The sequence below is a fragment of the Sus scrofa genome, chromosome 15 (assembly GCF_000003025.6).
Source record: "Sus scrofa isolate TJ Tabasco breed Duroc chromosome 15, Sscrofa11.1, whole genome shotgun sequence".
NCBI classification, from domain to species: Eukaryota; Metazoa; Chordata; class Mammalia; order Artiodactyla; family Suidae; genus Sus; species Sus scrofa.
The window spans coordinates 68,318,900-68,825,793 of NC_010457.5; the positions used below are offsets into that span (position 1 = coordinate 68,318,900).

The window sequence follows — 506,894 nt, forward strand, 5'->3', positions numbered from 1 at the left end:
CCCTGACATTGGATGCTATGAAGAGGGTAAGAGAAACAGTTTGACTTTGCCCATGTCACTTCTTCCCTAAGATGGCATAGCTCAATGTTAAAAGAGATTTCTCTGTCCATGATTTTCTCCCATGGGAGAAAGTGAGAACATATGAGTGAGTGCTTTATTTCCTTAGCTGTTCAGGATGATGCCAAAGAGACTGACTTCTTTCTCACTCCATCTAGAATACTCTGAAGTGGGCTGTGTTATAGGTGGCAGGAGCAGCTAGGAGAATAGCACACAGTGCTTTTCAAGGGCATCAAAGGCATGCTGATCCTACTGTGTCGTGGACTCCATCAGGAAGCCTACCTGTAAGACAGTGGAGATTCCTTACTTTTGTATCTCCCTTTCTTGCCCACAGGCAGATCCAAGATTCTGCACACATCACCCACACACCCCCTCACCATCCACGGCTAACTCCATGAGACAGAGCCTTTGTAAATGGTTAATGAGTATAAGCAGAAAGACTGACTCTTCAAGATTGAGAAAAACCACACAAATTTGAGCATTTAACACTGTCCTAAGAAAAGCAAAAATGAGGCCATCAGCACCTGGTCTGGCTTTGCAGGATTGAAAGATGGTGTACAATATTAAGCATTCCCCCACAAGAAGGAACAAGAGGTACAGAGCAGGTGTATACTTAGGAAAAGTTTAAAATAAAGCTTCAGAATACCTAACAGAGTTGGCAGAAGGTATTTCCCTTCTGAAGCCAGTCATTAAATACTGCAGGAGGTGACTGCTTCTTCAAATGTGAAGCCAGTAAGCAAGACTTCGAGGAACATTAAAAATCAAGGAAACGTGACACTACTAGAGAAACACAATAAACTTCCAATAACTAATACCAAAAAAGTGGACATCTGTGATTTTTCCCTGTAAAAATTTAAAATAGTTGTTTAAGGAAGCGCACTGAGTAACAAGACAACACAGAAAGACAATTTAATAAAATCAGGACAAATTACATAACAACATGTGAGGTTTAATGGAGAGACAGAAATCATAAAAAAGAAATGAGTAAAAATTTTGGAGCTGACGAATACAATGAGTGAAATGAAAAATACAAGAGAGAGTGACAACAAGCTGGATCAAGCAGAAGAAAGAATTTGTAAAATAAAAGTTGGGTTATTGTAACTTAACCAGTCAGGGGAGAACAAAGAAAAAAGAATGAAAAAGAGGAAAGAAAATCTATGTTAACTACAAGATTCCATTAAGAGAAATAGTCTATGCATTACTGGAGTCCCAGAAGAAGAGAAAGAAGTAAAAAGCTTATTTAAAGAAATAATGACTTGGAATTTTAAAAATCTGGGGAGAGATTTGGATATCCGAATTCATGAAGTTGATAAGTTCCACCAAAATTTCAACCCAAATAATCTTTTCCAAGACACGTTATAATAAAACTGTCAAAAATCGAAGACGAGAGGATTTTAAAAGCATCAAGAGAAAAGATATTCTTCACATAGATTGTCAGGGGATTTCTCAGCAGACTTTGCAAGTCAGAAGAGAGTGCAATTATATACTCAAAGGGCTGAAAGAGAAACAAAACAAAACAAAACAAAAACTGCCACCCAAGAATACTCTGTTTGGTAAAGTATTCCTTCAAAATGAAGGACATATAAAGACTTTATCAAACAAGCAAAGCTGAGGGAGTTCATCATCAGTAGACCTGCCTTATAAGAAATGCCAAAAGTTCTTTAAGCTGAAATGAAGGACAATAGGAGCAAAAGGTGACTGTGGATAAGCCAGTGTTTCTCTAACTTTTGTATAGTGTGTAAAGTGTCTTTTATCTCAAAGATTTTTAGCATTTATTCTCTTAGCAACTTTCAAGTACATAATTATAGTATTGTTAACTATAGTCACTATGCCGTACATTCGTTCCTCAGAACTTTTTAATATTACAACTAGAAGTTTGTATACTTTGACCAATATCTCTAAATTTTTACCACCTCCAGCTCCTGGCAATCATTATTCTACCCTGTGAGTTTCTGAATTAGGGTTTTTTAAATTCCACATATACGTGAGTATTTATCTTACTCTATCTGATTTATTACACTTAGCATAATGCCCTCCAGATCCATCCATATTGTCACAAATGGCAGCATTTCCTTTTAATTGTTGAATAATACTCCATTGTGTATACATATAACCCAAATTTTCTTTATTCATTCATTCATCAATAGCTAGTTAGGTTGTATTCATGTCTTGGCTATTGTGAACAATGCTGCAGTGAACATATGAGTGCAGATATCTTTTTAAGATAGTGATTTCATTTCCTTCAGATATATACCCAGAAGTAGAATCGCTGGATCATATAATAATCCTATTTGTAATTATTGAGGAACCTCAGTGCTGGGTTGTTATCCCATAGTAACAGCAAGTGTTCCCTTCTGTTTTCTGGAAGATTTTATGATGTAAACATACTAACTCTTTTAAAAATATTTGCTAGAATTCACAGTGAGGCTATCTAGGTCTGGACATTTCTTTATGGGAAGATTTTAAGTTACTAATGTGACCTGTTTTACTTGTTATATGTCTATTCAGATTTTCTATTCTTGTTTTAATTGTAATAGTTTATCTCTTTCTTGAAATATCCATTTATTATGTTAATATGTAGGCATAGTATTTCAACATAATGTTCTTAATATTCCCTTGTAATCCTTTAGATTTCTGTAAGGAGAGTAGTGAGGTTTATGTCTCTCTAATTAAAGTGATTACTTATTCCTATACCTTCTTCAATTATGAAGTGTAGTTACAATGTTTTGGGCATTCCCATCATGGCTCAGCAGTAATGAACCCAACTAGTATCCATGACCACGTGGGTTTGATCCCTGGCCTTCCTCAGTGGGTGAAGGATCCGGTGTTGCTGAGGCTGTGGTATAGATTGCAGATGTGGCTCGGATCCCACATTGTCATGGCAGTGACAGAGGCTGGCAGCTATAGCTCTGATTCGACACCTAGCCTGGGAACCTCCATATGCCATGGGTGTGGCCCTAAAAAGACAGAAAAAATTGTTTTGTCTCTGCTAATTTTATTCGTTTTATTTTTGGGTCTATTTTTTGGATTTATTTTTAAATCCTCATTATGGGTCCTGCTTTTTTGCATGCCTTATAATTTTTATTAGTTCCTAAGCATTATGAATTTTATCTTGTTGGGTACTGGATATATATTTTCTTTTCTTTTTTTTGCTTTTTTGCTTTTTAGGGCCACACCCACGGCGTATGGATTTTCCCAGGCTACGGGTTGAATCAGAGCTGTAGCTGCTGGCCTACACCACAGCTCACAGCAATGCTGGATCCTTAACCCACTGAATGAGGCCAGGGATCAAACCCACATCCTCATGGGCTCCTAGTCAGATTCGTTACCACTGAGCCATGACAGGAACGCTGATATTTTATTTCTGGAAATATTCTTGAGATTTTTTTTTTTTTTGGACACAGTTAAGTTACTTGGAAACAGTTTGATTCTTCCAAATTTTGCTTTTAAGGAACAAAGTAACCTTTAAATTAGGGCTAATTTTGCCCCACACCCGAGGCAGTACATTTCTCAGTCCTTTAATCAATGCCCTGTGAATTATGAGGGTTTCCATTCTAATAGAAAATGTCATATTTCTGGCTCTGTTTGATTTCTGAAGAGTATTCCTTTAGTCCTTCCAGGTTTCCACTCCTCCTTGCCTCAGGTAGTTTCTTTATACACCTTAGTATTTTTTTACACTTTTAATCATTATCCAGCTGAAGACTAGAGGGGTCCCTCTACATATCTCCCTCTCTATGCACCTCTTTCTTCCTTGGTATGCCATGCTAATGTGGTGACTGTAGCTACCTTGGCCCCCTAAGCTAGTCTGTACTCCTGACTTCATCTATCCAACTTAAGGAGATCATCAAGCTACGCCTGGAGTCCCCCTTCCTGAAATGCAGGCATCCCGAATGGTAAGCTAGGGAATTCAGAGAGCTCACTTTGTTTTCCTCTCTCAAGTATTTCTGTCCTGCATTGCCTGATGTCAAGTGTCTGAAAACTATGTTTTCACATATTCTGTTCAGTTTTTATGCAGGAGAGTAAATCTGTTCATAACAACTAGAAGTGGAAGTGATGCTTATATTTTAGTAGAGGAAATAGTTATTAAGTTAACAAAAGTATAAGTAATGTGAATTAAAATTTGGTTCTTTAGAGAGAGTGTTCGGGGAAAACCTCTGAGGAGGGACTTTTAGCTTGAAACCTGAGTGATGAGAGGGAAGATGTCATTCAAAGACCTAGGGGAAGAGAGTATCTGGTACACGGTAAAAATTTCGCTAATGGAAATGCCCTGAATCCAAAACAGATGATTTGACTCAACCTTATGTTTTTAACTTCATCTTTTGCAACTGCCCTATTCTGACTTTCTTATTCTGCGTATCTGAGCTCTTTTCAATCCCTTGTTTAAATCACTGCTTTTCTTTCTCCATGCTATCCCCTCAACTTAAAATATCTTTTTAATATAATGATTTTAATTTTTTTATTGTAGCTAGTTTACAGTGTTCTGTCAATTTTCTGTTGTACAGCAAGGTGACCTAGTCACACATACATATATGTACATTCTTTTTTCTCACATTATCATGCTCCATCATAAGTGACTAGACATAGTTCTAGTGCTACATAGCAGGATCTCATTGCTTATCCATTCCAAAGGCAATAGTCTGCATCTGTTAACCCTAGGACTCCCAGTCCATCCCACTCCCTCCTCCTCCCCCTTGGCAACCACAAGTCTATTCTCCAAGTCCATGGTTTTCTTTTCTGCGGAAAGGTTCATTTGTGCCCTATACTAGATTCCAGATATAAGTGATATCGTGTGGTATTTGTCTTTGTCTTTCTGACTGACTTCACTCAGTATGAGAGTCTCTACTTCCATCCATGTTGCTGCCAATGACATTATTTTGTTCTTTTTTATGGCTGAGTAGTATTCCATTGTGTATATATACCACATCTTGCTAATGCAATCATCTGTCGATGGACACTTGGGTTGTTTCCATGTCTTGGCCCTTGTGAACAGTTCTGCAATGAACGTGTGGGTGCATGTGTCTTTTTCAAGGAAAGTTTTGTCTGGATACATGCCCATGAGTGGGATTGCTGGGTCATATGATAGTTCTAAGGTACCTCCATACTGTTCTCCATAGTGGTTGTACCAGCTTATATCCCTACCAACAGTGCAGGAAGTTTCCCTTTTCTCCACATCCCCTCTAGCATTTATTATTTGTGGACTTATTAATGACGGCCATTCTGACTGGTGTGAGGTGGTATCTTGTGGTAATTTTGATTTGCATTTCTCTAATAACCAGTGATCTGAGCATTTTTTCATGGGCTTGTTGGCCATTTGTATATCTTCTTTGGAGAAATGTCTATTCAGGTCTTTTGCCCATTTTTCCATTGGGTTGTTGGTTTTTTTGCTGTTGAGTTGTATAAGTTGTTTATTTCCACCTCTGGAAATCTTATTCCTTTGCTGACTAAGATGAGTTGCCATGTCCTTCATGTCCTTGATAACTTCAGTCATAAATGACATATTTTTCCTCTGAATTCCTAATGCACATATTTTTTTGTACCCAGAGTTCTAAACCCTAAAGAGATACCAGTTTTGGTACTTACTATATAGTTTGATTTTGTTTGTATTTTACTTTCTCCTTTATCTTCAGTGCCTAGAATACCTCCTGGCATAGAGTAGAAAATCAAATGTGTTTTGGATAAGTGGTTATATTATACTTATTTGTGCATATATCTTTCTCTGAAATGGACATTTTGATACAGCCAGTTTGAGCCATTTTGATGTTTGTAAATTGTGAAAATACTTTTTTAGAATTTATATGATTTGTTCAACAAGATTGACTTTTATCAATGAATGAACCATATCCTGTGGTTGCTTTCATCCAATTCCTGACCCCTAACCAATCCTTTACCTTATTACTGAACACTGCTTAAAAAGTAAGTTTTGCTAGGCTCAGAGATGGCGTAAAAATATCTCTCACACATATTCCTTGGTTGTAATAACATTTTATTCCCACTAAGTTATCATTTAATATTTATTTTATTCTTTAGAAGCTTCTCAAGAATGGTTAATATAATTTATTTCCCAGAGTATTTAGCACTTTGCTACTCAAAAAATGAGCAAGCAAAGACCAGCAGCTTTGGCATCACCCGGGGACTTGTGGGAAGTGCAGAATCTTGGGCCACATTTCAGACCTACTGAACAATAATTTGCATTTTTTAACAAATAATTTGCATTTTTAACAAGATTCTCAGGTGGCTCATATTCACAGAGCACGGTATGGTGGTTTGTTTTGTTTTTTTGGTCTCCAAGTTATATTCAAGAATTCATACAAAATATTGTAGATAATTGAGTTTTAATCCTAATTTCCTCCCCTTCTTCACCTTTATTAGTCTGAAAGTAATGCAATTCGTATATCTCTTTGATGTTAGCAACCATCAACCGGGTAGCCAATCATGTAGATTATTCTTCTTCAAACATTTTTTTATGAGATATTTCAAATACCTTTTGTAAAAAGGCACCGCAGAAGTTACAGTAATCTTGCTTTGGCTTTTGATTGTTGCAAACCATTCACCAAGATTCCCAGCTTTTCCATTCACTTTGATTCTCTCTTGAAGGAACTGCTCAAAATTGGCAGCTCTATGGTTCTGTCTTCCACAGGGTAGGTTCAGTTAAGAGTAAACTTCAGAACCTGCTTTTTTTTTTTTTTTTTTTTTTTTTGCCTCCCTTCTCCTCAAGCTTTTTTACAGGTGCCACGGGGGCAGTGGAGACAGAAAGGGTGGTGTTTGTTTTGTTTTTACACTGTTGTCGCTAATAAGTGTTTGTTGAGTGAATAAACCTTCTGGATCAAGTATGAGGTGTACCACAAGTCCTTTATTAACAAATTATGTTGAATAGAAACTTTATAAATTATGTAAGATTAGCCCATTTGCTAGTTCTGCAAACTTCTAACCCATCCATTGTCTAGTCTTTTGAATATATTGTATAAATATTCTAGTTAATGTCAAGATGCCCATAACATAGTAATTTCAGCACAGGGTAGTTATTAGTGAAGAAGCACTGCTCTTAGAATTATAAGAGACAGAAACCCAGTTTAAACTAGTTTTGGAAAAAATGTTATTGGCATCGGTAATCAAACCACAGGAAGTGCTGGACTGTATCTAGATCTGAAGGATAATTATTGTTTGTCACTCATTACATCTCTCCTTGGTTATTTTATGTAATCTGACCCATTCTCCTGCAGATATTTTTCTTATGGTGAGAGACAGAGTCTCCATCAGCTCTAGAGCCTCAAATTTTCTCCACTAGAGAGGCATGGAGACTAGGTGTGTCTCATATCAAGTTGAAGAACCCTGCGGAAAGATACTGACGCTGATTGGCTCACATTGGGTCACATGCTCATCTCCAGACCAATAAACCCTAGCCAAAATGTTAAATATGACATTTTCCTAAGATGGGCAGAATAATAAATTACCAATATAAGATTCAAAACATAACTCTAATCTTCCATGCCAAAGGTAGGGTTGTAATTTTTTTTCGACTAGTTTCCCTTACTCAATTATTGTCTAGGACTACCAAGGAATATTTATGTTTTGTTAATCTGTTTTAGTAGTTCTTTCTGCTCTCTGCCAGTTGTTCACACTCTGAACTGTTGTTATTCTGGAGATGTGTTGATGAATAAAGATTGTCTTAAAGTTCTCCAAGCTATTTCCCCCTATTTCAGTTTGTTCCCATGTGGCATCCTGTGGCAGGGAAAGCTCAATATGCACAATAGGGAAATCTATAGGAATCTTGGATTTCAGAGAAGCTCTTTTTCGTGCCTGGTCTAAGGCCTGCCGCAGGATGATTGACAGAAAGAATCATCTGTTTCTTTTAGAGGAATTTTCGCCTCTGCTTTCAGGTGTGGTATAGTCTCCATTACTCAGACAAAAAAAGAAATGTATTGAATGGTATATTTTAAAAAATTTGTGTTATTTAGTAATAAATGATATCAAGTGGAAGACATTAATATATATGTGGGAATTCTTTCTCTTGTTCTAGAAAGGCAAAGTTAGGCTAAAGATAAATCCAATTTATATTGTTTAAGTGACATACCTCTGAACCTTCAATACCAGCATTCATGTTTATGATAACTTCATCATATTTCTTCCTGATTATTCTCTTGAAATAAACATAGCCTTACTTTCAAGAACAGTAAATTTTATTTTATTTTATTTATTTATTTATTTTTTATTTTCCCACTGTACAGCAAGGGGGTCAGGTTATCCTTACATGTATACATTACAATTACATTTTTCCCCCACCCTTTGTTCTGTTGCAACATGAGTATCTAGACATAGTTCTCAATGCTATTCAGCAGGATCTCCTTGTAAATCTATTCTAAGTTGTGTCTGATAAGCCCAAGCTCCCCAAGAACAGTAAATTTTAGATGCTTCTAGTGTTTCTAAAACAAAGCCAAATTAATGTTTTTCCTTACCAGTGAGGCTAGTAATGATATTTGGTTTGGATGGTCAATATAGACAATGTATGTGTAGCCTTTAAAGTGTTCTGTATTTGTGGTACAGGAGTTAGGTGTGGTTTTTTTTTATTGTAGAAATATTTTACTAATTGAGACCCTTTCTTGGATTTATTGCCTAATGTAGTTTCATAGGGCAAAGGTGTTGCTCATTTATTCATTTAACAATTATTACATGCTTTCGTTCATTCATTCATTCACTAAAATATTTGTTGAATTCATATATGCATTCAGCACAATGATAGACCCTGGGAAAACAACAGGGAACAAGATAGATTTATTCCATACTGTCATGGAATAGACTCCAATGGAATCTTTTGAGTGAGGCCACAAATCCATGTCTTTTTCCACTCTTAGTGGAAAAAAAGAAACCAAAAAAACCCCCAAAAAACTTCCATGATTTTATGAAGAGAGCAGCTTTGTTGTTATCCCTGATGTCCTGACCTGACTCTGGAAATTATATTTAGTTTACCATAATCATTCATTCATTCTTTCAGCTGAATGGCATTCTTTGCTTCCTGTCTCCAGCAGATCTATGTCTACCAGACCCCAGGAATTAAAAGTTCATGGTGAGAGAACTGATAGCATGATACAGTCTAAAAATATTTGTGTACTTCTTATGTAATCAGAGATTTTAATAAAAGGTTATTATTTATTGCTGACCAAAATTCTAAGCTCTTTTCCCAGTGAATGATCTACCTGCCTTTCTGATAAAAAGATTTTTTGCTTATTTTATGCAGGTTCTTGCAGTTAATTTGAAGCAAATTTGTTTGAAGCAAAATTTGTTTGAATGAGTCCAATTTCTTCAATATTTTACTAATTTGCTTACAGGGAAGGAGGAAAAAAAGACAACAAACCTCACAAATGGGATATGGTGCAATAATTTGAAAAGACAATATTGGGTATTAATTGTCACTTTATTGGTCTAGTTTGCAAGATAAGTAACAACTGATTTCTTTTATTTTTGAGGCTACTTCTTTGTCAAGTTTCTGCCCTAATTCTTTGCTTTCTTTTCTAATCTTCTGGAGTATAATTGTCTATACTTCAGTTTTTCTCCTACCATTTCTTAAATTTCCTTTTACTACTTCGTGCATTACTCTTGTGAAAGTCTTCAGTAACTTCCTTCTTGCTAAATACAAGTGGAAGGCCCACTCCTCATCTGTCTTGGGTAATGGAAATGCTGTCCTTCCACTTGCTCAAACCAAAAACCTTGGCATCATCCTCAGCTTTTCTCTTTCTCTCATACTCCACATTCCATCTTTTAGCAAATACTGTTGGATCTCCATTCAGAAACACATCCAAAATTCCACCATTTCTCATTTGGTCGAAGCTATTATCATCTCTTACCTGGCTTATTACAATAGCTTCTTACCTTGTTTCTCTACTTTTTCCTCTTGTCACTTGTCTATTTCTTGCACTTGTTCTCTTTGTCTGGAAAACTGATTCACCCAAACAGCTTCATGGTCTGCTACCTCACTTCCCTCAGGTCTTTATTCAGATGTCACCTTCTTAGTGAGATCTTCTCTGGCTACCTAATTAGCATTGGAAATCCAGACATGCCTTATTTTCCTTTCCTGCTTGCTCTTCCTTCATTACATTTATCGTAATCTAACTAACTGTTTTACTTATATGCCTATTTATTCTTGTCTTCTCAATCCCCTTACATCAATCAGTATTTTTGAATTTTTGTATTTGCCTGTGATATCCCCAGGTCCTAGGTCAGTGAGTGTTCAGTATCTGGCACATAAAAGTACTCAAATAATTATTTGTTGAAAAGGAGTAAATTTTATTGTAACTAGGATAATTCTCCCTTCAATTCAAAGAGAGTCTGAAGAGGTTTGTTTTCTATAGACATCGTTTTTACTGAGAGGGAGAATATTATGCTTTTATATTCAACTGTAATTTTACTATGAAAACTATACATTAAAACAAAGTGTTGATCTCACAAGTATTCTTTCCTGCTTTGTGTGATTTTAATTTACTTGGGTTTGAATAGCACAAGTTTCATTTTTAGATCTGTTTATTAATGTGAGAAGTGTTTCGAAAAGGCACAGTGTGGATCAAGCTCCTGATCTTGCAAATGTTTCAGCAGGCATAAAAGTAGAGTTAGAGCAGTGACATCTTGGGTATAATAACTACTCACCTGTTAACCTGGCTGCTCTTCAGTCTTTTCTCATCGTTTTCATTGTCTCATTTGTTGAATATTGCATCATCACCATTATTTTTTGAGGGCAGACATCCCTGTCTTTGTGATTGCCATTGCCTCAGGCCTGAAAAGCAAGTTTTATTTCCTGAGGAAGCTCTGGCATCCTCTTATTCTCAGTAAAGTGGAAAGGAAATATTGAAAGAGAAGCACTTTTTGAAAATTAAATAAATGAGAACCTTAAAGCTATACAATGGACTACTAGATTAGCACATAGGAGGACTATTACTGAGATTGTGGCAAATAGTGCACCAGATAGATGCCAAAGGACATGGGCCTTTTCAAAACCCGTTTTTGGCATTTTTTTTTTCCCTGGGACTGACACTGCTCATGCATCCTACTAGCTCTTCAACAGGAATTGAGATTGTTCATGAACATAGAAATCATCAATAACTTCTCCATTATGGGTGGTATCTGTGTGTCATTGAAGAAGCATTTTTAATTTATATGTAACCCTATAGGCTCTTGCAGGGTATTACAGTTTTCTAGAGGAAATAGGCAAATAAAATGTCAACACAGATTTATACCAATAAAAGCAATTTCAAGAATATATTGAATATAAGGATACTTCTAAAGGGTTGGGAAATGGTTTAATGTATTGGAAAAAAGTTTCTAGAGTCATAAACTGGGACTCAATAGTTGAAGCAAATATTTAGGATAATAAGTGGATCAGTGAAAAGTCTGGAAGACTTTGAAATACTGATATTTCCTCTGAGATCTATTCATTGAATTTTAACTCTACGCAACCTCTTAAAGAAAGATAATCCTACTCAGAACTTCTCATGGTCAGAAGCCTATATGACAAATTCTTTCATATTTACCTGCTTTCAGACCTTCTCCCCCCGTAGCAAATTCAATGGAATTATTATAATAGACACTATTTGTTGAGGAATTGCCATTTACTTGCTTCTCCTCTAAGTGCTTCATATGTGGCAGCTGATTGAATCCTTAGAACTATTCTGAGTTGGTTGTTTTACTACCTTGGTTTTGACAGGTGGGTAAACTGAGACTTTAGGATGTTTAAGAAATTGGCCCAAGGTCACACAGATATTAAATGACACGTCTGAGTAGAAAGTCTATGTTCTTAACCCATATAATTATTTGTTATAATTTTCAAAATATAATTCTTAAGGTGTTCTCTAAAACTGCTTCTTTTACTGTTTTCCACATGTTGAATATTACCACTATCCATCAAGCTGGAATCCTGGACATATTTATCTTCTTCATCCTCTGCATCAGAATAATCATTTAAGTCAGCATATTTTTCCTCATATGTCTCTTGGAAGTACTTCCTTTTACCCATCATTACTGCAGCTATCATAATTCAGGCTTTGGCCATCTCTTATCAGCTTACTAACTGGTCTCTCTGCCACCAGTCTTGCCCCAACATCTTCCATGTTATAGATTTTTAAAAATTGCTTGTATTGTCATAGCACTTTTCTGCTCAAGATCCTTAAAGAGCTTCCTGTCATCTGTAGGATAAAGTCCAATCTCTTGAGAAAGACACAAAGGGCCATTTATAGTCTGGTCCATGTCTTCGCTTTCTTCCTACTTTTCTGCCACTTCCTTTTATATATCCCATGTTTCATCCACATATAACTGTGAGTTCCATGGTATTCCTCTCATCTGGAATTCTTTCACTCTCTTCTCCCCTAGAACCCATTCCATATTGTAGAAGTCTCCTATGGAATGTTAAATGAATATTTGTCTTCCTCACTTCCAAGTTAGCTCTCTGAGGTTTTTGCTTTATGTCTTATTTATCTTTATGTTTTTTTATGTCTTTATACAGCTTTTTAAATTTAGCATACAATGTGATCTGTAATTTATCACAGCACATAATCTACCTGCTGATTTATAAACCATGAGTCAGTGAATAAATGAATGGATGAATACACAAATGAACACCACATTGGTATTTTTACATTTGGTTTTGTCAGTGAGGGAACACTCTTCAAAGACTGAGTAGCTGAGGAAAGTAGGAGAGATAGCTATCTCATTGGACTGATTAACACTGAGACGTTAGTGTGTGGAGGTGTGGTGCTGGAACAGTTTCTTTTTTGATGTTCTTTGGAGATTTATGAATATATGACATCTTTGTAAGTCCAGAAATTTTTAGTGAAAACATACAGAATAGTTTGGATATTGAGGCTTAGAGTATTGACTGACTTGCTAAAAGCTTTTCAACCAATTCGTTGCTGGATTTGAATTTGAGTCAGAGACCTCAGTTTTACCTGTTTTAGTATTTTGCTGATGTAGAATACACCACGCTTAGTCCAGCCTCTCATTTAACTAATAAAGAAAGTACTATGGTGAGTATTCTGTCATGGTTCCAGGACTACTTAGAGATGGAGATTTCCAATTTCATGCCTTGCCCATTGTAAGAAACAGTAGAGTGTAGTGGTCAAGGAGCACAGGGAAGCCAACCCTATTCCTGACCTAACTTCCAGCCCTGCCATTTATTAGCTCTGTGATTGCTAGTATTCAGGAAAATTCAGTGTTCTTATCTGTAAAATGGGGAAAGTGTCCACATCATAGGGCTACTATGAAGGTTAAATAGACAGAAAATGTCTGTGATCTAGTAAGACTTATGAAGACATCACCCATCATTCTTTATTTAAAAGCGCAATAAGAATGTTTTCTCCTCCACTGTGTTCCCACTGAATCTACATTATAGGCTCTTTGGTGCTGTATTGCAGTTGTTCTCATGTCTGAACCACCTCTAGACCAGGAGCTTTTTAAGGATAGAGATCTTGCTCTAGTCAAGGACCTATCATGGTGGCTAGCACACAAGAGGCATTTGACACATATATTAAAAAAAAAAAACAAAAAAAACTGATGAACTTTTTTATCCTTAGAAAATAATAATTGGCTAAGTATTTCACTGTCTTTAACACAAAAACAGGATTTATTGAAATTTGTGAGTTATCAGGTCTATAGAAGTGACAGTAGAGTATGGAGAAAGCATGCTATATATTATTTGGTCAAAGAAAGACTTAAGCCATCTGGCTCAGGGCATTGCCACTGTAGGAATTCTCACCCTTACACAGTAGTTATCACCCCAGTTATTTTCATCAAGACACAGGATCACATGCTTCCTACTCGTTTTTTTTCTGAATGAACATAAAGAAGCCTAAATATGAGGCTGAATTTATATGCATCATTGGTGACACAAATGCTTCATTTTTGTCTTGATCAGATTTACTGTTTTATTTTATTTTATTTGGACACACCCATGGCATATGGACGTTCCCAGAACAGGGATAAAACCCTCACCACAGCTGCAGCAATGCCAGATTTTTAACCTGCTGCTCCACAAGGAACTTCCCAGGTTTATTACTCTTCAAAATTTTTCTGTACATGGTACCAACTTCAAGTTTGTATCTGGTGCTCTTATTCTTTTTTGTGGTGATTAGAATTGGGGTAAACATTTCATCTGGCAACCTGGATAAATTAGAGATGAATTACAGCATGATGCAAAAAGAAAATGCTTTGGAGACAGCCTTCCTGGAATTCTGACTATGCTATTTAATAGCTATGTAAATTCCAGCAAGTTATTTAACTTCACTCAACTTCAGCATTATCATATGTAAATAGAGGTTAAATGTGCATATCTCAGAGTTGACATGAAGAGTAAATTAAATAATTGTACAAACTTCTTGACACAGTATCTGACATGTAGTAAACATTATATAAATGGTAGGTTTTTGTTTTTAAACAGTGGATGTTATGTTAGTACATTTAGAATCTGTCCTAATATATAGTGTTATGTGTTGTCAGCTAAGTCATTATAGATATTTAAGCTGTTAAATATTATTAAATATTAATAATATTAAATGCCAATAATATTAAAACATTGGGATGTTTTTCTTTTAAGAAAGATAAGGACCAAAGGTAGAGAAACATAAAGTATGGCAATCAATTTTGAAATAGGTGATGCTCAAATCACCTGTGTGAGTTTCTTGTTAAAAATAAGGATTCCTTGTCCTCAACCCAATTTACTGGCCTAGAATCTTTGGAGACGGAACCTAGGAATCAAATATTTTCAGAAGCACTCAATGTTATTCTGATGTAAATTGCCCTTGGATAAACTTAAGAAATACTTCTCTATAAAGCATGTGCTTTCTTGATAATTGTTAACTGATCATTCTTATATGAAATTATTTCTACCGAGTTTACTTTGCCTCTAAATTTAATGATGTAGTAAATGGAAAACTGCTTAGTTTGTGAGTATGTGAAGTTATAACACCTGTATTTTCTGGGTGGATTTCAAGGTCATATGAATTGCATTAATTCTTCTATTAACTCTATTATCAATTTTATTTGAAAAAACATGCTTCTGATCATAGTTTAATGTCCAATTTAAATAACATTTGCAGCAGATCAAGTTTATATTTGGTTTCTTTGCCTCTGTTAATTATTCAGTCTTAGTATAGGGACTATCAGCTTTAAATACCAAAACAAAAAACAGAAGCAAAATACCCACAAAAAAACCTAGAAACAAACTCCAAACTCCAATCCATCCTTGCTATTGAATCCTACATTGAGCAACAGTTACTATTTATACATGTATGCAATGTGAACATAACAATGCTTTCTATACATTTGTTGTATATGCTATTCTCTTCACTCGTAATGTACTCCTAACCTTTTTAAAAATATGGCAAACCTTTCTGTATGCCTCACAGTTTATGTCAGATATCATTTCCCTTAGGAAGTCTCCCCGAATTCCCCCTGCTTCTGCCTGTCTGGATTAGGTGCCCTTTTTTTTCGTTCATATATCTGTCACACTAACCTTAGAAATGTCTGAGTGTTTGTCTCTCTTCCAGACTGTGAGGTCCTTGGGTCAGAGACTTTGGATTTCCAGTTCCTAACACAATATTGGCCCATAGGAGGTATTTAGTAAATGTCTATGTAATAAATAAATACATGAATTTTAAAATGTATTTCTATTGATTGATGAGATGAATGTATTCCTGAGAAATGGCATTGGATTCAAACACTTAAAATTAATTTTCTTACCAGAAATAAAAGAATTTTCATTTGATCAGTTTTGCCTAATTTTAATAATACTGAAGCAAGATAATCTTTTTTTTTTTTGTCTTTTTTTTGCTATTTCTTGGGCCGCTCCTGGGGCATATGGAGGTTCCCAGGCTAGGGGTCGAATCAGAGCTGTAGCTGTGTCTGCAACCTACACCACAGCTCATGGCAACGCCGGATCCTTAACCCACTGAGCAAGGGCAGGGACCGAACCCGCCACCTCATGGTTCCTAGTCGGATTCGTTAACCACTGCACCATGACGGGAACTCCAAGATAACCTTTTTTTATCTTAATCAGTTTTTTCCTCCTATATTTACTTAATTGTTTTGTATTTTTTCATTTAATCATTGGCATTTAATATCTCAGGAATGAATGATTCAGTAGAAAAGTGAATTTTTATATTTTGGAAGCCTAAACCTAGGTGGACACAGTTTCCAAATAAAGCATTGTAAGAAAAGATGAAGAGCTAGGCTGTCCATAGCAGAAGATTCTCTGGAGTGCAGGGGGGAAGGAATTGGAAAAGAGCAAGAGCTTTAGTTGCTAGTATGTACCCTTGAGAGAGGGCCATGAATTCTTTATCCATTAGTTGAGCATTTGTTTAGGGTTGGAGGAGAGAGAGAAAACAATAGGTAATTCAGATAGGTCTATAGCATTTGAAAATAGAGAATACTGTGTCCCATCCCCAAGTAGAGGCTTTGAAAGTTCCTCTCATTCCAGATGCAGCATGGGAGAAGTAGGATAGATATATTTTTATAGCAATAAATGATCAAACTTAAAGGTCATTTGGATGTTTTTCCTAATCAGGACTTTTGTTCATATTTATAATAGACAATTCCAATGCTGTAAATTAAAAAATGATATAAATAAAAAAATGAACAGAGCTGGAGGAATCACATTCCCTGACTTCCAACTATACCACAAAGCCATAGCAATCAAAACAATACAGTACTGGCACAAAAATACACACATAGATGGATGGAACAGGATAGAGAGCCCAGAAATGAGCCCATGCACATATGATCAATTAATCTATGACAGGAGGTAAGAGTATACAGTGGAGAAAAGACAGCCTCTTCAATAAATGGTTCTGGGAGAACAAAACAGCTACATGTAAAATAATGAAATTAGAACATTCTCTAACATTATACACAAAAATAAACTCAAAATGGTTTGAAGACATTAGTGTAAGATTGGATACCATAAAACTCCTAGAAGAAAGTATAGCCATAACACTCTTTGACATAAATTGCAGAAATATTTTTTGGATATGTTTCCTAACGTAAAGGAAATAAATGCAAAAATAAACAATTGGTATAGTTAAACTTAAAAGCTTTTGCACAGCAAAGGAAACCACTGACAAAATAGAAAGACAGCCTACTGAGTGGGAGACAATATTTACTACTGATATGAGTGATAAGGGATTAATAGCCAACATACATAAAAAGTTTATACAACTCAACAAAAAAACCCCCCAAACAACCCAATTTAACAAATGGGCAGAAGAACTGAATAGACATTTTTAAAAAGAGGACATGCTGTTAGCCAACAGGCATATGAAAATATATTCAACTCATTCATCATCAGAGAAATGCAAATCAAAACCACAATGAGATTTCACCTCACACTTGTCAGAATGGCTGTCATCTAAAAGAACTCAAATAACAAATATTGACAAGGATGTGGAGAAACGTGAATCCTTATACACTGTTGGTTGGAATGTAAATTGGTACAGCCACTGAGGAAGACAGTATGGAGGTTTCTCAAAAAAACAAAAGATATAACTACCATAGGATCTACCAATTCTACTCCTGGGTATATTCCTGAAAAAAACAAAAACACTAATTCAAAAAAATCCATGTACCCCAATGTTTATAGCAGCATTATTGACAATCTGTGTCTGTCAACAGATGAACGGATAAAGAAGATGTGGTATTGGAATTCCCAGGTGGTGCAGCATGTTAAGGATCTGGCATTGTTACTGCTGTGACTTGGGTTGCTGCTATGGTGCAGGTTTGATCCCTGGTCTAAGAACTTCTGCATGCCGTGCATGTAGCCAAAAAGAATTTTTAAAAAGGATGATGTGACATATATATATATATAATGGAATACTACTCAGCCACAAAAAGGAACAAAATTTTGCCATTTGCATCAACATAGATGGACTTGGAAAGCATTATGCTAAGTGAAATAAGTCGGACAGAGAAAGACAAATACTGTGTGACATAACTTATATGTGGAATCTAAAAATACAAACTAATGAATATAAAAGAAGCACACTCATACATATAGAGAACAAACAAGTGATTGCCAGTGTGGCGAGAGAAAGAGACAATAAAGGAGTCAAGAAGTAGGAGGTACAAACTATTAGGTGTAAGATATGCTCAAGAATGTATTGTACAACATGAGGAACGGAGCCAGTATTTTGTAATAACTGTAAATGAAAAGTAACTTTTAAAATTGTGTATAAAATTAAAAAAAAGATTTTAAAGTATTTACCCGTTATGAAAAAAAAGTAAATACCATTCTACCCCCTAATTTTCAAAAGAAGCCCATGAATAAAACATACTGAAATGTTGACAGTGATTATCTCTGAGCGATAGGATTATGAATGTCTATAGTTTTTATCTTTTTTTGTTTTTTCTTTTTTCTTTTTATGGCACATGGAAGTTCTCCGGGCCAGGGGTCCAATCAGAGCTGCAGCTGTGGCCTACACCACAGCTTGCAGCAACACCAGATTCTTAACCCACTGAGTGAGGCCACAGATCTGCATTTTCACAGAGACAGCATCAGGTTTTTAACCTACTGAGCCGCAATAGGAATGCCTATCGTTTTTATCTTTATACTGCTTTGAACTTTGAAATACTTCCAGAATAGAATGACTTGTGATTTCACTTTGGATTGCCGGGCTAAACATGACTCATCCTTTAGTTCAACACTTATCTCCTCCCTTAATCCTTAGTTAGGCAGTGTATCACTAAAGATACTCCTTTAATATTCTAGACATATCATTCTCTTATCACCATAGTACTTTGAAACAATCATCTGCTTCTTTTTCTAGAGAGGCAAGGATCATATCTTATTTATCTTTGTACCAACATATAGTACAAAATAGGCGTTTAATAAATCTTTTTGTTTAACTGGCTAATGAAAATTCAATTCAAGAAAAATTATTTTATGGTTTGCCCAAATTAAAGTTTCAGATAGGGTTTCTCTTCATTATAAAAATCTGTTTGTAGTAAGTAAAATGGAAGACTTATGAATTGTGAAACTGTGAAAATTACAGTAAGATTAGAACAAAAGTTCAGTTTCTTTGTTAATGTAAGACCATGTATAAAATATCTGAATATCATGGATAAAATATGTTTAAACACTAATAGTTTGGTTGCTCGTGATGAAGCTGAGAAATTCCTGTGAGAAAGAGTTTTGATAATTTTTCTTCCCTTTTTCTTTATGACATTTGTCATCTTTTTTGACTTTGTAAATTCAATAGCAAACTCTGAGATATTTTTCTTTTTTGTCATATTTGAGAATATGTAGTAAAATTCACATGTGAGACACTGAATAATGATTATTTTAGTGTAATTCTTTATAACTTGGTATGAAAAAGAACAAGTTAAAGATTATTTAGCTGTACGATTATCTCTTAATAAGTGTGATAGTGATTATTTTCAAGTTAGGAATAGAAATGATACATTCAGGATCATTTAACAAAGACAGTGATAATTAGGCTTAAAGGCCGATAATTGGAGAAGTAATAAGTTGAGGCATGCATATCCTTCTTGTTTACATAACAGGTAACGGACAATTAGATTTTTTTTCCACAAAAAAAAATTCCCTAAGGATTTTAAATCTCTACAGTAAGGGTGAGAAAAATGCCATTAAAAGTTAATCATTTTGTCTTCTGGTCTACCTCTGTTTTTTGCACCTATTTTTAGTTGAGCACTTGTCAAATGATATTTTATTTCTTCTTTTCTAAAATACAACCTTCTTGAGTGCAGGGTTCTTGTTTGCTCCTGTATAGGTTGCTAGCACGTGATAGGTACTCAAATGTTTATTGAATTAAATTGGATTAAGATGCTGCCCTCTAATACTTAGCCCAGGGAGCAGTCCTTCATGGGTTCCCTAGGTAAACTGGGCAAAGAGTGAAAATCAAGTATTTGTCCCAATCTTTAGGATTGGAAAAACTAGTCATGAACTAAGAAATGGGATGTAGAAGGACTCTTTGTTGTTCAGCATTGGAATGGGCTTCCTAATTACTTATTTCATTTTCCTTTTCTTTTTTCTTTTTCTTTTTCTTTTTTTTTTTTGATCTTTTTGTCTTTTCAGGGCTGCACCGCTGACATGTGGAGGTTCCCAGACTAGGGGATCTAATTGGAGCTGTAGCCTCTGGCCTATGCCACAGCCATAGCAATGCCAGATCCGAGTCGCGTCTTCGACCTACACCACAGCTCATGGCAACACCGGTTCTTAACCCACTGAGTGAGGCCAGGGATGGAACCCGCAACCGCATGGTTCCTAGTCAGATTCGTTTCTGCTGCGGCATGATGGGAACTCCATATTTTCCTTTTCTAATAGTTGATGGCTAGAATTATCAGGTTGGTGGTCAAGAACATCTGTAAAAAGGAGTAATTTTTGCTACCTCTAAGTTCTGGTACTATACAATGAAGTTCCTTATTGTATGCCAGATTTGGGAGAGGGAATTCTTACCCTTTCCCTCAGCAGTCAAATGTCATCATTTTAAAAGCTGTCAAGAAAGAGCATTTTTGTTATTTCTTGAGTTTGTTAAATTCAACTAAATTCTTTTGAATTGATAACTCTGCCAAATGTACATAGTATGCCTTAGGTTGTTCAGAACATGTCTATAAGTCCCAAAAGAAGTACAAAGAGATAACGCATAAGTAATAATATAATCAGTGCTATAATATTTTATATATGTGAAAAGTAGTTTTTGAAATAGTAATCTGAAGTTAGTAATATTATCACCAGTATAATATTAATGTTCAGAATATATTTCTGATCTTGTTACCTATCTAAAGTCCAGCTCTTTTATACTAAAAAGGATCAAAGCAAAGGACATTGAGATCCAAGCTGGAAACCCAATACTGCTAATATTTTCCTGAAATACTAGAGTAGGCAATAACCTTTAGAATCCAGTGTCTTTTTCAAATACAACTACTATTAGGTAGCTTCTTTTCTAAAATAAACATTGTATTAATGTGCATGTCTTAATCCCCAGGGCTTAAAACAGCAAAAGGAAGTAGGAGTTGAAAGGATATTGGATGCATGCTGACTTCCATACCTAGGGGACTATTAAAAATCAAGGTCAGCGAGAGTCCCAGGATGCAGGACAGATCAAGGAAGGAAGCACACCATGGCGGTTGTTTTCCTTTCCTGCTGGCTACAACATGGGCAGTGGAGAGGAAGGTGGCTCTTCTGTTTGGTACTTTCTGTAATTCTTCTCTGTCACTATGGTTGGCTTGTGGCTGATCACTGCTTTTATTTCATTCATCAGAGAAGAAAATGCCACTTAAATATTGCTGGGTATAATAGGAAATAGCATCAGTAGCACAGTGCCTCGCACATAGTAGGACTGACTGAATTAAAGTCAGATGATTGTCTCATCCCAGTAATGTCTGGAACATTCAGTTCCTTGGATAAATTCAGTCTTTCAGTACTTAATTTGGTATTTGAAATTATGACTATCAATTTTTACTAATAAAAATCTCACTGGATTTCTAAATAAGATCAGGCTAAATAGGAACGCATTTTTAATATTCTGGGACACAAGAAGGCTGGACTATAGTGGAAAGAGCTCTGGACTTGGAGAAATATGAAAGTACCTGGGAGCATTTTTCAAAAAGTATATTCCCAGCTACTTCCTCTCCTAGTTTCCACCAAGGACATATCAGGATCTCCAAGGCAGACAATTTATAGTTGAAAAAAATCTGGTCATGCAATTTGGATTTCCTCTTCCCTACTTTCTGTTCCCTTTACCTCCTGAGTTGGAAAAATCAATGAGAATTTGATCTATAGGGACCTACGTATTAAATCCTATGGTTTTGCCAGTAAAAATTCTCCTACCTAACAATGAGTTTCTTCCCAGAATTTATCAATATTTATTTCCTTCATTGGTGCTTGTTTAGTATGTGGATGTATTCTCTCAGATTATAGATCTTAATTTTAAAGTCTGGAGTTGTAAAATAGAAATAGTGGATTAAATGAGGATCACTTTCTCTTTCTCCACTTTGTTTTCTCTAGGCTAGCATTTAACATCTTGGATCAGAGACCTTTAGGGATATGGGCCTTCTCAATCTTAGCAGTAGAATATCTGCTGTTGAAACTCTGGGTATGTCTTATTATACTGGTAGAAATAGTAGCTCTAGCATATAGTAAGCTCTCAAGAAATGGTTGTTTCAGCAAAGTACCTATATGATTTACTAAACACATTGTAGGAAAATATTAAAAGTAGCTTAAAAATACTGTCTTGCTTTTATTTTGACTCGTAGAGTAAAGAATCAGACTTTTTCCTAGTTATATTTAAATTCTTTTTGACCAAATATAAACTGGGTGACTTAGAGTTTCCTAATGTGATAGAAATAATCTTTCTAAAGAGAAGGTATTTTTATTCTAATCACTTGTACGTGATTACCTATTATGGTCATTCGAGTGAGCAGGGAGCTTTTATTCATCAGTTCATGGTAGAAAGTCAACTTCAGCTTCAAATTAGTAAATTCCTGATCAGATATCTTGCTCTTTAAGTCCTTGGAATCATCTCAATGTGCTGTGTACAAAGTTGCCACTCAACTGTATTAATTATTATGGTTTAAAAAATAAAAATATTTTCTTATAATAAAAATAATAGAAGTTGGTATTATAAGGAATTGTATTGAGAAGGAAAACAGATATGTTATCTATAATTCTACCTATGATGAGCAGTGTGGAAAATTTTCATGTGTTGCTGAAAATAATTTAATATTTACTCATGCTGATGAAGGGTTTTAAAAAACTAGTGAAATTTTTCTTATTTAAAACAAACTATCAATAATTTTATCTCCATAATCTTACTTGGGTCCAGTAACACATGGCTTAATTAGTTTAGGAAATATGTATAGTCACTCAATAACCATTATCAACAACTTTTCCTACCAAAGAGCTTCTCTTTTGTGGATTATAGAATCTTTCACCTCTCTTTTGCTGAGACTTATAAAGCGAAAGGGTATGTCCCCGGGCTACTCTTGTTAGATTCATTCTTTTCAAAGTTCTTTAATATCTTGATGATTGCTACCATCAAAATATTCCTTACTGTTATTTTTGATGGGAAATTATAGAAAATATATTTTATTTGTAATAGTGTGTGATTTATCTGTTTCTCACAATTAAAATATTGAAAGTGTCTACCTAATTCTTATTAAATTAACAATGATTTAAATGCTGATTTTTGGGAGTTCCCATTGTGGCACAGCGGAAACGAATCCGACTAGGAACCATGAGGTTGTGGGTTCGATCCCTGGCCTTGCTCAGTGAGTTAAGGATCCGGTGTTGCCATGAGCTGTGGTGTAGGTCGCAGACGTGGCTCAGATCTGGCGTTACTGTGGCTCTGGCGTAGGCTGGTTGCTACAGCTCCGATTAGACCCCTAGACTGGGAACCTCCATATGCTGTGGGTGTGGCCCTAAAAAAAAGGACAAAAGATTAAAAAAAAAAGGAAAAAAAATGCTGATTTTTTTTTTTGTGTGTGTGCATAATTTGATCTTACTAAGACATATCAATTTGGATGTCATTTTATCTGTTTTTGAAGATCCCCCAGGTACTAAGAGCAGGATACCTAGTAAAACTTATTAACGTCATTTTGTTTGAATTTTGTCTTCTGTGGGTTTCTGGGAATGAAGTGAATTGCCTCAAAAGTGTCAAAATCTGGTGAGCTGGTTGGAGTCCACCTTGGACTAGTCCGTGTAAGAAGTTAGCATCTTAGGTGAGATTCTTAACGTCCACTAGACTTGCAGCATTGCAGGCTGTACTTTATATCAGTAGCCAGGTGTGAGCAGTGATACAGGGCTTGGGAAATCTCTCTCACCGGCCCAGGGATCCAAGGCATTCAGTGCAAAACCTGGCCAGCAGCCCGAGTGAGTAGGAGCCATGTGACTCTGGTGAGTTGGAGTGTGCAATTGCCTCCTGCTTCAGAGCTACCTGATCCGAATACTAAGCAGAGCGAGTGCCGGGCTGAGTGTAAGACATTGAAGATACTGCAGAGAAAGGTGCTTATTCCAGAGGCATTACAAAACATGGAGATTAAAGACCAGGGAGCCCAAATGGAGCCGCTGCTGCCTACGGTAAGAGACAACCTGCTGTCACGTAGATTAACAGCGTTTGCAGCAAAACCTGTCAGGCAAGCGGTCTGCTAGCCAGGTTCAGCAAGTGTACTTTTGGGGTGGTGGATAGCTCCCACGACATATGGACAGGGGTCTCCTCCCATCTTGGGTGACTGAAATGCATAATGCAAAGCACATGATTCTTTTCCCCCTTCTCAATATGGATGCACTACGGTGATGAAATGTCTCATGTTTGCTGCTGTTTGAAGAGATGGCTAGGTTTAGCAGCAGGGGCAGCTGTGTGTCTCTTTCCCTGTCTGTTACTGCCTGTCTCTCTGTTAGGCTGTGCAGTCAAGCCCCTGCAAAAAAGCCCCTTTCTATCGTATTTCTTCTGTGATAAATTTCCTCCCAATCCCTCACTCCCCTGACAGTGAGGTAAGGGAATCTGCTGCTGTTGCAGCTCTAGAGATTTAGTCTCTGCAGAAACCAGGGGAAAAGAGAACAGAAGGATAGTGTGTGTGTGTGTGTGTGTGTGTGTGTGTGTGTGTGTGTGTGTTGTCAGTTTCTCTCAAAAGAAAATGTGTCATGGTTCACATACAAAGACGGTATGCATTTTGGTGGGGACAGGCACACAATTCAGATGTGAGCATCTGAAAGGCTCCCGAACTCATTTGGAAATAGCCAAATGTTTATTTATGGGCTGTAAGCTGTCTCCCTAGATCTGATTCTTAGGTGAATAGTTAATTTGCCTCTCTTTCCTACAATCTCTGGCTGGCTCACAGACTTTATAGATCTTTAGGCAGCATCTTCTTTCTCAGCCTAGAGCAGCTGATGTTGCTGTGTTCAGGGAAGAAAAGAAAAATAACAGTGTTTTCTTGACGCAACAGAGATGCCAAACACTAGCTTCCAGCCATCTATCGGTGCTATCACAGATCAGGACAGCAGATCTGTGTTCTGCACCAAACCAGGCTGAGGGGCTGTTCTCAGCTGTCTGTTGCTTAGGCTGGTGACCCACCTTGCAGGCTAGGGACTGGCAGCAAGCTCTCCATATCTGAGTCCATTCCTAGGCTTTGAACACATCTTTCAATCAAATGATTCTCCAGGGGGAGTGAGCAAATTCTGGGCCACTGTATTTTTAGGGCCTTATCTCTCCTGCCGGGCTCAAAAGCTGCAAAAGATTCCAGTTTGTATCCCAGAATTGGCTGTGGCTACTGAGCATGCCTACTTCTCAGGATGTCAGACTTGGGCAGGGAGGGAGCAGGGAGGTGAGACTAGTGCAGGAGTCACCACCAAGAATGGAGCCTAAATAAAAGGCTGGGGCAGTGTCAGAGAGGAGAAAAAGAGGAAAGCATTTTAATTAGCTTGCCTGCTTAAAGGTAGAGGCATCTCTTTACACATTGAAGTGGAGTTATTTTACAAAAATAAGAGTAAAGGATTTGTCTGTATCCCCAAGCTTGAATAGATACATAAATTAGGATTCTGTGGGTACTCGGAATAAAGGGTGTCAAGAATGTCAGAGAATTATTGTTTCCTAGATGAGACAGAGAAACTATACATAGGAATTGGAGAATGGAGATTTAAGCAAGATTAAGGTATGGAGGAAAAAAAAGCCTTTTTTTTTTTTTTTTTTTAATGGGGAAGGGGTTTGGAAGTTCCCTAGAAAAGCAAGCTGAAGTCAGTTTGATGTGGCATATGAATTGTCAGGGAATATTTGAAAGGTTTAGGAGCAAATGAGGATTAACTAGAAAAATTTAGAAGACTGTAACATTACTGGGCTAGATGGGCAGTCAGTTTGTGGCTAGAAAGAACAGAGAAAATACAAGTTTGGTTAGAACAGGTCTACAGTAAGTTGGATGGACATTTTTTAAGAGGCAAAAGTTTGCATTTCATGTGGATAATAGCCAGGACAAAATAGTTACATAGTTTAATGGCAAGAGAGAATTATGATAGCAGTTCATTATTTACAAAAATAAGCCTGAGAGGCTAGAAAAGTTGTTGACTTATTGGCCTACTTTTATACTTGTATAGAATTTTCAACTTCCCCAATTGCTTTTATGGCTTTTTTTTTTCACCTCAAAAAATAAAAATAATGTTGAGTAAAGCAGATCTTATCATCTTAATTGTCTTAATTTTCAATGTAAGGAATTGAGGTACAGGGAGTGTGAATAACCTGTCAGAAGTCCCATAGTGATGAAGTCAAAACTAGAATATAGGTCTTTTAAAAGTAGTTTTAAAAAAGTATTCTTTTACCTTACATTGTTAACCTGATTTATAAAAATCAGATCCTGGACTGGAGTTTTTAATGCTTGGAAGAGAAAGGAAGAAATAATTTGGGGCTCTATTTTAGAAAATTAATCAGATGACTTTGTAGATAATTATGTGAGAGGTAATGTGGCATAGTATTTTAAAACACAGTCTTCTAGGTTCCAGTACTGCTATTTATGTGCTGTATGATCTGGAGAAAGTGATAAGCCCTTAGTTTCTTCAGTTGAAAAATGTGAAGGGAATGGTTGTGTTTTCTCTTGTGTTTTGTGATGAGTAGTTGAAATAACCTATATGAAGTACCTGGCACTTAGTGAGTTCTCAATAAAAGTTAGCTGCTGTTATCATTGTTAATGGAAATACAGACACTGAGATAAATTCTAGGTTTCAGGATTTTATGAAAGATGGCTTACCAGTACTATCTGCTAAGAAGGAAAAATGGGGAAGTGAAACCCTGTAAAGCATTGTACAGTGGAGGTGGAAGGTAGGGTTTTTAGTTTTAGCCATGGAAACTTTGCACTATGGTTGGAAAGTCATTTAGAAAGTCATTAAAAGCCAAGATTAGATGTGGAACAGAAGGATTCAGAGGTAGGTAGAGAAGTAAGAGAGAAAGAAAAATCGTAAGAATGGATTAGTATGCCAAATGAGTGAATGTATGAATTCTGATTCAAGTGGAAGTGTGGAATAGAGTCTTTTTAAGCCTTAAAGGTTTACCTTAATTTAGTGTGTATAAAGTATATTTTGAGAGTTGGTAGGGAGGAGGCCCTGATATGATCTCTTTTCTCTCAGTCCTTTTTAGGGAGCTTCTGAGATTATTATTTTTTTTTTTTCTGAATCAGGGCATTTGTAGGGCCTAGACACATGGTTAGGACATTCAACTCTTCTAGGCCCAGAGTATAGTCTGGTTTTAACAGCACCTGAATGTTATGTCTGAAGCAATAGAACAGTCAGGTTCAGAAGATTCATTCACTTATTAAACACCTACTATTAGTCAAACATGTTCTTGGTGATGGGAGTACAGCAATGAACAAAACAGAAAAAGCCCTGTCCACATGGACCTCACAATCTGGCTAATCTAGAGGTAGGATTCCATTTAACTTGTTGAGAGACTGCTGTTTTCTCTTTAAATATTTAATCATTATTATAAATTCTTTGAGATGGGTATAAATGGAGACCATATGAAATAGTAATGATTGTAACATTACTTTAGTAAGGATGGAATTTATCTTTTAAATGTATGAAGCAGGAATTTAGGATATTTACATATGACTTTAAATTTTCTGTTGACATTCAGTGTTGAATTTGCTGCTAGGAGTAAATACCTTGACAATCTTTAAATTACCAGGCCATGAAAAGGCGTCTAAGAGGATATTTTTATAACAAATATTTCTCATATTATTTAATCTTGGGTGATGTGTGGTAGTCCATGTTGGATCCCTTCTAAAATTCAGATGTCCTAAAAGGAATTTATTTTAAGTTAACTTACTTATAAAACTACCCTGGGGTATGGAACTAGAGTAAAGATTGCTTTTTAAAGGTAATATAGTATAGTGTGAATGGTAGAATTGAGTACCTTTTAAAAAGTTAATTCCAGATTCTCAAATGGCCCAGTTTATTGAATTGCTTTATTTGTGAAAAAAAGTTGTGAAAAAAAATTTATATTATTATATTAAGGAAAATAAAATGGGACTAAAATGTCAAAGTAACATAGGTTGACTAAGACATTGATATTTCCATTTTATTATAATTTAGATTATAAAATGAATTTACAGAAAACATACTCGTTATGCATGGTAATACATAGGAAGCAATATTCAGTATAAGAAATCAATTCTCATTTCCACTTTCATGACTTGAACTGTTACTCCACAATGGTGAGTGAATATAGAAATAAATTATATGTATAGAATGCTAAGGTTGGTAATGAGTAGTGGAGTCTAAAAGCCTACAAGTGTTGATTTTATGATGAGAATATTGAGGTCAGATAAGGAAGTTGTATAGCTTATGATAGAAGGTTAGAAGATATCTGGACCAATGTCTAGAACTCAAATAGAGAGCATGGCCAGAAAAATAATCACACTTCCAATGTGTCATTTCTTTCTAACCTCAGGATGGTAGTTGTTTCAGAACAGATTACAATGCATTTCAAGATGCTTCAAGTGAACGGAGAAATATGAGTACCACTCTCAACCCATTTTTCTATGTAGATAAACTTCCACTCTTCCTTTCTCATACCTCATAGGATACATGGCACTTGATCATTTGGCTTTCTGTGAATATACTACTTTCAATCTGCATAGTAAACACTGGAGATTTTATTTATTTTTAGGTAAATAATAATAAACATTTTAATGTATTCTCCCACTTTAAAAAGTTATCTCAGATACCCCTTGGGATGTGTTGCTCTTGTTTAGGAAAAGGGAATAATTACTATATAGTGCATCTGTCTTGTGCAATTATATATGTTTTGTTTGGAGAAGGACTGTAGGGATCAAATGGAGACTAGTTTTTTAGACTAATTTCTTAATTTCCAGATGATGAAACCAGGCATCAAAGTGGTAAGGACATGCATTTATACTAGTTAATGGTAGAGGTTGGTCTGGAGTCCTCGTTTCTTGATTCCTAGGTCATCATTCTTTTCACTAGAATATAGCATAGTGTAAACAGATGAGTGTCAAATTAAAATGATGATGGTAGTTAGACAATCTTTGTGAAGTAATAATGGGTACTGCCTCTGGCTTGTGCTAAGCACAAACATCTCTAGTCTTTAGGATAATCCTAAAAGATTGCTAATGTTATGTAGCCTTATAGATAAAAAACTGATGCTCAGAGGGTTGAATACGTTACCCAGGTTCACATGCTTTATAAGTACTGGCTACTTTTGAAAATAGCTGTGATTTGAAAATATTTCATTTAACTAAAAAGTGGCTCTATTCTTTTAAGTTAAAGTCATTAAAAAAAATAAAGAAAGTGGCCTTTCACATCTACCTCTTAAAAAATTAAAGTACGGTGAAACAAGGTGCTGTAAAATGTAAGGTATTGTAGACCACATATTGCATGATTCCATTTATTGGAATGTCCATAATAGGTAAATTCTTAGAGACTAAAGTAGATTAATGGTTGTCAGGCCTTGGGGTGTAGGTGAGAGTTGAGAGGGCCTGCTAACAGCTATGGGGTTTCCTTTTGGAATGATGGAAATGGTCTAGAAGTAGATGGTGATGCACAATGTTGTGAAGGTACTGAACACCACTGAACTATACACTTCAACGTGATCAATTTTAAGTAAAAAGTTGCAAAAAAAGTTTAATGTTTAACCATTATCACTAACAGGGAGGAAGTTGAGGATCTAAATAATGCTTATATCAAGAGAAGGGCACATAAAATATTCATGAAAATTAAAAATATCTTGGAGTTCCCGTCATGGCTCCATGGTTAACAAATCCGACTAGAAACCATGAGGTTGCGGGTTCGATCCCTGGCCTTGCTTAGTGGGTTAAGGATCCGATGTTGCCGTGAGCTGTGGTGTGGGTCGCAGCCGTGAGCTGTGGTGTGGGTTGCAGATGTGGCTTGGATCCCCGTGTTGCTGTGGCTGTGGCATAAGCTGGCAGCAACAGCTCCGATTGGAGCCCTAGCCTGGGAACCTCCATATGCCGTGGGAGCGGCTCAAGAAAAGGCAAAAAGACAAAAAAATAAAAATAAAAAATAAAAAAATAAAAAAAATAAAAATAACTTCACACGCACACATACCTCAGATAGTCTCTACCACAGAATTTATTCTCTTTGTGATGATAATGCTGAGGTGGGCCAGGGTTTTAGCAAACTATTTGTAGACCTGGAGGTCTTTTGAAATATATTTTCAAAACTGAGTTAAGAAAGTATATGGCATATACTGTACATAAGAGAGAAAGAGAATTATTTACTTTGGGTCATATTGTTATTTCTTCTCCAAATTAACTTTAAAATTTCTCTTGATACTCACTAAACTTTAATATAAGGAAAATCAAAGCAACTAAATTTCTAAGGAGCTACATTTTTTTCCCATTAAATCTCATTCTGTGTTGCTAACATTTTTTTAAAAGTCATTGTTGGTCTAGCCTCATAAAATATTATGTTACTATGTGGTATAGTAAGTCAAACTATAAAGAGAGTGTCAATTATTAACCATTTTAAGAATTTATATATTTAATTTCATTGATACAGTTGAATTATTAAAAATTTTATATTTTATATAACATTGATTTTTTATAGTTTGTTTCTTCCAAAATGTTATGGTGGTTAAGGAGATTTGTATCTCTTTGATGAAATGTCTATTAAAAAAATATATATTTTAGTATATTTTGGGTACCGGTTTCTTGTTAGAAATATGACTTGCAAATGTTTTCTCACTGTTTGGTTTTGCCTCTTAATTTTCTTAATGGTGACTTTTGAAACACAAAAGTTTTTAGTTTTGATGGTGTGTAGTTTATTATTTTTTTCTTTAAAGATTGCGCTTTTAGTGTTGAACTTAATAACTAACTCTACCTAGACCAAGATCACAAAGATTTTCTCTTATTTTTTTTCTGGAAGCTTTATAGTTTTAGCTCTTATGTGTAGATCAATGATCCATTCTCAGTTAATTTTTGTGTATGATATGAAGTAAGATTCTAAATTCCTTTTTTAAAAAATACAGATATCCAATAGCCCCAGCACTATTTGTTGAAAAGATTACCTTTCTCATTGGCTTTTCTTGGCAGGTTTGTTGAAATTAAGTCAATATAAATATAAAGTTACTTTTTGGACTCTGAATTCTGTTGTATTGATCTATATGCCTGTCCTAACCCTAATACTACACTGTCTTATTATTGTCTTTATAATAAAATTTGAAATCAGCTAGTATAAATCTTTCAACTTTGTTCTTTTTCAAAATTGTTTTAGCTATTCTAGGTCCTTTACATTTCCATATGAATATTAGGACGCAATTGTTGATTGCCGTGAAAAGCTTGCAAAGGTCTTAACAGGGATTCCTTTGAATTTATAGATCAATTTGGGGAGAATTGCTGTCTTGACAATATTGGGTCTTCCAAACATGTATGTTAACTGTCTCTCCATGTATTTAAGTGGCAGTGTTTTCTAGTTTTATTTATTTTAGTGAGGACTTCTATGTACTCACTCAAAGATGACACAAAAATTCCTGAGGTGCCATTTGTACAGAAGTTTCTATATTAAACTTAGGCCTAATTCCAAATAGTTCAGAACTCCAGAGGTTTTCTTAGAAGATGAAAATGGAGTTAAATTTACAGACTCATTGGAATAGAGTAAGAATGTATTATAGCCAAGGATTCTTTTTTTTCCCTTATTTTTTTGCATGTTTTATTTTTTAATTTTTAAATTATAGTTGATTTACAATGTTCTGTCAATTTCTGCTCTACAGCAAAGTTACCCAGTCATACACACACGCACATACATTTTTTCTCATATTATCTTTTGTCATGTTCTATCACAAGCAATTGGATATAGTTCCCTGTGGTATACAGAAGGACCTCATTGCTTATCCATTCTAAATGTCACAGTTTGCATCTACTAACCCCAAACTCCCAGACCACTCCACATCCTCCTCCCCCTTTGGCAACCACAAGTCTGTTCTCCATGTATGTGAGTCTGTTTCTGCTCTGTATATAGGTTTATCTGTGCCACATTTTAGATTCTACATATAAGTGATATCATATGGTATTTGTTTTTCTCTTTCTGACTTCACTTAGTATGATAATCTCTATTTGCATCTATGTTGCTGCAAATGGCATTCTTTTGTTCTTTTTTATGGCTGAGTAGTATTCCTTTGTGTATATGTACTGCATCTTCTTAATCCATTCATCTGTTGATGGACATTTAGGTTGTTTCCATGTCTTGGCTACTGTGAATAGTGCTGCAATGAACATAGAGGTGCATGTATCTTTTTGAATTGTAGTTTTGTCAGGATATATGCTCAGGAGTGGGATTGCTGGATCATATGGTACTTCTATATTTAGTTTTCTGAGGTACCTCCATATTGTTTTCCATAGTGGTTGTGCTAATTTACATTCCCACCAACAGTGTAGGAAGGTTCCATTTTCTGCACACCCTCTGCAGCATTTGTTATTTGTAGACTTGTTAATGATGGCCATTCTGACTGGTGTGAGGTGATATCTCATTATAGTTTTGATTTGCATTTCTCTAGTAATTAGTGATGTTGAGCATTTTTTCATGTGCCTGTTGGCCGTCCATTATGTCTTCTTTGGAGAAATATCTGTTTAGGTCTTTTGTCTATTTTTCATTTGGGTTTTTTTTTTTTTTTTTTTTTTGGGCTGTTGAGTTATACAAGTTGTTTATATATTTTGGAGATTAAGGCCTTGTTGGTTGCACCATTTGCATTCTGTAGCTTGTCTTTTTTTTTATGGTTTCCTTTGCTGTGCAAAACCTTGTCCCATTGGTTTATTTATGTCCTATTTGTTTATTTTTGTTTTTATTTCTATTGCCTTAGGAGACCAACCTTTGTATGGTTGATATCAGAGAATGTTTTGCCTATGTTCTCTTTTAGGAGTTTTATGGTACCTTACCTTAAGTCTTTAAGCCCTTTTGAGTTTATTTTTATGCATGGTATGAGGGTATGTTCTAGTTTCATTGATTTATATGCAGCTGTCCAGTTTTTCCAGCACCACTTGTTGAAGAGACTTTTTCCCATTTTATATTTTTGCCTCTTTTGTTGAAGATTAATTGACTTTAGGTGTCTGGGTTTATTTCTGGCCTCTCCATTCTCTTCCATTGATCCATATGTCTGTTTTGGTATCAGTACCACACCGTCTTGATTACTGTAGCTTTGTAGTATTGTCTGAAGTCTGGGAGAGTTATGCCTCCAGCTTTGTCTTATTTTCCTCAGTATTGCTTTGGCAATTCTGAGTCTTTTACGGTTCCATATAAATTTTTGGATTGTTCTAGTTCTGTGAAAAATGTCATGGGTAGTTTGATAGGGATCACATTAAATCTGAGGATTGCTTTAGGTAGTATGGCCATTTTAATGATATTAATTCTTCCAATCCAGGATCATGGGTTATCTTTCCACTTCTTTGAATCCTCTTTAATTTCCTTGATTAATATTTTACAGTTCTCAGTGTATAAGCCTTTTATCTCCTTGGTATTCTTAGGTATTTAATTTTTGATGTTGCAATTTTAAAAGATTTTTAAATTTTTTTAGTGGTTTTAATTTTTTTTTCATTACAGCTGGTTTAGTGTTCTGTCAATTTTCTACTGTACAGCATGGTGACCCAGTTACGTATACAAGTATACATTTTTTTTCCTCACATTATCATGGTCCATCATAAGTGACTAGACATAGTTCCCAGTGCTATACAGCAGGATCTCATTCCCTATCCATTCTAAAGGCAATAGTCTGCATCTATTAACCCCAAGTTCCCAGTCCATCCCACTCCCTCCCCCTCCACCTTGGCAACCACAAGTCTATTCTCCAAGTCCATGATTTTCTTTTCTGTGGAAAGGTTCATTTGTGCCATCTATTAGACTCCAGATATAAGTGATATCATATGGTATTTGTCTTTCTCTTTCTGACCTACTTCACCCTGTATGAGAGTCTCTACTTCTATCCATTAATTTTTTTTTTCCTTTTCTAATATTTCATTGTTAGTATACAGAAATGCAACTGATTTCTGAATATTAATCTTGTATCCTGCTACTTTGCTGAATTGTTGATCAGTTTGAATAGTTTTTGTGTGGAGTCCTTCGGGTTTTCTATACATAGTATCCTGTCATCTGCATGGAGTGACAATTTACCTTTTCTCTTCCAATTTGGATACTTTTATTTCTATTGTTTGTCTGATTGCTGTGGCTAGGACTTCCAATACTATGTTGAATAAAAGTGGTGAGAATGGACATCCATGTCTTGTTCCAGATTTTAGTGGGATGGCTCTCAGCTTTCCTCTGCTGAGTTGGCTATGGGTTTGTCATAAATGGCTTTTATTATGTTGAGATATGTTCCCTCTGTACCCACTTGGGTAAGAGTTTTTATGATGAATGGATGTTGGATTTTGTCAAATGCTTTTTCTGCATTTATTGAGATGATCATGTTTTTTTTTTCTTTTTAGCAAATTATTTTTATTATTTTATTTTAAAAATATTTTTATTTTTTCTATTATGGTTGATTTACAATGTTCTGTCAATTTCTGTTGAGATTTTTGAGTTTTTGTTGTTAATGTTATGTATGACATTGGTTTGCATATGTTGAGTCACCCTTGTGAACTTGGAATGAATACTGCTTTGTCATGGTATATGATCTTTTTTATGTGTTGTTGGATCTGGTTGGCTAAAATTTTGTTGAGAATTTTTGCATCTATATTCATCAAAGACATTGGCCTATAATTTTCTTTTTTGGTAGTATCTTTGTCTGGTTTTGGTATTAGGGTGATGGTGGCTTCATAGAATATCTTTGGGAGTGTTCCTTCTTCAACCTTTTGGAAAAGTTTAAGGAGCATGGGTGTAAGCTCTTTGTGTGTTTGGTAGAGTTTGCCACTTAAACTGTCTGGTACTGGACTTTTTTTTGTAGGGCTTGTTTTTACTACATATTCAATTTCATTTCTGTGATCAGTCTGTTCAAATTATCTATTTCTTCTTGATTCGGTTTTGGCCCAAGAACTCTTTATAGTTTTGATTTAGTGATAAAATACTTATGTTAATGTCATCATGGCTTGCTCATTCATCATGAAAATTATGCTCTAAGGATCTAATAAGCAAGTTTTTAAAGAAGAATTTTCCCATTCCATATTGAATGTGTTAAGTTGCTAGAGTGCCCTCAATGTTTGTGTTTCTGCTTCTTCTTGCTTGTTCTGAGAAACCAAAGTTATTTAGAGAAGGCTATTGCTTCCTAATGACTATTTTTTCTTTTTAACTAATAACGGTTTGATATCAAAGATGATGACCCAGTCAAATTCCAGGAAGCAAGTGCCATAAAAAGTAGTTAGATATATAATAACTACTATAAAGTGTAGCTATACTTATGAAGTACATCTAATTATTGTTAGACTCATACCACTTTCATAAATACAGTGTGATTTTCTGTTGATATTTATGCTGCTTTTGTAATAAAACTATTTGAACTCTTTCTGAAAATGAAAAAAATATAGATAGCAGGCATAGATCTAAGATATAATTTGTAATTTGAGTGCATACTATGCACATTGTGTTTTATTAACAAATAAATTCATAATATAAACACCTGTCAAAAAATCTGATTTTTGTATAATTTTCAAGAGCACTTCTGGGAGATAACAAAATTTTAGTAATTTTTTCCTTCTAAATAAAGGGATTATTGAAAAATCAAAGTCAAAGACCACCTGCATCAGAACATCAGGAGGACTCATTAAAGATGCAAGTTCTGGGCCTTAAGCTTATAGGCTTAGAATATCAAAGGGGCAGTGCCAATAAACAAATAGTTTAAAGAACTCTCTAGGTGATTCTTATCTTTAACTTCAGAGTTTGAGAATTTTTAACTTAAAAATTAACAAAATAAAAAAATTAGAATACATCTTTGAATTATTTTAATGCCAGGACACCAAATTTTGCAATAATAGACAGAGGGTTTTTTTTTTAAATAAATCATAATGGATTAGAAAATTAAGTGATTATTGCCAATTTTACTAATTTATCATTTATTGCATGTTATATATCACTTTACAATTTATATAAGTATGTAAAATTATTTTTAATTATATATAAATACACACACATGTAAATTATTTCCTTAGAGTGCTACATTCTTAAAAGTAGAGTCTACTTCAGATAATTATATGTTGCTCCCAGAGTCAAGTGCATGGAAGTCCTTCTTAAACATATCATGGGTGACATATTAGGTAGCAACACTAGTAGACATAAGTTGTCAAGAACTTGAACTTTGAAGTCAGACAGTTCTAATTATTCTAATTAGTAGGTACACCAACTTTGGCAATTTACCCAGAAGTTCAAATCTAACTCTTCTTATCTATAAAATAGGAGTGATAACAATAATAACATTTACTTCACAGTTTTATGAGAATCAATTAATTGTGTACATAATGATGTACAGATTAATTTATATATGTTATACTTTTGGGAGCAATTACAAAAATATAACTATTATTGTTATAATTGGCTTAATATTTTTCCTTTTGATTGAGAATAATTACATCAAATATTTTTATACCCAATATGCATAATTCATTCAATAATTTATTCAATAATGCTTATTCAACAACTATTTTGTCATCTGACAGTAATAAGCTATATGCCAATAATATAATCTGGTAAATATAAAATAGATTTTTCTTAAGAATTTTCAAATACAAATTTTAAGAACTGACATTAGGGAGTTCTCTTGTGGTACAGCAGGTTAAAGATCTGGCATTGTCACTGCAGCAGCCTGGGCTGCTGCTGTGAGCAGGTTCAGTACTTGGCCTAGGAACTTCCACTTGCAGCAGATATGGCCAAAAAAAAAAATTTAGAAAAAAAAATACTGGGATTAGGATTAATCTATTTTAAATCAAGTAATTTAGTAATGGTAATACAACAGTATTTGTTTTACATTTGTTTTGGCGTTGTAAGAAAGCACTTTGTATTTAGGTCTTTAACATAAATATTTATTATAAATTGTATCAATAACAATTCCTGAACATCAGTTCTCTTAACCTGATATTAGAAGCTGTTTAGATACCTGTGCCAGTCTAATAAAGGAAGGTAGAATCTCTAGTACAGACCATTTCTGTAATGTAATGTAATAAAATATTTTTCCAAAACTTTATGAGAACAAAAATGCAGAAATGGTGAACTTGACTTATCCACTCAAAAATCAATGATGCTTTCTCAAAATTCAGGCAATTCTAACCATAGTATATTCATTTAAAATATATGGAGTCCGCCTTGAACCTAGCTTTAAAAAGATCAACCCTTTACAAACTTAATTTTAGTAGCTTATAATTTCACTTGTTCCTTTTTTATGATTTAAAAACATTATTTTACTTCCTTCGACATACATAACCTACACTATCTCTTTTAGCCATATAAATCAGTACTAGTCTTTCTCATCTAAACAGATTTCTCCCATCTTTGGAGATGGTTGCATAGTCTGGCATAGGACAAAAAAAGGGTTTATATCTTTGATTCCCTAGGATAGTGATATATCTTGATGCAAACTATCTAGCTAGCTCAATAGCTGTTATGGTTTCAAATAGACTAAATATTTTAGAATGGATTCTGCTACCTAACTACATGGTTGCATTGAAGCTTTTGACATCAAATCAGTTTTCCTTGGAAAAATATACTTTCTTGATTTTTTTTTTACTTCAGAAAATATCTTGAAGAGGTTCATTGAATCACAGATTATTCCATAAAACAATAATTTGGTGATGATGTTTCAATAATTTAAAAATACATATTTACATTTATCTGAAAAGAACCTGCATATATAGAAAGCAAGAAGCAAGAGTGCTTGACAAAATGCATTTTAACTTTAATACAATTAATAAATTGTTCATACATTTAATGGACATGAATTTTCAATTAATTCATTTATATTGATTACCTCTATAGTAGCCCTCCTATTAGGTAAGAGTGTATGGGGTAAAGGAGTAGTTGTGCTGACTTTTAAGAAATGCAGCAAGGATTCCACTTACTCTGGGAGGTATAGTGAAATGTTCCCATCATGGGCCTAAGAAACATTTTGTACTGCTTTGATCACGATGTCTTTGTGATGATGATCTATGATAAAGAGAGAATAAGATCAGTACAAATAAGTAAGACTCAAAGATAATTAAAATGATCTTTTTAAGTCAATGATTTTAGTGTTCTATGATCTTTTATGAGGTGGTCAGTCAGGTGTGGCCACAAGAAGAAACACAGGAGAGGCTGAGGAAAATAAAATTTTCGATCCCTATCCACTATTCTTCAAAAGAAAAACAAACATACAGACTGAAAAAAAATTATTGAAACAGTTTGAGGACTTTTTGGAAAAACAAACATACAGACTGAAAAAAAATTATTGAAACAGTTTGAGGACTTTTTGGACTACAGTTTTTTTTTTTTTTCTTTTTTTTTCTTTTGTTGTTGTTTTTTTGTTGTTGCTATTTCTTGGGCTGCTCCCGCGGCATATGGAGGTTCCCAGGCTAGGGGTCGAATCGGAGCTGTAGCCACCGGCCTACGCCAGAGCCACAGCAACGCGGGATCCAAGCCGCGTCTGCAACCTACACCACAGCTCACGGCAACGCCAGATCGTTAACCCACTGAGCAAGGGCAGGGACCGAACCCGCAACCTCATGGTTCCTAGTCGGATTCGTTAACCACTGCGCCACGACAGGAACTCCTGGACTACAGTTTTAAATGGCAATAAGGTTACAGTAAGATAAGTGTGGATAAGTCTTAATCTAACACTTCACAATAAGTGACTAAGCATGAGAGTTAGAGACCATTTGATTTTCAGAAGTAATAGCTTAATAATCAGAAGCAATTGAGGAGGACATTATGCTAAGTGAAATAAGCCAGATTCAGAAAGACAAATATTGAATGATCTCACTTATATGTGGAAGCCGAAATAGTCACACAGAAGCAGAGAGTAGAAGAGTGGTTATCTGGGCCTGGGAGAGGAGGGAATGAAGAGGTGCTGATCAAAGGGCACAAAATTTCAGATTGAAAGATAAATAAGTTGGAGATCTACTATTTAAAAAGTGAACATAAAATATATAAAAATAAGGTGGGAGCCTTAAGCAAAATTTCTCAATATTAAACAAAAGATAATGATGATTAAAACTATTATGTCAGAGTTCCCACTGTGGTACAACAGGAATGGTGGCATCTCTGCAGTGCCAGAATTCAGGTTCAATCTCTGGCCCGCATAGTGGGTTAAAGGATCCAGCATTGTTGCTGCTGTGGCATAAGTCACAACTGCGGTTCAGATCTGATCCCTGGTCCAGGAACTCTGAATTCCATGGGGTGGCCAGGAAAGAAAAAAAAAAAAAACTATTATATCAGTTTATCAAGTATTGATAAATATATCAAGCCAAATTATGTTTGTGTTTGGAATAATATATATATATATTTTGTCTTTTTAGGGCCGCACCCACTGCATATGGAGGTTTCCAGGCTAGGGGTCTAATCAGAGCCACGTCTGTGACCTACACCACAGCTCATGGCAACACTGCAAAATAATGAGATAAAGAATGATTATTAAATAAAAGATAACTAGGACACTTCCCTATTTTGGAAATTAACTTTAAATTCTTATTTTTACTTACTTTTAACTAAATTCCAGACTAAATATGATAGAAATAGGTGTGCTGATTCGTGTATCTCTTTGAGCTGTCAAACCATTCAAACATTAAAGGAACAGAAGAAATAAACATATCTGTATCATGTTTGTCTGTCTATTGAAGCAACTGAGAATTGGAATCTTTTGTCTAAGTAGAGTTTTCTTCTGCGTTCTTTTATGCAGTGGTCAGTCAGTTGCGGCCGCAAGAAGAGACATAGGCGAGGCTCAGGAGGAGACATAGGAGAGGCTCGGGAAAAGCATGTTTCTTATGTTTTTCACATGTTTTAACAAGGCTCAGGCCCTCGAGAGGGGGTTGCTGCATGCCATCCGGGGTCAGGTGGCAGAAGACAAAAGTGAGGAAAAAGTTGAAGCCAGAGCCTTGATTGGGGTTTCTGTAGGAAAGACACGTCAGGGTAAACAGTTTTAAAACGGGCCAGTTTGAATAATTCTGGCAGGCTTTGGCTTTGGGGTGGTCTCTAGTTGCTTGGTTACCAGGCCCTGGGATGATTTAGGGCAGGGGAAGTATTGGCGTGGTTGTTGGGAGTTAGAGAAGGAGGAATTTGGGGGTATACACTTGTGATTGGTCTGTTTGCAGATAAAGGATATTTTTGTGGGAAAGTTTTTAATTTTCTTTGGAATTTAGCTAGCCCCGGGAGGAGCAGTCTCTCTCTGGGTCTGTAAGATCCCAAATGCCATGGCATAAATAATGCAGAAAATAAGAAAACATAGTTATCATAATTGGCCCTCTGCTGAGTGGATGCCAAATAGATAAATACAGAATCTAAGAAAACACAGAACGAATGGATATCCTGTATTAATTTATAAATTCTCTTTATAAAGAAAATAAAAAAAGAGTACCTGTCAGACCAGGTGTGACCAACCTACATCCACTTGTAGGAAGAATTTTGAGAATTTTCAGTAACATTTTCTCTTTTGGTTTTATAAGCTTCCATGAAGATGTGGACTCAATAAAGAGAAATGTATTAGAAGGAGTATATAAATCTTAGTAGCCTCACACTGACTTTTCTAACTTTTCACAAGTGGATTAGTGATTATTTAATGTTGGTCTGACGTTCCAATTACATATTCCTTTCTGATGAGCCATTACAGTGGTTTTATATTATGTGAATAAAGATACAAGAGTTCACCTTTGATTATTTTGGATAAAGCCCGCATAAGAAAATACCTTGTATTGTTTGAACTTTGATATATTTTTCAAGAAGCTAAGATTTTTGTAATATTCCCAAAGAATTTTGTGTTGGCTGAACATTCAAATTGAAAACCAAATAAAGGAATTTTACATAAATCTGAGATCCAGTCAAAATAAAAAGCAGTGAACGCTTATCAAATACTGAGCATGTGTTTGGAAACGTCTTAAATCTTCTTCATTTTTGTTCATCTGAATTATATACAAAACTCCTTTTAATATTAGTAAGCATTTACCTATGGATGAAGGAAAGAGCCTAAAGAAAAGTTTATTACAGACAACTATACATAAATTATTATATGAATTAAATCAAGCTTTTAAAAAAGTTGTACAGAAGCTTAACATTTTCACTGAATGTAATAGTTAACTATTTACAAAATTTAGTAATTGTCCACGTTTTCTTTGACAATTTTAGCTTCTAGTGCCTATGACTTTTTCTTTTAAAGTCCATGCAATCCTGTGATCTATTTATAATGCAGGTAAACAGATAAATTGATTAAATTTCCATGACAGGTTCAGAATCATAGTAGCAATGCATAAAAGTAAATATGGTTATGGCTCATAACTAAAAGTTAGAGTACTCTCTCTTTGGACTCCTTGGCTCAACCCGATTAAAGACTACACACGTTTGTGATGTTCTTCAACTTGAGCAGTTGAAACTTATTTTAAAAATTTCTTTGAACCAAATTGACTCCTAGGATGCAAACATTTCTCTTCACTTCATTTTTGCCAGTTTGAATTTTGCATCACACATATATGGGAAATATTTCGATACTTGAATTAATAAACATCAGGCTAAATTAAAAATTTTCACACTGTAATTCCAGATAGTGTGGAGGTCTTTATAGCAACACATGAGAGTTCAGATTCATTCTTGTACAGACCATTGACTGATTTGTAATTGCTATGTGGGAATCAAAAGAGATTTGAGGACATATTTCCAAATGTCTAAATGAGTAAATATATATTTTATAATCAGCACTTATGCTAATGCTCTGAAATTTTAACCGGCACATGATTTCTCACTTGTAAATTAAATTGTTGCTTCAAAATTAGACATAACCAAGGCTACAGATATTTTTATCCTTGATATATTGATGAATGCTTTTGGAAAGCCTAACTGCTATGATATAAAATCAATTCATATTTGTTGAAATCTTTCCCTTTACTTAGCTTTTATGTGTATTATTTCTGGAATTTTCATTATTTTTTTAAATCAGAATTTTATGACAGGACAATTTCTAACCTTTCCCTCATTTATTCATAATTATAAAATAGGTGCTATTCTTGTAGATCTTACATATTTTTAATGCTCAGAAATTTTAGAACAGCCTTTATAAGTCATTCTTTTTCTGGAATGATTATATAGAATTGTATTTATTGAGGACTGTTAACAAATTCTATGGTGGTTGTTCTCTCACTTGGAGAAATCGAGTTGCCTTAATTTAATTGGTTCTTTAAATGTCCTTGTAACCAAGTAGTTAGCAACATTTACATGCCTATCATGTTTAATAGTGTTATAATATTTCAAACAGTTGAACAAAATAATTTCAGGTATTTCAACGTCTGTCAGGGTGATTGTCAAGAACATACTGATTTTCATGTCCAAATTAGAGGTGATTAAACCAAAGAGAATTTGCGCTATTTATAGATAATCAAGATGATCTATCCAAATCTATGTACAAGTCTTATTTTTATGTATATGACTGTAATTAAATTTTTGATGTTGTGTTTGATCACTGTTTTGAAATTTTTAATTTGTGTTTTTCAACTTGTGTAGACATCCACCAAAATTTGAAATTAATTTTAAAGCCAGCTTAGAATAAATATATAAATTATTTTGTCTGTGGAAGAAACTCTTGGAAAAATGTACAAGCACAGCATAGCTATGGGTGTGATTAGTTATCTTATATGTTCCCATTAGAGAAAAAAGGAAACCTGGAATGACTGAGCTAAAATGAATGGCATTAGTATGACATTATTGAAATTTATAATAATTCTATTCCAAACTGTTATTTTTCTATATTCAGTTTCTTTAAAATTTGAATATAGGTAACTTATATTTCTGGATTTTATACATTATAAAACTTCTTTCCATCATCCAGAGATCATGTAGACCAAACAAGTTGGGTTAGAGGGATGGGTCTATTGTCATGGGCCAGTTCTTCGCTAATAGCACTTGGGGCAGAGCAGTGATACCAATCCCATTAAACGGCATGATGGCTGGCTTTTAAAAGCTCTCCAAAAGTTCTTGTACTAGCATAGGATCCATGAATTTTCCAAAATATTATTGTATATATGATCTCATTTCTGCCTCCTTCCCCCACGTCTCTATGTGGTAAGTAGTGCAGGCAGCATTGTTTAATAGAAAATATGGTCAACAAATTCAAGCTAGGGTGGGCATTTGACCATCATGCAATAAGTTAGTGACAAAACCAGGACTAGAACTCAGATTTGGTCAACACTTCTGTTACTCTGTGAAACGATAGAACTCCCTTATAATTTCCTTAGGTGAGGCTGCAACTGTATTTTCTAAAACAGTTGTCTTCTGCAGTCCCCTACTCACTCATTCACTTATTTATTCATTCAGATATTTATTGAAGACAGGCAGTGAGTGCCATTGAGTGTTAAGGACTTGGCTCAGCTGACTTCAGTTTTCCATTAAGCTTAGTACTTCCTTGGTAAGAACTTTGAAGGGATGATTGTGATATTTATTGGAGTATTATTATTGCTGACACTCTAATATCTGACAAGTAAGACTAAAATATTTTTAAAAGCAAGAAATTCCCAAAGCTTAAAAAAAATGTTTTTGCTTCAAAAAATATGGAGGTTAAGGTTTCAGTTGATCACTGCCTTGAGTGCTTGGCCCCCTCCATTCTTCACAGAATTAATTTCTGTTTTCGGCTTGGACAGTATGCTTCCATACCTGGCATGTGGGTTGTGGGTGTTTCCAAAAATGACATCATACTATTGCTTTATAAACTGCTTTTTTATTTAAGCAGTATGTTTTGGAAATTTGTACATATTAGATGATTGATCTATTACATTGTTTATTTGTTGTATGTTTCATAGTCTATGTAACTATTTCCTATTATGGACATTTATGTTGTTTTCAGTTTTTTTCTTTATAAACAATGACACAGTAAAACATTTATATATGTACTCTGGAATAGAAATGGAGATGCCTAAATACATTACAAATTTTAATAGATGCTGAGAAAATTACCCTCCACATTGGCTGGTTCAATTTTTTATGCAGCCTTGGAAATTTTTTGTTAACCTACGCCTTCTCCCAAATGTGATATTATATGAAAAGTTAATATTTGTTAAGCTAAAGGATAGAAGAAATATGTGATAATATTAAAAATTTATATTAGAATATTTTTATCCAGCATATGAGATTTTTTTGTTAACCCTTGCCTTCTTCCAAACATGGTGTTATAAAAAATTCATTTTGCCATTCTAGTGGATAAAATACAATACGTTATTATTTAAAAAATATATTTCCTTATAATATATTTGCAAATTTATTGTCCATTTCTTCTGTGAATTGCCTATTCATATTGTTTGTCCACTTAAAAAAGACTTTATCTTTTTCTTTTAGATTCTTCTAGAATTCCTATAGAGTCTAATGTTTGTTAATTACATTACACATTTTATTTTCTAGGTTTTATTTGTGGCATTCTTTCTATAGAAGTGTTTCATTGTGAGGTAGTCAAATTTATTCATCTTTTATCTTTCACCTTTTGCTTTTTGTATTTTACTCAAGTTCATAAATATATTTTCCTATATGTATAAGGTTTAAAAATATTTTTTGAGATTTAAGTAGAGTTTTTGGTTGTAGTGATTCAAAACATAATGACTTTTTAAAAAGTAGCCTTTTTATTTTGGAATAAATTGAAACTTACAGGAAAGATGCAAAGAATCAAAGTCCCCATATACCCTTCGCCCAGTTTCCTCTAATATTAACATCACACATGGTATGTTGTCAAAACTAATAAATTAACATTGGCATATTCATTTCAACTATACTATAAACTCTATTCAAGTTTTACCAGTTTATCCACTTATGCTCTTTTTCTGTTCTGGGATCTCATCCAGGATACCACATTGTATTTAGTATTCATGTCTCCTACTCATCTATCTGTGATAGTTTCTCTCCTTGTTTTCCATGACCTTGATAGTTTTGAAGAGAATTAATTAGATATTTTTTTAGACTGTCCTTCAATTTGGGTTTGTCTGATGTTTTTCTCATAATTAGACTGGGGTTGTGTGATTCTGGGAACATTACCACAGAGGTGAAGTGCTTTCCTCATTACATCACTTCAGCTGGTACATGATATCAACTTGACTTATCACTGTTGATGTTAACCTTGACTGCTTGATTAAAGTAACGTCTGCCAGGTTTCTCCATGTAAAGTTACTGTTTTATCCTTTCCATCCTCTAGTCTTGGAAATAAGTCATTAAGTTCTGTCTATATTCAAGGAGAGAGGAAGTTCCACCTCCTGGAAGAGAGGAAGTGTCTATGCACATTATTTGAAATTCTTCTGTGAGAAGGAGCTATCCCTTCTTTCCCACTATCTATTTATCCAATCTTTATATTAATATGGACTCATGCATATTTATTTTATTTATTGGGTTGTAATCCAATACTATGTTATTTATTTATTTTCCCCTCAAGTTATTCCACCTTTGGCCATTGGGTATTTTCAGGTTGGCTCCTAATAACTATTTTTTTATTGTTGTTTTTAGGGATCATGTTGATTAAAGGGAAAAGATCTATGTGGCATAAATTAAAAAAACCCTCAAAATTAATAATATATAAAAATATACTTAAACATACTTATTTTCCCAATATATTGACCTCTCTCTCTGAAAATACCTAGGACTTAAAGTGACATAGGACATTTCATTTTTTAGATTCTTTTTTATTTTGACAGATCTCTTTATAAAATTATTTCAACTTGTTTCAACTTATTACTATCTGATTATATTTTTGTAGCAGAATATTAAATAGTGAATGATTTATATACATATACATGTATACACATATATGTTAGTAATTTACATTAAAAATATTCACAAACAAGAAATATAGGGAAAATGTGTTGCTTATCACTTGCAAAATTTTGTTTTTAAATAAGTGAAGATGTGTAGAACATTAAAAGTGACCCCAGCTCAACAATCACTTAGAATTATTTGAAAACCTCTCATCTTTGAAACTGCATTCTAAAAATATGTATACAATAAGAATATAACTCATGTAAAATTGAACAACATATTTTTACACAAAAGTGATAACTTTTAAATATTATTTGGTGCATGAGTCACCTGTCATTCACAATTCCTAACTTGATGCTAATATTTAAGCCAATAGAACTTTTACCCCCAAATTAGAAAACCCTTCTGTAAAAATTTTTTAAAAGTGTAATTTGCAGGAGTTCTGGTTGTGGCTTAGTGGTTAATGAATCCGACTAGGAACCACGAGGTTGCGGGTTTGATCCCGGCCTTGCTCAGCGGGTTAGGGATCTGGTGTTGCCGTGAGCTGTGGTGTAGGTCGCAGACGTAGATTGGATCCCGTGCGTTGCTGTGGCTCTGGCGTAGGCCGGTGGCTACAGCTCGGATTAGACCCCTAGCCTGGGAACCTCCACGTGTCACGGGAGCGGCCCTAGAAAAGGCAAAAAGACAAAAAAAAAAAAAAAAAAAAAAAAAAAAAGTAATTTGCAGAGTTCTCATTGTGGCTCAGCAGATTACAAACCTGACTAGTATCCATGAGGATGCGGGCTCCATTCCTAGCCTCGCTCATTGGTTAAGGATCCGGCTTGTTGCCCTGAGCTGTGGTGTGCCCAGGTCTCAGACTTGGATTCCATCCCGTGTTGCCATGGTTGTGGCATAGGCTGGCAGCTCCAGCTCCCTATTCAACCTGTAGCTTGGGAGCTTGCAGGTGCAGTCCTAAAAAGCAAAAAAAAAAATAAATAAATAAAAAAAATAAAAATTTATTGCTTTATAAATATATTGTGAAATACATATGTATTCTTAAAATAGGTGTCTATTTAATTTCGTATGATGAAAACCAAAACTTATTAAATTAAAAATTGAGAATGTTATTGGCTTAAGTATTGGTGTCCTGAACATGAAAAACACAGTGTGATCAAATTTACAAAGATTTGTAATTTACTGAATTCTAAGATATAGCATTTCAGATAATTTTCAAGAAGTATTTGATTTCTCTTTTTACTTCAAACAGTAAATCTATCATCATTAAAGTGTTGTCCAGTAAGTGTAACAAGCTGTAATAATAAAAACAATACATTTGTAATGTTTAGAGTTAATAATGTTCCCCTCTGATTATTTTTGTTATTAATTAATCTATATGGGCACTGCTAGAAAGACAAAGAACTCTGTGTTAACAAGCTTACATTGAACCTCAGTTTGTCTATTTGAAAAATAGAGATCTGATAATAACTATTTTGCATGGATTTTGTAGGTATTAATGAGATGATGTATTGGAAACAGCTAGCATTAAGTCTGGTGAATATAAATATATCCATAAATGTTAATTCCTTCCTTTTCTCTTATCCCATACAAAATTTATAAAAGTAAAAAAAGTGTTTTATAGTTTATTGATTCAGATTTTTTCCTAAAGTTATTAGTTGAAGTAGTTTTTTATAATACATTGCTCATGTTTGATCTATTTAGATCACTATAGATACTTACAGTGAATGAAAAAACAAATATTTATAGGAGTTACTGTTTCTTTTTTAGCAATGTAGCAAATGTTCATAATTGGCTGTGAACATGTTTCATCAATAAATTATAACAACAACTTTTTATTTTGTAAGATATTGCCAACTAAACAATGTGGTTCTGGTTCTATAAGAATGGCCACTGCAGTCACTGACCTTTAACACATCCTTAAAGGAGTTTAGGGTGGAGGTCAGGAATGAGGCACTCTGTGCTCTGGGAAAAACTGGCAGAACAGGCCTACAGATAGATATTTTCAGGAGAAGATTTTATGAACCCAGTTTATTGCATCTTCTCAATAAGTGTCTTGGAAGGGCACTGAATAGAGACATCTGCTCCTCGTGACTAGCAGCAACCTTCTACCGAGAATGCATGTGATGGCATGTACCCCCTTCACCAGAATCACATGTATACTGACCTCCCCCACACCTCTTTGGAGCAGAACCTGAAGGGCTATCTGAAAGGCTCCTCCTTCAGTAAACCCCAAAGAAGACTGAACTCATAGCCTCTCACATTGTGCATTTTATTTATTTATTTTCAGTTGACAATATGAAGATAGGCATATATTGTAGACTTGATAAATTTGTTAAATCTGTTTCTGTTATTTGGAGATTATTACCATGGGGAACAAATAAGATATTTCCATGAAATGAAAAAGCTAGCTTAAAAAAACTAAAATAGAAAATTATGATAGACATGGGACCAAGATGCAATCCTCTGGGCAATGACAGTAAATGACAGAGAATTTTATTTGTTCATAACATGCTGCCTTTTTTTTTTTTTTTCGCTTTTATGGTAAGCTCAAGCCATAATTTCTTGTATATTTTTTTCCCTGAAAACAATGTGTGGCTTTTAGATGTTAACTGACTTGTTAATTTAGGAGGTAAGTCACTGTCCTCAACATATGTTTACATTTCTTCTAAGTTATCTCATTTGTTGTCATATAATTATTTATAGTAGTGTCTTATGGTGCTATGTGTTTCTGTAGTATCAGTTGTAATGTTTCCTCTTTTATTTCTGATTTTATTTATTTGAGTCTTCTTTTTTCCTTAGTTAGTCTAGCTAAAGTTTTGTTAATTTGTTTATCTTTTCAAAAAGCCAGCTCTTAGTATTGTTGATCTTTTCTATTGTTTTTCTGTTCTCAGCATATGTTTATAGATTCCTTTGCCATTTTTGCTAAGATTTACAGTTCTTAGTTGTTAGTCTTTTTTTTTTTTTTTTTCTTATTCAGAGTCTACTGAGCTTAAGTCTGTGAATTGATGCTTTTCATTAGTTTTGGGAAATTCTTAGCAATTATATTTTTGAATATTTCTTCTGTTATTTTTATCTACTCTCTTTCTGGAATTTCAGTTCACTTTGAATTAGACCACTTCACCATAAAAAATCTCTTACTCTTTCTCTTGTATTTTCTATAGATTACTTCTTTATCCTTTTTTTCTAGATAATTTCTCCAACCTACCCCTCATTTATTGAGTCTTAGTTTTATTTATGATGAGTTTTCAGTTCTATATTTAATTTTTTCTAGTTCTTTCATAAATATGCAACATTATTTTTTATAGTTTTAGTTCATCTCTAGAAATTTTAAACTTTGACTTTTATTGCCATAACCATAGTAAGTGCAATTTTTAAAAAAAAGTTCTGCCTCTGAGAATTCTTCTCCAATGTGGGGAAACTGGCAGGTCTGCTTCTGTTGTCTGTTATTTAGAGTGGTCTTTACTCATGTTATGATAGTGCCTCTTTTGTCTGTTTAGGTTTGATCATGTGCTGAATATCGTGTTTGTGAAATTATTCTTATAATTAATTTAAGGCCTAGGATGATATTATTAAAAAAATAAATTTTTCCCTCTACTGCTACAGGCATCCAGAGAGCCAGCAATTTTTGATTGGCCTAATCCCATTTCAAGATGTGAGATTTTTCTGTGTGATTCAGATAACTCAGTGCACTACTGAAGTTCTTGTGAAAATTATTTTACTTCTAGTTTATCCTTACAGCTAGGTTACTGCCTCTTGACTTTTTAATCACAACCACAACTCCTCTAGATCTTGCTCCCTAATTCTAAGAGACCCTCAGAAGTAAAGTTCAGCCTTTTTGCCAGATTGGGTCAGCTCAGAGAAACAAGTGGCCTCAAATTTGTACTCACCTATTTGGTTTTCAGTCTTTTTTTGTCTAGTAATTCTTATTGTTCCATTAACTCGTCTATGCTTTTAGAAAGATATTATAGTTCAAACATATATTTTTTAAGTTTATAAATAAAGAGATTTTAGAGTTATCAGTGGGAACATTGATCTGAATTACCCAGTCCACTGTTACCAGAATTCTGAGTCTTTCTAAAATGCTTGTTTACATCAAAATCAAAACATAACTCTAGGTGGTTCTTTGCAGGAAAATGTGGACATGGAATTAAAATTTTATTCTATATTGAAAATTAAAAACAAGTCCCATGGCTATTTTTTGCTGCTTGTTTCCTTGTTCAGCTTGAGATCTGTTATTACTCAGAATGTCTGAGTAGATGACCATATGTAAATGAAAGCTTTTCAGGAATTTATATTTCTAATAAATAATTAACTTTTAAGGCAATGCATTAGCAGGTTTATAGATGACCATGCTGTTTTGATAGACGTATAATTTATAACATGTTTAAACATTTGAGATAGATTTTAAATCTTTTTTCTGAAATGTTAAAAAGATTAAATAGGGTTGTATCAGAAAATAGCATTACAGTAATTATATTGTGCCTAATAAGTAGATTTAAATGGTTGGTTCTTGTTTAAGGTATAAAACTTGACTTTACATCTTCCATTTTACTGTAGCCATCCATGTACATTGTAACTAAAATGTCAGTCATAATGAAGTACTATAAAAAGATGTATTTAGTTGTGTTTTTAAGTTTTTAAATTAAAAAAACTTTATGTGTATAGACACACACCATATCTTCTTTATCCATTCATCTGTCAGAGGACATTTATGTTGTTTCCAGTCTTGCCTATTATAAGTGGTGCTGCTATGGATATAGGGATGCATGTGTGTTTTTGAATTATAATTTTATCTGGGTATATGCCCAGGAGTGGGATTGCTGGATCATATGATAACTCTATTTTTAGTTTTTTGAGGAACCTCCATACTGTTTTCCATAGTGGCTGAACCAATATACATTGGGTAACTAGCAGGGTAAGAGGGTTACCTTTTCTGTATACCCTCCCCAATATTTATTATTTATAGATTTTTAAATTATGGCCATTCTGACCCATGAGTTGATATCTCATAGTAATTTTGATTTACATTTCTTTAATAATTAATGATGATGATGACCATATTTTCATGTGCCCATTTGGTCATCTGTATGCCTTCTTTGGAGAAATTTAATTTTAGGTCTTCTGACCTTTTTTCGATTGGGTTGTTAGTTTCTTTGTTACTGAGTTGTATGAGCTGTTTGTATATTTTGAAAAATAAGCCCTTGTCAGTCATATCATTTGAAAATATTACTCAGTCATAAGAAAGAGTGAAAAAATGCCATTTGCAGAAACATGGTAGACCTAGAGATTATCATACTAAGTGAAATAAGTCAGAAAGAGAAAGACAAATAGCATATATTACTTACATATGGAATCTAAGCTATGACATGAATCAGAAACAAACTCACAGGTGTAGAGAACAGATTTGTAGTTGCCAAGCAGAAGGGGTGGGGAGGAGAAGGTTTGAGAGTTTGGGATTAGCAGATGCAAAGTATTATATATAAGATGGTTAAATAACAAGGTCCTACTGTATAGCACAGAAAACTATATTTACTATCTTGTGATAAATCATAATGGAAAATAATATGAAAAAGAATATATATATATATATGTGTAACTGAGTCACTTTGCTGTATAGCAGATATTAACACAACATTGTAAATCAATTACACTTCAATAAAATAAAAACATCACTTTATAATTTTTATAGGTATTAGAGCAGTAATTAAGAGTGAAGCAAATATTTCCTTAGTTGATCTTTGAGAGAATCCTATTCGTTAGCTTTTAGTGGGAGAGTATCTTTAAGTATGACTTCATCATTTAATACTAAGCATTGTGCTCTTTTGTTCCCTTTCCTGGGTCATGTGGTTACCATATACTTTGATTTTAATGGGGTTTTATGTGATCATGCACTTATCTTCATTAGAAGAAGGCATGCTACTCATGATTCTGCTCATGATCAGGGAAGAGGCAAGCTAGTAAGCAGTATTTTGGGTAGGAAGGGGTTTCAATATTGCTCAAGTTGCCTTGCTCATAGTACTTCTGTATAGTATGTACTTATAGGGACTGATGAGTAGGGACTGATGAGTAGGAAACTAAGTAAGGCATACAAAGAAAAGATTAGCCAGTGATCATAATTTGATAAAAGCTTAGTTGGTAGATATGTAGGCATCAAGAAAATATTTATCATTTAAAACATTCTAAAATCCATTAATAACAAAACATTTGTTTTTTGGGGTTTCTTTTTCTTTCTTTCTTTCTTTTTTTTTTGGCTTGGAAAAAATATTGAGTTAAAAACATTTCAATCCTGTGTTACAGATAATATATTTCCTAGAGATCTGAGGAGGGCTTTTAGAACTAAGTACTCGAAGAGAGAAATCTAAATCTCTGTAGAAAAAAGGAGAAGATAATGGTTTAAAAGTTTTGAAGGAGGAGTTAGAGAGAAATACATAACAAATATGAAGCAAAAATGTTTAAAGACAGCTATGGATAGTGCAAGAATTAGCAAGAACATATGAATGAGAGTAAGAAGAATGGAGAAACCAAGGAAGTCAGATTTGTGGGTCATTTTTGCACAAGGCTGGAAAAGAATAAAGAATAACAAAGGCAAAGGAATATGCTGATAGATCCTTCAGGTGACATTGTATCTGTGAATCTACTTTTTCAGGCTTACAAAAAAGAAAGGACAGCACAGGCTGTGAATAGAGAGACTTTAGTGACTGATGGAAGTAACTAGATGCTTAATTATAGAAAATAGGGCTTTATTATTTTCTCTAATAGAGGACAGCTACAGTCAGAGCTACAGATGTTTTCTTCCCCACCCAGCTTTTAATTTTTTTCTTTTTAATTATTTTTATTTTTTCAATTATAGCTGGTTTACAGTGTTCTATCAACTTTCTACTGTACGGCAAGGTGACATAGTTACACATACATACATACATTCTTTTTTCTCGCATTATCATGCTCCATCATAAGTGACTAGATATAGTTCCCAGTGCTATACAGCAGGATCTCTTTGCTTTTCCATTCCTAAGGCAATAGTTTGCATCTATTAACCCCAAATTCCCACTCATTCCCCTTCCCCCTCCCCCTCAGCAACCACAAGTCTGTTCTCCATGTCCATGATTTTCTTTTCTGTGGAAAGACTCATTTGTGCCATATATTAGATCCTAGCTATGTGATATCATATGGTATTAGTCTTCTCTTTCTGACTGACTTCACTTACTATGAGAAGTTCCATCCTTGTTGCTGCAAATGGCATTCTGTTTTTCTTTTTTATGGTTGAGTAGTGTTCCATTGTGTATATATAGCACATCTTATTAATCCATTCATCTGTCCATGGACATATAAGTTGTTTCCATGTCTTGGATATTGTGAATAGTGCTGCAATGAACATGTGGGTGCATGGGTCTTTTTCGAGGAAAGTTTTGTCTGGATATATGCCTAAGAGTGGGGTTGCTGGGTCATGTGGTAGTTCTATATATAGTTTTCTGAGGTACCTCCATACTGCTTTCCATAGTGTTTCCGTAGTGGTTGTACCAATTTACATTCCCACCAACAAGGTAGGAGGGCACCCTTTTCTGCACACCCTCTGAAACATTTGTTATCTGTGGACTTATTAATGATGGCCATTATGACAGGTGTGAGGTGATACCTCATGGTAGTTTTGATTTGCATTTCTCTGATAATCAGTGATGTTGATCATTTTTTCATGTGCTTGTTGGCCATCTGTATATCTTCTTTGGAGCCCTTGTCATTTGCATCCTATGAAACTATTTTCTCCCATTCTGTAAGTTGTCTTTTTTTTTATGGTTTCATTTGCTGTTCAAAAGCTTGTCAATTTGATTAGATCTCACTGGTTTATTTTTGCTTGTATTTCTTTGCCTTGGGAGATTGACCTGAGATGTTTTCTCTTCCTTTTCTGTCCTTGACTTCTCTCTGAAACGTGGAGAAGAATAGTGTGTAAAAGGTAAGATACTAGCCATCAGAAGGCCAAGATTTATCTTTGTTTAGTAATTTAGTGACAAGTCAACCTCAGAATGGTAGTTTCTATAGTTGTAAAGTAGAAATAATAGCAACCATACTACTCTCTTATGGGGTATTTTTATATATGGGAGCAGGATGTTAGAGAGTCTTAGAGACCTAAGTGTAAATGCTGGTACTTCCTTCTCTTTGGACTAGTTACATAATCTCTCTGATTTAGAAATTAATACAATAAATATACAATAACTCTACCTCACAGGATTATGAGAGTTAAATTTTGCACTGTTTGTGAAGACTCTGGTGAGGTATCTGGCACACAGTGGGTGAGAAATATGAGTCCCTTCCTTTATAAAGTGACATTAGAAATCTGCTCTATTGCCTTTGGCCGACTTGTGTGGTTTTGTTTCTTTACTCATTATTTACATCTATCTCGTTTCACCGTGATGTACTTTGTTATGTTCCTTGTAGCATATATGCCATGTACTATAGTTACCTATATATTTCTGACTCTTCCAATAAATGCTAAGCTGCTGAAGGATGGGGACCCATCATGTTCACTTTATATTCTCCATCCCGTGCATAAATTATAGTCAGTTTGTCGATAAATGTTCATTATTTTATTTTATTTTATTTTATTTTTTTTTTTGTCTTTTTTATCTTTTATCTTTTGTTGTTGTTGTTGTTGTTGCTATTTCTTGGGCCGCTCCCGCGGCATATGGAGGTTCCCAGGCTAGGGGTCGAATCGGAGCTGTAGCCGCCGGCCTACGCCAGAGCCACAGCAACGCGGGATCCGAGCCGCGTCTGCAACCTACACCACAGCTCACGGCAACGCCGGATCGTTAACCCACTGAGCAAGGGCAGGGACCGAACCCGCAACCTCATGGTTCCTAGTCGGATTCGTTAACCACTGCGCCACGACGGGAACTCCAATGTTCATTATTTTAGAAGGGTCACTATTAGGTTCTGAATGAAGCTTCTGTGCTTGGTGGTGTCTTCAGTTTGACTCAAACAAATGTTTAAACATTTCTTTGAATCCTCTTTAATTTCCTTAATTAATGTTTTATAGTTCTCAGCATATAAGTCTTTCACCTCCTTGGCCAGGTTTCTTTCTAGGTATTTAATTTTTGGGGTGCTATTTTAAAAGGCAGTATTTTTTTTATTCCTTTTCTAATATTTCATTGTTAGTATACAGAAATGCAACCAGTTTGTGAATGTTAATTTTGTATCCTGCTACTTTGCTGAATTTGTTGATTGGTTCAAGTAGTTTTTATGTGGAGTCCTTAGGATTTTGTATATATACTATCATGTCATCTGCATAGTGTGACATTTTTACCTCTTCTCTTCCAATTTGGATACGTTTTATTTCTTTTGTTTGTCTGATTACTGTGGCTAGGACTTCCAGTGCTATGTTGAACAAAAGTGGTGAGAGTGGACATCTTGTCTTGTTTCAGATTTTAGTGGGAAGGCTTTCATCTTTTCTCCATTGAGTACTGTATTTGCTGTGGGTTTGTCATAAATGGCTTTTATTATGTTAAGGTATATTCCTTCTATACCCACTTTGGTAAGAGTTTTTATCATGAATGGATATTGGACTTTGTCAGATGCTTCTTCTGCATCTATTGAGCTGATCATGGGGTTTTTGACTTTTGTTAATGTGGTGTATGACATTGATTGATTTGTATATATTGAACTGTCCTTGTGAACCTGGAGTGAATCCCTCTTGGTTGTGGTATATGATCTGAAATGTTGTTGGATTTGGTTGGATAAGATCTTGTTGAGAATTTTTGCATCTATATTCATCAAAGATATTGGCCTATAATTGTCTTTTTTTGGTAGTATCTTTGTCTGGTTTTGGTATTAGGGTGATGGTGGCTTCATAGAATGTCTTTTGAAGTGTTCCTCCTTCTTCAACCTTTTGTAAAAGTTTAAGAAGGATGGGTATAAGTTCTTCTTTGTATGTTTGGTAGAATTCTCCTGTGATGCCATCTGGTCCTGGACTTTTGTTTGTAGAGAGTGTTTTTATAACACATTCAATTTCATTTCTAGAGATTGGTCTGTTCAGTTGATCTATTTCTTCTTGGTTCAGTTTTGGTAGGCCATAAGTCTCTAGAAAGTTGTCCATTTCTTCTAGGTTGTCAAATTTTTTGGCATATAATTGTTCTTAGTATTCTCTTAATTTTTTTTTGTATTTCTGCAGTATTGTTGGGATTTCTCCTTTTTCATTTCTTATTTTGTTTATTTGGGTTGTTTCTCTCCTCTTCTTGGTAAGTCTGGCCAGAGGTTTGTCAATTTTGTTTACCTTTACAAAGAACCAGCTCTTGGTTTTATTGATTTTTTTCTATGTTTTTCAAATCTCTATTTTATTGGTTTCCTCTCTGATCTTTATGATTTCCTTCCTTCTGCTGACTTTAGATTTTGTTTGTTCTTCTTTTTTTTAATTCATATAAGTGGTGGGTTAAATTGTCAATTTGAGATTTTTCTTCTTTTTTGAGGAAGGCCTAAGGTACTACTTTCCATGTGGCTCAGAAGATAACTCTTTGTTCTTAAACTGACAAAGCACTGTTACCTGTCTGTGTCCTAAATAAAGCTTCTTGGAAATGTCTATCATATTTTGAAGCGGATAGTAATGAAAAAGTAACTTGTTGATGAGAATGATTGTTAGCTTGCTAACGTGTTTCTCATTAACGTCCAATTGAGGGGAAAGAATAGATGTGAACTTGCTAGTTTTGGTAAAGAGTGTTGCTTCCTCTGCTCAGCTACCTGTTCTTGTTGAGGACCCTCTAGTTAATCTGATTATTTGCTGTTGCAAATTTTGTTAATATTACAATATGCTTGAGTTCCCATAGTGGCTCAGCAGAAACAAATCTGATTAGCATCCATAAAGACACAGTTTTGATCCCTGGCCTTGCTCAGTGGGTTAAGGATCTGGCATTGCTGTGAGCTGTGGTGTAGGTTGCAGATGTGGCTTGGATTCTGCATTTCTGTGGCCGTGGCATAGGCCAGCAACTATAGCTCCGATTCAACCCCAAGCCTGGGAACCTCCATAGGCCATGAGTGTGGCCCTAAAAAGCAAAAAAAAAAAAAAAAAAAAAAAAAAGAGGTTCGTAGCTTTTGATAAATGCTACCATAGTAATTCCTTAGAATGAGAACATTTTCCGCATGGAATTATTGATAAATGAAATAATCACTTACCTTAACTTTTCAAAAACTTTATTTTATCTTATTTTACTTTTAAGAGGCTGTGTGGTATAATGATGACAAAGGTAGAATATTAACATTTTAGGCTGAGCTATTATATGGTTAGAGTCACTTTGAGATACAGTTGATGCACATTATTACATTAGTTTCAGGTATACTCCACAGTCATTTGACATTTACTTACATTATGAAATGATCAGTATGATGAGTCCTCATACACAGTTACTATAATATTATTGACCATATTCTTTATGCTGTCTGTATATTACATATCTCTGGTTTATTTATTTTATGTCCTAAAGTTTATACCTCAATCCCCTTTGCCTGTATTGCCCAACCCAAACATATCTCCCCTCTGGCAACCACTCATTTGTTCTCTGTGCATATGAGTCTGTTTTCATTTTGTTTTGTTTACTTGTTTGTTTTGTCTTTAGATAGAATCATATTTTTAATGGAGCCAGCTGAGGTGTTCTGTTATCACTAACTAAATGTGACACGTATGTTCTAATCTTAGTTGAATCATTTTGTTTCATGTTTTTAAATTTTGTGTGCAAAGTGGCAATGATTTTCACAGAAAGAAGAAACAAGAGAAAGCAAGATAAGTTATGTCCTATGAAAAAGAAAGCATGTTTGAATATTGGTTTCACCAGTCATTCATGTTGGGCTCTGAAAATTTCAACTAAAAGCTGAATATATGGTAGTAGATGCTTTAGACCACTTTCATGAATAAACTCCGTTTTAAAGATTAAGGATTCTGCACAAGCAAACTTTCACAAATAACACTGAGCCATAGAAGATTGGCTTGTGTAATTTAAATGGTCATATTTGAGGTAGCTAGATGAAAGTTGAAAGAACCCAGAGGCCATCTTTTCATACAATTTATGTGATGGTGTGTCATGAGCATGCAAATGTTTGCTACTTCCTTGTTCAAATTCAGGTCTTTTTGTGGAGAACTCTTAATATAACATTCAAAAGGCTATCATTTAATAGGACATTACTTTACTGAAATGACACTATTTGTGAATTTTTTTGTCCTTATTTATAAATAAGCACACATCCTCTCATATATTTCAAATTTCAGTGTAAGAAAAAAAAATCCGAAATAATAAAACAAGGACAAGTATCACATACTTGTGTTATTGGCAGATCTGAATTGAGATAAAAAGCTGTATTAGTCAAACAAGAATTGCTAACAATGAAATATATTTTTGAGAATATCAAAATTAACATGTAGTTTTGTCATGCTAAATACTGTACCAAAGAAAATTTTAGAAGCTTTGAAATGATACTGTCTTTGTTAGAGTGCCAGCTCCTTTGGTATGTGTTTCCTTTTGTCACCTGGGGCAATTTTTCCAACACGTAACACATGTGATTTTTTTTTCTGCATTTCGAATAATCAGCTTTTCCCTGTGCTCATTAGGGGGAAAAAAACTGCAGCCAAGGTATTAACACAAAGAAAGGTATTAACAGTGCCCAATCTCCACCAAATACCAAGTTCCTTTGTCTATTACCTAATTAACATACTTTAATGAGTTCACCAAGTTAATGAATACTTCATGTAAAAATCAGCACTTTCTACCTCCTAGATTAATCTGACACCTGATATAACAGATCTGGCTATATATTATGAATAATTCATGAGCTAGTATTTCTTAAATAACAAATAATAAAGAATATTAAATGTTTAATATGAAAGAGTTTTTAAAAGTTTGCTATATGCTCACTTCAATATAGTATAATTCTTTCCAGCATCTATTGAAATGCATGTTCTAGTTACTAATAGCTTGAAAGAAACAATGTAATTTATGTAAATGTGTTTCTGTTCATGCTAATGATTTTGAAAATGCAATGAACCATTTAATAGTAAAACATTGCTTATGTTATATTCTATAAATAGATTTGACACTGCTGGGTTGGTCTACAAAGTCTTTTTTAATTTTAAGATGTGAATAATAAATATTTCTTTCATAAAATATTGACTTCTTGAACTGCTGAAATTGGAAGGAGAATTCACAATAATTTTTGTTGATTTGTATTGACATCTAGTTTATGGATTCGTATTTATGTTCAGCATGTCATTTACCATTATATTTGGGGGTGTAATAGGCCTCAGAATTTTAAGCACCCCATCTTAAGGTAATATATGGATATTAGGATCTATTTCCTCCCATTTTCTTCAACCTATTGAAAAAAAGAGGAGCAGAAAAATATGGATTAAGTTTTCTAATTTTATTATATTTTTGAAAATATTAAGAATATTAGCAAGTATTATTATTGTGTTCCAGGTTCTGTTCTAGGACCTGGTAAAATAGGGATGAAAATTAACATCTCTGCTCTTGAGGAGCTTAGACTTTAAGGGGGAAGACAAGGTAACATATTGCAATACTCAATATGTGTGTATTATTTACATTCACTTAGCCATTTATGATTTAGCAACAAGAAGTAATGCCTGATTTGACATTGCACAAAGGAGAATAGAAAGACATTGTGACATCCCTGCTTACTATTTCAGCGTATGTTCAGTATAATCTATAACCATAAACTAATTGGATTTTTTAACATATCAAAATATAACTATTACAAAGAAAATGTCAATTACTTTGAGCAAAAATATTGGAGTAATATTGCCATTGTTCAAAGTGTTTTTGCTCTTATTCTTTTTGACTTGTGTTCAGAGCAAACTGTTTTGACTTTAGTAGTAGATTTTCATGCTTTTGAGGGTAGATTTAGTTTTTCAAAAGAACCAGAAATTATCCAGAACAAAGTATGTCAAATACAGTAGCTAAATAACAGTGCAAAATTATTTTTGTTTAAGAAAATAATAAAGTAATAGATACAATGATCAAACGAGAGTGTAACTATGAGGCAGCGAGTTTAATTTTCTTCTACATTTGTATACTGCCTCTAAAGGTGTTATCAAAATATGCTGCACTGGAGCAGCAATGCTGGTTTATGTTGCTTCAGTAACAGGAACTTTATAGTTGTGGTATGTACATATTACTTGACTAATAAATGACTCTGATTACAAAAATTTTAAATATTCCACTAATTAGAGTAAGGAATGTCAGATGTTCATTGAGTTGTCTTCTGGTCTGTGTACTTAGAGATTTGCACATAAGAGGAGAGTAACTGGGCTTAGGAGGAGGGGAAGAAACTTGAATATGCCACTAAAGAATGGGTGAAGGAATCAAGAAAATTTGGCCTAGGAAGTTCCTGTTATGGCTCAGCGGAAAAGAATCCAACTAGCATCCATGAGGATGAGGGTTCGATCCCTGGCCTCATTCAGTGGGTTAAGGATCTGGCACTGCCATGAGCTGTGATGTAGGTTGCAGATGTGGCTTGGATCCTGCGTTGCTATCTATGTCTGTGGTGTAGGAAGGCAGCTGTAGCTCTGATTAGTCTTCTAGCCTGGGAACTTCCATATGCCATGGGTGTAGACCTAAAAAGCAAGCAAGCAAACAAACAAAAAAACCCCCCCAAAAAACCAACCAACCCCCCCCCCAAAAAAACCCCAAACCAAACCAAACAAACAAAAAAACCAAAAAGAGAATTTGGCCTAGATGGGAGAGAATTCAGAGAAGATATGGTAACTGTTTGACATTATCTGAAAGGCTTTCCTGTAGAAGAATTAGATTTATTCTAGTTTTGTCCTCTATGACACATAGAATAAAAGTGTCATAGAGAAAAAAATAGAGCCAGGGAGTTGGTGATACAGAGAAACATTTTATCCTTGAAGCAGTGAGCTCCTCATCACTAGAAGTATTCAAGTAGAGAAATGTGATCAACTGATTATAATGAAGAGGGAATTGAAATATTAGATAACGGTGTTTTATCAAAATTGTGATTCTATCTATGACAGCTGAAGATTTTCCTTTCCAAGATAGATTTTACTGGTGCAGGAATCTGTAACTTTCTTCACATACATTTCAATTCTCATATCTGAGAATATATTCAGATTGCAATATAGTCTTTTGGAATGCATTACTTGATTTTTTTAATCCCCCGAGAATATAGATATGTTTAATTTCCTCCTTTTTGAAGGAGGCTTTTTTATAGAAGAGTTCCAAGATTAATTTATTCTTATTCCTGGTTCTCTATGTCAAGTTTGTGCACAGAGAAATAAGGCTGAATTTTCACCTCTCAATTTGTTTCACTTTGAATGTTCTTCAAGATGCTACCTTTCGGAGTTCCCGTCGTGGCTCAGTGGTTAACAAATATGACTAGGAACCATGACGGTGAGGGTTTGATTCCTGGCCTTGCTCAGTGGGTTAAGGATCTGGCGTTGCCGTGAGCTGTGGTGTAGGTTGCAGACATGGCTCAGATCCCGTGTTGCTGTGGCTCTGGCGTAGGCTGGCGGCTACAGCTCTGATTAGACCCCTAGCCTGGGAATCTCCATATGCCACAGGAGCGGCCCAAGAAATGGAAAAAAGCCAAAAAAAAAAAAAAAAAAAAAAAGATGCTACCTTTCATTAAAATGAAAGCATTGTATCATGCTATCCAGTTCCAGTTTTTCATGATTTATGCTAAGAATTTTGTGTAGACGTTCTTTCCCCCTCTTTGAATGAATCAGCTTGAATCTGCTTCCTGTTGAAGCTTGCATTCTGTCAGATTTTGATAAATTAGAGTCTGAATATCATTTGAAATGGTAGATACAAGCTATATGACTATAAAGTAATTTCCACTGTATCAGATGAAACAATTTGTTTTCAGTCCACTAGGCTGACTATCTTTTAATTTTGTGAAGAAACAAGCCACATTCAATGTCTTTGCTACCAAATCGGGATTATGGGACTGGGTAGGATTTGTGGCCTTTGTAGATAAAACATTTTCTATTCAGAAATATGAAACGATGTCTCCAAGGAAAAGGCACTTTGTCAGTTTCACTTATATGACATGATATATTAAAAAAATACAGATTAACCTTTTTTTGGACTGCCCCTTTTCAAGTCTAACAGGTTAATTTGGCAATTAAATGTACCATGGTTACATTTGGTGCAATTAATTTGGTACACAGGTATTGTTATATGCAATGTAAATGTGAATAACACACTTGGACTTAGAACTCACTTTATAATGATGGGTACCTTTTATAGTATTAAATCGGTAATAAGAATATCATGTGATATATAAATATAAGGCACAGTCAATATTTTAAAATGTGATTAACCCTCACTATTCATCCAGAGTAGGCAGAGGAAAGTATGTTACTCTTATTTTTATTTTAAGGACAAGGCAACAGATGCTCATTGTTGCTGTCACTCTATAAAATAGTAGTGTGGTGAGTCATAATTTAGATTACCCTTCCAGGTCTTCAACTGGGTGACTCAGTGAAACTGACTAGACTCATTCTGAAGCTGTGGTTTGATATATTCTCCAAAGGCTGAGGAAAATGACCTCCTTTTCAGTATAAGTACAGGGCCTGAAGTCAAATGGTCTGAGTTAAAATTCTGGTTCTGCTGCTTACTGTCTGTATGTGTCTTGCTGTCTCTTTGATCCCTAGTTCTTATGTCTCATAAATTTGTTATAATAATTTTGCATACTTCTTGGTTTGTGGTGAGGATTAAATGAATTATCACATATAAAGTGTTTATAACTGTGCCTGGCACAGGGTGATAAATAACATTATTATTATTTTGGACTCTAGTCTAGCAACTTTTTAAGTTGCTGCTGTTTGTAGTCCTCTCTCCCTCTCCTACCCTCTCTTCCTTCTTTCCTTCCTTTCATAAGCATTTATTTAGCATTTTCTATGCTCTACCACTAGATGTGAAGGGAAGAAAATTTCCTTTTCCTTGTTAGATTAAACAATCTGCTGGTCAGGAAGGCTGCTTGTTTTGAGTTGTTCAGCCATTCTAGAATGAAGGAGGCAAGGGTACTGGAGTCTTTGATCCCCCCAGTTCTTCCTGTCTTTCAAGTTTGCATCTGCAGCACATGGAAGTTCCCAGGCCAGGGACTGAAATCAAGCCACAGCTGTGATCTACAATGTAGCTGTAGCAAAACCCATCTTTTAACTTACTGAAGCAGCCAGGGATTGAACCTGCACCTCTGCAGTAACCTGAGCTGCTGTAGTTAGATTCTTAACTCACTGTACCACAGTGGGTACTCCCGGTATTTCTTTGTTTCTTTGTTGCCCTCTTTCGGGCCACACCCGCGACATATGGAAGTTCCCAGGCTAGGGGTCGAATTGGAGCTGCAGCTGCTGGTCTACACCACAGCCACAACAACGCAAGATCTGATCCGCATCTTCGACCTACACCACAGCTCACTGAAAGGATGGATCCTTAACCCACTGAGTGAGGCCAGTGCTGGAACCTGCATCCTCATGGATCCTAGTTAGGTTCGTTACCACTGAGCGACGATGGGAACTCTGAACTCACTTTCCAGTTTTGAATCTGTTCTGTTCTTGTCTAGGTTTTGTTTTATGTCCACCTAATTTACTCCCATATTAACTTTGCTTTCAGATAATAATCAAAATCACAAAATTAACTCTATCTGCAAGCGTTTTTACAGTCTGACCCAACCTAATTTCTCTCTCTTAGTTTTGCAAAAATTATCTGTTTATTTCTCTGGAGCCTGTTTGTCTCCACACCTTTGCTCACGTAGCTCTTTCTGCATAAGTATAGTGTTTCATGTAGTTAGGAAATTAATTTCTCCAAATCCCAGATGAAACTTCACTCTTCTATAAAGCTTCCTCAGACCACTCTAGGTGTAAGATGTCTTCCAGGTCCTTGAGAGTCTACTGCTGAGTATCCTTTGAATGTGGGAACTGTTTTAATATTTCTTTGTACCCTTCCTTCCAGCATTTGGTACAAAACAGGTACAATAGTAATAAATATATCTTCACTAAATATCAGTTGATTTCATTGGTTGACACAGGGGCAGTTTCTTTATATTATGTATCTCAGTGTTGAATATAATGTAAATTCAAGAATTGTCTGAGAATAATTGAACTATGAAAATCTTTTTCATAGCATTTCAGAGTTCAGGGAGTTTTTAGCTTTTAGATTATAATCATAATGCTAGGTACTGGGGGAATATGTGGACAGCTTAAAATTATCTTTGATCTCAGGTACTTGTAATTTAAAAAGGGGACAAAAAGATAAAGCAGAAGGAAAATAGATTCTTAAGAAGTGGAAATGTGCTTTGTAGTGCATGGAAAGAACTATTCAGTTTTGATTGAATGAATTAGGGAATGCTTTATCAAGAATGTTGACATGAAATTTGACCTTCAGAAGGAACTTGTTAGAGAATGAGGGTGAGTAAACTGTCATGATATGAAGATACCGTACTTGGTGGGATGTACTGAGAGGTGAGGCTGGTGATGTAGTTGGGAATCAGTTTATTAAACACTTGATGGCTTTTGAGAAGTGAAATTACCTGGACCAGTCTGTTTAAGCATGACAGGCCCTGGTGGACTCTTTAGACATAAATGAAATTTGAATGATTTGAAAAGGAAACTTAAATTTTATGATAAGAAGTTTTTCTGCTTTATGCATTTTTAGGAATTTGAGGAATGAGTGTCTTTCAAAATTTAATGTTGTTTAAAAGCCCAAAATTTCTAATAAGAAATAAAGTAATGGTATTCCCCTCTTTCTTCTTTCTATGGCGGCTCCTGCGGCATATGGAAGTTCCCAGGCCAGGGGTGGAATTGGAGTTGCAGCTGTGGCCTATGCATTGCCCAATCTGATCCTTAACCCATTGAGTGAGCCAGAGATAGCACTAGCATCCTTACAGGCACAATGTTGGATCCTTAACCCACTGAGCCACAACAGGAACTCCACCCCTTTCTCTTTTTGTTTCAAATTAGAGACAGTGGTCCCTCTGATTAACTGAGTTTTTACTTTGTCTTATTGATTTTATGCATCATCTTTTACTTTGAAGGGTGTTAGAAATATGGAGACATTTTATGCTGTACTACTTATTTTTTTGCATATGGATTTTTGTTCTTTCAAGATAAACAATCACTTCACAATTCAGTGAAATGAATTGTGTCATTAACAATTGAGGTTATCAGGCATTAACCATATGATACAAATTATTGATCTAATTCTCAGTCAGTATTAAATCCCAATGCTAAATTATACCAAAGTGAATATCTAATTTATACTTTTTTAAAGTATGAAGAATGCTATGAAGGGATTTTTGACTTTTGTTACTTAAATGTAGTTATTTTGGTTACTTTAAAAATTTTGTTCAGAGATATAAGGTAAAAGAAAAGTATCTGGGATGGTGCAGTTTCAGAAATGAGGACAGTTATTTTAGGTCATCAAAAAAAGGGCAAACCACTCTGGAGTTTTCTGAGTCTCAGACCAATGCTTATATCGTCTGGGTATGTTAATATAGTGTTATCTCATTGGGAAACTGCCTTGGGCAGGGAGGAATGACTTGTACACTAACTGATATGCAAACAATCTAGCTAACACTCTTGATGAAGAGTGCAATAACTAAGCATGGAATTAACAACATGGAATTAGCTACAACATTCTCAGATGGATATTGAAAGAGTCTGAAGCTGTATCTGGACACTTTCTCTAATTCACTGTGTGACCCTGAGATTTCAGTTTCCTGACTTTAAATCAAATCACACCATATATTGCTTTGATTTCAGTTGGTAATGCATTTGTCTTGAGAGTCAGTTTCAACCATTCAAGGTGTTCTTTGAAATGTTTTATAGAAATAACCTAGCGAAATAATCACCACTGTTTCCAAAGTTGGTAGTACTTTAAAAAGAGAAATCAGTATTAATTCAGAATAAACAGCTGGAGTTGGGAGAGAGGAGGAGAAGCATAAACATTTTTTCAAAACTGTATAAAAGGTACAACCTGGTAAGATTTTCCTAATAGCAATGAATATGATCTACTTTGACAAAAAAATTAAACAGCAGGACTCTGCTTTTATAATTCATTAAAATGCCGTATAAAATTGTTTTTAAAAATTGCCTTGAAACATGAAAATATTGAGTATAAAGCATTTAGATAGTAATGCATTTTTTGTTAAATGAGGATTTGAAGTTCATTGTCTACCAGGCATGTTTGAAAAAATAGAATCTATATTTAAAAATAGGTAAGTTTCAAAAAGATGTTCAACCTTTATTATCAGCTGAAATGGTTAAAAAACATTAAATGGATAAATATTTTTTAAATGTTTCCTAAGAAAGCAGTGGGGTATATTGAAATGATGTAGAATGTGGCATTAAGCAGGTGGGAATTTGAAACCCAGAGCTAATATTCCTGTATGTGAGACTTAAGGAAAATATCTCGACCTCTTTGAACCTTACTGTTCTTATCTGTAAAATGGGATAAAAATTCTTCACAGAATTATGAAGATTATGATTAGCACATTTAAAGTGCCTAGTACCTGGTAGGTACTAAATGAGGATGTATTATAGCAGATATTTAATAGACGGCGACTACTATAAATATTTCTTCTACAAATATGTAAACAGTTTTGTTGAGCACATCCTTTACACAAGCTACGGTGTTATGTCCTGGGAATATAGCATTGAACGAGACAGAAATGACTTCTGCTGTTATAGAGCCTACATTCTAGTGAGACAGACAAACATAACGAACTAAGTTTTTTGTTGTTGTTGTTAATTCAAACATTAAAAGAACATTAAAAAGAAAAATAGAAAACAACCACCTTCAAACATAAAATTTCTCAAAATGGCAAGCATCTCGTGCTTGTTTCTCCTTCCAAGTTATAGCAGCTTAATGAGGCTTTTAATAAAAAGTTCTTAACACAGCAGACCTATCCCATTTCAATAATCCTAAGAAAACAAAATGCGTTTCAAGATTAGAATTGTGAAGTCGCAATCGAACCAGTTTACTGCAGCTGTAATTTACTTTGTATGACAGTGGCCTGTAAAGCCAGAGCCTGTATTATGTGATGAGGGACAACACCCACTTGGCCACTGACTTAATTGTGCCCTTGAGGCCTTCTTGAAACCTCATGAGTTTCCTCTCATTCTATTTTTGTATTTGATTTCCCTTAACATATGTTAAAGATGACCTTCATCATGGTGAATATCTTTCTGACAGAGGGAAGATAGACCTGAAGCCTGCTCACACAGTGTCTGTCTAGTTTAGAGGCTTTGAATATCAGCTAGATCATAGGGGACCCACGGGTTCCCAGGACCCATGTTTTGCTCTAGCAGAGTTTTTTCAAATAATAATTTTTCCCAAAATTAAAAAAAATTAGCTTCATTGAAGTTTTTTATTTTGGAAGATAGTTATAGGATTTAAAAAATTAAGATGTAGAAGTAAAGAGACCATAATATATGCCATACCTGTTAGCTGTGTTAGGCAGGATCTTAATCACATTGACTCTCCTTTTTCCTCATCTATAAAGTTAAAAGGACTTGCCTAAATCTTTTCTAAGCACTTCTTTTTTTTTTTAAACTCTCAAAGAATCCTATAATTTTGTAGTTCTTTTTTTTATATGTTATTATTTCTGCATTTGTCTATTTAAATATAAAATGACTATTTTCTGCTTCAGTTCACTTTTACCAAAAAAATCATGAAAAACGTGTAAAGCATATGCTTTTATTAAAAAAAAATCAAAATAAACACCATATATCTTGGCTTTGCTCTTCTACGCCTATTTTAAAAATTCTTCTGTCACAAGTATTTGAATCCCTCAATGAAATAATGTGTTTTTTTCTTTTGGATTTTTATTCAAAATTAGAATTCTATTTTTCAATTAAGCAAGCAGGGGAAACACCCTTTATGCTAAACCTCTAGACTAGAAACTTAAGGCCAGAGAACATAGATATGTTTCAAAGTTTCCATGAATCACTTGAAATTGTTGGCACAACACTTTGTGCCTTGTATATGTATGTGAGCAGTGAGCTTTCATCAGATTACCAAAAGAACCCATAACCAACCCCCACCACTACACCCCCAATTGAAGAACTACTTACTGCTTCAGGTAGATCAACAAAAAAAGTATTATTTCAAGAGATACTTGGCAACATTTATAATATAACCATGCAGTCAGGTTGGATAGGAATGATTAGCATATGTCCCTTTTTAGAAGAGTATTGGCTTGTCATGGACTAGAGAGGCAAACGCTGGAATGTCAATGCTGGAATGCCATTTAATATAAAATAAAATTCATTTATTGCTTTTTTGGTTAATACTTTGTTGGTGTTTATATATCAATATTTTCACTTCCTTACTTTCTACCTCATGTCTTACTTTAAATTTAGATATATCATAATGTTTGGTTATCTTTGCTATCCAAAGAACTAACTTTATAGCAATAGAAATTCTTAAGACTATGTTATAAATTGTTTATTCTCTAGAATAAGGCATTTAAGTTTTAAGAACTATATTGAAATTGAGTGCAACTGTATATTACGCATAGAATGGGTTGTCCCTCTAGAGTGTTTAATTATATATATAAATATTGATATCAATATTTATCAATTGATAAATTGAAAATTCAAAATTTCTGAGGATTATTTTTACCTTGAATTGTTTCACAAATAAATATTCAGATGTATTTGTCCCAAAAACATTTTTCACAAAAATAGAACAAAAATTCTAAAATTTGGAGTTCCCGTCGTGGCGCAGTAGTTAACGAATCCGACTAGGAACCATGAGGTTGCAGGTTTGATCCCTGCCCTTGCTCAGTGGGTTAACGATCCGGCGTTGCCGTGGGCTGTGGTGTAGGTTGCAGAGGCGGCTCGGATCCCACGTTGCTGTGGCTCTGGCGTAGGCCGGTGGCTACAGTTCTGATTCGACCCCTAGCCTGGGAACCTCCATATGCCATGGGAGTGGCCCAAGAAATAGCAACAACAACAACAACAACAACAAAAAATTCTAAAATTTATATAGAAACACAAAATACCCCAAACAGCCAAAGCAATCTTGAGAAAAAAGAACAAACCTGGAGGTATCACATCTCTGGTTTCAAACTATTTTACAAGGTCATATTAATCAAAACAGCATGGTATTGTCAGGAAAACAGATACATAGATCAATGGAACTGAACTGAGAACCCAGAAATACCCCACACATAATGGACAATTAATTTATGACAAAGAAGCAAAGGAAATACAGTGGAGAAAGGATAGCCTCTTCAGAAATACCCCACACATAATGGACAATTAATTTATGACAAAGAAGCAAAGGAAATACAGTGGAGAAAGGATAGCCTCTTCAATAACTGGTGTTGGGAAAATAGGAAAGCTAAATGAGAAAAAAATGAAACTAGATCACTGTCTCACACCACACACAAAAATCAACTCAAAATGATTAAAGACTTCAGTGTCAGACCTGAAACTGAAAAATTCCCAGAAGAAAACAGGTATTATGCTCTTTGAATATCAGTCTTAGCAATCTTTCTAGATATATTTTCTCAGGCAAGGGAAACAAAAGCAAAAATAAACAAGACTACATCCAACAAACAAGCTTCAGAATAGCAAAAGAAACTATTAACAAAATGGAAACACAATCTAGTGAATGGTGGAAAATATTTACAAATCATGTATCTGATAAAAGGTTAATATCCAAAATATATAAAGAACTCATACAACTCAACAACAAAAACCCAGTTTAAAAGTGTGCCAATGAACTGAATAGACATTTTTCTGAAGAAGACACACAGATGGCCAACAGGAACATGAAAAGATGTTAAACACCACTAATTATTGGGAAATGCAAATAAAAACCACAATGAGATACCACCCAATACCTGCTAGAATGGCTATTATAAAAAAGGCAAGAAATAACAAGTGTTTGTGAAGATGTGGTGAAAAGGGAATCTTCATACACTGTTGGTGAGAATGTAAATTGGTGTAGCTACTATGAAAAATGGTATGGCAATTCCTCAAAAAATTAAGACTAGAACTACCATATTATTCAGCTATCCTACTTCTGGTTAGTACTAAAACACTAATTCAAAAAGATATATTCATGCTTATGGTCATTGCAGCATTATTTACAATAGCCAAGATAAGGAAACAGCCTAAGTGCCCATTGATGGATGAATAGATAAAGTAGATGTGGCAAATATGTATATAATACAATGGATTACACATACAATGGAATACTATTCAGTCACAAAAAAGATGAAATCTTGCTTTTTGCAGCAAGATGGACCTTAAGGGTGTTATGCTAAATGAAATAAATCAGATGGAATAGTGCATGATTTCACTCATATGTGGGATACAAAAAAAAAAAAAGCCAAAAACCAAAACAAAAAAAGAAAAAAAAAAGCAAATAAAAGCAAAGACATACATACAGAGATCAAATCAGTGATTATCAGAGGGGAAGGAATGGGAGGAGGGAAACGGCTTAAGGGGATTAACTGTACGGTGTTGGATGAAAAACTACATTTCTGGTGGTGAGCATGCTGTGGTGTATATAGAAGTAGAACTATAAAGTTGTATACATGAAACATATATTGTTATAAGCCAGTATTACTTCAATAAAAGATACATTAAAAGGATTTCCCTTTGTAGCTAAGTGGGTTAAGGATTGGACCTTATCTCTGTGCGGATGTGAGTTTGATCCCTGGCCTCGCTCAGTGGGCTAAGGATCTGGCATTGTTGCAAACTGCAGCTTGGATCCAGTTTTGCCATGGCTGTGGCATAAGCCTCAGCTGCAGCTTTGATTCGACCCCTAGCCTGAGATCTTCTGTACGCTGCAGGTGCAGCCATTAAAATAAATAAATAAATAAATAAAACCCAAAAGGTAGAAGAAAAATTAGATATGTTTGGAAAATACAGGGCTGCAATTTTTGCACTCATTTTGTACTTCTATGTAAATGGTGCCCTCTGGAGTTGTGCTGAATAGTGACCTTGGGTAAATGCTATATACACCTCTTTTTTAGCCTGTTAAAAGCTGTACGTGTTTTTAGCCTGTTTAAACTGTACGTGTTAAAACTTGGTGAATCCAGTGCTCTAGAGAATACTAGGGAGTTATTACAAATGAATTTAGCTAGATATCTTATTCCTGAGGTATAGAATGTTACATAACTTGAAATACTCAGTGCAGTTTAATGAATTAGGCAGAAAACCTAGACGGTTTTCTCAAAATCACAACTTTTTTTTAACATTTCACATTTCTTTTTTTTTTTCCTGTGTGGTAGTCCATTACATGAATATATACCACGATTTACTTATTTTACTATTGATAGATATTGGATTATTTCAGTTTTTAGCTCTCCAATAAAAATGATATGAACATTCTTACATATTTCTTTTTACAGTCATATGAATGTCTTTCTCTTGGGAATATAACTAGAGAAAATTTGGGGGTAATAGGGAATGCATACATTTTGCTTTAGTACCTAGTGCCCAACAGTTTTGCAAAGTGGTTTCGCATTTCTACCAGTAACATATGAGAGTTCTAGTTGCTTCACAAACTTGCTAATTCTTGGTATTCTTGGCCTTGTATTTTAGCCATTCTGGTGGTTGTTTAGTGATGTAGAAATTTCATGCACAGGAAGGAATGTAAGACTTGTGCATCTTTGTTTTTCATTTCAACAAATATTTACTTCAAGCTTGAGCACCTTTTTTTTCAAGGTGCCCAAATCTATTTAATCCAAGTCTAAAGTCACATTTTGCTTATCAGAGCATTAAATAATTTATTCATTAAATATTTACTAATGTATTTTAAGTACTTAGCAGTGTTCTTAGTGCTCAGAAGGATACAAAAGTTAAAAGTAGAGGCGGAGTCCTTGCTCTTAATGATTGTACAGTCTGTGTAGAGAGGTAAAAACAATGCATATAAGATGAGAAATCCAAAGTGACATGATGGCATATAAGTGATAAGTTGCATGTGATAGACTGTAAGGAGTATGGGAAGAATAAATTGGCATTAGAGTACTTTAGGTTACCTTTAGAAGTGTTCTTCTTAAGTTTCCCATATTGAATCACTTACTAAATTCTATCAGTTTTGCTTTCTAAATATCTGAAATCTCTTTGCTTCTTTTACTTCAAATTCCTGTCAGCATTTTTTGTTTATGTGTAGAACATTAAAATTGCCGTGTGAAAGGTCTCTCTGCCTTCATTTTGAGTCCCCTTTCATACATTCTCCCATCAGAATGATCTTTTTTTTTTTTTTTTTTTTTGGTCTTTTTGCCTTCTCTAGGGCCACTGCTGCAGCATATGGAGGTTTCCAGGCTAGGGGTCAAATCGGAACTGTAGCCACCGGCCTATGCCAGAGCCACAGCAACATGGGATCTGAGCCGTGTCTGCAACCTACACCACAGCTCACGGCAACGCCGGATCCTTAACCCACTGAGCGAGGGCAGGAATCGAACCTGCAGCCTCATGGTTCCTAATTGGATTCATTAACCACTGTGCCACGATGGGAACTCCCAGAATGATCTTTCTAAATGGTAGTTCTCATCACTTGAAGGCACTCTTCAAGTTAAAATTCTTCAGTTGTTCCCCAAAAGTCTTTACCTTGTCACCTAAGATTTTTATCATAATCTAGCTCTGGTCAGTATTTCTAGCCTCATATCTTGCCACCATTCACACGTATACATATAATTTTCCATATATCCCGAGTCACTTCCATTTTTTCCGAATCTACAGTGATACCTAATGTTTTGGATATGGAATTTTCCTTTGTGTTTCTCCTTAAAAAACTTGGATGGTTTACTTCTTCCTGGAAGCCATTTTTTTTTTTTTTTTTTTTTTTATTTATTAAATTTTATTTTATTTTCCCACTGTACAGCAAGGGGGTCAGGTTATCCTTACATGTATACATTACAATTACAGTTTTTCCCCCCACCATTTCTTCTGTTGCAACATGAGTATCTAGACATAGTTCTCAATGCTATTCAGCGGGATCTCCTTGTAAATCTATTCTACGTTGTGACTGATAAGCCCAAGCTCCCGATCCCTCCCACTCCCTCCCCCTCCCATCAGGCAACCACAAGTCTCTTCTCCAAGTCCATGATTGATTTTCTTTTCTGAGGAGATGTTCATTTGTGCTGGATATTAGATTCCAGTTATAAGTGATGTCATATGGTATTTGTCTTTGTCTTTCTGGCTCATTTCACTCAGTATGAGATTCTCTAGTTCCATCCATGTTGCTGCAAATGGCATGATGTCATCCTTTTTAATGGCTGAGTAGTATTCCATCGTGTATATATACCACATCTTCCGAATCCAATCCTCTGTCGATGGACATTTGGATTGTTTCCATGTCCTGGCTATTGTGAATAGTGCTGCAATGAACATGCGGGTGCATGTGTCTCTTTTAAGTAGAGCTTTGTCCGGATAGATGCCCAAGAGTGGGATTGCAGGGTCATATGGAAGTTCTATGTATAGATTTCTAAGGTATCTCCAAACTGTTCTCCATAGTGGCTGTACCAGTTTACATTCCCACCAACAGTGCAGGAGGGTTCCCTTTTCTCCACAGCCCCTCCAGCACTTGTTATTTGTGGATTTATTAATGATGGCCATTCTGACTGGTGTGAGGTGGTATCTCATGGTAGTTTTGATTTGCATTTCTCTTATAATCAGCGATGTTGAGCATTTTTTCATGTGTTTGTTGGCCATCTGTATATCTTCTTTGGAGAAATGTCTATTCAGGTCTTTTGCCCATTTTTCCATTGATTGATTGGTTTTTTTGCTGTTGAGTTGTATAAGTTGCTTGTATATTCTAGAGATTAAGCCCTTGTCAGTTGCATCATTTGAAACTATTTTCTCCCATTCTGTAAGTTGTCTTTTTGTTTTCTTTTGGGTTTCCTTTGCTGTGCAAAAGCTTTTCAGTTTGATGAGGTCCCATGGGTTTATTTTTGCTCTAGTTTCTATTGCTTTGGGAGACTGACCTGAGAAAATATTCATGATGTTGATGTCAAAGAGTGTTTTGCCTATGTTTTCTTCTAGGAGTTTGATGGTGTCCTGTCGTATATTTAAGTCTTTCAGCCATTTGGAGTTTATTTTTGTGCATGGTGTGAGGGTGTGTTCTAGTTTCATTGCTTTGCATACAGCTGTCCAGGTTTCCCAGCAATGCTTGCTGAATAGACTTTCCTTTTCCCATTTGATGTTCTTGCCTCCCTTGTCAAAGATTAATTGACCATAGGTGTCAGGGTTAATTTCCAGATTCTCTATTCTGTTCGGAAGCCATTTTTGATTGGCCATTTATATTTGGTTTAAATGCTCTGTCTCTGTGTTCTGTGAATCAGAACTCCATGTATTCTGCTCACAAAGTATTGTAATTGTTGGTTCATTTATTAATTTTCTCTAGTAGACTGTGATGTTCTTGAGGGGAAGCCTGCTGCAGACAGCTGTTAAATATGTAGATTAGCTGGAATTTTAGCCAGTTACTATGTAGTATTTTTTTTTTTATAGATGAACAGGATGGGGTAAAGTATTTTTAAGAGGTGGAACACATAGAAAAAGCATGGAGGTAGGAATTAACATTATATGTATGGGAAACAGGAGGAATAAGTGGAGGGGCATATGGCCTCTTCTGGACCAGAATGGATAGTTTATGTTGAGGGATAGAGGAATAGAGGGTGAAAAAGTGGGATGAAGTCAGATATGGAGGTCCTTGGCAGTCTGATAAAGAGGTTTAGGTTTGTTATGGATAGCAAAAGAGAGTCATTATAAGTTCTTGAATGGGAGATAATGTTATGAAAGCAAATTTTAAGAAATATTATTTTAATTGAAATCTGCAGATTGAATTTTAGAGGTGAGATTAGAGCCAGTGAGATCAAATATAAGGTTTTCAAGGTAACCTAAATGAAATGAGAATTTAGATACCAATAATGGCCATGTGGACACAGAGGAAGAGGTAGATACAAGTAATATTTTAAAGGACCTATTGATATGAATTATCAATAGACTGGGACATCACTTCAATTCTCTTTAACTCTTTTTAGTTCAGGAAGAAGCCGGGGGTTTTGGCTTATCCACTTTCAATCGAATATCAAACTGCAGCCTTTTCCCTCCTTCATCTTCTGTAAAGTTGATGCCACTTACTTCAAGTCCTTGTTATCATTTACTGTCCACCCAAATCCATTTATAATTATCATAGAGAACATAACAGACTCACAATCTTCCTTTCCCTGCAGTTGGCTGCTAACACTCATGCTCATGACTCATATAATTCCTCACTGTCGGCACTTCACTTCAACCATGCACTTTTAAAGACTTAATCATCATGTGGCACAAGTCCACCAAGAATCAGAGGCTCACAGAATTCTGAAACCAGAAAGGATTGTACAGTTTATATTCATTTTGGAGATGAGAATCTGGGGCCAGAAATATTACGTGACTTATCCAGTGTAACACAAAGAGTTACATCTAAATCTTCTGAACTTTTTTAGTTCCAGTAAGCTTGTCATCATATTAATGATATAACCCTAAAATTCTTTGTTCCAAAACATGATTAGCTTTTTCTTAGATCAAAAATCTAATAGCTTTACTCCTTGTATTCCTGTACTCACTAACAAGCTCCTAGTCTTTACCAGACTCCCTATCTTCAGGAACTACTTTATTCCATCAAACACCTTCTCACTACATATAACACCTTGTTTGGTCTGTAGGATAGTTACAGCTGCTTTAACACACTACTTACTTGTATATTAACCTTTTCTTATCTTTTTACTCTTTTATATGATCACTGTGGATATTTCTTTCTCTTCTCAGTTGTGTTTCTGTTCCTAGAATGCAAACCTAATTTTGAGGAGGGGACGACTCATATAGTTATGCTGACATGAGCCATTACAGTTTTATGCCATTGGTTCTTGGGATTGTCATACCTACCTTAACTCTACTTTGAGCTGATCTATTTTTCTCTACTTTTTAATTAAGTATAATTTAGTATACATATAGAAAAATGTGCTTTTGCTTTATAGTTTTGAGAAAATAAAGTCCTTCAGGAACAATCAGACTTGTTCTCTTTTTTTCTTGACCTTACTGTATCATTTTGTCCTTACTTTGTCCATTTTCCCAAAGTATGCTTTTGAAAAGCTAGTCTCACCAAATACTTTGTGGAAAACAGAATTCCATGTCAAATATATATTTTGAATATATTTTATATTTCTTTCTTGAAGTTAACTAGCTCAATAGAAAAGTGTCTAAGAAATCTGATAGTAAAGAGTTTCATACTTTCATTTAATCCAGTGTTTTTCAAATTTACTTGCTAATATAATCATTTTTGTTCTAACATTCATTAATATCCTTTGGTAGGAATGTACCATAAAGTGAGTGAATATAGTTGATGTTTTTAGACTTCTATACTTGTAAAAATGGTAAGTATTACAGGGAAAAGGAAGCAGGTTAGATGAAACTTGAATGGGAAGTGTTTAGTTTTTTAAGATTGAGAGGATAACCTGTAAACGTGGAAGTTTACAGGTTTAAATTTAATGAGATGCAGTTTTGTTTATCTAATTCTATAACAAACCACCCCCAAATTAAAAAATCAATCATTTTATTTGCTCACAGTTCTATACTCTGAGCTGGACTCATTTGGATGGTTGTTATTAAGGGTCCTCACCTAGAGCTGGCTGGGGTTGGGCTCAGCTAAGATACTGGGCGCCTGGGCTATTTTTCCTCCCTCCATATAGTCTCAGAACCTCTCCTGACAGTGTCTCCCATAGGGCTGACAGACTTTTTTTTTAAACATGGTTCATGGTTACCAACCTTGCAAAAGTGTGAGCTGTGAGGCTTTCTGAAGGTATTGACCCAGAATTGGCACAGTGTAATTTATTCTGCATTTTATTGGTTAAAGCAAATTGCAAGACTAGCTCAGCTTCAAGGTGAGGAGACTATAGAAAGACGTAAATACAGTCTCATGGATGATGGGGGCCTCCATGCAGCATATTACCACAGATGCCGTAGAGCAAATGCAATAGAAAGTAGGCCAGTTTGAGAAAGGTGTTTTGTTTTGTTTTTTTTTTTCCTCTTTTATTTTTTAGGGCCATACCCACAGCATATGGAAGTTCCCAGGCTAGGGGTCGAATTGGAGCTGCACCTGCAGGCCTACGCACAGCCACAGCAACGCTGGATCTGAGCTGTGTCTGAGACCACAGCTTATGGCAACACCGGATCCTTAACCCACTGAGCAAGGCCAGGGATTGAACCTACATCCTCATGGATACTAGTCAGGTTCATTACCTCTGAGCCAGGAGGGGAACTCGGAAAAAGGGGTTTTAAAATTTCCTATTTAGTTATGTTTCTAACACAAGAACAATGAGGCAAGGATTGTATTTAGTTTAACATTATATTCCTAGCTGTTTGCACAGTGTGCAGTACTTAGGAGGAATTTAATAACCTTTTGTTTAATAAGTAAATGTATGTATAAAGAGAAGAGCAGAGGTTAAGTTTTGAACCTATAGAAATGATTCTCTGAATGGGCTGTATAGGAAGCAGTCAAAGAACCAGCCAGAGGGACATTTTCAAAGGAAAGGTGGTAGATGATAGTATTCATTGTGATAGAAAAGTCAGGGAGAATTAAGGTAGAGAAAAGCCTATAAGCTTTTATTAGCATTTATTGAAGCAGTAAATATCATTCCTTATTCTGTCTTCCCTTATTGGTTGGTTGAAATGTTTTTAGAAATTTCTCAAGTTTTTAAATTTCTCATTTAACCAAATTTCATGCTTTTAGGCACTTTAAAGTGCATTGGCCCCAGTGAATTTGATTTATGGAAATTAGAATGAAAGAGGAATAATGCTTGAGAAGTAATTAAAACTTTTTTTGTAAAATAAAATAAAAGCTCATCAGATCAGAAAAAAAGTAAACTTGTGTTACAATCAGGAGTAGAAATCACATCTAATTTTTTTATTGTGGTAAAATATATATAAGATAAATTTATCATTTTAATCCTTTTGAGTGTACAGTTCAGTGGCATTAAGTACATTCACATTGCTGTGCAGCCATTATCACTATCCCCAGAACTTTTCCATCACCTCATTCTGAAATTCTGTAGCCATTAAACATCAATTACTCATTTTCCCCTCTCCTCCTCACAACCCCTGGCAGTCCTATTCTACTTGCTTTCTTTATAAATTTCACTATACTATATTCCTCATATAAGTGGAATAATACAACATTCATCTTTTTTATTTGGCTTGTTTGACTTAGCATAATGTTTTCAAGGGTTCAACCATGTTGAAGCATGTATAAGTATTCTATTCCTTTATAAAGCTAAGTAATTTTCCATTGTATATATATACCACAGTTTGATTATCCATTCACTTGTCAATAAACATTTGGGTTGTTTCCACCTTTTGGTTATTCTAACTTTTTTGTTCTGCATGAGAATAGTCACTTTGTGTTTTTCTCTTATTGAAGTCTGAATTCCCTATGTTCTCTTTCCTAGTTCTGCTAATTTAGAAAATTTTCTGGAAAAGTGCACTGGAAAGAACAGTGAAAGACATAGTATGGTTATAAATAGAAAGCAGGGCCATGCTTTTCTCCTGGTTGGAGAAGGGCTTGAACAAGGACTTAGAAGAAGATAGTATTTGTATGAGGATAGGGTTTTTATAAAAAGAAAAGAAAAGAATATTGCCACATAGGTAGCTGTGTGATCTTGGATAACTTTTTTGATCTATCTGAGCCTTGGTTTCTTCAACTGTAAAATATAGAAATAATATCCATTCCACAGGTTTGTTGCAGGGATTAAATGAAAGTCCTTGGCTCATAAGAGGTTAATAAATGTAATGAACTTCCTGCATGTGTGTTTATTGTTCTTGCATCACGGATGGTGTGTTTTCACAAATATTGGCCAAATGCCTGGGATGATGTAACTTAAAGTATGGGTTTGTTGCATAATAATTGAGGGGGGCTGGAAAAAGTGTAGCCAGAAATGGGTAATTATCTTTCAGAGTTGCTGATATCAAGGACCAGAAAGAGACCAATTAAGGAGTCACATGATATATACATGTTCAGATGCCATAGGAAGAGAAGATAAGCAACAGGTTCACATAGGGACCCCATAAAGAAGCATGAGAGCTTACAGCCTAATTGCAGGTATTGACTTGCAATGAGCAGCTTATCACCTAGAAAACTCAATTTTGCTAGATCCAGGGTGATTACCAGCCAGGATTTATTTATTCAGTTATGGTTAATGATTCTTCTAAGCAACACTAGGTAGGTCAGTTAAAAACTAATGATAGCTGCCATTTATTGAGTGTTTACTATGTTCTAGATGCTATGTTAAGTGCATTACCTATGTCATCTCATAGAATCCTCACAATCATTCTGTAAGGTGTGTACCACTACCAATTCCATTTTATAGAAGAATTTGAGGTTTAGAGAGATTAAGTAATTTGTCCACTGCTAAGTGGTAAAGTTAAGTACTTTGGCTTAACTGTGCTTTTAACTACTACACAAAATGAATTTTCCCCTTTCTTTTTATATCCTGATAACTATCATCAGAAGTTAATTGGATTTAATTCCAATTACATTTACACAGCATTTATCTAGAAGATTCTCAATTACTAAGTTATAAAAGGTGTAATTAGAAAGGTTAAAATGAGAAAAGAATCAGTATTTTACTTAGTGTTAATTTTTAACTTCCTGCATTTTTACAAAGAGAGACTGACACTTTACATCAAAATGATTCAAGGTCAAAGATGCTTTGGTTAAACCTGGAGAGAATGCTGTGAAGTCATGAAATATTGTTTTTTTCAAGGAATATTTTTATTATTAAGAAGTTTCCTTCTCTGGAAATTGCAGAGCAAAGGCATATTGTTTCATTACATTCATCCAGTAAATATTTATTAAACATCTACTGGAGGCAATGGACTCCCCCAAAAGGCTTAAATAAAAAGTTTATATTTACAATATTAAGAAGGGAGTCTCGGAATTCCTGTCATGGTGTGGTGGTTAAAAAATCCAATTAAGAACCATGAGGTTGCGAGTTTGATCCCTGGCCTTGCTCAGTGGGTTAAGGATCCAGTGTTGCCATGAGCTGTGGTGCAGGTCACAGATGCGGCTCAGATCCAGAGTTGCTGTGGCTGTTGCAGGCTGCCAGCTACAGCTCCAATTAGACCCCTAGCCTGGGAACCTCCATATGCCGCAGGAGCAGCCCAAGAAAAGGCAAAAAGACAAAAAAATAAATAAAAAATAAAAAAATAAAGAAGGGAGTCTTGCCTTGAGGAGATGATAGTCTGGTAGTGGGAATGGACAAGAAAGTATTATAATAAGGTATAGGATCCTGGGGGCAGGGGAGTTAACCCCCAACAAGGAGATGGAGAAAACAGTTGCCTAAATGTTCAAGGGGGAGTTATTAAAAGTAGAAAAAATGAAATAAAAAACGAGCAACAAACTTGGAAAAAGATTTCTACCACATGTGATACAAAGTATGTGAGTTTATAAACTACTTTTATAAATAATTTAAAAATCAGCAGTTTCCATTGTGGCTCAGTGGAAATGAATCTGACTAGTAACCATGAGGATGTGGCTTCCATCCCTGGCTTCACTCAGTGGATTAAGAATCCAGCTTTGTTGCGAGCTGTGGTGTATGTAACAGACTTGGCTGGGATCCCACATTGTGGCTGTGGTATAGGCTGGCAGCTGCAGCTCCAATTCAGCCCCTAGCCTGGGAACTTCCATATGCCACACCTGAAGCCCTAAAAAAATAACAATAATTAAAAAAAAATCAAACCCCTTAGGGTTTTGAGAGAGGAGGTTTACAAAGCACATTGTCAAGGTCTTTGTATAAGAATAAAGAGAATAAGCATTTCTCAAAAGAATTACAGATGGTTTCAGTAGTAATAGAAATGACAAAATAGTACAAAATTGCAATATATTTTTCAGATATCAATTTATTAAAAATGAGGTGTTGGTGAGGTGAGGATAAAGGAAAATGGCATGGCCCTTCTCATCATTAAAGACACTATTTAAACGGTTTCAAGCTTCTGAGGGAACTCTTTGGCAACATGTATTGGGAACATTAATTTCTTCTGGCAGAGAAATTTTACTTCCAGTAATTCATTTAAAGGAAACAAACAATCAGAAGTCTGAGCAAAAATTGTGTATAGGAACTAGATTGCAGCATTGTTTACACCAGTAAAATAATGGAAACCATGTTGGTTAATTCATTAGGTTTGTCTTCGTGAAATATTGAGATCCTGCCATTAGCATTGGGTTGTAGAAGATTTTTTAAAGAAAATAACAAAAAACATGCACAATCATTTCCTAAGTTAAAAAAGGGTGATATATGTATATCCTGATTCTGTGTATTTAAATATTGGAGGAACATACATCAAAATGTTTGCAGTGGCTTTCTCAATGTATTAAAACCATAGGTAAATTTTTCTTTGTGCCCTTTTTTTTTTCTTCATTTTCTGCAATAAACAAGTATATTTTAATAACTAAGAAAAAAGAAATGGGCATAATTTAAAAACAATATTTTGGATTTATAAATTAAAATATTCATATAAATCAATTTAGTAAGTGTCCAGTTATATAATTAATTAAATTATAATAATTTAAAACTTATATGGCCTTTCCTAACTTCACTGATTTTTCTCTCTAATCCGTACTTTTTCCAAAGAAAATGTCTTATAGATGTTTGTTAAGCAATATCTTCATATTAAGAAACACAATAAGCTATGTTCATCTTTCTCCCAATGTAATTATTCTGTATTGCTTATAAAAAGTGTAATTATATTTTATTCAGTTATCAAGTAAAAGGAAATGGTCTTAATTATAGTAAGAAAATTACTTGTAAACAAAGATTTAAAAATTTTGTTTTTAAACACTAAGTAGTGTTACCAAGGAAAATCTCTTGTCTCTATCTTGTCTAAAAATATGATAAAAAAAACTTTTGTTTTAGAAAGCTTAGATGTTAATCTTTACAGAGGCAGAATCATTTGACTTAATAACCTATTGCTTGTAATTTTGTAATTTTATATTCTTCATTTTTTGTATCTAGAATAGTAAAAAGCCTATCCTAGAATAATGATTATAAAGTTATTGAACCAAATATAGTCTCCAAACATATCTTGTGTAGAGTCTGAAATGCACTAGCACTCATTTGAGACTACAAATATTACATTATTTAACTCATTATTCCTATAAATTTACTAGGTAAAAACTTTTATAATCAAAACTATAGTTTGAAAATTGTGCTTTGGAACTATTTCTTTCATGCTAAAGGAAAATAATTTTTGTATTGGGTAGGAATTGACTAAAGTATCTCTTTTGGCACTTTTATGTTCTTGCTTTAGTCTTCCACTCAACAACTAAATAATAACTTATATTCACAATATTATTAATGTAATTTAGTGATTCTCTTCATTATTCAGGAAGGAATGAAGGGAAAATTATGAAAGTAAGTATAGTGCTGGCCTACCAAAGATTTCTGATTTTCTGGTAATTATTATTTAGAGGTCATAGTCTTTTAAAAGCGAAGTCTTTATAGATGTTATGAATGCTTCTGGGCACCAAAACTTTCTGCTGGTTAGGAGTGCCTGTCATGGCTCAGTGGTTAACGAATTCAACTAGTAACCATGAAGTTGCAGGTTTGATCCCTGGCCTTGCTCAGTGGGTTAAGGATCTGGCATTGCCATGAGCTGTGGTGTAGGTTGCAGATGTGGCTTGGATCCCGCATTGCTGTGGCTGTGGTGTAGGCCTGCGGCTGCAGCTCTGATTTGACCCCTAGCCTGGCAACCTCCATATGCCGTGGGAGTGGCCCTAGAAAAGGCAAAAAGGAAAAAACAAAACAAAACCAAACAAAAAAAACCCCAAAACTTTCTGCTGGTTAAATCAACATTTTAGTGGACAAGACAACTGTGCAGTAAGTGCAGCGGGCTCTTAGCAAAATCGTGAAGTAAGACAGACACATCTTTGGACCTTTCACTTTTTCTTTTGGAGCACTTCATTCAAATACTTTATCTAGATCCTTTTTGGCATGTTCTGCCCTGAGTAACCCCCATATTCTCAGACTACTTAAAACTTTCTTGTTTTTGAAAGTAGTTGATTCATGACATATACTAATCTTCAAAATGAATTACATGTTTCATCTAAGTGACATGTAATTCACTGAGATGCTGAGAATTTCAGGCACTGCTGGCATTTTTCTTTTTCTTTCCTTTTTGTATTTTTTTTAATTTAATTTTTTTTTCTGTTATAGCACTGCTGGCATTTTTCCTGTGTTTTAAAGCCCAGTGTGTGAGTCTGCCCAGTCCATCTTGGTCTGTTCCCAAGTCTACTCATGTAGAACCTTGCTTATTTGGTGTCTTTTTATAATAAGGCAGGTGCTATTTGGGTACTAAAAGGTCTAGGGTCAGTACTATAGAATAAATTTTGTTAAACTAGAATTTTAAAGAGGTGATAATCACATTATTATAGATATTACTTCTATTTCTGTGTGACTAAAGACTATATACGTGTGTGTGTGTGTATAGAGACTATGTAAAATATCTTTTAAATTGTGCTTTACTATCTGTAATCAGATACAATACGGTGAGATAATATAAACTTTTATTATACATTGAGGAAATAAAAAGTGTACTTATGCAGATTTAGCCCAATAGTTTTTTCCTTTAAAAATGAGAAAGTTTATAATTTAATTTTAAAAATTAAGTATATTTGGGGGAAAAACTGTAATTGTAATGTATACATGTAAGGATAACCTGACCCCCTTGCTGTACAGTGGGAAAATAAAATAAAAAAAAAATAAAAAAAAATAAAGTATATAATTGATATATTTAATATAATTATATATATATATGCAATTAATATTATAATCAAGAAAAAATACTACTGAGCACTTATGCACTCAATTTTGTGATTTCAAAGAAACAAATTTTTCCTGACTTAAAGAGGTTTATAATATCATGGAAGAAATAGCCTTTTATTCTTTTGTTCAGCAAACATTTATTGAATGTTTATATGTGTATAAATTAAAAATCCTCTCTCTGAGTTTATAGGCTAAGGAGGAGATAAAACATGTACATGAATATTATTAAACAAATTTGTGGATGGTAAATTGGGATAATAGATATTCAAATAAAATGTTATGTGTTTGGGAGGTTACATGGATAAAAAGAAATATGTCAATGTCAAGTAGCACAGGCTAAATGCAAAATGATTGTGGTTAATACCACAGAGTTTTAGAGGAGAGAGTAGTGATCTAGGTACAGGTAGTTGAGGAAAATTTCACTTATGAGGTTGAGACTTAAATTCTCCTTAAAAACAAAAACAAAAACAAGTGCATAAGTGGAACCTATGGGGAGGACATTCCACAAGAGGGACTTGTAGCATGTGGTTCCACTCATCAGAATATGATCCTTTGACTTTTCCTAAATCAGCATTTTTTTCAAAGGCTTTACAAAATTTTATGTTGGTATGTAGAAATACAAAATTATAGTATTATTTAAATAAAATAAATAATTGATTTAGAGTAGTTTCCTGGGGCAAATTCTGACAGTACCCATCAAGTCCAGAGTAGGGAACTGAGTCCTTGACCCATCTAACACCTCAAATGACCTATCTAGATGTAGACATATGTCTTTAAACATGCATTTGAATCTTATAACCAAGTCATCTAGGTTTGATGCTGTACTAAGAAACCTTCTAACTACAATTTGGCTTTCTATGGTGATGTATAGGTGAGACTATCCCAGCTGTCATATATTATAAATTAATAAATCTCAGTAAACACACAAAATTGTATATCTTAGGGTGCAAGTTTAAGACAAGTATTCAAAATTTGACATAGTCAATAAGATAATGCTAATACCTGGGACTCAAGAGACCACCGGCTTTTCTGGGTCACAGCCCCTTTTTACATTACTCATTGTACCTACATTCTAGGAAATGTGTGACTTTGAAACACATCATTTATTAAATATGACCTGGTAGCCTGGTTTCGTAGTGTAAACACACAAATAAAATTGTGGGATCAGGGTAACAAATAAATTGAATTTAGAAATTAACCAAGAAAAAACTCCACAAGGTTTTTTGTAACTCCTTTGTCATAGATAAATTGAACATAAGTGAATGGATTCATTTCAAGGCTCTCTATTCTGTTCCATTGATCTGTGTCTGTTTTTGTGCCAGTACCAGGCTGTTTTGATTACTGTAGCTTAGTTGTATAGTCTGAAGTCAGGGAGTGTGATTCCTCCAGCTCTTCTCAAGATTGTTTGGGCTATTCTGGGTCTTTTGTGTTTCCATACAAATTTTAATATTATCTCTTCTAATTCTGTGAAAAATGCCATTGGTATTTTGATAGACGTTGCATTGAATCTGTAGATTGACTTGGATAGTATTGTCATTTAAATAATATTAATCCTTCCAATCCAAGAACATGGGTATATCTTTTCACCTGTTTGTGTCATCTTCAGTTTCTTTCATCAGTGTCATAGTTTCCTGAGTACAGGCCTTTTACCTACTTAGGTAGTTTTATTCCTAAGTATCCTATTCTTTTCGATGTGATGAAGTGACACTGTTTCCCTAATTTCCCCTTCTGATAATTCATTGTTAGTGTATAGAAATGCAACTGACTTCTGTATATAAATTTTGTTATCCTGAAACTTTTCTGAATTTATTGATGAGCTCTAGAGCTTCTTAAGAGGCTAATTCTTGCATTCTACAACCATAGCATTAAAGGGAGCAAGAATTCAACAAAACAAACATTTCATGACAGCAAATTATATGGCTACCTGGAATTCTTCATACTTGCCTTATTTAAGTCATCTCTGAAGCTCCCCTTCTGTTTGCCATAATAGTACCAGTTTTTTGGAATTCCTCTTATGGATCAGTGGGTAAAGTATCTAGTGTTGTTACTCTTGTAGCTTGGATTGCTACTGTAGTTCAGGCCCAGAAACTTCTGCATGCTGTGGGCATAGCCAAAGTACCAGTTTTGAAACAACCATCCCAGAACAGAAAGGTGTATTTTAAGTGGCCTGAAAAGTGACAATTGGATTTCATTCTTTTACTAATTCCATAAATATTTCCAAGTACATATTAAGTTCAGGGAACTATATTAAGTACAATGTGGAAATGATCATACATTGATTTTTTTTCTTAAGGAAATTAGTAATTCAGAATGAAAGATAAGGTCATATATAACTCTGAAAGAAAGCACAAATATTTTAGAGAAGTCAGAATGGATAATTGGGGATAAGTTAAAGAGCTGTGAGAGAGTGAGGTAAGACCAAAAGCTTGTGATCAGAGATGGATTCGTGGAAGATGATGTGTTATGTTAAACTTTGATGAATAGATAGGATCTAGACTTATGAAGATGAGAGAGAAAAGCATGCATTTGAACAACAACAGCAACAACAGTTAAGCATTTATTGTGTTATAGGTAGGCACTGTGTGAATTAGCGCTTTCCATTTTTACATCATCTAATCCAAAGAATACTATGTAGATAGGTACTGTTATCTCTAGTTTATTAACAGTGAAACTGAGGCCCATAATAGTTTTTAACTTTGTAAAATGTTCTGCAGTAATAAATGGCAGCACTAGGATCTGAACCAAGATCAGTCAGTATGTAGTAGCATGAGAAAAACTAGAGGAGTGAAGTACAGAATGATTAATGGAAATGGTGAGCTATTGTGTTTAGGTGCAGTAGCAGACAACTCAAAGTTGGTACTGTTAATAAGATTGGAAAGGTGTGTCAAGGTCAAATTGTAGAGGTCATCAAGTGCTAGACTGAAATATTTGCTGAGTATCTGATTAGGTAATGATACAATAGTTTCAGATAGGTTGAAAATATTAAGTATAAAAAATGTTTGCTGGATTTGGTGACCAGCTGATTATTAATATATCAACTATATTTATTCAGTAGTTACTCTATGCCAGGATTGTGAGGCAAATGTTGCCAAAATTGAGAATAATGAGGGCAGAGATGGCCATTGAATTGGTCATCTTCCCTTATGTTCTTACCTCCCTACTTTTATCTTATCAACTTTTTTTGAGGGGGGGGGGAGTCTTATTAGGGCCATACCTGTGGCATATGGAGGTTCCCAGACTAGGGGTCAAATTGGAGCTACAGCTGCTGGCTTACACCATAGCCACTGCAATGCCAAATCCAAGTTATGTCTGCGACCTACACCACAGCTCATGGCAACACCCAATCCTTAACCCATTGAGCGAGGCCAGGGATCAAACCCGCGTCCTCATGGATACTAGTTGGGTTTTTTACTGCTGAGCCAAAATGGGAACGCCTATCAACTTAAAAAAATTTTTTTTAATTGTTGTTTCCCCAGTACATTTTTTTTTCTACTGTACAGCATGGTGACCCAGTTACACATACATGTATACATTCTTTTTTCTCACATTATTACCCTCCATCATAAGTGTCTTGACATAGTTCTCAGTGCTACACAGCAGGATCTCATTGCTAATCCATTCCGAAAGCAATAGTTTGCATCTGTTAACCCCAAGCTCCCAATCCACCCCACTCCCTCCCCCTCCCCCTTGATAACCACAAGTCTGTTCTCAAAGTCCATAATTTTCTTTTCTGTGGAAAGGTTCATTTGTGTCATATATTAGATTCCAGTTATAAGTGGTACCATGTGGTATTTGTCTTTCTCTTTCTGATTTGCTTCACTCAGTGTGAGAGTCTTTAGTTCCATCCATGTTGCTGCAAATGGCATTATTTTGTTCTTTTTTATGGCTGAGTAGTATTCCATCATGTATATATAACACACCTTCCTAATCCAATCATCTACTGATGGACATTTGGGTTGTTTCCATGTCTTGGCTATTGTAAATAGCTATCAACTTTTAAAATGACGCATTGATTCTTATCCCCACTGAACCAGTAAACAACAACATAATATTCTTAATTGAGATTACATATTAGTAGATTGTGCTGATTGCCTTATGTATATTCTCTTATTTTACCTTCAAAACAACTTTCTGAGATAGATAACATTATCAACTGTATTTTACAGATGAGAAACTGAGGTTAGGAGCTTAAGCAATTTGCTTGTGGTCACTAACTGGTGAAGCTAAGATTTAATCAATGTTTGCCTGACTCCAAAGCCACCATAGTATAAAAATGGTGCTATATCCCTGAATTTTTTTTTAAACATGTTCTGTTTAACTAGATCTGGAGGGTTTACTTTGCCATCCTCAGATTTTGAAAACTCTACTCGATCATGTATATACTTTCTGATTATTTCATTGTCTTATTTTACACAGTTGTCTTTTTCATTTTTTAAAATTCTGTAACAGCTCATCACTATATCTTTCTTGGAATGACAATAACAAGTATTATTCAGTGATTCTTGTGCCAGACATTGCTTTAACTGCTTCATATGTATTAACAACCCTAGTAGGATTACCCTACTACAACAGTAACAATCCTAGTAGCATTATCATCATTTTACATATAAGGAAACTGAGGCAGAGAGTACATAAAGATCTCAGGTGTGATCCCAAGGTAGAAAACCAGGATTTGCACTCCACAGTCTGCCTCCATCATCTGTCCTTTTGGCTATAAATCTAGAAGTATGCTTGACAAATATAGGCTGTTTTGAGGTATTTTTTCAGTCTTTTTGAGGTTAAAAATCGTATTTATGTTTTTGGAGTTCCTGTTGTGGCTCAGCAGAAATGAATTTATCATTCATGAGGACGTGGGTTCGATCACTGGCCTTGTTCAGTGGGTTAAGGATCTGGTGCTGCCATGAGCTGTGGTGTATGTCGTAGATGCAGCTTGGATCCCATGTTGCTGTGGCTGTAGTGTAGGCCAGCAACAAAAGCTATGATTTAACCCCTAGCCTGGGAATCTCCATATGCCACAGATACTGCCCTAAAAAGACAAAAAAAAAATTTTTTTTTGATCTGTGACCTAGTCTACTTTAGAATAGAAAAGGACAAGCACTTTTCAGTTTTTCATAATTGTCCTTTTAAATACAATTTCAATATTGATAAAATTTCACTTTAATGATAGCTGAATCTATCAGAAAATTCCATTCAAAAGATCATTATTTTATTGATTTGTTAATGGTGAAAGATTTTAAAGATCAAACACATTGTACATTTTATTTATCCACCATTTACTAGCACTGGAATGAATAATGCTTGGAGAAAGTAAATTTGCACACAAAAAATTGGTTTTTACACATGGTATTTTGGAGGCTTAGTGGTTCTCCTGAGTGGTTCCTTGGTTGAAAGTATATCTGCTAACTATTTGAAAGATTTCCCAAGGTTAAAAAGAAAAATCTGTATTTCTGTTCGTATGTTTGTGTGTTTCATATTTTGTGTAGGTAAAATAGCATTGTGCTGAGTGAATGATTCTCCTTCTCTAATTTCATTTATTCCACATATGTCACAGAGGAAAAGAAAGAAAACTAGGTTCACATTTATAATCACACTGGTTTTAAATTAGTCTTTGCTACGTTTTAATAATGTCTATTGAAAATGTTGTTTTGCTTTACAATCCTGGGTGTATTCCCTGAGGAACAATGTTCTGTCTTTGTTAATAAGCATAGAAACAAGGGAAATTTATTTTTTCTAGGTTTTTGCTGTTGTTGTTAGAAAGCTTATAAAATTAACTCTATTTGGTTTAATTACTTTGAGCCCTTGTCTCAATGTATGTCTGGCTTTCCTTTGTTTTCACATTGACTGATTAAGACTACTATTCTCCATAAAGTCTCTGTGATGATACCTGATTCTGGCAAAAGTGAGAAAAGAGGATTTTTCTTTTAGATAATGTAAATGGATATAACCTTTCTGTAGGGTAATTTGGCAATTCTTATCTAATACTTCAAAAAATTTCATACCCTTTGATCCAGTAAATCTGTTTTCTGGAGTTTATCCTAAGGAAATAGAAGATATGTGTAAGGCTACATGCACAATGATGTTATTACACATGTATAATAATGAAAAATGGAAAAAACTGAAATGTCTAAGAATAGAAGATTGGATAAATAGTGTGCTACCTCTGTTTGATACAGTACCATTAAAAATTGTTATAGAAAATAATTCTTGATTCAGGAAAATGTTTATGACACTGGGTAGAGATGAATAATATAGTTTTAGAATATATATATTTATTTTAATTTTTATTAGAATGTATTTGCTTTATACTGTTGTGCCGATTTCTGCTATATGACAGTGACCCTGTCGTGTGTGTGTGTGTGTGTGTGTGTGTATACATGTACACACACACACACACACACACACACACATATATGCATATGTATATACATTCTCTTACATTCTCTTTCTTATATAATTGTCCATCATGGTCTCTCTCAAGAGACTGGATATAGTTTCCTGTGCTATATAGTAGGACCTTATTACTTCTCCATTTTTTTTTTCTTTTTAGGACTGAACCTGTGACGTATGGAAGTTCCAGGTTAGGAGTTGAATCAGAGCTACAGCAGCCGGCCTATGCCACAGGCACAGCAACACCAGATCCAAGCCATATCTTTGACCTATGCCTCAGCTTGCAACAATGCCGGATCCTTAATCCACTGAGAGAGGCCAGGGATTGAACCCCCAACCTCAAGGATACTAGTTGGGTTTTTAACCCACCGAGCCACAATGGGGATTCTGCTTATCCACTCTAAATGTAATAGTTTGTATGTACTAACCCCAAACTCCCATACTATCCTACTCCCTCTTTCCTCCCCCTTGGCAATGACAAGTCTGTTCCCTATGTGAATTTGTTTCTCTTTGGTAGATTGGGTTATTTGTGCCATGTTTTAAATTCTAAGTGATATCATACAGTATTTATCTTTCTCTTTCTGACTTATTTCACTTAGTATGAGAATCTCTAGTTCCATCCATGTTGCTGCAAATGACATTATTTTGTTCTTTTTTATGGCTGAGTAGTGTTCTATTGTGTATATATACCATATCTTCTTAATCCATTCATCTGTCCAGGGACATTTAGGTTGTTTCCATTTCTTGGCTATTGTGAATAGTGCTGCAATGAACATATGGGTGCATGTATTTTTTTTTTTTTGGCCACACTCATGGCATGTGGAATTTCCTGGCCAGGGATCGAATGTGCATTCTCATGGATACTGGTCAGCTTCATTTCTGCTGAGCTATCATGGAACTCCCTAATGTATCTTTTTGAGTTGTAGTTTTGTCAGGATACATGCCCAGGAGCAGGATTGCTGGATCATATTGTATAGTTCTATATTTAGTTTTATGGGGACTCTGCATACTGTTTTCCATAGTGGCTGTACAAATTTACATTTCCTCCAACAGTGTAGAAGGATTCACGATTCTCCACACCTTCTCAAGAATTTGTTATTTGTAGACTTAGTGATGGCCATTGTGACCCATGTGAGGTGATGCCTCATTGTAGTTTTGATTTGCATTTCTCTAATAGTTAGTGATGAGCATTTTTCCATGTGCCTACTAGCCATCCATTTGTCTGCTTTGGAGAAATGTCTATTTAGGTTTTCTGTCCATTTTTTTGGTTGGACTTTTGTTGTTGTTATTGTTGTTGTTGTTGAGTTGTATGAGTTGTTTGTGTATTTTGGAGATTAAGCCCTTTTTGGTTGCATCATTTGAAACTTTTTCCTCCCATTCTGTAGGATGTCTTTTTTTTTAAATGGTTTCCTTTGCTATAGAAAGCCTGTAAGTTTGATTTGGTCCCAATGGTTTATTTTTGTTTTTATTTCTATTGCCTTGGGAGATTGACCAAAGAAAACTTTTGTGTGGTTGATGTCAGAGAATGTTTTGCCTTTGTTCTCTTTTATGGTGTCATTTTTTTTAAAATTTTATTATAGTTGATTTACAATGTTCTGTTAATTTCTGCTCCACAACAAAATGACCCAGTCATACATCCATATGCATTCTTTTTTTCACATTATATCATCATGTTCCGTCACAAGTAATCAGATGTTGTTTCCTGGGCTATACAGCAGAATCTCATTGCTTATCCATTCCAAATGCAATAGTTTGCATCTACTAACCCCAAACTCCCAGTCCCTCCCAGTCATTTCCCCTCCCCCTGGCAACCACAAGTCTGTTCTCTAAGTCCATGAGTTTGTTTCTTCTCTGTACATAGGCTCATTTGTGCCATATATTAGATTTCAGATATGAGTGATATTGTATGGTATTTATCTTTCTCCTTCTGACTTACTTCACTTAGTATGAGAGTCTCTATTTCCATCCATGTTGCTGCAAATGGCATTATTTTGTTCTTTTTTATGGCCGAGTACTATTCTGCTGTGTATGTGTACCACAATTTCTTAATCCATTCATCTGTTGATGGACATTTAGGTTGTTTCCATGTCTTGGCTATTGTGACTAGTGCTGCAGTGAATATAGGGGTACGTATATCATTTTCAATGAAACTTTGTCTGAATATGTGCCAAGGAGTGGCATTGCTGGATCATATGGTAGTTCTATATTTAGTTTTCTGAGGCACCTCCATACTGCTTTCCATAGTGGTTGTACCAATTTACATTCCCACCAGCAGTGGAGGAGGGTTCCCTTTTCTACACATTCTCTTTAGCATTTGTTATTTGTTGACTTACTAATGATGGCCAATTCTGACTGGTGTGAGATGTTACCTTATTGTAGTTTTGATTTGTATTTCTTTGATAATTAGTGATGTTGAGCATTTTTTTCATGTGCCTGTTGGTCATCTGTATGTCTTCTTTGGAGAAATGTCTCTTTAGCTCTTCTGCCCATTTTTCAGTTGGGTTATTTTGTGTGTGTGTGTGTGTGTGTGTGTGTGTGTGTGTGTGTGTGTTGAGTTGAGTTGTACAAGTGTAAATCTCTTAATTTTGGAGGTTAAGCCCTTATTGGTTGCCTCATTTGGAACTATTTTCTCCCATTCTGTAGGTCGTTTTTTTTTTTTTTGTATTTTTTTGGTTTCCTTTGCTGTGCAAAAGCTTGTTAGTTTGATTAGGTCCCATTGGTTTATTTTTGTTTTTATTTCTATTGCTTTGGGAGACTGACCTAAGAAAACATTTGTACCATTGATGTCAGACTTTTTTGCCTGTGTTCTTTTCTAGGAGCTTTATGGTGTCTTATGTTTAAGTCTTTAAGCCATTTTGAGTTTATTTTTGTGCATGATGTGAATGTGTGTCTAGTTTCATTAATTTGCATACAGCTGTCCAGCTTTACCAGCATCACTTATTGAAGATACTTTTTCCCATTTTATATTCTTACCTCCTTTATTAAAGATTAATTGACCTTAGGTCTGTGGGTTTATTTCTGGACTCACTATTCTGTTCCTTTGATTTGTATGTCTATTTTTGTACCAATACCACACTGTTTGGATTACTGTATCTTTATAACATTTTCTGAAGTCTGGGAAAGTTATGCTTTGACAAGTCTCAGTCTTTTATAATTCCAAATAAATTTTAGTATTATTTGTTTTAGTTCTGTGAAAAATGTCATGGGTAATTTGATAGGGATTACAGTAAATCTGTAGATAGCTTTGGGTAGTATGTGGCCATTTGGGCAATATTAATTCTTCTAATCCAGGAGCATGGGATATATTTACATTTCTTTGAATCCCCTTCAGTTTCCTTTATTAATGTTTTATAGTTCTCAGCATATAAGTCTTTCACCTCTTTGGTCAGGTTTTTTCCTAGGTATTTTATTTCTTTGGATGCAGTTTTAAAATATAATTTTTAATTCCTTTTTTAAATATTTAATTGTTAGTATACAGAAATTCAATTGATTTCTGAATGTTAACCTTGTATCCTGCTACTTTGCTGAATTTGTTTATCAGATCAAGTCAGAAAATGTGTGGTCCTTAGGGTTTTCTATGTATGGTATCATGTCATCTGCATATAGTGACAATTTTACCTCTTCTCTTCTGATTTGTATACTATTTATTTATTTATTTTGCCTGATTGCTCTGGCTTAGGACTTCTAGCACTATGTTGAATAAAAGTGGTGAGAGTGGGCATTCTTGGCTTGTTCCAGATTTTGGTGGTACAGTTCTCACCTTTTCTCTGTTGAGTATTATATTGGCTTGGGTTTATTATAAATGGCTTTTTTTATTAGGTTGAGATATGTTCCCTCTATACCCACTTTGTTAAGAGTTTTTATCTTGAATGGATGTTGAGTTTTTCAAATGCTTTTTCTGCATCTGTGGAGATGATCATGTGGTTCTTGACTTTTCTTAATTTGGTGTATTACACTGATTGATTTGCATATGTTAAACATCCTTGTGTACTTGAGATGAATACCACTTGGTTGTAGTGTATGATTTTTTTTTAATGTGCTGTTGAATGTGGTTTGCTAAATATTGTTGAGAGTTTTTGCATCTATATTTATCAAAGATATGAGCCTATAATTATCTTTTTTGGTCATGTCTCTGTCTGGTTTCATATTAGGATGATGGTGGCTTCATAGAATGTCTTTGGGGGTGTCCCTTCTTCAATCTTTTAGGAGAAGGATGGATATAAGTTCTTCATTGTGTGTTTAGTAGAATTTGCCTGTGGAGTTATCTGGTCCTGGACTTTTGTTTGTAGGGAATTTTTAAAACTACATACTCAATTTCATTTGTAGTTTGTTCTGTTCCAATTATCTATTTCTTCTTGATTCAGTCTTGGAGGGCTATATGTTTCTTAAAATGTATCCATTTCTTCCAAGTTGTCAAATTTTTTGGCATATCATTTTTACAGTATTCTCTTACTTTTTCTTTTTTTGTATTTCTGCAATGTCAGTTGAGATATCTCCTTTTTCATTGTATATCTTTTTTATTTGAGTTCTTGCTCTTTTCTTCTTGGTGAGCCTGGCCAGAGGTTTGTCAATTTTGTTCACCCTTTCAAAGAACCAGCTCTTGGTTTTACTGCTTTTTTTTAATCTATAATTTTCTGATTTCCTCTGATCTTTATGACTTCCTTCCTTCTGCTGGCTTTAGGTTTCGTTTGTTCTTCTTTTTCTAATTCTTTTAGGTTGTAGGTTAGGTTGTTGATTTGAGAGTTTTCTTGTTTTTTGAGGAAGGCCTGCATCACTAAGATATTGTGTGGTTGTGTTTTCATTGTCATTGGTCTCAAGGTATTTTTTTAATTTTCTTTTTGATTTCCTCATTGACCTGTTGGTTTTTTAGTGGCATGTTATTAGTCACCACATAGTTGGCCTTTTTTTTTTTTTTTCCCGTTTCTTTTCCTGTGGTTGATTTCTAATTTCATGCCATTGTGGTCAGAGAAGATGCTTGAAATAATTTTTATACTCTTAAGTTTATTGAGCTTAGTTTTGTGCCCCAGTGTATGGTCAATTCTAGAAAATATTTCATGTACACTTGAAAAGAATGTATATTATGGGTTTTTTTTGGGAGGGGGATGTAATGTTCTGAAAATATCAATTAAGTCTGACTCTTCTATTGTGTCATTTAGGATCTCTGTTGCCTTATTGATTTTCTGTCTAGAAGATCTGTCCATTGCTGTGAGTTGGGTGTTAAAATCTCCTACTATTATTGTATTTCCATCAATTTCTCCTTTTATGTCTGTATTTTTTATGTATTTGGGTGCTCCTATATTAGGTACATTTATATTGATGAGTGTATTACCCTCTTCTTGAATTGATCCTTTCATCATTAACTATTGTCCTTCTTTATTTTTCTTTATGGCCTTTGTTTTAAAGTCTATTTTGTGTGATAGGATTATTGCAAGTCCTGCTTTTTTATCATTTCCATTCACATGAAATATCTTTTTTCATCTCCTCACTTTCACTCTATTTGTGTCCTTTGCCCTAAGGTGAGTCTCTTGTAAAGAGGATATTGTAGGTTCTTTTTTTTTGTCTCATCTGCCACTCTATGTCTTTATATTGAAACATTCAATCCATTGACATTTAAGGTAATTATTCATAGATATATATTTATTGACATTTTAAACCTTGTTTTCCAATTGATTCTATGTTTCTTTTTTCTTTCTTTCTTTCTTTATTTTTTGGTTGGATTATTTCCTTCTATTTTTATGCTTGTATACTCTTACATTTGTTTTTTGTGAATCTATTGTTTGTTTCTGATTTGTGGTTGCCCTGTTTTTCAAGTATGTTAACCACTTCCTATATCTGCTTGCTTTAGCCTGATAGTTGTAGAGGCTCAAACTCACTTTAAAAAAAGAGTCTAGGAGTTCCCGTCGTGGCGCAGTGGTTAACGAATCCGACTAGGAACCATGAGGTTGCGGGTTCGGTCCCTGCCCTTGCTCAGTGGGTTAACGATCCGGCGTTGCCATGAGCTGTGGTGTAGGTTGCAGACGCGGCTCGGATCCCGCGTTGCTGTGGCTCTGGGTAGGCGGGTGGCTACAGCTCCGATTCAGCCCCTAGCCTGGGAACCTCCATATGCCGCGGGAGCGGCCCAAGAAATAGCAACAACAACAACAACAAAAGACAAAAAGACACACACACACACACACACACACACACACACACACAAAAGAGTCTAGATTTTATTACTCTTTTTTTCCCACATTTTATGATTTTGATATCATTTTTTACATCTTCATGTTTATCTGCTGTTTTTTGTATTTATCATTGCCTTCACACATAGATTTTTTTTTTCTTTTTGATCTGTATACTGGCTCATTTAAGTGATTGCTTTCTAATTGTGATTTCTTCCATCCTATATCCTATTTAAAGGTGACATTTCATTATTTATTTTAGGATAGGTTTAGTATTATTGTATTCTTTTAGTTTTTGTTTGAGAAATTCTTTATCCCTCTATTTTAAATGATAATCTTGCTGGATAGAGTATTTTAGGCTGCAAATTTTTCCCTTTTTTAACTTTGAACTTATAACAAGAACTTTGAATATATCTTGCCACACTCTTCTGGCCTGTAGTTTTTCTGTAGAGAAATCAGCTGATAGCTTATGGGTGTTCCCTTGTAATTAACTTTTGGTTTTTCTTTTGCTCACTTTAGAATCCTCTCCTTATCTTTAATTTTTGCCATTTTTATTATGATATATCTTGATGTAAGTCTGTTTGGTTTCATTTTGTTTGGGACTCTCTGTCCTTCCTGTATCTGGTTATCTATTTCCTTCTTTATATTTGGAAAATTTTCAGCCTTAATTTCTTCAAATATATTTTCAACCCCCTTTTCAATTTTTCCATTTCTTCTCCTTCTGTTATCACTATTTTGTGTAGAATGGCATGCTTAATATTATTCCTTAGATCTCTTGTATTGCTTTCATTTTTTTTTTTCATTTGGCTGTCTGCTGTCCTGATTGGTTAATTTCCATTATTCTATCTTTCAAGTCACTTATTCATTCCTATGCCTTATTCATTCTGTTGTTCAATGCCTTTATCTCAGCTTTCATCTATCATTGCTGTATTTTTGGTGTGAGGGCTTGTTTGGATTCTTGTTGTCTCTTTCCTCAGTATGGGCAGACCATTATTCCTTTGATAGGGGGTGTGCAGGTGTGTGGCCTGTACATGCTTCCAGGGAGGTAGGGGCAATGGGTGGCACCTGCAGGTAGAGCCTGGTTGGCAGTGGTGGTGACCCACAGGGAGGTGGTGGTGGTGGTGATCTATGTCTGGTTGCAGGGCCCTCAGCAGTGGCAGTGACCCCCAGGGAGGTGATAGTGATGTCTGGGACCCCTTGCAATGGCAACAGTGGGGTGTGTGTTTTCCCAGGTAGATGGAGGCAAAAGGTGGCACTTTGTTGCAGCGCCCTCTGTGGTGGTGACCCCTGGCCTGACTGGGTGGCAGGTGGTGCCTGGTCATGGGTCCCTCGGTAAGGTGGGCTGCATCCACCCCTGGAATATGAGATCACTGCTCAGCTTGCCCCCATGCCTGCAGCCCCAGAAGAGGCATCCTGCTGCCTGAAAACCTGCATGAGTGGAGAGAGAAGTACCTATGGTGGTCATGGCCCAACTCCTTTCACAGTCCCTAACAACGGTTCCTTCCTTTTTTGGTGGTCCTAGTTCTCTTCCCACACTCCTTTGTCTGTGACACACTGCTCCCTTGCTCCCTCAGGCTGTTTCCACACAGCCAACCCTAGTCCTTCTCCCTGGGACTGGCCTCTGAAGCCTGAGCCTCAGCACCCAGCCCTCACCCAAGTGTATCATGCTGTGGTGTGCCAGACAATGGTACCAATCATCTGAGCAGCTCTCTCTCTGCTTTGCCCTCCTCAGACAGTCTGCTGTGCTTTTCTCTGATACTTTGAGGCTCCCTCTCCATCCTGGCTGATCTCCCTGCCAGTTGGGGGCCTCACAGTGTGCCAATTCCTTTCTTCTTTCACAGCTGCCTCTCAGGAGTCTAGTCCCATCCTGATTCTTTTTTTCTCTTCTTTCTCTTTTCATTTTTTTTCCTATCCAGTTTATATGGAGGTTTTCTTCCCTTTTTTGAAGTCTGAGATCTTCTGCCAGCATTCAGTATATGTTCTGTGAGAACTGTTCTACATGTATTTTTTTTTATGTGTTTGTGGGATAAGGTGAGCTCCATGTCCTACTCCTCTGCCATCTTGATCCCAAATTCCAGAACACTCTTCGACATATATTGCAGACATTTTTTTAGATCCATCTTGTAAAGGAAATAAAAGTGAGACAAACAAATGGGACCTATTTAAACTTAAAAGCTTTTGCACAGCCAAGGAAACCACTGACAAAATGAAGACAACCTACTTAATGGGAGAAATTGTGTGCAAATGATATAACTGATGAAGGATCAATATCCAGTGTTTTTAAACAGCTCATATAGCTAAGCATCAACTAAGCAAATAACCTGAGTAAAAAGGGCAGAAGATGAGTTCCCGTTGTGGCACAGTGGTTAACAAATCTGATTAGGAACCATGAGGTTGCGGGGTTGATCCCTGCCCTTGCTCAGTGGGTTAAGGATCCGGCGTTGCCATGAGCTGTAGTGTAGGTTGCAGACCAGCTGGGATCCCGCATTGCTATGGCTCTGGTGTAGGCCGGTGGCTACAGCTCCAATTAGACCCTTAGCCTGGGAACTCCATATGCTGCAGGAGTGGCCCTAGAAAAGGCAAAAAGAGAAAAAAAAAAAAAAAGAAGGGCAGAAAAATGGAATGGACATTTTTCCAAAGAGGGCATGCTGATAGCCAACAGGCACATGAAGAGATGCTCAACTCACTAATCATCAGATAAATGCAAATGAAAACCCTCATGAGATTTCATCTCACACCTGTCAAAGTGGCTATCATCCAAAAGAACACAAATAGAAAATGTTGACAAGGATGTGGAGAAAAGGGAATACTCATACACTGTTGGTGGGAATGTAAATTGGTGCAGCCACTGTGGAAAACAGTATGGAAGTTTCTCAAAAAACGAAAAATAGAACTGTCATATGACCCAGCAGTTCCACTCCTGGGTATATATCTGAAGGAAACAAAAACACTAATTTAAAAAGATCATGCCTCCCTCGCTCCGGTATTCATACCAACATTATTTACAATTGCCAAGATTGGAGGCAACCTACCTACATGTCCATCATCAGATGAATACATAAAGAAAATATGGTATATATACACAATGGAATACTACTCAGACATAAAAGAGAATTAAATTTTGCCATTTGTAGCAACAAATGTAAGACCTGGAAGGTATTATGCTAAGTGAAATAAGTCAGACAAAGACAAATAATGTGCAATATCACTTATATGTGTAATTTTAAAAATATAACAAACTAGTGAATATAACAAAAAAGAAGCCAACTCCTTTCTGATCTTTATTATTGTTTTCTTTCTATTAATTTTTGGCTTCATTTGTTCTTCCTTTTCTCATTCCTTTAAGTTTACTTAGATTGTTTATTGGGAATTTTTCTTGTTTTTTTTTTTTTTTGAGGAAGGCCTGTATTGCTATGACCTTCTCTCCTAAAGCCCCTTTAGCTGCATATCATAGATTCTGATATTTTGTAAGATTGAAGTTTCTGTATTGATTTTCTGTCTGGATGACCTATTCATTGATGTAAGTAGAATATTGTAGTTCACTATTATTATTATTATTATTATTATTAATATTATTATTATTACATTGCCTTATTTTGTTAATGTTTGATTTATATAGCTTGGTTCTCCTCTACTGGGTGCATATCCATTTATAAGTGTTACATCTTCCCACTGAATAAAGATAACTCCTTCAGCTTTCTTCTTATTTCCATTTGCGTGGAATATATTTTAAAATCCCTTCACTTTTTTTGTTGGTGTCCTCTCTTCTGAAGTGAGTCTCTTGTAGACAGCATATAGGTAGATGTTGTTTTTTTTAATCCTTTAGCCACTCTGTGTGCTGAATTTTGATTGATGGATTTAGTCTGTTTACATTTAAAGTGATTATTAATAGGTATGTGCTTATTGCCATTTTGTTAATCACTTTACGGCTTTTTTGTAGCTTCTCTCTGTTTCTTCTCTTCCCTGTGTTTTGGTGATTTTCTTTAGTGCTATGTTTAGATTCCTTTCTCATTTTCTTTTGTTATTTACTATAAGCTTTCTCTTTGTGGTTACTATATTATGTGGATAGTAACCTCTTTTAAGTTGGTAATAATTTAAATTTGAATGCATTCCAAAACTTCATCGTTTTACTTGCCCATCCCCAACGTATTATACTTTTGATGACACGTTTTCTATTTTATGCATCCCTTAACTAATTATTGTAATTTAATTAATTTTAATACTTTTGTTTTTTAACCTTCATACTTGCTTTCTACTTGATTGATCTACCACCTTTATTATATATATATATTTTTTTACTTCTGTTTTTAGTAAGGTTTTTACTTCTATATGTTCTCATTATTAATTAGTGCCCTTTCTTTCAACTTAAAGATACCCCTTTAACATTTCTTTTAGGGCTGGTTTAGTGGTGATGAATGCTTTTAGCTTTTGGCTATCTGGATTGAGCTCTCCTTCAGTTCTAAATGATAACCTTGCTCAGTAGAGAATTCTTTTTTTTTTTGTCTTTTTGCTATTTCTTGGGCCGCTCCCGCGGCATATGGCGATTCCCAGGCTAGGGGTTTAATCGGAGCTGTAGCCACCGGCCTACACCAGAGCCACAGCAACGTGGGATCCGAGCCGTGTCTGCAACCTACACCACAGCTCACAGCAATGCCAGATCCTTAACCCACTGAGCGAGGCCAGGGATCGAACCCGCAACCTCATGGTTCCTAGTCGGATTCGTTAACCACTGCTCCACGACGGGAACTCCTCAGTAGAGAATTCTTGTTTGGAATTTCTTTAGTGGTGGGGCTGTGGGTGCTGCTGTGGCACACTGGTGGTCAGGTCTAGCCCCTGGACTTGCTGCAGGGTCCACCTATGGCTGCTGCAGTGGGCATGGCTGGCCTCCAGACCAGTTGTCAGCCCTGGCCATGTGAAATAAGTTATCTTCAAATAAATCTAAAAATGAATGATTTATGATAAAGAATAAACTTTAATACACAACAGCTTTTGATTCTTAAGGATTTGTTTCTTAAATAGTTACTATTTTTTTCATTCTAACAAAAATGTATGAAATTACGAAAGTGGAAGTTATTCTAATTACTGAAGATAAAATATATTATTACAAATATATAATTAAAAAATATAGTGATTTATTTTGGGGAAAATAGACAAATTTTTAAAAACATTATTTCACCCTTTTGGTTCTTTCTTCATTCAAACCAAGGGGTTCTTTTGCTATATTCTGATTGTTCCTCATTGCTTTTAATCAAACCTTTGTTAGATAGACATTTTAGGGAAAATGTAAAGGCATTGTGCTTCCCTATTATGAAAATACTTTAATAACATTGCTTTGTATAAGTATACTGCATTAATAAATATTTATTTTCATAGAGCAATAGTCTTGTTAACCTACTATTAGTGATTATATCTAATACATATAAATATAATCCATTAATAAAATGATGGCTTATAAATAAATACTTTTTGGATTTAAGGTGATTTTTTTTCAGCTAAATGATAGAGCGATTAAGAGCTTCTTTATATTCTTGGTTTCATATTCTTATTGCAAAGATCAATTAAGTGTGTTGGCAAGAAAACCTTGAAGAAAATTAGATTACATATACTAATTAATAATGTCCAGTGACTGATGTAAGTAAAGTTTAGGGAGTTCCCATTGTGGCACAGCGGAAGTGAATCTGACTAGGAACCATGAGGTTGTGGGTTCCATCCCTTGGCCTTGCTTAGTGGGTTAAGGATCCAGCATTGCCATGAGCTATGGTGTAGGTCATAGACATGGCTCAGATCTGGCGTTGCTGTGGCTGTAGTATAAGCTGGCAGCCATAGCTCCAATTAGACCCCTAGCCTGGGAACCTCCATATGCCATGGGTGTGGCCCTAGAAAAGACAAAAAGACCAAAAAAACAAAAACAAAAACAAAGTTTATGTCAATGTTATGACAAAATATATAAAAGAAGCATACAATTTTCGTCTATTTCCCATTTGTTTATTCATTTATAATAACTTTAATGTTCAAAGTTAAGTACATTATGAGAGAACATAGAATAAGTGTCAGATGAGTTTTCCTTCTCACAATTTTCTGGCTTTTTTATAAAAACTAAACATATATATATATGTGAAGTTGATTAATGACAATACAATGGAACATGTGATAAAAGTATACTGATTTTCAAAATTAAATCCATAGTATTTAGGAGGTTATGAATAAGCCTTGGCATTTCTCTCTATCTCATTTCTTACATTTAGTCCCTAAATCCCATCCCTTCTAACTAAAAAGTGTGTCTGGAATCTATACATTTCTCTCCATTCCTATTGCCACCATTTTGGTTTGGGCCATCTTTATTCCCTGCCCTAAAGATTCATTTTGACTAGTCTTCATAATGATACAAATTAGGCTCATCAGTTATGCTCTTCTCTCTTTCTCCAGTTTTATTTTACTCAATTCTCTACCATAGCCAGAATAATCTTAAAGTACAAAAATGATTCTGTTGATGCCTTCTAATTCCCCTGAAGATTAAGCTTATACTTTTTTTTTGCTTTTTTAAGGGTCCACCTGCCCCATGTAGAAGTTCCCAGGCTAAGGGTCGAATTGGAGCTGCAACTGTCAGCCTATGCCACAGCCACAGCAACATGGGATTTGAGCTGTGTCTGTGACCTACACCATGGCTCATGACAACACTGAATCCTTAAGCCACTGAGTGAGGCCAGGGATTAAATCCACATGCTCAGGTTCGTAACCCCCGCTGAGTCACAATGGGAACTCTAGCCTGTACACTTTAAATGGCTTATGAAGATTCCCATGATTAGACCTTGGCTTACCCTTTTAGCCTCATCTCTTCTTTCTGTCCTACTTACACTTTATCATCTAAGCATGCTGTACTTACCATTCCTTGAATGGGATCTGCTCAGTTTCTTCAGTCCTTCTCAGTTTTAACAGTACTTCCTTAGGAAGATCTTTTCTGAACCTTGTTTAGGGTCAGATGCCCTGCTATCACTCTCAGATCACCTTTAATCTTCCTTTTAAAAAATTTTTTTGTTGGAGTATAGTTGACTTACAACATTTTGCCAATTACTGCTGTACAGCAACGTGACCCAGTCATACATATACATGCATTTCCTTTCTTATATTATCTTCCATCATAGTCTATTCCAAGACACCTCTTAATTTTCTGTCATAACAAAACATACTTGTTTAATTATCTGCTTTTGTGATGGATATCTAATGTTGTCATGGATTCTCTAGCACAGTATCTGATATATAGAAGCTGTTTAGTATTTGCTACATGAAGAAATAAATATATAAAGGGAGGTATTAAAGTAGCTCTTAAAGAATGAGTACCTATTTTGATTACAACAAGAGAGTAAATACTGCATATATAAATCATATTTGCCTGTATATGATTTTCCATTCAAGTGTGTCATTGTATACATATAGTCAAAATACCAAACCTTTTGTTTGAACATAAGCTGTTAGAGGTAGTAATTTCTTGAAGGGCATAAAGTGAATCAGGCTCTTAAAGAAGCCTAATTTCTTTCTTTCTACAAACAAAAATTGGATATATTTAAGTATAATAACTTTTTTCTCTAGATTTATTGAGATATAATTGACATGTAACATTGTATAAGTTTAAGGTATACAACATGTTAATTTGATACACTTATGTATTGCAAAATAATTACCACCATAGTGTAATTTCCAAGTATAAAATACAATACTATTGACTATAATCACTATCCTATACCTAGATCGCTAGAATTTATTCATCTTATAACTGGAAGTTTGTATTTTGACAAACATCTCTCTATGCAACTACCCCTCAGCCTCTTAAGAAAGCTCAATTTTTAACACTCATTTTGTCTGGTCTTCATAATACTACAAATTATGCTCATCAAATATTGTTAGTGGGGGAAGGAAAATTATACTGACTTGTAATTAGTCTGAATTTACCTAAAACATTTTCTGTATAGCACTTTATCCTTAAATTTCATTTAGATTATATCACAGATATATAAATAAAGTGTTCATAGGTACATAAATAAAGTGTTCATTAGTTCAGGCTATACATAATGTGGGGGCTTTTTTAGGGTTATATATTGTACTTAGTGTCCTAATTTTGAATAAAATTAGATTTATTATAATTTCGTCTTTGTTTCATTTCTAAAATGTGAAAAAATCACGTTAAAGAGAAAGTATTTGCATTTATAATTTTAAAGGATATTGACATTCTATTATCAGACTACTTTATTAATCTTAAAATTCCTTGATTCTACAGTTTTGGTAAAAGAAAGCATTACAAAAACCTTGGTGAACACAACTCAGTGGAAGATAACATTATAAAACATATTTTGATTTGAAGCATGTTGGTCCAAAGAATGTGAAATAAAAATGAAGTTCCCGAAAATTAAAAATTGAATATGCATTTACCTATTTATTTGCCTACTGTTATAAATAATTATCAAAGATTGCCAGAATAAACATTCATCATTTTAGGGACTTCTGATTTTGATGTGTTGCGTGAGTGATGATACATATGGTTTGAAGGGAAGAGTCCTTTGAGAGAGAGTTGAGTTTTGTTTGTTAAATCATTAAAGCTTAGTGATATATGGAGAAAACTGCCTAATAATTAAGAAGTGACATTTTAATATGGTATTTTTCAACAGACACATTGCACATTTAATTGAATAGAACATTGCTTATTTTTAGAGGAATGACAAATATCAAACTTCCTTTGGCAAGTGAAATCTTTATAGTATCAGAAGTGGGAAACCTGAAAGACGAGGCTTATTCTCTGTTTGGATGATGCAAAATTGCTCTAAGCAGTAAGCTTACTGTTTTCAGACAGCATTAGCAGCTTCAGCAAATACAACTGTGTCATCCTCTCTTAATACGCGGTGTTTGTAACTGCAAAGGGGAGATGATAAACAGCATATGAGATCTGATATCTTCATGATGACTTAAACAGATACTGATGGACAGATCTGCTGTTTGATGTTTTCTTCACTAGCCCTGAAGATGCTGAGACATAGAGATGGCTGTGATTATCTTTTGTAAGACAGGAAATGCAATCTTTAGGGGTCTCTGGAAATAGAAAGGTCATGCAGTCTGGAACCTGTGAGCCTTTTCAATCCCTAAGTCATCAGGTATGACCTCATGAATTATGATGATACTATTAGATAATAGAGTTATTGCTTTTTCTAGTTCTTAGCCATTTGGAATATATTAATCAATGTCATTGTTTATTGTCAGACTCAGAATGTTTGTACAAGTAATATTTATAGGAATGGACACCAGCCAAACAATATGAATTTAAGAAATGTGTGTGTGTGTTCAAGTTTGCATTTACTTTAGCTTTTTATGGGAAAGTAGGGGAAGTAAGGAAAGAAATCATTTGTATGTGATTAAGGACAAGGTTTGGAGCTCTGCAGATTTTTCCAGATTAAGCTTGAATATAGTTAAATTGCATTTTTTATTTTGAATGATAAAAATAGCATGAGTTGTTCAAACTGATAATGATACATCATAGCTAGCTGCTTATATATAGTGACATATTAAAATTTTTTATCTGGGATTTCTTAAGCATAGAAATAGATGTTGCTACCATTGTACTGTGCAACTGTATAACAACTCAATTGCGATGAGTAGAATCATATTTATCAGCATGTGAGGCATGAGCTATTTTCTTCAAATTTATATTTCAGTATCTAAAATGTTTTAAAAGGCTCATTTTTAATCATTTCTCAGATCTATTGAAATAGTGGTTCTCTTGGTCCTTTTAATGTAGAGATCTGCCAAGGCATTGCATATAGATGAAAGCAGATAATATATCTGTTTTTTTGTCTTGTTTTGTTTTACAGAGAAGTCTTGTGACATATAAGCTTAAGCTTTTTGACCCAGAGATATTTCACATTTGCTTACTTTCATTTTCAAAATGAAAAGAGTTGACTATTTAAACATATTAAATATAAAGAGTAGAGAATCATCACAGCAAAGAAATTGGATTTATGTATCCATTTTATCCTGAAACTCTGCTATTTATTTTAAGGCATTTTTACCTATCACGTTTTAATGCATTTAAATTTGGTTTGTTATAGCATATCCTCAGAATTACATGCTTGGATAAGAAACAGTGCCTGTGTTAGACATTCAGATTTGGAAGGAAATATATTTCATTTTTTAAATATTATACACATTTCTGCCTCAATATTAGGGGACTTAGCAAAGCATTCCATATTAATAAGTAAAAAGAGAAAAAATGTTGCAGCATTTCTCAGCATAAAGATAGTCTTGTCTTCATGATTCTGTAGCTTGCTTAGAATTTAATGCCTCATCAGGGTAAAATGATGTATTAAATACAAATATATTTATCAAAAGACTGAAATGGAAGCCTGAAACAGTGATTTGATTCAGTTAAGGGGTCAGTTTCTTCTTTTTAATTAAAAACACACTAAAATTATACCTACTGATACTGGCTATAATTTATATGCTATTCAGGTTACTTAGCCAGCTTAGATTCTTATGAGTAGGGAAGACTGCCATATTCTTAAGCTTGATTAGTTTTGGAACGATTTGAATATACCTTTTAGTTGCTACAAAACCTGTTTAATCTGTTAGAATTCATTTCCAGCATTTGCATGTATTAGTCACTGTGAGTACATTCTGTTTCTTGGCATTGCTTTGGGATTCCTCTAGGTATTGGTTTCACAACATTCTGCTAGATTTTTCATTGTATTTATGACCTTTCAAAAGAACCAAACCATACAGATTTTTTGTTTCTTTCCCTCAGTGGTACTTAAATGAGGATATCTCAATGATTCTGTAAGGTGAAAAAAAATTACTCTTAGACTTATTTCTTTTACAAAGTGGAGAAAAATTTATCTCTGTTGCTATGTCAAAATATATAACATTAAAAAGTAAGGATTGGTTAGAATGTCAGAGGCATTTAAATGTGATATCAACCTTTTTTTATTTCTGTGCAGCAAGATGTCTTGACCTTTTGTATGGTGAAATTTATTTTAAATCTATTCAGTAACAGTTGGTCATCTTCTTTTTACAATGGTTGCCTCTGTACCATTTTATACAAGGCTCCTGTAGGTAAGCTGTCTATAAACAATTATTTGAGTAATTGCTCAATTCAGTGAACATTGTGTGAAAGCTGATCATTTGTGCAATACTGTATTTGGTGTTGTGAGGAATACAGAAAAGAAAAAGTTATTTCCTGATTTCAAGATTATGAGAAAAGGTATATATTGAGCTATGCTCATATTTTGAATTGAGTTTTCAAAAGTGGTATGCTAAATCAATTTTAATTTAATTTATAGACTGGTAAATCTCAGGATGAATTATATATAATTCTTTTTTTTTTCCTGATGTAATCCCTTGGTATTAAAGAAGTAAAAGATTGGGTTGAACTGTGTAGTCAAGCATTTTATAATTTTGACAACTGCATTAACTTCTTTTATAACAATTAAAAAATTTTAATCAGAGCATCATAAAAGGTGAATCAATAAAGTAACTATGTATGTTTAACAAGCCAGTTTTCAGTGTGAGAGTGAAGGTAGATCTAGCCCATTAGCAAGAGGCGGAAGCAGGAACCCTAAGAATCAGCTCAAAATAGGAATGTGACCAGTCCAGTATAATTCCAGGCTAGGCATAGGTCATTATGTTTTATGGAAGGAGGTTTTGACTCCTAGGGATCGAACTTTGGAAATACAGAGTAGTAGGTTTGGGAGTGTTTGATGTCTGCTAGGTCACTTGGGGAATCCTTTGAATGAAATGGGGAGGATAACATTTACCTTAGGCTCTGGGAAAGGGGACTGGGAGGAGCTAGTAGGAAGTAGACCTTAACTAGCTAGCTGTTGGACATCTAGACACTACTCTCTTCTTTTTTCACACCAGTGTGTTGGCTGAAAGTAGTGTGGAGGTAGGTAGAACAGATGCAAATACCTTGTTTCCCTAGAATCCCAAACTGGGGCATGCTGCCCAATAGTGCCTGTTTTTTTGGATTAGAACAACAGAAAATTGATTTACAAATTCTTGTTTGAGTAATATGGTAGTGGAGCATCCAGACTTCCATGTTTACTAGGTTCAAATCTTAGCTATACCGCTTACCAGCTGTAGGATCTTGGACAAGTTACTTAACCTTTCTGAATATCAGTTTTCTCACTTGTGATATAAAGATAGTAATGGTGCCTCAAAGAGTTGTGAAGATCAAGTAAGTTGATGTATATAAATCTCCTGTAAGAGTACTGGTATATACTAAGCACATTACTGCCAACAGTATTACATACATTCTAAGAGCTAGGATGAGCTATTGGCAAGTGTTGGTAATGGTCGTCATGTAGTTTAAATTTGATCCCTCTCCCTCATCCTCTTTATCAATAAGAAATTCAAAAACAGGTGGTACACTGAAATATAGTTATAAAATGCAGAAAAAGAAAAACATGCTACATCTGATTAAATTCTAACATTTGCTGACTGTAAGAATTGTGACTTGATGAAAAATTTTGTGTTTAAAGTTTTTTTTGCACATGTATAGACTCTTTGCTTTCCTATTTATACCAACTACTTCATGATAGAAAGATTATTGGGCCTTTGGACAAACTTAAAAGCAATGACAGGTCTTTTTTAGTGATAGTTAGAAATTAAAACTAAAGAGTAAAAATGAAGATTTAAATAAAATAATAGAGATTAGTTGTATAGTTTAGGCTTAATGATCTGAGTTATTTTTTAAATTATAAAAAAGTCCTTGACAAAAACTTCACTGGAAGTTATACACAGCTCATTTTAGTAATTTTATTTGTTCCTGAACATTTTTATTCTAGATGAATGACTAAAATGAGATATAATTACCATACTATGTATGACTAGAACAATTTAAGTTCCTACTTGGTTGAGTATAGGTATTTTGAAATGCTGATGTTTATTTAATGGAAGAAACGTCATTTTCCTAAAAATTATCAAACTCCTAAGTACAAGTGTGGAATTCGATATTTGGATGAAATCTAAATCTTAATCTTAAGTGTTACATTTTGTGACATTTTTGTTCTCTTCTCTTTACCAAATTTCTCAATGTCCAGCTATTTCCCCAAAATTGGCACAGGAACAGTCAAATCTCAGCACAATGCAATTTGTTAAAACAAACAAAAAACCAAACATACAAAACCCTATAGTGCTCCAGTAAGCACAGCACTGGGCAGGGATGTAAAGACCAATTGGTCCCTGCCTTTAGGAAGTTGTAGGTAGAGGATCATAAGTATATTATAACATAAAAATAACTGTAACAGAATGTGGAAAGTAGTGAGTGTCATAGAAATTCAAAAGGGAGATGTAAGAAGCATAAATTATCCTGCTGTGAGCTCAGTGGGCAGAATATTTCAAGCTGAGTGGAGAGAGAAGAGGCTAAATGGCGAGTTGGGGAAGTATGGCAAGGTGGCATCGAAGACTGGCCAAACTAAGGAAAAGGTCATTTGGGGCAGAGGAAACAACATGAGCAGAAGTTGGGAGGCAAAAACACGTCAAATGTTTGCGTATTACAAAATAGTTCATTTTGGCTTATAGCTTAGTGGTGTGATTCAGATGATCACAGGAAAGATTTGTTGGGACCAGATAATGTAGAATTTTGAATGTTAGATTATGATTTCTAAACTGAGACCATTTCTTTGCTGAACTAGTTATTCTTGGGAGAAAAAAAATATTTTAAAAGAGCAGTACCTATATTTTACAGTCATTTTCAGAGCTCTAACTCTCTTGAGACTTTGAAAATGAAAATTAAATTCCTGAGTAGATTTAGTAGTTAGTAGACAAGGTAGGGGGTAGAAGCAGAATGAAGGGTTTTAATAAAATTCCCTATAAAGTTGCACGTGAGAGCATTTCTCAGTCTATCCACAACCGCTCAGAAGTCCTAGATTTCAGATCCAAAGAGACCTCCTGCTTGTCCCTGATGCAAACTCTATTTTATTGGTAGGTAATCTGATTTAGCTTTGGCTTTATTTTTTGACATTTCCTAGACCAAGGACAATCTAGAGGGATCATTTTAATACAATTAATATGCATGTAACTATGGTGAATATTTGGATAATAAGAACTTTGTCTTAGGGAAAATTGGAAAAAGAAATTGCTATTTATAATCATGGAAGTTACAAGATATTTTAGCTTTGCTTAATCAAGTAAACTATCATTGCCAGTACCTTTAATATCACCTTTTAATATTTTACTCTATATACCAGAATTTATTCAGTGTTGTGTGAAGTTGGTGAAAAAAAAAGCTTGATAATATGTAAGAGTAGATTTCCTTTAGGTGTGACATCTGGGTTGTGATTTTTGTTATCAGACCCCAGACGATGAGATTTATGCATGGGAATTGTGAAAAAATTGGAATTGAATACTCTTATTTAGTACATCATCCACATAAAATATGTCAGAAGTAAAATCATGAAATTCCACAAGAGTGAGTAAAAATGAAAAAAGACACAATTGCTCTTCTGGCCTTTTATTTAGAGCAATAGCAGACCCATATAATTGAGAGTATACTGTTTCTTCCTGTAGAAGTCTGCATTATTTAAAAAAAAAATTTCTGGAAGTTCTTGTGAAGTTGTTCTTATATGAATATTGTGACTTCATATTGCCTGGGAAAGAGCCATACATATGCCCAATAAATTTTCAGTGCTAATTTTAAATCATAGACCCCTTTCTGGGAGAAATTTTGGAGAACATTTGGGTTTGGGTTGCTTTAAAATTTTTAAACATCAGTCTCCCAAAGCATCAGAAATAAAAGCAAAAATAAACCAATGGGACCTAATCAAACTGACAAGCTTTTGCACAGCAAAGGAAACCAAAGAGAAAACAAAAAGACAACTTACAGAATGGGAGAAAATACTTTAAAATGATGCAACTGACAAGGGCCTCATCTGTAAAATATACAAACAACTTATACAACTCAACAGCAAAAAAGCCAAAAACTCCATGGAAAAGTGGACAAAAGACCTGAATAGACATTTCTCCAAGGAAGATAAACAGATGGCCAACAAGCAATTGAAACGATGCTCCACATCCCTGATTCTTAGAGAAATGCAAAACAAAACTACCATGAGATATCACCTCACGCCAGTCAGAATGGCCATCATTAATAAGTCCACAAACAACAAGTGCTGGAGGGGGTGTGGAGAAAAGGGAACCCTCCCTCACTGTTGGGAATGTAAGCTGGTACAACCACTACGGAAAACAGCATGGAGGTACTATGGAAAACAGTATGGAGGTACTTTAGAAAACTATACATAGAACTACCATATGACCCAGCAATCCCACTCTTGGGCATATATCAGGACAAACCTTTCCTTAAAAAAGACACATGTAGCTGCATGTTCATTGCAGCACTATTCACAACAGCCAAGACATGGAAACAACCCAAATGTCCATCGACAGATGATTGCATTAGGAAGAAGTGGTATATCTACACAATGGAGTACTACTCGGCCATAAAAAAGGACAAAAGAATGCCAATTGCAGCAACATGGATGGAACAAGAGACTCTCATACAGAGCGAAGTAAGTCAGAAAGACAAAGACAACTACCATATGATATCACTTATAGCTGGAACCTAATATACAGCACAAATGAGCCTTTCCACAGAAAAGAAAATCATGGACTTGGAGAATAGACTTGTGGTTGCCAAGGGGGATGGGGAGGGAGTGGGATGGTCTAGGAGTCTGGGGTTAATAGACGAAGACTATTGACTTTGCAATGGATTAGCAATGAGATTCTGCTGTATAGCGCTAGGAACTATGTCCAATCACTTGTGATAAATCTATACATGTGTGTGTAACTGGGTCACCACGCTGTACAGTAGAAAATTGACAGAACATTGTAAACCAGCTATAATGAAAAAAAAATCATTTGAAAAATGTTTAAATATTTAAACTTTGTTTTTTTACCTCAAAAAACAGATAAAAAACATTTACTGAAGTGATCCTTTCCTCATCCCAACCCTTTTAAAAAATGATAGTATAGGTATCTAAATAAATTTAAAAGATAATTGAATATTCCTTTATCAACATTTTCTTTCTTTTTTTTTTTATGGCTTTACTCACGGCATATGGAAGTTCCTAAGCTAGGGATTGAATTCAAGCTGCAGATGTGACCTACACTGCAGCTGTGGCAACAATGGATCCTTAATCCACTGCACCAGGCTGGGAATCAAACCCGCACCTCCTCAACAATCCAAGCCCCTGAAGCCGGATTCTTAACTCACTGCATCACAGCGGGAACGCCAGACTTTTCTTTCTAAAAGTCAACATAGCCTGATTTCAATGAAGTACACCACAAAGTATGCTTTATAAATTAACGTATGCCATTTATTTCTATCCAGTCCTTTTTTATTTTTTCAAATTTTATTCAATCTTACAAGAATTTATTGAGTCTGTTGTGTAGTATAGAGGGAGGAAGTATAGCACAGTAGTTAGGGGCTAGAGTTCTAGACCTGGATTCCCTTGTTTGAACCACATATCTTCCACTTACAGACAATGTTTATTTTAGTAATGTTATCTAATTTCTCTTTCCCTCAGTATTGTCATCTATAAAATGAGGATAATTTCATGCTAATATCTAGGCTTGTAATGGAAATCACCTGAAGTAATGAGTTAATATAAGCAAGTTACTTGAAACAGTGCCTAGCTTAACAAATATTAGTTATTATAATTAGTCCCCACTGGACTAGGTAAAGTTAAGGAAAAAGCTATTAACTAGTATTAATAAGATATAAAGCAAATCCATCCCTTCAAGAAATTTACATTATAGTATATGTAAAGTATTATATATATTCATACACACTCACAAAAACACATATATTTAGTACATATTTTATATACATACACATATATTATACCTTATATATATGTGTGTGTGTGTATATATTTATATATGTATATGTAGTATACAAAAAGAAACTAAATAGTTTATGCAAGATCAAAATTGTCAGCAAAGGATAGGATGAATATGGAGTTCAAACCAGGAAGTCTAACTCTGCAGCTCTTGCTCCTAACCACTGTGTTTAACTGTTTAGGATTATATACACTTGAATTAGACATCAAATAGCCATGTATAAGTATTTTTCAGATGCCAAATTGAGATGTTGAGACAGCAAGGTAACCTGCAAGTGCTGTGGAAGACATCATGAAAGACTTAACTTTCATTTAACTCATTCTTTTTGATCTCTCTTCTACTACAAATAATGGGTATAAAATCTTTAGCACAGTTCCTACCATAGGTGCTCAATAAATTATTGTTATTATCATCGTAATATTTCTGATACTTTCTTTTCGGTCTCCCCTGGTTGGTACAATATACTGTTTGAAAACCACGAATCTATTCAATATTCATTATTTATTTATTTTTTTAATTTTTTTATTTTTTTTTTTGGTCTTTTTGCTATTTCTTGGGCCGCTCCCGCGGCATATGGAGATTCCCAGGTTAGGGGTCAGATCGGAGCTGTAGCCTCCGGCTTACGCCAGAGCTACAGCAACGTGAGATCCAAGCCGCGTCTGCAACCTACACCACAGCTCACGGCGACGCCGGATCGTTAACCCACTGAGCAAGGGCAGGGACCGAACCCGCAACCTCATGGTTCCTAGTTGGATTCGTTAACCATTGTGCCACGACGGGAACTCCAATATTCATTATTTAAATTGTCCACCAGTGATTTTTCATTGTAACTATGCTTCAAAATCAAAAGTTTAGCTTTTAAAAACATTGATATCTCAGGCTTATTTCAGAAGTACTAGGTAAAGTCTGTGGAGATAGAACCCAGGCTTCTATAGTTACCAAAACTTTCCAAGTGAATATGATGGGCAGCAAAAATTAATAACTGCTGCTTTACATGGTGATAAATTCCAAATCTATAGCTTAAATTTGTATCTTAACTTCTAGTGTTCCAGACATAGCATTTCTATTCATTTATCCTATAAATATCTCAAACTTGGTGTGTCCCAAGCTAAACATTTTATTTTTAAAACCTCGTCTTTTCTAGAATGATGACTTGATAATAATTTTCAACCTTTTAATCCCAACCCTAGATCCAGTTACTCACCAAGTTATGTAGATTCTTTCTCCTAAGGAGTCTGAAATTTACCTTTTCTTTCCATTCCCCATTCATTGTCTTGACCGCAGTGTGATTTCACATTCTCTTCTTACCTACACTATTGTAATCATTTCTTAATTGGTATTTCTTTTTCCTCCTATCTCCGAAGCAACCTACTCATCACTCAGCTGCCAGAATATCCTTTCTAAAATGGAAACCAAGAATAGGCATTTGCCTACTCAGACTCATTCTGAATGCTCCCCACTACCTTCATGGTAATTTTTAGAGTTCAGATATGTGAGAACATACAATATTTATCTTTCACTGTCTGACTTATTTCAATTAGTATAATACCCTCAGGATGCATCCATGCTGTTGTCAGTGACAGGATTTCCTTCTTTCTCATGCCTAAAAACTATTCCACTGCATTTATTTTATTTATTCAACTTATTGATGGACTCTTAGGTTGTTTCCATATCTTTGATATTGTAATGTGGCAATGAACATGGGGTACAGACATCTCTTCGAGACAGTTATTTTATTTCCTTTAAATGCATACCCAGAAGTGGGACTGCTCGATCATATGGTAGTTCTATTTTTAATTTTTTGAAGAACGAGGAAGTGACATTTAAACGTAGCCATCTTTAGTTAAACTTAGTCTAAGTTCTACTAGTTAGATAAAGACAGGCTCTCTCAAACCTTTTAAGATGCTGTTCTCTGCATCTGATGCCTTTGGTCCCTCATTTCTCTTGTTTTTGCCTGGCTAATTCTTTCTTAGGCCTCAAGATTTATTTTTGTATTATCTCCTTTTGAAACATCCCCTTATCCCTTCAGAGTGAATTAAGTGTTTTTTTCCTCATGTTCTTCTGGATTCTAGTATTTACCTTAAATGAAGCACAATACATGCTACATTGAAGTCATTGATTTTCCAGCCTTGACTATGAACTGTTTATAGGCAAAGTTAGTATCTTTTACTTTTTTAAAGCAAGCACTAATATTGTTCCTGGCACATTGTAACTACTTAGTACATTTTTGTTGTGTACCAAAATGGGTAACGAATATGAAATGTTCATGGAAATATATGGCCTAGGTCACTTTGGATACCATTACGAATTCATATTAGCTGAGGTGTATAAGTGGGGTTTGACCATACTCTGAAGTGTTTCAAAGTTAAATTATAGAATTTTATATTTAAGATTTAACTAATATCTTTGCAGTGTAGCATGTTGGTTAAGAGTATTAATATGCTTTCAAACTCAGTCTTGGCCTCTTAGTACTGAGGGTTCCTGGGAAAGTTTCTTAGCCTCCTTAGGTCTCATTATAGCTCATGGCAACACTGGACAACCCACTGTGCGAGGCCAGGGATCAAACCCGTGTCCTCATGGATCCTAGTTGAGTTCATTACCACTGAGCCACAAAAGGAACTCCAGGCAGGTGTGTCTTTCAATTCAGTATTCCTATGACTTGTACAGATTCTGGAACATGTTAAATTATTAGTAAATTTTGACCTAATATATGGATTATGTTATATAATACTGAAGTATGTTTTAGACAGGAAAAATTTTCTGAAGCTTATTCAGAATTTGTTTGCTATGAACTAGAGATTAGGAAATGTGTTAATAGTTACAGTGAAGTATAATAGAAGCAGAATAAGTATTAATACTAGAATAATAGTATAAAGAAAATATTATCCTAGTTTATATTTTCTGAAAATATAGCAAAGATGAAGGGAAATTAGGAGAATTTAGGTTAAACTATCACACAGCTACTTTTCTTTTCTCCCAAAATCCTATTAAAAAGACAATTAATGTTATTTTTAACCTTTTCTTTATACCAGAACTAAATTAAGGTGGGAGAATGGGAGAGAGAAAAAAGTGACAAAATTTTGTGAGCAAAAAAGCAGAAGGAAAATGTCAAGTGACTTTGCTAACTGAGAAAATAGAATTGTAAACTGGCAGTGGCAAAAGCTGAGAACCAGCCCAATTTATACTGAAGCATCCTGAAAGGCACCAGGTACTCCTGAAAGAGAGAATCAAACTATTAAAGTAAAGGAGTATTGCATTAAAAGTTAAGGGCATTTCTAGATCATCTTCCTCCACTTCAGCCAACCAGGCAAATATTCCACCTCTGCCCCATCCATAGACTGGAATTTTATTCTATGGAGGGGGTAAAATAGAATCTCTTTGGACTGAGGAACCTAGGAACAGATAAAGTCATAAAGCACCATATTTGAAACAGCTCCAGTAAGAATATGGTGAATTCAACTTTCTTCCTCCATTTTGCTCCTAGAAAACTGACAGCCAGGCCTTCATCTTTCAGACTCTCAGGATAATGGAGGATCTACCTGGACTTAACAAGCTCAGGAGGAAAGTCGCAGATATATTGATGTCAGGGTTTCCCAAAGAAACAGCCAAACCAAATCACTTTACAATATACTCTAAGTTGACAAGCCCTATTCACATACTCAGGGCTGCCAATTAACTTGGTTTCATACTCTTAAATATGAGCATAAAATCAAAGACCGTGAGACCTCTGAGAAAAACTTCTAACATAAAAGATAGAGGCCAATGATTTTTTTATTTGACACCAAAAACAAAGGCAACAAAAGCAGAAATAAACAGATGGGATTACATCAAATTAAAAAGCTTATTCACAGCAAAGGAAATTTTCAACAAAATAAAAAGACAACCTACCGATGGGAGAAGGGATTTGCAAATCATACATCTGATAAGGGGCTAATATCTAAAATATATAAAGAACTCATACAACACAATAGCAAAAATATAATCTAATTTAAAAAGGGCAGAGCACTTGAATAGACATTTTTTTCCTAAAGAAAATATGCAAATAACCAGCAGGTACATAAAAAATGCTCATTAATTCACAGGGAAATGCAAATCGAAACCACAGTGAGATATCACCTCACACAAGTTAGAATGGCTATTATAAAAAGACGAGAAATGATGAGTGTTAGAGAAGATGTGGAAAAAAGGGAGCCATTATGCACTGTTGGTGGGGAATGTAAATTGGGGCAGCTACTATGGAAACAGTATGGATATGCCTCAGAAAAATTAAAAATAGAAATGACATGTGATCCAGCAATTTCACTTCTGGATATTTATCCAAAGAAAACACACACACACACACACACACACACACACACACACACACATATTTATATTTATTTATGTGTCATTGCAGCAGTATTTGCAGTAACTAAGATATAGAAACAACCTTAGTGTTCATTGACAGATGAATGGTAAGAAAATGTGGTATATATGCAATGGAATATTACTCAGCCATAAAAAATAATGAAATGAAATCTTGCTATTTGTAACAACGGGAGTGGAACTTGAGGGCATTATGCTAGGTGAAATAAGTCAGAAAGACTAATACTGTACCATTCATTAATGAGTTACTTATACATATATAATTATTTTAGTTTATAATTCCCATTTTGCATATGAGGAATTTGAGGCACAAAGAACTTACTCAAAGTCACATGGCTAAGTAAGTAGTAAATGTAAGAATGAGATGTGAACCCCAGAGGTCTGCCTTTAGAGATTTTATTAGACACCACTCTGCTTCCTCTTATGGACCTCAATTTAGTGCCTATTGACAGCATGGACTTAATAAATGAGGGCTATTTATAGTATAACACTAGCTATAAATTAGTTTTGGCTGCTTCTATTATATGCTAAGTAGAGGAGAATGTTAATCACATATATTTCTAATAATTAGAGCTTGGTTATTCTAAGTGGTGGAAGAAATCCTCATGTCTCAATTATACACAGATTTACTTCAGATAATAGCTTTTCTCTTTTGAAGGGAATAAGTGATTGAGGAAATTTAAGAAGTTATCCATCAAAAGTGTTATATACATTTTTAGTCATTTTCTTTTTTCCTCATTTCCCATTTCATGTGTAATTCTATCTTTTCCATTATTAAGATATTTTTATTGTCTTGCTCTATGTCCCTTGAGTTTTGACATAATTAGAAAATTTAAGAGCATGGCTTTTTTGTTTGTTTGATTTTGTTCTTTTTTAGATCTAAAAGGGAAAGTAAATAAAGTGGTCCTTCTTCATTCCATCTCCCACATTTTTAACATATGTATAATTAGCAAAATTGCTTTGCTTAAAGTTACTATTAATGTAATAGAAGTTAATTTTTTAGTAAATGATATGACTACTTTGTCTGAAGTACCTTTTGGATTTCCACTATTTTACTAAGACATATAACTAATAAATAATCACTGAGGTTAAAGAAGAAAAATCACAAAGCTGGTTAGACTTGTTTACTTTACTTTTGAAATTAATTTTTTAAACATTACACTTTTCATAACTTAAGCATATACATGAAATATAACTTCATTGCTTGTTTTCTTATCACTGAAGTCCACCTTCTAATGTTTATTTATTGTACTCTTCGGTACCATTTTAGTTATCTAAAAAATCTTAAAATTTCCTTGTTTATTTAATCCATAAAGCCTTGCAAATATTACTTTATTATTCCTACTTTCTGGCTTTAATTTGTTGGTTTTACTTATATTAGAAGACTTCTAATTTTGCAAATTATTGAAGATTAAGTCCAATTAATGTATAAGTCATTAAAATACAGACAGCATGGGCTTATTTCATTTTAAATAATTCATATAATTGACTATTGTATATGTAGGCCAACTCAGAGCTGTCCTAATTTATGATGAGAAGGCTAAATACTTGTGCAGTACTCTAATTTTGTAGATTCTTACAAAATTGAAAAGAACAAGCTTTTATTCACAATGGAAAAGGTAGAAATTGATAATTTTATTTAAAAATACCTTATCCCCTTCTTTTTTGCTTTTTCTCTTTTTTTTTTTTTTTTTTTTTTTTTTTTTTTGCTTTTTAGGGCTGTACTCACAGCATATGGAAGTTCCCAGCTAGGGGTTGAATGGGAGCTGCAGCTGCTGGCCTACGCCACAGCCACTGCAACACCAGATCCGAACTGCATCTGTGACCTACACTGCAGCTCGTGGCAATGCTGAATCCTTAACCCACTGAGGGAGGCCAGGGGTTGAATTTGTGTCCTCATGGATACTAGTTGGATTTGTTATCACTGAGCCTCAAGGGGAACTCCCTTTTTTTAATCCCTTATTGAATCTTATGTCTCCTACAAGTCTAAGTATTTCAGTAAAAATATCAGGAATGGAAAAAAGTATTAATATATAGGATGATTATAAATGTTATTATAATTCATTTATATAATCTAAACTGAAGCACAGATAAGTATTTGAATACAGACAAAAATAACCCTTACACTGAAGTTAAAAATGACTCAATATAAAAAATTCAAGTATTGTACAACTGAAAATATTTTATATCATGAAATAATTTTTTAAATCATTTTATTTATATTTGTTTATGTCCTTCAGTTTCTTAGCTTGAGATTCCTTCTTGCATCTCAGATAGCATTTCTGGGATTATTTTATTTCTTCTTGAAATATACACTTAGAAGTTCCTTTAGAAAGGATGCCCTCATGATATATTCTTTCAGTTTCTATTTGTCTGAAGTGACTTTCTTAATGATAGCTTAGCTGGCTATCTACTTTTAGGTTAACAATTATTTTTTCTTGGTATTCCGAAGATATTATTTTACTGTCTTCTAGTTTCTGTTTTTGTTAATTTGTCATCCCTTTGTAGTTAATTTTTTCTCATTGCTGCTTTAAAAATACGTCATTTTGAAGTTTCACATGATATGTGTATGTGTCAATTTTCTTTTAATTATCCTTTTTATTATTCACTGTGATTCCTGAATCTGAGGATTTATGTCTTTTATCAATTCTGGAAAAATTTCACCTGTTATTTCAAACAATACTTCTCCCTCATTTTCTTTATTCTTATCTTCTAGAACTCCAATTAGGTATGTTAGGCTATCATATAATTCTTCATTTAAAAATTATCGATTTCATATTTTTTAGCATTGTGATATATTCTGTATAATTTTAAGATATTTTTCACAGTTCCCTAATTCTTATATCCCCATCCAGCTCACTATTTTACCCATTTACAGTTTTAAATTTTAAGATATATATATATATAATTATTATTTTTCTACTTTCTAGAAATTCTATTTTTTTCACATCATTATTTTCGATCTTGTCCCAGGTTTTAGGAGAAGTTTTCTTTCCAGGCATTAAGATTTTAAGGAGAACCAGATCAGGAGGTTGGTAGTGTAGTATCCAGTCAGTCTTTCTCTGAGTTTTACTATTGTCTTTCACCCTTATTCAAATAAATAGGCATTTTTTCTTGAAACTTATGCCCAAACTATCACTTTGTCCCCTTATCTGCATGGCAAAGATACATTGAATATTTAAAAAATCAACTCAGCTATCTCTTTTAATGGTATTTTTACTGATTTTATTGGAGAAAAATAATAACTGTTATGTTTGTTTCACCTGTACCAATTTCTTTCACAATACCATTGTGTATTGTACCTACCATGAAGTATATAAACTCTTTGAGGGAAGGAACTAAGTCTTACTGTTTTTTTGTGGCTCTAATAGCACAAATAATAATATAAATAAAAATATTAGAAATAATATTTATTGAGAACTTAATACATGCTTGCCAAACTCAAGAACTTTACATGTATTAATAAGTCACTCAAGATGCAGAGAGATTACATAAGATGGTGAAGTCACACAGCTAGGAATTAATTGAAACAAGATTTAAATCCAGGTGGTATGTAGCCCCACATACAAATTTTCAGCCTTTATCCAGGAAACTCTGCTTATCTGCTGATCCCCTAAATGGGAGCATCAGTAGCAGAGAGATAGGTTATACCACAATGAACTTGGTCTTGAGCATCCAACAAAGCTTATGGGGTGTGGCAAATGCTTAGGGAAGGACACAGCAGAATAAACAAAGGAAGGCCTCTAAGACAGAGCCTCCTAGGCTATTTTGTATGCAAGCAACATGAAGAGAGCAAAGACAGCATGAGGCAGCAGTTAGAATCATTTTCTGGGTACAGAGTTGGATGCATCAGCAGAACTGAGGCTCTACGTCTGCTTAAGAACAAGGCAAGAGTCAAGTCCAGAATTCAAAACAAACAAATCTGAAGGATCGGGTGGGCAAACAAGGCAGCAACCCAGTTATGAAGGTATCACTGCCTATTGAAATACTTTTGACTAGTGGAAACTGTTCTGAACTTCTCAAACACTTTCTATCCTTAAACCATCAGATGTTAGGTCCTCTAGAGAGATAGTATTCTTTGGGTCACAGTGGCAATAATAAGTATAATATTGTATGTTGTGATGAAATTAATCCTGAACCAGAAATAGCTTAGAATCAGAAGATTATCAACACTGTGCTTTTCAGCATTTCACCATTTGAATATTTCAGCCTGACTCTGGACTACCTCATTTCAGCAGACTAACATCTCTGATCTAAATGTGTAGTCCCCACGCTGGTCTTTAAAGTTTGAATGGGTGAAGTTTTCCAAATAAATGAGATGAGAAAAATCTTGAAATTTTTACATGATGATTTAGTTTGTTCCTTTTTATTTCTATTCCTATGACAGAGGGTTTTACTCTCCAATTCTTATTCCCAGTTCTATTTTTTCCTGCATGTGTAAAGGTGAAATAACACATTTACTTTAAATAAGCAAATGAAACCTAATTGACACCTCCCCAATTAGACACTTTTAGAAATGGACACCCTACTGTTTGTTGCTTTTTTTTTTTTTTTTTTTTGTCTTTTTGCCTTTTCTAGGGCTGCACCCATGGCATGTGGAGGTTCCCAGGCTAGGGGTCGAATTGGAGCTGTAGCCGCCAGCCTACGTCAGAGCCACAGCAACACAGGATCCGAGCCACTTCTGCGACCTACACCACAGCTCACAGCAATGCCTGATCCTTAACCCACTGAGTAAGGCCAGGGATTGAACCCACAACGTCATGGTTCCTAGTTGGATTCGTTAACCACTGAGCCACGACGGGAACTCCACCCTCCTTTAAAAAAAAAAAAATTGAGAAGGAGAGAGAATAATTTATTGAGGCTATTTTAGAATAAATAAATTTCATGCATTTCATATGATTTAATCAATACAGTGTATCAAATAGATTAACATGTATTACTGTGAAATGGTATAGTCTATATTTTAAAGTAGATATAAGATTTTAAATACCTAATTTCAAAATAATATGCTATTTTTTTATTACTCAATGAATTTATTACATTTGTAGTTGTACAATGATCGTCACAATCCAATTTTATAGGATTTCCATCCCACACCCCCAGCGCATCCCTCCACCCCCCGAACTGTCTCCTTTGGAGACCATAAGTTTTTCAAAGTCTGTGAGACAGTATCTGTTCTGCAAAGAAATTCAGTCTGTCCTTTTTTCAGATTCCACGTCAGTGAAAGCATTTGATGTTGGTGTCTCATTGTATGGCTGACTTCACTTAGCATGATAATTTTTAAGTCCATCCATGTTGCTAAAAATGCCCGTATTTCATTCCTTTTAATGGCTGAGTAATATTCCATTATGTATATGTACCACATCTTCTTGATCCACTCCTCTGATGGATTAAAGACCTAGATATAAGACCAGACACTATAAAACGCTTAGAGGAAAACATAGGCCAAACACTCTCTTACATAAATGACAGCAACATCTTCTCAGACCAACCTCTTAGAGCAAATAATACGCTATTAAAAAACATGGGTTAATTTATTTTATTGAAACATAGCATACTAAGTGAAACTCAAAATTAGCCTTGACATATAGGTTGAAAGAGACCCAGTAAACCAAATTAAAAGGTAATTTCTGAGTGGTTCCTTATTAGTGGAAATATATACATACATTCCTTGAGTTATAGGAAATATTCTTTGCAAGTGTTTAATACTTATGTTTGATTAGTTCCCCTTTTTCACTCACTTTCGCACATCCAGAAGCTTATTCTATATGCTCTTTATCATTTTTTTCAGAAATTAAGCATCCTTGGGTTAATTATGCTATTGAGAGTTCTTTGATGATTCAAAGACTTTTTCCCACCATTTTTTCCTTTGCTCTTCATCCAACAATAATTTTTTGCTAATTATACACTTTTAAAAAATTGTTATTTCCCAAATACGATTTTTTTTCCTACTGTAGAGCATGGTGACCCAGTTACCTATACATGTATACATTCTTTTTTCTCATACTATTATGCTCCATCATAAATGACTAGACATAGTTCCCAGTGCTACACAGCAGGATCTCATTGATAATCCATTGCAAAGGCAATAGTTTGCATCTTTTAACCCAAAGCTCCCAATTCGCCCCACTCTCTCCCCATCCACCCTGGCAACCACAAGTCTATTCTCCAAGTCCATGATTTTCTTTTCTGTGGAAAGGCTCATTTGTGCTGTATATTAGGTTCCAGCTATAAGTGATATCATATGGTAGTTGTCTTTGTCTTTCTGATTTACTTCGCTCTGTATGAGAGTCTCTTGTTCCATCCATGTTGCTGCAATTGGCATTCTTTTGTCCTTTTTTTATGGCCGAGTGGTATTCCATTGTGTATATATACCACATCTTCCTAATGCAATCATCTGTCAATGGACATTTGGGTTGTTTCCATGTCTTGGCTATCATGAATAGTGCTGCAATGAACATGCGGATGCATCTTTTCAAGGAAAGGTTTGTCCTGATATATGACCAAGAGTGGGATTGCTGGGTCATACGGTAGTTCTATGTATAGTTTTCTAAAGTACCTCCATACGGTTTTCCATAGTGGTTGTACCAGCTTACATTCCTACCAACAGTGAGGGAGGGTTCCCCTTTCCTCCACACCCCCTCCAGCACTTGTTATTTGTGGACTCATTAATGATGGCCATTCTGACTGGCGTGAGGTGATATCTCATGGTAGTTTTGTTTTGCATTTCTCTAAGAATCAGGGATGTGGAGCATTTCTTCATGTGCTTGTTGGCCATCTGTATATCTTCTTTGGAGAAATGTCTATTCAGGTCTTTTGTCCACTTTTCCATGGAGTTTTTGGCTTTTTTGCTGTTGAGTTGTATAAGTTGTTTGTATATTTTACAGATGAGGCCCTTGTCAGTTGCATCATTTTAAAGTATTTTCTCCCATTCTGTAAGTTGTCTTTTTGTTTTCTGTTTGGTTTCCTTTGCTGTGCAAAAGCTTGTCAGTTTGATTAGGTCCCATTGGTTTATTTTTGCTTTTATTTCTGATGCTTTGGGAGACTGACCTGAGAAAACATTTGTAAGGTTGATGTCTGAGAATGTTTTGCCTATGTTCTCTCCCAGGAGTTTGATGGTGTCTTATCTTATATTTAAGTCTTTAAGCCATTTTGAGTTTATTTTCATGCATGGTGTGAGGGTGTGTTCAAGTTTCGTTGATTTGCATGCAGCTGTCAGGTTTCCCAGCATTCTTGCTAAATAGACTTTCTTTTCCCCATTTAATGTTCTTGCCTCTTTTGTCAAAGATTAGTTGACCGTAGGTGTCAGGGTTTATTTCTGGGTTCTCTATTCTGTTGCATTGTCTGCATGTCTGTTTTGGTACCAGCACCACACTGTTTTGATGACTGTGGCTTTGTAATATTGCCTGAAGTCTGGGAGAGTTATACCTCCTGCTTAGTTTTTGTTTCATGGTTCCATATAAGTTTTTGGATTGTTTGTTCTAGTTCTGTGAAAAATGTCATAGATAATTTGACAGGGATTGCATTGGATCTCTACATTGCTTTGAGCAGTATGGCCACTTTTACAATATTAATTTTTCCAGCCCAGGAGCATGGAATATCTTTCTATTTCTTTACATCCTCTTTAATTTCCTGGATTAATGTTTTATAGTTCTCAGCATATAAGTCCTTTAGCTTCTTGGTCAGGTGTATTCCCAGGTATTTGATTTTCAGGGGTGCAATTTTAAAAGGTATTGTATTTTTGTATTCCTTTTCTACTATTTCGTTGTTAGTATACAGAAATGTGACTGATTTCTGAATGTTAATCTTATATCCTGCTACTTTGCTGAATTTGTTGATCAGTTCAAGTGGTTTTTGGGTTGAGTCCTTAGGGTTTTCTATATATGGTATCATGTCATCTGCATACAGTGACAGTTTTACCTCTTCTCTCCTATTTGGAAGCCTTTTATTTCTTCAGGTTGTTTAATTGCTGTGGGTAGGACTTCTGATATTATGGTGAACAATAGTGGTGAGAGTTGGCATCCCTGTCTTGTTCCAGATTTTAGGGAGAAAGTTTTCAATTTTTCTCCATTGAGTATTATATTTGCTGTGGGTTTGTCATAAATGGTTTGATTATGTTAAGGTATGTTCCCTCTTATACCCACTTTGGTAAGAGTTTTTATCATAAATGGATGTTGGACTTTGTCAAATGCTTTCTCTGCATCAATTGAGATGATCATCTGGTTTTTGACTTTTCTTTTTTTAATGTGGTGTATGATGTTGATTGATTTGCATATGTTGAACCATCCTTGTGAACCTGGGATTAATCCCACCTTGTCATGGTGTACGGTCTTTTTTATATGTTATATGCTGTGGTCTGGACCTTCTCCCGTGTTCCTTCTGACATGGTGTTCCCCTTCTCAGTCTGTGGCATACCATTCCCCCGCCCATGGTGCACTGTTCTTTAGTCCCTCATGCTAACCCTACACAGCCAGCCCCAGTCCTCTCCTTGGGACTTACCTCTGGAACCTGAGTCTCAGTGCCCAGCCTCCCCCTAAGTGTTTCAGGCTGAGGTGTCCTGGCTGGTGGTTGAGATAATCTTTGCAGCTCTCACTCTGCTTTGCTGTTCTCAGTCCACCCGCTACGCTTCTGCATTTTTCAGCGACTTTGAGGTCCCGCCAACTCAGCTGATCTTTCCGTCAGTTAGGTGGCTTCCCAGAATGTGTGTTCCTTTTCTCTTTCATGGCTCACTCTCAGGAATGCTAGTCCCGTCCTGATTCCTTCTCTCTTCTCTTTCTTTTGTTCTACCCAGTTATGTCAAGAGTTTCTTGCCCTTTTTGGAGGTTTAACTTCTGCCAGCAATCAATGTGAGTCGCTTTACATGCAAATGTATTTTTTTGATGTGTTTGTGGGAGAAGGTGAGCTTCACCTCTTACTCCTCCGCCATCTTGCTCTGCCCGCATAACACTTTTAATATAGACATTATCTTTCAAAAATACAGATGTGACTTTATTTATTTAGATGCTATTTGTTTTTTTATTGCAATATAATTTTTTGTTTTTTGGCTTTTTAGGGCCGCACCTGTGGCATATGGAGGTTCCTAGGCTAGGAGTCAAATTGGAGTTACAGCTGCCAGCCTACGCCAGAGCCACAGCAATGCCAGATCTGAGCCACATCTGAGACTTACACCACAGATCCCAGCAACACTGGATCCTTAATCCACTGAGCAAGGCCAGGGATCAAACCTACAATTTCATGGTTCCTAGTCAGATTCATTTCTGCTGAGCCACAACAGGAACTCCTTTATTGCAATGTAAGTGATTTGCAATGTTGTCTTAGTTTCAGGTGTACAAAATAGTGATTCAATATTTTTATAGATTATACTCCTTTTAAAATTATTAAAAATTTATGCCTATATTTCTCTGTGCTGTATTATATATCCTTGTTTCTTATCTCTTTTGTACATAACAGTTTTTATCTTCTTAATCCCATACCCCTCTCTTGCCCCTTCCCCTTCACTCTCCCTGCTGGCATCCACTAGTTTTTTTCTATATCTGTGAGCCTCTTTCTATTTTGTTATATACATTTATTGATTTTATTTTTTTAGATTCCATTTATGAGTGAAAACATAGTATTTGTCTTTCTCTGATTTATTTCACTAAACATAATTCTCTCTTGGTCCACCCATATTGTTGCAAATGGCATAATTTTATTCTTTTTATGGCTGAGTAGCATTTAATTGTATGCATATACCACATGTTCTTTATCCATTCATCTGTTGATGGACACGAGTTGTTTCCATTATCTTGGCTATTGTACATAATGCTGCTAAAGCAATCTTAGTAGCATGTTCTCTGACTTCATACTATACTACAAAGATACAAAAATCAAAACAGCATAGTATGGCACAAAAACCAACACATAGATAAATGGAACAGAATAGAGAGCTAAGAAGTAAACCCCTGTGCCCATGGTCAATTAATCTGTGACAAAGGAAGCAAGAATACAGTGGAGAAAGGACAGTGTCTTCAATAAGTGGTATTGGGGAAACTGGACAGCTACATGTCAGAGAATGATATTAGAACATTCCTTCAAACTGTATACAAAAATAAACTTAAAGTAGATTAAAAACCTAAATATAAGACCTGAAACAATGAAAGTCTTAGAAGAGAACATAGGCAAAACACTCTTTGATATAAATAGTAGCAGTATTTTTTTTAATCCATCCTCTAAGGCAAAAGAAATAAAAGCAAAGATAAACAAACATATCTAATTAAACATTCAATGGTATTTTTTGATAGACATCTCTTAGTCAAAGTTATGGGCATAGGTTACCATTTTGATTATATATTCATCTCTATGAAACTTGGTGTCATGTGTTTTAGTCATTAAAATAAATCTGATATGTGTAAATCAGGGTCACAGCAAGAAACAGATGATCACTCAAAAAGGGTGATAAAAAGAGTTTAATGAAGGGACTTTTTTAAAAGTGTAGGCAGGATAAAGAGTAATCAACCAGGGTTAGTGAAATCCCAGAAACCTGCAACAGCCAGAACCTGTCACTACTCCTAAGCCTAAAGGAGCAAGGTGGGGAACAGTTAATGGAAACTGGCAAGATGTATGGCTGTAGAAGAGCAGGTGACAAGAGTTTTGGTCTTTGATAGAGGATCACAGCCATAGCCAAACTATGACCCAATAAGGGCCATGTCTCTCTCCTCCTCTGTCATCTCATTAGTTGAACTCAATAGGAGGCTAGAAGGCGAGGGATCCTAGTGATGCAGTTTGTAAAAACATAGAGTGTGGTGAATTAGAAGGAAAGGTGAATCTGTAAGGGTTAGTGGAGGATTTATAGCACATCAAACTATTTTCATATATAACACCTAATAAAAAGGCAGAAAAAATGGTTACTTTTTAAACATAATATATAAATGTTTCTAGGGAAGAAAAATTGATTAGAAAATGAACTGCTTCCTCTTCTGTTAAACCAATTTAAATACAATGGGAGTTATCAAAAGGACATGAAAAAGTTTGAATTTTCCTACTCACAGGATTACTGTTAGATTTTAGTTTTTAAAACTAGAAAATTTACTCATTCCATTGATGGCTGTGCTCAAGAGTTATGGTATATCAGAAAAATGTATTTTTTGTTTTGCATATTCATAGAGCTAATGATGTTTACAAACAATTTTAGAAGACATTTCTGTGGGAAATAGTTACTGTTACTCTGTCCCAGGGCCATCGTTTATGTCAACATTTTTCAAATTACAAGTCACAAGCCATTTTTAAATCTTGAAATAAATTTAATGGGTAGTGACTAAGAGCTTTAAATGAAATAATATACTCTGGAACAGAAAATATCAAAGTGCATTGTTTATAGAAAGAGTAACTGCTGGTTGGTGAAACTTTTGTTTTGATTTTACGTAAATGAGTATGTGATAGTGTTGGGATATATATATATCTCACTGTGGGCCATGTTCCCCCCAATTTAAAACCTTGTCCTACACTATTTACTGGACTCGATCATCTTATAAATATTCACCTAAGAGTAGAACAAGAGTTAATTGTATTGAAAGGCAAAGTAATATATTTATGTCTTCTTTCCCTACACAGTGCTAAAATTTATACCTAGATAAGTAAATACATATGGAAATTAGGGTGCATTAATGTACTTGATGTTCAACAAATGCAAAGAATGTAACAGTAAAAATGAAGTAAAAATTTATGTTAGGGCTCTGTTTGGCTCTAATCCTAACCCTAACCCTACCACATAGACTGGCACTCAGTGCCACATGTCCCTTTGCATTTGCATCACACCTCATGTTTACTTGCCCTTGGTAATAAGGGAGCAGGAAATACTTGTTAAAAAGCCTTGAATAATATTGAAGTGATCTTTTGAATTATAACTAAAGTGGAGGAATTTCAATGAATGCATCATTAAAACGTATTTTAGCTGAAATTTTTAGCTGAATAGATCAAACGTCTGATGTTTCTGTGGAACATCCAGAGAGTATTTAAAGAGGATGATATGAAAGTGCAAAATGAGTCACTTACGTTGAGTTATATTAATATTATTTTAGTTTCTAGTTCTTTTTCTTTTAAAGAAAAATTAAAATTAGGTCAACAGTTTTCAGAGCATGCCATTTGAGATATAATGGAATAGTGCTCCTTCCGACCTTTGAACAAGGATGCATGATTTAGCTTTTGGCTTTCTTCCTAACAACACCCCAGAGGGCAGAATTGTACTCTAATGTGACATATATTTGAAAATGTCTCACACAGAGGATAAATTTGATTTATAAATGTATCAAGAACAGATTCAAAATAGGTTGAAACTTGCATGCATTTGGCTCAGGAAAATTATGTCTCATCTTATTTTTTTCTATTGCTAAAACCAACAGATTTTTTTAAACTTTACCAAACACAAGAACAATGGGCTCTGAAATCCATCTTCATTTTAATTTTTGGTCTCATTTTCTCTCATTTATAATGTAGGTTTCTTTAACTCTGATTTCAAAGACTTTGCCCTGACTTGTGTCAGCACAAGTTGTCAGAAAGACAACAGGACCACAGGCTATAAAACATGTCCTTTTGCTGTGTATTTTACTGTATTTGAAGCATATGAGATCTGATCTTTTTAGGTTGAAATATGTCTGTAATCCTACAGTTGAAAGTTCTTATTTGCAAAACATGGAGGATAAGTCTCTATCAGAATTATGTTCAGGAATTAAAATGCTTTCAAAGAAGACATGGAAAACTTTTACTTTTCTAATAGTCATTTACTAGAATAGCCTTAGAAATAGATCTTGAAAAATTCATTCAATTTCAATCTACCTTTTCATTTCTCCTTTTGTGCTGAGTGCTCACTTTTAAGGCAATTTCTACATAGGTGTTCATGAAAGCTCTAAATAATTCGTAATTCATTTCATTCAGTGTTTTGTTTTTTGTCTATTCTTGCATAGTCAAAATGGATTATGCTCACACCTCCTCCATTATTTTATTGAGTACCAAACCAGTGAATGTATTGTTTTGAGTATGTGTAGAATGTTTAAAAGACAGAGCCTATGCTCAGCTCTACTAAATAGGCAAAAAAATTTATGGAAACTGAATGAAGGTTCAATGTACAAGATTATAATTTACAGTTTAGTTTGAATAAAATTCATTATACTTAAGCAAAGTAATTAGAGTTGTAGTTTACCTAATAATTGCTACTAATTGCTTTCAAGAGATTAGTTACCCCCAACACCATTTATAATGGCAGTGGAATTATTTCTCCCTGCCATAGCATTAGTGATGTTAATACTAATGATTTTCATATTTTCCATATGTAGTTCAAAATGTCATCTTATTAACAGGAATTTTTTATCAGAGATAAAAATGCACGTTACTAAATTGACAGGATAACTGTTTGTTTTCTATTTTTCATCTCACTAACAAATGATGCCAAATGGAATGTTTGACTGCTTTCAATATCATGGAAAATCAAATGGCATTCCTTCTCTGAAAATGTGGTCAAATTAATTTTAGTCTCCCTTTTTGTAAACTAACACCTGATAATCAAATAGAATAGTCATGTATAAGTAGGTTTAAATTACTGAATTAAGTCCTTTAATGATTAGATCATATTAAAGTTTATCTGATGAAATTAAGAGAATATATTACTATCATTTCTTCTTTCTCCCCATTTCTATAGAGAAATGATGAAGAAGCAGTTGTGGATAGAGGTGGAACTCGTTCAATTCTCAAAACACACTTTGAGAAAGAAGATTTAGAAGGTAAGACTATTTCGGGAGAGGGGATAGCATTGGTATTTCAGAGAGATGTGAAGTTTGTTATAATATGGAGAACTGCAAAAGTTGATATCAGAATAATGGTGGTGGTGGCAGAGGGTGAGAAGCATTAACTCATTCAACATGTATTGAACTTTTATATTGTTGTAGTATGTTGTGTGCCAGTCTTTCAATAATCCTTGCTTCAAAGAATTACAATTAACTGGGGAATAAAAAGACGACATTAATGACAGAGCAGCATATTGGGTGGTATGTGAGAGGGGAGGAGGGGAAGGGCCTCTAACTCAGCCTATGTCGTCAGAGTAGGCTGTCACCAAAAGGGAGTTAAGGACAGGTGGTATTCTAGTTTTACTTAGATATATGTGGGAAAGTGTTAGAGGCATCATTTGTACGTGTTCTCTTCAATAGGAAGAAGCTCCTTTTCAATAGGGAGGTGATATGGTCCAGCAACAGGTTAAGTGTAGAGACTCTGAAACCAGACTGTACTGAGTTCAGATATCAGTTCTGTCCCTGGAACCTTCACCCAGTTATGCAGCTTCTCTTTACCTCAGTCTTCTCTGTTGTTAAAAAAAAAGAGTAAGAATGGAATATATTTCATAAAGTTTTTTGAGAAATAAGGAAAAATACTTAGAATAGTACCTGGTATAAGAATTATATAAGTATTGACAATTATTATCACACCACAATTTATGTATATACACCATTAGTTCAATTTAATTTTTAACAAGAAATTATTACTCGTGAGATAACAAAGTATATGATATTTTTAATCTTTTTTTTGAAAAGTGAAAGCAAGTCATCTTAAGTAAAACTAATTCGAGATAGCTCTTAAAAATCCACTGCAGCTGAAAAATAAGCGTTTATTCCTCTTAACAATTGCATTGTAGCCACTTAAATTACAATTAAATTTATTGTTCTTGGGTTTTATCTTTAGCTACAATAATTAAATAATAGGAGAGTTAATATACTATTTAGAGACAACTTTCAACAAGTTATATCCACTCTGTACTTGACATTTTGCTCGAGGCACAGAAAACACCCAAGATCTGGAAAGGTTGTACTTACTGGGCAGGTATAGCAATTTGTTATGCTATACATAGTCACTACACTAATTGAAGGGAACATAAAACCTGAAAAACATAACTTATGGATAATATAAAACTAATTTTTCTTAAAAATCGTTCAAAAAAAATCAAATAAGTGGATGAATATATGGAGCATAGAGCATTTTTAGGGCAGTGAAACTAGAGGATTAAGATGGCAGAATAGAAGGACTGGAGCTCAGCTTCTCTCCTAAAAACAACAAAATTACAACCAAATGCTGAGCAATCTTCAACCAAATGGACTGGAAACTTTCAAAAAGATACCCTACTCCAGAAGACAAAGAGGAGGCCACATCAAGAGGTAGGAGGGACGATTATGTAATATACACAACCCTGCACCTCCTGGGTGGGAAGCCCCACAGACTGGAAACTAACTGGTTCACAGAGACTCACCCACAGGAGTGAGAGCTCTGAGCCCCACATCAAACTCCCACGTGTGGGGATCTGGCACTGGGAGAAAGAGCCCCTGGGGCATCTGGCATTGAAGGCCAGCGGGGCTTGTGTGCAGGAGCTCCACAGGACTGGGGGAAATGGAGACCCCATTCTTGAAAGGCACACACAGACTTTCACATGCACTGGGTCCCAGGGCAAAGCAAAGGCTCCACAGGAATCTCGGTTGGACCCAACTGCAGTTCTTGGTGGATCTCCTGGGAAAACAGGGGGTGAATGTGGTTTGTTGTGGGGGAAGGGCATTGGAGGCAAAGCTCTTGGGAGTATTCATCAGTGTACCTTTCTCTGGAGGTGGCCATTTTGGGAAAACCTGGCCCCACCCATCAGCACTGAGAAGTCCCAGGCCAAACAACAATCCAGGTGGGATCAGAGCCCCTCCATCCTTAAACAGCCTGCCTAAAGACCCTCCAGGCACACAGCTGCCTCTAATCTCACCCAGAGACAAAGCCCCACCCACCAGAGGGATAGGAATCAGCCCCACCTATCAGGGAGCAGGCATCAGTCCCTCCCATCAGGAAGCCTACAGCAAGCCCCAATACCAACTTCAACCACAAGGGGGGCAGACACCCAAAGCAAGAGAGGCTACAACTCTGTTGTCGGCAAAAAGGTCACCACACCAAAAACCCATAAAAATGAAAAGACAGAGAACTATAACTCAGACGAGGGAGAAAGAAAAAACCCCAGAAAAAATGGCTAAGTGATCAGGAGATTCTCAGCCTCCAGGAAAAAGACTTTAGACTGTTGATGCTGAAGATGATGCAAGACATTGGAAATAAACTGGAAGCCAAGATGGATAATTTACAGGAAACACTGAGCAAAGAGATACATGATATAACACTTAAGCAAGAAGAGATGTAAAATACAGTAACTGAAATAAAAAATCCATTAGAAGCAGCCAACAGCAGAGTACAAGAGGCAGAAGAACAAATAAGTGAGGAGGAGGACAGATTAGTGGAAATTATGGATACAGAACAGAAAAGAGAAAAAAGATTGAAAACAAATGAAGAGTCTCAGAGAACTCTGGGACAACGTTAAACGCACCACCATCCGTATTATAGGGGTGCCAGAAGGAGAAGAGAGAGAGAAGGAGACAGAAAAAATATTCAAAGAGATAATAGCCAAAAAGTTCCTTAACATGGGAAAGGAACCACTCACTCAAATCCAGGAAGTGCAATGAGTAGCATATAAAAGAAACCCAGGGAGGAATACCCCGAGACACATATTAATCAAATGGACCAAAATTAAAGACAAAGAGAAAATACTGAAAGCAGCTAGGGAAAAGAAACAAAGAACATACAAGGGAATCCCGATAAGGTTATCGGCAGATTTTTCAGCAGAAACTCTGCAGGCCAGAAGGGAGTGGCATGATATACTTAACGTGATGAAAGGAAGATACCTCCAAGCAAGATTATTTTACCCAGCAAGGCTCTCATTCAGATTTGAAGGAGAAATCAAAAGCTTTACAGATAAGCAAAAGCTAAGAGAATTCAGCAACACTAAACCAGCTTTACAACAAATTCTAAAGGAACGTCTCTAGGCAGAAAAGAAAAGGCTGCAACCAGAAACAAAAATTCCACAAATGACAAGGCTCACCAGTAAAGGTATATATTCAGTAAAGATATGAAAACATCCACACACAATTATGCCACCAAAATCAGAAATCGTGGGAAGAGGAGGGTACAAATGCAGGACACTGGAGGTGCACTTGCAATTAAGAGACCAACAACTTAAAATAATCTCATATATATATATATGTATACTCATATATATATATAGACTCATATCAAAACTTCAGAATAACTGCGAACTAAAAATCTGCAGTTGATACACAAATATTGCAATGAAACTATTCTGTATGATACTGTATGATAATGGTAGATATATGTCATTATACATTTGTCCAAATTTTCATAGTATATACCAGACCAAGAGTGAAGCCTAATGTAAACTATAGGTTTTGGGTGATTATGATGTGTCAATGTAGTTCATCAATTTTAGCAAATGTACCACTCTGCATGGTGTTAATAGTGGAGGAAACTATGTATGTTGCAAGGGTGAGCAGGGGCTATATGGGATCTCTGCTTCTTCTGTTATATTTTGCTGTGAACCTAAGATTTCTCTAAAAAAAAAAGTCTATTTTTTAAAAAATAAAATCTCCACTAATTTTTCTTTATATTTGGAATGCTATTATATTACCTTTTTTAGCAGTATATTTACTATTTTATTTACATCATACCATGACAAGCTATGTGTATATTTACTAGACTGACATAGGAAAACCTAATAAAGCAAGAATTTAGCATAGAAATTTACTCAGTTCCAGGTAATAGCCACCTTGGGTTTAAAGATTATGATTGATAATCCATATAAAAATAATTGGAAGTTAACAGGTGGTATTTAAAAAATAATTACAGTAAAATACTGAATGGTCCCTTTGAATGGAAAACACATAATACAAAAATAAGATTTAATAATGTCATTTTAATTATTATGTCAACATGTATTACATACATTTGCTTTAACTGAGCATGGTTAGGAAATACACATAGTGTACAATGCTTATTAAAAGATATTTCTGATCAACTAAACACAATTAGATAAATCAGATTTTTTTCTGTTTGCTGATGTCTATAGTGAGTATTTTTATCCCAGAATGAATACTTGTGACTAAGTTACTGGTGATTGAAATTAATATCGTAAAATGCAAATGTAGCACTATATTTTAGAATTTTGAAAGTAAGAACATCCTTATTTATGTTGACTTTCTAAATATTTGCTCTGCTCTTAGATCATACTAAGTAGACAAACATTCTTGCATTGAGGATGCTGTGGAGGATTCTGCTGTGATGCATGCAAAGAATTAATAGCTCTGTTACCGGTTCCCAGGTTGATTACCCTGCATCAGAAGTAATGTAGGGGCAATGAGTTGGATGTCATGGTTCAGGAAAATTCAACAAGTAGTGTAACATAAAGTCAGAGAGTGCCAGAGAGAGGTGGCATTACTGAGGGTAAGATGGTGGTAATTTCTCTTTTTGTCTAGTTAAGAAAAGACCATAGTTCCACTTTTCAAGAGCTTTAGTAATATGAATAAAGCATAACAAGAGATATTTATTTTAAGTGAAATAGAATTGGGAATTGCTATTGAATACAAACACACATTTTATAAACTTATCTTTCAATTAAAAATTTTAATTTGAAAATTAGTGTTTCTCAAAACTTACATGTACATATTTAGCTAATAAAAATACTGGTAAAATCCAGCACCATGAGTACAGTTTGTAGAAATGCCAGGTGGTTAAAAATATCTATAAAGTCTCAGGTGCAGTGTATTTAATGGAAAATGATCATCTGACTAATATTAACAGCTTGATGTAGTATATAATATATTGACATATAGATTTTGATGAATGATACGTCAAATGTGTAATTTTCTCTCTCCAAAGCTCTTTCCTCTTTTGTTTTACATGTATCTTGTGCCATTATTCTCTCTTTTCTTCTCCCATTATTTAAAATCAAGAGCATGCAATTGTACTAGATTTTATTCACCCCCTATTTTTATTCAGTCAGTAAGTTATCTGACTTTGTCTCAGGCTTTATCTCCCTATCCTTTCCTTTTCATTTTCATTGCCACTGCTCTAATTCTTTCCCTCTCTGTATATTGTGTTTTCCCCCACAATCCACCTTCTGAATATTGCCAGAGTGTTCTTTCCAAGCATACTGTGGTAAAAATGTAGTGAGCAGCATTGAATCTCTACAATTAGACCACATCAGGATTCTGAGTAGAGCAAACATTGTTGTACTTAACCCATTTAATTTTTGCTCTCCCACATCCATTTGAGATTAGTGCTGTTTAAAGTATAAAATTAATAAAGGAGGAATTCATTAATATCCTAAAAAATCTTTCTAGTACTTGACCTCTGATACATGTGTAGTAGATAGAATAGCCAGAAAACACACAGAATGCTCAGTTAAATTTGAATTTTAAACAGTAGATAATTTATAGTGTAGATATACCATACAGTATTTTAATTTATCATTTTTTATTTGTTATATATGGAAACCATAGTGGTAGTTGTTTTGATGAACCACTAATATCCTCTCTCAAAGAGTGAGGCACATATTTCCCCAGTTGCCATTGGTTTTTGCATGCTGTTAGCTCACAGATATGTTCTTCCCCAGAAATCACCTTCAACTGAAGGGAATGGCATACTGCATTCAATAAATAATCAACGGGAGTTCCTGTCATGGCTCAGTGGTTAACGAATCTGACTGGGAACCATGAGGTTGCGGGTTCAATCCTTGGCCTTGCTCAGTGGATTAAGGATCCGGCATTCCCGTGACTGTGATGTAGGCCAGCGGTTACAGCTCCGATTAGACCCCTAGACTGGGAACCTCCATATGCCGTAGGAGTGACCCTAGAAGAGACAAAAAAAAAAAAAAAAGACAAATAAATAAATAATCAATGAAGGAATATAAATGCCCAGAGTCTTGCCTCAATTTGGTACAGTTTTGAAGCGTTATGTCAGCTTCAGAGCCTCCTATGTAGTCAACTGTGGCCTTTATTGCAGATGTACCATAATTCAGCTTCTACCAAATGCTGCAGCCCGTATTTCCTCACAGGTGTTACTACTGACAGTTCTCTTTAACAACCTCCCTGAACAAAAATCTCTGAGTCTGTTTCCTGAGGAATCTGACCCACTCTGTCCCTAAACTCTGTCCCTAAAGGCCTACTTGGTAGTTGGCAAGACCATCACATTGGTTTCCTAGCCTGTGGGGTTAAGAACTATTGTAGTGGGTGAGAAGGCTCTGAAAGTAATTGCCTTGGCCATGATATTAAATAAAAATCACTATTGTACATGATAGGAAATTGCTGAAATTAGTGCCATCTTTAAAGATTTAAAGTATGCATGAGTCTGACCGCTATAGAAACTTTTCTAATCCTAGAGGATGGTGGTGGACTACTGCAAACTCTACCAAGTGGTAGAATCAACTGCAGCTGTTGTTTTAGATGTAGAATCTTTTTAAAGCAGGTTAACATGACCTTAGGTACATGGTATGTAGTTGTTGATTTGGCAAATATACATATTTTTTTTCTCATACTACCGCGGAGTATCAGAAGTAAACATTCTCTTGGGAAGTATAATGATATACATTTACTGTCTTGCTCCGAGGCTGTGTTACCTCTCCTAACCTTTATTATAACAGAATCCAAAGGGATTTGGGTTGAGTGGATATTCTTCAGAGCATCATGTTGGTTCACTATGTTGATCAAATGAAGTGGCAAGTATGTGGGGCCTTGAAAAGACAAATGTGTTTGAGAATCTGTTTCCTAGCAAATCTGACTAAAGGACAACATTAAAGAGTGTGCAACACTGTCCTGAGCCTGAAATTCCAGGGTGGATGGATGGATGGATGTAGAGGTGGGGTCAGATTCCACATGGGCCCAATAAAAATAACGAAGTGCCTCTTCAGTTACTCCTAATTACCTCCATTCTCTCTTCATCGTTCACCCCTTTCAAGCTTTTCTCAAAATGGATGCCTGCACTTAAAAATATTAATGAATATTTTATTTTTTCAGATATTTCATTGTTATATTTTCTGCAGGTCTAAGAATAAATTAATAGGTCACCAAAAATAGTGTGTCATATTATAATTAGATGTAATAAAAAGAAAAAAATTCAGTAGCTAAAGATGATATGCTATTATTTTAGCCACTTTGACTGAAACAATAGATTGATTTCTAGTCAAGGAAATTCTGTCAACTGGATTTTTTTTCCTAATGATTAAAAAAAAATTGTGGTTAAAAATGCATAACCTAAAATTTATCATCTGAATCAGTTCCAAGTGTATCATTTAAGGTTGGTTACAGTGTTGTGTAACCAATCTCCAGAACAACTTCATCTTGGAAAACCAAAACTCTATAAAAACAACAACTTGGAGTCTTCTCATGGTGCAGTGGCTTAGGATCTAACGTTGTCACTGCAGCTGCTTTGGTTGTTGCATTGACACAGGTTTGATCCCTGGCCTGGAAATTTCCATATGCTGCGTGTTTAGCCAAAAAGAAAAACAAGCCCCCCTCCCCCAAAACGCCAACAACTCCCCATTTCCTTCTCCTCCTAGCAACCACCATTCTACCTTTTGTTTCTAAGAATTTGATTACTCTAGAAACCTCATATAAGTGAAACCATGCAGTATTAGTCTTTTGTGACTGACTTATTTCACTTAGCTTAATGTCCTGAAGGTTTATCCATGTTGTAGCATGTGTTAGAATTGTTTTCCTTTTTAAGTCTGAATAATGTTCATTGTATGTTTATACTACATTTTGTTTATCCATTCATCTGCTGATGGATATGACTGCTTCCATTTCTTGGCCCTTGTGAATAGTACTATTATGAACATGAGTGTGCAATATCTCTTTGAGACCCTGCTTTCAGTTTTTTTTTGAGTATATACCCATAAGTGGAATTGCTGGATCATAGGGTCATTTTGTTTTTAATTTTTAGAGAAACTGCCATACAATTTTACCTTGCAGCCAAAACAGCATGCAAACACTTGAAATTTTCCAATTTTTAAAAAAATAGTAGCCATTCTAATGGATGTGAGGTGATATATCATTGTGGTTTTTTTTTATTGTAAATTTTATTTATTTATTTATTTTTCTCCATTGTACAGCATGGGGACTTAGTTATACTTACACGTATACATTTTTTTCCCCACTCTTTGTTCTGTTGCAATATAAGTATCTAGACACAGTTCTCAATGCTACTCAGCAGGATCTCCTTGTAAATTCATTCCAAGTTGTATCTGATAACCCAAAGTTCCCAATCCCTCCCACTCCCTCCCTTTCCCCCTGGGCAGCCAAAAGTCTACTCTCCTTGTCCATGATTTTATTTTCTGTGAAAATGTTCATTTGTGCTGTATATTAGATTCCAGCTATAAGTGATATCATATGGTATTTGTCTGTCTTTCTGATTTACTTCGCTCTGTATGAGAGTCTCGTTCCATCCATGTTGCTGCAATTGGCATTCTTTTGTCCTTTTTTTATGGCCGAGTGGTATTCCATTGTGTATATATACCACATCTTCCTAATGCAATCATCTGTCAATGGACATTTGGGTTGTTTCCATGTCTTGGCTATCATGAATAGTGCTGCAATGAACATGCGGATGCATCTTTTCAAGGAAAGGTTTGTCCTGATATATGACCAAGAGTGGGATTGCTGGGTCATACGGTAGTTCTATGTATAGTTTTCTAAAGTACCTCCATACGGTTTTCCATAGTGGTTGTACCAGCTTACATTCCTACCAACAGTGAGGGAGGGTTCCCCTTTCCTCCACACCCCCTCCAGCACTTGTTATTTGTGGACTCATTAATGATGGCCATTCTGACTGGCGTGAGGTGATATCTCATGGTAGTTTTGTTTTGCATTTCTCTAAGAATCAGGGATGTGGAGCATTTCTTCATGTGCTTGTTGGCCATCTGTATATCTTCTTTGGAGAAATGTCTATTCAGGTCTTTTGTCCACTTTTCCATGGAGTTTTTGGCTTTTTTGCTGTTGAGTTGTATAAGTTGTTTGTATATTTTACAGATGAGGCCCTTGTCAGTTGCATCATTTTAAAGTATTTTCTCCCATTCTGTAAGTTGTCTTTTTGTTTTCTGTTTGGTTTCCTTTGCTGTGCAAAAGCTTGTCAGTTTGATTAGGTCCCATTGGTTTATTTTTGCTTTTATTTCTGATGCTTTGGGAGACTGACCTGAGAAAACATTTGTAAGGTTGATGTCTGAGAATGTTTTGCCTATGTTCTCTTCCAGGAGTTTGATGGTGTCTTATCTTATATTTAAGTCTTTAAGCCATTTTGAGTTTATTTTCATGCATGGTGTGAGGGTGTGTTCAAGTTTCGTTGATTTGCATGCAGCTGTCAGGTTTCCCAGCATTCTTGCTAAATAGACTTTCTTTTCCCCATTTAATGTTCTTGCCTCTTTTGTCAAAGATTAGTTGACCGTAGGTGTCAGGGTTTATTTCTGGGTTCTCTATTCTGTTGCATTGTCTGCATGTCTGTTTTGGTACCAGCACCACACTGTTTTGATGACTGTGGCTTTGTAATATTGCCTGAAGTCTGGGAGAGTTATACCTCCTGCTTAGTTTTTGTTTCATGGTTCCATATAAGTTTTTGGATTGTTTGTTCTAGTTCTGTGAAAAATGTCATAGATAATTTGACAGGGATTGCATTGGATCTCTACATTGCTTTGAGCAGTATGGCCACTTTTACAATATTAATTTTTCCAGCCCAGGAGCATGGAATATCTTTCTATTTCTTTACATCCTCTTTAATTTCCTGGATTAATGTTTTATAGTTCTCAGCATATAAGTCCTTTAGCTTCTTGGTCAGGTGTATTCCCAGGTATTTGATTTTCAGGGGTGCAATTTTAAAAGGTATTGTATTTTTGTATTCCTTTTCTACTATTTCGTTGTTAGTATACAGAAATGTGACTGATTTCTGAATGTTAATCTTATATCCTGCTACTTTGCTGAATTTGTTGATCAGTTCAAGTGGTTTTTGGGTTGAGTCCTTAGGGTTTTCTATATATGGTATCATGTCATCTGCATACAGTGACAGTTTTACCTCTTCTCTCCTATTTGGAAGCCTTTTATTTCTTCAGGTTGTTTAATTGCTGTGGGTAGGACTTCTGATATTATGGTGAACAATAGTGGTGAGAGTTGGCATCCCTGTCTTGTTCCAGATTTTAGGGAGAAAGTTTTCAATTTTTCTCCATTGAGTATTATATTTGCTGTGGGTTTGTCATAAATGGTTTGATTATGTTAAGGTATGTTCCCTCTTATACCCACTTTGGTAAGAGTTTTTATCATAAATGGATGTTGGACTTTGTCAAATGCTTTCTCTGCATCAATTGAGATGATCATCTGGTTTTTGACTTTTCTTTTTTTAATGTGGTGTATGATGTTGATTGATTTGCATATGTTGAACCATCCTTGTGGACCTGTGATGAATCCCATGTGGTCATGGTCTACAATCTTTTTGATATGTTATTGGATTCAGTTGGCTAGAATTTTGTTGAGCATTTTTATGTCTATATTTATCAAAGATATTGGCCTATAGTTTTCTTTTTTGGTGGTATCTTTGTCTGGTTTTGGAATTAGGGTGATGGTGACGTGATAGAATGTCTTTGGGAGTGTTCCTTCTTCTTCAACCTTTTGAAAAAGTGTAAGGAAGATGGGCACCAGATGCTCTTTGTATGTTTGGTAGAATTCACCTGTGAAGCCATCTGGTCCTCGACTTCTATTTGTAGGGAGTGTTTTCATGACGTATTCAATTTCATTCCTAGTGATCAGTCTGTTCAGTTGGTCTATTTCTTCTTGATTCAGTTTTGGCAGGCTGTAAGTCTCTAGAAAGTTGTCCATTTCTTCTAGGTTGTCAAATTTTTTGGCATATAACTTTTCATAGTATTCTCTTAAGGTTTTTGTATTTCTGCAGTATCTCTTGTGATTTCCCCTTTTTCATTTCTAATTTTGGTTATTTGGGTTCTTTCTCTGCTCTTCTTAGTGAGTCTAGCCAGAGATTTGTCAATTTTGCTTACTTTGTCAAAGAACTAACTCTTGGTTTTATTAATTTTCTCTATTGTTTTTTGAAACTCTATTTTAGGAGTTCCCATTGTGGCTCAGTGTTTAACGAATCTGACTGGGAACCATGAGGTTGCGGGTTAGATCCCTGGCCTTGCTCAGTGGGTTAAGGATCTGGCATTGCTGTGAGCTGTGGTGTAGGTTGCAGACATGGCTCGGATCCTGCATTGCTGTGACTCTGGCGTAGGCCAGTGGCTGTGACTCTGATTCGACCCTTAGCCTGGGAACCTCCATATACCATGGGTGCGTCCCAAGAAATGGCAAAAAGACAAAAAAAAAAAAAAATCTCTATTTTATTGATTTCCTCTTTGATCTTCATGATTTCCTCCCTTCTGCTGACTTTAGGTTTTTTATTGTGTTGTTCTTCTTTTTCTACTTCATTTAGGTGGTGGGTTAAGTTGTTGATTTGAGTTTTTCTTCTTTTTTGAGGAAGGCCTCTATTGCTATGAATTTCCCTCTGAGCACTGCTTTTGTGGTGTCCCATAGATTTAAAAGGTTGTGTCTTCATTATCATTTGTCTTGAGGTATTTTTTAGTTTCCTTCTTGATTTCCTCATTGACGCACTGGTTTTTTAGTAGCATGTTGTTTAGTCTCCATGTAGGCAGTTTTTTCTCATTTCTTTTCCTGTAGTTGATTTCTAGTTTCATATCATTGTGGTCAGAGAAGATAATTGAAATAGTTTCTATGCTCCTAAATTTGTTGAGGTTAGCTTTGTGCCCCAGTATGTGATTGATCCTTGAGAACGTTCCATGTGCAATTGAGAAGAATGTATATTCTGAGTTTTTTGGATGTAATGTCCTGAAAATATCAATTAAGTCTAACCTTTCTATTGTGTCCTTTAGGATCTCTGTTGCCTTATTGATATTCTGTCTAGAGGATCTGTCCATTGATGTGAGTGGGGTGGTAAAGTCTCCTACTATGATTGTATTCCCATCAATTTCTCCTTTTATGTCTGTTAATATTTGTTGTAGGTATCTGGGTGCTCCTATATTAGGGTCATATATGTTGATGATAGTAATATCCTCTTCTTGAATGGATCCTTTTACCATTAAATAGTGTCTTGCTTTGTCTTTCTTTATGGCCTTCATATTAAAGTCTATTTCATCTGATATGAGGCTTGCAACTCCTTCTTTCTTGTCATGTCCATTGGCATGAAATATTTTTCCCACTCCCTCACTTTCAATCTGTATATGTCCTTTGTCCTAAGGTGAGTTTCTTGTAGACAGCAGATTGAAAGTTTTTGTTTTTTATCCAATCAGCCATTCTGTGTCTTTTGATTGGAACATTCAGTCCATTGACATTTAAGGTGATAATTGATAGATGTTTATTTATTACCATTTTAAACCTCATTTTCCAGTTGATTCTATAATTCTCCATTCTTCCTTTCTTTTTTTGGTTGGATGGTCTCAATTTATTTTATGCTTGAGTATTTTTCTTTTCATTTTTTTGTGAATGTAATGTTTTGTTTTGATTTGTGGTTGCCCTGTTTTTTAAGTATGCTAACCCCTTCCGATAATTGTGTGTTTTAGCCTGATAGTCCTGTGGGTTCAAACATTTCATTACCATACTAAAATTTAAAAAAAGATAATTAAAAAAAGAATCTATTTATTTCCCTACTTCCTTTGCCTACTTTTATGATGTTGATGTCTCTTTTTTTCTTTTTAATTTTATTTTGTTTTAAACATCTTCATGATTAGATCTGTATGCCAGCTTATTTGAGTGACTACTCTCTGATTGTGGTTTCCTCCATCCTAGTTCTTACTCCTTTTTTTTTTTTTTTTTTTTTTTTTTTTTGATTTAGAGAAGCCCTTTCAATATTTCTTTTAGAATGGCTTTTGTATTGCTGTATTCTTTTAGCTTTTGTTTGTTGGAAAACATTTTTATTTCCCCTTGTATTTTAAATGATATTCTTGCTGGATAGAGTATTCTAGGTTGCATATTTTTTTTTTCCTTTCAGTATTTTAGATATCTCTTGACATTCCCTCCAGACCTGTAGAGTTTTTGTAGAGAAATCAGCTGATAGCCTTATGGGAGTTCCCTTATAATTGACACTTTGCTTTTCTCGTGCTGCCTTTACGATCCTCTCTTTATCATTAACTTTTGCCATTTTTCTTATAATGTGTCTTGGTGTGGGTCTATTTGTGTTCAACTTGCTTGGGGCCCTCTGTGATTCCTGTATCTTGAAATCAGAGTCCTTTAGATTTGGGAAGTTTCCAGTGATAATTTCTTTAAATATATTTTCAATCCCCTTATCTTTTTCTTCTCCTTCTGGAATTCCCATTATGCATAGATTGGCCTGCTTTATATTATCCCATAGGTCTCATATTGCTTTCATTTTTTTTTTCATTTGGTTTTCTGTCTGCTGTCCTTATGAGGTGATTTCCATTATTCTATCTTCCATGTCACTAATTCATTCCTCTGCATTATTCATTCTGCTCTTTATTGCCTTAAGCTCAGTTTGTATCTCTGCAAATGAATTTTAGAGTTTTTGTTGGCTCCTCTTTATATTTTCTAGTTTCTTTCTAAAGGAGTCTGCATTACTGTTCATATCCTCTCATAATCCCTTCAGTATTTTCACTATCTCCTTTTTGAACTCCAAGTCTGTCAGACTGCAGGGGTCTGTGTCATTGTTGACTGCTTTAGGTGAGTTCTCCTGTTGGTTTAACTGGGAATGGTTTCTGAGCTTCTTCATCTTGTTGTTATTTTCTTTTTTGTGGTGAAGTTGCACTCCCTGTGGCCAGGCAGGGTTTGCCCTGGCACTGCTGTGGAGTGTTTCCTCAGGGCTGGCTGTGTTGGCTGGCCTTCTTTGAGGCAGCAGGGGCATTTCCCAATGGTGGGTGGGACTAGCAGGGTCACTCTGAAGCAAAGGATGACTTCCCGAGGGCTGATGGGACTGGCAGGACCGCACTGTGGTGGTGGTGTACTCCCTGTGGCCGCACAGGGTTTGCCCTGGCGCTCCTGTGCTGCAGAGCTCTTCCTGAGGGCAAGCAGTGCTGGACGGCTTGCTCTGCTGGAATGCAGTGCTTCCCGTCATTGTGGTTTTGATTTATCTTTTCCTAATAATTAGTGATGTTGAACATTTTCTCATATTTTTTGGCCATTTTTGTATCATCTTTGAAGAAATGTCTATTCAAGACCTTTGTGCATTGTTTAATTAGGATTTTTTATGTTTTTATTGAGTTGTAGGAGTTCTTTATATATTCTAGATATTAATCCCTTATCAGATATATAATTTGTAAATATTTTCTCTATCTTTAGATTGCCTTATCACTTTGTTTACTGTGTCCTTTGATTCACAGAAAGTTTTAATTTTTTGATAGTCCAATGTGTCAAGTTTTATTTTTGTTGCCCATGCTTTTGGCGTTATTTCTAGGAAATCCTTGAAAAAACCCAGTGTATTTCCTTCTAATTTATAGTTTGGGGTATTACACTTAGGTATTTGGTCTGTTTTGAGTTAATTTCTGTATATTGTATAGAATTACTGTACTTTCTATCATTCATATTCCTTTGTTGCCTAACTTTACACTTGTTATAGCTTTCTTTCCTTCCCACAGGTTAAATTTTTCTCCACATCATTGATATATAAAGAACTTACTTAGTGAGAGACTGTTTGTTTTCCATATTTTAAGCATGTATTTCTAAAAAAAATATATCTGCTATTTTTCGATAGTCTGAGAACATGGACGAGGCAATAGAAACCTTAGGAATATTATTGAAGACTTTGTGTTCAAAACCTTTCAGTTGCTCCATACCAAAGTGGTGCCTTCTCATCACCTCCACTTGCTAGTGTTTTCCTTCTGCAAAGAAACAGAATGTCCATTTTGCCCATCCATTTCTGTTACTTGATCCCTCCTGGTAGAATAATTATCTTCCTCCTCCAGATATCTCTTTCTGAATTTACATCATTTCTTTTATTATTATTATTGTTTATATGATTCTTATTATTCTTATTTGATTATAAGCTTGTTGAGGGACACAGCTTAGTCTTACCTGTATTTGCATTCTACCATGGTATCTGTCTAGTACTATAGGTACTAAAAGGTGAGTTGCATTGAATCTCATTTATATCTAATTCAATAATATGTCACTAATCATGTAAGAAGTTAATTTTATATAATGTAATTAGGTGCATAATTAACACTCATCAAATATTTAATTATCTTTCAAACATTTAACATGTAAATATAGGAGTTTCTAATTATGTTGCAGTATGCTAAGATAAATAAATCTAGTTACATTTTAACTTGCTATTTGGGAATTCATAAATTTAAAAGTTTAATGGAAAAGTTAAACTAATATTTAAATCTTGACCTATATATAAAATTGAAAGATATTTTATTCTATATTGCTTTTAGAAGAGAGTAAAATACCTTTAAGTCAGGAATTTAATACAGAATCTATCTTAATACTCTTTTGCTGATTTTATTTGAAACAAAATGTTGGTTTACTAGTTTAGTTCTTTTAGGGACCACTTAGTATATTTTGGACCAAAATTCCAGAGCTGATATAAGTAAAACACTTAAGCACAAAACTATCATACAACATAATTTTATCAATGATAGTACCCTTCCACTTTTTATTTCACCCAGTGCATTCCTAAACTCTTAAGATAACTAAAATGGTTTCCTGACCATACAATGCCAAAAGTGTTTTTCACTAAAAAATAGAAGCTAATAAGTGCTGATCATGTATATATGATATAGTATTGTGCAATCTAAATGAAAAAGTAATTTGAAAAAATTAAGAAAAAGCCCAAAATTAGACCTAGACTTTTTCTTTATGATCTTTTACCTCCAACAATTGCCATTAGAAGGAAAAAAAATGAATTCTACTGGGAGAAAACAAAGTTGGTTTTACAGAGACAGAGATGGGCTTAGAAGGTTGAATGAGTGTTGGAAGGCAAAGAAGGAAGGCTTTGGTATAGTCCAGGAATGGCAAGTATGGTGTGGCTAACAAATTGGGATTGTATGCATGGGGGTAAATAGTGAATAGAGATGAAGTTTAAATATTTGCATGAAGTAGGTCCAATAATGGAAAATGAATTAATTTTTGAAGTTACTCAGTGAGGTATAACTCCGTCTTATGGATAAAGAAATGGAAACACGAAAGATTGACTAGCCCAGACCATGACTGTCAAGTGTAAGATCAGGGATTCAAATCCATCAGGGATTCAAACCTATAGGGGTCTGGGCTTTTAACAACTATTTTATATAAGCAAATTTTATATGGAGTTTTGTTTTTTGGGTGATTAAATGGGGCAAGTTGTTTATTAACTGGAAGATGGGAGTATTTACTTACTTAATCATGATGATTTTAAAAAAGTTGAGACTATCCTATTATGAAGCAATAAAGAATTCAATAATTAGTACCCACATTATAATAGTTTTCCAAATAATTTTGCAAAGATTTGAAACATTTTATAGTAGTAAATTCCCATTAGACCTATTCATTTTCACAGTAGGAAAGGCTCTGTTCCACTGGAGACTAGTTTTATTATAACCTCATATTTTCTTATTTTAAATTCGTGTCTCTGCTGGTCCACAAAATGGATAATCTTATTGTTTCCTTATTCCAAGTGTTTTTTATTTGAAAGGAAAGAAGTGTTTTTCCTATTATTATTGGTTGTTAACTTTTGTGCAATTTAATATTGTTGATACAGGCTCAGTGTTATTTGATGGGGCAATTCTAAGTGGTATTTGGTCCATTAGTAATAATTATTGAAGCTAATTAATTAAATGGTATCCATTTGAAATTGTACATTTTGCCTGCCAAACACTTTGGATATTTGAGAATGGGAATTAGGCAGATAGACTACCATAAGAGATTCTGGAAAAAATGGCCAGTAGTAAATTCTATCCCCTTCTTAAATTTTCTTTGCCACTTAGGCACATTTTACAGTGAATTGTTCTATTTTCTCCTGGATATCCTAATAACAACCAAATAAGAGAATATTTTTTATGTTTTTAATAATTTAATTACTTTTATTCCTAAAATTAATTCTCGGGTAAGCTATACATCATGTTCTGTGTTTCTTCATTTTGATTGTTTCACATGATTTTTGTATGTGACCTACATCAATTTTTTTATATATAATTTATTTGTGACATTTTTTCTACTTGAGTAAATGGTAACTTGACATTTATAGTCTGCTTTTAGAGTATACTGTAAATTTGAAAGATCTAAAGTGTTTTTCTAAATTCAATAATCATTTATTAGACCACTTGCAAGAAGTTATAGATATGTGTTTACATGACGATAGTTAACATATATTATTATTATTATTATTATTATTATTATTATTGGTCTTTTTGCCTTTTCTAGGGCTGCTCCTGCGGCATATGGAGGTTCCCAGGCTAGGGGTCCAATCCGAGCCATAGCCACTAGTCTACGCCAGAGCCACAGCAATGTGGGATCCGAGCCGAATCAGCAACCTATGCCACAGCTCACGGCAATGTCAGATCCTTAACCCACTGAGTGAGGCCGGGGATCGAACCTGCAACCTCATGGTTCCTAGTCGGATTCGTTTCATTGCACCACAACGGGATCTCCAGGATATCAGTTTTTAGGCAGCTGATTTTGGAGTGAGAGCCCATGCTGTTAATCTCACTCATCATTCCTTATAAATCCAGCCCTATTTAATATGATTTTCTATCTATCAAAGGCACAGTACCTTACTTGAGGTATTTGCTATTTAATGTGACCTAAGACATAACCTCTGTGAAGGAGAACTGTATGTTTGTGTGTATGTGTATGTAACATTTTCAATCAATTGCTGTTTTAGATATGTAATAGACGAAAAGAAATTCCTTTTCATTACATTAGCTATAATCCTATAAATATTAAAGGAGGGAATTTTACAGCAAAGAATTTATTCCTTTAATCCTTCTATATTTTTCTTCAAAAATATTTAATACTTTGAAGACAAAACACAAATGACCAAATCTTCTTAAAAGGTACTGCATAATTTTATATTAACACTATACTTTTGTTTTGAGTTTTCCAGACATCTGAGACTTAAGTCTGTTGATTACTTAGTTATACAGTTTAATAGTGTGGGAGTAGTACCATGAAGGTGGCATTGTGAGGAGATCAACTTAGTCTCTTTCTTGATTAAATTCTTAAATCTCTATTTCAGCTGCTAATCTTTCCCCCTAGAGCTATCCTACTTTAAAGCTGCTTGGCTACATTTGTTCATATCCTCCACAGTTTATCTCCTTCCAAGAAAGGCAGGGGTAGGCTACCAGTCAATTAGGACTTTCATTGTGAAGTCCTCATCATTCATCAATATTTTAAGCGTTAATGGTACACGAGCACTGAGCAAAGTTTCTGTTTTATTCTCTTTTTTCTCCAAGGTGGTTTACATACTGGAGAACACTTGAGTTCTAGACCTCCTTGAAAAAATATTACAGGAGCCACCTTGCGCATAAATGTCTGCACTTAAATATCAGCTGATATCAATATTGAAAATAATGAACAAACAATTGAAAGGGTGATGTGCTTGATTTTCTGGATAAAACACACCATAATTTTATCAGTAGTAGTATCACTGGAACCTTAATAGAGTTAATTCCACTTTGTGTACCTGTATTCTGAGGTTACTTTTTGGAATGTTATCTTTTATATTTTCTCCCAGTGACATTGTTCACTACCCCATTCTATCGTCCCTCTTTTCTGGATACCTATTCATCTCTTCTGCTCTTAAGTTTGTCAGAACTGCTGAAAGCACAAGGAAAAAATTTAGTTCTTTTTCCTTTTTTTCTCTGTTGTTTCTACCCCTTAATGAGAGCTTCAGGTGGGAGGATAATATAGAAAATCAAAATGATTGAAGTCATGATTAAAACAAAGTAAAATTTTATTTTTTTAAATTAAAAAAATTTTTTTTTTGTCTTTTTAGGGCCACATCTGTGGCATATGGAGGTTCCCAGACTAGGGGTAGAATCGGAGCTGTAGCTGCTGGTTTACACCACAGCCACAGCAATGCCAGATCCGAGCTGCATCTGCAAACTATACCACAGCTCACAGCAATGATGGATCCTTAACCTACTGAGTAAGGCCAGGGATTGAACCTGTGTCCTCATGGCTGCTAGTCAGATTTGTTTCTGCTGAGCCAGATGAGAACTCCCAAAGAAAGTTAAAAAAATTTTAATTTTCTGCTGGTAAATTAAATTTTTGTCTTGTCTCTGCAGCAGACTATAAATATTCTTTTTTAGTGAGGTATAGCTGGTTTTTAATATTTGTTTCAGGTGTACAACATAGTGCTTCAATATTTTAATAGTTATACTCCATTTAAAGTTATGACATAGTAGTGGCTATGTTTTCTCATTCTATACAATGTATACTTTTTGTTTATATTATACAGAGTACTTTGCATTTTTTAGTCCTGTACCCCTCCCCTTCCTCTCCCTACTGGTAACCACTAGTTGTTCTCTATATATGTGAGTCTCCTGCTGTTTTGTTATATGCATTCACTGGCTTTATTTATTAGATTCAATATATAAGTTATAACACAGTATTTGTCTTTCTCTGATTTATTTCACCAAACATAATGCTGTCTAAGTTTATCCATCCACATTGCTACAATGACAGAGTTTCATTCTTTTTTACAGCTGAGTAATATTTCATTGTATATACTTGTCATATATTCTTTATCAATTTGTCTGTTTCCATAAAGACTGCTTCCATATTTTTAGCTATGAATACTACTTTTGACTACTTTCAAAATTTCTTCTAAATTACATTAGGAATCTGTGGTAAAAGTGTTAGAGCCTTATTAGCAAAAGGATTTCTGGTTTCTAGGTAAACTATTTAGAATTATACCTATTTTTCCTTTATATAACTCAATATTTTTTCTTATAATGATAAATTTCCATGATTTTGTTAGATGACAGTATAGTGGGAAAACATTTTATGACATCAGTGATTAATACAAAACTGTAGTGTCAGCGATACCAATGCAGTTAATAACAGTGATTGTGAAAATTAAAGTCATATTTAGTAAGTTAAAATACTGTTACCCTCATCTTACTTAATATTCTCTTAAGGTTTATGAATATATATTTATCTATTAAAAAAGTGTTCTTACTTGATAACTGGATTGGTCCTCTGTTGTCTGCCCTTTTGAATTCTTGGTTGCTTTTAGAACTTTTGACTATGGCTTTGTTTTTAGATCTCTCTTCTTTTTGCTCATCTTCCCTTGGCTTCTCTTCTTAGAACAGTGTTCCTTGGTATTTTTTTCCATTTTATTCACTAGCCCCTCTTATTTTGCCTGACATTTCTATATTATTCCCCAAATTAAAATAATTTTATTGATTTAAAAATGATTAAAGCAATATTTTAAAATAAACATTATTTTGTGTTAGAAAAATCCAGGAAATATAAAAAAGTATAAAGAAGGCAAACAAAACAAAACAAACCCCCAAACCTACCACTTAGAAGCAATACAATTAATATTTTGAACAAAATAACAGAAATAATACTATAAACAGAATGTTAATTTATGTATCACAAATAGATACATAATTATAACTAAAATACATGGAATTGTGGTATAATTTTAATCTTTTAAACTACTTTATTTTCATTAAAAATTATCTTTCCATATTAATATTGATATTTTCCATTTTAATTATATTTAGTATTTCATTGCATGATTGTACCATGCTTTATTTAACTAATCCCTTATTAGTGGACATTTTATTTATCATTTATATCTTTTAACCAAAGCTCCTATGAATTATTATATATGTATTTTTGTGCACTTGAGTTTCCTGATGTAATTCTCAGGAGAATCACTAGGTCAGTAGGTTAAAATGTTAATTTTTTTCTCCCCGTTCCCACAGTATGTGGAAATTTCCTGGCCTGGAATTGACCTCATGCCACAGCAGTGACAATTCTTGATCCTTAACTGCTAGGCCATCATGGAACTCCTAAGTTAAAATTTTTGATCTATGTTTTTATATCATCTTCTGGAATGATTGTACTGAAATACACCTCCATTGACATAATGTGAGAGGTTCCATCTATTTCTTCAAACCTTTGACAATTCCCAAATATCTTTTAAATTTTGGTTTCACTCTGTATCTGTTCTTGATTTTTTCCTTCTTATTCTTCATTCTCTCTCTAGATGATTTACTTCCTGGAGTGTAATTTCCACCTATAAGTGCTGTAGGAGTCTATATGGATGCATTGTGCTCCTTATATGTCTCATGGACCTTCATACAATAAATGTATCTAAGATAGACACACTGAAGAAGATGACTATGGCCAAAGTAGAGGTCATCTTATACAGATATTAGTTGAGGAAAATGCTAAGGTAATATCAAGAAAGAACATGATTAGCAACTTAGAGTATTTGAAAGACTGTTATATGGAAGATGAAATATACTACCATTGTATGTTTTGTGGAAATGGGAGAGTTTTGTATCAGGAAAAAAAGTTGTTAAAATTTCTCTATTGGATATGACCACAGAAATGTTTAGTTTTAGAAATATTAACTTCTTCAACTCCTGTTTATTTCACATGTAAAAATGAGAGGTTTCAATCAGGTGCTTTCTAAAGAATTTTCCAGCTCTAAATTCTATGATCTTTAAGTGAACTTCTAGAGTATACTTTAAAGTTTAAATTTCTTGTTAACTTTGCTTAATATTTAAATGCTTTGAAGTTTTTCAGTTCTCTGACTGGCAAGAAAAGATCATTAGTTTTGAATTTGAAAAGGACTGCTCACTCTGTATAAATGAAGGGTTTAAAAAATGTCTTATAAATGATTCATGCCTCTTAAAACCCATAGAAACTTATTCTTTACTTTTTTTGGAGGAAGAAGTTTGAAGTAGAGTAACTGTGGCAAAAATATCATCAATATTTCATTTTTTAATGTAAAGGATATGTCTGGCTTTGTCAGCTTGATATGTAAAATTAGGTCATATTTGGTTAACACTAACAATGTAATAACTCAGAAGTACCACCTGCCTGAATATTCTGGAAGTATGGTATTTCTCCTTGGGTTTTCCTACCAAGGTTCCAAATGATTTAATCAGTCCTTACTGTTGCTATTCTGTTGCCACCCTCAGTGAGAATTAATGGGACTTCAGATTCATTAATTCATTCATTCCCATGGCTCTTATTGAATGCCTATTATTAAGTGCCAGACACTAGTCCATGTACTAGTAATACAACAGTGAAATAAAAAACAAAAATATGGATATTATAAACTAGATATGCCCCTCAAGGTTGATCTCAAATTTTTAATACTGGAAAGCTTAGCCCACTAGTCTCAGTATCTTTTACTATCAGGTAGAAGACTGGTGGTATCGAGGGAGTTGGGAGTTGGGGTGATGCAAATTGCACTGGAAATTGTGACTATCATTTGGTGCAAGACCCTGCCCACTAAAGCTGATTTATCTGTACAGGTTTATCCAGTCAACCACACAACTGCCTCCTCCACATACAGACATACCAAAACCAGCCTTGAGTATTACATGTTATATTTCAAAATTGTAAGACTTTATTTATATTTATTTATTATGAAGGCAACATGCATCTCCTTTCCCCCACTCAGAGTAAGCTCCTTAGTACCCAAATGACTTGTCAGAAAGGCCTTTAGCATCAGTCACATGATGGGCCTAAAATCAGAAACACCTCACACGCATGCGTGCACACACACACACACACACATGTGTGCACAAACACACACATGCACACACAGTAATCTAGTAGCTGTTGTTGAGTTTGAAAAAGAGTGCAGACTCTCCTCCCATCCAATATATATTTCTTCTCAATGGAGAATGGAAGTGGTGGGCTGTTATCTATTCCTGCTTGTCTTCATTTAGGGCACCATACTCCTTTGGAAATAAGTGATTTAATGCCTTTAAATCTTAAGGCAAAGAAATCTGGGTTCAGCCTCCCTTCTTCCTAAAAGGCACTTGGGATTCTATACAATTGATAGGATGAAAATAGATGCCCCTTAATTTCACTTTTCAACATTGTCTTAGCTCTGTAATTTAGCATTGCCCAAAATAATTACTTTATTCTCTTCACTCAGAAGTGGGTACTTAATTAATATCCACATAATTACAGAGTTGCAAAAGTGGATCTTTTTAGAGGGTAAAGTAGCCTTATTAAGGTAAATTGATCAGATCACTTCTGGGTACAGAAAATTGTCAACAACTAAAAAAAAAAAAAAACCAGGAATTTCCATCTTTATGTCCCCACCAGGCGCCAGGCAGTGATGTTCTGATAACCCTCATTCTGCCTCCATAGCATTAATTTATAGCATTTGCCAGTTTTCATGGCTGCTTTCACATTGCTGAAGTGTTTTTACTGAACATAGAGCTAAGAAGAGATGTGCAGTAGCTCTGGTGAACTGATATAAACCAGTTCCAGCACACTGCTGCTGTCAGGCTGTATATGGCAAAGTCATTGTCTTCATCTAAAATGTCCTATACAAATTTTTGAAAATGAGACAATTTCTATATGTCAATATATGTATGTGTTTATTTGTGAGCAATGAATAAAGCATTCATTAAGCAATGGATGTCTAAGGAAATAAAAATTCTGTTTACTTCCTGATAAAAACAAATTGCATATGTCTCTGGACTCTGTGTGTGCCTGTGCCTCCCTTCACAAAGGATACAATCTCTTTTTCACTTGCCAATAATCCTATCTTCCTTAAAGTTCTCTCTCCTTCTGTGAGCCAGTTTTTGAATTTTCCAGCCTACTCTGGCATAAAATGCTATAAAAAAGAATTTGGATTTACTGTCATTCATTCATTTATTCAAGAAACACTTATTGAAATTTTAATATGTCAAATTGGGACTGTTAACAGATGAGATAAGACTCTATTATTGCCTATAGAGACTATCATAGGCATTATTTCCCCTGATTATAGAATTATTTATTTAATCAAAATTTTGAAAAAGTTTATAGAGAATGATAAGGTTCTACAAGAATGTATATTGGCAGTTGTATGTGATGATTACATGGTGGCATACGAGTCCCCAGAAGCAGCAGAGGGGAAAACCACTGTACAAGCTGTAAGTCTTTATTTCTATCACATATGCTTATGTGCCAGTGGTCAAAATGACACATGGCTAAGCTGGGATTCAAGGGTTAGAAGAATAAATTCCACCATTTGATGGGAGACACTGCTAAAATATTGTGACCATTGCAAAAATCTGTGACATTACTTCTTATTGATAAACATCTAGGAAGGAGTGCCAACTGTTTTCCATTTTTGCTTTCAGCTGTTTTAATTGTTTCATTCCTTAAGTTTCACAGTTGAATTCCATCAACTGTCCTCATGAATTCCGACAAACTGTCCTAGTTTTTTCCTCAACAAGTCTTCAGTTTTTCCAGGCAATCTTTTGTCTTTAATTATCATAATTCCCAGAATGAGCCACTTTCTACATGTGCACATGCCTTTCAGATTAATACAAGACAAAATTAAATCTGGAGATTTTTACAGTTTCACATTTTTGCTCACTTCCTAACCGATTTCCCTGAAGCAAAGTGGCTGGGCTGCTCAGAAATCATAGTTTAATTAAAATGAGGTTGAGAAGATGAGGAGTATCACCTTTTATTTTGCATTCATTTTTTAAGTCTCTCATAACATATGTTGATCTCTTTTCTCCTTCTTCCTTTTAAAATAAAAAATAAAAGTGTTTTAAAATAATAGTAAAATTGCAAACTTTTATGGTTATAAAAATATATGCTCTAACTCACCTTATTTTTTCCTCTGCTCTAAAATGCACCTTACATTATCACACAAAATTGTTCTTCCATTTTTGTGCACTTTATTTTATTTTTCTAGATAGTCTTCTCCTCTGCAAATCCAAAATTTTGTTTAAGACTCTACTCAAGACCTTCTCCATGAAACTTTCCTTGATCGCCCAGGTTATCTTTGATTTCACTCTGTTATGAACTCCTATAGCATTTGCCTGACACCGTATAAGAGCATTAGCTTTAGTACAGATTGATACTGTGTGTTTTTTTTATTTGTATCATTTCCTGCTATTTTCTTTGTTGGACTTGATTTTTGAGCAATTGAATAGTTATATTTTTGAAGTTCAGGGATCATATCCTATAAGCATTTCTCATTATCCTGTTTCTTGAATGATTTGTATTAGCCTCTCTCTGAGCACTGAAACATTCAATATCAAGTTTTCTTACAACTTATCAAAATGGGGAATTCTCTTGTCTTTTTTTCCCTTAGAAAATAGATATTATCAGGATTTACTCATTGATTCAAGAAATATTGAGGCTATTATGCCTCAAGATGAAAAACAGCACTGTTATCTCAAGATACAAAGTAATATAGTTGCTATGTTTTGCTCAGATAGTGTTTTAAACTTATAAATAATAGTATTTTTAAAAATTTGCCACAGTACCTTCTCAACTAGTAAATGTCAGACTATGGCTCCTTTGATAAACAGCTTTAACACTTTCAACACTTTTATTTTTCTGTATAGACTAGTCACAGTCATGTGTCCTTTGCTTTGTAATAATTACAAATATGGCCCTGGGGTCAGGTGACTATGACCAGCATTGGTTTTTGACCTTTTTATTCTTTCAGTAACACAACACAAGAAGGAACAATGCAGTAGGTACCTAAGAGTATCGCTTTGCAATGCACACACATACACGCTCATTTACACCCTCTTGGTCTCTTTTCTTTCTCTCAATTGCTCTCCTTCAGCAGAGAATTTCTGTTGGACTTAGAGTTCTTTGATATGTTATGATAAATGATGTCTTGTGTTTTCTGACTCTGTTAGAGTCTCCATGGAATTAAAAGATCACATGCTTGTTCACTTTAATATACTTGACCTTTTCCCATGATTGACACATCTAAATAAGTGGCTCTAGCAACTCAGTAATTATGCACCAGCTGTGTTATATTCATTTCATGGAAAAAACACAGTTCTCTTCAAGAGTAGATAGCTTGACCCCTTCCCTGCCAGCTAAATAAAGGAGAGTAGTTAATTAGCATTATTATTAATCATAGTAAGACTCCTTTCCATCCCCAAATGTGTCTCTTTCCTCACTGCATTTGGTAAACATTTCGTGTACAGTGACCACAGCCACATAAAATAGTGTTTCAGTACTGCTATTTCTTACATAATGAAAATATTTGTAATAATTCTGGACCTGCTTGGCAAGATAGTTCCACACAATTTAAGTGTGAAAAATCTGGGATTTGATAGCACGATTTGTGTTCAGACAGCAATATTACCTTTAATAAACCATTGGTTTTTCTAATGGGGAAACTATTTTCCCTCAGATGTCATGCAGATAAATTCTGAATAAATTCTAGAGTCCTGTGCTTATTTCAAAAATCTGTTATCCTAATAGCACTGTTCCATCTAAATGATCTATATTTTTATTAATTTTGGGTTTTCTAAGCATGATATAAAGTTAATTCACACTGACTATTTTAAATAATTTAACAAATGCTTATTTGAAAAAAAAATTCCTTCTTTTTAAGAAATTTTATTGGAGTATAGTTGACTTACAGTGTTGTGTTTCAGGTATACAGCAAAGTGAATCAGTTATACATATATCTATTCTTTTTCAGATGAAAAGATTCCTTCTTTATACTAAGTTTTTGTTCTTTATTTATCATAAAATAAAAATTGTTCCATATATAATCTTGAAAAACAATTTAGATTAGGGTTAATAATTGTCAAGTTATTTCTTTAATTCTTTGTCCTCTTAAGCAGTGTTTCTTAAATTTTGGATATAATCTTGTAGGAAAATTTTATGGTAACATTAACCTGGAAATATTATCTGTACACTGAAGTAAAATAAGAAGAGGGCAGATTTTGAATGTATTTTGGCAATTGTCCCAACAGATTTCCTGATGAATTGGTTGTAGGCTGAAGTGAAAAAGAGAAGTCTAAAATGATTCCAAGTTTTTTGTCCTGAGCAACTAGAAAAATGTTTTATCATCAACAAAGATGGCCAAGATTGTGGAAGGGTAGTTTATTGGAGGGTGTTGGGATGGGGAAGTTAGAAGTTTAGTCCTGAATTTGATTTTGAGATGTCTTTTAGATGTGCAGTGAAGGTGTCAGGTAAGCAGTTGGATATGCCAGTTGGGAGTTTGAGAAAAGCTTGAGCCGGAGATAGAAAATTGAACACTGTGAATCAACTATAATGGAAAAAATAAAAATTATAAAACAAATTTCTATTAAAAAAAAGAAAATTGGGAGCTATTTATATACCGATGGTATTAGAGGGAGATTTAGGCTTGTAGAGCCTGAAGCTTATGCAATTTTGAGGATTCTCTGAGAGACAGAACTCAGAATTTGAATTCAGATTGTTTACAGAGGTAAAAGTTTATTTAGAATGAGAAAAAAATCAAAACAAATACTTATTTGGAAACTGAGCACAAAGTCACAACATTTGGAGAAATAGCATAATATTTTTAATAGCAAAATATTTTTAATATTTTTAATAATATTTTTCTAATTCTCCCCTACATTCTTGACCTTTAATGTCAAAGATTTTAAAATATCATTTTCTGTTAAAAGTATGGAAAATTAACTCAGTCTTTATCATAATTAATTAAAATTTATTTTTTATAATCAGAGTCTAGAAAGGTTTCTTTCATCTTTATATCCTATATACAATTTCCTGAAAATTTTCTGGATTGTCTTAAAATTTAAAACTTCCGTCAAGCTTTCTGCATATATATCCTAAAAGATTTGGAAGAATTTTCTACAGGTTAACTCTAGCTCTATTCTATGCAATTGAAACATTGCTTTTTTTCCACTGATCACATACTTCCAAAACGAGGCAGATTGTGATAGCTCTGCGTATTGTGACACCACTTTAGCCCGAATGTTTGTGTTACAATGTAAGGTAAGTTTAGCAGTGGGTACTAGGCCACTGGAAACTATTCCTACTTGAAGATAAGCAAGATAGATAATAAATTATTCATATATGGAAGTGATCGTGAATCATGTAAATATGTTCCTTTAAACCCAACTTAAATGTATCTCCAACTCTATTTCCTCTTAGTTTCCACAAAATATTCAGACACACAAGTGCCCACCATCATGAAATTATCTTACTTTCACAACTTTTCCTAAAATATGTGACCATGAGAACACAGTTTTTAAAAAAATTAAAAGCTTTACTTCTTTAAGCAGTTTTAAGTTTGGGGAGATTGTGCAGAAAGTGTAGAGAGTTACCATATGCTCCTGCTCTCCTCTGCACATAATTTCCTGTATTATTAACATTTTGCATTAGCGCATTACATTTGTTACAATTGATGAACCAATATTAATTTATTATTACTAACTAAACACCATAGTAGATGTTTGGGTTTACCTTTTGTTTTGTATATTTCTGAGGGTTTTTACAAATATATAATATTACTTATCTACCATTACAATATCATACAGGATAGTTACTTCCCTACAAATGCCTTGTGCTCCACCTATTCATCTTTATCCCCACTCCCTGAACCTCTGGAATCTCTAGTATTTTTAATTGTTTCTACAGTTTTACCCTTTCCAGAATGTCATATACTAGTTAGCATCATGGAGTATATAGCTTGTTCACTGTTTCTTTCACTTAGCAGTATGCATTTAAGTTCCTCCATGCCTTTTAAAAAAATTGTTGAATGGATGTACCACAGTTATTCATTCACCTAGTAAAGGACCACTACGTTGTTTCCCATTTTTTGACAATTATAAATAAAGCTGCTATAAACAGTTGTGTGCAGGGTTTTGTGTGGACATTTGTTTTCAACTCACTGGAACAAATGTCTTGTAAATAACTTACTATTTACTATTTAGATTAGGATCTAGACACAGACCTTACACCTTTCACAAAAATGAACACTGAGTGGATCATTTACCTAAATGTAAAACAAAATTTACAATTTCTAGAAGATAACATAGGAGAAAATCTAGACGACCTTGAGTTTGATGATGACGTTTTAGGTACAATCTGTAAAAGAGACATGGATAAATTGGACTTCTTTAAAATTAAAATTTAAGAGTTCTCTTGTGGCACAGCAGGTTAAGGATCCGGAGTTGTCAATGCTGCAGCTTGGGTCACTCCTCCAGTGCAAGTTTGATCTCTGGCCTGGGAATGTCCACATGCTGCAGATGCAGCCCCCACCAAAAACAAAACAAAACAAAAGAAGTCTGCTCTATGAAATATACTATTGTAAGATAAAAAAGACAAGCCACAGACTGGGAGAATACACTTGCAAAAGATATATGATAAAGGACTGTTAAATGAAATATACAAAGAACTCTTAAAATTCAACAAGAAAATAAATAATCCAATTACAAAATAGGAAAAGAGCTGAACAGACATCTCATCAAAGAAGATATACGGATGGTAAATAAGCATATGAAAAGATGCTCAAGGAGTTCTCATCGTGGCACAGCAGAAATGAATCTGACTAGGAACCATGAGGTTTCGGGTTCGATCCCTGATCTTGCTCGGTGGGTTAAAGATCTGGCATTGCCATGTGGTGTAGGTTGCAGATGTGGTTCGGATCTGGAATGGCAGTGGCTATGGTGTAGACTGGCAGCTGTAGCTCCAATTAAACCCCTAGCCTATTCCCTCTACATGCCACAGGTGTGGCCCTATAAAGCAAAAAAAAAAAAAAAAAAAAAAAAAAAAAAAAAGGATGCTCAACATCCTATGTCATTAGGGAATTGCAAATTAAAACAATAAGATACCATTACAAATATATTAAAATGACTAAAATGCAAAACACTGACATCACCAAGTGTTGGCAAGGATGTGATTTGATACCCTCATTCTTTGGTAGTTGGAATACAAAAATGTTGCAGCCATTTTGGAAGATAGTGTAGTAGTTTCTAACAAAAGTAAACTTAAGTTTACCATGTAATCCAGCAATTACATTCATAGTTATTTGACCAAATCAGTCTTTACTTTTTAACTAGCTCTGTAAGATTCCACCTCAGCAAATTCCTTCAGCCTAGCCTTCCTCAACATGAGTTCAGCAGTGTGTCTTGGCATCCTCTTCCTATCTGAATATATTTGGATATAGTTTCAGACTGTTTATTTCAGTCTTGACTTGGCAACTTCTTAGGATGTTACTTCTGGCAATTGCCCATCAGATTCACATTCCATAAACAAAGGCAATATTCACTATACTTAGCCAGGTTCTCTGGACTTGCCAGCCAGGGCCACGGTGCTCCCTATCTTTGTCTGTTTGGGAATGGTTATCTTAACTAGTAATTGTTGGAAAACTTTTCAATTTTTAAAGTTTAGCTCTAGGAAATATTCACTGTCTAAACTTCCTCAATTCTATCTACTGAAGCTGCTGTCAAGAAAATTACCCATAAACATTAATTTCCAACTGTGATGGCTAATTTTTAGTCTTAATCTTGACTTCTTTATAGCATATAAACTGGTAACTTCCCCCTTCTTAAAAATGGTTTCTTCATGCCATTTGCAGCAACATGGATGGAACTAGAGAATCTCATACTGAGTGAAATGAGCCAGAAAGACAAAGACAAATACCATATGATATCACTTATAACTGGAATCTAATATGCAGCACAAATGAACATCTCCTCAGAAAAGAAAATCATGGACTTGGAGAAGAGACTTGTGGTTGCCTGATGGGAGGGGGAGGGAGTGGGTGGGATCGGGAGCTTGGGCTTATCAGACGCAACCTAGAATAGATTTACAAGGAGATCCTGCTGAATAGCATTGAGAACTATGTCTAGATACTCATGTTGCAACAGAAGAAAGGGTGGGGGAAAAAACTGTAACTGCAATGTATACATCTAAGGATAACCTGACCCCCTTGCTGTACAGTGGGAAAAAAAAAAAAAAAAAGGTTTCTTGTGGTTTCTTTAAAAAATTTAAAATTGTGAAATGAAGCATACACAGAGAAAAGTGCATAAAGCTTATGTAAAAAGTTTAATAAATAATTTTAAAGCAAAAACTTACATCAAGAAACAAATTTTTGGCACCCCAGAAGTTCCACATTTGTCTCTTCCCAGTCACAACTCCTATTCTTTGTGCTAGAGGCAACCAGTATTTTGAGTCTTTTTTGTATTGAGCATGCATCCTGTGTATGCATCGCAGAACAATGTAGTTTTTCTGTTTAAATCTTTATTAGGGGAATTATACTTTCTTTTCCTCAATATTATGTGAGATTCATTTAATGCGTATTGGTAGTCTTTTCATTATTGCTATATATATCCTATTGGATTTAGGGATAGTTTCAGGTATTTTGTCTTTGTACACAGTGCTGAAGTAGACATTCTTCTCTATGTCTCTTATACATGTATACATCTGCCTGCAATTCTCTAGAGTCCAAGGGAACTGCTGGGTCATAAAGTGTGGATTTTTTCAATTTCAGTAGAAAATGCCACACTGTTTCAAAATAGTTCTGCCAGTGATATTCTACCAATGGTACTGCAGGAGCAACTGGTCTACATCACATTAAGGCACTGAAGTATCAACCAATTTTGCCATTGTGGTTAGGATATAGAGATATTTCAGTATGGTTTGAATTTCCATTTCCTTGAGAGCTGATGGAGTTGAGCACCATTTCCTACATGTAGCCATTTGGATTTTTTCTTTTATTAAGTGCCTTTCAATTTTTTTACCTACTTTCCCACTGAGTTTTTATCTTTTTCTTAGGATTTACAGGATTTCTTTTTGTAAATAAAATAATATTTTATTTATATTTGTATCCCTAATACCCAGCACAATACCACTCAGTAAGTTGTTAATTTCCATAAACATTTGTTAGGTATCTGCTGTTTGGTAGGCACTGGTTCAGGTGCCCAAGATACAAAATGACCAACACATGGACCTTCTCTAGAGAAGAGTCGTAAGAAAGCTACTTATTAGTAAACAACTGCAATCAAGAGTTAGTGTACTTTGGTATATATGATTAAGCACTAGAGGATCCTAAGGGGGGAACATGTTCATCTGTATTTAGACTGAGGGGCCATGAAAAATGTTGTAGATGGCATAATCCTTGAACTGAGACTTGGGAAATGAGTTGAACATTCATTAGATAATCAGCAAAGACAAAGGCATTTCAAATACAATTGGAAGAATAAGAGCAGCATTAAGTAAAGGCAGATAAACTTGAGAACGGCTGGCATTTCAGGAATGAAAAAGCACATACTGGCTTATAACATGTATGACGGTGCATTTAGAAGCCTGTCTGGAGAAATAGGCAGATTTCAGATATTGTTGGTTTTATAGTGTACTAAAAACTTTATCCTATAGGCAACATAAAGCAATCAATGAGTTTAAAGCAGGGGAGTAATGCAGTCAGATCTGCATTTTGGGGAAGAAAAAGCCATCAGTATTCAGGATGGATGAAGTGGGACAAGATTGGAATTATAAAAGAAAATGCTAAGGAGAATGTTCTAATAGTCTTGGTGAGAAATGAGGATCCCAATTAAGACAGCAGCCCTAGAAGAGAGCATAGATTCTAGAGAGGTAAAAAAGGACCTGGTGACAGATTGGTTGGGCTTTGAAATGACGATAGATGTGCATTTACTGAGATAGATGATATGTAGAATACTTAGAGGACAAAGAAAATGGCAAGTTCCATGGTCATGAGTTTGACATGCCTATGGGAGGATGTCCATGTGAATATTTCTAATGGATGGATATATAAGTCTACAATCTAAGAGAGACGTGTGATATAAGATATATATGTGTGTGTGTGTGTGTGTGTAACTATACCTATACATACATACACACACATATGTAGTAGTTGAAATCAGGAGGTCAAAGAATCCTGGAGATTTCAATCTTGAATGAGTAAATAGAAGAAAAGCCAGTAAAGGAAACTAACATGAGCAAAACAAAGGAGAAGGACCAAGACAAAGTTAAATCATAGAGGAAAGAGTGGCCAATGGTATCAAGTGTCACAGACAGAAACAGAGCTGAAAAAACTGCACAGGATTTGGCATTGCTAGGAACTTGGTGAAACCTGTTTTATTAGATGTAGGGATTATTTCACACACTTAACAGTGAAGGGAAGAGAACTGGTGAGCTAAGTGGTTTGTTGAGTGTAGGAAGAAAATAGAACAAAATATTTTTAATGAAAAAAGTATAATTATAAATTATGGGAGATTAACACAGATTATTATGATAGTTAATAAATTAATGATGATTATATAATGTAGTATAACCAAATAATTAATATTGTAGATGTTTGTAATAGACCTGTGATATGCTTAAATTGGTGTAATACCAAGATGCAGTGCCAAGCCCCAAGCTTTACACATCATAAATACTCAAAAACTATTTGCTGAATTGAATTGGATTGGGTTTCCATTAACATATAATCATCTTCTTTGCCTTTGAATAAAGTAGGATTTAATTTGTGTATTTACTTCTGATGAAGGTCATCGGACACTATTTATTGGAGTTCATGTTCCCCTGGGAGGAAGAAAAAGCCATCGACGTCACAGGCATCGTGGTCATAAACACAGAAAGAGAGACCGAGAGAGAGATTCAGGATTAGAGGATGGAAGGGAGTCACCTTCTTTTGGTAAGACTCTTTCTCTTTGTTTTAATTAAACTTTTGATTATAATATTATATTTGTACAATCCATAATTAGAAGTAATATCTCATAGTTATAAAATTGTTTATATCTTATAAAAAGATGTTGGGCAGGTTGGAAAGAAGTGGGAGAGAGAATGCTTAATCTTTATTTTTCTCTTGTGCATCTGTTTTGTGAAGGTGAGAAATGGCTTGGATTTGTGATTGAGGAAATATGCTTAAGTAGTAGAACTTGGATGTATTAACTCTTTTTTTCTATTACTCAATGAATTTATTACATTTATGGTTGTACAATAGTCATCACAATCCAATTTTATAGAATCTCCATCCCACACCCCCAGTGCATCCCTCCACCTCCCGAACTGTCTCCTTTAGAGAACATAAGTTTTTCAAAGTCTGTGAGTCAGTATTTGTTCTGCAAAGAAGTTCATTGTGTCCTTTTTTTCAGATTCCACATGTCAGTGAAAGCATTTGATGTTGGTATCTCATTGTCTGACTGACCTCACTTAGCATGATAATTTCTAGGTCTATTCATGTTGCTAAAAATGCCATTATTTCTTTCCTTTTAATGGCTGAGTAATAGTCCATTGTGTTTATGTACCACATCTACTTGATCCACTCCTCCGTCAATGGGCATTTAGGTTGTTTCCATGTCTTGGCTATTGAAAAGAGTACTGCAATGAACACTGGAGTACATGTGTCTTTTTGAGTCATGGTTTTCTCTGGATAGATGCCCAGGAGTGGGATTGCTGGATCAAATGGTGTTCTATTTTGAGTTTTCTGAGGAATATCCATACTGTTTTCCACAGTGGTTGCACCAATTTACAATCCCACCAACAGTGTAATAGGGTTCCTTTTTCTCTACACCCTCTCCAGCACTTATTGTTTATAGATATTTTGATGATGGCCATTCTGGCTGGTGTAAGATGGTACCTCACATGGTTTTGATTTGCATTTATCTAATAATGAGTGATGTTGAACATCTTTTCATGTGTTTTTTGGCCATCCGTATGTCTCCTTTGGAGAATCATCTGTTTAGATCTTCTGAATATTTTTGTTTGATGGGGTTTGTTTGTTTGTTTGTTTGTTTTTTGGTATTGAGCGGTAGGAGGTGTTTATAAATTTTGCAGATGAATCCCTTGTCAGTTGCTTCATTGGCAAATATTTTCTCCCATTCTGTGGATTGTCTGTGTGTTTTGTTTAGGGTTTCCTTTGCTGTGCAGAAACTTTTATGTTTAATTTAGTCCCACTTGTTTATTTTTGTTTTTACTGTCATTACTCTAAGAGGTGGATCTGATAAAATGTTGCTGTCGTTTATGTCAGAGAGTGTTTGGCCTATGTTTTCCCCTAAGAGTTTTATAGCATCTGGTCTTATATCTAGGTCTTTAATCCATTTGGAGTTAATTTTTGTGTATGGTGTTAGGGAGTGTTCTAATTTCATTCTTTTCCATGTCGCTGTCTGGTTTTCCCAGCACCACTCATTGAAGGGGCTGTCTTTTCTCCATTGTATATTCTTGCCTCCTTTGTCATAGATGAGTTGGCTGTAGGTGCGTGGGTTTAATTCTGGACTTTCTATCCTGTTCCTCTGATCTATATTTCTGTCTTTGTGCTGGTACCATATGGTTCTGATGACTTTTGCTTTGTAGTATAGTCTGAAGTCAGGGAGCCTGATTTTTCCAGATGCATTTTTCTTTCTCAGGATGGCTTTGGCTATTCTGGGTCTTTTGTGCTTCCAAACAAACTTTAAGATATTTTGTTTGAGTTCTGTGAAAAATGTTCTTAGTAATTTGATAGGGATTGCATTGAATCTGTTGACTGCCTTGGGTAGTATAGTCATTTTGATAATATTGACTCTTCTAATCCAAGAGCATGGTATGTCTTTCCATCGATTTGTGCCATCTTTGATTTCTTTCGTCAGTGTCTTAGAGTTCTCAGGATGCAGGACTTTTGTCTCTTTAGGTAGGTTTAGTCCTAGGTATTTTACTCTTTTGGATGCAACGGTAAGTGGGATTGCTTCCCTAATTTCACTTTCTGATCTTCCATTGTTAGTATATAGAAATACCATCAATTTCTGTGTATTAATTTTGTATCCCGTGACTTTGCCAAATTCATGGATGAACTCTAACAGTTTTCTGGTAGAGTTTTTAGGATTCTCTTCGTATAGTATCATGTCATCTGCAAATAGGGATTGTTTTACTTCTTCCTCTCCAATTTGGATTCCTTTTATTTCTTTTGCTTCTCTGATTGCCATGGCTAGGACTTCCAAAACTATGTTGAATGGCAGTGGCGAGAGCAGACATCCTTGTCTTGTTCCTGATCTCAGTGGGAATTCTTTCAGCTTTTCACCATTGAGAATGACGTTAGCTGTGGGTTTGTCATATATGGCCTTTATTATGTTGAGGTCGGTTTTTATCAGAAATGGGTGTTGGATTTTGTCAAAGGCTTTTTCTGCATCTATTGAGAGCATCATATGGTTTTTACTCTTCAGTTTGTTAATGGGGTGTATCACACGGATTGATTTTTGGATGTTGAAGAAGCCTTGCCTCCCTGGGGTAAATCCTACTTGATCATTGATGTGCAATCCTTTTTAATGTATTGTTGGATTTGGTTTGCAAGTATTTTGTTGAGGGTTTTTGCATGTATGTTCATTGGTGATATTGGCCTGTAATTTTCTTTTTTTGTGGTATCTTTTTCTGGTTTTGGTATGAGGGTGACGGTGGCCTCATGGAATGAATTTGGGAGTGTTCCATCGTCTGCAATTTCAGGGAGTAGTTTCATAAGGATAGGTGTTAGCTCATCTCTAAATGCTTGATAGAATTCGCCTGTGAAGTCATCTAGACCTGGACTTTTGTTTGTTGGAAGTTCTTTAATTACAGTTTCAATTTCAGTACTTGTGACTGGTCCATTCATCTTTTCTATGTCATTTTGGTTTAGTCTTTGAAGATTGTACTTTTCTAAGTATTTGTCCATTTCTTCTATGTTTTCCATTTTATTGGCATATAGTTGCATATTATAGTCTCTTATGATCCTTTGTATTTCTGTGACATCTGTTGTTACTTCTCCTTTTTTCATTTCTAATCTTATTGATTTGAATCCTCTCTTTTTTTCTAGAGAAGTCTGGCTAAGGGTTTATTGATTTTGTTGATCTTTTCAAAGAACCAACTTTTCATTTCATTGATCTTTTCTGTGGTTTTCTTCTTTTCTATTTCATTGATTTCTGCTCTGATCTTTATGATTTCTTTCCATCTACTAACTTTAGGTCTTATCTGTTCTTCTCTCTTGAGCTGCCTGAGATGTAAAGTTAGCTTGTTTATTTGAGTTTTTCTTGTTTCCTGAGGTGGGCTTGTATTGCTATAAACTTTCCTCTTAGAAATGATTTTTCTGCATTCCATAGGTTTTGTAGTGTCATAACTTTGTTGTCATTTGCTTCTAGGTATTTTTAAATTTCCTCTTTGATTTCTTTCAGTGATCCATTGGTTGTTTAGTAGCATGTTGTTTGGTCTGCATGTATTTGTGTTTTTTGCAGTTTTTTTTCTTGTTGCTGATTTCCAGTCATATAGTGTTGTGGTTGGAAAAGATGCTTGATATGATTTCAGTTTTCAAGGTTTGGTTTTTAGCCCATGATGTGATCAATGGGCTAAAATGTTCTGTGTGCACTTGAGAAGAAAGTGTATTCTGTTGCTTTTGGGTGGAATGTCCTTTAAGTATCTATTAGGTCCATCTGGTCTAATGTTTCATTCAGAGCCTGTGTTTCCTTATTGATTTTCTTTCTGGATGGTCTGTCCATTGCTGTAAGTGGGCGTTAAAGTTCCCCACTATTATTGTGTTATTGTTTCTTCTTTTAAGGTCGTTAGCAGTTGCCTTATATATTGTGGTGAACCCAAGTTGGGTCTGTAAATATTTAAAATTGTTATATCTTCTTCTTGGATTGATCCTTTGATCATTAGGTAGTGACCTTCCTTGTCCCTTAAAATATTCATTTTAAAGACTATTTTGTCTGATATAAGTATTGCTACTCCAGTTTCTTTTGATTCCTATTTGCATGGAGTATTTTCTTCCATCTCTCACTTTCAATTTGTATATGTCCCTAGAAGTGAACTGGGTCTCTTGAAGACAGTGTATATATGGTCTTGTTTTGTATTCATTCAGCCAGTCTATGTCTTTTGGTTGGGGCATTTAGTCCATTAACTTTTAAGGTAATTATTGATATATATGTTCTTATTGTCATTTTATTACTTGTTTTGGATTTGTTTTTGTTGCTCTTTTTCTTCGCTTCCTCTCGTCTCCTCATGTGGTTTGAGGACTATTTTAAGTGTTGTATTTGAGTTGATATATATTTGATGGTGTATCAATTGTATATTTTTGGTTTGCAGTTATTCTGAAGTTTTGATATGAGTCTATATATATATATGAGTATACATATATATATATATGAGATTATTTTAAGTTGTTGGTCTCTTAATTGCAAGTGCACCTCCAGTGTCCTGCATTTGTACCCTCCTCTTCCCACGATTTCTGATTTTGGTGGCATAATTGTGTGTGGATGTTTTCATATCTTTACTGAATATATACCTTTACTGGTGAGCCTTGTCATTTGTGGAATTTTTGTTTCTGGTTGCAGCCTTTTCTTTTCTGCCTAGAGACGTTCCTTTAGAATTTGTTGTAAAGCTGGTTTAGTGTTGCTGAATTCTCTTAGCTTTTGCTTATCTGTAAAGCTTTTGATTTCTCCTTCAAATCTGAATGAGAGCCTTGCTGGGTAAAATAATCTTGCTTGGAGGTATTTTCCTTTCATCACGTTAAGTATATCATGCCACTCCCTTCTGGCCTGCAGAGTTTCTGCTGAAAAATCTGCCGATAACCTTATCGGGATTCCCTTGTATGTTCTTTGTTTCTTTTCCCTAGCTGCTTTCAGTATTTTCTCTTTGTCTTTAATTTTGGTCCATTTGATTAATATGTGTCTCGGGGTATTCCTCCCTGGGTTTCTTTTATATGCTACTCATTGCACTTCCTGGATTTGAGTGAGTGGTTCCTTTCCCATGTTAAGGAACTTTTTGGCTATTATCTCTTTGAATATTTTTTCTGTCTCCTTCTCTCTCTCTTCTCCTTCTGGCACCCCTATAATACGGATGGTGGTGCGTTTAACGTTGTCCCAGAGTTCTCTGAGACTCTTCATTTGTTTTCAATCTTTTTTCTCTTTTCTGTTCTGTATCCATAATTTCCACTAATCTGTCCTCCTCCTCACTTATTTGTTCTTCTGCCTCTTGTACTCTGCTGTTGGCTGCTTCTAATGGATTTTTTATTTCAGTTACTGTATTTTACATCTCTTCTTGCTTAAGTGTTATATCATGTATCTCTTTGCTCAGTGTTTCCTGTAAATTATCCATCTTGGCTTCCAGTTTATTTCCAATGTCTTGCATCATCTTCAGCATCAACAGTCTAAAGTCTTTTTCCTGGAGGCTGAGAATCTCCTGATCACTTAGCCATTTTTTCTGGGGTTTTTTCTTTCTCCCTCGTCTGAGTTATAGTTCTCTGTCTTTTCATTTTTATGGGTTTTTGGTGTGGTGACCTTTTTGCTGACAACAGAGTTGTAGCCTCTCTTGCTTTGGGTGTCTGCCCCCCTTGTGGTTGAAGTTGGTATTGGGGCTTGCTGTAGGCTTCCTGATGGGAGGGACTGATGCCTGCTCCCTGATAGGTGGGGCTGATTCCTATCCCTCTGGTGGGTGGGGCTTTGTCTCTGGGTGAGATTAGAGGCAGCTGTGTGCCTGGAGGGTCTTTAGGCAGGCTGTTTAAGGATGGAGGGGCTCTGATCCCACCTGGATTGTTGTTTGGCCTGGGATTTCTCAGTGCTGATGGGTGGGGCCAGGTTTTCCCAAAATGGCCACCTCCAGAGAAAGGTACACTGATGAATATTCCCAAGAGCTTTGCCTCCAATGCCCTTCCCCCACAACAAACCACATTCACCCCCTGTTTTCCCAGGAGATCCACCAAGAACTGCAGTTGGGTCCAACCGAGATTCCTGTGGAGCCTTTGCTTTGCCCTGGGACCCAGTGCATGTGAAAGTCTGTGTGTGCCTTTCAAGAATGGGGTCTCCATTTCCCCCAGTCCTGTGGAGCTCCTGCACACAAGCCCCACTGGCCTTCAATGCCAGATGCCCCAGGGGCTCTTTCTCCCAGTGCCAGATACCCACACGTGGGAGTTTGATGTGGGGCTCAGAGCTCTCACTCCTGTGGGTGAGTCTCTGTGAACCAGTTAGTTTCCAGTTTGTGGGGCTTCCCACCCAGGAGGTGCAGGGTTGTGTATATTACATAATCGTCCCTCCTACCTCTTGATGTGGCCTCCTCTTTGTCTTCTGGAGTAGGGTATCTTTTTGAAAGTTTCCAGTCCATTTGGTTGAAGATTGCTCAGCATTTGGTTGTAATTTTGTTGTTTTTAGGAGAGAAGCTGAGCTCCAGTCCTTCTATTCTGCCATCTTAATCCCTTCTCCAATCATCACATTCTTATACAAATATTTGTGTTTAAGTGCAGTAACAAAAGTAGGTCGAACTTTATTTGTGGGCATTAAAATTTTTTGTATAATCAAAGTATCATCACCATAATCATATGGCCAAAAGCTGGGTCTATCTTTGGACTCTCTTAGAAATTAGATTACAACCATGGGACCTGGTGCATTAGACCCAGCCATTGCAGGCCTGTGACATGAGCATAATTGCTGTGGCTACAGTAACACCTGCTCACTTTTCCCTGGATGCAGCATTAACAAAACCAGTTTCATCACAACACTGCCTTAATGTGACAGCGTCATGAAATAAAGTGTGATTCTGCTCATATTTTTTATATATTGGAGTGCCAAAATTTCTTTCTTTCTTTTTTTTTTTTTTTGTCTTTTCTGGGGCCACTCCTGCGCTGCATATGGAGGTTCCCAGGCTAGGGGTCGAATCGGAGCTGTAGCCACCCGCCTGCACCAGAGCCACAGCAACGCCGGATCCGAGCCGTGTCTGCGACCTACACCACAGCTCACGGCAACGCCAGATCGTTAACCCACTGAGCAAGGGCAGGGATTGAACCCGCAGCCTCATAGTTCCTAGTTGGTTTTGGTAACCACTGCGCCACGACGGGAACTCCGACAAAATTTCTTAAGTTCCAAAATTTAGCATTGGCTTCTTCTTAAATAAAGGGACACAGAAAACCTCCTATAATCAATCAAGCTTTAAAGACATAAACTTAAAATATGAAAAAGCTATAGAGACTACAAACTTCTCTGCAACACTTAGCAAGCCAGATATTAAATAAAGAAATGGCTGTAGTTTTGGTTTATTCATTTTCCTTTTTGTATGGTACTCATTTGTTTGTGTATACCATGCGTTCTTCTATAGTGGACATTTAGATCATTTATTTTTTGGAGGTACTATGAAGAATGGTGCTGTGAACATTTTAGTACATATCTTTTGGTGTACATATGCATTTCTCATACATAGGAGTGACATAATTGATTTCTGAGTCATAGTGTAGTGTATTTTTAACTTTAGTAGATAACGCCAAACATTCTTCCAAAGTACAGTTCATATTTACCCTCTTGCCAACAAGTGTGAGAACATATGTTTTTTATATTCTAACACTTGACAATTTCATTCTTTTAGCATTAACCATCTGATAAGTGGCATAATTGTATGTCATTATCCTAATTTGCATTTCTTGATTACCAATGAGGTTGTGCAACTTTGCATCTGCTTTTTGGCCACTTGGATAGCCTCTTCTATGAAGTGCCTATTCAAGCCTATGCTTTTTTAAAAAGTTGGATTGTTTTTCTTTTTGATTTGTAGAAGTTCTTTATATATTATGGATACGTCTTTTGTTGATTTTTCATGTTTAAAATATCTTTTCACATTTGTGGCTTATTTTTTCACTCTTTCAATGATGTCTTTTGATATATCTGCAGATTCTAGAAGAGGCTACTAAGGACTGAGACCCTTATTCTCTAGTGCAACTTTCTTTATGCTGTAATTTAGTCCATTATATATATTTACTAAATGTAGAATGAATCTTTATATTAATCTATCATAGTCTTAGCTATGATTTGTATTACAATGATCTATGTTTTAAGTGGCTATCTTGAAAATTAATAAAATATCTATCACTATAAGAGAAATATTTATGCTTAGAAAATTCTGATTTTGATATTACTGTAATTTACATGATTTATGCCATACAGTTTTCAGTTGCATAAACATTAAAAAAGTCATTGAATAGCATTTTGAATATTTGCTGTATTGAGACATAATCTGTGTCTTTTTAACACATTAAAAGTGTGTTGATAGGATAGGATGATTATAAAAAGACTTTTGTGAGCATAACCTAATACCTATAAAATCATTTCTACTCTAAAGAATGAAAAATCAGATACAGGGAGCCATATGTTATTTAAAACCCAAATAAAATACCTCTTGTGATGGAATTCCCTTATGACACAGTGGGTTAAGGAACTGGTGTTGTCACTCCTGTGGCTCTGGTCACTGCTATGGTGTGGGTTTGATCCCTGGCCTGGAAACTTCCACATACTACAGATGTGGCAAAAAAACAAAAACAAAAACAAAAACAAAACAAAAACAACAAAAAACCAAAAAAACCCACTTCTTGTGAATAGATTATCCTACTTTAATAAATTGTTATTTTCTATACTATTATCATTGTGACTTAGGTAAGTTTATTTTTTTTTTGGACCAGCTACAACAACCAACTACAAAGTTAACAGGCTGTCAAGAAGAATTTCATTTGACTCTGGTGAAATTGGGTTTAGTATGTATTACTATCACCCAGATATTACACTTTTAGAGAAAAGATAATATTAACTTATTTCATATAAGTTAGATCACAAATGAATATGTTGCACTGCAATTTTCTTACGTACATTTCATATTTATGAGAATTCATCAGTCTCACTTCAAAGTCAACATTCATGTTACATCTAGGACATTGGCATCTTCTGAAGGTGTAGTTAAGCAGAGATTTGTCTATTGAATTAATTCTTATTCATTTTCCTATAAAATTTAGTTTGACAAATTTCTTAAAATATTTGATAATAAAACTAAATCTCATAAGAGTTCCCATAGTGGCTCAATGGTAATGAGCATCCATGAGGATGTGGGTTTAATCTCTGGCCTTGTTCAGTGGGTTAAGAATCTGGCATTGGAGTCCAGATATAAGTGATATCATATGGTATTTGTCTTTTTCTTTCTGACTTACTTCACTCAGTATGAGAGTCTCTAGTTCCATCCATGTTGCTGCAAATGGCATTATTTTGTTCTTTTTTATGGCTGAGTAGTATTCCATTGTGTATACATGCCACATCTTCCTAATCCAATCATCTGTTGATGGACATTTGGTAATGGGAGAAAAAAGAATGTATACATGTATGTGTAACTGGATCACCATGCTGTACAGTAGAAAAAAAATTGTATTGGGGAAATAACAATAAAAAAAGGAAGTAAAATCACAAGCTAATTTGCAGAAAAAAAATCTTGCATTCCTGTGAGCTGTGGTGTAGGTTGCAGACGTGGCTCGGATCTGGCATTTCTTTGGCTGTGGTGTATGCCTACAGCTGCAGCTCCAATTTGACCCTGGCCTGGGAAGTTCCATATACCACAGGCATAGCCCTAAAAAAACAGAAAACAAAAGAGAACAACTAAATCTCATATATTAACATTCTAAAAAAAAGAAATGCTTTGCTAATTCCTAAAGAAAGTATGCTATATAAAAGTAGTTTGTTTTTCCCTCTTATAATTTCTTGACTATATATATAGTTAGATTTTATATATATATATATATGTATGTATATATATATATAATATGTATAATAATATCTAAGGTATAGTGGTACATATTGGTGGGAACAGTTAAACATTTTAAAAACTGAGATGCCCTGTATTTTAATACTTTATTTTTTGGAGGAGTTTTAGGTTTACATCAAAATTGACAGGAAGTTTAAGGTATTCCCTATATATACCCTCTTGCCCACCCCCACACATGTATAGCCTCTCTCATTATTAACATCACTCACCATATGGTACATTTTTACTGAGGATGGACCCACATAGACACATCATAATCATTCCCAAACCCATAGTACACCTTAGGGCTCACTCCTGGTGTTTTATGTTCTATGAGTTTGGACAAGTGTATAATGACATATATCTGTCACTTTTAATGTCCTACAGAGTGTTTTATTTTGTTGTTGTTGTTATTTGCAATTTTTATTTATTTATTTATTTTTTTGTCTTTTTGCCTTTTCCAGGGCCGCTCCTGCGGCATATGGAGGTTCCCAGGCTAGGGGTCTAATCGGAGCTGTGGCCACCCGCCTACAGCAGAGCCAGAGCAACACGGGATCCTAGCCATGTCTGCAACCTATACCACAGCTCATGGCATCACCGAATCCTTAACCCACTGAGCAAGGCCAGCGATTGAACCTGCAACCTCATGGTTCCTAGTCAGGTTCATTAACCACTGTGCCACAACGGGAACTCCCATTATTTGCAATTTTATAATGATTTTTATTTTTTTCCATTATAGCTGGTTTACAGTGTTCTGTCAAATTTCTACTGTACAGCGAGGTGACCCAGTCACACATATATGTGTACATTCTTTTTTCTCACATTATCATGCTCCATCATAACTGACTAGATATAGTTGTCATTGCTATACAGTAGGATCTCATAGCTTCTCCATTTCAAATTCAATATTTTGCATCATGCAGAGTATTTTAATGTCCTAAAAATCCTGTTCTTAGCCTTTTCACCCCCTCACTCCCAGCAACCATTGATCCTTTTACTCTCTCCATAGTTTTCCAGAATGTCACATAGTTGAAATCATATAGTATGTAGCCTTTTCAGATCAGCTTCTTTCACATACTAATACACTTCTAAGATTCCTTCATGTCTGGATAGCTCATTTCTTTTTTAGCACTTAATAATATTTTATTGTCTGGATGAATCAAGTGTATTTATTAGTTCACCTATTGAAAGACATCTTGGTTTCTTCCAAGTTTTGGAAGTTATGAATATAAACATAGGTTTTGGCAATTATGCTATAAATTTCTGTGTGCATGGTTTTCTTTATGGGCATAAGTTTCAACTCTTTGGGTAAATATCAAGGAGAGAAATTACTAGATCATAAGGTAAAAGTATGTTTAGTTTTGTAAGAAACTGCTAAGCTGCCTTCCAAAGTGGCTGTACCATTTTTCACTCCCAACAGTGGTGAATGAGAGTTCCTGTTGCTTCACATCCTTGCCAGCATAGGTGTTGGTCAGTGTTCTGGATTTTGGGCATTTAAATAGGTTCATACTGGTATTTCATTGTTTTAATCTTCATTTTCCTGCTTACATGTCATGTGAAGCATCTTTTCATATGCTTATTTTCCATCTGTATATCTTTGGTGAGTTGTCTTAAAATCGTTGGCCCATTTTTTTATTAGGTTGTTGGTTTTATTACTGTTGTGTTCTAAGAGGTCTTTGCTTATTTTGCATAACTGTACTTTATTAGGTCTATCTTTTTCAAATCTGTGGCTTGTCTTCTAATTCTCTTGACATTGTCCTTCACAAAGCACAAGTTTTCAATTTAAATGAAGTCCAGCTTATTTCTTTGATGGATAGTGTGTCTGGTATTATATCTAAAAAGGCACCACCATACCCAAGATCATCTAGTTTTCTCCCATGTTGTTTTCTGGGTGGTTATATATTTACATTTTACATTTAGATCTATGATCCATTTTGAAAAAAGTATAAGGTCTCTGTCCAGATTAATGTTTCTGCATATGGATGTGAAATTGTTCCAGCACCATTTATTGTAGAGACTTTGTTCCCCTTTAGTACCTTTGTTTCTTTGTCAAAAATCAGTTGACTGTATTCATGGGAGTCTATTTCTTGGCTCTCTATTCTGTTCCATTGATCTAGTTGTCTGTTCTTTTGCCAATATCACACTACCGTGATTGTCAGAGTGCTGTAGTAAGTATATTGAAGTTGGGTGGTGTTAGTTCTCCAACTTTGTTCTACTTCTTCAATATTACTTTGGCTATTCTGAGTCTTTTGCCTTTCTATATAAACTTTAAAATCAGTTTGTTGATGTCCATAAATTAATGTGCTAGAATTTTAATTGTTATTGCTTTGGATCTATAGATCAAGTTGGAAAGAACTGACATCTTGATAATACATAGAATCCTTATCCATGAACATGGATGCCCTTCCTCTTTCATTATTTTTATTGTGTTTCAAGACTGATATCAGTGTCCTTTCAACTAGGTTATTGTTGAGACATAGAAGAAATATTATATGAAAATTCTTGACCCATAGAAGATGTTGATAAATTTAAAAATCTGTTTTGACTTTTTATTTTATCTTATAATCTTACCATAGTCAACTACTATTTCAATGAAAAAAAGTTTAAAGGACTCATTTATGGATATAAAAGAACTATGGTCATTTTTAAGAATCTTGTAACTTTCATATTGAATGTTGTACTGCTCGTGGGATTTAATTATAAATAGTTTTATCTTGCACCATCCCTTTGTATTTATTCCTAAATGAAAACTGTTATTTTGCTCCTGAATGAAAAGTTTGGTGGGTTCTCCAGCTTTTCTAGTCATTCTTCAGTAACTTAAAGTCTTCTAATCAGTAATTAAAATATTTAGTCTCATGTAATAGTGACCACTTTGAATTTGCTTTAACCACAAGGTCTTTTATTCCCCTCTCTTCCACAGGCATGATGTGCTCCAGTCGAGGACAAAGACTATAGTTGATTTTTTCCCCTCTTACCATGAACTTCTTCTTCTAGATATGCCATCATAATCCTAACTCTAGTTTCTAATCCCTTTAGATATGGAGCATAGGAAATGAAAAGAACCAAGGGGAATAGAGCAGGAAATTCTTAGTTAACTAGTAGTACTACAAGCTGATGTTACAATGGACTATTACTCTGCGTTAAAAAGGATAAGTTATTGATACATTCAGAGACATAGATAAATCTCAAAATCTTAAAGGCAAAGTCATTACGCTAAGGGAATGACTACGGTCTCAAAAAGCTATACACCATGTTTTCACTAACATCGTATTTTGGAAAAGGCAAAACTATAGCAACAAAGGAGTTCCCGTCATGGCTCAGAGAAAACGAATTTGACTAGCATTCATGAGGACACAGGTTTGATCCCTGGGCTCGCTCAGTGGGTTAAGGATCTGACGTTGCTGTGAGCTGTGGTGTAGATCATAGACGTGGCTCAGATCCCATGTTGCTATGGTGGTGGCATAGGCCAGTGGCTACAGCTTCAATTTGACCCCTAGCCTGGGAACCTCCACATGCCGCAAGTGTGGTCCTAAAAAGACAAAAAAAAAAAAAATACCTATAGCAATGGGGACCAGATTAGTTGTTGCCAGGGGTTAGGGAAGCAACAGTGATGTGACTGCAAAGAAGCATCATAAGAGAGTTCTTCGGTGAATTATATCGAGCACAATTTTAGTATAAGTGAATTTTATCATAGTCTACGCTCCTATTACTTTTAAATATAGCATCTATAATGAGAGAAAATGTGTGTGTATTAAAGACATGTAGAGATAATTTCCATGATGGTATAAGTAGTCCAAAATAATCATCACATTTGATTTCATGTTTGATAATATAGATACATTATATATTTACATTTTATGTATTTATGATCTTACATTATATTTGACTTAATGTAATGCTAAATTTAGTCTTAATTTCCCAAGTCTACTCTGGATGAGTGCTGCTATGGGGGGCAGAGGATCAGTGAGTGTTGAAGGCGGTGACCAGGACATTTGAAGCTCCGAGTCGTGTTAATGCTTGTTCATGTCTGTGATTTCCGTAGACACTCCATCACAGCGGGTACAGTTTATTCTTGGAACTGAGGATGATGATGAGGAACACATTCCTCACGACCTTTTCACTGAACTGGATGAGATTTGCTGGCGTGAAGGTGAGGATGCTGAGTGGAGAGAAACAGCCAGGTGAGGATTTTTTTTGTTGAAGTATGAAGGTATATTGAAGAATTTTCGTGCTATTAGAAAAAGAGATTTCTAATGCCACAATTTTGCCAACATCCATCAGTGCTGCTGATTTCTGAAATTGCTCATCTGGCCTGGGCATATCCTATAATGGGATGTGGGTCAGAATGAAATCTGAAGGCTGTAATTATAGTAAACAGTGATGCAGAACCAGCAACAGCTGCAGTCTTAAAGATAAACAGTAGCATAATTTGTGTGTCATCAGGAAAACAATAGAAATCTAACAGTAATTTATTTCTATCTTTTCAAGTGCTAGCTTGTACCCCAACTAGTGATATTATATGATAATTTGAGTGTGGGACTTTTCAAAAGAAAGGGCAAACATTATAAAAAACTCAAGGTGTAGTCCTGGATTTATGTGCTATTTGTTGAGGGTAAGAATATTTAGTAATGTGTTTCTAGGAATACGCACATTTAAACCTAGTGGTTTTTTAAAAATAACTTAAAAATTACTTTTTCTGTTATTTGTAATTAATATTTCTATATTGCCATGTAATTGATGAATTGCTATAAGAGAGCAATAAATAAATATTCATTTACCTTTTATTCATCATTTCTTGCTTATTTACTCACTTATTTAACAAATAGTTATGGCATATCTATTATGTGCCAGGTGCAATGGATGTAGAACTACAACAAAAATCTTAGATTTGCCTTTAACAATCTGACCATATGACACGGGATTTAGATAAACAAATTTGTAAATACTGTATAATGAATGCTGTGATACAAGGGTGCACAAGGCAATGTGGAACTTTTACCCACTGCTTCCCAAATTTTAATGTGTAAATACATATTACCTGGGAAAGACAGATTTGAAATGTAGATTCCGGAGGTCTCAGGTAAAAAGTCTCAGATCTTGCATTTAATGACCACCATAACTTAGCCAGTGTTAGTGTGGAATTAAATGTTTAATCATGATAATATTATAAATAATACTGACCTGGTTAATTCTTTAAAAAAATTTTTTTTTCATTTTAGTTGGTTTACAGTGTTCTGTCAATTTCTACTGTAGCAATGTGACCCAGTCTTACATACATATACATATATGTATATATATATATATATAATTTTCCTCACCTTATCCTCCATCATATTACATTACAAGTGACGAGATATAGTTCCCTGTGCTATACAGCAGGATCTCATTGCTTAGCCACTCCAAATGCAATAGTTTGCATCTATTAACCCTATACTCCCAGTCCATCCCACTCCCTCCTCCCCGCCTCCTTTGGTAACCACAAGTCTGTTCTCCAAGTCCGTGAGTTTCTATTCTGCAGAAAGGTTCATTTGCGCCGTATATTAGATTCCAGATATAAGTGATATCATACAGGTATTTTCTTTCTCTTTCTGACTTAGTTCACTTAGTATGAGGGTCTCTAGATCCATCCATGTTTCTGAAAATGGAATTATTTTGTTTGTTTTTATGGCTGTGACTTGGTTAATTCTTGTTTGATATGTTCTGAGTAGTCTTTTTTTTTTTTTTTTTTTTTTTTTTTTTTTTTAATCTTTTTCAGGGCTGCACGCGTGGCATTTGGAGGTTCCCGGGCTAGAGGTCTAATCGGAGCTACAGCTGCTGGCCTACACCACAGCCACCGGCCTACGCCACAGCCACAGCAATGCTGGATCCAAGCCGTGTCTGCGACCTACACCACAGCTCATGGCAACCCCGGATCCTTAACCCACTGAGCGAGGCCAGGGATTGAACCCTCAACCTCATGGTTCCCAGTCGGATTCGTTTCTGCTGCGCCACAGTGGGAACTCCCCTGAGTAGTCTTTATAGCTCTCTTTCATTTAAAAAATACCAAAAGTAAATAGAAGAAAATAAAAATGGTTTACACCTAGTTCATCTCTGTTAACATTTTTTTAAAAAAGAGTAAAACTAACTTTCTAATATTTAAAATTCAAAAATCATAGAAAGGTAAAAAACAAGAGTATTCCTCTACACTTGTTCACAGTACATCTCTTCAAAGGTAATCACTGTCGGTTTTATCTTGTATATCTTTTCATAAAAAATGTAGTGCCTAGGTCTCTGTGTAAATGTATGCCTTTTTTATATTTACATAAGAGGATTATGTACCACACTCATGCTTTACTTTTTTCATTTAATATATTTGGATCATTTTCTGTCTTATGAATACAGATTACTCAATCTTTTTAATCTTTTTAATGACTGTATTCCATTTAATTATGTGGATGAACTTTCATTTATTTAGCAGGTCTTGATAGGGATTTAGGTTGGTTTTTGTTTTGTTTTGTTTTTTGCTGCAAATATTGCTTCAATGATCATTCATACATATTTTGGTATTATTTTGTAGATATTTATGTAGGGTGAATTTTTTTTTTTTTTTGTCTTTTTGCTATTTCTTGGGCTGCTCCCCGGCATGTGGAGGTTCCAGGCTAGGGGTCCAATCAGAGCTGAAGCCACTGGCTTACGCCAGAGCCAGAGCAACGCGGGATCCAAGCCGTGTCTGCGACCTACACCACAGCTCATGGCAACGCTGGATCTTTAACCCACTGAGCAAGGGCAGGGACCGAACCTGCAACCCCATGGTTCCTAGTCGGATTCGTTAACCACTGCGCCACGATGGGAACTCCCCTGTAGGGTGAATTTTTAACAGTGGAATTTATGCATCAAAGAAAACTGACTTTTTAAAACTTTTATATATTGCAAAATTGTTTTCATAAAATGTTTTAGTAATGTACACTTCAATCAGCAATCTATGAAAATGCTTATTTCCCTCAAACCTTTGCCACACAAAATTGTCAAACTTCTAAATTTTTGTGCTAATTTTATAGATGTAAAATAAACTTCATTGTTTTAATCTGTATTTCTTTAATTACTAGTGAAATTGAACATCTTTTCATATGTTTTAATTTTTTTCCCGAGAACTGTTTATTTCCTTTACCTGTTTCATTTCAAGTCATTTATTTTTCATTTGCCTTTTTAAATGCCTTAAACTGTGGTGTGTTATTCTGTGTGAATTATCTTTTTAATTAAAAAATTACATAATTTCTTTCTGATGCTATTATAATATTTTAAGCATAAAACTAAATCTGAAACAAATTTTAAGATTAAGAAACATCTACCTAAAATTTTTCTTCTAACCACATCAAAACTAAGTACTACTTTCAAATACATAATGTGTGTTCCTCTTCTTTTTTTGACGCAGAAAAATAATATATGACAATATTCTCTATGAACTAGTGTAAATTTTGCTCTTTTGTGATTAGAGAGTTACTGATAACAAATTTAAAGAGCAAACCTCCTATTTAAAGCCAGAAGAATCTATCTTCAACTGGTAATAAGAAATAGGTATTCCCTGGGAGTTCCTATTGTGGCTCAGCAGGTTAAGAACCCAACATTATTGTCCATGGGTTTGATCCCTGGCTTGACCAGTCGGTTAAAGATCTGGCATTGCAGCAAGCTGTGGCATAGGTTATAGATGCTGCTCGAATCTGGCATTTCTGTGTCTGTGAGGTAGGCTGGCAGCTGTAGCTCTGATTGGACCCCTAGCCTGGGAACTTCCATATGTAGCATGTGTGGTGGTAAAAATAAATAGGATACCTGGCTGACTTGAAGGAAGGAGATATGGTGGTTATGGCAATTACACAGCTCTGGTTAGTTAGAATCTCTTTAATCAATTGCTGAGAAGTACTTTTTGGAAACATTTCTTTTATATTTCTTCACTCTCATCCTACAGAATAGAGCTGAGAAGTATGATTAGAAGCTAACACAACATTGTAAATCAACTATACGCCAATAAAGTTTTTTGAAGTGAAAAAAAGAGGAGTATGTGTTTTGGCAGGAGTAACTCCCTTATTTGTCAAATGATTGGTGATTTTTCACCTACTGGATCAAACAGTGATCTGTTCCTTTTAACCAGTAACTTCCTTGTAACTTTCCCACCCTCATAGAGCTAGGAGATAACAGAGCAATGCTAGCTCATTAGTCTGTTACAGTGGAGCAGGTAGGATTTTCTCATGCTCTAATGGATTAACTTGGGTGACATGTTTATCCTAAGCCACCAAAATGTGTTTATTTATAAAGAATGAAGGCGATGATCTGGTTACATATTAGTCTTCTCTAATGTTATTAGATAAGACCTGTGTTCTTAACCCTGCTTCTGGAAACATACACATGGTGCAGATATTTGAGGTTCAGGAAAACATTTGATGAGCAATCAAAATAGTAACAGACAAAGAAGAGGAGAGTAGATGAATTCTGGCTGAGACATGATATGCCAGGGAAGAACAGAATGTAGTTATTGAGAAATGGTGTAGCTTTTAAAGTGGTAGAAGTATTTTGCTCTGGATGCCCTAGTTCATCTAAAAGGGCTAATTCTAGTTGATTCATGACTCTATCTGATTTTTCAAATGCAATTTAATTCTAATAAATCATTAGCATAACCATTTGAAGCAATTCTTTCTTTTGATTAGTATTCCAGGAGGGATTAATATTTTTCTAATATTACTAGAAATAAAAAGGATATTTTATCAGCACACTGCACCTGTCACATAGCACATCTTGAATAATTCATGCCCACTGTTGTTGCCAAGTAAAACTTAAGCAAGTTTTAGATTTTGAAGCTAAATTTTTGAATCATAATTATTTAATAAATGTTTGTGAAAACCAGCTGTTCACTTTTAAAAACCCTAAAAGAAGCCATATGACAGCACTAATGAAATCAACACAATTACAATGTCCCGCTTATAAATAACATATCATGTTATTAATAGAAAAGTACGGAAAGATACCACAGCTGTGCAAATGTGGAGAAAACATGTTTGACTCACTGTGGTTGCCCTTTCAAAATGCTTCCCACAAATGAGCTCAGCAGAGACAAAGCAGGGGGTAGCAGTTAGGCCTCTGATACATACATGGTAATATGGAAAAGATTATTACATCAAAACAATTTTATTGATGCTGTGAAGGTATTTGATATTCAAAATTAGTAAAAGTTCAAGTCATCAAGATTTTTCAGTGCAATTTGAAGTGTGAAAATAATAAGGATTAAGAACAGTTAATGCTAATAAACTCTGTGTTTTGTTATATTTTATTTCCCCTTTCCCTTGAAATAGGCACTTTATATTTATATATGTTATTCTCCAGAACCCACCCATGTTCCTCCTTCATCCTCCATATCCTCAACTCTATCCAAAAAAGGATGTTTTCTCTTGAGAGTTCATGACTTCCCTCAAGGTTATAATTTTGGGTGATCTAGTAACTCCTTTCCTCCCTATTTGGGTAGAATCAGAGAATAAAAATTATTAGAAAATGTAAACTAAGTTAGTGGGAATAAAATAAAAAGGTAAATTCTATAGTTAAATTCTAATTTGTAAAATAATTTCATTTTGTAGATTTTTAATATGAAATTTATAGAGGAGATTTTCATGAACTTAATCCTTAAAGTATTCACGAAACACCTAGTTTACATTGTTGTTTAATAGAAAGAGATTCCAATGTGTTAATTATGGATAAAAACAGATCCAGGCATACTGAAGGAAATGAAAATAATCTCAGCAGAGTTTCAATCCACCTCTCCCCCATGGAAAGTGTCATGCAATTGGACTACAGTTACAATTTTTTTCATTGCCCATCACATCTCATTCATGACTGTGATACTCTTGTTTGCTTTGGTTTGCTATTCAAACAAATGTCAGCTGAGTTTATTTGAAAACTGGAACAAATTGAAGCACTTTAGGTCATTAATTGCAATCAGGCATTTTGTAACTGGCAGTATATGCAGTGACTACAAATCTTGAAATAGGATTTGGTGTGTAATGAGACCTGCAAATTTCTGTCTTTGGAGTATGAAATGGAATAAAAAAGCAGAAAAGAGAGATATACTTATGTATCTTTAAAATATATTCATTTAAAATCTTTTAAAGCCTTTGGCATCATTCTGTAGTTGGCGTGAAGCACCGAATCTTGAAATGTTTAGTAACTTGATATCTGTAACTTGTGGGTTCCTTTTTATGGAAAGTATCTTATGTTTCCTCCTGTAATATGCATATAACCAATGGTTATATAAAACCATCCATGCATATAACTTATATTTGGTCATCTTAATTGAACTGCTTGGAACTCCCTAGAGTCTCTATTCTTTTCTGAAAGACCAATCCCGCAAATTGAAGAAACTTATTCTAAAGGAAGGACTATACCTTTTCGATTTGTTTTTAAAATGTCTTTTCAGATAGATATGTAGATCACCAGAACAGAATAGAGAACTAAGGAAGATAAAGCCAAGTACAGCTAACCGGTTTTGGACAAAGGTTGAAAGCTATTAAGTGGAGGAAGAATTGTCTTTTCAACAAATGGTACTGGAGTAATTAAAGAGCTATAGCTAAAAATATTGACCTCAATCTCAACTTCACTGTGTATACAAAAATCAATTCAAAATAATAAATGTAAAATGTAAAGCGATATAAATGTTAGAGGAAACATAGGAGAAAAATTTCAAAACCTAAGGCTGCAAGATGAGGTTTTAGACATAATACCAAAAGCATAATCTATTAAAGAAAATATTCTTAAATTGGACTTTACCAGAATTAAAAACTTTTATGCTGCAAAAAATCCTGTTAAGAGGATGAAGAGGGAGTTCCCGTCGTGGCACAGTGGAAATGAATCTGACTAGGGATCATGAAGTGCTGGTTCAATCCCTGGCCTCACTCAGTGGGCTAAGGATCCAGTGTTGCCATGAGCTGTGGTGTAGGTCGCAGATGCAGCTTGGATCTGGCATTGCTGTAGCTGTGGTGTAGGCCGGCAGCTGTAGCTCCAATTAGACCCCTAGCCTGGGAACCTCCATATGCCGTGGGTGTGGACCTAAAAAGAACAAACAAAAAAGAAAAAGAAGGTGAAGAAAAGCTACAAACAAGGAGAAAATATTTGCAAACCATATATTTGACAAAAATATTATATCAAGTTCAACAGTATGAAAACAAATCAATTAGAAACTGGGCAAAAACACAAACTGAACTTTCAAAGAGATACACATGGCAAATAAACACATAAAATAGTGTTCAACATCATTAGCCATTAGGAAATGTAAATTAAAACCACTGTAAGTTGCCACTGCATGCCTGACAGGCTAGCTAAAATATAAAAATAATCATAATAGCAAATGCTGTGGAGGATGTGGAAGCTGGATCTCTCATCCATTGCTGATGGAAGACAGTTTGTTAGTTTCTTATAAAACGAAACATGCATTAGTAAATATGACTCAGCAATTACAGTCTTGGGCATTTATCCTAGAGAAACAAAACTTATATTCACACAAAAACCTTTACATAAATGTTCATAGCAGCTTCATTTGTAATAGCAAAAACTTATAAACAACTAAAATATCCTTCAGTGGGTGAATGGTTAAATACACTTTGGTATATCCATATAATGGAATGCTTTCCAGCAATAAAAAGAAACAAACTATTGATATATACAGCAACTTGGATTTCAAGGGCTTTGCTGTTTAGTTAAAAACATCAGTTTCAAAAGATTGCAAACTGTGTGATTCCATTTTACATAACATCCTCAAAATGACAAAACTGTAGTGATGAAGAACAGATTAATGATTGTAAGGGGCAGAAACAGAGTGGAGATTGAGAATGTAAAGAAAGCTCCTTTGTGGGGATGAAACAGTTTTGTATCTTCATTATGGTGATGGCTACTGAATTTGTACATGATATAGAAATGCAGAGAACTGTTCATATACAAACATGCCTATATACATACACCCCACATTTTTTTGAGATTCTTAAATTTTAAATATTCGCTTTCAAAGGAAGCAAGATAAAATGATGTAGGTGCTTTGTTACTTATTTATCTTCACTGCTCTCTGAGAGTAAAATTTATAAATTTCCTGAGAAGCAGGTGGATCATTTTGTGTGTGAATGAAGAAGTCCATGGATATTTAAAAATGAACTTATTATTAGTATAATTTCAACTTATAAACAAAATTATTGTATAGGTTGGTTTATAGATTTACATTTAATTAAGAAACATGTTTTTTAAATAATATATCAGCACTCTTTTCAGGATTTCTTGAATGAAAACTTTAAATACAATATTTTAGTAGTAATTCTATTTAGGAAGAGGACAGAAATGAGAACTCCATGGTCCCCTAAACACTGTTACACCCTTTCATGATCTAATTCTTCTTTACTACCCAATAGACTGGAAAGTAGATTTGAAATCTGACAAGGTTCTTTAGTCAAAACAACACCAGCAAAAGTGCTGCTATACAGACTCCCTTCTTTCATTCTTTTTGTCTGAAAACCACATCATATGTGAATATTATATAAAGTGACAGAAGAGTTAACAAGAGAGGAAGAAAACACAGAACATTTTTCAACTGGAGATTTGTTTCAGACAAGGATGAAAACTAAATGTTAAATCAGTTGTTTTTACTATAGGCTTTAGCATAAAATATTTAAGCTAAAAATTCCATAAATCCCACTGAAGTAATTGTACTATGGTGGAAAATGGGCACAGACTCTGGAGAAAAACAAGAACAGCTGGAACTGAATTTGATTTTATAAGATTAGTGACTAGGTGATTTTGTCAGTTTTTGAATGTGTTAACTTTGTCTCCTCATTTTACAAATTAGAAAACTGTGGCCCAGAGAAGTTGAAAGACTTTTCCTTGGTCACATAGCAATTTAGATGTAGAGTAGGGACAAGAGCATAGATTTGTTTTTATTCCCAACTTTTCCAAGACACTTTCCATAACACTATCCCACTTCAAAATGTCCATCAATAGGTTGATCCTTTGAGATATTGACATTTATAATGCGACCTGGCATTTTACACCTGGCAAGAAATACTAATTCATTATATCTATTAAAATTATATTCAATCTCACCATTAATTCTAATTAGGAATTTGATGCTGGTTTGAATGGCTAAAATTTGTTATCAGTTGGGATAGGCTAAATTATGCTATTAAAAATGTCCTGTAATCTCAAAGGCTTAAAATCGCAAGGTTTATTTATTGTTCATGATACACATCCACCATGAATCAGTGGTGATTCTGCACTGCTGTTGCTTAGAGACTCCAGATGATAGAGAAGCCCACGTCATGAACATAGCTGGTCTCATTATCAGGGAAAAAGAGAGCACCAGTAGGTCTCACCCTGGTAATGAAAAACTCCAGTCTAGAAGTGGCACAAATAATTTCTAATCACAATTTGTTGTCAATAGTGGCCTCACCCAGTTAAAAAGACAGCCAGGTAGTAAAGAGTGGTACTCTTTACTAAGAAAGAAGAAGTAGTTATAGTTGATGAGCAGTATCAATGACCATTATGTGATTTATGATATGATGACCCTGTTAAGGGCTGAAAATTGTTAAGAATCACTAATATGGAAAAATTTCCCACTGTGTAGACAAAAATACTCTATAAAATTATCAGCATCAAAGAGTTAGTGTCAGTTATTTTTGCTTAAATCTAAGTTTTTTTTCAACCTTTGAGCATTCTATAAATGTATGATAGGCATAGATATAATTTCCTCTCTGTAAACTTTTGGCTGGTACAGCTGGTCTTCCCTATTAGCTTCCTGACAATGTTTCGCTCCCTGAATATTGAGGAGAGAGCCACGGCTTTATCTTTCTTGAGACCCCACACATTAATCATTCCGATTAGCCCTTTCAGTTAGTTTTTTTTTAAGCTGGCTGATCCACTGGTTCCTTAACTAGTTACTGTAACATGCTTGTCCTCTGTCGGAGTTGGATCATTTGATTATACATTTATAGAGAATTTGGGTGATACTGTATGGAGAGAAGAATTTAGGGCAAAAGTGACAAGGAAAGAAAAAAATGAGGAAAATGGTGGGGAAGGAAGGGAGGAAAGGCATTTAAGCTAGGGTTTATTAAAAATGAAGGAATTAAGTTGGTCATGTACTGGGATTAGAAAGCAAGTCCCTAAAAGAATAAGAGATTTAGCGATAGTGCCAGAGCAGTAAAATCATTGGTTTCTCTTTATTCTTTCCATTTATCTTACTTAGAAACAATCTCAGATATTACTACTCATTTCACTCCAAGAAAGCAGTGGTCTCCCATTTGGCATCATGATATCAAGGTTCTTCTCCTATTCTCTATCTCTGGCAGGAATACCCAGGGAATGAGGGCTGAGATCAGTTCTCATGGATTTAGTCCTTAGGAAATGACTGCAATCACTAGGTTTCAAACACCCCTAATAAGTATTTTTCCTATGGCATATTCCCCAGATTATACTAAATTCACTAAAAATCAAGGAGCACATTTTTCAAGAGATTCAAATATTGGTTTAGGACCTCTCACTGAAGCAAAATGAATAATCTTTCATTTTCCTTTTTTTTTTTTTTTTTTTTTTTTTTTGTCTTTTGTCTTTTTAGGGCCACACCCACTACACATGGAGATTCCCAGGCTAGGGTCGAATCAGAGCTGTAGCTGCCTACACAACAGCCACAGCAACTCGGGATCTGAGCTGTGTCTGTGACCTGCACCACAGCTCATGGGAACACCAGATCCTTAACCCACTGATCAGGGCCAGGGATCGAACCTGCATCCTCATGGACACTAGTTGGGTTTGTTAACCACTGAGCCACGATGGGAACTCTATCTTTCATTTTCTTTTGCATCTTTTTCAATCACCACTACCTTTCCATGAGGTATACTCGCTATTAGTTCTACAATATATTCACTGTGACCACTGATTAAACACTTATGTTAGTGTATTTTTCAGCGCTAGAAAAATTAGTAAAAATAACTTATGAGTTCTTCTTTGTTTTCAATACATCTTTCAATGACAAAAAGTATGTTTGTTAAATAGAATTAAAATGAAATAAACCTGATGATTTTGGTGGCTTTTACTTACCTCTAAAACCCTTGAAATCAAGAAGCAGTGTGACTATATTTCTACTTCTTATTATTGGGATAAAGGGTCATTCATCTATAATATAATATTCAATATGCTGATAACAAGGTTTATTTGTGTAGGTGGTTGAAGTTTGAAGAAGATGTGGAAGATGGAGGGGAAAGGTGGAGTAAACCTTATGTGGCAACTCTTTCATTGCACAGCTTGTTTGAATTGAGAAGTTGTATTCTGAATGGAACTGTGCTGCTGGACATGCATGCCAACACTTTGGAAGAAATTGCAGGTATATCTTCTTTTCGCCCTAGTCTATTTCACTCTTATGGGGATAGCTGATTTTATTATTCCCTTTTTCTTAAATTCTATCCATGTGTGACTTTTTGATCAGTCATCAGTGTATGAAACCTTAACAATAACTTTGTTTTATCACCTCATTTTATATAAAAGAAGTTGAATCTCAGAAATATGGTCTAACTTGCCAGTGGCAAGTCTAGAATAAGACCGTATATCTTTTTTTAAAATTACTCAATGAATTGTATTACATTTATGATTGTACTACGAGCATCACAACCCAATTTTATAACATTTCTATCTCAAACCCCCACCCCATTCCTGCATCCCCCAACCTGTCTCCCTTGGAAATCATGAGTTTTTCAACGTTGGTGAGTCAATATCTGTTCTGTGAAGGAGTTCGTTGTATCCTTGTTTTCGATTCCAACATGTAAGTGATAGCATTTGATGTTGGTGTCTTGCTGTCTGATTGACTTTACTTAGCATGGTAATTTCTAGGTCCATCCATGTTGCTGCAAATGCCATTATTTCTTTCCTTTTGATGGCTGAGTAATATTCCATTGTGTATATGTACCACATCTTCTTGATATACTCCTCTGTCACTGGACATTTAGGTTGTATCAATGTCTTAGCTAGTGTATATAGTGCTTCAGTGAACATTGGAGTACATGTGTCTTTTTGAGTCATGGTTTTCTCTGGATAGATGACCAGGAGTAGGACTGCTGGATCAAATGTTAATTTTAGTTTTAGTTTTCTGAGGTACATCCATACTGTTTCCTACAGAGGTTGCACCAATTTACATTCCTACCAAGAGTGTAAGAGGGTTCCCTTTTCTCCACACCCTCTCCAGCATTTATTGTTGGTAGATTTTTTTGATAATGGCCATTCTGGCCAGTGTAAGGTGGTACCTCATCGTAATTTTGATTTGCATTTCTCTAATAATTAGTGATGTTGAACATCTTTTCATGCTTTTTTTTGCCATCCGTATGTCTTCTTTGGAGAATCATCTGTTTAGATCTTCTGACTATTTTTGTTTGATGGCATTTTTTATTTTTTTGGTATGGAGCTACAAGAGGTGTTTATAAATTTTGGAGATGAATCCCTTGTCAATTGCTTCATTTGCAAATATTTTCTCCCATTCTGTGGATTGTCTTTTCATTTTGTTTGGGGTTTCCTTTGCTGTGCAGAAACTTTTAAGTTTAATTAAGTCCCATTTGTTTGTTTTTATTGTCATTACTCTAGGAGGTGGATCTGAGAAGATATTGTTGTGGATTGTGCCGGAGAGTGTTTGGCCTATGTTTCCCTCTAAAAGTTTTATAGTATCTGGTTTATATTTATGTCTTTAATCCATTTTGAGTTTATTTTTGTGTACGGTGTTAGGAAGTGTTTTGATGCCTAGAACATTTTTTTACATGTGTTCTAATTCCACATGTAAAAAATTCATTCTTTTACATGCGGCTGTCTGGTTTTCCCAGCACCACTCATTGAAGGGGCTGTCTTTTCTCCATTGTATATTCTTGCTTCCTTTGTCATAGATGAGTTGGCTGTAGGTGCGTGGGTTTAATTCTGGGCATTTCTAGCCTGTTCCACTCATCTATATTTCTTTCTTTGTGCTGGTACCATATGATTTTGATGACTGTAGATTTGTAGCATAGTGTTAATTCGGGGAGCCTGATTTTTCCAGATGCATTTTTCTTTCTCAGGATGGCTTTGGCTATTCTGGGTCTTTTGTGCTTCCAAACAAACTTTTCTTTTTTTTTTGTCTTTTTTTTTTGTTGTTGTTGTTGTTGTTGTTGCTATTTCTTGGGCCACTTCCGCGGCATATGGAGGTTCCCAGGCTAGGGGTTGAATCGGAGCTGTAGCCACCGGCCTACGCCAGAGCCACAGCAACGCGGGATCCAAGCTGCGTCTGCAACCTACACCACAGCTCACGGCAACGCTGGATCTTTAACCCACTGAGCAAGGGCAGGGACCGAACCCGCAACCTCATGGTTCCTAGTCGGATTCGTTAACCACTGCGCCACGACGGGAACTCCCCAAACAAACTTTAAGATATTTTGTTTGAGTTCTGTGAAAAATGTTCTTAGTAATTTGATAGGGATTGCATTGAATCTGTTGACTGCCTTGGGTAGTATAGTCATTTTGATAATATTGACTCTTCTAATCCAAGAGCATGGTATGTCTTTCCATCGATTTGTGCCATCTTTGATTTCTTTCGTCAGTGTCTTAGAGTTCTCAGGATGCAGGACTTTTGTCTCTTTAGGTAGGTTTAGTCCTAGGTATTTTACTCTTTTGGATGCAACGGTAAGTGGGATTGCTTCCCTAATTTCACTTTCTGATCTTCCATTGTTAGTATATAGAAATACCATCAATTTCTGTGTATTAATTTTGTATCCCGTGACTTTGCCAAATTCATGGATGAACTCTAACAGTTTTCTGGTAGAGTTTTTAGGATTCTCTTCGTATAGTATCATGTCATCTGCAAATAGGGATTGTTTTACTTCTTCCTTTCCAATTTGGATTCCTTTTATTTCTTTTGCTTCTCTGATTGCCGTGGCTAGGACTTCCAAAACTATGTTGAATGGCAGTGGCGAGAGCAGACATCCTTGTCTTGTTCCTGATCTCAGTGGGAATTCTTTCAGCTTTTCACCATTGAGAATGACGTTAGCTGTGGGTTTGTCATATATGGCCTTTATTATGTTGAGGTCGGTTCCCTCTATGCCCACTTTCTGAAGGGTTTTTATCAGAAATGGGTGTTGGATTTTGTCAAAGGCTTTTTCTGCATCTATTGAGAGCATCATATGGTTTTTACTCTTCAGTTTGTTAATGGGGTGTATCACACGGATTGATTTTTGGATGTTGAAGAAGCCTTGCCTCCCTGGGGTAAATCCTACTTGATCATTGATGTGCAATCCTTTTTTTTTTTTTTTTTTTATTATTATTTTTTTTTATTATTAAATTTTATTTTCCCACTGTACAGCAAGGGGGTCAAGTTATCCTTACATGTATACATTACAATTACAGTTTTTCCCCCATCATTTCTTCTGTTGCAACATGAGTATCTAGACATAGTTCTCAATGCTATTCAGCGGGATCTCCTTGTAAATCTATTCTACGTTGTGACTGATAAGCCTAAGCTCCCGATCCCTCCCACTCCCTCCCCCTCCCATCAGGCAACCACAAGTCTCTTCTCCAAGTCCATGATTGATTTTCTTTTCTGAGGAGATGTTCATTTGTGCTGGATATTAGATTCCAGTTATAAGTGATGTCATATGGTATTTGTCTTTGTCTTTCTGGCTCATTTCACTCAGTATGAGATTCTCTAGTTCCATCCATGTTGCTGCAAATGGCATGATGTCATCCTTTTTTATGGCTGAGTAGTATTCCATCGTGTATATATACCACATCTTCCGAATCCAATCCTCTGTCGATGGACATTTGGATTGTTTCCATGTCCTGGCTATTGTGAATAGTGCTGCAATGAACATGCGGGTGCATGTGTCTCTTTTAAGTAGAGCTTTGTCCGGATAGATGCCCAAGAGTGGGATTGCAGGGTCATATGGAAGTTCTATGTATAGATTTCTAAGGTATCTCCAAACTGTTCTCCATAGTGGCTGTACCAGTTTACATTCCCACCAACAGTGCAGGAGGGTTCCCTTTTCTCCACAGCCCCTCCAGCACTTGTTATTTGTGGATTTATTAATGATGGCCATTCTGACTGGTGTGAGGTGGTATCTCATGGTAGTTTTGATTTGCATTTCTCTTATAATCAGCGATGTTGAGCATTTTTTCATGTGTTTGTTGGCCATCTGTATATCTTCCTGCAATCCTTTTTATTTTTTATTTTTTTTTTTTTTAAATTAAATTTTATTTTCCCATTGTACAGCAAGGGGGTCAGGTTATCCTTACATGTATAAATTACAATTACAGTTTTTCCCCCACCATTTCTTCTGTTGCAACATGAGTATCTAGACATAGTTCTCAATGCTATTCAGCGGGATCTCCTTGTAAATCTATTCTACGTTGTGACTGATAAGCCCAAGCTCCCGATCCCTCCCACTCCCTCCCCCTCCCATCAGGCAACCACAAGTCTCTTCTCCAAGTCCATGATTGATTTTCTTTTCTGAGGAGATGTTCATTTGTGCTGGATATTAGATTCCAGTTATAAGTGATGTCATATGGTATTTGTCTTTGTCTTTCTGGCTCATTTCACTCAGGATGAGATTCTCTAGTTCCATCCATGTTGCTGCAAATGGCATGATGTCATCCTTTTTTATGGCTGAGTAGTATTCCATCGTGTATATATACCACATCTTCCGAATCCAATCCTCTGTCGATGGACATTTGGATTGTTTCCATGTCCTGGCTATTGTGAATAGTGCTGCAATGAACATGCGGGTGCATGTGTCTCTTTTAAGTAGAGCTTTGTCCGGATAGATGCCCAAGAGTGGGATTGCAGGGTCATATGGAAGTTCTATGTATAGATTTCTAAGGTATCTCCAAACTGTTCTCCATAGTGGCTGTACCAGTTTACATTCCCACCAACAGTGCAGGAGGGTTCCCTTTTCTCCACAGCCCCTCCAGCACTTGTTATTTGTGGATTTATTAATGATGGCCATTCTGACTGGTGTGAGGTGGTATCTCATGGTAGTTTTGATTTGCATTTCTCTTATAATCAGCGATGTTGAGCATTTTTTCATGTGTTTGTTGGCCATCTGTATATCTTCCTGCAATCCTTTTTAATGTATTGTTGGATTTGGTTTGCAAGTGTTTTGTTGAGGGTTTTTGCATGTATGTTCATTGGTGATATTGGCCTGTAATTTTCTTTTTTTGTGGTATCTTTTTCTGGTTTTGGTATGAGGGTGACGGTGGCCTCATGGAATGAATTTGGGAGTGTTCCATCGTCTGCAATTTCAGGGAGTAGTTTCATAAGGATAGGTGTTAGCTCATGTCTAAATGCTTGATAGAATTCACCTGTGGGAGTTCCCGTTGTGGCTCAGTGGTTAATGAATCCGACTAGGAACCACGAGGTTGTGGGTTCAATCCCTGGCCTTGAAGGACCCAGTGTAGCCATGAGCTGTGGTGTAGGTTGCAGACACAGCTCGGATCCCGCATTGCTGTGGCTCTGGTGTAGGCCGGCAGCTACAGCTCCAATTAGACCCCTAGCCTGGGAACCTCCATATGCCACAAGAGCAGCCCAAGAAATGGCAAAAAAGACAAAAAAAAAAAAAAAAAAAAAAAAAAAGAATTCACTTGTGAAGCTATCTGGACCTGGACTTTTGTTTGTTGGAAGTTCCTTAATTATAGTTTCAATTTAGTACTTGTGACTGGTCCATTCATCTTTTCTATATCATTTTGGTTTAGTCTTTGAAGATTGTACTTTTCTAAGTATTTGTCCATTTCTTCTAGGTTGTCTGTTTTATCGGCATATACTTGCATGTTGTAGTGTCTTATGATCCTTTGTATTTCTGTAATATCTGTTGTAACCTCCTTTTTCATTTTTAATCTTATTGATTTGAATCCTCTCTCTTTTTTTCTTGATAGGTCTGGCTAAGGGTTTATCGATTTTGTTGATCTTTTCAAAGAACCACCTTTTCATTTCATTGATCTTTTCTGTGGTTTTCTTCTTTTCTATTTCATTGATTTCTGCTCTGATCTTTATGATTTCTTTCCATCTACTAACTTTAGGTCTTATCTGTTCTTCTCTCTTGAGCTGCTTTAGATATAAAGTTCAGTTTTTAATTTGAGCTTTTTCTTGTTTCCTGAGGTAGGCTTGTATTGCTATAAATTTCCCTCTTAGAAGTGTTTTTGTGCATCCCATAGGGCTTGAAGTGTTTTATCTCTGCTGTCATTTGCTTCTAGGTATTCTTCAATTTCCTCTTTGATTCCTTCAGTGATCCATTGGTAGTTTAGTAGCATGTTGTTTGGTCTGCATGTATTTGTGTTTTTTGCAGTTTTTCTTTCTTGTTGTTGATTTCCAGTCATATAGCGTTGTGGTTGGAAAAGATGCTTGATATGATTTAAATTTTCGTAAAGTCACTAAGGCTTGATTTGTGGCCCAGAATGTGATCAATACTAGAGAATGTTCTGTGTGCACTTGAGAAGAATGTGTATTCTGTGGGTGTTGGATGGAATGTCCTATAAATATCTGTTAAGTCCATCTGGTCTAATGCTTCATTTAGGGCCTGTGTTTCCTTGTTGATTTTCTGTCTTGATCTGTCCATTGCTATAGGTGGGGTGTTAAAAGTCCCCTGCTATTATTGCGTTATTGTCAGTTTCTCCTTTTAAGGTTGTTAGCAGTTGCCTTACATATTGAGGTGATCCTATGTTGGGTGCAAATATATTTATAGTTGTTACATCTTCTTCTTGGATTGATCCTTTGATCTTTATGTAATGTCCTTCTTTGTTTCGTATAATATTATTTAAGGCCTTTTTTGGTCTGATATGAGTATTGCTACTCCAGTTTCTTTTGATTACTGTTTGCATGGAATATTTTCTTTCATCCTCTCATTTCAATTTGTATATGTCCCTAGAAGTGAACTGGATCTCTTGAGGACAGCATATATATGGGTCTTGTTTTTATATACATTCAGCCAGTCTCTGTCTTTTGGTTGGGGCATTTAGTCCATTTACATTTAAGGTAATTATTGATATGTATGTTCTTTTTTTTAATTTTATTTTTTCCCACTGTACAGCATGGGGATCAAGTTATTCTTAGATGTATACATTTTTCCTCCACCGTTTGTTCTGTTGCAATATGAGTATCTAGACATAGTTCTCAATGCTACTCAGCAGGATCTCCTTGTAAATCTATTCTGTCTTGTACCTGACCAGCTCCCGATCCCTCCCACTTCCTCCCTTTCCTGTCAGGCAGCCACAAGTCTTTTCTCCAAGTCCATGATTTTCTTTTCTGAGGAGATGTTCATTTGTGCTGGATATTAGATTCCAGTTATAAGTGATGTCATATGGTATTTGTCTTTGTCTTTCTGACTCATTTCACTCAGTATGAGAGTCTCTAGTTCTATCCATGTTGCTCACATGGCATTATGTCATTCTTTTTTATGGCTGAGTAGTATTCCATTGTGTATATATACCACCTCTTCCGAATCCAATCATCTGTCGATGGACATTTGGGTTGTTTCCATGCCCTGGCTATTGTGAATAGTGCTGCAATGAACATGCGGGTGCATGTGTCTCTTTTAAGTAGAGTTTTGTCCGGATAGATGCCCAAGAGTGGGATTGCTGGGTCATATGGAAGTTCTATGTATAGATTTCTAAGGTATTTCCAAACTGTTCTCCATAGTGGCTGTACCAGTTTACATTCCCACCAACAGTGCAGGAGGGTTCCCTTTTCTCCACAACCCTCCAGCACTTGTTATTTGTGGATTTATTAATGATGGCCATTCTGACTGGTGTGAGGTGGTATCTCATGGTAGTTTTGATTTGCATTTCTCTTATAATCAGCGATGTTGAGGATTTTTTCATGTGTTTGCTGGCCATCTGTATATCTTCCTTGGAGAACAATCTATTCAGGTCTTTTGCCCATTTTTCCATTGATTGATTGGTTTTTTTGCTGTTGAGTTGTATAAGTTGTTTATATATTCTAGAGATTAAGCCCTTGTCAGTTGCATCATTTGAAACTATTTTCTCCCATTCTGTAAGTTGTCTTTTTGTTTTCTTTTTGGTTTCCTTTGCTGTGCAAAAGCTTTTCAGTTTGATGAGGTCCCATGGGTTTATTTTTGCTCTAATTTCTATTGCTTTGGGAGACTGACCTGAGAAAATATTCATGAGGTTGATGTCAGAGAGTGTTTTGCCTATGCTTTCTTCTAGGAGTTTGATGGTGTCCTGTCATATATTTAAGTCTTTCAGCCATTTTGAGTTTATTTTTGTGCATGGTGTGAGGGTGTGTTCTCGTTTCATTGCTTTGCTTGCAGCTGTCCAGGTTTCCCAGCAATGCTTGCTGAATAGACTTTCTTTTTCCCTTTTTACGTTCTTGCCTCCCTTGTCAAAGATTAATTGACCATAGGTGTCAGGGTTTATTTCTGGGTTCTCTATTCTGTTCCATTGGTCTGTCTGTCTGTTTTGATACCAGTACCACACTGTTTTGATGACTGTGGCTTTGTAGTATTTCTTGAAGTCTGGGAGAGTTATGCTTCCTGCTTGGTTTTTGTTTCTCAGGATTGCTTTGGCAATTCTTGGTCTTTTGTTGTTCCATATAAATGTTTGGATTGTTTGTTCTAGTTCTGTGAAACATGTCCTGGGTAATTTGATAGAGATTGCATTGAATCTGTAGATTGCTTTGGGTAGTATGGCCATTTTCACAATATTGATTTTTCCAATCCAGGAACATGGAATATCTTTCCATTTCTTTACCTCTTCTTTGATTTCTTTGATTAAAGTTTTATAGATCTTGGCATACAAGTCCTTTACCGCCTTGGTCAGGTGTATTCCGAGGTATTTGATTTTGTGAGGTGCAATTTTAAAAGGTATTATATTTTTGTATTCCTTTTCTAATATTTCATTGCTGGTGTACAGAAATGCAACTGACTTCTGAATATTAATCTTAAATCCTGCTATTTTGCTGGATTTATTAATCAGTTCAAGTAGTTTTTGGGTTGAGTCCTTAGGGTTTTCTATGTATAGTATCATGTCATCTGCATACAGTGACAGTTTTATCTCTTCTCTTCCTATATGGATGCCTTTTATTTCTTTTGTTTGTCTAATTGCTGTGTCTAGGACTTCCAAAACTATGTTGAAGAGCAGTGGTGAGAGTGGTCATCCCTGTCTTATTCCAGATTTGAGTGAGAAGGCTTTCAGTTTTTCCCCATTGAGGATTATATTTGCTGTGGGTTTATCATAAATGGCTTTGATTATGTTCAGGAATGTTCCCTCTATACCCACTTTGGCAAGGGTCTTGATCATGAATGGATGTTGGACTTTGTCAAATGCTTTTTCTGCGTCTATTGAGATGATCATCTGGTTTTTGACTTTTCTTTTGTTAATGTGTTGTATGACGTTGATTGATTTGCATATGATGAACCATCCTTGTGAACCTGCAATGAACCCTACCTGGTCATGGTATATATATTTTTTGATATGTTGTTGGATTCCATTGGCTAAGATTTTGATGAGAATTTTTGCATCTATATTCGTCAAAGATATTGGGAGATAGTTTTCTTTTTTGGTGGTATTTCTGTCTGGTTTTGGAATGAGGGTGATGGTGGCATCATAGAATGTCTTTTGGAGTATTCCTTCTTCTTCAACCTTTTGAAAGAGTTTCAGGAGGATGGGCACCAGTTCCTCTTTATATGTTTGATAGAATTCACCTGTGAAGCCATCTAGTCCTGGACTTTTATTTGTAGGGAGTGTTTTTATGACTTCTTCAATTTCATTTCATTGGTCTGTTCAGTTGGTCTGTTTCTTCTTGATTCAGTTTCTGTAGGCTGTAAGATTCTAGAAAATTGTCCATTTCTTCCAGATTGTCAAATTTGTTGGCATATAGTTGTTCATAGTATTCTTGTATGGTTTTTTGTATTTCTGCAGTATCCATTGTGATTTCTCCTTTTTCATTTATAATTTTGTTTATTTGAATTCTTTCTCTCCTCTTTTTAGTGAGTCTGGCCAGGGGTTTGTCAATTTTGTTTACCCTTTCAAAATAGCAGCTCTTAGTTTTATAATTTTCTCTATTGTTTTTTGAATCTCTATTTTATTGATTTCCTCTTTGATCTTTATAATTTCCTTCCTTCTGCTGACTTTAGGTCTTTTTTGTTCTTCTTTTTCTAATTCGTTTAGGTGGAGGGTTAAGTTGTCAATTTGGGGTCTTTCTTCTTTTTTGAGAAAGGCCTGTATGGCTATAAATTTCCCTCTGAGCACTGCTTTTGCAGCACCCCATAGATTTTGAGAGGTTGTGTCTTCATTATAGTTTGTTTCAAGATATTTTTTAATTTCCTTCTTGATTTCCTCATTGACCCATGGGTTTTTTAGTAGCATGTTGTTTAGTCTCCATGTAGTAGGTTTTTTTCTCATTTCTTTTCACATGGTTGATTTCTAATTTCATGGTGTTGTGGTCAGAAAAGATACTTGCAGTAATTTCTATGCTCCTAAATTTGTTGAGGTTAGCTTTGTGTCCCAATATGTGGCCAATTCTTGAGAATATTCCATGTGCATTTGAGAAGAATGTGTATTCTGATTTTTTTGGTTGTAGTGTCCTGAAGATATCAATTAAGTCTAACTTTTCTATTGTTTCCTTTAGGATCTCTGTTGCTTTATTGGTTTTCTGTCTAGAGGATCTGTCCATTGGTGTGAGTGGGGTATTAAACTCTCCTACTATGATTGTATTCCTGATATGTATATTCTTATTGCCATTTTATTAACTGTTTTGTATTTGTTTTTTGATGCTCTTTTTTCTTCCCTTCTTCTTTTGTTGTCTCCTCTTGTGGTTTGATGACTGTCTTTTTTTTTTTTTTTTTTTTTTTTTTGTCGTTTTGCCATTTCTTGGGCCGCTCCCACAGCATATGGAGGTTCCCAGGCTAGGGGTCTAATTGTAGCTGTAGCTGCCAGCCTATGCCAGAGACACAGCAACACAGGATCCGAGCCGTGTCTGCAACCTACACCACAGCTCACGGCAATGCTGGATTGTTAACCCACTGAGCAAGGGCAGGGATCAAACCCGCAACCTCATGGTTCCTAGTCGGATTCGTTAACCACTGTGCCATGACGGGAACTCCGATGACTGTCTTTAGTGCTGTATTTTAGTTGATTTTTCTTACTTGTGTGTGTACCTACTGTAGATTTTTGGCTTGCAGTTACCCTGAAGTTTCAATATAGGAGTATATATATATATATGTGTGTGTGTGTGTGTGTGTGTGTGTGACACACACACATATGTATATATACTCATGTATATAAACACAAGATTGTTTTAAGTTGTTGGTCTCTTAATTGAATTTTTGATTTTTCTTACTTGTGCATGTATCTACTATAGATTTTTGGCTTGCAGTTGCCCTGAAGTTTTGATATAGGAGTCTCTCTCTATATATTGTTTTAAGTTGTTGGTCTCTTAATTGCATCTGCATCTCCAGTGTCCTGCATTTGTACCCTCCTCTTCTCACAATTTCTAATTTTGGTAGTATATTTGTATGTGGATGTTTTCCTGATTTTACTGTATATATGCCTTTACTGGTGGTCCTTGTCATTTGTAGTATTTTTGTTTCTAGTTGTGGCCTTTTCTTTTCTGCCTAGAGAAGTTCCTTTAGTATTTGTTGTAAAGCTGGTTTGGTGTTGGTAAATTCTCTTAGCTTTTGCTTGTCTGTAAAGCTTTTGATTTCTTCTTCAAATCTGAATGAAATCCTTGCTGGGTAGAGTAATCTTGGTTGGAGGTTTTTTTCCTTTCATCACCTCAAGTATATTGTGCCACTCCCCCTTCTGGCCTGCAGAGTTTCTGCTGAAAAATCTGCTGATAATCTTACTGTGTGTTATTTGTTTCTTTTCCATAACTGCTTTCAGTATATTTTCTTTGTCTTTAATTTTGGTCAATTTGATTACTGTGTCTTGGGGTGTTCCTCCTTGTATTCATTTTATATGGTACTCGTGCTTCCTGGATTTGAGTAAGTGGTTTCTTTCCCACGTTAGGGAGAAGTTTTTGGCTATTATCTCTTCTAATATTTTTTCTGTCCCTTTCTCTCTCTCTTCTCCTTCTGGCACCCTTATCATACGGATGTTGGTGCATCTAACGTTGTCCCAGAGTTCTCTTAGACTATCTTCATTTCTTTTCAATCTTTTTTCTCTTTTCTGTTCTGCACCAGTGATTTCCACTAGTCTGTCCTCCACCTCGCTTACTCATTCTTCTGCTTCCTGTATTCTGCTTTTGGTTGCTTCTAATGAATTTTTTTAAATTACTTAATGAACTTTATTACAATTATAGGTGTACAACAATCATCACAACCAAATTTTACAGCATTTCCATCCCAAACCCTCTGTGCATCCCCCTACCCCAACCTGTCTCATTTGGAAACCATGAGTTTTTCAAAGTCTGTGAGTGAGTATCTGTTCTGCAAAGAAGTTCATTGTGTCCTTTTTTCAGATTCCACATGTAAGTGATAGCATTCAATGTTGGTATCTCATTGTCTGACTGACCTCACTTAACATGATAATTTCTAGGTCCATCCATGTTGCTGCAAATGCCATTACTTCTTTCCTTTTTGAATTTTTTATTTCAGTTATTGTATTTTGCCTTGCTCCTTGCTTAAAATTTAAATCTTGTATTTCTTTGCTCAATGTTAGCTGCAAATTATCAATCTTTGCCTCTAATTTATTTCCATGGCTTGAATCATCTTCACTATCTTAAGTCTAAAGTCTTTTTCCTGGAGGCTGATAACTCTGCTCACTTATTTGTTTTTCAGGTTTTTTCCTTGCTCCCTTATCTGAGTTATAGTTCTCCACCTTTTCATTTTCATAGGTTTTTGGTGTGGTCTTCTTTTTGCAGACAATAGAGTTGTAGCCTCCCTTACTTCTGATATCTGCCCCACCCCCTTGTGGCTGAAGTTGGTATTGGGGCTTGCCTTAGGCTTCCTGATGGGAGGTGCTGGTGCCTGCCTGCTGGTAGGTGGGGCTGATTATTATTCCTCTGGTCAGCGGGGCTTGTCTGTGGGTGACATTAGAAGTGCATGTGTGCCTGGGGGGGTTTAGGCAGCCTATTTACTGATATGTGGGGCTCTGATCCCATCTGGATTATTGTTTGGCTTGGGACTTCTCAGTGCTGATGGGTGGGGCCAGATTTTCCCCAAATCGCCACCTCTAGTAACACATGCTGATAAATATTCCTGAGACCTTTGCCTCCAATGTCCTCCCCCCACCCATAACAAGCCACAGTCACCCTCTGTTTTCCCAGGAGATCTTCCAAGAACTGCAGTCAGGTTTGACCCAGATTCTTGTGGAGCCTTTGCTTTGCCCTGGGACCCAGTGCACATGAAAGCCTGTGTGCACCTTTCAAGAATGGGATCTCTGTTTTCCCCAGTCCCATGGAGCTTCTGCACGCAAGCCCCACTGGCCTTCAATGCCAGATGCTCTGGGGGCTCTTTCTCTCAATGCCAGATCCCCAGGTGTGGGCACCTGATGTGGGGCTCAGAACTCTCTCCTATAGGTGAGTCACTGTGATACAGTTACTTTCCAGTCTGTGGACTGCCCACCTGGCAAATGTGGTGTTGCTTATATCATGTAATTACTCTTCTACCATCTTGATGTGGCCTCCTCTTTGTCTTCTGGAGTAGAATATTTTTTTTGAAAGTTTCCAGTCTGTTTGGTTGAAGGTTGTTCAGCATTTGGTTGTAACTTTGTTGCTTTTATGAGAGAAGGTGGGCTCCAGTCCTTCTATTCTCTTATCTTAATCCCATCTCAAGACCATATATCTCTTGACTCCCATTTAGTACATATTGTTTTACACTATCATATGTAATTAGACTGTCACCATTAGAAAATTGAAGCCCATAAAGCTTCAATTTTTTTTCAATATTCAAATATATGAAATAACTAAATGAAAAAATTTCAGTCAGTAGGAAAAAATGTTACCTTAGAATAGAATGGAAAGATGTGGCCATTTATTTTAAACTCTATTAAAGTGTTGAGTTCCAGTGGAAGCCAAGTGTTGCAGCTGAGATTAGCTTGTAATTGAACACTGTGGCTAGCCTCAGGGATGAGTGATTTGTACTAGAAGCCTGTTACGGCTGTATCACACAAGAAGTTGTATTTAGGAAGCTTGTTACAGCTCTGGAAATAAAGGCAAAGAACTCCTGTATCTTTTGATCTGGAAGACAAACACATTTTACTGAAAATAAGATAATACAAAAACCACAAAAATAAGATTTGAAAGAGCATGAATGAAATAGTTAATGGGGTTTTTAAAAAATAAAAACAAAGCTAGGACTTGGGCAGCTTTAAAAAAATTCCTAGTTTGGAAAAAAAAAACAGTTTCATTTGAGATTTATTTGTGGAGTAGAAAGACTTCAGAGACTTAAATGTGTTAATTGTATTGTAGAGATGGGGAAAAAACCAAAACACTGTGATCACATAAGCAAGAAAATGTATTAGAAAAATAGTGTATCTTATTTAATCTTCAATATAGCTTAATAAAATGAGTCATTCCTATATTTCAGTAAGAAAATAGAAATTCTGAAACTTTCATGATTCAAGTTCCATTTAAGGGCTTCTGACTTTAATTAAGCTTCTTTCTATTACACTACAACTGCTGCCTGAAGAGAGATGGCTTGAAATGGATTTTGTCTAAATTTTAAAGGACATTTGATTACTTTATTTATTTGGTGGTTGGTGCCATAGAGACACATAACATTGCAATATGTGTGGAAAAAAAAAGTAGGCACGGAGAGCTATTTTGGTTCACAATATTAAGCACAAACAAACAAACAAAAAAACACCAAAGGAAAACAGGAAAAATAAGCTTTCCTCTCCTAAGTTTCATACAATACCACAAAGAGGTTACAGTTTAAAATATAGAACTAGAACTTAAAAGACTGCGTAAAATTAAACATTGTATATTTTTCAGAAGAACACAGGATATAGTAACAGGTCACACTAAATCCAGACAAAGAAAATGGTTAATGTGGAAATTTGCAGTCTTCTTAAGAATGCTGGTATAATAAACACCCAACTCAGTTTCCTAGCTTTACATTGTACAGTCATGCTGATACTTAATACAATTTTTTTTGTTTACTTAAGAATCAAATGATTGGACTTTTCATAGTACTTTGCAGTTTAGGAAGTTCTTTTTAGTAATTCTACACTATCTTTTTGATACACAAACAAACTTGGAGCTTAATATTATTATTGCTATCCTTCATAAATAAAGAAACTGAGACATAGAAGGTTAAAGGTCTTGTCTAAAATAGTTTATTTCTGCTACTTACGTTAGTGATGGGATTACCTTTGAAAATGAGTTTTGGATTGGCTGTATGTAATGAAGCTGTAAAATTCTTCAACCTGGCAAAATTAGCCTCAGAAAATACCCTTCATAGTTTTACCAGGATTCAAATTTCTAAAAACATGTGATTTTGATGTTTTCTGTAGGAATTTATTTCTTCCAGGAAATATTTTCCTGTTACAATTTGACTAAAACTATTTATTTTATCACCACCTCAGCTTGGTTTTGTTGTCTAAATTTATGTTCCTTTCCCTAAGCCTGCCTTCTTTTCCAAGCTCAACTCTGTAGAATATGTAAAGATTGCTGGCTATGTTAAATCTAGCTTTTTAGTGCAAGTTACATTTTGTAAATGTATTCTTACAAGTGAAAGTAGTTTGATGGAGGTCTGGATACCCCAAATAGCTTTTTAGTATTATTTATGCTCTTCTAGTTACTCTATTTCTTTCTGCCTCCAAAGTATCAACTTACAATGCCCGTTTTTAGAGTACAGTAAGTAAATAGTCTGTAAAATACCATTCAGTAAAGGTCAGTAGTTTAAGCTAACACCACGTGGATAAAAATATCACAAATACTTGTGTTGATCGTTATTACCTTAGGTTCCTTTTCAATCATTAATAAAAAGGGATTCCCTCTCTTTGAGTAAATTTTAGTTTGGCTTATTTAATTCAAAGATATTAATTTCTGCCCTCGATAAAATCTGATTAAAACATTTTCTCCCTATAGCTTGTAATTATTTTCTTATTGTTTATTTACTGCTGTCTCTATTTTGTGACAATTTAGCTGTAATACTATGTAGTCAATATGTTTGACATTTTGAAAACTTCTAACTTTATAAAGTGTTTTCACATCCATTATTATATTTATTACACAGAAACCTTATGAAGTAGAGAGGAGGCTATTTCCTCTATTTTATAAACAGATGAACAGAAAGTGATATGTCACAGACATAACTTGTGGAGATGGGAATACTTTCTTTTAATTAACCTATAATCATAAATTTTGTTTTGTTCTATTTTATAATAATTTGGGAACATAGTAATTAACCTTAAGATTTGGAACTTTTTTTTCACCTCTTATTTATCATATTTTTCTATATGTTAGGCAGTACTAATATATTAGTCACTGTTTTCTATTTTGCAAAAGCTAGATATAATAGGTTATCTTTAAGGGCTCTAAGCCCTAGTATTTTGCAAATGCACAAGCTCTGAAGCATTAATGTTTCCTAGACATTTCCCAGTAGAGGAATATGACGCAGATATTGTTTTAGAATGGTCAAGGATTTTCATATCAATGTTCTGATATGTTTTTAATAGACTCCTAGATAATTCTTTAAAGAGATTTTAGCAGTAGACTTAGCAGGAGAAAATCCCCTTTGTATCTGGCAGGTCTGTTAAGAATTTCTGGTCTAATTAAAGTAGGATTTTCTTTTGGATAAAATTAATTTAAAATGTCTATTTCCCAATGTCTTAAGGAACTCAGAATATAGTTAAACTTCTTCCTCCAAATAATACTTAACCTTTTCAAATCCAAAATTCTCCAGATATATTTTCTTAACACAATTTATTCTGATATGGAGATTAATTACGTTAAAAATTCTTCTCAGTTATTGTCATATAATTATAGATACTTCTCTGGTCTATGTTAATCTCTTTTAAATTCAGCACTGTAAAGGTTAATGGAAATATTATCTCTGCAGAGTGTATGCTTTATAACCTAATTCTGTCAAGGAGAATAAGGTATTAAAACCAAACCAAAGTTAGTACCATGAACAGATTAACAATCACAGTTCTCAATTCATTAAAACAGCTTTTTCTGTTTAAAATCTTTCATTGAAGGAAAATTCTGTAGTTTTCTCTACTGAGTGTAGTCTGCATATTTGGGACTATGAGAGTAGCCATCTATTTTTAATATACCTGTACTATTACCATCCTTGGTCTGGAAAGTAAGTAATTTTTATGGTAGTTTACATTTTTATTACACACACTCCTGTTAGTACTGTCCACAAAACTGTAAAATTTAGACCACTCCTATTCTCTACTTCTCCCTCAGGATTTTTTAAAGTTAAGACAATGGGTTTTTAAGGCAACAATTATATAATAATCTTTAAAGAGAAAGAGTTTTATATAAAAATCAATAAAAATTTCATCATCTCTAGAGGCTTTCATTCAATAGTCAAATGGATTGATGATGATAAAATAATTGCCTAATCATTTTCTGAGGCCTTTTTACACAGATGCAACTAGCTTTTCTGGAGCCTGTTTAGTACTAGAAGACCATGACCTATTTGTCCTTTCTCTTCTTGCTTCTTCTCTCATCATTCGGATCCTGGCATGGTGCTTTGACAGGCTAGACTGTGTTATTTAGGCATCATAGCCTGCTGAGGTCATCGGTCTTGACTCTGGACCAAAAGTCATTATGGTCCATTATCTGTTACAACTTTTCAAGGTGAATGCTAATATATATTATAGTGGTAAAGAGAACAATGTGATTAGTGAATCATACTCCCCTTGGTACTTAAATTTCACCTTAGTATAAGTTATATTCTTAAGGAAGATGATAAACTTTTCTAGTTCATTAAGATATTACTTGATGCAGTTATACCTCAGAAGAGTTTACTGTGTATTTCTGTGTGACTAATGAGCAGATGAGTATTTTATTTTTTCTGTTTACTTTCTCCTGTGAAATTGTTATAAGTAAAAATCTCATCTCTGAAAAAATTCAAAGCTAGTGACTTGTCATTTTTCCTGGTGCTCAAGCCTGGAAAGACTGTGCTTTGGTAAGAATGAAAAACTGTAACCATGTGCATGTTTTATTATATGATTAATTTTGATTCTGATTAGAATATTGAGCTGGGTATATATATCATGGGTTACAGATGAAGCTACTGTATGATGATATCCTTTTGGAATCTTAATAACCTATTTTACAACTCCTATTATGAAGTTATAATGTGTATATTATATACATTTTCTATCTCAGCAGGGTTTATTGTAAAGTCATGTATGTTGACAATGGATCATTTCCTATATTTCACATTAATCTGTGGGTATTAAAACTACGGATCTCTAAAAACAGATACAAATTTAAGTATTCTATGCTGTCATACACTTTCAGAATTGGAAGAGACTTTGGAGGTAGTTATAGTGGACATTATGGCTGACTCCCAGATGTGCACTCTACCTCTTTTCATTGTAAAAAGCCAAGTGACAGAGCAAATGTTGGAAAATTATGCTCTATGTGCAAATATGGCCCACTGCCTGATTTTTGTAGGCATGTGAGCTAAGAATGGTTATTACATTTTACATGATTAAAAACTAATAAAAAGAAGATTAATATTTTGCAACACAAAAATTATATAAAATTCAAGTTTCAGTGTCCATAAAAAAGGTTTTTTTTGAAACACAGTTTTGGCAGTTTGTGTACATGTTGTCCATGGTTTCCTTCATGCAGCAAAAATGGAGGTGAGTAGTTGTGACAGAGATTGTGTGGTCCACAAAGCCTAAAATATTTGTTATCTGGCCCTCTCTCTAAAACATTCTGGTTTAGAGAAATGGCTCCAGAGTGAAGGGCAGTTCTTGATTAGTCTAAGCCAACTGGGGATTCCATCTTTGTCTATGATTACATAGCATAGGCAAGACTATATTAGTTGGACTAGGACAGTTGTTCCTGGGCAGGGGGAAAAGGACTTTTATTTTAAGAGAAAGTCGCAAAGACAAAGAATCTCTGATATGAACAAAGATATGTATTTCCTTATTGCTGCTGGCAGCCACCCTATGACCATAAGGAAAATAGTTGGAGGTTAAAGCTCACACCTCAAGGAAGAGGAATTTGACAGAATCACAGAGAAATGGAATTAAATCCAGCCTAACTGATCTTTCTCTTATGTGAACCAATGAAATTTATTGTTATAGTTTTATTTGGAATTTCTGTTATTGATAAATCTAACTTTGCCTCTGCTTGATGTACTATTACAAAATATAGATGAATGTAATAAAATAACCAAAAAATTTAAACCATGAACCTACTTAACCTACTTAGGGGAAATTGCAAAGACAGTCTTGTACTGGGGAATATTTACTGAAGGAAATATTTACTGAGGGCCTCAATATACCAGTCAGTGAATTAGGTCCGCCTTGCATCTGGGCAACAACATTGGTATGAGATTGCTATTATCTGTCTTAGAAATAAGAACATTGAAATAATTCAGCTTTGCAAAGCCACACAGCTAAAATGTAGTACAGAGACCCAAGTCTGTTTCCCCAGTCCATTTTCCTTTTACACTAAAGGAAAGTATTGTTTGGAAAGAAGGATTCTGCTAACTTTTAATTCGTCAGATGTACTCAGTAGGGTAGTGGAAGGCAATTCATTGTGATCTGATTTACATAAGGAGTTAATGCCTTAAAAAGAGTTAATATTTGATTGACTGAAAGCAGATTAATTCCTGTTGAAAAATAAAACTCCACAAGATCATTGCATATTTTACAATAAATAGTCTGTAATGTAAATCTTCCCAAGTGTTTCTTGTGCAACATTTCTACAAAGAAAGATAAACTTCTATTTCTAGGACTATATGCAGAAATTTTTAAAGGAATTCATTCTTATTTTAAGATAAATATTATAGGAATACTATTATCCTATTTTAAGATGAATAATATCTAGGGTATACATATTTGGACTCAGTGTTTCACTACTGGCACACCACCGGGAAGCTGTGCTTATCTTCTTTCTGCCTTCACTTTTCAGATATGGTCCTTGACCAACAAGTGAGCTCAGGTCAGCTCAATGAGGATGTACGCCACAGAGTCCATGAGGCATTGATGAAACAGCATCACCACCAGAATCAGAAAAAGCTTACCAATAGGATTCCCATTGTGCGTTCCTTTGCTGATATTGGCAAGAAACAATCAGAACCAAATTCCATGGATAAAAATGGTAAATGTTTCTTTATTACACTTTAATTGTTTATTATAGTTGTCTGAAATATCAAAGTGCTTCTAAGTCCTTTAACATATATCCTTCTTGAAAACGACCTATTAAAATTCAGATTGATATAGTAGAATTGTTTCTTTTCGTATTGGTATATGGCTTTATTTTCAAGCATCAAATTGCAGAAATCTTAACAAAGAATTTGTTTCCTGAAAGGCTCATGAAAAAATGCAAGGGAAACTTTTTATCTAGTAAGAAGATATGGACTCAAATGTAGCACTAAACTGAATGTCAGTTGCATCCCAAATAGTCTTAATCTTTGTCTCATAGCTAGAGAATGCAATGCAGTGCTTTGCCTTCAGGTCTTTTAGTTAAAATGAATAATGATCAACATTTAGTGATTGTGGGAAAAAGATAATGGCTTCATGTTGCTCATGGTCAACAAATCCTATTAGGGATTACAATTGAAATGAGCAGCTAGCATATTGTGTCTCTACAGATATTCAGCCTGATTTCCAGTTTATAGACTCATTACTCTTTGCAGTACTATATCATCCATGTCCACAGAGGCACTAAACTTACCATCTTCATACACCAACATCAACAACACCAACCGTTGTTTTCTAGCAGTCATTCATGATTTACTCCTTTAGCAATCATGATGCAAAAACAGGGTTTCTGACTGTTTTAACCTCTCTGTGTATTCTGTTCTCTAGTTACATCCGTATGACTCTTCATCACTTATTAAGGCAGTTCCTTAGAAATCTCGTTATCATCTATCCCTTCTATTAATTTGTGAAGGAAAATGAAGTTATCATGAGGATCATATGAATTTGTTATACTTCCACCAGCTGTAAAAATACCTAGTTTTAAAAGATACAAATTAATGAAAAGTAGTTTCAAATGTTTTACTAGAAAGACTCCGATTTCCACAAATGGACTAAAGCATGTGTATTTTACAGCGTAGACTTCACTCCTATTTCCAAAAGCTTCAGAGATGCCTTAAATAAAAATGCATGAAAATGAGTTTTTTTTCAAACTCTGCTTTTTATGTGAATTTTTACCAATTTTCATATTACTAAATGAAATATACACAAATAGAAGAAATATTTTATTATTTTTCTTTGGCCATGCCAGTGTCATGTGGAAGTTCTGGGGTCAGGGATCAAACCCACACCACAGTAGTGACAACACCGAATCCTTCACCTGTGAGCCACCTGGGAGTTCTAGGGAACTCCCTAGAAGAAATACTCTAATAAATCAGTGAAGATGGTTAGATGTACTATTATCTCAGAAGACAGAACCAGTTCTACATGAAAAAATGATTTTCAAAATACTCGATTTTTTTAAAGACCTTTCAATGACTGAATGTAAGTCATTATTTTTATATAGAAGACTCCATAGTTGTGCATGTATTAAGTCCAATAAAAGTGTTATGAGCACTTTATGGTATATACCATCTTATGTTTGTAGATCCCACTGGACATTCTGAGGATTGATAACTTACTTTGAATTACATCAAATATTTAAAATATATTCATATTCTAAATCACAATTTGCTTTAAAATATGTTACGTATGAAAATGACAAGATGAAACTTTCATATTCTGAAACATTATAAATATAGTACTTTTATTATACTTAAATATTAATATTTATTTGATATGATATTAAGAAAACAGATTCAGATATTTTCTAATTTTGAATATAGACTTATGTCTATATGATTCCAAAGACCCTATTAGAATTATAGCTTTAAATCATAATTCATCATATAGGTACAAAGATTTTCTGGGGGCTTTCTTTTTGTCCTATTCAGGCAATTGCTTAGTTTTTCTAAAAACTAGAATATGAGTAGTTCCGAAGTGATTCTGTCACCATCTGTACAATCAGCCTTTATCTGAACACATACAGATCATTTTGAGGCATACATTAGGGTAATAAAAACTTGGAAACAGTTCTAATAAGATTCATATATCCAATTAAGTATTGTTGTAGAGTATGCTGTCAGAAGTGGTTTTCTAAGCCTAGGCTTATAACACCTCCTTGTGACTCTGTTTTGCTTCCTCACATACTTTGCATAATTATGTGTGCTAAGAATTCTGAAAATATGTATAGACTTTACCAATTTAGAAATAAATCTCCTACCCAGAAGTGAAAAAAAAGTGTGAAAGACCTTTATTACTAAGGCTCTCAATCTATTTATGAGCTCTAAACACTGATAAACTTTAGATAAACAAATCAAAATTCATAGTTGTAAATTTATATTTGACGTTCTGTTTCAAGGTATGCAATAGAGATTTAATTTTTTGTGCAGTACGACAGAGAGATACAAAAGGATTTTAAGACATCCAAAAGGGTAAAAGTAATATTCTTATTATTAAAAAAAAATCTCTTCAGTAGAATATTTCATGCAAAGAAACTGACTTTAAGATTAAGATTATAGAATGGGAATTAAGTAGAGTGAGAATTTTCTAGAAACTTGAAAACAGGAGACATTTTCCTTCCAAAGCATCAGGACAGAAATAAACTCCCTCTTTTTTTTTTTTTTTGGTCTTTTTGCCTTTTCTAGGGTTCCCAGGCTAGGGGTCTAATCGGAGCTATAGCCACTGGCCTACACCAGAGCCACCGCAACGTAGGATCCGAGCCTCGTCTGCGACCTACGCCACAGCTCACGGCAACGCTGGATCCTTAACCCACTGAGCAAGGCCAGGGATCAAACCCACAACCTCATGGTTCCTAGTTGGATTCGTTAACCACTGAGCCACCACGGGAATTCCAACCCCCCTCTTTTTTAACATGCCTTTACTTCAGAAGCAAAACAATTGAAATTTCCTCACAAACTGATGCTTAATAGAGAAGTCTCAAACAGCCACATAGATAAGTTTCTGCTGTTCCTTGAGCATGCTACCTTGGTTGTAGTCCCAAGGGTTAAACAGTCAGACATTTTAATGTGACAATCAAATGAGGATCTTCCTCATTTTATAGATTAGTGATTTGCTTACTCCTGTCCTCCAGTCTGCACTATTTTGTTCATGTCTTTCTTAGTGAGTTGTGATAATTTGTCAATCACACCTCCAAACATGCTAGCTTTACTTTTTTGTATAATTTTTTTCTTGGTATACTGCACATTCTCTTAAGGGCTAAATTGCAGGATGCTATGGATTCACCATGCATTTTTAATGCCACCATGCTGTGTTTAACTTTCACTTTTCATTAAGCATCAAAACTGTGAGAATTAAATGTCTGATTCTGATGTTTCAATAAAAAGTGACAGTTAAATTTGGCAAAACAACAGCAAAAAAAATAATAGAAAAATAATATCTTCTTTAACATTAGAACCCTGAAAAGGATGTGGGTGGAAAGTACTCAGCTATATCAAAACCGTGAATAATTGCTTGAAACTGGAAGAACTTTCTAAAACAAAAATAAGACTTTTGTTTTTAATGATCTAGAAACCAAATTATATCACTATGTGTATTCATCACTTAGGTCTTATATTCAATTATATTTTGAGACATTTGTATTAGAAATCTATTCTAAAGTACTATTGCCCTAGTGATAACCTTTACATTAAAAATATACAGTGAGATTCAGTTTCTTTGGGTGTAGGCTGCCTTCATTCCTCTGTTTCCTTTGCTAATAATTCTATTTCCTTCACATATCATTTTTATCTCCTATTATGAATACTGTCTAGTTATGCATTTTATTTAGGATCTTGATAAGAGTTGCAGAGCAGAAGGTCCCTGACCTACTTTGAAAACTATAGGTGACTGGAAAACATTTAGATTTGGAAGGATGGGATGATTTAGCCCTTTTGGCCTGCAGAGATTTCAGCCCTTAAAGTAATGTACACTTGTTCCCTTTGTGGCTCAGTGGTTAATGAACCTGACTAGGATCCACGAGGATGCGGGTTTGATATCTGGCCTCACTTAGTGGGCTAGAGCTCCAGCATTGCTGTGAGCTGTGGTGTAGCTTGCAGATGCGGCTCAGACCTGGTGTGGCTGTGGCTGTGGCCAGCAGCTGTGGCTCCAATTTGACCCCTAGCCTGGGAACTTCCATGTGCTGTAGGCACAGCCCTAAAAAACAAACAAACAAAGTAAAATTTGCTTAATATCGTGAATGATTTTTATTTATGGCTTTTGAAAATCAGTTTTATGGCTTCATAGTTTTTTTTTTTTACAAATGCTGTACTTTTACTTTCAGATGTACAATGTTTTATGTGTGTTATATATTTATACGCATTTTTATTTTTAAAACACTGTGGTCTCATAAGTAAGATACTGAGAATTTAAAAAATTGGATTTCCCGTCGTGGTGCAGTGGTTAACCAATCCGACTAGGAACCATGAGGTTGCGGGTTTGGTCCCTGCCCTTGCTCAGTGGGTTAATGATCCGGCGTTGCTGTGAGCTGTGGTGTAGGTTGCAGACGTGGCTCGGATCCCGCGTTGCGGTGGCTCTGGCGTAGGCCAGTGGCTACAGCTCCGATTGGACCCCTAGCCTAGGAACCTCCATATGCCCCGGGAGCGGCCCAAAGAAATAGCAAAAAGATAAATAAATAAATAAATAAATATCCCCTTATAATGTTCTACCTTGAAGAAAAAAAGCTAGAATAATAATTCTTAGAATTACTTGAGAGAAAACACTTAAGAATTCATGCAAATGATAGAATCAAACATTACATAATAAACTATTTTCCATTGTTTCTCCCCCCAAAAAATATCAAGACAATATTGTTGACTCAATTGGTGGGTCTGTTCAGAGACTGTTGTTGCTGCTGAGTTTTAGAACCTAAAGACTAAATCTTAATAGCAAAAATATTTCTAGTCTGATGGGTTTAAGTTTGTTGTTTCTTATTTTACAGTAATTATTTTCAGGCCTACTAACTATTTTTTTCCAAGTTTAATGATGTGCATACTTTTCATGTTTTTGAAGTCTAGCTCACCTAATCAACATTTTCTAATATTTAACCTTCCTTTCTTCATGTCTTCTATTCCCATGAATAAATGTATTGTTACACATGTATGTAACCTTGTCATTCATTTTATATTTCTTTATTTTGCTCTGTCTTGTGTCTGTCTCTAACAGGCTCATCTCATCTCTGTACCTCCCTCATCTTCTACCCTTTGGGTACTCTAAATGCGTTGAAGGTTTCTGAGGTAGTGTAAACCAGCTTGGTCTCAAGGTTAATAGTAATGTGCCTCCATGTCTTCATCCCAGTTTCCTTCTATACACATGATTTTCAGTGGATTAAGCAGCAGCAAATAATTATATACTTAAGTGGTATATTATTCTCCAATTGATTTGAATTTGGCCAAATAGAAATTTAAAAGCTGCCATTTTATAATATTTATATATATATATATATATATATATACACATATATAATCTATTTAAAGAGGACGACAACTACAAGTAAGGACTTAAGTGAGTAATATAATTTTAATCAATTTTTGAGAACATATTTATGGTTGTTTATCAATAATGAGATGCTTTATCGATCCTGACATTATTTAAAGTCAAAAAATAGTATTTTTGGCATAATCTCATATTCCTCTCCCATGACTTTATGGTGAGGAAAATGGTGCCAGTCTCACAATGGACAGTGAAAAATTTATGGTGTAACAAGCAGAAAGGCAGAACTTCCATTTTTCTAGTCAGAGATCACTTGAATTACTCTTGGCTTTATCCTGTGCTTGCTTATATCTTTTATGATTTGCCTTGGAAAAACACATGGCCTATGATAAATGTTTATCTAACTGATATATGATTCCTACATGGAGATTCAGAGGAAAAAATCAATTAATTACTCAAAGGAAAATTAATTCAATCAGTCATTAATATGACTGCCGTCATATAATATGCACTTTGATAAGATGTATAACAACTATTGGAATTTTGGTTTCAAGATGGTGAACTCTTTGAGTTTAAAAGTTTAGAAAAATAAACACATATGGTAAAAATATAAGAATGATGTTAGGTTTCTCAAATGTTTACATTTAAATAGTCATGAATATGTCCCAGTTAATAATAGTGGCCACTTTTCATCAGTTTTTAAATAATTTACCCTGATTGTAATGGGTCATTGAGTTAATAAATGTCTTTTTTTGATAATTACCTTAATGTCTCAGAGTTTAGATATACTAATAATGTGATTAAACATTGCGATGACATTTACTTACAGAATGTATTAACATGGACAGTGATCCATGGGCAAAGCGAAGGTAATATATAGGCAAAAACACTTATTTGCACAAGCATTATGGCATATTGACTAGACAATTATCATAAAAATACATTCATAAAGCTTCCACACATACATGTGAATGCTAAATCCTAACTTTATACTCTTTTGTCCTGGAAGGGGAAAAATCTTAGCAAGGTCTTTGTTATCCTATTAAGAAACATATTTACTTCTGGTTGAATGTAAAATCCTGTACCTGAAAATCGTCATTCTGTGAACTACTGTTGTTTTCGATATCAGTGAGAAAATAAGGGATGCACTTTCAAATCCTGAATTTACCATTTCTTCTTAGGTAATGCTATTTGAGTTAATGAAAGTCATTTTGAAATCTAAGCCCATCGCTTTCTTCTGAAAAGCCATGATAACTGAAATAGACTAAAATAATCAGTGTTTAGACAGAAAAAGATTATAGTTGATAACAGAATTATAAAAATTATTTAATTTATGAAACTTCTAATAGTTCAATAGACTATAATTCATATGTAGATTTTAGTTAGATAGGCAGATATAGATTTAGCAAGTAAAATTTTAAGTTTTACTTATAGGCTTCAATTTTTTCAAAATAACCCAAGCCAAACTTGTCAGTTTAATTTTTAAACAATAATACCCATGCATTTTTCCTTATCCTGCCAAGTTTTCAGATACTGTCTTGAAAGTATACACATTTAATATGTGTTGTTTCATTTTAACAAATTAATATACATATTGAGAAAAGAAATTTGGAGTACTTTTAAAACTTTGATGAGATTAAATATATTTATTAATATTTACTAATATTAAACTATTATCTCTGAAATACAAGAGATATATCAAACTTGTGGTTTATAGTCCCATATCATAGGTTGGTAGTTTTAATGACTTCTTCCTGCTTTAGCATAAATTTTATGCATATATCTAGAATCTAGAACTAGCAAGGAAATTGCTATCATCTAGTATGTCTCTTGCTAGTTAAATGCTATCCACTAGGTCATTATCCACATAACTTAAAATATTCATAGAAAAGAGTTTTCAAATTCCTTCCTAATTTTCAACTGTATGAGGTAACATTTTGTGAAATTTTCAGAAGAATAGCATAGAACAATAAATCAAAATAAATTAATACTTACAAGAGGAAATAAAGTGCCAATGTTTTAATCATATCCCATGAGCTGAGGGTAATTTATGAAATATCCTGCTTTTAAAGTATATATGTGAAAACACCAATTTCTTCAAATTTTGTTACAGCGTATTTTCTATCCAAGTAAATCTCTTCAAAGTTGATGATTTTTTACTGGGTTGACTCTGTATGTGTTTGCTGAATGAGTTAAATAATTGTGCTTTCATATAGTTTTATATCACATGAAATACATTATTATAAGAAAGCAGATATATGGTCTTTTTAATTTATCCATACCTTGAACTTCACCATTCAATTTTACAGAACATTCAATAAATTTAGGTTTAAATATATCTAATGTTCTAACTCATGAAAGTATGGAGAAATGATGTGAAACTGGTGATTGAAGACATCTGTTAGTAGCACAAATGCATTATGTAAAAGGTTTTTTAAAAATTAGAGTTATTATTTTGAGAATGATATATTAAATGGCTGTTAATAAACAGTTCACAATCATAGCTGCACGCTACGGTTAGAAATGGGAGAATGAAAATAACTGATGCAGCTTGCTTAAGTCTGTCATGTCTCTAAAATCTATATATATTTTTGGAATTTGCTATAATCAGAATTTGTGTACATGGTTTAAGGTGAATTTGCTTTTAAAAGTCATTTTAAAGATGTCCACCAAATGTGTTTATTTTGTTTAGTGAAAGCAGTGAAATATCCTTCTTTAAAAGTTCTAGAAGTTTTAATTTCGAGAAGACTCTTATTCTCTGGCAATATAATAATTTTAAATGATAAAAAATGTACCTATTAATAAATGACCCCTCCTGAGAGGTTTAATATTTCAAAAAGCAAAATTTAAGTAATATTTGAAAGTAAATTACTAATGTTTTAAGTCATACTTAGTAATTTCTGATTTCAGGAGAGAATTTTAAAGAAAACATTTTATTTATATATTCACTAGCAGTTGAGAGAAATTCAGATAAGCACATACTGAAATAATTGGAGAAGATGAGACTAAAGGTAAACTTTGAATAAAGTTGGAATTTAGGCAGGTAGAAGAGCTAGGCAGAGAGAAGAGAGAATAGTCTCGTCTAAGATGAGATAAGAGCAGTTGTTTGGAAGCACTGAGTTATGTTCACAAAATATGATCAGGGCTTCAAAGCTGGCTTGTTACTACTTGTATCACAGCAAAAGTAACGAGTGTGGGGAGAGGTTAGGAAGGAAACGATCACGTGAAATCAAGCAAACATCAATTCTATCATTTAATTGCTAAATATGAACAGAGTTCAGGTAAGTTGTGATTGAAAAGAATGTTTTACATTTAGTGAATGATAAAATATAATTCCCTTTGCTAGCTATTGTCACATTCCCAGCTCTGCTGTCCGCTTAACTAATATAATCTTTATCATAATGAGTAAAAGACTATAAAATAATTAAGTTGCTGGTTAGTATTAATGGAAAACAAATACAATTCAAATGTATTGATCTTTTATCATGCAGACCAGGGTCTGTGTGCTTATGCAATCGAATAGTGACACACATCATATTCACAGTGTTCACAGTGTTAGGGTAAAACAATCTGAACCTCTCATATAGAAAGCTCTAAAAGTTATTAGCAAAGATTTTTTTCTCTTTGGTTTGTATTTTCAGATGCAAGAGAAACTATAAATATGCTGCATACTTTTCAGATAGATATTCACCCTTTAAAAAACAACTTTACATTTTAAATTCTTCAGTCTAAGTTTAAATCATATTAGATGTCTAATCTGGTCATATGTATGTATAAACGTATATGTATATTTTCACTAATTTTGGATAAAATTTAGTATTTGCTGATGTATCAAACCATGAATAGTGTAAAATTTTTTATGTTCTTTCTCCTAGAGAATAAATGTTTAGTTATAGAGTTTTAAGCTGAGAATTAATTTACATTTTCTTGATTGAATTCTCCCATTTCTATCTGTAACTGATAAATAAGAATGTATTTATATATCTGTTTATATTGATCCTTCATGCTTACCTCATAAATTCATTAAGAAACTTATTTTAGTCAAGTTTAATTTATATTTCACTCAATATGTCTAGTAAGTAATTGTCTGTATTCTGTAATAACAATCTCTTTTAGCAGGTCAGGTTGTTTCTCCTCAGTCTGTTCCAGCCTGTGTTGAAAATAAAAACGATGTGAGCAGGGAAAACAGCACTGTTGACTTTAGCAAGGTAAGCTTTTCTTACTCTCACTTAAGTAAGTCACTGAGTTATTACTAGAAATTACCAACCATTTTAAGAGGCGTTGGCACAATTTTTTGCATGCTCATTTTTTTTGTTTCTTAGTCAAAACTTGATATTGTTATAGATAATGTTAGCATTTAAGTTCACGTAATGTTTTGCCTAGTCACAAAACCAAATGTGTAAGATTTATGCATAGTCTTCAGTTTCAGCCACTTAGTGTGATACTTTTCTTCCAGTAAAAAGGATAACTGGACTTCACAGAGAATTTAACAGAAGTTTAGTGATTAAAACTTTTGCTAGTTTTTTTTTTTTTTTCAAAATCATTTTGTGGGAAAGCAAATCATAGAACATAAAGCTTCATTGTAATTCAGAGAAAGACAGCATAAGGAAACACTAGAACAGAGTAAGACTGAGCAGTTTTGAATAAAAGCATAATAAAGACTGACTCTGTTGAGGGACATATATAACTGAAGACAATTTAAATGAAGTCATTTACTTGAATGTATTCTAAGAAAATAATGAGTGTTTGAAAATAAGGTGATTTTTCCTAGCAAATTCCTAACATTCTACATGTGCTATTGTAGGCTGTGGCAAACTAACACTTGAACAATATTGACCAAAAATAGAGAGTGAACAATTCTTTTTATCTGAGTGGCTGAAACAAGTGATAACTCAGAGTAATTTTTTTCATAAAATCCTTAGCACTGGCAATGACCATAACCGTGGGAGGAGGTGGGGATGGGAGGCAGCCGTATAGGAAGTTGCCTGCATCAAGCTTCTGAGAAGATTAATAGCGATCAGATCTTTGTTGCTGTTTCAGAATCCCTGTGCTAATGCTGAAATGGTTTAGGTCTAGCCATGTGCATGCTCTCCCTCTGGTGCCTAGCGGAATCTCTGTGGGAGCATGGTGTACCAGCTTAAGTCTGTTAATTATGCGTGCAGGGGCTGGGAGGCCAACAAAAGGGGCAGACTAGTCCATGTGGGATGAAACAGAGGCATGAAAAAGGACCTCCACACCAGCAGGAGAGAGAGGTGAGGGCATACTCGGGCTCTGTTTCTAAGGGGTTCATGGAGGCATGTGATTCAAATATTAAGCCAGTTCAAATGTATTCCATTTCCGCTCCAAAAATATCTTCTTAAAACATTACATCCTCATTCATCTGCAAGTTGGAATAAAATTTTTGCAAACTTTCATATGTTTAATTTCTGATGTTCTTCATTTGAAGCAATATCTTAAAATCAATGACATAAGAAGTCATTTATGCAGGAGGTAGCAGTATAACAAGGGCACAAAGCAATGATAATAAATCACATTCTTTTAAATAAATTACGTTTTACCTTTTTTAAAAGGATGTAATCCTTTGATGCTGAATTTTGTATTTCTATCTAATTTTGCTTTTAGTTGTCTAACCCATCTTTGCAGCCTTTAAAAATACTTCAGGACATTTGAAGGAAACTGAATATTGCCAATTGGAGACAGCAGTCTTTTCTTCAGGTTCCCCAGAACAATTTGAACTAAAAAAAACCTGAAAAATAGGTTTTTCTTTCCTTTAATCCTTTTCTTTCTTATTGCATTTCAATTCACTGATCTGCTCCATTTTTTTTTTCTTTTTTTTTTTGGTCTTTATGCCTTTTCCAGGGCCGCTTCTGCAGCATATGGAGGTTCCCAGGCTAGGGGTCTAATCAGAGCTGTAGCTGCTGGCCTTCGCCAGAGCCACAGCAATGCAGGATCCGAGCCACGTCTGAGACCTACACCACGGCTCTCGGCAATGCTAGATCCTTAACTCACTGAGTGAGGCCAGGGATCAAACCTCAATCTCATGGTTCCTAGTCGGATTCATTTACCACTAAGCCACGACGGGAACTCCCAATCTGCTCCAATTTTTAATGAGAAATTTAAATTTCTAGAGCCTTCTACTCAGTGCCAACCATCTATATGGACAACCTCAGACTCTAGTCCGAGAATGGCACACAGAAAAGGACATGGCTTTCGAGAAAGTGCATGAGATCCTAACTCTAGCATTATGAAGCCATCTGATATTAGAGTTCTCTGAACTCTCTCACTGTTCTTGTTTGTAAAATAATAATAATAACATATTTATAATTTCTTTGTGACGATTAGGTAAAAAATTGAGAGAGCCTGGTGGAGTGCTAGGCTTATAGTAGGTATTCTATGGAATGTGGCTACTACTGCTTCTACTACTAGTACTTCTACTATAATTATGTTGCTGTTGTTATTAATATCAGTGGAAATATTTGTGTCAGAAATAAATACTAGAACAGAGTTTAATGTGTTTTGGTCTCCACTGGATCTCTAGTGACTTGAACATATTTGGAATGTATATATTCAATGAATCATACAAGTTTCAATATAATTTAAGTTTTTGCTCTGGATTTTTTTTTTTAAACAAAATAATACTTTTTACTTTATAACCTGGAAGGGGCTTGGAAAGAACAAATGTAATACATCACTATGGAAACAAATTTTAGTGCCAGATTTTGCAAGTTACATGAGTTAAGGTTTTTTAGTCTAATGATTTCAGTTTGGTAGTGAATATATCAAAGTGAATCTGTCAGTTAGTCTACAGATTACTTTGTTCATTTAAATATTTTAAGTTTTAATATGTAGATTCCAAACCTCCATATAGAATTTTTAGATGTTAAGGAAAAAAGTCTTTTTTCATTTCATGTGACTTGATCCTGTGTTCTATCTACATTCAAACTATATATTTTTAACCCTTCCAATGGTTAGGCCCATTAAACTTATTCATTTAAGGAATGTTTTCACATATGATCTGAGTTGTCAGTTTTTTTATTCCTACAATGCTTTTCAAAAGCAGATGCATTGTGTTTTTTAAACTGACATGTAGAAGCTAGCTGTTTTATTATTTCCGAAATGTTGGTGGTTTTTTCCTTATTTCAAATGATTTAAAGAAACTTTCACCATTATTTTCTATGTAGAAATAAGTCCCTTCTGCATCAATCTTTACTGTGTAAAATATATTATAAAGAGTTGTGTTATTAAACCCTAGAAATTGTAGGAAACCTTAGAAATCTCATTTGGAAGGTGAGAAACCCGAATTCCAGATTAAGAGAACTGCTCCAGATCACTGGCTGGTTAGTGTCACAACACCATTTCTTCCCAGGAAATTTCCATTAATTTTCTTGGGGAGTTCCTGTTGTGGCTCAGCGGAAACAATCTGACTAGTATCCATGAGGATGCAGGTTCAATCCCTGGTCTCATTCAGTGGGTTAAAGATCCAGAATTTCCATGAGCTGTGGTGTAGTTCACCGACAGGTTGGATCTGGCTTGCTGTGGTTGAGGTGTAGGCCAGGGCTACAACTATGATTCAACCCTAGCCTGGGAACCTCCATATGCTGTGGGTGCAGCCCTAAAAAGACAAAAAAAAAAAAAAAAAAAAAAAAAAATTCTACTTTTCTGTAGTAGTCTTAAGTCTTAAACTCTCTCCCTGAATACCCATTGGAATTTCCTTAACATCTTAGTATGTAGCTTGTCCAGACACTTCCAGTTCCACCACGATCTTCTGTCTAAATGTGTTTCCTAGAGATATAACTTTCTTACCCACAGCTTAAGTACCAAATGCCCAGAATAAAGCATCTTTCTTTCTTAGTATTAAAGTCTGATGACCCCAGAAGCATGAGTATGCATCCAGATCTGTAAGAGTATATAGCATTATTTCCTCAAGATTCTGTTCAGAGGACCAGAGAATTCCAGGATTTCTTTCTTTATTCCAAATATTTAAGTTCCCTTGAGATCTGCCTAAGGGACACAGTTCAATCTAGTTCCTCAGAGCTGTTCTTGGTATTTGTAGTTTTATAAAAGGTTTCATTGTGGTTCTTAAATATGATCTTTTGTTATATTCAAAATGTAGTTAAATTGCCAAATAAGGCTCTTTATGAATTGTATATTAACACAAATACAAAAATATAGAGCTATCTCAAGAATAATATATTATTGTATAATATAATAATATAATTAGATAATATATAATCTATTACCCCAAATATATGGTTGCTCCAAGAATAACATAATGAGTACTCTAGATATAATAATATTTAACCATAATTTATTACATTTTAAATAAAGATAAACTTGCTAATCTTGAAATTAAATTCTGTATATTTTAATTCATTTTCTAAATAACAGATATTAATCAATGATGTATTAGGTATTATATAATGCAAAAAATATAATGTAAGGTACATTCATTTTCTTTTATAAAATTAAGTTATTTTATCATACTAGGTACTCCTTGATTTAACTAAATAGAATCTTAAAGCAGTTATGTGTATAACTGCCACCTGCCTGAGCCACAGACTTCAATAGTTAAGGCTGTGGCATTTGTCAAGAAATAAATGCATTTATAGAAAGTTTTCCAGGTTGAACTTAAACTTGTCATTAAAGTTATAACAAGTACTATCGATATGACTCATATCATTTATCAATTACAGATTTTCTTATAATATTGTTTTCTCATTTAAAATTTCATTCCAATATATAAACAATGTATAATTGTTGTTTCTATTAGGGAAAAATAATAGTTTACTTTTTTAGGCTCCAAAAGACTTATGGATATTTATTGTGTTTTTATCACAGGGCTAATAGTGTATAGATATTATGAGCTTACAAATTAATGTCTGGAAGCATATTTATAGATTAAAAACTTTGGAATTTATAATGTTTGTTAAAAATTTTTATAGGGAGTTTTACTTTTTCTTTAAAATAGAACATTGCTTCTATTTTATATTTTTAGTCAAGTTTCTTGGATTATTTTTATATTTAATTCTTGTGACAAAGCGAATACTTCATATAATGAGCTTTATGTTTTGGAGCACATTTATCTTACAGAAAAATTAAATGGCTATAAACCTTCTAAATAACTGTGCTGAGGTCTTGATTTCAGAAAGCAACATATTTAATATAGTCACTAAAATCTGGCTATGGACTTCTAAGTTTTTTCTCCTAAAAGTTTTAATTTTTTTCACTTTATACTGCTTGGAAAAAATATTCTCAAATCATTATACTTGCAAAAGAAATATCTGGCCTAAGAAAAGTCTTCTCAGCCTCGCTGTATTTGCCAGAGCTCTTTTTTCACTCTCTTCTCTTCCTTCTCCTTTTTCTTCTCTTCTTTTCCCTCACTCTTTCCTTCCACTTCCTCCTCATCCCGTCATGTTCATCATGTTCATGTCAGTCATGTCAGCCCCCTTTCTCCCTCTCCCTCCATTTCCCCTCTTCCACTTCCTCTTCTTCTTCTCTTCCTTCTCCTCCTTCTTCTTTTCCTTCTCCTCTTCCTTCTCCTTCTTCTCTCTCTCTCTCTCTCTCTCTCTCTCTCTCTCTCTCTCTCTCTCTCTCTCTCTCTCCCTCCCTCCCTCCCTCCCTCTTTCTCTCCCCCCACTCCCATTTTAATCTTTGGTCCCCATTTCATTACATGAGAGCAAAAAACAATTACCACAGCAGTTAAACTATTATTCTCCCTACAAACTGATTTCCATTAAAAAGCAACTCAAATGAATTAAAAAGAAGAAATAGGCCTTGTAAAATTCACCTTAAAATTGCTGCTTAGTTTTCACTGAGGCTACGTTTATAAAAATTGATATTTACTCTTAAGAATATTTTACATTTAAAAATAAAAGGGAAAAATTACATTCATTTTTCAGACTTCATCCTTTAAGCATTTCTTTTTGTCAATGATGCTTTTGTTCTGTGTGCATTCATTTCAATTACAGACATCTCATATCAGAAATTCAGCTATGGCTCTTCAGCAACTTCAGATGCTAATAATTTTATTCTTGTTTTCTTTGCTCTGCCATATCTAAATTCTCCTAAGACAAATTAGAATTGAAGATTGATCAGGCCAAGTATGGAATGTGAAGGATATAGAACAACTAAAATAAAGATGAAGACTAAAGTCATAATTTATACTATAGGGAGAATCATGATTATATCTCTTTTGAAATAGGCATGTTTTGAGCATTAGTTAATTGAAATATATTGTGCATAAAATTACAATAATGTAGTATACAAATATTTAAATCTATCGACATATGATAATTAAATTATGAATAAAGTATATTCACTCAATTTAACACATACTCTTTTCTCCTTGAAAATTTCAATGTTACTGATGCTGAAAAAGCATCTCTTAAAAATATTGACTAGAGAAACTAGAGTATTCAGTGTATTGATGAGAAATTAGAAAAACACCCAAGTAAAAGAAAAAAGTTCTTTTTAAAGGGCAAATGAGATGTTTAACTATTTAAAAATTATTTAAACTAAATCTCTATAAGCTATATTTATTTAAATTATATTTGCTGATGGGTTTCCAGGTGTGAAGTTCCATGCTAGGATATGATTTAGCAGATTCATCCAGTTTTGATTTATCTTATTTTACTTCGTGATGCTCTCAGGTTGATCTGCATTTTATGAAGAAGATTCCTCCAGGTGCTGAAGCTTCAAATGTCTTAGTTGGGGAATTGGAGTTTTTGGATCGAACTGTGGTTGCATTTGTCCGGTTGTCTCCAGCTGTGTTGCTTCAAGGACTGGCTGAGGTCCCAATCCCAACCAGGTAAAAAGTATAAGAACGTCTCTTGCATTTTTCTTTTCTTTTAATTTTTTATTTTTATTTTATTTTTGCTTTTTAGGGCTGCACCTGTGGCATATGGAGGTTCCCAGGCCAGGGGTTGAATCAGAGCTATAGCCTACAACACAGCCACAGAAATGCAAGATCAAAGCCTCGTCTGCGACCTACACCACAGCTCAGGGCAACTTCTTAACCCACTGAGCAGTGCCAGGGATTGAACCTGCATCCTCATGGATACTAGTCAGATTCGTTTCTGCTGAGCCACAAGCGGAACTACTTCATTTAGCATTTAGCAATCATTTAACATTTTTAACACTTAGTTATTCATTTAATATTTTTTCATTTAGAAACTAATGACTTAGGGATAACTCAAACTGAATTATGTTGTTTATTATTCATCACTATTTTGTAGAGGTTAAGACTGTCCATGGGTAAATTGTGAAGAAAAAAGAATAACAGCTACAGCATATTAGGTTCCTACCAATTCTTCCAGGGGACCTTATTTTCTTCCTTTCTCCTCCATCAAATGTGGTTCCTGCATATAGAAGCCTTTCATTCATCCTATTCCCATAGCAAAGCATATTTGTGTAGGGCCCCATTACCCACATGACTGGAGCCCTTTGTTTGATGGTATAGTTGTTTCAAATGCTATTAGTATGCCTCCTCTTTCAAACACTGAATGCCTTAGCTAAGTTAAAATAATGAAAACTTCAAAGTGCTGTGGCAACTGGGCTTGTAGAATGTTTCTTTATGAACCTTTGGCCTTCACTTAAAACATAGCAGATTCCATCGCTCTGTGTTTTGATTGTGGATAAGATATTCCAAAATATGGAATTGTTTAGTCAGGAGAGGCCACAGTGTATCCGTACTTGTCTGTCTGGAAGGGGATTCAGTGTTTAAGTACCTATACCTGAATCTGTGGAAGAGCAGATTTGAGTCAGGAAACTAGTTACCAATTTAGGTTATAGAGAGAAGTGTCTGTTCATCCTGTTGGAGAACCAAGATTTCAGATACATACCAATTTTATTAAAAGGGGGGAAGTATGAACGGAAAAGTGAAAGTGGCATTTTTCTGTATACAACCTGTAATCTATTCAGAGTTTCTGGTTATTTGGGATTCAGATTTAAGATGTCAAATTTACTAATTGGAGAGGTATTATTTTAGTAGATTAAAATTCCTTTGAAGGCTTCTAGAAGTAGTACGTTCATATTCCACTGCTTAGAAAGGTGTCTGATGACCTCTGAATAGATGATGGCTATTCATGACAGTGATAGTTCTTATATTTTAAAGGAAAGAAAAGAAAAATTCCCTGGAGTACAGAAAAGCCATAATTGGGTTATATACCCTCACTTTGAAAACTGCTAAGGTGTAGGCGACCTCATTTCTTACTGACATAGAAAATGTATCTAGAGAACAATGGAGGAAAAATTAGGGGCACAGTAGAGCCACTGTATAAGGAAAGATTGAAAAGACTAGACTATTTAGTTATGAAAGGTGAAAAATGGAAGATTTGTTAGACAAAATTAAAAAAAGCCATTCAGTTTCCTAATTATCCTTTCTTAGGAGGACAAAAGGGCACACCGTGAATATACCAGTAATACATGGTAAAAATGTCAGAAAATAATTTTAGGGCTTTATAAATAGCCCATGTAATGAAAACCTGAAAAATAGCAAAATGTACATAGGTTAGGAAATTTCTTACAAGTATTATAATTGATAAAGCATCTGCCATTATACTATATTTTTTTCCTGTTTTAAAGAGTATAATAGACATTTCTATATAGTAGAAGTTGACTTGGATTCACTTAAAACTAACATAAAAAATTAATGTCAGACCCTCTAAGACTATGTAATATGTTACATCATGTAAAAACATGTAAAATTTCTCAAGATTATAACTAAGTGAAAGGTAGAATTGTGGTACCTATTTCAGTACACTTTGTAAAGCAATTGGTCTTCACACATAAGAGTAGGAACCATTTAACAAATGAATACTCTAGAATTATGTTGCAGAATATAGAGCATTTTAAAATTCTCAAATTTCCCTACAGCATTGACCTTTTCAATGATGGAACAATTAACCAGTCCTCCAAAGTGAAAAACACGTGTTGATTTCTTCAAAAGCTCCGGTTGTGTTGATGAGTTTGATAGGCTTTGAATTTAATTCAAATGGAATATTACAATGCAGTTTTTATTTTTATTTCTCCAGCATTGGAATTAATAGTTTTTTAAGTCATAATTAATCTTTGGCTCCTGGTAATAATTTTTTCTATTTAACATAAACTTTATATACATCTACTTTTTTTTTTTACTTTATGTTCTTTCTTTATTTATAATACTGTGTTATCTTTCCCCCTTTTAACCTAGTTCTACAATTTACATAGTAGTGAGTTCTCTTCCTTAGAATTCAGAAAACTTTAATCAGATTTTACTTTTCTCAACTTTCTTCTCTAAAGTTTATAAACTCCTTAAAATTCTCACCAACAACTGTGTAGGTTTTATAGGCAGCTACATAAAGGAACAGATGAAAATAATCACAGATTTCAACTGCTCAAGGATCTTAAGCATACAAGCTACTTTGAAATAGTTCATAAAATGTTTCAAAATAAGTAATAATAAATAACCTATGAAAAAATATGGACATATTTTACATCAAAGTCCCTATCTTTTGTAATTCCTTTGAGATGAGTGATTCTGTACTACTAAAATTATTTTTATATTTCTATCTTGAAACATTCATGTTTTCTTTTCTTCTTAATTACAGATTTTTGTTCATTCTTCTGGGACCCCTGGGAAAGGGTCAACAGTACCATGAGATTGGAAGATCAATTGCAACCCTAATGACAGATGAGGTATTTATTCAAGTTCATTGGGAACATTTCCCCCTACTAGGTACACCTAACTTTTGGAGTTCTGTATTCATGACGATTTGCTGTGAATCAAATTTCTTTGTATTGAATCTCTTTTCTTTTAAATGCTTCTACTGTAAAATTTTCTTTGGGAAAATTTGTTCAAAGGGGGTAATAAATTCATACACATAAACATAATATTTTAAAACCTCATACTCTAAAGAAAATTTGTTATTTATCGACATTTAGAATGAATTTATTAATATTCCGCTTGTAGTATATGTGTTCCAAAGTGAGCACCATTAGTATCCTGGCAAATCCTGTTTTGGGCAAAATAATTTTAAGGAATCAAAAAAAACAATGGTAGGAGTTCCCTTCATGGCTCAGCCGTTAACAAACCCGACTAGGATCCATGAGGATGTGGGTTTGATCCCTGGCATTGCTCAGTGGGTTAAGGATCCCACGTTGCCATGAGCCTGTGGTGTAGGTCTCAGACACAGCTCAGATCCCACGTTGCTGTGGCTGTGGTGTAGGCCGGCGGCGCCGACTTGACCCCTAGCCTGGCAACTTCCATATGCTGCAGGTGTGGATCTAAAAAGCAAAAAAAAGAAAACAAAAACAAACAACCCCCCCAAAACAAACAGCTTAGTTTATTTGAATAACATGACACCAAAAGCCATGCAACTATCTATCAACTGTCTTTATAATTGTCTAAATGTAGGTGTGCTTAACCTGGGGATCATTGAACATTAGAGGAGCTATAGATAGATTTCAAGCAGCTTGTGATTTCTTTGATACAGCATACAAATTTTTCTATGTAAAATAATTTGTATGTTGATTTTTTAGAGGGGCTCAAAAAACATTTATCAGCTTCTCAAAGATACATGTCTCAAAAATGTAAGGTCATAAAACTTAAAAGTAGTGTCATATAACTGGTTTCTCTTATTCTACAACACATTATGAAAATTTACTTTTATTGTTTTTATTATAAAAGAAGGGCAGATACCATAAAAATCACAGAAGGAGAATAAATTCAGAATTCAGTAGTAAAAAAAAATCCTCAGAGATCTGAATGTGCCAGGAAAGTTGGTGAACAGTAAGGGGGAAAACATGGCTGGGCAGGAGGGAGAAAGGAGAAGAGCAGTAGGTGATGAGGTAAGAGAGACAATGGGCCAGTCTGTGTAAGATATTTGTAGGTTATATGAGGACTTTGAGTTGAGAAGCAAGTGGAAGATTTTGAGTAGGTAAATAACATAATTTGTCTTACATTTGAAAAAAATCACGTGGCTGCTGGGTTCAGCCATCATGGAAGAGCAAGGGCAAAAGCAGAGAGATGACTTAAGAGTCCATCGCAACCCTCTAGGCAAGCAAGGGTGGTGAGAGAGAAATGGACGCAATTTCAATTAAAAATTCCAACAGGATTTATAAGGGAGCTTGATAAGCTGATTCTAAGAAATATATGGAAAAACAAAGGTCCAAAAATCACTAAAGCAGGCTTGAAGGAATAAAATATATTTGCTGGGATTTCTTCATAATTCACTGCTGTTCCTCTGTTTTCTTTTCTGTATCTTTCCTACTTTTTACCTGATGTATTGGTGAGAGCTTTGCTCTTGAATTATCCACACTGGTTTCTACATTATCAGTCTTTCCTCCCTATGTATCATTTCTTTAACCTTACAAAGATAGTCTAGAATCTCCTGCCTTCTAAAAGGAAGAGAAAGGAAGGAAGCAAGGATGGAATAAACTAATGAATGAAAGAATGAAGTGAGGACACTTCCTAGTTGTATGATCTTGAGCAAGTTAATGTCAACTCTGTTTCAATTTTGTCACTTCGAACTGGGAAGTATATATTTTGTGTTGTTATTATGATAAATACATATTTATTGCCTACTTTATATTGGAGATAAAGTGATAGACATTAAAGACATGGTTACAGGCCTAATAGAATAGCCCTGAAATCATCCTTGACTCCTCCATTTCTTTCATACCCATGTCCAATCTTGCAGTAAATTTTCCTGGCTCTACTTTCACAATATATCCAGAATATTAATACTTCTCATTTTATGAACTGCTACCATCTGGTTTTCTCTATAATCATCTGGCTTTCACTCTTCTCACCTGGTCCTGGCTACCATTATGATTTATCATTGCAATAGCCTCCTACTTGTTCTCTCTGCCCTTGCCATACCTCATTATGTTTTCAACACAAATAGCTAGAGCAATAACTCTTCTGCTGAGACCCTCTAATAGCTTCCCAAATCATTCAGAGTAAAAGTCAGAGTTCTTATAATTATCTACAGAGTCCTGTAGGATGTCCTTCTGCCTCTTCTACCTTACTTCTCAGACCTCATTTACTTTCTCTCTAGCTACACTCCTTCCCAGAAACTGACTTCCTTGCTACTTCTCAAGTGTGACATGCCTGCTTTCACCTGAGAATCTTTGCACTGATATTTTCTCTGCCCGAAAAGCTCTTATTTCTGAGGGCTACATGGCTTGCATCTTTGCCTCCTTCAAGCTTTTGCTGAAATGTCTACTCATTTAGGGCTTCCTTAAGTCATTCTGTTTAAAATTGTAGCATCCCCTGGTTGTATCTTCATTTATTATTCCTATATCATTTGTCTCCATTGCACTTTCCGCTGTCCAACAAAGAATATACTCAATTATATTGCTTATTTTTCATCTCTCCCCTCCCCCAATATGTAAGCCCCATGAGAGGATGGATTTTTTTTGGTTTTGTTTACTGCTGTGTCCCTAGCACATAATAGTTTGATAAATATTTACTGGATGAGTGATCAGAACTCATGCTTTAGCAGGGAAAATAGGCATTAAATAACTAATTATAAAATTAACAATTAATTATAATAAATAATTACAATGTAAGCTATCAAGAAAAAGGACAAGATGTTAGGAGAGGATTAACAAAATTCTAATCAGAAAAGGCTTCTCTTAGAAGTCAAGTGTGTACTGAAGTTAGAATGTTAGTTAAAATATTGAAACATCCTTTCATCCCTGGGATAAATCCTACTTCTATCGTGGTGTGTACGATCCTTTTAATGTATTATTGGATTCAGGGTGCTAATATTTTGTTGAGGATTTTTCATCTATGTTCAGCAATAATACTGGCCTGTAATTTTTTTTTTATTGTGATATCTTTGTCTGGTTTTGGTATCATGGAGATGCTGACCTCAGAAAATCAGCTCAGAAGTATTCCTTCCACTGTAATTTTTTGAAATAGTTTGAGAAGAACAGATGTTAACTCGTCTCTAAATGTTTTGTAGAATTCACGTGAAGACTTCAGGTCCTGGAATTTTGTTTGTTAGAAATTTTCTGTTAAATTGTTGTTATAGATTCAATTTTATTACTGGTAGTTGGTTTGTTCATATTTTCTATGTCTTGGGAGATTTTACATTTCTAGGAATTTATCCATTTTATTGACATATAGTTATTCATAATAATCACTTGTGATGCCTTATGCTTCTGGGGTATCAGTTGTAACTTCTCTTTTTTCATTTCTGATTTTATTGATTTGGGCTCTCTATTTTGATGAGTCTGGCTAAAGGTTTAACAATATTGTTTATATTTTCTATGATAAACAATATTGTTTATCTTAGAGATTTAACAATATTGTTTATCTTTTCTAAGAACCAGCTCTTAATTTCACTGATCTTTCCCATTGTTATTTAGTGTTTATTTCATTTATTTTTGCTTTAATCTTTATGATTTCTTTCCTTCTCATATGAGGTTTAAATATATATACACACATATATATGATTATAAGTTGCTGATCTAACTTAAAATGTCTTTTAGCAACCCTGCATTTTTGCTATTCTCTCCTCATGATTACTGTTTTTTACATCATATTTTACATTTTTTTTGTGTGTGTGTATTCCTTACCTGCTCATTTTGGGTATAGAAGATTTTACTACTTTTATCTTTTAACCTTCTTATTAGCTTTGTATGTGGTTGGTTTATTGCCTTTACTGTATATTTGCCTTTACCGATGAATTTTTCTTTGTAATTTTCATGTTTCTAATTGTGGATGTTTTCAATTCTTAAATGTTTGAATGAGGTCTCATGGCAGGTAAACACACAACTATATTCCAATAAAATTATTGAAAAAAAAACCTCTAGAAGAGTATGGATGTTCTGAAGCATAAACTCAGTGACTTGTGGCATGGGAATTTGTGTTTTTAATATTTAAAAAATCTCTCAAAATACAACTAAAGCATTAATATATCTTTGATGTCTTCATATTATCCTAAGGAAAGACTGTATATGTATTCATCATACTGATATCTTTTATGAAATTCTCTTAGTTGGAAAGTAAAGAAAAAAACCTTTGAAAATTATAATTATTACTTCTTCAGCAATTTAAACCGAGTATCAAACTGGACACTAAGACAAATAGTCTAAAAATAGAGTAGGATATTTGAAAGCATAATTCCATGGATATTTGTGGATATTTGGTCACTGTAATATAGATCAGCGTAAAGAATAATATAGTAGTTCCAAACCTCAAATATTTGTCCATTCCATTTCATATCATATGAAATTCAAAAAGGATTGGAAATAACTATATTATCTTCATATGAACTAATCCTTCCCATTGACCTTTACTTTTACTTACTTACTTAGTATATTAAGTCTATTATTTCTCTGGATGTTAGTCAGGAAAGATTAGGTTATGCTGGAGGAGTAATCAACTAATGACTCAAACCAAAAAGGACCTTTTTTTTGCTTTTTAGGGCCGCACCCATGGCATATGGAAGTTCCCAGGCTAGGGGTTGAATTGGAGCTACAGCTGCCAGTGTACAGCCACACCAGCTCTGAGCCACGTCTGTAACCTACACCACAGCTCATGGCAACGCCAGATCCTTAACCCAGTGAGGGAGGCCAGGGGTCAAACCCACATCCTTATGGATCCTAGTCAGCTTCATTAACCTCTGATCCATGATGGGAAATCCCCAAAAATGACTTATTTCCATCAGGCTGTATGTCCATCGCAAGCTGGCAGAGGTGTTACACTCATTATAGTCTCCAGGCACCCAAGTTCATGGAAGCTCAGTCTTGACCTGTGTTTTCTTAGTCATACTATGGCAGACAAAAGACAATGTGATAAATCATGCACTGGTACTCATAACTTCCATTTGAGAGTGGCATATATACACCTTAATAGGACACACCTAATTGCATTATCAAAGAAGGCAAGGAATGCAAGCCTACATGTCTCAAAGCAAACCTATGGTATCTATTAGTAGCCAAAATGATTTTCACAGCGTGTGTGTGTGTTTGCGTGTGTATGTATGTGTGTAGATGTAATTTATACTTTGAATGGAAATGTGCTTTCCATACTGTCTATACAATATGATATATATATATATATGGATATATGTAAGATATATATTCAGAAAAAACTAATTTATAGTATTATTATTTAAAAATTGAAACAAAATTAACCTTTTTACTTAGTTTATGCATGCCATGGTATAAATATAGCTAAAATTTCAAATGTATTCTAGAAATTTTTATCTCTATTTTAAAGCAAGACTTCTTTCAGAAAGCTTGATTTACACATATATAAACAAGCTTTGCCAAGCTTGAATCATTAATTCTAGTTTAATAGCTTCCTTTCACCCTCTTTTCCCTTCTCTATCTCTTGCACTCAGAAATTTCAACATTCATTGCAGCATTCTTTTTTTTTTTTTTTGTCTTTTTATCTTTTTAGGGTCACACCTGCAGACTATGGAGGTTCCCAGGCTAGGGGTCCAAACAGAGCTGCAGCTGCCAGCCTATGCCAGAGCCACAGCAGTGCCAGATCTGAGCCACGTCTGTGACCTACACCACAGCTCACAGCAATGCCAGATCCTTAACCCACTGAATGAGACCGGGGATCGAACCCACAACCTCATGGTTCCCAGTCAGATTCGTTTCCACTGCGCCACAATGGTAACTCCCATTGTAGCATTCTAAGAAAAAATAAATATTGGTATGCATTCACAGAATAAACTAAATTATAGTAGTTCACGCTAAAATCTTCTTTAGTTAGAGCCTCCTATTTTTTCAGGTTGTTGTAATCACGTGAAATAACTAGGAAATGAAAACGCAGAATACATTAAGATTTTATAATTGTTTTCTTATCTATAAATGATATTTATTTTCCTTCTATAGGTATTTCATGATGTTGCTTACAAAGCTAAAGATCGTAATGACTTGGTATCAGGAATTGATGAATTTCTGGATCAGGTTACTGTTCTCCCTCCTGGAGAATGGGATCCAAGCATTCGAATAGAACCTCCCAAAAATGTCCCTTCCCAGGTATGTATATGCAGAAATACTCTTAAAAATACCATCACTTTGTTATCTTTAAACACATTTACTAAAATGGTATAATCAATCCAGAGATTCAAATGATTTAAATTTTAGCTTCTGTGATATTGTGATTTATTATAGAAAATATATATCTGATCTTCAGCTCTATTTCTGGCACAGAGCTCATGAAATGCTTGGAATTTTCTTTTTTTTAAGATGTTTATTTTTTCCATTATAGTTAGTTACAGTGTTCTGCCAATTTTCTATTGTACAGAAAAGAGACCCAATCACACATACATATATACATATTTTTCTCACATTATCTTCCATCATGCTCCATCATAAGTGACTAAATATAATTCCTAGTGCTATACAGCAGGATCTCATTGCTAATCCATTCCAAAGGCAATAGTTTGCATCTATCAAACCCAAATTACTGTCCATCCCACTCCCTCCTCCTCCCCCTTGGTAGCCACAACTCTGTTCTCCATGTCCATGAGTTTCTTTTCTGTGGAAAGGTTCATTTGCGCTGTTAGATTCCAGATATAAGTGATATCATATGGTATTTGGCTTTCTCTTTCTGACTTATTTCACTTAGTATTAGAGTCTCTAAGTCCATCCATGTTGCTGCGAATGGCATTATTTTGTTCTTTTTTATGGCTTAGCAGTATTCCATTGTGTATATATACCACATCTTAATCCATTCATCTGTCAATGGACATTTAGCTTGTTTCCATGTCTTGTCTATTGTGAATAGTGCTGCAGTGAACACGTGGGTGCATGTGTCTTTTTCAAGGAAAGTTTTGTTCAGATACATGCCCATGAGTGAGATTGCTGGGCCATATAGCAGTTCTATATTTAGTTTTCTGAGGTAGCTCCATATTGTTTTCCATAGTGATTGTACCAATTTACATTCCCACCAATAGTTTTCTCTACACCCTCTCTGGCATTTGTTATTTGTAGACTTATTAATGATGTCCATTCTGACAGGTGTAAGGGGGTACCTCATAGTAGTTTTGATTTGCATTTCTGTAATAATCAGTGATGTTGAGCATTTTTTCATGTCCTTGTTGGCCATCTGTATATCTTCTTTGGAGAAATGTCTATTCAGGTCTTTTGCCCACTTTTCAATTGTTTTTTTTTTTTTCTGTTGAATTGTATAAATCACCTATTGATTTGTTTTAAAATACCTGAACAAAAAATATCTCCTATATTTTCCTCAGAATAGTTATTGGTACTATTCATACACACTGCTCTTTCAAAACCCTTTTCCCTTACTATAAGATGAACACTAACTTGAGGAAATGGGTACTTTAAATGACTAATGTATTTCCTGGTTTATCATTTGCCTTATCAGCATGTAGCTTCTTCCATGGTAAAACAATGAGTTCACTTATCCAGTAAGGGATACTTCCCCAGAAGACCAAATAATGTCACTTTTTTCTGAGACTTGCTAAGAAATACTTCCCTATGTGATTATTGGGTACTGTGGATCACTCTTAAAGCCCTTTACTAATGTGTGATAATTATTTACATGTAAAAGCAATCCTTTCATCAGTAGGCAGATATTCTGTCTTTTATATTTGAATTTCAGTTCATTGAATCTATTTATATACCCAGGAAATTATAAATGTTAAGCCATGAACTTTCCTGTGTTTTGTGCATTTTTAAACCTATTTTTGTCAGAGTTCCTGTTGTGGCTCAATGGAAACGAATCTGACTAGCATCCATGAGGATGCAGGTTCCATCCCTGGCTTCGTTTACTGGGTTAAGTATCCTGCATTGCCGTGAGCTGTGGTGTAAGTCACAGATGAGGCTCAGATCTGGCAATGCTGTGGCTGGGGCATAGGCCGGCAACTACAGCTCTTAGTTGACTGCTAGCCTGGGAACCTCCATATGCTGAGGGTGCGGCCCTAAAAAATAAAAAATAAAAAAAAGGAAAAAACCAAAAAACCTATTTTGTCATGTTTTAAACCTGTACCATTTTATCTAAATGTTCATTGTAATAAGATCATTTGATCATTCACACTTGTTCATGTTTATACTAAACATGAAGAGCATGTTACACTTTCACACTACTTTGAGATGACAGTCAAGTAAAAAAAATAATTTTAAGCACTTTTAAGTGCTTTTGAACACATCGATGTGCTCTGAGATCACCAATAGGTAGGATTTTCTGATTTTTAAAACTCTCTGTCACTGACAAAACTAAGTGGAATAGACTTGTAGGAAAACAGCACTTACATAACCTCAGTTAATTTGTTATTAGCTCAATCAGAAGCTTCCTTTTCCAGTAGTCTTCTGGATCTCTTTGTGTCAGAAAGAACCTTGGGTAGGAAGATATGAGCCAGAATCAGAGAGGGAAATATACTTTAAAAATAGTTAGTGATAAATAATTAATATTTAGTGAACAGTTGAACTAGGTGAGGCAGATGACACCACGGGCACCTCCTCATCCTCATCTCTACCTACCCTAACCCTGGTCTCTGGGTCTCTTTCTCTCACTTTATTTTTTCTTATCTCTATCTCTACCTAATATAATAGGTTTATTTTTTGTCTCCATTAGCAGAATGCTTTTTCTTGCTCACCTTTGTATCTCAAGCATCCATAGAAATGAATGGCACACTAGGCATTCATATATTAGTTGAAAGAATGAATAAATGTTCATCATCTTATTTCATTCTCTCAACCACACTGATAGGTGCTGTTATCATTACCAGTGAAAGAAGGAGGGAACTGAGGCTTTAGATGGCTAAACTTTCTGGAGATCATATAGCAAATAAGTAACAAGAGCCTGGGTTCTTAGCCACTCTGCATATTGCCTCAAGGGAAAAAAATTGTTTTTGTTATTTACAACTAGCACCTGAAATTAAAAAACAAAAACAAAACAAAAAAAATCTCCCTGCAGGAGAAGAGGAAGATTCCTGCTGTACCTAATGGAACAGCAGCTCATGGGGAAGCTGAGCCCCACGGAGGACATAGTGGACCTGAACTCCAGCGAACTGGAAGGTTAGTGAAAGCGCTTGTGTGGGACTTCAAAGACCAAATGACATACCATTTTTTTTGTGTGTGTGCTGGGAATTGCTGTTTTGAGAACTAATTTGTTTTTAAACTTTGAATATCTACTCTTTGGGGGTGACTATGCCAATTAATTTGATTTTTCTTTAGTTACTAATGATTGTCATTACTATTAAACGAGAGCAGTGACTACACCATTCCATTTATATACCTAGTCTTTCATATTGCTATGCGTAAAATGCATTCACAGATTCTTAGAATGAATAAGAAAACTGTCAGTTGCCCCTTCCAAAAGAGCCTGTTGAAAGCTTCAAGTTCAGAATGGAAATAAAAATAAATACCAAGAATTCAATCTTATAGACCTTATCTCATTACATGCAAGTAAAATGTATATAATAGCATTTTTTTCTTTATACGGTAGTAATTTGAAAGAGCTATATGATTTATTTTTCTAATCACACATCTTTGAAGAGATGAAAGCTTCAATTTATTTCTTAAAATGATTCTTTATGGTTTTTTGACAGCTTGTCTCTCTGCAAGCAATGTGTGAGCAGAAAATCAGAAACCCTTGGGTGGGTCTCTCTTCAGGGAATATGTGCACACAGCCTCCATTATAATTGAAGGCAATTGCAAAGACTTCGCAGGATTGGTGCTCCCCTCCCCTTAGGGCCATTTCCTGTATTGCTTTCACTGTGTCCTCTAAGCTGACTTTCCAGTTCCTGACAACTGTGCATTTTAATTCTCCTCTGTTCTTTCCCTTTATCTATGTTTTCTCTCTGAGGAAATGTCCTTTTATGTCTTGCTCAGGCTCTGTACCTAATTTGAAATGGTCCAATTTTTTTTTTTCTTTTTCCCTTTTACTGGAAGTGTTGTTACTCCGTCTGTTTACTTTCATATTTTCAAATACTTTTATTTTTAGCGTTTCCCCCCCTCTCTCTTGGGTGTAACATGCCACATAGCTTAGATTTTTTTTTTTTTAAGTTCACTTTTCCTTACTGCTTCCTAAATCCTCCCAGGTCACCAATATCCGGTATCTTCGCTTCTCCAGAGTTCTTCCACAGATTCTGTTGCTGACATGACTTGAAGTATCCATTACTCATCTGCTCTCCTGGAGTTGCTGGTGCACATCTGGGCTGCTCTTACACTGCTCTCTGCAATGACCTCCCACTTCCGGATATAGATTTTTGCTGCTAAATGCACGTTTATTACACAGTAATATAACAGCTATTTAGACTAATGTATACCCTAATAAGTAATTAATTATAAAACAGTAGTCTAATAGAAAGTGCTATCAAACCTATAAATATTAACTACTAAGTAATAATTCATAACCACCTCAAGTTCTTTGGGGGATTAGGTGGGATATAAATCATAAACAAATGAATAAATAGAATAGTAGATTAAATCTATTCTGAATAGTAACTTTGACAAGTTAACAAATCATTCAGAAATGATCCCCCAAATAAAAATTATGCATGTGTTTTACTAAGCACAGGTAAGGGAACCTAAGGTGATCTTATTGTGTTTGTGAATTTCACATTTTTTTTAAAGCTTCTCTGAATTTTAAATGTCCTTTTTTTGTGTGTGTTCTCCAATTGAAATTTTATCCTTCTCAGCCTCTCCTACTCCTTATCCCTCTAACAGAAGCAATCACTAGAAAAAGTGATTCCCTTACTCACATAATAGGAAGATGTTTGCTAATGTGCTACTGTGGTATCTCTGTCAGTCAGATCAGGACAATTAAAAATAATATGCAAAATTTTCACTTATTCTGAAGATGTACATTTTTCAAGGCCAATCAGAACTTGTTTCTCAAGAGAACATTCATTTTTGGGATGATACTTAGACTGCCAGATTATTTTCTTATTTAGAAAATAACAGAACTTCAATATTTTTCCATAACCTAAGTTTACTTAGCATACTGGAAGTATGTTGAATATAATAGGTTTTTTTTAACCTTCATGTAGGAACTTAATCAAGCCTTATTTATTTTAATATGACATCTTTATTCCATAGAACACAAAGAGCTTTTAGTAGTCAGATGTTAAATCTGCATATTGTTATTAAATTGTTCAAAGAATGAGAATACCTGTTTAATGCTCTCATTCCTAATAGATTAAAGAATTTTAGCCCTCAATTTTAGGCAATGTTTCACAATGCTTCTCTTCCCCTACCCACTCCCCAAATCATCCTTCAAGTGTTTCAATGTGATTTTTGAATATATTTAGAATAAATGCATTTATACCAAGTAAGGTCATTATTGTTTTGTGAATGATAAATGTTCAGATATGTTTAGACCATAATAGATCAAAATTACATTTATCTAGATTGGTTATTATAAGGTCCCCATTTTAGTTTTCTAAAAAGGAAAACCGTGGAGTCCGCCTGTCCCTACTAAGTATTACTGTTGTCCATAAGGCCATTTAAATGCCTGCCTGGAACGTTATTTGGTGAGGGAATTTTTTTGGCCAAAAGAGAGGTAACTGAAGCCATGGTTATATAACACTTTTTCTCTCTAGGATGATGTCTACTGGAGTATATAAAAGTCAGTTTACTTTCCCTTCTTTACTTTCTGCTATGCTAAATGCAATAGAAATAATTTGAAAATATTACCAATGGCTGAAGGTGGCCTGCTTTTAGGATTAGGCTGTAAAAATGGCAGAGAGATTAATCTTTAAATCTCATTACTTGAATTTTGATTGAAGAACAGCTGTGAACCTTGTTTGAGAGAACCTAGCATTTTTTTTTTTTTTGGTTGTTAACACAGTATTTGGTTAGGAATTTAAGTGACGTAGTGGTGCAAAGCCATTCCTGTAAATCATGAGAGTACAACCTAGTAGGTTAATATGGGTCTCATCTCTGCTGATGGAAGACTGTGACCTGGCAACAAAGCAAATGAGCATTTTGATTGGTGTGTTTTCATATTTGTATGTCACTATTGTGTTTTTCCCCCTTGTCTTAGGATTTTTGGGGGACTTATTTTAGATATCAAAAGAAAAGCTCCATACTTCTGGAGTGACTTCAGAGATGCTTTCAGCCTGCAGTGCTTAGCATCTTTTCTATTTCTCTACTGCGCCTGTATGTCTCCTGTCATCACTTTTGGAGGACTGCTGGGAGAAGCAACTGAAGGTCGAATAGTATGTATTATGCTTTTCCCTGAACTTTGAAACTTAATCAGTTTTTAAGATTCATAGTTAGAGGAGGGTGCATTTAATTTTGGATTCCTTTATGAGGAGACATTTGATACATGGTCTGGCAGATAAATTTCATGTGAATTTCCTAGATGGCTAATGGAAGTGGTAATTTGGGAGTGGGATATCTCAAAACAACTAATTTTTATCTTACACCAGGTCCTGATTTTATCCCTGGCTCCCCAATCCTAGGTTAGTAGTTGACTCTAGTTCTTACCTCTCAAGAGGTTCATTTCCCACTTATACAGGCCATGCTTCTGCCAGACATTTTTGTGAATACATGGAAACTTTTCATAAGCAAAAGAAAGTGAGATAAGGAGGGTACAATGGATGCATCCCCATCCACTACCATTCATATTCTATTGACTGCCTGATCCTTTTTTAATCTTCCTACCCTACTTCCTGTCCAAAGTGCCTAGGCTCTTCATAGCAAAGGATAAAGAATATACTCAGGTACTTAATACATTTTCTCCCTAGTTATAATGACAGCTTGTACAGCTTAGATAACGGAATCATTTATGTCTCTACACAGAGTGCAATCGAATCTCTCTTTGGAGCATCCATGACTGGGATAGCCTATTCTCTCTTTGGTGGACAGCCTCTTACCATATTAGGCAGTACAGGACCAGTTTTGGTGTTCGAAAAGATTTTGTTTAAGTTTTGCAAGTAAGTGTTATATACTTTTGGCCTTCACCCCTTTCTGTTCCTCTACTGTGTTTATACTTTTCTCAACAGCACATTTGTAGGTCTGCTGGGAGAGGTCAAAGTGGTTGATGTGATTCAGTTTGCCATTTTTGTCTCTCCATGGAAAGAAAAGAACAGTAAAATATTTATGTATGTTGTTATGTAATATTTATAAAAATTATATTCAGTTCTAAGCACTAAGAAACCTCTTTTAGTTTTGTACCCTTAGGTGTTCCCTTTAGACAAAGTCTTGAGTTCAGATACTCATGGGATGTGGAGCTTATTTACTTTCGCTTCCTGAATTAGACTTATTTCCATCTACTTAAAATGGTGGCAAGCTGTTAAATGACCTTCTTTCCACTGTTCTTTTACTTCTCCTAGAGAATATGGGCTTTCATACCTATCTTTAAGAGCTAGTATTGGACTTTGGACTGCAACCCTGTGTATCATACTTGTGGCTACTGATGCCAGCTCCCTTGTCTGCTATATCACCCGGTTTACTGAAGAAGCGTTTGCTTCTCTTATTTGCATCATTTTCATTTATGAGGCTCTGGAGAAGCTTTTTGAACTCAGTGAAGCATATCCAATCAACATGCATAATGATTTGGAACTGCTGACACAATATTCGTAAGTATCATTTCCCCTGTTGGCTGTGGGGCTTTTCTTTCTACAAATACTGCTATTGTTATAAGAGATATGAGGAACTTACTCAGCAGATAGAGTTCCTTAAATTGGCTCATGGTTTAAATCCTGGTCTCTCAGAGTTGAACAGGATTTTAAAAGTCATTTAGTCAGCTACTCATCTGATACTTGAGTTCTCATTATAACATCTTTGCCGAGAATATCTTTTTGACTTTGTATTTGTCAAGCATTCCCTATTAAGTAGTTAATAAACCAAGGTCAACTTTACTTTATAGAGTTTTTTTTTTTTTTGCAAATACTTTTGATTTTGGTCTTCCTTTAGAGCCTTTTCCATTTAATATAATCCAAAGAAACATAATAGTGAAAAGATAAGATTTCAGATTTAGAGTACTGAGATAAGACAGAGTCATGGGGTCTAAATTGCATTAGTTTGATATTTGAAAATATGGAAAAACCCTTAATTAAAAATAAAAAAATCACCAAATTGAAATGTAATTTTGCTTTTGGAATCTATGACATTTATGATAGAAGTAATCAGGTATTGCCTGTTGAAGGTAATATTGCCATTTAGCATTAAAGATGAGATTGTACTTACTGTACTTTCTAATTTTGTATACCAGCGGTTTGGAATTTCTCAAAGGCTGTGTTTGCAGAGTATATGTGGACATTACATTGCTCTTCTTTGATTTAATTTTGGATTTTTGGTTGCATTTATGCACACATTTTTAAACATCAAATATTTGAATATATTTTTCCCAGGCAGTAATAACCTCTACATCAACTACAGATCCTCGTCTTATAAACTGCTAAGATAGGCCCTCAAAATCTTCCTTTTTCAAAATATATCATTTTTGTGTACTATCAGAAGTTGAAATTGTTGAAATTAGGCCAAAGTAGTGCAATGTTATAATTTTGTTGAATGATGTAATGATGCAGAGTTGAAAATTAGATGTCTTTTAGTACTTTGAATTATTCTTGGTCATTAGAGATATCTTTAACAGTACATCACCATTTTCAAACAAGAAGAATCAGAGTGAATTATAAAATAATTTCCCCAGTAAAAATAAATGGCAAGGATGTTGTAAACAGGATTCAAAAGCAGATGAAGGCGATGTCAGGAACACTCAGAAAGCAGACAGATGGAAAGAACAGTTTGATCAGAATGAGAGATAACATGGACACATGCCTTTTCATTTATCTTTAGTTGAGAAGAGAGCAAGTGTCAGCTAATTTGGATTATCTTTGCTGGGATATATAATTATTTCTATTTGGATTTTCAAGCCCACTACATGCCAGGCCAGGCATTATGCTAGATATTAGGAAAATCATGAATAATATTCTGTCCTCAGCGAGCTTCTAGTTTAGTAGGAAATGTAGACAAACACTGTGGAATAAAGTGCTGTGTTAAAAGATTGGTCCAGAATGCTATGGTGCCACATCAGAAAAGCACCTAAACCACGTTTTGCATTCAGAAAAGACTTCCTGGAGAAAGACATAGAAAACCAAAAAAAAAAAAAAAAAAATCATTAGGAATTGGAAAGGTACTAAAGAAAAGAGCTGGATGGAGAGTGGTTCAGGTGGAGAGAATGACACAGGCCTAGATGTAAGAAATTCATTAATGCTTTGAAATATTTGTCCCAAGTTATATAGATAGTAGTAAAACAAGGTCAGTTTTATGACTCTGATGTAATTTTCAGTAAATTAGCAAAGTTCTCCAAAGAAACAATATGTAACAAATAAGGGAGACAAAAGCAGAGCTATTCTGTTTGACATAGTAGGGAGGCACCAATTGCCCACCCCTTCCTGGACCCTCAGTGGCAGCTTCTAAGGTAATTTAGACTGAGAAACACAGTTTAAAATCCCCTGGCCTAGAGAGAAAAAAGATCAGAGAAGCAAGGACTGAGCCCTGGATAATGGTCACAGCTTGAGGGAAGAAGAATGAAAAAATGCAACCAATAGATGAAGAGTAAGAAACACATTCCTCCTGCTCAGCCTTCCAATTTTTAGCCTTCAGATGAGCACACTGCAATCGAGCATAACTGTAGTTTAAACTCGTGGCGTTTTCCTGGAAAAAGCAGGGATGATCTTCTTTTCTGATGCCTTTTTCTTACTCTTCCGGTTGTAGAAGGCAAGGGACATGACTGACTGTATCAAGAAATCTTTAGAGAAGATAGTGTTGTGGAGATCTAACAGAATACAGAAAAGAGATCATTGTTAACTTTAAAACTTTTAAATTTTATTTTATTGGAGTATAGTTGATTTACAATGTTGTATTAATTTCAGGTATATACCAAAGTGAATCGATCATACACCTAAATATATCCATTCTTTTTTTCCATATAAGTTATTACAAATTATGGAGGAGATTCTCCTGTGCTATACAGTAGGTTTTCCATCAATCATCTATTTTATACAGTAGTGTGTATATGTTATTTCCTCTTTCCCTATTCTTCCCGTGGGCCAATGGTTTCACCTATGGTAACTGTAAGGTTGGTTTTGAAATCTGAGAGTTTGTTTCTGTTTTTTACATAGAAAAGAGCTATGCATGCTTGAAAATGAGGTCAAAGTGACAAAGGAAAGAGAAAGATTAGTGATCAGAGAGAGAGCAGACAAACATGGGATTGCAACCTCCCAGAAGTTAAAAATGATGAGATCAAGACAAATGGTTAGGGGATATTTTGAGAATAAAAATAGCCATATTTGTCCATGAATCCTGCTTGTCATGGCGATCAAGAGGAGAGTGGCACAGTTTCTCCTTCTCCATCCCCACTTTTTCAAGGAAGATCCTGCAAGTTTTAAGTTATAGTTATGCTTTATCACAGTGTACTCATCTGAAGCCTAACAATTTGAAGGCTGAGCAGGAGGAATGTGTGCTAATCACTGTGTTCTATTGCCCCACAAAATTAGGGGGTGGAAAGGAGGGAAAGGATGGTTCATTCTGATGGATAATGAGGTTTTAGTGGTGCTTGACCCTAAGATGAGTAAAAGAAAAAACATGGAGAACAAGAGTGTCCCTGGTAAATGTGCTGATCACACACCCTTACTGTATCGTCTTCACTTTGGTTTTCGTACCATGGTTTCCTGGTTTCCAGAAACTCTCACACTGTGTACATGAATCTGATCAGGTATTCCCATTACTTCCTCCTTGGAGAGGCAAAACCAATCTTTTTTCCAATGCATACAATGCATATATTTATCATTGTACTTTTTGTCTTATGCATTAAAGAAAATAAGTTATTGCTTATAGTGATGGCTACTCTAATGTATAATCTCACACATTTGCACAAAACATTTTCTATTTCATGAAGTCCACATGACACTTTTGGTGGTTTTCTTATTCTTGTCACCATCACCTTTTCACATTAATCAGTGTTTAAGCATCATTTTACTCATGTTCACCTAAGGTTTTGTACTGGTGTTGCTGGCTTCGTGCTTTCACAGTTTTTATGAGAAAAATTATTAGAAAATGTCATAGCTAGGACACACTATATCTGAGATTTCAGTCTTTGTAAGCTTAATATGCTTGTGCTGCCACATATTTTGTTTAGGTGTTTAGATATTAGAAAAGAGGCATCATATTGAGGATCTACATTTGATATCTTTATACTTTGGCTTCCTATATTCAGATTTCCTTAAATGCATAGTTTTACCAACCAACAAAATGTCTTTGATTTTTTCTTTTTTTATTAAAGTGTTGTTGATTTACAATTTGTGCCAGTTTCTGATGTACAGTAAAGTGACCCAGTCAAACATAAATATACTTTCCCTTTCTTATATTATCTTTCATTATGGTTTATCCCAATAGAGTGGATATAGTTCCCTGTGTTATACAGTAGGACCTCATTGCTTATCCATTCTAAATGTAGTAGTTTGCATCTACTAATCTCAAACTCCCAGTCCATCCCACTCCCCCCATCTTTTGTTTTTTAAAGATTTGCTTAGTTCCTCTGCTATTCTAACCTTATGACATGGTAATAGGTGTACCTTATATTCGAAGCTGTAAGCTTTCCTATTGTGCCAAGAGCAAGTATCAGGATAATCAATTTAGTTTCAAGAGCATGCAAATTACACCAAAGGATCAAGATGAATATGTCAAGCCAGCAATAATCAGTGCAAGGGAATAAAATTTTTTAGGCTGTTTTGATTTTAAGAAATGGCAAAAACAGAGTAAAGCATTCTATTTACATAAGATAAAATATTCCTTCAATATAGTGATAATCTAAAGTCTTCAAGGTAGCCAGCTAAAGAAAAATTAGAAACATATTCATCCTTGCGGTAGATTGGGTCAGTGCAGAGAGGAGGGCCTGCTACTCTTAGTACCCAATACATTAACAGACTAGAGTTAAACAATATGCAACAATCACCAAGCTGTTAGAGGAAGTGATCTCCCACTAGGTTATCAGAAGTCTTTTTTTGTTGTTGTTTTTCCTGTCTCTTTGTTGGTTATTCCAATACTCAACTTCTTCATAACTCAGGGCAGTGATTTGTTCTGGATAAATGTTACTTACTGACTGACATTATACTCCTAGAAGAATATTATTTTTCTCATCTCCTCAACTAGATTTGAACCTCATTTAAAGCAGAAAACATGTAACGATTTTATCCCCCAGATTTCCAGACCAGTACTCTGGATATATAAGTGATATTTAATGCATATTGACTAACTAAACATGTAAAATTGTTAGACATCACCTAGCTGGTCTTCTTTGAGAAATAAAGACAACCGTGCTCTTTTACGGTATCTTTAATAGTACTCTTAAAGATTTCAACTAGAAGTTTTAATAAACTTGAAATGTTATGCGAATCTTAATGTGAGATAAAGATGCACACATATGAATCCATAAAACTAGTTCTTGACTGAAAATTTACACTGGGTCCCAACATGATGGAGAAGTCATCTGGAATAATGAAGAGAGGCAGGACTGCAACCCATTGCAGGATTCCAAAAGTTCATCAAAGAAGTAGGGAGAAAGAAGATGAAAGGGCAGTAATAGCACCCTCTAGTCAAAAAGTAAAGAATAAAACTTAGATTTGAACAAATCCCTGCATTTTACCTTTTTTAATCACTTTTTTAAACTACATATCCACTTGACTAAATTTATCCAGAGTTGCTTGCAACATAACTTTGTAATTATATTTTATGCATTTATTTGCATAATGTATGTATAACACCAGTAGATTAACCCCGGTACACTAGGCACCTATTAGGCATACCATTGTGCCCTCTATACCAACAAAATGCTTAGCAAATGTAAAATGAATATGTTTGTTCCTATTTTTTCATTTATGAAAATACTTCTTGGAAGTTCCCATCGTGGCTCAGTGGTAACAAACCCAACTAGTATCCATGAGGACATGGGTTCAATCCCTAGCCTTGTTCTGCTAGCAGGTTAAGGATCTGGCGTCACCATGAGCTGTGCTATAGGTTGCAGACACAGCTCAGATCCTGCTTTGCTGTGGCTGTGGCTGGCAACTGCAGCTAGGGTTCAACCTCTAGCCTGGGAACTTCCATATGCTGCAGGTGTGGCCCTAAAAAGACAAAAAAAAAAAAAAAAAAAAAGACAGACAAAAAAGAAAAAAGAAAAGAAAAAGAAAATGCTTCTTACAATTTAACATAGAGTTTTTTTTTCTCCCTTAAAAAGCTTATATTATTAAGAAAGTGGACTATCTGACATTTTAGAATCAAATAAATATAATAGAATAGGAAGCATTCAATAAATGATTACTCAACAAATAAACTTTTGAGAGCCCATTTCATCTCATTGTTGTTTCTTTTCTTTTTCTTTCTTTCTTTCTTTTTTTTTTTTTTTTTTTTTGTCTTTTCCTCTTTTGAGGGCCACACTTGTGGCATATGGAGGTTCCCAGGCTAGGGGTCTAATCAGAGCTACAGCTTCTGGCCTACGCCATGGCCACAGCAACACCAGATCTGAGCTGCCACCTATACCACAGCTCACGGCAACGCTCACGGCAACGCCAGATCCTCAACCCACTGAGCGAGGCCAGGGATCAAATCTGCAACCTCATGGTTCCTAGTCGGATTTGTTTCTGCTGAGCCACGATGGGAACTCCCTCATTCTTGATTCTTAATCTAAACACTTGCTACCTTGTTTACCTTTCCTGCTTTGAACTAAATTCTTATCTTAATGAAAAGTTTTATCTCAGGTAGCAATAGTATCCAGTATATTTGCTCGTTTTATCCTCACTCTTCCTAAAGGATTATGAATCTCTTATGTATGAGAGTATTTCTTCATCTTTCAGCCTCCAGAGAGCCAGAGGATTGGTAGAAAGAAACCAGTTAGCCTTGTTAGATATTTTCCAACAATGGTATTTCTCAGATCCACCTTTAGCTACTATTTTCCTTCTCTGTAACTATAGGTTTTCAGAACTTAGATAGAATTTATTTTTCATACTTTGCTATCAAGTAGCTTTGAAAGGGCAGAAATTTAAATAAGCATCCAATATTAGAGGGAAAGTGCTAAGCAGGAATTTGTGGTTTCTTGTTTGAGGTTCATTGAATGGTCACAAGTCATGTGGCTCTATGTCAAATACACAGTATTTCACTCTGCTGAGATGTACTGACCATTATCTGAGTGTTCACAGTCTTTGAAGTACTGACCCCACTTATCTTTGCTTCCTGAATTGACCTAGATTTAAAGATATATTCTGAAATATTTAAAGTGCAATGCAATCATGTTTTAATTAACATTAAAACTCAGCAGATACTGAGGTAATATGTGTATCTTAGGTTTTAACCATAGACAACTAATATTTTGATCAAGAGTTTAAACTCCAGGAGTGGTTAGCTAATATTAAAGCAGGGAGCCTAAAGTCCAGAAAAGGTTGCTACAAACCTATCTATTACCCACTTCTCAATAAGCACTGGGGCTTTGCTGAATGATGTAGTGGATTTTCCTTAGTGAATGTACTGGCTTATTAATCAGTGTACTGAACTACGCTGGTAAAATTAAAGGCAACCATTTTGAAATAAATGAAAATGAAAACACAACTTTTAAAAATTTGTGGGGTGAAATAAAAGCAGTGCTTACAGGAAAATTTATAGCACTGAATGCATTTTTTAGAAAAGAAGAACTATCTACAATCAGTTGTCTAAGCTTTAACCTTAGGAAACTAGGTAAAAAAAGGTAAATTAAGTACAAAATAAGCCAAAGAAATAATTTAAAAATTTAAAGAAGAAATCAATGACCTTAAAAACAGGGATTCAATAGAGAAAACCAATAAACCAAAAAAATTTTTGAGAAGATCAATTAAATTGATAAGCTTCTAGCCAGGCTAAATAAGAAAAAAAGAGAGAGGTCACAAATTACTAATATCAGAAATGAAAGAGGGGACATCATTAAAGATCCCATGGACACTAAAAAGACTATAAAATAACACTATGAACAATTCTGTGCCCCAAAATTTGATAATGTAGATCTAGACAGACCCTTCACCCTTCACAAAAATTCTCTCAAAAGGGATCATATTGCTAAATATAAAAAGCAAAGCTTTAAAACTCCTGGAAGATTACATAGGAGAAAAATCTAGATGATCTTGAGTTTGGCAATAAGTTTTTAGATAAAACATGAAAGGTATGATCCATGAAAGAAAGTTGGTAAGCTGGACTTCATTAAAATTAAAAATTTCTGTTCTGTGAAAGACAATGTCAAGAGAATGAAAAGACAAGCCACAGGCTGGGAGAATATATTTGCAAAAGACATATCTGATAAAAGACTGTTATCCAAAATATACCAGCCATTCTTGGTGCTTGATGACAGCTACAACAGTACCAGAATCCTGCTCACGGCATATTGTCATATCATCCTTGAATGAACTTTTCATACACAATGAAGTCAGAGTACCTAAAATAAGAGAACTTGAACTCCTATGAACTGCTGAAACAGGTTACATGAAGTGTTTTTTCCATATTTCTCAATAACTGTTTGCTTAATATTTATGTCTGTATGTGCAGCTAAAAAAATAGTATTACTTATTTTTGTCTTTCTGATACATACTGGAGCATAATTTCCCCCAAAGACTGTGAGATCATCTGGCCTCCTAATATTTATTCTGACTGCTGTGGGAATGTAATTTTAAAATTTCTTTAAAGCTCTGTTTCTTAACCACTGATACACATACAGAGAAAAGTCGACAAAGCTTAAATCAGCAGCAGAGAATTTGAAATCATGTATTCACTATAAAGTATTCTTTCAAAAATTTCACTGGATTTTTATATCATTAAAACCCATTGTAAATGAAAAACATGTGTAATAATAAATGCCTGCAGGTAAATGACAGAACAGATATAAATAATTATAAAAAGTTGTGAATGATTTCTCTAGCAGTTATCTAGCAACTTTGTCTCTACATGTTAGTTAACGTAAGTTCATTAAGGATAGGTAGTGAGATCCTGCTGTATAGCACTATAATGTGAGAAAAAACTGTATGTATATATGTTTGGCTGGGTCACTTCGCTGTGGTAGAAATTGACAGATCGCTATAAATCAACTATAATGGAAAAAATAAAAATCATTTTAAAAAGTTTTAATTTTTAAAGTTTTAATTTTTAAAACTAAAGTTTTATTTATAGAACATAATTTTTCTTTTCAAAGTCTTTTTGAATATTTCACTTTATATTTAATGAAATCCTATGGAGCAGATAAAATCTGTTTATAGAACAAGTTAATGAATGATTTACCAGTAATCAAATAAAGCATAATGAAGAGTGGAACACACTTTTCTTAACATTACATTGTTTTAAAATTAAAGTATGCTTGATCTACTGGTTTGTGCCAACTTCTTCTGTACAGAAAAGTGATTCTCTCTATATATACACATTCTTTTTCTTATATTATCTCCCATCATGGTCTATCCAAACAGATTGGATATAGTTCCCTGTGCCATACACTAGGACTTTATTGTTTATCCATTCTCAGTGTAATAATTTGGATCTACTATCCTCAAACTCCAAGTCCCTCCCACTCCTTCCTCCATCCCCTTTGGCAACCACAAGTCTGTTCTCCCTGTCTGTGAGACTGTTTCTATTTTGTAGAGGAGTTCATTTGTGCTATACTTCAGATTCCACATATTAGTAATATCATATGGTATTTGTTTTTCTCTGACTTATTTCATTTCGTATGATAATCTCTAGCTGCATCCTATGTTGTTGCAAATGACATTATTTCCTTCTTTTTTATGGCTGAGTTGAATTCCATTGTATATGTACCACATCTTCTTAATCCAGTCATCTGTTGATTGATATTTAGGTTGTTTCCATGTCTTGGCTATTGTAAATAGTGTGTCTATGAACATAAGGGTAGAGGTATCTTTTTGAATTATAGTTTTGTTCAGATATATACCCAGGAATGGAATTGCTAGAATCAATGAAACTAGAAAACACCCTCACACCATGAACAAAAATAAATGGCTTAAAGACTTAAACATAAGACATGACATTGTAATACTCCTAGAAGAGAACATAGGCAAAACATTCTCTGACATAAACCATACCAATATTTTCTTGGGTCAGTCTCCCAAGGCAATAGAAATAAAAACAAAAATAAACAAGTGGGATCTAGTCAAACTTAAAGGTTTTGCACAGTGGAGGAAACCATTAAAAAAAGAAAAGGACAACCTACAGAACAGGAGAAAATAGTTGCAAACAATGCAACCAACAAGGGCTTAATATCCAAAATATACAAACAACTCATACAATTTAACAACAACAACAAAAAAACCCAGTTGAAAAATAGGCAGAAGACCCAAATAGACACTTCTCCAAAGAAGACATAAGGATGGATGGAGTTCCCATTGTGGCTCACTGGGTTAAGAACCCACTAGTATCCATGAGTATGTGGGTTCGATCCCTAGCCTCGCTGAATCCTGGGTTAAGGATCCAGTGTTCCTGCAAGCTATGGCATAAGTCACAGGTGTGGCTTGGATCCCAGGTTGCTGCAGCTGTGGCATAGGCCAGCATTTGCAGCTCAGATTAGACCCCTATCCTGAGAACTTCTATATGTGGAAGGTGTGGTCCTAAAAAGAAAAAAAAAAAAGGATACACATGGTGGAGAGTAGGCACGTGAAAACGTGCTCAACATTGCTTATTACTAGAGAGATGCAAATCAAAACTACAGTGAGGTACCACCTCACACTTGTCTGAATTTTCATCATTAATATATCTACAAATAGCAAATACTGGAGAGGGTGTGGAGAGAAGGGAAACTTCCTACACTATTGGTGCAACTACTATGGAGAACAGTATGGAGGTTCCTCAGAAAACTAAAAATAGAACTACCATATGATCCAGCAATGTTATGTTTTCTTTATTAGATGGTGTGATTTTGTTCTGCCACTCAATTTTATCTCACCTGGTGGGCATATTGCTATCAATTCTTTTTGAGACTAGTGTAATGCTATGTTGGCATTTTGTGTATGATAATTTTACTCAGAATATTTACCATTTCTGTTGAGAAATTTTGAGCAAATAATCCTCTTTCATGTAAAATGTTGCTATATTATTCATTCATTTGCTCACCTCTACTTTGCTGGATATTTTAAGTGTCACCACTACATACTTTATAGTATAAATCATGCTAAATGAATGCTTAAAGATATTGCTAATAATTTGCTTTGGAGAAAGAAGCGTTTTCCTTTAACTATGAAAATTAACATGTTAATTGTTCTGAATACTATTCCTACTAGATATTTTTAGATCAAAATTCAGTTAGCTTATCATATTTTCTATTTATAAATGCAGTTCTTGATAATATAAGGTGTTCAGCTTATGCATTTTATATTTATTGTTTAACAAACAGGAAAAGATCAAGGACCAAAATATATACACAACTCTGGGGAAAGGAATAAGTTTACTTTGTAAAAACATTTTATAGTTACAGCTCTCAGTTGTAGGCAAAACAGTTTTTATATAAAACTCCAAAAAACTGTTTTTATAAATACATACTCTTTCTGCAGGACTGTTCAAATATTATGTGAAAGGTAAAAAAATATATTCTTGTAAATGAATTCCCATTTCTGGTCTCAGTGAAATTTGTGTCCAGGCCAGTTCTCCTGCTTCCATTTATTCTACTATGCAGTTCATCTCTTCATAACACCAGTACCTGTTGTCTTCTTGGTAATCTCAGAACTTGCTCTAAAGATGATTAGTAGGAGGTTGATTTTATTTCTTCTGCAGATTTCATTTTGATATATAAAAGAAGGAAACACTCATGGAAGAATTTTTTCAATTATAAAAGCAGATTTCTACAGAATAAGAGAGGTGGTCCTACTTATTCTGAAATCATATCACTGGGTGTTGTGGATTAAATTGTATTCCTTCCAAATTTCTCACACACCCAGATTTCTGAGCCAATCTAAAGGCTTTCCGTGTAGGATTTGAACACTTTTACCACCCTCCCTCTGTCCTTAATCTCTTGTCTATACAATTGCCTTCCAACTAGTGTCCCTGATTCTAGTACACTTGCTCTTCCACAGACTGTTTTCTATGAAGCAGCCAGAATTATCCTCTTAAAGCCTAAGTCAGATCTGCTCTGCTTCCCAAAGCCCACTGATGACTTCTCATTACCTTTAAGGTGTTTTGTGAGCTGATATTCCCTGCCTTTCTTACCTCTTCTTTTACTTCCTCCTCTGCTCTGGCCATTAGGACCTCCTTCCCCTTTTAACACACTTGGCATATTTCTGCCCCTCAGCCTTCATATTTGCTGTTCTTTTTGTCTGGAATATCCTTCTCCAGATATCTATGTGGTTTGCTCCTTCACTTCCTTCAGAAGCTCCTGCATGAGGATTTTCTATATAAAATTTCAACTCTTCTCTCTCTACCTTTTTAAATCTAAAATAGTATATAATATATCTTTTTTAAAGGTTTATTGAAGTATTATTTATATACAATAAAATATTCCTTTAAATGAGTTTCAACAAATCACTGATACACTTTCTGTTTAAAGTGTTGCCTTTTTTAGAATTTCACATAAATGGAATCATGGAGTTTGTAGGCTTTTGTGTCTGGCTTCTTTCACTTACCATAACCCTTTTGAGATTTACTCATTTTGTTGCATACATCAATTTATTCCTTTTTATTGTTGGTCAGTGTTCCACTGTATGGATATACCACAAATTGTTTATCCAATCAAAAGCTGACAGACATTTGGGGTTGTTTCTACTTTGGGGTTATATTGCTTCACATACAGGTCTTTATTTGGCCTATGCTTTTATTTTCTCAGGTGAATACCTAGAAACAGGATTGCTAGGTTATATGAAATGTGTGTATTTTTATGTTATAGGAAAATTCTTACATGGTTGTACCATTTTGTATTCCTACCCGCAATGAATGAGTATTCCCATTGCTTTGTATTCCTCACCAGTGCATTTTATTGTGCTTATGTATAGTGATACCTCTGTCAGTCTAATTTATTGTCTGTTCCCCTCCTTGAGTGAATTCATGAGGGGAACGGATTTAGTCTGTTTTGATCACTGCTTTCCCAGTGTTCAGATCAGTTCAGATCAGTTTCTGGCACAAAGTAGATATTTAATGAATATTTATTGCATAAATAAATAAATATTGATGAATATCACCTCAATTTAGAGATAAAAAACTGAGATTCAGAAGGGTTTATAGCTTACCCAAGGAGAAGAACTAGAGCTAAAACCTAACACATCTTACATTTAGCCAAACACTTTCAATACTGTATTACATTATAGGCCATATGGAGTTCCTTGGTGGCTCAGTGGATTAGGATCTGGTGTTGTCACTGCTGTGGCTTGGGTTGCTGCTGTGGTGTGGCTTTGATCGCTGGCCCAGGAACTTCCAAATACTGTGGGCATGGTCAAAAATAAAAATAAATAAAATTTAAAAATAAATATTAAAAATAAAAAAATGCATTATAGGCCACTAAAGTAATTCTTATTGTTAATATTTAGAATATAAGGAAACTTGGATAATTTTTTATTTTATTTAAATTTCTTAAATATTATTTTCAAACAGTTTTAAATTTATAACAGGAAATAAAAATATAAAAATAAAAGGATTTAAAATATAAATATTTGAATAATATTAACACATTAGGTAAAATGGATTCTTATTTTAGAGTTCATTAGAGCATAAAAGTGCTTATTTTGATTATAACAATTCCCCATAAATAGCTATTTGACGAAGAGGGAAATAAACCTTGGTTAGAGATGAATTTTTTTGCATAAATCCTACTTCACTGTTATTTTTAAGAAACTTACTAATAATTTAGGTTAAAAGATTGGGATAAGAATCTGCACCAATATCTTACTTGCTTTGGGTTAGCCCCTAAGAGCAGCCTCTTATAGACAATGTCTTGATCCTCCAAAATACAGAAGAGGAGTTCCCTTCATGGCTCAGCAGTGAATGAATCCGACTAAGATCCATGAGGATTCCTGGCCTCGCTCATTGGGTTAAGGATCCGACATTGCTGTGAGCTGTGGTGTTGGCCAGAGGCTGCAGCTCCAATTCCACCCCTGGCCTGAGAACTTTTATATGCTGCAGGTGCGGCCCTAAAAAGCTAAACCAAAAAAAAAAAAAAAAAAAAAAAAAAAAAGCATAGGAAGTAATGTGAAGTACATAGGGAATAAGAGATCTGGAAGGACAGCTATTAAAGGTATAATACTTTGGAGAGAGAAGGAAAGATTGTAAGAAAGCAAGCCTTGTTTTACTGGTATATTTTGAAGTGTTCAACTGGCATTGTGTAGATGCATTATTTTGTAATTTATTTCTAGGAATAAGTTTGATGAGAAGCAGACTCACATATATAGAGAGCAAACTAGTTACTGCTAGGGAGAGGGAAGAGAGGAGGAACAAGAAAGGATTGGGGGTGTGAGGGAAAGGTTATTATGGGATTATATGAAATCATGTGTGTGAAACTTTTGAAAATCATAAAACTGTATAGACTTTAAAGAATCTTACTTTCATTAATAAAAAAAGAAGCTTTATGATGGGAAATTCAAGTCTTTTGACAAGCCATAGGATGAGCTAGGGCCAGGTGATGTTCATCGAATCAGTTCCCATGTAAACAAATTTATTTTCCATTTCAGAAAAAGAGCAACCTAAGAAACAGAGAAAAATGTTAAAGGTATATTAAGTGTATTTGTCATTTTATTCATAAATTCTCTTAATTGCTGGGCTCATTCCTTCACCTTCTATTGATCTTCTCTGTATCATGAAAATGAACATGGTCTGCACTCTAAAGGAGCTCAGTGATTATCAGAAAGAGTCTGGAGTTGTGCTTTGTATGTAGTGGCTGCACATAGAGTATTTGCTAAATCAATAAATGAGGAGGGAGCTAGAGGCAATGCATAGTCAAATCACTGCAATAAGGGCAATAAGTATTTTACGAGATATACGCGTAATGGCTCAGGGAAATAAATAGAAAGACTACCCTGGGGAGCTCAGAAGCATTCATAGAAGAAATAAACCTTAAGTTATCACTCCATCTCTGTTGTATCTGTCACTTGAGTTTATTATATATCTATATGAGTTCTGCATGAGCAGGTCATAATTGAAGTAGAGCATACTTAGATAGAATGAACTCTGGGACCAGTTGGTAGTGAGCTTTAAAAATTGTAATGGGTTTTATTGTAAAAGGCCCTTGGAGATACAGCAAAACTCTGGGAAGAGTTTTGTGATAATAGATTAGAAGGTAATCAGAGGAAGTAGAGTAAGGAGCAATAACCTTGGTGTGGAATGTTTCAATCCTGATTACTGATTGAGGCAATAATAATGAGAAGAAAGTAAACAAACAGAGAGGAGGAAAAGAAAGAAAAGCAAAAATTGGCAAGGCTTCATTCATTCAACAGGAATTTTGGAATACCTTATAATTTATATTAGTAACAGCAAAAATTTTGCATATAGAACTTTATTTAAACCTCACAATACCCTATGGAATAAGTATTACCCCTGCTTTACAGATGATCAGTCTGAGGATCCAACAAGTGACTAATTTGCTTAATATCACATAGCTAATGAATGGTAAATGAAAGTCAAATTCAGGTTCTTTTTTTAAATTAAAGTGTAGTTGATTATAATATTATATTAGTCTCAAGTGAAGAGCATAGTAATGTGATATTTTAATAAATTATACTCTATTTAAAATTATTACAAAATAATGGGTATACTCTCCTTTACTGTACAGTATATCCTTGTTGCTTATTTATTTTGTAATACAGTAGTTTGGATCTCTTAATACCCTACAACTATCTTTCCCCTTCCCACTTCTCTCTCCCCACTGGTAACTCCTAGTTTGTTATATATATCTGTTAGTCTCTTTCTATTTTGCTATGTTAATTCATTTGTCTTATTTTTTAGATTCTATATATGTGATAACATAGAGTATTTGTCTTTCTCCACCTGAGTTATTTCATTAAGGAAAGCACCCTTTAGGTCCATCCACATTGTTGCAAATGGCAGAATTTCATTCTGTTTTATGGCTAAGTAATATCCCATTGTTCTCTTTATTCCTTCCTTGGACAATTAGCTTTCTTCATTGTCTTATATGTCTTGGATATTGTAAATAATGCTGCTATAAACATTGGGGTGTGTGTATCTTTTTAAATTAGTGTTTTTATTTTTTTCGGTTGGGTACCCAGAAGTAGAATTGTTGGATCATCGGGTAGTTCTAGTTTTAGTTTTTTGAGGAACTTCTGTATATTGTTTTCCATGGTCGCTACACCAACTCGCATTTCCACCAAAGTAGGAACTAAGGTTCCCCTATTTCCACGTCCATGTTAACACTTTTTATTTGTAGCCATTTGATGATAGTCATTTTGACAGGTGTGAGATAGTATCTCATTCTGGTTTTGATTTGCATTTTTGTGATGAACAGCAATGATGAGCATCTTTTCATGTGTGTGTTGGCCAACTGCATATATTCTTTCAAAAAATGTCTATTCAGGTCTTCTGCCCATTTTTTAATCAGGTCATGTGCTTTTTTATTGATTTGTATGAGCTGTTTATATTTTTTTACATTAACCCCTTATTGGTCATATCATTTGCAAGTATCTTCTCCCACTCAATAGGATGTCTTTTTGTTTTGTAGGTTCATTTCATTTTGTAGGCCCATGAACTTTTCTTTATGATGTATTAAGATAAAAAATGGTAAAGATTTATTTTTATTATAACTCCTTAAAGACAGTAAATGTCATATATTTCTACATATTCCCCTTAGAACCCAGCATAGTACTCCATACAAAATAATTTTAAACTGCTAAATCATTGAATGAACAAAAGAGCCCCAGATACTTGATTATAAAAGTGACAACATAGATGGGATCTCTGCCTCAATGGAGCATATTATCTATGCAAAGACTTAGACATAAATATTACACAAATAATTACTTAATTATACTTGGCAATAAATGCTATTGTATAAAGGTAGAGAGTGCCATGAGAGTGAGAAGTATTTCTTAAGTTATATATTTGGAAGCCAAGGAGAAGATATTGGTATTTTGATGGAGATGAAATTCAGATGAGAAAAAGTTTAAGAAAAATTTAATGGAGAAAATATTTACGTTTTTAGTTTTAGCTAATACTGGTGGTATGGGGCAAAGTTATTTTGCATATTTTTGAAAAGCTATTTTCTTTATAATATGATATAGCTATAGGTTTAAATAATTTCTAAGAAAAGTACTAAGCACTTTTAGAATCTCTTCTAAGAATAAAATCCAAAATATGGAAATAGATATATTCATAAGAGGCTTCATTATTTAGTCATTTTAATAGAAACAAATTAAAGGTTTAGTAATGAAAGAATGAGTAAACTATAGCATATCCATTTAAAATGATGGTTATGAAGAGTAATGAGCAAATGGGAAATATTTGCATTGTAGTTCTATATATAGAAGAGATTAAAAGCACTATATTCTCATAAATATATTTAAAAATATACATAAGAAGACCTACTGAAAGAAATAAACCAAAATATTATAATTACTGGTGGAAAGATTCTAAAATATTTATTTTTTATTATATAAATCTTCTGTAGTGTGGTTTTATTATTTTTTTAATTCAAAATTCTTTTTGAAAAAATAGGCATAAAACATGTTTGACTTTTACAGAGACATCATAATTCTCTGATTTTATGCCTCATATTTATACTTAACTTGTGATACAGCACTTTGGGAGCTAATTTAGTAAATAAAGAGATTTTTCAAAAAAAAATCACAAAGCATTACCGTTTGGTGCTCACAGGAGGTACTAATAACTGCAAAGGCAAAAACAGAACATCTGCAACCTAGGGACTAAAATTAGTAATAATGTTGAAGGGAGTTCTACCAAATTATGTTTTCTAGAAGGCAGCCATAGGCTTTCCTTGTATAAGGAAGACTGATCACCTCCATTAGCCATGAAACAAAAGCAAAGACTTCTGGAGGGAGACATTTAATTATAATGTTTATCTAATCATTCTGTAGTCATTTATACAAATAAGATGGCTTAAAGTACATGCTTTTCCTTTGTCAGTAAAGGATAGTAGAGATTGTGTTTGGTGAAGAGTTTATTTTAAGCCAAACAATCCACCACCAAAAATAGCATCTTATACTGGTTTAAAAAAAAAATAGATAAAGTGCAGATACTGTCCATTTTTTTGCCTTTGGATTGTTGAACTTTCCAGTCTATGAGCTAGTGGTAGCCACAATTATAATTATCATGACAACAATGATGATACCTAACATGTAATTAATATTTACCTATGCCAGACCCTGTTCTAGGTACTTTTACCTATATTAACTCATTTTACCCTCAACTTCTCTGAGGTCGATTGCTATTTTTATCCCAACTTGAAGAAAACTAAAATATGGAGAGTTAAGTAACTTGTCTAAGGCTGCTCAGTTAAGTTTTTGCATTTGAATTATATAGGAACTCTGGGGCTGGCTGGGCAGTTCAAAGTCTGGTGTCATAGGCACCAGGCTATCTTTTGCACCTAATTATTTCCTTCTTCCTTTTTATTTTTTTCATTAGTACATCTATCTTAGGGCCAGAGTGATTAAAAATTATTTTGAATGAAATTAACAGAAGTGCTTATTCTAAACATATTCTATCTCCTCATGCTGCTTTATTTTTTTTCCCTTTTTTTGGAGTTGTGGATTAAAATTATTTAGATGAAGTTTATCAATATAGGTAAAAAACAGGAAAGTGGGTTTTTTTCTCATTTTATCTTGGGTTATTTATTTAGAATATCTGCCTTTGACATTTTAGAATATAAAATCTAAGCCAAAGCTTTCCTTGGGCCACCAGCAGTTGGTATTGAGATCTTTTCCAAACTTCCTGTACAAGTGAATAATCCCTGAGGACTGTCTGCTGAGATTTCAAATATTAGAGGTTTGGACTCAGGGAAAAATGGTGATTTGGTTGGCTATATGTGATATCTGCGATGTATAAATCTCTCAAGTTAAAGAACATATTTTTTCCTCCTCAGAATTGATTTATGGAAGAGGAATATTATTAACCAGAGATTGACCTGAAAGGAGGCATAAGTGACTCTCATCCACTTACAGACCTGACTCTCCAAAAAAAAAAGTCTCTCCTAAGAGCCTGCCATTTTATCCCAAATTTCTTAATACTTTCATTAAGTCACTTTTGAAATGAAAATGCACTCCCAGGGATGGAGTAACACATTATGCAATTGTCCTCCCTAACAGAGTACTAGCACATTGAAAAACGGAGACCCTGGCCCTGAAGAAAGGGTGCCCACAACAAGCACAGTGAATGCAGAAGTGATACAAGGACAGGTTTAAGAGCGGCTGGGAGGAAACAGAAATCTGGAAATTGGGCAAGGGAGGTGATGGTGGTCTGGTTGTCATGATATGAAAAGGTCAGGACTGCAGGATGTTTTGGTGGGAATATCTTAAAGCAGCGGGGTCCTGAAAGGAGAAGCTGAGAAGGCCATGCAGTAACAGTAGATCCATTTCGGAGCCATCTCGCTCTTCTGGCTATGCTGTTGGAAATGGCAGAGTTACATCTAGAGGAAGCATATTTTAGTTAGAAGAGCAGATATTTCAGGGTCAAGAAGACCTGGATTCAAATCAAATCACTATGGACTTGTCGAATAAAAGTGGCAAGAGTGGGCATTCTTGTCTTATTTCTGATCTTAGAGGAAATGCTTTCAGCTTTTCACCTTTGGTATGATAGCTGTGGGCTTGTCACATAGTCTTTATTTCATTGGGATGTGTTACCCATGGGCTCCATTTTAAAAGAGGTACAGACTAGAAAACCTATGCCCTACTAGATCCTTTCCATGGTACCAGCTTGCTGCTGAGCTTTAGTGTCTTATTTTTAAATAGGAAAAAAAATACCTGTTCTAGCAGTTATAAAGAGTGATTTGTAAGTTTAATGTGATTATATCAAAGTACAACCTATATCATAAACATATACACTGATAGCTATTTTGTACTGAGCATCCACTAAATTCTAGGAATAACACTGGAAGGTTTACATATGTTGTAGCACCTCTTTTAAACAATCGTTATAACAATGGTTATACATTTGATGCATAGTGTATTAATAGAAGCTCAAAGAGGTTGTATGATTTTTCTGAGTCAAGATCTAAAGGGGCAGAGTCAAGAGTCAGTTCAGTATTACTTCCAAATGGAGGCTTTACTTTTCTTTCTCCTAAGAACTAAGGCAACAGCGTTATTGAATATCCTTGAGAATGGTAGCTGGCATTAAGAAAGGTGGGAAAAAAATCACTGAATAATCTACCCCTCCAGCAAAGCTGGCAAAGAAAACACCTTGATAAAATTAATGCTTATATTTTAGAGCAGACTATCTGAAAATCCCCGGGCTTCAAACATTTTGAAAATAGTTTTTTTATGTATTGAATATAAAGTAAAAAGGGAAAAATAAATGTTTTAAATGCAAGAAGAATATGGTATGGCATCCCAACCAGATTAAGCTTAGATTTTTCATAAGTTGTATTCTTCTCATATTATCAAATCACACATGATGAAATAGGAGAAACATAAGGGCTTCATTTGCTTTTGGGAAGCAGATGGGAAAACAACAGAAAATTCTTTTCGGAAATGCAGAAAAATAATTTTCTTCATAATAGCTAATATGCATGCCTTCCTTGGGCATGATACATTTCTGTTTATGATCTTAAGACAGCTAGATTTTTACTCTTTATAAAATCAAGCCTCCCAGTAAAAACAAGGTATTTCACTACACTAATCTTTAAATTGTGTCATTAAAAATGTATAAATACACCCCAATTTCTAACCTCTTAGAACATTTTATGCAATAGGTTTTAGTCATTGGAATGAATTTAGTAATTGCTCAGGGAAGCAGCACTGCTTCATGCAATATGATTTGATACACAACATTCCTGTTTTCCAATAAAAGAAAAATTTCATGAGCAGAAACATTGGGCTCTTTGAGAATTCACTAATGAAAAGAATGTTTCTGAGGAGCTTCTGAGCAAATACATCTTAGCAGGTTGATCACAGATCTGGGGTCTTCATTTCTTTTAATAATATTGCCAGACACAGTCATGTTAGCCACCAAGTTTGCACAGTTATGGAAAGCATCATGGCCCTCTTCACCATTGACCTCTATGTCAAAAGTCAGGAACTGAGTCCTCAACCCATGAAACTTTTACATCATATCTTCTATAAGGTTCTTCACTCCAAACCCAGGTTCAACTGTAGATGCCAGATATAGGACCGTTCCTACAAGTTCTCTACTATAGCCATTGACTGCTTGCAAGACTTCTCAGTGACCTGAGTACTTTCCTTTAATATCATTTCTTGAGAGCTTGAGCTACAACTGACCTAGATTTGCCTGTATCTGACCTTTTCAATTGATGCTATGAACTATAAATAAAGGTTGCATGGCCAAGATTTATTACAAAAACCACAGCAATAAAGGAAAAAAAGATTTGTCAAAAACTCCTTCAAAGATTTCCTAGGGTTCTCATTTTAATATTGAAAATACTCACTAGAACCCTCAAAGCCAATCTGCAGTCTGGGCTTGCTTATCTTACAGTCCCACTGCCATCTCCTCCCCTGCTCCTCTTCTATATCAGCTATACTAACCTTCCTGTGCAGGTCTGCTCACTGACTCAGGCCTTCTTACCTGTGTTTTGCTCTCTGCAGTCCACCACCATCACCACTGTGCCCACACTATTTCTTACTAAATTTTGTTCATCTTTTAGATGAAGTTAAACCTCATTTTCTTAAAGTTTTCTTTGAGCACCCATACTCAAAGTGTGCCTTCCCTTTTATTTACTTCTTAGCAGCCTAGACTTCTTTAATAGTACATTTCACAAATGTATTTATTTATTTATGTAATTGACTGTTTAGTATTTCTCTCCTGCAATTAAAGCCACTGATATCATGTCTATCTTACTCAATACTGCACTTAATGTGGTGCCTTGCATGACAATCATTAACTTTTTATTGGGTTAATTAAGCATTGTGCATAATGCCTATATGACTAACCTTTCAACGGATTCTTTTTTCTGTGTTATTACACACATAGAACAAAGTGTAGTGTAACCTGGATTCTCCTAAAAGCATAGACTAAGACAGAAGTTTCCTGGAAGGTTAATTGATCTTAAGCAGTAGTAAAAAATAGTGAAAGTGATTGCTATGGACTGAATTGTGTCCTTTCAAAATCTGTATTATGGAGTTCCCATCATGGCTCAGTGGTTAATGAACCCAAATAGGATCCATGAGGACAGGGGTTCGATCCCTAGCCTCACTCAGTGGGTTAAGGATCCGGCATTGCTATGAGCTGTGGTGTAGGTCGCAGATATGGCTCATATCCCGCATTGCTGTGGTTGGCAGCTACAGCTCCAATTCGACCCCTAGCCTGGGAACCTCCATATTCCGCAGGTGCTGCCCTAAAAAGACAAAAGACAGAAACAAAAACAAACAAACAAACCCCCATATAAGGCCCTAACTCCCATTGTGACTCTATTTGGAGATAGCATCTTTAGGAGGTAATCAAGGTTAAGTGAGGTCATAAGGGCAGGCCCCAAATCTGATCAGTTGTGTCCTTATAAGAAGAGAGAGGGAAAGAATGCGCTCATCTCTCTGACATGTGAGGACACAGGGAGAAGGTGGCCGTCTGGAGGCCAGTGAGAGGGTCTTTAGCAGAACTCAACATGCTGGACCCCTGATCCTGGGCTTGCAGCCTCTAGATCTGTGAGAGAATAAATTTATCTTGTTTAAGCCTCCTAGGCTATGGTATTTTGTTATGGAAGCCTGAGTAGACGAACACCATGATATAGGGAAGGAGATAAAGCCAATAAGAAATTGTGTTATTTTGTTGGTCAAAAGTATAGGTGACTAATACTTGATTTGATAGGGTCTTTAAGAAGGCTTATAAAATGCAACTGTTTGCCCTGGGGATGAAAGAGGGAAGCATATATCCATCAGCCTCTATCACCATTGGTTAAGGAGGGCAACAAGAGATACATGGTCCAGCCTGAAGAAAGACATCAAGAGGTTACTTCTGAAAGTGAACAGTTGCCTTCTGTGAAGAGCCAATCACTGCAGCAAAGGCTGGAAGAAATGTGGCTGATAGGATGTGAAGCGGTGCACACATTTTCTGATACATAGACACCACAAAAGTATCATGTATTCAATATCCACAAGTCATTAATTTTGTATAATTCTTGTTTTTAGTATTTCCACAATGCTTATTCTACATGGGAAAAGAAACAAGGCAGTTCTTAAAAAGTGAAGTGGAAAATAATTATGACTTAAAGTAAATGCAACTGACATAATCTTAGTGATGCTTACAAATAACATCTTGAAACATAATTTTTCGAAGGGCCAAAGGAAAATGATAATCACTATTTAAGCATTATCTCAGGATTTAAGCAAGATGGATAAATTCCTAACTAAAAAGTAAGTTTAACATGTTTCTTTGTCACCAAAACAGCAAGCTTTGAATTATATAAAATGGCATTGAGAAATAACCTGTTTTAAAAGCCACCAGAGACAGATACTGCTAAAAATGATCACTTTTTAAACACTAGTTGATGACATAAGTTGCTTTCTACTGTGGAAAATAATTCAAATATCTTGAGCATATACTTCTAAGCAGGGTATGATATGTTTAAGACAATACTGGAGCAGTTTTCCCATGATTGCAAGTTTTTTAATTTTTTAAGGAGAGAGAGGGAGAGAGAGAGAAAGAAAGACAAAACTAAACACTAGTCTCAGGAGGGACTTTAAAATAATTTGTACACGTAAATTTTTTAGAGCTGTGACAAGAGGAACCAATTATTTTTTCCAATACATTTTATTGTTATCAAAATAATCTGTAAACATCCTGAAAAATGAGAATAGTATAGGAAGATTATAATGAAACTACCAGCTCATTGAAAGACAACACTTTTAACAAAGATTTTTATTTTTGATGGGTCTAAATATCTTTAAATAATACATTTATATTACTATTTCTTGGTTTAGCAATGTTAGATATGACTTATTTACTTTTGTAAATTAGCTCACTTTCTACTTCTACTCCAACCTTTCTTCTTGCTCTACCTTTCCTTCCAAAATAACTATACCGTATCCTAAGTTCCGTCATTCCTACAACCTCTATAATCAGAAATAAATAACCACAAAAATATGTAAACTTTTATTTCTTGTTTCATGAGTTGCAGATAATTTACTTTCTAATTTGTGGTGACCTAAAACAAATAGACTGCCAGTTATTTCTCTAGCAAAAATTATTCAGAAGCAGCAAAGAATCGCAATTTGGGATCTGTAACCATAGCGAGCCACATGCGAGCTTCCTGCAAAAATGGAGAGGAAAACTCTCCTATAGAGAGAAAAGGAAATAAAGAGGGCCATAGAACCAAACAATCCATGGCTTTTCATTGGCTGAGTTGTATCAGTTTCTCATTGGCTGAGCTCTTGCCAGGAAACAAGAGAAAGTCTTTTTTCTTCATGTTGGGCTCTGCTATTGTTGTAAGGCATGACAGCTTCCTCTTCTGGTCTTCTGACTATTTAATTGAGTTTTCTGATTATTAATTTTTTATATTTACCCCCTTCCAATCTAGGTCTTTCTCTGAAAGCACTGCTGATCAACAGTCAGGTTTTCTGGTTTTAGCGGCTTTTTGTCCCTCAGTGTAAGAAAGGACCTTACCTTGGTATAGTGTCCCATGTAGGAAGGAAAGTGCACAAATTTGCAGTCACATTTGAGTAAAAAGTGGATGTTGGAGAACAAACTCTCAGACACTTTTTATCTAAAGACTATATGTTATCAAGATCTTAGATATTAGAGATCATCTGAAGCATATGTCATCATCAGAGCTTTGGTGAAAAACTTCTAAGAGGCCTGATTTCTATATCTTGAGAAAGATGTCTCATCAGATGTCATCTGCTTCAATTCTGGTAAATCTTTACTTTCAAGTCAACAGATAATGTGCAGGTCCAATTAGGGTTTGGTGCTTTTTTTTTTTTTTTTTTTTTTTGGTATGTCACATGAACTCAAGAGTCTATATACTAGAGTTTTGTGGCACAAATGTTAGGTAGAACAACTTGATAGGAGCCTTTCCATCAGGGTTAAAGAGAGTCATTCTGGAGGTTTCTTTCCCAATAGACAAAATCTCCAGATTGCAAAGGGTTATTGCTCTACTAAAAACATTTTTATTTTTAATAAAAGTAGTTAGACATTTGCTAACCAATATTGAAATATCTATCCTTTTGTCAGTTGTTGGGCAAAAGAGGGAGAGGCCAAGTGCATTGGACCATCTCAAAGAGTAGGAACATATGAATTACAAAATAAGTAGATTCAAGATTTAAAAGGACAAACAACAATGCTTTTGGGCAAGGTATTTGGAGGGCTTAGGCACCTACGAATTTTGCCAGTTGAGTCTTAATAATGCTGTTAGTGTGCTCAACTAAACCGGAGGACTGAGGGTGGTAAGCACAGTGAAAATGTTGTAAAACCAACCAAACAGCACAGAGTTGTTGAAGTACCTGATCAGTAAAATGAGATCACTGTGAAGTTCAAGAGGAGTTCCCCAAGTAGAGATAATCTTTTCCAAGAAGACTTGAGCCCCCAAAGGGCAGTAGCCTATCTGTAAGGGAAGGCTTCAATCCAGTGTGAAAACATACAGACCATGACTAAAACATACTTATATCCATGAGACAGAGGAAATTGTATGACTCCATTTACCAGACTTCGAATTGTCCATTGGGCAGTTTAAAAGTCCAGGAGCAGTATAAACAGGCTTCCTTGGGTTGTATTTCGGACAAGCGGGACAAGTGAAGTAGGCACTTTTGTGGCTTGTTAATGTTTCCCTACCAATATTGATTCATGAAGGCTATCATTTTGCCAGTAGACCAATGATTCAATGTATGTACAGTGGTGAGGAGTGGGAATTTTAGAGTCTCCAGTAGGACTAAGTTGTTATTTGGTTCAAACCAAAGCTTTCTCTTTTTATCAAACCAACAATTCTTGAATTTCTAATTTTGTTTTTCCTTTTCTGAGGTCAATTGTTGGGCTTCTATAGCCAGTTTTTCTAAGTTATCATTTGCAGAAATATCCCTTTGGACCATGCAGAGCTTTAGCTGCTATTGGTTCCTTTAAGGGCAGCATTCTTTGTGAAAATGTTAAGCAAAGTCACTTCTTTTAGCTTCTAGACAGTCAAGTTGAGAATGACCCAGAATATTAATAATAGCTAAAATGGTAGATAAAAGTAATGCATCCAATAATCCCTGATCATGTGGCCATTTTAAATTTTATTTCTATTGAAAGTTAGGAAGACATGTTGTTCCACAACATTAAAAAATCATGAGCTACTCTGAAAGCATACCTACTATTAGTATAAATATTAGCAAAGTGCAAGCTGGTCTAAGAGTGTTTATAACTCAGCCTTTTGGACCAAAGTATCTAGAGAAGAAGATACTCCCTCAAAAATAGCAAAGGCAGTTGCAATAGCATAGCCAACACAATAGTTGTCATTTTCACCCTTAAAATAAGAACCGTCAGTGGACCATAAGAAGTCAACATTACCAAAAGGAATTCCTGCAATTCATCACAAGGTGTCAGGAGGTGGTTAATTAGCATTAAGCAATCATGAGAGACTTTATCAGTGACAGAGGAGGAAAGAGTAGTAGGGTTAAGTTTATTACAACATAAAAGTTATGTATAGTTAACAAAAGGACTTTATAGGAGGTAAGGCTGCTAACTGAGAAATGCTGAGTGGATTGAGAATTCAGGAGGGCTTCTACTGCATGAGCTACAAAAATTATTAAATGGGATCCAACAACAATTTTCTCAGTGGCCTTACTAAAAAAGGGTAGTGTCAGTCATGGCTCTAAGGTAAGAGGGTTTGTCTTCTTGACACAAGATCCAGTTGGTAGCTAAACTACCCAATGAGCCAGTGGTGGTCCCCTGTTTTTAGATGAATATCCCAAAAGATACTCAAATACATACAAAGGAAAAAGGGAATCTTATAGTAGGGACACCCAAAGGCAGATGTGTTTATCAAGCTCTTTAAGTACTAGAAGATTATATCATCCTATTCTTCTCATTTTTGCAATATTAATTTTTCCAACCCAGATTTTTTTTTTCATGAGGAAGGTGGTAGCTAATTCAATAGGGTTGTTATTTGAAAAAAATATTGTGTTTTGGCCTCAAGAGAAAGATTTGGTATCTGATTTCAGCAATAACCAACTAGCCAGAGAAAACCGTAAGTTAGTACTTAGTTTTGGATTTAGGGAAACTTAGGACACCATGAAATCTATCTGGATTTAGGTGTAGCCCTTGTTCTGATTTTAGGTACCTCAGATATTAAACCTTGGTTTGGGGCAAACTGCAATTTTCCTTGGAAACCTCATGTCCCTTTAAGGCTAAAAGCTTTAGCAAGAAGATGCTGTCTTCCTGTGAGGAGTTTTGAGAAGGAATGAGCAAAAAAGCAAGTTATGCATATATATTACAACAAAGTAGAACTCCCAGGGAACTTTATGTCAACCAGATCAGCCTTCAAAATTTGTGAGAAAAAAAAAGGATTCACAGTAAGACCCTGGAGCATTACTTTCAAGGTAACTTTTTTTTTCTTCTAAGCAAAGGCAAAAAGGTATTGGTGGAATGCTAAAGAGTGCACTGCATAAATCAATTAGAGTAACACATTTGTTTCCAGGAGGAAAGGGTGTTAGTATCATATGAGGGTCAGGAATAACAAGGTGTCAAGGGATATACTGTTTATTACTTGGGGGTCCTGGACAAATCTCCACCCTCAGCCCTTAGGTTTTCTTATCAATAAATTAGGAGTATCACAGGAACTAATATAAGGGATAATGAAACCTTGAACCTTGTATGCTCTTATTGTGGGCTTTATAACTTGAAGGACTTCTTTACTTATAAGCTACTGATTAATTCCAGGAAGAAGTTTTGAGGGATCTATCTGAATCTTGATAGGAGTTTTGCTATGAATTTTGCCAATAGTATTTGGAGATTTTTTTTTTTTTTCATGAGGAAGGTGGTAGCTAATTCAATAGGGGAAAATGATCATTGTTTCCTGAATCATCTATATACCATCAGAGAGCAAAAAAAAAAAAAAAAAAGTGTCAAAGGGTCATTTAATTCACTTGGTTGGGTGCTTTGATGACTACTGTGAAGTTCTAGAATTATTTACTCCTTTTTGGAGAAAGACATTCTGGTGTGATACTTCTCTAAGAAGTTTCAGTCTAAAATGCTTAGGGTGGAGGAACTAAGGAGAAAAGGGGTGTATATCTCAAAGGGCCTAAAAAAATGGATATGTTCAAAGATAGGAACTTCCTGAGGTTCGTTAGAAATCCCCACTATCTTTTAGTATTCCAAGGCAGGGGCTGCTTTTGTTGCAGTGGGGTTGAGCACTGAGAGTATGACTCTGGCATCAGTTAGGACTGGAAGAAGTTCATGCCTAATCTTCAGAAATATTTCTCCAACCCAATTAAGAAGAAGATCGGGAGAACCCCTGTAGTTCCTCATAGCCATGTCACTGTCACTGAGAAATAAGAGGACATTGAAAAGGCTGGTTAGAGGGTTTAAGGTACATTTGTAACATTTTTTCCCCAACATTCTGGCTCTTTGCCATAATAGCAGAAACTAGGGATATTTAGGGGCCTTAATTTGCTGGAGTTGAAGATTAGAAATTTTGGCAGTCTTCTTCATCTATTGAAAGAACTGGTTTTCCCGATTAAATAAATCTGGAGTGAGCAGTTTCCTATCCCCTCCTTATCCTTTTTACTAGAAGGGAAAGGTCTAGGTTTAGCCCACAGATTAACATAAAGTTAAAAGCTGTTGATGTCAGAGAATATTTTGCCTATGTTCTCTTCTAGCAGTTTGATGGTGTCTTGTCTTATGTTTAAGTCTCTAAGCCATTGTGAGTTTGCTTTTGGGCATGGTGTGAGGGTGCGTTCCAGGTTCATTGATTTACATGTGGCTGTCCGGTTTTCCCAGCACCACTCCCTGAAAAGACTCATTTTCCCATTTTATATTCTTGCCTTCTCTGTCAAAGATTAATTGACCATAGGAGTTTGGGTTTATTTCTTGGTTCTCTGTTCTGTTCCATTGGTCTGTATGTCTGTCTTGGTACCAGTACAACACTGTCTTGATTACTGTAGCTTTGTAATATTGTCTCAAGTCTGGGAGACTTATGCCTCCTGCTAGGTTTTTGTTCCTCAGGATTGCTTTGGCAATTCTGGGTCTTTTATGGTTCCATATAAATTTTTAGATTGTTTGTTTTAGTTCTGTGAAAATGTCATGGGTATTTGATAGGGATTGCATCGAATCTGTAGATTGCTTTGGGTAGTATGGCCATTTTTACGATATTAATTTTTCCAACCCAGAAGCATGGACTATCTTTCCATTTCTTTGAATCCTCTTTAATTTCCTTGATTAATGTTTTATAGTTCTCAACATGCAAGTCTTTACCTCCTTAGTCAGGTTTATCCCTAGGTAATTAATTTTTGGGGGGTGCAATTTTAAAAGGTATTTTATTTTTATATTCCTTTTCTAATGTTGCATTGCTAGTATACAGAAATGCAACTGATTTCTGAATGTTAATCTTGTATCTTGCTACTTTGCTGAATTCATTGATCAATTCTAGGAGTTTTTGTGTTGAGTCTTTAGGATTTCCTATATATAGTATCATGTCATCTGCATAGAGTGACAATTTTACTGCTTCTCTTCCAATTGGGATACCTTTTATTTCTTTTGTTTGTCTGATTGTTGTGGCTAAGACTTCCAGTACTATGTTGAATAAAAGTGGTCAGAGTGGGTGTCCTTGTCTTGATCCAGATTTTAGTGAGAAGCTTTTCAACTTTTCTCCATTGAGTATTATATTTGCTATGGGTTTGTCATAAATGGCTTTTATTATGTTAAGGTATGTTCCTTCTATACCCACTTTGTTAAGAGTTTTTATTATGAATGAATGAAATGTTTTCTTAGATAACTCTCCCAAGGCAACAGAAATAAAAGCAAAAATAAACCAGTGGGACCTAATCAAACTGACAAGCTTTTGCACAGAAAAGAAAACCATAAAAAAAGACAACCTATGGAATGGGAAAAAATGGTTTCAAATGATGCAACAGACAAGGGCTTAATCTCTAAAATATACAAACAAATTATACAACTTAACAGCAAAAAAAAAACCCAATTGAAAAAGGGCAAAATACTTAAATAGACATTTCTCCAAAGAAGATATACAGATGACCAACAAGCACATGAAAAAATGCTCAACATCCCTTATTATTAGAGAAATGCAAATCAAAACTTCTGAGAGGTACCACCTCACACTTGTCAGAATGGCCATCATTAATATGTCCACAAATAACAAATGCTGGAGGGGGTGTGGAGAAAAGGGAACCCTCCTGCACTGTTGGTAGGAATGTAAATTGGTACAATCACTATGGAAAACAGTTTGGAGGTACCTTAGAAAACTGTACATGGAACTACCATATGACCCAGCAATCCTACTCATGGGTATATATCCAGACAAAACTTTCCGTGAAAAAGACATGCACCTGCATGTTCATTGTAGCTCTATTCACAATAGCCAAGACATGGAAACAACCCGAATGTCCATTGACAGATGAATGGATTAAGATGTGGTATATATACACAATGGAATACTGCTAAGCCATAAAAAAGAACAAAAAAATGCCATTCGCAGCAACACAGATGGACTTAGAGACTTTCATACTAAGTGAAGTCAGTCAGAAACAGAAAGGCAAATACCGTATGATATCACTTATATCTGGAATCTAATATACAGCACAAATGAATCCACAGAAAGGAAACTCATGGACCTGGGTATAACAGATTTGTGGTTGCCAAGGGGGAGGAGGAGGGAGTGAGATGGACTGGGAGTCTGAGGTTAATAGATGCAAACTGTTGCCTTTGGAATGGATAAGCAATGAGATCCTGCTGTATAGCACTGGGAACTACATCCAGTCACTTGTGATGAAACATGATGAAGGATCATGTGAGAAAAAGAATATATATATATTCTTTGTATATATATGTGTGTGTATATCACTTTGCTGTACAGTAGAAATTGACAGAACACTGCAAATCAATTATAATACCCCCCCTTTTTTTAAATCATTTTTAGGGCCGCACTTGAGGCACATGGAGGTTCCCAAGCTAGGGGTTGAATCAGAGCCGCAGCTGCTGGCCTATGCCACTGCCACAGCAATGCCAGATCTGAGCAGTGTCTGAGACCTATACCACAGCTCACAGCAACGGTGGATCCTTAAACCCACTGAGCAAGGCCAGGGATCAAACCTCCATCCTCATTGATGCTAATCAGATTCTTTTCTGCTGAGCCATGACAGGAACTCCTCAACTATAATAGAAAAAAAAATTAAAATCATTATAAAAAATAAAAGGCACTCTGGAAAAAAAAAAGTTAAAAGCTACCTGGGTGAAATCAATACATGAAGGAAGACCAGAATCTTCTTTAAAAATAATCTGAAGTTGATTGTAATAGTAATGAACACATTCGTCAGATTTTTGTGTATAAATCTGAATTTTGTCCAGTCAATGGGCTTTGGAAAAGCCCTAAGAATTACTCTGTGAAGTCACCTATCAGTACAGTATAAATTTTAGTGGGCTGGTCTCATTGTAATTCCAGAGACCTTTCAGGATTTTCCCAAAGAACATTTTTTACTCAATGCTGGGCCTGGCCATCACTGATAAGTATATGAAGTAGTTGATATAAGTCAGAGAAATCGGGTTGATAAATTTGACTGACTATATTAAATCCCTCAACAAATCTGTGAGAATCTCCATTAACTTTGAGAAAATCATAGACTATGACTGGCAGTTTAGTTTTAGTCCAGGGAGTAAGGAAATTAAGAGTTTAGCCTTTAATTAATTAATCCTTATAAGGCTTAATTTTAAGGGACATGTTCAGAAGAAGGGAGAGTGGGGAGTTCCAGAGAAAAAGGGAATTTTGGTGAGAGAATTAGTATGGGGGAATGGAGGGTATAGAGGCATTTTATATGGCAGAGAAGGAAAGTGAATTGCACCAAAGGTGGAGCCTGAGACAAATATACTAAAGATGAAAAGCATGAGGTTAGGAAGCCATCTTATCTTAATTGTTTGCCTCAGTAAATCTTAAAAACCTTAAAAAATAAGGTTATTTTTCAGTTTTAAACTCCTGATAACATTTGGAAGGCTTAAAATACCAATTGAAAATAGGCATTCCATTCAGTTTTGGAAATTTTAGAGCTATGGTTGTCCAATTTGTCTTAAGAACAGTAAATCTGGAGATTTAAAAAGTTCCCCATGGTGGCCATTGATACTCTCTAAATTTCCTTTAATTGGGTTAATCCATTTAGTTAGAAATGTGCCTAAAGAAGAATTGTGGTTTTCAAAAAAAAAATTGGCCAGAGTCCCTGTAGGAGGAGTTCCCTCAAAATATTTAGATAACTGGGATCTCATTTCTTGGAGGGTTTTTTCTAAAGTAAGAGAATAATCTTCAAACAGGTCAAAATGCTCAAACAACCCAAATAGCCTGCAGGCCTAATACCAGCAAGTTCTAAAGGAACAGTCTGGTCCTAGAGGAGCTGGGCCGAAAGCTGCTCAGCACAGTTCCAAAGAACAGCCCTTTTTCCAAATGGAATTAGGCCAAAGGCTGAATTGGCACAGTTCCAGTGAAACATCCCCTGTTCCTGAAGGAATGAGCCAAAGGCTGGCCAGTTCCAGGAGCAACAGTTCCTGTTCCAAAAGGAATGGGCCGAAGGCTAGCCAGTTCCAGCTGGAACAATCTTATTTCAAAATCAGACCAAAATGGCAGATGAATACTCGCATACAGAACAAGGCCTTAATCAGAAAGGAACAAGTCTTAAAATAGATCCCAAATAAAACCTGGAGAGCTTCAAAATGCAAAGAAGGTGGAAGCTCAAATCCAGGACTTACTCTTAAATTTCAAGGTTGGTGAGATTTGCAGTGAGCAACAATGAGCTCAGTGTTGGTCCCACACCAATTTGCTCACCAGAGTCATTGGGGTTTTTCTAAGAATCCTCATGATAGCCATTAAGTTGTTGACTTAACACAAATATACTACCAGTTATTTCTCCAGAAAAAAAAATAGGGTTCATTCAGGATAAGCAAAAAATTGCAATTTGAGATCTGCAACCGTGACGAGCCACGTGCAAGCCCCCTCCAAAAATGGGGAAGAGAATGCTTATAGAGGGGAAAAGGATGTTTGGAGGGCCCTAGTAACTAAACAGTCCATGGCTTTTCATTGGCTAAGTTGTAGTAGTCTCTCATTGGCTGAGCTGTTACTAGGACAAGAGTAAGTCTGCCTTCTCCCTGTTGGGCTCCTCTGTTGTTGTAGGACGTGAGGACTCCCCAGTCTGGTCTCCCAACTCTATTTAACTGAGGTTTCTGTTTATTAAAATTTTACACTTGTAAAAAGGGATAACTATATCTTTCCTTCCAACTCCCTGTTCTTCCATTTGCCTACTCCTGATTCTGTTTGTAGTGGTTGTTTACATAATTTTAATTCTGGTAACAATGGTTAAGTGTTAAGTAATGTGCCTAAAGATTGATTCTATACTACTCAACCATAAAAAAGAATGACATAATGCCATTTGCAGCAACATGGATGGAACTAGAGAATCTCATACTGAGTGAAATGAGCCAGAAAGACAAAGACAAATACCATATGATATCACTTATAACTGGAATCTAATATCCAGCACAAATGAACATCTCCTCAGAAAAGAAAATCATGGACTTGGAGAAGAGACTTGTGGCTGCCTGATGGGAGGGGGAGGGAGTGGGAGGGATCGGGAGCTTGGGCTTATCAGACACAACTTAGAATAGATTTACAAGGAGATCCTGCTGAATAGCATTGAGAACTTTGTCTAGATACTCATGTTGCAACAGAAGAAAGAGTGGGGGAAAAATGTAATTGTAAGGTATACATGTAAGGATAACTTGATCCCCTTGCTGTACAGTGGGAAAATAAAAAAAAAATATATTAAAAAAAGATGGATTCTAAAATTTTTTTAAACCCACATTTTAAAAACCTTTACATAATTACAACTGTAAATATTTCTCACTCTAGAATCAAATGCTGTGCAATGGTTATATTTTCTTCTCTATTTCTGTAGTATTATCACAGAAATGGGTCCCTTTGCAGGGCCTGAGAGTCAGCTCTTGTCTAACACTTGGAAATGAATTGTCCAAGGAGACACATATGCTGACAAAGCAATAGACTTTATTGGGATAGGGCGCCCAAGTGGAGAGCAGCAGTGTAGCATAACCCAGGAGAACTGCCTTGCCACATGGTTTATAGTCTCAAGTTTGACGGGGATGGGGTTAGTTTCTGGGGTATCTCTGGCCTGTTAACTTGCTTGGTCTTGCTTAGAGTCCTTCTTAGAAGCATGGGCATTTCTCAGCCAAGATGAATTCCAGTGCCAAGGATTCTGGGAAGTTGATCATCTCCTCCCTCCTACTGGCCCCTCCCAAATTCTCCCATTTAGTTTTTAGGGCAGCACCATGTTCTTTATTGGGCTCTCCTGTTGTGAGACAACTCATGTAAGCAGTTATTGTTGTGCCTGGGTGGTTTCAGTCAATCTTTCCCTAACAATATCATGACTCATATGCCATTCAAAAAACAATGTTTTTCCAGAATGGTGGCATAAGGAATTTGAAGGACCCTCTCTGGTGAAACAACCTTACTGGTGAAAATCACTTCCAAAACAATGTAAAGTCTCTGTAAATTGTTTTAAGGTCATATAGCAAACAAAGAAATGTTTATTAAAGAAAATCTACTAAATCTTTTTAAGAACAGCAAGTCTACAACATTTGAACCACAACCCACATCCTCCTTAACCCTCTCCCCCAGCTCAGTATGACAGAAGCTTCACCCTAGGTGGGTGTGGCCAAGAACACAGGCTTCTTATCCTCCTAGCTCCCAGAGGAGGACAATGATATCTTCACAATTAGGGCAGGCTGCCAGCATTTATCATCCCACCTCAACCCCTGCATATATTACAGAAGCTAAATTCTAAATCAGTGAATCCAAGAAATTGGGGCTCCCTACATACACTGCCCCCACCCACAGTTTGGAGGTTCTGCTGCAGGCATGGACTACTGAAAATGCCAAGGTGATCCTGACTGATGTCCTTGCCCAGCTCCCTGCTCCTAAAGCAAAGGAGTCACTCAGAAAGAAGCACACCAATTGTCCCTGTCTGTTGCTTCAAAGCAAGACCTCAGATAATTTGCCCAATGGGAGCTCCAAAGATCTCTCCAAAGGAACTGTTTTTGTTTGAAAACATATAGCCTAAACTGGCTCTCATAAATAATGGAAGTTTTATGGTGGAAAGCAATTAAAAGGAGGTAGGTAGCTTTATGAGAGACACCTGCTAAACAATAGGCCCCCTACTATACCAGAGAGAACTGGAAAAAGAGACAGCTAATGGGAGCCCTCCTGGGGTCAGTAAAACCTCAAACAAAGACCTCAACTGCAAAGGAGATAAGAGTTTAATTGCATCATACCACCAGAGCAATTTATACCCCAGTTTTTTTTTTTTCCCAAAAACAATAGAGCAACCATCCAGCCATTAATGGAGCCTAATACCTGGATGTATATGGTAAGCCCTAGAACAACCACTAAGAAAATAACTCAAAAACTATGGTGAAGAATTAAAAACCCAACAATGTTATTAATGTCATCGTAAAATGAAATTTCCTTTTCAGCATTTCATGAGCTGCTCAAAATCGCATGAATTTGTTTTCATCCTCTTGGCAACATGTCTTTCTTGCATAACCTTTTATTATTTTCTGGAATTGCTGATTGCCTTCTTTTCATTCTGCCTTCTATGCTTGAATGTCCTCAGTCTTTCCTAAGAATTCAATAATTCTATCCTATTAACTCCCTATTAAAAATTTGTGTACAGTGCAGCAGATCTCTAAACTTTTTCATAGTGAATAACTAAAACTCTATATCTATATTGAACAGCAACTCCCCATTTCTCTCTCTCCACCCCTGGAAACCACAATTCTACTTTCTGTTTCTATGAGTTTTATTACCTTAGATAGCTCATATAAGTGGAATCAAGCAGTATTTTTCTCTCTGTGGCCGGATGTTTCACTTTGCATAATATCCTCAATGTTCATCCCTATTGTAGCATATGACAGAATTTCCTTTTTTATTTAATGACTGAATAATATTCCATTATATGTACACACACATATATATACATATGTATGTAAATGTGTATATATATATATAGAATATTTTTTATCTGTTCATCTATCTGTTGATGGATTATCAATTTTTTTATGCATTCCTCTATCTGTTGTTAGATTATTTCCACTTCTTATCTATTTGAACAATGCTGCAATGAACATGGGAATACAGGTATCTTTTCAAGATCCTAGTTTCAGTTTTTTTTTGATCCAAAAGTGGGGTTGCTGGATCATATAGTAGTCAATTTTTAATTTGGGGGAAACCTACAAAGTGTTTTCCATATCGGTTACACCATTTTAAATTCCTAAGAATAGTGCATAAAGGTTCCAGTTTTTCCACATTCTCACCAACACTTGTTATTTTCTGTTGCTCTGTTTACAATGGTCATCCTAACGGATGTAAGATGACACCTCACTGTAGTTTGATTTGCACTTACCTGATTATTAGTAATGTAAAAAATCTTTTCATTTTCTTGTTGACTATTGGTTGGTTTTCTTTGGAGAAATGTCTATTCAAATCCTTTGTCCAGTTTTAAATTGAGTAATTTATTTTACTGCTGTTGAGTTATAGGAACTCCTTTTATATTTTGAATATTAATGCCTTATAAGAAATAGTTTGCAAGTATTTTCTCCCATTCCATAGGTTGTCTTTTAACGCTGCTTATTGTTTCCTTGACTATGTAGAGGCTTTTTAGTTTAATATAGTCCCACTGTTTACTTTTGCTTTTGTTATCTGTAATTGTTATCTTTAATTTTGTGTCATAACCAAGAAATCCTTGCTAAGACCAATGTCATAAAGCTTCCACACATGTTCTCCTACAAATTTTATTGTTTCAGATCTAATATTTAGGTCTCTTATCCTATTTGAATTGATTTTTGTTTATGGGTGTCAGATGAGTCCAGTTTTATTCTTTTGTTTGTGGATATCCAATTTTTCCACCACCATTTGTTGAAGAGACGTCAACATTTCCCCATTGTGTAGCTTTGCCATTCTTTTCAAAGATCATTTGACTGCATAGGTGAGGGCTTATTTCTAGGCTCTTTATTCTGTTCTATTGGTTTATGTCTGTCTTTATTCCAGTACCATGTGGTTTTTTTCATTACTCTAGCTGTGTAATATATTTTGAAATTAGGAAGTGTGAGGCTTCCAACTTTATTCTTTTTTTCTCAAAAATTTTTGACTATTCAGGATCCTTACTTTGTTCCACATGAATTTCATAATTATTTTTTCTATTTCTATAAAAAAATGCCATTGGGATTTTTATAGTGATTTCATTGCCTTTGTGGATAACTTTCAGTAATATGAGCATTTTAATAATATTAAGTCTTCCAATTCAAGAAAACATTTATGTTTCCATTTATTTGTATCCTCTTTAATTTATTTCAATAATGTCTTGTGGTTTTAAGTGTACAAGTCTTTTAAATATTTTAAGTTTACTTCTCTAAGTATTTTATTCTTGTTTATGCTGTTTTACATTTTTATTAATCTCCTTTTTAGATTGTGCATTGTTAGTTTATAGAAACTCAACTGAGTTTTTTTGTGTTGATTTTTATCTTACTACTTCACTTAATTCATTTATTCTAACAGTTTTTTAATGTGTGAAATCTTTAAAGTTTTTTACATATTGGATTATGTCATCTGCAAGTAGAGATAATTTTACTTCTTCTTTTCCAATTTGGATTTTTTTAACCTAATTGCTCCAGCTAGGACTTCCAGTGCTATTTCGAACTGAAATGATAGGAGTGGGCATCCTTGTCTTGTTCTTTATCTAAGAGGAAAAGCTTTTGGTTTTTCCCCATTGATTATGATGTTAGCTGTGGGCTTGTCATATATGGCTTTTATTATGTTGAGATAATTCCCTTTTATTCCTAGGTTGATGACTGTTTTTTTTTTTATCAGGAAAAGGTGCTGAAGTTGACAAATGCTTTTTGGGCATCTATTGAGTTGATCCTTTATTCTATTAATTTTGTTTATCTCAATGATTCAGTATTCATACGTTGAACCATTCTTGTGTTCTGGGGATAAATTCCACTTGGTTATGATGTATGATCCTTTTAATGTACTGTTGAATTTAGTTTGCTAATATTTTGTTGAGGATTTTTGCATCTATATTCATTAAAATATTGTTTTTTAGTTTTCTTTTGATGTCTTTTTCTGGTATTGGTATCAGGGTAATTCTGCTTCATAAAATGAATTTGGAAGTGTTCCCTCCTCTTAGTTTTTTGGAAGAGTTTGAGAAGGATTGGCATCAGTTCTTCTTTAAATGTGTGGTAGAATTTGCCAGTGAAACCATCTGGTCATGGGCTTTTCTTTGTTGGGAGATTTTTGATTACTGATTCAGTCTCCTTACTAGTTATAGGTCTGTTCAGAATTTCTCTTTCTTCATGATTCAGTCTTAGTAAATTGCATGTTTCTAGGAATTTATCCACTTCTCCTGAACTATCCAGTTTGTTGGCTTGAAATTGCACATAGTAATCTCTTATGATCCTTTCAATTTCTGTAGCATCAATTGTGATGTCTCTACTTTCATTTCTAATTTCAAGTCTTCTCTATTTTTTTTCTTAGTCTAGCTAAGGGTTTGTCAATTTTGTTGATTTTTTTCAAAAAACCAACCCAGGAGTTCCATCTTGGCTCAGTAGTAATGAATCCACCTAGCATCCATGAAGATGTGGGTTTGATCCCCGGCTCTGCTCAGTGGGTTAAGGATCTGGCATGCCATGAGCTGCACCATAGGTCACAGATGCAGCTTGGGTCTTGCATTGCTGTTTCAATTCGACCTCTCGCCTGGGAACTTCCATATGCCACAGGTGCAGCCCTAAAAAGAAAATAATAATTATAAATAAAAATTAAAAAATACAAATGGTTAAAAAAACCAACTCAGTTTCATTGATATCTACTATTGTTTTTCTAGTCTCTGTTTCATTTATTTCTGCTCTGATTATTTCCTTCCTTCTGCTAACTTTGGGCTTAGTTTGTTTTTTTATTTTTCCAGTTCTTTGTGGTTTAAAGTTGGGTTGTTTATTTGAGACTTTTTTTCATTTTAATGTAGGCAGTTATTGCTATAAACTTCCCTCTTTGTACTGCTTTTGCTGCATCCTCTAAGTTTTATTATGCTTTTTTCATTTGCATTTGTTTCAGGATATTTTCTAATTTCCATTTTGACTTCTTCTTTGACCCACTGGTTGTTCAAGGATGTGGGTTTTTTTTTTCTCTTTTTTTAATTTATTATATTTAATAATTTTTTAAATTGTTATTTCCCCAACATAATTATTTTTTCTACTGTACAGCATGGTGACCTGGTTACACACACATGTATACATTCTTTTTTATTCTATTATCATGCTCCATCATAAGTGACTAGACATAGTTCCCAGTGCTACCAGCAGGATCTCATGCTAATCCATTCCAAAAGCAATAGTTTGCGTCTACTAACCCCAAGCTCCCAATCCATCCCCCTCTCTACACCTCCCCCTTGGCAATCACAAGTATATTCTCCAAGTCCATGATTTTCTTTACTGTGGAAAGACTCCTTTGTGACATATATTAGATTCCAGATATAAGTGACATCATATGGTATTTGTCTTTGTCTTTCTGACTGACTTGACTCAGTATGAGAGTCTCTAGTTCATCCATGTTGCTGCAAATGGCATTATTTTGTTCTTTTTTATGGCTGAGTGGTATTCCATTGTGTATATATACCACATCTTCCTAATCCAATCATTTGTTGATGGACATTTGGGTTGTTTCCAAGGATGTGTTTTTATTTTTCCATGTATTTGTGAATTTTTTTTTGTTTTCCTTCTGTTATTGATTTCTAGTTTCATTGCACTGTGGTTGGAAAATATACTTAGTATGATTTCAGTCTTATTAAATTTTGGGGGACTAGTTTTGTGACCTAACATGCTATCCCTTATGGAGAATGTTTTGTGTGTGTTTGAGAACACTGTGTATTCTGCTGTTGTTAGGTGAAATGTTCTGTTTAGCTACTAGGGTCATTTGGTCTGTAATGTTAAAGTCCTCTATTTCTTTATTCATTCTTCCATTTGGACTCTATCCATTATATAAAGTGAGGTATTAAAATCTAATATTATTTTGTTACTATATATCTTTCCTTTCAATTCTGTCATATTTCCTTCATATGTTGGGTTAGGTGCATATATCTTTAATTTTTATATCTTCCTAGTTAATTGACACTTTTATCATTATATAATGTCCTTCTTTGTCTCACCTGACAGTTTTTTGACTTAAAGTTTCTTTCATCTTAAATGATTATGGCCCACCTTGGCCCCTGCTCTTTTGGTTACAATTTGCATATAATATTTTTTCTATATTTTAACTTTCATTCTATGTGTGTTCTTAAATCAAAAATCTCTTCTAGACAGCATACAGTTGGATCTTTTCTTAAAATTCATTTAGCCACTGTATGTCTTTTGATTGAAAAGTTGAATCTATTTACACTTAAGTAATTATTGACAGGGAAGAACTTACTGTTGCCATTTTGTTCATTATTTTCTATCTGTCTTGTAGCACTTTTGTCCCCTCCCACTCTTTCTTACTTTGTGTTTTGTTGATTTTGGGGGGTGTAGTGATGTGTTTTGATTCCTTTCTTATTTTCTTTTGTATATGCTCTACACAAAAAGGTAGTTCCCTTATGGTTACCATAAGGCTTATATAAAACATCTTGTAGTTATAACAATCTGTTTTAAGCTGATAAAAACTTAACTTCAAGTATATGCAAATACTCTTCACTTTTACTTCCTCCCCCTTAAACATTTTATGTTACTGATGTCAACAATTACATCCTTTTATAATGCGTATCCTTTAACATATTTTATAGTAATACTTTAGTTCTTCAATTTCTATACCAGAATTAAAATGAGGTATGTACTACCATACAGTATTTTGTATTTGTCTGTATACTTACAATTATTAACAAGCTTTATATTTCCATATGCTTTTGTGTTGCTCTCCAGCATCCTTTTGTTTGAACTTGAAGGATTCCCTTTAACATTTCTTGTAAGGCAGGTCTAGTGGTGATGAATTCTCTCAGCTTTTTTTTTTTTTAGTCTAGGAAAGTTTTATTTCTCCTTCATTTAGAAGTATCCCTTTTTTGCTAGATATAGTATTCTTGGTTGGCAGTTTTTTCCACTTTGAATATATCATCCCACTGCCTTCTGGCCTGTTGAGTTCCTGCTGAAAAATCCACTGATAGTCTTATGGAACTTCTCTTACACAGTGAGATTCACTTTTCTCTTGCTACTGTTGAAATTTTCTCTGCATATTTGAGTTTTGACAATTTGACTATGATGTGTCTTAGTGTGGATTTCTTTGGATTCACTGTGGTTGGAATTCTTAAAAATTCTTAATTATGGATGTCATTTCTTTCTCCAGTTTTGGGAAATTTAGGGGCCACTATTTTTTTTTCTTTTTTATCTTTTTACCTTTTCTAGGGCCACTCCCGTGGCATATGGAGATTCCCAGGTTAGGGATCTAATCAGAGCTGTAGCCACCGACCTATGCCAGAGCCACAGCAATGAGGGATCTAAGCTGCATCTGCAACTTATACCACAGCTCATGGCAATGCCAGATCCTTAACCCACTGAGCGAGGCCAGGGATTGAACCCGCAACCTCATGGTTCCTAGTCGGATTCCTTAACCACTGCCCCATGATGGGAACTCCGAGGGGCCACTATTTCTTTCAATAAATTTTCTCTCCCTTTTTCTTTCTTCTTCTACTGGAACTGATGCATATAATTGTTTGCTAATGGTATTCAATATGTTCCTCAGGTTTTCCTCACTCTTTCTCATTCTTTTTTCATTTTATTCTTCTGACTGGATAACTTCAAGTAACTTGTCCTCAAGTTCACTTATCCTTTCTCCTGCCTGACTGAGTCTGATGGTGAACCATTCTACTGAATTTTTTACTTCAATTATTGTATTATTTAGCTCCAAAATTCCTTTGGTTCTTTTTAATATTTTCTAATCTTTATGTTGGTATTCTCATTTTGTTTATTCATCATTTTCTTGAGCTCATAGAATATCTTTATGATGGTTATTTTGATTCTTTATATACTTCCTTTTCTTTAAGATATGTTTTTGATTTGTTTTATTCCTTTTATGGACCTTGTTTTCCTGTTTCTTCATGTGTCCCTTAACTTTGTTTGGGGATTGGCACATTTAAAATAACAGCCACTTCTCCTAGTCTTTATGGACTGGCTTTTTGTACAGCAGAAGATCCTTACTAATCAGCTTGATTAGAGATTCTATGCACCTCTATAAACTTTTCTTGGAGGGAAAGGGATGCAAATTCTTTGAGGCTGTGTGTGAGATTTCTCAGTTACATAGGGTTGCTGGGTCCCCCCCCACCGACAGGAGCTAATAATTTTTTATTCTTCTGATGTCAATCTGTGACACTGTAAATTCACTGGTAGTACAACAGCAAGCTTACCTGCCATCCTTTGTTCTCAGAGACTTCCAGATATCCATCATATGCTGACTCCCCATCAGTACTCTGATTCAGGCGATAGAGATGAGTCAGGTGAGACAGACCAGGTCTTGAGCAGTCTTCTGAAAAGCTTGAACACCAGACATATGCTCCTCATACTCCTTTCAGAGGAAGAAGCCTCAGATTTTTCTCCTACATCTAATTCACTGAGCCACCCTAGTCCCTGAAAGCCACTTTCTTCACTCTTCTTTTTTTCTCAGTGGCTCCCAGGCATCCAAACTGTAATGGTTCTGACAGTGCTCTGAATGAGACAAGACAGATACGAGTTACTTAGTAGTCCTCTGAAGATCTGAAATGTCAGATGCAGCCTCTACTTTTCTCTTTGCCCCCAGTATAAAAATTGTGAGCAAGGGTATTCTCTATTACTGCTGAGCTATGCCAACTTAGAGAAGGAGCTGATGCAGTTAAAGTGAAACTGCTCTTCTTACCCCCTTGAATGAAGCTGTTCACAGCTTTGCACTTGGGTACTGTAGCATCTTAACTGGATTCTGGAATTCTCACTGCAGTATTTTGGTCGATATATTCATGTTAAATTGATGCTTCTGTGGGGGAAAAAGGGGCCTGAGGCTTTCTGTTCAGCCATCCTGTGATGTCACTTTCCTGATTTGTTCTTGAGCTCTACATACATTTGTCATTTTGAGAGTTTTTCATTGCTTTCCCAGGTTGGAAACACTATTTCCTTCATCCCATATCATCCTTTTTTTTTTCTTTTTATAGTTAAAAGTTTGTTTTCTAATTAAGAATGCATGCAAGAGAAAATAAAATCTACAAAAAATAAACTTTTTTTCCTATTCTTCCTTATATTTGATTTGATGTTTGGCTCAATATAAACCTCTAAGTTCAAAATAATTTTGCCTCATAATATTGATGGTACTGCTGAGATATAAGTCTGATGCCATTTTATGGAAAAGAAGTATTTAGCATTTGGGGAAGGATTTCTGGAATCAACTCTTGTGTAGTCAAACTCTAAACTAATTCTCATATTTTCAGCTCCATCTGTTACTCTATTTATTTGTTGAGTAAGTCATTTAGTCCAGACCCTCTTTGAGATTTTACTGGACAGGCTAGATCCATCCTTTACTTCAGTTGAAAGGAGATATATTTATATATAACTATTCCAAAATGTCTAAAACATTTTATTCATGCACTAACAGTATAAGACAGAGCAGTATTTTGAACCATAAAAAATTGTCGGTTTTTTTGTTGGTCAAAAGCAGGCAAATACTGACAGTTTCATACATTTCAATCTAATATTAGTATAACCATTTAATACATGAGGCAACTAACTTACAGAGGAGTTAAGCCACCAATTTGAGCTTTTCTGGTTCCTAAGTGCTTGAGATGGAAGCAAAATCCATGTTTTATGAACCTTATCTCCGTGTCTTTCCCACCACAGTATTATATATAAGGAAAGAGCATATCCGTGTATAATATAAACCCCACTGAAATAGTGTCTATGTTTTGTGATAAATTTGCTATAGATACAGACAATGAGAAAAACTTCAAGAAATCTATTTAAATGCTCTTCATTAATTTTTTGCAACCTTATGTGTTTTTTCCAAATTAGCAGAGTGCAAAGTATCAAGTCATTTATGCTATGAAAAAATTACATACTTAGTTTTTCAAATTAGTTAGCTATGAGTAAATTATTTTTTACCACTGCTGTTTAGGGTTCAGAGAGTTAAAGAAAAGGAAAAAGAATTATGTCTGATTAAATGAAAAAAATAGAATTATTATGTCATGAAAAATTATTTATTTCCCTATAGCTCCTTTTTTTTTTTTGAAAGAAATGAGCCAAAGTTTCTCTATTTCCAGAAAGACAGAAGCCTATCTTTCATTTCAGATATAGTCTTCCTAAATAATATCTGAATTGGAGTTCAAATCAATAACCCAATCCCTCTTTTGATTATACTAATGTTTCTTTTAAAAATTTTTTTTATTTTTTAGAATTTTTTTATATAATGATTTTTATCTTTTTCCATTATAGCTGGCTTACTGTGTTCTGTCAATTTTCTACTGTACAGCATGGTGACCCAGTTATATATATATATGTATACATTCTTTTTTTTCACATTATCATACTCTATAACAAGTGACTAGACATAGTTCTCAGTGCTACACAGCAGAATCTCATTGCTTATCCATTCCAAAGGCAACAGTCTGCATCTGTTAACCCCAAGCTCCCAATCCATCCCACTCCCTCCCCCTCCCCCTTGGCAACCACAAGTCTATTCTCCAAGTCCACAATTTTCTTTTCTGCTGAAAGTTTCCTTTGTGCCGTATATTAGATTCCAGATACAAGTGATATCATATGGTATTTGTCTTTCTCTTTATGACTTACTTTGCTCAGTATGAGAGTCTCTTGTTCCATCCATGTTGCTGCAAATGGCATTATTTTGTTCTTTTTTATGGCTTAGTAGTATTCCATTGTGTATATATACCACATCTTCCTGATCCAACCATATGTCGATGGACATTTGGGTTGTTTCCATGTCTTGGCTATTGTGCTGCAATGAACATGCGGGTGCATGTGTCTTTTTCAAGGAAAGTTTTGTCCGATATATGCCCAAGAGTGGGATTGCTGGGTCTTATGGTAGTTCTATGTATAGTTTTCTAAAGTACCTCCATACTGTTTTCCATAGTGGTTGTTCCAGCTTGCATTCCCACCAACAGTGCAGGAGGGTTCCCTTTTCTCCACACTCTCTCCAGCATTTGTTACTTGTAGACTTATCAATGATGGCCATTCTGACTGGTGTGAGGTGGTATCTCATGGAAGTTTTGATTTGCATTTCTCTAATAATCAGTGATGTTGATCATTTTTTCAAGTGCTTATTGGCAATCTGTACATATATATATTTTTAGTTAGTGATTGGAAGTAGGCTTTCTAGATTTAAATTCTGACTCTGATTTTTCTAGCTGAATAATCTTGACCAAGAAACATGTACCTTGATATTTTCATGTGACTGTCTGCTTTCGTATGCTTTTCTTATTCTATTTGTTTGCATCTCTCTTTTGTTGATGTTTCCCCTTGTGTTTCTTTGTATATTATACCTTTGCTTAATGAATTCCAGGCAATGAGAGAAAATAAATATGTTTGTTCAGTCTTCTTTCTTAAGCCAGAAGCTAAATCTGATTCTTAAGTTTAGAAAATATTCAGTGATTTAGTGGTTTTAGTGTATTTATTTTTTAGTAATTTTTGCTATTTTTAAACACGATTTCCTTCTCTCTCTATTCTTATATTATCTTTACTATATTTGCCTAATGATCTAATGACACAGAGTCAAAATTAAGCAGGAATTTTCTTTCTTTTGATAGATTCTTAGTAATAGTAGAAAAACTATTTTAAAGCTGATCAGGATTTAATTATTTTTAAAGCATTGGAGGCAAAATGAAAAGTGTATTAGCATGTTAGAGAAAGCCTAGTTTTTTTCCTTGTATTACATCAATTCAAAGTTAACTGTTTTATAACACTTTATGAAAAACTGAAAAATGAACCAGAAAATAATGATGATAATCATGCTGATAGCAGCTACAATTCCAAAACTTCCTAAATGTATACCAGATACTTAATATATATCATGTTATTTACTCTTCATGCTATTTATTACATAGCTCTACTAGGTAAGCATTCCTTTTTTCAGGCCTGCAGCCATGGCACTTGGAAGTTCCCAGGCTAGGGGTCAAATCAGAGCTACCATTGCCAGCCTACACCACAGCCACAGCAATGCTGGATCCAAGCCACATCTGCAACCTACACCACAGCTCACATCAACGCCAAATCCTTAACCCACTGAGCAAGGCCAGGGATCAAACCTGCATCCTCATGGATACTAGTTGGGTTTGCTTCCATTGTGCCACAATGAGAACTCCCTAGGTGAGCATTTTAGAACTCATTTTTCTTATGAAGAAACAAAGATTTAGAGTGCTTAAATAATTTGCCCATTGCTATAAAACCAGTAAAAGACAGATCTTTCTGACACAAAAGCCTATGTTCTATGATTATATATAGCCAATATAGGATTTAGAACATAAATATTTGTATAAATTTAATTAATGAATGGCTATTACTGCATCTCAGGGAACTTTGTTCCCATTTTGCCATAGCTCTTCCCTCTAATACCATGGAGGTCACTGCAGTTGCTCATAGTAGCTAATGCTTCCAAGTCACATTCCTTTAAAATCCTCATCACTAACTTTCTCATTGGAATCCTCTGTTCTTTTAGAGGCCCAGCCCCAGGTGAGCCCAGGAAGGGAATACTCTAACCTCCCTTACTGAGGGCAGGAAATTGTATGTCTGTATTGTTCAAGTCAAGTAGAGTGTTTTATAATAATAGATACTTTGTATACTTTGAAGATTGAATGAATGGTGCTAAAGAACAGACTAAAATTCCTGATGTAGAAGACAGAAGAGGGACTGTTGTTTAGGCAGAGGGATTTATCAAGTAGAAACTGTAAAGTATTTTCCTATAGAAATAATGTAGAAGTTGTAGTTAAGTTCTACAGTTTAGTTGATATCATGAAAACATCAGTCCAACTGATTTTCAAGTTATGTAGTATATGTGGGTTAATCTGGCAGCCCAACCACCATTTTTATAAAATGCTCTCTGAGCAGCAAACAATAGATTTATGAATGAATTTTTGGAAACAAACTGTTTGCAAACTGAAGTTATCGTAGACCATTAATTTGTGAATTATCTTTGGTGTGTCTTCTCATTTACTTATAAGAATCCGAGATCAAAAGCTATTATTTATTACATAATAATAGCACTACTCCCAACTCTTTCCTATTCTCTCTGCTCTTACCTCACTCAGTGTTCTTCAGGTTACCTTATATATCATAGCTATTCAAAAAACTTTTGCATATTGATGTTTTTGGCCACACCCAAAAGAAAAAAGCTTATGGATGTAGAAGTTCCTGGGCCAGCCAGAGATTGAACCCATGCCATAGTAACAACAATGCCAGATCCTTAACTTTCTGAGCCACATGGGAACTCTGTTAGTTTGATTTTTAATAGGACTATCACTCATCACAAAGAGTAGTATATCCTGAATTCCTAGGGTTCTTGCTTCATCCTTTAATTTCAAAATACAGAGGAAAATTCTAAATAATCTTTAGAATGTGATCATAGCTCTAATTTTAATTGATATGATTGTACAATATTAATTAAAATAAGTAGATTATAATAATGGTTTAGATGTTTCATTTCTTCCACCTGACTTATAATTTAGGGACAAATGGTTATTGTAAGGTCTGGAAAGCATCTTGGCCCCAAAGCCCTGTGTTCTCACTTTAAAAAATTTCTTCTGACTGGGACAGAGAGGGAATAATCTTCCATTTTAGGAAATTTTATAGAATGTATAGAGCAACATATCTATCCTGGTGTCTGAAAATAGTGTTTTGGAATTTAGGATGACCTAACTACTTATCTCTCAGATGGAGAAAGGGTGTAACTGGGAAAGAAAGACCCATTACACATTTGTTTTAAGTATGGTGATAAAAAGACACTTAGTTCACAACTGGCACTGTTTTGCCTTTGCAGGTGTAACTGTGTGGAACCACATAATCCTAGCAATGATACATTGAAGGAATGGAGGGAGTCCAATATTTCTGTCTCTAATATAATTTGGGAGAATCTAACTGTGTCGGTAAGTGAAATATTGAAAAATAAATTATATCTTGAATCTTATTACTAGAAAGGCTTTTATTGACACTTTAAATGAATTATTGCAACTAAGGTAAATTGTTTTCAATACATACTGTTATAAAAGTGATAGTTTTGTCTTAACTTTGATTTTACCCATTTCAAGTGTTCATAAATAAACTGGGGTTTGCTTTCATTATTAAGCTTTTCCAGTAGTTAATAGTCCTGAGTTACTCTAAAAGCACACATATATGGCATAATGTGACTGCATTAACTGAAAGCACAATAAATAAGAGTGGTGTTGACCTAAATGAAACCATATGGCAGAATTAAGTTGCTCTTCTGTGTAATGAACCCAGAATGCATTTACTTTATTCTGTAATACTGCTCCAGCTGTTCAGAATATGTTGAGGGGGAGGGGATGTTTGTTAATATTTTAGTGTAAATATTGAACTCTTTGGGAAAAGTCACTTTTCTTAACAAAATTCTGCCACCTCCCTCAGGAAAGTTTCTTACTTCCGTTCCTCCTTATCTTCCATTCAAGAAAGGGAATGGTAATAGATATTCACCTATCAAAGTAATCTTATACCTTTAAAAATTTGTTTTGACTTTCCTTTTTTTTTTTGCCATAGCTTTTTTCCCCCCATAGCTGCCTTTCTCAATTCTTCTAATTCTCTTGTAATATTTGTGCACCTGTTTTTTGTCTACATTTTCATCCTTTGCTTCTGGTCAATAAAATCTCATAGTTGGTAAAATAAAAATTGTTCTGCTTTTCATAAGTATCAAAATATGAGTCATCCTTGTTTCTTTTCTATTCTTCCCAGTTACAACATTACAATCCAAAGCTTTTGCCACTTTATCTACCTGTGTAAGTTCAAATCCCATTATCATCATCAGCATAAAACTATGATTTCTTGCTCATTTTATGAGAAACACATTTTAGTAAGTGAGCCAATTAGGGACACATAGAAATCTTGTTTGTTGTACAAATATTATAAAACTCTAAACATGATTCTTGTAAGATCACTTGACCTATTGCCTATTTTCTCAATTTTTCTCATTAAATATTTTCTTTCAAAATCAAAATCAAATTAGTTACTGTCTGTTTAAAATTCTATCCTGACCTATATTTTACTACCTTTCTTCTTACCCTAGTCATTTGCTCTAAAATAAACCTTTGCCTTTAGAAAAATAAAATATAAGCCTTAAATCACTTTTGTTGTTTTCTTCTGTATAGTTAATGTTTACTCTGTTTTATTTTTCCCTAGGAAAAAAAATAACCTTACCAGACTAATTCCTTTCAGAGAGCCATTTAAATTGACCAGTAAAAGAAATGATGAGCTCAACAAGAAAAAATGCTATTAGTTGTTCAGAATTTAGACATGGGATCATTGTCGATACATTCAGCAGTGCAACTTCCATTTATATTCTGACTTTGTAAACAATAAAGATTTTGTGTCTAAAGAGACCCTTGCTTTTATCCCTCATCTCAGTGTCCCCTACAATGGAGTAACCCAATAATGTCATCTCTAAATTATTTAACGTGATAATCTACTCTTTGTGTTTTAGTTTCTTGAATAATTCAATGTTAAATAATAATATTCATCTATGTAATAGCAAATCCTGAATAATAACTTTCTAAAAGACTCAAAGCACAATGATCTAGCTAGCCATGAGTTAATTTTAAATATTGGAAGTTTTAGAGTCAAGCAGAGTACAGTGAAAAATATTTTGCAATCAAAGCAAATCTAGCACTTTTTTTTTTAAAGTTCTGTACTAGGTGCTAACATTATGGCAGAAATTTTCATATTATTTCTTATTAGTTAAAAGCAGTTTTTGCAATGGATAATTGCTAATCTTGACCAGAAATAGCCTTTATCACCAAAGGCAATGCTGCATAAAAGAGCTTACAGTTTTTAAGCCAATGAAGGCCATAATTTTTTTCTTTCTTAATTGTTATACTAGTTTTGGTTTTTTTCTAAGCATAATCATCACTAGCACCAAAAGCATTTTATTACTAATGCTCTGGGCTCATGGCTATTATAACTACTATTATAAAAATGTGATATAATATTTACTTTGTGTGTTACTCACTTGATAGCTTTTTAATTGAATTGTTGCTTATCTCATGAATTATAATTTATATCTTACTAACTCAGCAAGGGCAAAGAACTTAGGCTTTCTCTGATTCTCTTAAACCACTGAATGTATAGTTAAGAGTTCAGTTAACATTTAATGATTGTTTTGAAAAATAGTCACAAATCACAAATTTACCATTTAATGCAAATGTTTTAGTTTGGTTTGTTTTCCAGACTTACTGAGGTAGAATTGACAAATAAAAATCATATGTATTTAAGAGATACAACATGATGTTTTGATATATGTATACAATGTGAATAATTACCACAGTCAAGCTAATTGACATACCTACCACTTTACCTAGTTACCTTTTTTTTTGAGAACACTTAAGATCTACTCTCAGCAAATTTCAATTTAATTCAGTGTTATTAACCATAGTCACCATGTTATACATTAGAGCTTCATAATTCATTCATTCTGCATAACTGAACCTTTGCTCTTCAACCAATATTTCCCAATTTTCCTCTATCCCCAGCCATTTGTAATCATCATTCCACTCTCTGCTTCTGAGTTTGATTTTTTTTTAGATTCCATATGTAAATTAAATCAAACAGTATTTGTCTTTCTCTGGCTTATTTCATTTAGCATAATGTCCTCCAGGTTCATCCATGTTACAGTGATTGAATTTCCCTCTTCTTTAAGGGTGAATGATATTTCATTATATATTTATACTACATTTTCTTAATCCAGGCGTCCATTGACAGACATTTAGATTATTTCCACATCTTGGCTATTGTGAATAATGCTTAATTCAAGTGTTTTATAGCAAGCTAGAATACTTAGGTTTCTATGTTTATATATATTTTTAGCAATATCTCAAAATCTGTCATTTGCCTTAGGAATTCCTAGGCAAGGTTTAAAATATTCACAAGCAATTAACTAGCAATTGGTTAAGAATTGTTTCGTTGCCAGAATTACATATTTAGCTTATACATAAATAAGGGGCAGGACACTAACGCCAAATTTAATTTCTTATTTTATCAAACAATTTTTACCAACTTATAAAATTGTTGAAACTTAGAACGTGTTGAAGAATAATTAGTAGAAACGAGTTTGTCAACAAGCATTTTTTTCATTTTTCTAAGTGAAACCATATGTGAGACTCAAAATAAGAGAACAGAATTTAGATTTAGTTTTCACTTCCAAATCTCAGGACTTGGTGTGTATGTATGGGGGGGCGGTGGGGGTACAGTTAGTATAAACCAGAAAATAAATGTAGAATTTAGTAGTTCACAAATTTTCCTTTTTAAATAACACACTGTCCCCACCAAAAGGAAGAAAAAAATAAATATGCTTTTCAAATTTGCTTTGAATTAAAGTAGCAAGGCAAGCTATTGGCAATTTATTATAGCTTAAAAGACGGTAAAATGACTCTTTAAATGTTTTTAAGAATTGAGACTACTACCCAGCCAAGTTCAAGACTTGGAAGACTTTTACATCTGCACAAAAGACTGAAGATGATCACAAATCTATCAGACAATGTGTTTACAAAGGAGTTTCTAGCTTCTCTTTGTATTTGGTCATTCTTCTTAACCATGACTTTGCTTAATAATTGCTTTACTAGCATCTCTGGTAAAGGAGAAAGAGAAGAGACTAAAAAAATTCAGGGTTGGTTTTTTGTTTTTTTGGTTTTTTTTTGTTTGTTTGTTTTTGCTTCTTAATTTTAACAGAGATTTGAGAGAAGGAAAACTAAATCTATAATTAAGCCCTAGGGGATTTTTCTTTGGTTTTTCAATTAGCCAAGTTATTATGCTCTGTATTAACTTAATATTGATAATTGGAATTCATCTTTAGCTAGCAAGCAATATTTTCATTATATTAGAAAAGGGAACATAATTGTTTTATATAATTATGAAGTATACTAACAATTTTTCTAAAGAATCCAAGCCTTAGTCGTAGCCACCCAAAGTAGATTTTACTAATTTGTTTTGGGATAACAATGTAGTGATCTGTGATTTAGTCTAGACTCATTGAAGTTATTTATTTTCTGCTATACAAGGACTCTAGGTTCTGTGGCTTTATTCGTTGGGCAGTCTCTGTGTTGGTGATCAATGCATTAGCCCATATTTTTCTCTAAGAAATTTCTGTACCATGGCACAATTCAATTTTTGTTCAGGTCCACAATATTAACGAGGTCACTGGATAACTTAAACTATTCTTTTATCTGTTTTGAATTAAAAAAATAGAATACTAAGCTTTAAAATAAAATAGTAGAAACCAAAATGAGTTTAAAAGAAAGTTTTTATTTCAAAATATTAATGTCTAAAATGCCCAGTTCGTTCTCCAAGAAAGGAATTTTTTTGACTTTGCTGCCACCTCATGGCTAAGGCAGCAATTAGAAATAATCCTTCATGGATTTATAAAGTATATACCAGGAAAAAAAAAAAAAAAAAAAGACCATGAAGACCTAGTAAATATGAACTTTGCCTTCTCCCATAGCAACTTTTTCCCTTTTATTCTGTAATTTAAATTTGAGCTCCATCTTTGACTCCCAATTTCATTCCAATAATGATATATCATAGTTTTTTTTTTGTTGTTGCTTTCCTCACCTTTCTCGGGAGTTTTTGGACTAACTAAATCTACAAAATCATTGTTCTTCTTTAATATGCCATAGTATTCCCACCATAGGCATCATGTTTGTATCACAACTTTGCTGCCACCTGGCAGTGGTGAGGCCATAGGAAATCACTTCACTTCTCTCCACCTCAGTTTCCTCAGACCTGAAATAGAAATAATGATAACTACTTATTTTATAGGATTGATATGAAAATTAATTAAAGTGATTGATAAAGCAATTAGTTCTATAGATTTAAATTTAATTGGAAAAAGGCAAGAATTTTAGAAGTGGTTCATATTGTTCCCTGCCTCCTCAAATAGGAGCCATAATTGAACAATTTCAGCAGCTCAGCTGCAGTTGATCCAAAATGTGAATTTTATGAAAGATATGTGTTCTTTTTTTTTTTTTAAACTTTAAAGCTCTATTTGTTTAACTTCCTCTGGCAGGAATGCAAGTCACTGCATGGAGAGTATGTTGGACGAGCCTGTGGCCATGAGCACCCATATGTTCCAGATGTTCTATTTTGGTCAGTGATCCTGTTCTTTTCCACAGTTACTCTGTCAGCCACCCTGAAGCAGTTCAAGACTAGTCGCTATTTTCCAACCAAGGTACTTAGACTACAATTTTCCTGACTAAAATGTCAACCAACATGAAGCATGTTATGGAGTCATACATGTTTTAGGACAAAAGAAAGAGCTACTGTTATCATTAAAGGAGCCAGTAAAAGGTTTTTGTGTGATTGAGCTGCCAGGTTAGGAGCAGGTGGTGGGGGAAGTAAAGAGAAAGGATTTTGTGATATAGGTGCTGGGAGTGCATCTTCCCTCCAGGCTTATCTCCTAACTTCAAATCCCAGAAATAAACTCCCACTTTCCCTGCTTTCACTTTTGGAACTCAAAAGTGCACACTGCATTACTGATTGTCACTTTCTTGCCCAGTGAAGAGTGGGAACTATTCCAGCCTGACAGACACTTCATAGGAGCCACTGTTACATTCTGTAATTGGGAAAGCTCCTGCAAGACTCATTGGAACACTATCTCTTTCTCATTTTTAAAGTGTCAGTACCTCCCCCTAACCCACCATGTTTGCATCTGCATATTTGGAAAGGAAAGTAAACAGAGAAACAGCTTAGTTCAATATTTAACACTGCAAAGTAACACCTATGAGGCCTGACTCAGCCAAAAAAGAAAGAAAAGGAAAGAGAGAAAGAAAGAGAGAAAGAAAGAGAGAAAGAAAGAAAGAAAGAAAGAAAGAAAGAAAGAAAGAAAGAGAAAGAAAGAAAGAAAGAAAGAAAGAAAGAAAGAAAGAAAGAAAGAAAAGAGAGAGAAAAAAGAAAGAAAAGAATAAAAAAATTCATTTTAAGGGATGAGCTAAAGATTGTGATGAAAATTCCATTCTGGGAAAATGTTTTAAGACTGTTTCTTTGAGATAAAACTTCTGTTTTTGTTGCCACTTCCCTCCCTAAGATGGAAGATCCATTTCTTTTTTCTTCTTTAAAATTTTATTGGAGTATAGTTTGACTTACATTGTTGTCTTAGTTTTAAGTGTACAGCAAATTGGGAAGATTCATTTCTTTTCCCCAAAGGCTTAATTTGATTAATGCAAAATTATTTTTTGTAATAACTCCTGAATTTTGTATGTGTTCGTGTGTGTCTCATAAAGGCATCCTAATAAAAGCCCGATCTTGTTGATTATTTTTTAAGGATTTTTGCTCGAAGACAGCTTTATAAATGAGAAATGACTTTAAAAACTGGCTTACACAGAATAAATTTGTCCACTCTCTTGTGCATATCACCTACTGCCATACATATATCTCAGATAAACTAATAAAATATGCTTCTTCAAATAAAAATAAATAATTTTATTTTATGTTATTTCAGGTTTATCATATTAAAATGTTACCTGTGTGAGAAAAAAGACTAGAATTCAGCCAAATCTAGCCATGCAACCTTACTCTGTGTTCTAAATATTCACACACTTGAGTTCATAATAAACTTAGATTTTAATCAGCACCACTGGAGTAGTGGTATCATTAAAGATTCCCATAATAAACTTAGATTTTAAATAAATACTAAAAAAGCACAATGCCCATTGTAGCTATTCCATAATGCCTCATTCTGGAAAAACTGAGTGTGTATTCTTCTAAATGACAGAGATACCCAAATATATACTTGGGTTTTGACAGAGTTAATGTTAATATTATAGTATGCATAAAATATAAAGTTATGATATTATGTCATAAAGTGTTTATAAAGTGTGATTCTAGATTATGTTCCTGAGTATTCCTCACTATTTATAGTTCCTTCAAGTGACAAGTGTTTTCATTATTTTTAGGTTCGATCCATAGTGAGTGACTTTGCTGTTTTTCTTACAATTCTGTGTATGGTTTTAATTGATTATGCCATTGGGATCCCGTCTCCAAAACTACAAGTACCAAGTGTTTTCAAGGTGAAGTTATCATAGCATTTACTATCTCTCCATCTCTGTAGGTCTAATCTTTATTCAGATGATGGTTATAACACCAGTACTTGGGAGTTTCATGAAAATATAAAGAATACAGGTTAACAGAACAGTCAATAAAATGCCCACAGCATGGCTAATATTTTAAAAATAAAAGAAATCACAAAAATAGAAAACTAGAGGCCACTTCAAAAATTTTCCTGTTAATTATTCTATTGGGAATATCTACATTCCTAAAAGATAAGGATGCATTTTGAAAATAAGGGAAATGCATTTTCTTGATGTATAATTGCACATTGACTACGACTTGGAAAAAACAGATGAAATTAGTCTGGAATAGAGTTCTGACCGTATTACTAACTTTGTGACCTTGGGCAGGTTACTTAATCTCTCAACCTCAGTTTTCTCACTTGTCAAACAGAACTGGGGAGTTCCTCAAAGAATTGTCAAAATGAATTCCTTTGGGACTCATCTCAGGCACCAGCCATGTTTAGCACCCTTCCCTGAGCCCCTGATGTGGCCAAGGGTTTTTTTTGTTTGTTTTTTTGTCTTTTGCTTTATATGGTAGTCTGAACACACATCTAAGATAAGAGTTATACACAGTTGTCAATGTCATATTTGTAAATTAAATAAATTTGCCAGTCATGAACAGTAAATATTAATATGCCTTTATTTAATATAAGTATTGTTTGAGAACACATATTTTTAAGCCAATCTTTTGGAGTTGAAATCCTATCTCCAGCACTTATTGGCTTTGAAACCTTGAGAAATTTACTGAACCTCTCTATGCCTCAGTTTCCTAATCTGTATCTTTTTAGAATGTTGTAAAGAAAAAATGAGTTAAAATATTTAAAGGACTTAGAATGGTGCCTTATAAATGCTTTGTGAATATTATTATCATTATTATTAAATATAACTCACTTGGCATATCAGTTTATAATTAGGTCTTTCCTGATAGAATCTGTAAGACAATTTGATTTGATATTCATTCACCCAGTTAATAACTCTACATTCTTTAATTTTTCACAGCCCACAAGAGATGATCGTGGCTGGTTTGTTACACCTTTAGGCCCAAATCCATGGTGGACAGTAATAGCTGCTATTATTCCAGCTTTGCTTTGTACTATTCTAATTTTTATGGACCAACAGATTACAGCTGTCATCATCAACAGAAAAGAACATAAACTAAAGGTATATTTTAACAACTGTTTTAATGTAATCAGTGTGACTTACCTGACATCAATTGATGTTCATTATACTTTGCCTGAATTCTTTAGTCATTTACATTGTAAAATATTAAAATATTTTCAGATTTGTAATTTTATTTTCTATATTCATAGAACTTTTATCATATAATGAGCTTAAAAATAATTAATTAATTTTTTATAACACTATAAATCTAAATTCAGAAACCTCATCTCCAGGGCTTAAAATTTAAAAACATTGATGAAGTTCCAGATTTCTTTACCATGTTTAACACATTTTAATGAAATAACAGTCTATTTTGGTGAAGAGTAGATTTACCAAATTGTTTTACATCTGGCATTCTTCTCTTTCTCTATTTGACCCTAAGTATATTAAATTGATTGCATTCATTATTGGAACAAATTACATCTTCAAGTATTTGTTTTTTAATTCTGTCTATAATGTCCATGACATTAAACTCCGGTTGTAAATATTATATAGTTCATAAGTGACCTCTTCATCAAGTTTTATTGCAGATTTCAGTGACTTTCCTCTACAAAGAGGATAAATATGAATATACCTTATTTATTGTATTCTGACCTTGCCATTTTGCAGCTGTGAATAATCAGTTGTTTGCTGGTATGTAGTTTGTCTGAAATCTGTGATGTGAGCACTATCATTTCTGGGAATATGTTAAATAAAGTCAACAAAATCACTAAATGGTTAAAAATACTCTGAATCAAACCTTATAAAAACAGAACATGCACAGTCTTGTTTGTTCTGGCATCATGGGATATTTGATATTTGCCAGCCATCTTCATATACTCCTTAAACTCTGGAAACTTTTCATTGTCAGAGCAGCAGAAATCATCCTATATAGAATTTTTACATTTGTTAGAAAGATTTAAAAAATTTCTAATTGATTGAACTATTTGATCAGAAGTAGTAGTTAATAAATATAGGAAAGCACAATTTTTTGTAATTAATCTTACTGAAAAGGAATTTTCTCCATTATATTAAAGAGAATGTGTACCTGTCTTAAAGTAAACAATCTTCTTCACTGTCTTTGTAGAAAGCAACTTGAGTGCTCAAAACATTTTTAAAAATAAGTTCATATTAACTTATTTTTGTCAAAGGAAAATTTTAATTATTATTATTATTATTATTATTTTTGCTTTTTAGGGCCGCACTCACAGCATATGGAGGTTCCTAGACTAGGGCTCTAATTGGAGCTACAGCTGCCGGCCTATGCCACAGCTGCAGCAACGCCAGATCCCAGCCACGGTCTGCAACTCACACCACAACTCAAGGCAACACCTGATCCTTAACCCACTGAGCAAGGTCAGGGATCAAACCCACAATCTCATGGTTCCTAGTCAGATTCGTTTCTGCTGTGCCACAATGGGAACTTCAGGAAAATTTTAATTATTAAAGATATATTCTACAAAAATAGTTCATGAAGTCTTAAGAACTAGACCAGTGGTGTGCTGGTACATATTTAACAACCAGTTCTCTGTGTATGAAAAGAAAGACCCTGATTTATAATGTTTACTGATTTTCATTATGTGAATTCTCCCATCATGGCCCATTTCAAGCTATGAAAGTGACATCAATTGGCAGGAAAAATTTTGAAAATTAAACAATTGGCTCTTATAAGCCTATACGAGCTGGCTCCAAATACCACTGAACTACATTATTCAATATTGGAAATTTTGAATCATTTACTGCTCTCAAAATAAGAAATTCAGATTTTCAAGATTAATAATCTACTTATTTGAAATCAACAGTTTAAAGATATTATTTGCTTTAAAAATATAAGCCTTCTGCAAAAGAAAATAGCACCATAACTTATTAAAGTTATATAGTTAACTAAGTAGATCCACAAAACCAGTGTTAAGAACTTTATGTTGAATATCGTAAATCTGCTACTCTCTAAGAAGTGGGAAAACATTTTTTCCCTAGACACGAGTTTATTTTTTTTAAAACTGAAAACATCTTTATTTTTCTCATATCTATTTTTATTATATACCTAAATATATCTATTCATATGACATATGTTGAAGAGCATTATCATGGTAATTATCCTATGTCAACAATATAATTCTACATTATCACTTTTAACAGTGTATATATTTCATTGTATGAAACATGTTTTAAAATGCACTGAAAGTCTCCTGTTTTAGAAAGAAAGCTATATAATCATTATTTCCCATTATTATGGAAATTTTTTAGCCTTTATAATTAGGCAGAAATCTCACTGATTTCACTGAGAAATTATTCTTTGTAAATGCTATCGGCTAAACTGATACAGGCAGCATTTTTTTCTAAATATTAGTGGCATCGTATTGAAACAGAAAGATTAGCTAAGGGTGATATTATTTTTTTGGCTGTCCTGTATCCTTGCTCATTCTAGGTCTTTCCACCTTGTAAATCACATAGCGCTTGCTTACTCCTTGTTCTTCATGAGCCTCCCATAGGCCCTTGACATTCACAGACTTTCTAGAGCCCTAAATCAACAAATATTCTATATTCCCTTTACTAATGTGTAGAGTAGCTAAAATATAATAAAGCATTTTTTAAATGGTCCTTTCGAGTATTTGCATTTATAGAATCAAATATGAACTAAAGCAGTTAACGAATCCGACTAGGAACCATGAGGTTGCGGGTTCGGTCCCTGCCCTTGCTCAGTGGGTTAACGATCCGGCATTGCTGTGAGCTGTGGTGTAGGTTGCAGACGCAGCTCGGATCCCGCGTTGCTGTGGCTCTGGCGTAGGCCGGTGGCTGCAGCTCCGATTGGACCCCTAGCCTGGGAACCTCCATATGCTGCGGGAGCGGCTCAAGAAATAGCAACAACAACAACAAAAAAAAAGACAAAAGACAAAAAAAAAACAAGCAAGTTCTTCCAGTGAAGACATATTTTATCTACACAGAGCTTTTTTGTTTTGTTTTGTTTTGTTTTTGGCCTATAACCCTTGACTTCCCTAAGCTTCAATATAGGGTGGTCTCTTGCTACTGATTTTCCTGTTAACAGCAAAAAAAATCACTTTCTCAGCATATTCTTTACTCAGAGTGAACAATTTGTTCCATAGTCTCCCCGCCTGTTGCTTCCCTGAAATGTTTGCACAGTCTCTGGCTTTAACTTGAACCACATTGTCACAAAAAGACACACGTCTCTTAAATATATCTCCAGACCACAAGTTAACCACATTTTTAGCTTTTACTGATTTTCTTTTCTCACTTGAAAACCCACTTTTGCCTTGGTTGGAGCATTCCTGGAGATAGTTTAATGAATGATGATTTCCAGCTTCTGTATCACGTACCTGGTAGATTCCACATCATGCATATAAGTCTATATCACATGTCCAAGTCACCTAAGAATTCATCATTTCATTCTTCATCTCTCAGAAACTTAATTTTTAGATCTTTTCACTTTTTCTTCACTTTCATTAACAAAGCCAGTAGTTGGTTTTCTTTTAGAGGATTATTTCAAAAAATTTGAAAAATCATCTTGTATTACTGCATATGCAGTAGAGCTATGCTGAGCTGAAGAGTCTAGGCTCAATTCTCTGACTAAGTGGCTGAGTTATCCCTCAGAATGAGGAAGTTCAAAATTAGTCAAATTTTAACTCATTGCACCTAATTATCCTTGGGGTCACTCAAAAGTATTAGTTGCAAGTGTCAAACTTGAAAATGGAAATTATCTATATGATACATAGATGTAAAGCTGTACTCTCTCTAACATTTCTCATTTGTTTGTTTCTGCCCCAGAGAAGTGGAATAGGCATAGGTTAACTGAATCCCTTTGAAAAACAGTAAAAATATCCACTTGTTTTTTAAGCACATCCTCTAAAAGTGAAAAGATAGAAAGATATTATCTTTCAGAAAAGAAAGTTTCTGTTAAGATGCAACCACGGGCTTTTCTACATGTTTCTGTAGACAGTTCAGGCTTCTTTTGACATCATTTTTAATAAACAGCAATACAATCCCAGAGCACTTGAGTAAATGAATGCATTTGCAACATTCATTTGGCACCACATTCTCTTGATGATTATGGCATTTGATATGTTCTTTTTTGCCCTCTTTGTCAGCCTGGTTCTTCATGTCAATCTATAGTCTTTTATGTGGTTAACTTGACAGATGCAGGAAATTGCTGCCAAGCTTTGAAATGAATTTTTTCAGCAGTGGCATCTGGGTATCAGATGGTCCTCTTGGCTGGCCTCTTGTCTTGCTGCATGTTGGTTTTAGTGGGGTCTGGTGTAGCATCACCTGTTGCTATGCTCCCTTTTTCTCCCATATGTCCATTTCCCGTGATTCATGGATGAATGTGAGAATAGAAGCTCTGGTTCTGTCTTTATTTCAGAAAAAAAAATCTACAGAAATATGTTAGAAGGTGCAGAGTTCTCTCTCTGACAAAGGGATGCTTCCCTTTGGCTGGCATGCCTATCAGCTAATAATTTGGTTACAAAGACCAAGTTTTTAAAGACATTTTAAATGAAAGGCAAGAAGAAGGATGGTGATTAATTAGTGAAAGTGCCAGAACTGCTTTATTTATTTGATTCACATTAAATTAAGATGCTCCCATTGTTGTAGATAACCAGGGGAAATTATATTTTTGTTTTTATCATATACTTGGACTTGACTTGACTTTAGCTTTCTAAATTTAAAAGGAAAATGATTCCCTCCAAAAGCATTATTTTGTCTGCTTCCTGCATTGTAGAATCCCACTGTTTACATTTATATCATATTTTTTAAACACTAAGACAAGAGCTCTAGGAAATTATAATCATGAAGAAAGACTTCCTCCCATTATTAAGCCATAGTGAGCATGAGCATGCGGAAAGTCCAGGGTGTTCTAAAAGCACAAGCCTGACCTTCAACTCCGTGTCCTTTGCCCTTCTCTGATGTTTATCTTTCTGCCCCTAGACCTATTCCATTCTCTCTTAGCAGTATCACAACTTTGCAAAACAGCCCAGAGGGTACTATTCATATTGAACTGCCTCAGCAGTGGATGCTTGAGTAGTCAAGTCCTTCACTGTTCTGTATTCTTCTCACTCCAAAGTCCCTAGGACAAAACATACTCTAACTGGTTGAGATGTTGTCCTTAAATGGGACTAAAATTTGAATTCTATTCTGTGCAGCTACATCTTCTAAAATGTTCTGCAAAAGGACCAGGGAAGCATAGGATGACCCTGGTGGAGTGTCTTCTTATGCCTTTTTGGTTATGCTGACACCAGGGTGTTTCTCTTACCTCTCTAGCTCTTAGTAATGCAATCTTTGCTGAGTTACTTGCAAAAAAAAAAAAAAAAAAAAAAAAAGTTTCTAGAGTCATATTCACAAGGGAAGTTGAGTTTGAGTTTAAGCGTTTGGATGAACTGGAGCATTGTGCCAGAGCTGACCCAAGGAAGGGTGCCACTGAATTGGTGACAGTGCAGGAGGAAAAGGTCCTTATGTGGAGATCTCTCATTTTCTCCTCACTGTCATCTCCTGCACTTTTACAATTTAGCAGGGATAAGCAGAAAGGAAAGAAAGTGCAACTGATTTTTAAGGATATTTTTCTTAATAAAACAAGCAACAAAATGAAATAGAAGAAAGAAAACGCTACCATGACCTGCAACAAATATTCAGTATGTTTCACACTCCAGGATGTATTAGCTTCCAGATTAACTAGAAACTGGTTGCAGCTTGATAATACTGCCTGTACAAAAAAAAAAAAAAAATTATTCCTCTAGAATAATTTGTATTTTTTGCTCATGTTAATAATAATAAATTAAACAGCTGTATTTATTTTAAAAATGCATCTAAGTTTGATTTTAAAAATATTTCAGTTATACACATTTTCTTTTAAAAAGTTGGTCTGTAACTTTTTGATTGTTGTTGTCCATCAATGATTGCACTAAAAACTGTGAAGTATATTAAATTGCCTAAGTTTACCTGCCCTTAAGAAAATATACATACTTTTATTGAGGAGCCTTGAAACAAATGAGTACAAAAGAAAAATTTATTGTTCAACTGCTGGACTATAGTGGTTCCTAACATTTACTAGGTGCTAACTAATATATTAGACATTGTTCGAATGACTTGCAAAATCATTTGCAAATTATTCTCACAACAACCCAGCAAGGTGTCTCCTGTTAGAATCATCACCATTTTTTAAAATAGGGAAACAGAGGCACAAGAAAACGATTTACCTAAGAACACTGGTTGAACCAGCATTTGATCCCAGGCCATCTGCCTCCAGAAATTATACCATTGGTAACTACTTAATTATACTACCTTTCATGAAGTAGCCATTAAGAGCTGGAATGTAAAATAGGCCAAGCCATTTGCTACCTCTGAGGCTTTACACTCTTAATTTCCTAGGGAGGATGGAGGGAGAGGGTAACTCAGCTCTTCCCCACCTTCAATTTATCTCCTCAGCGAACTCTTAGCAAATCACCCTCCCCAAGGGGAGCAGTCTCCAGTTCCCCATACTTCCATTTGCCCCTTGCACCCATTTTCCCTCATTTATATTTCCTGCCTGGTTTAACAAAGCACTGACGTTTGCAGTAGCTAGAGATCAGTGATAGTGGAGTAGGATCTTAGAGGAGATAGAAAACACAAAAACTATCATTTTAAGGAGAGGCCAAATTTTTCTATTGCTGAAACTGAAACAGATGCGAACAAGATAGTACTATATCAGGATAAAAATGAGTATATACAAGGAAGTTTAGGTTCTATGATTTTTTTTTTTCCCAATGAAAATTGCCACTGAGACAAAAGAGGGCAGTTGGAAACTAAGGGCTTAAGAAGAGTTTATCTTTAGGAGCTCTTAGCAAAGGACTTCTTGGATATTGTCAGGAAGTGGTTTCTATTCACAACCAGGCCATTCTTAGCTCTGTTGCAGTCATAGCCCTTACTTTGTTTTTTCAACCTGATGCCTAGTATATGATTGGCACTCAATTTTTTCGTGTGAGTTCATGATGAATGGATATATGAATTGCAAATTAACCTGCCCATTTAAGGAACCTAAGTGAAGTGACTGTATTTGATAATGACTACTGATTCAACAGAACTAGGATGGAAACTAATGTATCATTAACTCAGAATTACACTAAACCTGTTAAAATATGTAGAAGTCACTATAGTCACATTTGCAGTAGGAACATCTGCAGCTTTTCTTTAAGTGGGTTATATATTTTGAGACTATTATCTTTCATCTTAATTTATTTTGCATTTAAATTTAATTGTATAAGATTCAAGACGGTATCTCTTTTTCTTTCTTTACTGTTTGATGGTGGTGGTGTCATTGGTCTCTATGCTAAATTCAGGTAGTATGAGGATCCTCTTTTCTTTCTTTTAACAGAAAGGTTGTGGGTACCATCTGGATCTGTTAATGGTGGCTGTCATGCTTGGTGTGTGCTCCATCATGGGCCTGCCGTGGTTTGTGGCTGCCACTGTCCTCTCCATCACTCATGTCAACAGCCTAAAACTGGAATCAGAATGTTCAGCTCCAGGAGAACAACCCAAATTTCTTGGCATTCGGGAACAAAGGGTTACTGGGCTTATGATTTTTATTCTTATGGGCTCATCAGTCTTTATGACCAGTATTCTGAAGGTAATGAAATTTGCCTTTATGAATTTGAGAAAAAGCTGAATATATTTAGTATTGTTTAAGAAATTTCATTTGAATCTAAGCCATCAATTTGTAAATATTGTACAGCATGTGATGAAAGTGATGATTTTTTTTTACCATGTTTATATAGCTTCTTAACAAGAGAAATTATGTGCTATATTTTGGAATCCTTAAATACATACAAAATTTAATCTGGCAAAGTAAAATTTGATGTGTAAATTATCGTAATTTTGAAATGGTAATCAAGTTATGGGAAACAGTCACTTTTTATTTCTGACTGAATTGTGACCTGAATTTATTGCAGGCCTACACAAAATAAAGTATTTTCTTGTCAGTGAGCAGATAAATTTGCAGTTAATATTACTTAGTATAAGGTAAAGGTGCAAAGATAAGCAGTGTCATGGTCACAGCCACATATATAGCCGCATATGTAATTATTATATTGATAATTTTTTTATCAAACTATAGTTGATTTGCAATGTTGTGCCGATTTCTGCTATACAGCAAAGTGACTCAGTTATACATACAGTTTTGAATTTTAAATATTCCATAAAACCACCACATGGACATCATCATTGTATAAACTTATTTTTTCACGTTTAAAACAATTGAATCCATTTTAAAGAGCATTAAAGAGTAATTCTTTTTTTTTTGTCTTTTGGTCTTTTTGTTGTTGTTGTTGTTGTTGTTGTTGTTGCTATTTCTTGGGCCGCTCCCGCGGCATATGGAGGTTCCCAGGCTAGGGGTCCAATCGGAGCTGTAGCCACCGGCCTACGCCAGAGGCACAGCAACGCGGGATCCAAGCCGCGTCTGCAACCTACACCACAGCTCACGGCAATGCCGGATCGTTAACCCACTGAGCAAGGGCAGGGACCGAACCCGCAACCTCATGGTTCCTAGTCGGATTCGTTAACCACTGCGCCACGACGGGAACTCCTAAAGAGTAATTCTTAAAAAAAAAAAAGAGTAATTCTTTTGTCATAAATAATTTTGACAGATATTTCCAAGGTGTATCAATTGTATTTTAAATTATAAATCATTTTAGCTGCCCATATTTAGAAAATTCTAATTGATTTATTTAATCATTCTCACAAGTTTACTTTTAATAATTTACACATGTACATTTGCAAGAATTAGTTTCTATGTTATATAAGTAATTATAGAAGAAAAAGATAAGGAGATCTTTCAATTAAAAAGATAAAAATTAGGAGTTCCCGTCGTGGCGCAGTGGTTAACGAATCCGACTAGGAACCATGAGGTTGCGGGTTCGGTCCCTGCCCTTGCTCAGTGGGTTAACGATCCGGCATTGCCGTGAGCTGTGGTGTAGGTTGCAGACGCGGCTTGGATCCCGCGTTGCTGTGCCTCTGGCGTAGGCCGGTGGCTACAGCTCCGATTGAACCCCTAGCCTGGGAACCTCCATATGCCGCGGGAGTGGCCCAAGAAATAGCAACAACAACAACAACAAAAAAAGACAAAAAAAAAAAAAAAAAAAAGATAAAAATTAAACAATCCACATAATTACAAATATCTAGTCTAATGTAGGAACAACATCTGAATGTTAGCTCCATTCTTCACCTTTAATCTAAATATCTTACCATTGTGAAACAAAATTCATATTTCCCTAAAGTAGCATAATAATAATAAATATTATTTATCACTTGTATGTATCTTTATTATTTATCACTTGTGTCTTTTTATTGGTTTCAACCTGTTAAATACTTATAAACAACTCCATTATTATCTGTATTTAGATATTGGGAAACTAAGGCGCTAAGGTGATGCTGCTAAAAAAATGTTAGAGCTGAGATTTGAACCCTTGTCTTCTGGCTCTGCCCTATCCTGCTTCTAAAATATTTATTTATTTTTCTGTGTTTTTCTTTAGAAGTACAAAATATCTCAACCACGCTATATCCAATTGTTCTTTTACAGTTTATTCCTATGCCAGTGCTGTATGGAGTGTTTCTTTATATGGGTGCTTCATCTCTAAAAGGAATTCAGGTAAACTACTTACAGTAATACAGGTACACCTGTGATGATTTGTCTTAAGGTCTATTGATGCTAAGTCAGGTGATAGCTAAAAAAATGCCATTACTTGAGGAGCAGCTCTCAGTCCACAATTAAATTTCAAATTGGTTCATAATCTTAGGGTACCATAAGTATATAAAAACACTAAAAGATTTAGACATTACGATCCTTTTTTAAAAAGATAGTGGAATATTTAAAAATACATCCATGGGGTTCCTGTCATGGTGCAGTGGTTAACGAATCCGACTAGGAACCATGAGGTTGTGGGTTCAATCCCTGGCTTGCTCAGTGGGTTAAGGATCTGGCGTTGCCTTGAGCTGTTGTGTGGGTCGCAGACGTGGCTCAGATCCCAGGTTGCTGTGGCTCTGGCGTAGGCCGGTGACTACAGCTCCGATTAGACCCCTAGCCTGGGAACCTCCATATGCCATGGAGCAGCTCACGAAAAGGCAAAAAGACAAAAAAAAAAAAAAAAATCCAAATGCTGCTTATCTTTGATTCTGTAATCATGTGTGTGGACATCTCTCTGATAATAGAAATAAATTATGCACAAAGATGTACCTTGTAACACATATTATCAAAATATTGGAAACAACCCGATTATCCAACAGCAGTAAAATAATTAAGCAATCTATGGAACATTAATTTAAAATAGATAATTATGATGACCATAAAAGTAACATGGTAAAAATGCTTATGGCAAAATCAAATGCAAAGTGAAAAAGTGGGAAAACAAGTCATAGCTACCATAGGTTTATGAAACTGTGAGTGTGGGTGGATAAAAAGGAAGTAGATAAATAACAATTAAGGTAAAAGAAAAAATAACAGTTAAGGTAATGTGATGCTGGGTGATTTTTTTTCCTTGTATGTTTGTTTTCCTCTTGTTATTATGATTGTTTTTATAGAATTATTTTGTAAATTAACAAAGAAAACCTTATTAACTGTTTAAATATTGGTTAAATAAAATCGTTTTGTGTTCATTTCCCATTGCTACATAATAAATTACTATAAAACTCAGTGGCTTAAAGCAGAGAACATTTACTATCTCATAGTTTCTATGGGTCATGCATTGGGGAACATGTTAGCTGGGTGACTCTGGCTCAAGATGTCTCATGTGGTTGCTGCCAAGACATGGACAGGAGCGGCAGTCATCTGAAGGCTTGAATAGGACTGGAAGATCTATGTCCCCAGATGGCTTATCACATAGCCATGGGCAAGAAGCATCAGTTCCCCTCCAGCTGTTGGTAGGTGACTTCTCCATCAGATACTTAAATGTCCTCACCACATAGAAGCTAATTTCCATCACAGTGAGCTACTCAAGAGAGAGAATGAGGGTGAAGTCACTGTCATACCTTTTGACTTAGTCTTCAAAGTCACATACAATCACTTCCACATTTTTTCTGTTTGTCAGATCAGAAGCGGGTCATTATGCCCAGCTTGCACACATGGGAGGGAAATGAGACTCTATCTCTTGAAGAGAATAATATTAAAGAATTGTGGACACATTTTAAAACCACCACAAGTATATTCTAAATCTTTACAGAGGCTGTTGGCAAATTATTCCTTCTTATGTTACTGTACTTGGTTGAATAGTGCCTCCCCCCATTCACATCCACCTGGAATGTCAGAATGTGACCTTATTTGGAAATAGAGTCTTTGCAGATGTAAGTAGTTTTTATCTCATGATGAGCTCACCTGGATTTAGGGTGAACCCTAAATCCCATGATTGGGGTCCTTATAAGAAGAGGAGAAGACACAAAGAGACACAGGAAAGAAGGTCACATGAAGGTGGAGGCAGAGGTTGGAATTTTGCCACCACAAGCCAAGATATATCAGGAACCACCGGAAACTGGAAGAGGCAAGGACGTTTTCTTCCTATGACTTTTAGAGGGAGCATGGCCCACTAACACCTTGATTTTGGAATTCTGGCCTCCACAAATTGCGAGAAAATTAATTTCTGTTGTTTAAGCCACCAAGTTGTAATTTGTTACAGCAGCACTAGGAAACTAATACAGATTTCTTCTTAAATTTGCCTTTGAATAATCTTGTTTTATAACTTAATGTTATTGTTGCAAAATGCTTAAATTTTCTTCAAAAAAAACTACTTTAAGGATTATTTATTTGTAAGGTATAGTTTATTTTTCTTGGCCAAAAGAAAATATAAATTGCCACTTTTTCTTTGACACAGCTAGACTCACTGCTGTTCAGAGAAGAACAGAGAAAGGAAAAGTCACCTGACTGTGTCACACATTTGTCAAATTAACGCTTTTTAAGTAGCACCCAGGGTGCTAGGTGGTGAACTGCAGTTCAACAACATACTGCAAGAGAAACCAAAATAGAGAAATTCATTACTCACAGGTCTTCACAGGAAGAACCTGGTCTTGAGGGGCCACATGAGGAGGTCACGACAAAATGAAGACAGAGAGAAGGAGACAGGACCTGGGCCATGTGCCTTTATTAGGGAGTGCTTTGGGGTTCCTGGGCTACAGCCAAATTGGACTCTTCAAATCAAAAGAGCAGGGTTTTGGTAAGCTTTGTGAGGGTGTTATCTAAGGGGTGCATAAGGAGAAGGCAGTGGGAGGCAGGGGAGATTGTTGATCACGAGGGCTGTTGGGGAAGTTATATCAGGAATTTATAGTTAACTTGTGAGTCTGCGGGCAGCCATCTAAGGTGTGCGCTTGCATGAGGGGCTAGGGTGGTTTAAGGTCAGTGCAGGCTGCTTGACCACACAAAATGGATGATGAGACAGCAGCACCATGGAACAGTTAAACTCTCAACCCTGAGAGACAGACAGCACAGGAACTCTTTTCCTGAATAAACAACTTACCAGCTTTTGACTTTGGGAGAAGGAAAACCTCTTAAGCCTTAGGGTATTATTGGACATCAGAACTAAGGCAAAAGTTTAATATGAAGTTATATTAGGTCATGTACACACCAGATAGGATGACTCTGTTCATCCGGACACTGGGTAAATTAACTTGGAAGAAGGAGGTGTTATTTAATTTTACTCAAATTACATTTAATTTGCTCATTTTTAACTTCATGTATGAAAAGTGTATTTTGAAAGAATTGGTTTGTGAAGACAGGAAAGAGTACTGAAGAGGTTTTGTTTATTTGTTTTGCTGAGTTTTCTTTCTTTTTTTTTTTTTTTTTTTTGCCTTTGGCAAAAGTTCCATGAGTACTAATTTCATCTGTAAGTGAAAAGTATTTATTATTAGGCCTCAGGCTCACATAAATACAACAGCAGAAGTTTAAGAAACAAAGTAAAAGCATTTTGATAGGCTTCAACAGATTTTTCCCCCAATTCCACTCACATGATATAAATACCATGAGGTTTAAAACTAAACAAGAATGTCAAATTTGGAATTATTTGGGGTGTGAATCTTTCAATTAAAATTGAGGAAAACATTATTAAAGGCCCATGAAAAAGTATAATGAGTTCTAAATAACACAAATGAAGCACAAATAGGGTGTCACACTGAAAAAAAGAACTAGTGAAAACTTAAGTGAGCCCTGGGCTCAGGAAGTTGAAATTCCTATTTGAAATGTTGTGGCTAACTGGATGGGAAAATGAGATACTGATATTAGGATAAGATCAAAAGCAAATGCAAAACTCAAGAATATATTTATGATTATCATTACTTGAATACTAATAATTAAACATTTGCCAAATATCAACAGTCCAAGAAGCATGCATATTAAGGATTTCCTGTTATGACTCAGTGGAGATGAGACCAACTAGTATCCATGAGGATGTGGGTTCCATCCCTGGCCTCTCTCAGTGGGTTAAGGATCCAGCATTACTGTAAGCTGTGGTGTAGGTCGCAGATGCAGGTGGGATCTGGTGTTGCTGTGGCTATGGTGTAGGGTGGCAGCGGTAGCTCCGCTTTGTCTGCTAGCCTGGGAATTCCATATGCCGCAGGTGCGGCCATTAAAAAAAAAAAAAAACTAAAAATAAAAGAAGCATATTAATTTGTCACCCTGTTTGTCAGAGGAATCTATGTGTTACCTGTTTGGCGATATTAAGAAACTTATCTAGGCTTCTCACTGTGCAAGATGGCAGAAAAAAAAAAGATTTCAGTGTTCTCATGAATGCTGTTTCTGTACTCAGATATATAACCACATTTATATTCATTCCAACACTTCAGGAATCTAAAGTAAAGCAAATGTGCCATTTAAGCAATAACAATTGAAGCACCCACACACTGAAGTACACTTATGCAATAATATAACTTCACAAATGGAGAAATGGTAGTTGGGAAAAATTAGTTCTATAGAAATTGAAACAGTCAGTAGTTATAACCCTGAAGATTTTGCTTTATTTCTTCCCTATACCCACCTCTACCATGCACTGACTCTATTTATTTAATAACATAAAATTTTAAGAGATATTTAGGAGTTAGAAATAAAAAGACCCAATGAAATATTTGTGGGCAGTATAGAGAAGGATGAACCAAGAAAGAATTCAGCCCTTAATATTCTGCATAGGTTTTCAGTAAATTTTTTGGAAGGTATATATGAATGTGAATGAATAAACTAGATGGCCTGACCTCTGTGTAATTCTGGTTTAGATGACTGAGGGAAGATCATGCCATGCTGTAAGATAGGAAAAACAGAAGGAAAGATGGGTTTATGTTGAGTTTGGGTTATATGGAGGTTTTGGTAAAACATGATGTTTTGGTACTAATACTTGACTTTATGGTCATTTGTTCTTTGGCATATTAGAATAATTTGGGAGTTCCTATTGTGGTGCAGCGGAAACAAATCCAACTAGTATCCATGAGGATGTGTGTTTGATCCCTGGCCTTGTTCAGTGGGTCAAGGATAGGGCATTGCCGTGACCTCTGGTGTAGGTCATAGACGTGGCTCGAATCTGGCGTGGCTGTGGCTGTGGCATAGGCCGACAGCTGTAGTCTGATTGGATCCCTAGCCTGGGAACCACCGTATGCTGCAAGTGCACCCCCTCTCCCCCAAAAAAAGCAAAATAATAATAATAATAATAATAGAGCATTTTTGGAAATTGATTAAGAAATTAATTGAGTTAAAATTTGCTCTGGAAATACTTTATTAACAATAGTTCTTCTAGGTTAAGTCTTTATGGCCAAGGTGTTTGTATTTTTAGAAACAGCACCAAAACCTTGTTGGGGATCAAAATGACAAGGCCAAAATAGCAAAGTCAAAATAAGAAGGTAAAAACATCCTACTCAGTAGCTGTATTTGAGTCTAGAGCTCAAGACAGAGAGAGATGAGGTAGAGATTGAGGTGTGGGAGTCTTTGGCAAGTATGTGATAGCTGAAGCAATGGGTATGGACGAGCTTTCAGGAAAAAGAGTCCAGGAAACCCTAGTGCTTAAGGGTCAAGTAAAGGAAGAAATTGTGTTGTGATGATGAAGAGGATGATGAATATGGTTTTGTTCTGTTTTGTTTTATGGCCTCACCTGCAGCATATGGAAGTTCCTGGGCCAGGGACTGAATCTGACCTGCAGCTGTGGCAATGCAGGATCCTTTAACCCACTGCACAGGGGCTGGGATTGAACCTGCACCCCCACAGTGACCTAAGATGCTGCAGTGGGATTCTTTTTTTCTTTTCTTTTCTTTTTTTTTTTTTTTTTTTTTTTTTGATCTTTAGGGCCAAAGATCTTGCAGCATATGGAAGTTTCCAGGCTAGGGTCAAATTGGAGCTACAGTTGCCGGCCTACACCACAGTCACAGCAATGCAGGATCCAAGCCGCATCTGCAACCTACACCACAGCTCATGGCAACACCAGATCTGTAAGCTACTGAGCAAGGCCAGGGATTGAACCTGCATCCTCATGGCTAACTAGTCGGATTGTTACCTCTGAGCCACAACAGAAACTCCTGAAGTGAGGTTCTTAACTGACTACACCACAGCAGGAACTCCTGATGATTATGTTTCTTCTCTCAAGGCTATATTCTCCAGGGAGCAACATTTAGCATTGGCTTTAATGTTATTAAACTCTTATAAATTATAACCTGTGTCCATATTCAAGAAAATACGGGACATTATAAAACTGAAATTGTAGTATTTCAGGGCGTATGCATAGCAATCCCATTGTCCTGCTGCCCAGATGTCAACCTTGTGATCTAGATGTATTATATTAAACTATATTATACACTTACTTTTACTACTTTTATTGTTGTTTGTAGAAAGCCATTTAGTCTATTTATCTTCCAGTTCTTTGATAGAATAAAGCTCTTCTGGATGCCTGCAAAACATCAACCAGATTTTATATATCTAAGGCATGTACCACTTCGAAAGTCCATCTCTTCACAGTTATTCAGATGAGTTGCCTTGGCCTTCTGTGGATAATAAAGGTTTCAAGAGCTGCTATTGTCTTTCCCATGATGGTATGAAACTTCTAAGTCAACTCTTTTTCTCTTCCTCTGATTTTCTGCTCTCACTGGAAGTCTATGAACAAGTTGGAACAATGCAATAATTTTGAACAATTATTGGAAATCCTGATATAAACTTTAACCACTAAAACTGATGACCAGGATTGGGTTTCATATTATATTTTAATTCCAGTGATTTTTATTAGTTTTATCTCTCTTATTCTGAATATTTAGTAATTTGAATGAATTGAAGTTGATGGAAAAATGTAAACTTTCCAAAATTTAACTTTAAAGATATACTAGTGAATCTTAAAAGTTATGGGGATTTTTTAATTAAGTGTTATTAAATAGTTAAGACAAGTTTCATATACTTCAAAAATATAATGAATTTGAATTACTCTTAATAATTTAAAGTATTTTGGCATAGGTAATAGTGGTTTAACATTCATTTAAAATAATTTAAACTATTAACTATGTGTATTTATGGAAGCCATCGAATATGTATCTTTAATAGCTCCTTTAAATGGTTCCTATAATGGGTAAAATCATAGCCATTATTCTGAAAATGTGGTAAGAAAAGGAAATGAAGGAAGCATAAATACAGACAGTATCTTTTATATACACACATTTTCAAATTTCACTTTAGTCTCAGCCCAAATTGAAATTAACTTGTTTCTACCAAAAAACAAATTTACATATCCATTTCTATTTTCCCTCTTTTAAACTATGTTATTATTTACTTCAGGTGTTAGCTCTGGTATTTGTAAGAAAGTTGATGGACTTTTTGTTTACCAAACGGGAACTCAGCTGGTTGGATGATTTAATGCCTGAGAGTAAGAAAAAGAAACTAGAAGATGCTGAAAAAGAAGTAAGTCAGAGCAAATCAATATCTTGTAAATAAAAGAAAAAGGAGCACTTTGCACAGTAATAGCTCTTTGCAAAACTAAATTATTATGTTCATCTTTAGGTAGTTATTATTAACAACCACAGGTGGACTGCTTTGGAAGATTAATGTTTAGAATCATAAAGTTGAAACTTGAACAGAGAAAGTACAGATAGAGGAAACCAAACCCTAGTGAAATATACAAATACTTTGTATTTCATTGTCCTTCAAATTGTAAAACTTATTTTTCTGATTCCTCCCTGAGGATGGCAGAAACTTACTAATGCTTAAGTATGTTTCCACTTACGGTCATGCAATGATTGCTTTTGGGTTGAATATTTCCACTTTATGGTCATGCAATGATTGCTTTTGGGTTGAATAGGTGAGAAGAAAAAAGAGATATTATTACTGTTGGTATTGTTCTATGGAAAAAAGTATTAATCAACATGTTTTAATTCTAATTAAAAGAGAAAATTAGTTATTCTTGAAATAGATGAAATGCTCTAGAGGAGAACATGTTGGTATGATTTGCTTTCAAAGTCATTTAAGTTTGAGTAAATATTGTCTGAGAAATTTGGGCGATTTAATTACTTTCACAGACTACTGATTTATCCTATTCTGTTTCATATATTAAACACTTTGTTTTAAGTTTTATTTAATTACTTTCACAGACTACTGATTCATCCTATTCTGTTCATATATTAAACAATTTGTTTTAAAGTTCATGTGTAAGTCTGAGTATATTTTGGAGGCTAATATTCATAGTATTTTTAAAGTATATGAAAACAACAAAGAATGTAAATGAAGAAAATGACCCTTACATAGTTTAGCAGAAAGACTGAGCCATAGATTGTAAAATATAAGAACAAAATTTCAATGTAACTAGAAATGAAAATGAAAGAAAATATATGGTGGGAATTGTGCATTATTCTTCACTTCTTCTTCTGCTACAAGGTGGTCAGTAAATATATTCAATTTCCTTTCTGTGGTGTATTCTCTCAAACCATGGATATATTTCTCTTTCCATTGGGAAAATAATTTGAAAATATTTCAATGGTGTTAGGTTTTACTTAGTATTCCACAAGTCCAGATGAGGTCACAAAGTCTAATGAGATTTCAGCTGGGATGTTTTCTACAAATAATGTGTGATTGTCTGGTATTTCTTCACTTTTTCATGCTGTCCCATTACTGACAGTGGATTCCACTTTTAGAGATTATTCATGATGGTGTGTCTTAATTCTATGTGACTATTTCAATTTTTTTCAGTTATAGAAGGCATACTTAGAATCATACTTCTACTAGTGCTAATGAAATATTAAAAGTGTCATATTATAAAATTATAATGTTTACCTTTCTGTTTGATATATTCTCATTTAAGTAGAGTTTTTAAAATAGCGTTGTAACTAGGATATTTACATAATCTGTATTTGTTTTTAGGGCTTTAGTAAAGGTTTGCTCTTATCCTCAGCTATTGTTCGAGAAAAAATATGACAGAATTTGGTACAACTTAAATGTAAATAAAATAGACTCAATAATATAGAAATTCTAAAGCCTTAAACTATCTGTACTTATCATAATTAACATTCAGGTTGAAAATAATTTCTAAGAAATTTTAAATTCTAAAGAAGACAACTTTGAATACAAAACATTGAGCATGAGCTTCCCTTCAGTCTTTCTGATAATGAGAATATTAAGTGCACTGATACAGTAACTTATAAATGTAATTTTGCTTTATTTTCCTACTTTTATTTCCTGTCAAATGTCTTTACTACTTCTGTAGGAGTAAGCTAGCAACAGCCCCAGGCATATAATCACCCCTTCTATAGCATTCTCCTTAGGCCATATCCATACCATTGAATGTTCTTGCCCTTCTGGAATTTTGTAAAAAGAAAAACAATATGTATATGTAATATACTGTTCTTAATGTTCTTCCCTTTTATCATTCAAAGACAATTTCAGATCCTTCCTTTATATGTCTGTGAAATAGAAGAGAACAAATTTGACAGTAATCATAAATGTATTAGAATCTGCTGTTTCCATTACCCATAGCTGCATATGTATGGTACTTATATGTATGTGTGCCATATGTCCATTTTGGAATTTATTAACTTCAGATAGGAAGAGATGCTATGTAATGTGCTTCTAACCTTTTTACATTACAGACACACTGTACACCAATGGGTATTGACTGTTTTCTGATTATATAAAGATTTTAGAAGTGACTAATATTACTAAATTTCCTAGAACTCACATTTTCTAAAAGATACAAAAAGAGATTATTAAAGTTTACTGAGGCAAACTTAGAGCTGTACCTGCAGTTCAGGGTATGAGAAAAAGTGAGGGAAAATGACCTGCAATATGTTAATCAGGCAGGTTTATAGACTTCTAAATTCTCAAGCAGATTAATATGGTGATACTTTAATGTGATCCTAAGTACATAGAAAGAAACAAGTGAACCAATAATGCAGTGAAGAAATCATCCACAATTGAACATTAAAGAAGGATAATTCTCCACCTAACAACTGGAGAAGGAAAAGGAAATTTAAAGTTACTAACTTTCTAACTTGGAATTAATGTTAAAAGAGTATGATCAGTATAGAGAATAGGAAGATTTAGGGAGGACTACACTGAAACTTAAATTCTGGTTGCTTTTCTACTTGGTCACCCAGATCTTGGTATTTCCTTTACTTGAGATTTATGGACTCCACTGAAGGATGTGCTCTTCTTACTGTGGCATCTTATACCAAGGCCCAGTCTTCCAGGAGATTGTACAGTATCTTGGTAAATGAATAAGTCCTCCAAAAGTGTTGTATTTCTGCAATTACTCAAATTAATTGAGTAACTTTTATTGTGATCTGGAAAGATGGTAAAGAGCAGAAATGTCTCAGCTCCCTGAGACTTGAATTTAAAGTAGGCTCACCTCTTGTCCTTTTGATGATAGTTTCAAGCTTGTACCTTTGTCTTCCAAGGTTTTACTATCAGTAGCCCACTTCTGGTCTTATGGCACTGAGAAAACATTAGTTTGACCTTAAAATTCAATAACGAGTTAAGCAGAATAAATAGCTACACAGGCCAGTCCAAGGTCGCAGAGCTTCTGTTCCAAATTTTCATGTACTTCATGCATATGCATATGCATATGCTTCAGTTTTTAGAAAGAAAGGATTATAATCAGGATAGAAATGAATATTGGAACCCTGACATTTTGCACATTGCTCTGTGTAAAGGGAAGACTGCAGAATCAAATTCTGGATGTCCAAATGTGCTCAGAGTACAGCAAGCCTTCCTTCCTACTTCAGTATTCTCTAGGACATTGTACACATTTGACAAAAGGGCTACTGTTAAAGCAGAAAGCCCCAGCAGAATGTTTGCTCCTGGGCAAGAGGGAAGGAGGTTAATGTTAGATAAATCCTGGAAATTCAACTCTGCGCAGTGATCATGATATTGACACCTCTTGGTTTGTGGGAGGTTCACTCTAACTTATATGCTATGGGGAAAAAAAGGAGGGGGGCAAATGGGACTTGTGATCCATGTGCAGCAGGCTCATGAGCAAGGCCAAGAAGATGCAAAAGCAATCTAAAAACAAGTGCAATTAAACACATTAGAGAACATGTCTTACTGCTAAGAAAGATCAGAGTTGGTTGTGGATTTGAGAAGCACAGCCTAATTATTGCCCAGGCAAATGTTATTTCTAATTGAATCTTAGAATGAGGCAAGCATATTCTTCTTCCTCAAGCAGTGCTTTTCAAAGTGTAGTCCAAGGACCTCTGCTACATCAGCCAACACCTGTCAACTTGTTACAAATGCAAATTCTTAGACCCTGCTCCAGACCTATTGAATCAAAAATCTGGGGACAGGGCCAGAAGTTTGTGGTGACAAGACCTCCAGGTGATTCTGATGTGTGTTAAACTTTGAGGTAAGACTTTCCTAAAACCAGATTCTGTGTCATCAGAATATAGTCTTCTAAAGCCAAAGTTACTCTATCAGAATTTTTGTATTATATCATAATTTAGATAAGCCAATTAGAGAAACTGAATCAAATATTCTGATGAAAAACATATGTTGCAAACATCTATTTATTTGAGTTCTATATGGACTACTCCTCCTCCCAACTTTTTTCTTTTCAGTTTTCATTGTTAAAGTGAGTAGTTGTATGTATTGGCCCTTCTACATATTGGACATTTTAAAGAAGACCTCTTATAAATATAGCATTTTATGGTTTACAAATTATTATATGTGTGTACGTATATATATGTAATGTTCATAGCATTATCTATTCTATTAGTAATCAAGGAAGGAAGTGATCAGACGCTTCTTAGGTTCTGTGGACCTTGTTTTCCTCTTGGATAAAACAAAGGGGTTGAACAATTTCTGAAGTCCCTTCCATTTTCTTTTTAAGATCTATGGATTCCAAAATTGCTGAATGTTTTATCTAATACTCTAGACATCTTTGTGAACATTTACTCTCTGCTGCTATTGTTTGTACTTTGAGCTATTTGAGGTTCTTACATAGATACAGACTTCACATGAGAAATGGATTCGGGAACAGTTGCCACCTATTTCACTAAAGGTAGAGCATTTGTTAGGCATCATGACATATGAATTGTATTTTTACACTATAACAAAATGTAATTCAGATTCATGATGTAATTGTGTACTTACTATCCTATTAATCAAAACACAACACAATTTAACTCCTATTTTATTTTCCTCTTTTGGTCAGCACGAGCCTTTGGCCCCAGCCAGTCCAGTTATTCATTGTCATGCAAACACATCTTATTTATTCCTAGCTTTTATCCTTGGCCATGCTCTTTCTGCCTACCTAAATTCCTTCCTTTCTATTACCAAAGTGATCATATAAGACTGGCCCAGATGCCACTTCCTCTGGTTCTGTACTTTTTACAGTGATCCTTCTCATCCTTTGAGAATAGGGTTTAGTGCTTTCTTTTCACTGCTTAGTACCTACCTGTCTTGAAGATCATACTTAATACATATTTGCTCAGTAGATTTCTGAAGAGCTCCTGGAGTATTCTTTTCATTCACTGTCTACCTAACACATAATACAGTAAATGTTTGAGTGCTATTGAATAGATTTGTTGGTTTTTTTTAAATTTAATTGAAGTATAGTTGACTTATAATGTTGACTACAGAGTATAGTTTCAGATGTACAACAAAGTCAATCAGTTATAAATATATGTATATATCCATTTTTCCCATATAGGTTATTGTAAAATATTGAACAGATTTCCCTGTGCTATACAATAGGTTCTTGTTAATTATCTCTTTTATACAATAGTGTGTATATATTATTCCCCTCCTTCTAATTCCTACCCACCCCACCCACCCCCCGCACACACAGTTTCCCTGTGGTAACCGTAAGATTGATTTCTGCCATACTGGATATAGCATTAGCTGTCCATCATTATTTATTATCTGAACAATGCTTTGGCTATTTTAATCAAAAGATGGCATTCAAAGCGCAGTATGAACATCCCTCTAGTTAAACTGATGAACCCTCCCAAATGTTCTTGAGTAAATTTTGATCATCATCTTTTTAACACCTCCATGTTGTAGAACTCAGCATATTTTTGATGGACACTGAGTAAAATGATTGGAACTCATTTCAGGATACTTCCAACTTACGAAGTGATGGATAACCAGTAAGCTTTATGCTCACTCTCTCTCTTTTCCTATATGATTGAGACAAACTAGGTTGTGATTGTCGTGACGGCTAATGCCCGATTTGACTGCTCCTCCCCAGAAAGTCTCAATTTTTGGCTTCCTCACAGTGCTGCCTAGGATGCAGCCGGCCCTCTCTCCCTGAGCTCTGGGGCCCACCCAGCTTCCTTCTGGCACTGAAGGCAGCGGCGACGCTGCCACCCTTCTCTTAGATAAGCATGGCTTGGAAATGCTATCTTTAGAGGTGATGAGTTTTTGTTTGGATAGAATTATGACTAGTATAAAGCCCACACATGCTAACAAGCCACAGAGTGCAAAATAATTATTGAAAGCAATTTGAGAGGAAAGTGGAAAATCATCTGAAGAAAAAAACAAAATTGTTCCCAAAGCTTTCGTCCAATTTTTTGCTGTTAGATTGAATCTTGAGCCTTAGTTTTTTGCTGCCAGGTAACCTAAGCATTGGTGGTAATGTTCTTCTCATCAGCCTCTTTGAATTTTACTCTTTATTAAACTTTTCTACCTGGCTTCTTAACATTTTATTCTGAGTTGGTCAAAAAAGTTGCTGTATACCAAACTTACTTTCAGTGGATTACCACGGAAAGATTTACATTTTGCTTGTATTTTGGTTTTATTTAAACAGTATTTAGGATCACTGAATATTTTCTCTTTATGTCCCTCCATGGGCATTAGATAACCATTTCTATAGAAAAAGTAGTCCTTTCTACCTGAAAGGATATATATGTTCTGCCCATGGCCTTAATGATGTGCATATAAATTAATACGACATATGTCCAATTTCCATATATAGAGACTAACTCATTTGCAAGACGTGCATCATACTAGGCTACAGATTAGTTCTGCTCAGATGCTTAAATGGGTAATTTCAAACAATGATACTGTCTACTCACCTTAAATTTGTTCTAATGCTACTGCCAGATGCAAGAAATCACATACATCTGATAGGTCTTAAAAGAAAAATTTTCCTTGAAGAGCAATAGAGAAAGAGAATAGAATAGAATAGAATTCCCGTAATGCAAAGGGGTAACATACACATGCCAAAAGTATCACAAAATATAGATATCACATTGGGTTGGGTGGGGGAGCAGTTTAGAAGCAGAGAAATAGTAGACCCCATGCAGTCCCCTGGCCTCTCCATAATTGCACAGCATAGGCTGGGCATAGCCATTCTGGGCATAGGATGGCCAAGGTCCCAGCAGAGGGGAGCCTGCCTTTGTCACAAGTTGGGTGTATACAGAAAGCATGTGAGTGAAAATGAGATCTGCCCCCACATTACCTTATATATTCATAGGTTAGCTGAAGAGACTGTAGAAAACTCTGTTTCTTTAAGTAACAATGAACATGGCAAAGGTTCTGCTAACTGCAGCATGCAAGTTGAGGACTCTAGGAACAATCTTGCATGCCAGGAATAATGGCATCAGTGAAAAGTCATGTATTTCTGGAAGCTGATTTAAACCTGCCAAGATACTGCTGAGCTACTGAAAGAAGAGCAGTGGGCCTCCAGGGCCTTCCCTGTTTTCTCTTTTCAGTTCCCATTTGGTTAGGAAAGTCACATAGTTCTTCATCTCTACACAATTTAAAATTCCATGACAGGACACTATAAATTAACTATAATGGAAAAAAATAAAAATGACATACATTTAAAAGGGGGGGAGGGGAGTTTAAAAGATCCGTGTCTGGAGTTAGAGCCAGTAATTCTAACATTTTAAAATGGCCCCGAATAGTTTTCTGAACTTAGGCATTCCTAATCCACCCATTTGAAAATAAATGCATTAAATAGGAGGTATAATGTGTAGATAACTACATTTATTTTTTGGTGTATGGGAAAAGTTGGTGATAACATTATTGAAAACTAAACCAGGACATTGTAATGCTACATAAGATTGTCTTCATCCCAAAGATATACTTTTAAAATATTATATATTAAGAAATGAATATGTGAAGCATTTACACCTTTTAGGGAGGGGTAGGATATTATCATTGTAATAAGAAATCTGAGGCATAAGACAAAAGGCTAAGATGGGTCTAAATAGAAAGCACTCACTCCTGTGTTTTGGTCCAAACAGGAAGGTATCGTCTACCGTCTATTTCGAAGTCTCCAGAGAACTGGTACTTAAAGTGTAGTCTTCAGACCAGCATAATCAGCATCACCTAGGAACTTGTTAGATGTGTACTTGGGCCCTTCTCACACTCTAGAGGTGTGGCCCAGTGATCTGCATTTTTAGTAAGCCCTCCAGGTGATTCTGATATAAACTAAAGTTTGAGAACCACTGTTTTAAATACATCTCTCATTCCCTTCTGGGAATGTAATTTCAACTTTATAACAATGAAACAATTCCATTACCTTACTTTTGTCCTTGTAAAATTTAGATTTTTTTTTTTTTAAAAATCTACTTGGAAATTAACCATGTTTTACATTAACTGACATGAAGGAGATTTTTGTTAGCATTTAAATTACTCTGTGGTATGAGACTCTCATTAATTACTTATGTTCTTGGTAGCTGATGCTTTATTGAAAAGACCTGCGCTAGCATTAATAAATGCAAACAAAGTGGAAGGTTCTGAGGTTAATGAGATAGTGAAACATTAATCTGTGTTTCTTCTTTAATGTAACATGGAGACTCATCAGGTTTATTTTGTACATTTTAAAATTGTCTTTCTAGGAAGAACAAAGCATGCTAGCTATGGAAGATGAGGGCACAGTACAACTCCCATTGGAAGGGCACTACAGGTAAGACAGAAATGTAAAAACACGCTGATTTGAATGATGTAATGTGTTGTTGCATACTCTACTTAAGAATTTCATATGCGTGGATTCCTACAGAGATTTGTTGAAGTTGTGTTCAAGGAGAAAGAACTGAAACCAGTACTTAGAAATGTCTAGTACTAAGTTCTGCTTGTACAAGCTGTGTGACTATGGCCACGTAGCTTAAAATGAAGTGGGGCTGGGAGCTGTTGTCTGAAGTGTTATTTTATAATTTACATGTATAAATCATATTTTATAATGTATATGAAAACTCTCTTTTACATTCTCTGAAAGAAGCACCTGAAGACAGGTCAATAGTCAACTCTGGGATAAGTGAGCTAGGTATTCACTAAACTCATTACACGTAAGTGTTGGAACTATGGGATAAACTTAGGGTTTACCCCTAAAAAAAGGCACTTCCAAAGAGGTTATCTATTTCTTGAATCGAAGGATTCAGTTATACTAGTCATTTTAGGAAATATTTACGAAACTCTCCAAAATATGCTAATCTTCTTTATGCACAAAGATACAGCAAAAAAAAAAAAAAAAAAAAGCAAACTCCTTTAAATTATAATGAAACGTTTGAAAGTATTTGGCCAAAAATTATATATCTATGATCTCAAAGTGCTTAAGGATAATTTAAGGCCATGCTAAGTAAAAAAGCATAGACGACTTTTGTCTGTGGAGGGAATTTTTCATAGTGTTAAAAAATAAAAAATAGAGGAGTTCCCATTGTGGCACAGAGGAAACAAATCTGACACGTGTCCATGAGGATACAGGTTCGATCCCTGGCCTTGCTAAGTGGTCTAAGGATTCAGCGTTGCCATGAACTGTGGTGTAGGTCACAGACATGGCTCAGAACTGGCATTGCCATGGCTGTGGCATAGTCCGGCAGCTGTAGCTCTGATTCAGCCTCTAGCCTGGGAACTTCCATATGCTCCATATGAAGCCCTAAAAAACAATAAATAAATAAAAATTTTTAAAAAAGGAGTGGATCTTCTGGGTCTGACTGTAAAATCATATTCCCTAGATTTAAGAAATATAATTATAGGAGTTCCTATTATGGCTTAGTGGAAACCAGTCTGACTACTATCCATGAGGATGCAGGTTTGATCCCTGGCCCCAATCAATAGATTAAGGGTCTGACATTGCCATGAGCTGTGGTGTAGGTTGCAGACATGACTCAGATCTTGCATTGCTGTGGCTGTGGCACAGGCTGGTAGGTGCAGCTCTGATTTGACCCCAAGACTGGAAACTTCCATATGCTGCACCTGTGGTCCTGAAAAAAAAAAATGAATAAAAATAAAATTATTATTTACCACTTAAGAGTGAGCACAAGTATAAAAGCCATTTTTCTTTTCTTCGTTTCTTTCTTTCTCTTTCATTCTTTTTGTTTGTTTACAATATTTAAGTTTTAAAATCTATTGAGTGTTCAGTTGAATCAGCATATTCCCAAGTGTAGTCTATAGCAATCTACCAAGTCTCTTGTGGTACCCCTCTTAAAAGGTTTTGGGGGGAGTTCTCGTCGTGGCTCAGTGGTTAATGAACCAGACTAGTGCCCATGAGGATGCAGGTTAAATCCCTGGCCTTGCTCAGTGGGTTAATGATCCAGCGTTGCCAGTAACTGTGGTGTAGGTCACAGATGTGGCTCGGATCTGGCGTTGCTGTAACTGTGGTTTAGGCCGGCAGCTGTAGCTGCAATTTGGCCCCTAGCCTGGGAACTTCCATATGCTGCTGGTGCAGCCCTAAAAAGACAAAAGACAGAAGAAAAAAAAAGGTTTTTTGGGGTTAAATAAGTCTGGAAAATGTTTCATTTCACATTCCAATTTAGAGATTCACAATGCACATTGGCATATTAAGGAATCTAAGTAATACTGGCATTTTTTTTAAACTATGTTAAATCCAGCATTTTCTAAACTCTTGCTCACAAGATGCTTTTTTACATAATATCGTGAACAACTTGTATTCTACATGACACTCTTTTGGAAAATAGTTGATCTCATGCTTTGAGTTACCAAGGGCTGGATGAATTAGAGGAATTAAAGAACATGTCTCCAGATTGGTCAAGGAAGGGGCCTATGAGACCTGTTTTCTCCAGACACTTAGCGTTCCTCTTAAAAGATGAATTTATTGCTCTCTTGTGAATGTCCACCACTGATGGTCATGTGAGGTCAGCTTAGGGTTTCTGAAAAACATTATTTTTTTTTTCCCCACAGCAGTGTCTTTTTTACATGTAGTAAGAAGACTGCTGATTTCTCACTCATTGAAACTTTATTGACTTGGCCCATGATTTGTCTCTGTTGCTGTCTGGTTGCCTTTCTAGCCCTGGGAATATTGTAGAGTTCTAAATGGCACCTATAATGGGTGCCACTTTAAAATGTAAAAAACTCACCTAGCATAGTACAGGCCCTATTATTATAGGCTTCCCCAGCCATTTGGGAAGACCTCTGCCAACTACACAGGCTGCCTTCATTTATTCAATAAATATTTATTGAATGGGTCCCAAGTTCCAGGCTCTGTCTAGGTCATGGGGAAGCAGTAGTAGACAATGGTCAGGAGTCCCTGTCCTCATGAAGCTTATATTCAAGTAGAATAGAGGTAAGAAGAAACAGAAAATAAATAAATGAGCAAGCAATGTAGTATAGCATTTCAAATGGTGAAAAATACAAAAAAAATAATAATAAAGCAAAAAAAGAGGGGTGAGGTTGCTATGAGGGAATGGAAACAGAAATTTTAAACAGAGCACTCCGAAAAGGCCTGTCTGAGCAGATGACATCTGAACGGAGGGAAACAGTCATACCATGGCAAGGACCATTATAGGCAGAGGGAAGAGCAAGTACAAGGCCCTGGGGGAGCAGCCAGCCTATGGTGTCCCAGGACAGTCAGGAGGTCATTGTGTTGAGGCTGGAGAGGAAGGAGCAGAAGTATAATAGAAGGTGAAGTTAGAGGTGAGGGTGGAGACAGAGACTTATGTCGACTTTAAGTGAGAAGAGTGAAGGGTTCTGCAAAGCTATGAATGTCAGGGGTAAGAGGCTTAGCAATGAACACACAAAACCTAAACTCTGTAATTTGAAATGAATTAGGAAAGCTGTACCCAAACCAATTTCTATATAACTAGAATTTTTCCCTTAGCTTTCTATTTTTCATACTTTTTTGGGCACAAAATATTTGATACTTAAGTTTTAATTGTCAAAAATACTGTACAGAGGCATAAAACTGTCCTTTGTTGAGTGTCTATCACTAGAAAACTGCAGTTTCTTATTTAATGTTTATTATTTCATTTTGGGTAAACTCCTATCTAGAGATGATCCATCTGTGATCAATATTTCTGATGAAATGTCAAAGACTGCCTTGTGGAGAAACCTTCTGATTACTGCCGATAACTCAAAAGATAAGGAGTCAAGCTTTCCTTCTAAAAGGTTTGAATTCTAAAATAATGTAAATTTATACTGGTCCCAGTCATTTAATGACATGAATCTATTAGCAGAAGAATAGTATTGGTTTCCACCAAACTTAGATCTATAATATTTCAGGAAATTCTTTAAAAAAAAATGGGTAAAAATTGTAATTATCACATTTGTTGGCATGTTTTCAACATCTCCCTTTCAAATTAAAGGCTCATGTCAAAACCATGACAGTGGGGGAAATGGTGCTGTAAATGAATCCCAATGCAGGACATTTCTGGACATTTGTTTTGGCCTGCACTTTTGTTGTGGGCTTTTATTATATTCCCTCATCACCCACTTTGCAGGACCCCTTTAGATGTCTGACCAAGTTTTGCATGCCCCTGTGGTCCTTTTTAAAACCCATATGGCACATGCAATGATAATTTCATATTTAGATTATTTCCAGTCCCCTATTCCAATCCCCTGAAAAATCTTCCCTAACCTTTTTACCCCAAAACTTTCAGCTCCAAAAAGTTGTACTTCCATTTTTCTTCTCTATGTACAAACATTACAAGCAACTCCTGTAGTTGCGGATGAGAGTTTTAAATGCAAGAGGTGGAAAGAGTGTGTCCTTAAATATCAAGAGTCATCACAGGATTTCCACATGCATTTTCCAGAACTTATAAGTAAGAGTTCAGACCATCCAGTCTTCTTAGCTATTGCTCTGAAGGAAAATCTCTTTATGTTATGCTAATATCTCTTCTTACTAAAGAGTGATTGAGGGATTTGGGACAATGTTTAATTATTAAGTTCCTTCATTTTTATGGCCTTAAATTAACTTTTTCTACTTAATTTTTATATTACATTTTTGTCATAAGCTCCCCTTCCTAATCACTCTAGAAGCTGATTCCCCAAAGGTAAGACCCTTTCCCTCAAACCTATTCCTTGGTTGCATTTCCTTATGTTAAATGGTGTCTTCTAGAAACCTGGTCAGCCTATGTTTTTTGTGTGAGTTTTGGGGAGGCAAAAGTTGTGGAGAGCCTTGGGCTTAGATCCAGTAACAGACTGAGTGTTTATGGCATTCCTATAACTACTCAGCTCTTTATAAGGGTTTGAAACTTGAGTAAACTTTTCCCCACATGGCTTATACAAATGCATCATATATAAATCAACAAATCTCACAGAACTGCATTTAGTAATAACATCAAATTTCTACATTGGAAAAAGGAAATTCATCCCTTAAATTAAGAAACTGCAGGAGTTCCCATCGTGGCGCAGTGGTTAACGAATCCGACTAGGAACCGTGAGGTTGCGGGTTCGGTCCCTGCCCTTGCTAAGTGGGTTAACGATCCGGCGTTGCCGTGAGCTGTGGTGTAGGTTGCAGACGCGGCTCGGATCCCGCGTTGCTGTGGCTCTGGTGTAGGCCGGTGGCTACAGCTCCGATTCAACCCTAGCCTGGGAATCTCCATATGCTGCGGGAGCGGCCCAAAGAAATAGCAAAAAGACAAAAAAAAAAAAAAAAAAAAAAAAAAAAAAAAAAAAGAAACTGCAAAGCTGGGAGCTTCCATTAATGCACTGCCATGCTTCCCAAATTGAAAGCTTTATCCATGAGAAATATTTGGAAACATGAGTTAGAATTAGAGGCTACATTAGACTTAGAGAATATCTCTTGCTGGTTTTTGTCACCCCAAAATGGCATGCTGCTTCAATGTCATCTCTATCTCAAATGGCATAAACAACACCAATGGTGGATTGCAGAACCTTAGCATCTTCACCCCATCAAGCTGGGGGATTATTTCCTGTTCTCTGTTCCTTTCTCTCCTTCACCCTCTCCCTCCCTCTTTCCCTCCCTCTCCCCTCTCATTCTCTCCTTCGAATACCTCCAACACTTATTCCAAAAGGAGGTTAATGTGAGTTACTCAGAGGCTCTCTCAGAGACTTTAGGTTGATGTTTTCTGTCTTTTAACAGGGCTTTAAAGTCTTCATATATTTCTTTGCTTGGCTCAAGCAGAAGTAACATTTTATTATAAAACACACTTTATCTTTCATTCCCAAAGATCCCTGCTACAGTCTGATAGAGTCATCCTCAGAGTAATTATGTTTTGCCAGAAGTCTTGGAAGAAAATGAGTTATGAGAAATGTACTTTCTCAAACCTATTGAAATATAGGCTTGTGGACCCTTTCACATTAAAAATATGGCACTTCTCTCATTTTAAAAAGGTGAATTTCAGGTTTATGAGCTCAAGATAAAATGCCAGACATAAGAATATGTTGTGGAGAATTTGAGACAATCAAACTTAAAGATTGCTTTTATTCCTGTGCTATATGGATCCATAGTGAAAATTCTTTCACTGTTTTTCTTTGGTTCAAGCAACAGTTTTCATGTCACGATATTTTAGGTATTCCTTAAAGTAGGTAAAGCAAGTGATGGTTTTCACCTGAAAAGCTTAATTTTTAAAAAAGTATGTGTCAGATTACTGTACACAGTAAATTAATTCTAGTGAACAACATAATGTGCTTTAAGCAGGTCCAGTTTTAAATAGATCATCCTCTGTATTTCCCTATAACCACTTTTTTTCATATTCTTTGAACATATGTTCCCACTAACATGAAATTCAAACTATTGTGAGATAAAAGTTTATCAAGTTTTCTTTACCTTTAAATGTGATAAAATCTGTAGGTTTCCATGCGAAAAATATCTTTTGTTTAGTGATCAATGTCTTTCATCTTCATAACAGTGGAAACTGACAGAAAGAGTATGGCTTCCAGAAATTTGAAAACCACCAGTACTAATACCAACGATATTCTCCCAAAGTCACTGCTCTCTCTTGGTGTCTGTTAAAGGCATTGAAGTGTGATGACCAGGAGCTGTAAAAATGCTGTGCCTGCTAGAAGATGCATTGGCAAAAAAAAAAAAAAAAAAGCCTTATAGGCCAGGTTCCCAGAGTCTGTATCACTTGAGAGCTAGCTGGTTCCCAGCAATCTCTGACAACCCCACGTCTAGTTGTTTCTACCCTACCCCTGGCTATAGGCCACACATGGCCATCAGAGAAGGCTAGATACCTATTCTTAGTGGAGTTTAGAATAGAAGTTATGTTTTCTCCATTATTTCATTCATTTTTCATCATCAAAATTTTTTTTATCCAGCTTCGTTGAAAGACATAAGAACTGACTGTCAGTTCTACCACATCTTAGGATTGGTAGATCCTAGTTCAAGAGCACTATACATACATGTGACAAGCTCCCCCACAACTTATTTGAATGGGACAGTAGAAATAGGTCACTTTAAAAACCACCTTGTAGGAGTTCCCATTGTGGCTCAGTGGGTTACAAACCCAATTAGTATTCATGAGGATGCTGGTTCGATCCCTCTCCTCGCTGAGTGGGTTAAGGATCCGACATTGCCGTGAGCGAGAGTATAGGTCGCAGACATGGCTCAGATCCCACATTGCTGTGGCTGTGGTGTAGGCTGGCAGCTGTAGCTGCAATTCGACCCCTAGCCTGGGGGCTGCGGGTGCAGCCCTAAAAAATATTAAAAAATAAAAAAAAAACCACCTTGCATCAGAGTAGGTGAGCAATTGCTGTGTATTATAAACCTGACAGCCAAGATCCATGTTTCTTGGGAAGATACCTGGTAGCACTTAGTTTTGCCCTGGTGGCAGAGGCTAGGGGCTGGGACCACTGCTGCTGCTCCCTCTGTCCTCCTATCCCTACTACTTTCTATCCTGGATGCTTTTCTGCTCTGATTTCCTAGGCCTAGGCCCTGTCATGGTAAATGTTGTTCATATCAACTACTATGGTGTCAATGGTAAATAATAGTTTCATAGATTGCTTGGAAGCATGAAGGTAGTGGGTCATGTTTGTCCTCTCTTGAAATACTACTGCCTTATGTTTTGTCTCATCCATCTTGTGTCCCTCAGTCCTCGCAGAGTACCTGGCATATAATAGATATGCAATATGTGTTTATTGTAGTAGCACATGATAAATTTGTTATACATTTACTAAACATATGTAATCTATTTATTGCAATGAAAGTTTAGAATTGATTGGCATCCTGAAAATTGGATGTAACAAGGAATACAGAGAGTAATAGCCATGCAGTAAGAAAATTCAAGTCAATAAAATTTTTCATGGAAGTCTTGAGCTGGTTCTAAAATTTCTGCTTCCTTGCTGAAACCTAATCTGATACCAAAAACACTGGTTTTAAAGGGGGAGAGTGGAAGCCCAATTATTTAGTTGGTTGATTTTTGTAACCAAACAACCAGTATGGCCAAAGCAGTACAATAGGAGGAAGCATGTCTGTGAATTGCTTTTTTTTCACTGCTTGGTGACTAAGTGCAGTGGGGAACTGGCTGATTTATTAAGAGGTTATGGAGCCTTGTCACGTAGAATTGTGCATGTGTAGAATGTCTCTTTTCCCACAGTCTCCTACAGATAGAATCTATTCCTCTATCTTTCCAATGGGATATATTGGAATTGAGACTACTAGCCTCAGAAATCTGACATTTAAGCTACAAGAGAACTTTAGGGGCCAAAACTAATTTACAGATGAAGAAACCGAGTCCCAGGGAGATTAGATGACTAGTGCAAGGTCATACAGCTCATTCCTTGCTTCTTAGAAACCGAATATAGTCTTCTGACTCCAAGCCCAGGGCTTCCTCCCCTGCACCCTGCTGCCCTTTTCCACTGGCTTTGTTCGGCAGAAGCAACTGGAACCAGGTAGCGCCCAAGGAAAAATTAATTCGGAAAGTAGGGTAGCAGACACTTGTCATATGAAAGGAACTTAAAGTAGAAGAAAGTGAGTCATACAGATAGAGGAGTTAAAAATACAGAGTTAAGCCTCTCAACACATCATGTGCACACTGTCATCTCTTCTCATGGAAGGAGAAAAGAAAAGAGAAAAAAGTTGCTTTGCTCTGACCTGTAAGTAGAGTGTGCTGAGAAGTGTTGCAGGCACAAACCCGGGTGCCATAGACACCCGCTCACACCAGCTCTCAGCGCTGGCAGCGTGCCACAGATGGCAGAAGCTCCGGCACTTCTTACCTGATGGTGCCGGGTGGTGGTGACAACTGAGAAGGGCTGTTTCTAGCTTGAATTGGAGGAAAAACAATTTAAAAAACTCACTCAGAATGTGTCTAAGTTATTGACCACTGAGAAAGCTGCACAGGAGGCCCCATAGGAAAAGGGGGTTTTAACTGTCATTTTATAGCTTGGAGAAGAGTTATATAAAACCAAGGGTTTCCCCACCATCCACTGTTTCATAAAGTTATATTAAGAGCTGAAGTTAACAGTAAAAATGTGTGGGTTCTTTCAGCTCAGGGCCCAGAGACTGGCAGTGGCTGCCCTTGGGTCACAGGTGGTAGAGACACCGGAGGGGACCCAGTGTAGAGGGCCCTGCCTGTGCCCACGTTGTCAGGGAGGGGGCGGCGCTGTGCCCCCTGGAAGCCTGTACTCTTCCTGTGAGCTCCATGAGGTCAACACTTTATTTGAATTTTCTATGAAAACTGTCAACACGAGAGTAGGAAAAGTGTACCTGGGAAAACTATTTAATAAAGAATTATAGATTTGCATTCCCAGCTTGATCATTGATAAAGTTAATGGGAGAATAATTAAAACAGAAGCCACTTGGGAATGAGTTTATTCTGAAGGAGTGAGGTGAAACATTTCTCCTCGGATGGACAGGAGAAGGGTTTGTCTGTGAAGAGACGGCACAGGCACAGGTGTTTGGAGGGCATTGTGCAGGGTGACGGCCTCCTGCAGACCTGCAAAAGTGTGTCCATCCTACTGACAACAGCGCAGTTCTCACCAAAGATCAGAATCCAGTCTGTGCAAACAGGATGTGCCCCTTGCAACAGGGCCCAGAAATACCTACTGTGACATCTTGTTTGTGTCATTCATAGTGTCAGTGCTATCTTAAGACAGGGCCATGACTGGCATTTTCAACAATCATCAGTGATTCATTTGCCCAGATGAGGACCATGGGTATAAATTGTGCATGCTTTTGGAACTGTTTTTTTAAAAATGTCTGGTTTGGGGTTTTTAGTTTCTGTTTTTTGAATTTCCCCTTATATTGCAGTTCTTGGTTTCTATCTCACTGAGTGCAGAGGGTTTTAATTGTTGCTGTCTATCTGTGCTTCGCAGCATGAAAGAGCAATGCCTAAGGGCCCTTGTGGTGCTTTGGGGTTGATGGGTTTTGTGTCTGAGCAAGCAGATCTCCCAATAGCCACGCTGGATTGAAATAATACATTTCTCTTTTTTCCCCTGTAGCATTGAAAGCCGAAAAGAGAAGAAAGCTGACTCAGGGAAAGGTGTTGACAGGGAGACTTGTCTATGACTTGATCTTCAATTTATTTTTTACATATATATGAGAAGAGTGCCACGATTATTAATAAAACTGCTTTGATCATGTATTATAAATTCTGTCTTTCATCCCAAATCCACCTTCATACTGTAAGTAGTGCAATATTTGTTTCATTTCTGTGTTTAAACTTCTGAACAGTGAGACACCCTCGTGAGCATATGCAACAACTAATGCAAGAATCTCTGTGTTCCTTGCTGTATTTTAGACATTTGTAAACACTAGATTCTCATTGTCAGTTTTATGAGAGCAATAGCTTTCTTAAAGAGATAAGTCATATTTACCTAGTTTGTATTTTCCTACTTAGGAACATGAAGATACCTGATAATTTCATTCAGAAGAATTTTGAAAGGTAGACTTACTTCTTTTTATTTTTTATAGCTTAGCATTAGTGACTTAATTCAAAAGACCCAAATCAAAAAGTTAGTTTGAAAGCATTTTTAAAAATTGTATTTATGCATTTCCTTGATTTAATATGATACATTTAATACTTAAGAATTTATATGAAACTAAAACTTAAAGTCATTTGAAAAAATATATATGGAAACCTGTTCACAACTTGTTTAAAAGAATCAGATACTAATGCAAAGAGTCAAGTAGTATTTGCTTAAAATTCGAGTTGTGGTTACATGATCAAATACCAGGCTTGTATGAAATGCTTTAGAAAAACTTTGTAAGTTTTGTGAGATTTTCAATATAAACCTTTATCAGAAATATGCTGTTAAATTTATCTCCATTGACAACAAGCGTTTTCCAAATAAACCTATTATATACATACTCGTGGAATGCCACAAGATGAGTCATTGTACATGAAATTCCACCCCTGTACAGCTATTCCACTGCTAAAGGTCACATACTGCTTAATGCTGCTTCTGAGTCATGTTCTAATGTTAGACTGACAGGTCTTCAATTGTCATTTTTTTCTGCAAATCTCTTTTCCATTTTTTAATTAAATGCATGTTGTAGAAAAATAATCTTTTAAATGAAAATTTCAGATTCTGTTTGAGCAGCTTCTGTAGATATTTCAGTCCATATGAAATAATCCATCTTTACTAAGTTTATACAAGAGGAAGGAAAGTTAAGGATTTTTGAGCCTTACTAAACGAACAGTATCTTATTTCACTTTACATAAATGTGGATTAATAACGACAAAAATCTCATAGTGCTCGTTCCTAAGAATGACGAATTGTCATCAACCTTATCAACTTCAGTGTCCAATTTTACAATAATTCAGAGCCCTGTGGCTTTTCAAAACTATTAATTACATATTCTAAGTGTAAGTGCACATGAAAACTGAAAAAAAAAATCCTCTTGTAATTAAGTTTATGAAGGAAAAACAACAACAACAAAGCCTCCAATAGGTTCAACATTTTGATGCCTTCTGTAAAATTCCCCTCATAATCTTTCAAGGAGCCATTTCTTTTATGGAACATAAGCCTAAAAAATATAAGAAGAGTTTGCAGTTAATAAAGTCTGTTTATAAATGCCAAGGGAAAATAGAAACTTTCCATTCCAAATGTATCACCTTTGTGTATTTTATAATACAGATACTACATGTAAACATTCCCATTGTTTTATGATTTAGACTAGCTGTACGTGCCAGTTAGTCTCAAAGGCAGCCTCCTAATGTTTCAATATATTAATAACTTCTGTTTAAAATGATCATAGTGAATTAACACCTTCACGTGATCACCTATTTGAATGAACACTCATATCCGATAAAATTCTGTATTTCTGAGTATTTTTATAGTCATTTTGTTCTTGTGTGAATTTTAATGCTATCCCTATGTTAATCCTAATATTTTGAAATCATATAAAATATAAGAAAAATGTAGTGTTATGTATTTCCTCCTAATTTCAGATTCCTGGTCAAAATTACTGAATGTAATTTATTGCAAAGTTTAAGTAATGTGTAAATGTGACTAGGATATTGTGTTTTTCACAACTAAGAAATGTTACGTGGAAATAAATATTTATCCTAAGTAATTTCCTTGCACATTTTAAATCATGATGCAGTGTCTGGTCTTTTTTCCTTAGTGTTAATCAGTAAATCATTGTAGAACGTTTTGATTGTTTGAACATAGTGTTTAAATTTAGACATTCCCCTGATGTTAAAAAACTTGATGATATAGACATTTCAAGCGTATTCAAACAATCTGAATTTTATGAACTATGATGAGAACTATATTAGGATGTATCTCTTCATTTTCTGAGAGACCAGTGACTTAGATACAGATGATATTGTAGCCATGACTAGTAAAAGCTTCCAAATCATTAGCAGGATTTCCCATTATTTGAATGCCTTAGACTTCTGTTTTTACCCCTCTTGGGAAAAGCATTTCCTAAAACTTGTCTCCTCCCTGTTTGTCGATACATGAGATGGGACCATTATTCTTTTGTAGCCATCCAAATATGTTACGGAGGGAATTGCCATCAGAACTTTCATGTACTGGTTAGTATTTTCTCTTGACTCCTGAATTTACTTTGTCGTTGCTGTCATTTAACAGCCTTCAATATTGGAAAGTTTTTTTCTAATATAATTTGAGTATCTCTTTGGTGTAGATTAGCCTGATAGAAATTCTCCACTGATGATTCACTAGCAACTTGTATTTCAATACAATCCCTAGATCTTTTAGGATTTTTCTTGGCTCTTGAAGTTATGACTCATTTTTTTTTAATCTACACTGATCTATCTCTCTGTTTAACTTTAGCCTGTTTGCTGCTAGGTATGGAACTATTTTCCTATCATTGCAAGATTTCTCTCCAAATTTTCCAGTATCTCTCACTAGCTCTCATACAGTCATGCAATGCAATGAAATGAGATTACAACCATTTGAAAATTTTACGAGAGTAATTTGTATAATAGGGTAATTCTCTAAATAGCGACTTTGAGAGGCTACTTATAATCAATCTTCTTGAGGAAACCCAATATTCAAGGACTACTGGTAATACTTCGGGAGAGCTCTTTGGATGTCTTCCTTAGGAAACTATAATTCATGGACACAACTGTCACTACTCCACTTGCTTCAGTTTCTGTTTGTGCATTGGCCTCTACTTTTGTGCTGGAACTTTGAAAATTGGACTGGGATCCTTGCTTTTAAGGACAGGGTCTACATATAACTATAACATAAATGTGATTTATATTGAGTTTGTTGTATGATGAAAGCAGTGAACAACTCAAGGATGGAACTTTGGGTAGGGCAGAGTTTGAAGAAAATGTTATATAAAATATAGCATATGAATTAGGATGGAAATGGGGAAGAAAACTGCAAAGACTCTCAAACATGTTAGCATTGAAAAAATAAAAAAGTAAACATATGTGGTATATAGGAGCTGGACATTTGCTCTGTGGCATATTTGGAACCCAGCAAACAGCCTAATATGGCAGTGTGTCAAGAGAGTGGTGGAGATCTGTATGAAAAGGTAGACAAACAAATTGGAGACATTATTAATGATGTTAAGTTCTATATTAAGATATTTCAAATTTATTCATTAAGACTTTTGAGTAACGGAGAGGTATGCATTTGGGGAAAGATTAGTCTGGCAGCATAGTAGAAAATACAGTGGGGAAAAGTGGAATTATTTCCTTAGGGAGCCTGTAGCCAGGATGGCTCTCAGAGACTCTAACCAAAATCTCTGTGAGTGGTCTATAAACTTTGATCATGACTGAAACCAACCAGGCTCAAGCATACGCCTTAGGCACTTAATAAATAGCTCCAAGCACAATAGCTTTATTATAAAGCCTTTCACATAGAGCATTCCTCTATATAATGTTTTGGATTGTATATGAAGATAATGTTCAGAAAAACATAGTGTCAGTAGTAGTCCTTAGACAATTAAAGAAATATAACTGTAGAACGAAAATTAGCAAATGTTTGGCTCCTTTGAGTCCAAAACCAGCCTTCCTCCTGCTTTCCTTTTCATTCTACTCATCTCATCCACTTCCCATTGACTTAACTTTGGATCTAGGTACTCCTGCCTTCTGGTGTGTGTTGAGTCATAGATTTCTTCAAATTGTTTCTTCCATTTGTTTACAAACTCCTTAAAAGTAAGGATAGTGTTTCTTTCCTTCCTTCTTCCTAACTCTACAGAGCCTAGTGCTTTGCTCTTTATTCTGCCAATAAAGGCTGTAGAAGAGAATTGTAAAGTAAAATATATGAGGATACAGCTTCTAGGTTTATTAGGAATGATTAAAGCTCCGTAAAGGATTCTCACTGACATGGAAGCATTGGAACAGGATGCTTATTGAGCACCTTCATGTGCCCAACACCTGCAAACACAAGGCACCTATGGGAAACCAGAGTAATTTATGTAATCATCAAACCAGGCATAGTATATACATCTTCACAGCAATGCAACTGTTACAGGAGGTAGGTATTTTGGTATTTATTTCAATTTAAGAAAGTGGGGTTCAAAGAGGCTAAGTTATGTTCTTTAAAAGGTTCCTCACTGTGAATGTTGATGCTGAGATTCTAACCCACATCCATCTAACCTCGGCTGGGGTGCACTGGAGTCTCCAGCAGGAGGTGAGATGTGACTTAACTTATTCTTGCTCGTGCAACTAGAATTGGGAAAAGTAGTATTTCCTCTTAGTATATCACTTTTTCTATTATCATTCACCTATGATTAGTGCTGAAAACCAATTCTACTCAATGAAATGCTTTTCTTGCTCATGAGTCACAAATATCATGACTTTTCCAATCAGGAGAAACTGATTGGAATAATTAGAGTTTTGGTTGTTTAATAGGTCACACCTTTCAAAACACATGCATTTTCAATACTGTGACAAACTTGGGGTGATTGTTCAGGGGAAAGATAACATAGATAAAAATTTTGGTTGAGTTTGTTGAAGTTTAAATTCTGTAATTCCAGAAAAGATACACTTATCAATTTAGAAGTAAGAAAATTATATTTATTTTTATTAATTCAAAGTCTTCAGTTTAAATGTTAATATTGTCACAGAAAGGTGACATTCAGAGAGATGATAAATTTCTACTAAGCATGACATTGGTCTTACTAATACCATTCTCTGAGCCTTTCCTATGGCTCAGTGACATTATGCTTTATTACTCACATTCATCTCTCATTCTCAACCACATATATCCCTCAGACATACTGATTATACACGCCAAATCTTTGAAGGTGTATGTAAAAAATGTCTTTGGATACTGCTGAAAGAACTGTCTTAAAGTTGGAGTTCTCTTTACTCTGAAAAAAAGGCCATTATTGTGTTTTGGCATTTTTTTTTCCTTTAGACCTTATTGATTCTTAAATATTGTATAAATCTAATAGTTTTAGAAATTGAAATTCTCACATCAACTTAGAGCAAAGGCAATACATGTCAAGTGGTAAAACTGGTAGTTTCAGTGACCACCTGTGAATAAGAAACCCTCAGAATGTGGAGTTCCCATTGTGGCTCAGTGGATTAAGGACCCAGCATAGTTTCTGTGAGGATGTGGGTTCAATTCCTAGTCTCACTCAGTGGGTTAAGGATCTAGAGTTAGTGCCAAGCAAGCTACGGCATTGGTCACAGATGCACCTCAGATGCAGTATAACTATGGCTATGGGGTAGGCCTCAGCTGCAACTCCAGTTTGACCCCTAGCCTAGAAACTTCCATATGCCACAGGTGCAGCCATTAAAAGGAAAGAAAGAAAGAAAGAAAGACAGACTCAGAATGACATACAACCTGATGAGATAATTGATCTTCACAGTTGTGGCTCTGAGTCATCAGCATGCATTGAATTATGGTCTATGCCTGTTATTTAAGAAAGCATGGAGGGGGACTTCCCACTGCGGTGAAGTGGGTTAAGGATCCAGAGTTGTCACTGAAGTGGCTCGAGTCACTGCTGTGGCTGGAATTTGAGCCCTGGCCTCCTGGGATCTTACGTATGTTCTGGGTTTGGCCAAAAAAAAAAAAAAAAGCAAGCATAGAGGTATGTAACCATTTTTAGCAAGGTTTCCAACAACAACAACAAGAGTTTGAAAATAATTTTTAAAGTGATTTTCTAAAAATCTTGATCAAAACTTAAAAGAAGAAACGCTATATCCATAGAATGGATGTGAACATTTCTCCCTTCCTCTGGCGTGTGTGGTCCCAGGCACTAGTGCGCTTTAACAGGTTGTTTTATGAAAGGAATCTCAGTATCCAGTTGCCTGCTAAAGCTGCAACAAAGACAGGCAAGTCAGCACATCTTACTGGTATGTCTAGTTCCTGTGTATTTCAAACCTACTCTCAGATTAATTCTAATTTATGTCAATTTTTTAACACTTACTTTCCCAATAAACTAATTTAAAGCTCTTACTGGAGAGTAAAACTTGTCCTATGAGGGTCAGATGAAATCTATTTTTAACTTCAAACACATCATCGCCGTTTGCCACCCTCATTATATGAAAGGTATGTGCTGGGATTTTGTATTACCTCTGGGCTCCAGAAAAAACATTGCACATGTTTAGAAACTAAGGAAGTAAAACGTTCTTAAGTTTTATTTATTTATTTTTTGTCTTTTCTAGGGCCGCACCCACAGCATATGGAGGTTCCCAGGCTAGGGGTCTAATCAGAGCTGTAGTCACTGACCTGAGAGCCATGGCAACTCAGGATCTGAGCTGTGTCTGTGACCTACACTACAGCTCACGGCAATGCCAGATCCTGAACCCACTGAGCCAGGCCCAGGGATCGAACCTGAAACCTCTTGGTTCCTAGTCAGATTTGTTAACCACTGAGCCCTGACGGGAACTCCAGTTAAGTTTTAATATTGTACAATAGTTGTGCAATATCAGATGTTATACAGTGGTCTTAATATCTGTATAGTATCTGATGTCATACATCTACTATTGTAAAATGGTCTTATTAAGATCTGAACAATATCTGATATTGCACTACATCTGGTTTCAATTAGAATAAAAGGAGAATTTCTATTTAATTTGCTTTTCTGATTACTAATTCAGTCCAGAATGCCAACATATGATCTATGATTGCTGTTTCTGGATACAGAACTCTGCAAAGATTGGTCCAACTACTCCTCATGATGATTGAACTCTGTTATTAGAATTATGACAAGAGCCCTATAGGGTTGAAAGTTGGCTTATAGTTCCAATAGATGAGTGAGAATTGAGACGTAATAAAGAATGTCATGCTCTGAAAACAAGTTTAAACTGAACTTCATAATCCTCTGTCTGTTCTTAATGCATGATTCACCAGTCTCATGAATTGATAGATTATTTTCCTATTCTTCCATTTTGGGATTTTTACATTGTAGCTCATTCTGTCTGGGATAACTGTTTCCAGCTATGTTTGAATTCATAAAATCAATTTTTTTAATGAGGCAATTTTGCAAATAACTGCACAAAAATAGTGTGTTCTCAGTCATCTAGAAATTACTTTGCTAGGCTAAATTCAGCATCTTAAATCTATGGTTTCATTAATGTAGTTATGTCAACCAAACATAATTAGTCAAAGACTTAAGTCATTGACTTGACCTTTTTTGGTAATTTTTACAGAGCCATCACAGCTACCAAGATGATGTTGTTGATATTTAATATTATGAACCTCATCATAGTTCCCTAGAATAAAAGTATAAATTACATATGATGTAAATTATCACAATTATTTTAAGTTAATTTCTCAAAGACTTATTATATAACAGAAATTGTCTATGTATTAGCTAAAAACCCTCTGAAGTGCTTAATTTAGCACATTTCTATGTATCTATCACTTACAAAAACTGAATCCTCTCCATGTTTACAAGGCAGTTTGGGATAACAAGCAAAATAAACAAAAGCCTTTCTGGGTAAACGTGTCCATATGCCAATGTAGTTTAGGTCTGATTCAAGACACAAAACTCATTACATCTGAAAAAATGAAGGCACGTTTATTACTGACCAGTAGAAAATCCACAGTCTATAGAATGGGAATCATAATAATACATATATTTGTAGCTTATTTTCAATTTTTTAAAAACAAGTTCAAGGAAGTTAAAATATTCCTTTAATTAGATGCTCAAAGAAATGAAATAAGAAAAACTGATGCAAAGACTCCTTCAAGTTAAGATTTGCAATACAAATATTTTCATCTCTTAACAGGGCAAGCTGATGTGTTCACATCTCAGTTCCAAGCTGCCTCTCTCACTAGGAAACATCAGTATTTTTAAAGCACATTTACAATGCTTTCCCATCACCCTTGCTGTGTTTTTGTAGCACCTATAGCCATAACTGGCACCTGGGGGCCCTGCATTGTTGGCAGTTTCCCTCTCATTTCTTTGGAGTCTATTCAACTGCTGTGGTTTTACTCAGAAGTCAGTGTTTTGCATATATGATTTCCTGAGACTGAATTGTCTTTCTCGGAAAACTGTGCCAGTCTGGCTGTGAACAGCTCTCCCCCGGGAGCTGACGGGTCAGCATGCTTGGGCTAGGGTTCACAGCCTCCCACTGCTAGCTTCTCTCCCTACCCCCTCTTTTCTTACCCCTGTTTCAGTGACATCACTGCCCAAATCCTGCCATTCTTTTAAAAAAGAGAACAAGATTTGGACTAGTCCAGTTAGAAAAAAAGGCTGCCTAGGGAACTTCTGCAAAGCTCCCATAAAAATAGTTCTTATTTGTTGTTTCACCAACTGATGTGGAAATGTTATTAAGTAATAAAGCCAGACTGAGTAATTCAAACTTCTGTAAGGTAATAATCTGTTGTGAAAACGGAAGTCCCTATTTAGGGTTATAGATAGGAAATTTGGGAACAAAAGTAACCTTGCATTTCTTGATTTGAGTGTATTTTTTTTTTTTTAAGATCATCATCTTGACAGTGCAGTTTGGAGATAATGAGAGCAAAAGTGGCTTTTCGTAAGCTTTAAATGGCATGCTGTTTCAAGGTGCTAGGGTAGAGAGAAGCATTGTTTTAGAAAATGGCTCATGTGCGTATATATATGTTGATGTGCCATGTTGCTGGCAATCCCATGGTCTTCATCTGTATACCACTGGAGAGAAAAAGAAAAAGATCAGAATTAGGAGGTCTGTTGTCTTTTTTTTTTTTTAAATCCAAATGAGTTCTCATGAGCACACATGGAATCAAACAGGCTGTTTTAATTCCTCAATCAGTTTATAAACTAAAACGTGATCAAAGAGGGTTTCTAATCCACACCTCCCGCCACCCACCAAGAGCTTTTCCCGGTAGGTAGTTCTGTCCTGCAGGAGTCTCTGATCATCCTTTGCAGCTGCTAAGGCAACTCACTGTGAATCTGCCTTCACTGCATAGTGTTTTAAGGATATATATGCTATAATTAAAATATCCAAGTCCATTTTCAAATTTGATGCAAAGGATACTTAGAACCACATCATGCATAGGAGGGGATGTTTTAGCCCATGAAGTCCACTAGGTTTTATTGCTATTAAGTGTTAAAGTGATCTTACACTTTAAGACCATAAGATTAAACTATTAAAATAAATGAGTTTTTAAAAGCAATGTTTCCTAATATAGATCACCAAAGAAGTAGAAAAACCTATTTCAATATTCCATAGATATATTCGGCATAAGTGAAGTCAAAAGTCAAGTGTATTATTTGCAAACACTTAAGAGGTTTCACTGGAATTTTTTATCTGTATGTCTGACATTTATGTAGGAAGACTTGATGACCCACAAGTCTTTATCAACCCACACCACATTAAATCAATGGGAAGTCACTGCCAGGCAAACATATATTATGGAGCCATAAATAAACTTTCAACAATGGCTCAATTAAGGTATCATGTCTTTTCTTTGAATAGTGGAAAAATAAATCTCAACCTCTTGTAAGAATCTGACCTAAAAAATATATGCCAGGACTTTTTGGTATCAAATGACTGTCCCACTTTTATACAGCAGGCACTATTTAACTGAGCATGGAGCAAAGTGTATATGTTAAGAGAGAGTGAGGAAAAGCAGGCTTTTTAAGCTAACACAGACAAGAAAGCACTTAGAAAAATATTCAGAGAAATACACACATAATATTTTTTCTTCTTCATCTGAAAAGGTCTAGTGCAGAAAATGATTTTGATTTAATACCAAGAAACATCCTCTGAAATGGCAGTGACAGCATTAGCCATTTCCAACTTTATAAAACCAGCCTAATTGCTTATTACCTGTGGTTGTTCAACAGAAGATAACATGGAAATTGAAAAAATGGAAGTGTGCTGATTGTTAATATCCCACTGTTGTTAGAAGGACTGGTAACACATACTAGACAGAAATGGATTTTCATATTTCAGCTGAGCTATTATCATGCTGGTTTCACTTTAGAATTACTCTGCCACACGTTCACTGAGTAAGTACGCTTGAATCAAAATAGAGACAGAACAATCACAGGACTAGAAGAGCATCAATTTGATACTCCCAGAAGATGCAGTCTTGTGCTTCTCAACCCCCAACCCTATAATGCAGAACATGACTCTGTTTGTAAGGCTCAAGGATACCACTTCTTCAAGTTTGTTTACTTCCATCCCTGTCTCCTGGGGCCTCTGTGTGGAGAAGTGGCCCCGAGAGGAGAATCAGAACTCATCACCAAGTTCCCTCCCCTTGCCCAAAGTTTTGCTATACCATTGTCTGGAAATCCACTCCAGCATCCACCAGGGCTTTAGAGAGCTGAGCCGACTGCTGAAAATGAACGTTATCTGCAGGAAGAGAAAAGAAACATAAAGTAACTAATAGCTGCTCCAGCTTTCTGGAAGGAAGGGTGGGAAACGCACAAGAAGAAAGGGACTGTTTGAAGTTCTAGGGCCCCGCAGCCCATTTAGCCCAAGACAAGTGAGTTGTGGAAAGCAACACTGTTTTATTGAAGTAAATGTAACAGTCTTGCCCCTCATGCTTTTGTTTTGTCAGTAGTGAAATTGCAAACCTGTCTGTGATACTAAAAAGTCTAATTAACTGAAACTCACCATCTGCTGTTCCATGAATAAGGAGGTACTCAACTTGTTTAAAATTTTCAGCTCTGCTCATGACTGTTGAATTCTGGAATTGGGAAAAAGAATGTCATTATTCAAAAAAAGATCTGCCATAAACTGATTTTTCACTTCAGTTTACAAAATAAAATGTTTTCAGCTGGGGCCCCCTTTGATACAAAATATAGCAAACCGATATTCAAGCAAATGCTGTCTCCATGCATGGCAGAATGCACAGCACGCCCTGTGCCTGGGAGACAGGACTGGGAAGGGAGAATGCCACATCTTCCCTGCACATGCAGCAAGAGGGCACCTGCCACCCAGGCTGCATGCGAACCCTCTTGACTCCCAGATCCCAGATTGCCTGTGTCCTATGCATTAGCACAGGGCAGAGTCTCATATTAGCAATGTATGTTCCATGGGCTTATGCTGTAGTTCAGCCAAAAAGTGTATTGCCATGGCAACCGTGTGTCACATGGTGCCATACATGCTACATTTCAAAGAGCCTGTACATAGCATTTGCAACTAAACATACTCTGCAATATGTCATATGAACTTTGGTCCACATTACTAAGGCTCTGCATGAGAAGCAAGTATTACCTTTTTGGGAACAGATGTTTAAAACCTAGGCAAGCGTAACATGTGGGAGGGGAAAGGGATGAAAAGATCAAGTATGGCCTTAGAAAATCAGTGGGTGGTTGTTGTCTGCCTCATTCTGTGTTGAGGAATATGCTGCTATTGGATCAAGCCAGGGATTAGGAGAAAAAAAACGGGGAGGTCCGCTTTTTGGAGACTGCTTGGTGACCTTAGGTAGAATGAGTGTGGGGTGTTGGATGAAAAAGCTTGGAAACTATGGAACTGGTCATCTGATCTTAATCTGGGGATGTTTGCAAAGTTGGGAGGAAGGTAAAAATGTTATAGACATTGTAGTGACTTTGGGAGGCTGTGAACTGGAGTCTGCTCCTCTTGTCTCATCATGAGTTGGGCAGAGGAAGGGCCAGTAGCCTCATGGGTTTAAAATCAGCCAGTCTGTCCTGCAGCACCTTGGTGAATCAAAGTCAACCTTATAAGAGGCAAGGCTTGTATTTTACAGATATTTTTGTAGCTAGTACCAGCTTACTGGTATTACTAGTTTTCATGGGAAACCTGAAGGTCTGGCAGGAAGGGGATGGGGCTAAGGCCTGACTATTTGTATTCTAGTCGCAGCTTCAATATCAGTGATGCCTAGCCTTGTGCTGTTTGAAATGGAAGGAAGATTAATTCCTCTTACTCTTACAGAAGCAGGAATCAAGAGGTGTGGATTTTTTTTTTTAGGGTTAAATTATTGATGCTGATATGAAAATGCTATAACACAGTACTTCTGGGGGAAAAAAAAAGATTTTCTATCTAAAACTTTCAGGACAGAGTCCTTCAATGTGTTTGTATTGACTGAGGCTCCCAAGGTGATTTTTGTCCCAGAAAGCTCAGTACAAAAGCTCTCCCACTCCTGAGTAGGCTGGGTCCCACTTATATGCACTTGTATGTCATTTCTGACTGAGAATTTAACTGTAAATTTTCAGAAAGTTTCATAAACACCTAGGACTTATTAAAAGTTGTATTTTTATTTTACTTTATTTTAAAGAAACATGTTATCTGGGGAGGTGTCCCAGATAATTCCTTCCACCCATCCATCTATCCATCCATCCATCCCAACATTACCTTATTCACTCTTTTATCCATTCATTCATTTTTTTCAAGTTAATCTATATTTGCTATATACCCAACTAGACTATAAGATCCATGAGAAAAAGAATTTGTCTATATTGTTTATTATTGTGAGCATCTAATGCTAAAGTGCATATTTGAGTGCTAAATATCAATTAAAGGAATAAATCAAAGAAATTTAAGCACTTATTTTGTACTGTTCACTATATTCGGTCCTGGTTTTACAGAGGCAAATGGGAACAGCTAGGGTAGGTGGCATAAAATGTTCTCATTCTGAAATTTACCGAGATCTGTTTTGCCCACTTTCAATCCATGCACCATGCCATTAGTAATAACAGCTGACGTTTACTGTGTACTCTGTGCCAGTCACTCTGCTAAGCATCTTAAAGGATTTATAAAAGCACTGCTCCACTTAATCCTCCTGACATTCCTGCGAGCTAGGTCTATAGCAATCCCGCTTTCTAAGTGGAGACACCGACATTCAGACGTGAAACAGTGCACAGGTTACATCTTGAGGAGGCGGCAGAGCTGGACACAAACTCTGAAGCAGAACCTTTTTTACCCCTCATGCTGCACTGAGTCTCCACTAAAATTCCAAGTTGCTCATGATGGGATCTTTTGGCAACAACATGGTGAAAAAGAAATTGTTATTGAACTGTCCTGGGATTTGTAGTCCACAAACACACTGGGTATTCTCTGCCCTCTTGCGTTCTCACGCCTTCTTAGACTGCATTCACTGGAAGAGAGCTGGCTTACCCAGCCCTGCAAGATTTGCGAAGCATGTTTTTGGACTGTGCGGCTGACGCCGAGCCTAATGCAATTGAATCCTGAGCGATTTTCTGCCCTAGAGAGAGGAAAGGGTCAAAACAATCCCCTGAAAGGCCAGTGTAGGATTCAAAGTTGGCGGCAGCAGAGGCTGGGGTGGCACACTGACAGTCAACAGTCTGAGCCCCAGGCCCTGGAGCCCTGTCCAGGTCTTCCAGAGCCGTCCTTTCTGCGGCTGCGCGGCTGTTTCCTCCCCCTTGTTTCTCCCCACGTGAAATCTAGCTCTTCGCTTGTGAAGCCAGTCAACTCGAACACCTCGATCTGACCCAAATATACAGCTGTGTCACCTCCCCTCGCTTCCTAAAGCCTCCCAGGCCTTCCTTGCTTGGCGGCGTGAACAGCAAAAGCTGCTCCACAACCTCCCTGAGCCATAAAACTGAGAAATGTCATTGAAACACAGAGTAATAGTTAGGAGACATATAAATACGCAGGACAGTTAGCAAGGAATGTGATAACTACTGGAGTTTGGACCAAAACAGTTTCTGGCTGCCTTTTTTTTTTCTTAAATGGAGTGAATACAGGCTGAAAGAAGACAATTTTTATAAACAAGTAAAACCCTGAGCCTAAGATAAATGTTGTGATGTACACACTGTAGCTGTGATGAACTAGACATGGTGAGAAATGCAACATACTGAGAAAAAGACGAAAACTGTGATAAAAGTGTCATGATGCAAATTGTTTTACATTAACAATATTACACTACAAAGAAAGAAAGACAAATACTTTAATGCAGCAAGAGAAAAATAAAACAAAAGCTTCCCCTGCAACTACCAGAAAAGTGTGTCATTTCCAACACACATGTCCCCCTGCTCGCTGGGAGAAGCCTCAACAGGGACCTCTCAGTGCGAGGGAGCCAGGCAGCCGCAGGCATACACCCACTTTAAGGCTCTCGGGCTGCTGAGAACATCCTCCCCCACCACCCCTCCCCGGAAAGATGCAGTTGTATCACCTGGCCTCTGAAACCATGATCATTCCTTACTGGACTGAGCATCCTGGCTTCACAATCGAGAAAGGCTCTTGACAGTCCGCTGTATGGCATACTTTAACCCATGAAAGGCAACAGCCAAAGCCAGAGAAAGAAATGCTTGCATTAATTTAGGGGAGGATTAATGGCCAGAAATAATTTAATTGTGCTAGTTCAACCCACCAAAATAGGATAATCCCCATTTGCCTATCGATGGAAACAGAATTAAAAAAGGAAATGGATGACTAAGTTAGAAGCCGAATAGTCTGTCACCAACTACTAAAAAGGAAGCTTAGAGTGATACATGGGCAAGGATGCAATGGTGGTGCAGTTGGCACTCTCCCGGGGCTAGAAACTTCCGGAGAGCCCTGCTGCCAGCAACAGTCTGGCAAAACGAAGTGGGAAGGATTGGTCCAGTGGCAGTGCCGATCCACAGCATCTCTGTGAGGAGCTTTTCCTTCAAGCCCCAAGAAGAACCATCTGTAGCTGTTCGTTGGATCATGCTGGTTCCTCAGTTACCTTCCAACAAATAAATCTTTGTATTTTTGAAATAAAAGAGAGAGCTGATAAGAGTGGGGAAGTACTGTGAGAAACAGAAGGTCTAACAATTTTTAAGCTACCCCTTGTGCCATCCGGGAACCACAGGAACAATTTGCTTCCTGGAGGATAATGGTGGCAGCTGCCATGTTTTTGAAAGCTTATTTCATGGCAGGCCTAGGTGTCTCATTTAATCCTTTCTATGACTCTGTGAGGTAGGTCTAATTATCCCCATTATCCAGATGAGGAAACTGAGGTTCAGAGAAGTTAAGTAACTTCTCCAAGCTCACACTGCTAATAGGTGGTGGAAACAATTTGCACACAGGTCTAAATCAAAAGCCTATGCCTCTTAACATCACATTCTAATGTTCCTTCATATCACAGCCAAACGACTCATCGCCATGTCCAAGCTCTGGTAGAAAGAGCAAAAAACCACTGGTCTAATGGACAACCCATCACTTCAGTGATATATTACCTCAACTGTACTGACTTGCTCTGTGCATTCTCCCACTTGCAACCAAAGACTCATAAATGATATTTAATGAAGATATTTTGAGAAGCACTGTTAATTCCACAACAGAGGCCACAGAAAATTGTTAAGAAAAAATTAATTCAACCCACCATATCAGATGTTTTACTTGTTCACATCCATCAAACAACTGTAGCAATGAGATGCCAAGGAAAGAACTCCCATCCACCGACAGGGGGCCCTACCTCAGGCCTCACCAAGCAACACTGGCTTCTTTAAAGATCACACAGCAGTCAACATTTTATCAGCACTCAACAAACAAGTTAAGGTTTGGCTTAAATCTGAAGGTCTCTCTCCCTTTGGCATATTCTGGGATAATAGAACAAATGTCAAATCAGTACAAGATGGCATATTTACAAAATTGCACCCTGTTTTGCATAACCTAACGATGCAGCAGTTCTTAAGGATTGAACATTTCAAATCTGCTAGCAGAAGACTGCCAAATCTATGACTGTTTCATACACTTGCCAAAAGCCTATCAAATTCTGAGCAAAATGCAAAATAAATCTCCTCTACAAGTTAAATCAGTCCCTTCTGTGTGTTCCAGGCTGCCCTCTTCTCTTGGCAAGGAGGCTCAGGACTTGGGCCCCATTTCTCTTACCCTTGATCTGATACTCCTCTCTGTGTGGATTTGTGAACCCGTTCCTTCCTCAGTCACCATCCGGCCTCATTAGCCACCATTTGGCCCCCTCTTTGCACATCACTGCTCCGTGTCATCCCTCCCTTCATCTCCTACCTGCTTCACAAATCCCCAGAAAACCAGCTCTGCCTGCCCCTCTGGCCCACCCCTGAGACACCCTGTGGAGATCACTTCTGCTCTTCTTCTGTATCTCTGGAAATCTTCCTTGATTGCCTCCAGATAAGCGCCCTCTCCCTTTCCTATCCCTCAGTGGCTACATCTTATATAACATGTTTGTGCCTCAGTTTCTGGGTCAGTAAAATGGAGATAATCGACACTTATCTCAGAGAAGTGGAGGGAGAACTGAACCGACTCATCCATGTAAAGACCTCAGAACAGTATCTGGCCATAGAAGCGAGCACTTAATAAATGAATGTAAAAAAATGAATGAAATAAAGGAAACCGGATCCCCCTGGGTTGAGAGCACTCGGGGGAAAGTGAAACCCTAAGTTCTCAGTCACTTTCCTTCCCTCCCTACAGGCTCGGGAGGCACCGAATTCCTGGGGCTCCACAGTCACAACTTGGAAATCACCAGACTTTTCTGTACATATGGGGCACTTTGTCATGTCCAAGGTCATGCTTTGTTACTACTCACTTTTATTTCTCTTCAAACATTTTGTCTGATGTTTTGTCTCACCAACAAGGCAATCAACTTCTGAACAACTAAAACACCAGGTACCTTGAATGGATGAATGAAAGTCTACCACATGTTAATGTTTTTTATAGATTTGACTAGAAGATCTGTGATCGACCATATAGAGATGGGTCATCAATTAGTCAGGAGCCTACTCCTCAGGTGGGAACATGGCAGTTATTCACTTACTGCTGTTGGCGGTGAGGGTGGTCTCATTTTCTATATGATTCTTTTGCTCAAATCTGTCCCAATTTCTGGGAGTTCCCCTGTGGCTAAGGATCTGGCATTGTCACCGCAGTGACTGCCATGGCAAGAGTTGGATCCCTGGCCTGGGAACCTCCACTTCCGTGGGTGTGGTCCCCCCAAAAAAATCTGTCCTTATTTCTGTCTGCTGTGGACTGAGACTCACTGCAGAAAGATGTTTCCACAGAGTTACACTGCCTATTAGCTACACTGTCAGCCCTCCACTTTAGCTGCCTATTTAGAGCTTCTGGGACCAACTCCTTGGTATGAAGGGAGATGAATATCTTCCTTCTTCTTTGAGACCCTTTAAAAGGGCTCCTGCTTTGCCACTTGCCAGAAGATGGGTGATTATCTACAAAAAGAGTCTTATGGAGTCAGTGCTGGTGTCATTGCATTGGGTCCAAGCCTTAGTTAGGGTCCTTTAACCTATATGGCAGCTTTGTAAGAATAAGAAAAGGCATCCCTCTTGCTGGATGCAGCTCCAGAGGTTCATGCCTTAGTAGACGGAGTATAGAATCTTTCAGCAGTGCACCAGCTGAACAACTGTACATGACTTCACTGCCTGTCCTGCTGGCATATACAAATGGCTCCTATGATTTCCTTTCCTGTAGTAAGTAGGACCTTTATATCACAAAATGTGTTTTATTTCACAAAATGTGATGTGCGTTTCTCTAAATTCTTCCAAATCTGGGTCATCAATGACCTAATAAGGAATCCTTTCCTCATTTGAGTTTTATTAAAAATAACCTTCCTTTCCAAAGGCTATCGATGATTCTATAGCTGAAAACACGGACAAAGATCAGCTTATTACCCGCTGAGTTTATTCTTATCCTGGATGTGCTGAAGAAAGCCAATTGGCCAGATTAAATAGGATTCATTTTCAAAAAAATTCCTTCTGACCCACAGAAATGCACAGAGCAGGGAAAGCCTCAAAGGAATGGTCTCCTTTGTCTTCTCGAAGAGGACAGGAGGAGGGAAGGAAAGAAGGAGAGAGAGAGGGAGAAAGGAAATAAAAACAACCTGGGAAAAAAAGTAAAAGGGTCCAGAGGGGCAGCTGGGGCCTTGGAGGAAAATAGAATCTCTGAACATATTCCTGCCAGAGACAAAAGCACAGGCTCATTTAAAAAACAAAGGAGGGCAGCTTTATTCTAAAGCCTGCTGTGCACCAAATATAGGTACTTAGATTCAGTTCTCCACTTTCTGAGGCAGCAACTTATAGGGGGAAACAATACAGTGAATGCATTTGCCTCACTTTTCGCCTACCCACCTTAACTATTGCCTGCCCAAATAATTCCTCTGGGTAACACATTGGGAACCTTTAGCTCCCTGATACTGGCAGTTTTAATGCGTCCATTGCCAGCAATGAATTTTGTGCCAAGAAAACCCGACTCCTGGCGTGGAAGGATTAAACAGTCCTCGGGTGCCATCTGTGCAGTGAAGTGAGACAGTGACTTTGTGCTCCCAGTGTGCGTGTGTTGCCATTGGCAGTAGGAAGTGACTTCTATTTACATGACTACCTCACGCAGAGAACACCTAAGGGGAGAGATGAAAATGGCCACCTCAGTGGGGGGTGGAGTTGGAGAAGAGAGGGCTTGGTGTGGAGCCGATGGGAAAATCTGGAAAAAGATACAGGTTGAAATGGCAGATTAAGACTCTGGCAGAATTATCCTCTAGGGGGAGGGCCAGTTGAAGAGGAAACACCATGTTAGACAGGTGCCTCAGACTTCCTCAGATGTCAGGGTTTGGACTTGACTTATGCTGCTAAGTTCAAAGACTTTCCAAGGTGGGATTTTTAAAATGAACTTTTGACTCATCATCCATCAGGTTCTAGAGCCAGGATTAGAGTCCTGGGCAGTACACCTCTGATGCTTTGGGAGTTTTTAGTACTTTGGGATATTTGGAAAAACCCTTCAGCCATTAGGCAAATATGGTGCACCACAAAAGGGAGGCTCTCAAATTGAAGCATCCTGGCTGGGCCACTGACAGGAAAATCCCAGCTGTAGAATGAGAGAGGCAATAAGAGACATACAATTTTAACGACAATGTTTCCCTTCAAAAAGTTTTAAAATTAAATCAGAAGAGGTTTTAAAGTTCCTATTTCTTACGGGGTGACCCAAGGAATACAATGTTGAACAAAGCCTTGAAAAACTAATAATACTACAGAGAGGAAAAGGGAATTCAAAATAACTACAAGTCCAAAATGGATAGACTGAGGATTAAGAGATATACAAGGAAACTATCAAAAGAGGATGTTAGTGCCCTGGGAGAGCAGTACCTGTTCATAATGGAAAGGAAGTGACATTCCAGGCAGAAAAAATGGAGGACAAAGCGTAAAAGGGAAAGGCCCCGACGTATTTGGAGAACAGTGAATAGTCCAGGTAAACTGAGCCATTGTAAGAAGGGTGTTGAACACCTGGTTAAAGAATGAGGGCTAGGCCTGGTTGAGTCCACAGGAAAGTCCATAGAAGCATCGCGGGTGGGGTTAATTTTGCACCTCTGTATGGTGTAGCCTGGGAAGAGTTTTAAATATCCTCTGGAGAATGTGAACCTCAGATGATTTACCTTGTCATCTGTAAGTCTCAAACTCATATGACAGCATCAGGAAAGTTTCTCTGGGGGGGCGGGGGGGGGAGCAAGGTGCCAGAAGAGTCCCTGGTATTTGGGCTGATGCGTCTAGCAGCAGCTGCACACCTGCCAAGGGAGGGCTCTGGCTTTGCAGGGGGCATCCACACTAGCACACGGGCTGCCAGTGAGGACTGCACCCAGACCATATTGCAGACGTTAGAGCCCCGTCTGCACACCAACCTGCCTATCAGATGCTATTCAGTACCTTGTGTTCAAGGGCTTTTCAGAGTACTGCCCTCCTGCACTTAACACTTCACCTGCTTTACTCAAATCTTGTGTGGAAAAGCTGTACATATTTGGCTATGAATAAGAACATTATAAGCTGGTACATACCTCTTAATTATGATAATACCCTAGGAAATTTTAATACATAGTTAAAGGTTTACAGAGTCTTCTGGGCTCTAAAGGAATATGTTGAATTTGACATGTTTGCTCAACTGAAATTTTTATAATGAAAGTAATTATCTGGTGTTGCTTTGTATTTCCAAATTAATGCATATTGTGACCTATATAGCATACGATAAAGGCTGTAATTATGCAGAATAGAGTAGGGGAAGCTATTGGAGTATCTCTAAACCACCTGTGTTATTTCTTTTAACAAGAATTCTGTTGGAAATAAAAAAAATATATATTTTCTAGAATAGACACACTTAAAAATGTTCTTATAAATAGGTTATAAACTGGATCTAGTTCGCCATCTCTTACCCTGTAATAGTCAAGGTTGTCTTCTGGAGTTGGAAGACCCATGTAACGCTCTGTGTACACTGAGTCTGTGATGGAGAAAAGAAAAATAAAAATTTAACTCATAATTAGAGATTTTTTCCCTTTTATTGGGTTACTTTATGTGCTTTCACATGTCTTAACTTGTGCAACAGTCTGTAGTGTTACCCTTAGAAGTACCTCCTTCAGATCATTTTTACTTGGCTTGTGAACATAGTCAGACTCCTGCCTTTCTGTAGTCAGCCCTGGTCCATACATTCCCATTAGCCCATCTCGTGAGGGTAGAGGGATGGATATCAATTCAGGTGGTCTCAAATCCAATCAATAATCCACTGCAGAAAAGTCAGATGCGATGATCTAAGTGATAACGACTCTTATCATCTGACCCTTTCAAAGAATTGTGATTCGCAAGTCACTTAAACTCTCAATTGTCTTGAATTTCCTCGTTCTGACACCAGCATATGCCCTAATTTAGGATATTCTTTTTTCATTTAGAAACTCCTCGTAATGCTCAATTACTAGTTGTTTACTTAAATCATATGACTGGGGGCGCAGACTGAAAGGAGAATTCAGTTATCATTTATTTTCTGTATAACCCCACACCGCCTCAGCTACTCCATCAAAATGGACAGATCTTAATTTTGATGTTATCACTGTTGAGTATTATGAAACAGATTATATTAATATCTGTCTGCTAAAATGACCTCAGTTCCTTTATCTATAGATATGGCAGAAAAACATGCCCATGAGTGGTTGGTTTGGTTGTTTCAAATAATTAAATATATTTTTGCCCTAATTTTAAAAAATTAATCCATATATCATATACATATCATATCTACATTATATATATATATATATAAAAGTATCAGGGAGAGAATGTATTATGGTTGCATTCCACTATAACTTTAAAAATCTGACATAATTGTTTTTGAAAGATGACCAATAAATAAATTATAAAATAATGTTCCCATTGCATATATAAGTTAATGGTTTGAATTTCACTGTACTTGTACAATTATTTCAATACTGATTTAATTAATTAGTTAAATGAATATATCACCTAAAAAATAAGCAACATTCTAACACTTTTTTAAAAAAATATGGTTTATTTTGGTTTGAATTTTGAACTTTTTTTTTGGCCACTCCACAGTATGCGGAAGTTCTCAGGCCAGGGATCAAATCTGTACCACAACAGTAACAATGCTGGATCCCTATCCACTAGGCCAGCGAGGAACTCATAACCCTTTTCAAATGACTGGCATTGGATATTGAAAACTGCATTGAGGAGTTCCCATCGTGGCTCAGTGGTTAATGAATCCAACTAGGAACCATGAGGTTGTGGGTTTGATCCCTAGCCTTGCTCAGTGGGTTAAGGATCTGGTGTTGCTGTGAGCTGTGGTGTAGGTCGAAGACTCGGCTCAGATCTGGTGTTGCTGTGGCTTTGGCGCAGGCCGGCAGCTACAGCTCTGATTAAACCCCTAGCCTGGGAACTTCCAGGTGCCGCTGGTGTGGCCCTAGAAAAGACAATAAATAAATAAATAAATAAATAAAAATAAAAATAGGCTTTCCCATTGTGGCGCAGTGGTTAATGAATCTGACTAGGAACCATGAGGTTGTGGGTTCAATCCCTGGCCTTGCTCAGTGGGTTAAGGATCCAGCGTTGCTGTGAGCTGTGGTGTAGGTCACAGACGTGGTTTGGATCCCACGTTGCCTTGGCTCTGGCGTAGGCCGGCAGCAACAGCTCTGATTAGACCCCTAGCCTGGGAACCTCCATATGCAGCGGGAGCAGCCCTAGAAAAGGCAAAAAGACAAAAATAAATAAATAAATAAATAAAAATAAAAACTGCATTGATAACTAGTGTTAGTTGTTCCACATGCATTGATCATGCCATTTTTATGGAAATCAAAATATTTTCCTTCAAAATGAATAATAGCGATATTTTATCATTTTGATTAAAGTGAATAAAGACTATGTAATTTTTCATATCTAGAGGACACTAATACAAAAAATATATTTTAAAGCACACTTTAAAATATAAGATTCTCCTAAAATGCTCATATCTTTTAACATTTAAATATGAATAACTTTAGGTTTTACGTTTAATGTTTTACGTTTAACAGCCACATTTTTTTTGTCCTAGAGCATAATACTTTTCTCATTATGCTAACCAGGTTTTTATGTGAAAGAAGATCTAAAATTTCTACAATACTACTTAAAAATGCTTAATAATGCTTAATGTCACTGTCGTAAATTTTAGACATATGCCTTGAATACCACCTACGTAACTCTTTCAATTTGATTTCTGAGCAATCTTGTACGTAGAATATATAAGAATTCTAGAAAGTTCCCAAGTGTTAGGTTGGTCCATATACATTTGATGTAGTTCTCTTAGCGTTGTATATTTCCAAATTCATGGGGATTGTTTCTATTATTTTATTGACCACCAGAGGTCTCCAAAAACAAGCCATACAGCAAAACAATATCAAGCAGCAAAGTATTCTATGAAAACAAATCTACTGTCGAAGGCTCAATTGTAACCAAATTCACCATTTTTTTTAATAGAAAAATGGTTATGTATCTTTTACATTGGCTTCTCTTGACTTGGAAAGGATTTAAAGAAGGGTTTTTCACAGGATTGTTACTATCATATTAGAACATAAAATAGTTAATGATTATTGATAGTTAAAGATACTAGGTAAACGATTTGAGATGGGTCAGAAGAGGTACAGGAAAATAATTTGTCTTCTCCCCATCTCTGACTCTCCCTCCTACCTAGTGTTCTACTGCTAACTCCCTCCCGCTTGGGAATTAAAGCCTTACATGTCTATGATTGAAAAACATTTTCTCAGTGGTGAAGAGGATATTCTAGGGTGGCTTTCACCTACTTAGAGACAGTGAAAACAACCCCCCCCCCAGGAATTCCCCTGTCCCTAGTCTCTTCTTTCCACCCCAAGCCCTACTTATATTTGACCTTTATCTGAAGGGAAAGATATGCATGCATCTCTTATATCTTCTAATATGTGAAGCCCCAAACTCAAAACGGAATGAAGATAATGAAGAGTTTATCTGAAGAAGTATAGCAGAGGGGATGCTTTAAATCAGGAGAAATAGAATTTGTTGATAATAAATTTGGAAATCAGAATTTTCTGATAACTAAGCATGTAGATAATATTTACTACCATCCAGCCTTTCCCAATAGCAGAATGAGTGAGAATGTTTTATTACAGGTATCTGTCAAATATTTCTAAGATGAATCAGCTTATGTACTGTAGAAACACTGAAACTCAAGAAGGAAGGGTTTGACATTGAAATGTGACAGTTAACTCTCAGTATCTCTCTGTCCCCAAGAATGACCACATACCGTAGTACTCCCACTTTGACACAGGTGCCACGGCTATTCCACACTTGAACACGCCACTTCCTGCTCCCAGGACCATTGAGGTTACATACCCTCCATATGACTAAGAAATGGAAACAGTTATTTTTATGGAGGTAAAGGAATTAAGGACATATGGTAAGCAGTTTCCACATTTCTCACATTTTTATATACCGTGCCTCTTTCAAGATGGAAAGCATGGTAGAGGAGGCTTAAATAGGCTTTAAATGGGCAGTATCTAAACTTTCAGAGCCCCAGTCGGTCATTTTTCCTGATAGGTATACGGGGGAAAGCATCGGAAATTTGCTAGATAGTGCCAATCAAAGACCAAAAATAAAAGCAATAAACACTCAATATTTACTGACTTGGACTCATGAGAAGAAAATCTCCCTCCTTCCCTCTCTCCCTCTATCCTTCATTCTCTTTTCCCTCTTTCTCTCCTTTCCTCATTTCCTCCCTTTCCCCACTTTGATCATAATAAACAAAGGTATAAGCCCGAGGAGAACTCATTGCCCAGATTAGACACTGGGACCTTCTTAGACTGAAATGATAGAGATGATTTGCACCTCCAAATATTCACCTACAAAAGGATTTACTAAGGAATTCAGGCAGAGTCATCAAGCAAACTACTCACCCAGCCCCAAATTGCAATCCGCTTGTCATCCACAAATCCCATTTTTGAAAATTGTCTAAAACACATGGAATAAACCCATGAATTAGTATCGCACTGTGTATAGAAAACTAAGATAACTGCACAAATGTGAAACCCTGCCATTTATTCTCTATTTCATTCTATTAAAAATGAAGATTAATTGCTGCTAGCCATCAAACACCTGAGACCCATGTCTATCATTTTTAACTTAAGAGCCAGATGAACCAGGTTGACTTGTGTTGGAGTCCATAAAAACCCGGTGTGTGTGTGTGTGTGTGTGTGTGTGTGTGTGTGTGTGTGTGTATGATTCACAGAAAACAAATCCTGGCTGTTTCTTTCACAGCTTTATATAAAAATTTGCAGCCCAGATGCACTTTTCTTTACATAATTGAATTTCAATCTCTCCAGATGTTTTTCAGCTTGAGAGAGGCCGCCCCTGCAATGGAGAAATAGAGGGGCGTGGAGAACATCTGGGTAGGGCTTAGAAATGTCTCTAGGCCCCTTACCTGAGAACTTAAACACCATTCTCTAAATATATCCCTTCTTACCATGGGTGTTAATTAGTTAGCACAGCACTATTAAATAAGAAGCAATTTTTCTTTGATGGATTATGAAGTCTTTCTGTCACTAAATTGTGTTCAGGATTGGAATCCAGGTAAAGAAAGGAGAAAAATGTTTTATGCACCCAGTTCTTCATTTTAGCCTTACATCAAAAGGTAATTTATTTATTTTAAAAAAAATCTACCCAATGGGGCTCATAATTTTGTATTTTTGGGAGAGGTGGGGGACCCTTGCATTGACCTCTATGTAACTTTAAGAATCTTTGTGTTTTCTTTTCTTTTCTTTTCTTTTTTTTAGGGCCACATCTGCGGTATATGGAGGATCCCAGGCTAGGGGGTTGAATTAGAGCGTAGCCTGCTGTCCTACAGCACAGCCACAGCAACACCAGATCTAAGCTGCATCTGCAAACTACACCGCAGCTCATGGCAACTCAGAATCCTTAACCCACTGAGCAAGGCCAGAGCTCGAACCTGTGTCCTCATGGATACCAGTCAGATGGGTTTCCACTAACTAAAAAGGGTTAACAGTCGGATGGGTTTTCACTAACGATGGGAACTCCAAGAATCTTGATGACATATGTCTTAGGCTTCCCTGAGTTAAGCAGTATTAGAAAAAAAATTAAATTTAAGTAATTTTCCACTATCTTGTCCATGTAAGCCTTTTAAACTTAGGGCATGTATGTACAGAAATGCGCACCAGATCGTGAGGGTACAAGGTGATAAACTTTTACAGACTGTGCATATCTTGAACCAAGATCCAGGGCTTTACTACCACCCAGAAGCCTCTGGGTCATTTTTCCCTTTGCACAAAGGAAAAAAAAGAAATGTTTTCCTTTTATTAGACTCTATAAAAATTTCACCGGAATTTGTAGCAATAATAAATTGGGTAGTGGAGAATATATGTTTTTGTGCCTGGCTTCTTTCATTCAACAATCTGTAAGATTTATCTGTGTTGTTGTGTACAGTTCTTTTTAGTTAGTGAAAAGCAACTACTCATTACTTTTTAAATGGAGTTGTATATTGTGGATTTTGTAATTTTAGGCCCAGGAAACCATGTCCTCTCTCACAGAGGACCAACCTGGATAAATAGAAATGTATCCGTAAAATATCACAGCCTCACTCCTGAACCAACTTATCCTCTCTCTTACCTAAACCTCTCTCTCTCTCTCTCTCTTTTTTTTTGTCTTTTGTCTTTTTGTTGTTGTTGTTGTTGCTATTTCTTGGGCCGCTCCCACGGCATATGGAGGTTCCCAGGCTAGGGGTCCAATTGGAGCTGTAGCCACCGGCCTACACCAGAGCCACAGCAACGCGGGATCCGAGCCGCGTCTGCAACCTACACCACAGCTCACGGCAACGCCGGATCGTTAACCCACTGAGCAAGGGCAGGGACCGAACCCGCAACCTCATGGTTCCTAGTCGGATTCCTTAACCACTGCGCCACGACGGGAACTCCTCTCTCTCTCTTTTTTAATCCTTAGGGAAAATAGCTAATCATCAACTTTGGTGTAACAGACTTAGGTATACTTAATAAATTCTTCTCTTCTCTTTGGTTATTCATTTTTTTTTGAAAGGCATTTTCCTCCATCCATTTAATCATTCACAATTTTTCTCCATTTCTTAGTTTATGATTACATAGCCATTATTTCTAATGATTCACTTAAGGTTTCCAGACATACAGGAAGTTGGTAGAGAAACTCAAAGACTACATTTCCCATTTATTAGTTGAAAGCAATTGAATGTGAGTTAGAGTAGGACCTGGGTTCAAATTCTGACCAGTCCTGGCAAATTACCTAGCCTGGGAGACTCCATTTCTTTACCTGAAATATAAGGTATTTTATACCTTAGGTTGATGTGTAGCCTAAATGATCATGTGTGTAAAATACCACCCATGTTACATGTGCATTCCAGCGTAACCACCATTCATGATTATGAATGAGCCAGATCACATCTATGTATTGCCCCATTACTGAAGAGCACAAGGTGTGATTCATCCCTAACAAAGCCCTTCTAATTGTGAGTGACAGTGGTTGTGCCCCATAATTGTCCCAAAGTTGGGGAGTAACCCACACTCAGCAGAACGTAGGAGCCACTTCTAGAACCACAAAGCCTCAGCCTCCTCCAATGTAAATGTACACTGAACCCCTCTCATCCTTGACTGTAGGGATGGTTTCTTTGTTTAGTTATATGTTTACTCAGGGGTCCATTTATCCCTCAGTTTGGTCATGTGTTTGATCAATTCTGAGTCTCTATTCCTTGAAGGTGGTAGTGCTCTGACACTCCCTTTTTAAGTCTAAACATGATACCTTCACTAAAAATCCGGCCCACAGATGAAAAATTATAAATTCATTCCAGGACACTTTAAATTCTTTACACTTCACAACTTTAAAATACGGAGGGAGAAAAAACAATCAAATTACCTTTGAATTCATCACTTAGTCACTCACCTGGTTGCTTCAATTTGATCTTCAACTTCAAATGTTCCCAGTCTTCTGTTGATTGCGTGCATGATCTTATCTCCTTGGTAACCACTTCCTCTGCCATCAAAGCTAGCTACTATAATGTTCTCTGTACTTGCAAGGTAAGTAGCCCAGCTGAGTCTGAAGACAGTGTCTACTTTTTGACTACAAGGGCCTGCATACCTGTGAAAAATTCCCAATAGTTAGCCTTTGTACTTTGCCTAAATCAAATGAGGAGTGCTTGCATTTCTGTCCCCTGAGGACAAGAAGTGTGTGTCTTTCCTGTTCATGAGCCTGAAATCCTGTCAGCCAGCCACCAGGGTGTCCGCAATGGATCATCAAAAACTTGGCGACTTGACTCTAATAGCTATGTGTCTCCTCCAAAGCTGCCCATCAGTTTTATCTTGAAGACTGATATCAAATACCAACTTCACAGGCCAACACTTTCTAAATCGTATATATCTTGGAAATCAACAAGTAAATAATAGTTGGGATATGGGAGTTGCATTATGAAAAAATAATGACAATAAATGAAGTTTTGAATATGTCTTTCCATCTCTGCTTAGCAACGACCCTAGACTACAAGTTTCCTTAGTTGGAACTCCTCTAAGGACTTTCCCCCAGTACCCAGCACAGTGCTTGCTCACTAAGGCTCCACAAATCACTGTGTGATGGGCCAAAGTAACAAAAGTCCTTCCTTAAAATTCAAAGGAGAAAGGAAGAGTCTGTATTGGAAAACAGGTATATTGTTCAGTGTTCTATTTATTAACGATTTTAACTCTCTCATAGTAGCAATCTTCACAGGTTACAACCTATCCATACACAACTGTATGTACCATCTCCATTAAGCCCTCTTATTTCCATTTGTTAATTCAAGAGAAATTCCCTATAGCTTGTAGAAGCTTGTGAAAATATGGTATCTCTGCACCATCTATAGGATTCCCGGACCCAGATCTTCTCCAGTAACTCTTTCCTCTCTAGCCCATCTCTCCTACTCATCTGCTCACTCTCCCCTCCATAGGATTAGACAAATCTTGCTTGAACACATTTCACCCCCTTTCCTTAGGGGTGGAAATCAAAAGAACATTAGGTTTAACACAATATTGTATTCCTTTAATTTTAAGCTGGGTATTTTAACACTCTGACTTTTAAAAGGACACATTCATGAATTTCTCCAGCAAGTAAATATTTTTTAACATATGAAATGCCTTGGTCCTTTCAATGATATTAAATTTGATAGAATAACACAAATATAGAGAACAAACTAGTAGTTACCAGTGGGGAGAGGGAAAGGGGGTACAAGATGGGGTGGTAGGGAAAAATTATTATGGGATTATATGAAATCTTGTATGTGAAACTTTTAAAAACTGTAAAGCACTATAGAATTTAAAGGATCTTTCACTCAATAAAAACAGTAAAAAGAGAAGAAGCACAAAGCAAAATAAATACCAGAAGCTTTGCTAAAAAATTAAATAAAAATTTTAAAATAAAAAATTAAATCTCATGCAAAAAATAGATTTTGGTAGAATAATAGCTTCCCTTAATATTAGTTATGTATCAAGTTACTAACACCCTAAGATTAAACAGTATTTTTAAAAATATAAAGCAAAGATTCAGACATCTAAGAACATGAAGAGGAAAATCACAGAAAAGAAAGGGGCAATGGAGTTCCCATCATGGTTCAGTGGTTAACAAACCGACTAGGAACCATGTGGTTGCTGGTTCGATCCCTGGCCTCGCTCAGTGGATTAAGGATCCAGCGTTGCTGTGAGCTCTGGTGTAGGTTGCAGACGAGGCTCAGATCCTGTGTTGCAGTGGCTGTGGTGTAGGCCAGTGGCTACAGCTCTGATTTGACCCCTAGCCTGAGAACCTCCATAAGTTGTGGAAGCAGCCCAAGAAATGGCAAAAAGACAAAAAAAAAAAAAAAAAAAAAGGAAATGAGCACTGAATTTACCATATTTTTTTTCAACTTTCCTAACAAGGTGGGGGGCAGGGGTCTAGTCACTACTTACTGAGGAGTCCAAGAAGATAAAAATATCACTCTTTGCTAAAGGTAAAGGAACATTTTTTTAGTGCTGGGTCTGAAGCCCAAGGTAAGTGAATGTTACTACAGTCAAAATTTGATTACAGTAGGGTTAATGAAAACAAACCGCACACCCAGAAATTTAAAATACCTTTCTCTTTCTTCTCGTTTTTATATTTTGTTTATGTCAACTGTAAGTACAGTGGAACAAGGCTGTGTCTGATTCTAGTACCTATACCACCCCTCCTCCCCCAAGCCTCCCCACCTCAACCCCACCCATCTCCTCCCAATAGAAAAATGTTGTTCCTGAGTTTCTATATCAAGGTCCCAAAAGAACTCACCATATCAGCCTGCCCTGTGGACTAAATAAGACAAATTACCTGGTATGCAGCAGGCACCCAGCACATCTATTGGTTTGTTTTATTTTGTTTTGAATAAAGGAAATGAGGCAAGCTGAGACAGGAAGAGCAGCAACATGGCATTATGTGTGAAGTCAGGGCAATTTTGGAAAGACTGAAGTAAAATGTATTCCTAATAATTATCAAAAATATTTTACAAAGGCTCCATATTTAGGCTTCTCGTGAGCTCATATTTACTGATCAAAGACAGTGATTTCAGAACTTTCTCTAGAACTTAAAAACGCTTGAATTCTAATGAATATTTTCCTGTGTCACATCTCCTCTTCCCCCAAAAAAGGGACTGGAAAACAGCAAGCAGTAATATTTCAGGAACTAGAGAAAGAGAAGCCTGATATTGGAATAAATTAAAAGCTACCAAAGGGAGATCCTGGGGCAAGTTTGGGGATAAGGAAACAGTAAAGACTGTTGATACTCATCTCTTGCTTATTAAATGTCCAAAAGGCAAGGATGAAAATGGGGACTTGCAAATCCATTTGGAATGCCTTTGGAGTTCAGGGGGAAAAAAATCAAAATAAAATTCATATGCCCTTATGACAGAAGAAAAGTGTTTATCTTCTTCCTTAGAAAGATGGTAGAAAACACAGGTTTGGATCTGTGATTGCAAAATAGAAGAAGAAATATTAGAACTGCCTCACAGTGATTCGGGAAGAGATTTGGCTCTATTTTGCAGTAACCTGCACTGGGCAAAACATGTACAATAGTTATCTTCTAAATCATTCCCTTATCTTGAATACTTACACTTCTATTAGCAGAGGATATTTCTTGGACTTATCAAAATGAGGAGGCAAGATCATCTGATACCAAAATTCTAAACAAAGAGAAAGAGTAATTAGTGACTTAAGAACAATTATTAACACATGGATTTTGGTCCCTTAGCTCTGTCCGTGATAATATGTAGAGTTTAGCAATTTGTTAAATTAGAATAGAAAAAGAAAATGAACCGATTTGATAAGGTATGTTTTTCAGATATAAAAACATTCTCTTTCAGGTTAAATTATCAGTTTAAGGCTAAAATAAATTTGTTTCTAATGTATCTATTAAATACTGTGGTGCCTAGTAAAATAAAAATGCATCTTAGAGTTGCTAATGTTTTGTTTTTAGGATTCGGTTCTTTGGCATCTGATCTACTTGTCTAGTTTGTTTATGGCTTATGTTCTAAGTTTGCCTCCAAAATGTTTTCCTCTTCTTGAATTTCCTTGAAGATAGTTAGGATTTTCAGTTGGCCCCAACTCTATCTTAAAATTCGGATTTAATAACATTTTTATAATTCTTACTACCATCCCAGACCGTAAAGCTGAGTTCCTCTTTTCAGCTCTGTGTTTCACAGAAGGAAATCAGCTTTGCATGGAGCAAACGGTTAGTATGCTGTAAGATCTTGTGCAGGTCTTTGAATTCTCCGAGCTTGATTTAAGATGAGTTTAATAAAACTGGTCCCTAAATAATAACTTGGTTATCTTTGGTCCTAAATTCAGGCTAATTAGTTAGACTAATCTTTAAGAGAAGGAGAGAGAGAGTTGTTTCATACTTAAAAATATTTCCAGCTTCAGTAGATTTAAGCTGCAGGGAAAAAAAAAATTTATTCCTAGAGCTGCTTCTTCCTTATACTTATCTTTCGTTTTTGTTTATCGCAATTCTTTCTTTCTTTTTTTTTTAAATTGGGGAAAAATCTTTTTTTATCATTTATTTATATATGTATTTTTTCTGCTGTACAGCACGGTGACCCAGTTACACACACGTGTGTACATTCTTTTTTCTCACATTACGTGTTCCATCATAAGTGACTAGACAGAGCTCCCAGTGCTACACAGCAGGATCCCATTGCTGATCCATCCCAAAGGCAACATTGTGCATCTATTTACCCCAAGTTCCCAGTCCCTCCCACTCCCTCCCCTTTCCCCTTGGCAACCACAAGTCTATTCTCCTGGAAGAGAACATAGGCAAAACATTCTCTGACATCAACCTTACAAATATTTTCTCAGGTCAGTCTCCTAAAGCAACAGAAATAAAAGCAAAAATAAACCAATGGGACCTAATCAAACTGACAAGCTTTTGCACAGCAAAGGAAACCAAAAAGAAAACAAAAAGATAACATACAGAATGGTAGAAAATAGTTTCAAATGATGCAACTGACAAGAGCTTAAGCTCTAGAATATACAAACAACTTATACAACTCAACAGCAAAAAAGCCAACAACCCAAATGAAAGATGGGCAAAGGACCTGAATAAACATTTCTCCAAATAAACATTTTGAAGCAAATCAAAACTACCATGAGATACCACCTCACACCAGTCAGAATGGCCATCATTAATAAGTCTACAAGTAACAAATGCTGGAGGGGGTGTGGAGAAAAGGGAACATTCCTGCACTGTTGGTGGGAATATAAGCTGGTACAACCACTATGGAGAACGGTATGGAGGTATCTTAGAAAACTATACATAGAACTACCATATGACCCAGCAATCCCACTCTTGGGCATATATCCAGACAAAACTTTCATGGAAAAAGATACATGCACCCATACATTCATTGCAGCACTGTTCACAATAGCCAAGACGTGGAATCAACCTAAATGTCCACTGATAGATGGTTGGATCAGGAAGATGTGGTATATATACACAATGGAATACTACTCAGCCATAAAAAAGAACAAAATAATGCCATTTGCAGCAACATGGATGGAACTAGAGACTCTCATCCTGAGTGAAGTAAGTCAGAAAAAGAAAGACAAATACCATATAACATCACTTATATCTGGAATCTAATACATGGCACAAAGGAACCTTTCCACAGAAAAGAAAATCATGGACTTGGAGAACAGACTTGTTATTGCAACTATTTCAATTGAGGAAAGGAGAAAGATTTAGGAATAAAATCTTTATATAGACAGATTTTTCTTCAATTTGTATTTTGCTGGTTATTTTATACCTGCTGATTAAATGTGCTTATAGGAGCAAAATTTTTTTCGTCTCTTTTTTTAGGACTGCACCCATGGCATATGGAGGTTCCCAGGCTCAAATCAGAGCTGCAGCTGCTGACCTACGCCACAGCAATGCAGGATCTGAGCTGTGTCTTTGACCTACACCACAGCTCACAGCAATGCCAGATCCTTAACCCACTGAGCAAGGCCAGGGATTGAACCTGCATCCTCACTGATGCTAGTCAGATTCATTTCCACTAAGCCACGATGGGAACTCTGAGAACAAAAATTTTAGCCTATTATATTTCAGTAGAATGTCAAGCTGTCATTTGATTGTGATGTTTTAAACCCACCACTTGAGCTCTCCTTTGTTTGGATCAGCACTAGGTGACTGTAATTGCTTTTGTTCCACCTTTTAGAAGATGCAGTCTTTTGTTTGGGGGGCAGGGGGTTCTTTCCAATCCCCAGTCCCACTGCCCTCTGCTCTCCTCTCTCCTCCCTGACTTCCCCTCAGACCCGCCTTTCCAGGAGTTTGAATGGTTACAACCATCTCCCTACTGGACCCTTCCATTCTTGCAGCTCCATGCTTCATTCCCTATCAGGTTATCCATCCAATCCGTGGTTTCCCTGACCGTAAACCCTCAGAGACTCCCCACTGTTTTCCAACTGAAATAGAATGTCGCATCTTAGTATGCCATGCCTTCTGCACCACGTGGTCCAGTTAGCTCTCCAGAACTCTAAGTCCTTGCCAGTCAAGCCTGAGTTAGAGGCCAACAGCACTGGCATCAATCATGGAGGAGCTTATCACAAACTCAAAACCCTAAACCCACCCTGACCTGCTGGCTTAGAATGTGCATATTAATAAGGTCTTGGTGACACATAAGCACCTTCAGTTTCAGGAGCCCTACTCTAAGCTGTTCTTCAGAAGTACCCTCCACTCTCCATGCTTTTCCTGCCATTTACAGTTAGATGAGCTGATTTTTTTCCATTATTATCCTATATTTAGAAGATAATCTTAAACAAATCAATCCTGATAGATTTTCCCCCTCCCCTATAAGCTGTTAGCCCCTAATGGAAAAAACAAGCAAACAAGAGTTCCCTTGTGGCCCAGTGGGTTAAGGATCGAACATCAACACTGCAGTGGTTTGGGTTGCTGCAGGTTGCTGCTGGTGGTAAGGGTTAGATCCCTGACCAGGGAACTTCTGCATGCTTTGGGTGTGGCAAAACAAACAAATAAAAACAAACAAACTATAAGATTCTCTGCATAAAGAAACTCCTTGTTTTTAGTGGTCCCTAAACATAATCCATGACCAGGCCACCTGGCCAAGCGACCAGGCTAACTATCACAGGGAGGAAGTTAGGGAAAATTCAAGATTCTTGTCCTGAGATTGAAGTTTTAACACTTTACAGCCAACCCAAAATTTTTTATACAAATTATTTTCCAATCCTTTTTGTTAAAGGTAAAATGTATTAAGATATCATTAAGTTCACTTGTGCCATACAGAAATTGGCACAACATGGAGTTCCTGTTGTGGCGCAGTGGTTAATGAATTCGACTAGGAACCATGAGGTTGCGGGTTTGATCCCTGGCCTTGCTCAGTGGGTTAAGGATCTGGCATTGCCGTGAGCTGTGGTGTGTGTGGCAGATGCGGCTTGGATCCCGCGTTGCTGTGGCTCTGGCATAGGCCGGTGGCTACAGCTCTGACTAGACCCCCAGCCTGGGAACCTCCATATGCCGAGGGAAGCCGCTCTAGAAAAGGCCAAAAGACAAAAAAAAAAAAAAAAAAAAAAAAAAGAAAGAAAGAAAGAAATTGGCACAACATTGTATATCAACTATACTTAAATAAAAAACAAATAAAAAAAGATATCAAGTTAAAAACACAGTTAATATTTAATAGTAGAACAGAATTACTAATGTGATGAAACTGAGCTAACAATAGTGTGCATTTTCTCCAAATATTTTTTTTAACAGAATACATTTTACATAGAATGGTACTATATTTTTAAATTAAAAAAATGTAAAGTGAGTAGTTCTTGTGACAGAACATTTCATGGAAAAATAACCTGCGTTAGATTTATGTATAGCATAAAATACATACTGTTAGATCATTACATTTAGTTTTACTGGTGTTTCCATGTAAAGTTATGTTCCAAGAAAAATTTAACTTACTTGTGCCATGCAAATTAATGACGTCCAGTTTTTTTGAGGGCATCTGGACATCCTGCAGCATTTTATCCAAAGCTGAATTGTCTTCCAGGACTCTTAGTTCTAAACAAATAATTGAGATGGCAGTTATGTTACAACATGAAGAATTTGGATTGTGAAAAGCAATAATGAACAAATGGGCAATTCACTGATGGGACTATTCATACTTTGGGTTATAAACCTTGTGTTCAAGGCATTGTCAAGACACTCTAAAGCCAAAGCAAATCCCATTGTGCTAAGTATAAGTTGTTCCTAGTCACACACACCTTCCTAAAAAGCAGATGAAGAGTGACGTATGAAAAAAATACCTTTATCACTGCTACTGCTATGCAGAGTATAGAGGGGCAGACCAGGGCCTGTTAACATAATCAGAGAAAAATATATTTTAGTTTTTTTTTTAAGAAGATAACATAATTTGCAAAAATAACATGTTACCATTTAACTTTGATAGCATAAATATCACAGTGGATAAAAGGCTTACTAAGTGTTAGCTGATTTTCCCTTTCTTTAAAATGAGGGCAATTTGAGTGTGACAAGTATTATAGCAAAGGCACAGAGCTCTGGAGAATGAAGCAGAAACTGCACCTCTGGTCCTGCTGGTTGCCCTGTGCCCATTATTATGCCAGAGCCCAACTTCTCCATCTGTGAACTAAGCCAATGGGGAGCCGCTATCTTTCCCTAATCTAACTCCTTGGTCCAGCAAGGACTGCACCAGTTCCCAGGCCCTGCCTCTTTAGAGCAGAGCTCCAGAGTCCGTCTCCCAAACTCACCCCCATCACAACCCCCACACAAGGGGCAGATTTTCCTCTGCTGCTGCCCCCACCGCCAAGTCCTGGGCCAGGCGGCACATCTGCACTGTGCCTGACTTGGATAAGCCATTCCTTCCTGGCATGCAAAAGTGTTTTTCTCACACGCTTAGATCTTCACTATTTATCCCAACTGTGGTAGCTGCAGAGTAGAAGGTAATGTATGGAAAAAGCTATTTTATGAGGTCTTTAATTTTGATGTATTTGTTTCATCATATTAATTTTTACATTTGATCAGAACCACAGTGGAGGCATTATATGGACCTGGGTTTGAATTCCCAACTTTCCTGCTTTGTGACCTAAGACAGGTCTATGCTTCAATCTCCTCACATGTGAACTGACGATAATAACATCTACATTACAGAATTTTCTTATAAGGATCAAACAAGGTCATGAATACAAAACTTGAGCACAGTCCCCAATGCATATAGAACACACATCTGGGAAATGGTGACTGGAAAGAGCTATCGTAAAGAACTATGAGGAATAATGTGATATTAAAGAAAATGTGCCAGTAAAGAAAGGTTCAGATAACTGATCTGGAGCTCTTTTTGGTGACGGACAGTTCTTTTCAGAATATCCAGATTCTTTCTCTCACTTTGAGAAGTAATCTAGCACAGTACTTAATGGCAGAAGCCTGTGTGTGAATCCCACTGTGTGTTATCAGCTGTGTGACTTGTGCCTCTCCTGCTCTGGATTTTTTCATTTATAATAAAGAAAACAATCATAACAATAACCACAGACAATAAAGCTGTGAGCAGGCTGAGTGACAGGCAGGCACCACCCACATACATTTTTCCCATTTAAAGGAGTAAGTATGTACAACTGTAATTTGCATTAAAAATATGCACAATATGGGAGTTCCTGCTATGGCTCAGCAGTAATGAACCTGACTAGTATCCATGAAGTTGTGGGTTTGATCCCTGGCCTCACTCAGTGGGTGAAGGATCTGCTGTTGCTGTGGCTGTGGTGTTGGCCAGCAGCTGCAGCTCCAATTTGACTCCTGGCCTGGGAACTTCTACATGCCCCAGGTGCAGCCCTGAAAAGAAAAAACAAACAAAACTGCACAACGTTTGTATATATGAGGATGAAGGGCCTCTGTCACATATAAGCTCTGAGGTGTGTGTACTTTCAGTCTAAAGCAAGCCGCTTGGTTAAGAAGGCAAGGAAAAGGTGGTTAACTCAACATTTAAATGAGAGTGAAGGGAAGAGGACTGATTTCAGGAACTCAGATTCAATAGGAGAGAACTGAGGAGGCAGAAAGACTATTTTCCAAACTGGACAGGCAAAGGGAGGCTTCAGGAATGGAGACATGAGCCAGGGGGCTGGTGAGAAGGTCCCAAGAGGGGAGTGAGGTGGGGCAAGCTGCTTGAGAGGGATGTTGAGAGTACACCCCCCCTCTCCCTCTGTCCTCAGTTCAGACTTACCAAAACATCTCAGCTGATAGTATTTTGCCTTGTTACTAAATGATGCAGAATAGTACTGACACCTTTCTGGATTCAGCTCACAGCTAAGGCACGTCACTTTTGTGTAGTCATTAAGCTGGATCCTGTAAAACCAATGGTGTAAATTCAGTACCTGATGAAAGGATAAATGAAAGAAGGAATTGAACAATGCCATATTCCAGTTTTAAAAATATCAGAATGCCTAAGCAATACTCAAAAACTTTTGAAATGTGAAATAAATGCATGAATTAATTCACAATAACTTCAAACCTCCCATTGTTTAGAAATATCATGAAGGCATCTAATAGTCATTGGCTTTTGTGGATGTGTGGGTTGGTTTATAGAGGAATAAAAGCATTTGAGAGTAATTCCAGTTTAACATATTAGGACCAGGCAAAATAATTAATACAAAAATAAAAAGCATAAGAGCCAGAAATTGCTCTTCAGCTAAAAGCTCAAGTCAACCACTTGATAAGAACTTTTACCTATAGAGATTTCTTCCTCCTGGCATTCCTTTATGTTCATTACTAATGTAGTACCTGGGAAGAAAATAAATGAAATATACATCAATGATGTTTTTAAGAAAAGTCAAGTACACGTCGTTTACCTCAGCAGCAGGCATTAGTGTTCATACGAGGACATGTGCATTAGTGCTTGCCCTTCTTTTATCATTCTTCCCTCCCCCTCATCCTCAGAAGCCACCTTTCCCCATCATCTCTACATACGGGGTTTTTTTTTTTTTTCAAAAGACAAATACCTGAGTACTGGAATTGCTCCATTAATTAAGGTGACAAGTAAAAATTCAAAGACTTCTTTCAGAAAAATATGATGGGGGAGTTCCTTCGTGGCGCAGTGGTTAACGAATCCGACTAGGAACCACGAGGTTGCGGGTTCGATCCCTGCCCTTGCTCAGTGGGTTAACGATCCGGCGTTGCCGTGAGCTGTGGTGTAGGTTGCAGACGCGGCTCGGATCCTGCGTTGCTGTGGCTCTGGCATAGGCTGGTGGCTACAGCTCTGATTAGACCCCTAGCCTGGGAACCTCCATATGCCGTGGGAGCGGCCCAAAAAATGCCAAAAAGACAAAAAAAAATAATAAGGGAATGCCAATAAAGATATTTCATAAAATAATTTAAAAAAAAAGAAAAATATGATGGGAAAACTAGCCTGACGTTGAGATCCTACTTATCTACACCATGTTCCACATTTTCTGTTTCATAACACAAACTACACAGTGGCAGGAGCCCCATCTTCTTGAGTGGCTGAGCCACTATGAAAGAGGACCTTCAAAAACTGCTATGATGGAGTTCCCTTCGTAGCTCATCAGGTTAAGGATCTGACAGAGTGTCCATGAGGATGAGGATTTGATCCTTGGCCTCACTCAGTAGGTTTAAGATCTGGCGTTGCCACAAGCTGCTGCATAGGTCACAGATGGGGCTCAAATCCAGCATTGCTGTGGCAGTGGCATAGGCCGGCAGCTGCCGCTCCAATTCTACCCCTAGCCCGGGGACTTCCATATGCTGCAGGTACAGCCGTAAAAAGAAAAAAAAAACTGCTTTGAGCAATGGCAAAACTCCTCCGTGGTAAAGCCAATAAAGAATTATAAAAATGCCTAATGAAAAATAACACTTCCCATCCCATCGACTCATGTGTGGTGGTGGACGGCCTCTGCAAAGCTTTCCATTTTCCAAAGAGTGAAGCTGAGACATGGACAGATAAAATAACCTCTCCAAGCCTTCCAAAAATTCGGCATCAGTTGAAATTTAACAAAATGCCCTGAATGTGGTGTTCCAAGACTTTTAAGAAAAAGAGGCTGCAGCTCCTCTAATGTAAAGCAGGTAAGAGCAAGAGGTAGAGTTGCTTGGTGGCAGGGTATCAAATCTGCTAAGCATATGTGAAAATCATTAAGGCTTCCGTATGTTAAAAAGAAAGATGTACTGAATACATTCCAAATTAACTACTCTTCATTTGTAGAAGATTTTTCCCTATTTCTGGGCAGAGGAGGGCGTGATTACAACAAATGCATTGATGTCTTAGTGATTATTAGAATACTTACAGGTAATCACTGGTAAGAGCTTCTATCCCAATGACCTCCCAGGCTCCTTTTGTAATAAATGTGCAATTCTGATAGGGTTTTTTTAAAAAAAGAGGTTTATTAGACTCGCTCTCTGATGAAAGTTAAAGGGAGGATTGAATCATTTATATCAGGAATTCAGATAATCTTTTCCTTGGCTCTCCCCACCCCATCCCACCTCGCTCCAGATACCACTGAAGAATTTGAATTAGTCTGGTTATTTGTACACATTGATCGACCTTATCAAATGATTTACACTGCAAGTTAGTTTCAAAAAAAGACCAACCCCAAAATAAATTATGTAAAAAATACTCACACTCTTGTCTGTTTGGAAATGACAAATGTGTTTGTAGCCCTCTTCATTGCTGATGATCTTGTAGAAGCTATTCCCATCAGAGGTAAAATGAGGTTCTGCAGGCCTAAACTAGAAAATAATAGAAAAAAATGAAACTTGTTAAAGCACATTAGTTTCCTCTCAGTACCAACTTTAGTTTCATAAAGTCCTCCCAACACCTATGCCTAAAACCCATGTTTCATTTACTTGCCAAATGAAAACAGAATGTCTCAAAAGAAAAGTCTCCTCCTAGAAAAATGCAGACAAAAAAGATCTACCTCCTAGGGAATTTTCTGTGGGGAATAAAGGAGAGAATGCACATGAAGAGGCTTGAATAGGGACACTCAATACAGAACAGTGGTTACTGTCACTCTTGAGCATCCTCCGTCTGTGGAGGAAAATGCTGGGGCTTCTGGCTATTAAGTGTGAGAAAATTAGCATTAGCCTTTCAGTTCTAAGAAGTAAACTTTCCCAATGTCACAAAGGTGCTTTCTTGAAACAGACTAATACAGTTTTTAACTGTTTCTGCTTGGAAGGGGCTTGTAATTTGAGGGATTTCCTAACCTCCGCTCTATTTCTTATGTATAATTCTTCCTGAAAGTCAGACTTAGAAACTCTAATCATTTCTGGACTAGATACCATAAGGAATGTCTGTCGTATATTTCCTACAGGAACATTCATATAGGCATCGTCTTTATTATAAGCCTTTTCATTCTGCTTAAGTAGGATCAACAATTTACCCCCCAAAAAACAGTTGTATGGAAATAGAGAACAAAATTTCCATTTTTTACAGTTCGATAAAAGATAACTCTCGGAACATAATGTCGTTTAAGCAGAAGAGTATCGCAGCCTGTAAGTCGCTTTATGACTTCGATTTCCTTACTATATTTGAGAGCAGGTAGGAGATGGTCTTTTAAAATTGGTGGTTCACTTCACCCTCGATGTTTCCTCTCCCATCAGCTCTCATTTGGGGAAGGAAAAAAAATGCTTCCCTCTTCTATTTAGTGATTCAAAGTGAATTCATTTATGGAGCAAGCTGAGGCGTGCAGTACACTTGGTGTTCTCATTACAGAGCCCTGAAACACATTCCCCTCTCTAGACCTGTGTTCACAGCCTTATCTTTTTAATACATTTCCCTGTTTCCCCTGGATGGAGTTGTGCCTAGTAGAAATGTGTGAAAAGTGGCATCTGTCTGGTTAAATACAGAGAGGAAAAAACATATTTTTTTCAAAGAGTCGTGAGGAAGTGTAGCATGTCTCTTGCCATGGAGGAAACCACTTTTCATGTTGGCAAACCTCTTCCCTCTGCCCAATCAATGCCTGAAGAAAAAGGACGCGTGAATGCTAGGGGAGCTCCAAGCCCAGCTGGAAGGGGTCATGATCCAGGACCAAGGCGCTGCACCTCTGTCCTTCGAGATAAGAAAGCTTGACATTTTTTATGTTACTTAATTTTGCACTTAAAAGGGCTTAATAGAAGTGGTCATAAAAATTTGGTTAGATTTATTCTTCATCTTCCACATGAAGTGCCACGATGGCTGGATTTGCTTCACTCTGCGATCTTGTAGCAACGTGGCCCTGCACAAGGCATAGTGAAAAGCACGGGAAGTCACTGAGGGTCACCGTGCTTTCTTGGATAAAGTTTGCCGTCGGGGTATAGTTAAGTGTTAACCCATATGAGTATGGTTTCTCCAAAGTATGGTGTATAACAGCTGTGGTGTGGATGCCGCTGTGCGGCTGCTGGCTATAGTCGTGTCTCTTTATGCATTTGTGCAGGCTCTGGGTGGAAACCTTGTTTTCTGCCTCCTAAGCACCTAACTTTGAATATGAGGTCAACGAGGACATTGGTGTCTTGGCTGCCTTTCAGCAATGATTGCTTTTTAACTTAGGAGCTACAGTTTGCCTAGAGTATGTCTTTTGTTTTGTCTCCTCCTCTCTGGAATTTTCACTTGTCCTTCTCTATAAAAAGATATCTCTCCACAGGGCATTTAAATATTATGAGAAATAGATCAACAAATAGTTCTATTAATATTAATAACAACACAGAGGTCTCCTTTGGCATATCTACTTATTAAATAGCTCTGAGTCTCTAATCCATACTACAGAAAACCCCATAACTCTTACAACTTACTCTTCCAACCCAGCCAGTGGTACTGATTTCAATGTGTTGCCGGGCCTAGGGAGAGAAAAAATACAAAGAAGTAAGATATGAGTTCTATTCTTCAGCTGAAATTTGTGGCAATATAAGAAGGATTATACTTAGCTGAAGACTGTCTCCACTGACATGTCTGTATTTATATTAGTACCTTTTACGTAACTACATTAGAATATTTACATCTCTTGCCTAAAGCTCTGTCCTGAATGAGTAACCCATATGCCACCCTGGAAGCTCACCCAGCATTTTCAGTTGAACAAGTACAGAACCAAAGATTACATAGTTATCATTTCCCATCCCCACCAGCTTCTTACTCCTTCATTTGTCTCCTGCTTAGTGGCCCCATTCATGCAAGCCAGAGACCTAGGGATCATTCTAGATGCCCCCTCTCTTCACAGCTGCCCCCTCAGTCCTTGTCTTCTAGTTCTCTGACTTCTCTTGCCCTTCTCCACTGTTACTGCGTCATTCATGTCAGGTTTCCCAGGTCCATCACCCTGTTCTCATGTTTGGAGATCCTGCTGCTCTTCTCTCCTTCCAGTCTGCTCTCCACTCTGCTCAACCCACAGCTGACCTCATCAAGCAAACAGAGAGTTCCATCTCATTATCATCCTCTCCTATTTAAAAGCTTGAAAGAGCTCCCCATGTCTTACAAAGTAAGGCCAAACTTCTCAGAATGGCACCTGAACCTTAGTTTATATCTTGAACCTCAATTCTCACCATTGTGCCCCTTCTTCAACCCCTAGTCCTATGTACCCCCAGGCCCTGCAGGCTCTGAGTTCTTCACCCCCAGATGACTTTGCACTGTCTCTGCTCAGAGGGTCTCTACTCCTAGGATGCCTCCATCTGCCCCACAAGCAGTAACGTACCGAGGCTGCCCTAGGTCTCCTCCATGTTGTCTCCCATACCCCTGTGCCTGCCCCCAGTAGAGTTATCTTCTTCTGCCTTACATTTCCTTTGTACCTTGCTTATACTCTTCTAGGTCACAATATCCTGATATTAGGATATTGACATGGCAGGAAGCAAAGAGCTTGTTTTGTTCTGTTTTTAGTTTGGATTCTGGCTGTCATGTGACCTAAGAAACCTTCTTAACCTTACTGAGCCTCGGTCTCCACAGTGTCTGGCTACCGTGAGTGTTCAAGAAATGAATGAAATTCATTTTCACCACAGGATTCCCCACTAGAAAATAAACATTTTGAGGTTTATTAGGCCATCCTGCCTCATTCTGTTTTTTTTTTTTCTTTTCCCATCCAAAGCTCTGCACAGAACCTAGAACATAATAGGTATTCAATGATTGCTTAAATAACAAATGAGTGAATAAAGATACAGGGGGCCCATGATTTCTGAGGCAAGAATCTGCCCTGCACCCGACTATGATGGAGCAGGCAGAAAAGGTATCTAGGCAACAAAGCCCATTACCAGAAAAGGGCTTGAAGAGATGTCCTTGAAAAATGCCAGCAAACCTCTCCCAGGCCCTATCCCTCCCGAGGCTATTGGTCCCAAAGGGGCTTTCATTTTGACTCACCAGCTAGACCTTTTGGTCTCTGGGCTGGAATTGCCCCCAGCACTTCAAGGTTGGATTAACACTTGCCTTTGCCTTAATGTAACCACCCTCTCAGTCTAGAAGTTATCTATTTACTTTCTAAAGCTGTTTGCTGCTTAAAGATAGTCTCAGTACAGTAACAGACTTATGCCCCCTTGATATTTGTTTTGTTTCACATATACTCAGCGAGTCACTCCCATCCCCTGTATTTTCTCCATGGAAACATGCTTCCTTGACCTTGGAGCCCCCATGGCTTTCTCAAACTTTGTGAATTCTGACAAATTCTACTTTCTGGCTTTCTAGTCATCACCACCCCTTTTCCAAATGATAGCATCCATAACTAAAACAGTATGGCTGGTGAAAGAAGCTGAAATAGAAATGTCACCGGGTATCGAATTACCTAAAAGTCCGTCAAGACTTACTGCTTCAGAGTCAGAAAGAATAGGAACTCAAACTTGATTTCCTCTCCCTGTTTTCATACAGCCCTCAGACCACATGTAGCTCTAGAAATAGAACAAGCGGATTCAACTTTACCACTGAGGAAATCCATCTTCCGGTGGATTCGTCATAGTCACAGATATCGATGATCGAATAGTTCTGAGCCCTCCGGATCCACTGCAAAGAAATCCTTTCTTCTGTTACCCATGTCACGCCACACAAGTAGTGATCCCTGAAAGTAGGGCAGGAAGGAAGGAGGGAGGGAGAGAGGGAAGGAGGGAGGAGGGAGGGAAAAGAGAATAATTATTTCTAGATCTTGGTACAAGCAGGCATTTTATTCCACGAAATCAAGTTTAATGGAAAGACAATTTTAAATAGTTATTGAAACTATTTAACACAACAGTATTTTAACCTTTCTTAAAGCTTAAAGTGTAATTAATTTTAGACAGAAATGAAAATATATCTAATTGGAAGAACAGTAGCTAACATCCCACAGAGTGTAGCATGCGTGCCTCACACCTCGGCTCCAGACCTCGCAAGTCCTCCACTGGCCTTTGGTGGGGTCAGGATGTCAAGGTCGACATCTCCTTATCTGTTCTCTGCTGCCTTGGGGGAACATTACAGCAAGGCCAGGACACTGGTTGAGATTTGAGTCTTTTCTGGTAATTTGATGTGCTTCTCTAGAACATGCTTCCTTGTAGGGAGAAACTACAGTTGACCCTTTTCTCAAGTACATTTTCAAAGGGGGGACAATGGACTGCCATCTGTACACACTTTGAAAACCAAATAGTTATGCTATGCCAATCTTTTCTCAAGAGTCAAAATATGAATCATGTGATGAAATTAAGGAAACTCTTGGTATTTTGTCATAAATGTATACAAATAGAGGTATCTCAAGCAGCACAGCCTCCTCCAACACATGCTTTTAACAATTTCTTGGAACTACATTTTGAGGGACAGAGAGATGCATGGAATTCATAATTTACCTTTCTGCTAGCCTCCCTAAATATTTGCTCTAGATAATTTATTTTATTTGATTTTGTATGACTGTTCTTAAATCACTCCTTGACCCTACAGCCATATCCGTTCCCCCTAAAATGCGCCTTTGCTCTTTCCTTCACAGGCTGTGCCCAACCTCTTCTTGTCACTATGCTCTCCTTGCTTAACTGCAGACTCTCAGAGGCTGGGCCTCAGCTTTCTTGTTCACAGGGTATCTCCAAGTCTGTGGACTATGCAGCACAAAACTGGCCCCCACTGAAATTCTGCAGAATGCAGCAACTGAACAGAGGGGGAAATCCTGTCCCATATTTTGTGACCTAAATGGCTCTGTCTTTCCTCAGAATTCATTCCCTTCACAGACACAAAATCAAACACATATTTATTGAGCACTTAGGATGGATCAGGTGCTGGAGAGAGCACTTTAAACCCCTGCGCACACTGGCTGTGTTGACGCGCCCTGGGTACCTGGGTACCTCCAGGCTGTCCCCGCTGTAGGTGGCAGGCACTAAAGAAGACCAAAGCCCCTCACCCTTCAGGAAAGCACTGTATTCATACCAACAGGGACTCCCCTCATTTCAGTTCTTTGTCTTGCGTATTAAGAATTGTGCGTGGTCCAGTTTGCAAGGCTGAGATCCCATGAACACCCTATGAGGTTTCTCAGCTGCTCCCCCTTGTCAACCTATCCCAGTCTGAAACGACAGCCATGCTCTATCTTCTTTAGGATTTACTCAAATATCCCCTGCTCATGGTGCTTTCTTGGAGACCCCCTCCCTTGCACCACTACCACCAGTCTCATGGTGCTTATTACGAACTGCCAGGCTGCAGAGTCTGAGAGGGTGAACTCTGCTTGGCCTGCCCAAGAGCAAGGGTGTCTCATCTAGGCTTCCTCTCCTGCACGGAGCCCAAGGCAGAGGCGTTAAATGAGAAAATGGAGAGGCAAACAAATCTTACCAGGATTGGTTTTAAATGCTTGAGTGGAAGAATGAAATGCAAGATAGAAACCAAAAGTTTTTGAAATTAACTTTCTTGACCAGGGTCAGAAAACGTTCTCAGAAAAGGACCAGCCAGCTGTTCAGGCTGCATGTTGTCTGTCACAACTACTGACTCTTCCTTGGCAGCACAAAAGCAGCCAGAGACAATACGTAGCAGATGAACCTGGCCATGTGCCAATGAGGTGAAGTTCATGTAAATTTCACATGTCAGGAAATATTATTCTTCTAATTATTTTTCCTCCCAACCATTCAAAAATGAAAAGTCATTCTTACTTGTGGGACCATCCAAAAATGGGCCAGCAGACCAGAGGTGCTAACCCCTGGTCCATACCAGAAGTTCTTATTGTTTTAGGGTTCCTTTGTAACTGATGAAAATCATGGACCTCTCTCTAGGGGGTAAAAAGCCTCTACACACACATGGGTTCCATAAGCATCGATTAGGATTGGGGCTCTAAAAGCAGCTTGCCTCTTTACTAAAGTGGTCTGGTGAGAGTAAGGGGCAGGTGAGGTGGGAAGAAAACCCTTTAACACAATTAGTGGGTCACCTCATACTAAAAACTTTCTCTGCTAGAAGCCGTAAATTATGCTTCAGGTTCAGCAGTCAGCTCTATAAAAGTAACGTTACCCCATTTGAAAACACTGACCATTGGAATTTGGGAAGTCAGCCAGGAAACTCACATGCATCTGGCATCTTCCCTGCTTGTTTCTAGATCAAAGGTCCATGAACCTGGATTCTCCTCACCTCCATCACTCTCTGTAGCCCAAGGGGTACTCTGCACCCTGTGAGGGCTCAATAAAGGCAGTTCACCCAAGGAACAGACTGTAAATTTTGAATTCTTATATAAACACTTCTATCATAGTCTCTTTTTAGGATTTGGAATTGAGGGGAGATAGAATGAAGGTGAATAACCAAGCCCTGAGCTGACATCATGCTGGACCAAGAAGTCCATGAGTCGTGAAAAAAGATATAAAGAAACCAACGACATAAGGCCAGAAAAAACCAACAAGCAGGATCATCAGCTATACTTGGCACTAGAGGCTGATTTTATTCCATAAAAACAGAGAGGCATATATTGAATAAGCTTGTTGTAGTGGTTGGAGGAGGGATAGAAGGAGGACCAGGGACTCTAGAGGCAGCCTGGCTTCCCTTAAGTCACTGACTATCTACCCCAGGTTAGACATAGTGTCAACAAGCTCTTCTAACTGTTGGAACAGGACTAGTCCAAGAGGAATATGATTGATTTTAATACTAAAGCAATGAAGTAATTTCTGGACATGACAAGAGTTTCACACCCATGTGGAGTCCATTCTGTGCCAGGAATTGGTCTAAATGCTGCCATAAACTCATGACTTCAGGAGGGATCTGTGTTAGAAATCATGTTTAGCAGACAAGTAAACAGAAGCGCAGAGGGGTTAGGTCACTTGTCCAAGGTCACACACTGGAAAGGGCTAGAGTCAGGATTCAAAACAAGCAGTTGGCTTCAGATTTCCTGCTCCCAGTTGTTCCCTCTGAAGCACTTCCACTCATCCCTATGATAAACACTGCTGGTCAGCTTCACCCTCTTAATTCTTTTCAGGATAAAATTCCTTGCTCTCTGAAATCTATTTATTCCTAGAGAGTGTGTAGACTGAATAAGTGAAGTTTATAAAGCAAATCATATTTGAATGCACTCAGAGAGATTTGCTTTGGAAAGTCATGTTGCAGGGGATCCCTTTGTAATGTCACTGTTGCCTTGCAAACAGTAGGCATTTAATACATGTTGTGTGGAGAGTAATTCCCCTAATTTGCATAAATGTTTCTTTTGGTTTATTAAGGATACTTAAAATAAGGTACCTATTACTAACTATGACGAATATTGGATAGAAAACCACTACGAAGAGTAACTACCTATGGCGGAGGAATTAATTCAATGAACCACTCAGGGACACAGGTATCCTGCCAGCACTGGCCACAGGCTCCATGCCACGCCCTGCTCTGTCAAGAATACCAACCCTCCTGGGGCCACTGACAGATCACAGAGGACAGGGGCAGATCTGACGGGTGCAGTTTCCATTCATGTGAACGACTAACCTGCCTATTTTCTTACAGGTGATGCTTCCAGGGTATTTCAGTCCATTTCATTTATCTCCTAATTGAAAATCTCAGAACTTGATGTCCCCACTTTACAGACCAAGGAGCATCAGCTCTTAGGAGAAGACATAGTAGCTTTATCTATTGTGTCCCTCAGGAGCAGAGAGAACGGAGTGGGGCAGGTCTGGAGCTGGGAGAGATAGGGCCCCAGAGTCATTTGGCGGTAAAGCACACCGTCCCCAGTCCTCTAGCTTCAGGCATCAGAATTCACATGGCTGGGAGGAGAGAAAAAAGAGGGACTGCAAGCTTATTGTGAAGGCCATTTTTCGTGCTGGCTGTACAAACTCCTACCCCCTACATGTAAAGTCACATGTACAATACCCCTCAACTATCCACCCAGTCATCCATCTGTCCACACTGAACTTATCCAGTCACTTATTCTGCATACACTGGATAGGGCACTTGCTACATCCAGGCACTCTTCAAGGTACCAGAGATGTTTCTGTAGGCTTGGCCTGACCCCTACTTGTAGAACTGGTCCTGCTTCAATCCAGCCATGTGAGCCCTGCTCTAAATAAAAGTTAGGAGATTTATGATTTTACATTATATGCTGTTTTCTCCCAAATATTCCAAGCTCTCAAATTCCTGTTATAGGCAGTTGATACAAATGGACAGCTTAACTACTCTGATCGATTTGAGCTCTAGATCAAGGATGGCAGAGCAACACAGATGCCATCGTCAGAGGAGCCCATTCTACCCAAATGGCAAACCAGCCTTATCTTCCTGTAGGATTTCAGCTGCTGGAAGCTCTGTGATGAGAGGGAGAGGCTTAAGGAGAAAATTAGTGATGGGCATGTGCGGGCAGAGGAAGAGTGGCACTCTTGCAGGGCCTTGTGCTCCAGGAGACAGTGGATTACAGAGAGGGTGACACAGAGCAGGTGCTGGGCAGCTGAAGAGGCATAACTGGCCTGAATTAACTTGGCCCTGCTTATCTTTGTATCAAGCCAGAAAACAGAGCACCACTGTGGACTAGAAGGTTTTTCTCCAGAGGGGAGCTTGAGCCTGGTTTTAGCAAAGCTGCAGCTGTACTGGTGCTAACAGAGATCAGAGCTGGATTGGCAGTTTCATAAATCACACATTTCTATAGCATTTCCTCAAATTATTCTTTGGTCAAATACATTCCATAGGACATATCCACAGTGAGTGAGGCATGAGCACAGCATAAAGAACTACAAAGAACAAAGACTTAAGGATTCATGCATGTAGGGTGAAAAATAAGTCCATAAACTGCTTAAATATCCTAAGCTCTGAAATTCACAGCTGTGCCCTGGAAAGTCTAAGTGGGGAAGATGTCATCTCTTTATCATCTGTGAAACGACCGTGAAAATGACACCACAGGCAGCATGTGGATAATAAATGAGACAACGTGAGAAGAGCACCAAGCACAGTCCCCAACAGAGTAAGCACCCAATACATTTTTTTTTTTGCCTTTTTTTCTTTTTTTTTTTTTTTAGGGCCGCATTTGCAGCACATGGAGGTTCCCAGGCTAAGGGTCAAATCAGAGCTGTAGCCACCAGCCTACGCCACAGCCACAGCAACACGAGATCTGAGTTGAGTTTTCGACCCACACCACAGCTCACAGCAACACCAGATCCCCAACCCACTGAGAGAGGCCAGGGATCAAACCCGCAACCCCATGGTTCCTAGTCAGATCCGCCTCTGCTGAGCCATGATGGGAACTCCACACCCAATACATTTTAACTCCATTATTCAACTACTCTGGCCCGGCAGGGGCAGGCCTCCATCCTATTCCCAGCTCCCATGCTAACTTGCTGTGTGACCTTGAACAAATACAGTTACCTCTCTGGACCTCAGATCTCTCATCTGTGTCTCAGAGTGGTGTTCTAAGTGTGTTCTGGCAGCCCTGTAGGTTCTGTCTATTCTGAGACTCCTGAAGGAAGAGGAGGGCATGCAGGCCCGTCACTTGAGCAGCTATCTGCCTTTTGCTCACTGGTACTGCAACTCTATGTCGTCTCTCACCTGAACAGAGGTTTCTGGGTCCTTAAAAACATGTGTAAGGTCCAAAGCCCCTTCCAGATCTAAAACCTTTCAGTGTAGGAGCTCCTGGCTCATCCTCCCTGCAGACCAGATGCTTGGCATGGACCAAGGGGCACACAGGGTCTCCTGCTCTTTTGCTGAGCAGCTCCTGGCTTCTGCCTGCTCCGTGGTCCTCATGCCAAAGCTCCTCCTCCCCACCCGGCCTGTCCAATCTGCTCAGTCTCAAGGATGCTTCCTTTGATCCCCTGGGGTGACGGAACACCCATCACCCCTTCCTCAGAATGCTTCTAGCCTTTTGTATATGCCTGTCTTAGGCAGTATGGGCATCATTTATTGACCTGTTTTATATCCTCTGCCCTATTGTAAGTGCCAGAAGGCAGACTCAGCCCTATGGAAAACTGTGAGTGTCAAAAGTGGGTGCTTAATCATGTTACTGGAAGAGATGTCTGGACAGGACCAAACAGCAGATTTTAGAACCTCCAGGTAAATGTTTATATACTTGGACAAACTGGGGGAAAAAAAATTAACTTACTGATAGTTACTTTTCCTTGGGGATGAATGGGTTAACATAGATATTTCTAAAGCAAGTCAATGGATTAATGACCACAGATCAAAGCCTACAGTATGCTTGATGTAGTACATGCAACCCTGAAAAGGAAGATGCTTCCCTTTTGCTCTGCTGATGACTTCAGGCATCTGAGGGCATTAGTTGAATTCACACAGAGGGAGAGACACCTCCCAGAGTGCTTACAAGCTCTTTCTTTGAAGTCAGAAGGGCTTGAATACAACCCCTACTGGGTCATTTTCTTAACTTCTGGGCCTCATTTTATCTGTAGAATATACATATAATTGTTGGAGTTACTTAAAGACTAATAAGATAAAGCATGTAATGCCCTGTGTGTGGCACATAGAGAATGCTCAATATATGTTAGTTATTTAGAAGCAACAACAAAACCAACATAAGTGGGAGAAGAATAGAGAGCAACCTGAAAGCCATAAGCTTCATGCAATTTGGTGTTTATCTTTACGGGAGAACAAAGGAAGGTATGAGGATTTCAGACCATTAAGGATCATTCAAACAAGTGACAGCATGAGGCACATCAGTGTCATAGGGGTCCCTAAAATTAATCCATGGTTTCCCTGAATTTCTCTAGGTCTGACCAGGCCCTGCACAACCCCCTGCGATCTGACCTTACCCTCATCACTCCCCTTTCCACACAAATTCTCTGGACTCTGTGACCTCCTATCAGGGCCTCTGCTGCACCAAGCACTCTCTCTCTTCAGGACTTTGCACCTGCTCTTCCTCTGCCTGGATACAGCTACTCATGCTCTCCAGGTGGCCAATCCCTTCTTCCTTTATGTCACTGCTCACAGGTCTCTTATTAGAGAGACCTTCCCTGACCTGGCTCCCACCATCATCATCGCATCTGCTCTCCTCTGATTGTCTTCACAACATTTTACTGCCTCATAGTTTATTTTACTATTTTATTTTATTTTGTTTTATTTTATGTTTCTGCCAGCACCCATGGCATGAGGAAGTTCCTGGGCCAGAAAACGAATCCCTGCCACAGCAGTGACAAGGCTAGATGCTTAATTACTAGGACACTAGGGAACTCCATCACTTTTTATATCTTTGTTTACTTGGTTGTAGTCTGCCTGCCTCATCTTGAATATAGGCTCTGTGACACTGGAGACCCTGGCTGTTCTATTCATTGTGCTACCCCACCCCTGGAACTTTGCCTGGCATAAAGACAGGAGGTAGGTATTCAGCAAAGAGTGACTGAATGGATGAATGAATGACGGGCCAGGCCAGGTGATGGCATGGAAGGTGCCATTGATTCTGCCCTTTAGAAAGTGTTTTCCCTGAGAACTGTGGAACTGTTTACAACAAAAGCATTTGGGTCAAGTGTCTTACCCTATTAACACAGACGCCGGAGGAACGATTTGGTAGGAAGTTACACTGGCGTTTGGGCTGAGAGTCCTGGTATCTACAACAAAGAACTTTACCGTTGGATTCTCAGCTCCTGCCTAGGAAAAAAACATTCACAGAATTGGTATTGACAAAAAAAGGTAAAACATCACACACATTTAAAGCTGTACAAAAATGTCTATTAGGGCTATGGTATGATAAACAATCAGGCGCTTTCAAACAATTTAATATAGATTAAATCAACATAAGAGAGAGTCATGAAATGCAACCTTTTCATGTTCAGGAAGAGATATCTACATGACATGAAGGCCCAAAATACTCCTGTTTAAATAATGAATGTTCATAATTTATGCATTTTGCACAAACAAGAACAAATTGGTTAAAATCAATTCTATTAATTTGCAAATATACCCTGACTCCAGGAGATAAGATGATGGACGGCTGACCACTAGGATTAATAAGCTGGATCAGCCCAAGATACAATCCACTAGGAAAGTTCATTTACCTGAGCCAAAAGCCAAAACAGCTAATTAGGAAGCCATCATTTCCACTCCAAATTCAGGTTCACTAATTTGGAGCTTTACAATCAATATTGTGACAGAAATCTATAAAATTGTTTTATATGTATACATAGATCTTCAATTGACAAATTAGTTAGAAATAATATGATATTTTTAGTGAGAACATTCTATGGTATTTTTTTGCCAGTTTCTCTCTTCAAAAAATAACATTCCACTGAAAATACGTCTCCATATTTAGTCTGTGATTTTTTTTTTCTTTTAACTTCCTCTGTCTTCCTAAAATGGCAGCTCTTCATAAGGCAAATGGAGTGAGTTGGTAAAAATAAAAATCCCTTTTCCCAAACTGCTTACAGCAAAAACACTTTACTATTAGATTTTCCTCTAGGTGATAGCATGGCTATTATTATTATGATGCTGGTGAAAAATCCTGGTTCCTTTCCTTCCTAAATCTCCAACTTCCTTGGCTTACACTGCTTAATAAAGCTCTTCAATTTTCATAAACATGCAACCCAGAAGGGGGAAAGAGCCCTGAAAACAAAGACATGACACTATTATTCCAAATGTAGGACGTGTGAAATTTACATTAGTGCCAAATCTATGCTAGAACCACTAAAAGCTAGTCATGTGTCTGTTAGTTAGTAATACAACCTGACATATAACCACGCTTTTCAACTTCATCTAGGGCACAGTCCAACTTCTACAAATGAGATGAGCTTGTGATTCAATTACAGCGTCTCTTTTCCTCCATTCAAACATTTTTATTCCCCCTACCTCTTTCAAAAGCATTTTTCCCCATCTTTTTCGGCTTGTCATTCCTCAAAGTTTTTGGAGAAATTACAAAACCTTAAATCACACTCTTTCCTGGGATAATAAAAATACTTTAAAATTGCCAGATGCTGTTGACTTCAGCAAGAGTAATCACAGCAAGCTGTTGAAGAGAGACTGACAATATTTTCATTAGCAGGAAAGGATTAAATGAAACCATTCTTTTCCCATCAAATCACAGAACCACTATATGAACAGAACACAGACCTTTGGGTATGGAATCCGCACAGTCTTTGGGTACTGCAGTGACTCATCAGAGTAGAAGGAGTATTCAATCAGCGGGACTTCTGTGTCGTTAAATTGGGCATATGCTAAAAAAGTGCCGTTTGGAGACCACCACAGAGCAGAGTAAGCACTGAAGACTTCCTCTGCAAAAAGACAGAAATGGTTCAGTTGCAAGAAGTAGCTGATAAATTGGCTTTGGCATTCAAAATATTGTTCTCATTAGCTTTAGTAATTACAGTAGAGTTCAACTAATGAACCACTTTGCATTTGCTGGGCTTCCAAAATCAGAGTAATACAAACGAATAAAAATAAAATCCTCAAGGATAGATCTGGATAGTAAAAATAAATAACCCGTTGGACCATTTTAGAATATTTTAGCACGCAATATTTAATATAAACTCTCCATGTTTTTTTCCTTTATCTTATAATCCTCTAAATGTATGCCACAAAACGTACTAAAAGTAAATTTCACACAAGGGGATGATTCTCCTTTCTAATTTTCAAACAGTCAACATGCCAGCATACGCTCCCCAACTGGGCTCGGTTTGTACTGAGCCCACAGGGTACTGGTGGGTGGTGTGTGGCTCCAGCCTATCAAACCAATATGGTGCCCAGAGTTTACTACTCTTGGCACAAAAAGGGTGGGAAGGATGGATTTAGAATGGTAAGGAACTCCATGAGACCCCTAACAAGAAACATCTCCTTTGCTTAGTCTAGAAACTGAAAATTTTCTTGGATTAACATCCTCCACTGATAGCTGAGGGAAGAGGGTCAATGACTGAGGCAAATGAAAAGAAAGGTTTTGCTTTCTAGAATGTTGGACTAGTACTCTATCTCTGGTACAGTAGCTCCTTCCTACAACTATTATGGAGTCTATTTATGGGGCTTATAATCTCTGGCTCTTAAAATGCCAAAACCTCTTCCACCAACAGGGAAGGGAGGGTTCACATAGGCTTGATGGAGCCTCCTAGTCCTTTATGCAGAGTGAATCCATACATCTCATGTTCTGCTGTGAGAGTATAGGTAAAAGCAAAAGCATAAAAACTTGAATCTGGGAGGTAGGAAATCATTTGTCCCAATCTCTCTTCTGATTCTTACAGTCTCTTGAGAGTTTCTTCCAAATGCTTGTTTTCAAGTAATAGTAGTTGTAGTAGTAAAAGTAATAATAATAACAACAATAATAAAATATAACCATAAGGATAAGCAGCTGACACTTAATACCTGCTGAACATTCACCAGACACTGATAAGTAACTGACATCTATTATCTCAGTTCATTCTCATAATAACTCATTGTGCAGATGAGCAAAGAGAAGCATAGAGAGTAAGTAATTTACTCAGGGCTACATGACCAATAGCTGCTAGAATCTAGAATGAATCCAGGAGTTCCCATTTGGTTGAGCAGGTTAAGAACCTGACTAGAATCCATGAGGATGTGGGTGTGATCACTGGCCTCACTCAGTGGGTTAACAATCCAGTGTTGTCACAAGCTGCAATGTAGGTCACCAATGCAGCCTGGATCCCGTGTTGCTGTGGCTGTGGCATAAGTCAGAGCTGCAGCAGCTGCAGCTCTGCTTCAACCCTTAGTTTGGGAATTTCCATATGTTGCAGGTGTGGCCATAAAAACAAAACAAAACAAAAAAGAATGAATCCTGATTTATCTGGTTGGAGTCCATGCTCTACTGTCCCTTCCCTGCCTATATCAGTGCTTTTGTAAACAGATAACCTTCTGCTTGGTCAGGCATCCACTTCCCCATGACTGCTTTACACTTATATCATTGAGTTACATTTAAGCAGCAATTTCAAATTGACAAAACACATACCTGATTGAACCCTGGGTGAGTGCATTCATAGGCTATTTCACAGAGAAGGCAACTAAGGCTTAGAGAGATTGAGTGAATTGCCAGCAACAAGAACTAGGACACAGGCCTTGAGATTCCCAGCCAAGGGGGATTCCCACTAAGAACTTCCTCATATACTGAGTTGGCTTCTTGTGGCTTCTACCCACTGGTTCTAATCTAAGATCAAGATGCAATTACATAAAATAAAGACAATTACAGCAAGGTAATGGTTTGTGAAGTTACTTCTAAGGACAGATAGCAAGTAGCGTTTCAAGTTTTGAATGAGTAGTTCTTAAGAAAACTGAACATATTTTTCCATATTGATGATGTATCAAAACCGTTATTATAAAACTACTTCTGGTCAAATGCAAAGTCCTAAAAATGAAGGGATCACAGGTAGGGAGAAGGGAGAACAATAAAGGAAGGGGAAGATTTCCAGCTCTTCCTGATGCAAAGCTGGCTGTGGGCATAGATGCCTATGGCACCCCAACCACCACCATCATCCTGTGATACCTCCCATCCTGCCACTCTGAAATTCCCCATGTACCCCCGGGACCTAGTTTCATCCCCCAATAGGATAATTAATAGGATACTGTCTCACTCTGTGACAATTATTTGTTGGCTTCTATGTCTCTGTCTCTGGGCTGAATTCCCTGAGAGTAGCCATTGGGTAGCCTATGTCTCAGGCAAAATGAGTCCCTCCAGCTATTATCTACTTTAGAAAGGATCTTAGTGCTGGAATGTTCTTATCTTAAAGATGCCCAGCTGTTCTGAGGACAGGTCGGTCACAGCTTTGGCAAGAGGCTTTACCCAGTTCACCCTGGGGTCTTGGAGCTTGTGCTGTGCTGTTCAGCAAGTGTTAAAGATTTTTGTTTCAATGTCTAAGGGACCAGTGCTGGTAAATTTCATTATAAGTTGTTGTTTTGATTTTTTCTTTTTTTAGGGTCACACCCACTGCATATGGAAGTTCCCTGGCTAGGGGTTGAATCAGAGCTGTAACTGCTGTCCTACACCACAGCCACAGCAACATGGGATGCAAGCCACATCTGCGACCTATACCACAGATCACAGCGATGCCAGATCTGGAGGAAGGCCAGGGATCGAACCTGCAACCTCATGGATACTAGTCGGATTCATTTCCACTGCACCACAGTGGGAACTCCTCATGAAAGTTTTAATCAAACACTTGTTTCTGGGCCATGGGAATCAATCCTTCTTTTAAAGTATTTTCTGTTGTTGTTCTTATAATATTATCCATTTAATTGAACTTGACTTGAATCAGTAAGAACCAAAATCAAGTCATGAAAAAAGACTCTTTTTTTAATTATGAAGAAGAAATAACAGGATAAAATAAGGATGAGCCTTTAATAAGCACGAGGCAATCTTGTGAGGGATTTGGAACAGCCTCAAAATGCCTTTTACTTTGGCAACTACAGACACGAATAATGTTTTCCTGATATTTTATAAAACTCTTTAAACTACAAGAGAGAATAATTATTTTTAATTTTTTCAGTTCTATTTTTTGAATCCATTCTCTTCCTAAATCTTTCTAATTCTTTTTTTTTTTCTTCTTTAAAGACAGGAAATTATAATTTGCCCAAGTTCAAATGAACACAAATCTTCTATAAAACAGGCATCTTCTTCCCCTCTCTCCAACCTCCAGATGATATTTTTGTCATCTTTTGGAATGTTGTGGGAGTATTTAGCTTTCCTTAGTGACTTCTGTGTTAGGTAGGCCCAGTTCGAGAAACATCTGATGTAAATCTGGAGGCTCTTATGCCCCAGTAAAGCAGAAAAGCTACCTACACAGAAAGGCCCTTTGTAGCAAGAGAGCGAAGACAATAGGACCTTTGAAGAGACATTTAGAACAGAGCAGCATCAGCCACCTTGAAGAAACTCTTTGTCCCTGAGATACCTGCGCTATGAGTGCTGAAGGAGATTTGATGACATTTTTTAAAATGCAACTTATTTTGAATGTCATTGAATTGCGCCATTTTCAGACATGTGTAACTGTTTTTGAAAACGTACAGAGTTTCTGATTTGAAAAAGCTTTAACGTCTCTACCTTCATAAACCCAGTCAGTTACTCCATTGTAGATTACATTTTCTTTCCCAGTCCACGTGATCCTCTGACTGGACAAGTTTGGTTCATTTTTCACATAAATATCATTGTTCCAAACGTATGCCTAGAATGATTGGAAAAAAAAAGACTGATAAAGAATATGTCAATATATCAATTTTTATCCTGGAGTTTTAAGAAAAAGACCATCAATTAATTATTTTATCCTAAAGAAATATTGGAGAAAAAGATGTATATATATATGTATGACTGGTTCACTTTGTTGTACAGCAGAAATTGACTTATAAATCAACTATACTTTAATAAAAAATATTTTTTTAAAAATCCAAAATATTGGTATGCAAGTGTAATGATTACCTTTTGGTATTCCCTTTGAGCAGGAGGAAGAGTCATTTATGCTTCCCCTCACATCCTTTTTTTTTTTTTTTCCTTTTTAGAGCCACACCTGGAGCATATGGAAGTTTCTAGGCCAGTGGCTGAAATGGAGATGCAGCTGCTGGCCTACACCACAGCTGCAGCAACATGGGATCTGAACCATGTCTGCAACCTACACCACAGCTCACGGCAACATCAGATCCTTAACCCACTGAGTGAGGCCAGGGATCAAACCTGCATCCTCACAGATACTAGTCAGGTTCCTTACCACTGAGCTATAACGGGAACTCCCTCCTCTCACATTCTTAAATTGTAAGTGCACAGGCTCTAACCCCCAAATAACTCTAAAAACACCCTTTATTTATTAAAAAGAAGAAGTCCACAACCACTGCTGTTTGGATGCTAAAGTGTATGTGAAGCCTGGGAAGACTGACCACTTCTGCAGAAGGATATGTGCTTTGCATTTCTCTTTGGGAGAGGTGAGCAGAGGGAGGGCAGATGCATGCCCACTGGGTGAGTTTCAATCACAGATAAACACTTGTCTTCCTGTTTAGATTCTTTCAGACTTCTGACATTGTCCTACGATTATAGAACTTGAAGGTACATCTATAGTGACATAAAGTCACAGAACTAGCAAAAAGCAGGTATGCCTCAAAGAAACAAAACAAAACAAAAACCGAAGTGAGACAGAACTACAATTTAAGAGTTTAATGAACATTTTCCCCCAAAATAAACAACTCCCTAACAGGAGTTCAGAAACTTTCAGGAATTGTATACACTATGTTAGACTAATGAAATATTATTTTAAGCAATAACCTTCTATTTGATAGTGATGTTCTGGCTTCCTAAGTATGTGCCTTGTATCAGGGTTAGTAGCTTCTGCATATGAGAGATTTGAGCCTTTTTTTTTTTTTTTTCTGACAAGGGGAAAGACTCACTAACCAATTTATGACCCACTGGTGACCATGTGATCCACTGTGTGTTGTTTGGGATTCTCTCTTCTGTGATTAGCTGTCTGGAAAAAAGATAAAAAGAAACATTACCAAGTGAATAAATCATTACAGGATTTCTTTTCTTTTTGAATTATTACATTAAGAAAGCATAATAGATTTTGGGAGGAAGTCACTGACCTTTTATTTAAGTCATAAATGTCATATGAAGCTGTGTAGGAATGTCTCCATTGCTATGAAAGGAAACAGACATTTCAGGCTTCTGTGATTCTTGATAGTTTGACCACTTACTCGCTATAGGAGCCCCATATGAAAGATTAAGCCATATAGCATTGTATACTTCTTAAATCTTATATCTTTATTCCTTCCCCAGATTCTTAGAATTTTGGAATTAGAAAATATCTTAGAAATGACCTAAGAAAAACCTTTCTGGACTTTATGTATGACTTATCTCTAGCCTCACTTCCCCAAAGGAGACTTCCAAAGTGGGCTGAGGTACCACTTCCTGGGCAAACATTATTCCTAGCACTTATGAAAGAAAAAGCAAATTTTCACTCTTCAGCCATCTAATTGGCAAAATATCTTCAAGAGCTCTAATTATTGCTAGTAGTTATATGGGGAAATGTTTACCTTCCTACATTGATTGTGAAAATATAAAGTGTTATAGAATTTTTGAAAGCCACCTAGCAGTACATATTAAGATTGAACTACATATACCATCAATATTTTAAATAATCAAGAAGCTGAAAAATAAAAAAGAAACCAAAATGGAAAAGAAACAATAAAGGCAAAAGCAGGAATCAAACAGAAAAAACACACTAGAGAAAAATCAACAAAGCTAAAAATTGGTTCTTTGCAAAGACTAATTGCTAACATAGAGTAAGAAAAAAAGTGTGAATGAATGATATCATAAATGAAAAATAGGATACCACAAAAGACTCTACAGAAATTAAAAGATTATAAGACTTTATTGTAAATATTTTTACCAATAAATTTTAAAAGCTAGAAAAAAGGACAGTGTTCCTGTCGTGGCTCAACAGTAACAACCCCGACTAGAATCCATGAGGATGTAGGTACAATCCCTGGCCTGGATCAGGGTTAAGGATCTGGCGTTGCCATGAGCTGTGGTGTAGGTTGAAGATGTGGCTTGGATTTGGCGTTGCTGTGGCTGTAGTGTAGGCTGTCAGCTGTAGCTCTGATTTGACCCCTAGTTTGGGAACCTCCATATGTCATGGGTGCAGCCCTTAAAAAAAGCAAAAAGGACAAATTCCTGGAAAAACAATTTATCAAAAGTGAGACAAGAATAAAATAAAGAACCTGAACAGTCTTACATCTAATAAACGAATTGGATCCATAAATAACTTTTGTACAAAGAAAATTCCCAGCTCAAATACTTTTACCAGCAAATTCCTGTTATTTATCCAAATAAGCTGAAAACTTACACTCACGCAAAAAAACCTACACACAAATTTTTACAGATTTATTCATAATTGCCAAAACTTGGATGTAACCAAGATGTCCTTCAACAGGTGGATGGGTAAACAAACCAGTGGTCCATCCAGACAATAGCATATTGTTCAATGACAAAAATAAATGAGCTACTGAGCCATAAAAAGAAATGAGGGAAACTTAAATGCATATTGCTAAATAAGATAAGCCAATCTGAAAATGCTACACATGTATGATTCCAACCACATAACATTACAGTTAAGTCAAAATTACAGAGAGAGTAAAGATCAGTGGTTGCTAGGGGTTCAGGTGAAGGGAGGGATGAACAGGTGGAGCACAGAAGATTTTTAGGACAGTGAAAGCATTCTGCATGATACTCTAATGATAGATAAACGTCATTACGCATTACATATTTGTCAAAATCTATAGCATGTACAACAGAGAGTGAACCTCAATGTAAATTATGGACTTCCGTTAATAGTAATATGTCAATATTGGCTCATCAATTGTAACAAATGCACTACACTAATACAGAATGTTAATAAGAAGGGAAATAACAGAGGTGGGACTGGGGTGGGGTGGTGGTGAGGGAGTATATGGGAACTCCCTGTACTTTCCACTCATTTTCTGTAAACCTAAAGCTGCTCTACAAAGTAAAGTCTATTAATTCAAAAATAAATGAATTACAGCCATACCAGATGACTTGGAAGAAGTTCCACATGGAATCACTGAGTGAGAAATGCAATTTATGGGAAAGTATGGAAAATAGGATGCTATTTTTATAAAGTAAGCAATAACTAAAAAGAATCTCTATTTCATAGAATAATATGAATAAAGAAACAAATATAAATTATGGAGGGATATACAATAGACTATCAACGTGGGATACCTTGGGAAAAGGCAGGAGGGTAAGGAATAGGGAGCCAAGCAAAAATGGGAAAAAAGAAGACTGAAGATTAAAAAACATATGATCATGGATTTGCATTTATGAAATATTATGTTTATATGTGGATGCATACATAAATTAAAAATATTTTTTAAAAGAAATTACTTGTCTCTATGTTGTCTTCCCTACCATAATTCTAGACGTAAGAAACTACGTTTTATTCATCTTTAACCACCCGGAGCCATAGTATGGATTCAAGAAATAAACCAAGCTGAGGTAATCACATTTTACCTCTGAGGCTGAAATAGATGAAATGAGTAGCCCAGGGACCCCCAGCTGTACTGGCAGAGCTGAGACACAAGTCAAGTCCCTAACCTAGAAGAATATTTCCCATTTATTATTTATCACCCCCCATCCTTTCATGTCAACAAATATTTATTAAGTCTCTTCTTTTTGCAAGTCATACATTCCTTTTTGAATCCTGGATTATTTTGACACACTCCATACTTGTTTCTGGGAAACCTCTGAGTATAATACTCCCTTAGAGCCAAAAGTTGTGGTACAGGCTAAAAATATTAAGAGATTTAAGAAGTTTTGAGATCATTTCAGGATGACAGATCTATCATGGGTTGTAAAGGGAAATCCAAGATGTTTGTATGTTCATTTTGCCTTTTGAGACAGACTTATCAGTCTATTTAAGCTGTACACATTGGCACCTAGTCTCTGGATTAGGCATTGCTGGATAAGACAGGCTCCCTCTTTTTGAGGAGCTCCTAGTGGAGTGGGGGATATGGAGTCAAAAACTACAAGAAAAAAATCACAAAGCATGCAACAGAGGTGGGTGGGGAAAGGCAGGAATCATAAATTAGGCCCTGGGGAAGGAGACAGCCTCATGAAAAAGGTGATTCTTGGACTGAGTCTGTGGCAGAGAACTGTCACACAGAGAAGGGCAAAAACAGCATCGATCGTACCAGAGAGGTTCAAGCACAAAGATAGGAAAGATGGTGTGGAATCTTCTAACCTGGATCCAAGTCTTCCTATAGACTGTATATTTGTATTGCCTCCCACTTTCAATTCATATGTTGAAATTCTAATTAGGCAGTGGAGGGAGGGGTGGAGGGGAGTGTTGACTAGATCATGAAGGGGAAGTGTTTATGAATGGGATTTGTTTCTTATAAAAGAGACCCCAGAGAGAGCCCTTGGCCCTTCCACCACGTGAGGAAACATGGAAAAGATAGCCAACTAGGATCAAAGAAGGGGACCTCAGCAGACACTGAATCTGGTGACACCTTGATCTTGGACTTCTAAGCCTCCAGAATATTGAGAAATAAATTTCTGTCATTAAGCCACCCAGTCTATGATGTTCTGTTATAGCCACCCAAGTGGATGAAGACAAGTCTCCAATATACAATTTTAGGCAAGTTTCTTTCTAAGCTTCAATTTTCTCTTCAGGAAAATGAGGACAGTGACAGAAACAAACTCAGGAGCACGAGGATACATGTGAAGTACTTAGCAGGGCTCCTGGGACACTGTCAACATGACACAGAAGATGCAACTATTATTATCTCTATAGAATTAGGTGGTGAGTGGAGATGCTGTGAGAACATCCATACTAGGATGTTTCGTTCACTCATTCAGTTATCTCTTTGTAGCCATGGCTTAAAAATAGTCATTGATCTTTCTGGATGCACTGGTTCAGTCATGGAGAAGCCATGCAGCAGGATCTAAAGAACACTGGAAGTGGACTTCCAGGAAAATGGAATAAAACTAGACTTTTCTTTGTTCTGTTTATGTTTCTTGAGAGTTTATTTCAAAACATTTACACCGTACAGAAAATTTTTTGGATACTCTGGGAAGTAAAATAGAAGATGTAGTTCTCTACTTTCAATAATCTTTTAATTTAGTGCTTAGCAATAAAGCGTATAAAGAAAGTAAAACAAGCTAATGTGACAGAGTGAATGGTCAAGTGTCGGGGAACAGAGTAGCAGGGGGCGGACATCAGGTAAAGTGATCAAGAAAGCCTGGACCTGAATTACTATAAAGGGAGAGCTATGTGCTAATCAACGTAAGCAATAGCAAATGCCTCAGCCTTTAGATGGGAATTAAAATGATGCTTGAAAAAAATGAAGAGCTGTGCACTTAAAAGGTTTGTAACTTTGGGTCACTGAATCACTTGGGAGTCCTTAAAACAACCCCCACCAGGGCCCCACCCATAGCTATACTGAGTTAGTTGGTATGAGGTAGGCTGTAGGCATCTGTGTTTTAAAAACTTCCCCAGGTGATCTATGGTGCAGGCAGAGGGTGGTAGGAGGGAGGTTCAGAAGGGCAGACTGAGGTCCAGTCACACAGGCTTCTGAGGATGCTTTTGTTGGAGTTTGTGTTTTATTCTGAAAGTGGTGGGAAGATATTAATCATGAGGGTTTAAGCATAGGCATGACATGGTCTAAATTAGGTTTTAAAAGGAGCATGGATACTCCTGGAAAACATGGATGGTAGGGTGAAGGGGATAGAATGAAAACAGCAAAATCAGTAAAATGCACATGAAGATTCCAGCGATACAACAACTGCAAATTACCAGTGATGACTGTCCAGCTAAGGTCTGCCAGTGAAATACATCCACTAGTACACATCACATGGCACTTGTTGAACTTGGCTAAACAGTAAATTGAGCTTGTATTTACCTTAATGTTTCTACCTTAACCTCATAGACTTTATATGTTTGTATTTAACATGACAGATTGTTCATCAGTGATTTTCAACCCTGGTTGCTCACTAATAATCTGTGTGTTAAAAAAAAATACTGATGCCAGCTTCACCCCAGAGACTTCAATTATTGAACCTGGACACTAGGAATTTTTAAAAGCTCCTCAATTGATTTTAATCTGTAGACAGCCACTGAACTAAGCAAATAATAATCCATTGATTGAGAAGAGATATGCTAAAGTTGGCATAGGATTCTGATTCCTTCCTGGTAGACTGGTTTAGCAGAACCTAGTCAAGGAGTCTTCATGTCCAGAAAATGGAACCCAGACAAGGAATCAGGGAAATTTTATGATTGAGGGTCACCATCCCCAAATGGAAAATGGAGTACAGGATGGTTTGCATGGCTGAGCACAGCGGCACTGGTGTGCGAAATTAAGGCCATTCAGTATGTAATATTTATTTTAGGAAAAAAAAAAAAGGTAGAGGTGGGGGTCCCCAGCTTTGTATTTTGTTTTCAATGAAGAATCTCTCCACAAGTTTTTAATCTTCGGCATATGTCTCAAAACTTGTGATACTCAGCAACTCTTGTCAAAGCCATGAGTAATCAAAAAGCTGCAGTTAAAATCCCTGGTGATTTGCATCCACCCTAAACATGAAGGGAATGTGTGATTAGGTTGTGACCTTGCCTGAATGTGTAAGCATCTGATGTTGGGCTGGGCGACCAGAGGAAGTTAAATGCTCTCTGCTGGGCACTGATGACCTGTGCTGAGGCTCTGCCTCTGGAATAGTTTGCATATGTGGGGACCTGGGGCTGAGAGGTGATCTGAGCCACCTTACAGAGTCTCATCTGGAGGATGGGAAGTTTAACTTTTTTTTTTAAAGCAAATATTTGAGAGATATACTATATATAAACCAAGACAAAGAAAATAAAGGGCTCTGTTACTAGATATACCAGTCAAACATGAAAACCTACTTTTGAATTATATATATACATATATTACATATATCTATATAAAACACATTTTATATATAACATATAACATATTATATATATATAATTGTTATATATATATAATATATATTGCTTTTTTTAGGGCTGCACTTGCAGTATATGGAGGTTCCCAGGCTAGGGGGTTGAATCAGAGCTGTAGCTGCCAGTCTACATCACAGCTCACAGCAACACCAGATCCTTAACCCACTGAGCGAGGCCAGGGATTGAACCCACAACCTCAGGTTCATTACCTGCATCCTCATAGATAGGAGTCATGTTTGTTACCACTGAGCCACAATGGGAACTCCTTGAATTATAAATTCTAGTTTGCTAACTTATATTTTTAGTATCTGCCTATAACATTACTTATACTCTTTAGTGCTTGACAACACTGAAAAAAATTTCTTTTAAAACACACTGGGTTTATCTTTTATGTATGAAAATGACCATTTCTCCCTTTGATACTGAATTCATAACTTTTTAGCACCTATCATATTACTTAAATATTCGGTGACCTGAATCCATTATAAAATAAGATACTCATAGGATTCTTTAAATGTCACAGTAAAAAAAAAAAAAAATTCTTTTACCTTTACATAGTTGTATTCGAAGAGAATAAATTGTCTATCAGGAGATACCGAGTAATCATTTGTAGAATATCCAAGTTCATCCTGTCAATCAAGTAGAAAAAAAAAGTAATTGAACAATTCCATCTTACTGCTGTTATTGAGCACTTACTATGTAGAGGGCGCAGGTCTAGACATGTGGCTTGTACCTTGGGTGGTTCAGTCTAGAAGAGGGAAGTTCCCCTAGCCTGGGAACCCCCACACAAATGACCTGAGGTGGGTGATGGTCAGGGTCAGAGAATCAGGGAGAGAAGGAGTGATTCTAACCAAGGAAAGACGGCTGTGAGGGTGGGGATCAGGAACAGAGAGAACTTTCTCAGGAGGGGAAACAGCAAGAAGGAAAAATCCAGATGTGGAAAGGGCATGCATGTTTAGGGGCTGCCTAAAGGTTAGGTGTAACCTGAATACAGTATAGGGTGTGTCAGGCCAAGAGGAGACATAAAATTAGAAAAAACAGCCAAGACCTCAATGTAAGACATGGAGCTATGAAATACTTTCTGCATGTGGATGTGCCAGAATCTTATCTGTCTTCCATAAAGAGGCTCTGGTGATGCAGCGGCTGACCTGGGCTGAGGTCTGATTTACAGAATAGAGAAGGGACACAAGTTAGCATACTCACTGTCCCAAGACTAAGCCAGGCTTTGAACCAGGGCTGTACAGCAGAAAGGGAAATCGGAGAGACACTTGACATGGCAAGGGAGAACTGACAGGGTGCGCTGAGTAAGTAAATATAGGGCAGGGGGCTGGGTGACAGAGGAATCTGGAGTTTCTAGCTGAAGTGACTTGGAGGAGAGCATAATATACCAAGCCGGGATGCGCAGGAAGAGGACCAGGCTGCTTTCCGCATGCTAGGAGAAGGATGGGGAAATAAGTACTTGAGCTCTGGATGCTGAGTTTCAAATGCTTGCAGGCCATCCATGGGCAGGAGCCAGCAAGCTATTGGAAAAACAGGTGTGGATTGTGAGAGGAGGTGAGTGTTAAGAGCATGTATTTGAGAAGCCAGGCCAAGAAGAACCCTGATGCAGTGGGAATGTGTGGACTTCCCTGAAGGAAAGCATGCAGAGAGGGAGGAGGGAGGCCAGCAGTGAAGACAGGGCCCTGAAGGGCACTTACACTGCAAATGTAGGCAGAGGAGGAGGAATCGCCAAAGGAGACTAGAAAGTAGCCAAGGCAGGGAGCATTCCAAGAAGAGAAAGATCCACTGTGCCATATGCTGCTGAGAGAGTCCAAAAGAATGAGAAACGATAGTACTCACGATTTGAAAGGTTATGAAAAAAAATCCCCAGAATTCCCTTAAAGCATGAATTAATTATGTGATTAAACATACAAATGTACTGTTCTCCAAGAAAATGGAGCTGTTTCCATATTCAGCATTGAATAGCAAGATATTATTTTCTTGTTTGTAGAGATATTCATGATCTAAAGAGAGAAAACGGCCAGATCAATATTTCAAGTTGCTATTAAACATCTTCATAAGCTAAAAAAAAAAAAAAATCAGGCAATAAAAATTTAAGATTTAAATTCACACCAGTACGAAAAAGGCTTTTCTAAGTTGGAAAAACATTAACTGATGAATATTACACTAGTACGCCTTCATTTTCCCATCATTATTGTAAAGGTCTCAATTCATTTCATGTTTTATAGTACATATCAAAGAAATGCTAAGGTTTCTTTCTGTCTCATCTCCCTTTGCACCCTTAAGTAGAAAAAAAGTACTCTCCCATATGGTGTAAAATAAAATCAAGAATATCTTCCCAACGCCATAAAAGTGCCCCACAACCTAACTAGAACGAAAATAAGGATAAAAATCAGCCCCTCCCCCTCAAAAACTCCTTACCTGAAATCCATTGCAAGGTATAGAACTTCACTCTAAAAGTACTTTTTAAATAATCAGTTAGCGTGTAGGTTCTGCGACTATCAGCTGCAGCATCATCTGCTGGTTGGAAAAAAGAGCCAAATGTTCAGTAAGATGGGGTAGCCTAAATTTCAAAAAAAATTTTTTTAAAAAGGGATCTCTATTGTGTACACTGGTCACAAAATACAGAAATACACTTGCAGAACACATTTTGAGAGATTTTGGTCTGAGTAGACGGCTAAATATGCATTTGCTGTTAAAGTGGATGTGAACATGTGCATTTCATAATGCTACATTCGTGAGCCTCATTACGAAGGTCTAGATCAGCAATATCCAAGGGAAATACAGTGTTGACTAGTAGCTTGAATTTTTGGGGGGTGAAATTAATTTTAATAGCATATTTTCTGTAGCCAATATATCAAAAATATTATTTCAATGTGTCAATATTTAAATACTATTAATGAGATCTTTCACATTCTTTCTTTTCATACTAAGTCTTGAAAATCCGGGAAGTAGGAGCTCCCTTATGGTGCAGTGGGTTACGGATCTGCCATGTCACTGCAGTGGCTTGGGTCACTGCTTGTGACGCAGGTTTGGTCCCTGGTACAAGGAACTTCCACATGACTTGGGCACAGCCAAAAAAAACTCTGATATTTTATTGAGGATTACAGTATATCTCAACTTGAGTAGGCACCCTCCCAGTCAAGGCAGCCATGAAGTGGATGGTAGGAGACTAGAATATCCTTTTTTGAGGTCCTGAGGTCCACTTCTAAGCTCTCTTGCTCGGCAGACCTTTAAGATATGCTGACCACCTAGTTCAGAGATCTTTGTTTCTATCATCACTCTTCCTTGAACTTGTTTAAGTTTACATAAAACTCTTCCCTTGAATTCTGTGATGACTCGATCCTCCTCTCTGCCTGTTATTTTTCCATCTCCTACTTTGACGTTAGTCTTCAGCTTTTTGCTCTTCTTTCTCTACATTCTTCCTTCCAGAGAATCCAGAGAACGTGACTTTCTGGGCTTCAGGCATCCTTTCCATTTAAATAAATGCCAAAATCTACGCTCATTACCTTAGCTACCACACCCACATTTCCAGCGCTGGCTGTGTTGAGGCTTCTCGGAAGACTTCCCCCACTCTAATCCCATATATACTTTGTCCAAAATAATTGTCTTCCTTCCAAAATTAGATTTCCATAGGAAATTTGTGTGGTTTTGTACTGTTCCTGAAGACCCAGATTCAAAGTCTGAAAATCATTTTGATATCTCCCTCTTTTTGACCACTACCCCACATCCAGTCAACCCTGTTGACTTTTCCTGTAAATTCAACCTCTGACTTTTTGCCTCCACACTACTCATCGGGCTCTTGTCATTTAATACGTCTTGCTGAGAACAACTTTTCCATGCCTACCTGTGCGATATGCTCAGCTAGGCCATGTATTCTTTGAAGACAGTGCCTTGGGTTTTTGTTTGTTGATTTGGCAGTGGGGGTGGAGGTGGAGGAGTTGGCTTTGTTTTTCATCAGCCTTAGCATCTGGCATAGCTGTGTGCCATAGGAGAGACACTTTGTTGATTGGCGTAGGGTATTATCCTATAAGCACAGTCAAGCCAATGTGATTCCTCTTCCTCAATCCCAGAGCCTCTGCTGATTACAAACAGCCTAAGGTCTTTTTCCAGACTCTACATTTTCCACATACATGTAAACATACACTCAAAATCAGCCACTGTCATAACATTCCTATAACTGCAGTTCTTTATGGGGATTTCAAAGCCAGCAGCATCTTCTCTTGTTAATTTTTTACAGCCTGTGGAAAGGTAGTTCCCTTACTGGAAATGCTCTTTCAAAAAATGTTAAGATTTTATTTCTTGTGATTTGATATGATAACATAGTCTTGTTTCTGCCTATAAAAACTTTAGTTTCAGTGGATAAAATTGCTACAATTCACATATTTTATTGATTTAAGCCAAGTTTGTTAATTAAGAGATTTTTTAAACTATTTTTTTTTCAATTCAGTCCTGCATTTATCCCATGAAAGTTAGTAAGATGTTTGTGTTTGTTAGCAGAAACATAGCAAGTGGGTAAAACCAGTCCTTGACCTTAACATCTAAACAAGAAGTTAAGCCTTATGCCATAGAAAATATTGTTTGAAACTCGTATTGTACTACAAAACTACAAATCTGGATTTGTTCACTAAACACTCTCAAATGTTTGTATTCATCCAATCATCCTATCCATTTTATAACTATATATCAAATAGTTATAAAGTGAGTATTATTGTTGAGGAAGGGTACCCTGCTATCAAGAGTTATTAGTTTAAAATGGTCATAAGGAGTTCCTCTCATGGCTCAGTGGAAATGAATCTAACTAGCATCCATGAGGACGCAGGTTTGATCCTTGGCCTTGCTCAGTGGGTTAAGGATCCGGTGTTGCCGTGAGCTGTGGTGTAGGTCGCAGACACGGCTCGGATCTCACGTTGCTGTGGCTGTGGCATATAGGCTTGCGGCTACAGCTCTGATTTGACCCCTAGCCTGGGAACCTCCATATGCCACAGGTGCTGTCCTAAACATGCAAAAAATAAAAATAAAAAAAATTAAATGGTTACAAAAAAAATCCCACAATTGGTACAATTCAAGGTATAAATGGTTATAGACATTTACAATCCTAACATTATCTGTCGATGTAGATGTTTAGGTAGATTTATGGAGATAGAACAACTTACACACACACACATGTGCACACACACAGATACACTGCACATTGAATGAATGCTCCCTCACACCCAATTCAAAAGTTGAAATCCTAACCTCCATGTAATGGTATTAAGAGAGGGACCCTTTGGGAGGTTATTAGGTCATGAGGGTGCAAGCCCTCATGAATAGGGTTAGTACCCTTTAAAAATTGACCCCAGAAAACTCTCTTGCTCCTTCTGCCACATGAGGACAGAGAAAATGGGTCTTCCCCAGACAGCAAACACTGGATCTGCTGGCATATTGACCTTGGACTTCCCTGCCTCCAGAACTGTGAGAAATAAATATCTGTTGTTTAAGCCACCCAGTCTCTGGTTTTTTTATAACAGCAGTCTACACGAACTAAAACATACATATCTATGCTAAGTCTGCCATAGCTCTTGGTTTTGTAAGAAGAGAATGATGAACTGAGTACCTACAACACAGGTCAGATAAGGTACTGTCTCACCTGAGTGCTATCACACGTGGGAGTATTTGCCCAGGTTTTACAGGACAACACACTTGCCCTGTAAATAATAAAATAACACAGTACAGTACAATCCCCTGTGATATCACCTGCTGCCCAGGGCGCTGCTCTTCCTCACTGGGCACTTATTTCTCCTGCCGCCTCCCCTCAGTCTTTGCTGGGCTCATCCGCTCATCAGTCCCCAGCCCTTCGGAAGCCGCCATCTCTGCCAGATGTAGGCTCCCTCCTGCTCAGAATGAGCTCAAGTGATTTTGATCCATTGCTGACATTCAGACATTCACACGGATGCACACCCTCTTGCTGTGACCCAGGCTGCCCTGGGCTCGAGACAGCCTCGCTCAGCTGTTTTCAAGGACCTTACAAGCCGAGTTTCCTATCCTGGTTACCCAGTCCCTGAACACCACTGAGAAACTGCAGCAAGCAGAGCAACAAATGTCCCTTGTTTTTGGCCTTGCCATTTGATAAGTGGTGCACGTTGGAAGACAATTTCTCGAAACATCTAGATAAGCAAGTTCTGTGAGATGTGAGTGCCAAGCCTAGGTTTTGACCTTTAGCAAGTTCAGAGTTTGCTGCCAAGTGACAACCTATTCTGTCAAATGCTAGAGGACACACTCATATCTCAGTTCCCTGTCTGCTTGTTCACTGACAGGGCACTGCTCATTGACAGATGAAGGTCTTTGGCTGCTGTGTGGTTTTCCTGGTGGGCCTGGGACAGTTGTTTATTTGACTTATCAGTTCAAAGCATCAAGCTAGCCAAGCAGAGCAGTTAATCAAGTTACCCATCAGCTTCTACAGGAACTCCTAGATTCACATCTCCTTGAATTTAAAAAGAAAAAAAAAAGTTTCACAAATTTATACTTTACTTCTTTGGTGAGAGCAACTGTTAGGTTGAACCATATGAAAATGCCATTTTTTAAATCAGTCAAAAGTGGCAAAATAGCTATTTTAAAGATGGTTCAACCTAATAACAATTTGTCATCAAAATACATGGTATCTTAATGAATCTTTATTGTAGGATCAAAATCATTTCTGAAGAAAAGTAATTCTGGAATGGTAAGATCCAAGTAAGAGTTCCACAGAATATTCTTGCTCTGATCACAGATTATTTTATGATGACAGGCTATTTTGAATATTTTTATATTCATTAATAATAAATCTTTTTAACCTCTATGAAATTATAAAATAAAAGATTTCTACTTCAGTAAGATAAACTGTTTTGGTAAATAAATGACTAATGAAATGCAACTAAAAAGAAATGTGCTCTTTATAGCTTATAGACTCAAAAAGTTGTAAAACATGGGGAAAAGATATCTTGTTATAGAGTTCTTGTGTTCCATATGGTAATCAGTTAACATTTGATATTGATGCTAAGGAAATGAGTGTTACTCTAGAGTTTGTTCTAGCAAAATAACAGCCTTGACATTGAGGCATAGGAAGGAAAATCAAGAAGGCCAAAGAAGAAATTGACCAGAGAGCTACTCACATCCTTTATTATCCAGCAGCACATGCAGGCTGCCACCCATCTCTAAGGATTCAACAACTACCAATAAAGGGTTGGGTTCCTGGTGGCTTTGAAATCAGAGTACCTGGGTTTGAGCCCAGGCCTCATTCTCCCACAGGAGCCTTGGGAAAATTACTGAATCTTGTAAAACCTTAGTTCTGTAATCTATAAAATGATAATAGATTGCCTGTAGGGATTTGCCGTGATAAAATGAGATAATGTATGCAATGCTCTTAGCTCAGGATTTAAAATTTAGGAAGCCCTCCAGATATGTTACACTATTTATTGTTGTCTTATTCCAAGCATGTGCTAGGCAATCAGGATACAGAAATGAAAGAAGACTCTCTCACCTAGAAGAGCTGCTGAGATTAGGAATTTCACTGCAATAAAACAATAGCTAATTAAGTTTCACTATGTTCATATCCTAAATGATCCTCATAAGACAGCCTAAGGGCATCACGTTGAGAAAGCACCTAGGATAAGCACAATCTAATTGTTTGCTAAGTACTAATGAGCATCACTTCTTCCTTCGACATATTTAATATCATCCACAGCATCCACAGTGGGAGTTGGCAGCTGATAGCATGGAGGAAAAATGTTGGACTTAGTGGAATTAGAGAATTTATGAAGAGTGCTATTTCTCTGACTGCCATACCCAGGAGGCATTAGAATATAATCACCTCCACCAGACTTACCTTCTCAATAAGAAACATCCCCAGGACATCAAGTGCCTCTGATAAATGCATGTCCATTGAGCCGAAGCCCTTGAACCTGGGACTGTGTACTCTAAGCATTTAGCCTAATATCAGCATGTCAGATGATAGGGATGTAATTGTTGTATTTTCAAAGATCTGTTCTCTGAAAGGCCAACCAGATGGCACAATGCACATTTTCCAGAGTAACAACAATTTGGAAAAAAAGGAAACAACTTAATAGGGGGTTGTCCTGGCATGACTCTGGCCTTGTTTCCTCCTCCTCCCCCTCTTTCTCTCTTCCCCCTCCACTCTATCGGCTCTGGCCTTCCCCCCCTGTTTCTCAGACACGCAGGCCCCACTGCTGCCTCTGTCTGGAATATTCTTCCCCTAGGATATGCCTAAGACTTGCTCCCTATCTCCTTCAGGTCTTTATTTAAATGTCTCCTTCCTTCCCTGGACTAATATATGCAACCCTCCATTTAAGATATTCTCTTTATATTGCCCTTCCTGGCTCTACATTTTTTTCCTTAGTAGTGATACCATCTAACACACTATATTTTTAACTTGTGGGTCTTGTTTATTGCCTGCCTCCCTCGTTTGAACTTGAGCTCCATGAGGACACTGATTTTGTGGTGTTTTGTTCTGTTTGCTATTACATCACCGCGGCCTAGAACAGTGCCTGGCGCATCGCAGGCACTCCATAAATATTTGTCAAGTGAAAAGATAAGAGCCAGGCAACATAAACAGAACACACACCCAGGGATGGAGCTCTGCACATGAGCATTATGACCTCTAAGCAACTGTAGCAGCAGGAGAGCAGTGCCCTTGGCCAGCTGGGTCTAGATGGAGCCAGGACAGGAACCTGGGGTTCCGGCCTGCCAGTAGCTGTCACCAGGCCATCTCACTTCTCTACACCCGTGACTGTCATTTACCTTTTGTCTTTTAGCTCAACCATACACTTTTCTTTGCTCAGTAATGCTGGGAAGGGAGTCTACAGCTGCATTTCTCAGATCCCATAATCAGCAGGCTTCCCCTCAGGTCTGGCCATTAGGGAAACATGAGAAAGAGTGGCAGGAAAGGAGGAGGGAGCCCCTTTTTCTTGCTGGTCCTATCAGCCTGTGCCCAGAAGGAGCACCTGCCCCAGCTCCCACTTCCCTTGTTACACCTTAACCTGCTGCATCCTGCCTCTCAGCCATGTCAGAAGCAGCTGGGCACCTGAAACTCCTTAGAGCTTAGAGCCCAGACCTTCCGGGTCCCTCTTCTTTTGTCCCAAGCCCTAGAGGTGGCTCCTTCCTACAGTTCCTGTCTCTCAGTTCCTTCAGACTTTTCTTTTTTTTTTTTTGCTCTTGAATTTGTGTAACCAATTTTTATATCAAATTTCTCTACTGAAACATCTAGTGTGATTTCTATATTTGTCACGTGTCTGTGAGGACTTACACATCTTACCTGTAAAATAAGATCTCTTCTAGGCTGTAAGAATACAATATCTAGACCTTGGGTTTGCAAACATTTTCTTTTTTTTTCTTTTTTGCTTTTCAGGGCCACACCTTTTGCATATGAAAGTTCCCGGGCTAGGGGTTGAATCAGAGCTGTAGCTGCCAGCCTACATCAAAGCCACAGCAATGTGGGATCTGAGCCGCATCTGTGATCTACGCCACAGCTCTCCACAGCAACGCTGGATCCTTAACCCGCTGAATGAGGCCAGAGATCAAACCTGTATCCTTATGGATCCTAGTCTGGTTTGTAACCTGCTGAGCTACAATGGGAACTCCTGGCAAACTTTTTCTTAGAGGGCCAGATAGGAAATATTTTAGGCTTTGTAACTCCTCAGGTCTGTCACTGTACCTGAAGATGGCTGCAGACCACAGGCAAATGAAAGGATGTGGTTGTATGCCAAATAAAACTTAATTTACAAAAAACACGCTGCCAGCCCTAGTTATGGTTTAATGACCCTATCTAGACATTCTTCAGAATAGCAAATAACATACATAAAAAAACCAAACAGAAGTTCCCTTTGTAGTTCAATGGGATGGGTAATGTCTCTGCAGTACCAGGACACAGGTTTGATCCTTGGTCCAGCACAGGGTTAAAGGATCCTGCTTTGCCGCAGCTGCAACATAAGTTGCAACTGGGCTCAGATTTGACCCCTGTGCTGAGGGGCGGCCAATAAATAATAAATAAACCAAAAAACAAACAAACAAAAAAACCTGCTCCTAGGATCAGTTTGAAAGTCAGATTCTGAGACTGAAATTCTAATCACCTTGAAATAATACAGATACCAACCTAAGACTCCAATCTATACCACAGAAAAGTGAAAGTGGACAGAATACTCATGTCTCAAAATTTAGGTCAAGAGGAAGATATTTATAGCTACTGGTGAAGAAATGCAAAGCCGAAGGGACTGCCTGAAGTAAATCCAGTTTACCTTGTCCAGTTCACTCTGCCTTCACCCTAGTGAAGAGACAGGAAGTTCGGTAGACACAGGAAGCTGGCACTAAACAGGGCATTGGGACAGCTTTATTCCTTTTTTTCTCTTTTTCTTCGCTGTGCCTGCGGCATATGCAACTTCCCAGATCAGGGATCAAACCCACGCCAAAGCAGTAACCAGAGACAAAACAGTGAAAACGCTGGATCCTTAACCCTTTGAGCCACCAAAGAACTCCAGCTTTACTCCTTTTTGAAGTGGAAATTGCTCTATTTCTTTATTCTGATCATAGTCCCTCCATCACTCCTTATTAGGACCCTTCTGGGAATAAACTAGACTTGTATAACAGTGGCCAGAATTAATATTGACAAAGCTTTTATGTTCCACTATGTCAACTGACATTAAACCAGTGTAATCTAAGGGGATGAGAAACAGTGGAAAGGCGGAACCATCTTAACTTTATAAATAAATGACCCACAGGTCTGTAAAATAGGCAACTATTTTAGCAAAGGGCTGGTTTCTCTTGAAAAAATACTCAATAGTACTTGTAGTGAGGTCATCAATGGGAAGTTACAGTGCAAGCTAAAAACGATTCGTTTATGTTGGAAAGAAAACTGAATAGAGAACATCAGCATTTGGGGAAGCTGAAAACTCTGACTGAATCACTGAAGAACTTTCCAGAAAGACTTATAGGCATAATCAACAAGGCTACTCTCTGTGACAACTGTTTGTTTACCAGGAAAATGATCACTGGAAAACAAAACTGCCACAGAAATTGCCTTTCGAGACTTCGCCTGGGAGAACTTTTCAAGAGTGTGAGACAAGTATTCTTATCCTCCTGGTTAAAAGAATAAAAAAAAAAAAAGTTAAAATATATATAAAGAGTAAGCATTACAAATGCTTACAGAGACCTTCCAGACCTTCCAGTGTGCTCAGCTAAGGCATCACACACTTATTAACTTCTTTTCATCCCCATTTTACAGGTAAGGAAATGAAGATGCAGAGTAACCAGATTGCAGTCCCATGACGAGTAAGCCCTAGGCCATAGGGCTCTGAAGCCTGTGGTTATAACCAAGGTTCTAAACAGCCTGAGTCTTCAACAGGGTGACTGCACATGGGAAATGCTTGCTGGCAGTTTTTGTGAGTTAGCATAGTTGGATCAGATTTTATGCAAGTGTTTGGATTCAATGTTTGCAAATAATCTAAACAGGGAGCTTGGTAGTAGCATTTGGACCTGGGACAGTTGATATGTTACATTAGAACATAAATTTTTCTAGTGTACCAAAGTCAAAGGGACACCTATTCTTTCTAAAAACCTTAGAATTTTCTCTCTGGAGTGTCAGTAAGGATGGCAACTTTGTGGCTTCCCGGAAAGAAAGTTGTCCCACCCTCCTCCTCTCTTCTGTGGTACAACTTGTAATTCTCATCATCTTTTCCCTACTCTCATAAAAAGGAGTTATGTAAGCTTTATAACAGATGTCTTTTCTCCTCCCCCACCCACCGCCCCTGACCATTTTTTTCTTGTTTCCTAGATTTTTATTTTATTTTTTGTCTTCTTGGGGCTGCACCTGCAGCATATGGAGATTCCCAGGTTAGGGGTCAAATTGGAGCTGTAGCCACTGGCCTACGCCACAGCCACAGCAACATGGGATCTGAGCCTCATTGGCAACCTACACCACAGCTCATGGCAATGCTGGATCCTTAACCCACTGAACAAGGCCAGGGATCAAACCTGCAACCTCATGGATACTAGTCTGATTTGTTTCTACTGATCCACAATGGGAACTCCTTATACTTTTATTTTTTTGTGGCCTCATCCACAGCATGTGGAAGTTCCCAGACCAGGGATCAACCTGAGCTGCCATAGTGACAATGCCAAATCCTTAACCTACAGTGCCACAAGAGAACCCCCTAGATTTTAAATATAACACACCCTGAATAACTCAGGCCTTGCAGCAAACATTTTCAAAAGTGTATGAAGTTATCTGGTGAAAAGATTCAATGATTTCTCCTCTAGAGCAGAAGCCTCCACCGTAGGGACTAGGTTTATTACTCTGCTTTCTGGCCTCTGTCTGTCCCTCCCACCACTCTTTAACCCCTTCCTTGACACTCAGCACTCACAAGAAGAAGCAGTATCTTCACTTCTTCAGTATCTTCACTTTTCCCTGCCTTCTTCTGCCCTGTCTGGAAGCATGCACCGGGCACTATATACAAAATACATGCACTATATGAAAAAATACGTACTGACCCTATTGCCTCATGAAGCTATCTCCTTACTTCTCTCCTTGTTTTTATCCACAAACTTCTCAAATAAACAATTTACATCTGAGGCTGTCATTTGTTCATTTTCCTTCCTCGTGCCTCTTGAACAACCTTTACTATGTACACCATACACTGCTACCACATTATCTTCTTTGATGCCTGTTTTCTATACTATATATTCCATATATTTCTCCAATGAATCAAGCAATCTTATCTTTATCAATTACTTAAGGATTTAATCTGTATAGTCGTGCCTTAACTAGACTATGGTAAGCTGAAAGGATGAATTTATTTTATCTTTACAAAACAGCTGCTAGCACTGCACTATGTGAAGAGTTACACATGGTCTAGTAGTGGAAGACCCTATATATATGAATATAAGAACTTTAATCAGAATTAAAGTAACATAAAATAATGCTTATCAAAGAATATGTTTTTATGTGAGCCCAAAGATAATTTATTTAATTCACCAAACATTTGTCTGGCTGTACTGGGTTGGATAGTGTCCCCCCAAGATTCATGTCCACCCGGAACCTCGGAACATGGCCTTATTTGGAAACAGGGTCTCTGCTGATGTAATTAGTTAAGGGAAGGTCATACTGGAGTAGGGTGGACCCAAAATACAATGACTGCTGTCCTTATAAGAAGCCCATGTGAAGACATGCTTTTGCTGACTTGGAAAATGGAGCAGACCATGAGGAGACAGGGAGGGAAGAAGGGAATGTGGACACGAAAGAGAAATTGGTGCCACGCATATACGAGTTAAAGAAGCACCAGAAGCTGGAAGAGGCAAGGAAGGATTCTTCCCTGGAGTCTTCAGAGGGAGCATGGCCCTGACAATACCTTGATTTTGGACTTCTGGGTTTCAGAACTGTGAAAGAGTAAATTGTGGTTGTTTTAAGCCAGTGGGTATATGGTAATTTGTTACAGCAGCCCTAGGAAAGCCCCCACTGTGTTCCTCAATGTTCCAGGCATCAGAGATATGGGTAAATAAAACACGAAAAATCCCTGTCCTGAAGCTTACATTCTAATGGGGGGAGACAGGGATTCAAAGAGTAAATAAATAATGCCTTATGTTAGGAGGTTAAACACTAGAGAAATTGTGATTTTAAACAGCTCATGCAATTAGATCAGGCCCACACAGGTGTAGACTTAAAAACATGCACAACTTAGAAGTTAAAGTTGAGGAGTTCCCGTCATGGCGCAGTGGTTAATGAATCCGACTAAGAACCATGAGGTTGCGGGTTCGATCCCTGCCCTTGCTCAGTGGGTTAAGGATCCTGCGTTGCCGTGAGCTGTGGTATAGGTCACAGACGAGGCTCGGATCCTGTATTGCTATGGCTCTGGTGTAGGCTGGTGGCTACAGCTCCGATTCGACCCCTAGCCTGGGAACGTCCACATGCCGAAGTGGCAAAGAAATGGCAAAAAGACAAAAAAAAAAAAAAAAGAAAAAGTTAAAGTTGAGAGTTAAATTTTACCTGGGGCAAAATAAGGATGATAGCCAGGAGGCAGCATTTCAGACAGCTCTGAAATACCACTCCAAAGAGGCAGAGGGGAATGTCAGCATATATGTGATTTTGGTGAAGGGGGGAGGTAAATGCAACCAAGCACATATGTTACAGAAGTTTGCTGCTAGTCTTATTAAGGTTACTGCTAGTTACGAGGAGCAGATTCATCAGGAAGGATTTTAGTGTTTTTCTAGATACGAGAAGATGCAAGAATTGGGGTCATAAAATTGTCTCCTGAAAATTAGAGTTTCCTTCATGGCTCAATGGTTAATGAACCCGACTAGGATCTATGAGGATGCAAGGTTTGATCCCTGGCCTTGCTTAGTGGTTTAAGGATCTGGCATTGCTGTGAGCTGTGGTGCAGATAGGTTACAGACTCAGCTCAGATCCCACGTTGCTGTGGCTGTGGTATAGACCGGCAGCTGTAGCTCCGATCTATATGCTGCAGGTGTGGCCCCAAAATAACAAAATAAACAAATTAATTAATTAATTAATCTTCTCCTGAAAATATCTAACTATCTGAACCTATTTTGCCAGTTTTCCCAGAGCACAGAGTGCCTCACTCCTGATCTCTACCCTGAGCTCCTTTCAAAGGGGGTGTTGAGGGTCAGCAGCTGCCAGTAGCTCATGATTCAATCCAGACAGAGGCAGATGGAAAGTACCAATCTCCGTTCACACAGGCAGTCTCCCTTCTTAATGTTGATTGTGCCATATAACACCTCTAACCACCAGGCTAAAATCCATTATATTTACCATCTCAAAGATTAGGCAGAGATTAGCGCAGGGGTCAGATAGGAAATTTGGAGAGTCGGTTTAGAATTCTGCCTACCAAAGTCATCCTACCTTTTGTGTTGGGAATATGCAACAGGGAGTAAGAAGAGAAACAGACTTTTGCAACAATTCAAGTGAAAGGAGATGGTATCTCAGGCTTGTAGCAGTAGAGGTAGTGAGATATGGCCAAATGCTGAAGGCAGAAGTCATAGGATTTACAGACCAATTAGCTGTTGAATGCGAACAAGAGAGAGAAGTGGAGGACTGCATAAATTTTGGCCTTGGCAAATGAAAAAAAAAAAAAAAAAGAATTGCTATTTGCTGAGACAAGAGGTATTAAGGGAGGAATAAGTTTGAGAGGAGAAATGGTCCTGGGAGATATGACATCAAAAAGGAGATGTCCACTTAATAGCTGCTTACTGCAGGTCGAGTTCAGGGAAGAGGTCTGGTCTGGAGATACAAATGAGGGTGTTGTCTGGTTATAGATGGTGTTGAAGGCCATGAGAATGGATGAGATCACCTGGTGGAAAGAAGGCAGAGGTTCCAGGATGGAGTGCTAGAGTCCAAGGTTGGAAGTCAGACAGGAGGTGGCACTCTTTTTTTCTTTTTTTTTTTTTTTTTCCTCAAGTATCACAATGTTTATTGATAGATACAAGTATATAAAATCAGGGCATGAACATGACTTGATAAATTAAGTAGACTTAATTTCAATACTATAATAAGAGGGACCAATTCAAATTCTCACCATTTGTTTCACACCCACAAAAACCATATCAAGGGCATTTATGATCTTTCAAAACTGATCAGTTTTGTGCAAGTAAACCATGTTTCTTTTAAAAAGACTTGTGCACTTGCCCAGGCTCAAGGATATTAAAATCTAGTACATAAAGCCCATTACTAGAGGTAGAAGGAGGCGGCACTCTTAAGGAGAAAGAGAGGGAGGCTATGGTGGCAAAGAAGGAAAACTAGTAGAGGGAGGGGGAGAAGAGGGAACTGATAGGAAATGTGAGATTCAGAGTGGGAAGCGAGCCCTGGACTTAGTGACATAGGGGTTAGGGGCCTTGATGGGACCAGAGCTGGACATTTTAGTGATGGGGTGAGGATAAAGCCTCATTCCAGTGGGTTTAAGAGGGAGCTGGAGAGGAACTGCAGATGGTGATAGCTCTTGGAGGATTTCTGTGGTAAAGAGACACAGGGAAAGGGGAGTTCCTGTCATGGCTCAGTGGTTCACAACCTGATGAGTATGCATGAGGACCCAGGTTTGATCCCTGGCCTTGCTCAGTGGGTTAAGGATCTGGTGTTGCCATGAGCTGTGGTGTAGGTCGCAGACAGGTCTTGGATCTGGCATTGCTGTGGCTCTGGTGTAGGCCGGTGGCCACAGCTCCAATTAGACCCCTAGCCTGGGAGCCTCCATATGCCATGGATGAAGCCCCAAAAGACCAAAAAAAAAAAAAAAAAAAAAAAAAAAGGAGAGGGAGAGAACAGGGAAAGGGACCGGGGAGTTAGCGAGAATGTGGGGTCCAGAAAAGATCCATCTTTCCTTCCTTCCTACCTTCCTTCCATCATCCCTCTCTCCCTTCCTCCTTTCCTTTCTTTAAGGTCATGAGAGATGAGAGCATATCTGTAGAGAGAAGGGGGAATGACAGTGCAGTGGGCAGAGGAAAGAGCCTGAAGCCTTGTCTCTGAGTAAGCAAAGGGGAATGGGGTCCGGGCACAAGAGAGGGTAGGTACTAGGAGGGGCAGAGGCGGGGAGAGCGCAAGTGGGCTGGACTTTCTCTTCCAATGGCCTTAGTTTTCTCCTTAAAATAGGAAGCAAGGTGGGTCAGCTGAGAATGGATGTGGGGAGGGGCTGGAGGCGTGGGGAGAGAAGACACAGGAGTGGGCCGGGGAGCTTGGGGGAGCATGTGGGCTGGGGGCGGGGAGAACATCAGGCAGCAGGAAGGGATTTTTTACTGATTTCTGGATTTTCTTTTCAGTATAGTAGAACTATTTTCATCTTAATGAAATCATTACCATGTAGATTACTTTAAACCCTACTTCCCAGGGTCAACTTTTACAGGTCTAATTTTCACCACATAAACTTTTCTATATTGACAGTTTTATTTTAACTGTCTCTGCCATGTTTTCCCTTTATGAATTGGATAAAATATAACAATTTATACATGCTTTATAAAGTTGAGAGTAATTTCCCTCAGATATTTCTGACTGTGCTCCATTGTTTCAGATTTGTATCATGAATGTTGCAAAATCAATTCTCCCATATCCTATTTTTTTTACTACTTTTTTTTTTCTATGGCTGCATCTGCAGGATACGGAAGTTTTGATGCCAGGGATTGCACCTTTGCCTCAGCAGCTAACTGAACCACTGCAATTAGATTCTTAATCCACTGTCCCACAGCAGGAATTCTGCAATTCTTCCCGTTTTTAATCATTTTGGATGCAAGAGAAACTGTCTCCTGGGCTCAAAATGTCTTCAGGATCAAAGAGGCAGAATCAAAACACCCTGTTCTGTAATAAACTTGTTTGGTTAGGAAAGACAGAAGAGGAGAGAGTTATAGGATCAGATTCTTTAGAGATCAGAGCTGTCTTGACATCTATTTTCTTTTGTTAGCAAATTAAAATTTTCCCATGTAATGAAAAGTGAGCCATTATAAAATATCTGATATGCCTACAGAGAACTCCCATTTCTTTCCTTTGGAATTCCCAGTTCAACTTAGATAATTCCCTTTCCCCTTTCAAGGGCTAAGGAAGGAGCTTCCTCCTGGTTCCAAAATGTGAGTCTTGATTAATCTAGCTCAAACTTGGTAATCCATTCCCCTCACCAGTGATTGGTTTAGAATGGACAACTGATAAAACAAATCTGGCCAACATAACATGAGAGAATGTCTGACATGGGCCAGGGGACCTCTGGAAATGGTTTTCCTCAATGATAGAACAGGCTGTGAATAAGGAAGAGCATCCTTTTTGCCTTGTGAAATGGCTGTGTGAGCAAATGAGGCAGGGTTGCAGCAGCGGTGCTCATTCTGAGAGGATAAACTCCGGAACAAAAGCCCATGGTGTGAGAAGGGCAAAGCTGAAAGGCACAGAGACCCTGGATCCTTGAGGAGGTTGTGGGTTCTGCATTAACAAACCCTAGAACTGCCCTACTTCTGCACTTCCAACTGTGGAAGATGCTGGTGTTAACACAATAGAGAGAGTGTAACGTAGGGTCAGGTATTCTGTTACTTGTAGCCAAAAGCCTTCTATCTGACACAACCCTCATACAGAACCAAGTGAATACAAACTGTTGAGGGCTAAACATGTTGGTGAACTGCATGCTGGGAGGAAGTCTCATGGCTCCAAGACTCCAAGGATTTTATTTGGGCCCATTAATTATTAACCCCTTATGCTTGGTTGGTTTCCACATGAACTTCCCTGGGTAGCATTTATCATGTTCTCTGTAGAGCTGCTATGACACTTTGGTCATTTCCTGGAAGGACATTTAACCCTTTTTATTATAGTTAATGTTTATGATTCCTTTAATGTTGTGAATTATTTGAGGGCAAGGGCCGTGTCTATTAATTTTTATTTCTAGTGACCAACAAAGGGGCTGACATAGAAAATGCTCAATAAATCTTTGCTGAATTAGAGAATTACCTTCTGTTGACATGCTGGGTGCATGGTGCACAAAGTCCTCCAAAGCACTGCCTTGGAAAATGGAAGTGTAAACAGGATAAGTGAGTTAGAGGCACCCCTGCAGATTAGCTCTTGTAGAAAGAACAGAGCCATAAGGGCAAAAGAAGGTTCCCTACTTGGGCTAGCCAGCTAACTGTTCAAAGAGTCACTTTTACCTGTGCTCCACCCTGTCCAAGCAGTCATTGTCTCTCCCCTGGATAAACCGCTTCCCACCTCTCACCATTATCTATAAACACAGGAGTCAGAGACATTTTAGAAATGGAAACACTCAGACTTAAAACAGAGAAACTCTTTTCTGTATCCCTCAGTCCTGTTGATCACATTTTTTTTCTTTTGTTTAGTTTTTTAAGGGCTGCACCCACAGCATATGGAATTTCCCAGGCTAGGTATCTAATCAGAATTTCAGCTGCTGGCCTATGCCACAGCCATGACAAGGGGGGATCTGAGCCACATCTGTGATCCATGCTGCAGCTCATGGCAATGCTGGATCCTTAACCCACTGAGTGAGGCCAGTGACTGAACCTGTATCCTCATGGATACTAGTTGGGTTCTTAACCTGTTGAGCCACCACAGGAACTCTGACCTCACTTTATTTTTATCCTAGCATGTATCTCTATCTGAAATCACTCATGTGCTTGCCCACTATCTACCCGTCCTATGACTGCAGAGGCAAAGGGAGTGGGCTCTTTGCCTCTACTCTTCAGGGCCACACAACAGCTGCCATGCAGTCAGCACTCAGTACATGATGGAGAGTTAGTAAATACTGCCTCTGGCCAATATGGGACCTCAGCCTTGCAGAGATTTCAAATCTCATACTAAAAGATTTTGTGCCTGGAATAAGAGAATAAAGGAAAATAACAGGAAAATGGGATCCATCCATGATATTCATGGACCTGAGCAGGTCTGGCTTTAAAACAACCAAGGAAAAGATGAAGATGGGGTCCTAGACCCAAAGAGTTGGTGCTAAGGCTACAGAGGCTACCCAGCATGTTTGGAGAGACCCACTGTTGAGTCAGGGAAGGGGTGGGTGGTGGTACTCATTTAATACTCACCCCCTTGCCCCTCTTCCTCTGTTATCCATCCAGAGCCACCACAGCCCTCAAGGTGCTGGGAACAAAATCCCTACTGGCTTTTACCTCTGCTTCTTGGGCCTTCCATGCTGAGATGCATGACCTAAGCTCATGGGTCTACTTGCTTCCCCAGTGGACCAAATCATGAAGAAATATGTTCATTAATGTGGAGAGTTAACTAAAGCAAATGATTTATCATCAAGTTCAGAAAAAAATCCCTTGAAAGTTATGATTTTAAAGTGTAATACAAAACTGCAAGTGTAGTACTTGGCAAAAATAAAACAGCTAACTCAGAAGTGCTAATTTTGTGGTTTCGGTTTACTCTCAGATTGAGAGACACACCCTCTTTTGAGGTCATAGTAGACCTTTGAAGACTAAAGGTAAAAATATTTACAAGATAATTGATTTACAATAATGAAAGGGTTAGTGTCAAGCTGTAAAGCAATGATTAATCATTAAGTGATGAAGGCTTCCATGAAGCATTTCCTTAAAGCAACTACTCACAGAAAACAGCAGATTTAGGGAAGGCTAGAGGTAAGAAGATCGGAATTCCCAAGTTCTAGGACTTCTTTACAAAGCCCTAAACTTCTATGTCCCAGTTTCTTCACTGCAGCAAATCAAGAAATGAATACCTTCTCTGACATGGATTGTTTTGTAAAGATCAAATGAAATAACACACCATGAGTTACAAAACATGTGTAATTCAGTTCAAGTACTAAATCTGGACCTACTACTACCACTGAAAACAATAAGAGCAGTCAAAAGGATGGGAAGTCAGTCCTGGGCTGGAAGTCGTTGACTCTCTACAAGCTTTATGGAGGAACAGAGGCAGCGGCAGCAGGCACTTATCCCCAGAACACTCAGCATCTAGGGATTCGAAGTCATGCAATTAAATATAGGCATGTGAATGGGAAGTTGTAACATTTACTCTAATATGGCTATGTAGGTTTTATACTTGGTCACAAGCTAATGAAATTGAGTTTTGAAGTACCACCTCTAGAATCATACTGTCTGAGCATGAACCTCAACTCTGTGGAACTTTGAGCAAGTTCCTTTGGTCTTTGGTAGCCAGCCTCCAAGATTTGGCTCCCAATGATCTCCACCCCCGAATGCATACTCTGAGGTAACGCCCTCTCACTGTGTGTCAGGGTTGGTTTGCGTGACCAGGAGAACACAGCAGAGGTGATGGCACGTCACCTCTGAGGCCAGGTCATAAAAGGTTCTGAGACTTCCTAGGTGGTTGCTTTCCTCAATCCTTCATTTCTAAGAGAAGGCCTTTGGGGAAGCCTGCGTGGTGGGGAACTGAGGCCTCTAGTTACAAGCTATGTGAGAGAGCTTGGAAGTGAATCCTCCAGCCCCAGTCAAGCTTTCAGATGACACCTTGACTGCAGCCTCCTGAGAGACCTTGAGCCAGACCCACACAGCCAAGCCTCTGACGAATTCCTGACCCACAGAAATTGTGAGATAACAAATATTTGTTGTTTTCAGTTTGGGGACAATTCATTATGCAGTAATAAAAAACTAAAGCACCCTCTCAAGGTTTCTATAAATCTTCTGTAAAAGTGGAGAGAATACCCTCTTTCAAAGGATCCAATGAGACATGTACTGAGAGCCCTCAGCTCAATACTGGGGTTAGAGTAAATCATGCTGGCGATTACTACATCTCTGTACCTTCTCTTCCACAAGGAAGGTGGTCCTGTGTGTACTCCTCACAGTCACATTCCCTAGGCTCAGCAATTTAAGTCTCTCTCTCTCTCTGTTTTTTTTTTTGTTGTTGTTGTTTGGTTGGTTTTTTTGTTTGTTTGTTTGTTTTGCTTTTTAGGGCCTCACCCAGTACATATGGAGGTTTCCAGGCTAGGGGTTGAATCGAAGCCGTAGCTGCTGGCCACAGCCACAGCCACAACAACTCAGGATCTGAGCCTCCTCATCTGTGACCTATACCACACCTCATGGCAATGATGGACTCTTAACCCACCGAGCAAAGCCAAGCATCGAACCCACATCCTCATGGTTACTAGTCGGATTCGTTTCTAATGCATCACAACGGGAACTCCACTTCATTAAGTTTTAGCATTTCATGTACACTGATCCAGCTCTAGTCAGCCATTTGACACCATTTTTCTCTAACCATCAATTGGGCAAACAGGCTTCCCTTTTTCTCTCTGAGCCCTTTTAAGATGAGAGGCGAGATGTCTAAGACGGAGAAATTTAAGGCACATGCTATAGCTAGGGAACCAAAAGCCAAAACAGCTGGCCTGAAAAAGACCAACCCACTGACCTCCGGTGCACTCAGCAAAGGTTGATAACAGTTAACTGGGTGAGCTGGAGTCAACTCAAGCTTTTACAGGGCTCTCTGTTTAGAATGTAGCCTCTGAAGTATACAAAGCTTTCATTCAGGCTCATTTCTGTGCTTTTAAACCTGGAATAGATCCTGGACTTCCTCAGGCAAACTTCATAGATGTTATCTTCTCTTTCTCTGATTATTCCTGTCTCCTCCTTCACATTGGGTTTTCTTTTATTACTGGTGGATGGCTGAGCAGTCAAATTTCCTATACACTGAAAGAGGATATTGAGGAAATTTACTGCTACAGCCATGAAAAGAACAAAAGAAGAAATGTCTCTATCCCATAGCAGAATCTAGTAAGGAAACTATCTGACAAAAAAAAAAAAAAAACAAAACAAAACTCAGTAAAAATTATGTGACAACAATTAAAAAAAAATCGGCCTATAATATAATGTCAAGAGAGAATTAAGAGGATCATAAATATTGAGTGAAAAGGTTTTATTGCCTCTAAGCCATAAAGATTTCTACAATTCCATTATGAGTAAAGTATTTTTACATATTTTACTGCTGATTCTCTGAGAAATTGAATGTTTACATGTGCAACACCCTTCCCTAGTAGGATATTTAAGAGATTTAAAACAAAATACAGTCCTTTATTATATATGCAGGAGGAGGTGACTTTTAATTTTCTTTGGTGCCACGCACAATTCCTGACCTCAAGGAGTTTTTATTCTAAAAAAAAAAAAATCGACAATAGTATTTATTAAGCTTACACCTTCCTAGGGCTCCCTCTGTCTAGGACTCTCTCCCTGCTCAGGGTGTGTCTGCTAAAGTCAACTTTTCATATGGAAACACTTAAGATTTTAAACCAACCTCTCAGGGGGATGAACTCAAGCTCCCTCATTTCTTCCTCCTTTTTTCCTTTGTCTGTTTATTTCTTTACTTTCCATATAACCTAGGACTCTGTTTTGCTGTTCTAGATACATCTTTCTTCTTTTCCTCCTTCCTTCTTTTTTTTCTTTCTTTTTTCCCCCTTTCCTTTCCACTTATATTTCCTCTCTCCCACCTCCCTTTCCTTTTCTCCTTTCTAGATTTGTTTGACTTTAAAACCTAGACTGCCAAGATGGAAGACACTCCTTAGGTAATGACTCTGGATCCTCTGTAAAAAGGCTGTCCCTTATTGCGGCACAGCCCAAGAACGGTATTGCTGATTTAGTAAAAATGTTGCATTCCTGAGCTTTCATCTTTGTCCCTTATGATAAGACAGAGTTGAAACAAGATAATTTCCCTTTCTCCTCAAATATACATACATGCCAATTAAGAAATCTGAGAAGAGAAATACCTTGATTGTGTAAATATAAATAAAGTGCACAATGAAACTACATCTCCATCCAGTAGCTCAAGAGGCTCTCTTAGCCACCCTAACCCTTAGTGCATCCTAAGTTTCCAATTCTAATCATTTGCATTTCTGCACAACCTTCAAATTCTGCTCTCAGTCTCCGGGATACTTCCCCTGGTTCCCCTCCAGCCTTGCCTCACTTCAACCCACCTTCCCACTGTCATGCCCAACAGCATGCTAGAACTCTCCATCATCTACAGGTTAAAGCCCTGCTGCCCACCCGCCTCTCTTGCTGAGAGTCCTCTTATGATCCCAGATAGAGGATGTGATCTTGTGTCTCTATGATGACTCACAAGTCATTCGCATTTTTTGGAAAACCTTATTTCCAGGAACTGACATTAACTATTCAGGCTTCCCCATGAAAGAAACCTCTTATGAGAAGTCTTTCCAGAATTTCCCAGAAGTGCTCTTTCTAATACCCAGAGAGGTTTGCTCAAGCCTCTCTAAATTATCTCATTGAATTGTAATCACAGTTATTCAGAGACATGGCAACCTCTCTGGAGGTCCCTTCAAGAGAATGTTCTTGAAATCTTTGTTCAAAGATTTGAACAAAGGCTATCCAGGTTACATTGATTTGTTTGCATTTCTGTTTCCCACTAGACTATAAACTTCCTGAGGTCAGGGAGATTTATATTTATAAAATTTAATCTTTGAATTTGCAGCAACTAGCACAATTCCTGGAACATGATGTAGGCCATGTGAATATTTACTGATCCTATGGGTGACCCATCCTTTTCTGACAAGAAGGCTTGTGTGTGTGGTTGTTTAAATATACAAAGTGCCACTTTATGAAAACAGTTATATGTTAACAGTTTACAACAGTCAAAAAAAAAAAAATGGACAGACACCTGTCTTTTAAGAGTCTAAGATGGTGGTAATCACTGCTTTCTGAAGTAACTAAAAGTCATTATCAATAGGTCAACACCATCAGTTATTTAAACTTTGGCACCTCTGCCCTGGCCCTGAAATTGTCAGTCAAAACCAAACATGATTTTTGATAGCTCTACAAACTAATTCTGAACTGTCACCTTGAAATCTAACTAAGAGCCCTCAGTATCTAAGCACCATCTACACATTTCCTAGTTGACTAGACCAAGAGAGAAAACACTACAGTTGGCTGACCAGAATGTGTAATACTGAAATGAAAGTTAACTACTGAAATGGAAAGTAGGGCCAGAGAAGACCCAAACTAGTTATTCTTATTTGTTGACATCCAACAGTGTGTATTTCATTTTATGAGTGTTTTATGTTAACAGCTAGGACAAAACCGAAACAGTGAGACAAGCTAAAAGAAATCAAGGTGGCTTTAAATGAAAGAATCCACCAAACAGCACTGATCCCACCCACTCGGAGTATTACCATGGACACCAGAGGCAGAGGAGAAATACCTACTTCTTTAAATGGTCAAATAGTTACTTTCCTGCAGCCCAACTCTCCAACTGATGGATATTCATCACCCCTGAAGGGAAACACCTGGGCTCCCCGAGCACTGCCTTTTCTTAAAAATGTATTTTGGGGCTTGCTTTCTTATTGTTTTCCCCCTTCTTATGACATCCTTATGCTGTTTGAGATTTATGAACATTACCTCTTTTCCTTTGAAGATCGTAGCCACGAAAGCTTTTTTTAAATATAAATTCAAAACGTACTAAATTTAAGTTTAATAAAAAGAAAAAATCTTAAAACTTCCCCTTATTTTCAGGAAGCATGTATTTGCCATAGATAAAACGTGGCAGGCGCAAGGCTCTCGTAGCCTAAACACTGGAGACCTGCAAAGTGAATCTAGCGGCTGCACTAGAAGCAGCAACCATGCCTGCGAAGCCTCAGCGACGACCTGGTGCACTGGTCCCACCAAATCCCTACTTCTCCTTGGTATGGTAAATTAGAACTTGATCCCAGTCTCCAACTGTCTTATCTTTTCCGAATGTTTTAAACTTACTGCCTTTGTTCAGCAGAACCACGGGCACGGTGATGACGGTGACGAGCGCAGCTATCCCCAGCAGTCCCAGGAGCACCTTCCACGGTGTCTGCAAGCCGGGCAGATCACTTCCAGTTAGAGCCAGTCGCTTGGCCCCAGTTTGGGTAAGAGGGTCGGGGCCTTGGCTGCACCAAGGCACCGAGCTTTGCCGCCGAGCGCGCACTGGGAGAGGGGCACTGCGTGCTGGGTGGGTTTCCAGCGCGCCAGTCGGAGGCTGCAAGAGCGACTTCCCTTGAACTTTTGGCCTTTGAGCACTTTAATGTTTGCTTTTCTACCCCTGAACGTCAGAAGCCAAGTGTGGGTTCGGGCGGGCGTTTTGCCAGTGGCTTTCCGAGTCCTCCAAGGCTCGGAGCCTGGGTTTTAGCAGAAACCCCGCGGGTCCGAGAGCTAGGTGAGAGTCCCTGGGGCGTCCCTTCACCTGTCAGAGGGTGGCTCTGGTGCTTCCGCCTGGTAAGAGCCCCTAGTTTCGATCCGCCAAGTTTTGGGGCAGTTTGGGGAGAGTTTGTTGAAGAGGCATCTACAACTCCCCCCTGGCGCTCGGGGGTGGGGGTGGGGGCGGGAGGCGCGCTACTCACTCACTCACTCACCTTCATGGTCGGCGTCTCCTCGGAACTGAGCCTTAAGAGCTGGAGCGCAGGCAGAAGTCAGGCGAGCCGCCGGGTCGCGCGTGCAGCTCCGCCGCTCGGGGCGCGCAGTCACTAGGCTTTCCCAAGTTTCGGCCCCGAGTTAAACATTAGTGAGCACCGCGCCGGCAGGGTATAAAGGGCCGCGGGCAGACTGAGGGCGAAGGCGCGCCGGCTCCGGGCACTGTATTCCGGCCGGGGGGCGCCCGAGAGGCACCTCCCCACGGGCAGGGCGGCTGCCCGGCGCGCAGGGCCCAGGGCCCGGGGGACGAGCGGGAGGGGTGTGACAGCCCAAGCTCCGTGTGAGCAGTCCCCTGGCATCCGACGCGGAACTCAGAGGCTGCAGTTGCAGCCCGGGAGACCATGGTCTGCCTTAACTGAAAGGGACTTTTGCGCTCAGATTCTGCGCCCTCTTAGGGGGAGGCAAGGTGAAGGACGGAGTCCAGAGAAGGGACTGGGCTCTGCAAATTCACACAGCTCACTGCTGGCAGCTGAAACTAAAGCCCAGGCCTGTCCTTTGCCAGTAAATGATATGTTGGGGAGTTCTGGGGTGTTTAAAGCTTTTGGAAGGCCAAGAGAAAGAAAAAGATTTTTCACTTGTGGATGGCGCTTAGAGGCTAAGGGTCTGGATTCTTTTTCCGCAGGAGATTTCCGGTTTGTCTTGCACGTTTACCTTCTCATCACGATGCCAAAAATAATAATACCAACACTTATGTTACTTTTCCCCAGGAACTCTCTAAGCATTTTTGTGTTTATTTTACAGGGAGGAAGCCTGAGCACAGGAGGTTAAGTCACTTGGCCAAGTCAAGGCAGCTAGGAAGTCGTGGAGCCTGAATTCAGAGTCCATGTTCTCAACCACTACACCCCATGGCCTTTCATCTTTCAGTCTTGCAAAGAGGATTTGGAAAAAAGCGATAGGTCCCCACGATGCCCTGTAGGTTCCCCTATCATTCCTTTTTTCCTTCTTCATCCATCCCTACATTCTCCCCTTTATTTCACCCATTCTACAAATATTTGAGTGGATACAAAATACCAGACTATCGTCTAGATGCTGGAGGTAGAGAAGTGGGATGACATTGATGACGTTTGTGCACCTGGCACTTTCAGTCTGAAACACATAGGTGAAACTTTGCAGGGAGGGCCCCTCTATGCTTACTTCCCTCTTGTGGATAAGTACTCCTCCTCCCTAAAAGGCCTCTTCAGCCCATTCACTCAGATGCAGAACAAAGCCTTTCTGTCCAAAAAGAGATAGAGGATTAAAAACACAAAGTCCTAGGGGGCAATTAACACATGATTATGAATAAATTCCATTCTCTATCCTTCATCTCCAGTCCAGACAGTGCTTCTGAATGCAGGGATCTTTTCCCCTCTGGCTATAAACAAGTTGCTTATGACACATCCACTCCTCCACACCCACTTCGGAAGCTCAAACCGGAACTCTTCATCCTTTCCATCAGCCTCACCCAGCCCTTCTCTTATCATCTCTGTCGTCATGAAACGTGTCCCCACTCACCAGTTACACAAACTAAAGACTTTAGCCATATCATTTTTCCTTCTTTATTCGCCTGCTGCATTCACTTGACCATCAATCAATTCCTCTCAATTCTGCCTTTATGAGTATTTCTCAAATCCAGCCCTTCCTCCTTCTTCAAGCTGCTGGGGACAGTGAGTCAGTAGAGTTATTGCAGCCTGGCATCTGGAGCTGGGAAGAGAGGCCCTCCAGCAAGGACTGCAGGGAATGGTGCCATACCGGGGGCTCAGTATTGGCCTATGCTCTCCCTGGTTTGTACACTCAGGAATGGAGGAGGGAAGTCCATATGGTTGAGCACATGCTTAACCTCCATACCTGCACCATGACATTATATATTAAGCCACCCCTGGGGAAGTGGGGGGAAGTTGGCTGGCATCCGTGGGGCAGATCATCTTGTTCTCTGGAAAACACAAATATTTGTATTCTGGGAAACACAAATATCTTCACACTCTCCCCACTTCAAGAGATTCTTTCCTAAATCTCCCCACCCTGACCTCTGTGTCACTAGTCTCAATCTTGTTTTTCTCAAGTCCCTAAGGAACCAGCTGGCCAACACATTAGCTACCACCTATGCATCAGTGTAGATGTTATATCAGGATATGTCGCTTTTCGTGCGAAATGGGAAGCAGATATACTCTTCCAAGTTCTGTCTGTCAGGAAGTTTTCCCTTTCCACTATATTTCAGAGTATCCCCGAGAGGGGCTGTAATATAGCCGGCATCCACTTATGACTGGTGCCAGATTACTTTGCATAAAGCTGACTCTTCCCTCCTCAATTTCCTCATCATATGGGGAAACTCCCATGAAGCTATAGGTGTGTGTTGTGGGAGAGACACTGAGTAGTGTGAGAAGTACCAGGGAGTCTAAGTTTATTGCTGATGTGATTTTCTTATGCCATCTGGACCACTTGCATGTTCATTGTGTCTTATAGATACCATTTTCACTTAACTGTGTGATATTGCAGAACACACCCAACTTTATCATTTGGTGGTTCAGGTAACAACAGATTCATTATCATAGCTCAGGTTGTATAGTTGTGGGTTGAACTGGGTCCCCTCCAAAAAAGATATGTTGGAGTCCTAATCCCCAGTGTTTCAAAAAGTGACCTTATTTAGAGAGAGGGTCTTTGTAGAAATCATCAGGTTAAAAGGAAATCATTAGGGTGGGACCTAATCCAATATGAGTGGTGTCCTTATAAGGAGAGAAAATTTGAAAACCGAGCAGACACACCTGGAGAAAAGATGATATGAAAAGATACAGGAAGAAGATAATTATCTATAAGCCAAAGAAAGAGACCTGGAACCCATCCTTCCCTCATAGGTCTCAGAAGGAGCCAGCCTGCTGATCCCTTGATTTTGGTCTTATGGCCTCCAGAACTGTCAGACGATAAAATGCTGTTGTTTAAGCCATCCAGTCTGTGGTACTCCGTTAGTGTAGCGCAATAGATAGCTAATAAATTGGCAAAAGGCATGAATTTGTTCTAAAAACCCTGACTTATCCTCTGTGACTCTCCTACTGGGGACGGCCAGAGACTTTGGCCACCACAGACACTTCTAATAACTATTGTCTGCTAGGTTGTTAATGTCTAAGGATCAGGGCAGTTTGCTCTATAAGCTAGACCTCAGGGGCCCTCTCTTGCTCCAGGTTCCAGTCAAAAGAGACAGCCTATTGAGCAAATAGGCTGGAGAAGCACATCCTGTTGTGGTACATGGTGTCTCAAATGGGGAGTTCCGGCAAATATTGTTCCTCTTTGTGATGGGTATATAAGGTCTAGGTACTTATCTTTCATTTTAGGGAGGATGCCCTGACATGCTCTAGACTTCTGAATACCTTGAAATTGCAAAAACTTTCATGGGATTTGTCCTCTATGCTGTGGTCATATTTGTCTTGCTAAAGCATGTAAAATACTTGTTCCTCCAGTTCCATTTAGCCTAATGTCGCCGATGTAGTGGGCCCCTGTGATGTTCTATGGGATTTCAAGATGATCAAGGTCTTGGGAGACTGTGTTATGATAGAGAGCAAGGGCATGGACATAGCCCTGAAGTAAGATGGTAAAAATACACTGCTGACCCTTCCAGGTGATGGCAAACAATTTGGGATGGTCCTTATTAATTACCGCTCAAGAAAAAGAATAGCATTCTTCAGTTTAATAGCCACAGATAGCAGGCCTGTATTGTTTGATCCAGTAAAGTTACCACACTGGAAATGGCAGCTAATATTGTTCCTTAATCCATCTTTTGCACGGGCTGAACAGGGACATTAAATGAGTATAGGATAGGGAACCAGCACTCTTGCATCTTTCCTGTTCTTTCATAGTGACACCCATCTCTGTACCTGCCAGGGATTCGGTATTACTTTTAGCTTAGCTTGGGGATGTGCAAGGACAGTTGCAGGGGCTTCCACTTAGCCTTTCCTGCCATCCCCTCTCTCTCCATGGGTCAGGGGATAGATGGCCAAGGAATGCAAGCAGACTCTACAAGCTGAAAAAAGAAAGGAAATGAATTCTCGCCTAGAATCTCCAGAAGGAATGTAGCTCTGATTGCACCTGGACTGTGGCCCAGTAGGACTTATATCAGACTTCTGAACTCCCTAGATAGGAGGCAATACATTTGTATTGTTTCAAGCCAACAAATGTAGTCATTTGTTATAACAGTAATAGGAAACAAATATACCACTGGACAACAGTGTTCTTTTAAACAAAACAAAGATGAACATAAACCTTGAGCCAGGATTTAATAACTCCTGGGAGGTCTGGGCATATCCCTTCTTCTCACAGAGCATTTTCAAACTTAGCTGCATGTCACACGTCTTTCTGAGGAGGACTTGGAGGAAGATTTAAGGAATGTACTGGAGTTCCCCTCGTGGCGCAGTGGTTAACGAATCCGACTAGGAACCATGAGGTTGCGGGTTCGGTCCCTGCCCTTGCTCAGTGGGTTAACGATCCGGCGTTGCCGTGAGCTGTGGTGTAGGTTGCAGACGCGGCTCGGATCCCGCGTTGCTGTGGCTCTGGCGTAGGCCGGTGGCTACAGCTCCGATTCAACCCCTAGCCTGGGAACCTCCATATGCCGCCGGAGCAGCCCAAGAAATAGCAAAAAGGAGTCCGTCGGCGCAGTGTAACGAATCCGATAGAACATGAGGGCGGGTCCCTGCCTGCTCAGTGGTTAACGATCCGGCGTGCGTGAGCTGTGGTGTAGGTGCAGACGCGGCTCGGATCCTGCGTTGCTGGCTCTGGGTAGCGGGACTACAGCTCCGATTAGACCCACTGGAACCCATATGCCGGGAGGCCAAAAAATAGAAAAAAAAAAAAAAAAAAAAAAAAAAAAAAAAAAAAAAAAAAAAAAAAAAGCAAAAAAAAAAAAAAAAAAAAAAAAGGAATGTACTAAGGGAGTATGGCAGGATCTGGCCTCCATTTCAAACAAGGCATTCTGGGTCTATGAACTGATTTGAGCCTGGAAGTGATGAAAAGCCATGAATTTATATTATGGCAACTTAAGTGAGATTTCTGCCCTAGTTGTAGAATTTTTTTGAAGGCTGAAGTCTAGCCACAGTTTAGAATCCTGCCCACATATTTGATTCTTAAGCACCCCATGATCAATGAACCACTGCATTGCAGCTTAAGCATTTTGATTACCATGTTATTACTGTCTTTGTTGATGGTAATAGCCTCTTTTAAGAAACTGAGGAGTTCCTGTCGTGGTGCAGTGGTTAACGAAATCGACTAGGAACCATGAGGTTGCGGGTTCAGTCCCTGGCCTTGCTCAGTGGGTTAAGGATCCGGCATTGCCATGAACTGTGGTGTAGGTTGCAGACACGGCTTGGATCCTGCATTGCTGTGGCTCTGGCATAGGCCAGCAGCTACAGCTCTGCTTCGACCCCTAGCCTGGGAATCTCCATATGCCATGGGAGTGGCCCTAGAAAAGGCAAAAAGACAAAAAAAAAAAAAAAAAGAACCTGAGTCTTGGAAGTGGGGTCACCTAGAGTGAGCTGTTGCCCTGGAAGGATGTAGCCAATGCCAGATTGCAGCACAAAGCAGGTAAAAAGCAGAAGGAATAAATACTCTGGTATCTCTCCCCAGTTCTCTATGTGATATTGCTGGTAACTCCCATTGGCTAAACCAAACAAAGGAGTCTGGATAATAGAGGATGTTATCTGCAGGAGTCAGCCTCCTGAGGCACTGGGCAGGGAAGACGAGGGTGAAGGATGGATGGGAGAGCCCAGATGAAAAAGAACCAAGTAAATAGCCCAACATCATTATAGTACATATTATTTGAGAACTTGTCTCCCTGTAAATATTGGAAATGTTTCATTTATTCGTTTTTTTTTTTCTTTTTATGGCCACATCCACAGTGTATGGAAGTTCCCTAGGCCAGTGATTGAATCTGAACCATAGCTGTGGCAATGCCAAATCCTTAACCCACTGCACTGGGTGGAGTTGAAACCATACCTCTACAGGGGGCAGTCAGATGCTTAACCCACTTCACCACATCGGGAACTCTTCCATTTATTCTTTTATCTTTCCCTCCATCCTTCTTCTCCTGTACCTAGTAAAAAGACTAGTAGTCAATGTGTTAGTTGAATAAATGAAAAACTTAAATCAAGTGAAAAAAAATAACATCAGATCTTTCTCTGCATTCTTGGAAGTAAGGAAAAATGGGATCTCACATGTGGAAAGAAAGGAGAGAGGGGAGATGGTAGGGCTAGGGGTGGTGGTAAAGGAGCTAAAGAGATCTCACTTCTTACCCTCTGTTCTGTAAGATAAGTGAAGAAATTACAAATGCATCCATCCCTTTGCCCAGTGGATACCTTGCCCTCCACTTAATCGGGGAAATCCCATCTGTGTGGGGATGACTTCTTTTTGTGTGTGCCCTTTGGAGCCCAGATCAAAAGTCACTCCTAGGTTGCCTTCAATAATAAACTCTGTTTCTGTCCAGTTTCCTGTTTTCCCTACTAAGCTTAGTTTGGAAGATTATTCTGCTTGTGTTATTTACAATAAAATTAATTTTTACTGAGAGATGCATAGATGATAGCTAGCTAGCTGGATAATCCTATGGATTTAGATGTATGGGAAGAAGACATTTCAGGCCAGAGAAATAACTGCACACCAATAACTACACACACTTCTTGGAAAGAGCAAGCTGGAGATCTTTAAGGAATATCCATTAATTTATTTTTACCAGGATATAGACTACTAAGAAATAAAAGCTGGTCCTGGACTTAAATTCAATGTTTAAATTCAGTCTTAAATTCAATATTCATTCTGTACTAGGGAGCCACTGAAAGTTTTTGCTAAGGAAAGGAACACAATCAGATTTGAACTTTAGCTATAAGAAGCAGACAATAGCATGGGCTGGATAATTGAGAAATGGAAGAACTAGAGGTAGAATGAGAATCAAACTTGTTGTGAAATTAAATAGGCAGGTGCTTATCTGCACCCAGCTTGTCATAAAAGAATTTAAATCACACTGATTTGTTTTTGTTTACATACAGTTCTCCAAAAATTGTTTCCTAGCTATAGCTTGGAATGTTTTTCTTGCCCCAATTACCAGTAATACCAAATAAGAAGTTCTTCTTACACTCAATACTCAATAAAATTCTCTTGCTATCTGTCAAAACAGACATTAGCCAAAGAGAGAGGGGGTTTTTGTGCTCTTCTTGGATTGGTGTTCTTTGGATATTCTGTGGGTTTTTAAAATTTAAATAATTTGTTATATTAGCCAATGACTTAAGAAATACTTGTATGACTTTATAAGAAAATGTGTTGAAGATCCTTGGAGACAGATTCTCACATAATGGCTTTGGCTATGATGACATCTCCTTTTTAGTGTTTTCCAAGCTGTAAACATAAGGCGAAGTGATGGTGGTGGTGTATGTGTATGAGATTGGGCAATGGTTTGCTCTAATTTAAGGAAAGAAAGAGCAAGGACCAGTAGAACAAGGTTAGGGGTGACAAACTAAACTGAGTGATCTAATTTGTTGTGGGAGGGACTACCTATTCTCTTTTGAGTGGTAGATCACACAATCACAAAATTATATGTAAAAAGGCCTTCAGATTCCTTGGTATTTTATTAACAATAATAAGAGGCGGGAAAGAGTTCATGTTTCGTATTGTACTAGAGTAAAAAAAATATGTCTGTCATTTTTTTTTAAATTGTGGTAAAATATAAATAATTAAAATTTACTTCCCTAACCAATTTTTTTTTTTCTTTTTTCGACTGCGCTCAGAGCATATGGAAGTTCCTGGGCCAGTGATCAAATCCAAACCACAGCTGAGACCTATGCCACAGCTGTGACAAATCTGGATTCTTAAGCCACTGCGCCACAGTGGGAACTCTCCATCTTGACCATTTTTAAGTTAGTCATTTCTTTTTGTTTGTTTGTTTGTTTGTTTTTAGAGCTGTACCCATGACATATGGAAGTTCTTAGAAGAGGGGTCGAATTGGAGCTAAAGCTGCCAGCCTGCCTATACCACAGCCACAGTTACATAGGATCTGAGCCACATCTGCGACCTACACCACAGCTCACCACAACGCTGGATCCTTAACCCACTGAGCAAGAACAGGGATTGAACCCAAGTCCTAATAGACACTAGTCAGGTTCATTACCACTGAGCCAGAACAGGAACTCCACAGTCATTTCTTTTTTAACCAGAATAGTCCAATGTTTGTAATATAATTTTAGCAGATTAAACATACAGCTTAAAATTATTTATGTAAGATTCCTTTTTCTTGACAAGATGATGGAGTAAAACTTGACTGCTCTCACTTTTTGGACTAGCATCTCTTTTCTGGGGCTTGATTTTCTCTCTTTCTAAAAAATCTTTTTTAAGGCCATAACTGAAGCATCTGGATGTTCCCCAGGTTCCCAGGCTAGGGGTTGAATTAGAGCTGCAGCTGCAGCCTACACCACAGCCATGGCAACACCAGATCCTTAACCCACTGAGTGAGGCCAAGATCTAACCTGAATCCTCACAGAGAAAATGCTGGATCCTTAACCCACTGAGACACAAAGAAAACTCCTGAATTTCTCTTCTTAAATGTGATAGAGGTTGGGAAAAAAAATGACTACATGGGAATTGGATCTTTTTAGTGATATTACCTGGGGGTCTTTGCTGTGGTTGTACCCAGAGAACTTCATTCTGGTCATATCCCTCATGCTTTGAGAAAAGGGACAATAGTTGTAGTATTTCCAACAGAAAGTAAACCAACTGGGAAGAAGTGTGTAGAGCCAGAAATTATAAGGCAAATGCAGTCCAAGAGGGATAGTCAGGTGCTATTTAGCTCCCTGGCTGAAAAAGCATAGTTTTAGATCTATCTAGGCTCTAGAGCATGTTTCTCAAACTTTTTATTTCCTTATTTTCTCCCCCACTTCCCTCACTTCTATTTTAGATGTTTTTCCAAATCCCCCCCATTCAACTTAAATACCACAGATATACTGTATGTCTGTTTATGTATTATATGAACTATGTAAATCAATGCTTCATATGTCAAAATAATAAATTGTTTTGCCCCCAAGAACCACTCCAGAGGAGGCGATATTGCCTTCACTGAGAATGCATGCTCTAGTTACCCTGGTTCCAATGTGAACGTAAACGTGGCAATTACTGTGGGTTGAAAGAATGCCATTACTCTTTCAGAGCACTAGTTCCAACATATGATAGAAATACTGTGTTCATTCTGGGAAAGCTAACCTCTAAATCTCAATGCTGAGAGATTGAATTTGCAAACAGACAATGGCCAGACCATATATGACAATTGGATTCTGATTCTCACAACTCTACACCAATCTGCCCAAAGTGGTCAAGACTTGACCATGACTGCCATCTTACCTATTTTTACCCTTGTTTCCAACCCAGAACCAACAAGAAAAAGATTAATATGCTCTTCAATCCAATCTTGTAAGATTCTTCTCTTCTATTAGGCTGCCTCCTGTTCCCTCATGCCAATAATTTCAAATCTGGGCATACTGGAAGCCCCTATCTCTTTTCACTGTAAAGCACTCTCACTCCCCTGCCAGCCTTTAGGTCTAAATGCCAGGTCATGGTGGCTGACTCCTTTGATATTTCAAGCTCTGAAAAAATAGCCTTTGTTTGTTCTCATTTGTGTGACCTTTGTTTAATTGCATGATACAGAATGAGGATGAGACCATGGAAGACTTTACATGTTTAAAATGACACCATAGATGATAATTCACTTCTCCATTCCAGTGTTTCAGTAGCATGCATGGCCATGCATTGTTTTCTGTTTTCTTCAACCACTCCAAAGACTGTTACAACATTTTTTAGCTTGTCCTTTATCAGTCATACTATTTAAATAATTCAAATGACGTGTCTGCATTTTTTCGGTCATTTGACTACAGCAGTTATAGCATTCAAATATGCCTGAAAGTACAGGCAGTTGCCAAAAGAACTAGAAAGGTCATTCAATAGGAGTCTTATAAGGATACTGTTACTGAGTTTCTCAATACTTACATGTTAACTTTGATTTTGATATGGCCCAAAAGAAGGCTCAGTGCTCAAGTGACTACTTCTTGGGGATTTCATTACAAATATTTGTCTTTAGAGTTATAACTTTCTGTCACATCTGCCAGTGTTTTAGCATTAATATGCTGGCAGATAAACTAAAAAAGATTTCAGAATTAACGGAAAGATGAATTGTGAATTTGATTAGAAGACTGATTCTAAATCAGGTCATAGGGTTATTAGTAACAATGCAAACATTACCCAGAGTCTTTTGGTAGAAACTAGGTTATGGCCACGAATATTGAGAAGAAAACTTAATCAGAGGCTCCTCAATTGGGTTACTTAGGATTCTGGCTTCTATCAATGGAAGACCAAAAAATTTCAATATGTCAAATCTATTATGTAAAATATGATATATATTTTAGATTTTTATTTTATTTTTAAAATTTGTTTTCTTGTTGACTTCTAATTTAATTTTGTTATGGTCAGAAAACAAGACCTATTTTATGTCCTTGTATGTGGTGTATTTTGGTGACTATATAATGGAAACTGAAAAAAAAAATGGATAGTCTCCAGTTTGTGAATATATTGCTCTAAAAATGTCAACTAAATCAAGGATTTTCCAATCTTCTTCAGATCTTTTAGATACTTTTTGTAATTTAATTTAACTTAATTTTTTTAGGGCTGCACCTGAAGCATATGGAGATTCCCAGGCTAGGGGTCGAATTAGAGCTGTAGCTGCCGGCCTACACCACATCCACAGCAACATGGGATCTGAGCCATGTCTGCAACCTACACCCTAGCTCATAGTAACACCCAATCCTCAACCCACTGAGCAAGGCCAGGGATTGAACCTGCATCCTCATGTATACTAGTCTATTAACCACTAAGCCACAAACTGGGAACTCTGTAATTTTATTAATTGGATGCTAAAATAGTCTTCTACAGATTTTTTAAAAATATTTTGACTGCAACTAATTTATTTATATTGAGCTCGAATTCAATCAAGGTTGTACTTCTTGAGATGCTGCTTCACCAGGCAGTGCACTGGGAACATCACAGTGAACAAGTCAGGTCCAACGGAAGGATCACAATGTTTACAAACATTTTGCTAATCCATCCAAGATCGCTAGCAAAACCCAGGACAAAACGTCAGAGATGATTAGGCTTTCCTGGCCCCCAAAAGCATTTTTGGGGAGAGACTCATGGAGGAGATTAGACCTCCCCCTCACCCCCGGGGCCATATGAAAGTTCTGGGCTATGGATCTGATGTTTAGAGTTTGGTAATCTGTCCTCTTGGCTTCTTCCTGTAGGTGCCCTTCCTTGTTTTCCCTCCCAGGTCTTGCTGCCTCTTTCATTGTCTCTTCTGTGCCACAGGATCCTTTCTGGATTATCTCTTTCAAATCAGTCCCCTCAAGTGAAGGACCTGCCTCTCCACACCCTTCTCCTGTCTCAAATTCCATTTATTCTGTGAACAGCTTTGACTGGATGTTGACAGAGTTAACATATACATTTTATCAGGATTTTTGAGGCCAGAGGCCTTTTCCTGATTCTTTAAAATTTTGTCAAATACATCCTGCGCAGACCTCTGTCATTTCCCTTTCCATGGATGAAATAAAAATTTGTATATTAAGACGAGTTAAGGAAAGTTTAAACATTTTTTTTCTCTGCCTTTTGGCCACCTCTCTCCCCTCTGCTATGCATTTGATATATCTGCATTATGCATCAACTACAGTTCCCCATCGGCAGAAAATACCTGCTTGACCATTTTTCTAGCATCGATAACTCCCTAGGAAACAAACTTCTTAATCTTGTAAGAGGCCATAATGACACATGACACTGACTTTGTACTGCCCTTTAATGAACAGCCCTCTGTCTCAAAACTGCTTTGACCTCCAACGGGAGGAATAGTTCTCAGAGCTTTCTGAGAGGCTGTTCCTGGGTTATAATCTTCAATTTGGCTCAAGTAAAATTTTCTATGCTTTCTTAGATCGACTGATTAAATTTATTCATTGATGTCATATTATATTAAAATGATCTCTTGGAGTTCCCATCGCGGCTCAGTGGTAACGAACCTGAATAGTATCTATGAGGACAGGGGTTTGATCCCTGGCTTTGCTTGGTGGGTTAATGATCCGGCATTGCTGTGAGCTGTGGTGAAGGCTGGCGGCTGCAGCTCCAATTCGACCCCCAGCCTGGGAACCTACATATGCCGCGGTGCAACCCTAAAAATACAAAAAATAATCTGACTTTTTTCTTTACCCTGCTTTCACTGTGGCAGATGTGTGTTGTTAATATTTGTATTTCCAGAAACTACAGCAGTGTTGGGCTTGGGTGAACTCAGCAAAGTACCCAGCTATGAACACAGAAACACTGGCTTCTTCCAGCCAGTCTACATACCACCTAGAAAGCAGCATGCAGAGGAGAAAATAGCAAAGAGCAAAGATTTTAAAGTCAAACAAGGCTGAGTCTCTCCTCCAATTACTGTATGCCCATGGGCCTTTTTTATTTTTTTTAAAGCTACTTTACAGAGTTGTGGAGATCTAATGAGATAATAACTGAGTAATCTTGGCTGCTCCCTGAAACTTTCAAGTTTATCTACATGCTGATGATTCCTCCATGGATGTCTTTAGTTGGAATCTCTCTGCTAGATGTCCTGAGCTGGATGACTCAGAGGCCTATCAAGTGCAATTTAGCCAAGAGTAAGTTAATTGTTAATTATTGCTGACACACTACCCCCACTCACTGCCGACCCCCAACAAAGTTCATTGTTTGCCTCCTCCCCACCCCCTGCTGCAGTGAGAGCTATCACCACCCCACCTCATTGCCCAAGCCAGAAACCTAGGATCCTCCTGGCTCCTTACCCCACACACAGACCTCCTTAGTGTCTCTTGTATTTGTCCATATCCCTCTAAGCTCCCTTCATCATTTTGAGGCCTTCCTCTCTCTCCTAGTTCAACGCAGCCCACTAGCCTCCTCTGGCCTCTTGTCTTGTAATTTCACTCCATTGTAGCTTCTGATACTTTCCTGTTTAAAATTAGTGGCTTCTCCTGCTGTAGGATAAAATCCAAATTCCTTCATGGGAGCTGGTCTCTGCTTGACCTTCCCTCTTACTTCTGCTCCCCAACCTGCCACCTATACTAAGAGACTTGGCATTTCTAAGCCTTGCTGTTTTCTCTTTTCAGGATCTTCAAACACAATGCTCCCTTTGCCTGGTGTTCCATTTCCCTTGTTTTTCATGTGGCTAAATCCCAGTCAACCTTCTGGACTCCAATGCCATCTCCTTTCATAAGCCTTGTCCACCCCTCTGGGAGAGGTGCCTGTCTCTGGGCTCCCAGAGAGTCTTGTGCCTCACCAGTTTTTAAAGAAGCACTCGTCACTCTGTAATGTAATTATCTAATGTAATAAATAGCTAAGATTTATGAGCTCTATGTTATGTGCTGGACATTTTTTTAAGTTCTAGTATGGCCTCATTTAATCTTCATAACAATCCAATGCAATAGGTACTGTTGTCATCCTTACTTTGAAGATGAGGAAGTAGAGACACAGAGAAGAAAATATTCCTCCCAGTATTTTACAGCCAGCATTTGAACCAAGAAGTCTGACTCCAGAATCCATAGATTATCCACTCTGCATTTTTGTATCTAGTAATCTCCAAGGATTTTTGTCTGTGTTGTTCACTGATGTACTCCCAGGGCTTAGAGTAAAGTCTGGCATGTAACAGTCACTCACAAAGTGTTTCCTGGTTCACAGAAGGAGTAAAGGCTAATTCATTTGTGTTTCTTGCTTCTGAAGGGCTAGGGACTGGGTTTTATTCTGTGCATTCCCATCAGCTGGCCTGGTCCCTAGCACCTAATAAAATCTGTAAAATTTTCTCTTTGCGTGGGTTCACTGACACTCTGAGTTCCTCGATTCCTTTTCTCCTCTGAGCTTTTTGTGAGACCTTGCATCTACCCTGCCACACCATAGCACACTTTGCTGCATGGCAATTTTCAGCATGTCAGAAAAAAATCTGGTCAGCTGCTGCTTGACAGCTGGAAAAACAGAGCTACACAGGAGCCAAACCACTTTGTATCTTGGGGAAGCAGGGAGGAGAACCTCCTGCCTCCTGTGGGTACGTGGGTGGAGGGCTGAATCATTGAGTTCTTGGAATTTCCTGGAAAAATATAACTCAAAGGAATATTACACAACATGGAGAAATAGGAGAGAATAAGCAGAGACATAGAAATATTTCAATGTTGAAAAATATGATCTACGAGGCTAAAAATAGTTGCAATCAATTTGGGGGAGAAGAAAGCTGGGGTCAGAGTTCCAATGCCCTGAGAACCGTGCATGACTGAGCTCCAATCTGCAGGCTGCTGAGCAGATGTTCCCAGGCCTCATGGAGGAGAGGAGCATGAAACAGCCCTAGACTAACTTCAGAGAGGCTGAGACAGGGGGAAAGGGACAACTTTACTAGAGAAATGACAGCCTGAGCTTCTTTGAAGCATTATAAACAATATCCCCTAGTTCTATGTGACACCATCCTGACCCCCACCAAATAATGGTGACAAATAATGATGGTATTTCCTGGAAAGTAGGTGTATTTTGCATTTTTCTCCCTAAATGAGCACTTTAAAACTCCGCTAGATTTTTAAAATGCATTGCAGAATTTCCCTAGAAACTTTGAAAACTTTAGGTGAGATGGGGGTAGGGAACAGGTCAGATTCTCCTGATCATGCCACCTAAAGATAATCAAACTGTTCTCATGCCTAAATCTCTGATTCTTAGGTGGTTATTATTTGAGAGAATAGTTGATGTAGTAAGAGCATGGGCCAGGGCTTACACAGGCTATGCCTCATCATCTTTTTTTTTAGCTATGCCAGAGGATGTGGAAATTCCTAGGCCAGTGTATTGTAAGGATTAAAGAGGTATAGAAAGTAGAGAACACACTTAGGAAAGGGCATGTGGTAGAATCCACAAATGGGAGTGTGTTTATCTTTAGTATTATATTTTGCTAGCATTATTTGCTTAATTTTTCAGCTAAGATTTTTGAGATGTTACCTCAGCATGAGAAAAACTGACTAAGGTAGATCCTGAAGTCAGAGGAGGTTATGATTAGAATGAAGACACTCAGTTGGTTTCCCAGATGGGAAAAGGGATGCAATTTGCTCCATAGCCAGTGTGTGGGCTATTGAGAAGGGAGAGGCTGTAAGTATATTATGATAATGAATGCCCTGCTGGAAAAGGTAAATTGTATGAGAAGATGGATTTTCTAATTCTTTCGTGTATTGTTCATCATTGCCTGAGAAGAGTGTGCACACTATGGGCAGGGACCTTGTCTTCTAATTTGAATTTATAACCTTTATTTTTCTTTCTTGGAGTTTTCAGGAAGTAAGAAGGCACAGATGGATAAACCAAACCCGGAAATTCAAGTTACTTGTATTGCTAAACAAGTGTAGAGTTTCATATAAATACAATTCAAAAAATATATATTTGGCAAGAATTTTATATGATTGTCAAAGATTTATTTCCACTCAATGATTTTGCACAACACCTAACCACAGACAGGGCAAAATATAACAACCCTTAACCCTGCAGAGACCTCTACCTGGCAGGTGGCATCTCCTTCCTGGATCTCAGAGGTTCCAGGATGTGGTGTGCCTGCTGCTGTACCCCTGAGGTCCTGCTGTCCTTTCCAGACCTGGCAGCTGCTTTGAGAGAGGCGTGGCCAAGGCATTCTCACTTTTAAAGAGAGTGAAATAAAACAACCTGGACAAACCAGCTTCTCTGATTAAAGTACATGTTTTCCCAAGAATAGCCTCTGTTCTTTCCTATACTACTGTATTGAAGGCATTGCTGGTGGACAGTTTGCAGTAGCTTTCTCCTCTTTATTGTTTTAAAAGTCACTGACTAGTAAAAGATCAGTTATGTTTAGCAATTGTCCTTTGAAGTTTCAGTCAAACACAGCATTTGCTGTAAAACAAAGCAGTCATTATTTTAGTGAAATTCATAAAGTTAAACATACACAGGCTCAGATTTCTGGACCTCTCTTCTACCCAGTTTTCTCTGTGGGTAGTTGATCCTTATGCATGGGTGAACTCCTTTTAGCAGGTGGTTAATGAGCTATATGCTATATGGGTATGACTTAATAAACATTCACTTCATGGTTGGGTGACAATTGCTAATTCCATGTGATAATGAAAAAGAGTAAGAAAACAAGTATGGAAAGATTAGATTTGAACCATAGAAACTACTGTTCCTTGACCATTTTTGACCTATGTAACTATGCTTTCACATAGTTCAGCTTAAAATGTCCAACATTTATTCATAAAACAATACATTGTATCTTATGTCCAAAGTAAAATTGACATTTTAATAGTAACACAGTATACTTAAGAAAAGGTCAAAAATTGTTGTAAGTACAGCTGCAAAATTGGAACATGATACCATATCCCAAATGATAATAAACTAGTAACTGATGAAAGAAGATACAATTATGTTATTTTTATACCCAGCAATTAAAAAGGAACCTTATAATTATAAAAATATATTACTTTACTGTAAACCCCGAAGTCAATAGCATTTTGTGAAACAATTCTTTATTGTGTTCTTTGAGTCAGACATGAATAGTGTTAAGGAGGTTTGGGAAATATTTCTTTCTCTCTCTAAAGACTGGATTTTTTTATTTTTAAATGCTTTTATTTTTTTTAAACTACTCTCTGCCTGAATACAATGTGTTAACACATAACATTAGTCAAATATGATAAAAATTTTAATGAACTGCTACAGTGAAAATTTCAAGAAATTTATGAAACATTTTGGGGTTGAAAATACTGACTAAAGTTCAAAAGTAAACCCCTCCTTTATATTTCAGTCCCAGTATGGTAAAAATTCATCCCTCGGAATTATACAAAAGAGCTAATGCTCTTCTTTAGTTTATGTGCATTGAATAGATAGTCTTAATGAAGGAGATAATGAGTGTCTGATGGCGTGGTATGGCATAAACATAAGGAAGAAACTAACAGGCTCAGTAATCATAGAGTAACTTTTTTTATATGGAGAGCAAGAAAATGTTTCAAAATCATAGAATGACTGTATCTTGGCTAGAGAGGAAAGAATTACTTCTCTCTTAGTATAAGAATTTAGATTAGGACCTCTAGCCCCTTCACTGATAAACACCTTAAAATGCTTAAGTCCTTCATTATTAGAGATTTCTCCTTGCAGTTTAAGACTTTATTTTTTTTGGAGGGGGCACACCCATGGCATGTGAAATTTCCTGGGCCAGGGACTGAGGCTGTGCCACCACAGTGACAATGCCAGATCCTTAACTTGCTGAGCCACCAGGGAACTCCAAGGATTTTGAATGGAAGAGCTATACTTTATTTATTTATGTCTATTTATGGCTGCACCCACAGCATATGGAAGTTCCCAGGCTAGAGGTCAAATCAGAGCTGTAGCTGCCAGCCTACGCCACAGCCACAGCAATGCCAGATCCGAGCCACGTCTGCAACCTACACCACAGCTCATGGAAAGCCGGCCAGATCTTAACCCACTGAGTCGGGCCAGGGATCGAATCTGTGTCCTCATGGATACTAGTCTGGTTTGTTACCATTGAACCACAATGGGCATTCCCCAAAGAGTGCATAAGAAATCTCCACTTTCATCATTGGAGAGTGTTCATTATTTCCCATGGAGTCCCATGTGATGGGACTTGACCTGCATTAATTGTTTTACTGCTTTCTTCTCCATGTTCCTGAAACTTTACAAACCTTCATGGACAGCCATAAGTTGCTCTCCTTCCTTCACCTCCAATCCCCAGACTCTAGCCTTCTCAATTCCCAGTCCTCAGAAGCACTTCGGAGCACAGGCCACCACCCTTTTCTTAGTGGCCCCCAGACTCCAGGCTCCTTGTCCTCTGTCCCTAACCCCTCCATCTGCTCTCTAAACTCTGCTTGGGGATATTGTCCTCAAATGCAAAAGTGGTCTCTTCATTTCTAATCCTTTGACTATATCTACAAATTTTTTTTTTGTTACATTGTCTCTCTTCCCCTTCATCCCTGCCACCTTCTCAAGGTGGCCTTGTTCTTCATTCCAGGCCTTTGGTCATTCAGCACCTTTTCTAGGAACTCTCTCCCCAGCAGCATCCCCGATTTCCTGCACCAGGGTAGTAATCTCTTCTTGTTTGTTAAGTCTCTGCTTAGATGTTGCTTTCTCCAAGTTACCTTCCCAGAGCCCTCAAATCTGAATCCCCTTCATACCTCTGCTTCTCTCTCCCTGAAGCAGTGACCACACTATATTACCACTGCTTTTCTGCTTTTCTGTGGTCTGCAAGCTCCTTGAGGGCAGTTTACCTCGTCTGTCTTGTTCACCATTGTATGCCCAGGGCCTAGCACAGTGTCAGGCTCAAAGTAGACCCTCAATGTAGGCTTATTGGATGAATAAATGAAGCAGACAGACAGACAGACAGATTCTCATGGTGCTTTGGGCAGAGCCCCCTATCTTTGAAGGGCTCATAGTCTTAAAGACTGTGCAGAATAATAAGAAAAACATGCTTTTTTTTTTTTTTTTTTGTCTTTTGTCTTTTTGTTGTTGTTGTTGTTGTTGTTGTTGCTGTTGTTGTTGTTGTTGTTGCTATTTCTTGGGCCGCTCCCGCGGCATATGGAGGTTCCCAGGCTAGGGGTTGAATCGGAGCTGTAGCCACCGGCCTACGCCAGAGCCACAGCAACGCTGGATCCGAGCCGCGTCTGCAATCTACACCACAGCTCACGGCAACGCCGGATCGTTAACCCACTGAGCAAGGGCAGGGACCGAACCCGCAACCTCATGTTTCCTAGTCAGATTCGTTAACCACTGCGCCACGACGGGAACTCCGAAAACATGCTTTTTAATGAGCTCTGGATTTATATTCCAGTATCACCACTCACCAGCCCTGTGAATTTGGTAATATATCCAAACTTCCTGAGATTTAACACATGAATCAGAACAGAGATAGGAAGACGTCTGCTCCATGGGGTTCTTGTAAATAATAAAATGAGAGATATTAATAGGCACTCAGTAATGTTGGCCTTGTTTTTTTCCCAACATGCAACACTGCTTCCATTTAAATGTCTACTCACTTTTCCAGTGGATTTGAGGTCTCCTTTCTCATGTATATGATCAAACGCTTATTCAGTAAAAAAAAACAAAACAAAGAACATATCAAGAAGAGGGTAAGAAAGTTCATATTTATTAAAATATTCATAAATATAACACACTAAAATAATATGTGCATATCAAGAATTTATAAATGTTTAAATACTGTATGTCAAATATCCCTCCCTGCTGTATAGGATAAGTAAGTTTAAAATTAGATTTTAATGGATAGAACTCAGTTTTGTGGTGTAGGGCTCAAATTTTAGCCTGCTATTCAATTTTACAGTGCATTATGTAATTGAATAAACTCCTAAAATTTAAAATAGTGAATGTAAAACAATATAATTATATTTTTTTACTTGGTAATAATGACATAAATTTTAAATCAAAAGTTTTTCTCCAAATAGTAATGGTAATTATTTATTTTACTTGGCTCTGTAATGATTTAAGAGATGTGAAAAGATTTAAGAACTCCTTCATTGTTATTACCTTTTCAGCAAAAGCATATACCCTAAACTAATTCACGACAGAATATGCTGAGATAGCCTTATTTCCACAAAATTTACAACCCAAGGGCTAGTTTTATATGTTTTCTTCACCGGTTTGATTGTGGTTGATCATGGCCAAGTGTTTTGATGCTGTTGGTTTGGCTCTTAAATGAAACGGGATCCTGACAACAAAGTTCAAGAATTATTGTCGGCTTCTCTGCATAACTTAGAAACATCTCCAAAGGCATATGTACTATTGCCCTGGCAGACATATATACATGAGTACAGTATAACACCTCCATCCTCCATGCTTGGCAAGTTAATGTGGATGTTCATTTTTATAGCCGCTAACTTATTAGCTGTGGATTACGTTGTCACTCTGTGTGTTACACTTCCAAGCATAAGAAGTGTGAGTGAGTTCTAAGACATGTGAAATGAAGGATCAACTTGCAAAAGCTGGTCTTGAAGGCATCAGAGAGTGGGGATAAAGACTTCATCAAGCGGTTCATAGCACTTGCCAATTCTTTGATTGACAGCTCTCTGTATGGCAAGTCTTGAGGGATTGGGTATTTAAATCTTAATTACAAAAAAGTGTTACAGAATACTAAAAATCATTCAAGGAAACTGGAAGGCTTATAATGTAGCATTCTTCTATTAATCTCTTATACAGAATAAATTTGATTGACAAGATCCATACAAATAGTGTAAGGGAGTTTAGGAAATCAGTACAAAACTGAAGGGAAAATTTTAAACCATGTGCCATAAATGGGTCCTATTTTATAAATTAAAATTGCCCCACAATCATATACACAAAAATAAAACAGATTAAAATGAGCTTTATTATAAGAAACAATCCTAACTGGTTTAAAGAACTGAAATCTCAGTAACAGGATTCAAACAAACAAAAATATAATACAAATAGCTGCTTTGCTTAGGAAAAAAAAAATCACAAGAACTTATTTTAGGGAAAAAAAAAGTGGATTCCAAAAGATAGAAATAAGATGACTGTAGAGAAAATTTTTTTTTGGATAAAAACTGAGGAATATTCAAGAACACCAGTAATGCTCTTGGTGTTCTCATCTATATTGTTCCCTTATTAATTCGTCAGTTCAATAAACACTTATTAAGAGATTACTCTGGTCCAAATCTTTGGCCAAGCCAAGAGAATATGGAGATAATAATGACAGTGCAGAGTTCAGTGGGACAGCCATCAGCAAAAACAGGTCATAGCAATAGTGTCATTTGAGTATAATTAAAAGTCTGGATATCTTCTGTTCCCTTGCCTCCATATTCATTCTCTGCCTTGCACTTTTCCCTGGAGAGGCTGATTGGAATGGACTATATCAGTGGGTTCCTTTGCCCTTTGGCTTCTGATTAGGCTCAGCCAATGGGGAGCAGATCAGAGGAAAGGATAAGCGTGAGGTGAGGGATTGAATCCCCCTGCTCCTTCCACATGGGGCTGCCTGCATCTGTTGGCCAGTCACAGTTCCTTTCAGGAAATGTCCTCAAATTATCCTTTTGACTCTGCCATCTGTTTCCTGCCAGGCCCTGACTGATACACTGTGGGAACACAGAGAGACTCCTTTGGGGAATCGAGAAAGACTTCACAGAGGGAGTGGCACTTGAGATGGGTCTTTAAGGAAGAGGAGGAGTTCCTGAAGATGTGGGGGAGAAATTCAAGGTGGCCAGAACATAGGGCAAATGGATAAAGAGAAGAAAGAATTCAAGAGGATTAGGGGGTAGATTGTGAAAGACCTCATGTTTCCTATTGTGGTGTTTGAACTTAACCCAAAAGGCAACAGGCAACAGGTTGTTTCAGTGGGTTATTAAGTAGAAAGTAACTGATAATAGTTTAAAGCAGTGTTTCTCAAATCTGATTATTACACATATCCTTTAAGTAGAAATATTTTTGAGGACTTTTTCAGGATTGACTTAATATTTTTATTGTGATAGGTATCCTATATGCATCAGTTTTAATTGGTTATATGTAAATTCCTTTTATTCATTATATTTATACAGCTGAAGAACCAAAATTGAATTATGTAATAAATGAAAACAAAACCACATGAATTCTAGAATTCAAAGTGACATTAATGTGAAGGACTATGTTTTTGCTAAAATAAATTCATTAAAAAATGAATTTCTGGAGTTCCCGTCGTGGCGCAGTGGTTAGCGAATCCGACTAGGAACCATGGGGTTGCGGGTTCGGTCCCTGCCCTTGCTCAGTGGGTTAACGATCCGGCGTTGCCGTGAGCTGTGGTGTAGGTTGCAGACGCGGCTCGGATCCCGCGTTGCTGTGGCTCTGGCGTAGGCCGGTGGCTACAGCTCCAATTCGACCCCTAGCCTGGGAACCTCCATATGCCGCGGGAGCGGCCCAAGAAATAGCAACAACAACAACAACAACAACAAAAAGACAAAAGACAAAAAAGACAAAAAAAAAAAAAAAAAAAAAAGAATTTCTTCCATCACGAAAGAGTTCAACATGCCCATAAAACCTTGTTTTAAGGTAACTCTATTCTGCTTTCTGTTGTTCAAACTATTGTGCATCTTTCGTCGACACCACATGCTGTGAAGTCATTTGACCTTTATTGAATATAAGTTTCCCTCAAAACTTAGCTGCTTAAACAGTCATTTTATTATGCTGATAGATTCTGAGAGTTAGGAATTCAGACTGAGCTAGGAATGGCTTCTACTTTCTCCAGGACAGCTGGGGCTTGGCTGAGAAGACACCAGGGCTGTAGGTAACTCGACATCTTCACTCTTGTAGTTGATGCTAACTCTTGGTCAGAACCTCAGCTGGGGCAGTTGACTGGAGCTTCGAACATGCGCTCCAGACAGCCTGAGCTTCTGCACAGCACGGAACCCACAGGATAGTCAGCCTTCCTACATAGGAGCTTAGAGTTCTCAAGTGTCCTTAGTTCACAACATAGAGCTTGCCTTGCATTTTCTGACCTAGCTTCCAAGGTCATGCAAGGTTATTTCCACTGTATTCTACTGGTTACAGTGAGGCCACACGTCTACCCAGATTTGAGGTAGGGGGAGTGGACCCAAGTCATAATGGGAGGAATGTCAGAGAATTTTCAGCCACATTTTATAACTACCACAGGCTATGATGATAACACAAAAACAAACATGGTACACTAAAAAAGAATATTTTTTAAATTTATATATATGGTGGTCATCTGGATAATCCAGAATACAATTATTTGTAGAATAATAACTAAAATTTTTTTTTTCTCTTTAGGCTCTAGAATTAGAAATTAAGTTCCAGATCTGAGGGCGAATGGGGATTAGTATCTCTCATTTTGGAGGGTTTATTGTTAGGCATTAGATACACTCTTAAGGAGTAAATAAACGGCCAAAATCCTTTGTTTTCTCCTTTCTCGTGAAAAACAGATTGACATGAGGTCCCCTAAGAGAACATTTACCATTTGTTACTCTGCCATCATATTGCATTTCAGCACAGCCAAGGTGACACTCTGCTATCTGGACCTCTACCTGTCTACTTCGCCAGCCAGTTGCAGACTACCCACCCCGCATAAAATGCCAATATTGAGCACCAGTCATATTTTCATAGGAAATAGTAATATTAGATTTGTTAAGAAAAAAATGCCTTTTTGATTATTTATCATTTCAGCTGTTTGAAATATTTGATTAATTGCAAATAAATGATTTTACATTTCTGGAGTTCCCATCATGGCTCAGCGGAAACAAATCTGACTAGCATCCATGAGGACACAGTTTCGATCCCTGGCCTCTCTCAGTGGGTTAAGGATCCAGCGTTGCTGTGAGCTCTGGTGTAGATTGCAGACGCAGCTCAGATCTGGCATTGCTGTGGCTGTGGTGTAGGCTGGCAGCTGCAGCTTCAATTCAACCTGTAGCCTGGGAACTTCCATAGCTGAGGGTTCAGCCCTAAAAAGACAAAAAAAAATTTAAATTTCTTATATTCTTAAGTGAATTAAGGATTTGTTGGTGTCAGATCCCAAGACTGTGAACAGATAATCACTTCAAAACCTTATTTGGGGCTGGGGAGGAGTGAGGAAGATCAGGGGGTCACTGCTAATGAGTATGGGGTTTCTTTGTGGGCTGATGAAAATGATTAAAACTAGATTGTGGTTATGCTTGCATGATTTGTCAATATATTAAAAGCTATTGAGTTGCACAATTTAAATGTTTAAATTATATGGCCTGTGAATTAATATCTCAATAAAGATGTTATTCAGGCATAACTAATCTATAAGACTAGAAGTCAGATGATGGTTTTTCCTGCTCTGTGTGAGTAGGAGGAGGCACAAGGTGGGCTCTGACGTTGGTTTCTTGATCTGGCTGCTTGCAGCATGCATGTTACACTCTCAAAAATGTATCAGGCGCTTGTGATTTGTGTTTTCTGCATGTATATTATAGTTCAATAAATTTTATTTCTAAAAAATCACACAAAAAAGCCAAAATGGTATTATGCAGCAAGAGTCTATGTGGTAGATCACTGGAGAGAGGAGAGGAAAGCTGTAGACATTCTAGTTAATACTAATAAATGTTTAACAAATGGCTTCCCCAAAGAAAAATGACAACTGATTTGTAATTCTTTCCAATTTCTATGGTGAAAATTCTCTCACCATAGCTGATTTCAAGCTACCAATTGATTAAAAACCAGCTCACAAAATTTCTGAAAACTGCAGTTGGCCAGTGTAAGCTTGTTCCAGCATATGACTCGATAAAAAGGTTAGAATAAGTGAAGCTGGATCAGCTCTCTCACACCCAGAATCAAATGGTGATATGGGCCCTCCAACAAGAACACTCTGTCCCCCAAACTTACACTCTGTCCCCCCAAAAGGCGCATCCACTGGATTCCTGTCACATTGAGGGAGAGGATAAATAACCAGAGTAGCCCAGAGAGAACCACAACAGCACCCTTAGATAGGACCCAGTCGTCCATTTCCTTAACTTCTAGTCCCCCATCCTCCCACAATTCCCAGAGAAGAGGAGATAATCAAAGAAAGGTGAGGACCACAACTCTGTGCCCTGCAGGTTTCAGGCCATGGGTCAAGCAGCAAGAGCTAAGAATGGGAGGGGTGGAACTCTATGAGAATAAGGTTTTAGCTGGATTGGGGTTCCCATCATGGGTCAGCAGAAATGAATCTTACTAGCATCCATGATGATGCAGGTTCGATCCCTGGCCTTGTTCAGAAGGTTAAGGATCTGGCATTGCCACGAGCTCTGGTGTAGGTTGCAGAGGTGGCTTGGATATGATGTTGCTGTGGCTCTGGTGTAGGCTGGCAGCTACAGCTCCAATTTGACCCCTAGCCTGGGAATCGTGTGCCATGGGTGAGGCCCTAAAAAAAAAAAAAAAAAAAAAAAAAAAAAAAAAAAAAAAAAAAGGGAGAGAGAGAGAGAGAGAAAAAATAAATATATAAATAGAAAGTTTAAGGCAGGTCTCCCTTTAGGGAAAAAAAAAAGTTTTAGCTGAATTAAAATGGACTGGACTGGAAATAATCTGAAAGTAACTGAAAAGGAGAGTTTATCCTAATACAAATGAATGTGGCAATCAGAGAAAATAAAATTGTTTCCAGAATAAACTCCTGCCAAGTTCATACTGTTTGGTAAATCAATTTTGCTCATTATTAAATTAATTAAATTTAAAGATAATTGAAATAAAAACCAAAAAAAAATGAATCTTCTGTATAACTCACAGAAACATACTCTATGAATAGACTGAAATGGGGAGGTGAATTCAGAAATGATTAAATTCAAAAAGTTGAGAGATCTGATCCATGGCTATGGTAATATGGGAACTTGGATGGAGACTGGTGCCAGATTCAAGAAACAAAGGTACCTGATTGGGTAACCAGTTTTATATGGTAAGCATGAAACAAAAGGTGTCAAGATTGATTCTTATTTCCCAACTTGGAGGAATAAATACAGGTTTATGGTTTGGGAACTAAGAGTTTTTAAAATTGGCATGAAATTTAGAAGACACCATTTTACATATATGTTGAAGTTGGAAGAGTCATCTCTGAATAATAAACTAAGAGGATGAATATGTCTCATAATGTTAACATTTATTAAGATTCACGCCAATAACATTATAACATTGTTTTGCTTATTTTAGAGCTTTGTATAAATGGTATCATATTCAGTTTGGTCTTCTGGGACTTAATTATTCCACCTGTTATGTTTCTAAGATTTAGCCATGTCCAGTTGTGTGTTGCTATAATTCGTTCATTTCTACAGACAAGGATTCTATGGGGCGAATATATCACAATTCACTTATCTATTCTTTGTCAGGTATTTGTGCTATTTTCAAAATAACACAAGTTATTGTGTTGTAGTCATGTGTGCTACTAGGCACTGTCTCCTGGTGAACAGATGGGGGATACAGTGAGAAAGAGGACAGAGTTTTCAAGATGTTTCAGCTCTTCAGTTGTGGTGAATTTTTGTTTTATTAACATGATTCATAAGTTATATGTATTTCGCATCAAGTATTACATTTTAAAAGAACAAAATAGAACTGTGGAGAAAATAAGTGGAAAGAGGGAATTATAGGGGAATGGCAGTTTAGAGAAGAAAGGGCTGCAGGTTTTTTTTGTTTGTTTGTGTTTTTTTGTATTTTTGCCATTTCTTGGGCTGCTCCCGCGGCATATGGAGGTTCCCAGGCTAGGGGTCCAATAGGAGCTGTAGCCGCCTGCCTACGCCAGAGCCACAGCAACGCAGGATCCAAGCCGCGTCTGCAACCTACACCACAGCTCATGGCAACGCCGGATCCTTAACCCACTGAGCAAGGGCAGGGGTCGAACCCGCAACCTCATGGTTCCTAGTTGGATTCGTTAACCACTGCGCCACGATGGGAACTCCAGGGCTACAGTTTTAAATGGGGAGGTCAGAAGGCCATTAGGCAAGACCTGAGGGAGGTGACAAAGTGGCCATGAGGAGATCTGGGGAAAGAGTGTTAAATTATACATGTCACGTCAAAAAGTGAAAAAGAAAACTAATAGCTAGGAGAAGGATTCTGTGGGGAGAAGTGAGGGACATAGTATCAGTTATAACAGCTGTTTCCATCCTTCCTTTGGAGTTTCTCCCCTGCCGGAACAGTTGGAACAGCTGTTGCCAGTGGGATTTTATAGCATCTAGAAACAGATCCCTTCAGCTAATCTAAGCGAGGAGAACCCCTTTCCTGTTAGCTTTTGAGACACACACACACACACACACACACACACACACACACACACACACGAATTTACCGGAACACTGAAACATAGAAATGGATCCAGTTACAAAACACAATTAATTTGTTCTGTAGAAAGTGAAAGAGAGACCTAACCAGCCTCAGTATCACTTCCATACTGCAAGTCAAACCTGTTTGGCAAACTCTACCCCAAGTTCCTCCTTTGAGTGGTTGGAACATCTCCTGTTCTAATTTCTACTCCTCCTCATTTTCCTTCAGGCTTCACCCTCTTCAGGACTGGGGCAAATAGCTAATGTGTGGGTCCCTTGCTCAGATAAATGGGGCTTAGTGAGTTTACAGAGAGACCTTTCTGAAGAAAGTATCCTTGCCCACACACACAAAAAAGAACTGTGTCCTGGCTTTTCCTCACATCTCTTCACATCATCTTCCCTAGTAAAGATATTTTTTCCATTTAGTTTACTCTTTTATTTTTTTTTTAGTTCACTGTTTTTTTTTTTTTTTTTTTTTTTTTGTCTTTTTCTAGGGCCACACCCTCAGCATATGGAGGTTCCTAGGCTAGGGGTCTAATTGGAGTTGTAGCTGCTGACCTACACCACAGCCACAGCAACGTTGGATCCTTAACCCACTGAGTGAGGCCAGGGGTCAAACACACAACCTCATGGTTCCTTCTGGAAGGAATTTATCTTCTAGATGCCATTAAAAACATTTGTGATTAGGCCAAAATATCAACATTAGCGAGAGTTTGGAAGAAGTTGATTCCAGCTCTTGCAGATGACTTGAGGTGTTCAAGACCTCAGTGGAGGAGGTAACAGCAAATGTGGTGTAAATAGCAAGAGAACTAGAACCAGAAGTGGAGCCTGGGGAAGTGACTAAATTGCCACAATCATGATAAAACTTTAATGCTTTAATGGATGAGGGGTTGTTTCTTATGGAGGAAAAATGTTGTTTCTTGAGAGGGAATCTGCTTCCAGGGAAGATGCTGTGAAGATTGAAATGACAACAGAAGACTTAGAATGTTACATAAATTTAGTTGATATAGTAGCAGTAGAGTTTGAGAAAATAGACCCTTATCTTGAAAGAGGTTCTACTGTGGGTAAAATGCTATTTAAGAACATTGCAATATACAAGCTAATCCTTTGTAAAGGAAGAGTCAATCGACATGATAAATTTCATCATTGTGTTAATTTTAGAAATGGCCACAACCACCCCATCTTCATCAACCATCACCCCGATCAGTAGCAGCCATTAACACTGAGGCAAGAACCTCCACCAGCTAAAAGATTATGACTCACTGAAAGCTCAGAAGGTTAACATTTTTAGAAAAAAGGGTTTTTTATACTAAAGCATTACATTTTTTAAGACATAGTGTTATTATACACTTAATAGATTACAGTATAGTATAAACATAAATTATATGCACTGGAAAATAAAAAAATTCACATGCCTCACTTTATTGTGATATTCACTTTACCACCATGGTCTGAAGTCAAACTAGCAGTATCTCCAATGTCTGCCTGCAGACTGGAGAACTTCCAACCATGGGAGAGGGAGGATGACGTTGGGAGTGCATGATTGCCTACAACTCCTTCAGCTTTTTGGGGCCTGCTGGAATGCCAGGGGGTGCTAAGCAACTGCTGACCTGTCAACCCCAGGATTTTCATTCATTCACTTTGTATATAAGTCACCTTAGTCTAAATTATATCACTGGGATAAGTGACCTGCAAATAAACATCTTGTTATTTCTTTCTCCAGTTACATGTTTATTGTGCATTGACTGTGGCTCAAGTCCACATATTTGATCAATAACCCAGTAGCTTCCTGGGGCACACAGGGCTACAACAGGGAAAAGATGGTGGAAGAATTGCTTTAAAGCTTGTGCTGGGAATTGGCCCCCAGGCCTCTACTTATATTTCATTGGCCCAAACAAATTACGCATCATATCTGATGTCAAAGATGAGACAAGCTCTAACTCTACCATATGGGGCAGGCAATATTGGAGAACAATAATACAGCTTGGCATGTTACTCAAAATTGAGCAAGGTGCTTTACCTTTCTGAGCCTCAGCTTTGTCCTGTGTATAGGGGATGGAAATAGCATTTTCCATTTACCCCTCAGGGTGGTTTAGAAGGTAAAAGAAGGTAATGCATTCCAGTGTCACGTATGTGTGAGAGCTAAAAGGATTTAATTGCTGCCCCAAGATTACTTTCTCAGATATTATCATCTCAAAACACTGTGCAAGTTTTCCATCTTCAGTTTTTTATATTATATGGAAAAACATATATTTTCAGTAAAGATATCTGAACATGTACAAAAGGAGTCTTGTCAATATTGACATTTTTCCTTAATTGTTTTACTTTCAAAAGAGTTGTCTGAAATTAATGTATGAGTCTTCCTACAGCTTTAGGCTCCTACAGAGAGATTCTTTCCTAAAGAGAGATTTGGCTGTGATCAATGGTGTCTTCCCCTCCTGCCTTCCAACCATCCTGCTGTTGCCCACCAGGCATGTGGGATGTGGGTTGCAAATTTGAGAATAAAGACAGGCATCTAGAGCCTGGGGGTCAGGAGGAAAGGGGAGGGTGAAATGATGAGAGATGTCATAGGGGAGGCAAGATTTTTTCTCTTGTGAAAGGAAAGAAAAGCCTCTTGGGGCTGGGATCCTGGAGATCATATCTAGGGCGGAATTCCCCACCCCTCCCCCCATCCCCCAGGACATTTTGGGAAAGGAAAATACAGAGATGTGGAATGTAAGGGATTTGACTTTTAATTAGTTAAGATTACATTTGACAGCAAGCAAAGACAGACATATGAATAATAGTAGCTTACATAAATCAGAAGAGTGTTCCTTGATCACCTTAAAAAGTCAAAGTGTAGGTAGTTCTTTGCTGTTTTATAGAAGTTCCACGACCATCAAGGACTCAGATCTTTTTCCTGCTCCATCATCCTTAGCATGCTCTCCCATGGTCCAAAATAGGTGCTTCCGTCCCAGCCAAATCATCTGTGTTTTTGCCAACATAAAGGAGGAAGGAACAAAGAAGGCCTGCCGACATTCTTTAAGAAAATTTCCCAGTGGTTACACCCAACATTTGTGCTTAAACTCATTAACTTAGTCACATGGCCACACCTGGGAAATATTTGAATTTATTCTAGGTGTCCAGCCAAATCGGGGGTTCCACTTCTAAGAAAGAAAAGGAAAATGCATAGTGGGTCAGAAGACCAGCAGACATCCCACACAGGAAGGAAAGAGAATTTTAAGGTGGTGTGGTGGATTGTGGGTTTCAATATTTTTAACAGTCCTTGAGATATGAAGTGAAGAGTTGGCATTATGAAATAAAATCTTGATTTCAGTACTGGGTTTCATTGCCTGTGACTTAGACTTGAAGTTGAGCCACATGAGCTATGGCTCATGGCTCATTTAGCCATGACAATTACCAATAAGTTTGTATTTCTGGTGACCACACATGGGCTCCTCCCACTGAGATGCCTTCCTATCCCATCTAAATAAAAAGGACTTTCTCACCAGCATCATTCCAATGTATTGGATTCCCCAGTGGAGGGTCTTGATAGCTTATTCTCATACACTGTGGAGATGAATATATTTAATTATATTTATACTTTCACTTTTTATTCTTACACTCCTTTTTGGAAATTTGGGACAAACTCTCCTGGAAGAAGGTCATATGGTATCATACAAGTATCATGTTCAAAGCATTTCTCTCTTAAGAACCTTGGGGTTCTAGGACAAAACTCAGGGACCTTGGACTCTTTCCTTTGCCAGGATGTGGTTTCTGCTCATAAAACTGAGGAAATACCCTGTAGCTTTACTCCTCTTACATGAAACTGTTAACATTGAAGTCCTGTGAACCACACCTCTGGCCACCTTGAAGTCTTCATTCTCATTTTTCTCTAAGTATCATACTAGAACTCTTTGCTAATTTGACATCCTCTCTGGTTGTCTTAGAAAGCCCAAGTTCCAGAAATAAGTATAAAGATTTAAGTTTTCATTTTCTTTTTCTTTCAGCATGTTAGTTATAAGTATATTTAACATAATTTTCATGGAGTTCCCATCGTGGTTCAGCAGTTAATGAATCTGACTAGCACCCATGAGGACGCAGGTTCCATCCCTGGCCTTGCTCAGTGGGTTAAGGACCCGGTGTTGCTGGGAGCTGTGGTATAGGTTGCAGATGCTGCTCGGATCCTACGTTGCTGTGGCTGTGGCATAGGCTGGCAGCTATAGCTCCAATTCAATCCCTAGCCTGGGAATCTCCATATGCCATGGGTGCAGCCCTAAAAAAGCAAATATATACACACACACACACATATATATATATATATATATATATATATATAATTTTTGTTATTAAAGCAACATACATCCATTGTAGAAATTTTGGAGAAGTATAAAGAAGGGGAAAAAAAATCAGTCATGTTCTAACCATCTTAACCATATTCAATAGACTCTAGCCCTGTTTCTATGAGTTTATATATGTATGTATGTATATGTGTACACATGTATGTTTCAAGCAAAATTGGAATATACTACAAACTTGAATTGCTTATGTGTTCTACTTTCCACTTAACTTGAGCACATTCTATCTATAAAATGCTTGGAAAATAAGATTTTTAATTGCTGCATGGAATTTAGCTGTATATGCAAGTAAAAATTCACTTTAAAAATCACTTCAATGGGAATTTCAATTGTTTCTTGTGGTTTAGTTTATAAAGGTAAAGTGGCTTTGACAACAGTGTGACAGAGCCAAAATTAGTGGTCAGAACAACAACTCTTAGTTCAGTGTTTGGTTAACTACTATAAGCCTTTGGAGGTTAGGGATCATGTGTGTTTACTTTGTCTGGTCTCTAAAGGTGCCCCCCCAAAACCACACCTACTTATATTCAGGATCTTGAGTAGTTCTCTCCTCCAGCAGATCCTATAGCCAATAGTATTCAGTGGAAGTGAAGCTGTATGACTTCTGAGGCTTCCATAAGAGAGACAGAGATTTTTGAGACAGACAGACAGACAGACAGACAGATAGACAGACAGATTTGGCCAGCCTCAGCTGTTCCAGTCACCCAAGTTGTGAGCAACAAGCCAGTGTGTACGTCCAGACCAGTTAGGCCTTCATGGAACTGCAGCCCCAACCACTGTCTAATTGTAAATACATAAAAACCTGCAAGACACCTGCCCAGCTGAGCCCAGTCAACCCACTGAACTGTGAGAGATTATAATGAATTAGAGTATTAAGGCATTAAGTTTGGGTAGATTTTGTCATACAGAAGTAGAAAATGAAAACACTATTATAGCAACTGCTATATCTTCAGTTCCTGACATGAGCTGGCATACTTGGTATCCTGTAGATGACTGGAAAATATTTTCTAATTGCGTAAATAAACTTTCAAGATGACTTTCACACAAAGACACACACGCATGTGTTTGTGTGTATATAATTGCAAAATCTCTTTATAATTAGAATGCTAAAAAAAGTCACTTTTTATTTTATTGGATTTTTTTGTTTGTTTCTCAGTCTCATCTGTCACTGGACTGGATCAGAGAGGAATGATTTGGTATTTGAAAAACAGAGTAAAGCCAAGTGTCATAAATGGTTGATTGGAAAAATTCCTTTCAATATCACTTATTTTGGTGGTTTGGGAAACTTGGTTTTTATTAAGTGCAATTAGGTTTTGCTCTGAAACTTCAAAGTTAAAATGAAAGAGAACTGAACATCCCCAGGCTGTGAAGATGGGGCTGGGTCTGCTCATTTTCCTCACTGCATAGGGAGGATGGGTGAGGTGTATGTGGGTACACTTCATGTGAAGTTCAGTGGAATAAAAGAACATTAGCTTTTCCAAGGTGGCAGAAAAGAATTGGGACTTTGGCTGAGGAACAGAAGCGTGTTCCTGCTGTGTCCCCAGCCAGGTGATGTGGGGACTGATTTGCAGGTGTGGCAATCAGGGTTTTGGTACTTTCGAATCAGAAAGTTCTGCTTCTCTGCCAAGATAGGAAATAATTAATGTGAAGAGGCCAGCACAGAGCAAATACTCAATGAATCTTTGTTACCTCTTATTACCACTGTTCAGAGTGCGGTCCACAGGAGCCCTGGCACAAACACAGTCAAGCTTCACGATGTCCAAGGAGGTGATTTGCAAGTAGGAAGTGTCATCTGCAAGAAGGAACATCCTGTGCTCTTTGATATCAAAATCCTTTTAGATGTTAGAATGGAAACTGTCATGTTGTAGAGGGCATCCCTTTGACCCTGAACTTGTGCTATCTTGCTCCAAACACTTAAAATGTGCCAAGCATAAACCAGCCTTAGAACTCCAACAACGTATGCCCAGGACTGCAAAGTATATCCTGAGGGATAATTTGAGAAGAAATTACCAGCACCCATTTGAGACTTCTAAAAGGGTTTCAACATGAAACACACTGAAAAAGTGGCCCTACTGAGGTTGCTGCCAAATTTCTCACTCATGAAGGGGTGTGCTTTTTTCACAATTCTTGTGGAAGCCTGGCTACTTGCTGTGCACCATTAAGAATGCTTGGAGAGGCTCCTTCTCACTTGAAATTTTGTCTAACTAACCTCATTCTGACTTCCACTTTGAATATTCCTCTGCTCAAGTCATCTACTTTAAACAGACAACCAACTGGCTCTCTTCTTAGCTCTCCAGGGAAATGTGGACGCTGAGTGGCTTTCTGCAGTATGTGCTACTGGGTCTCATCCTGGAGCAGAGCTGATTTTGCCTTAGATAACTCCAAAAGTGTCTTTGATAAGTTGACTTTGGTTTCTTACTTCAAGATTGAACAATCCTGCTTATTATCACCTGTCTGTTTTTGAAATAAATTCATTTTTTTAAGTCACACCCAATAAATTCAACTAAAGAATGTCCAGTTTCTCCTTAAGCAAATAAGGAAAGCTACCCAGAGGGAGTTCCCCTTCCGGCTCAGTGGGTTAAGGACCTGACATAGTCACCATGAGGATTCGGGTTCAATTCCTGACCTTGCTCAGTGGAGTAAGGATCCAACATTGCCACAAGCTGTGGTGCAGATCACAGAGGCAGCTTGGATCTGGTTTTGCCATGGCTGTGGTATACACTGGCAGCTGCAGCTCTAATTTGACCCCTAGCCCTGGAACTTCCATATGTTGCAGGTGTGGCAAAGAAAGAAAGGAAGGAAGGAAGGAAGGAAGAAAGGAAGAAAGAAAGAAAGAAAGAAAGAAAGAAAAAAAAAAAAAAAAAAAAAGCTACCCAGAGTCTGAGCTCCAGGGAGTCTGAGAATTGCAGTGGGATGCAATGACATGACGTCACCCTGTTTAATGGTCTTGTGCCTTAGTCCTACCAGAATCATCAGCTATAAGGCCACCTGTGGGTTCTTATGGCAGAAATGAGCCAGATCATGTCAGGCTAATACTGAATAATCAAACTCAGCAGGCTCATTGGTGAAACCGTGGACCAACTTAAATAAATTATCTACCATGACTGACGTACTGGGTCCTGCCACAGGGCAGCTGCCGCTAACTGGGATATTCCATCATCCACAGAATATTTACTGATATTAAGCCAAACATCAGTGTTCCCTCAGGCAGAGCGTGAGAAATGCTGAGATAGAGAACATGGATTGAAAGAATTTCAATAGATTATCTCTACTTTATGATTCAGCAAAGTATCACCTCCTCCAGGGAGACCTACCTGCCTGACTCCACAAGTTTTCCTCTATTGTACCACTTACCATGGAATGCAGTGTTCAGTTTCCCTGTCTCTGTTCCCCTATGGGACAGGGTTCTCTTCACATGTATTAACCACAAGTTTGGCTTAGAAGAGTAAGTGAATGAGTAAACGCATGGGTGAGTGCAGTGTCAGATGGCTGACACATTGGAAGAGTAGACACAAGGAGTTGTGTAAGTCAGGACTTCCCTTGAGTAATGGTGATAGAATTACCCTCCTTGCAAGGTTGGTGAAGACAAAAAAGAAAAATGAGATAAGCAAGATGATTTTATGCAACAAGCTTATGACTGAGTGTGTCCACTTGGAGCAAAATACTGTGAAACCATTCCAAGTGTTTAAAAAAAAGATACTGTTTCTATTTATTTCATAACAGAATTTGGTTGGCCAATCTCTCTAACTGTACATACACCACTAGGCAGGGCAGGTTTTCATTGTTCTCACATCCTGTTTTTGGATTTTCCAGCAAGGAGATCACATTTCCTCACAGTTTACTGCTACTTCTACTTTGTGGTGCTATAGCGATAGGATTGGTCCCTTAAGGAATCTGAACTGTGAGCATTTTGATACCCGGTTTTATGATCCTGCTTGGTTTGATTTGGACATGGTTCAGGAAAAAGAAAAAAAAAACCTTCACAGATTTATTTTTTGATAATTAAATATAATCCTTTAAGGATACCATGCCATTTCATTTTGATTTGCAGTGTTAATTTTCGTTATATTTGGTGTATTCTAGTGATCAGAGTGCACTTTGGAAACAACTTTGATAGAAATATAAATTTATGTTTCTTGGGAAAGTGGATGCCAAAGGGGAGTGTAAGAAATATTTTCAAGACTGGAGACTATTTAGCTGTTTTTTAAAAGTATGTATTAGGTAAGTTAATGTTTACATGGCTTTGAAATGGTATATACGCTAATATAAGACTGACAGGAAAAATCAGGAGATAAAAGGCATGTTCACCTAATGACAGCTAAATTTGGGAATTATCAGAGTTCCTGTTGTGGCTCAGTGGAAATGAATCTGACTAGCATCCATGAGGACACAGGTTCTATCCCTGGCCTTGCTCAGTGGGTTAAGGATCCAGCATTGCTGTGAGCTGTGGTGTAGTTCACAGATGCGGCTTGGATCCAGCGTTGCTGTGTCTGTGGTGTAGGCTGGCAGCTGCAGCTCCAATTCAGCCCCTAGTTTGGGAACCTCCAGATGCCACAGGTGCGGCCCTAAAAAGACAAAAAAAAAATGGGGAATTATCAAGAATAAAGCAGATAGATAATTCAGTAAATTATTGCATGGACTAAACTTACTACGGTAAAAAAAATAACTTTGAGAACGTTCCCATATTTCTGAAAATTACTCATAGCATCATTTTGTGTGATGGATGACTATCTTTCAGTGGTCACGGGTTTCATAATTTGTAAAACCTAAAAAATATCTAAGCTCCTAGTTGGAACCTTTGTTTTTGCAGGTCTTTTCTAGAGTGCTATGACATTACATTGCTTTGGGTTGAGTGTTGTAAATTCCGAGAGATAAGGCTCCCAGAAGCTCTCAAATAAATAGGTGGAAAGACAGAGTCATCAGTTTCTGACAGCTATTTAAGTCAAATAATGGATTACACGTGATTACAGACTGGATTGTGCTTTTTAACTAATGAAAAGGTTGGATTTCAAAAACTCTGAGGTTGGGGTCTCAGATCTTCATTTGCATAGACATCCTGATATAAGTATAAATATACATAAAACCCTTTGGCATAAGTTCTGAAGCCACTCCAGGGGCCAGTTTGATGTACATTGTTGCTGGAAGAGAAGCTCTACATCTGCAGTCAGGGAGCTTGTCTCATTGGTGAGTGTCCTCAAAGGGCGGCCGGTGGAGCTGGGACTAGGTGGTCATCCTGTCCTGAGGCTTAAACCATGTGAAGGGAGCTGCGAGCCTTACCTGGAGGGTGGTTAAGCTTCGTTGTGACAAAGGTGCCAAAGGCGGGGCCGCTTCAGGCAACCAGGGAAGCTTAGGGTTCTGTTGCTGTGGCGTTGTGGTGGTGGCAGCTTTTTCAGCAACACTGGGGAGGACTCTGGTGTCTTAAGAGACAGGTTGTAGGCAGATGCTTGCAGGGCAAGACAAGGGCAGGTGTGACTGGGCTGTGTGTCCTTCATAAGTAGAATCTGTAAATCAAGTTGTTGTACTTACCATGGCTGGGTAACAATCCCAAAACGTAGTAGCATAGAAAAAACCTTCAGTTATGTTTATGGATGCTTTGTGCGTCTTTTTGTTTTATTTTTTTTTTGTTTGTTTGTTTGTTTTTAGTTATGCCCACAGCATGTGGAAGTTCCTGTACCAGAGAAAGAACCTGCACCACAGCAGTGACAATGCCAGCTTAACCTACTGAGACACCAGGAAACTCTGTTCATAGACTCTCTGGCCAAGGCACAGTGAAGGCAGTTTGTTTCCACAAGGTTTGGGATCCCATCCAGAAGACTGGAAGTTTGGGGCCTGGAATCACCTGAATGCTCACATACTTGGTAGTGGAAGTGGCTGTTGACTGGGAGTCTTTCTAGGGCTGTCATTTGGAAGAGCTAATGTGGCTTCTCTGTGTAGCCTGGGTTTTCTCTCCACATGGTGTCTGGTTTTCAAGGATGAGCATCTTGGACAAGATCGGCCTTATGGGCTTGTGACCTGCACAGTCACACAGGGCCCTACACTCAGAAGGACCCCATGCTTGGTTTAGTGTTCCACCATCCTTCCCTCAAATTTTTAATTTTTGATTTTTTCAATAAAATTTAATTTTTAATTTAATTTTTGTCATTTTTTACTGGGTCCCACAACTTACCTAGCTAGTCCTGACTGAGAGACATAAAGAGAGAGTGAGAGAACTAGCCAAAAGCTATATTGCCCTGTTTGACCTAGTCTAGGAAGTCAGGCTCCCATGATATTGTACTTGTTAGAAGTGAGCACTGAGGGGTCCCATATTTGGAGAGAGAAGAAGAGATTCTGCTGCTTGATGGAAGAATGTCAAGGTTCTGGGAGAGTATGTGAGAACATAAATATTGCCATGGAAATTTGTGGAAAGTACAATCTGCTACAATGCTCTGCATACATTTCTGCAGGTGTCACCTATTAGATAGAGTTTTTTGTTTTGTTTTGTTTTTTGTTCATTTGTTTTTTGTCTGGTCTTTTTAGGGCTGCACGCATGGCTTAGGGGTCGAATTGGAGCCACAGCTGCCAGCCTACACCACAGCCACAGCAACGCCAGATCTGAGCTGTGTCTGTGACCTACCTACACCACAGGTAACAGCAATGCTGGATCCTTAACCCACTGAGTGAGGCCAGGGATCGAACCCACAACCTCATGATTCCTAGTTGGATTCATTTCCCCTGTATCATGATGGGAATTCCATAGGTAGAGTTTTTATTTTGGATAAGACTGCGAAATAGTCTTAAAATTAAAACTGGAGACTGAGACTCCAAGATAGATTTGATATTATATTCCATAGCTGGATCATGGTACACAAAATTGACATTCCATGACTTGAATCCCCTAAACTGCTCTCAGACAGAGAGTTGATATGGAATAGAGCTTTGATTTCTTTGGAAGGTCAGTTTCTCCATCTTAGGCCAAGGTGGTGGGTTTTATCTCTGTTACCCCAACTTTAGTAAAGAAGAGACCTCAGTGAGTCCATTTGGAGAGTTTTGAACCATATTCCTTGCAGTTGGGATTCTCAGAAGACTAGTGCCCAACTTACATATTAGAAAAGGCCAAAGCGGGTAATGGCAACAGGGTAAAGTGTTATATTTTTATTATATATCTTATTATACTGAAATTTACTACTGTTATAAATAATAAAATAAATAAAATTACTGTTATTTTTGATAGATGACAATCATTAAGGTCTTTATTATTCCTCAATGGAGTAAACAAATTTTGTGGCCCCTGGGTAGAGTTATTTATGGACTCATGATGCACATCATAAGGGTTACATGCAGACTTGACTGTGTCTGTGAGGAACACGTGTCTTCTTGAGGAGAAGCCCAAACTGGACCCCCAAGGGCCATCACCGAACTCTCTCAGAGGCCATGGGAAGGGATCTGTTCCAATGGGCCCAGGACACACTAAATTGTCTCCAGGAAAGGGGAGGGGAAGTGCTGGGAGCTGCTTTTGGAGAAGATCACTATGTGTATTTGGATTCAGGCGAGATGGAGGTCTTATACCTCCAGATTTCAAAGGAGCAAAGGAATGTTTTCTGTGGCCCAGATTTGTGGATTATTTGGGCAGGTGGGTCAATGTGAGTTTATCATTGGCTTTGTCTAATAGGGTCCTAAAGGAGTCAAGCACCAGGAATCAGGAGTTGGAGTTGATACCAAATTTGTTAAGCACCCACAACTAGGGTGATGTGCCATTCTTGTTTTTTTTTTTTTTTCCCAGGACTGAGGGTTTTCCCAGGACATGGGATGTTCCATGCTGAAACAGAGGCACTATGTAACAAGCTGGAGTGGTTGGTCACCCTACCAATGACGACCCATAATAGGACGCACCTGCCTGCTCAAGAAAAAGGAACCCCAGGGAAGACATCCGGGAGAGACCCTGTAGGAGACCCATGAAATTTTCCATGAAAAAAGACTCACTTGTAAACTTTAAAAAATGTATTTATTTATTTAAAGTTTATATTATGATTAATTTACAATGTTCTGTCAATTCCTGCTGTACAGAAAAGTGACTGAGTCATATATATATAAATATACATTCTTTTTTTTACATTATCCTCCATCATGTTCACAGGGAGTTCCTGTTGTGGCTCAGCGGGTTAAGAATCCAAATAGTATCCATGAGGATGCGGGTTCTACCCCTGGCTTCACTCAGCGGGTTAAGGATCCGGTGTTGCCATGATCTGTGATGTAGGTCACAGATGAGGCTCAGATCCCAAGTTGCTGTGGGTGTGATGTAGACCCGCAGCGTAGCTCCAATTCGACCCCTAGCCTGGGAACTTCCATATGCTGTGAGTGTGGCCTTAAAAAAAATTTTTTTAAACAAAGCCAGTTCATGAAGGACATTTCCTAGCCCCTTACCATTTCTCTCTCTTCTGGCTCTGGCTCCAACATAGAAACAGGCTATCAAGTGTGGGAAGAGCACCAGGAGGGAGGAGAAAGCACAAGATGGGTATTGGAGAATGAGCCATCCACACACAGAGAGTCACCCAAGCAAAGGGCTAAATCGATTCCAGTTTTGGATTATGTAAGATAGTCTCATAACTGACTTTAACTCTATTTGCTACTAAAGTGACTGCTGGATGTCTGTGTCCTGACGTAGACACCTGAGAATGTCTGGCAAAGTCTTGGGATGTGCCTGAGTGTTCATCCAGGGGCAAGGGAAAGTCGACTCCAGAAACACATGTGTAGGGGGAATGGATCATAAAAGCAGAGGTGCCGTGACTTCATCATGGATCATACTCCCACTTGAAATTAGGCTGCAGTATCTTCGCACTTGAAATTATATAACACCTGCTCTAACAAATAGTAGCAATTGAATGTCCAAGAAATAATTTGTCAATTCTTTTACCCCACTTTTTAAGGATTATGCATTTTCCACGAAATGTTTAAAATTCTTGGGATGACAAGTTAGAATAAAAATGCCACCCTTGCCATCTGTTGCTCAGCCCCCAATGACACAAAATGGCCATCCCACTAGATGCCAAATATTTGCTTCTTCCATTAGGCCAGTGGCCAAATGATTCCAGGAGATAAATAGCAGAGCTTCCACAGAGAGCTGTGGGCTCATTTATTCTCTGGGATGATTGTCAGATGTGATTTAGCTTCCTCTGCCTCCACCCTACCCCTTAGTCAGATGAACCCACCTGCTCCTTCCACCTGTGCTCAGCTCAGTTTCTCTGCTTCTACTTAAGTTCTGGCTCCAAAAGTGCCCATTCCTGCTGCCTTGTCAGTATTGCTACTTAATCCCACCCCATCCCTATACTCACCCATACCTGGCACCAGTCTCAAGATCTGATGTCAATCCTCTGGTCTCTCTGAATTGAAATCCACGTGAAGCATCTGACTGTGTTACCCAGGATTTCTCTGTTAGAGCTTTGGTTGCTCAGCCTAAGCACTGATTTTTGGTTTTCTTGAATCTGGGTTCTAGTCTTAACTCTATTAATAATTTGCAGTATTATTTTATTTTATTTTTCAGTGTAATTTTAGACAATTGTTTTAACCTCTCTGAGCCTCAAAACTGAAACCTTCATCCATAGAATTGGGATAAAAAAGTTGTGAATCCTAGGAATATTGTGAAGAAACAGTAGATGTGAAAGAATTTAGTACAAGTTAAATAGCAAGGATATGAATGGCATCATTATTAGTACCATATGGCTACCTAAGCTGGAAATGGGTTCTCCAGTATTGTTATCTAACCTTTACCATTACTTATTATGACTGCACCCCTTGACCTTTTGCCTGCATCCCTGGTCCTCAGGACCTGATGTGTGAATGACAATATCCTCCTGCCCATCTAGGACATCTTTCTAGGGTCAGTGTCCTATTGCATTGTACAATTGGATCAATTCCTTTCTCTCCTTCAATCCCAGGTCAGCCCCCTGAGCCTTCTCTGTTGACTATTTTTTTCTAACCCAATCTCCTAATGCCTAGAGACCAGTGCAATGCCATTTCAGTCAACACTCTTCTCCCTCTGTGCTGAGCCCTGGGGAGATACCCACAATGAGTGCTTGCAGGTCCCTTAAGAATAGTTTCTTCTTTGCTGTAGTCTTGAGGTCTCAAGAACCAAAGCTTCATTGACTTTGAGAGCTAAGTGTTTGAGGGCCCTTCTCTTGGTGGGAGACTTAAAAGGTGGAGGACTAGCTATGGAGCCCAAACCCTTCACTCCTCAGAGAAGCTGGGAGTTGGGAGTGCCCTCGTGATTGTGGGCGCCTTATGGAGGGTGAGGTTTAGGGTGAGCCTGTGTCTCAACCTTTCCTACCCAATTCAATGCAGGTGTTTTCTCATTCACCCCATGTGCAGGGTTTCTGGATTTATTTCAGAGAAAGAAATGCACTTTCTGCATCTCCACAGCAGGAGGAGAGTTCAGGAGCCTCCCATGTCATCATCTTGGTTAATATCTTCCTTATTCTTCCATTTTAAATTAATTAAAATAAATATCTGGAAACATCTGTTTTAATTTTGAATATGCTAAATATGAATAGATATAACCTAAATAAACACAAGCTCTTCGGCATAGTCAATAATTTTTAAGAGAGTAAAGGAGTCCTGAGACCACAAAGTTGGAGAACTGATTTTTATCACTTACTGGAAGGTGGAGATCTATACTCAGGGGAAGACTGAATCTGTGCAAATAGTCGAGGTGGAGAAGCTTTCTGGAGACTGTGACCTACCGCTTGATCACTAAGAGAATAGCTGGGAACACATGGAGAAAAGGTATCAGAAAGTAACTTTTTGAGCTATGGGAGGCTTCCTGACTTGGATTTACACAAGAATATTTTTGTGAAAAATTGGTCAATAAATTAATCTGTATATAAACATATATGTGTGTCTGTATATAAGAACACAGTATTTCTTTGCAATCACCATAAAGCTCATTTGTATTAAATATTTAGAAATTTCCCCCTGATTATGAAAGAAATACATGTTCACTGTAGAAAATATAGAAAATTCTAAAGTGTTAAGAAAACCTGAATTAGTTGCAACTCTACCTCCTAAAAAGAATGAGTTAGCATGTTATCTATTTCCTTCTGTCTCTATTCTTAAATTGTTATTGTGTTATATGTATAATTTCACATACTATATTTACTTACCTTTTATTATGAGCATTTTCTCATTTGACAATCATTTGAAGTCACTCTATGTAGTGGAGCAAAAGATTCCATTGAAATTATACAATGATTTATTTAGCCCATCTGCTACAGTTGGACATGAGGAGTTATTTCCCCCCTTTTATAAAGAATATTTAAATGTGTCCCTTTCTATATAATCATTTATTCTGTACACATGCACACACATACTTATGCATATGCCAAGAACTCTGCATATGTTCTTATCTACATCACTGGTTCGAAAGCATTCATTATACTGAAGGGAATAAATATTGCAAAGATGTAATCTCCTCCAAAATTAACTTATAAATTTATTGTCAAATTTATTGGCAATTCCAATAAGAGCACCAGTATTTTTTTTTAAGATGAAGATGAAATGAATCCAAATTTCATGTGGATAAATTAACGGATGAAAGAGGTTTTGAGATTGAAGACACAACTGAGGAGTAATGGAGGTGATAGAAGATATTGAAATGCATTATAAAACTAAAGTGATTAAAACAGCATGGTTTTGTAATAAGATTGACAAAATAATAAAATTACCTGAAAGTGTGTGCTGCATATATAGAAATTTAGTATATGATTAAAGGTAGTATTACAAATGAATACTGACACTAACAAACATTCAATAAATTGTGCAAAAATACCATTAACTCTTTGGAAAACAATAAACAAAAACAAAAGGCAAATCCCACTTCTAAAAAGCAAATTTGAGACAAAATTAGAAGGAAAGATGTATGATGCCATCTAGTGGTGCTCAATGTGTAACTGCATACATATTGCTTAATGTAGCATCTGTTGGCAGAAATTTAAAACAAGTGGATACTTGAGGGAGGTAAATTATTCTTTAATAAAAAAGGTTTATGCTTCATACTTCACAAAGTTAAGGAAATTTTTGTTAATCCTGATAAGATGATTTTACTGTTTCTGGGAATATTATAAATGGTTGCCTATATAGCAATCCTAAATTAACATGTAAGTAATTACGGTTGCAGACATTCTCATAAACAAGCATGCCAACCTGTCAAACTTTTTTTTTTTAGTAACATGATGAAACAAAAGAACAATTTGAGTAAATCATACTGTTTGGAAATTCACATATGAGAGTAGAACCTGCCAGTAGTTATAGTTTTGAATAAGAACACATTCCCAGAAAACTGTTTTCTGGATAGCAGAGCTTGATGGAGATCCAGAGCTTGCTCTGGGCTTGTGGCTACTGTGACCACATAGTTCCTGGAATTAATGGAAGCTTCAGATCTCCTTGCTGACTCCAGAGACATGCTCCACCTATGTAACTATCTCCACATTGACTCTGCTTACAGGCTTTCCATCAGTCCATCTAAGTTGTAGTAAAGAAACAAGAGTAAACCTGCAAAGCTGCCCTCATATTTAATATTTCTGGGAACAAGCCCTCCTCCCCTATCCCAGTGGCTGTAGCAGAGCTGCCCTGTTGTCATGTACCTCTGCTCACTGGCACAGCTCTTTGGTCAAGGAGTGAGCTTCTAGATTAAAGATGAGCCTAGAAGTCCCTTCCACTGGCATTTAGGATTTAGAAATGGAAAAATTACAGTAGTTTGAAATCTTAAAATTCAGGAGATTTTGATGACCATTGATGAAACTGGAGAAACAGAAAGAGCCAGTGGAACGGATGAGGCTCAAAGGAGCAAAAATGGGAGATGAATGAAGCCCAAGATGTCCCACGCCTGGCTCTGTGGCTCCAACAAACACCCCTGCTCTGCCAGGATGTTCAGTTCCTGCTTGCATTCCTTATAGTCCGATTATCCTTCTGACATGCTCTTCCTTTGGCTGAAACAAATGTCAATGTTTTTCTGTCCCTTGGATTCAAAATCATACCATAAGATATATTTTGAAAGGGCAAAGCTGATCTTTATCTTTCAATGGCTGCTCATTAATTTTGCATCAAAGTCCAAATTCTTTAGCACTGTCATGAGACCTCTCCTGATCTCTCAAGCCTCACTGCTTACTTCCCCTTGCTCTCTCCTTATTCCATCCACCTTTCATCCTCCCTCTCTGCCCGCCAAGCTCCTGCCATATGCAAAGACTCTCATTTCCATCTCAAGGCACTCTACCAGCCTCTGCATGAAATACTGTTCCACCACCCTCCCCTCCCCAAGCAGTTCCTATTGCATCCTACAGATCCCAGCTTCTGCGTCATTTCCTTCAGAAATCCTCGCAGGTCCCCTCAAACTAGGTTGGTTGCTCATCCTGTGTCCCTAGTGCCATTACAGTTTTCCCCACTCTGCATCAACATGGCCTGTTTATTGGTTTGTCTCTCGCAGAAGACACCAAACTCCCTGAGGAAAGACAGGGTCTGCCTTACTGTTTCATCCTAATGCTTTGAGCATAACCTAGAACATAGTCAGCACTCAAATGTTTGTTCGATGAACAAGTGAACATACACAGAGAACTGTATCTGTTATTTGAGTGAGAAACACTGGGGCTCAAGTGAGCCATGAACTTTTCAGAGCAAAGAGTCCAACAGGTCTAATTTCCACTCAGACAAGGGTCTGTATATTTTTTCGTAACATTTTAAAAAGCGACCGCCTCAGCTTTCCAAACCAAATACTTCTAACATATGCAACTTTCTCTTATGCGAAATGAAAGCTAAATGCACATGGATCAATGTAAAGATTATCTGCATTTTGTGGACATGGGTGGTCCAGACACCCACGAGGAGATAAATAAATGTTTGAGGTGGGTCCTTCAGTGATTTTTACAACTGATGCCAATTTGGCAAGCTTGACCAGGCCCTACCAGTAAGAGGAACCATGATTTTGGTATGATGTTGGGGAATTTGTGGCTTCCATCTGCTGGTTATCTCACAAAATGTGGAGCTGAGAAAAAAAAAAAAAAATCACATACTGATTAAATCATAGAATCCCACACTTGGAAGGGACTTCATGAGATTATCTGGGCCCGCCTCCTGAAGGTCAATGCATAAATCATCTTGTGCAGATGGCTGTTTATACTATTTTTAAAGCTCTTTAAGGATGGAGATTACACAGCTTCCCTTGGTTGTCTGATCTTCATGGTCAAGAACTTCCTTTTTTAAAAGCCCAGCTTCTCACTGCAGTTTGGCCCATTTCCTCTTTTTCTCAGCTCTCTGTGAATATGGTGAGGACATGTTCACCCTTTTCTGCTAATTATCTCTGGCCCACACTCCATACTCTTACAATTAATTATTAAGATTTATGCTATTCTTCCCCCCACATCCCGTGCAAGCTACACAGTTGCGATTCATTTATTTTCCAGAAGACTTCTTTTTCACCCCTCTACAATGATTTTAGTCCTTAAGGATTTTTCTCCCTAGAGTCTACTCCGTACCTCATTCTATAATACTGGTAATGGCATTTCTTTTCAAATCCAAATCAGCAGTAAATTAACAGCAAAGTTTTCTCCTTATCTTACCCCCAGAATCATGTTTGCTGTTTACATTACAGCATTTCCTTTTTGTTTCTGGCATAGATTATGTTCCACAATAAATCTCAAGCCTTTTGCTGTCAAATTGCTATTTTCTATATGTCATCTCTGTATAATTGGACTTGGATTTTGTGATAGGCTAGGGAAAGCCCCCTCCCCCAAAGAAATCCACATCCGAACCCCCAGGACCTTAGGCTATGATATCTTATGTGGAAAATGGGACTTTGCAGATGTTTTTAAGTTAGAGATGCAGAGGTTGTCCTAGATTGGGTTACTCAGGTGGACCCAATGTTATCCCAAATGTGCTTTTATAAAAGGGAGTAAGGAGGATGAGGGTCTGAGACAAAAGAGATGGGATGATGGGAGTGGAGACTGGAGAGGCGCACTCTGAAGACAGGGGAAGAGGCAGGAGTGAAGGCAGTCTCTAAGAGGTTGGAAGAAGCAAGGGAATGGATTTTCCCCTAGAGACCCTGGAGGGGGTGGGGTCTGCCAACATTTTGACTCCAACCTATTGAAAACCCTTTGGGGCTTCTGACCTGTAGAAGCGTGAGGGAATATCTTTGTGCTGTTTTAGGCAGCATGTTTGTGGTAATTTGTTAACAGCAGCAATTAGAAAATAATAGAGCTGGATTCATAAAAATATCTGTGCTGATCTTGAACTTCATCAATTTGAACTTCATAAATAAACTTCACAGACGCTGTTTGGATTTATTTACAGTTATTTATATTATGTTCCCATCACTCAATGCCACTGCAAAGCTAGTAGGTATTGACCAGACCATTGATAACCTTAACTGCTTATTAATGGTTTTCAAATAATTTATGTAATAGAAGATTCCACTTATAGAAAGGGTTCTATGTGCCAGGGACTGCACCCAGAGCTTGGAATGTGCTGCCTCACTTAAGTGCCACAACAGAACCATCAGAAAGGGATTTTGTCCCCATTTTATTCTCTGACAGAACTGTCACTCAAGTCCCAGACTGCCTGATTTTTTTTTTTTTTTTTTTTTTTGGCTATACCCTTGGCATCTGGAAGTTCCTGGGCCAAGGATCATACCCATGCCACAGGAGTGAGGCTAGCTACAGAAGTGACAATGCCGGATCCTTAACTCTCTGGGCCACAATGGATCTCCCACAGTCTGCCTGATTTTAAAACCCATCTTCTCTCGACTTGACTGCGTTGACCTGCCACTGCTCATTGCCCCAAGTCTCTAGCTGGTGTATAAAATTGTTAAGAATATGAAACATCATGAATTTTCAAGGAAGATGTGTTACTATAAATGTAACTTTCTTGAAAAAAAAAAGAACTAGTTTCCTAGAAATACCATGTATTTGTCCCAGATGTCAGATAGAAATGATTTCGAACATCAAAAATGATAATTGTTGGAAAAGTGAGAGGAATCACTCAAAAACAGAACTCTCTGTCTTGGCAAGAACTTGTGATTTCCCTGGGGAAATAGCATTTCTAAAGAGCACAAACTTCAGAATTAGTTTGTAGTAAAGTTGTGCCCTGTGAAAGTCTCTGAATGTGTTATTCTTTGCTTGTTTTTTTGGTTACCTACATAATTCTATAACTTAAGAAGGGTGCTGTTTCATCTCTGTGCCCTCTTCCTCCCTCACTTCTCTCCGAAAGAGAAGAGAGTGAAATTTCATTTTAATGCCAACCTTTCCAAACTCTGCTTTCTGTGTGGTCTGCCCAGGCTGGGAGAGAAGAGATACAAATTTGTTCTCAAATCATCTCATCTTAGCAAACCAATCAACAAATACTGAATCAACCAACATCCACTCCTTGGTCCTACTATCCAGCCCTCTCCCTCCTCCTTTTTCCACTAGAATGATGTTTTCTCCATTCTGTATAAAATATTATGCAAATACATCATCAAATTCCACTCTTCCAGCCATAGTGTTCCTATGTCTTATGTATAAACCTTACTGCTGTCCTTACTTCTTTTCTTTTGGACAAAATTTGAAAAACCACAGTGGTCTATACTTGTGATCTATGCGCTTCATGTTCTCATCTCTTCTTAACCCACTGTAATTCAGTTGCTCCATCACTCCTTTGTGGGACAAGTTTCAGTGGGTTCTCCTGGGGTCAGAATGGGTGTAGAAGTCAACTGGGTGTCTCTTTTATGTTCCAACTAAACCTACTGTTTTCTCTCCAGCCTTTAAAATCTGCTCCTTAGCCAGTGTGTCCTCTTCAGTGAATGACATTACCCAGAAGCCAAATTACAAATCTAGACTGCTGCTTCTATTATGCCCTTTTCTAATCATGCCCCCTCAATAGTTTATCTACTTCTTTTCTTTCTAGTCACTCTTGAATAATAAAAATAATGGATTATTTTTATTATTATTGTTCACTATTATCATTATTTTATCTTTGTAGGCATTTTATTGGGCAATTGGAACACAGTAGCCTTTCCTTCTCATTCTCTTTCCTTATCTCCATTTCATCTATAATTTTATGGCAATTTAAAAACATTCAAGAAGACATGAAGCCTAATTAAACGAACAGCAATATGCTCACCACCAACCTTAAAATAGAAACTTCCAAATACCATGATAATTGAAGCACTGTGCTCAATATCTACTTCTCCTCCCTGCTCCCAAGCAGAGGTAACCCACTCTTCTGAAATTAGTATTGCTTCATTCCCATGTGTATTTGCTTTTAATACCCATATTACAATGGCTCTCAGTCACATAATGCAGCATCTCAGCTACACCACCCCAAATCCTTGGTTCTTCATTTTTCCTTATCCTGTGGAATGATGCTGTGGGAAGTGCACTGGGGAGGAGTGATAGTGCACATTTCTTCTCAAGTTCATGTTCAGTGAAAGACTGGCCATGGTGGGAGTACTCACTCCACAAACTCTAGTGATAACTACAAATCAAGGGTTTTCTCATCCCCACTCTCAACCCCAGAGAACAGATCATCAACATTTACCAACACTTTACTACTCATCTTAGAGGTAGCAATTATGGGTGTGGAAGAGGTACCTGTGAAGTTGTGGAGAATAATGGAGACTTTCACAAATGCATCATCAGGGAAGAAAGGCAATAATCTAGTCCCTTGAGCAGGGTAGAGAGCAGCCAGAGGTACCTGATTTTGGGATCTAAGCAGGTCAAGCCAGGGTGCTTCAAAGAATTGTTTGGCTTGGCACAGGTGAAACAACGCCTTGAGACTCCAGGCAGTCATCAGGGAACTTAGGGTTTTGCAAACATTTTGATAGAGGCAAGGTTCACAAGGCAAGCAGTTAGCTATTTCAGAAAAATAGTATTCTATGGGGTCCTCCAAGCTGAACAACTGGAGGCATTTTTGTAACTCAGCCTCTGTGTTGACAGTCACCACAGTCATTTCCCTCTTGGTGGGGAGGCCATGACGGGAGGAGGGAATACTCTGTGTCTCATAAAGTGGAAGGTGAGGTGTGTTGACAGATGTTTTGCCATCTCCAATGCTGAGCCCTTGGGCTGAAGCAACATCTTCTGAGCTGCTGGCATCTCCGGGGTGATGGAGGTCAGCTCAGGGGAAAGTGATTTTTCCACATGGTCACCCAAAAAGGAGGGGCTGGCTGATGTTATGTCCTGATTATTTAGGCTAGAGGCAGGCCTCAGGATGAAATCACAAGTACAGGATCTCCTGCTAGTTTAGCAGATTTTAATGAACTCAGCAGGATCATCAGGGGCACCTTGCAAAGCAATGTGCCATGTCTGTGACTGAGTTCTTCAGTGAGTCCATCCATAATGCATAAACCTTCTAGACACATTGGTGGTCTTACTGTAGGAACAGTTTGTGGATGGCAGCTTTACAATCCAGAGATTGCCCTATTAAGACTATGTAGTGGGATCTTTAGAGCACAAACCTCTGATCTGAAGGGTCTGATTTGATTTTGCTGGGAGGCCATTCTTCCTGGAACATAATTTGAGGCTTGATATACTGCTCACTGAAGCAACCCTTCCATGGGCACTGCTTCATATAGAGGGAGGGGAACTCTGGGTCAGAACCTACACCTGGTGGCAGGCTGGCTGAAGCCCTTCTAACAGCACCTGACACTCAGCCAACCTCCCATCCTTCTGCTCACCTGGCTGACCTTCCAACACCTCTCCAGGGACAGGGTTAGGCCTGAGGGGTCTACAAGCACCCAGGCTGTACACAATTACGGAAAATAACCCTAACAAAGGGGACATCTTTGCATTTGACTAGTTTGCTAGGGCCTCCTAGGGGCAAGCAATCTGGATACCTTAAAAGTATCCACTTGCTTTGGTTGTTACCTTCTCCCCTAAGGTGTGTGTGACCAGGAATCAGGGTTTCTTTGTGGATTTCACTTCCTAATGTGACTGGCATACACCAGGTGGAGAGCCTGTGTGCTTCTCTCTGAGCTTCGCATTGTTTTTTGCTGATGGATTCTGGTGTTATGAAGTTCCATCTCTTATGAAATTTTTGATGAAGATGGTTTTATCACCAGCTTTTATAATCTGAATAGTGAGGCAGAGCCAGTGACCTGAGCCACTTTTCCCTCTATCTTTATTAAACATATGTATCAATGTTATACTCAATTTATAAAAAGAATTAGAACACTCTTCTTCTCTTTTTCTCCCCTTAGCCTCCAGAATAATTTATGAAGCACTGTAATTACCCACTTCTTTGAAAGTTTGATAGAGGTTCCATGTGAAACAAACTATCTGGACCTGGTGCCTTTTTATATGATGGTTCTTTGATATTTTCTCCATTTCTTCTATGTAAATTGGTTTATTTAAGCTTTTCTTCTCTCTTAGTGTCAATTTTTTAAATTTCCACTTTCTTTTAAACTTTACCTATCTCTTCTAGATTTTCAGATATATTTTATGCCAATAAATCATAGACATATTCAACAGACTCATTTGTTTTAGTTTCATCTGTTTCAGTGGTTGTTCCTCAATTCATTTTATTTTATATGTTATTTCCTCTTCTTCCTTATTTGTACTATACTTTTATATATAGCTAGATTTGATTCATTAACGTTTTGTATAGGAGTTTTTGCCTATGTTCATGAGTCAGATTGATCTGTACTATTTCTTTTCTGTAAAATCTTTGTCAGATTTTTGTGTCAAGGTTATCCTGGTTTCATAAAAGGAGCTGGGAAATATTCTTTATTTTTCCCTTATTTTGAAGAGTTTATGTAATATTGGTGTTTTTTCTTCCTTAAATGTTTGGAAGAATTCACCTGTTAAGCCATCTGGGCCTGGAGTTCTTTTCTGGAAAAGTTTTTAAAACAATAAATCCAGTTTCCATATTAGACAGAAGATTATTAAGATTTTCCTATTTCTTATGTCTGTTTTAGTAACATTTTTAAAAGGAACTTGTCCATTTCCTCTAATTGTCAAATTTATCAGGCATATAATTTTTTATAATATATTCTTATTTTCCTTTTATTATCTGTAAGATATTTAGAGATATCCCCTTTCATTATACGTATTCGTAATTTTTTTCCTTTTTCCCCCCTGCTTAATCTTGTTAGGGCTTTATGAATTTTATTGATCTAGTCAAAGAACTAACTTTTGGCTTTGTTAATTTTTATTGCCAATTTTTCTGTATTTAATTATTTTCTCTTACCTTTAAAAAATATCCTTTCTTACATTTTGAAATTTGCTTTTCTTCCCCCACCCCCCCCAGCTTTTTGAGGTAAAGGCTTAGTCCATCAATTTTCAAACTTTCTTTTTTCCTAACAAATGCGTTTACAAGCTATATTTTGCCCTTAAATAGTGTTTTAGTTGTATTTCTCATTTGTATTTGTTGTATCCTCATTATGATAGAATTCAAAAGTATTTTTTAATTTCTTTGATGATTTCTTCTTTAACCCATGCATTATTATTATTAGTTTCAAGCAGTTGTGAATTTTCAAGATACCTTTTATTTTTTTTAATTTTTTTTTTTTTTTTTTTTTTTTTTGTCTTTCGTCTCTTTTGTTGTTGTTGTTGCTATTTCTTGGGCCGCTCCCGCGGCATATGGAGGTTCCCAGGCTAGGGGTCTCATCGGAGCTGTAGCCACCCGCCTACACCAGAGCCACAGCAATACAGGATCCGAGCCTCGTCTGCGACCTATACCACAGCTCACGGCAACGCCGGATCGTTAACCCACTGAGCAAGGGCAGGGACCGAACCCGCAACCTCATGGTTCCTAGTCGGATTCGTTAACCACTGCGCCACGACGGGAACTCCAATCTTTTATTTTTAATTTCTAGCTTAATGTCACTACAGTCAGAGAACATATTCTGAATGATTTCAATCTTCAAAATTTGTATGCTTATTTATATAATTATTAAAGTTTACTTTGTGGCCAAAAATGTGGTGAGTTTTTGTGAATTTTCCATTCTAATTTTGGAGAACATGTATCTTCTTTCTTTTTTAATTTTTTAAAATTAAAGTGTAGTTGATTTACAATGTTGTGATATGTTCTTTTTCATCAGAATTCACAGTTCAGTTTAGATCTATAAGATCTATCTTATTGATTATAGTAGTCAGGTCTCCATATCCTAATTTTTTACTTCTCTGACTCTGTCTTGATTTAAGAGAGAAGGGTTTATACATATTTTTTAATCAGTGTATTTCTGACTACTATTTCTTGAACCTCATGTAGTTTCTGCTTTATGAGTGGTTGATAAGTTATTGGGTGCATAAACATTAGCAGCTGTTATAGACCTTCATTATGATACAGAACACTTGGCATTTTAAAATGTCCTTCTTTTCCTTAATTAATATTTTTTGCTTGAATTTTACATTCTGGTTCCAAGAGTGTAACCTCTGCTTTCTTTTACATTTATATCTGCCTAGTTCATTCAGTAGAACTCCTTTACTCTCTTATTCCCATTATGTAATTTTTGTATTATAATTAAAGATATAAAATCCTTGTATAAGTCTTATCCAAATAGTCTACAATAAACTCGTTGGGTGTTTTACTTTTATTACATTGAATCCAGAGGGAGTCCAGGATTTTCCAAACCTGTTTGGACTTAAACCAATGAAACCTTAAATTGCAAAGGTAACACACAGTCAAATAAGGCTTGGGCATCTCAACTCTGACTGTGGTAATGTACTTTTGGATTTTAATTCCATGCATAATGTTCATTCTTTTATTTTCCTTACTAATATAATTCTGTTTTGTGTGGGATGCAATATATCCAGCTGAAAAACACATTCCTCAGCCTCCCTTGTAGCCAGGATGTGGTCATGGGAGACAATTTCTGGCCAAAAAAAAACAAAAAAAAAAGAAAGAAAAAACTGAAAATCTTCTGGGGATCCCTGGGAATTTTTTTGCTTTCTCATAATTGGTGTATTCCTTTCCTGACTGTCAATTGTCCTTTTAGATACTTCTTATTCTCATTTTCTTCTTCTTCTTCTTCCTTTTTCTCCTCCTACTCATCCTTCTCCTTTTACCTCTTCATATCCCCTTAACAATGGACAGGAACCTGGGAGATAGATCAATCATCTCAGTCTTGAGTAACCATAGGAGGAAAGTCATTTGTTAATGATGGCAGTGCTACAGCTGGTATGTTTACCTTTGGAATTCCTACCTCTGGGCTTCTTTTGTAAAAAAGTTATCTTCCTCTTTAGTTAAGTCTCCATGTCTGGGTTTGTATTACACATAAACATAATACCTAATTAATACATTTGACTTCATTTCTAGACTTATGGGCTCCTTCCATTGTCATCTCTTAGTTTGCTTTTTGAAGCTAAGGGAAGACTGATCCTCTCTGATCTGGACCTTTGGCTTTATTTTGAGAATACCTCACATTTTCTGTCTTATGCTTCCTTCTTCCGTTTGCTTCAACCTGGTGTCCAGTTCCTTAGCTGACTACCTCCTCCCCTTTGTATGAGTGCATCTGTGGTCCCAAAAGTTGCTGTTTAACTGGGTACAGGGTTGTTTTCAAGTTTTGACTCTGGTGCCATGAGAATACGTTATCTATTTAGTTTCTAAACCACCATTCAGTTCCAAAAGGAGCCTCTTATGTCACCTGTGATATATTGGTACTGGAGTAAAGGCAGTAATTTGCATAAAAGAAAAAATAGTGGACATTGTAGAATAGCCTTGAGCTTTTTAGTTCAGAACTGTGAAAAATATTGTACTTTGATCTTATCCATTGACTGCCTCAACAATCCACAAAGCCCATCCTCTACCTAAAAAAACAAGCAAATAAACAAATAAAGCCCTACTCAGAAAAAAAACTTGAGCTTCTCCATTCAGATGCTTTGGAGAAAAACAAGGTAGTTTTGTTTCTGGAAATCTGACTGACATAATCTTGATACATATATAGGTGGCATCCGCCCTGAGTAGCTCCATAATAATGATCTTAGAATGGATATGTCAGGATCCTATTATTGCTGAGACCTCACTGTAAGACAAAAACAGAGTTATAAACAAAGACTTCTATAAGATACAGTGGTGGTTAAGACACTTGTAATCTAATTTTTTCACATAAGGAATTTAGGTCCAGGCAGCTTAAATTACCTTCTCAGTCTCCCACAGTGAGCACTAACCCTACTTAGGTAACTCTAATCTTAAATTTTCCATCCAGATCAGGAAATGTTCATCATTACATAAATGGGTAAGAGGATTATTACAAATATTATTTCAAATTCACTTCTATTTGTCAAAGTATATAAGTATTGGTGGGTAATGGGGAACATCTAGCTTACAGGGGCACTTTAGAGATAGATAAAGAGGATCTGATTCAAAGTGATATCAACATCATGGTGACATAGTACATTCCTTCTCTCTTTCCCTTTTCTGAAGAACTAAAAGACGGCATCCATTTATGAATAAAAGTACCTCTGTAGAGTTGTAGAATCCAGCACCACATTTCAAAGGACCTGGGATGAGTCTCACCTGTACCTCCGGAAATTACAAGACAGGCCTTGATGCAGAGACCCAGCAAGAGTTGGTGAACCTGCTCCAACACAGCTTGGAAACATTGAGAGTGCTAACTTGGGTGGACATCCAAGATAAGAGAGACTTTGTAGAAGTTAAGCCTTTCTGAGGAGAGATTCCTCCACTCCACTGGTGCAAAACAAAAACAAAAAACCAGGAGTTCCCATCATGGTGCAGCAGAAACGAATCCGACTAGGAACCATGAAGTTGTGGGTTCAATCCCTGGCCTCACTCAGTGGGTTAAGGATCCAGCTTGCTGTGAGCTGTGGCATAGGTTGCAGACGCGGCTTGGATCTGATGTTGCTGTGGCTCTGGTATTGCTGTGGCTCTGGCGTAGGCCGGCAGCAACAGCTCTGATTAGACCCCTAACCTGGGAACCTCCATATACCGTGGGTGCGGCCCTAAAAAAGACAAAAGACAAACAAAACGAAATAAAACAAAACAAAAAATCAAAAAACCATAACTAAATCTGGATGCATTGGAGATGGCGAGAGGCACCACCCAGCTCTATCTCTCCTCCAAGGTGACACAGACCAGGGTTGAACTAACTGGTAACAACCTCCCTTAAAGGAGAAAAGGGGAGTGGTGAGTGTATGCCAGGCTACCCTCACTGTGGGAAGCTACTGAAGAAACCATTTCTCTGCAGCAGCACCCAGAGCACTGAGGTGGGACCTCCATGACTAGGGTTGGAGAGGAGATGAGGAAAGAGGAAGATAAGAATATTAAAATGCACTAAAGGGAATTCCCATTGTAGTGCAGTGGAAACAAATACGACTATGAACCATGAGGTTGCAGGTTCAATCCCTGGCCTCGCTCACTGGGGTAAGGATCTGGTGTTTCCCTGAGCTGTGGTGTAGGTCCCAGATGCAGCTTGTATCTGGCATTGCTGAGGCCGTGGTGTAGGCTGGCAGCTGTAGCTCTGATTGGACCCCTAGCCTGGGAACCTCCATATGCTGCAGGTGTGAACCTAAAAAGAAAAAAAAAAAAAAAAAAGGTTCTAAAGGGATGCAGTGTCTGCACTGCCTTCAGGAGTGGGCTCCCAAGAGTGTCCAAAATAATAAAGTGATCAATTCATCAAAAAGATACAACTATCAGAAATATGGAGATACCTAACATGAGAGCAAGTCAATTCTAGTATATCTGAAGGGAGAAATAGACAACAATTCAATGATAGCAGGTGACTTCACTATCCTACTTTCAGCAATGGATAGATCATCCAGACAGAAAATCAAGGACATATTAGATCTGAACCATACATTAGACTAAAAGGACCTAACTGATTTTGATAGACAATTCCATCCAAAGGCAGCAAAAATCTTTTCAAGCACACATAGGACATTCTCCAGGATAGGTTGAATGATAGGCCACAAAACAAGTCTTAAGAGAGTTAAGAAAATTAAAGTCACACTAATTATCTTTTCTGACAGCAATACTATAAAACTAGAAATCAATAAGAAGAGGAAAGCTGGAAAAATTATGAGCATGTGCAAATTAAACACACTCTTGAATAACCAGATGAGTGGGTGGGGAAAGTTGGAGAGTTCTTATTAAAGGTTACTTGCAACTAAAAGTTTAATAAATTCTGGAGATTTAATGCAGAGCATAGTGACTATAGTCAACAATGCTATTATGTATGTCAAAATTGCTAAGAGGCTAGATCTTAAAAATCCTCACTATAGAAAAGAAGTGATAATTATGTTATGTGACAGAGGTGTTAGCTTTGGTGGTGATCATATGGCAATATGTAAATATATCAAATTTACATGTTCTTACCCCCTTAAACATACACAATGTTATATGTTTGTTATATCTCAATGCTAAAAAAGAGAGAGTTGTCAGTGCTGTATACAGAAAAAAAAAAAGTGTCTAGCATGGCAATCAGCACCAGAATGGCCCAAGATACTGGACATTCTAGGACAAGGAAACAAGAGTACAGGGTATGACAAACTTAAATGTCCGCAGATGCCAGGCAAGTAAGGTGAATAAAGAAAGTAGGCCAGTGGAAAGTGCCTACCTGTATATATTACTTTGATGTGAGTGTGTAAGCCCATGCACAGGGTGTGTGTGTGGGTGGGTGGGTGTGTATGTGTAGAGGGTACAATAGTGACCTGAAAAGTATGTGATCATTCAGAAGGAGGCAGATGCTACTGAGCTCCAGAAGAAACTTGTTTTATTGGTCTAAAATTGCCTGATGATCTAATTATTCAGGAGAAGAAAGCAAGGAATATTTCAATATAAAACACTTGATTTTTCAGTGCTGCCTCAAAATGTAAAAACATTGTTAAGGAAACAATTCAAAACATGACATGTCTGGGCATCAGATTTGACTTGTGGGTTTCCAGCTTAGGAAGAAGTGGTATTTGGAAGGATGGGAGACAAAAGAAGAGACAAGACAGGCAATGGTTAAGAGCTAGAAAGTTTTATTTGCCTATCTTTGAAAGCTGACCAGTTCTATGATAATCGTTTCAAGAAGAAAGTTCTCTTTGCAGTTTCACAACTGTGGCTACCAGTCCTCCCCTTATCCTATTATTGTAATGCAGATATGTTGCAATTGGTGCAATTTATATATACAAATTATATAATAGAAAACAATTTCAAGGCCACATGTAAGCAGGTTAGGATACTTCATCCAAAATAAGAAGGAAATAGAATTCTGCACTTTGATATTTTAAAGCTGATATTTTAGTAATATTTTGAGAATGGTTTATTCCATTTATAATCTTTTGGTTATACAATAATAAAAGAAAATTTACTTATTGGCATGCAAAGCAATATGGCTTTAGAATACACCTCTTAAATTTACAGAACTTAAAATTTCAAACATCCCACATGGCTGGCAGGTGATGTTGTGAACACGATCTTGATTAGTGACATACTTCCTAGAGACTAAAAAAAAAGAGAAAGAGAGAGAATGATTTAACATAGTATAATACCTAGATGATACAGTTAACTTATCCAGGAATTAGTGTAGTGATTTGTTTTGATAAAAAATTTTCATCTTATACATCCTTTGTCTTGGGTTCTTCACATATTTACATTCAAAGATGACTTATCCTAAATTTCCCCTATTAAAAAACAGAAAGTCTATGAATAATTATAAAAAGCAACTACAGCTAATCAAGATAAGTGGTTAATTTTGGCATTTAAAGTTTTACTGTTATGCTTATTACATTAAGTATTTAATACCATATATACTGACATTTTACTTCCTGCTAAAATTTCAACATACATAGCAATATGCAATGTGGCATTAATATGTGAATAACTTATCATCTCCACTTTTAATTCATATCTGTGATCCTAATGCCTTGTCCCTTACTGACACTCAGAAAATGTGTCTGGAATAAATAGGTGAATGAATAAAGTTGTAATGATTAAAAACAAATATAATAGTGTACTCTTGAACGAGTCATAATTTTGATTATACACCAAGAGAGTTAAGACTCTCTCTTCCCCACAGAGGAAAGGCCTATACCAGTGTGATCGTATTTATGAGAATTTTGATGGTTTTCGGAATGAACTAAAATACAATCACCTGTCAGTAATTTTGGTGTGAAGGAGCCAATTTATAAAGTCTCGGGTGGCAAGATTATCGAGAACAGTGTTCATTTCATCTGAGAAGGAGCCATCAGCGTGTCTGCGGCGGAGTTCTTCGACAATGGTAACTTCCTCTGGGAAACTGAGAAAAAGAGAGGTAATGTCAGTATTTGGTCAAATAAATGCTTATCAATTGGCTGTGATGGGTACTGTGTAAGGGGGATTGAGAAAATGATATGTTTCTATCATGAAAATCCTCACAGAAATTGTCTGTTGGAAAGGGAATTGAGTAGGTAGAAAAGTGCAGAGCCAGGACCTGAAACCAAGCCCTCTTCCAGATGCGAGCTGCTTCAAAGAATTTTTTTTTTTTTTTTTTTTTTTTTTTTTTTTTTTTTTGGTCTTTTGTCCTTTTTCTAGGGCCACACCAGAGGCATATGGAGATTGCCTCCAGGCTAGGGGTCTAATCGGAGCTGTAGCCGCCGGCCTACACCACAGCCACAGCAACACCAGATCTGAGCCGTGTCTGCGACCTACGCTACAAATCATGGCAACGCCGGATCCTTAACCCACTGAACAAGGCCAGGGATCGAACCGGTAGCTTCATGTTTCCTAGTCGGATTCGTTTCCGCTGCACTACGAAGGGAACTCCCAAAGATTTTAATATATTGCCAAGAAAGAAGTTATTGTTGAGACGATTAATTTGTTTATAATTCAGAACAATGTATTATATCCTGTAAAACTAGTGTTTATCAGAACCCTTGCCAAGTAGAGTTTTAAGGGATTAAAGTTTAGTCTCGCTTAGATTTTCTCTTTGATTGGTTTATTTAGCAGAATTTCGGGTATCCATTTAAAACACTGTAAAATCATCTTAAGTATAAGTGACACTTTTCCCAACTGATTTTGTAAATTTGATTGTTAATGTTTTAAAAATCAGTGACAATACTAGTTCCCTTTTGTCTTGAGAGCTCTATAAAGTCTCAATAAGCTCATTTTAAATCTTATTTAAAAAAAAGAGTTGAACATAAATTTCATGCTTCTCATAATTCAAATGTCAATCAAAATGGTCACAAGAAAATGAGACAGTTCAGGGGTCTGTTTGGTTGTGCTAAGGTCTAAGAAAGTACCTAAAGGTCTTAGCCTCATTTTCAACTGCGATAATTTGATGGTTTGTGATGATATGACAATCCCATAAAAAATGAGTACACTGTTAAATATATGGATGTCTCCATATATTTGTATTTTGAATGTCATTTCATTAAACATCTTTAGTTTCTTTCAGTCTTCATCACACTTTACCTGAGTACTTACTAACATATAAATATATGCTGAGCCTATATGTAAATATTTGAAGTCAAACTAAGTCTTTAGCATTGTTTCTTCTTTTCCTTTAGCACTGGTTTCCCTGGGACAGTCCTAGTTTATTTTCCTGGGGTGGTTAGTTACCAAATCACTCTATTTATTCTGAAAATTGTCCTGGACTGACAAATACCCTAATTATAATACAACTATAATGGGGGATGAAAAGTAACCTACTTGACTCTATTATTAATATTTGCTATCAAAGGTAAAACAGAGAGGGAGATCCTGTTGTGGCTCATAGGTAACGAACTCAACTAGAATCCATGAGGTTACCGGTTTGATCCCTGGTCCCTGCTCAGAGGGTTAAGAATCCCGTGTTGCCATGAGCTGCGGTGTAGGTCTGAGGTTCGGATCTGGTGCTGCTGTGGCTGTGGTGTAGACTGGCAGCTGTAGCTCTCATTTGACCCCTAGCTTGGGAACTTCTGTATACCATGGGTGTGGCCCTTACAAAAAAAAAAAGATAAAACAGAGGAGACTTTTGTAAACTGTTTCCCACCAACTGGAGTTATTTCCTTACTTCGTAAGACTATATTAATTGCTTCTGTAATGCAGATCTATATATAGATAACTGTAGTCTAAGTTTTCAGCATCAAGGAAAAAAAAAAAGTTAAATAAGAATGTACAGACTTACTCTCGCCTTCCTCGGCCTTTCACCAGCCAAGCAATGAATTCCTTGGCAGCTTGGCCTTCCAAATAAGAACTTACATCACTGGTAAAGGTCCCTTCAGCATGTCTCTCAAATTCATCGTGACGTTTGGCAATGTTATTCCTGAAAGAAATGTGAAAGTTAAATTGAAGATCTGTCTCTTTAGCAATATGGTTCTCACCTATAAGCAGTGGCAGCTTTGGGTTCAGGATTCTGTGTAGAAGGGGCTTAGGAAGATTTGGGAGAGGAGGGTGGGTAGGGGACTCATCCTGAAGCTACATTAAGTATCTGGAGTGAAGGTTGATGGGAGGGGTGCCAATAACAATTAAGGAGGGTTAAGCTCCCTCACTCCCATTTTCACCTCCCCTGCTTATCTGTGTCTTTAATTATTAAAGCTGCCTTTACTTCAGTCTCAATGTGTCTGAGCTATCCACTGTGTTAGGGTACTTGCGAACAAAATAGCTGCTTGCCTTTAGTACTTATGGGGTCAGAGTTAGTTAATTGAATCAAGGGAAAGCAAAGGAGCATCTCAAAATGTCATCAAAAAGACCACAAGATAACGGATTAAAGGAAATGTGTGAAGGGTTAGCAATGAGGAATGCTAACAAGATGACCCCAGATCACCCTCAGGTGTGTACAGAGTGCTCGGTGGAGTTGGTCGACCAGATAGATGGTCAGTCACTCCAGCATGTGTTAGCCTGAAGCATTTTATCTTAAACACAACATAAACTGCCAGGGAGCTACTATTGTTTTACATTAGTTTACCAGGTTGTGGCATTCTCTTTCCAGAAATGAAGACAGTTGTTTGCATTTTTTCAAATTTGTGATTTCTCACCTTTCACCAATGGCTCCATCCGTAATCCTTCACAGGGACTTTCCCCACTGTCTTCTGACCATACCCGCCATCTTTCCTGTTCCTTCCAGTTTGAGAATTTTTGGTCAATCACCCTCTTTTATTCTTCCTGGAAGGAAATAGCTCCTCTCCCATCCTCCCTCCCCACCGCCATCCTTTTCCCTTCTCCATTCTATCCAGACAAATCTATTCCCTTTTCTTGTTTTTCAGATTTCCTTCAACTACTTTGCATGCATAACTCCCTTCCCCTTGTGGGCTGCCCTCCAAAGAAATTGTGAAATTCCACCATCCCCGTGAAACCCTTGCGGCTGATTTCCTCCAGTAGCCTCAATGCAGCAAAAACCCCCAACACTGTCAAAGAAGATCCAACATTAAAATGTATGCCTTACGATAGGCTTGTGTTCTTATTTGCTTTCTTCTCTATGCTGTGCAGCTAGGCTATAATTTTAAATGTGTATCTTGGATTGTATTCTACAAGAAAAAGACTGCATCTGTTTCCATTCCTTACCATGATTAACTTGGCTAGAGGATACTTTGAATGTGATCACAGTCATGAGTTTGAACCCTACAGGGAATGTTGAATTTACTCTTAACTTTGGATCAGGAATTAAATTCCTAACCTTACAAGTCCAAAAAAGTCAGCTTTCGAATTTAAAGAAAAATGGGCAAGAGAGTGAATATTGCTAAGACCGCAGCTGGGAAAACAATTTAAAATTTATGTCCCATTGGAGGGTGGAGGGGCAAGGGGTGGGACATTTAGAGGCATAAGACAAAGGAGAGCATCACTGCCCTTGAAAATCATCAAAACTGAAATATCTTATGGGTGCTATTTGATATGCACAATAACTTAAGAAAGTCAGGAGGAATTTTAGACATATTTAAGTACTGCATTTGTGTGCAAATTTCTGATGAGGGTCAGACACTTACTTGTTCCTCTTGGTGTTCATCAGCCACTGCACAAAATCCTGGGCACGCCTGGAGTCCAGATACTTGCTGTAGTCACTGGTAAACGTGCCCTGTGAGTGGCGCTTGTCTTCAGTCATCTGATCTGGATCATCGAGAGGGTCCGTCTGGGGAGCTGGGAATGATCTATGAGGAACAGTAATGGGGCAACTAAATCTCTCCTCAAGACTAGATTTACTTGAGAAACATCTCCACAAAATACAGACCCACGTAAAGCCAGAAGGCAAGTGGACTGAGTATTTCAGGCGGCAATTCAGAAAGACCTTTATTTGTCATGGGAATCCCATGGTTTTACTAGAATTTAATACACTCTGATTTGGAATTCTAGCAGCTGATTTTCAAACTGTCTTCCTTTTTTTTTCCTGAAAAAAGGATTAAATAGATTTTTTTCAACAAATTCCACTACTCATAATTATGCTAATAATTCCAGAAGAGAGCAACGCCTTGAATATTTAAAAAAAAAAGTGAAGAATTCCAAATCATTCTTTTTGGGGCGGCAGGTTTATGTTCCAAATTCTGTTTCACACATATTAGTATAAAAAAATAGCTTCATTACCTGCTTATGGGGTAGCTAATGGTGAAGGAAAGTCAACGAAAAGTTCAAAGAAAGACAGAAAAAAGCCCACTTGCTAATTTGAAACTGTGTAGAAGATAATCCGTATGCCAGTCTTCAACAGTTGGTTGGCACAGCTATGTGGGGAAATATTCAACATGATTGACTCAAAAATAGAAATGAGATACTATTTTTACCTGTCAAATTAGCAAGGATTAAATATTGGGGAGGATATTGTGAGAGGAGTATTTCTATAATGCTGATGGAGTGTACATGCGTATGACCTTTCTGGAAAGCAAGTTGGCAAGAGACCATAAAAAATTTAAACTCATTCAATCCCTTGGACACGATAATCTTGCTACTAGAAATCAATCTTCAGAAAATAGTAAGAAAAGTAGGGAAAAAGGCTATTTTCCTTCACATTTTTCGTGGGAAAATGTGAAGAACTCAAGTACTCAATAGAGGAGTAGCTAAATAAATATTGGACATTTATGAGATGAGATAGTATGTAGGCATTAAACATCATACACTTAATAGATATTTATAATGATATAAGAATAAACTAACAATATAATGCTAAGAGAAATAGCATAATACAAAGTTACACATGATCTGAGATACATTTATAAATATATATAAGTATTCAGTACATGCATATTTTCTATTATGACTGTATGACTTTTTCAGTTAGAAAGCAACAATGTTACTTTTTAAAAGGAATAAAAAAGGAAAAGTTGGTGTGTGAATAATTAAAATGATCTACTATGCAGTGTGAATAATGAATGGACAGGTAGGATCAGCTGAAGATTTGAAAGAGCTATAATTTCCCATGTAGCACATTTTTCACCATTTCCCACCCTTTTGATTATGAGACAACATACTCTGATCTATACTCCAGTAAAGCCTTTATCACAATGATTCTTTAAACATTTGAAAATTGTGCGGAGAATTTACTCTAAATTGCCAAGACCTAATCATGAGTTACGGTTATCCTGGGCTGTATTCTAACTATAGTGCTATATTAGTTCAAATCTGAAGATTTAATACCTGGATTTCTCCTCTGTATTCTGAAGGGAACGTTGCCAGCTGCCTTGTACCAGCATTACAAACAATCCAGCCACAAAGTAAATGGTTTTCATTTTTGCTGCCTGTCGGAACAGAGTTGGGGGCTTGGGGGGAAGATAAAGACAACGCGTCAGGCTAAATTAGTTCAGTTTTTACTAAGTAAATATTATAAATAGAAAAAGCTAGTCATTCGTTTTATTCTGATTATATTTCCAGCTTAATTTCAAATATTAGATTATATTTTTCCTGCAGGTTTTTTTTTTTTTGGTGTGTGTGTATGTGACAAAAAAGAATACAAAAGCACTATGAAGCTTTTTCATTAGTGTCGGACACTTCTGTTAATGATTACAAGGCTCATTTCCAGACTTGAAATTTAAAATGTCCACGATAAACATTGAGAATACCCACTGTAGATGATATGCTACATATGGTTAGCCTGAATGGCACCTTATCCATAATGCCACCCTCTTCACTATCAGTCTGGCTTTCAATTAATAGTCCTTCACTTTCAAGCATTTACATTATACTGCATTTCAACCATCTTAAAGCAGCCTCAGGCTACAACTTGGCATACCAGCTGTCGGTTCAGATGTATTATTCATTTATATTTTAAATAGTGTAACTTGGTCTAGACTTTGTAATTATAAAGCGGCCAACAGATTTGAGGTATTTTAGGGTGCTTTGACCTGTTCTAAATTAAAGGAAAAAAATCATTTTAAAGACAAGCAATTTGCAACAAGAACTAATGCTTCTGGCAACTTGAACAATCACAGCTAAGAAACTAAGAGATCACTGTCATGAAGGAAATGTAATGCTTGCTTCTGAATTCTTGGAAGTCCCCAGGTTGTTTTATAATTGGACTGAGTCCAAGACATGTCATTCACTGCTAGTGACACTCTAGGCCAGGTTGTAGGATACACCTGGTTGCTTGTCTTCACATCATAAAGCAGATGTCATGAGCAGGACAAGACTATGCAGTCTGGATGGGGCAGGTTGGGACCAACAGGAATGTGGGGCTGAGCGTCCCCACTGGACAAACACCTCTATTTTCTGAATGAAAGCCTCAAGTCCAGTGTTTGCCACGAACTTCTCTCTGCTACTTTCAAGTCTGACTGTTTACTTTGAGAAGTGGGGATTTCGATCCAAATTTGATTATGCTTATCCATAAAAATGTGAATGAGTATTTTTAGCAAATGGCATTTGGTTTGAAATAAGTATTTTACAAATATTATCATTTTAAACTATCAATCTTTTCTTTAACATCTTAGCCAAACTTTCGCTCTGTCTTTGGTATGAAAACATGGAGACTGTAATACCTGCAGCGGCATTTTTTTCTTTTAAAATATTAAGTCTTTTTAGTTTAAATGGTCAGTTAGACAAAGCAACACAATAGGCATTATTACATATTTGTCCTCCTCCATTCATCAGCATTCAAGTACTAATTTGGCATTTTGCTGTGCTTCAGTTTATCTAGTTGGCAAACTTTGGAAACCTTGCCAAAAGGATAGGCAAGGCCTTCTGATTATAATTCTTAGTTATAAAGTCATGCTTTCAGAAACTTAAAACATTAAAGCAAGCACTCCTCTTTAGGATTACATCATTCTTAGAAAGTCAAGTTAGAACTATAATTTGTTCCACGCAATATTCCTAAAGGCTTTACAATATCTTCTATTATGTTCTACGGAGGCAGATATGGAGCAGGTGGTTTTCTGTTACTGTGAGAGCTGGTAGAAGAAACAAACACACAGAAAAAAGTCCTCTACAGGCAATGAAATGAGTTCTACTGAAAGAATAAACTAATTTTTTAAATTTTATTCATTGTTAAAAGTCAGCAAAATTGTGAAAATTTTGAGAGTAAGGTAGTTTGTATACCACTACTTGAGAAAGCAAATTTTGGCATTATTTTGGTATCAAAATCTTATTTTATACGAGAAGATTTTTCAATTAATTCCCTACCTCTGCTTTAGGCAGCCTATAGAGAGAATCTGCAGTCTTACAAGAACCTCACTTTTCCACTCAAATTTAAAAGGAAATATGGCACCAATAGTATTTACTAAACAGAAAGTCTTTTGGGAAGATTAATCTTTGACCAAGGCAAGGTGACATATTATAATATGTCCCTAAGTATATTGGTGTTGTAGGTCAAATGAATACTGTAGAAACTGGTTAGGTCATTTCCTATCACAGGTATTAGTAGGTGTGAAAAAAACACACCACATTATCATTTACTCTATTGAAGATTTTTGTAAAATTGTTCTTTGTTCTTAAGGGCTTAAATAGGTACTTTAGAACATCTGATTTTTTTCTAAAGGTACTAAAATTTTATTTCAGAATGTCAGGCGTTCAGATATTTTATTTATTACTACTGGTCCTCAATACATAGTAACTAATTATTAATTGGTGGTTTTAATTGGCTCCACCCATAGAATGCCCAGTGAATGAGGATAGTTGTTTTCTGTACTAAATATGCTATGTCTTATTTACAAAGAGCTGATTTCATGGTCGTTGAATTCTTGATAGACTTATCAGAAATCTGAATATTTGACCGATGGTGTTGATTCTGCTCACCATACGTTTTCATTGGTAAGGAGCAGTTGCTGTTAAAGCCTCTCTAATGGGCACATTTCTGCTGAATTTAAAAGGCGCCTTCTGTTCAAAGTAGTATACACATTTATCAAATCCAACGAAAATATTTGTTTTTCAAAACATTACCACTTATTTTTTAAATGTAATTATCATAACAGTTAAATCTTATAACAAGTACATTGGTTGGAATCTTTGTTTTTCTTTCTATTTTGAATCTTTGCATTGAATTATTTCTCAACTCACTTTATAGCTTCACTATGTTGAAGTTTATGTAAAAGCATTTTATATCATACTTTCATCTCAATTCTGCCCTGTGTATTATTAGTAATAAAGTGTAGGATACAAAAACACTTCAATTCATAATACTTTGCCTCCTTAAGAACACTTAACTATACCCCAAGCAGGACTTACAGTCTTACAATCACCCAATATTAATCTTACCTTTTGACACCAGAAGGTGGAACAGGGCAGGTGGAAAGAGAGTGAGACTCTTTTCAGAACTTCGTGTGTGCAGTGTCCTGAGCCCTGTAGTTCTGCACCACAGCGTGCTGCTTTTATATACTCCCCAGCGTTGTTTAGCCTCGCAGATATTACGCTGACAATATAAATTTTTCATCTGTAAATAATGAGTTTTTGTTACAAACAATTTCACTCGCCCACTCACTTTGCTCCTCTGCATTCTATGCTTATATTGGGAGGAACCTTTTTATTTACTCTGTTGCTTTTTTTTTTTTTTTTTTTTTTGCTGAGAATGGAAAGAGCAGTTTGGAAATTCACCTTTCACTCTTGGTCAGGCATGAAAATCACTTAAGTACTCTAAAGTGAATTTTTATGCTGCAGACAAAAGAAGGTGAGATTATATAGTCCGTAGCCTTATTTGAGGGCCTTATAAGCCCTTCTTTGCTATTTAGTTATGATGAATGTATCTTAATGTAATAATCGGTTCATCTTTTCATATATCCAAATAATGAATCACTCACTCAAAACATACTCATCAAGAATTTTCCTGGAGTTCCCGCTGAGGCACAGTGGGTTAAGAATCTGACTGTAGCGACTTGGGTAGCTGCAGAAGTGTGGGTTTGATCCCAGCCAGGGCAGTGGGTTAAATGATCTGGCATTGCTACAGCTGTAGGTCACAGCTGTGGCTCGAATTCAATCTCTGGCACAGGAACTTCCATATACTGCCAGTGCGGCCATGAAATTAAAAAAAAGAAAGAAAGAAAAAATATCTTCTAATTTACACTATATGAAATTAACTTGTATTATTTCAGTGGGGAGTTTTAAAGAATATCAGTTAAGACCTGATGTGTTCTGTTACTAAAAATTGGATTCATGGGAAAAAAGATACAGTAAAATGAGGATTGAACATTCAAGAGGGGTAATGCTATAAGACAGGGTCTAGTATTTCTTTTTCCTTCTAATGGATATTTAGAGGCTAATTCTGCTGATAAGAGACTGGATACTAATTTATGAAAGAATGAGTTACTATGTATACTGTCATATTTTCTGAGCTTTGTGATCTGCCCATTAGAACCTCAGTGATCTATGGGATTTAGCAGGTATCAGTCTGGTCACCTTAGAGAAAGAGAAGCATTGGGAAATGATCTGGACAGACAGCATGTGGACAGTGTTGGTGTAATGAGATTTTAGTCTGGCTGATATCAACAAGCTGTTGGGCCTCAGTCAAGTCACCCACTCTCTTTATGCCTCAGCTTCCTGTTTGGAAATGAGAACATTGGTTAAATGACTCTTCTAAAATAAAAATTTGATTTCATATGACAAATTCATTGCCACACTTGTTAACTAGATTCCACTATTCTAATACCATCAACTGCATGGTGAAGCTTATACAGAAGTAAATTATCGAGACAAATGGAGAAATATACCCAACAGATTTAAACAGTTCACTTTGTGGGTTGGACCCACTCTTGGATGTAGAACTATTTAAAGGCTATAGAGATCAATTCTATGTGAAATTGGGAGACCTCAGGAAGGGGCATTTGTGCTGGTGATTACTGATGGGTGTTATACCGTTAATGGAAGACTTCCCATTCAAAGTGTGGTCCAAGGACCAGCATCACCAGATATGTAACCACTCAGGCCCAAGCCCAAACTTTCTGAATAATTTGCATTTTACTAAGATTCCCAGGCAACTCATATGGGTATTAAACTTTGAGAAGCACGACTGTATAAAATGCCCATCTAATTTTCTTCACCCCCTGGTGCTTGCTGGTGTTTTGACCTGAGGACTGCTTTCACCAGCAGAGGGGGCGAAAGAGCAGAGAACCGTGGCACAACGCATGGCTGTCTGGATTAACACACGTATGGTGGATCTGAAAGTATGTATTAATTTAATATGTGAACAAATTGTTCTTCCTTCTGGCTTCCATCCTCATGAGTATATTGGCTATATTTTTATTAAATTGTTTGGACCTCAGTTCTATATATATATATATATTTTTTTTTTTTTTTTTTTTTTTTTTTGCCTATTTGAGTAGATGTTTCTTCCCCTCTGTTTTGTCTCTGTTATTCTGTCTCTCCTTTGCAGATGCTACCTCTTCATAGGAGCAGCCCTAAGAAGGGGGCTCTGCCATGATGTGTATATGGGCTTTCGCATAGCATTTGGCAGGTCAGTAAATGCCCTCTCCCAATAGCTCACCATAAAGCTTCTTTCTTTCTCTCCACTCCACCTGCTTTCTATTATTTCAGAAGTGACTATCCCAAGTTCTTTCAGGAAATTTTCTCTGGCTTCATCTCCAGCCCACTGACACTGATTCTTGCGGGTCCCCAATGCTATTAATAATAAGCATTCTGAGAGCACAGAAGCACTGGGTCTCACTGAATAGGGCACTGCTCTCCTCCCTTGAAGGGGAAAGCAGACTCCTTGATGGACCTTGTATTGTCAGAAATTAAGACAAACATTAAGTTCAACTTGAACTAGTGGATTCCTTCCAGTGACTCTCCCAGCACCAGTCTCTACGTGGCCTTCAATTCCCATCAGAGCAGTTATTCAAGTATTTAGACATGAGGCAGGGAAAATGGTGGCCTTGTATGTACATAACTAGTGTCAAAAGCCTTGTCTGGGAGCAGCAAGATTCTGGGAGATGTCATCTAGAGTTCTCCCAGCAGGTTGTGTTGGGGTACCTGCTGGTTGCCACAGGTGTGGCCACAGGAAAACTATGATATACCTTCTTGAAAGGTCATTTTGACTTGATATAAGTAATATAAACCATGGTTATTATATGGAGTGGAGTGCAAAAATGTGCATCAAGTTTTAAGATAAAATAAATACTTATTCAAAGATCTCTTACTTTCTTTACAGTCATGGAGCTCACAGCCTGGGCTGTTGCCTGGGGCCCCACACTAATGTTCTACTCTTACCTTCTTGAAATTCCTAATTTTTGAACAAGGACTCCACTTTCTTGTTTTTCACTTAGCCCCACAAATTAAGTAGCAGATTCTGCTTAGCACCTCATCTCACAATCTTAGGGTTGTTGGTGTTTTGCATGATTATTTTCTTCAGCTATTCAGGATATTTAGGTTAAAATGTTTGAGAACAGCAAGGATCCAGGTTCACAGTGCTCTTGGGTGGCAGGACTATGGACAAGGGGAATGCTCAGGCATTGCTGATAGAAGTGCAATGTGTCACAATATGTCTGAGGCACAATTTAGCAATAGTAACAAAATTACAAATACCTATCACCCTTGGCCTAGTAAGGCTAAAGCACCATTCTGAAAATTTATCCCACCTATATTCCTACATATATACACATATATACATAATGATATAGGTGCAAGTTTCTTCATTGTAGCGTATGTGTAACAGTAACAGGTTTGAACCAATCCAACGGGCCATCCATAGAGCAGGTATTTTTTTTTTTTTTTTTAGGGCCACACCAGCAACATATGGAGGTTCCCAGGCTAGGGGTCGAATCAGAGCTGTAGCCGCCAGCCTACACCACAGCTCACGGCAACGCCAGATCCTTAACCCACTGAGCAAGGCCAGGGATCAAAACTGCGTCCTCATGGATATTAGTCAGAGTTGTTTCTGTTGAGCCACACCAGGAACTCCATAGAGCAGTTTTTAGAGAAAGAATGAGGAAGCTATTTATTTCCTGACATGGAAAGACTCTATGATACGTTGTTAGGTGAAAATTGAAAGGTAATCATGGGTATATATTAAGTTACCTTTTATGTTAGAAGAGGGAAGGCGAGGAAATATGTTTATTTAGTCATCATTGCATTTAAAAAAATTGCAATACACACAAATTAATAAAAGAGTTTACCTGTAGGAGGCAGTGTGGAGCAATGAGGTAGACAGGAACAGGGTACAAAAATATGTATTTGTTATGCCATTTGGATTTTTTGACTATTTTGTTTAATAATCTACTCAAATCATTTAAAATTGCAATTTTAAAAGGAGTGAAATTATAACTGTTTTGGGAAGAGGTTAAGTTTTTTATTGCAGTATAGTTGATTTACGATGTGTTAGTTTCAGGTGTACAACAAAATGATTCAGTGTATATATATATATATTCTTTTCAATTATATGTATAATTATATATATAATGTGTATATATATATATATATATATTCTTTTTCAGATTGTTTTCCCTTATAGAGTATTACAAAATATTGAGTATAATTTCTTGTCCCAAACAGTAGGTCCTTGTTGGTTATCTATTTTATATATAGTAATATGTATATTTTAATCCCACATAATTTATTCCTCCCTGAAAAGGTTAAGTTTTAAAGATAAATGTGCAACTACCCTTTGGCAAAGTAATTCCACTCCTAGGTGTTTTACCCAAAAGCAATGAAAATGTATATCCGCAAACTACTTGCACAAAAATATTCACAGCAGCTTTATTTACAATAGCTAAAAGCTGGAAACAATGAAACTATTCATAAACAAAAGAAAAAAATAGACAAATTGTGGTATGGAATTCATACAACGCAATTCTATTGAACAATAACAAAAAAGAACCAATAAAGGATATTGGCAGCAATATGGATGAATTTCTAAGATATTCTGCTGAGTGAAAGAAGCTGAACACAAAAAACTGCATAAGTATGAATCCATTTACAGAAGTTACAGAAGCAAAACTAAAGTTAAATAAAACTCAGAGCCATGGTTGCTTCTTGGAAGAGGAGGAGAGAGAATAGTCTGGGGATAGCTGTCTGGGGAGATGGAAATACTCTATATTGTGAAAGGAACATTTTACCAAGCAATGTCCAATTGTCAGAATGGTGCAGCTAAGATTCATAAATTTTAACTTAAGAAATCCAGTAAAATTAAAAAGGGCACAGGGTGTGGGCAAAGGTATAAATAATACAAGCAGGGAAGATTATTGATAATTGTTGCAATTGACTGATGAGTTGTTCCTATGAGGATTTGTTATGTGATTCTGATTACTTTATACATGTTTGAACTTTTCTGAAAAAAAAATGAAATTAAAACTATAATAAGTAGGGAATGGGCCATTAGCACCAATTAATAAGTTACTTTGGAAGCTAAAGAATTTGACCCTTCAGTTACTAAGGCTGAGCCAGGTAAAGTACATGAAGTTCAGAGATACACGTTGTCAACAAAGCTTGGAGGTAAAATGGCAGCAGAGGGCCAGGCCTGGGTAAAGGGAAAAACACTGCACCCCTGCAATGAGGGCTGGCCTAGAACCACCTGTCAAAGGCAATGGAATGGTATTAGAGCTCCTTCTATCATTTTTAAGGTCTGTCCTGGGGGTATGCCTCTGCTCTTTTAAGTAAGACTTAGCAGTGACCAGTATCGCCTTCCGAATTAGTTTCTCCATTTTTGTTTCTCAGAGGTAATCCTCTCAATATGCATGCTATTAGAATTCCTCTCCATAACAAGGGCCTTCTGAAAAAAGTGAGCCTGCAAAAGCTCACCCCTCCCCCACAAAAAAATGGAAGTAATATGTGAGAGGAAAGTTCACATTAATTGAAGTTTTTTTTTTTCTTTGAAGGAAAAAGTGTAAGGAGTCACTTAAGAATTTAAGAATTGAGTCCATAGAATATAATGATCAGATGCCTTTCACATCTCTGTGTCTCTCTCTTTTGTTTTTTGCTTTTTTTTTTTTTTTTTTTTTTTTGGTTTTTTAGGGCCACACCTGCGGCATATGTAGGTTCCCAGGCCAGGGGTCAAACTGGAGCTACAACTACCAGCTACACCACAACCACAGCAACGCCAAATCCAAGCCGAGTCTGTGACCTACATACACCACAGCTCAGGGCAATGCCGGATCCTTAACCCACTGAGAGGCCAGAGATGAAACCTGCATCCTCATCCATACTAGTCAGATTTGTTTCCCGCTGAGCCACAGTGAGAACGCTACATCTCCGTGTTGAGATGAGCTCAGGTATCTAGGGAGGATACTGGAAGAACTTCCAGGGGAAATTCTGGGTTTGCCAGAGGACATGAGATAGATTCTTACTGAGAGATATTTAAGATACAGTTCATGACCCTTTCATCTGGAATGATTCCAAGGAAGCCTGCTGGGTGGGGTGAAATTCCTTAATAAGATCAGTGGACAGTTTTTTCTAGCCCTGAGGCTCTGAGACCCTGCAGACAGCTCAGCTCACGAATCTGGGCAGGGGACCACGCACAGCATCACGGCTTTGCATACGTTGATTTTATCTTTTGCTAGATTCCTGGTATAACGAGATGTTTAAAATTGTTCTAAGTTTCAGTTGTTATTTTTATTCATAAAGGGAACAAGAAAGAGAAGGAAAACAAAATTATATTTTATACAAAATAATCTTCTCTCTTAATTTATAATCAGAATATATATTTATATGTATAACTACATATATATCATTGAATACATGTGTTATGCTTCTATTTTTCGCATATTGTAGCTATAAAAAACAAACCATATGTCATTACATTTATCCAACCTCTTGCTCATCTGGAAAGACTTTTTTTCCTTCAAGCTTCTAAGAGTCTTTAATGTGAACCAATTAAAACATTGCAATTTTTCAAAGGCTTCTGTAAAAGGAAGTAACTTCAACCATTAGAATACTTAAAATTTGAATTCTGTATACTAAAAAATGCAGAAAATGCAAAATGGAGTTATAAACACTTTTTCTTATTCAGGATGTCTTGTAATCAGACTTGCCCCCTGCCTGAAACTAGCTTGGTGCTGCCAACTCATATTTTATCAGATGTATTATAAAGATATGCCCAAATTTGGGGTGACATTGAAATGATATAATCATAGAGTGAAGGCCAATTTATAAAGCCCTGTAGGCTATTATTTTTAAGTAGCATATCATTTAACTTAAAACATTTGTTGTTTGACTATTTTATTCTTCAAACATAGAGAACTCAATTCTACAATTTCATTTTGTAATAAATTACCCCAAATAATTTATCTTTGCACTCAAAAACAGTTTTTTATGGCACCAGTACTGTGTTCTAATCCTAACACTTTCTGGCTAAAAAGTACATCGTTTCTTTGTTGCCACATTGCCAAAGGAAGTAAAGACTGATTTTTCACTTCCATTTTAATAAAATCTTTTTCTCTTCATAGAGCTCACCAGAGTATTAACTTCAAGCCCTTTCTAATGCTGAAGAAAGATAAGAGTCTTCCCGTATTTCTCATAAATCTAGTCCATGGTCACCAGCATCCTTTTCCATAAACACTGATCAGCTGACAATGGAAGACTGGATTTTAGACCTTGTTTTTTTTTTTTCCCCAATCTCTCTCTGTCGGCATGAACCATAATGTCTAGCAAAAGAAGGCAATCCAATGAATATCTTAAACTTTGCTTTGATTTATTAAGCACCAATTTGCATGTAATATTTTTCTGAAGAATTGTCTTCCATAAATGTATTATATAGGACAGAACATAGTGATGATAAAATCAAGTATGAATTATAATTTCAGGGCTACATTTATTTAACACCTGGGTGAACGTGTAATAGCCATTCATTTTAATGGGTAGCACATTGTATCAACCACCTGATTAGGTGATTGACCTTTTTCATTTTTGCCTGGAATTCATTTACAGGCTTAATTATAGACAATAGACATAAAATTATGATAACTTGAAAATATTTTTATTGTAAAGCTAGTTTTTTTTTTTTTAATACTTCTGAAATGAAAAGCAAGTCCTCTAAGAAAATAGAAATAGCTGTTATGGGAGTTCCTGCCATGGCACAGTGGGTTAAGAATCTGACTGCAGTGGCTCAGGTCACTGTGGAAGTGTGGGTTTGATTCTCTGCCCTGGCACAGTGGGTTAAGGATCTGGCATTGCCTTATCTGTGGTTAGGATTCAGTCCCTAGCCTGGGAACTTCCATATGTTGCAGGTGTGTCCATTAAAAAAAGAAAGAAAGAAAGAAAGAAAGAAAAAAATAAACAGAAAAGAAATAGCTATCATGAATTAATGCCTACTAAAAGCAAAACTCTTTGAGTATATTATTGTCTAATCCTCGCGATACAATACAGAGTAAGTTAAATATTTTTGCCTCTGTTTTACAAATAATGATACAAGGCTTAGCAGAGGCAACCATGTTGCTTAAAGCCACATCTGGATCTGAATCCAAACCATAATGCCTTTCTAGAGGAAGGCTCTGCAAAGCAGAGATGGGAATCCAGACAGAATCTCCTAACCTCCTTAGAATCTGTCTTGACTTCTGCCTGAATCCATTCACAGCCTCCAGATGGCTAAAATAGCAGGATGTCTAGAGATTAAACAGTTGGCAATTCCAGGTATTTTATAGTATAGCTTTTTTAAAAGTGTATGATTCACTGGTTTTTAATGTAGTCATAATGTTGTATAACTATCACCACTGTCTACTTCCAGAACCTTTTCATCACCCTTAAAAGAAACCCTGTACCTATTAGCATTGCTCCTCCTCATTGCACCTTTCCCAGCCCCTGAAAACCACTAATCTACTTTCTCTCCACATATTTGCCTATTCTGTACATCTCATATGAATTGAATCACTTAATACATGGCCTTTTGCATTGACTTTTTTAGCACAGTATTTTCAAGGTTTATCAATTTTATAGCATGAATCAGTATATCATTTCTTTTATGACTGCATAATATTCCAGTGCACGTATATAATACATTTTGTTTTAAAATCAATGAACACGGGTTGTTTCCACCCTAGAGCTTTATAAATAATGCTCTATAAACATCTGAGTACATGTTTTCATCTGGACATTTTTAATTCTCTTAGGCAAAGTTTAAAGTTGAATTCTATGAGAATTCTTTTTTTTTTTCAAGGCCACACCTGCAGCATATGGAACTGCACAGGCTAGGGGTCTAAGTGGAACTGCAGCTGCTGACCTATGCCACAGCCACAGCAATGCCAGATCCCTAACCCACTGAGTAACATGGGTACTACATCCTCATGGGTACTAGTTGGATTCTTAACCCACCGTGCCACAATGAGAACTCTAAATTCTAGGAGAATTATAAAGAAGAATTCCAGAAGTAGAACAGCTGGGTTATAATAACTCTATGATTAACTTGTTGTGAGACTGCCAAACTTCCTTCCAAAGTGACTGTGGAGATTTCATTTATTTATTTTTTCAGCCACACCCGAAGCGTACGGAAGTTTCTGGGCCACGGGTCGAACACACACCATAGCAAAAACCTGAGTTGCTGCAGTGACAATGCCAGATCCTTAACCACTGCATCACAAGGGAACTCCAGATTCCATTTTTAAAGAAAAAGATCCATGAGTTTTAGAGAATTTTTGCCCTTTCAACAGCTGCAGATTCCACTTTCTGGTGAAGAAGCTGGGGACATTGAAAGAGTATGGGATTGAGAGCAGGGCATGAATGAGACATGTCTTGGCCAAGAGAGCCTGTTCTTATAGTTCTCTCTAGACTGATGTGAAGACAGAATTCGAGGAACAAAAAAAGGAGGCAGCCTGAGGTTGGATATTTGAAAAAGCCATTTTGGAAGAGCTGCTGTGCTGAGTGCAATTGAGCAGGGAGTTGGAAGAGCAGAATTTGAGTCAGACAAGTAATATCTTATTATTTGAGAAGTCAAAGTGTTTTGAATGCTCTAACATGTAAGGTATGCATCTACATTGACTGAGGGAGGTGCATTCTACAGGTTTCATCTATTCTGTGTCCCAAGTGGTGGTGGTGTGAATGATGACTATTTAAATCAGTATGACACATTTTAACTTTTTATATATATATATATAATTTTTTTTCCCATTATAGCTGGCTTACAGTGGTCTGTCAAATTTCTACTGTATAGCATGGTGATCTAGCTACACATATATGTATACATTCTTTTTTCTCACATTATCAGGCTCCATCATAAGTGACCAGACATAGCTCCCAGTGCTACACAGCAGGATCTCATTGCTAATCCATTCCAAAGGTAATAGCCTGAATCTATTAACCCCAAGCTCCCAATCCATCCCACTCCCTCCCCCTTCCCCTTGACAACCATAAGTCTGTTCTCCAAGTCCATGATTTTCTTTGCTGTGGAAAGTTTCATTTGTGCCATATATTAGATTGCAGATATAAGTGATATCATATGGTATTTGTCTTTCTCTTTCTGACTGACTTCACTCAGTATGAGAGTCTCTAGTTCCATCCATGTTGCTGCAAGTGGCATTATTTTTTTCTTTTTTATGGCTGAGTAGTATTCCATTGTGTGTGTGTGTGTGTGTGTGTGTATACGTATATATATACATATATACATATATATATATATCACTTCTTCCTAATCCAATCATCTGTCAATAGACATTTGGGTTGTTTCCATGTCTTGGTTATTGTGAATAGTTAACTTTTTTCTTTTTTCCCTTTTTTTTGCCACCCCGCAGCATATGGAGTTCCTGGGCCAGGGAATCAGACCCAAGCCACAGCTGTGACCTAAGCCACAGCTAGGACAACACTGGATCCTTAACCCACTGTGCCGGGCTGGGGATCATGCCTACGTCCCAGCACTTCCAAGATGCTGCTGATCTTGTTGTGCCACAGCAGGAATTCCTTAATTCTTTTTTTCTTTAATTGAGAATAAAAATATTCCTTTTATTGGCAATGAGGATGGACCAAAATAAATAGTTATAAAGCACCCAAGAGAGCCCAATATCCTGGCATATACTCTTCTCCTAGATTAAAAACTTGAGTCTACTGATTTTAGACATTGTGCAATTGTTCTTATGGGTTACTTATATTGAAAATCTTTACAAATAAAGTTTTAAAATCAGATTTTAAAAATAATTACTTAGATTAAATTCACATAATAAAATCCTTAAAATGAACATTTCATTTGTATTTAGTACATTCACAATGTTGTGCAACCTCTAACACCATCTACTACCAAAACATTTCAATCACTCCAAAGTAAAAAAATACACCTTATCCGTTAAACAGTCTTTTCTCATCCTTTGGCAGCCACCAATCCAATTTCTATCTCTGGATTTACCTATTCTGGATACACCATGTAAATGGAATCATAAATAGCTTTTGTGTCTGGGCTTCTTTCACTTAACCTGTTTTTTTCAGTTCATTCATATTGTAGCATGTATCAATACTTATTTCTTTTTATGGCTGAATAATGTACATTATATCTGGTATATATATCTGGTACATATATGTACCAGAATTTGTTCTTCCATTCCACCACTGATGGACATTTGGGCTATTTCCACTGTTTGACTACTGTGCATCAGCGCTTCTGTGAACATGCCTATTTGTTTGAGAATCTGTTTTCAATTCTTTGGGGAATATACCTAGAAGTGGAATTGCTATATTGTATGGTAATTCTATGTTTAACTTTCAGAAGAACTGCTAAACTGTTTTCCACAGCAGCTGAACAATTTTACATTACTGCCAGCAATATATGAGGGTTCCAATTTATCTATATCTTTGCCAACACTTCTTTTCTTTATAATAGCCATCTCGGTTGGAGTAAAGTGGTACTTCATTGTGGTTTTGATCTGCATTTCCCTAATGACAAAGGATATGGAACATGCTTTCATGTGCTTATTGACCGCGATTATAACTTCTTTGAAGAAATATTGACTCAAGTCCTTTACTCATTTTTTAATTGTGTTGTTGAATTGTAAGAGTTCCTTATATTCTAGATATTGGACCTTAAAGTTATTTATAGTTTTTTATATATACATATGTACATGTATATAAAAACAAATGTAAATATATGTATTCTACATATAGAGCATATATGCAAACTGTGTATATGATACATAAAATCCTTTTCGAAAAATGAATAAAATTTCAATGAAAAAATTATATATTTTAATAAATTACACATATTGACTGTTGCATCCATAGTTTCCTTGACTTTACTTATTTTCTAGGAAATATGATACAGGATGATGTGAATATTGAATAGCTATTTTTAAGGTTTACCACAAATCTTTAACACTTTGATAACGATAAATTACTAACTAATACCTGTTAAGAGGAAATACCATGCAAAAGACTCTAAGTCTATGTCAAGGAAATGATACTAGGGTTTCCTATAGCAGGTTTCACTGGGCACAGCTTTTCACCAAAGAAGGTTATGTAAACAATATTTTATGGCTCCTGATACTGTAACTTGAGAAAGTAAATAATAAAAGTACTCAGAATATGTTGAAAGTGCTTTGGCAACCTGGAGGCACACATGTGATTTTTTAAAAGCTTACACTGATAGCCGCTCACTAAAAACAGAGGAGAGATACAAAATGCTTATTTTCCACGGAATTTTTACATTTTTACTTTTTGAGTTTTTTCTAAAAACCTAATCTGGAGGCATAAAACCTCAGGTTTACACTTTCATTGTTTATTTTTGGAGCCTCTGCTTTGGCAGCCTGAGTGCTGTTGGCAAGATATACTCGATGCCAATTTGGGGACCATTCTTCTGTGGTATCTTAGAAGCTTCCCCCTTATCCTGCCCCCTTCTGTAGCTCCATGGCTATGGTGTGGGAGCTGGTAGGCTAACGGGTGCAGGAAGACAGAGAGCAGGGGTGACATTAGAGAGAAGACATCCAGAAGAAATACTGATGAGTGGAGAAGAAGTGATGGGAAGGTTGGAAAGCTAATGTAATTTTGAATCCAGTCACGAGTTGGATTTACATATTGGATGGCTTGCCTGTACACACACAAAATGTTTCTGGGTCCAGAAACAAGATGCAATCTCTGTAGAAGTCACCAAGTTATAGAAGGAGGCACAAAACTCCATTTTCAAAGCCACCTTACCAGTGTTTATTTAATCAGTCATTTAATGGCTACTTCATTAACTGTGCTTAAATTCTAATAGCGACTGACGATATGCTGCTAGGGTTGTGTTTACTAATACTCTCTATTGAACATTTGATTAATGACTGTAATATATAACAAAGCCATCTGAAGAGGCATATTGCACATTCTCCTCTGGAATACCATACATGTGGCACTGCCTATAATACATGGAGGGGTTTTGGTGGCAGCGGGAAGACCGTAGTCCAGCAGATCTGAGCCTCTAGAATCTTAGCTAAGTGCCATCATTTGTATCATATGTTCTAATCAGAAATCTACATATTTTCATTTAAAAATTTTTCACTTTGTAGTTTCGGGAATGAAATAGAATAATATTTATGGAATACTTGATATATAACTGACATTCAAAAAAGGCAAATAAATTATTACTTAAAATAGAAATTGATACCCACAGACCAAATCTGGCACATGGATGAGTTTTCTTTACTCATAAATTAGTTGTCAAGAGTTCAAAATTGAGAGAGGGTTTACATTTAACAACCCAATTTTCTGGTTTCTCTTGAAGAAAATCAGGAAATAATAGGCCTATATTTCACATGGCAACAGCTTGAATCAGTGGTTGTTATCCCTTTAGATGCACTCACCAGTTTGCCTGAGTTCTACCCTTACGTTACTGAGAACTTGTGACCCCCTCCTTGGTTTGTTTCATTCATTCTGATTGCCTACTTGGCCTCAGCAGTTGCTTGAGATTGGGAACTCTACTCCAAGGAATCCATTATATTTGTCCAATATAAGATTCAATTATCAATTTAATTCACATAAAATCAATCTCATCAAGGAAGATGGTGGATGGAGTTTCTGTTGTGGCTCAGTGGTTAACGAATCTGACTAGGAACAATGAGGTTGCGTGTTTGACCCTGGCCTTCCTCAGTGGGTTAAGGATCCAGCATTGCTGTGAGCTGTGTTTTAGTTTGCAGATGCAGCTCGGATCCTGCATTGCTGTGGCTCTGGCATAGGCCAGCGGCTACAGCTCTGATTAGACCCCGAGCCTGGGAACCTCCATATGCCACGAATGCAGCCCTATAAAGCAAAAAAAAAAAAAAAAAAAAAAAAGGAAGATGGTGGATGGGGATGCCAACTGCTTTGAGAATATTATCATATCAGCATCAAGCAAAGTGCCATGGTGGGTCACTAGCCTCAGCTGTACCACCCAAGTCAAGGAGAACACATCAACCTCAGTGCTTCTCCAGACACAAGATTGGAGAAATTCTATGAATAGAGCCTCAAAAGAGACCCATGAGAGCTCTGTATAGAAAGGAAACAGAAATCTTCAGTGCAACCATTATCATCCCAGAAGCTAATAAGATCCAGGGGAGGAAAGAGTGAATTAAAACATGGGATTGACTCCTAATCCAACCTAAAAGTCTCTTTTTGGAAGATGGTTTAGGTCCTATAAACTACCTAGTAATATCCCTAACGGAACATAGAATTCTTAGGGCTTGCAAAGTCATGGATTTAGCCCAGTAACTGGGGCACATGAAGAAAGTAAGGAAATCTCAGGAAAAGAAGGAGCTTGCCCAAATCCTAAGAATGAGAATCCAGTTCTCTTGATTCTGTTTGGCAGTTTTGCAGATACCCGAGGCTGCATTAATAGAATTTCAGATACTCAGTTTTGCATATACTCAGCTGCATCAATAAAATCTTAGAAAGTTCAGTTCATACATGTTAAATGGTCAAATAAAAAAATATGATCTTGAATGTACAACATTTGGAAGACGTATTTCATTGGCTTATTTTTGTTGATGCCAAGTTTATAATCTGAATTTAAAAGAACCAAACGACACAATGTTCGGGGTTTGAACTTATGACCTACCTATCAGAATAAGGCATGAGTATCCTTGATTTACAATGTGAAAGAAAACATGAGTACCTGAAATCTATTTGCTCAGGAAAGTCTTTATTTTTTATTTATCTATTTTTTTTTTTTTTGTCTTTTTGCCATTTCTTGGGCCGCTCCCTCAGCATATGGAGGTTCCCAGGCTAGGGGTCTAATCAGAGCTGTAGCCTCTGGCCTGCTCCAGAGCTAAAACAGGATCCAAGCCGAGTCTGTGACCAACACCACAGCTCACGGCAACGCCGGATCGTTAACCCACTGAGCAAGGGCAGGGACCGAACACGCAACCTCATGGTTCCTAGTCGGATTTGCTAACAATTGCACCATGACGGGAACTCCAGGAAAGTCTATTTTTAAAACTCCTTTTTAAAAAATGAAAGATGAGAAAATAATCAATAGAATTCCAGAGCCTTTTGAATTTTTCCAATCTGAACATTTTGTGCCAAGCTCCCCCAGTCTGCAGTGTCATCTAGGGGCAGTTCAGTGGGTTGGTTTCTATTTCCTAAACTAAATTATTTTTGTTCTAAAGATGAACTTCTTAGATCTCTGGCTAAGATTCCTGTCCCCCCTAACCTTATTCTCCTAACTTAGGGCCACCTGCTGCCAGGAATTTTTTTTTTTTCTTTCTCTTTACTTTGAAGGGGAAAGGGCAAGTTTCTATTACATACTCCTTTCCAGAAAGAGTGAGGTATTTTTCCACTGTGAGATTACACACAAGGATTCTAGTTTCATGGGCCTTCCTATTCACAGAATGTGGGAATACATTCAGCAAATATTTACAAAGCTCCTCCTACCTATTCCAAAGACTTTTAAGGCCCTGGGTGCAGAGAGGTGAAAAGACACATGGGGTCCCTGTGCAAAGAGATTTTATATCTGAGTGGGAGAAATAGGTAACAAGCATCTGTCTAAATAAACTAATCTCTGGTAGCTACAGTGCTATCAAGAAAACAAAATTAGATATTGTGGTTGGAGGTCTCT

At 36.7% G+C, this 506,894-nt stretch overlaps 3 protein-coding genes, 1 long non-coding RNA gene and 1 pseudogene across 7 annotated transcripts; 2 read left to right on the plus strand and 3 right to left on the minus strand.

Moving 5' to 3' along the window:
- LOC100511839 lies at positions 5,419-9,869 on the minus strand (annotated as a pseudogene).
- On the plus strand, positions 23,708-336,110 carry SLC4A10 (solute carrier family 4 member 10). The gene is given in 27 exon segments (XM_021075903.1): positions 23,708-24,118; positions 131,138-131,219; positions 164,794-164,940; positions 178,819-178,957; positions 189,986-190,146; positions 209,827-210,015; positions 219,480-219,571; positions 220,526-220,615; positions 226,013-226,170; positions 228,950-229,037; positions 235,203-235,349; positions 238,252-238,352; positions 241,324-241,498; positions 242,085-242,218; positions 242,618-242,863; positions 290,608-290,713; positions 295,852-296,013; positions 297,737-297,850; positions 298,892-299,053; positions 306,390-306,641; positions 308,589-308,657; positions 314,877-314,958; positions 314,961-315,049; positions 315,780-315,902; positions 324,275-324,342; positions 327,660-327,776; positions 334,011-336,110. Coding segments are annotated over 27 exon segments (3,408 nt in total). The 5' UTR covers positions 23,708-24,070; the 3' UTR covers positions 334,078-336,110.
- On the minus strand, positions 342,865-424,062 carry DPP4 (dipeptidyl-peptidase 4; the record flags this gene model as incomplete). Its single annotated transcript, NM_214257.1, is given in 25 exon segments — positions 342,865-343,065; positions 344,661-344,734; positions 344,999-345,071; positions 354,447-354,511; positions 357,824-357,923; positions 358,473-358,527; positions 361,495-361,689; positions 364,687-364,756; positions 369,037-369,135; positions 369,381-369,428; positions 371,306-371,427; positions 371,809-371,862; positions 373,377-373,444; positions 373,711-373,818; positions 375,856-375,900; positions 377,954-378,089; positions 385,893-386,005; positions 387,461-387,621; positions 391,383-391,503; positions 392,715-392,787; positions 392,903-392,955; positions 399,342-399,422; positions 400,705-400,796; positions 401,215-401,313; positions 423,970-424,062. Coding segments are annotated over 25 exon segments (2,300 nt in total), but the record flags the coding sequence as incomplete, so codon positions are not given.
- On the plus strand, positions 423,988-438,475 carry LOC110257119. 2 transcript variants are annotated; one of them, XR_002339357.1, is made up of 4 exons: positions 423,988-424,112; positions 425,395-425,565; positions 437,140-437,321; positions 437,805-438,475. It is a non-coding gene; the product is annotated as an uncharacterized LOC110257119 (long non-coding RNA). The 2 variants fall into 2 exon arrangements; XR_002339358.1 differs by lacking the exons at positions 437,140-437,321; positions 437,805-438,475 and having other exon boundaries at positions 425,395-426,554.
- GCG (glucagon) lies at positions 481,658-491,369 on the minus strand. Of its 3 annotated transcripts, XM_005671882.3 has the most exons (6): positions 491,258-491,369; positions 488,213-488,334; positions 486,577-486,738; positions 484,782-484,919; positions 482,790-482,933; positions 481,658-482,140 (listed from the first exon to the last, which is right to left on the minus strand). In XM_005671882.3, the coding sequence occupies exons 2-6, from the start codon at positions 488,302-488,304 to the stop codon at positions 482,134-482,136; spliced, it is 543 nt and encodes a 180-aa protein (XP_005671939.2). In that variant the 5' UTR covers positions 488,305-488,334; positions 491,258-491,369; the 3' UTR covers positions 481,658-482,133. The 3 variants fall into 3 exon arrangements, with proteins under 3 accessions (XP_005671939.2, NP_999489.1, XP_005671940.2); NM_214324.1 differs by lacking the exon at positions 491,258-491,369 and having other exon boundaries at positions 482,103-482,140; positions 488,213-488,304; XM_005671883.3 differs by lacking the exon at positions 481,658-482,140 and having other exon boundaries at positions 482,786-482,933.

What these genes read in the sequence shown, in the direction of transcription:
- GCG (XM_005671882.3), bottom strand. Translation starts at nt 488,304, where the DNA reads ATGAAAACCATTTACTTTGTGGCTGGATTGTTTGTAATGCTGGTACAA. An exon ending in AATACAGAGGAGAAATCCAG is followed by an intron (nt 486,739 to 488,212) that starts GTATTAAATCTT and finishes TGTTCCTCATAG; the next exon opens with ATCATTCCCAGCTCCCCAGA. An exon ending in ATGAACACCAAGAGGAACAA is followed by an intron (nt 484,920 to 486,576) that starts GTAAGTGTCTGA and finishes CATTTCTTTCAG; the next exon opens with GAATAACATTGCCAAACGTC.